Source organism: Homo sapiens, chromosome 1, assembly GCF_000001405.40.
Source record: "Homo sapiens chromosome 1, GRCh38.p14 Primary Assembly".
Classification (NCBI taxonomy): domain Eukaryota; kingdom Metazoa; phylum Chordata; class Mammalia; order Primates; family Hominidae; genus Homo; species Homo sapiens.
The window spans coordinates 107,526,192-108,102,907 of record NC_000001.11 but is presented as its reverse complement, the minus strand read 5'-3'; the positions used below and the strand labels follow the sequence as shown (position 1 = coordinate 108,102,907).

Below are 576,716 nucleotides of genomic sequence, written 5' to 3'. Positions count from 1 at the left end.
TTGATATGAATTTAGTCTGTGAACCCCCTGAGAGCCCTGTGTGGCTATGAGAGCTCAATAAAAATACTGTTTTTCCCTTTCATGCATCATTAAGGTGGAGGCAGATTGTCTCTTTCTGCATGCATGGAGGCATTTATATTTCATTACCTTTATTCTCAGAGTATAGACCATTGCAAATTCAGCTCTATAAAGGGGTCTCCCATTTGATTCTCTGCTTTGCATAGTACCTGTGATTTTACCTTTCCTGCCTGTGTACTGTGCAGTTTTTCTAAATGTGTCTCCAGGTCTCCAGGTTTCAGCACAAACTCTCGCTGCAGGGTTTGGTACTTGCTTACCACTCAGGGTTCCTGCTTTCATCTCATTTTTGGATTCTATAGATTCTTTTATACCTGCTCAGTGATGCATTTAAAGTATTTTTTAAACCACATTTTTTTTCTGAATTCTAGTTGATTCAGTTGAGAGAGTTGTTTAGGGTATCTAATTTGTCCATAATGTCAAAAGGAAGACTGTATCTAGTTTACTTTTTGTTCTTTCTGTAGCACAGGAGCAAAACTCACTGGGACAATAGTCCTCTTTTTAAAGTGCTGCAACACCACCAAAAAGACATGGGCAATAGAAAATGTGCTTAGCTGTGGATGACTGGGTTAGTTTTGATTACTAGCTAATAACAAGGTAATTTGATACACTTACCTATTTATCAGTTGTCCAAAATTTCTCAGGTCCTCCTGTCTGCTGAAAGGTAGAAGGTATATTTAATGAATTTAAATACAACTGGCTTGAAGCCAAATTAAAAAGAGAAATATACACTCCCTTCAGTAGAGCAGAAGGTTCTTGGGTGGAGGAGGCTGGCATTTAGAGTTCCAGATTTAGCAAATAAAAATATAATTGTATTTAGCATAAAAACTTATCAGGTAATATTTGGGATGTACTTTATTTTTATAAAAATATTATCTGAAATTAAAACTTAACTAAGGATCCTTTATCTGGCAATCCTATTTGCATTTCTCCTAGTCATCTCTTGCTCACATTTTCTGCTTCCACCAAGTTCTTCCTTGAGGTATTTCATCTTTCATGAATATTTTTCTTACTTTGCTCTTGGTCAACCTAAAGGGAACAGTTTCTTTTTCTTATTTCAATGAAATAAGATGATGATGGTTTGGAGGTTGATGTCAGGTTTGTGTGACACTGCAGCAGAGCCCAGAGAGTAATATGAAATAGAATATTAGCTGTCCCTGTTCATCAAGATGGACCACCATGCCCACAACTTTGAATTTCTCCATAGTGATCTCTTCTCTGGTATCAACCTCCTGCCACTGTACTTGCCTTGTCTCTCTATCTTATCTTCTCCCTGAGTTTCTACACTGTTCTCAGATTCCCTCTACCTCTTCCACAAAAACTTATTTATTATGTAGAACAATTTAGTTATCTCTACTTCATCCGTGGCCTATCCTGAACCCATCTTAAGGGGGATCTTTTTACAATCAAAAGCCAATATGTTACAAATGATCCTTCTGTTTTAAAAGGATTCTGCCACCTAGTTTTTAAAACGATCTTTCTTCTCCCTCCACTCCTCCCCATGTGGTCTTTAATGATTGTAGATGAGAGCATGAAGAAAGAGCAAGGCACGAAAATCTTTATTGGAAGTTCTGAGACTAAGGTGTATTGGAAGGAATCAGGAATACAAGTATTTTGAAATTTAGCTATCTTTTTAAAAATTTATTTTTAAATGGACAAATACAAATTGTATATGCTGATGGTGTTTAACAACAGTTCAAGAAATTTGGCTTTCTTGGTAGAAAAATTATTCAAAGACATTTATAGGATTGGTGAAGCCAGCAAATGTATTCATATTTTTCTTCTAACTGGTGTTAAAATGTTGCTTATGAATACAATATATACCATCAAGTTATACAATTGCTGTTCACATTGTGAAGATCTGTAGTTAAAATGGCATGCTTCACAGTATTGTATGGCTGAAACATTCTTTCTTAGCAATTCTTTTATTTATTGCATCAATAAATCAAAAATTTACAGCACCGTAAATACTTCAGTACTTATGATTACCATTAAGTTATATTTGTGTTTTTAAGACTATCAAACTCACGTAGTAAACATAGTAGCCTCTCTCATAAATAGAACTGAGTAACAGAAGCAAATCGGAGCCTTTAAATGAAAGTGACTGTCACTGAATGCCTGTGAGATTATAGTAAGTGCCTCTCAGGGAGCAAATAGAGCAAATAACTGAATAGATAGTTATTTTTGTCATTGTAATTTTAATAAAACATTGTTCTTAGGTTTCAGATGCATAGCACTGATATTTTCCTTTGGATAGTAATTTTTTAAAAACAATTTCAAGTTTTATTTTAGATTTCAGGGGGTATACATATAGGTTTGTTACATGGCGATATTGCATGATGCTGAGGTTTGGGGTACAAATGATCTCATCACCCAGGTAGTGAGCATAGTACCAATGGGTAGTTTTTCAGCCCTTGCTCCCCTCCCCTCTCCCACTTTAAGTAGTCCCCAGTCTCTATGGTTCTTATCTTTGTGTCCAGATGTACCCAATGTTTAACTCCCACTTGTAAGTGAGAACATGTGGTATTTGGTTTTCTGTTCCTGCATTAATTCAGTTAGGATGATGATCTTAGCCACTTTAATATAACCACCACTCTTGCTATAGTTCTATGTGTTGGCTTAGAGTCCCAAGGGTAACACTTCTGCAACCAGTGGATTTCAGGCTCACCTCAATGCTCCTAGGGTCAATCGTTCACTTCTATTGTTAGCTGACATGGGTAAATGCCTTATGAAATAAGGCAGAATTTTTCAAGGTTGTTGGCACTGAAAATTACAGATTTTATTATGAGCCGACAATGATCTTTCATGAGGGCCTTATGGTAGATTGTATTAATGGATTGCATTATCCAGTTCTTTGCTGCTCCCTGCTTCTATACTCTTGCTATGGCTTCATTGTGGCTGAAATGTATTTCCCTACTCCATGACTTTGGGCTCAGCTTTGTGATCTATTCTTGCTAATGTCATGTGTGTAGAAGTGACAGTGTACTGATTCCAAACGTAGGCCATAAGAGGCCTTGTACATTTCCGCAGGCCATCTTGTGCCTCTGTCATCACCATGAGAAGGACATGCCTGGATTAGCCTATTGGTCCAAGGAGGATGAGAGACATGTGGAGCACAGCTGCTCAGCCATGCCTAGTCTAGGTCAGCCCACTTGTAGATGTGTTAACAATAACAAATGACGGTTGCTTTAAACCACTGAGTTTTGTGTTTTTTTAAAATATAATTTTTTTGTGGTAATAACTGTCTGAGACCAGCAGATGTTATGAAGTCTCTAAATGAATGATTTTCCACTTCAACTTCAATTTTACCATCATTCTGGTTGATGTTCCTACCTGCAGGATGCGTTGTCCTGAAAAGGAATCTGAGGTCGGATCTAGGTATAGCACAAAAGTGATGTGATTGATTACTAATGCCTGCTACAGGACTGGGAAGGGAAGGTAGAAGGATGCACACTCCATGTCTTCCATCGTCACTTAGACTCATCCTACATGTAACTGGGTATTAATGACTGGTAGGGTCAGTGGACCACCAGGAGCTTTCCAAAGTCGCTTATAACTTGTCATTGAACCCGAGTTAGCTCTTTTATTTTGTATTTTGTTTGTTTTTAAAAAATACATGTTTCTCTAAGTATTTTATCTATGCATGGCATGGCAGATACCCCTCCATATCCACTCTAATGTCCTTTTAGTATGCCTTCCTGTACAGCAGGGCCTAGAAAGCTGAAAACCACATTTCTATCACTCCCTTATGGCTAAGGGTTCTGGTTGTAATGTAGGTTTTTCCCATCAGGTGCAGTTGAGTGATGCAGAACTCTGCCCAGCATCTCTTGGGTGGAAAGGGACTGTGATGGAGTACCAGGGGTCTTCGGTCAGCGGTCTACTCCTTTGGCAAGTTTCTTCCATTGGAAGGGGAAGCTTTCTGGAGATTGTTGCAGAGGCAGCATGCTTCTGGAGTTGGGAGTTTTTTCTGGTGACTCAGGTCTTCAATCCACCCATATTTAGGATTTTGTAAGACACCCTAATACTTGGAAATGGCTATCTTTCAGTTTAAATTGGCTAGAGTGTGTCCTGTTGTATACAGTGAACTTTAACCTGATACAAGAAGTCTTATCGGGATATGAAAATATAGTAGAAAGAACACTGGAATTGTAATCAAAAGATTTCAGTCCAAATGACAACTCTTACACTGATTTTTAGGACCTTGGGTAAGCCACTTACCTCTCCATCTGTAAAATGAGATGAATATTATCTACCATGTAGGATTGCTTTAAAAATTAAATAAGAAATGGATAAACATTCTTTTTTTTTTTTTTTTTTTTTTGAGACAGAGTCTTGCTCTGTCACCCAGGCTGGAGTGCAGTGGCACGATCTCCATAAACATTCTTTACAAACTGTCAAATGATCAGAAAATGTTGTGTATTTCCCCCCTCTTTTGCCATAGAGCAGGAGTGAATTATTTTTCTCCCTTGGTTTCCTCCTGCCCCTCGTCCTCAGTTCTGAATGAGTCCACTCCACAACAGATCCTCTTGGCTACTCTAGTGGCAACAGGTGTGTCCCCCCAGCATGCCCTTACACAATGACTGTCTTTGTCACCATTCCCCCTATTCCTCCAAGCATCATCGGTGACAGCATTCCTTTGAAAATATTTGATTCTCATTTTTGGAAGAAATCAGGAGTAGCATAAAGTGCTATGAGTCCCATAGGTGCATGTCTGACAGGGAGCCACACAATTGAGTGCGGTGTTGGAGCGGGAAGTTCCCTGTGGGGCCAAAGATTGCATTTCTCGACTAAGAAAACTCTTTGTAGTCTGATCCTGGGAGTGAATGACCTTATGTAGGTTGAGGGGAAAAAAAATCCAATCCTTATTGCCCAGTTATGTTTGCCATTTAATTAATGGGAAAACTTCCTCCCCCTTTTAAAAAATCAATAATAAAATGAAATATTGAAGATAGAACAATCAGATTGCAGGCATGAGGAAATCATCAATAGCCGCAGAGTAATGGCATGTTGAGTTGAAAGTGACCTCAGAGGTAGTTTAGTCTATACCACTCAATAGAGAAATCTCATATCACTCTTAAGAGGGCTGATCTCTCACTAAACATTCCAGAAAAGGGGGTTGAGAGAAATCACTACTTCATTAGAAAATTCTAATTCAACTCAACATTTTCCAAAGTGTGCTCCAGTTTGGAAAGTGATCATTTGCAGAAAAAGTTTCTGAGGTCAGATACATTAGGGAAATATTTTACAAAACTGTATCCTCTTGAAGAGCCACTGTGTAAATGAGCATAATAAGAGCTCTGAAAAAGCATGGGGCGGGGGAATTTTTCTATTTTGTTTAACCCAGAGTTTTCCAAGCATTTGATTATGGGACATTTTTCCCCTCCACAGAAGTGCTCTGAGGATATATTTGGGAAAATGCTGCAATAATTATAAAACTCTTAATAATGAGTGAAATGTTGTTTTTGTTTCTTTTCTCACATTTATACCAATTAGTATTAATTATGACCCTGTGTCACAGAGAAGAATGACTAATCTCCATTTTTCATAAAACTTGATGTCTGGACTGGGTGTGGGGGAGAGGTAGAGGATGTGGGTAGAAAGAAAGGGAGTCATGAGGGATAGAAGAAAAAAAGTCAGCCTCTCAGTTTGTGTTTCCCTCAGGCTTGTGACACTTGCTATTTTGTCCTGATTGCTTCTTCACTCTGCCCATAGGGTGACCTTTCTCATCTGACCAAGCTGCTCCCCTCAAAATGTCAGTGCTCCCTATCATGGAATGGATAAATCCCAGCTTCCTTGGCACAGCATTTAAGGTGTTGCGGGATCTTGTTCTTTCTTCTTGCATTTTCTTTGTGGGGGTGTGGGGAGTGTTAGGATTTTTTCACCCCATTTCACTTGCACTTGCCTACAGCAGTAATGAATTATTTATTTGCAGTTCTCGGACCCAAAGCACCTTTCACACCTTCCAGGCTTTGCAGATCCTGGTTCCTATGCTGGAAGAATATCTTCTCATCCTCCACCCCCGACCTTGTTCAATGGTCTTCATGCAGCTATCCTGGATGCTCAAAATCAACATTGCTCTATCTGTGAAGTTTTACCCAAATTCTCCCCACCTGGATCCCCAGTAGAGTTAACCACTGCTCTGTACTACCCTTGAATGTTATGCATGATTTTATTTTTTGGTCTTATTACTCCATGTTTGTATGTTTGTCTCTTATTGGACTATAAGTTTCTGAAGTTAGGGACTGTATTAATTTCCTGGGACTGTCCTATCAAAAGTACCACAAACTGGGTGGCTTGAAAGCAATAGAAATTATTGTTCTGCAGCTCTGAAGTCTATCAGTCTATTAGTCTGCAAATACGCTCCCTCTGGAATGTGTAGGGGAATCCTTCCTTGCTTCTTCCTAGCTTCTGGTAGTGGCTGCCAATCCTTGGTGTCCCTTGGTTTGTGCCTGCATCTCTCCAGTCTGTCCTCTGTCATCACATGGTGTTCTTCCTGTGTGTCTCTCTTATCTTCTCATCAGGACATCAGTCAGATTAGATTAGGGGTTCACCCTACTCCGACATGATCTCATCTTAACTGATTACATCTGCAGCCACCCTAGTTTTGAGTAAGGCCACATTCTGACGTACTGGGAGTTAGGACTTTAACATCTCTTTTTGGAGGGCACAATTCAACCAATTACTGAAATTACATCTCGTTTATCTTTTACTACAGAATAGATATTTAATAAATGTGTGTTTAATAGAGATCCATGTCTAAAGTTAGACATTTTGGTTGGAGGATTACCTACACTTTTCTTCCTTATTGTTTAAAATATTGCTATGAACATCTTTGTGCATCTGTTTTTCTTTGTCTCTGCTGAATGAGGCCTAGGATATAAATTCTTGAAACTAAGATTCTTAAATATGGGTTGGGCATTGAATTAGGTCCACCAAAGAAATGACTGCAAAGTTGCAGCCAGGTGGGAACATGATTCATTCACAATCTATCATTCATTCATCAATTTGCCTACTGTCTACTAGATAACTGGGGAGTTACCAGGAATGCAGCAGTGCACAATGGTGCTATGGCCTATGCCTTCATGAAGTTTATAACTCAGAGCCCCAAGTCCTGTGTAGATAAACCTTCATGGAGCTCTAGTCTAGTGGGAGAGATTGACACACTCAATGGTAATTATACTACAGCATTGAATGTAAGAAAAGAAATATGCTGGGATTGCTTTGATGAGGAGCACCTAAGCCAGCAGAGTGGGGAGTTGGGGAGTAAGTGAGGTTTTCTGGAGATGGAGATAGCTCAGGTGAGTGTGGAGTGATGAATAAGAGTTGGGTGTGTTTTTGTGTCTGAGGCTTCATGGCCTGGGGGATGGTCGTCACTGCATCACCAAGGCAATATATGCAAGTTGTAAACAAGAATCAACATATAATTCCATGTGGCGAGAGAATAAATTGACAGGCAGGTAGAAGTGAAGATGATTGGAAAGCTAGAGAGTTTCTAGATCATGAAGGATTTCCTAAGTCATGATGCCCATTGTTTTTTTGCTGATTATAAATATAATACATAGGTTGGTGGTATCCAAACATTAGCAAAATATAATATCAAAATAAATTCCACCAAATCCAACTCCAGAATAACTGTTGTCAACACTTCAGCTCCCATTCCTCCAATTACTTTCTGTACATGCTATAATTTTATCACAATGGGATTATGTTACATATACATTGTTCTTCAGCTTTCTTTTTGAATTAAGTAATAATTCTTGAGTATCTTTCTGCATTACAACACATGGTTCTACTTTTTGAAAAACCACCTGGTGTTCCATGATGTGGATGTACTGAAGTGTATTTAACCACTTCCATGCTGATGAATATTAGTCGGGCTTCCAAGTTTTGCAGTTACAAATAATGTTGTAAAGAAGATTTTAAAATGTGTGTTTTGGGGGGTAGTTGTGGGAATACGAATAAATTTATATAAGTAAAATATGAACTTTTTAAAAGGAAAAATCAAATTGCTCTTCAAAAAGATTATCAATTTGTCTTCCTATCAATAGTATGTGATTACTGATTTCTCCAGGGTACTATAAATTTTTTGAGAATATTTACCTATATAAAGGCAAAACTAACATTCAGTTATAATGTTGCTTAATATAGTGAGAATGATTGTTTTTTCAAATATTTATTCACCATAATTATTTATAAATTTCCTATTTATGTACTGTGTATTTTTCAATTTAAATTTTTTCCTATTATTTAAAGAGCTCCTACATATTATGGATACCAATTATTTGCTTGTTAAACTTGTTGAAGATCTTTACTTCCAATCTGTACTTTTGCCTTTTAACTTTGCTTATAGTGTCTTCTGCCATATAGAATTCTAGTTATATAGTGAAATCTCTCTCTCTCTCTCTCTCTCTCTCTCTCTCTATATATATATATATATATATATATATTTTAATGACTTTTGGGTTTTATATTTTGTTGAAAGAGCCCTTCCACATCTCACAATATAAAATATTATATATTTTCTTGTAGTCACTTATTTTTATGTTTAAGTTGTTTTTTATCAATCTGGAATAAATTCTTGTATATGATGTGAGATGGGGATTTAGTGATATTTATTTACTTGCTTTCCCATTGGATTATTTTTTCTTGTCCCACTGTCTTGAAGATGTTTACTTTTTCATATACGAAATCCCCATATATCTGTAGCTCTGTGTGTAGGCTCTAAATTTTATTCTATTGAGCTTTGTCTATTCCTCCTCCTTCCATCCTACTGGAGTTTTGATGGAACTACATTCAGTTTACAGATGAATTTGAGGACAGTTAATATTGTTATGTATCAGATCTCTCTACCCAGGAGTGTGGCTTGAATCTTCATTTCTTTGGGTCTTTATATTTTTTCAAGCAGTTTTGTGTTTTTATTTTCTCATGCACATTAGGCACATTTGTTTTAAAATTTATTTCTTGATATTTTATATTTTATTTTGCTAGTGTGAATAGTACCACCCTTTCATTATTATTTTTTATATCTGGCTACTACTTGTATGTAAGAAAATTATCAGTTCCTATATATTATGCTTTTAACTGGCCAAATTGTCACTCTTCTTGTTAGTTATAATAGTTCATCAGTTGATTCTATTTTCTTGATAGACAACTGTGATACTTTGAAAGTCACGGTAACTTTTTCCTGCTAATATTTACAATTATTCTTTTTTCGTCTTGTGAGGGTTAGGTTTTCCATATCAACACTGAAGCAAGGAAGTGACATGGTCAGATTTACAATTTAGATACACCATTCTAGCTAACTGGAGAATAGGTTTAAGGGGACATAATGCAGGCAGGACATAAATTAGGAGATTATTAAAGTAGTGTAGGTGAACAGATAATGAAGTCTTAAATTGACTGTATGGAAGTAGGGATAGTGAGCAAGAAAAATTTTAAAGAAATATTTGGGCAGTAAAGCCAGCAGGACTTTGATGACTGATTAAATTATGTTGGTAAGAGGAAAGCCTCTTCTTGAAGGGATTATTTATATGGTTTAACAGAAGGAAGATTGTTGTTAGGGCCAAGGCCCTGACTCCTTGGTTGATCTGTCATCTTGTACCCCCATGTAGTTCTTGGTAAAGATAGGACAGAGGTAGGCTAGGAACAAGAATTTTATTTTGCTAGAGCTTCAGAATCAAATGTGCATTTAGAATATTCTTATTCTTATGAGTGAGTTGTTGAAGTAGAGTGTGAATGAAGGCTCTTACCATCCAGAATCTTAATAAATTTTGAATCTAATGTATGATCACAGGGAGGTTAACATTATTCATGAGGATGACAAAATTCCAAAGTTCTCAATATGAAATTGTGGGTTGGTGATCCTGGCAACAGTAAAAGGCAGTAAGTAGTGAGAGGAATAGAATGCAGTACAGCCGGCATGTATGTCCTGGAAGAAAAAGTTTGGGGAAGACAGTAGAAAGGGAACTGTATGGATGTTGCAGCTGAGAGACAGAAAAGTGTTCTGTGGAATATGAGGTATGGGAATTAAATGACAAGGTAATGAGAAAAGCTGGAGTGTGTAGGTGGATGTGGAGAAGACTCAACAGTATGGGTGCTCTTAGAGCATGAGAACTGATTGCTGGTGGAGGATGCCTAAGAATGAGATGGGAGTCATGGGTTGTCTATTCTATCCTAGGCATATCTATACAATAGATACTATACTATATCTATACTGGACTAAAATAGACTAGACTAGGGGTTTGGCATGAGCAGCTGAGATTGAAAGGGTAACACAGGTTTCACGTTAGCAAAGAGCAGTCTTTGTTGATGAGATGTCTTTCGGTATCCCAGATGATTAAGGGGAAGGATTAGCTGGTCATTGCAACACTATTTCTAATGGAATCACGGGTGCCCGAGGTAGCTGAGAGGCATAGAGTGAATTGGAGGAAGTAACCATTTGCCAGTATTCTCTCCATTTATTTGGGGAAGGGCTTGGTGGAATCCAGGATTCTTATTTGTGTGGAGATAGGCATGGAAGAGGAGTCAGGGTATATGCAGGTATTTTCAGGTTAGAAATTACTCTTAAAATTAGACTAAAGAGGGACAAGTTTTGTGGGCATGAGTACTAAGCCATACTACAGGAAGCCTCCCTACAAGTTGACATCAATCTTGACTTATGCGACAGCTGGGATTAATAGATGAAGAGGAAGGAGCAGGAGGAAGAGGAAGAGGAAAAGGAGGAAAAGGAAGAAAAAAGGAGGAGGAAAAGGAGCAGGAGAAAGAGGAGGAGAAGGAGGAAGGTGGGGGAATGTCCAGTATTAGTCTGCCGTTTCTTCTTTCTCACTCTATGCCTGCCTCTAGCTGCCCACTTTAACGTGTGGCTAGCTGTCCTGGATAAATGAGTAGAAAAGGGTTGTCTTTACTTTCTACATATTGGATTTTCACATTAAGTGCAAAGGAAATGCATATCATTATAAAACATTTTAAAGCAATCCTTGGGTAGGAGTTTTAGTAACACCCATGTGATCAAGACTCGAAATTCATTATCCTAAGAGTTGTGTGATAATTTAGGACCATGCCTGTCTCTTGCATGTTTGGTTAGTTTCATTTTCCAAATTAAGAGGTCACTAGAGTAGTTCTTGATCCATGTGACAAAGTGAAGGTCCTGATCAGCTGACAAAAATCTTAGACATGTGGGGTTAGAAAAAATTACTTGAAAATAATATGAAGGCAACATAAACCTCAAAGTAGAAGTTACGTGAGCAATTATTGGGAGAACAGAAGGCATATCACCACTACCTCTTTTTTTAACTTGTTATATTAAATATCTTATGTTATTGACCTCATGATATAAGAGGAAATTTAAATAGTTGCTTTTTTGGGAAGTGGGAAAATTGGCTACAGTTTATGTCCTACATTTTTGTTGATTTTAGGCAAGAGTTATATGAAGTCAACTTCTAGACATGGGGTACCCAGGTAGAGAAATGGAGCAAGTAAAATTTTCCTTGACACTGTCGGATATTTTTTTGTTTTGTGAGATGGGATATTTCATTCAAGACCTTCCTACTTTGGTTGATAGAGAGTCCTGGGTCATCTTTAGGATATATAGCTTGGATAAAACATATAATACATTTTCTCATGATGATCTACTCCTCTATTCTGTATAAAGTAAAATTAGATTAAAATGAACATTAATAGCAGTGGTAGAGGAAAAAAAACAAAAACAAAAAACAAGAGTATATGATTGAAAACATATATATACACACACACACACACACACACACACACATACATACATATATATTTGTATATATATATATATATATATTTTTTTTTTTTTTAAGACACAGTTTTGCTCTGTCACCCAGGTTGGAGTGCAGTGGCTCGATCTTGGCTCACACTGCAATCTCCACTTCCTGGGTTCAAGCTATCTTCCTGCCTCAGCTTCCCAAGGAGCTGGGATTACAGGTGTGCACCACCAAGCCTGGCCTGAAAACATATTTTTGAAGAAAGAGAGGTAGTTTCCCTGGTGGAAGTAATGTGTACTTTGAAGTCATATGAATATGGCTTCAAATCCCAGCTCTGCTACCTTCTTGGGTGAACTTAGACAATATCTCTGAGTCTCAGTTCTCTCACTTGAAGAATGGGGAAGATAAACATGTATTTCATAGAATTATAAGGATTAAATTTAGAAATATTAATAAATACTGTCAACTCCTATAAAACTTCTACTCGCTCTTTAAATATCAGCTCAAATTCTACCTCCTTTGAGAAGTCTTCCCAGACTGCTCATGGGCAGCTTCAGGCACTGCCTCCACTAAGCCCCCACCATATTTTGTATATACCTCCAAGAAAGCAAGCCTTAATTGTATTGTAATTGCGTATTTGCCTATTAGCCTTCCCAAGTGTCTTGGGAAGAGGTCAGTGATTATATGTTATTCAGGGTTGTATCCTTAGCATCTAACAGAGAGCCTCACATTTGGAATATGCTTAAAATATTTTATTTTTAGTAAATGAATGCATGAATAAGCACTTATTAGGATTTCTGGTACTTGGTAGGTGTTCAGTGAAGATTAATTTTAACTCCCTTCCACTGTTTATTTTTCTATCGGTAGGTATATGATGCAAGGATGGGGAGGGAAGGAGGAGTTAGATGGAGATATGGTTTGGGATTAATTTATACATAAATATAAAAATATTTTGTTTTTCCCATCCTCCCAGCCTGCTTCCTTGGATCACTGTGTATCTACCTGATGAAAGGATGGGTGCCTTGCCACTCACTGTTCTGAAAATAGCTTTGATTTCACTCCAATCTTGTATTCTCTTCCTAAGGAATATTTTCTCATTTCCTTAAAGTTAAATGTTTGTAACAGGAGTTGAATACAATCAAATATAGTTCATTGATCAAGTAATATATTTTGTCCTAAATTCTTGAATTTTTGGAATCTCTTGAATCCCATATTCAAAAGGATATTGAGGAACCTAGACTATCAGGGAAGGAGCATGTAATCCTATTTGGCAAGGGAATCGGGGCTCATGCTGTCTTACATCCTAGACTTCCAAGTGCAACAACCATTTGATGACTTCTTGTCATCAGGCCCAGACCCTACACTGATGTAAAACAGTTCCTTGGAATCTCATTTGTTGATCCAACCTTTGGGCCTTGCTATTTGTTAAAGCAAAAAAAAAAAAAAAAAAAAGTGGTGCAAGTTGTTTCTCATGAGGTCAGTGCACTGGGTTTCTAATATTGAAAACAGCTGTGTTTTCTGTGAACATCTTCCTGCCACTGCATCATCTCTGGAGGATTTCCCATATATCCCAGTATGCCAATATCCAAAATTGTCCATTCATTCTCATTTTAGTTGGTCTACTAAGAGTGAATGAATGTATTTCATTTCTATACATCTCTTATTGTGAAAGGTACAAGAACTTCCTCTGAAATATTTGGCTGTTAAATATTATTTGGGCATGGTCCAATGAGGAATGTATACATCTTTTGCAATAAGCATCTTTCTGCTCTCAGATTATACATACAGCATAGGTTTTAGCTGTGCTTCAAAGCAGTGGAAGGGTTTGTAAGGACACTGGGCTAGGAGATAGGAGACCAGAGTGGTAGCTTTTCCTTTTCATTTAATAACTGACTGACTCTGAGCCACATTTTTCAACCCACTTCTGGATAATACTTTTGTAACTGCCAATATTGAACAGATGACATTCCAAGAGAAAAGTTTTTCTTTCTCTAAGAACTGTCGCTTTGCCACTCAGATATACAACCTATTTCCTAACACATATGAAACTAGTATGCAACATTTTGAGAATAGGGGAGACTCACTGAGATATTAGCATATTATTACTTGCCAAATCTGACATTATTTTAGGTAGAAAAATAACCTTATTTCTTTCTAAACTCTTTTGATAAAGTGTTTCTGAATTAGCCGAGCATGGTGGCTCACGCCTGTAATCCAGCACTTTGGGAGGCTGAGGCAGGAGGATTGCTTGAGTCCAGGAGTTTGAGACCAGCCTGGGGAACATAGTGAGACCCTGTCTCTACCAAAAATAATTTTTTAAAAAATAAGAAAAAATATTTCTGAATAAAACATTCTGAAATATCAGTGACTAAGAGTTATCACGACTAGAAATGTATAAAAACAACAAATATTGGTTTTAAATATCAGATGTCTCTAAGTTTTCTAAAAATAATATCTTTTACCTTGTGTTCTTTGTCCTTCTGCTTGCGTATTTTTAGATCATTTTAATAACAGTGCACATACTGTTTTGTATTCTGCCTTTGTTTTGGCAATAGGAGATAAAAGAACAAGTACTATAATCAAAAATAATTCTTTTGTTGAATATAATTGTAGCTAAAAACATCATCCATAAAATCACACAAGTTGGAGGAAAAACAAAGAAAACAGTGTCTTATTTGTGGAACCTGTCTTTTCTAAGCCACATCAGCAGAATATTCTACCCTTCTTGCACTTTCTGAATCTCCAGCTTGTTTGAAAGAAGCTTACATGTGTTTGCAGAGCCCTTGGGATGTCTCATAGGTGCTTGGGAACCCGGCAGCTTCAGCTATCTCATCCCATATGCCATTTTCTTCTGCTGCTCTGGAGCTAACTTCCCAGGCGCTGTGTGCTGCAAAGGTTGCAGCTGACCAGCAAGTCCTGGGCAGGTATTTCCCTCTGCTGTGGAGTTCTCTCCCACTGATGGTGGTCTATCTCCTTGTGACCATGTTTTGTTGGGCCATAGCCCCTCATGTGCCAGTGTCCTCGATAAGGCATCTGTTCATCTTGTCTAAGATGAAGTAGACAGAATTGCTTCATGGACTGTGGTGTAATATGCTCTTGGGTGAGTCCTAAAGCAATTTTAGGACTCTATCTTCCCTTTGTGTTTGTGAAAGCAGCTATTTCACCTTTTGCCTGTGATTTGTTCTGCCATCTCCCAGTAATATTACATCGATGCTGGTAATATATTTGTACCCTAAGGGCCTGTTATTAGTCCATACTCAGAGAAGAACTCCATAAACACATTGTTGACTCTCAGCTGTGTGTACTTGTACTTTGGCAGCAGGAAGTTTAATTCTGATGAATGTATTGAGTTTCAATCCTGGATAGAATAGTTGGCAAAGGCAGAGCGTGGCTCCTAACCTCTGGAGCTAGGTTAGGGTGTAAAATAAAGAGCTTGAAGGAGATGTGTCAACAGATGCCTGCTCGTGAACTCAGATTTAGGAGTTTGCCAAGGACATGAATGAATATTCAGAAATATTCCCCACAGAGTTTCCAGGAGGTCTGGGGTGACAGGGTTCCTGTAGGATTTTCTGTCCACGGGCTGTCCCTTTTGTCTTCCTTTCTGCAATAATGCCATGGTTCTCACCTGAATACTTCAGTTCAGACTCCTGAACTTGAAGAAGGTTTTGGATCCTCTGCCATTGATGAAACTGGGCTGACAACAATGGCAGAGATACTTTTGCCCCTGCTGCAATTCTGTCTGTCCTACATGTTTTTGAACTAAGGATCTAATAGGGTTGCTGTTTGTCAAGATGTAACAGGAAGCCTGTTTCTCCCAAATGGAGAGCAATTTTATGTTCATGATCCTCCAAGGTCTTGCCAAATAAAATTAGGTCATATAGACAAACTAGCATTTTCATACAATTTATGCCATTAATCATTTTCCCATTGATTTCTAAAATATAACAGTGGCCCCAGGATCCCTGGGGCCATACTTTTAAATTGGACCCCTACAAGACAGAAGAATGCCATCTTTTCTTTATCTTGGTTAGTCCTATATGCATTTGATAATACCCATGTCTTAAAACAGTCACCTAAAACACCTGGCTTCCTAGCATTTAGTCGGGAATATCCTTGACTTGTAGCTTTTTTTTTTTTTTTTTTTTTTTTAACACAGATCTATTTTGGTGCATCTATTCAGAATGCCATAGTTCATATTACATTGAAATTTTGCCTTGTTTTTCTTCCGTAACCCAATAGAAGAAGCATACGAACTATAGGATTTAGAGATGATTAGGTGACTATGCATTTTGGTTGGTCTGGGACAGTCCTGGCTTTATGCCTATTACTCAGGTGTAAATATTAATTAGTAGGACTCCATTTCATGCCTAAGTTATCTTGGTTTGAACAATAAAGCACATGGTCACCTAGAGATGATACACTTAATCATTAGCTCTAATCAGCTGTTAATGTTAAGCAGAGTACTCTTTCTATGGTGTTATTTTCAGGGTGAAGTTTCCTGTCTCTCTATTTTATGCCTTTTCCCTGACACAGACTGTATTACACTTCAGAAGAGCATAATGTTACTCCTTGCTTTGATCTTCTTCCTCAGTTTCTTTTCCCACACTTCAAAATAAAAGTTTCCAAGATTTAAACAAGGTGTTCCAGTTGTGACAGCTTTAGGAGAGGAAGCAGGTTCTGTCTTTTGGCAGGATCTGCACTCAGGACGAGGACAAGAAAAAAAATCCAGAAAGTCCCTAGCCTCTCACCTGCAGTATTGGGCAAGTACTTTAGATGGGCTGAGGTTGTACTCCATTCGTGGGCCACCCCTTACACATCCATCCCCAATCCAGGCATGCAATTGCTGCCGTAACCATCTCTTCCTTATCCCTACCCCTTCTTCAGGAGATTCCACCTTCCCATACCCCAAGTAGACAGAAGCATTTGGACTTGGGCATGGAATCCCAGTCCACATAATGCTTACAAGGGGAGGGGCTCAGGGGACTATCATAAGATGATTTCGGAATTATGGTCGCTTGTCACAATTAAGCCCTCCAGAATACCAGGCTAAATTTGCCTTTTTGTTTCTTTTGAAACTCTTATAAGTAAAAATTTCAAAGCAGTTTTTAATGTCCCTTTAATTTCAGTTTCACTGGCACCCTTTTCTGAGTGCATCCATACTTTTTTCTGTACAATAACAGTGCAGGCCAAACATCAGATAATTTTTGTTCTAGATATAGTACGTAGTCTGTGGGGCAAGTGTGTACTGGAGAAAGATTCATCATCATTCTGGACAGGCTGTCCACTATTTCTCCCCTTCCCCCTGCACCATCCCCCATGCAAGTATAACTAGTGTAGATAGGCAAGTTTCCCTAGACTTGGCCATGCTTACATTGACACTTATGACATCCAGACCTCTCTTTAGCCAAATTAGCAGGAAGGCCAGCTTTTCCCAGCCTCTTTCTTCCACTGGTGTTTCTGAGAATTGCAGAGGCCACTCATTTATTCCTAACAGTTGTCCTGATCTTTGTATCTGTAGGCAGTGTTGGAACTCAGACACCTTCTTGAGGCCACCACTGGTCACGGGGCCAGTTCCCCAGAGAGTTTATCACTAGCTGGGAATAGCTGGCTCTGAAGTTGCAGAACAAAAATGTTGATGTTGTCTATTAATTCCGAGATTCAAATGTCACTCTCACAGGGTGAGAGTGGCTCTTTCTCGAAAGCAAAGCTGTTTGTGCTCCAGTGAGTCTGGTGTCAATGGCGAAGTGGCCCTTGCCCCGACCACTGGGACAAGCTGGTATCACTGCCAACTTTGCAGAGGCCCTGGCATCCCCTCAGGGATCTGGACAGCTGGACCCCACCTCCTGCTGGCCCTATTACTTGCTGCATCGACCACCATTGCTGGGGCAGGCGACAGTGTTGGGACATCTAGAATGAAGGAGTACTTGTCTGACTTACTTTCTGAGCTTCACAGAAATAGGCCCTGGCCCCTGAGGGCCAAAGCTCTTCTGATACAAATCTGTCTCCAGGACAGCTGAGTTGGGGAGAGTTCTGAGAGAGGCCACTATCCTGACCTAGAACCAGGCTCCCTTTGATCCTTAACCCTGAGGCCAAGACCTGTCTACTACTCCTGATTCCTCCTCCCCACAGGGGGAATTCCATTCAGAATTCTCACTACTCTTTTGGTCTGCCCTCTCACTCCAATCCTTCAGACAATTTACAAAAACTTTGAATCTCACAAGTATTTGGGATTTTCTAAAAGTCTTTTCTCTCTTTCTCGATTTAGGGCGCATAAATACTGTGGCCAGAGACTCTGTAATTCTCAAGCTGAAATGCAAATAGGTATATGGTGAGGGGCCTGCAAATCCACCAGCCTCCTGAATCAGGGCCAGCACTTGCCCAGGAAAGCATTTTGTACTCTATGGTAATAATTCATTTAAAAATAAAATTCGGATCATACTAAATCATCTCTTTTATAACCTTCATGTTTTTCCTTAACATCACGAACATCTTTTTATAACAATAAATATTTTATGGCATCATTTCATAGCTGCATGGTATATGTTGCTGATTCTCTATTATGAGATATTTATTTCCAGTTTTGCCACTATCATGAATAATGATGAGGTGAATATCTTACTATAAGCAGCTTTGTGTACAGTGATGATTTCTGTAGGGTAATTTCCTACAAGTGGAATTTACTGGTTTAAAGGGCACTCTGGTTTACACCAACACCAGCAGCCTCTGCGGCTTTGCAAAGGGTTGTCAATAGTTACCTAAAATAATTCAGAAGATGTTCTCCTGTGGCTGTTCTTTTAAATGGTGTGTAAGAGAACACAATCAAGGCTTAGAATTGCTTGAACACTCTACTTTTGAGCCCCTGAATGTCACATTAGATAGGACAGTTTAGTTTTCTAAACTGTTTTTTGTTTTCTCTTAAAATATCTTTTATTAAATATATTTTTCATATTTCCTTTTCAGCAAAACATAATGATAGCTATAATACTAATAATTGCCAGGAAGGGTTTTCCCTAATCCTCTGAGTATTTGGAGGTCAAAGGAAGAGCTTTTATATCCTTTCAAAAGAACAGTAAATATGGTGGGGTGAGGGTGGGGACAGAGTTGTATCTCAAAGGCCCTCCTGTTTCAGAGGAGATGCTATAGAGAGGTTAGAAATTATTTACCAGGGGACGTAGGGTCATTTTCCCAACATTATCACATCCTTAAGAAGAATTCTGTGTCTTACCCATGAGAGATGTTTGTCATTTTGATTTTTTGGTTATTACCTGGGACCCTTTTTTTTTTTTAACCTTCTTAAAGCATCCTATGGTATTTTGGCTCTAGACTTGTGACATTTTGTCTTCTTTCCTAAAGGCACAGGGAGAGTTAGGGAGCCATCTGTGCTTGCCCTCAGTACTGTGTTTAAGAGATAAATAAGCAATTACTTCTCTCCTCAGGCAAGCTCTTTTGTTTGTCAGGAAGTCTCTGTCTTGATCCTGTCTCAGTAAACAGAAAAAGATATGTAGCAATTCCACAGCCATAGAAGACTGTGGCTGGCTTCAGACTACATTCATAGAAATACAACATATGGACTGATTAAAGTACAATCCCATTGTACTCTGCATATCTTCATTCTGCAAACATTTCCTATGTATTACGCAGTGGACACTGGGCCACATGTTAGGATTCAGGGCTAAAAAGACAGTCCCTACACTCTAGAAACTCAGGCAGAAGGGAGAGAGACATGGTGACAAACAATTGTCATAGGATGATGTAATAATTTTAATAGGTATTTGTTCAAAAACAGGAGGTGTGTAGGGGGATGGAACATCTGAGGCAAATAGCCAATGAGCTCTTGGAGGATAAGTAGGTGTTTGCCCAGCATGTGAGTGGAGGGGATTCTAGGCAAGAAAACAGCATGTGCAAAGTCAGGAAACTATACTAGTTTATGGAGTGTAGGGTGAAACATCAAGTATTCTAGTTTTGCTATTAAAACAGGAAAGGTAGATGGGCAGGAAATGAGGTTAGAGGCGTTGGCAGGAACAGGAGATGAGGAATCTTATATGTCATGTGTGGGAGAGACTGTTAATTGTCTCCATTATTTGTTTTCTCCCCTCTTCAATTGGTGATAGACAGGTTAGCAGGGCACAAGGCCGCCTGCATTAAACACTACATTTCCCAAGCTCCCTTGAATGTAGGCATGGCCAGTTGACTAAATTCTGTAAAGGGAAGTGTCACATAGCAGCTCCAGGGAGTCTGCCCTTAAAGACAGACAGCAAGACAGCATCTCTCCCTCTTTCTCTCTCTCTACTCGTCTTTGTCTTTGTCCCCATTTCCATCTAAATTCTGGAAAGCAAATAGTGTTGGCTATACAAAACAAGATAGAAAGATCCTGGGTTCCTGAAGCCATGAAAAACTTTGCAGCCATAAATCACTACCCAGATTTCTACCCAAGAGAGAAAGAAATTTCTGTTTTGTTTAAACAACTGTTATTTTGAGTTTTCTGTCTCTTACAGATATATCTAATTTTAATGCATTGAGCAAAGGAGTTTAGATTTCATGCTGTTGCTGATGGACAGGTGGTGGAGAATTTGATCATGGGCAGCACCATGATCAGAGTTGCGTGTTAGAACCATCTCCTGAAGACACTGGGAAAGACTGATTAGAGTGGGACCAATTACCAGCAGGTAGAGCCACATGATTCAGGGGAGAGACGATGCAGGGAGTGGCTTTGCACTAGGTCAGCTTAGCTAACTGAAAACAGATTTCCCAGAATTCCTTTCCCTGGATGGCTATGGTTAGGATTGGGAAGGGGGAAGTGAGGCAGCAGCCACATTGTCACAGGAAGTCAGCATAGGATCAGGAGCTACTGCAGCTCACATGCATAGTCCAGGATCTGCTGGCTCACCTTCTTGGCATGAGGCAGCCGCTGGGCTTGCAGCTACTGTGACCACTGCCAGCTCTCCTCTTTCAGTGTGTCCAACTCCTGGGCCAGCCGTGGGTTTAGATTCCTGACAAAGGGTGCCAGCATCTTTGGCAGGTCACCCACATCATTGAAATTGAAAGCTTGGAGGCGATGAGAGACCGACACTCATTCCAGTTTGTCCTCTTGGGTTCCAGCTTGTCCTTGCTCTCCCCCACTTCCTGTCCATCTTTCCTTCCTGACTGCCTACCCTGATGACTTCAGGCCAGCACCAAATGAAGAAGCAACAGCTGTACATAAACTTGTTAACCAGCTCCCACGATTGTATAAGGTCAAATCCATATGCCAAACCTCTTATCACTCTGAGTGGTTCTGCTTTTTTGATCAAACCCTGATCGATATTGAGTACGAAGATGGTGAGGGCAAAGTTTCACTTTCTTATTTACCACTCTGTCCAGAGTCTAGAACAGTACCTGGAAGATAGTAGATGCTCAAGAAATATTTTTGAACAATGGGAGATTTTTAGGAGGTAGAAGTAATAGGACTTGGTGATTGGATGTAGACTTAAAAGAAAGGTGAAATTAGTAGGACTCTCAAGTTCTTTGCTTTGGCAAGTGGGTGAAGATGGTGTCATATGCTCAGATAGGGAATTCAGGAGAGAGATTAATCCAAAAAGTCTCATCAGGAAGATATTGAGTTAAATGGACCACAAGGTAGCTCTTGGGCAGCAATGCTTGTGTTCTTAGAGAGTTCTTGAAGCTGTAGGATAAAAATTGAACCAGATAGACTTTGCAGTCCCTTTTGGATTTAGAATTCCTATCAGAGAAGATGATGAGTTCAGTTTTGAATACACTGGATTTGAGAAGAATTGTGGGATATTCTTTTGGAGATATGTATTGAACTGAAATTCAATTCATACATCAGGAAAGGGGTCTGGGCTAGATATTTATTTGGGGAAGTTGCCTGTTAAAAGCAGTATTTGAAGCTATGGGCATGATTTTTAAAAATGTAAATGTCATTATGGGACCACACTGGAGTCTTAGGGACCAGCAACATTTAGGAGTCTGGTGGAAGAAGAGAAGCCTGCAGAGGACACTGAAAAGTAATGATAAGTGAGATAGGTGATGATAGGTGAGGCAGGAGAGTGTGGCTCCAGGAACTGGGTGAGGACATGGTTTCAAGAGAGAGTGACTATATTCAGCACTAAATGCTGTAAAGCATTCCAGTAAATGAAGATTTAGAAGTATCCCTAGAAGAAGGAGTTTTGGTGACAAGATGAGGTGAGAAGACAGAGTGAAGTGAGTTGAGGAGTAGGTGGAAGATAGCAAAATGGGCATTGGAAAGCACCGAAAAGAGTGAAAGCATTGGAAAAAGTGAAAAGCACTCTTTCTTAAAGCTTGACCAGGGGGTAAAAAAGAATGATTGAGATGGAGTAAAAAGAGTGAGAGCTTGACAGAGAATGGTTAGAATGGAACAGTGGGATTTAATATTTCAGAGGGGAAGATGTTCTGAATGATGACAAAGTGTGAGTGTGGTCTTGGGTGTAGGTGTCTTTGGTGGGGTGGTGATGAAGGTCACTGGAGTTGAGATCAAGGAAGTGGAGGCCAGGATGTGGAAACACAGTCTGTGTGGGTGCTGGTCCCCAAGCAGGTGATGAAAAGATGGAGGAGAAGGATGGCAAGCCAAAGTTCATGATGAATATGAGAGAATTGACAAGAGATCACCAAATGATGAGGTTGAAGAAGCAGACAGCTTATCATTCACAGAGGGTGTGGGTCTCAAAGGAACATGAGGCTACTTATTCATTCAATATTTGATATTAAGTGCCTACAGTAATGACCTGGATGACTGAGAAATCACCACTGACTTGGTGATAAGTCGGGCAGGGGAGATAAAACATTTTCATAGCCTCAGGAGGAATCCGGGTTTCCTCACTGGATTTTAACCCTGACTGTCCGTTAGAACTCCCCGGGAGCTTTTCAAAAGTATCATGCCTGGGTCCTACAGCAGCCCAATTCTATCAGAATCTGTGGGTAGTATAGCAGTATTGATATTTTTAAAAGCCCCCCAGGGATTTCTAATGTGCAGTCAGGATGGTGAACTACTGGTGAACAAGGAGCCCTTGGGCATAAGGAGATTTTTATGCTGAAGCTGACATGGGCCTCCAGTTGCTGGGGGTGAGGGGGTGGGTGCTGACTGGCACCTACCTTTGGCACCCAGGGATTTAGGGGGAAGGATGTACAGTGGGGCCCCAGGATCTGAACAGTTCTGATTGTCTGCAGTTGAAGCCCTTGGCTGGAAGGCAGGAAATGAAGCGGGGCCCAGAAGCAGAGCATCTTATCATTGCCTGCAGCTGGGCTCCTGTGCAGGTGGGAGGGGGACAGGAAGGGAGGCGGGCCCCAGTGTTAGTTCCCACTCGGAGGCTACTTCTAGGGTTCTGTCATCAGTCCTCTGCACCACGCTTGAAAGGTACCATGAGAAATTGCAGCCTGTCTTGAGAGGGCAAACAGGATGAAGGCTGAGTTCAGGAAACCATGTCACATTAAGGATGAAAAAAGGATCTGGGGGCTGTGAGAAAAAAAAACACTCGTGTGGCTCTGACGACTGTCATCAAATAGTTAAAAGGCTGTCATGGAGAAGATTGATAAGATTTAGCTCCAGAACACAGACCAAAGATTAGGAATTCAATGGAATTCATCTCAGTTTACAGAAAGACATTTCTAACAATTAGTTTTCACTGAACACTTCAAAGGGTCTTCATATGAAGTAGAATGCTATTCTAGAGTTTAATGGGAGGTTGAATGACCAGATTTTTAAGTGGTTATACAATTATAACCCCACTCCGGGTAAAAGTATGATGATCTTTAAGATTGCCTAGTCTTGGATTCTAGAAAATTCTTTAATGTGAATATTAAAGGTAATTAAAACAAAACAACAAAAAACCAATTTGATGTGTATTGGCCATAGTCTTGGGCAAAATGTAGTCTTAGATTTTTAAAAATCTAGTGTTATACTGGAGTAACAACATTAAACTATTCAAACTAGCATTCTTTTGGAGTTTAAAATCAAGGGCTTGCTTACTTCAACATGTATATTTATAATTTAACTCATTAATAATAATGTTTATAGACATTGACATTTTCAGAACAACCTATTAGTTAATCCTCACAGTGTTTCTATTTAAGTAGGCTAGTATTTTTACAAGGTGAGAAATCTATGAGACTTGAGGAAGATCATCACTTAAGTCAGCATTGCAGCCAAGAATAACCAATTGTCATAATTTGACAGGTGTATATACATCTCTCACAGTGAGCCCAAACTGAATACATAAGACAGATCATATAGATAAATATAGTCCCCATTCAAATGGATTTCCACATAAACCAAGGCCGAAGACAGAAAAGAAAGAAGATTGGTTATCTTCCTTAGGGAAAGGCAGTAGGTATAACCTTGCTTTCCTTTGCTGGATTCTTTAAGACCTTGTGAAGAAACTACATTATAACCCATAGAATGTTTCTATTGTAAACCTATTTAAAATTTTGGAGAGGTTAAAAACAGTTTTTTTTTTTTTTAGGAATTACTGGTCAAAACCTGGAATAAAAACAACGACCCAGAGGTGGTTTTAGGGGAGGGCCAATTACTAGGTGATTTTAAGGAATTAATGTGAAAATTATCACAGCTCCCCAGAGCTGCCAAACATGGGAGATGGTAAGTGAGAGAGTAGGAACTTGATTGCCAAGGATACAAACCCTGTCTTTTTCGGGGGCAGGAAAAAGGCAGTTAATGATACCTGCAGATGTTTAGGTATACATGGTATAACCAGGTGATAATGATGATGAAGATTGTCTGTTCTGAACTTTCAAAGAGAGTAAACAGGAAACATGAGGCAAACAGAACTACTAATCCCCTCCAGAAGGACCTGGGTACATATCAGAGCACCAGGTTGTGTGATCAGGAGAGTTAAGAAGGTAAAGGACCCCTTCTTTATGAAAACAATAAAATGCTCTGAAGCTCCTGAGAAGAGTGTAGGAAGTGATGTCTCCAGGAAGTTGTGGGTTGCACAGGCCCTGAGATTTCAAACATCTGAAGCATGAAGGAAAGTAGAAAGTTTCTTCTTAGAAGAAAAAAGAGAAACAGCATTGGATTCAGTGGTCAATGTCCAACGATTGATGTTTATAGTGAAACTACCTGTTTTCTACTCGAGTTTTAAGCCTTATTCTAGATTGTGTGCTATGCTGTTTACAAATGGACTTAAACATTCTCATTTATTAAAGATCTATAATTTCATAGAAAAATCATGTGTTCTGAATTGTGAATCAAAAGCTATGGCACCCGCTATCCTCACATGGAGAGATCCTGGATAGGTGGGCCAGATGACCATGGCCCATAGAATCAAACTTCAGTGAGTAAGAATTCATCAAATTGTAAAAATTAGTGAGTCCATAAGCTGCAAGTATAAACTTTAGCCCATCCTCAGATATAGGCATCCTCATGTTTACCTCCCTTTTAGGCCTTTGGGAATAGATCACCCTCCTATTCAAATAGATTGCTCATTATAAGTGGTGAAAATTTAAAGACCAAAATGTTTCGCTGTGAAGTGAGGTAAAGGGGAAAGAGTCCCTATTGGTATCTAAGATGCTATAATTGGAGGCAAGTGGCTAAGTTGAGGTGAGTGGCAAATGATGAGTCTGGAATAATGGCCCTTTAATTTTGGTCTTCATCAGAATCATTCAGAAGAATCGTTAAAAAATACAAATTTCCAGACACTACAAAAGTGGATATATGCAAAGAAGTACATAAAAAGATGCTCTAACATCATGCATCATTAGGGAATTGCAAATTAAAACAATGGTATATCACTACACATATGTTAGAGTGACTAATATCTTTTAAAAAACAAACCCAATAACACTAAATGATCGTGAGGATGCAGAGCAACAGAAACTCTTATTGATTGCTAGTGGGAATGCAAAATGGTACAGCCACTTTGGAAGACAGGCAGTTTCTTACAAAGCTAAACATAATCTTATCATACTATTCAGCAATCATACTCCTGGGTATTTACTCAATTGAGCTGAAAGCTTATGTTCACAAACCTGCACGCAGATGTTTATAGCAGCTTTACTTATAATTGTAAAACCTAGAAATAATAAAGATGTCCTTTAATAGATGGATGGATAACCAAACTGTGGTAGATCCATACAATGGAATATCATTTAGCAATAAAAAGAAATTAGCTATCAAACTACAAAAGAACATGGAGGAAGCTTAAATGCATACAGGTAAGTGAAAGATGCCAGTCTAAAAAGGCTACTTTCTCATTCCAACTGTATGACATTCTGGAAAGGACAAATCCGTATAGACAATAAAAAGATCAGTGGTTTGTCCAGGACTTGGGGTGGGAGAAAGCATGAATACATGAAGTACAGGGATGTTTTAGGGCAGTAAAACTATCTTGTATGATACTGTGACAATATATACATGATATTATGCATTTGTCAAAACCCATATGACTTTACAACATAAAGAATAAGCCTTAATGTATGCAAATTTAATAAATAATTTAGGAGGTCAGGGATCCCAGGAGAAAATGCAGACTGTGGCAAGAGAATCTAATTGTATTATAAATGTATAAAATGCCCTCACTCCCAGCACTTTGAGAGACCTAGGCAGGTGGATCACCTGAGGTCAGGACTTCAAGACCAGCCCGGCCAATGTGATGAAACCCGTGTCTACTAAAACTACAAAAATTAGCTGGGCGTGGTGGCAGCCACCTGCAATCCCAGCTACTTGGGAGGCTGAGGCAGGAGAATTGCTTGAACCCAGGTGGCGAAGGTTGCAGTGAGCTGAGACTGTGCCACTGCACTCCAGCCTGGGAGACAGAGTGAGACTCCATCTCAAAAAACAAATAATAATAATATTTTTATTATAATTATATATATAATATTTTTATTATAATTATATATATCATAATAATATTTCATTCCCTGAAGGGAGAAAAGGCACTGACATAGGTAACTTTGGAAATGAATGGGGTGTATAAGGCTAAAGGCACATTAAGTAGTGTATTTTATTTTAAAAAGTTGTTTCTCATGGAAGTATTAACAATTCTGATACTGCTATACATGTCTGCTGGAATTGAACAATTAATTTTTTGTAAAAGAATTTGCAGATGGTGGGAGCCAGGTTCCTTACTGTTTGAGTGGGAGATGATAGGTAAGTGAGAGAATGATCCATGTGGTAATGGAGTAGAGTTGATGACATCGGTAAGAACTCATGTTTAACTTAAAGTAGATACAGGTGTTTCCAAGCTGTATATTTACACACACAGCTTCTTATATGCACATGTATTTCTTTGCTCTGTGAGCTGACAAGGTGTAAAAGAAATGACATCCAGTAGTAAGGAGCACACCAAGCACTCAAATCTTGGTTTCTTATACTATTCTTCAATAAAAGGCGCCAGGGCTATTTGGAGAAATGGTTGATTCTAGGACTGGGGCAGTGACTACATGAAATGACTGTAGAGCATTTTGTAGTGCCAGAAGGTAAGTAAATACTCAACACACACACACACACACAGACACACACACACACACACACAGATGGGGTACGTCAAAAGTGTACATGAGCTAACTGAAAGAGCTCCCACTGGCCAAAGCTAGCATATTTTGAGAAACAACATAAATAAAGTCACTTTAGAGTATAACCCAAAGTATAAAATAAATATCTATGAGTCCATACTGACATAAAGAAATTATTGAATAAAGCAATAAATTATAGAGAGGAGATAAATCTCCTATGCAGGAAAACTCCAAATTATGTAGATTACATCCTAATGGAGGGGGAGCATAACTCCCCATTCCTTAGGTGTGGGCTGCATATAGTGACTTCCTTCCAATGAATACGTTATGAAAAGGGGAAATGAAAGAGTAACGTTACGACGTAGAAATCTGTCTAATACTACTGAAGCCAAATGCTCAAGGTCAACCACACCCATAAGTCATGTGACAACATGTACCCTTTATAGACTATGATGACAGTGGTTCTTTACCTCTGTGATCCTCCTTCCCCAAACTCATAACTCGAGACTAATACATCAGACAAATTCCAATATAGGGCAATTCTACAAAACACTTGAATATTACAGTACTCCTTAAAACTGTCAAGATCACCAAAAACAAGGGAAGTCTGAGAAATGGTCACAGCCAAGAGCAGCATAAGGAGACATATTAACTAAACACACAATATGGGATCCTGAATTGGATTCTAGAACAGAAAAAAGGCATTAGGTAAAATCTAAGGAAATTGAAGTAAACTATTGCCTTTTGTTAATAATAATATATTAATATCGGTTCCTTAATTGCAACAAAGGTACCATACTAATGTAAGATGTTAATAGGGGAAACTCTATGTGTGTGTGTGGATAACCTTCTGTATTATTGCCTTAATTTTCTGTAAGTCTAAAACTGTTCTAAAAAATAAAGTCTATTAATAAAAACACCAACTTTAAAAATACACATTTCCAGATCCACCACCCAGGTAATTCTGATGATATACATCAAAGCATGAAAACTACTTACCTAAAAAATGCTTCAAAAGCAGGAGAAGGGTTAAATTTCAGACCTGTTACTGGACCAATAATTTTTAAAAATCTATAAAGCAACCACAGCAAATATAACATATTGGTAAAATTTTCTGGAATTCTGTATTTATGATTTTTTTTTTGACATCTGTGTCCTCAGCTGAGTGGGTCAGGTGCAAGAAGCTGTCTGACACTGGAAGGCCAAGTAGACACTGGAAGGCAAAGCCCTGTGGAGAGGAGGTGAGGGAAACGTGTGGGTTCCAAATCTCCTGCGGTTGCCTATTTCTTCCTACAATTTAGGGGTTATACACAGCTAGTGGGATTATTTGTTACTGTATGAGATTTGTTTTAAAAACTGTCATGAACAGTATGTAATAATAAAAATACTCCTGACTTCCAGAAGTCAACAATTTTCATTTTTCTTCACTGGCTATTGATTATTGAATGACAAGATAATAAAAACAAAAGCTATTGGAAGAAATAATTGGCTAAGCATCCTCTCTTCCCTTGGATAAAAGCAACCTATACTTTATTCCTCTGAAGTTTAGTAATGGAAGACGATCATCTAAAACTCATTCTTTAAAAACAACAACAACAACAACAAAACAAGCAAATAGGTAAGCTGTGTTAAAACTGTAGGATAGATAAGCATGGGTCCTTAAGGATGGAAACATCTGACTTATGAATGCCTTATCCATACAAAGGTCAACCTATGCTTATCACCAAATCTAAAAGACAGATGTCCCCAAGACAGGGAGTTCTATCCTCTTGCAAACCACGTGGCCTGTGGCCAATAAGCCTCCACAGCAGTGATTCTCAAAGTGTAGTTCCAGGACTGGCTGCCTTAGCATCACCTGGAAACTTGTTAGAAATGCAAATGCTGGGGTCCCATCTCTACCTTAACCACTTCTGGAACTCTGGAGTGGGGTCCAAAATGTGTGGGATAACATCCCCTCCAGGTAATTCTGATGCACTAGAGAACCACCAATCTAACAGATGGGAGTGAAATCCTCTCTGTATCATGAATTCCCTTCTTTCATATACTCCAGACACTGTCACCAAAGTAACAAAGAGAGTTCTAGAGGATCAGGAAAGAAGGTTATTTTCTCTTTGCCTGGAAACAATTTTTTTCACTCAAAGAATGCTTTATAAATAGAGAATAGATAGGGATCTTAGTAAGGTCCACATAAGTTTCTCTTGTCCACAACATGACTGATAGAGAATCAGATAGGGATCTTAGAAAGGTCCACAGAAGTTTCTCTTATCCACAGCATGACTGAAGTACTCATACCGATCTGATCACCATTTAGAAGGTTTGGGATCTTAGAGTTGTGGCATGTCTGTTTGCCATATCAGTAACGCTATCCCTTCTACAGGTTTGTTTGCAACAAGGGAAGTTTTGTTATAGGTGACAAAAATTCAAAGGTAAAAGGAAATCACATTTCCTCAATTTTAAGATGAGTAGTTGTTAATAAGCTAATATCTCTGAAATAAAGATGCACCTTACAATTTGGTGTACTTTCAGTGTGCTGGGTTTCTCACCAAACCCTCTAAAATGACTTTTAGATGAAAAATGTGTCTTGCACTTGACATCTTAGAACTGAGGAAATGTAGTAGTCAGAACGTCATTGAGCAATGGGCTTGCTGTCTGATGCACATAGAAGCCAATGATATGGCACCAGTTTTTGAGGAAAGAAAAGATTTGTTGTGAGGTCCACCTATAAGAAGACAGGAGGATAACTCAAATCTGTCTCTCTAATCTGGGATTTGCAGCAAGTTTTATCACTTAAGGAGGGTAGATTGGTATGCAGAAGCACTGGCAGGGGAGGTTTTTATTATTGGAGGATCTTTAAGTAACTATTTATGGTAAGGCAAGGGGAAGGGTCTTATCAGTGAACATTCCTAGAAAACGAACTGCTCACTTTTGAAAGTGTTTAGGTGCTTGAGTTCCAGCCACATCCCAATCTTTTAGTTCTGCGGTAGGGACTTTGGTTCTAGGTGTTATTTGAGGTCGAAGTTTTCTTCTGTGCATGCTCTGGCTGTGTTAACTTGCCACTTCTTAACTCTGTGCCTGCAAAATAACTAGACATTCTGTTAGTAACAGAGTTTGGCCAGATAAGACTAGCCCAACAGTTGCAAGAACATGCTCTAGGAGGTAAAGGCAAAAGCCTCTGAATCATTTCCCCCTGTGAATCCGGTGAGGACAGTGAGGAAGCAATTTTACTTTCTCATCAAATTCTAAAGATGATACATTTAATATCTACCCTTCTTTAGTTAAAAGACTTCTGCTTTCAGGAAAGACAAAGTAATAAGGACTGTAGTTAACTCCTGTCTGAAGCAACTAGAAAACCAGACAAAATATGTGAAACAGCAGTTTTCAAAATGTTGAGACATCAGGCAACAAAGAAAAGTGATCACTGAGACATGGAAACAACACAGCTGAGCCCTGGGACTATCCCGGTGGATGTCTAAGTGTCTCTAGGCTGCGACACAGGTGCCCAGGAGGGCACAAAACTGCCTTCTGGAGTGGACAGGAAGGTTCCACGCCATGGTGGTGGTAACATGGTGATTTGGAGTTATAATGTGTTTTTGTTCATTTGGAATATATTTAAAATAATTAGGCAACTTGATTTTTAAATGTATGATATAGAATATCAAGGTATTGATCAGGATTAGATGTATTTAAGTATTGCCATTTTTAGGAAAGTGGTGTTCTATCAATGACTTAATCATTCTAGGTTTTTGCCCAGCTGCAGATGGCTTGAGAGAACTGCCTGGTTACAGCTGATGGTGAGTTACAGTCAGTGTGAGTGTGCGTGGGCATGCACACTCAGTAAGCAGGCAGCAGCTGTTTGGTTAGAGAACGAAACTGGCCAATTGGAAACTATGGTATTATTTCTTTATGCAGACCTTACTCAGAACCTCCTGGCTTCTGCAAGATTGGTCTGTGTTGTGAGTGAAGAGGTATGGACAAGATTCTACCTTATGGAAATGAGGCTCTTTGACTTGGTCTCTCCAGTTGGACTGAGCCACACATGGTTTTGAATATGCTCTTGACCTCACCATGAAAGATGTTGGAGAAATGTGGAATGAAGCTGCTACTCAATTGCATCTGCAGCATATCAGGGAGTGGTCACTGTAGAGGGTAGAAGAAAGCATGTGTTAAATTGGGAGTCAGTAGACCCGGATACCAACAATGATCATCACTAGCCTGCAACTAACTAAAAGCTGAGTGATCTTGGGCAAATTAATGACCTGAGACCTGGACCCCAGTCCAAACCTGGTACATCAGAATTCCTTGTTTTGGTACTTGAGTATCAGTAATTATTTAAAAGCATCTAGGTGATTTTAATGTGCATCCCGGAATAGTATCCACTCACTAATAACTGATCTAAAAGCTCCCTTCCAGACCTTGAAATACAAATTGAAGTCTAAATTTTGGCAGATGACAGATCATTGGCTGCCCCAGCTCCTTTCTCTTCCAATGCTTTATTTTTTCCTAATTTCTTTTCTAATCATTATCATTTACTCCCACATTTGCAGACGTTTGTAACCTTAAACCCAAAATGTGGAATGATACATCCATCTGAGGTCAGCACTTTCTACCTCCCAGGACTAGCTGGAACAATATATCAGTGTCTTATCGCTCTTTTCTTATTATTTTAATTAACTTCCTGCTATTTAAAAATTGGGCTGGCAGTGTACCCTCTCTAGGCTCAGTTGCTCATTTCTAACAGCTGGTTATCATCCTAATTAGAATGAGTGTTGGCCTTTTCAGCCCCATAATTTAGGGTGCAGCGGCTGCCAAGTTGAGGTCAGTTTTGTTTATGGGATCTGAAACTTGCCAGAGTAACTTTGATGGCTAAAACCTTGTATAGTTTCCTAAGCCTACTTCTACATTCTTTTTTTTTCTCAGTACTTAGGGGATTGGCTGTAACCAGGTGTATTAAAAGCTTAAAAATTCAGCCAGGTGTGGTGGCTCACGCCTATAATCCCAGCTCTTTGGGAGGCTGAGGCAGGTGGACTACCTGAGGTCAGGAGTTCGAGACCAGCCTGGCCAACATGGTGCAACCCCATGACTACTAAAAATACAAAAAATTAGCCAGGTGTGGTGGTGGGCACCTGTAATCCCAGCTACTCAGGAGGCTGAGGCAGAAGAATCACTTGAACCTGGGAGGCAGAGGTTTCAGTGAGCCAAGATCGCACCACTGCACTCTGCCTGGGCAACAAGAGTGAAACTCAGTCTCAAAAAAAAAAAGCTTAAAAATTCCTCAAAATAAATTACTGAAAGCATGAAAACACGATAACAAATATCCCACGGCAATGTTATTATTACTATTTCATAACATCCAGGGTATAGAATCATAGGCTCTTAGGAGGGGATTTATATGGTCATCTACTTTTTGCCACCTAAAATTCCTTCTATAATATCACCGATGAGCATGTACCTGTCTTCCAAACAATTCTAGTGACTATAATTTGTGACTATGTTCACTCATTAATGATTTGTTTCTCCTAAGCATTTATTTAAATTTCGATATTTCAGATATTTATGCTAAATTCAAGGATTACACCAGTTTAGGAAAAGAAACCAGGATTTATGTTCCTGCAATTATTGGGGGAAGCAGACAAGATAACAACTATAACAATACAATGAGACAAGTGCTCTTATAGATTTTTCTGGGAGCTTCCAAGCTGGGAAATAATTAATTTGCTTGGGGCTGATGGTGGGAGTGAGAGGGAGAAATTTCAGGAAAGTTTCACAGAAAAAACTTAAAGCATGCATACATTTTCAGGCAGAATATAGAGTGGAAAGAGGGTAACCTCTCACAATTACAACCCCACTTTTATCCTTGGTATTCATCTAATTACTTCTCTTTCTGTCTCCCTAAGACAAAGAACAGTATACATCTTCGTTACTCAAAGTTATGGTTTGTGGATCAGCAGCCTTGACATCATCTGGGAGGTTGAAAGAAATGTAGAATCTCAGATCCCATTTCAGATCTACTGAGGCAGTAGGTGCATTTGAATAAGATCCTCGGGTAATTTATATGTACATTAAAGTTTGAGACACACCAAGCTATGGCTTGTGCCTCTATTTGCTTTCTTCCCATTCAGTCTTTTAAAAATTTTTCCTATTTTATATTTAACTAGTACATACATATGGTTTAATAGTCAATTCTGCAAGGCTCATAACAAAAAATGGCAGGCCCCTTTTTAACTCCTCCCCATCCCTACTAACAAATTCCTAGAATCAATCAACTTTTACATCTTTAACTATTTCTTCTAGTATTTACCTCCAATTCTGAAATAAAAATAATTATATTACTCTTTATATGTTTATCCATTTTAAAACTAACCTGTACTTTTCACAGCAGGTGAGAACTTAACTTTCTTATACTACCACTTTGACTTATCTATCCCCTGTTTCCAACATAATTATAATTTTGATTAAACTAATATTTAGTGTTTTAGTGTTATGACTATAAACCTTAGTCATTAAACCAAGTAGAGTACCCTTTTGTGTTTTTCCTGTAGTTATTGCCTTCCTTTTTTGTTTAGATTTTTTATGTACCTGTCTTTTTTTGTTTGTTTGTTTGTTTGTTTTGTTCTGTTTTTGTATTTTTTTGAGATGGAGTCTCGCTCTGTCACCTAGGCTGGAGTGTATGCAGTGGCACGATCTTGGTTGACTGCAACCTCTGCCTACCGGGTTCAAGTGATTCTCCTGCCTCAGCTTCCCGAGTAGCTGGGACTACAGGCATGCACCACCATGCCCAGCTAATTATTTTGTATTTTTTGATAGAGATGGTATTTCGCCACGTTGGCGAGGCTGATCTTGAATTCCTGACCTCAAGTGATCCACCTCTGTTGGCCCCCCAAGGTGCTGGGATTACAGGCATAAGCCATTGCACCAAGCTGTACTTGTCTTATATCTAATTCTTTCTTATCTTTCCAAAAGAACTATAAAATTCCTGTCAACATAGTCATACTATGTTATCAGTTTCATTTGTTTTCCTTAAAGTCTTCTCTTAAATTTCCTCATCCCTCTGTTCTAATTTGGGTTGGCTGCTATATAGGCAAGTAATATAGCTGTTATCCTAGGACTTTCTAATGTCATCATCCAGGAAAGTTCTTTTGTCTCTCTTCTGTCTTGAATTCTGAGTTTCTAGGATCTCATGATGTCTTCCTTTTTGGTTTAATCTTTCATTTTGTGGAGGATATCCTCCAATGACTTCCAGAGAAAGTGTGTGCCAGGTATCTGTCTACCGGTATTCAGTAGCTTTCTTGGTATTTCCTGTATGATAGAGGCTGGAAGCTTGGAAACTACATTTCCCAGAATTCCTTGCTATCAATGTTCTTGTTTAGAGTAGGTCAATGAAAGATGTTCATATGATACTTAAAAGTAGGAAGCGAGGTATGTTTAATTCTTCTATCAGAAGTAGTGACATGCAAAAGCATGGGCTTTTGCAGTGGCTGTCTTGTGTTTCAATATGCATTACTAGCAGCTGTAGCTTTACCAACAGATTTATGTGGTTTCCTGATTATTGTGTAGCATCCTCCTACCCCTCTAGCCATTTCAGCAGTATGAGGTCAGTATAGTAGATTATTTCCTGCTTGGAGTATCTATAATAGATTTTTTTTTCTAATTGAACACTTACCAAGAATGGCTTCAAGAAAAAGATCTTCAAAAATATGAATTTGGCTTAGTTATTGGATACCTCCAATAACTAAGATTTGAAGCAGTGATGATCTCTGAGATATCAGTAGTTCATGGCAAAAGAGTTACATAAATTATTACCTATACTTGCATGGAATTAAGTGCCTAATATTAAAGATATAGTTTTGGGAGACAAAGATGCTGTTGCAGTATTTGCATACTGTTGGAGTGAAGACTACAGAGACTGCGTGGTGGGCTGGATATTTCTGAGTACACTGGAGAGATTACAGAAATGACCTCAGGGTTTAAAAATGTTTGCTTAGACATTATCAGAAAACCAGAGAGCTTCTGTTGTGACTGCCTCAAAATAATATCTTATCTTTTAGAGTTATAGGACATATTAATTAATATGTGACATATTAAGAAAGAAGAGTATGTTGTGGACTGAATTATGTCCCCCTATCCATTCATGTTTTGAAGACTTAATCCCCAATGTGACTATTTGGAGATAGGGTCATTAAACAGGTAATTAATGTCAAGTGAGGTCCCAAGGACGAGGCCTTAATTCACTATTACTGGTGTCCTTCTAAGTAAAAGAAGAGACACTGGGGATGCACATGTAGAGAGGAAACACTGGGTGAGGATTCAATGAGAAGATAGCTGTCTGCATGCCAAAGACAGAGGTCTCAGGGTAGAGAGGAAAGGCTGGGTGAGGATTCAATGAGAAGATGGCTGTCTGCAAGCCAAAGACCGAGGTCTCAGGAGAAACTGACCCTATCTTGATCTTGAACTTCCAGCCTCTAGAACTGTGGGAAAATAAATTTCTGCTGTTCTAGCCAACCAGTCTGTGGTATTTTATTATGGCAGTCTTAGCAAACTAATACACACTCTTACTCATCTCATCAAAGATATCAAAGGATACTACCTTTATCAAAACATAGGGGAAAACATTAGTCAGAGGAACTCCATCTTTCTTGGAAAGCCCTCTTGTGTCTGTCCTTCAAAGCTGAGGATGATGACTGAAGATGCTACTGTAGAAATAGGCTCCTTGATTTCAGTGAGGATGAAGGATTTCAGAGTGATAGACGGTAAGTGGCAGCAGATACTGACAAGACAAGGTGGGGTGGGATTGATTAGTGATAGTTAGAAAAGTTTACCCCACACATATTTTTGATTATGGCTAATTGATCAGAGTGTCCTTAAGACTGAAATAGATGGGCAATTTTATATTTATGTAATACAATTTTACTTTATATATAAAATAGAAAAAGTTCTAAGTCATGAGTACAGGCTTAATTTTAATCACAATGGAGAGTTAATACTGTTCACACCATTTCCAGACCTCAGCCACTTCTCAAATCTGGAACCCTAGAATGGGAAGGAAAGCCTATCTCCTGGAGGAAGAATCTTCTGACATTGCTACAAGTACATGTTTTAAATATTCTACAGAGGAATTCCAAGATTTTTCTGGACTTACTGTATACTGCCTCTGAGATGACATTACTCCATAGGTCTCCAACATGTCGCTGTGGTCCCGCAGTCAGGGTGGAAGTCCATGCAGGTCAGACAATGCAGTAGATCCTATTACTATTTGTTGAATACTCCATTTTCTTTCTTTGCAGTGCCTTCAAGATGGCAGGATTCTATGATGCCATTTTGAACTCAGGAGTGTATGTGTGATTTGCTTTGGCTGATAACATGTGGGCATGTGTCATATGTCACTCCTGGACAAAAGCTTTAAGACACAGTATGTTTTCCCATGTTTCTTTTTCTTTTCCCACAAGATTAGCAATGCTCCAGATAGCAGCTACTAGCCTAGACCCTGGAGCAAAGAAGTGTAGGATAGAGCCATATCCAGCCCATGATGGACATGTAATATGGACAAGAAATTATCTTCTGTTTTTATAAGTCACTGATATTTGGAGTTATTTGTTTTTCTACATAACATAGATGATTTTGACTAATGCAGGTGTCAATTGCCCCAAGCCTCTATCATGGTGGGTCCAATAGGTTCACAGATCTAACTAGTGGTTTTTCCCCAGGACCTGAATGGAAAGTTAGAATAGGCATACTAAGCAACTAGCAAAATATTCACTCTGACTTGTAGTTTAAGATTTATTATAGTAGAAAGGACAAATTTATAAACCAAAGCAATACTGAATCCTCAAGAGAATAGCAGAGATTAAGGTTGCCATTAACGATGTGCAAGATGCATGGCTGGTGATTCCTATTCTTCATTTATTGTCTGTTTGGCCTGTGCAAGAAGACAGATGGATCTTGGATAATGACAGTAGGGTATCCAAAATGTAATCCGATAGTGACTCTAATTGCATCGATTGTTCCTAAAGTCTTATCTTTGCTAGAATCAATTAGTATAGCCCCTCACATCTGCTAGTGATCTGGAAAATGCTTCGTTTCTCCAAACCGAATAGCAGAGACTAGTAGAGCAGTTGGCTTTTACCTGGCAGGGACAGTAATGCATCACTCTGTCTTTTTTGCTGATTGCTTCCCCAGATCCAATGCTGCATTCTCTACCTTCCAATCTTGAGTCTGGACCTCTCTTGGTTCTCTAAAGAAGAATGACTCTGCCTCTACTTCTGCTGCCTCTGGTATTCCACTTCTGGGAATTTTCTTTGTTCATCTATTGTTTCCTAACTCTGGCTATATGTTAATATGATTAGACTCACTTTGTCAGAAACTCTATCAAAAACATCTGTCTGATGCCACATTGTTTTACTTCATCACATCTATAAATTTATTCTTTTTGGGGTCATGTGGTAGAGAATTTTGTTCACCAGAAGTTCTCCAAAAAGATTTGAAAATTTGTTAGAGTGAGAAAATTATACTTCCTAGGAAGCTCCACACATTTTCTTCTTGAGGAGAAAAGTGAAGAAACATTGTATTTTCCAGAATTCTGAAGCTATCTGATGCAGCTCACGGAGAAGAATAAAAGTTTCTATTTGTAACTGTTGCTACTTGTAAGTGTATAGTAGGGAGATATTATAGTAGTATGTGGGGAATGGAGGAAGGATAAGAATATGAGGGGTAAGTATCTGGGAGATTTGGGACACACAAACACACACACACACAGAGTACTGCTGCTACAGGGGAGAAGATATAGAAGAAGATGGAAAGAGGTTATTGCAGGTATTTGCTGTGACCTAAGAATGCACTTCTTACTATATGGTTGGGATTTTTTTTTCATTAAGGAAGACACCATGTTAAAGCTATAATTTGGGGCACAGATGTTTATTTGGGTTATATTTGTATATCTTTATTCTATATCAATGGTATCTGATGGAGAGGAAATCAAACATGTGCCCATTCTGCTCTCTTGAACTATTTTACTTTGAGGACCACTCTCCTTTATTATAATATTTAACATGCTTATCTTAATTTAAAAAATTGAACATCATTCTTTATAATGAATCTGGAAGCAAAAATGGATATGTCTTCTATCATCTATTGAGATTATACCATATTAATCTCATATAGCGTATCAATATATGATCAATAATCAATATGCTATATCATATATATCAATCATACTTAATTAATTAAATATTAGTTGCCCTTAAAGTTTGTTAATTACCTATGGAAGTTTTTTACTTTCTGACACAATTTTTACAGATACAAAATTAAGGAAAAAAGCTATTTCTACCCTCACAAAGTCTATACTTATAGGTGGTTATTCCTGGTTTTATGCCTATCCTTTTAAAAAAATGTATAGTTTTGAGTCTGAGCTAATCAGACAACTTCTGTGAAATCTTTTATTTCTTTAAATGCTACTCCACTTTTCTTCCAAAAAGGATGGGATTGTGACAATTTACCTAGAATTTCATACTTGTAAAATATCTGAACCCACATGTGCCAAATTCCTTTTCAAGATCTCCAGTCATATCTATCTTTTCTCTAAAATAAAGTGTCCTGTTGTCTAAAGCCTATGGTACATGTCCAACAGTTTGCAGCTATCCTTTCTTTCACTATTACAGGCTCCAAAATGACATCGTCACTTCCTGTCACATTCAATCACCAACCACATTTCCCTTATTTCTTGGAATTAGGTATGGAGTATCAGTTCCCTTTGTGGCTTCCTGTGCATCCCAAGAGATGATATTACCAGCAGGGCAAGTAAAGAATGAGTCTGATACTTGGTTTTCAGTAGAAAAGGACTTTTAGAAACTGTTGATGTCATTAGGGTTCATTAGTACAGTTGAACTCTGCCATGGATTTTTTTCTTTTCTTTTTAACTCATATTTTAGGTTTAGGGGTACATGTACAGGTTTGTTATATAGGTAAATTGTGTGTCAGGGGTTTGGTGTATGGATTATTTTCTGACCCAGGTAATAAGCATAGTACCCAATAGGTAGTTTTTTGATCTTCTCCCTCAAGTAGGCTCCATGTTGTATCTGTTGTTCCCTTCTTTGTGTCCATGTGTTCTTAATGTTTAGCTCCCACTTATAAGTGAGAACATGTGGTATTTGGTTTTCTGTTCATGCATTAGTTTGCTTAGGATAATGGCCTCCAGCTCCATCCATGTTGCTGCAAAGGATAGGATCTTGTTCTTTTTTATGGCTGCATAGCATTCCAATGTGTGTATGTATCACATTTTCCTTATCCAGTCTACTATTAATGAAAATTTAGGTTGATTCCATGTCTTTGCTATCGCGAATAGTGCTGTGATCAATATACATGTGCCTGTGTCTTTACGGTAGAATGATTTCTATTCCTTTGGGTAGATACCCAGTAATGGACTTACTGGGTCAAATGGTAATTCTGTTTTACGTTTTTTTAAGAATTCACCACACTGCTTTCCACAATGGCTGAAATAATGTACACACCCACCAGCAGTGTATAGCATTCTCTTTTCTCTGCAACCTTGCCAGCATCTGTCACTTTTTGACTTTTTAATAATAGCCACTTTGACTGGTGTAAGATGGTGTCTCATTGTGGTTTTGATTTGCATTTCTCTAGTGATTAGTGCTGTTGAGCACTGTTTCATATGATTGTTGGCTGTGTTTATGTCTTCTTTAGAAAAGTGTCTGTTCATGTCCTTTGCCCACTTTTTAATGAGGTTGTTTTTTGCTTGCTGATTTGTTTAAGTTCCTTATAGATTCTAGATATTAGACCTTTGTTGGATGCATAGTTTGCAAATATTTTCTCCCATTCTGTAGGTTGTCTGTTTACTCTGTTGGTATATTCTTTTGCTGTGCAGAAGCTCTTTAGTTTAATTAGGTCTCACTTGTCAATTTTTGTTTTTGTCGCAATTGCTTTTGGCCTCTTTGTCATGAAATCTTTGCTAGGGCTGTGTCCAGAATGGTATTTCCTAGGTTATCTGCCATGGTTTTTATAGTTTAAGGTTTTATATTTAAATCTTTAATCCATCTTGAATTGATTTTTATGTATGGTGTAAGGAAGGGGTTCATCTTCTGCATATTCCATTAATTTTTAATCTCTGTTAGGAAAGCAATGACTTTCACGTAGCTTGGTGTTCTATGAAGCTGCCCACGGACATTTCATTTGTATCCTTTTTGTTTTTATCCCCACCTAAATATTTCCTAATTTGTGTGTATTATCAGAATCATGGATTCCCAGATGAGGTTTCACCAGTTTACCCTAGAGTGTTGCCATTTCTCTGCCTCTTTGCTTTTTATTAATAAGATATATCCGTTCAATACTGGGTTATGCATTTCATCTCTCTAAGCTCAAGAGCCTCTCTAGTCTCTAAAATCTGTTAATATATTTCACATATCTCATTTCTCCCATGAAGACTCCTTTATTTAATATATATTTATCTCTTTTCTAACCTCTACAACACCCTCACTTATAATACACTTTATGTTTTCTAACCCTGCTGTAACAAATTACCAAAAATTTAGTGGCTTAAAACAACAGAAATTTATTGTTTTACAGCTGTAGAACTCAAAAGTCTGAAATGGGTCGGGAGGGCTATGCCTCTTATGGAGGCTCCTGGAAATAATCCATTCCTTTGCTCTTTCTAGTTTCCAGAGGCTGCCCACATCCTTTGGCTTGTGGCCCCATATCATTTCAACCTCTGCTTCTATTGTCACATCTTTTCTAACTCCGATTCTCCTGCCTCCCTCTTTTAAGTACCCTGTGAGTACAGTAATCCCACTCAAATAATTTAGAGTAATCTTCCCATCTCAAGATCTGTAACTTAATCATATCTATAAAGTCCCTTTGGCCATGGAAAGTAACAGGTTCTGGGGATTAAGATGTGGACATCGTCGGGGAACCATTATTCTGCTTACCAGAAATACTCTATACACATGTATCTATAATACATTTTAATCCATAACTGTATTTAATTTAGCTCCATTCTTTATATAATTTATAATTATTTTGGGTATGGAAGTGCCATTTTTCCTTATCAAGTATCAATCCCCTGGGGGCATATATCTGTCAGACAGCTGGGTGCATATTTACCTATTGGTTTTAGAATTTCATTCTCTTCATTGACAAATATTGTATATTTCTTTGATGTAAACACAAACACCAACACATCTTTATGTTTAATTGACTACAACAAGAATTTATTCACTCCCTTTGTTTCTCAGGTGTCTTAGTTCTCATCTTGTGATAAAAATATATAAAATCTTATAAGCCTAAGATAAAAGGCAGTCTTTATCTTTTAATCATGTTTTAGGAAAAGTCTTAATAATATTTGGTCCTTTTTGGCAACAGCTAATGGGATATTTGAATTCTGTAGCCTTTCTACATTTTGTTTTTAAACGTCTCTTGTTTGATTAACTAATTTTAGACTTTTTATTGTAAAAAACTTTCAACATATAGAAAAGTAGAAAAAATATTTAGTGAACATCCACTTATTCACAACCTAGATTAAGCAATGTATGCATATCTACATGATCTTTTTGCCAACGTATTTTAAAGTAAATTACAATTAAATAATTTTTATTCAATGCCATAAAGAAGTGAGAATTTATGTAAATTTCCTATGTTTCTTGAGACTTGTCAAGTGATGGCTTGGGTAGGAGGACACCTCAGTATATTATAAGTTTTCTCTTTTTGTAGAAGACTCTCTGGCCTTCTTTTCACCTACTAAAACAGCTGTAAACAATTTTTTTTCTTTTTTTTTTTTTTGAGATGGAGTCTTGCTCTGTCGCCCAGGCTGGAGTGCAGTGGCGCAGTGGCGCAATCTCGGCTCACTGCAAGCTCCGCCTCCTGGGTTCACGCCATTCTCCTGCCTCAGCCTCCCGAGTAGCTGCGACTACAGGTGCCCACCACCACACTCAGCTAATTTTTTGTATTTTTAGTAGAGATGGGGTTTCACCATGTTAGCCAGGATGGTCTCGATCTCCTGACCTTGTGATCTGCCTGCCTCGGCCTCCCAAAGTGCTGGGATTACAGGCGTGAGCCACCCGCCTGGCCTGTAAACAATTTTTTTTCTTTTTTAAACACATGACTGACTTTGACTAAATTTTATTTTAATAACTATGCCTTTAATATTCCTCTTAATTTTTAAACTAGTTTCCTGGAAAAAAAAAGTCACCTAATTCCATTTTATTTGGGGTCAAATCTCCTTTCAACTCACTACAACAATGCTTCATGCTAGAAGACTAAAGGGATAATTGCTTTGGTCTTGATGTTTTCTATGCTGTCACTTTTGTACCACATTTATACAAGTTTTTGGTTGCTTTATTTCTTTCCCAGAAAAGAGAACTTGAATATAATTTAACATCTACTTATGCAATTACTTTGCTCTTGTTTCTGCTAAGGGAATCGTGGGTGTTCCTCACAACTATCTCCAAGAACTTTTGGCATTATTAGAACTACTCAAAGCCAACCGTATGGATGATGAAAGTATCATTTTCTAAGTAATGAAAGCCTACTCTACTTTTACTCTATTTTTTGCTCTACTTTCTCCTTTCATAATAGCAACAAATCATCTCCCAAACTTATGTATCTTTCACTTGAAAATTTAAATTCAGCAAAAATCTCTAAGAGTTACTTTGGCTGGTAGTATGTCAAATTGTTGCTGTTACCAAAGATTTAGGTTTTCTGAATGAGCAAAGCATATTGCTTATGAAAATATCTGGGAGATAGAACTTGGCTAAAATTCTCTCTCTCTCTTTCTGTTTTTTGTCTGAAGAGCCTTGAATAATTTCAGAGGAACATTTCCTCTAAGAAAGGAATGTTTTACATTTGGGATGGTAGACAAAATGCCTTGTGAAAAGAGTTCAAACTACAGGGTTGTCAGAAGAATCTTATTGTTCTGACTCCAGTTCCTTGACACCAGCTGGATGTCCTGCAATTCAATTCCATTCTGACACCAACTACCCAGAATTAGTGTGACTCCACAATTTAAAGGTTCAGTCCCACAAAACTGCCCTTACTTCAGATGCCAGCCAGAAGCCCCGGGAGCCATCCCTATTTCTGACAACCAGCTATATATTTGAAGGGTCCCACAATCCTCCCAAGTTTGATAATTTGCTAGAACAACACACTCAACTGACTAGAAGCATTATACTTACGATTTTATTATGAAGCATACAGATCAGGAACGACAACTAAGAGATGCACAGGGCAAGGTCTTGAGTGGGGGCCAACGCTAAGTTTCTATGTCCTCCCCTCATGAAATCCTGGTGTATCATCCCCCGGCTCATCAACGTGTTCACCAACCAGGAAACCCCTCCAAGCTTGGGTCCAGGGTTTTCACTGGGGATTCATTACTTAGATGTCCTTGATTAAATCACTGGCCATGTGATTGAACTTAATTTCTAGCACATCTACTTTTCCTGGAGGTCCAGTGGGCCCAAAGTCCCAATCCTCTAATCACATGATTGGTCTCTCTGGTGACCAGCCCCCATCCTGAAGCTATCTAGGTGCCTACCAAGAGTCCCCTCATCATCATAACAGACACTCCTGCTACTCAGTATATTGGTTTGCTAGGGCTGCCATAACAAACTACCACTGACTGGATTTCTTCACTAATAGAAATTTATTTTCTCACAATTCTGGAAGCTAGATGTCAGAGAACAAGAGGGTATGGGAAAGGTTGGTTTCTTCTGAGGCCTCTCTCCTTGGCTTCAGATGTCTCTTTTCTCCCTGTGGTTTTACTTGGTCTTCCCTCTGCGTATGTCTGTGTCCTAATTTCCAGTAGGACATCAGTCCTATTGGATTTGGGGCCCACTCTAATGACCTCATTTACTTCATTAACCTCTGGAAAGACCCTGTCTACAAATACAGTCACATTCTCAGGTACTGGTTAGGACTTCAACACATGAATTTTGTGGGGTGGGGCGGGGACATAACACTGGGGAAATGCTAAGGGTTTGCAAAGCTCTGTACCAGAAACCAGGGACAAAGGCAGGATATCAGCTTCATTATTCCACAGTATTCTTCACACATTCCATTTGCACATCTCCTTCTGAGAAACACCCTTACAATTTGGCCAGTAATGATGTGCTTGAGATGAATGCAAACCAAGTGGTTGTGTTTTGCTGCCTAGGGAGAGGTGGGGCAGACCACCTCTCTGGAGGTGACACGTTGCCTGCTCCTGTAACTCATATTCTGAAGCCCCTGAGAAGCATCACATCTAATTCCATGAACAGGACCATACTGAGAGGCTGCTGAAGCAGGGACTCTTTTGTTTTGGGATCCTCTTTCTGCTGTTCATTTCTCTACTTCTCAGCATTTACACATCCTTTCTCCCAACCCAGACTTTCTCCTCTCCCCACTATTTAAACAAAGGTTTAGGAATAATCTTGTTCGTATTTAATCTGAGCATGCATTTAAATCAACATGTTACCTCTCCCTAAGATATTTGTATTAAAATCTTATTTTCTTACTCCTTGTATGCTTGAAATTACTCCCAGGTGAACCTCTTGTGCGTAAGGTTTGTGCTCCCTACAAGGGAAGTAATAGATAATACTAGGATTTTATTTTCTCCCATCAGAAGTTATTTTGAATCTGAACCTATCAACTGTAGGATCAAAAAACTCCTTAAATTCATTTCAGCTTTTCAGTATATCCATACCTTGTCAAAGTACAAATGCCATTCTTTTGATAGAAAATACGTCCATGTTGTTTGTTACAAACTCTGAAAACCTTAGTTAGGTCTTGCTTTCTCTTCAGCTGTTGACACTTTTGATTCCTGAGGGCAGACAGCTTGTTGGGAAACAGCAGAGAGGAGGAGGCAGGAAATGGGGTTGGGGGTGGGGCTGTTCTCTTATTAGTTTCCCAGGGTGAGACAGGCAGCTGAGCTTGACTTAAAGAGTGTCACGGGATCATTTCCTTTTAGAACTGGGAGAGGAGAAGGGCACACACACTCCCCAGTGCATGGGGTCTAAGTAGTAAAATAAAAGTAGGAATACAACATTCTAATATGGCTAATAAACATATACTTACGTGTCTATAAGATCCTAGAGGGAAAGGGGTAAACTAGTTCTAATATGGCTAATAAACATATATTTACATGTTTCTAATATGGCTAATAAACATATACTTACATGTTTATAAGATCCTAGAGGGAAAGGGGTAAACTAGGCCTAAATGCAAATTTAGTTTATTCATTCTGGCTTAATTATTTGAAGGAATAATTTTATCTTGATGCTAATTCAGAAACGTGGCAGCCCATGGTCTCTTTCATATAACATCTTGAGAACGCAGAGAAAGAAGCCAGATTATTTTTCTTTTGCATGAGTTCATTTTTTTCCACCTAATTCAACAAACATTTATAAAGAAAATTCTGCATGCCAAGCACCTGGTAAAAGTAAGCTGTCTTGTTTAAAGTAGATGGTCTAGAAGTTATTGAAGAAATTCTCTCTCATCATAAAAAGTGAGCGTTTTATTAGTTTTAAGGATCTCAGTAATTATCCAGAGGAGATAAGTCATGTACTTCTGTCCTTATCTATAAAATCAAATGTTTTATCTAGATGATCTTCAACTTTTTTCCAATTCTAAAATTCTAGGATTCTGTGGTCTCTGCCATGATTTCTATACCCCAGAGAATGAAGTTCAAATACAACTGATGCTTATAGGGTGGAATTCTTTCCCAACTGAAAAACTCATAAAACAAGTGAACCTGATTTTTCAGTATTGCACTGAGTTGTAAGATGCTGGTCTTAGGCAGCATCTTAAATCAGGCGGTAGCTGGTCATAGTTACTGTTTCTTAATATAGATGTCAAGACTTTTGGTCATTTCTGCAAGATCATGGAGGGGGCTAGTCTTAGGATGGCTTTCTTCCCCAAACAACTCTTAATGTCTGCCATGAGACCAGAATTGCCATAATTAGAAAGGTATTCCTGTTGCTGAAAGCATGCCCTCTATACAGCCCATATCAAGATATGAGTAACAGACTAGAAGTTTCTGGGTTTTTCCATTGAATCAGTGAGGATGCTTTTGGCTGTAAATATCAGAATATCCAACTAAAAGTGACTTAACCAATAAAGCATTTATTTTCTCCCATAGTGCCAGAATTGGTTAATTGGACTACAGGTCAACTTCTTTCATATTTCTTGATTTTCCCTTCATGGGCACAAAAGGGAAATCTGCTACAAGCATTGCGTCCTCCCATGATCATGTCCAAAGAAAGAAAGGACAGTTTGTCCCCATGCAGCTCTTTTTTTTAACTTTTATTTTAAGTTCAGGGGTACAAGTGCAGGTTTGTTACATAGGTAAACTTGTGTCATGGGGGATCGTTGTACAGATTATTTCATCCCCTAAGTATTAAACCTAGTACCCATTACTTGTTTTTCTTGATCTTCTCCCTCTTCCCACCCTCTACCCTCCAAAAGGCCTCCATGTGTGTTGTTCCCCTCTATGTGTCCATGTGTTCACCTAATTTAGCTCCCACTTATAAGTGAGAACATGTGGTATTTGGTTTTCTGTTCCTGCATTAGTTTGCTAAGGATGATGGCCTCCAGCTCCATCCATATTGCTGCAAAAGACATGATCTCATTCTTTTTTACGGCTGTATAGCATTCCATGGTGTATATTTACCACATTTTCTTTATCCAGTCTATCACTGATGGGCATTTAGGTTGATTCCATATCTTTGCTATTGTGAATAGTGCTGCAATGAATATTCATGTGCATGTGTCTTTATGGTAGAATGATTTATATTCCTTTGGGTATATACCCAGTACTGGGATTGCTGGGTCAAATGTTATTTCTGTCTTTAGGTCTTTGAGGAATTGCTATACTGTCTTCCACAATGGCTGAACTAATTTACACTCCCACCAACAGTGCATAAACATTCCTTCTTCTCCATTACCAGCTCCTGATTTTTTTTTTATTTTTTCCATAATAGCCATTCTGACTGGCATGCAACTCTTTTTATTAGAAAGGAAACCTTTCCTTGAAGCCTCCAGCAGACTTCCTCTAATTGACTAGTAAGTACTATGTCAGATTCCTGAGCCCAAGGCTGAAGGGGCATTCTGTTAGCCACGGAGGGAGTGGAGGGAATACATCGAGGAGGCAGTCAATCATCTTTGCCTCATCTGTTGTGGCCAATATCTTGAGAGCAGATCTAATTGGAAGTGAGGGTTTGCAAGGTATTTTGTCCATATGTATAGATGTATGGGGTTCCCCCTTCTTCACACTTTTAACCCACTACCCTTAATTTTCAGGGGTCCTGGGTAGCCACTGGTAAAGCTGAGGTTAAGCCTGTGGATGGTGTGATGTAAAAGCAAGGGACCGGGATTCATATGGAGGGAACTGGACTGGGGAGGCCAGGTGGATGTTGGTAGCGAGGCTGAGGCTAATGCCAAGAAAGGCTGCAAGCCAAGCGGCATCGGTGAGTGGGAGTTCTGTGGCCCTCCATTCTCTGATAGACAGTCCATGTGACTCTTGCTGAGCATCAAGGACATTTTTAATAGCTTCCTGTGAAAGCCTGGACCAGATTGCAGCTCCACTGACATATAACACATCTATAGAATATTTCATCTCAGATAATTAACCAGAAAGTATGTAATTATCTTAATTCTCTGATCTATCGCCCTGGGTGGATGATCCAGATACAAATAATGGTCTTTTGACTTCTGATGTTGAACTTGCTCTCTTGGGATTAGAGATCAGCAGAATGGGTGCCATTCTATTTAAAAACCTATTTTAGTATTACTATAACAGGTAATTAACTTGCTCATATAATTTGGTCAAGTTCAGTCAAGTTTTTGACTTAAAGTTATTGTACAGGTTAGTATAAGAGTGCTTTAATGAGAACACAAACATTCCAGAATGAAAGGTTGGAAGGATTAAATGCAATATGCAAGAGAGGCTGCTTAGCGTATTTCCTGCCGCATAGTGGGACTCAAGAAGTGTTAGTTTCCTTCTCCTAGTTGGATTTCTTTCCTAATTACTATTTCCCCAAAATAAAGCAACATTGTTTCCCCTTCTATTTTGGAGCTTCCCTTACTCCCACCTCAAAAGAGCAGGAAACATATACCCAATATTCTAAGACAAGGTAATATAAAGTGGAAATATAGAGGGATGGAAATGGTTCTTTTATCATGCACTGAACACATGTAATGCATGTGTCAGGGATTCCAAGATGAATTAAGACACAGCTTCCTATCTGAAGGGAGGTCACAGTCTAGAGCAGGAGACCCAGAGAGAACTAATCTGAGGACAGAAACTGCACAGGGTACAGCTGAGCACTTAGAAGGAGCACCTAATTTACACTGGTGGGGGCGGCCAGGGAGACACATAAGGGACATCTTCCCTGAGGAAATGATTCCTAGCAACCATGCTTGCCCCTCAGGACAACTGCTGACCCAAAAGGGAGGCTGAAATAGAAGATATCTATTTTTCTAGGAGTCTTGAAAATATAAAATCCAAACTATAAAAACCCTAGAAGGAAATCTAGGCAATACCATTGAGGACATAGGTACAGGCAAAGATTTCGTTAAGAAAATGTCAAAAGCAGTTGCAACAAAAGCACATTTTATTACATTGCTCTCTGCTATCATGTTTAGTTGGTAATATTTTCCAAATTAAATTTAGGTTAATGTCCTTTGATGAACCTATTAATCAGTATAGGCCTAGAGGATCTCAAATGCTTTGAGAGGAATTAACCCTAGAAACTCAACTTCAAAACTCATAGATTATGTATACAGGGCTGTTTTGGAACATCTGACCATTTTAAGGGTGGAAATGATGTGTGTTGTAGGCAAGCATGAGTCAGATAAATGACAATAGGACTGGGAACTGGCTGCAGAGGCTTCAATAGTACCTGGAGTTCTGCAGAGAGAGATCCCCTTGCCAAAGTTCTGTTTGGAACCATGAGCCCAATTAGTTTCCTTCTTCTCATCCCTGTGATACCTGGCCAGCACCAACAATGCAAGCCATCTGAACCCGCATCCTCTCATGTACTCTTATTCCCATGTTGTTTTGTGCATTTTAGCGCCTGACTCATCCTCCCACTGCTTTGCTTTCTGCCAGCCTTTCCAGTGCGTCCTCTGGGATCCCATTCAGTTGTAAACTTCCCACCCCCACATATACTTGTCACAGAACATTCCCTCTACTTCCTCATCTTAACTGAAACCCAGCTCTTCCCCAGGACAAGGTTCTCAAATAGAGGTTGCCCTTTCTTCCAGGTCCCACAGACCAAACAGCTGGGTAGTAACGGCAGCATTCTCCTAGCTTCCCTCTGCTACTTGGCATTTTTCCACAGTTACTTGCTTGCAAAACCTTCTCTTTCACATACCCACACAGACACACAATATAATAATAAATAGAATTACGAGAGCAAATAATTTCCAATTCCAGGACTATATCCGATATATAAAAAGGGGTATGTATGGTTGCCTTAAATGGATTTCTTTCCAGGGTTCACAAAGTGTTCATTGCTGAATTCCAAGGCAGGTGAATGCAGAGGTGAAATTGCCTTATCCATTATTTGTGACCTTGGACAGGTAACTTAACCTTTCTTAACTTCTTGTAGGGGTTTTATGAGAAATAAATGAGACACTGCATGCAAAGGGCTTAGCACAATGCTTGGCAGTCATCACTCCATACATGATCATCGTCATCGTATCTTCATATTATTTCTCACATGTGTTATAGCTTCCTAACTGGTCACGCTCATTACTTCTGCCCTTCCTCTTGCCCCAATACGTTCTCTATGCAGCAGCCAGAAAGTCAAAAATTCAAACCAGATCCTGTCACTTTCCTGTATAAGGCCCTTTCCCCATCACTGCTTTCTCATTGCACTGAGGATAAAACCAAACCCAAACCCCTTGCCATGTTCTACAAGGAAGGTCTTTCAGACTTGGCATTGCCTGCTCCATGACCCCCCTCCCTTCACCTGCACTCCTTCCTATGCCCAGTCCCACTGGCCTGCTGGCTGCTCCTTGAATTCCCCACTCTTGTTGCTGCCTTACCACTGTTGACCCTGTTTGTCCCCACCTGGAATGTTCTGCCCCTGATCTCTCCATAGTCAATTTCTTCATATCATTCATGTCTCAGCTCAAATGGCATCTCCTGAGTCTTCCCTGAACACCCAATCGAAGTGACACACCTGGTAGTTATAATTTCATCAGCTTGTTTTATTTTCTTCATGGCACAAACTGTGTATTTATTGGATTTCGTGTTTATCATCTCTCTGCACTGGCATATGATCTTCCTGAGAGCACACATTTTGTGTCTTGTTTAACACTAATTCCCAATGCCTAGAGAAGAGAGCAACACATAGTATTAGGAACTCAAGAAGTATTTGTAGAATGAGTAAATGATTGATTGAATGGGCTTGATAATTACACCCTATTCAAAGACAGGCCAGGCTCCTTCCAGAGTTCAAAGTGCTTTGGTTGAAAAAAGGCCCAGAGTGCTAACAATGAAATTTGACACCATTAGAATGTTTCGGCCTGCCAATTTCTGAGCTGATTTTCTTTACACTTAAAGAATCACAGATTGAATGGCATTTCTCTGGGACTTGTGGGGTCTTGAAAAACTCAAAGGGGGCCATAGCTTGATGGGACATCAAAAATAACTACATCAAAGAAGCAAAGCAGAGGCACTGTGCAGCAAACACAATTAATGAAGAGCCATATAAACCACTCTAGGGAGAAAAAGGGAGGGGAGAGGGTCTGCTCTCATTCTTCCTGTGCACGCATCTGACATAAGCGTCACTTGTAAGTCACTTGTGGAGCACTCGCTGCTCTTTCAGAAGCCTAGGGTACTTTGCTTCCCAAGGCAGCCATTCCTTTCCTTCTCAAATTCAATTAAATCAGCCCTAATGAGTGGCTGCACACAATGAGAGTTCTTGTTTACATAACGCAGGGAATAATAATGAGCCAACATCAATTAGGATTGTTACGGCAAATCAGAAAAATTGATTTGCCGCCTCGACAGCAGGCAGATTTCTGCTTTCAGAAACTAAGTCTCAGACTTGAACCTCAAGCTCCCTCTTGCAGAGAGAGAGGCTGTGGTCTCTGTTCATTGCTGTGAAGCAGACATTTAAGAGCAGAGTACCACTAAGTTTTTCCTTTGTTCTACTACTGGCTTGTTTCAATTTAGCCAATCATGATTCACTATTTTTCTGGCTGTTGCCACTACTGAGTTTTCTGAATAAACACAGACAACCAAATTTTAACCACATTGATAAAATACTGCTTTTTTTTTTTTAATCTGTAGGCAAAGGGCCATGGCAGTAGTCAGAGGGTTTTACATGCAGATCATGTTTATCCTTTGATCATCTGTCATTTTGTTAGAAGAAAGCATATGCCATCCTTTGCTCTGTTTTTAAAATAGATTCGGAGGAAGTGAGGAATTAATCTTAACCTTAAACACATTGAGCCCAGTATTTCCTATCCAACTGTAGAATGCACTATCTAGTTTCCTACACCTCGCCCTTGCTAAGTTTAGGTTCTTCGGGCCAGCTGTTAAGAAGGAAAAGAAGGGGGAGGGGAGCAGTGCTTTAGATGGGCAAGGCATTTCACTGACCATTATCAATCCTGGCGTATTTCCTCACTCCTCCATCCCCCATTCCCCACAGTGACAGAACCAAGCGAGACCAGAGCCAGTGACCCTTGTGATTTTTCAGACATTTGTTCCCAAAAGGGATTGGCATGAATCTCTTTCTCACTGTGTTCCACTTTGGCATTATGTGCTGTGCTATGAACACTGAAAATTAGCCCATCAACAGTGCATATCTTGACCATCTCAGTACTCTCTAGAAAAGCAAAGTCTCACCTTACTTTTTAAGTGTTGTTGCCACGAAAGGAAGCTGGGTATCATCCACTCACCTCCTCCCCACAGCAGGTAGAGCAGCAGGATGCAGGAGCAGCAGCATTTGGAGAATTTGTCTTTTAAGATTCTTCTTCATTAGATTAACACTACTCACATGACTGATTTGCAGACAATCCAGTCAACATTCTTCAACTTTTAAGGACAATTAAACATTAGCTATTGTAGATGGTGGACACTTAGAGGCTATGTGTCTTCGTCTTGACACGCTCAGTGCTGAACACCCTGACCTGGCTCATGAGGACGGTTCAATAAATGCTTCTTGAATTGAACTTGTGTTAGTATCTAAGTCCCCCTTCCCAGTGCATTTCAGTGGAGGGGTTGCTCTTGCCCTGTTTTTTTTCACCCTCTTCAGCCTGCTGCCTACTCATTTCCTATGCCTATTGCCTGGACACCGCCCTTCCTCTGCCAGAGCAGGCTTCTGCTTTCCACATAAGTACAGACAGAATCAGAGCACACTTGGCAATATCTGCATGCTGCTGGGTCCCACGACACAGAGACATGGTGAAGCCTAGTGACAATGAAATGAACAGTGTAAAGGAAGACTAACTAGGGAAAACATGTATCCAATGAAATCAACATTTACATTTTCCCTTTTTAATAAAAATTTTAAAACAAAAGGTAGGAGAGATTAATACAATGAACACTCATGTACCCATCATCCAGCTTCAACAACCATCAACATTTTTGCTAATTTGTTTTATTTATGAACTCTTCCAATTCTGTGTGTGTGTGTGAGAGAGAGAGAAACCAGTGAGACTTTGCCTTTACAGTGTCCTATATATTCCCCTATATTTAAGCAAAAATAAAATTTCATAAGGAAAAACGTTATTGTTGAGTCTTTTGTTGTGATGCCCTATTTTTAGGTCCTGGGACTACAGGTTCCAGAATGTTTCAATTAAATGCTAGTAATGCTGAAAACAGCCTTTTCCAAGGCCTCCTGTCCCCTGCATCAGTGGAGTTCAGCCACTTCCTTCTGTTTGATAGAATTCTTAGACGTGTCCCTGGTGGCTGCTGGTGGAACTCCTGCTGCTTTGTTGGTCTGCCTGCTGCTGGCACCCACACGCTGCAAGTACAAGCTTCCTTTGGTCATTTGAGACTATTGGAGCTCAAATTTTTCTTAATTGCTGTATTTTCAATGAATGTCCTTTTGTCGCAGTGCAATGACCCATTTTTTTTCAACCACAGAGCTGATGGAGCTGGGCTGCCAAGTCACATCGGGGAATGACTCAGAGAAGGGAGTAGTGGGCAGCAGCCCGCACACACTATAACTTGGGCAGTGCTCATTTTTATGGAGCACTTTCATTTGATTTTGTTCTGTTACTGATGCCATTGAGAAAGATGAGGTGATATCATCTGTTTTGATTTACATGCTCATAAAATAATGAAAAATAAAATGAAGTCCAGAAAATTACCAAACCATCTCATGAAAATTACTCCTTGACCAAATGCCATTCCATGATTCCCATGATTAAGCAACGGAATTTGAATGAATCAGAAGAGAATAAGCCTTGTTTTCATTATATACATGGGGGCATGTTTGCCCCCAGGTCCTTCCCTTGTCCTTCTTTGCAGGCTGTATTTCCCTCACTTCTCTGCCACTTAGCTTCCTGTTGGGTTCAGCTAGTGGCAAGATTGAAGTACAGGAGGAAGGGGTGAGCCGGATGGATCCATTTCCTATTGTTGCTGTACCAAATTACCACAAACTTAATGGCTTAAACAACACAAATGTATTATCTTATAGTTTTGGCAGTCAGAAATCTGAAATAAGTCCTATGAGACTAAGAGTGTCAGCAGAGCTGCATTCCTTCTGGAGGCTCTAGGGCAGAACCCATTTCCTTTCCTTGTCCAACACCTAGGGGCTGTCTGCATTCCTTGGCTTGTGACCACATCACTCTAACTTCTGCACATTGTCTTCTCTAATTCTGACCCTCCTTCCTCCCCTCTTATAAGGACACTTGTGATTACATTGGTCCTACCCCAAAAATGTGGGATAAGCTCCCCATCAGAAGAGCCTTAACCTAATCACATCTGAAAAGCCCCTTTTGCCGTGTAAGATAACATATTCACAGGTGCCAGAGATTAGAATGTGGACGTCTTGAGGGGGAGATTATCCTCCTTACCACACCAGGTATTTCTCCTCCTCCATGTTCAATGTCACCTGGGCCCTTGGTCTCTGGTAAGTCTCCTCCTTTCTTGTGCTTATAGCCTAGGGGTGGCAGTGGCTTCCTACTATTGCCAACCTCTGGGTTGCCTCACTGTTCCCAGTTGGCTAATCTGCTTCTTTTGTCACCCGTGTAACAAATTCCCTGCATCACATTTCCTTTGTTTGAAAGGCTGAAAGTTTTCTGCTTTCCTGGTTTGGCTCTGATGAGATGAAGTGAGGTGATGATGCCGGGGTACTGGTGGTCTCCACTGGAGATTGGGGAGGGGAACACATGTGGCACCTCAGACTGTTGGGAAGTTATGTCAGGATTAACAGAGGCCCAGCCCTCCCTTTGACAAGAGCTCTTTCCCTCTCTTGCCCTCTCAGGCCAGGATGTACAAGCAAGGCAGAGCTGTCAGAAGGAGGGCTAAGGGTGAACCATCTGAGGTACACCACGACTCGAATTTAGACCTGTTCAGCATCTTAATGCAGGTAGAAATAATTCTCTCACTGAAGATTCTGTACAATGCTAAAAGACAATTAAAGAGAACCTGGCAAAAGCTTTTGTGGGAAGAGGCTTGACTTCCCAATGGAATACTTGAATTTAAGTTCTTCCATTTACCCTCTGCATGGTCTTGAACAAATCGTCTAGTCCTTCAGCCTTGAGTCTTCATATGTTAAAATAGGACAATCATACTTAACTTAAAGGTTTGATAAAGATTAAATGAAGACTGCATAAAGATTAAATGAAGCAATATATGGGGAAGTACTGAACAGACATACATCTTCTATTGGTTAAGGAATTCTAGAAATACTTATTGAGCACCTAACCATGGGCTGGATACTGTGCTAAGTCCTTGCTGTCCTGGAGTTTTTAGTCTATTGGGAAGACAGGCATTATTCAGAGTCACTCTAGTGCATCGCCATTACAGACACAGCTTCAAAGGGAAGGCTGTTTGAGGATGTATGAAAAAGGAAACCTGACTTTAGCCAGAGGCTCAGGAAAGCTCGTGTCCCCCTCCCCAGTCTCCGGTGGAGACCACCAGTACCCAGGCATCATCCCCTCACCTCATCATTCGGGGCCAAACCGGGAAAACAGAAAACTTTCAGCCTTTCAAGCAAAGAGAATGTGATGCAGGGAATTTGTTACACAGGTGACAAAAGAAGCAGATTAGCCAACCGGGGGACAGTGAAGCAACCCAGAAGATGAGCGGGACTTATCTAGGCAAAGGGATGGGGAACAGCAGGTACAAAGGACGGCTCATGTTGTATTAAAGATCTGAAATAAGCTGACATGGCTGGATCCCAAAGAGCAAGAAGAAAGCAGTGCAAGATGAGGCTGATGGGGTGAGCAGTGCCGGACATGAAGGGCTTTGTAGGGAGTTTGCTTTTATGCTAAGAGCCAGTGGGAGCTGCTGAAGGATTTTAGGGAGTGTGTCCGTGCATGTGTGTGTGTGTGTGTGTATGTATTGGTGACAGGAGATACACTGTCACTGTGACTTAGCAGATCACCACTCTGGCCACTGCATGGAGAACAGATTGGAGAGGGGTGAGAGGATGAGGGAGACCAGGTGGGAAGGGCTGGCTGTGGCATTGGTTGGAGCCTGGATGGTAGCTCGAAGTAGGGAATGTGGAGGCTGAGGGTGAAGGAGAAGGCTATCCAGGGTGAATAGTTGTGCTGTTCTTAGAGGAAAAGAGCATTGGAGAGGACCTGGATTGGAAAGGGACAATCATGAATTTGGTGTTGGACATGCTGAGGTTGAGGAGCTTTAGAGATACCCAAGGGGAGATGTTCCATTAGGAGAGGTCTTCCCTGCAGTTAGAACTTTGTACATCATGGGCTTATCCATAATAACTAAATACTTGGGTACAGATGCGATCATCTTCCAGACAAGCTCATGTGTCCTGAAGGCATATTCTGTGCCAGTCACAATTCTAAGTACTTTATTTGCGTTAACTCATTTAGTCTCCATAACTAGCTTTTGAGATATTTCCTTCATTTTGCAGATGAGGAAACTGAGACAACAGAGAGCTTCCATAACTCACTCCAGGTCAAACCAGGATCCAAACTCAGGCTGGCTCCAGGTCCCACCTCACCACACTCCCTGTCTGTTTCTCTGTCAGGGCTAATAGCTCACTCCTAGGACACAGGCAAGTTCTAATACATGGACTTTGTTGCAGAGCTGTGCCATTCATTTTCAGGGGTTGCAGGAGATGTTGGTGTTTCTAGTTGCCATGGCTTGCATAATATACATTCCTCACCTGCTGGAATCCTACTGCCCTGAGTTGCAGCTGCCAGCAGCTGCAGAATGAACACATACCAGCAGCAAGGCAAAGCACATGGAGAAGAGAGCAGGAATGAAGACAGGCACGCAGCGATGATCCTTTCAAGCAAAAACATGTTTGAAATGCCTTCAGGTGACCAGAGGGTTCTGTGTCTTTCCACAGGGAGGCTGACCCCACAATCAAGGTAACCACTGTTTATAATAAAAACTGTGGTCATTGAAGTTTACAAAGCAGGGATACTTAGCTTTAAAGTCACTCAGTAAGCTGTCTGCATTTAACCTAGAGGCTGGGAAAGTTGTGTTGCCACAGGGAAAAGTCTCACCAACTTTAAAACCCTAACAATGTGTTAGTGCAGCACGGCACCTTCAATAGGCAACTGCCTACAGCTGAATGAGTGTAGGTCCACGCCCCAAAGGGAAGGTGGAGGATGAGCCTAGGGTAAATTATATAAACTGTGAATCGGAGATTCATAGAGACGGGTTCCATGAGTGTAATGTGCTTTATCATAAGCAGGGTTGTGTCCTTTCCTGGAGTGTTGTTGCAGCTGGTAACCGTTCAGGCAAAGGCAGCTTAATGCCCCATAAAATGATTAGATAAGGATGAAGGTGGGATCAGTTTTGTCAGTCCTGTCACACAGCTGAAGAACATTAAATACAGCACACGGTGTGCAGGCTGCCGTCGCAAAGCATTCCATTTGCCCTGCATGCTTAGAGATGCATAGTGAGCCGCCTAACTTTACAAGGAACAGAACTGTGTCACCCTTTTCCTGTCTGTCATATGCCCTTTATCTTTGCCATTGGTATGTCTCACTGCCTTACAGCTACCTGCTTTTTTGCCATTGCTGAGCCGTTTGCTTAAGAAATGATTCCAGGGCCCAGAAGGCAGTTGGAACACAGGGAGCTCATTCATTGCAACAAAAGTTGAACACCTACTATGTGCTCATTACAAGAGGAACTTCAATGAAGAAGGGAGAGGTCTGCCTTCCTGGGCCTGGGGTCTGGTGGGGGAGATTGTCAGTGATAAACCTAAGGTGCACTGTGACTGGGGACATGACATACTAAAGTGGTGGCATTTCACATGCGTCCGGAAAAACAGGTAGAATTCTGAGAGGGGACACCAGAGGAGGTGGATATTCCAGGTAGAGGAAAAAACTCAGTTGGTTTCTCCCTAATAGAGGAAAGGTCTTTCCGATAACATGAGCTGTCCCTAGACAAGGTGGGTTGTCTTGTGAAGGAGTGAGTTTTGGTGGCATTTACATAAAGAATAGAAGACCACATGTTAAAGGGACTGCCATTCTGAGATTTGACTTTATAGACTGCAGAAAGTTTCCTCTTACTCAAAGGTTGTATTTTTCAAGCCCTTCAAATGGATTTTTTTTTCTTCTGAGGATTTTTTAGCTTGCTAAGCAGTTGTTGAAGATAAATATGCAGACAAAGATAATTTAAGAGTTCAAAAGTTTTCTATTCCGTATTGGGAGACTACATGGATATTTAGTAGCCTCTAAATATAGTGCTCTATCCTCCTGCTTGGCATGAGAGTAACATCAAGAGAAAGACTGAGATAATATTTAGTTTCTGACATGTAAATAGGATCCCAGCTGCAGGAGAAAGGCTTTGCTACGTTCCTTTGGCTACTGCCCTCTCTTGCATATTACAGCCAAGCCTGGATGACCTCCACCATAGAGTTCTCTTTGGTGTAGAGAAGATGCTCATTCCGTCTTTAACAGCAAAGCATGGAGACTGTTGCTCAGCAGGTGCAGGGGTATGTATATGACAAAAGGAAGCAAAATAAAAACTCACTCTCTGTCTCAGAGGAAGTGGGACAGAGAGGAGAGGGAAAGGAAGAAAGTGAAAGAATTAAATGTAGGCCCCAATTTACTGTGCATTTTACAAGTTGAGGGAGCAAACAGCCTCCAGGAAGCTTTTACTCCCCACCTCCAACTCTCATTTGGGAACCCTGGGAGGACACTTCTGTGCACAGTGGGGCAGCCTAGTGATTAGGAAGGGGAAGCTGAGTGGTCCTATGAGACCCAGAAAAAGGTCTGGTTGTCATTTTCTAGACACCCCTCCATTCCTAAGGTGTTCATACTGAGTTAAAAGCCGTCAAGTCTGTAATAGGGTTTGTAATGGTGGGTCAAGGTAATTTGGCAGCAAAGCCATGGGCAGGCTGTAGGCCAGGGCTGAATGGGGTCTGTGGCAACTGCATAGGGGTAGTTGGCCATCAGAAGCTGAGTCAAAGCCTCGAGGCCTATTTAGTCAAGGAGGCTCAGGATCACCGAGCCAAGAGATGAGATTGAGCTAAAGTAGTGGTATCCTGCATCAGTGGATGCTAGCAAGACAGAGCAGTTTGGGGTTTACTCCAGAGACCAGAGGAGGAGGCCATTACCATGCTTGCGAGCACTTCCTCTTTTTTGCTGCCAAAAAGTCATGCGGGATGTCCTGATATACCGCACTGCCGTTCTAATGACAAAAGCAGGGGAAGGGGAACTATGTGAGAGATTTAACACTTTTATTTAAGAAGACTGAATATTACCTAAATTATGATTGCAGACTAATCTTTAAATCGATCGAAGAGTAAGTTAATCTTTTCCCCACTAGTCAGTATAGTAAGACTAGAGGATTGAGAGGCTGAATGAAGCCATTAGAGTTATTTGTACATACGAGTTGTAAAGTGAGTTAAAGTTTGTGATCCCTACTGAATATAATTTTCCATTGAGTGACTAAAGCATAATGAATTTACCTATTTCCCTCTGGCTGAAGTATAAGGTTTTCTAGTTTTTTGATTATAAGGAATTTTATATGAACATCGATGTACATGTTCACACAGTACACAGTAGTCACCAAATAAATAGCCCGTCAGTGAGATTTGAAATGAAATTGTCACTGGAAATGTGGAATGGCTTATGTATGTGATCTGAGCTTCCATATAGCAAGGCAGTACTTTGCTTCTTGTGGCAGAAGATGTGCCCCTGATAGCATGGATTGGTAAGAGAAAGCGTAACAGAAGAGATCATCAACTGTCTCTGCATTCGAAATCAACAGAAAGTTTGAAGTGTAGGAAAAAGAGAAAAGAAGGAAAAGTTCAAAGAATATGGTGGAAGACTACAGTCCACATCTGAGAAGTGACCATGATATTTTTAGGAATGGGGATATCAATCATGGAATTTTAAGTTACATGTGATGTGTACCTTGTCATTGCCAATCTTTGAGAAGGTCTTCTATTCATATAAATACCTCAGAAATTGTTTCATTTTGTTGGTTTGTTGGTTGATAATGGTGAAAATCAGAAGAAAAGGCTGAATTCAATATTCAGGTCAATATGATGAGGAATTTGAACCACACAATGTGATGATCAATCATGATCTCTAAAACAAGTATTTCAGTGTAAGCGAGAGCTCAGAGCTGAAAGTGACTATAAGAGGTTCAAATCCCTGTGGCCCCAGGAACTCATCATCCAGTGGAAAAGGAAAAGGGGGCTTCCCCTCACTTGTTTTGGAGATCCCCCACCCTCCAGTGTCCTCTGTGGTAGAACACACACATCATCCAACTATAGAAGGATAAAAACAATAGCATAGTGGAGAGAGCTCATGGGAGAAACTATGTACTGTATAAGGATAAAATTACAATATCTTATATAATTTATTTTTGGTAGCATAACTTATTAGGCCTTAGACTGGGCCTGGTGGCTCATGCCTGTAATCCCAGCACTTTAGGAGGCCGAGGCAAGCAGATTGCTTGAGCTCAGCAGTTCAAGACCAGCCCGGACAACATGGCAAAATCCCATCTCTACAAAAAATACAAAAATTAGCCAGATGTGGTGATGCATGCCTGAAGTCCTGGCTACTCAGGAGGCTGAGGTGGGAGAATCATTTGAGCCCAGGAGATCAAGCCTGCAGTCAGTGATCATACCACTGCACTCCAACCTGCGTGACAAAGAGAGACCCTGTCTCAAAAAAAAAAAAAAAAAGAAAGAAAGAAAGAAAGAAAAAAGAAAATAAAAAAAAAGTTAATAGGCCAATTAGGTCTTCCAGGACTGCTATTTTCTCCTTATTTCTGTACCTAGTCTGGGCTATTTTAACCCATTCTCCTCAGGGAAGAGACATACATTTTGTGGAGGTCTTGGATCTACTTCTTGGTTCTAGATCGAAACTGGTCTCACAGATATTCAAACCTCACAAAATTTTCTCAGTTTAGAAACTTCCCTTAACAAGTTATTTTCTTTCCCATCACTCACCCTATATTTGACAGAACAGCCCCATGTGATCTCTATCTTATGTATTTGAGCCCTTTCTAGAGGTTTTGCTTTGGTCACTTAACATATCCCTTTTATGGTGGCCCCATGAATCACTTGCCTGCCCTCCCACCCTCTATTTTCTCACCTTTCTGTTTCCTCTTTGTGTTTCATTTCCTCTCAGTTTTGCTTAGGCTCTTTGCTCACCATCCTCGAGGCAGGAGCTCAAGTCTGCTTGTCTCATATCTGTGTTCGTTATCAGCGCAGTAAAGCCCGTAATTGAGCTTACAATCTTCTTCATAGTAAAAATGGCTTACAATGTAGTACGCAAGTGTCTGGGGAGACAGATTTCCCTTGAAGCATCTTAAAAATCGAAAAGTAGGGAAGTCATCACATTCTATGATTAATGGAGTCTGAACAGGGCTGTCAAAGCAGGCTGAAATATTGCCCAAAAGAGGAGATTACAGATTAGCACACAAAAAGCAGTAAGCTTAGTTTAAAAAATGACTAAATTTTATTAACTGCTGATGTTCCTTAAGCAGAATTTCTGGAGCCAGAGTAAACTTCAAATTCCTTTCCTCTTGCCTGAAGCATCAACTGTACTTGGCAGAGCAGGCTGCGAGTTAAAGCCCCTGCCTGGTCCAGCCAAATGCCTTCCCTGTGCCAAAAGCCTGGAGTTGAAAGTAACCTGACAACTCTACTGCAAGCAATCCGAAGCTTGGCATAATTGTATACCACGGGGCTCTTGGGAGACTGATGATAAGCCCAATGGCAGACCACCCCTGCCTTCCTAAAGGGGCAGCATGGAAAGAAAGAATATGTAAAGGGAGGTGGGAAAGGAAAACACAATATAAAGCCCTCCTTGTTGCTTTCACCTTCAGAAATCAGCGCTTGGTGGATGTTTGGAGGGTGGGAGTGGAGAGGTGGACAGAAAAAACCCACAATGACTCTGTAGAGCAAGAATCCATAGGAAATTTTCTTGCATTGAGACCCCTCTGCTATGTTAAATTCAAAGGAGTGTTGCTCAACTGGTGAACTTTTTTCCCTTCTTTCTTTCTTCTATCCCAGTGCCCCATATGTTTAGTGAATGGAATGAAACCTTTTTATTTCACTGTACTTTAGTGTTTTAGGTAATGTTTAATATCTGATGATAATAAGATCAAGCTGTAGACAGACAGGACATGATACATTAATAATCTATTTTATGGCACACAGCATCTCATGTTATCACAACCACCAGTTGTGAGGTAAACAGGGCAGATATTATTCCATTCCATTCTACAGATGAGGAAACTGAGGCCCAGCGACTCACTTGCTCAAGTTTAAACAGCCACAAGCAGTGAAATTGAGGCTCACATTTTCAGATTTGGAAGCACTTGCTTTTTCTACTGTTAAATCTCTGTTCACATAGGCTTTTAGCACCATGTAACAAGGATTTAATTATATGAACTCTCTTCTTAACCTTAGTTTGTATTTGTCTTAGTGTAGAATGTATACATGTCTGGATTTTTTTCCTGTGAATGTGAAATTGGCATTGAGCAATTATTTAATAAACATGGCAAAGATCTGATAGGGTCGGACATTAAGCTTAACCCTGGAACTACTAAAGACCAAAAAGATGCAGCCTCTGACATGAATTTTGTTTATCCTAGAAGATATGGCCATAGAAATTATAAAATAATTCAATGGGTACCTTAGACACATGTGAACAAGAAGATGTGGAAACATTGAAGAAACAGCATCTAGTTCTGCTTGAGAGACTTGAAGGTGGAGTTGATATCAACACTTTGTCTTCAAGGAGAGAGGTCTACCAGGCAAAGGAGGGAAAAAGTATTATATTCCAGGGAAAGGACCCAGCATATGCATAACACAAAGTGGGCAATGTGCACTGTGGGTGTGGAGCATGGTGTATGCGGTAGGGAGGCGGGGCTGGGTAGGGGCTGGCTTGTAAGTTCTCTGTAGACCAAGCTAAGCAATTTGTTTTTTGTCATGAAGGCAAGAGGGGACCCCCGGAGGATTGTAAACAGGTAATTTGACATACAGAGGAAGATTCAACAAAAGGAGTACTTTGATATAAACCTTTTGGAACTCAGTGTTAACTTGGAAAATGAGTTTTCATACATCTGGATCAATGGTTCTCAAACTTCAGTGTGCACCAGAATTACCTGGAGTGTTGTTAAAACACAGATTGCTGGACCCCGTCCCAGAATTGCTGATTCAGTAATGCTGGGGTGGGGTTGGAGAATTTGCATACCTAACAAGCTCCCAGGTGACACTGATGCTGCGAGTCCAGGGTCACATTTTGAGAACTACTGCTCTAGAGCTTTTGGGAAGGCCTCTGCCTGGGCAGGACATAGAAAGAGCGGCTCCACAATGAGAACACCTGGACACAGGAAGGGGAACATCACACACCGGGGCCTGTGGTGGGGTGAGGGGAGGAGGGAGGGATAGCATTAGGAGATACACCTAATGTAAATGACGAGTTAATGGGTGCAGCACACCAACATGGCACATGTATACATATGTAACAAAACTGCACATTGTGCACATGTACCCTAGAACTTAAAGTATAATAAAAAAAAAGAAAGAGCATCTCTAAATTATTAATAAAGCAAACTTGACACAAGAGGTTTTAGGCATTTGAGATACGATAAAGCTTTTCTTTAAAAAGTCTTAACAAAGGGTTGTAATCATCATCTAATAATATGAAAAATGTATGTATTTGTGAGGCACTGTGCTAACAGCTGTGCATAGGAAGCTAACTGAACATGGCTCGTCACTCAGGAGCTCCTGATAATGCCCTGGAGAAGGTTGGGACAGATAACTGGCCATTCTGCATTTTACAGCTAGTGGGGCTTCTACTGTTTTTGTTCCAGAAAAGACAGAAAACAACTGCTGCTGAGACAGAAGTGGTCATGCATTCTAAGATTTTCACCAAAATTATTCTGTCATGTTGGTACAATTTTGGGAGAAGGGAGGAAGTATGCAGCAATCACGGACCATCTCATTATGTGACCAAATCGTCTCATGACTGCGAATCATCTGACAATTAATTGGGTGGAAACAGAAAGAATACCGGGAGCTGAGTAAAAATAGGAACACCGTCTGGAGTGGGGAACGGAATCATGTCATGAATGTAAGACAATGTAGGGCCCTTTGTTTGTTTGTAAAGTAGTTGTCTCTGTAGAATCTTCTCTTTAAACCCCTTCTCTAGGATGTAGCATCCTTTGTCTTGGCTGTAGACAGCCTCTGAATGTGACATCAATGAGTTTCAGCCAAGCCTTCCAACATCAGCCGTGACTGACCGTCTCTGACCTTCAGTCTGCACTCCCATTCTGGGGAGTCTGTTTCATGAAATATTGATAGAGGAGTTTACTCCAGAGCAATGTATACAGAATGAATGATGTTTCTTTGACCTGTTAAGCCATCTTCCTGCTTTAAAGGTTGTGAGGCAAAAAATAGCAAATAAAAAGGAGCTGTTCTTAGGAAGAGTACTCACTTGATTGGTACTCGTGCTGAAATATGCAAGACAGATTTTAGACCTCTCTTCTGGTAAGTAGTACTAAACCAGCACTTCCCAATATAACACCTCAAAGCTCTGGCCTGGGCTGTGTTCTATTTTCACTACATAGGAAGACACCATTTTTCACCTGGATTACAGTCAGTTAATATCTAATGCATCTGTCCCTGTTCACCGTTGTCTCCCTTCCATTCTTTTTAGAGCAGTGGTTTTCCACTGGTGTGCTCAGGCATACAGGTGGACTGAAACCCATTATGGGTATAAAGCCACATTTTGATTAGCAGATGAAAATAGTTTTGGCTACAACTAAGTATAATGGTAACAACAGCAGCAGCGGCGGCAACAACAACTAACATTTATATAACCTTTACTGGGTGCCCAGCACTACTCTGAGCACTTAGCCTAGATTAATGTATGAAATCCTCATAAGGGACCTAACAGAATACATTCTGTTGTTAGTCCCATTTTCAGATGAGAAAACTGAAGTGGCAGAGAGAGGGCAACTAAGTTGCCTAAGGGTCCAGGAAGAGTAAGTTGCAGAGCCCGGCTTCAGAATTTGTGCTCTGGAGGCACTCTTAAAATGAAATCAATGCTGTTTCATCTCCATGTTCACTGAGCCAATTGCAGCTCATCCTTCAAAGTCCAGCTCAACTGTCTTCTTTGCAACTTTCCCTGCTTCCTTCAACTTCTCTCCAGAAGAAGGAATTGCTCCTGTATCTGTGCTCTCAAAGCACTTCATATACACCCTAATCATATGCTTATCCCACCACCGATGTTGTTGATGTATTAATCTTTCTGCTATTTTGGGAGCTCCACAAGCCTGTGATTTATTCATGCCTATGTCCTTCCATCTCCTATAAGGTCTAAAGGACCGGTGTTATGTAATTTCTGTTGTTGAATTGAAAGTAGAAATTATGATCTTTTATGTATACTTTGTAGAAGAAAATTATATCTCATTTCAAACATATTTGAAATCTGACCACTTGAATTCTGAATTCTATTTCATGCGGTTATGCAAAAAATATTAACAGAATGCCTAAGATATTGTTGGATGCTGTGCTAGGTCTAGGGATACAACAGGGAACAAGGCAGACAGAGTCCCTGCCTTATAGGCCTCAGAGATTGGTGAGGGAGGAATATGGTGCCAAGTACTGAATATGGTAATAACACGTAGTTTAGGAAATAGCCTGGCCTGAAGGGCTGAAAAGATTTCCCTGAGTTAATGACATCTAAACAGAGAACAAGGAGTGACTAACAATTAGTCAAGTAAAGAATGGAGAGAATTATATTCTGAGCTCTGACTTGCTTATAAAAAGGCAACATTCTCACCCATTCTGCAGATCCTAATAGTTTTTCAAGCTTCAGATAAAATTCTGCTTTCTCCAAATACTTTATCTGAATATTTTAGCTTTATAACATCTTTTCTCTTAACAACTGCCTTCGATAATGTTTTAAAAGAAGTGTGAACCTCAGGAATGTGTCCCACATTGAGAACACTGAGTTATTTCATTGAATCTTGAAAACAACCTTGTGAGTTAATTATTAGTATCTTGCCTTTCCAGATGAGAAAACTGAGGCTTGGTGAGCTTGAATGCTTTTCCTAATACCTCATAGCTAGTGAGAGCTAAAGGAAGAGTTGGATTTCAAATGTAGGTCTGTTTGCCTGGATTTAATCTTCACAACAGTTCTAATAGGTATGATCAGCCCCATTTTACAGATGGAGAAACTGAGAGCCAAAGGACAATTGACTCAAGATCACAAAGCTCCTGGTGTGGCAGTATCTAGATTCCAATTCTTGTCTGTTGGGGTCCAGAGACTGTGCTTTGAGAGGCTAATACTAAGACAGGAAGTATTTCCAAAGACTCCCTCTCATCTGAGCCCATGCGGTGCTCTGTGATTGCTATTCTGAGGCACTGTTGGGCTCCAGAGACTCCAGACTCGCTACTCCAAGTTGGCGCCTCCACAGACCAGCAGCATTCTCATCATCTGGGTGCTTATTAGCAAAGCAGAGTGTCAGGCCTTACCCTAGACCTACTGGTTCTAAATGTGCATTGTAACAAGATTGCCAGATTATCCTAGACAATTCACATTACAGTTGGAGAATCTCATCCAGAGATGAGATTGTGCCCTAGAATCATTCTTGCAATTAGAAACCATGAAATATTGACCTTCTAGGCTTAGAGCCCAAGGCCAGTCCAGTTTTGAGACTCTCATCTTTCAGGGAGATACCTAGGGCTCTGTATTGGGCTGGTCTTCCTTACTGACATCCAGAAGGTCCTGGGTACCTGTGGAGACTGAGTTTGTAGTTGGGATCTTTGGTCTGGTGTCCAAGATACAAAAGGCCCCTCTAGGGTTGCTATTCCCCAGGAGCTGAATTTTTTTTGCTGTGAGCTTTAAGTTATAGATTGCAATGAAAAACATACAAAATTACACGATGATTTATAGCATTCTTGTGAGGAATAAGGTGATAAATACCCTTCCCAAATTATAGAAAGACCTAGAAAAGCCAAATGACATTTCCCATAAATCTTTGCAAATTTGTGGCAAATCTGTAATGATCCTGTTCATGTGACTCCCTTGTTTGCCTTCCAGCCAATAGAAGTCTGTAGTAACATTATTGTATTTTTCTTAAATCTGTCATCTTTCTCTTTATAGTTGACCATTCTTTCTCTTTTGTTCGTATATTCATTCATTCATTCATGAACATTTATTGAATGCCTACTTTGTGCTGGTACTTTGTGCTGGTACTTTGTGCCAGGTACTTTCTTACTCTGTGGCCAGGTACTAAAACTTTACTAAAGTTTTAGTAAAACTTTCTTGTACTAAGAAAATTATATTTTTTAAGTGGTCACTATAGCAAAGACTCCAAAGACTGAACAATTGCTACATGATGTGGTAACTGGATGATTTAACTTACTTAAAAAAAAAAAGATATTGATCCTGGGCCAACACTTATTTCAAGTTTAAGACCAGCCTGGGCAACAGAGCAAGACCACATCTCTACAAAAGAAAAAAAAAAAATAGCCGGGTGTGGTGGTGCATGCGTATAGTTCCAGCTACGTGGAAGGCTGAAGTGGGAGGATCACTTGAGCCCAGGAATTCAAGGCTGCAGTGAATTATGATGCACCCCAGCCTGGGTGACAGGGAGAGGAGTGAGACCCTGTCTCTAAGTATATATATATGAGAGAAGGTTCATTTTTTTTCAACTGGAGGGAAAGGACCTCACAAATAGTGATGCTTATGGCACTGTGTATATTAGTATTTCCTGCTGGATGTAGTACAAGCAAAAGAGATAAAAATTACATTAAATAAAGCAAAGTCCTAGAGACTCAGATTGCCTTTTTTCTGCTTTGATCAGATTTTCAGTCTAAATGTGAACCTGTTCCATTTAGGAATCATGGTGTTGAGTGTGTGTGTGTGTGTGTGTGTGTGTGAGAGAGAGAGAGACAGAGACAGAGAGTGTATGTGTGTGTGTGTGTGTGTGTGTGTGTGTGTGTGTGTGCATGTGCTCATAAGTCTGTATGAAAGCCAAAACTGTCTAAGTGGCTTGTTTTTATTTCTATTCCTTATGGGAAACAGACTAACTTCCAGCCTCGAGTGCCAGAACTGACAGCAGGTATTTAGCATTCATTTATTTCTCTCCAGAATTTAGTCTATAGGGATGAAAACTGTGGTTGTAACATTAAACAGTTTAAGTGCACTATCCCTGTGCCAACTAATATGACAGAAGGACTTTTCTAGTATACATCAGGGAGGCATGGGATCCAGCAGAACTTTTCTTCCTTGTTAAAATTAGGTTATAACTAATTTAAGAGTTTGGGTGACTTCGAGTTTTCTAAATTGGCATGATCTATGGCTCTGAAAAGACAGCTCAGGGACTGTCTATGCAGTCTGTCTATGAGTTGTTTACACAGAAAGCAAGCAAACATGGAAATAATAAGTTGGTTTGCAATTTGAGCTGTGCTAAGTTTGTTTTGTTTGTTGAGGACAACTCCACCCATGGTGGAGGGGCCCTTTGAGCTGAAAGTTACAGGATGAGTCTGACTTTGCTAGTCCAAACAAAATCCTTTTCTCATTAGATGACTTCACTATGGTGGAAATCATGCCACATCAGTATATCCTTGTATCAGGCTTTCTTTTACTCTTAGCAAAACATCTCTGCTGCCCACTATAGAGACCCTTGATGAGTAATTTCTCTCTTTAGAGAGTCAGGAGAGTATAGCAAATTAGTGGTCAAAAGGATAGGCTTGAAAGTCAGAGAGACTGGGAATCATACATAGCTTTACCCCTTATGTCTCCATGACTTTAGGAAATTGGTTTAACCCCTCAAAGCCTCATTTTCCTCCTATAGGATAATAACACATATCCCATGGGATTAGTGTAAACGGTTCGTGAGATAATTAATGGAAAGGATTTAGCTTACTGGTAACTAGAAAGCCTCAATAAATGCAGCTATTATTATTCAGATATGAATTCAGATACAAAACCTCCTCCCTACCTACTTCTCTAAGCACTCAGTAGTGAAGCAAGGAACCACCTTCAAGAACAGCCCATTCTTGACTAGCTTGTAGCCACCAGTTGGTTGATAGGATGTACCTGAATTTAATGATTTCTAATTTTAATATGTAGTAGGAGATTTAAACTTTGGAATTTTAACAAATTGGATCATTTCGCAATAATTCAATTTATACCACATGGACAAAATCAGAACAGATTTGCTAAGTACTCAAAGCAAACATATGTAGCTCATCATATCACCACAAATAGGCTACATGAATGTAAACTGAGCTGTTGGCAATTCTCATCACTTGGGGAGTTAGTAACTGATTGATGGCCAAGGCTAACAAGTCTGTGTTTCAGTCCAATTATTTAGCCTCTTGGCCTTCGGTCAACTTCTTTTTGTATTTGCCATGTTATCCTTATTGATTTCACTCACTGAATAGACAATCACCTCTTACAGTAGCAGCAACAGATATCCTCTGCATATTGCACAAACCTCATAAACAGCTTCATTCATTCATACCCTCATTCAACCACTATTTAAATATTGAATATATAAAAAATACCTATTGCAGGGGAAGCAAATAGTTCCTTGCCCTTAAAAGGCTCAGTTTGGTGGAAAAACATATTTAATAAAAGCTACCCAGCAGTTGTAACACAGTGTGGTGAGTGCTCTAATAGGGGTGAGCAAGAGGTGCTAATGGAGAGAAGAGAGACACCTTACATGGCCTGAGAAGTCAGGAAAGCTTCCCCGGCAGAGCACTGAAGAAAGGAGGAATAAGGACCAACCTGGCAAGGGAGAAACAAGGACATTCCAGGCAGAAGGAACAACATGGGTAGTAGAGGTTTGGAGTCAAAGAAATTTTGACCTGTACATGAATAGCAAGTAAGTTGGCCTCGTTGACCCATGGCATGTGCAGAGGAATGGTGTGACTTGTGTATGGAGAGGTAGGCCCAGGAGAGACTCGAACACACTAAGTTTTAACTTTATACGAAAGGCAATAAGACCCTTCTGAAGGATGAGAGAAGGAGTCCGTTTTCTGCTTGGGAAAGATCACTCTGGCAGCAGTGAGAAGAATGAATTAGATGGGAGCAGGACTGAAAGGAAGGAGAGAATTTGCAATCATTCAGATAAGGAAATACAAAGCCCTGAGGACAATAGGGAGTGAGAGGCAGGGAAGGTTTGAGAAGAGGGAGAATGCACTGAGGTTGCTAATTAAATGCTAGGGGATCACAGTGCCATCAAACAAGAGTGAAAACAAGAGGCACGTTTGGTGGGGCGGAGAGAAAAGACAGGATTGCCATCTTTCTTCTTTCCCAACTTTCTGTTTTCAGGATGCTGTTGTCTCTTTTTTTCCACCTTTTCTCCTTGAATAGACTTTCTTTTCTGTACTCTGTGTACAAAAATTAGTATAATGGAAAGAACATCAGATTTGGATTGAGATAAATCTGGATTAAAATGTTAACTTTGCTACCAGCAGCTTTTGGTTTGTGTTTTTGCTTTAGAGACAGGGTGTCACTCTGTCACCCAGCCTGGAGTGCAGTGGTGATCATACTTTACTGCAGCCTCCAACTCCTGGTCTTAAGCTATCCTCCTACCTCAGCCTCCTGAGTAATTAGGACTATAGGTGCACACCACCACAACTAGCTAATTTTTAAAGATTTTTTTTGTAGAGATGGGATTTTGCAATATTGCCCTAACTGGTTTTAAACTCCTGGCCTCAAACGATCCTCCTGCCTTGGCCTCCCAAAGTGCTGGGATTACAGGTATGAGCCCCCACACCTAGCCTACTACCAGCTTTTTAACCCTTGGTGAGTTATTTATCTCATTCTTCCTTGCTTCTTCTGAAAAACAATGTTGTGTAGAAGAAGAAAAAGCTGCAAGTCAAATGGAAAAATAGTTGCCAGAGGAGCAGTTTTGTCAGAAAGATAGGAATCACTTTTGGTATTACAAGTGGTAAGGGGCTTAACAAGGAGACATTTATGAAAAATTAGGAAGGCCAGAGGAGCAAAGTCCACTCACCGAAGCACCCTCTCCTGAGCACTGGAGACACGGCCTTTCCTACCTTTGCTGGATGGCGTTTTTATTATCATTATTGTTATCGGTTTTTGTTCGGCATACAACCCCATCCTTTTCATGCTCTCCCTTCTGGGTAATTAATTTCCCAGCATCCCTTGCCAGCAGGTTCCTGCTTTAGGTCCACTAATGAGAGGCATTTGTGTGAGCTTTGGGAGGCAGAAGAGAAGCAGATGTTATTACTTCTCCTCCAACAATAGGCACATGGGAGGTTTATAGCCACCTCCAGCATTCTCTTGCAAATCACTATCTCCAAGTAGCAGGTAGGTGTGATCACTGAAAGTTTTTGCAATTTCTTGCAATTTTTTAATTTTCTGGAAGTTAGCAGTAAATCTGAGAGCAGCGTTCTCTGCTCTCTGTATTTTCCAGTGGATTTGTGAATAAACTTCCTGTATAAATACCATTCTATTTAAAAATACCTAGGCCAGGCGCTGTGGCTCACGCCTGTAATCCTAGAACTTTGGGAGGCCTGGGAGGCTGAATTGCTTGAGCCCAGGAGTTCATGACCAGTCTAGGAAACATAGCAAGATCCCATTTCCACAGAAAAATAAAAATAAAAAAAATAGCCAGGCATGGTGTCATGCACCTGTCGTCCCAGCTACTCAGGAGGCTGTGGTGGGAGCATCATTTGAGCTCAGGAAGTCAAGGATGCAGTGAGCCATGATCACACCATTGCACTCCAGCCTGGGTAACAGAGTGAGACCCTATCTCTAAAAACATTAAAAATACTAAAGTGGTGTCTCTTTTCCTGACCAAAACGTCAATGGAAATCTTTCTGGCAACTACTTTTCAGTGTCCTTTGCCACCTTTCCCCAGCCATTAAAAGTTGAAGACTTTTGGCCAGGTGCAGTGGCTCACTCCTGTAATCCCAGCACTGAGGCAGGAGGATCACGAGGTCAGGAGTTTGAGACCAGCCTGGCCAGCACAGTGAAACCCCGTCTCTACTAAAAATACAAAAATTAGCCCAGCGTGGTGGTGGTGGGTGCCTGTAATCCCAGCTACTTGGGAGGCTGAGGCAGGAGAATTGCTTGAACCTGGGAGGCGGAGGTTGCAGTGAGCTGAGATTGCACCACTGCACGCCAGCCTGGGTGACAGAGCAACACTCTGTCTCAAAAAAAAAAAAAAAAAAATTGGAGATGGAGACTCTCAGGGCTTTGTTTAGACCCTTTTCAAGCTACACTCCCTTGGTGAACTCATTCAGTCTTAAGTCTTTAATGTATTTCCTATGGTCCAACAATTCCCCAAATTATATCTCAAGCCCAGAATTTCCTTTGAGATACAAATCCATATATTCAACTTTACCTAGTGTCCACTTGACTGGTCACAGAGTCCTCAAGCTCAGCTTGTATGAAATTGAACTCGTGGTCTCCCTCTCTCCTGTTGCCCTGAACCTCCTTCTCCTTCAAGGTTCTCTTTCTAAGAAGATGAACTCACCCTTCTCTCTGGGCCTTAGACTAGAAATCTGAGAATCCTTCTTCTTCTGCTTCTTCTTCTTTCCTTTTTTTTAATTTTTATTTTTATTTTTTTTTTATTTTCAGATGACAGACAACCTCTCACTCTGTCACCCAGACTGGAGTGCAGTGGTGCAATCTGGGTTCACTGCAACCTCCACCTCCCAGGTTCAAGCGATTCTCCTGCTTCAGTCTCCCGAGTAGCTGGGATTACAGGCGCCCGCCACCACACTCAGCTACTTATTGTATTTTTAGTAGAGATGGGGTTTCACCATGTTTGCCAGACTGATCTTGAACTCCTGACCACAAGTGATCCTCCCGCTTTGGCCTCCCAAAGTGCTGGGATTACAGGCGTGAGCCACTGTGCCAGGCCTGAGAATCATTCTTGATTCATCTCTCGCACTCACCCTCTCATGCAATGAATAACCAATCCTTACTGATTCTGCCTGCCCACATCCTGAATCTGACCACCTCTCTCTGTCCTCACTGCCACAACCCTCTTCTGATCCAGCAGGCTTGATAAGGGGAACACCAGGCTTGATAAGGTGCGCAACCTCACTGGTCTCCCTACTTCCACATCTACCCATTTGAGTTCATTCTTCACAAAAGGATCTGAGTGATCTTTTGATAATAGACCATGTCATTACTCTGCTCAAGGCCTTTAATAGCCTCCAGTTGCTTTTAGGGTAGTTGTACATCCCTATCCTGACCTGCTTCATCCTGGGACATTCCTGCCTCCTGCCCAACCACCCCTCCCATCGTCTCTCCCTTTCTGCTGCCTTCCTGCTGTTCTCTGCCTAGAGCGTGTTCTCCTACTCTTCCTCCACCGAATTCCTGATCATCCTTTGGTCTTTTTTACAGATCTTCTTCAATTCACTGAGTTAGAGTAGATCCCTCACTATTCACTAAAATGGCAATATATATTCCCTCTTAGCAGTCATCACATGTGCAGTAACTTGTTAGATGTCTTTTTTCCCCCCCCAGCTAGAATGTACACTGCATGAGAGCAGAAAACCCTTCTATCTTGTTCATGATCGTAGCCTCAGTTTCTGGCACAAATAAGGCATTTAATAAATATTTGTGCAATGAATTAATAGTAGGTAAGCAATGTTCATTCTTTCTACCTTCCCCTTCCCTCTTCTTCTCCCCTCCTTTTCCTTTGCATGCTAGTGCCACTCTGCTGCCACTCTTGCTATTGTTTTTCCACATGTTCTGTGTCTCCCTCCCTCCTTTCCTGGGGCAGCCAGTGTTCATGCTGACAGCATAACCCTGTGTTAGCTCAGGTTCTATTTGTCTCCCTGTGGTTCTTCTGCCTTTGGGGTTTTTCTAAAAGGGGAACCATTTGTTAACCTCTCAGGACACCTCGTGCTTGGGGTTGCAAGGGACCAATTTCCAGCAGAGCACAGGATAGTTTTCTCAGAAATAATCAACCTCTGTCTCCTGTTGCTTTGCCTTTGTCCTGAAATGGCCACCTCAATGCCAGGAACTGGTGATTGATGAGGCCCTTGATGTTCACTGTAGAACAAGGAGCATAGTACAGAAATGTACTCTGTGTCATTTCCAAAATTATATTAGGCAACATTATAAGATTAATAAAATAGAAAGAAATATTGAGACTCTTCAAAAAGAGAAGCATGCAAATATACAGAATTGCCTGAGAGCTAAAATAATTAGTTGAGGCAGTTGTCTCAACTAACTGGCAGCCAGGGCAAAAGGAGAAACTACATAAACAATAATCCTGTCAGAAAATGAGCAAGCATAGCTGTTCATCAGACAAACACTTTATGAAATACCACCTTGAGCTTTTACTTTCTTATTATGTATTGTATTTATTGCATCCTGTGTGTTCAATTCAATTCAGTATGTATTTACTATATACTATATATCCTATTCAATTCAATTGCACATCTTTTCAGCACTTACTGGGGGTCAGGCACTGACCTACGTACTGAAGGTTCAAAGACAAAGAAGATATCATATCTGTTCTTGCAAATGTAATCTGAATGATTTAAAATTCAAGTCTCCCATGGCTTTGTCTTGTTTTACAGTCTCAGATTTTCCTCTTCTCCTCATAGTGGCCAGCGGGGTCTTTGTCTTCACCCTCTCACAGCTCAAGGCTTTCATCGTAGTTCTTACTCTGAGTAAGACACAGCTCAGATCTTAGTGAATCTTTTAGTGACCAACCACAAAATTGCATTCTACATTTTCTAATACCAGCAGGTAAGCTGTAACCTCATGTAGTTCTTTTCTGATTCCTTCTTCAGGAATCCAATACTATAAATCTGGGGAAAAGAGTTCTGAAGGAGAGAGTTCTTTCTCTTCTAGGGTCCTGCTTCTACAGAATGAAAATCTTATCTCCACTCACTCTGCCATCTGTGACTTCTCAGTTACTTTCTTACACTCACGTGCAGCAGAGCATTAAAATGAGACACTCTTAGCCTCCGTTCACACTGAAGATCCAAGACATGTACTTGCCCTGCATAGCAGTTTAAGGTGCTTGATTCCCAAGCAGGAGATGCAGAGAAGGATCGAGAACCAGGTTTGCAGCCCTGAGAGGATATCCAGCTCCAAGAAGGAAATGGTATACTAGAGGGGGCATCTCTTTGGAGAGAATTGTTAGTGTACCTTGAGTCTTAACCTTCTCCATGGAGAAAGATGGGAGGGAGTCCCCTCTCCTTAACTTGGTGGGACTAGCTTCAAGAGAATGACACAAAGAGCTTTTCTATGTCCCTGGAGTCTTTGGGGAAACCAAGGCTGGTGCTTAGAGGGCACTTGTAAGCATAGCTGAAGGAAGAACAGTTTTCCATAAAGAGACTGGAAGTGACAGGAAATAAGAGGAGGAGGCAAATGTCTCTGAAGAAACCACTAATGTGTTCCTGAAAGAGGCAACTGCCAATACTCGTTGGCTTTAAATATTCACCAGATGTTTAAACATTAGAGAAAGCCAATGCCAGTTTCACTGGTGCAGGTCAAATAAGGTCTTGCCTGCCTCCACATCCTCCTTTGCCCCTTGCTACCACTTCCATTCTCAATAAGCCAGGAGCAAACTGCTGAGTGTGGGGAGTAGGCAGGGAACTAGGGAAGGCAACCCCACTACTCTTTTCCATCTTCAGCAGGTCTAAACTGGGAAGGAGAGAAACTTGAATTTTGAATAAAATGGGGAGTTTTGATTATGACATGAGATTGTACATATTAATAACTAAAAATCAGACTTCTTGCAATTAAAACAAACAGAGGACTTCGTTATCTAATAATAACTGAAAAATTTGTATCTTAGATTTCATAAAGGGATAGGGGAAAGATCCAGCTCCACAAAACATGTTTGCATGGGCTGTGTGGGAAGGAAGACTGTGCTTAATTGCCTCTACAGGTCCTACTTATTCAGTGTATACTTGGACAACCTTAGTGTCTGGTTTGCTGTCCTCTTCCCCGTCACTCATGGCCCCATCCTGGTGTTTGCAACATCTATGTTATGACAGTTTGGATTATTGTTCAGAAAATATTCACTCTCTTCCCACCCCCACTGTGGGCAGAGCAAACATCCCTGAACCATTGGTATTGGGTTTGGTACCATGTGACTTGCTTGGGCCAGTGTAATGTTAGAGGACCTGGGGAATGTGCTTGCATGATTAGGCTTGGCTCTTACCACGGTAATCTACATGAGATGAACATGCCCCAGGTAGTTAGTGCCCCTTTAGCCTGGGTCCCAGAACAAACCCGTGTGCATTACATGGGAACCAAACCCAATAAGCTATGCAGCTGAGACCAGCCGGGATTAGCCAGCTGATCTGCAGACCTGTGAATGTCACACTAAATGTCCGCTGTTGCATGTCATAGAGTTTTGTGGTGGTTTATGATACAGCACTATTGCAGAAATAGATGAATAATTCATATGCAGATAAATACTATGACCTCTTAGATCTGTGACCTCCTTGCCTCTCGTGATCTTTTATTCTACCTTACCTTAGCCACCCATTTCCATGGTCATATTCTAGACTATGTCACCATCAATAATTACACCATGTTGATATACTGATTTCAAGAGTCTCACTCTCTGGCTACCTTCTTTCAGCTCACTTGTTTCGTTACCCCCTACTCACATAACAACACCTTATGTGACCTCCAATCCCCTGGTCCCACCACTTTCTCACTTTCTAGTATCCTTATCCTTTCCTTACTTCCCACCTAACTCAGCTTAAGATTTATGGCCCATCACAATCATCATTCCCTTGCAAAAATAATAATAGCTAGCACTTACATAGTGCATACAATGTTCCAAGCGCCGTTCTAAGCACTTTACATGTGGTCTTAACTTGAGCTCCCCCGAAAACTGAGCATGAGTCAAAGGCATTCACATAAGTAGTTTATTTGGGAAATGATCCCAGAAAGTATGTGTAAGAGACAAAAGCCAATGAAATATAGAAGGAGGAAAGCAATACAAGGGTGCCTTATTTGGGGGCTACCACTACGGGCACGTGGTGCTTGGCAGGAAGCCTTATAAATGCTTTCAGAACTATCTGCCCAACAGAAAAGAGGGGAATATAACCATGACTCCTATTCCTCACAGGCCAAGGGTAGGCACATGGCTTTAGTTCCCCTACATTGCTAGATTGTTCATGTCTAGAGCTCTAGAGTTCAGAGTAGGTTCCACAGGTGTCCTACGCTATGTTATCAGAGAGGCCCTGGGCAGGAGGCAGCAGGTACGCAAGGAGGGCCAGCAATGAGGCACTGTCAAGTTGCCCCTAGGGAAAGCTGGTCAAAGCCCGAAGAGAATTGATCACTGCAGCCACAGCTGGAGCAAGGGGAAGCCCCAAAACGACTTGGAGAGATGCTATAAGATGGTGGAGACATGCACATACTCATTCAGTCCTCACAGCAACCCCATTAACTAGGTACCATTGTTAACCCCATTTTTCAGATGGGAAAAGTGAAACACAGAGGTGTTCAATAGCTGGCTCCAGGTAACACAACCAGTACAAAGCAAAGCTGGATCCAACTCCAGGCAGCCAGACTCCAGAGTCTATGTCCTTAACCTCCACTCTGTATGTCTCTCAATGTGTGCAAACCATTGACTTCTTTGCCCTTTTTTCTCTCCCTTCTCACTTGTCAGTAAAATGACCTTACAAGTTTTAACACAAAGTCAGATAAAGCCATTTGAGGCATGCAAAATTCAGTGGGATATCATTTTAAATATTGATAAGATGTTTAATATCATCAAAAGAATATGAAAGTTTGCAAGATTCTATCAAGTTAGAAAGAAAGTATATTTATGTAACTTAAGGTTCCCTGCAAATTCAAGTCTGTACAGTTAAAAGAAAAATAAATATATATATCTCAAGATCTTAATTAAATGATTACCAGAGTGGAATTACAGACCTCTGGAGGAGACAGAAAATTAGTTTTCTTGGCCATGAAACTGCCTCTGAGATAGCTCTTAACTCCTGCTTCTCTTTGCTCCTCTCTGGCACTAGGCAATTTTGGTTCTTTTAGAGAATTCTTCACATTCCCACCATCAAATCTACCAACCTATCTACAACTTTACCTGTGTAGTCTGTCTTTCTTTCTCTTTTCTTTTCTTTTTTTTTTTTTTTTTTGAGATTAAGTCTCGCTCTTGTCCCCCAGGATGGCACAATCTCGTCTCACTGCAACCTCCAACTCCTGGGTTCAAGTGATTCTCCTGCCTCAGACTCCTGAGTAGCTGGGATTACAGAAGACTGCCACAACACCCAGCTAATTTTTGTATTTTTAGTAGAGATGGGGTTTCACCATGTTGGCCAGGCTGGTTTCGATCTCCTGACTTTGTGATCCACCTGCCTCAGCCTCCCAAAGTGCTGGGATTACAGGCGTGAGCCACCATGCCTGGCCTAGTCTGCCTTTCTGAAATGAACCAAATCTTGGCATTTGGAGTAAATTCTGACCCCTGGTTATCTCTCTGATCCCTTCTCCTATCACCACACCATGCTCCAGGAACAAGGACATTTTTTCTGTTCCCCAAACACCCAAACTCATGTCAACCTCAGATTTTCACACTTGCATTCTCTGTGCCCGGAAGGCTTTACCTAATAATCACCAAGCTGACTTTTAGCATTCAGCTCTCAGCTCAGATATCACTATCTCAGACCTTTCTCTGACCACCTATCTAAAGTAACATCTCTGTTCACTCTCCTGAAAATACAGGGTTTGTCCCCAGCTGAGAACAAGGCCTGTGGTCATTGAATCGACCCATGCCTGGATCCATGTGGGCTTTATTGTTTCTCTCAAGGCGCTGAGGTCTTGCTTGGAAGACCCAGAGAAGTCTGTATGTTTCCCTTAATTTAGTTTCTAATATAATACAATCATACTATTACATAATAGTTTTGTGATGGTTAATATTGAGTGTCAACTTGATTGGATTGAAGGATGCAAAGTATTGATTCTGGGTGTGTCTGTGAGGGTGTTGCCAAAGGAGATTAACATTTGAGTCAGTGGGCTGGGAAAGGCAGACCACCTTTAATCTCGGTGGGCACCATCTAATCAGCTGCCAGCATGGCTGGAATACACAGCAGGCAGAAAAACCTGAAAAGACTAGACTGACTTAGCCTCCCAGACTACATCTTTCTCCTGTGCTGGATGCTTACTGCCCTCGAACATCGAACTTCAAGTTCTTCAGGTTTGGGACTCAGACTGGCTTCCTTGCTCCTCAGCTTGCAGATGGCCTATTGTGGAACATTGTGATCATGTGAGTTAATACTACATATATATATATAGTATACATATATAATATATATATTACATATATATTATATATAATATATATATTATATATAATATATGTATTATATATAATATGTGTATTATATATGTATTATATATATTTATATTATATATAATATATGTATTATATATAATATTAATATATATAATATATTAATATTATATATTACTATTATATAAATATATTAATATATAATATATAATATATATGTATTATATATAATATATATTATATACATGTATTATATAATATATATGTATTATATATAATATATATTATATACATGTATTATATAATATATATTATATATGTATTATATAATATATATTATATATGTATTATATATAATATATATTATATATGTATTATATATAATATATATTATATATGTATTATATATAATATATATTATATATGTATTATATATAATATATATTATATATGTATTATATATCATATATATTATATATGTATTATATATCATATATATTATATGTATTATATATCATATATATTATATGTATTATATATTATATATTATATACGTGTATTATATATAATATATAATATATGTATTATATATAATATATATAATATATATGTATTTTATATATATATTATATATGTATTTTATATATATATATAAGTTTATTATCCTATTAGTTATATCCCTCTAGAGAACCCTGACTAATACAGATTTTGGTGCCAGGAGTTGTTCTAGAGGAACAGAATATTAAGGATGGAGTTCTTTCATTGGTTTTGGGGTTTCTGGAGTTGTCTGCTTAATATGATTACATCCGAAAATGCTAAGGACTCTACTTCTAATAGTATGGAGAATGCTGATAGCCCTTGTCATGAACTGTTTAGAGAGTTACGCAAAATAAATGCATTTGACACTCCTAATTTATTGCTTATGAGAGGCAAGGAGTTTAGTGACTCTATACGTAATCCCTTTGACTATATGTGGAGAACCAAGGAACACAATGAAGCTGGTTGGTTGCTCCTAAGTTCACTAGACAAGGTGATGAAAGAAAATGATGAACTCAGGGATTCTCACTCCCAGATTCAGAAGCAGATACTGAGCCTCAAATCTGCTAAGATTGCCCTGTGTGAGAGTCTTATTTCCTGCTGAGAAGGAGCTGAAATTGTGGAAAAACAGACACAAGCTCTTATCATGCTAGTGGCTGACCTGAAATGAAAGGTGCATGCACAGCCTCGCCAGGTGTCTACTGTTAAAGAGAGGGCATTGATTGGAAAACAATGGGACCCTGCAACTTGGAATGGGGACATGTGGGAGGACCCTGATGAAGCTGGGGACGCTGAGTTTGTAAACTCTGATGAACCTTTTTTGCAAGAAGAAACAGCTTCCCCACCCCCAGTAGTGGCAACATCCCCTCCCCGACCCATGCTGCCATCAGCCTTTGTCTGAGGAGTTAGACCCTGCACTGCCTGAGACAATAGTGATGGCCTCCGCTGTGGCAGTTGCCAGGAAAGATAATGTCGATTCTCCTCAGAAGCCACCCCCAACATCCCTGTTTGCTTCTAGACCTATAACTAGACTGAAGTCGTGTCTGGCCCCTAGAGGTGAGGTTCAGATTGTGACCCATGAGGAAGTGCACTACCCTCGAAAAGAACTGCTTGAGTTTTCTAATTTATGTAAGCAGAAACCTGGAGAACAGGCATGGGAATGGATATTAAGGGTGTGGGATAATGGTGGAAGGAATAGAGTTGGATCAGGCTGAATGTACTGATTTGGGCCCACTAAGTAGGGATTCTGCATTTAATGTTGCAGCTTGGGGAGTTAAAAAATGTTCTAATAGTTTATTTGCTTGGTTAGCTGAAATGTGGATTAAATGATGGCTCACTGTAAGTGAGCTGGAAATGCCTGATTTCCTTGGTTTAATTTAGAGGATGGGAAATTAATCTGACAAAAATTCAGGGACCTTCTACTTCAGTAAAATTTCTAGGGGTCCAGTGGTGTGAGGCCTGTTGAGATAATCCTTCTAAGGTGAAGGATAAGTTCCTGCATTTGGCCTCTCCTACAACCAAGAAAGAGACACAACCCCTAGTGGGCCTATTTGGATTTGGGAGGCAACGCATTCTTCATTTGGGTGTGTTACTCCACCCCATTTATCAAGTGACCTGAAAGGCTGCCAGTTTTGAGTGGGGTCCAGAACAGGAGAAGGCTCTGCAACAGGTCCAAGCTGCTGTGCAAGCTGCTCTGCCATTTGGGCCATACGACCCAACAGATCCAATGGTGCTTGAGGTGTCAGTGGCAGATAGGGATGCTGTTTGGAGCCTTTGGTAGGCCCCCATAGGTGAATCACAGCAGAGGCCTCTGGGATTTTGGAGCAAGGCCCTGCCATCTTCTGCAGATAACTACTCTCCTTTTGAGAGACAGCTCTTGGGTTGTTACTGGGCTTTGGTGGAAACTGAACGTTTGACTGTGGGTCATCAAGTCACCATGCAACCTGAATGGACTATCATGAACTGGGTGCTTTCTGACCCATCTAGCCATAAAGTGGGTCATGCACAGCAGCATTGCATCATCAAATGGAAGTGATATGTGCATGACCGTGCTGGAGCAGGTCCTGAAGGCACAAGTAAGTTACATGAGGAAGTGGCTCAAATGCCCATGGTCCCCACTCCTGCCACTCTGCCTTCTCTCCCCACAGCCTGCACTGATGGCTTCATGGAGAGTTCCTTATGATCAGCTGACAGAGGAAGAGAAGACTAGGGCCTGGTCCACAGATGGTTCTGCACGATATTCAGGTACCACCCAAAGTGGACAGCTGTAGCACTACAGACCCTTTCTAGGACATCCCTGAAGAACAGTGCTGAAGGGAAATCTCCCCAGTGGGCAGAATGTTGTTGAGTGGTACACCTGGTTGTGCACTTTGCATGGGATAAATGGCCAGATCTGCAATTATATACTGATTCATGGACTGTAGCCAGTGGTTTGGTTGGATGGTCAGGGACTTGGAAGAAGCATGATTGGAAAATTGGTGACAAATAAATCTGGGAAAGAGGTATGTGGATGGACCTCTCTCAGTAGTCAAAAACTATGAAGATATTTGTATCCCATGTGAGTGCTCACCAATGGGTGACCTCAGCAGAGGAGATTTTAATAATCAAGTGTATAGGATGACCCATTCTGTGGACACCACTCTGCCCCTTTCCCCAGCCACCCCTGTCATTGCCCAATGGGCCCATGAACAAGGTGGCCATGGTGGGAGGGATGGAGGTTACGCATGGGCTCAGCAACATGGACTCAGCAACTTACCAAGGCTGACCTGGCTACGGCCACTGCTGAGTGCCCAATTTGCCAGCAGCAGAGACCAACACTGAACCCTCAATATGGCACCATTCCTCAAGGTGATCAGCCAGCTACCTGGTGGCAGGTTGATTATATTGGACCTCTTCCATCATGGGAAGGGCAGAGGTTTGTCCGCCAGAATAGACACTTACTCCAGATACGTGTTTGCCTATCCTGCACACAATGCTTCTGCCAAGACTACCATCTGTGGGCTCATGCTCATGCAATTCACTGGTCTTACCATGTTCCCCATCATCCTGCAGCACCTGATATTGATAGAACAGATGAATGCCCTTTTGAAGTCACAATCACAATGGCAACTAGGTGACAATACTTTGTAGGACTGGGGCAAAGTTCTCCAGAAGGCTATGTATGGTCTGAATCAGCGTCTAATATATGGTACTCTTTCTCCCATAGCCAGGATTCATGGGTCCAGGAATCAAGGGGTGGAAGTGGAAGTGGTACCACTCACCATCACCCCTAGTGATCCACTAGCAACATTTTTGCTTCCTGTTCTCTAGACATTAGTTCTGCTGTCCTAGAGGTCTTAGTTCCAGAGGGAGAACGCTACCACCAGGAGACACAACAATGATTCCATTAAACTGGAAGTTAAGATTGCCACCCGGACACTTTGGGGTCCTCCTACCTTTAAGTCAACAGGCTAAGAATGGAGTTACAGTGTTGGCTGGGGTGATTGACCTGGACTATCAAGATGAAATTAGTCTTCCACACCACAACAGAGGTAAGGAAGAGTATGCATGGAATACAGAAGATTCCTTGGGGTGTCTCTTTGAATTACCATGCCCTGTGATTAAGGTCAATGGGAAATTACAACAGCCTAATCCAGGCAGGACTAAAAACGGCCCAGACCCTTCAGGAATGAAGGTTTGTGTCACTCCACCAGGAAAAAAACCACGACCTGCTGAGGTCCTTGCAAAGGCAAAGGGAATACAGAATAGGTAGTAGAAGAAGGTAGTCATCAATACCAGCTATGACCACATGACCAGTTGCAGAACTGAGGACTGTAATTGTCATGAGTATTTCTTCTTTTTGTTAAAAACATGTTAATGCATGTAAACACTGTACTAAGAAAATATCTTCATTTTATTTCCTTTTCCTTTATCATGTGACATAGATTTGTTGACTTCGTATCAGTATTTAAGTATTGTTAACTTATGTAATAACATTTGGGTTGGGGATTTGTGTATTTCCAATGGATGAAGGACAGTTGTATGATGTTGGGCGTAATTATTACATTATTGTCTTTATTTGAAGATTATGTATGATCTCAGGAGATGTGTGTGGATTCATGCTGACAAAGGATGCACTTGTGATGTTTAGTATTGAGTGTCAACTTGATTGGATGGGAGGATGCAAAGTATTGATCCTGGGTGCGTATGTGAGGGTGTTGCCAAAGGAGATTAACATTTGAGTCAGTTGGCTGGGAAAGGCAGACCCACTCTTAATCTGGGTAGGCACCATCTAATCAGCTGCCAGTGGGGCTAGAATATAAAGCAGGCAGAAAAATGTGAAAAGGCTAGACTGGCTAGGCCTCCCAGCCTACATCTTTCTCCCATACTGGATGCTTCCTGCCCTCGAACATCAGACTCCAAGCTCTTCAGGTTTGGGACTCGGACTGGCTTCCTTGCTCCTCAGCTTGCAGACAGCCTATTGTGGGACCTTGTGATCATGTGAGTTAATACTACTTTATAAACTCCCATATATATATGTGTGTGTGTGTGTGTGTGTGTGTGTATATATATAAACTCCCATATATACATATATATATGTGTATATGTATATATATATATATATATATATGGGAGTTTATATACAAGTTTATATATAGATATGTACATATATATGTATCCTATTAGTTATGTCCCTCTAGAGAACCCTGACTAACACAAGTTTATCTATATAATAGTTTATCATACTATTATTATAGCATATTTTCATATCAGTAAGTATGAAGAAATGGTCATCAATACTTGAAAAGCAATTGAACATAACCTTCACCAGGAGGCGGGAATTGAAAGTAGAAGATAACAGTCCACTTGTACATTTTGGGTGAAAAAGTTCGAAGCAAGTGGCTTCATTATTGTACGATTGAATAATACCTTGTTATAATTAATATATATTATGTAATAGAATATTTCCTAGATAAACAAACTAAAATGCACTGTTTTAAATGTGTAATTCTGATAGGTATCTAGGCTTGCTTTATCTCATTTAATCCTCCTAACAAGGTGGTTATTATTATATTAACTTTACAGACGAGGAAACTGATGCCACAGCTAGGTCCAGCCACGGGTCTAACAGGACAACTAAGAAGATTTAGTCAGACACTTGGCTTTCCTGTAGCTCATTCCCTAGATTGTTTTCACCCAGTTCAAAAGCCCTGGTGCCTGTTCTGAAGGAGGCTTATATGGCTTGGTAACTGACCTTTACTGACTCCTGCACTCTTCACCTGGGCTCCTGTACTGAACCCATACAATGCATTCTGCTACCAACTCTGCTCAGCCCAGCCCCTAGTTTCCATCCTGCTCAACTCCACATTGCACTAGATGACAACTGTAGATGACCAAAGCCTGACTCACACCTTTCCAGTGTGTTCTTTATGTTCCTGGTCTCCCCTTCGATTCCAAGGGGTTGCTTGACATCCTTTTTACCCCTTCTCACCTCTGTTTGACTGAAATTTGAGCTGTAGTGGCTGGGGAGCTTGTCTAGAGATCCACCACTATCTCCTCAGAACCTAGAGCATTGCTGGCCCGTGATTCTTTAGGTAAGTTCATGAGAGAATGAACAAATGAGTGTTGTGGGCTGGAAGGGGCTGCTTGTATCATTGATGTTTGTGCTGTGGGTTGCCCAAGGACAATGGGCAGGTCTGGAGAACTTTACTAGTTCTGGAGATAGAGAAATTAAAATAAAGTTGTAATTAATTTGCTTTTTCTCAGCAGTTGACTTTTAGAATAAGGAGATATGAGTTGTATGAAAACAACCTGAATGAGCAAATATTTATTTTTAAAAAACCCAAACTCCAGAATATGTTTTAGACAGCTTTGTTGATACATAATTCACATATAAACAATTCACCCACTTAAAATGTACAATTTAGTGGGTTTTTAAAGAATATTTATAGGGTTTTGCAACCATCCTTACAATCAAATTTTGGAACATTTCTGATTCCCTTAAGAAAAACCTGAACACAATTAGCAGTCACTCCCCATTCCCACCTCTCCCCAGCTCCTGAAAACAATGAATCTGGCCGGGTGTGGTGGCTCATGTCTGTAATCCCATCACTTTGGGAGGCCGAGGAGGGTGGATCACCTGAGGTCAGGAGTTCAAGACCAGCCTGGCCAACATTTGATTTCTTTTGTTTGCTATCCTGTCTTCCCTCAATACTCTAATCTCAGTGATGTCTGTCTCTGTTAAGCATCTATAGAGTCTAAGCTACCTATTTTTCATTTGCTGGGTTATTATATTAACTTTCTCAATCTCTCCCTACTACATTATTATGCCATTCATATCCCCACCACAAAACAGAGTTTGCCCTGTGTAGCCCCTGTTGACAGTGTGCATTGCTCAGTCATCTTCAACATGATTTCCCTGCAGTGGTATAAGATTCAGAAGCCTCCAAAGAGAGTTACAGCTCTCAAAAGCCGGATGTGGATTGCATTCCAAGTTAGAAACTTTTCAGGTGCTGAAATGCCAGATGGAGGAAGCCAAGTGGAACATTGGTGGTGTCAGAAAGAAATAATAAGCACTCCCAGGATGACACTTGGGTTTGTCTCTGTAGCAGGACGCTTATCTCTCGGCAGTGGTGACTCACTGGCCATAATTGACAGCTGGAACAATTGTGGGTAGGAGAGATAGGCTTGCCACCCAGTTAGAGACTAAGCAGCTGGGTTTTGATTATTTTCAGGGAATGTGTGAGCAAATCTTATGGTTTGGTGAGTTTTATCATCAGTGTTTGTCGGCCTTTCCTTCTCTGCTGGGACAGTGAAGCCGCAGCTGAAGTGGTTGTGAATTGTCAGCCATCACTTTGGTCACAGTGTAGAGAACCATTTTCTTTTTCTTTTCTTTTCTTTTTTTTTTTGAGATGGAATTTTGCTCTTGTTGCCTAGGTTGGAGTGCAATGGTGCAATCTCGGCTCGCTGCAACCTCTGCCTCCTGGGTTCAAGTGATTCTCCTGCCTCAGCCTCCCGAGTAGCTGGGATTACAGGCGCCTGCCACCACGCCCAAGTAATTTTTGTATTTTTTTAGTAGAGACAGGGTTTCACTGTGTTGGCCAGGCTGGTCTTAAACATCTGACCTCAGGTGATTCAGCCACCTCAACCTCCCAAAGTGCTGGCATTACAGGCGTGAGCCACCGCAGCTGGCCTGGATAATCATTTTCTATTGAGAATGACCACTGTACTTTCAGCAGAGTCCTGAGTGAGCACTTCTGCAAGAATTGTTTTGTGGCTTAAGGCATGGTTTGTTTGGGCCATTGTTTCTCCATTTTGAGGGCTTCAGATCTCAAGGATTTAGGTGTCTCTACCAGATAAAGCTGAAACCAGTGACTTGATAGAGTTGTTCTGGTCTCTCATGTGTCACCGTTTTGAATTTTCCCTTAAATCTTCTCAGTCCCCTCTCTTGGCGATGGATACCTAAAGCTGACCAACCATTCTCACCATTGGATTATAAATATTTGTGTGTGTGTGTGTGTGTGTGTGTGTGTGTGTGTGTATGTATGTGTGTATATGTATACATTGTAGCTATTATCCTTGCAGATGTAGTTGCATATAATTTTTTTTTCTTAGAGTGAGGAGATGAAGAAAGTGAGATCTAGGACAAAGCCTATTTAAAGACCAAACACAGGCAAATTTTTCAATACCATGAGATACTGGGTATTTTTTTTTTCCTTGGGTGGACCAGGCTGAGGGTGAGATAAAGATGGAGACAGAAAGGAAAGATCCAGAAGGACATTGCTGTGGAGCTCTAGTCAGTGGGGCCATCATGGATATCTATCATTTTTGCCTGCCAGTATCTATTCTAGCTAGAGCACTCTGATTTTACTTTGGGAGAAACCACTGCCTCTCATTGGATTTATGTCTGGCAAGAGTCAATCATGGTGCCTGTCCTTCCCTGTTCAAAGCTGGAGCAACTGAAAACACCCTCCCTTTGCTTGAATCCTGGAACAGATGCAAAGAATCATCTAGGTCCCATTATCCCAAGGGCAGCTCCCTCTAGAGCTTCTTCATTAGGTCCTGACACCAGGATTTCCAGGGTTGCTCTGATTCCTGTCCATTCTGAAGTCCAAGTGTCCAACTTTTCTTTAATTATGTGAATTACCCCATATCCTTCTAGTTGGTTTTTTGTCTAAGTGGGCCTGAATTGGTTTTTGCCAGTTGCAACCAAAGGATCTCACTGATACACTGGGGTGCATCTGTATGAGGTCTTGGGTGGGCAGGAAGCAGTAGGCTGGACCTGAGAGACTAAGGGCTCGGGGTGAGACACCCTGGGAGAAGGGAAAGGGCACTAAGAAAAGAAGAGGGAGGCACCAACGGCACCCTTGTCCACCTAGAATTTGTTCCAGGTGACAATCTCATTTGCTTTTTAAAGCTTCCTCTTTGTCAATCAAGGAATCACTTCCATTTCTTCCTGGCCTGGAGGTTCCACTGTGAAAGTTCATCTTTTGAGACAACAAAACTGGGATTTCTACTAAAATCACTCATTCCAAAAATATTCACCCGGCACCTACTGATTGCCCACCCCTTGGCTAAGTACGAATGATTCAAAGGTGAACAAAACACAGCCCTTGTGCTCAAGAGTTATAATGTCTAGACCTGCGTGGTCCAGTATGGTAGCCAGTGGCTACATGTGGCTTTTATATTTAATTAAATTTAAGTATTATAAGTTAAAGTTTACTTCCTCAGCTATACTGTCCATGTTTCAAATATTCCAATAGCTCACATGTGGCTGACGGCTACCATTTTGGACAGTGCAGATATAGAGCATTTCTATCATTACAGTATTTTCCATGGGACACTGCTGGTCTAGACAGGTGCAATAGAGAGAATGATATAGATGATATAAGCCAGGGCATTAGGGATCACATAGGATCTAACTCGGACTTTTATGGAGTCAGGGTAGACTTCCTGAAGATAATGACATCAAAACAGACCTGGAGGATAAGTTGGAATGTCCAAGCTAGGAGAAGAAGAAGAATTCCAAGCAGAGGAAACAGCATGTACAAGGACCGTGAGTTGCCTGAGGACAAGCTGAAGTGCACTCAAGTAACCAGATGAGAAGAGAAGGCCTTTGCACCATCAACTTTCTCATATGCTTTGTTACTAAGATTACATTCTCTTGATTTCAGATGTCAAGGGACAGGGTCCTAAGGGGACTGGCTATAGGAGCCACCTATTCTGACCTGCTAAATTAAGAGAGCTGATGCCTCAATTTTGGAGCACTGAGGTCATATGAAAGGTATTTGCTGGATGAGAGAAGCCAGTGGATTTGGAGAGAGGCAACAACACATGAATAAAGGGGTCTAATTTAGAGCTCTGAAGACTGATGCCTGTGACCCCAGGTAAACCATCTCTCACATCTCAATTCCTTTTATACCTAAAATCAGTTCATCTTTTTGATCAGAACCCAAGTTAAGGAAGCCAAGAAGTGTGTTTTACACATGGTGGTTTTCCCATTCCAGTTGAGAGTACATATGTTGAACATAATTGCAATCATATTTGGAGACAACTAGTCAAGTCTGGGCTAATTTGACTGCTCCATGTTATGTTTAAAGTGTAATTCTGTGCACATGGAAATATTAGATAAAAATGTGTGTCTCAAAAACTAGCTTCTGATTAAATAATACTCTCTTTAGGAAAGACTACTAAGAGGAAGACCCCCTGAACCCAAGGGTTGGGGCCCCTTTGTCAGGAAAGGATAAACTGACACTTGTTGGGCACCTCCTGTGCCCCCAAAAGCTTCATCAATTTTCTCTCTAATCTTCCCAAAATTACCCAGGGAGAGGAAGATACAGAGGGACTGAGTGGAGAGCTCACTTCTTCCTGCTATGTGTTAATCTTGCAGCTATGAGAGGATCAGAGAGAACCTGATTTCAGAGACCTGCTTTGCTTGGGAGAACCAGAAGGCTGCCAGGGCAGTGGTGAGTGATGGGAGGACCTCTGTAAGTGACAACAGAAGGAAAGTGTAATGGTCAAGCTAATGTGTCAACTTTACCAGGCTAAGGGATACCCAGGCAGCTGGTATAACATGATTTCTGGGTGTGTCTGTGAGGGTGTGTTTCAGGAAGAGATTAGCGTTCAAATCAACAGACTAAGAAAAGAAGATCTGTCCTCACCATTGTGGGCAGCCATCATCCAATCCTTTAAGGACCCAAATAGAACAAAAAGGCAAAGGAAAGTCCTCTCCATCTTTTTGAGCTGAGACATTCATCTTCTGTCCTTGGATATTGGAGCTCCTGGTTCTTGGGCTTTCAGACTCTGGGACTTACACTAGCAGCCTGCCTGATATTTGGGACTTCAGCCTTGGACTGTGAGTTACACCATTGGTTCCACTGGTTCTCAGGCCACCAGACTTGGACTGAATTATACAAGCAGCTTTGCTGTTCTCCAGCTTGCAGACCACATAGTATGGGACTTCTCAGCCTCCACAGTCACATAAGCCTATTCCCACAATAAATCCTCATGGCTGTGTCTATACATTCCTCTTATTTCCATTTCTCTAGGGATCCTACTAATACAGAAGGGATGGAGGCCAACCTGGATTTACAGATAAGGATCTTTCAAAGAGCAATTAGAGCCAATGCCTGACAGAGCTCCAGCTGAAGAAAATTGTTCCTTAAGCCCTGGGGCTTTTCAACATCCCAGAGACCTTAAGTTAAACAGTTAATAGTCTTTTCTTAGAGGAGAAAAATGGAAATGAAAGATACATTATGTTATATGATGTATATATCTGGATCATAGAATTTTAGAACTGGAAGGGGTATTAGAGAGAATCTAATTTGAATGTTTCATTTTGCAATAGAGGCCTTGAGAGGTGGAAATAAATTGCCCAACATAGATTGTCAATGGTAGAATTAGACCTAGATTTATTAATTCCTGATGAAATGCTCTTCCTATTGACCTTACTCTAGGTGTTTGTTTTAATTTCAATAGGATTTTATGGAACAGGTAGTGTTTGGTTACATGAAGAAGTTATTTAGTGATGATTTCTGAGATTCTGGTGCACCCACCACCCAAGCAGTGTACACTGTACCCAATGTGTAGTCTTTTATCCCTCATCCCCCTCCCATCCTTTCCTCGAGTCCCCGAAGTCCACTGTATAATTCTTATGCCTTGGCATCCTTGTAGCTTAGCTCCCAAATCTAAGTTTTTTAATATTATATTTTTAAATTGTTCCCTTATTTAAAGGGTAATATCAGGAAATCACTATTTTTTTAATTTCTAGATTAAACCCAGGGAGACCTGAGAGCTGCTCTTAGTTCTCTACCCCCAGCAGGTGGACTGGCTCATCTGATGCTAGAATAGCAGGTAGAACACCTGAAAAGAAACAATCATGGATTGAAAATCTTGGCCTCTCTGAAATGCAACCCACCACAGTGTATTTGCATGCTTAAAGAGGCCACACTGTTCAGTGGAAAGAGCAGGGGATTTAAAGAAATCCCTGGTGTAAATACTTTCTGCTAGTTTTGTAATTTTAGACAAGTTATTTAAATTCTCTGTTTCAAAGTATCCACACTGGTAAGATACAAAAAATATGATCAACAGCCTTCTCCAGAGGTGGGTTTTTAAGGTCAGAAGGTCACTCTGTGGCTGGAATGGGAATCCTTTTCAAGTGTGAGCTAAGTGCACATCTGAAACCCCAGCCCTGGCACCCGGCATCAGTTAGTGTTTGTTGAGTGACTGACCGAATGACTGAAAGATGCTAAAACACCCACTGCAGAACCTGGCTGGTAGGCGGAGGCGTGGCTGTTGAGAAAAGAGGAAGCCAGAGAAGGCATCTAGCTCCCTTTCTTTGGGGTATGGCCTTAACACGAGACTAAGCCTCTTTCTTTTTCCCCATTTAAAAGAGTAAAAAATTACTGAGGAAAGAACAGACAAGTTAGTAATGAAGCGAAGTCAAGCAAATACAACAAAAAACAAAAATGGTAATAAATATTCTGTTAAATGATTCAATTTCTTTACAAAGGTCACTCAGATCTGTTTATGATAATGAAGATGGATGAAGCGTGCCTACCATGACCTGCTCAAGCCACGTGACTGTGTTGGAGTTCTGGAGAAGGGTTACTTCTGAGGGCAGCACTGAAAGCCCAGAACCAACTCTGAGGTGCAGCTCAGTTAGGAGAGCTGAGGTCAGGGGTCCTGGGCTCCTGTTGGGGCTGGTCTGTTGGGGGGAAACCAGCAAGCTACCATAAAGGAGCACATACTTCACTGATTTCTCTCCATCCCTATTCCATTCTACTCCGTTTCCCTCCTACCTCCCTGCCAGCCAGTCCCACAGCTAAATCAGCCACCTTACAGCCCTGAACAAGCTGCCTGCCCCACCGGACATTCTCTCATGTCGCTGCCTCAAAATTCCTGCAGATTTTGATGAGGTATGGACATTCAGAAGCCTGAGAAACTGCTGCTTCATCAAAATTGTATCTCCTACTTTAGTTTGCTATTGTAGACTAGAGTGAAAATGACAGAATTTATATACCTGAGTCATCAAGCTGGGACAGTTGGTCTGGAAGGGCTGTTGCTCTAATTGTTGGCCTCTATAGACAGCCCAAGCTGAATGGGACATAAAAACGTGTGACCAGCCAGAAAGTGAAGGCTAAAGGCCAGGGGAAACATGGGGGCATGGTTTGTAGTTCATGTAATTGACAGGGCATAAAAAGAAGAGAAGGTTGGAAACTAGAGTGAATAGTGGTAACTATAGTTGTCGCCTGTTCAACGAGCTTTCCTATCCTCTTCTCCTGCTTCCTTTGTTGAACTCCTCCTGTACTCCACATAGTCTGAGTAAGGCTATTAATCAGAGTATATCTCTTCCATACTCCATCCCCACTCTGCAAAACTACAAAGCTCACAGGGATGGGCACATGGCTGTGCACCTAGGTCAGGCCAATGTTCTCTTTGGAATGTCTCTGTGGGAGCTAGCACAGAAGGCTGCTAGGAAAACATCATGAACAGCAGAGACAAATGGAAGAAAGAGAAATAGGCGGGTGGGAAGAGGGAGAGAGGAGACAAAGACTGAATTGATATTGACATTGTTAGAGCTTCTGGATCCAGCCATGCTAGATCTACCTCTTGACTTCCCAGTTATTTGAATCAATAAACTTCTTTCCCCTTGCATAAGATAGATTGAGATTGATTTGGACAAAATGTGTCCTGATGAATTTACCAAGGTGGGCCAGAGGACAAATGGAGCAAGATTAGATGATTTAGGAACTGATGAATCAAATACTGGGCATGTTTAGGAATCTCTCTACTGTGAGTCAGAGATAACTCACCAAAGGAGCTCTACTTTCTTAGACAGAAACAGAGCTTGTAAAACCCAAGACTGTGAATAGGAAAAAAAAAAAAAAAGAGAGAGAGAGAGGTCTTCAAAGCTCATTCAACTTTTGTTTAATTATTCCAACAGTGAAATCTATCTACAACTGTCTATGTCATATGCAAATGGTGATCACCATAGGACATTGTTTAGACCTATCATACTGAAAAAGACCCAGCAAAAAAACTAGGGCTGGTGTGGGGCATCTCTGGGTGAAGTGGGTATCATGCACTGCTGCTAGAATAATCAACTGGCTCACTTTCTAAAAGAGCATTTTGTACTATGTACTAAAATCCTAAAAATATACCTATTTTTGACCTAATAATTCTGATGTTTCAGGTCTAGTACAGGCTCCCATCTGCCCAAGAGGGACTTTGAAGAATAAATTTCCAAGTTAAAAGAATCCATTTACATAATGATAAGAAGAATACCTAAGTTGAGAGCACTCGTGCCATTTGTTACCACAATTCCGCTTCTATGTTGGAGGGATCTAGCAAGCACTACTCCTTATTATTATAGCAAAGATAATTGCTTTTGTATTTTTGGCTTGCACTTTAAGTAGTAAATGTACTCTGGAAAAGGTATACATTGCAATCAAATGAATAAACTACATCCACCTCACCTCCACTGACTATACGCTCCTCAAGGGCCAGCATTTGTGTTTATTTTGTTTACTATTTTGTCCCTACTACCTGGAACAGTGACTGCAATAAATACTTATTGAATGAACTAATGAATAAGCATTTTTAGAAAATGACTGGGAAAGAAGAAAATCACTATTGTACTTCCTTTTTCCTGTGAGTGTTGTGGCTATAAAGATTAGTGCTTTATACATTTTATACATTTTATTTATTTATGCTTTATACATTTTAACTCAGAATTATGTATATGGATTAATAAAGTAACAGTGGGAGGTTAGAATGTTTGAACTTGAACATAATGTTTCTGGAATGTTTACAGTTACTTATATGTTCACAATTTTTAGGAAAAAAATAAAACTCTTCCTCCACTGTAAACATTTCTAGGAATATTACATTGGGTTAATAAATATGAAAGGTTATTGTTCTTGATTGTAATTAGGGTATGTGAGTCAGGTTTTGTGCAGGTGCTGATCAGTCAACAGAAGGTAGACAGTTGGCTCATTATGTATGCTCATTTCAGGGGAGCTGCTGATATTTCATAGGAGATTAAGGATCCAGTTTTAGGTGTTATGGATACCTAAGCCTTTTAGTTAAAGAAATACACCCTTAATGGCAGGCTTTTAGGTAGTCTAACTCCAATTCCTGGCAGAACTCTCTATTAAATTTGAATGCCTACATTTATTTAATTTCAGTTTCAAATCTGCTTGGGCACAGAAAGTGAGATTCTATTTCTATTTAAGGCCTCTTCCACCCTGGTTCTATATATACAATGAGCTCTTAGTTTTAGGGGGTAATTTTACTTTGAAGCTCTATGATATTACAGTTTTCTCCACTTCCCAGACAGCTCTTAGTATTAGGTGTAATTATATATTCTATATTTTGGGGACAATCATCAATAAGGTTAAAGTCACTCTCTTCCAAAAACAAGTTACTGGGTGGTGGAGTTGAGAGTGGGGCTGACTTTACCCTCCACTGGGGTGATTCGACACAAGGAACCTGTTGCCTTGGCCTGGCACTATCTGTGGATCTGAAAATCCAATACAAGACATTTCCTGGCACTTTACCAAGGATGCCTGTTACCTTTTGGACAGAAGAAATTTGAAAAATCATCCCATAAGGGGTAGAAAGGAATGACATAAATGGTCCTATTAAAGGGAAGTCACTATCTGAGACGACTGCAGAAAAACTACATGCAATCGCTGCAGAGATTAAACTCCTGAAGGTATAATACCACCAACCTCTTCACGAGCTCCTCAGAGTAAACAACCTGCCTACCTCTTCCTCCTCCTCCAAATGTGTAGTGTGTGCAAGATACATTTTAAAAGACTGCAGTATAGAGAGAACTTCAATGTGATGGGGAAAAAATCCGTTCAGCACCTATTCTGCAGATGAAGACAGCATTAGGCAGCAATTCTTTACTTACAGAAATAGTTGTTTCAATCTTTCTTTCAAAATGTTGAGCAAAACATAGGTAAAGTCGTTCCTTTCTGGTGACTCTACAGTGAACTGTTGGAATCTTGCTTGAGGTAGTGCAGCAAGAAAAACAAGTTGATCATCCCCATCTGTTAGGCAATCAGACCTGGGGTATCTGTAGCTGTCATGATCATTAGGCATTCAAAGATAGCACTAAAATAGCACTAAGAAATTATTCTGCTGATTCAAAAAGAAGCTATTTTGTAGCCCCTCCATCAGCACACTCCACATTCACCAGGGCCCCAAATGCATCCTTGAGTCTGGAGCCTCATAGAGACAGTTTTGTGAGTCTAGTTCAGGCTATTTTTTATTTTATGGGGCCCCCATACTGATTCAATCTTATTCTCAGCTGTACTGATTGACTTGACTGCACTATTAAGGCTTGTTGAACTGTTTTGATATCAACAATTCTCTCTTCTCAGTAGAAAGTCCGAGGTTTTTATTTAAAGCTTGCTTTCTATATCTGTCAGAGATCACCTGAAATATTAGGCTTCTTTTTTTCTTTTTTTATCTTATCTAGTATCAGTTCCCTTGTTCTTCAGATAGCTGTAGAATCAGACTTAGCCTCACACAGACCCAAATTCTTGCCCTTATAGTAAATAGCATATTAGGAGCAGCCAGCCAGATGCCATTTGCCCTGGTGTCAGGCAGTTTTTGAGGAGTGGTCCTATTTCTATGTTTAATATTTCACTTCCTGGATTCTGGACTCCTCACCAGTTTCTAACATGAATAACTGCTTCCCTTTGGTTTTTCTATTGGCCACCTGAGCTCCCAGGCTGCTCAGATCAATGCTTGATTTGTGCGTAGCTAGGGACTGTGAATTTGTTTACCATCATTCTTTGCATTTATTTGTATATAGTTTACAGTTTATATTCCATTTTAACCGCTTAAGTATTTTTTATTTTATTAAAATATCCATAATATTTAAATTGGCTTAATTGATTATTATCTTATGAACATTTAGGTGATAGCTTTCTAGTTTTTCTCTACATACGTAGTATGAATATTGTACAATGTGAACATGAACTTCATATAGTGTGAACATTTTTGGTGTTAGTAAATGTTAGCTGGATCGTGATTTTTAATGACTGCATCATATGGATGTGACTTACCAGTCTCCAGTGGTTGATATTTAGGTTATTTCCAATTTTTCACTATCATAAATAATGCTATACATATTATACTTACATAAAGTTTGCATTTCATATTATTTGCTTATGATAAACTCAGTTTTGGAATTATTAGGTCAAAGGGCCTAAACATTTTAAAGACTTTTCATACTACATTGCCAAATGGCTTTTGGATAAATTATACATACTTTTGGATAAATTATATATTAGCACTGAATGGTATTTCCTGTTTCATTGTAATCTTACCAGGATTCATATTATTTTGATAATTTAATAAATTAAAACAATATCTAATTAATGTTTTTATTTTTTTCTTATTTGATTACATTGCGAGATTGATTTTTCATTTATTTAATGGATATTAAACTTTTCTTCTGTGAATTGCCTATTTAGATTCCTTGTCAATTTTCTGTAATGGCTTTATGTTTTTCTTTTCAATCTGGATGAAGTGTTTAATATTTTAAGAATACTTCCCCCTCAGCAGCCATTTCACTGTATATTTATTTCAGTTTGTTGTGTGTAGCATCATATTTTGCAATAATGTGTGATGTGCTAACAGTTTGGGTTTTTCCTTGGGTCTATTCTTTGGATTCATATTTCTTCAGTTCATCTTGATTTCTATTTTTTCCTGAAAATAGAAATTTTCCAATTTCATTATGATTTTCAAAAGTTTTAGCAAATAGTTTAGCTATTTTGCATACTTACTTATGATTTCTTTTAAAATGACTTTAAATCTGTCATTAAATCCATATGGTTTTATTTTTCTATATTGGATTAAGTTATCCAGAGATAGTTTGTTCCCTTTCTTCCTCCAAAGAATTATCTCTTTAAATTGATCAATTCTACCATCAGTTGCATTTAAGTGTCTATAGCAGGCAGCATATGCTACTTAGCAAAGTAAGCAGATGGAACATGCCTGCTATTAGAGCCATAGATGCATCAGCTAAATTCCCTTTACTTCTTCCACACCTCCTTTATCTAGTTCTCTACTTACCTCTTTAAATGGAATGTCTAAGAAGTAACCAAATAGATGTCTTCAGTTTGAAATTTTCCATTTTTTAGACAGAATCTGAAGCAAACCTTTACATTTGTATTCTGGAATTTTATGGCAGCATAACTACTTCTCAGAACAATGTGGTATTATGAACATTATAATTAGATTAGAAATTGAATTGCTAGAGTTCCTTTCTAAAATATGTGTATTAGTCCATTCTTATGCCGTTATGAAGAAATACACGAGACTGGATAATTTATAAAGGAGAGAGGTTTAAATGACTCACAGTTCTGCAGGGCTGGGGAGGCCTCAGGAAACTTACAATCACTGTGGAAGGGGAAGCAAACACGTCCTTCTTCACATGGCGGCAGCAAGGATAAGTGGCAAGCAAAGGGGGCAAAGTCTCTTATAAAACCATCAGATCTCGTGAGAACTCCCTCACTATCATGAGAATAGCATGAGGGTAACCACCCCCATGATTCAATTACCTCCCACTGGGTCTCTCCCACGACATGTGGGGATTATGGGAACTATAATTCAAGTTGAGATTTGGGTGGGAACACAGCCAAACCATATCAATGTGTGTGTGTTTGCATGTGTGTGTGTGGGTGTATTGCCCACACCTCAGGCTTCAAAACCCATTAAATTTGCCACCAAATGAACAATTATTTTTCCCACTTATTGCCTGTACTTTTTCAATGAAGTCTTGACAAAGTGCAAGTTATGAACATTGGGAATGGCACACTAGTGATGGGTGTGCTTGGGTGATTGCAGTTGCCTGCAACCTAGGTTACAACCAACACATAGATACGTGGAAACTGTGGTTGTCCTGCTTGAAACAGTGAAAACTCCCCATCTTTACTAAGATTCCTGATATATTCCTATGTCAAGTACATGCCGAAGATCCTATTTATAATGCTGGAATCTGTGCTGGGCCATTCTCACTCTCCAGAGAGTGAGAAATGTATTTCAGATGCTCTTTTTTGCTGACTATCATTTAGAATAATTTCTCCATCTACAGTTAAAGAAATTTTCTAGGAACTCGACAAAGGAGCAAAGATCAAATTCCCAATTATACTGCTTCTGTCTAATTGAGGCCATCACCCAACTGGGTTACAGATTGCTAGAGAGAGCAATTCTTGTTTTATATATATTTGTTTTTCTAATTTTTCTTGCCAATCAATAAAGTTCTTTTGATTCTTTTAATTGAATGGTAAATAGTATACTTTGGAGCATATATGCACTATTATTTCTAAAACCTATGTATTCCTATTTTGCCTTCTTAATTTTAATTTTTGGTTCTCAAATATATAGGAAAAAATATGCCAATGCTATTGTTTAACATTTTCTTCCTCATAGCCTAGCCTATTAAGCATGAGGCTAACATTTTCACGCTGCCATTTTACTTATCAAATCCAAACCCGAACTGCAAAACAATAGAGTCACCAAGACGGTAAAATATAATCTCTAGGACAGTGGAGCATTATGGGTCAAAGTAGGTGATATTCACAATGGCTCTTCATCATTTGGGCTACATGAAACTGTGTGGTAAACATCACTTGCTTAGCTTTTCTTATTCAATCTGCAAAGGGAAGTTCAGACTACGGAGTCTGGAGCTCTCTGACTTACAGAAGTATCTATACAATTTACATAGTAGTGTGTCAGTTGACACAAGCTGGTATTTACATTTACAGTTTAAATGAATAACTTCTATTTCCTATAATAAGCATCTATAGATTAAATGCCACAATATGTTTTACAAACTTTGTTATTATGTATGTTGCAATAGAAGGTTCATCCCTGGAAGATTAAACACTACTTTTAAAAGTTGATGATCTCAGGAGGTCTCTTGCTTCTCCAGGAGCATAACACAGTGATAGAGTTCCTTCAGGTTTAAACTGTTTCCTCACCTGCCCAGTTTCTGAACAGGGCTGTTTGTTTCCTCTGGTTTGGTATGCAAGGGATGTAAATATTATCTAGCATTCTATTTGTTTTCTTCTGAGAACACAGCTAGTATACTTCCTTGAGAATTTAAAGTGCATGTAGCAAAAGGAGATTTCTCTCCTACATTTTTTCAAATATAACTCTGATTTGCAGTTTTAACACAGATGGAATCAGAGAATATATGTTTTATTATTTTTCTCTAAAACCACAATCGCCCAGTCTCCAAAAAGGAAGGGCTTCTCTTTTTTTCATCTACTTCACGGCCTCTTTCGCTCTAACTCCAGCTTTGTGGCTAAGTTTTGGTGAGAAGAATCTCATACACAGCTGGGAAAACTGTATGATCTTATTCTTCCAGGTTTGGTTTTTCATTTGTTTGTTTTTGTTTTGAGATGGAGTTTTGCCCTTTTTGCCCAGGCTGGAGGGCAATGGCACAATCTCGGCTCACTGCAACCTCCGCCTCCAGGGTTCAGGCAACTCTCCTGCCTCAGCCTCCCGTGTAGCTGGGATTACAGGCTCATGCCACCGTGCCCAGCTAATTATATATTTTTAGTGGAGACGGGGTTTCACCATGTTGGGCAGGCTGTTCTTGATCTCCTGACCTTGGGTGATCTGCCCGCCTCGTCCTCCGAAAGTGCTGGGATTATAGGTGCGAGCCCCAGCGCCCAGCCCCAGGCTTAATTTTTAATATGTTAAAGAAATTAAAGATATATTCTTCTGCCAAGGACCATTTTTAAGCATATGATCTTGCTTGGGCATGAGAGAGGATGTCTAAACCCTCTCAGCATACCTACTTTATTCTGCGCTGGGTCTTTTATGACTTGGAGTCAAAAGTGGAAGAATGAAGTGAAACACTTTTTTGAGAGGTAAAATTTATTGGTCTATTGTTTGCTAAAAGATTCTTCTCTCAGTAATAAATGCTGGTGGTATTTTCACCTTGAAGACCTGATAAACATCATTCCTCAGTTCATCCCAATAGCTGTTTGGATTTTCATTGGAACTGTGTGTGCTAGGGAAGGTTGTGCATTTGATTGATGCAGGCGGCCCTTCTGTTCTCTTAATTACATGTAGAGCAGCTCTGAAGAAGGAAACATCACTTGGGAGATGTGGGTGAGTCTAGGCCCATTTTACAAATTAGTGATCATTTTTGGTCCCCTAAGAAATGTTTTTATCCTCAAGTTCTTTGAAATGTCAAATCCTACCATGATTTATATTAATATAACACTGTTTTAAGACTTTAAAATTGCCAAGCACAGTGGCTCACATCTGTAATCCCTGAATTTTGGGAACCAAGGCAAGAGGATTGCTCGAGCCCAGGAGTTTGAGGATACAGTGAGCTATAATCATGCCACTGCACAGCAGCTTGGGTGACAGAGCAAGACCCTGTCTCTTAAAAGGAAAAGTAAAAAATTCAAAATTACAAAATAAAAATAGAGGAAAAAGAATAGTCAGAAGTAGTGAGTATTTCTAAATTATAGTATTCATTTCTAATACTATAATATACATTTCTAAATTAGATTAGTGTTAGAAAAACCACACATTTGAGTAATCTTAAGCATCCATACTAATTGTGGCATTCTAGTTTACTTTATGAAGTGCTCCTTTACTTGTTCATTACTTGGAAGACCTTTGGTATGATTCGAACACTTTGTTTCCTCCAGAATTAGAGTATTCAAATAGGAACCATTTTGAAGAGCTTATCTGTGTCCATCTTGGGACATTAGTATAATATCCCAAGAGTAAATATAATATTTACCCTAATATATAGGGTAAATTGTTATACTTTAAATATAACAATTTATATATAACAATTAATTTAATACAACAATTTAATTTAATAACAACAATTTAAATATAACAATTTAAATTGTTAAGGGTAAATTTTGTTATATTTTAAAAATACTTTAGTTTGAGAGCACATGTGTCTAGAATATTTACAGTGAGCCATGCCACAGAGGCTGAGTAACCTGACCTTGTGACAGAGTCAAAATTCATATTCACAATTTGTTAATCATGCGGTATAATTCAATTTTTGGCTGCTTTTGGATTTCCGGTTATTTGGAGGCTGTTTGATTGTTACTGATGGCTACAAATTATAGACTGCTTTCATGCTTGACTATTAATCTGTATATGCACACAAGTGATATAATAAATCATCTATATCTGGAAGAGATAAAATAATTTCTCCAAGTCTTTTATTTTCTAGGTGGGGCTGTTGACCTGCAAGTGGTTAAATGAGAAGTCAGGAAGGGACTGAGCCAGGACCAAAACCCAGATTCCTGATGTCTGGTCTTCATTCATGTACTCCATTCCTTCGTGGTATAGTCTAATTTCATTTGTTCACTCATCCATCCCTTCATTCCAGTGCTCTTTGTATCCAATCTTGATTATGTGAGTTCAGATTTTACTGTGAATTATTGGCAAACTGAGTGTGAGTTTGCAAAACATTTCTAAAGCCTTGCAGTGGGACACCTTTCTATCTCAATACATACAGGCAAAAGGACAGATATTCTTATGTTAAGGTGTAAGTATAAAATGCTAAGCTTTTATCCCTAGAAATTCAGCAAAAAGATACAGGACACCTTTGGCAGCCCTGGGAACAGGCCAAGTCATTCTGCTCAGCTATGAGGCCCATAGGCCGGGCCTTTCTTGAATGTCTCCTGACCCAAAGGGCAGCATGGCTCAGTGCCAGCTGATCTCTGCTCCTCCAAGGGTAATTCCCCAGCTTGGGGCAAAGTGGAGGGGAGGCCAGCTTCAAAGCCTCCTTTGGCTTGTGGAAAAGCACAGTCTGGAGTGGGACAGCTGCCAAGTTCACCATATGAACGTTCATTTTGTTTGGCTTATAGTCAAGCAACAGCAAAAAAAAAAAAAAAAAAAAAAAGCCCACAACAGCTTGGGAGTGAGTAATGGGTTACCCTGGCTCTTGGAGTTTGTCATCAGACAGGGAGAGATCTGGCCTGGAGTGCTCCAGGGGAGGCCATAGGGTTCTCAGTTGTGGATTTGTTTTCCAAGCCAACTTGTGACCCTGAACATGGATGCTTTATTGATTCCTATCTGCAATAGATCTAAGGGAATGGTTTTAAACAGGCCCTTGATTCCTTCCCTTGTGCTACTGAAAGATCACTTAATTAATATTCAACTGCAGTGTTACAGGCTGGCCATCTCCTCTGCGGGCTAGAATGGACTGAAATTTGCGATGGCAGAATAGGTCAGGATGTTATTATTATTATTAATTTCATTACTGATAGCGGCAGTGGCAACTGCAGTAGCAATAGTATTAAAGAAAACACACGGTAGTGACAAGTGAAGGATGCCAGGGAAGAGACTCCATCTAGCACTGCACAAAACCACGAGGCTCTGTATTTTCAGGCGCTGCAACCCAGGTGATCACTCAGCTGGCTTGCTTTTGCTGCTCCCTTTAAGGAAACCTGGCCTGGTGTTAACTCCAAGCTGCCCATCTTCTCCTATACTCCCTCACAATGCAAATTTAAACTTAGGGTAAAAAAAAATTGCCTTCTTAAAACAAATGTGGATTTGAGAGGTGCTCACACATGGCTGAGGCAAGATAGTTGAAATCTAAACTTGGGTTTGTTTATTTATTTATTTGCAGAAAGGAAAGAAGTCGGGTTTTAAACATGCTGACATTCTGTACTAACTTTTATGCTAAGATAATGAGGTCTGGAGAGGTCTATTATGAGAAGGGTAGGAGTTAGAAGCTCCCAAACCATGACTCTGAAGAAAGAGAATTCCTTTTGAAAGAGACTTTGTATGCTTTGAGGAAACAATGAAATCCGAAACAGAATGTGTGAATGTGTAAAGGAAGTCAAAGGAGTAGAATGAAGGAGAGGAGTGGCTTCTCTTAGCTCTTTTTGAATACCAGGAAAGAGGAGTTTTTCAGACATTTTTGTGACTAGGGTGAAATATGGGAAAACCATAATTTGGGATAGATTTGGTCCCAAGTAGGAAAGACTGTTTCCATAGTGTCCAGGTGGTTAAATGAAATCACTCTGGTATCAGCATGGAAATAACAGTAAAGGTAGATTTGCAAGGCAAGCCTTCCCAGTGAAATCCTCCCTTCTTTTCCACCCACATCCTCCTCTGTATTCCTAGAGCATCTTTGGTGTACCTCACTTATTAGAGGATATTATACTTAATTAGAGTCATATAGTACGATGTTGAGAGCATGCTCTGCAGTCTCACAGTCTGGGTTCAAATTCCAGTTGTGACTTTCAGGTGTTGATTTCTAAAGACCATTGCCTACTAAAGGGAGTCAGAATTCCTTGGGGGAAGTGGTCAATTCCAGGTGAGGAGTATATAAATATGCTTCTGGAATACACTATTGTGCTGGAAAGCAAGACATGCTCAGAAAATCATGAAGCAATGACCAATGGATAAGGAACTGTCTTGGGCTCCCTTGGGTTAAATTTGGGAAACATTTAAGCATTAAAATAATAACAATGATGAATTATAATATATTGATTTTTTGTTTGTTTGTTTTTTGTTTTTTTAGTCTTGAAACGGAGTCTTGCTCTGTTGCCAGGCTGGAGTGCAGTGGTGTAATCTTGGCTCACTGCAACCTTTGCCTTCTGGGTTCAAGCGATTCTCCTACCTCAGCCTCCCGAGTACCTGGGACTACAGGTGCCCACCACCATGCCCAGCTAATTTTTGTATTTTTAGTAGAGACAGGATTTCACCATGTTGGCCAGGATGGTCTCTATGTCTTCACCTCATGATCCACCCGCCTCGGCCTCCCAAAGTGCTGGGATTACAGGCGTGAGCCACCGTGCCTGGCTGGAAGCATGATTTTTAAACATCTACAACATGACTGTATATTATATAATTTCATCATGTACAGTATACATACATATTCATAAATGTATACATAAAATCTAATTTCTTCCTAGTTTGAGCCTTAAAAATAAATTTAAGAGGTACAAGTGCCATTCCATTACATGAATATATTGTGTAGTGGTGAATTCTGGACTTTTAGGGTAGCTATCACCCTCTAGTTTGAGTCTTTATAAAGCAAAATAAGAGAGAAAGAGAGAAGGAGAGAGAGAGAAAGAGCGAGGAAGAGAGACAGAGAGAGAGAATTACCATTGGTGACTACAAGAATATTACCACAATAGTAAATTCCCTGCATTAATGTACACTTCAACAGAGAGAGAAAACCAAGCTCAGAGAAGTTAGGACTATGATGTGGCCCAGAGAGCAGAAAACTAGAAAAGAATACCAGTTGTCTGGGTCTACAACTAGGTCACACTGCCTTGCTACATTTCCTGGAGTGTGATGGCTTTTGCGCTTCGTTTCCAGGTCTTTTTCAGTGCATGGAATAGAAATGCTGCCCTACTTTTTCTCCAAACCTGAGAATATTGAGCAGAGTCCATAGTTAAAATTAATAAAATTCAGAAATTAATTCTTATTGAAAATGCGATGATGAGAGTAATGAGATTTTGATTTTGAATTGTATAAAGGAGTAGCCCTTATGAATTATAATACTTGCATTTACTATTCCTCAAAGGAAGGAAAATCACCGTTTTACAGCCTTCCAAGACAATTTTAACTTAAACCTCTGTTTTCTTGCTGTTTGTAATAATGACCTTTCTCCTTAAGGTTTGTAATCAGTGAGTAATAGAATAGAGGAACAAAGAGTCATGTTCTAATAATTAATGCAGTGTGTAGAATCCCTTTAAGCCTGTTGCTCCCAGTTCTCCTAAGAGGGAAATGTCCCTGGCATCTCTTAAAAGAATTATGTGTTCCAATCTGGCTAGACATCCAATGTTCTTTCCTATGAGCCCTAATTTTTATTTTCTAATACACTAGTATTTTCTAAGAAAATCTAATAAAAATCATGAAAGAGTAAATAAGAAATGGAATGATCATTTCATATGAAAGCATGTACCTACCATGAGTATTTTAATGAAAGGAAATGTGCCTTCCAAATCCCAGGAGTTTCTGAGAATGTGAACCATCGTCCATGGTCTGTCTTTGGGATCTGGACAACCTGAGAGCTCCCAAGACTGAGAACCTATCATTACTAATTACATAGATGAAATATATATTCCTCTTAACTTTGCAACACAATGACAACCACAAACTCCTTTTTCAGCTCCTAAATACAGCCTCCTTAATATAGCACAGTAAGGAAAACTATATAAGTAGACCAGTTAGGTCACACGCTAATTCCATTACCTTAATTGCTTCCCCATTGTATATTGAATACCGAACTTATATATGGACTTTATTAAATACTAGGCACTGTTTAAAGCATTCCCACACTTCAACTCTTTTTAATGTAACAGAAGAGGCTAAGTAACTTGCCTAAGTTCACATGGAGCCAGGATTCACACTCAGGAAGTCTAGCTCCAGATTTCATGCTCTTAATTGTTACTCAATATCAGAGTGAAGTTCTGTGGCTTTGGTGTCTCCTTCTTTTCTTTCTTTCTTTTTTTTTTTTTTGAGATGGAATTTCGCTCTTGTTGCCCAGGCTGGAGTGCAATGGTGCAGTCTCAGCTCACCCTCACCACAACCCCCACCTCCCGGGTTCAAGCGATCTTCCTGCCTCTGCCTCCTGAGTATCTGGGATTAGAGGCATGTGCCACCACGCCTGGCTAATTTTGTATTTTTAGTAGAGATGGGGTTTCTCCATGTTGGTCAGGCTGATCTCAAACTCCTGACATCAGGTGATCCGCCTGCCTCGGCCTCCCAAAGTGCTGGGATTACAGGCGTGAGCCCCTGCGCTTGGCTTTGGTGTCTCTTTCTAACCTTGATCTCCACTACATTCCTCAAAGACCTAATGCTGCACCCATATGGATTTACTGATTCTGGCCCACATGGATCCTATCACTGGGTCTGGACATATTGTTACTACTTAAAAGGTTAGGCCTTCTTGCTTCTCTATACACATTTTCACACACATTGCCCCATCAAAGAGCTACTCTTTCTTTAGAGCTCAGATAAAGTCCTATCTTTTCTGAGAATTCCCAGATTCTTTAGACAACATTAAGTATTCCTTTCCTACACTCTGGAAGTATTACTGTTAGAACCACTATCATTGCCCCTGTTGGAATTGGTTATATTTCCGTCTTTCTTAGTAAATGGAATAAGTGGTGTGCTCCTAGAGGGGCAAGATCCTTTCTTTTCTACCTCTATAGCCCACTCAGCACCAAACACACAGTAAACATTTGCTATAGCACTGAATTGAAGGCAAATATGATGGATATTGATGTATGAATGTTCAGTACATATATGTTCACATTTCCTGTGTAGACTCTCTATGTGCATGTAGCCATTTGCCTATGGTTATGTTTAGTCACTATTCTGGATATATGTGCTTTTCACAACAAGGGAGGACTGCAGAGCAAATACTAAATACAATCTCATGTCCAGTGTGGAGGCTAAGGAGTGTTCCATAGATCATCACTTTTGTCTTAGCACAACTACTGAAATAATGAAAAAATTAAATGATTCTTGGGGAATCCTGTAGTGCCTTGCTCATACTGACCATTGTTGTTTCCTTTGGCTACCTTTGACTGTTGTGTAAATGTCAGATTTCCCCTTGTGAGCTCCTTGGAAATGACTGAGTCTTTCTTTGTAATCACTCTGCCTAATAAATATGTAATGCTGATGAATGTCAAGATGGTATCATAAAACATTGAAACATTGTGTCTATGAAAATATTTATATTTGTTGAATGAATGAATTCATAAATGCACACCCCAGGCAAGGACTGGGAGATTATCTTATTCTAACTCATTATTTCATTGCTGCAGCATCTGATGCCAAAGAGGTAAGGTCTTGCCATTGGTCCCAAGGCTGACTAGTGATGGAACTGGGATTCAAATACAAGCATTTTGCCTCATTGCCCTTGGCACTTGTTTTTATCTACATGGTAGTTTTGGGGTTGGGAAGGAAATGAAGTTTTCTTTTTAAATAATTATATAGACTAACCTACGCAGTCAAGGAACTATGTGATGGAGTTTTCTAGATAGTCCCTTCCCCTCACACACACACAAAAAAAAAATCAACTTTTTTTCAGTTTATTACCTAAAAACTTAGGGAAATGAGTACATTTCCCTGCCTAAGTAGGATATCCTGAACATAATTGAATCTTTCTTCAATAATTTAAAATCTCACAATGCTTTGGGTTTATATCAGAAATCCTTGTTACCACAGTGTAATGGAATTGATTTAGGAAGTTGGGCTAATTATTTTACCTCATGGCACATTTTAAAGATTAAAAACAATCATAGGTCCTAGTTGTTTTGTCCCCACTTGTTATCCCTACAGGCTGAGAATGTGATGGTGGCAGAGAATGGAGATATGGTAGAGGAAGAATCATTTAATTCAAGATTTTAATTAGTTGGGTTCCAGCTAGTTTAAATTTGGTGCTCTGGGGCAGGGGGCGTGGCTTGGAGCCAGTCTCATTCTGTTGCCCAGGCTGGAGTACAGTGGCTCGATCTCAGCTCACTGTAACCTTTGTCTCCTGGGTTCAAGTGATTCTCCTGCGTCAGCCTCCCAATTAGTTGGGATTACAGGCATGCACTACCACACCCAGCTAATTTTTTTTTTTTGTATTTTTAGTAGATATGGGGTCTCACCATGTTGCCCCGGCTGGTCTCGAACACCTGAGCTTAGGCAATCCACACACCTCAGCCTCCCAAAGTGCTAGGATTACAGGCGTGTGCCACTGTGCCCAGCCAAATTTTTTTTCTATAATTTATGTATTACAGAGTAATCCCAGATACAGATCCATGTGAAGTAAAATAAATACATGTGAAATTTGGAGTAGAAAGAACAGAGATTTTGGAGTCAGACAGCCGGGGCTTTGAATACCAGCTTCACACTGTCTGTGAGACAGAGAACTGGTTATCTAATTTCTCTGAAGGTTGTTTTCTTTCATACAAGATGGAGATAATTATAAGAAGCTTGTAGATGCAGAGGAAGTAATATGCTCAGTTCATACTAGGAATTCTGTAAGTTTTGGTTCTTCAAATCCTCCACCCCTTGTCTTCCCAAGTAAAAGATAAGGTAGTTTTACGATGTAATGCCATATACTGTAAATAATAGGAGTAATATAACGTTGATTTTCTATAGAACTGATTGCTCAACTAGAGTGCTCCCTAAATTAATATTGCATTTTTTTTATTTTTAAGGGAATTACAGAGACTTTTAGACATTTGTAGAATTAAGACGAAATGTTAATAGTATATATTCTTTTGGTTCCATTAATATTGTCATTCTTGACTGAAAATGATGAATCTAACAAAATGGGAGATATTGAACAAAATTAATTCTACTTAACTTTTCTTTAGCAGACTTGAGGAGCTGCCCTTGGGGTCATGTGTGAGCTGCTAGCAGAAGCTTCAAAGCTGGATGAAATGAAGAGTGATACATATTTTTACTACCAGGCACAACCATCCCATCTTGCTGTGACCCTCCATGGGTTGCCTCTCTCTGGAAAGGTGTTAAAGGGGCAGGATTCCAGCTCGAGGGTGAAAGAGAGTCATTGGTGCCTAATCCATCCTGGAACAGCCACGTGGAATTTCTCTGTGGGGGAGAGAGGAGTACAGTTTCTATGACGATCACAGCTGCTCTGCCAAGACTGCCAGTCAGGATGCCGGCACTGCTAATTGCTATGCGGACATCCGTTCATTAGACTTTGACCTAGAATTACTGTTGTCTTTCACAAGGTAGGCAATGAATCATTGTGTTTGGCCCTTGCTTCGTCTCCTTCAGCCTAGGTTTGATTTGGATCAGAAATGCAATCTCTGCAGGTCATTACCTATCTTAGGAATGTTCCTAAAGTGCATCTTTTACAAAAGGCTAGGGTTTTATTAGAAAACAGAATATTAGTTACCAGTCTAAGGGCTTAGAGGGAGCTGGTTGTAATCCAGCTCTGCCACTCTGTGGTTCTGTGATCTTGGGCAAGTTGCTTGGCTCCTCTAAGCCAGTTATCTCATCAGTAAAATGGGGATAGCAATATATGTATTCTCAGGGGATTGCTATGAGGTGTGAGCAGGGATGAGTTGGAAAAAGTCTCTGATGCCTGTGTTGGCAACCGGAATGAGAGGGGGAAACTGGATGGAGTGATACCTAGATAACTGGCACTCAAGATCCACTCATGGCCAGCCACGATTTACATCACTTGGCTCTCTCCATTAATGTTGCATCCTTAGTAATTCAGTTTACTTCTCTTCATCCTTTATCCTAATCTGTGAAGAAACCTGTGACAATCAAACAGCAATGTCAATTCAAAACAAGCTTTGTTAGTTCTCTCAGTAACCAACAAAAAGTGTTCATTTTGGCCGGGCGCGGTGGCTCACGCCTGTAATCCCAGCACTTTGGGAGGCCGAGGCGGGCGGATCACGAGGTCAGGAGATCGAGACCATCCCGGCTAAAACGGTGAAACCCCGTCTCTACTAAAAATACAAAAAATTAGCCGGGCGTAGTGGCGGGCGCCTGTAGTCCCAGCTACTTGGGAGGCTGAGGCAGGAGAATGGCGTGAACCCGGGAGGCGGAGCTTGCAGTGAGCCGAGATCCCGCCACTGCACTCCAGCCTGGGTGACAGAGCGAGACTCCGTCTCAAAAAAAAAAAAAAAAAAAAAAAAAAAAAAAAAAAAAAGTGTTCATTTTGTTTTTGTAGAACTCCTATTTTAGATTTCAACCTTACTCCCAGAATTCTAGAGAGAGAGCTACAGATGTGGAGTGCTTTACTTTGGTTATGGAGTTGGAATACGGTAGGAGGAGGTAAATGCAGGTGTGTCCCACTTAAAGAAGTAAAACCAATGACTAAGAATAAACTTTTGGGGGGGGCTTCTAATAATATATGCCAGACACTGTGGACATAGAGACAGTTATAAAAACTGGAGTCTTCATGATGAGGAAACATGCCCGTCTAACTCTATCAAGGTCACCTAAGATTTGCAAAGAAGTGGGTCAGGTTTGAATCCCAGCTTCCCTACTTACCAGCTCTCTGATGTGAACTTCTCCCATGTTTGTTACCTGCAAAATTAGACGACACCTGTAGAGTGCTTAGCACAAGGTCTGGGACTCGAGGTAAACAATATTTTCTTATCCACATACCAAATATAAATATTGTTATTAGATTCATATATGAAGCCACTGGAAATGAGTGCTAGAGTTCCTCCAGGGAACTTTTAAGAGTGAGCTGAGAATTCAGCACCACTAACCTGTGGACCATTTCTGAAGGGGCAGTGTGACAGCAGAACAATTTCCAAGTGGAATTTTGTTGATGTTGAAAAAGCAATTGGACGTGAACATAGAAAAAAATATTTGGAAATTTCTATATTTTAAAAATGTAGTGCAAATACCCAAAGGAAGTTTAATTTTTTTGCTGAAGTTATATTCTGACTTTAAATGAAATGAGTTAATTTTCATTGTGTCCATCATTGTACCCCTGATGCTGGAGCCAACAATGCCATGACTCGCTGGAAGCAGCTGTACAAGTGGAGGGATTGAGCCTTGTGTTGCTAACTGTTGCAACTTGTGATTTTTTTCTCTGTGAACATGGATCTCCTCTAAACATGAGTATTTTATTTTGCCATAATACTATATCTACCTAAATGTCGAATGTATTTTTTTCTCCAGCTGCATCAAAAACAATTTTCAATCTCCCCATACCCCTTTTCTTCTGGTGCTGTTCTCTGCCACTTACGCAAGGGACCAGAGCACAGATCCTAAGAGTGCCAGGAACAGGCAACAAAGTCTCAACATGTTCCTGGTGTGGGAGGAGATTCTATGGGTGAGTTGTCTGCCACATCTGGGGGAGGCCTGGATGATGAAAGATGGCAGCTGTAATGATGAGAGAGGAGCCAGCTTCTGGGAGGCAGGGGCAGGCTTCTCTCTTACTCCTTCCACCTCTATCCAAATACCATTTGTGTGAATCAGCTGCCACTTGGCTTTAAGGGACGTCACTGCCAGATGCTCCCGTTCCCCCTTCTTGAAGCAACAGCCACCGCCCTTCTGACCCCTCCACATGCAGTAGAAGTCTTCTAGGGCCACTTAATGGTCATGGGGTGCAAGCATAGCAGCAGGCTTTTTTCTTCCACAGAATGTGTACAGGAGTTTCATAGTGACAATGAAGGAATTGGAGCAGTCCCTGGTTGCGTCAGTGAGCATCTTTGCTGGCACTCTCTCTAACTTTGTTGAGCACTTCATGTGCGTGGGACTCTGTGCTAAATGCGTTATGTGCAACATCTCATTTATCCTCACAGCAACCCTGTGAAATGGCTACTGGGCATCTCTGGGCTTCGCAGCTGTGGCAAAGGGGAAAGGAATTCAAACTCCAGGTCCACTGTGCTGTATGACTTTCCCTTTATAAACAATTACTCCAGAATGGGAGGTCCTGGAAGATCCTGCTGTTTGTAGGTCTGAATATGGAGGTTGTAGAAGACCCTGAAGAGTCCTGAGATTAGGGTCTCTTCCCAGCTATTGGAAGTGTGAAAGTTGTCAAAGTAATCATCTTCATTTTTCTTTAAGTACCTCTTATCTCCCTGAATACACACATTGTTTACTGTGGCTCCCATACTGCAATGCCCTTTTCCTGAATAAGCACCACTTTCTTTTAGAGAGGCTTTCTCTGTTGGTTATTTAGGTTGACAGAGGGCAACAGCAGTGATACAGAGGAGCCTCTGAGACACCCGGATTTCCCTTAGAACTCTCCCATTCTCTCTGGGGAAACAGCCAGTGAGGACACCAGGTCAGAAATGACAGCCTCCTGCAATGGCTGAGCAAGTAGCCTTCAATTCTGGCACTTGCTGCGGCCAATACTTCCATGTCTTTCCTTGTGGCTGCGGCCGGTTGCTCCAGGGTGCTCTGCCTCATCCATCTGATATTGCCCTAAATATTTCTTGAATGGCACCTTAGTGTATGGACTCCATCTTATTGTTCTGCCGGTACCTGAGTCATGGCGGTGACTCAGCTGGCCCATGGTACTGCCCTCTGACTGCTGTGCCTTGCTCATAATGCCTCTCATAACCTGAATTAGTGCCCAAGAGAGCCTCCATTGGCACATGTTTGCAGGATTTTCCATTCTATACAGTCTTCCACTGTCCCTTTCCTCTTCCTCATATGCCATTTTGAAGCAACTTGGAAATTCTAGTGAGCTTTCTAGAAAGCTATAAACTCGGTATCTCTGTCCAGGTTCCCCTCATCTGTCTTACCCTTGTGGCTGCCCTCCTGACGGTTAAACTAGATTCACAAGATATTGAGATGCATGAACTGCAATATATCATTTGGGATTTTTTTGTTGCAATCAGTGGAAACTATTCCTGGCTAACTTAACACAATGAAAAGGAGACAGATGGAGGGAAGGAGGGAGGAAGAGAGAGAAAGAGTGAGAAACAGAATCAACCCCAACAATTTCCTATTCTTCTGTCATTCTACCCAATATTTAATTTTTAGGAAACAGATAGGTCTAGCTTGAACCGTGTGTCCTTGATAGGAAACTTTTGCTGACTATCCCACCAAGACTGCATGCCACGGGGATAGGACATGGCCTAAAGGAGCCATTAGAAGAAGGGAAAGTGAGTGCTACACAGGGAACAACAAACACCCACCAAAGGAAAGCGGAGGTTCCTTGAGGACCTCCTAAAGCCTCTCTAGACGTCACCGTGAAGCCTTCTCTTAGATTTAGTTTCTTCATAGCCTAGAGTTCAGCTTGGGTCATGAAAATAATTTTCTCTAACAACAAAAGTTTCTCATGAATCATAGTTTTAACTCAAATTTTAATGAGGCCAGACATTTGTTTTTATGTATTTATTTATTTTTATTTTTAACTTTTATTTTAAGTTCAGGTTTACATGTGCAGGTTTGTTATATAGGTAAACTCATGTCACGGGGGTTTGCTGTATGGATTATATTTCATTATCCAGGTTCCAAGCCTAGTACCCATTAGTTATTTTTCCTGATCCTCTCCCTTCTCCCACTGTCTACCCTTTGATAGGCCCCAGTGTCTGTTTTTCCCCTGTACGTTTTCATGTGTTCTCATCATTTGGCTCCCATTTATAAGTGAGAACATGTGGTATTTCGTTTCCTGTTTCTGTGTTAGTTTACTAACGATAATGGCCTCCAGCTTCATCCATGTTCCTGCGATGGACATGATCTCGTTTTTTTTTACGGCTGCATAGTACTCCATGGTGTATATGTACCATGTTTTTTTATCCAGTGTATCATCGATGGGCATTTAAGTTTATTCCATATCTTTGCTATTGTGAATAGTGCTGCAGTGAACATACATGTGCATGTGTCTTTATGATAGAACAATTTGTATTCCTTTGGGTTTATACCCAGTAATGAGATTGCTGGGTTGAATGGCATTTCTGTTTTTAGCTCTTTGAGGAATTCCCACACTGTTTTCCACAATGGTTGGACTAATTTACACTTCCACCAACAGTGTATAAGCGTTTCTTTTATTCCACAACCTCACCAGCACATGATATTGTTTGATTTTTTAACAGTAGCCATTCTGACTAGTGTGAGATAGTATCTCATTGTAGTTTTGATCTGCATTTTTTAATGATTGGTGATGTTGAGCTTTTTTCATATGTTTATTGATCGCATGTATGTCTTCTTTTGAAAGGTGTCTGTTCATGTCCTTTGCCCACTTTTTAATGGAGTTGTGGAACTGTACGGTGGCATCTGTGTTCTGTGAAGAGTCTAGAAGAAGAAGGACTTTTAAGAATCTGTGCACTTCAGGGCCACATGCAGAGGATTTTTGTATATCCTGTTAGTTTAGATAGTATTAAAACGTTTAGACTGACATACTTAAGGCTGAGCCTCTATACCTCTCTTAAGTGTCCATGCACATTCATTTGCATTAGTACTTTTGCGTGGGGGCAGGTATGGCCTTGTGCTAAGAAACTATTAGACAACTGCCCTTCCTGAAGTCTCCAAGGATCTTGGCTATGGGTCTCTCCATCTCTGTTTTTATGAAGGCCCCTGTTTTCCCAAGCTAATTATAAAAAGGTCTCTTTAACAGCTTTTTTTTCCAGCTTTCTTCATCTGAGAAGGCAAGTACAGCAAGGTCTTATGTGCTGTATGTGTTGTCTCCTCTGAGGTAGCTATGGAATCTTGTTCTAACACATTTCATTAGAAAGTGAAATTTAGGCCGGGTGTTATTATACGTGGCTCACACCTGTAATCCCACCACTTTGAGAGGCCAAGGCAGGTGGAGTGCTTGAGTCCAGGAGTTCAAGACCAGCCTGGGCAACATGGCAGAACCCCATCTCTATATAAAACACAAAAAATTAGCTGGGACTGGTGGTATGTGCCGGTATCCCAGCTACTTGGGAGGCTGCAGTGGGAAGATCACTTGAGCCCAGGAGTTAGAGGCTACAGTAAGCCATGATTGCACCACTGCACTCCAGCCCAGGTGACAGAGTGAGACCCTGTCTCAAAAACAAAAAGAAAAAGAAAGTGGAATTGAGCATAAATTTTAAATTCTACTAAGGGTCCTCATTAGTGAGATGTCACCCTACACCTCATTGTAGGGTGGTTTCACCTAACAGGCATGAGCTTTAGGGCAGCCTCCTTGGGAGGCTCTAGGTTCTTTCATGGACCTTTTACAGTCCATCCCTCTCTATCTTTCTGGCCATTTTCAACTGTTAGTTTCACATAAGTCTCTCTCTTCACTTCGTACATCAAAATTTTGGCCCCTCCACAAACCTGACTGATCTCTGACTGTGTGTGTGTCCTTGACCTTCTGACTTTTTGTGTGTGCTGTTCTAATAATACCAATCTACCTACTCTCCCCTGCAGGTGAATACCTTCTTGCACCCCCTGCTTTCTCCCTCCTTGTAATGGTTAATATTGAGGGTCAACTTGATTGGATTGAAACATGCAAAGTATTGTTCCTGGGTGTGTCTGTGAGGGTGTTGCCAAAAGAGATTAACATTTGAGTCAGTGGACTGGGAGAGGCCGACCCACCCTCAATCTGGGTGGACACCATGTAATCAGCCATCAGTGTAGCTAGAATAAAGCAGGCAGAAGAAGATGGAAGAACAGACTTGCTGAATCTTCCTGCCTTCATCTTTCTCCCTTGCTGGATGCTTCCTGACCTCAAACATCAGACTCCAAGTTCTTCAGCTTTTGGACTTTTGGATTTAAACCAGTGGTTTGCCAGGTGCTCCCAGGTCTTCAGCTATAGATTAAAGACCGCACTGTTGGCTTCCCTACTTTTGAGGTTTTGAGACTCAGGCTGATCCACCACTGGCTTCCTTGCTCCTCAACTTGCGGATGGCCTGTCCTGAGGTTTACTTTGTGATTGTGTGAGTTACTTTTCTTTAATAAACTCCCTTTCATATGTACATATATCCTATTAATTCTGTCCCTCTAGAGAACCCTGACTAATACACTCCTTCTCTCCATCCCAGGCAGCAGGTCCTTCCCTCCCTCTGTGCCTGTGTAGCAATCTGAGTCCACCTCTACCCTGCCACTCCTTTGCTTATAATCATGCTTTTGGGCTGTCTTCCCTACTAATGAGCCTTGGCACATAGCACGTGGTCAGTAAATTTCAGTGCCCATAATGAGAAGTTGTTTAGGGAAAATATCATCAGCATAAATTCCTAGAGGTTCTGAAGGATCCAAGTCAATTATCAGAACCTAAAACTATTGACAACAGTGCTTTGAAATAAGATGCCTTGATTATGAAGGGCTTGGCGTTTCCCGTGTTAATTTTTTTTTTTCTGGTAATAAGTAGCATTTATTAAGAGCTCTGTTGGTTTATACCATATTAAATGAGTCTCTTGTCTGATCTGTGCTTGGAGGCCAAGAAACTAATGGAAACAAGTTCTAGCTGTTGGTACCATAAAGGTCATAATGATTATGCTAAAATCACAGTGTACTATTAAAGAAAGTGAACAACATATTGTGATTGTACTTCTCACTTTGCTGTTGGAGCTAACCCATCACTTTGTGGTTTACTACTGTGCTCTATGAAAGGAAAGAGAGCCCCTAAAAACTTGTTAGACAGAGACATCTCAAAGCATGAAACTGCAGAGAGCCTCTGAGTTAAATTTTGAAAACTGCTTCTTGAAATTTGTCAGGAAACCTTAGCTTTAGATGGAAAATTTCAGTATCCTCAAAAAGGAAGGAGAGAGAGCTAGTTTAGGGATTTACTACAGCAAAAGGGAATTCAGAGTCCTGTTTTGTTGTTGTTAATCTCTGATTCTAACATTTCTAAATATGACCTTTGGAAAATATTTTGTTGTCCTCATTTTAAAATGTAACCACTTTGAAAACACTAAACTATACCATTTAAAAAATGTTATGCAAACTAAAAATGCATTTATACTTTTTTAATTCAAATGTAGATTTCCTCCTCAAACTGGGAGATTCAACAATTTGTTAGTTTGAATTATAACTTTTGAGTATTAAAACATCTGATGTGTGGCTTCCATTTGTACTCTTGCTCAGGCCCCAAAAGTATACCAGGCAAGTCTGCTCTACCTAAAAATATTTTCCTTCTAGTTGTTCAGACTATAACAATTTTTCCGTCTCCTGACATGTGAGTTTACTTAAAGCAGGACATCCCAGGATTTAAGAGCAAAGTGGAGGTTTATAAATAACCAGAGTATCTGGATGCTGCTAAACTAATTGTTTTTAAACAATGACTATTGAGACCTTTACATATAAGATACATTAAAAATACAAAATACAACGATTGGTCTATATCACATTAAATGAGTCAAGTAGGTTTATAAAATGAATAGTAAAGATTATAAAAATCGGAGAAAACTATAATGAATGCTAAATGAAAAACTAAGTTATAAAATAGGGTGTATAGTAAAATGCCATTTTTATTTTTAACAGTATATATCACAAGAACAAATGGAAAGAGTACACACTAAAATGTAAAAGGTGGTTATATTACAAAGATGGAATTCCTGGTTATAGATAGATAAAATATAAAACGTAAATATAATTATATATCTTTCTGCATTGAGTGTATGTTACTTTTGTACAAATGAAATTTAAATAATTATACAGGAGGAAAATATTTGATTGCTAGAGTGGTAAGAGGCATTGGATTTCTTTTCAATCTTAATTATATGATTATAAAATGGTTATATTTTGTGCTATGTTCCACACAAAGAAAATATTTTTATAGAGTCAGATCTGTGGGATCCTGGGAGGTTTCTGCTGAGCTTTTACAGTGTATGTTTAATTTAATTTTAATTGTAAGGAAGGTCAAAGGATTAAGTCAACACAAATATGATGGAATAAAGAGAGCTTTTCATTTTATCTGGACCTCCTATATTGGGATGTTTGCTTGCTTTTTGTAAGGAAGTTAGTGGACTCAGGTCGAATTTCACATAGCATAAAGAATATCAAGATTTCCACCATATTTTATTAATTTTGTGGTCATTAAACAAAATGGTGAAACATTTTTAGATGGGCATATTTTCTGTAACTGTTTCACAGATTTTTCTGAAATTTGGGCAAAGGTTATAAAGATGTTATTTATTGAGTTCTGTAGTTCACAGACCCACTAGCATTTTCATGAGTGGTTATAAACAGATTATTCATCAGTTTTCCATTGTTCTTATTAAGGGTATTAAAATACTTAGATTTAAATTTTTTGACTAGTCATCTCTATCAGCCCCTAACAGAGTTCATGCAGCTTTATAAATTAGTGACATCTTCAGTCATTGCATTTATTGGCTAAATAATTTTTTATAAATTGGATTGTCTATGAACGTAAAAGCTTTTGTTCTTAAAAAAAAAAACAAAAAAAACCTGAAAAGTTCTCAAGCTTTCCTGATAGACCCTTACACTGGCTCTCCTGTTAGAGACACCTAAACTGGCTGACACAAGGGAGAGCCAATAAATTAATTAGTTATTTAGTTTATTAATGTTGATCATTCAAAAAAAAAAACACCATTTCCCAACTTCCCCTTGAATCATTGCAATATTTAAAATTGTCAGTACTTTCTTTTTAAGCAACCAGCTCTTTGTGAATATCTAATGTTCCTATACTGGGCCCGGTTGGAGCTCTTGGTAGGTGTGGTGAGTACAAAGCAACAAGAGTCAATCATAAGGAGAAATCACGTGTGTGTCATCAGTTGATCTTAGATTCTGGCATCAGATAGACCTGGGTTTGAATGCCTGTACTGCTACTTACTGGCTTGGGTTCATGACTGTGGCCAATTTAACTAATCGTCATCAGCTTTAATTAAAAAAGCTTAATAAAATCCGCCTTCCAGAATTGTAGTGAGGAATCTGAATAATACATATGACTGCCTGGCATATGGTTAAGGTAAGCCAGGCAGTGGGACCAGAATGAGAATGACATAAAAGCAGCTATGGAGAGGGAAAGGAAGAAGAAAGGCTATGGTTAAAACCTAAGGCAGTTAATAGTCAAATGTGAACAGCAAACAATTACCAGGGAGTTTTCAAGGGCCTTTTGTATTTTAAAGACCTTTATGCAAGTAACTGTCATCTTTTCTTTTCTGGGGTTATTAGTCCTTGTTCTTTAGTCTTTCCTCCTAATCATCACTTTCCAAACCTTTAATTATCATTATGGCTTCTCTCCACAGTTTCATATTTCTCTCTCTGGTTGTAAACCCCAAGAGTTTGAACAGTACTCTGTGCCCATGGAGAGGGTGGGAATAACAGTGGCATCATACTTGTTTTCCCCTTTACTTTCTAACTATTTAAGAGAGATAGAAGCGAGTGGTAGAGACAAGTAAATACATGTGTCTTGGCTGGGCGCAGTGGCTCACGCCTGTAATCCCAGCACTTTGGGAGGCCGAGGCGGGCGGATCACCTGAGATCAGGAGTTTGAGACCAGCCTGACCAACATGGAGAAACCCCGTCTCTACTAAAAAAAATACAAAATTAGCCGGGTGTGGTGGCACATGCCTGTAATCCCAGCTACTCGGGAGGCTGAGGCAGGAGAATCGCTTGAACCCAGGAGGCGGAGGTTGCCATGAGATTGTCCCACTGCACTCCAGCCTGGGCAACAGTGAGACTCTGTCAGAAAAAAAAAAAAAAATACATGTGCCTTAATATATGCTACCGACAAAGCATGCCACAGGGAGCTGGTGTATTGATGAATGCAAACGCTTTCAGCGTGCCTACTGTGTGCTGGGCACTGTTCCAAGTACTTTACACATATTAACTTATTAACCTCATAGCAACTCAATCCAATAGGTTTCAATAGGGGTCTACTTTATCCCCACTCTGTAGACCAAAGCACAGGAAGATGAGATAACACATCCAAATTTCCAGAACTAGCAAGTGACAGAACCAGGAGTTGAACCTAGCCAGAACCTAGGCAATCTGGCTTCAGTAAAGGCATCTGTAACCACTATGCTATGCTACATCATACTAGTTGAAGGCAGGAAGTCTTGAGTACTTGAATAAAGAGTTTGAAAAACGTGTAGAAGTTTATTTGACAGGCTAAGAATGGGAGTGAGAATGAGTAGTTTTAAGATGAAGGACAACGGCAAATAGAAGGTTGGAGTAGAAAAGAGCCAATGGTCTCTGCTGTATTGGAGAAGTGGAAAATAAGGTCGGATTGATGAATTGGAGCCAAGTTATTTCACACAGTGTATTATATTATCATCTTTTATGAAGAGTCTACAATAGGGTAGGCTACGAGGAACCACTGAAGATTCAGAGCTAGGAAATCTGATGAGAAGTAGACAGCGTGGGAAGAATGAATTTAACAAAGTTACAGACCATGCCTAAGAGGATAAGGCAAAGATGAAAACAAACAGACAATGCTTGGTGATAATTTGGAGGAAAACAATGTAGTCAAATTTTCCATAATTTTGAGTCTAATGGACTGAGAGAGAGTGGGAGTGCCTATAGAACCAGAATTTTGCATTGGGACAAACTTTACAAATAATCTAGCCCAATTTACTTAGTAGGAAAACAACAAAACACAACAAAACAAACAAGCAAACAAAAACCCACCAAGATCCAAGAGATTATCCCATGTCATACAGCCAGATGTAAGGGAGGCTGAACTAGAACCCTGGTTTTCTGCTCTCAGTCTCCTGTGTTTACCGTTATATTGAGCTGGTGGACTCTTGCTGGAACTTACGACATTGCTTCAGCAAGCAAACATCATTATGACCAGCTATTTGGCTAAAATGGGAAGGAAATTGAGAAGAGGAGCCATTCCGTGGGAAATTTCCTGGGTCATTTTTGGATGGAAAGGGTAGAACTGGGCTGCACACAATTATTTTGTACTTACAATTTCTCTGAATATAGAAAGGGAATGTCAACTCTGCTGTTAAAGTTCTTTCTCAGAATTTAGCAGATTTGGATGAATACTGATGAAAACCAGTTTATTTTTAATTTTTATTTATTTATTTATTTGAGACAGGGTCTCACTCTGTCACCCAGGCTGGAGTGCTGTTAAAGTTCATTCTTGGAATTTGCAGATTTGGATGAATACTGATTAAAACGAGTTTATTTTTTATTTTTGTTTATTTAATTTTTTTTTTTTTTGAGACAGGGTCTCACTCTGTCACCCGGGCTGGAGTGCAGTGGCAAGATTGGAGCTTGCTGCAGCCTCGACCTAATGGGTTCAAGTGATCCTCTGGCCTCAGCCCCTTGAGGAGCTGGGACTACAGGTGTGCACCACCACGCCTGGGTAATTTTTGTATTTTTAGTAGAGTCGGGGTTTTGCCATGTTGCCCAGGCTGGTCTTGAACTCCTGGGCTCAAATGATCCACCCGCCTCAGCCTCCCGAAATGCTAGGATTAGAAGTGTGAGCCGCTGCACTCAGCCAAAACCAGTTTATTTTTAAGGGAGAGCATTTTTTCTTTTCACTTCCAGAGATTCAGAACTTTAGATATTATGCATGAAATTTCACTAAGAATCGAAATGATAACTATTCACATAGAAACTGTGCAAAACTCACTTTCATTTAGGGAGTATATTAATTACTAATCACTGTATATCCTGATAATTCTTCCTAACTCTCTGTTGAATTTCTGATGCACTTTATATTCTGAGATAATTAGGTAGAGTCAGAAGATAGCAATGTGTAATCTTTGTTCTATTGGATTAATTTATTACTTTCCTTCTACATCGAAGCCTCAGGGTTTAAAAAACTTCATAATTGAATATTTATTCCTTATTTAATTGAAGTTACAAATTCCGCATCTAAAATAAATCAAGATAAGGTAATCCATGTTGACATGAAAGTTTTCTTTAAACATGTGTTGGTGGGAATTTGGGGGCACCGGTTTTACTTTATGGGAAAAAACCCTTTTGATCTCACTCCGTGAACTTTATAAATTGTAATGTGAAACCATGTTCTTGATGAGAGCCTAACTGCTGTAGAGCCACGAGAGCTACAAAATCGATTTTTATGTTTCAGTGAAATGGATTTTACTTTTCTTGACCATTGAGCAAAATCTCTCTGTTCTACATTGAAATGAAATATATTATTCGGTCACTTCTTCTTGCAGTTGAAAACATCTCTGTCTCTTGTTAAAAGCAGTTTTTAATAGCAGAGGAATTGCTTCCTTATTATACAAAATGTATGAAAGATAAGGGGAAGAGAAAAAAGAAAATAAGAGAGTAGCAATTGCCATATAAATTTTTAATAAAAGATTTAAACTTCTGACTCCCTAAAAATTAGAAAAAGAACCAAGCTTCAAACTGAGAGCAGCATTTATTTCTAATATTAAACATAATGACTGTGGGTAACTATTTTTCCCCTGGGAGCCTCAGTGAAGTAAACCATTTACTTTTCATCGGTGCTTCTGGAAAGGAAATATTATTTCATTTGAAATCATTCATTTTAAAATTATTTGACTTGGACTTTAGCCCTGTTATTTTTGTAGCATAAAATAATATTTTTAAAGAAATATTTTTTAGGTTTGATTTGATTCATCATTTTCTTAATTGGAAAGATTCCTTATAATTTTATAATTAATGTTGGTTAAAAAAGAAAAGAAGATGTCTAGATAGGTTAAACAGGGAGTCTTCCCTAAATGAGGCTGAAATTATTAGCTCAAACATTATTAGGAAAATAATAGAAATGTTTATGCCTAAAAGTATATGACTCAAAAAAGTATCCCTACCAAAAATGTATCAGCAGGGCTAGGTAGGTATCCTTTTAAGCACTATACTTTTCTTAAAAAAAAATTGTCTTAGATAAACAGAATCCAATTGAATACAAGTGGGAATATTTCTTTGGTTTTTAAAAAGGAAGGTATAGAATGATTTGCTCTAGATTTTCATACATGGGTGGGGACAGTGTGAGGACCGGAGGACCTGCCAAAATGGAAGCGAGTTCTCTGAGTCCATCACCCTATCTTTCTTGAAATTCTCTCCTATCTTGATTTCTGAGCTACAGTGTAACCTGTGTACTAGAGGAAAGAAAGAAGTATTTTCTGTGCTGCTTTAGTCATAATTTTGATTTTAAATTCTCCTCTCTGGGCTCAGATTTTGAGATGGGTTTAGAGAGAAGTGCAAATGCGTACAGAGATGGGTGAGAGTTTCTTGGAGGTAGGTGTCATTCTTCCTAGTGGCACTCAGAGAATAAGAGGAATTGTTCCAGCAGGGAATAGCATGAGAGCAACTACAAGGGTCAGGGACCTTGGGAGGGAGGAGAGAGCACTGAGGTATAATAGCAATGAGGGGGTTCGTGTCATCAGTCTTAACAGGAAGAGAGGCTGCTCAGGGAACTGGAAATGTGGCTTGTAATGCCACTGACCCTGTGGCCATTTACATAAATGTAGGTGCTGTTCTTACCAGGTAGGGGAGAAAGTGCAGCTTTGGACACAAAGTTCCAATGTGCACATGGCCAAAAGGCAATCACAAGGATAACAAATACATTCTCTACAGCTAGGAATAATAGCATGCTTTATTTTGGATGTGTACTTTCAGAAAGCATTAGATAGTGAACAAAGTCAGAAGGAAATTGCAAACTCTGTGAAGAATAAGATTTTTGTCTGTCTTATTTACCCCTAACTCTCTAGCAATAGAAAAAAAGGGTTGTCTATAAATATTGACCCATAAATGAAGTAATTGTCACAGACGAATTGGAATCCTAGAAGGGGAACGAATGAATTCGGACAAGGAAAATCAACCCTTAAAGCAGAATCAAGACCTGTTTATAGCTGTTGCTATCAGAGCTCTCCTAATCTCTGGGGAGGAGGAATTATACTTCAACAAGACCACAACTGTATGAAACCTATGTAATAGGCCTAAACTAATATTTCATGAAGCAGGTATGGTTTGCCACTAAGGTGCCCCAAATATTTTTCACTTATTTCTTTTTTCCATTAAAGATCAAATTTAAAGAACATTTTTGGGCTCTATAAGTCAGATATTGAATCAGGGTTGGCCCCAAGTGATTATCCAGAAATTGCTACAGAAATGACATGGCAGTGGTTTCTACCCATTTAGCATCAGTCAAAGGCAATTGTATAAAGGGCATCCTCACAGGGACTGACACTAAATGATCCTCTGGTGGGCAGTGATCTGAATTAGGGTGATCCCCAGTGACAATCCCTCTAGGGTTTTCATAACTCCTCTGCCTCCTCTTCTCCTCTCACCCGTTCACTGTGAGCAGTCCTCGGAATCTCAGTTATTATTTTCCAGTGAGTCTTACCTTTGATCACGTGGCTATCACTGTTTCAATGATTTCCTATGCTGACGCCTCTGAACGTAGCATCCCCACACTAACTCTCCCCCAAGCACTGATCTCGTATCTTCCACTATTTTCAGTAAAACTCAGTATTGCTGAATTCTTCTAGCTACCCAGTTACAAAACCACAGTCATTTTTAATTCATTCCTCCCTCTTTTCCCCACCAAGTCCAGTTGATCCTACGTCTCTCAAATCTTGATCCTTTTCATCTTATGGCTGATTTGGTGTAGTCATTTATTAACATATCACCCTGCCTCTTGAATCTCTTTTCCAGATATGCTGTGGCCAGAATTTTCTTCTTCTTCTTCTTCTTCTTTTTTTTTCCTGAGATGGAGTCTTGCCCTGTCACCCAGGCTGGAGTGCAGTGGCACCATCTCAGCTGACTGCAACCTCCGTCTCATGGGTTCAAGTGATTCTCCTGCCTCAGCCTCGCAAGTAGCTGGGACTACAGGTGCGTGCCACCATGCCTGGCTAATTTTTTGTATTTTTAGTAGAGATGGGGTTTCACCGTGTTAGCCAGGATGGTCTCGAACTCCTGACTTTGTGATCTGCCTGCCTCGGCCTCCCAAAGTGCTGCGATTACAGGCGTGAGCCACCGTGCCCAGCCCAGAATTTTCTTTCTAAATTACCACCTTGACCATATTTCTCTCCTATTTAAAAACTCCTGGTGACTTTCTGTTACCCCCATTCAATCTTGCCTTTGAGAATTTAAGTGATCTGATCCCCCAAGCCATCCAATATGGGCCTCTCTTGTCCAGCCAGTCTGCTTTTTATTCCTGAGTTCTCCAGAAATAATTTGTTGATTCTGAATGTTATGTTTTTGTTCATGTTATTCTTCACTTGGAAAGTCCTTCCTTGCTGAAGGCCCAGGTCAAGTTGTATCTCCCCCATGAAAATTTTTAAAACTGTTTCATTCTTTGATCTCCTACTTTTTATACTTATCATCTACTTTTTTTTTCCTTTTTTTAGAGACAGAGTCTTGCTCCATTGCCCAGGCTGGAGTGCAGTCGTGGCATAATTATAGCTTGCTGCAGTCTCAAACCCCTGGCCTCAAGCGATGCTTCCACCTTGCCTCCCAAAGTGCTGCGGGATTGCAGGCATCAGCTACTGTGCCTGGCCCTGCTGTCAACATTTTGGTCCTTGCTCACAGGCCACTTTGAAATATGATTTAACTGGTTCATCTTCTTGTTTTAGTTCTCAGCATAATACTATATGAATACGAAGGACCCCAATAAATATATGTTAATGCAATGAATACAACTATGGTTAAATGGAAAGCAAACCCTACTTGGAGTTACGTATTTCAGATTTGGTTCTCAGCTCTGCTGCTCCACAGATAAATGACAATGAGAAAGTCACTGTTCCTCACTGGTTCTCAATTTTATTATTTTAAAGAATCACCTGGATCACAGGGCAAAGTCTGAACAATTAAAAAGATACTGCAACTTTGGTTGATAACTGTTAAAACTGGGTGATGGTACATGGGGGTTTAGTAACTATTCCATCTACTTTTGTATAAGTTTGAAAATTTTAATAATAAAGGATAATAATAATCACACAGGAGCACTAGTTAAAAACACAGAAATTAGGGTTTAATAGATTCCTAGATATCTCCTGTAAATTCTGATTTAGTGCTTTGAGGTAAGGTTTCAGGAATCTTGTTTTTATAGCTACAGTGTTATAAACGTTGTCTACCTCTCTGAACCTTTTTCCTAACCTGTAAAATTGAGACATCGTATCTACCCTACAAATCTAATGTAAAAGAAATAAGATGTATAAAACATGTAGTTCAGTTCCTGGCTCATAATCTGAAGTCTAATGCATGTTTAAAATAGCAGAAGTCTGATCCCTGCAGAAAAGACTCATGCTTTGATAAATAACTAGTGACCATTTATCCCTGAAGATGAATTTAGACAACCACAGCCAAGAATGAAAAAGAATAAAAGAAGTGAAAGAATTTGATTAAGAGTAGTAGTGACACATCCTCTCTTTTTCATGGTCTGCTAAGTGATTTGACCCTTTCTCGGAATGAACCGCAATGCTATTTAATTTAAAGAGCTCAGAGGTAACAAATTGCCAACAACTAGGGTATTTCATGGATGGTCTCACTAGACTGGTGACTAAGCTAATTTTGAACAGCTGGAAGGGCTTATCCCGCTCACACAAATCATGTATAGTTCAGGCATTGTGGAGAAAATCACTCTGAAAAGTAAACAAAACACACCTCTTCTAAGCAAAGTGTAATTTAGGATTATTGAAAAAGGAATTCTTAGACTTCTAGTAGATATATTTTTGTTTTAAGCCACATAAATATTTGTTTATAGTAATTGCTTATGAATAACTAAATAGATTTAACACTACAATTGCACTTCATTTTCTTTAGAATTTTGAAATGATTTTGTTTTCAGTTGAATGAATCATACCATTCTGAGTTATATCTGTCCCTTGCTTCAACCTCCACCCCCGCCCCCATCCACAGTTTAGTCCTCGTGGGATCCTTCTTTTACTCTTCTTCACACTGTCAGAGAAAACTGTTCCAATAAGGTAAAATCTAGACAGCAGAAGGTTAAATAAGCACAAGAATGCTGGAAATAACGCTACTTAATAAATTAAGCTACTTTATGTAGCTTAAAATTGGAGGTAGCATTGACCATAGTAATAGGTCTGACACCATTCATTCATTTGTTCATTCATTCAATAAATACTTAGTGAGCTCTTGGGAATTCTCAGATGAATTAGACACTGTATTTCCAAGGGATCCCTTTTAAGACCAATACAAATAAGGTAAGGTTGAAAATAACACAGGTGGGCATGGGTGGCTGCTGGTGGTGGTGAAGCCAGCACAAAGTTATCACTCATCAGGATAGGCCTACCTGAGGACGAAGTCTTTTACTTGGGCTTGCAGGAGTCACCGGGGTTGACAGGAGTGGGCCGGGGGAGCTGTCCTAGCCTAGCTGAGCCGTCCCAACTACCCATAGTATGCATTGGCTACAGACATGGCTTAGGTTAGAGCAATATTTTGTAGCTATGGAGAATAGCAAGACTTATATTAGCATGACTGATGTAGAACTGAGTCCACTGGCAACATGTATTAAACAGCTGCTCAAATTTGCCACAGTGTGCAACTTGAATGAGATGCCAATTTAGTTTTTAATCCTGTTGTAAATTGACCATTGCTTAGCTCATTCCTGACAGACCTCTTTGAAAAGCAGAATTCAAGGTTTAGATTTTTTTCTAGTTTATCTGAAGAGTATAGGAATATTGTGAAGAAATTTTGGGTAGAGAATCTGAAGGAAAAGATAGATCAGACACAGACAGTATCTTAAAACTCATATCTTGGATTGGTTTTTCCAAACAGTAAAATATTGCCTGTATCCTTAAATGCAGAGAAGCGAAAAGTGGTAGTTAAAGCTGACTTCAAAAATAATTAAATTATTTTAAATAATATATATGGGTGTTTACTGATACTAGTTTCTGGCTATTTAGAAATTATAACTGTTTTTAATCTGTAATGAAACTATTGCCACATTCAATATATACTTCACAAGACATTAGTAAAGAACTAAGCTTTTAATGTCTGAATATGAAATATGTAATGAGCATTAGAAAAGCAATTATTAGGTACATATCTACCATAAAATGTTCAAACTGGATGTAGTAGCAAAGAAAAGACCTTTCTAATTACCCTCAGTTCAGCATCAGAGACCCACAGGCCCTGTGATAGCAATGTCTGTCTCCTTCTCACTTTTACTAAAAAGTAAACTGTGGTTCCAATGGAGGTGTTGGGGACACATCCAGATCCCAGGGAGCCGCCTTAAGAAGAAATCTCAGCCAGTGGCTGCATCTTCCCAGACACTTCCACATAAGAGATCAAAATGAAAGGAATTGATAGCTGGCCAACAGCAAACTCTCATTCACTTTGACAGCTGTAACTCAATTCCTCATAAGTGTGATCAAGATAGACTGCGAGGCTACAACCCTTGCACTGTGAGTATTGATCATCCGTCTTTCCCAGTGGCTTCTGGCAGTCCCTCTCCCATTGTATTGTGAGACAGCTGAACCACTTGGGAGATTACTTCTGATTAAGTCAAGTGAATTAATACATCCATCATCTTACATATTTTTTGTGTGTGGTGAGAACATTTAGGATCTACTCTTATAGCAATTTTCAAGTATGCAATACATTATTATTAACTATAATCACCATACTATACCATAGATCTCCAAAACTTATTCATTCTGTTACACTGTCACTTTGTACCCTTTGGCCAACATCTCCCCATTCCTGCTCCCACCCTGCCTCAGCCCCTGGCAACAACCATTCTACTCTGTCCCTGTGAATTCAACATTTTTAGATTCCACATGCAATGAGATCAGGCAGTATTTGTCTTTCTATGCCCAACCTCTTTCACTTAGCATAATGGCCTCCAGGTTTATCCATGTTGTTGCAAATGATAGGATTTCCTTCTTTTTAAAGGCTGAATAGTATTCCATTATTATTATAGTACATTTTAAAATCCATTCATCCATTGTTGAACTAGATTGATTTTATATCTTGGCTATTGTGAATAATGCTGCAATGAACATGGAAGTGCAGGTATCTCTTGACATAATGGTATCATTTCCAGAAGTGGGAATACTGGATCATATGGTAGTTCTATTTTTAAATTTTTGAGGAACCTCCACACCATTTTCCATAACGGCTGTGCTAATTTATATACCCACCAACAATCTACCAGGGTTCCCTTTTTACCACATCCTCACCAACACTTATCTTTTGTCTTTTTTATAATAGCCATTCTAACAGGTGGTTTTAATTCCATTTCCTTGGCAATTAGTGTATTGAGCATTTCTTTCATACCCTGTTGGTCATTTATATGTTCTCTTTGGAGAAATGCCTATGTAGATCCTTGGCTCGTTTGAAATCTGTTATTTGTTTTATTGTTATTGAGTTGTTTGAGTTCCTTAGAACATTTTAGAGTTTTCAACTAATGCCTTCAACTCGTTTTGATTTATCAAATTGCATCACTGTTAACATTTTTGTGCCTGGAGCCACCCCAGAAATTATTCCTGGTTCCTGGCACTTAGAGTGATTAAGTAGACAGAATGAAAGGAACAAGAATATGGACATATTAGGATTCTAGAAGATGACAGTTTTCATTTAGCTAGATGCCCTTCTAAGACTACAGTGGACCTTCTGTGTTCTGCCTGTCCAGCAATCCCTCCAGCTCAGTGCTGGTTCATAAGTTTCATTGTCTCAAGTGCCATAAGAAGTTTACACTAAACACTTCCACACAGAAAGATATAGAGTGCCTTCTTCGTGCCATCTTTCCTACTCTCATCTTTAAGTGTTAAATACATTTTCACAGGGATTTAGTTTAGGGACACTGTTTTACTCTCACCCTATAACCCCACATAAAATTTAGAAGAGTGTTTTTGTTCTTTAGAAAGTGCAAAATTAATATTTATTAAATGAGGTAGGTAAATCAGATTTTATAGGTTAGGGCAGATTGGACATTTACATATATATATGTAAATTTTCCTATTTTCTTCAGGCCTACCAATTTCATCCTATTCTCTCTTTAAAATAATCTGAATGATTATTGTTCTCTCAGAGATATCCTCTTTAGACTTATCTCTTTCTTTCTTACACCCCAATGATATATTCTGATTTAAATAGCCTAAGAAATTAGCCCCTGAGAAATGTCAGCAAAAGGAGAAACAAAGCTAGCCGAACATATGAGTTATTCCCTAAATCTAGGAAATTTCTGAAAGAACAGATGAAACGTTGTAGCCAGTGTCAAAACAAACAATGAAGCAGAAAAAGCTACTGTGTTTTCATCCTGACCAGATGAGCACTCTTGGTGTGGCCAGTGAGTCTTCCTTTTTCCATTTGTGTGTGCAATAGAAACCAGTTTATGATTTTACAGGTAACCTAATGCCAAGATTGCAAAATGGAGCATAGTCTGCAAAAATATATAATTGTGTAAGTGTCTACGTGTGCATGTGTGTGAGATTAATATGGCACATTAGGTTTCCATTTTAGTGCTTTTTAGCTTTGTCCTGTCCTTTCCCAGAAAAGCTGGTCAAGCTTTTTTGAATCACTTCTACACTGTTATGATTCTGATGATCAAAAAAGATACCCACAGGTTTTCTAAAGCACAGCATTTCACAACCTTATGTCAGTCTGAAACAAAATGAAACAAAACACAGCAAAATAAAACAAAACGGTTACATTAGAAAAGATTAAATGGAATGCTTAAAGAAATTTAGAAACATTTAAAACTGGAACATTTTAAGAATTAAAAATAAATTAAAATTGCTTTACCAAACAAATCTTGATTCTTTTCTTGCTATTTGAATAGGAATGGGGGGAAGTTTCACTCATGTAAATAAAATGTAAAATTATGTTTTGTTAATGACTTTCTGCAGGGTGTGGAACATTTAAAGTTGGCTGTGTATAAAGCCATCTTGTTGGCATCTGCTCTTAGGGATCCCTCTGTCTTAAATCTCCAGAGAGGCAGAATGACATCATGGTTAAATGTGTGAATCTTGGCATCAGGATGTTCCAGGTCCAATGCTAGCTTTGCTACTTATTGGCTATTTGAATTTAGGAAAGATAGTTGAGCTTGCTTAGAGTCGGTTTCCTCATCTACAAAATGAGGTCAATAATAGTAACACCTCAGAGAGGTTATGAGAATCAAATAAAACCATACATATGAAGTAGGTAGCTCAATAGCTAGTTGTCAGTGCTCATAATATCATCAACAAATAGCTGTTGCTGCTGTTATTATCTGATCTCAGGCATGAGGTATGAATTTAAATATATTGCATTTTCCAGGGAGAGTTTCTAATTGTTCTATAATGAATTTTAATTGTTAAACATAAATCAAGGACTTTTTTTTTTTGGTTTTGAATGTGGATGGAGGCAGGGTGCTTTCTAGTACTCCTGCATTCTCTACATGGGTAAACCCAATCTGTCCTTCTGTATCACTTTATTTTTCCAAGGACATTGTTGGTGGCAGGAATAAATCTGAGTGACATGCCAAAATGGTAAGTGAAATTTTCTCCTCTCTCATCACTACTATAATGACATGGTTTACATCCCTCTTCACCTAATTTATTCATCCACCCACCTCTTCATCCATCCAGTTATCCATCTATCCTCTACTAAGTGCCAGGCATTGGAGTAATGACATGAATAAGGTACAATCTCTGTTTCCAAGGACCTCAAAGATAGTCAGGGTTGGGGTGAAAGGAGGTTGGTGGTAGTTGGGGTCTCAGACACTTAAAGAGATAATTATTCTGCAAAGAACTTAGTAAAACGATTGTGATATACACAGGATTATATGGAAAAAGGGACATCAAGGACTTCCCACAAAAGTTTCTTTGCATTGGATTTTAAAATTCACAATCTCTGTATAAAGAACTTTCTCCCTGGCAATTTCTTCATACCAACATGCAAATGGATTTAAATATTCTACAAATTAGATTAAGGTCCTTAGTTGTTGACAGGAATACACAGAGCTATTTAGCTTTTCCCTGTAAATTTAACCTCCTTAGTTATCTTTAAAACATAACATATATGTGTATCACCACTAATGTTCTGAAAATGGACTAATGTCTAATCATGGCTTGAGAGCTGCAGAATGTTTAATGTGAACCAGACTTTGAAAAGACCCAGCTGAAGTGCAATTAACTCAGTGAGGTAAATCTTTGGAGCCTCATTTTCTGTGTGTGTTGGTGGGGTATATACTCACAGAGTGGGAAGAACACTTGTATTTCCATTTATTTCATTATTTCATTTATTTGGACATTGGTTAGTTAATTGGTCTTTTATTAATCCATCCCTTGTAACACATAGACTTACAGTCATGTTCTAATCCTCCTTTTAAAGCTGCTTCTTTGGAAGCTTTTTTTTTTGATGGAGTTTTGCTCTTGTTGCCCAGGCTGGAGTGCTATGGCACAATCTCGGCTCACTGCAACCTCTGCCTCCTGGGTTCAAGTGATTCTCCTGCCTCAGCCTCCCGAGTAGCTGGGACTACAGGCGCCTGCCACCACGCCTGGCTAATTTTTTGTATCTTTAGTAGAGGTGGGTTTTCGCCATGTTGGTCAGGCTGGTCTTGAACTCCTGACTTCAGGTGATCCACCATCCCTGGCCTCCTGAATTGGAAGCTTTATGTGTCATAAATTACCTCAAGTAAATTTCTTCTGTTAGATGGTAAGCACCATTTAGAGTATGGGTTATTGTCATTGTTTTTGTTACCTTTATTATTATAATCAAGGACTTGAACATGTCAGAAGAGAAAAGAAATCCTGTGATCCTAACAAGACCCTGCTCATTTGTACCTAATTCCAAAATCTTTAAATTCACACTGATTTGGGCACATTTATTAAAGGAACAGTTATTATAGAAATCTTACTCTACCCTCATTCTATCTCCCCAGTGTTTTTCTGGTATTTACTTTAAAGACAGTATCAAATTACCAGAAATGTAAAGCCCACATCCCTAATGTGTATGTGAAACCAAACTACATTTGATTGTAGTTGAAGGAAATTAATCCAGCAAACAGTCTGGATTTCAGTTTGCTGTTTACAATATTTGTATTTCTGCATCTTCAATTCTTTCAGAAACTGATTTATCTTCAATAGGTTATGTACCATCCATGATTTACTTCTCTTATAACATAAAAAAAGAAATACAATGAGGAATAAAGACAAAGGCCGGGCGCAGTGGCTCACGCCTGTAATCCCAGCACTTTGGGAGGCCAGGGCGGGTGGATCACCTGAGGTCAGGAGTTCAAGACCAGCCTGGCCAATATGGTAAAACCCTGTCTCTACTAAAAATACAAAAATTAACCAGGAGTGTGCCCATAATCCCGGCTACTGGGGAAGCTGAGGCAGGAGAAATCACTTGAACCCGGGAGGTGGAGGTTGCAGTGAGGTGAGATTGTGCCACTGCACTCCAGCCTGGGCAACAGAGTGAGACCCCATCTCAAACAAACAAACAAACAAAAACATTAAGAGTTGGAAGAATAATAAGAAAAAAAGTCAGTAAGGAGTGGAGAGACAATACAGATGGAGCAGGCAATGAATTAATGTGGCTTTCAGATCCTTTACTTCAGTTTTTTGGTACATTTGGCCTGATGTAGAATGTCCTACGATGTAGGATATAATTTTGAACATGGCAAGGGACCTAGTATGTGATATCCATCATCTGTCATCCTTGTCTTTCCTGCAGTTCAGGATGCCACTTATCCCATTTCCTGTTTTCATACAGTGTAGGGCTGAAGCAAGATCCAAACAACACTGTGATACAAAAGAGAAACAGAGGGCAGCCTGCTCATCTTGGAGGGCACGGAAAGACTAGCGAGACACACACAAAAAAAGCAGGCCAGGCGCGGTGGCTCACGCCTGTCATCCCAGCATTTTGGTAGACTCTTGTGGGCGGATCACCTGAGGTCAGGAGTTTGAGACCAGCCTGGCCAACATAGAGAAACCCTGTCTCTACTAAAAGTACAAAAATTAGCCAGGTATGATGGTGGGCGCCTGTAATCCCAGCTATTCGGGAGGCCGAGGCAGGAGAATCGCTTGAACCCGGGAGGCGGAGGTTGCAGTGAGCCAAGATCGCACCATTGCACTCCAGCCTAGGTGACAAGAGTAAGACTCTGGCTCAAAAAAAAAAAAAAAAAAAAAAAAAGAAAAAAGCAGATCTTTTTTCATGTGACTCTTATGCCTGTTACAAGTAATGCTGGCAAATCCTTCCTGATCTTTTCACCACCAGAAAGACAGGATAGAAAGGCAGAGAGGGATGGAGGGAGAGCAAGAGGGTTAACATAGCTTGTTCATTTATTTACTCACCAAACTAATATTTATTGTTTGTCATGTGACAGGCACCAAGGTTGGTTCTGGGAATTTGAAGATGAATGAGTTACCACCCTTGCCTTCAAGGTGTTTCAGTCTAGCAGGGAGAACGATGTTTAAACCAGTAATTAAGCTTGATACAGCAATTATTTTAATGCTGAGCCACAGCTCTGAACAGAAGGGGCGCAGATGTGGAGACACAAGCTCATCCTTTTATTGAGTTCCCTAATAAAGAGCAAGATGCTTAACTCTGTTGATCTCTAGCTTCTTCATTAAAATGGGTGGGAGAGCATCTTCTCACTTGCAGACAGTGCATGTAAAGTGCCCAGAAGAGTGCTTGACACATAGTGGGCATTCAGCAAATGGTAGAGTGTGGATGTACTACAGGGGCTATGAAGGACTCAAGGGCAGTAGGACCATAGGAGGGGTCCTGAAGTCACACGTCAGATATGCAAGAAAGAACTTCTTGCACACCGCAAGAACACTAGGTACCAGGATTAGCAAGGAGTTGCCACTGATGAGTTGGTCCCTATTTCCCAACTTGCCTTCACTAGGTGGAACATTTCCTTTAAGGTTGCAAAGGGAGGTCAGTGCGATAGCTCACACCTGTAATCCCTGCACTTTCAGAGACCAAGGTGGGCGGATCACTTGAGTTCAGGAGTTCGAGACCAGCCTGGCCAACATGGTGAAACCCCCATCTCTACTAAAAATACAAAAATTAGCCGGGTGTGATGGTGCATGCCTGTAGTCCCAGCTACTCGGGAGGCTGAGGCAGGAGAATCGCTTGAACCCAGCAGGTGGAGGTTGCAGTGAGCGGAGATCGTGCCACTGCACTCCAGCCTGGGTGACAGGGCCCTGTTCCCTGCACTGGACCCCACTCCCTCTCCCTTGTCCTCCCCAGCCTCTGCCTCCTGCTCTCACTTACTGCTCTGATGACCAGCCAGGGCAGGCCTGGAGGCCGAGGTCAGTGGTTTGTTGGGACAAGGGCTGGTTCCCAAAAAGCCCCACAAAAATTAACCAGGTGTGGTGGTTTGTGCCTGTAGTCCCAGCTACTCAGGAGGCTGAGGCCGGAGAATAGCTTGAACCCGGGAGGCGGATGTTGAAGTGAGTCGAGATCTGCTGCACTCCAGCCTGGCTGACAGAGTGAGACTCTGTCTCAAAAAAAAAAAAAAAAAAATTGTAAAGGGAAAAGACTGTAATTTTTTCCTTTAGTAAGGATAACTCAGGTGAGAAGCCCATTGCATTTTTATTGCACCAATTTCTGACACTTAAATGTCTTTCACGAGTCACCTATTGGCACTTAGCTCCTTGTTTACGTGAAGAATCCCGTGTCTCCACTAAACTCCTTCCCTTCTAGGCCTTCCATATATTTTCCTGTTGCCTTTCTATCAACTCTGTGGTTTACTATATTTGAGAAGCATTATGTTTTGAAGTCATATATTATATACAGAGAAGTGAAATAGAATATTTGGTCGTTGTTGCCACTTGTTAATGAAAAGTGGCTACTATTGGGTAATATTTATTGAGCTCTAATTATCAGGCACCACACATTCTATGCATTGTATCAGTGCTTCTTGGCTTTTGATGGAAATACATGGGATATGGAGATCTTAAAATTCAGGTTCTGGTTCATTCAGTATGAGAGTAGAGGCCAAACGTCTACAGTGCTGACAAGTTCAAGGGTGATGCTGCTGTCCACAGGCTGCATTTTGAATAGCAAGACATTGTACCATTTGATCCTGACAACAACCCTATTAGTTAGAAATTACTTCTTATGGCCAGGCACGGCGGCTAACGCCTGTAATCCTAGCATTTTGGGAGGCCGAGGCGGGCGGATCACGAGGTCAGAAGATCTAGACCATTCTGGCTAACACGGTGAAACCCTGTCTGTACTAAAAATACAAAAAAAATTAGCCGGGCGTGGCGGCCGGCGCCTGTAGTCCTAGCTACTTGGGAGGCTGAGGTAGGAGAATGGCGTGAACCCGGGAAGTGGAGCTTGCAGTGAGCTGAGATCGCGCCACTGCACTCCAGCCTGAGCGACAGAGCGAGACTCCGTCCACCCCCCACAAAAAAAAAAAAAAATTTCTTATTTCGTATCTATGGAAACTGAACTGTAGAGAATTTATCCAAGGTCATGTTGCTAGAAAGCAGTACAGCTCGGGCTCTAAATCCAGATTTGCGTCCTGGGATAGTGTATATAATGTGGATTTTGGAAATATTCTCCAACATCCAAAGGTGATCTGATGCTACCTGAAAAAAATTCATAGTTTTAGTTTAAATTTTGACCCGTTTAATGAAATTTCTTTTTAATTTCTCTTTATGAAAGACTGTGTTAAATGGTGATTCAAATGTGTTGGATTTTGCTTCTAAAGGTATGTAGAGATTAGTATGATTTATTTGCCAAAATTATGGCCTAGAAAATGTCGTGCTATTGATGGAATCCGCATTGAACACAAGAGGAAATTGCTAGGGAAGGATGCGTGTGAGGAAAGGAAATCCTCAGGCTGATTTATTGTTCAGCGCTGAGTGTAAACAGTGTGCTATCCTTGTCACAGCCAAACGAAAAAGGACGCAATCACTATCCTGAACAGATCATTCTTTTAAAAATAATATTTTGGCCTGCTTATAAAGCATGGTTCGTAATAAAAAATTTGGGCTACAGAAATATAATACAATTAAATTATCCAAACTCCCATCTTTTTGTTTGTTTGTTTGTTTGTTTTTTGAGACAGAGTCTGGCTCTGTCGTCCAGGCTGGAGTGCAGTGGCTGGATCTCAGCTCACCGCAACCTCCGCCTCATGGGTTCAAGCGATTCTCCTACCTCAGCCTCCCGAGCAGCTGGGACTACAGGTGCGTGCCACCACGCCCGGCCAATTTTTTGTATTTTTAGTAGAGACGGGTTTTCACCGTGTTAGCCAGGATGGTCTCGATCTCCTGACCTCGTGATCCGCCCGCCTCGGCCTCCCAAAGTGCTGGGATTACAGGCGTGAGCCACCGCGCCCGGCCTATTTTCTAATTTTAAGTGAATGCATCTCAAAAGGGTGACGAAGGACCACATTCCTATCGAACAGCAATAATTCACTGTGGCAATATCTTGCCACAAATAATTTAAACATTAATTGTGGTTTTGAGGGGCAGTGTGCAGTGGGAGTAAAAGGGGTAGGGTTTAGAGTCTCCAAAAGATTTACTTAAGAAACACGAATGCACTGCTTGTGCACTGCGCAAAAGTTCTGGGGTCAAGTTCCAACTTTCACTAAGGATCCCAGAACAGCCCGGCAGGAGCTGCCCAGGGCTAACGCGCTTTGCTCTCAAACCCGGCCGCCAGTCGCCGACGCATGCGCAGTCTAGCACCGTGGCACAGGCCTTTCTCAAGCAGGTTTTTGTGGGGTCAGCAAAAGGGCCAGAACAGCAACGGCAAACAGTTCCGAGCCTGACAGTGCAGGGGCAAACCAGCTCCAAGTGAAAATCACCTCGCGAGGAAATAGGCTCAGGGATCGGGGCGGTTTCCGCAGGCGTCTCCACACACGCACTCTCACTCACTTTGAGGGTGCCAAAACACCACTAGGGGCAACTAGGAGGAATAGGCTGAGGAATCAGCTATAGAGAATGGAGGGGATAGAGCTGCAAGGGGCGAGGGGGCGACGATCTCTAAAACTTTCAGCGCCGTGCTCTACTGATGCTCTAGGCACTTTTTTCATTGCTCTGGGGAGTCTGGGTGCCCCAATTAATCCGTCGCTCCTTTGAGCATTTGTTGTTTAGGGGGTCCTGGGGGACCCCATCGTATTACAGTATTCAGCCACACTCCCCGCAAAGCCGGGAAGCCGCCCCGAGAGAAGACCCCAGGACGCCGGGGGCTGCGTGAGCCCCGCAAGGCTGCAGGCGGGGGCGCGGGATCCCCTTTCTGGCCGCCGCCCCCCTCCGCCGGCCCCTCCCCCGCGCCCCGCCCTCGGCCACAGACCCCAGCCCCGGCCGCCGGCGCGCTCCCACCCGCGCGTCTGGGGACTTGCGGACCGCAGCGAGACCGGCCGGCGTGCTGGGCATGCTCAGTGGCGGGCCGGGCGCTGGAGTCGGAAGCCTGTGCGCGGCAGCCGCCGCCGAGCCGGCCGGGGCGCACGGAGAGCGCGCGGGACTCGCTGCAGCGGCGGCCGGGTCGCGGCGCACCCGGGCCGGGACCGGAGCCGAGCCTAGCGCGGCGCCCGCGACCCGTCAGCCGCGGCTCCTGCTCCCTCGATCCCGCGCGGGGAAAGGGCCGGCGGCTGTTGGCGTCGGCGGGGCGCGGAGGAACCGCGGCGGCGGCGGCGGCGGCCGCATCCTTGCCGCCCGCCCCGGCCCAGCCGCGTCCCGGAGCCGTCGGGCATGGAGCCGTGGAAGCAGTGCGCGCAGTGGCTCATCCATTGCAAGGTGCTGCCCACCAACCACCGGGTGACCTGGGACTCGGCTCAGGTGTTCGACCTTGCGCAGACCCTCCGCGATGGAGTCCTGCTCTGCCAGCTGCTTAACAACCTCCGGGCGCACTCCATCAACCTGAAGGAGATCAACCTGAGGCCGCAGATGTCCCAGGTGAGGAGGCCGGCACGGGCGCCCCGCCTCCAGCCGGCAGCTCCCATTAATCATGCGGCTAATTTCTTTGTGTAAATGCAAACGTCTAGGTGCGCTGAGCTTGCCCTGCTTCCCAGCCTTCTGCTTTGGGACCACTTCGGCACCACTTTGGCGTTTCCTACCTTGGCTTGAAATGGTTTAGCTCCTCAAGCTGAATGCGAAAGCTTTGCGTCCGGAGATGGTGTGAGGATTTCGTAAAGGCTTTCTGTGAGGCGGGAAAGAAATAAGTTGTCTTAGGGTGCCCTTCACCTACTCTGCGTGTGTGTGGCGCGACAAAGGGAATTTGATCAAGCTCTTCTATAATAACGAAGGGGAGGGACGAAACGAGGTGATGGGGTAATTTGCCTTTAGTCTCTTCTTTTGCTTTGCGTCTTGTACTCATGTTTTCCTAAAAGAGGAACCATGACATACATGAGGACTCGAGGAAGTGAAGGGCGTTTGGTCCCGTTATCTGTCCAGGAGTGACATTGGTCAAAGGGAAGAACAGGGAGCAGAACCCGGAGGCCGCCCCCAGGGCCCCTGAGCTGGTGGCCAGCCGGCAAGCTCCCGTTTACAGCTCTTCCTAAGCCATGTGAGAAGGAGCGAGTCCAGCCTCTCTCAGCAGCGACAGGAAATGAGAAGTTTCACTAGAGATTCCGCTTTCCTTCCTGCAGTGCCCTGCTCAGGTGCTGTGGTGCCGGTCGGCTCCTGGGGCTGGAGCTGCCTCTTTGAGGGTTAAGCCAGACACCTCTGGAAGGTTGGGTGCACCCTAGAGTCAGCTCAAAAGTCACAGTTCAGTGGAAGAGTAGTTTATTTGTCCTGTCGGAAAATTTTTGTACAGAAGGATGTTAAACTCGGTTCAGAGCCTCTTTCTCTTTCAGAATGTTAAAACAAAACAAAAAACCAAACTGCTTTCAACTTAAAAGGGAGAGGACAGAGCCCTCTCCCTGACACATTTCAGCACTAATCCTCTATGACGCAGAGCCTCAGCTACTTAGCAACCAGAGCAGCGCCTTTTAAGAAGGAACGGACTTTATATGATTTAATAAGTATGTATTTAAAGTTAGAGCACACACAGTCATCTGTGATTCTTGGTGTCAGTGTTTCATCAGGGTCCCCTGCACTTCAGATTCTGCATTCCTTGCCTGTTTGCCTTCAACCTGCTGGTGGGCAGTCCCTAAGAAAGAACAGGCATGGAAGTGGGGAGAGCCATACGTATTTAAAAGTGAGGTAAATTATTTTATACCCCCATAAACATGCATGGTGATTGCTACCTCTCGGTACCCCTTCAGAGTTGTCTCAACTCTGGAAATTCCTTTGAGGGGTTTGGCAGACTTTTCTATTATGGTGGGAGCTGCAGTTAGCTACTCTCACACATCCCCATTTTCCACTTTGCCTGTAGCCTCAGGAGGCAGCGTGGGTCAGGATGCCTTGGCCCACCAGTAGGGAGTACAGTACTGTGCACATTTCCTGGAACTTGTTTCCTGGAACTCTCAGCAGTTGCTCTCAATAATCACGTTTTCTGGACAGCTGAAGACCTTTTTAAACCTCGAAGCCTTTATTTGAATGCTAACAATGGATGAGAATCGTTTTGAATGTGTTTCACTCTTCTCCTCTTATGTTAGATGTAATTTAATCTTTCTGATGACCAAAGATTGTCATTATAAGCATCATTAATGAAAATTGAGCACATACAATGCTCTAAGAGTTCTGTTCCCTAGTGGGGGTAGCAAAATGAGCACACCAGGATACTTGCCCTAAAGGAATTATTACACTATGCTATCAGATGGTAAATCACTGGGTTATAATAAGGTAAGTAGGACAGCTAATGACCTTCTTTGTGCCGTTGCACTTTTGAGTTCTTAAGTCTGTTCAACCTTGAGGTTTCTGGTTCCAAATTAAGTACAGTTTCTCCTGTAATGTCCTATGAGAGGGTGCTTCCCTCAAATGTGAATCCTAGAAGGCTAGTACCTGAGCCTGGTGATGTCTGTTTTTGCTTTCCTCATGGTTCTTGGCCTCATTGCAGAGAGGCAAGGCTGCTGAACAAGTGGATGCTAGGCCGATGAGTTTGTATCATGCAGGTTGTCATTAAATCCTTTAATGAGACTTATGAAATGATTTTATGAAACAACTTGACGTATTTAACATGCTTATAGTGCCTAGCACATGTACTTAATAAATGTTTACTATTAGCAAAATTATGAAAAACATTTTTTCTGCTATTGTTATATTAAGAGTAATAGGTTCCAATAGAAATTTTAAAACAATTGTAGAGGCCTACCGGTTCCTTTGGGCTGATAACCCTAGACATTTTGCCGCTAACTACTCATCTCTTTCTTGGGAAAGGTTCTAGCTGTAGTGAATACACTATTAACCTGGTACAACCCTGTCATGTCCCAGCAGAATGTATTCCCCTGGAGTTAGAGATGTCATTACTAGTACTTGTGGCGTTTTGGTATGTCTGAGAGTCGTTCTGTCTACTTAGATTCTGTTGAAGATATTAATTTGAAATAGACTATTTTTTATAGCACATGATCTCCTAACCTGAGAAATAACTGGAAGCTGTCACTTCTGACTTTTGTGACATATTGAGACTGTAAAGAGCAGATGTTGACAAAAGAAATTTTAATTTATTGATGTTTTGTTTGTAGCCTGTTTAGCTTTCCTGAAAGAGGCTATAAAATGACCAGCCTTTTAAAATGAGTGTTTATTCCAGTGAGTGGGATGCCTTTCTATTCTCTGTTAGCCTTCTGCCTTGTTTGCATTTAAAAAAATAAATAACTGCAAATAATGACTGCTCAATTATAGGTTTGAATCTTGGAATCTTAATAAGTTAGTTGATTATCTTTCAAAATAAAAGCATGGATGGGATCCCAGTTTTCTTACTTATTGTTCTTTCTGGCTGTTGACATCAGTTTGTTTTTGATCTTGCCATCTTGGTAAGAGGATGATCTTCAGTTCAAAAATAAGTATATTTTTTCATGCTGATTTAGTGTTTGTTTTTATTTATGATAGGTTAAAGAGGTAAACATTAATCATATTTAGTTATACATTTAACATGTTCCTCTTATTATATAATACAGTTAAATAAAATGCAGTTGGCCAGTGAATATCTAAGAAATTTGGTGTCTGTATATGTTAGATTTTAGTGTCTATATTTGAGATTTATTTTTCATCTGAAACAGTATTCTAGCCAGGACACAAAGCATGTGAATGATTCTGGAAGAGAAGAGCCTACTGGTGATAGCTGTACTGGGTGGGCGGCACATGCTGGGGTTGGGGCTGGGGGTGTGCCTGTGGAAGGGCATGAGTTATTGGCTTGATGTCACTTTTAGTGGTTAAGAAGATCTTCATGAATGCCTATAACCACCCCTAGATCTATCATGAATGAGAGTACCTTAGTCTTAGTTTGAAACTTAAAATTTTGCTTTATACTATGCTTTATAGTAGGGGTAATACAGTCAATGAGTTTAGTGGCCACTATGGACAGTGTATGTAAACTTTGAATTGTTTAAATGAATAATTCAGACTTCAAGGATTCCTTCAATGAATATTTACTTGGTCCTACTATGTTCCAGGCGCTGTTTTAGACACTGTCTTGGACAAACTCAACAAAGTCCCTGCCCTAAAGGGGTTTGGATTTTAGTAGAGTTGAACCATAAATAAATGACTGTATAATTTATTTATATATTTATATTTTTACATACAATTTATTGTATATAATTATTTATATATTTATCTATAATGTGCTATGAACCCATTTGAAGCTGAGTTAGGAACTAGAGAGAAATGTAATACAATTTTATAGAAGGTAGTCAAGAAAGTCCTCTCCAAGGGAGTGACAATTAGGTGGGACCTGAAGCGAGTGAAGGAACACAGGAATGTCAATGTTTGGAAAAAAGAATATTCCTGGTGGAGGGAATACCAAGTGCAAAGCTCCTGAGGTCATTAAGTGGCAGGCATACTGGAGGAACAGCAGGGTCAGTGTGGTTGGAGGAGAGTGAGTGTGGGAAAGAGTGGGAAACGTGAAGTCAGAGAGAAAATGGAAGCTCGATTTTTAGGACTTGTGGGCCACTTTAAGGACTTTGGATTTCACTTTGAGTGAAATGAGAGGTCAACAGAGGGATGAGGAGAGGAGTGACATGGCCTGATTTACCTTTCTTTTCTTTTCTTTTTTTTTTTGAGACGGAGTCTTACTGTGTAGCCCAAGTTGGCGTGCAGTGGCCTGATCTCAGCTCACTGCAACCTCCGCCTCCCAGGCTCAAGAGTTTCTCGTTCCTGAGCCTCCAGAGTAGCTGGGACTACAGGCACGTGCCACTACTCCCGGCTACTTTTTTGTATTTTAGTAGAGGGGGTTTCACCATGTTGCCTAGAGTGGTCTCCAACTCCTGAGCTCAGGCAGTCCACCCGCCTTGGCCTCCCAAAGTGTTAGGATTACAGGCATGAGCTGCCACGCCCAGCCCTGATTTACCTTTCCTACAGTTACTTTGGCTACTGCATTGAGAACAGACTGGAGAGCAGCAAGGATAGAAGTGGCCAGGCTAATACATCATTCAGGCAAGAGATGATGGCGGCTTTTACCAAAGCAATAGCAGGGCAGATGGTGGGAAGAATAGGCTCTGAATATATTCTGAAGATGGAGCCAGCAGGGGTTTATTGATGGACTAGATTAGGGATATGAGAAGAGAGGAGTCAAGTATGTCTCCAGAATTTTTGCCCTGAGAAACTGGATGATGAAGTTCCCATTTACTGAAATGGAGAGGACTAGAGGAAGTATGGTGTTGGGGTGTATGTGGGGAGAGGGGAAGGAATATCTGGAGCTAGTTATGATTGAAGTGCCTAGTAGACATCTAGATGGGTACGCCGAGCAAGTTGGAGGAGTTGGAGATGTAGGTATAAAGTTTGGAGTCATCAAGGTGAAGATGGTATTTAAAATCATGAGACTGGGTGATACCACACAGGGAGTAGTGAAGAAAGAAGAAAAAGTCTGATGAGCCATTGGAGCATGCCTGTTCTCGAGGGCAGAGAGATGGGGAGAACCTGTGAAGGAGTTGAGAGGCAATGGCCATGAGGTAGGAGGGAAACCAAGTGAACAGAGTATTTTTGGGAGGAGCGATGACATGTCAAATGCTGCTGATCAAGTGAAATAAGGACTGAGGATAGAAGATTTAAACAATATAAGTTTCCTTGGTGACCTTGACAAAAACAGATTTGGTGATGTGGTGGGCAAACACCTGATAGTAGGAGAGGGTTGAGACAGCAAGTATAGACAGCTCTTTAGGGAGTAATTTTGCTGCAAAGAGAACAGAAAAATGGGATAGTGGCTACTAGGGGAAAAGAAATCAATATATGGGTTAATTAATTAATTAATTAATTTATTTATTTTTTAGACAGAGTCTTGCTCCGTCACCCAGGCTGGAGTGCAGTGGTGAGATCTTGGCTCACTGCAACCTCTGCCTCCTGGGTTCAACCAATTCTCCTGCCTTAGCCTCCCAGGTAGCTAGGATTACAGGTGTGTGCTACCACGCCTGGCTAATTTTTGTATTTTAGTAGAGACGGGGTTTTACCTTGTTGGCCAATCTGGTCTCAAACTTCAGACCTCAGGTCATCAGGCCGCCTTGGCCTCCCGAAAGTACTGGGATTACAGCTGTAAGCCACTGTGCCCGGCCTAGATATAGTTTATTTTCTTATGACACAATTCTTATTTTATACCTATTGAAAGAGCTCTTTAGATGGACAGATTTTCTCATATGGTACTCTTGTGTATATGTATTTGTATGTGAAAAGATATATCTATATATGAAGAATGAGAACATATGGGCACAGGGAGGGGAACATCACACACCGGGGCCTGTCGGGGGTTGGAGGGCAAGGGGAGGGATAACATTATGAGAAATACCTAACGTAGATGACGGGTTGATGGGTGCAGGAAACCACCATGGCACATGTATACCTATGTAACAAACCTGCACTTGCTTCACATGTATCCCAGAACTTAAAGTATAATGATAAAAAAAAATAAGTAAAATTTAAAGTGTTTTAAAATCTTCTTTTTGTTCAGATTGTGACTATTCTGAATACCACTTGAACTTAGAGTCATTGATTGCCATGTGTTTTCATACAGTGTTGCCCTTTGAACATCTAGTGTTGGTGATGCAGCATTCCTAAAATAATTCATCACTATTGTCTGTGAGATTTCCTTCTAAGCTGAGTTTTGATGCTGCTGTTATTATTTTAAAGAGTTAGTTTCTGCTGTACACAACCATACATTGTTTTTAAAAACTATGATTTAGTTTTAGCATTGAGGCATGAATTCCAAATACATGTCTACACACTCCCTCCTCCCATACAAGGTGGTGTGACTTACAGATTTTTGGGTTATACAAAAGGGAAGGAGGAAGAACTGTTATTTCCCAAAAAGAATGGTGTGCCTAGTAACATTTTTAGTCAGTTCATTCAGAATAATATCATTCCTTAGTCTTCTCAGAAGTCATTAACCTCTTTGCCATTTGTTAGGTTATTCTCTTGGATAATCTGCCAGCATAATTTTAAACTCAATACCAATCAGGATCTTTTCATGTAAAGTAGTTGTGGCATCTTTAGGCATCTTAAGCACTTGTTCTGTCTGCGTGATTGGTGGCTTAACCTAGGTTCTCTGGAAAGCAGAGCCTGGGGTAAGGCACTGAAGTACTGAAACCCTCTTGGTGAGGTACAATCCCATGGCTTGCCAGAGTGAGGAAATGAGATCGTGTCTTTTTTTTTTTTTAAGATGGAGAAAATTATACCATGTTTGCAATACAAATGGGGTTGATCTAGTATAGATCACCACATATTTTCTAATTTTCAAATACAGTGGATTGTTTTTATTATTTTTCTCGAATCCCCTGTAGCAATTGATGTTACTGATCATCCCCTTCTCCTAAAACTCTCTCTTCCCTTTACTCTCACCACACCATATTCTCCTGATTCTCTTGTACCTCTTATTATTCCTTCTCAGTTTTTGTTTGTTTGTTTGCTGGCTTCTCTTTATTGAAACATATCTTAAACATTTTAGAGTTTTCTCTTTAGTTGTGTTTTGATTTCATATTCGCTTCCCTGTAGCATCTCATGACATCTGTGGTGTTACCTACCTTGCTGGATCCCAAATTCATACTGACAGCCTCAGTCTGCCTGTTTTACACCCCTGCCTCTATAATTACAGTGGCTCCATAGGTATGAAGCCTGATCATTGTAGAAAGTTCACTCACAATAGAGAGGGGTGGATTGGATGGGACAAAACTAGGCGTGAGCAGGACTGGTACTGAAGTCATTCAACAGAAGATAAGGCCAGAGAAAGGAGGTGAATAGAGGGATAGAGAGGAACAAAAAAGATTAAAGTGATAATTATGAGTTGGGATGGCTGGGACTTTGCAACCTTTTAGATACAGAGAAAGAGTGGAAAGTATCTAGGTTGAGACCCAGGTTTCAGCATCAGGTGACAGAAGTGTCATAAAGAAGGGGCACATTTTAGTGAGAAAGGGAACACATTCTGTCTTGGACTCTGAGTTGGAAGTTATTACCAGTTACCCTCTCTCTTCTCAGTTTCATGCATCCCACTCTCTTAATACCCCTTTCTTTTGGGTTTGTTCTACTAATACCTAAAACCCAACAATCCTTTGAACTCATTGCTTCTACCACCTCTTAACTTCCTGATTCAGTTTTCATTTCCTTCCTACTTAGCTTAAATACTATAGCCATTATAATTCCTTGACGTCCCTCGATTTGTCCTGCTTGTTTGGATAAACAAAACCCTGGTAAAATTCAACTTGTTACTTATTCCCTGCTTACAACTGAGCTGCTGAATGTAATGGAGGAAAACCCGCACCGTGCTGACTGCTCTCACTTTAAGTTCATGATCCCTAACCTCAAGTGGGCACCTTGGGCCATCCAGTCATCTGATTATATTTCTTTAATGTTCTCAAAGTATGGTCTGGAACTACTGGCAGTCCCTGAAGTGCTTTTACGGGTCCTACAATTTCAAAACTCTCTTTATGGTTTTATTTATAATCGAATAATAATAGATTATTTGCCCTCATTCTCATTTTCTAATGTGTATATAGAGGAATTTTCCAAAGGCTGTGTGATAGTGCCTATACCGTTGCTGTGGCTGACTGTAGCATATATGCTTGTGTACGTTTCAAAGGCTTATCAGTTTAGAATTCTAGTATGTTAAACATTAATAGCTGTGAAACCCCAAACAAAAGCTGCTGAGGATTCTCAATCACGTTTTAAGAGTGGAAAGGGGTCCTGAGGAAAAAAAAGTTTGAGAACTGCCCGAGACCATTTACTTTTTGACTCTCCAGATCACTCTGTACTACCTTTTCTTCTTTCCTTAAACTTAACTTAATCACCCGTTTCTCCCTTCTTTCTCTCAACTCGTAATCTTACTTCCTGTTCCACTGAGAGAAAAGACAAAATTGGAGGAGAGCTTCCTCAGGCTCCCACCTTCCTGCATCTGTGCTCATAGATGATGCCTTCTCTCCTGCACTATGAGTGAGTTAACAGTGCTCCTGGCCAAGGCCAGTTTCTCCTTCACTCTTACCCCGATGCTCTTCTGCATCATCAGTTCTCACTTGGATCTTTCCCATTTGCATGCATGTATGCCGTTGTTCCCTTCATTTGATGTGAGATATATTTTCAGAGTAGAGATAGAAACATGTGGATGAACATTGGGTGTGATGGAGAGCGACTAAGGATGCCTAGGGTTTGATCTGAGCTACTAGGGCAGATGATCAGACAACCTCCTTATAACTTTAGTGGTTCCTGATGGACCATGGGATAAAATCCAACCTCCTTAGTATGCAAGAGCTCATGGTCTTGTGCTGCTTCATCTCTCAAAGCTCTTCTCCACTTTGTACTCCTGACCTTCTTGCAGTTTCTTGAAGACTATGCTGTTAAATGTCTCTGTGCTGTTGCATATACCTTTTTGTCTGCTTGAAGTTCCCTTTTTCATTTGTCTACTTGTAGATTCAGTTCAAGAGTCATCTTTGTATTGTCTTCCCTGACTTTTCTCCCAGGTGTGGCTGAGCACATGCTGCTTTGTGCCACAGTGTCTGGTAGAATGCAGCATTTCTTGCTGTTTTGCAGTTTTTTTTCCTTATCCGTCTCCCTTCCAGGCTTTGGCTTGATTGAGGATGCCATAGGCTAGTTCCTTTATATATGGCACTAGAAATGGACACAGGGAGTCATACCTAATAGGCATACATAAATAGGCATAGATTAAATTCATCAATGGGATGAAAATGGTGACTCTTTACTACCTTTTCAAACATCTACAAATTAAAAAAAAAACATAGCCAGCACTGACTGTCATTAAAAACCAAAAATACTTAAGTGCCATTACTAATAATAGCAGGTAACATTACTTCACCACTTACCGAGTGACTCTCAGAAAGTGACTAAACCTGTCTATCTGTCTGTTCTTTAGCTTCCTCATCTCTAAAATAGACCAAATAAAAGAACCTACCTCCTAGGGTTCTTGTGAGGGCTAGCTGAATTAATTAATGTGACTGGCTTATAACAAGTGCCCAATAGATGTTAACTATTTTTTACTATAATGATTATCACTGCTTCTGTGGAAACATACAAGGCAGTTACTAAAGCTTTCCATGCATTATCTCATCTAATTGTCCAACACCGTGAGGCAGGCACTGTTATTTATCCCCATGTGGTGGATACTCTCTGAAGCTAAGAGGGGTTTAGTAACTTACACCAACAAGTGGTTTGTGGTAGAGCCAAACTTAGAATAAGAACATTAAGAGCGAACTGAATTCTTGTCAGCGAGGCTATCGGCCTATCTGAATGTGAACTGCGATGAGGACTGCAATGAATTTCCCCCCCTCCCATGGTATTTTCCTGTTGTGTGGGGCTCCCTTGGAGGAGTGTTCTGATTGGCCTTATGGCTGTTGTTAATAGCACCTCCTTACTAGTCAGATATTGAGTTAAAATTTTGCCTCAGGACAGGAGAATAGCTTGAACCTGGGAGGTGGAGGTTGCAGTGATCCAAGATCATGCCACTGCACTCCAGCCTGGGCAACAGAGCAAGACTTCATCTCAAAAAAAAAAAAAAAAAAATTTGCCTCAGGATACTGAATCTGGATGATTTCATACACATTTATCACACTATTCAGTATAAAATGGGTGTTAGACTTTTGACAGGTATATAATGGGAAAAGGAAAGGAAATCAGGAAAACTAAGGAAAGTTAATGAGGGGAAGAGAGAAAGTGAGTGTAGCTGTTCCTTTTTAGCCTTTTAATACTGTGCCTTGTGACAGCTGGTCTCAAGCACATGGTTTAATGCTCTGTTCTGGAGTCAGGAGTGCCTACATTTCTCTGGGAAGCAGGAACACTGTTGTTTAAAATGATGTGCTTTGATAGGGCATTTTTTTTCTATTATAAATATTCTTTTTGTAAATTCACAGACAACCTATTGTTAGCTATTATTTGGAGCATTATTTTATCATGTTTTTCATCCTCTGTTAACATAGACCCTTCATGGTGTTAAAGCCAGTCACAAGTTGACATTCTGGTTTTCCTTAATCTTGGGCATTTAGTGGATAGAACCATGAACAGCAAAGTAGTTCCTTTTGATTTCCATGTAAAATTATTTTTAAATTGTATTTTGTGCTGCTGTCTGAATGTGCTTTCAAAATCTGTGTTACAAGAAGTGTATTCAGTTTTTGAGTTGCTTGCTTAACAGGAAGCCAGCAGCACATGCTACTCACATGAGAGTTCTTTAAAGGGTCAATTAATATGGAATATTTAATGATACACTTGATACTCACCTTCCATGGTTTTCAGAGTGCCTGTCTTAAAATAGATCTGTAACAGCTGGTCTGAATAAACAAGCGTCGTGCTTCCCTATGCCTTTTCCTGGGAGCATGGGGGCAGCATGGTTTAATGGGAACACTTAAGGTCAGGAGTCAGGAGACCTGGGTTCTAGTCCCAGATCTGTCTCTGACAGGCTGTGTGGCCTTCATGTTTCCTTCTCTTTGCCTCTGGCTTCTGTACTTATAGCAATAGCAGCGGATACTTACATGTGCAATAATATACTAAATAGCAACTAAAATGTTTTACACATATCAAGGCAGCATTATGGTTTCATGATCAGGGATCAGGCAGAAATGATTGAATCCCAGCTCTGGCACTTAACAACACTGACCCTGGGAAAGTTACTTTACTTATTGAATCTGTTTTCTCATCTGATAGGCAAGAAATTGTGGAATTTCTTTGCAGGATTATGGTGAGAATGAAAATATTTAAATGCCTGGTACATGGTGGGTACTTGGTAAGATTATTTCCTTCCTTCTCCCCACTGCCTCCCCAATCCTCATGTCTATGAGACAGGAAGAATAAGATCTTATCACTGCTCTACAGAGGAGGAAATGGATATGTGCCCTGGCTAAAGGGCTTTTCTCAAGGTCACACAGACAGGAAGTGGTGAAGACAGGACTTGAGTCCAACTGTCCTAATTCCAGATTCGGTGAAGTTTCCCGTTCCTGCTGCCAAATTCAGTGGATAGATGGCAAATTGCATGAGGAAATGACTGGAAAAGTGCTTTCAAAAAACAAGGCAGGCCCTAGAAATGTAAAATGAGATTGTATTATTTTGAACTGAAAGTTGTTCTATTTAAAATGAAACATCTAAAACAACGAAATTTCTGTTATTTTTTAGTCTGATTAGTTTGTGGATTATTTGCTTTTTGGTAATTTTATAGCCCCTCTACTTTCTGTTTGCTTCTGTTTTCATGGAAATTTGTGCAAGTGAAGCAATTATTTAAATCATCACATTGTCTGCTCAATGTTGGACTTTGTAGTAGATGCTGGGTATTCAAATGTGAATGAAACTCAATCCCTGACCCTGTGTTGCTTTTAGTCTATACAGTACGGGTTTTACTTCATATTTTCCCTTATAAAACAGTGGATGGGAAGGGAGCCGTTTGGGTTAGAGTGAATGGGCATGGCTAAAGTTTGGTAGGTGGGTAATGCTTTTCTGGATACATAGTTAATTTTGCTCATGTGTACATTATACCACTAATGTCACAAAATGGATTTATTTATGTGTGTGCATGGCTCAAGGTATTTCTCTCCTGTCTTTCTTTTTTTAGGTTGAATTTATGTGTGTATATATATATATATATAAAGTTTTGTTATAAGTTCGGGGCACATGTGCAGGTTTGTTACATAGGTAAACGTGTGTCATGGGGGTTTATTGTGCAGATTATTTCATCACCCAGGTATTAAGCCTAGTACCCATTAGTGATTTTTCTTGATCCTTTCCCTCTTCTCATCCTGCACTGTCTGATAGGCCCCAGTGTGTGTGGTTCCCCTCCGTGTGCCCATGTGATCTCATCATTTAGCCCTCACTTATAAGTGAGAACATGTGGCATTTGGTTTTCTGTTCCTGCGTTAGTTTGCTAAGGATAATGGCCTCCAGCGCTATCCATGTCTCTGCAAAAGACATGATCTCATTCTGCATAGTATTCCACAGTGTATATGTACCACATTTTCTGTATCCAGTCTATCACTGATGGACATTTAGGTTGATTCCATGCCTTTGCTATTGTGAATAGTGCTGTAGTGAACATATGTGTACGTGTGTCTTTATACTAGAACAGTTTATATTCCTTTGGGTGTATATCCTGCAATGGGATTGCTGGGTCAAATGGTATTTCTGTCTTTAGGTCTTTGAGGCATCACCACACTGTCTTCCACAAATGTTGAACTAATTTACACTCCCACCAACAGTGTATAAGTGTTTCTTTTTCTCCATAATCTTGTCAGCATGTTTTTTTTTTTGACTTTTTGATAATAGCCATTCTGACTGATATGAGATAGTATCTCATTATGGTTTTGATTTGCATTTCTCTGAAGATCAGTAATGTTGAGCTTTTTTTCATATGCTTGTTGACTGCATGTATGTCTTCTTTTGAGAATTGTCTACTCATGTTTTTTGCCCACTTTTTAATGGTGTTTGTGTTTTTCTTGTACATTTGTTTAAGTTCCTTATAGATGCTGGATATTAGGCCTTTGTCAGATGCATAGTTTGCAAAAATTTTCTTCCATTCTGTAGGTTGTCTCTTTACTCTGTTGAGAGTTTCTTTTGCTGTGCAGAAGCTCTTTAGTTAATTAGATCCCATTTGTCAATTTTTGCTTTTGTATTTCTCTCTATAGACATTTGTACAGGGCACAAAGGCATAGAGATAAATCATATGAAGTTCCCACTTTTAGGGGGCGAAGAGAAAATGGAGTTGATCTGGGAGTCAGGCTTTTGCAAGAATGCAGAAATAAAGTTATTGGATGTTATAAGACTGGTGCAAAAGTACATGCAGCTGGGTGAGAGAGATGAGACCAAGAAGAGGACAGAGACATGAATGGTTACTACAGAGGAAGAAGGTTTGAGAAATAAAACTGAGTAGAGAGAGAGTTATGTGAGATGAAGAATGTGCAAAGACATTGAGATCTCAGTGATGTCTCTAACAAAAATCTATTCTGAACGATGATGTAGGACCCTTAATAACATTAGTACTGGAAATTTGGCCATACCATTTGCATTTGTCAGGAAAGACATTGAAGTACCTATCTTTGGTGGATAGGCTGGAGCATGAGATGATGGTCTATTCTCTTGAATATCTTGAAAGTTCAGGGAGCAAAAACTATAGAATCAAAATACTTAATGGACATCTAAAGTACTGAAAGTAAAGAGGCTTGCTCTCTCTCCTCTCTCTAACCTCTAGACTTGCTACTTCTCCCTCCCTCACATCTACTAAGCCATTATCCTCCCTGTGCTCTTTAGTTGACTGATATCTCCTCCTTTCCTGGTCCATCTGGTCTTGACTGTGTACTCTCGAGTCCTGTCAGAATTTATGATCAGCCTTTCCATTTTTACTCCAATTCCCTTCACCTTCTGTAACATGAGATATGCCAGTCACCTGACTCCTAGAGCACCCTCCTTCTCAGGCTTTGCTGCCCTTGCCCGTGAGCAGCAGAGAGCTGTTGGAGAAAGTGGCTTACCACCTTGCTTTTACTGTCTGTGTTCACTGCAACTTGCCCCTGCTTTCATTCACCTCTTTGCAGTGCCTCATAACAACACCCTCTTGGCTTTCTGTCATTCCCCTGGTCATGTTCCAACGCTCCAAATCCCAGACACCCTGAATCCCTAACTCTCGCTTAGTACCAGCAAGCTCAACTAGTCCTCATCATTACCACCCAGTCCTCCTGAACCCTGACTTGTCCTCAGTCTGTCCCATTCCACACACTACAATGGTGACTATTATTATTGTTACTAGAAGTAACAGTAGCAACTGTGCCAAACTTTACAAGTTACATTTATATGCACATTTTTGCCTTCTGATTCCCAGAGAGAGTTTTGGGTCTTGAAGTAGATGTTTATAAAATTAGAATCTCAGAGAGAACCAGGTGCTGTGAGAACTTTGATTCTGAGAAGTTGGACACTATACAGTAGAAGTACTTTTTTTTTGTTTTGTGGTTTCCAGAATCCAGGGGTGTGCTTGGAGAGCGTTATCGATGAACCAGAAGCTCTCAAGTCACGTTTTTCAGTTCCCAGCAGCACCCAGGCTGTTTGTCCCCTCTTGCAACCAGCTCACAGCATCTGCTTATTTTTGCAAGCCTGTTTTCAGTAATGTTATGATTCAGTAGTACAACTTTCTTTTAATCATATAGGCAATACCTGATAGAAAAAGTTGGTCTAGAGTAATTCTGTCACTTATCAATACTCCACAATGTAGGTTTAGCAGAAAACTTTCAAATATGAGAAAGCATTTGTTGGCTAAGGAAAGTTAGTAAACTTAGTTCAGTCAGCCACACAAGAAATGCATAAGTTGAGATTATTATGACAAATAGAACTGTGTGTGTACATGTACTTTGGGATTCTGTAAAATATAGCAATTAATTCATCCTCACTAAGGAGGAAGCAGGAACTGAGAGCTCTGGAGCTCAGAATGAGTGGTAACACAAAAGATTTGGGTACTTCCAGAGACACTGTTTAAGATGATAATGTTCAGGCCTATAATCCCAGCATTTTGGGAGGCTAAGGTGGGAGGATTGTTTGGGCCCAGGAATTGAAGACCAGCCTTGGCAACATAGAGCTTATCTCTACAATTATTTTTTTAATTAGCTGGGCACTGTAGCACATGCCTGTACTCCCAGCAACTTGGGAGGCTGACGTGGAAGGATCTCTTGAGCCCGCAGGGTCAAGTCTGCAGTGAGCCATGATCATGCCACTGCACTCCAGCCTGGACAGCAAAGCAAGACCCTGTCTCAAAACAAACAAACAAACAAAAATAAACAAAAAGAAAAAAGATTGTTCATAAGTAATTGTTGAAAAATAAATGAATTATATGTAAAAAAAACCAGAATGTGACATAAAATGTTTCTTAAACTACATATAAATGCAACAAGCTAAACTTCATTTATGCAAATATTTGGAGAGTTTCTAGATTCTGACTTTGAGCCTAAGGGCTTTTAATTAATACACTATTCTAATAAGCTTGTGAGGCAGCATGGTATAATAGAAATTGTAGTTTCCATTCCTTTTCATTAAGCCTGTTTAAGTCTAAGGGGATATAGGTTGTAAGTTAAAATGGGAATGAAGCATAGTTGAAAGTTAAATTTGCAGTAGTAAACACTGTAAAACATGGATTCAGTAATTAAAAAACCATATTAATCTTGGACTAGAATGGTCCTATTTGAATGAACCATTGTGGCAATTCAGTTTATTGTTTTTGTTTGTTTGTTTATTTTTTTTTTGAGATGGAGTCTCTCTTGCCCAGGCTGGAGTGCAGTGGCATGATCTCAGCTCACCGCAACCTCCACTTCCTGGGTTTAAGCAATTCTTCTGCCTCAGCCTCCTCCTGAGTAGCTGGGATTACAGGCACATACCACCACGCCTAGCTAATTTTGTATTTTTAGTAGAGATGGGATTTCGCCATGTTGGCTAGGCTGGTCTTGAACTGCTGACCTCAGGTGATCTGCCCACCTCGGCCTCCCAAAGTGTTGAGATTACAGGCATGAGCCACTGCGCCTGGCCAGCTTTATTGTTGAAAGAGTTATATACAATTATAGTGCTGAAAAAATTGTTACAGATAATTCTAGTTCAGCAACTTGGTTTTAAAAATGAGCAGTCCAGGTCCTCTGATATGTATACAATGGTTTGACCAAGGTCACTTGGTTTGCCAGAACCAGTCTAAATGCAGGTTTTCATTACAGAACACTAATGACCCTCAAGAGAAGTTTAAATCATGTTTATTCTCTTACAATTTTTTTTTTTACAATATCAGGAAGTACTTCAGAATTTCTCATGTGAAGCACTTACTATGAAGACCTTATTTTCTCTCATTCATGTATGTTTTTCATTTTTTGGATGCAGTAGTTTAGGGGAATCCGTAAAGGTGAGGGTACAGAGTCTCAGACTTTGGAGCTTAGAATGTTCTGGGAGAATTGAAAAAGCATTGAAAAATGATTAATGAAAATTATAAAATCAAAGATCTGATGCTTAAAGGAGTAAATCCACAGCTATCCAAAACTTAGCCATTCAGCATTACTCAGTTCCTAGGAGAGCAGTTTTGCTATTTTAAGCCAGGTAACAAAAATGTGTCCCAAATTCCCAACGGTATGAGTATTCATGTATGTTTAGGCGTCACCATAAGTTATTACTCCTAGGTTGTGAGTTCCATGAAATTAGGGACCATTTGTTTGTCAGTTTCCTGTTCTTGGCTCAGTACCTGGCACAGGGTGACTGCTCCCATGAATGGTCATTGAGTGATTATTTAATGAATCCTTCACATTGGCCTTAATGTTGGTTAGATGAGAATGCTAGATATTTTTTAATCCTAGGATGAAAAAATTATAATATTCTGCCAGTAGTTCTGCAGTGGGAGGCAGCATGTTATATTGAAAGAATATGGACTTTAGCATTGGCCAGACCTCGGTTCAACTCATGCACCATTAGGTGAATGGCTGTGGGCAAATTCCTTAATCTCTCAGCATATTAATTTTCTTTCTTATGGAGTGGGGATAATTCCTACTGCAGAGTATTGTGAAGAGTAAGTGAACTCAGATGGGCAAGATACCTAGCACAGCACCAGAGATGTAGTGGACAGTTGGTAATCATGTGAGATTCTTTCCCTTCTCCTGTCCCACACCATCCTCTGATCTTCTCATGGTATAGGGCTTTCCTCACAGTTCTTTTGGAACTCTTAGAACTCTATAACTTCGCTTGTCTATGGCAAACTTTTCTTCTCTGTTGTAGTCATCTTTGTGCAGATGTTTTATTTAGATTCATTGAATATAAGACTTGGAATATTGTGGCTTTCAAAAATGATATAATTGGCACATTTGAATCTGTCGATTTGTCTGTTGGCAATTTCATATGTGTAACACTCTACCCAGAATTGGGAGACCTGCATTCCACATGACTCCATTGCTGATAAACTCAGTGATCTCTAAGTCTCCATTTTCTCTGTGATCACCAGTGGGTGGCATTTTATAGCAAAAAGGTTATAGGCTCTAGAGTTCAAATTTTGGATCTGCTGCTAATTAGCTGGATGATCTAGGGCAGGCTCTTTTCCCTCTGGGTTCCCTTGGCTTCCTCTGGAGGACACCACTGTCTGTGCTGTAGGCTGCTGTCATGATTTGATAAGATAAAGTATGACAAATTCCTGCCTCAGAGCTTTGAATGTTGTAAACTCTTAATAAAAGAGTGGCAAAACACCTTCCACTAAATACTATTATGGTTGGTGTTATTAATGTCTATTTCCCTTGGGTAGTTGAGGGATCCAGTAATAGAACATAACTATTATAGCTGAAGAATTTTAGAAGACACTGAGCAATTTCTTCAAGGTCACATAGGAAGTGATAATGGAATAGCATGTAGTTGTGAAAATGAGGAATAGTCCATCTTATTAATATGCTCCTTATTTGTGGAATCAGTTATTTGGATTATTTTCAGTCCTTCTCTTTTATGGATAGCATGACTGTCCATGTCCTTGTGCAGATTATTTTCCCCCTTTGGATTTTTTCCTTCAGCTTTGTTTTCCAATGCGAAATTTCTAGGTCAATGGTCATAAACATTTTTGTAGCTCCTGTTAACATATTGCCAGATAGTGTGCAGAGAAACAGTTCTAGTGGACAAAAAGCACAGATTTCCAAAGTCTTGGTTAAAAACAAAGACTTGAGTGGCATGTAGATTTTATTCCAATCTCAGTCACTTATTTGTGAAATGACTTTGTACGGATTACTTAACCCCTCTCAATCTATTTTCTCATCTGTAAAATGGGATAAAAGTAGCTACCTCATGATACTGGTCAAGCTATTATTGCAGGGTGTTTATAGTGCTCAGCCTTCATTATCTTGAATCCATGTCTGCTCCTCTCCACTCTCCATCTTTCACTTGGACCACTGCCTCCTAATTAGTCTCCCTATGTGTATTCTACCTCATGCCAATCCATTATCCCATCTACATTGTCAGTAATCTTGATAAATAGCCAAAACATTAATCTTATCGAGTGAACCCCTTTGTAACCCTTAGAATGCTTCCCCATGCTTGGAGTATGGACCCTGCTGCCCTCCCCAGCCTCAACTCCCTCCTCTCGCTCATTCCATAAACAGCCATTCCCAGAATTTATCACACCATTTTTTTCTTCTGGAGTTGGAACTTGCCATTTTCTTTTGTTTCTTGGTTTCCAAATACCCCTTGTATACATCTTATCCTTTTAAATATTATTTTTGTGACTGTTTTTCTTTTCTTTCTTTCTTTTTTTTTTTTTTTGAGTCGGAGTTTTGCTCTTGTCGCTCAAGCTGGAGTGTAATGGCGCGATCTCGATTCACTGCAACCTCTGCCTCCCAGGTTCAAGCGATTCTCCCGCCTCAGCCTCTTGAATAGCTGGGATTACAGGTGCCCGCCACCACGCCTGGCCAATTTTTGTATTTTTAGTAGAGATGGGGTTTCACCATGTTGGCCAGGCTGGTCTCGAGCTTGACCTCAGATAGTCCGCTCGTCTCAACCTCTCAAAGTGCTGGAATTACAGGCATGAGCCACCGCGCCTGGACGTGACTGATTTTTCTACTAGATCTAAGCTTCACGATGGCAGGGGCCACTTATATTTTTATTCACTGTTGATTCCTGGGGATCAGCACAATGACCAGCACTAGTGCTCAATAAATATGGAGGAATGTATAAATAACTATATAATAACTGTTATTAGTAGCAGTAAACAAGAGGGAAATAATTTTAGATATTTGTTAAATGCCTTTGTAAGTTTAAATTGCTCTGAAATTAAATATGTAGGTGTTTTTCAAGGGCCTCTAAAAAATTCAAATGTATCTTGTAATTAAATAAGATCTTGTTTTTTTCTTATATAATCTTTCATGTTAATGAGGGAAAGTCTGAAGAGAGGGCAAATAAACATAGTTTAATATCTATCAGCTTTTCATCTTAGCCAGCATTCTTCACCCAAGCCCTATAATAACATTACCTAAACCATCCAGGTGGCTGGGCATAGAATCATCTTGAGCCAAATAGCAGAAGGATTTAATGATGAAGCTGAACATTCTTAAAAGATTAGATTATGCCTGGTACATTTCCTTTCATCCGAGACCTCCTGCCATTTTGGTTTGCATATCCCAAAAGTGCAAGCTATTTCATATTACACTCTTAACTTCCGCAGGTTCAAAACTGCATTTTGTGGCTGGGCACAGTCGCTCATTCCTGTAATCCTAGCACTTTGGGAGGCCGAGGCGGGCGGATTGCCAGAGCTCAGGAGTTCGAGACCAGCCTGGGCAACATGGTGAAACCCTGTCTCTACTAAAATACAAAAAAATTAGCTGGGTGTGGTAGTGGACGCCAATAGTCCCAGCTACTCGAGAGGCTGAGGCAGGAGATTTGCTTGAACCTGGAAGAGGGAGGTTGCAGTGAGCTGAGATTGTGCCACTGCACTCCAGCCTGGGTGACAGAGTGAGACTCTGTCTCATAACAAACAAACAAACAAAAAACTGCGTTTTGTTCATTCAGAAATAGAGTTCATTCTTTCATTCATTCAGCATTTATTTCACCCCTACAATATTCAAAGCCCTCATTAGGCACTGAACATATAACAAAGAATTCAGGTTATAAGAGAGGTATATTTTGGAGGATACACACTCTCCCTGTATCTCATGTTTACCTGTGGAAGAACTTTTGTTAGAATATTAGCATATACCTGGGTATGTATATGTAACTTAGTTTCTTCTGGGTCTTCTCTTTGAGACTTACTTACCTGCAAAGATGGCAGTGGTTTTACAGTCTATTCTCATTTTTATGACAAGCTAAGCAGAGTAGGTCATGTCTCCAAGGGAGAGGCTTACCACATGGGGAGAGGGTAAGTAGAAGATGAGAGGGGGTCCGGCATCCTTAAGCCACAGTTTCCAATATATGTTAAGTTTTGTTAATAAAAACACCTACATTTCGATCTGTTTTCTGTATCTTTGCTCCTTGGGTTTTTCACTCAGTAGGAAAGAGGAGTATTTATTATTTTGACCTTGGGAGACTGTGAAGCTTATGGCAGCCTAGCCTACAGGCAAATGACTGTCAAAACCAGGCACAGCTGTTTGTGATGGGTGTTTAGGCCTTAGCAAGTGCAGGATGCACTGGTCCTGGCAAGTGGAGCCATGCTGGGCTTTGTGGGTGGGCTTTTTGGGTTTTGTGGGCACAGCTTGGACTCGTGTTGCAGGTGAGGCTTAGGAAGGGGTTTGACATTTTTAGTCATTTGGGGTGGAATAGCATTTGCTGCTTTTACTGTATTTCAGTCAAGGCTCTAGGCCACGACTTCAAACTGTAAAAGCCACAGAGTTTTGTTTTGTTTTGTTTTGTTTTGAGACGGAGTCTCGCTCTGTTGCCAGGCTGGAGCACAGTGGCACCATCTCGGCTCACTGCAACCTCTGCCTCCCAGGTTCAAGCGATTCTCCTGCCTCAGCCTCTCGAGTAGCTGGGACTACAGGTGTGTGCCACCATGCCCAGCTAATTTTTGTACTTTTAGTAGAGATGGGGTTTCACCATGTTGGCCAGATGGTCTCGATCTCTTGACCTCGTGATGTGTGTGCCTGCCTCGGCCTCCCAAAGTGCTGGGAAGTTTTAAGAGTGCTATTGTGTGAGGTTCTTTCTTTAAATTGTGAGAGACAAGCCAAGGAAATGATAAATTGGCTTCACCACATTCACTTAATTTTGTTCTAGGCCAAATGAAGGCCCTGGAGGGACTAATCTTATGTAATTTTGTAGTTTATCTACAAATCTTAATAGGCCACCTGTGATATGACCAACCTCAACTGACTAATCAAGAGCAGACCAAGAAAGCATCCTCTGTATACGTATATCAAAACATCACTCTATATCCCATAAATATGTAAATTTATTACATATGAACTAAAAATAAAAAGGAAAAAAAGATGGCCAGAAGTGACTGGCCACCAAGACTCTAAGAGTAGGAGATCTGGTGTGCCAAGGAAAAAGGAATTGAATCAGAACTAAGTCAAAAAGGAACACATCCTCTCTGCAGAGAAGCAGGTCTCAAAGACAAGACCTGTGAGAAGCTGAACTCTACACTGCCTAGGGGGAAGAAGCATTGTTCTAATACCCCAACAGAAGTTCCTCTACAAGAAAACGTGAGTTTTGTTTGCTCTGGATTTCATAATTAAGTTCTGGCCATTAGGTCATGGAACTGTAGCTGTAAAAGATGTTGGATTTTGTTATTTAGCAGATAAAAAGGAATGGGGGTGGCCCTTAAGAAATATATGGCATATTCTTGGGTTGAGATAGACAAGCAAGTCAGTAATCTTATTGCAAACCAGAAAGTTAAGAAGATGATTACAAAGGCCGGGGGTTGGTATGGATTCTAGAGATCAGGTTTTCTTAGAATATCAAGGAGAAAGTAGAATTGGTTTGAAAAATAAGTTTTGTTATGATCAGAAAAGAAGCAGTAGTAGACTGAAAAGACTAAGCTAGGAGAAATGTTCACATTTCATGAGAGGTATGAAGGGAGAAATGAGATCTTAAGTCAGGATACACAGATATAAAAAGGAAAAGAGATCACTCTAATGATTACCAATTAGAAAGTGTGGTGGGCCTGAAGAAGTGAGACAAGATCTGAAATTTTTTTACCAGGTTCAGAAAATGTTGCCAAGTGTCCCTTTAAAGATGTAGTGAGAGTCTGAAGTATGATTTGTAAGGCCAAGGGCTGGATATGGTCTTGCATTTTGTACACTGAGTAAAGATTTCTGCTAGTAGAGGTTGAAATGCAACTGCTGTCTTCTCGCTGTGGGATCTCACCAGGGTTTACATCTGTCCTGGAGGGGTACTTTCTTCTAGTTTGTATAAAATATTCATCATCTCACTAGGCTAGTGTTGGTGACCCTGGGATAGCAATATCAAGTGGTTACAGAAAAGTTGCATTTGCAGGGGAAAGCCCAGCGATGCCAGCATAACATACTGAAGAATTCACTGAGTTTCAAGGTGTTAACATTACTGTGATTGGGCAGGCAGGTATCACTTGCACGCTGAAGGAACATTCTCAAAGTTTTTTGGAGTTCAGACTCTAAGGGGAGGCAGGAAAAGATGAGGGGTATTCTAGGAGGAGACAGTCTAGGGCTGGCTGGATGTGGCCTGATGAGAGTCACCTCCTGACTGGGATTATGTAACTTGGGAAGTGAAGGTTGACAAGATTTATTTAAATAATGCATTTTTTTTGGTAGGGGAGATCATATTCAGAACCTTAAAATTCTCTGTCATCTGGGAGATTTTATGATAAAACATTGAGGAATATGTTAGAAAATCAAATATCTGGTGCAGGAAGTTAAAGAGAAAGTAAGCCATTTATTTCTACCCAACAGTGATAGCTCTAAAGAGGAAGAGACAGGAAGATGGGAGGAGCCTCTGAAGTTTTCTCAAAAGAAAATGGGATCAGTGTATGAAAATTTAACATGAGGGATATACCCTACTTCTGGCAAAACAAACAAAACAGAAGTACTGAGGACCTGGTCATTAAAATGTACAGAAACTCTAATCTTTTAAGTGTCCATAAAAAGGTGTAGCTCGTCACAGGCCCCGAAGGATGTTGGCCTCGGAAATGGTTCTGGAATCAAAAGAAGTTCTCGAATCTTCTAGAGTTCACTTGGAAAAAATGAGAGGACTAAGAGATGACCTTCCTCAGGAAGCAGTTTTTACAGCCCAAAGCAATTACACAGCAAAAAGCCGTTGCAACAGATGCTGTTGCCCAAGACTAAAAATTTCTGCTTGTAAAAGATTGTGAAGATGATGACTCTACTACGCAGAGACCACATTCAGTTTAGTCCTTTAGTACTAGAAACATGGGACTCAGAAGAAGTAGAAGATAGGAAATTTAGAATGTGCGGGCTGGGAAAGAAAGGTTCTACAAATAGGGCCTGGAGGGACTACGGTTGCCACCACTGCAAATTTCTGAACTTTGAAAGAAGTGAGTGATGCTCCAAATGCCAGGCTTTGAGGGAGAAGACACTTTGCAAAGTCAGATTTTTTCCTGCCAGTATGCATGGGGCCAAAATTAACCTCCTGCTTGAAGATTTCTTCTAGTTGAGGGTTTTTTTTTTTCAATTGTGCTAAAATATACATAGTATAAAACTTACCATTTTAACCATGTTGAAGTATATTGTTCTGTGGCATTAAGTACATTCACACTGTTGTGCAATCATCACCACCATCCATCTCCAGAACCTTTTCATCTTCCCCAACTGAAACTCTATACATTAAACAACAACTCCCCCTGAAGCCCCTGGCAACCCCCTTTCTACTTTGTCTCTCTGAATTTGACTACTCTAGATACTGCATATAAATGGAATCATACAGTTTTTGGCCCTTTGTGACTAGCTTATTTTATTTAGTTTAATGTCCTGAAGGTTTATCCATGTTGTAGCCTGTGCCAGAATTTCTTTCCTTTCTAAGGCTAAATAATATTCCGTTGTACAGACACCACTTTTTGTTTGCTTTTTCATTCATTGATGGATACTTGTCTCCCAATCGAGTTTTAAGCTTTAGAAAATTGGCATAGTTTCGCAGGCATCCTGGCAAGGCTGAAACCAGGAGGACTTTGTTTTTATTTGTAGAACCTTCTCTATCTTTCAAATGTCCTGGAGTTTCTGCTGTTGTCTTTGGAAGCAATTACATGGCTCTGGGTTATGCCAAATTCTGGATTCTGGGAACACTGGCTTGCTTGTTGTGGTAGCTACTTCATGGCCTGAGGATTAGCTTTCCTTTTAAATATTGTGGGTGTGGGGCAGATGATAGTCTTGCCTGACCTTATAATTCTTTGGTCTCTTTAAAAGTGGAGGATGTCAAAGATTTGAGATAACGTTGACTCAACATCTGAGGCTCTGAAGGAACTATACTTTCTTCATTACAGCTTGAAGCTGTTTCAAAACAAACAAAAACAACAAAAACCTCTACAATTCTACCCAGGCATCAAGAGCTCCTCCAGCTGGTAATATAGAATACGAAATTTGAGAGGATGAATTTGACCTTTAATATTGTTGGACTTTGTATTGGATATCTTTCCTCCATCACTTCAAAATCGTCTTGCTTGGCCTCTTATTGCAACCACAGCTGCAGTAGACAGTTCCATACAAGCTTCCAAGAACTTCATGGGTACATCTGGAGAGCACCTCACCTGGGGCCACATTCTCTACCTGTCCTGTCTTACTCTTCCTCCTCTGGGCTTCTTTCTGGTGCATGGGGGTGGGGGGAGATATTAAGTATTCCCCAAGAGCAATGGTCAGTTTAGTAATTCGTCTTTGTATTTTTCTTCCTTCCTTCCCCATTTTTAATCTGCTCCTCAGGATCACTTCACCAACTAAATCCTGCATTCAGGATTTTGTCTAAACTTCTACTTTCTGGGAAACTCAGGCTAAGACAGACTATATAAAGATGCTCCATGACTTAGATGGGGTTATGTCCTGAGAAACCCATAAGTTAAAAGCATTGTAAGTCAAGACTGGGTGTTTTGTAGACATGATGGGATGGAAAACCAAAAAACACTATATCCAAAAAATGCTGGCATCACAGTTACATTGTAGAGTATTGGTTGTTTACCCTCATGATCACTTGGCTGACTGGGAGGTTTTGCTTGCTGCCGCTGTCCAGCATTTCGAGAAAGTACGGAACTGCATATTGTTAGCCTGGGGATAGATCAAAATTCTAAGTACAGTTTCTACTGAATGTGTACCTCTTTCACATCATCATGAAGTTGTAAGTTGAACCATAGTAAGCCTAGGACCATCTGTGTAAAGGCAAGAAAATTTGAGTCTAGAATTTAATTCCTTTAGAATTTAACATTTTTGGACTTGCAAGGAGATTTAGTTTCTAGTCTTTAATATCTTAATGGAAAACTAAGGTTTATATTTAAAATTGGCGCTGTTATCTTAGTGTTTAGAAAAAAAAACTAGACAAATTTAACACAGTTTAATGAAGCCAAGAACGATTTGCAAATTGGGCAGCCCCCAGAACCAGAATAGGTCCACAGCGATTCTGGGGCTGCCACATGGGAGGATAACATTTATGGTCAGAAAAGGGAAAGTAACAGAAAATGGAAGTGAGGTACAGAATCAGCTGGATTGGATATAGCTCAGCGTTTGCCTTATTTGAACACAGTTTGAACAGCTGGCCACCTGAGATTGGCTGAAACTCTGTGATTGGCTGAAACTCTGTGATTGGTACAAGAGTAGGTTATGGTCTATTTACACATCCCATTAGGTTACAGTTCACTGTGTCCATATGTGCAGATAAATCTTTAGGCCAAAATTCCTTTTTCATTGTTCTTTTGTTCTGTAAGTGCTCATTAAATGCCCAGTACATTAGGAGCCTTTGAGGTAATCAAAGCTACTTGTTGACATGAGAATATTTGAGTACTTCATGGGTTTAGTGTCATGAGATAATATCACATAAACCCTTTGGGTTTACCAAAACAGGAAACATGGAGAGAAAGGACAACCAAGTCATCCACTGGGCACTTCTGGATTGTTCTGACATCCTAATTATGTCCCTAGGCTGCAAGCTCTTCCCTCCATGCCTGCTTCCTCTTCCATTTCTGCCCCTTTCTTATCTACAGACCTGTTTCTACAGGGAACAGATATTTCAGTCTTTGGGAATTTATCCCTATTCCCTAGCCCCCCAAAAAACCCACCCCTGTGGTCCTGATAGTTTCCTCCCTTGAGAATCTAGATCCCTAAGACACTCCTGCCTCTCGCCTTCTTGGTCCCATCTGGCGGCTCCTTCCTCCTCAGCTTTCCTTGAGTTTAGGGCTGGCCCTTGACCTTAGTGCCTGAAGGATAGAAGGTGGGGACATTTCTCGAAGTTGGTTAGCCTGTTTTCTGGCTCGGGGATCGCCTCCTCTTCTGTAGGGTAATTGTTTCCCATTTTCATTCTTACCCTTCCCACCACCTGTTTATATATGAAGGGTCAAGAATACCTATAGCCCTGAGTCCATCCTCCCTGGCTCCCCAAGAAGGTTAGGCTTGATTCCATGCCAGGCATGTTGAGAAGACTGCAGACATGCTCTGTGTGACAGAGTGCATTTTATGATGCTTCAAAGCAAGGAGGCAAAGATAAAATGATTTCATTTTTCTATTTTCAGCTTTTTTGAGTTGAGGGTTGCTGGCCTATGAACTTGATCACAAGAGCCTTATTTATTTGGAAAAATGTATTCTAAATTCTAAGGACTAGACATGTTAGTGTACTACATTCTAAAATTTTTCTTAAATTGGGGCCTACCTATAGTGTATAGATATTAATGCAGTCATTATATTGTGTTAATAATTGGGACTACAAGCCTTAACCAGAGTCTTAGAATTTTATGAATTTTAATTTATAATTTTATTTTAAGGGTGCCACTAGAAACCTTGTGATTAACTTTAAGGGCTTTTTGGCTGTAATGACTGTAATTAGGATAATTATGCATACTTTCTTTAGCATTGTGTCAACATGATAGTGAGGGCATAAACAGCCAAGAAGCAGTTATAGGTATTCCCTGCTCATTTTGCATTCATCACACATTCATTGAATGTTTTGTACTTATCTCAAATAGTAGAGGATACCAATGGTGTAAGTTTAAGAATTACATGGTTCTTGTCCTCCAGAAACCATGGAGTCCAGCAGGAAGGAAATGACATACTGGTATTTGGCAGGCAGAGATGGAAGTTTGGTTTGAAGAAAACCTTTTGTGCTGATGTTACAGCTGCTGCAGTCACTAGCCACATTCATTGTGCAAAGGCTGGAGGATTCCACAGTCAGCATGGAAGGGACCAATTAGTCATGCGTGGGTTTCATCCTTGCCTCTATAAGAAGTAACATCTCAATAGTCATGGTGGTGTTTTGAATTTAAATAATCACACATTATTTCTTGGTATGTTTTTCAGATCGCCAAATATTGTGGTTTTGTGTCACATGTGCATTATTTGTTAAAACAGGATTATGGTGTGAATGATGGAGCTGTTTTTTTGGGGTGGCGGTGGAGGGTGTTATGTTTAGACTGTCACTCTTGCTAGGCATCCTTTGCCTGACTGTGTGTAAGGTGTGGCAATCTCAGTAGTCACATTGGCCCTCCCATTTCCCGTAGTCTTTGGAAATCTGACCGGCAGCATTGAGAAGTAAGTAAAAGGGGTGCCCTCTCAGATGTCCCTTCCTTTTAAGGAATGATGTGTATCAAATCACAAGATCGGTCGGGGAAGGAGCAGCGTGACACAGGTGTATCTTTTCTGTGGTTTGCGATGAGGCATAAGTGCATAAATTCCAACCAGGAAAGGAAGTGCAGGGAATTCTACTCTCAGGACATCCTTATGGTCCTGACAACTTCTTTGGCAATGTCAGCAGCCCTTGGCATTTTGTCATGCATTCTTCTCCAACTTGAAATTCAGGCTTAGTGCATGCAGTATGCCACAGTCAGGCTTGTGGCTACTCCAGGAGGGGAGCTGTGACTCATTCTTGAGTCACTTGGCCAGCTTTGGTTTCAATTAAGCAAATGAATGAAAACAATTAAAAACAGAAGTTGCCGACTAAGGCTAATAAAAGGGCAGCAGTAATTTTTGTCTACTGTCACTGTTGTTTCTCTAGATTGTCATATCTTTAAAAACTCGGTAAGACAAATCTGTTAGTGTTTGATTTTAGATTTCTTGTTTATAATCTAAAAATCAGACCCAGAATCTGATTTACCTTTTTGGTTCTAATCTAGTTATATTGTAATTCTAACACTATGCACAACTAATTTATATATTAAATATAGAATTTTTCATTGGCTAAATGCACTTTCCTCAAATTTGTAAGAGGTTTTCCACTATTCAAAAGTGTTACATGTTGCATTAAGTCATTGTTGATTATTCAAATTATTTTCAGATTTATTTTCCAAGTACTAAAAAAAATTGTGGGTGTATTTTCAGGATGTTTTATCTATCAATTCATATTTTTGAGCCCCTCCTCTCCCTTCTCAATTCACATTTTAAAAATTATTAGTTCATCAAATCTAGGAACTGTAATAATGTCCTACGTTTACTTTTCTCCCCAAATCATAAAATTTCAGTAAAGTTTCCAAAAGGGGCATAAATGTGTCCTCATCTCTCACACACTGAAAAGCAAAATTCTTCAACTGATGGGGTATTTTCACCTCTTTGATGTCTGTGTGCCTCTGTCATCGGTGTAGTTCAGAGCCTTATCTCCCTTCCATTAGACCATCACCTGATATACCATGGTTTCTTTCATCTCCTTGTCATTGTAATAGGAACACCTTTCCCTTTGCTGGTTAACTCCTATTTCTCTGCAAAATACAGCATAGGTAATGGCCTTGGTTGGCCTGTCTGTTTTTGGTGCCTCTCCTGTGTGCCTCCCTAGCACTTCCCCTTTGTCATGGTGCACACCACTGCACCCTATTGTCCCTTTGCCTCTGCCTACCTTGCTGTGAACTTATTCAGGTCACGGATGGTTTCTTACTCATTTCTGTAACTGCAATGAGTAAGTGAGTGAATGAAATGTTCATCCTCATTCTGATGGGGAAACTTATTTCTAATTTTAGGGACTGAGGACCAAATTTGTGTATTTGTCAGACCTGGCTTTTCATTTTCTCCAACCACTGAACATTTCAGTGCTCGTAACACTGTAGGAGAGAGTAGACCCTGTGGTCTCTGTGCAGTAGGTGCTGCTGCTCCTTTCTTCCTGGAGAATTATATATTTACTTCTTTGATATACCTTATCACTGTGAATTTTATTTGCTGACTGGCAGTGTAAACTCTGGCTTTCTAGAGGTTTATCTTAGGAAGAACTCAATATTTATTCACTTGAATGAAATCAAATAACATTTGGCTTAATTGCTTTAAAATGAAGGAATAATTAGAAGCAACTGCTTTGCTTTGGAGAACTGTAGGAAACTGTAATCTTACAGCTGTAATTGCCCCCAAATGGAGAAGACCTTAGGAATTTATGTTGAAAGTAGAACACTGCCAATTGTTCTCATTGGCAAATTGGCTGATATGAATGTTTGCCAACCGGAAACTTGCCCCATCAGTTCGCGTAATCTGTGGGAGGTGAATATATTTTATGAAGAAAAGTGATAGAGGGAAATTAGAGGCTATTGTTACTAGTGTGTGATGGGTTCATGTACTACCAACTCTTCTCCTCAAAGCTGCAGATAGCCTGGTCGTGCAAGAATTTGTTTCTTGTAGCACGTCTCCTCTCATTTGCCTCGCTGTGCCGCTATATTTTGTTTAGCATGTGCTTTTCTCTTAATAACAACACAGTGATTCACAAAATTCCCCAGAGTGTGTGTTCAGTCTGAAATTTTCTGAATGTGATATTTGAAAATGCTAAATACAGCATATAATTAAAATTTCAGTGGTTAAGTTTTCATCATAACTTATTTTTGGAACTAAGAGTTTCCTTTTCGAGACTTTTGATGTGTAAGAAGGGTACAGTTTTTAACAGAGCTACCTGTGTTTGTTAGAACTATACTTTTTTGGTTAGAACTATACTTTTCATAGGAGCCGTTCCTCCTGGAGACACATCTTTGTCTGAAATATTTAGGAATTCTTAAGTAATTGTTGCTAATACTCATCTTAGTTAAATGGCTTAAAAAACAATTCCACATATGAAGGATGCACACACACATACACATAGCCTGTTTTGTTCTGTTTCTGTTTTCACAGGAAGAAAAAGAGTGGCAAAATATATCTTCTGCTCTGTTCTAAGGGTTTTGGTCCAGATCACAAGTCTCAGGATTCTTAGCAGCAGAAGAGTTTATGATTCTAAGTAGAGGTGCATCTGTTTCTTGTTGTAATATTAATAGATGACATCCAGGAAAGTCTTGGGTTTTGCAATATTTTCATCTAGCCATTTCACAGAATAGAGAATTTATCCTTATTCTAAAGGATATAATTATTTAAAGAATAAACCATAGAGTTCTTATAATTCCAAGATAATAAGAATAGAAGGCACTTTTGAAATTTCCTTGAATAAATCCTAATTTCTTGGATTAGAATTAAACAGCTTTTTGAGTATGGTCACTGATAATGTCAGAAACTGTTTTGCATTCAACAAAGCTGGCCAGAGACCAGTGGTAGTGCTTTCATCTTTTGGTCTGATCACTATTGTGAGCCAAGCTCCTGCTAAGGGCCAAAGAAGAAACTGTAACTTCTGTACTCCTCTTATGACTGTGGAAACATTGCTTTACCTACAGATAGCATGCTTTTTAAAATCGCAATTTTCAAGTAATGAGATTTAATTTTTTTTTTTTTTTTTTTGAGAAGGGTCTCATTTTGTTGCCCTGGCTGGCATGGAGTGGTGCAATCATGGCTCACTGAAGCCTTGAATTCCTGGGCTCAAGCCATCCTCCCACCTCAGCCTCCTGAGGAGCTGGAACTACTGGGTGTGTGTCATCATACTCAGCTAATTTTTAAATTTTTTTGTAGAGATGGGGTCTCAGTGCATTCCCCAGGCTGGTCTCTTAACTCCTGGGCTCAAGTAATCCTACTGCCTTGGCCTCCCAAAGTGCTGGGGAGATTCAATTTTCATATGTCAATTAAATTTACAGAATTTGCAAATCCAATTGCAGGAAATGGGTAGATGAGCTTTAACTTTTTTTCTCCTTCTAATTGCTAACCTTGAAGTGAGCTAATTAATGTAGATGGACTCTGAGGACATTTATATTCAGAATTTGAAATGGTCAGATTTTCAAGAGCAATGAGTCTAAGATATCCTTTGCTTATAAAGGGTAGAGGAGGACCAAATAGTTTCTGGAGAAAGGTTATCTTTTGTACTGGAAAAAAAAAAACACAAAAAAACCACCACACCACCACCAACCAAATTAAACCTAAACCTCTGGCAAATATGAGTATTGTAAGCAAAACAAGACAATAAAATAACCACAAAACTGAATAATTTAGAAAGAAAATATTTACACTGTACTGTCATTTAGGCCTCGGAATAGTAAGAGGTTTTTAATATATTCACACACGTTTCATTATTTGGCATAAATTTCTTATACATAGGCATATTTATTGGGGAGATATATTCCTTAACATTGGGATATGTATTAGTTTCCTATTGCTGCTGTAACAAATTATGACAAATTTAGTGGCTGATAATAACCCAAATTCAGTATTTTAACAGCTCTGGAGGCCAAAGGTTCAAAATCAGTTTCACTGGGCTAAAGTCAAGATGTTGGCAGAACTAGTTTTTTTAAGAGGCTTCAAGGAGGAAATTAATTTTCTTGCTTTCTTCAACTTCCAGAGGCCACCTGGATTCTTTGCCCTGTGGCCCCTTCTTTATCCTTCAAATCACATCACTGTAATGTCTGTTTCCATCACAACATTGCTTTCTCCTGTTCTGTGGTCAAATCTTACTCTGCCTCCTTTTTATAAAGACAGTTGTGATTATATTTAGGACTCACCCAGGTAATCCAGTATAACCTCCCTATCTCGAGATCTTTAATTATGTCTGCAAAATCCCTTTTACCATAATAAAGTATTATTCATTGGTTCCAGGGTTTGGGATGAGGACATCTTTGGAGGCTATTATTCAGCCTACCAGCATACTTACAGGTCCTTGCAGCATAGACCCTATGGAGCTGTGTTCTGTAAATCATACTGCATAGTTATTGCTTTGTTCCCATCAAATCACCTGAAGTCTCACATGTTTCTGCATAGTCTCTTTCAGGTTTTGTTCATGCAAACTAATGTCACTCACTCCTGGGCAGAGGACTTCTGCCAGTTTCTCCATGACTGCTACATAAATCACTGAATTATAGTCTCTTCAGCTACCACTTCTAAGGTGTCATTCACCTTGAACTCCTGAGAAGTATGTCTTAATGCCCGCTCTTGAACTTGTGTGGCATCTCTCGTGCTGTGATTTGGGTACCTTTTGTTAGCTGTTGTGATGAATTAACATTATTACCAGCACATAAAGTAACATCAGATAAAGTAAATGAACCAATTGACATGCCACTGAAGCCGGGGAAAACACAAGTGTGGGCACCAGGAATGCCCAGTGCAGTGTGCCAGGCTGGCTCTTGTTGCCTGTATGGGTGTGAGAGCTATCGTTGTGCTATGCTGGTTGGCCATAAGAAAAACATTTATTAGCTGTACTGTTAAGAATGTAATAGATTTCTATATTTTTTCATATAGAACTGTTCTCAGATTAGTTTCATAAGGACCATGCTTAATGTTCAAAGCACAAATTTGAAATAAAATGGTGAGGTATTGAATTACTGAGAGTTAGTCCCTTTGCTAAACCCCCAAATCTGTGGTTTGGAATTAGGGCTGCTTCCATAGTGTAATGCTAGTTGTTGTTACTCTCAGCATGAGCTGACTGTTAATAATGGCTGTGTAATTTTGAGCAGACCACTTAAGTTCTCTGGTCTTCATTTTCTTTATTTGTTAAGTAAGGAATAATTTGACTACAATTCTTTATGACAATATTTCAATCACGTGTTTTAATATCCATGGATAATCTAAAATATGTAAAGTATAATCTGTATCATTTGAATAGTCTAAAACTATTTATGTTGGAAAATTTTAAACATACACAAAGAGAATATGAACTGTCATGTACCCATCACCTGGATTCAACGGTTATCTAGGTTATCACATTTGCTTCAACTATACCCCTTTATTCTTTAAAAATGTATATTTTTTATTTTTAATTGGCATATAATAATTGTGCATACTTATAGGGTACAATGTGATATTTTGATACATGTATTCAATGTATAATTATTATTCTGCCTAAGTATTAAAGCAAATCCCAGGCATCATGCTGTTTTTGTCCTTACACGCTTTGATATGCATCTTTAAATTTTTAAAGATTTTCCTAAATAGTCAGAATGCCATTATCACATCTAACAAAGTGAGCAATTTCTTATTATAATCTAACATACAGTCCGTATTCAGATTTCTTAGATTGTCTCAAAATGTTTCCTCTACACTTGGCTCCAAAGAAGGATCCAAACAAAGCCCATTTGGATCCTTACTGCATTTGAATATTACCTGTGAGTCACTTTTAATTTAGTGGTCCTTTTCTCTAGGTAGTAACGAGATCAGGAAACCTGGTCACTTGTCTCGTAGACTATTTCACATTCTGTATTTGTTGTCTTGCTTTCTCATGGTGTCATTAACTTGTTCCTCTATATATTATAATACCTTAAAATTGAATATTAGCTCTGAAGGCATGAACAGATTAATATTCACCTATTTTTGCTAAGATACATCATAGCCGATGCAGTGTACTTCATTTTGTTCCACATCAGAGGTAAATAATGGCTGGTTGCCCCACACGTAGATTTGCTAAGATTGATCGGTGGGTTTAGGTGGTGACAGTATCATCTCTTCAATATAAAGTTTTTCATTGACTTTTCATCAATCATGTCATTTATTATTAATCTTTGCCTAAAACAATTTTTTAGGACTTGCAAAATGGTGGTTAAAAAAATGTCATTAGTTCTTTAACATTTTTTGACTGGAATTCTTTTGTAAAGAAGAATCTTTTCTTATCGACTAGGTAACCCTGAAAGTGTAATACATATGGGAAGGGCAGAAGTAGTTAGGTAATTATTTTCCTTTGATTACCAATTTTCAGAGTATGTCATTTCTAGTAATGACTAATTGATTTCTTTTTGGAGGGGAGGGGCAGACTTTCTATTGTTTTAAGTCTCATTCTGAGCTAGTGGGTCTTTATATATATTCAATGTGTTTTTTATCAAGGTACTCATAATTCTTTAAAAAAATTTTTTAGTTTTAATTTTTGTGGGTACATAGGTATACATATTTATGGATTACATGAGATATTTTGATATAGGCATGCAATGTGTAATAATCACATCAGAGTACATGGGGTATCCATCATGTCAAGCATTTAAGCTTTGTGTTACAAACAATCCAGTTATACTCTTTTAGTTATTAAATGTACAATTATTTTTTACTACAGTCACCCTGTTGTGCTTGCAAATAGTATATCTTACTCTATTTTTTTTTGTACCCATTAACCATCCCTACTTCCCCTCCAACCACCCACTACTCTTCCCAGAATCTGGTAACTATCCTTCTATTCTCTATCTCCATGAGTTCAATTATTTTAATTTTTTAGCTCCCACAAATAAGTGAGACCATGCAAAGTTTGTCTCTCTGTGCCTGGCTCATTTCACTTAACATAATGACCTCCAGTTCTGTCCATGTTGTTGCAGATGACAGGATCTCATTTTCCTTTATGGCTGAGTAGTACTCTGTTGTGTATAAGTACCACATTTTCTTTATCCATTCATCTATTGATGGGCACGTAGGTTGCTTCCAAATCTACTTTAAGCTGATAACAAAACTGTTTGCACAAGCAAACAAACAAGCAAAAAGAAAACTAATAAATTTCTACACTTTTTAACTTCGTCCCTCCACTTTTTAACTCTTTATTATTTCTGTTTATATCTTATTGTACTGTCTGTCTGGAAAAGTTGTAGTTATTATTTCTGATTAGTTCATCATTTAGTCTTTCTACTTAGGGGAGTTTACTTACTATAGTTACAATGTTATATAATATTCTGTATTTTTCTGCGTACTTACTATTACCAGTGAGTTTTGTACCTTCAGATGATTTCTTATTTCTCATTTATGTCCTTTTCTTTCTGATTGAAGCTTTTAACATTTCTTGTAGGACAGGTCTGGTGTTGATGAAATTCCTTAGCTTTTGTTTGTATGAGAAAGTCTTTATTTCTCCTTCATGTTTGAAGGATATTTTCACTGAATATACTGTTCTAGGGCATAATTTTTTTTTTTTTTTTTTTTGAGACAGAGTGTCACTCTGTCACCCAGGCTGGAGTGCAGTGGTGTGATCTCGGCTCACTGCAAGCTCTGCCTCCTGGGTTCACGCCATTCTCCTGCCTCAGCCTCCCAAATAGCTGGGACTACAGGCGTCTGCCACCACTCCTGGCTAATGGGCATAAATTTTTCTCCTTCAGCACTTTAAATATGTCATGTCACTCCCTCATGGCCTGTAAAATTTCCACTGAAAAGTCTACTGCCGGTTGTACTGGAATTCCATTATGTGTTATTTGTTTCTTTTTTCTTTCTACTTTTTGGATCCTTTCTTTATCTTTGATTTTTGGGAGTTTGATTTTCAAATACCTTGAGGTAGTCTTCTTTGGGTTAAATCTGCTTAGTGTTTTAGAACCTTATTATACTTGGATATCGATATCTTTCTCTACATTGGGAAGTTCTGTTTTATTATCCCTTTGAATAAACTTTCTTCCTTATCTCTTTCTCTACCTACTCTTTAAGGCCAATAACTCTTAGGTTTCCCTTTCGAGCTGTTTTCTACATCCTCTAGGCATGCTTCATTGTTGTTTATTCTTTTTTTTCTTTTGCCTCCTCTGACTGTGTATTTTCAGCTAGCCTGCTGTCAAGCTCACTAATTCTGCTTAAACAATTCTGATAAAGACTGTTGCATTCTTCAGTGTGTCATTGCATTTTTAAACTTCATAATTTCGACTTAACCTTTGAAAATTATTTCAATCCCTTTGTTAAATTTATCTGATAGAATTCTGAATTCCTTCTTTGTGTTATCTTGAATTTCTTTGAATTTCCTCAAAACAGCTATTTTAAATTCTCTGTCTGAAAGGTCACATATCTCTGTTTCTCCAGGATTGGTCCTTGGTGCCTAATTTAGTTCATTAGGTGAGGTCATGTTTTCCTGGATGGTCTTGGTGCTTGTGGATGTTTGTCTGTGGCTGGGTATTGAAGAGTTAGGTATTGTAGCCTTCACAGTATGGGCTTGTTTGTACCTATCTTTCTTCCAAAGGCTTTCCAGTTCCAAAAGGACTTGGGTGTTGTGATCTAGGCTGTATCTGCATTAGGAGGCACCCCAAACCCAGTAATGCTGTGGTTCTTGTAGAGTTGTAGAGGCACCGCCTTGATGGTCTTTGATAAGATCTGGAAGCATTCTCTGGACCACCAGGCTGAGGCTTTTGTTCTCTTCCCTTACTTTATCCCAAATAGAGTTTCTCTTTCTGTTCTGAGCCACCTGGAGCTGGGGGTGGAGTGACACAAGCACCCCTCTGGCTACCACCACCGGGACTGTGCTCTGAAGCCAGTATAGCACTGGGTCTCACTTAAGACCCACTGTAACCACTCCCTGGCTACTGCTGTGTTCTTTCAAGGCCCTGGTGTCCTACCATCAGCAGGTGGTGAAGCCAGGCTTGTATCCTTCCCTTCAGGGCAGCAAGTTCCCCCAGGCCCCAGGTGGGTCCAGAGGTATCATCTGGGAGCCAGGGACTGGAGTCCAAAATCTTAGAAGTCTACCTGTGTTCTATTGTACTGTGGCTGAGCTGGCATACAAACCACAAGACACAGTTCTTCCTACTCTTCCCTCCCCTTTCCACAGGCAGAGGAGCCTTACCCCATGGCCAGCATCACAGGCCCACAGGGAGTACTACGGGACTACCACCAATGTTTTCTTAAGGGCCAAGGGCTCTTCAGACAGCTTGTCATTAATGCTACCTGACCTGGGACTCCCCTTACAGGGCAGTGGGCTCTCTGTTGCTGGGCAGGTCCAGAGCTAAGCCTGTAATTGGAGACCCCCCAGAGCCCACTTGGTACTATATCCCCCTGTGGCTGAGCTGGTACCTAAGGTACAATACAAAGTCCCCTTTGCTATTTCCTCTTCTTTTTTCAAACAGAAGGCATCTCTCTCCATAGCCACCACAGCTGGGAATGTCGTGAGTCTCACCAGAAGCTAGCAAGTCTCAGAGTCTGATCTGAGGCCCATGGTGTACTACCTGGGTATTGATAATGGTTATTCAGGGACCAAGGGCACTTTAGTCAGAAGGTGATTGGTCCTGCCAGAACTGAGTCCATCGCTTCATGGCAGTGGGTTCCCTTGTGGCCCAGGGTGTGTCTAGAAATGTTGTCCAGGAGCTAGGGCCTGGAAAGGGCTCATGACTGTGATGTCCTATCCTGCTGTGGCTGAGCTGGTATCCAAGATGCAAGACAAGGTCGTCTTTACTCTTCCATCTTCTCTGCTGAAGCAAAGGGAAGGATTCTCTTTTGGAGCTGTGAGCTGTGCAGCATGGGGTTAGGGGAGGGGTGTGGTACAAGCACTCCCTTAGTTGCCCAGCTGGTGTTTCAGTAGGTTGTGTTCCCCCACAGTCCCCTGGCTCTGAGCCCAGTTCAACACTAGGAATCACCTAGGAGTTGCAATCCCTGTGGTCTAGACTGCCTTTCAAGTTTATGTTGGGCCCTAGAGCACTTTAGCCTGTGGTGGTGAGGCTTGTGGGACCTCAAGTTCTGACTGCTGAGATGGAAAATTCCCCTCTGGCCAGGGCTGGTTTAAATACTCCCTTCATGGGCGGACTTCAGCTGAGTTCAGCCTGGTTTGGATTTCTGCTGTGATGGGGCAACACTGAGTTAAATGCAATGCCTCGCGCTTGCTGCACTCTTTCTCTACCATGTGCACAGATTCTCTCTCTCTACCACACAGCTACTACCAGGAGATGGGGGAGGGGTGGCATCCATGATTCAAGACTGTCTTTCCTATCCTCTTCAGTGCTGCTTTCAGTGATGAAGTTAAAACCAGGTACTGTGAGTGCTCACTTGATTTTTGGTTCTTATGAAGGTGATTTTTTGTGTAGTTAGTTGTTAAATTGGTGTCTTTGAAGGAGACAATTGGTGTAGCCTTCTATTCCACCATCTTGCTCTACCCCCTACCCATTATTCTTTTTGAAGTTCAACTTGTCCTATGTTTGGCCAATGGGAGCCCCTTGTTGATTCTTTTTGTTTTGTTTTGTTTTTGTTTTTGAGACCCAAGTCTCGTTCTGCCACCCAGACTGGAGTGCAGTGGCACGATCTTGGCTCACTGCAACCTCCACTCCCGGGTTCAAGTCATTCTCCTACCTCAGCCTCGCGAGTAGCTGGTATTACACGCACCTGCCACCATGCCTGGCTAATTTTTGTATTTTTTTAGTAGAGATGGGGCTTCACCATGTTGGCCAGGCTGGTCTTAAACTCCTGACCTCAGGTGATCTGCCCGCCTCGGCTTCCCAAAGTGCTGAGATTACAGGCAGCCACCGCACCTGGCCCCTTGTTGATTCTTGTAACAATTTTTTACATTAGTTTTTAAAAGATGCAAGAGATACATCTCTGTTTATATATACGTATGTTATATATGTAACATATATATCATATATGTTATATATTTATATGTGACATATCTGTTTATATATACATATATGGTATATATGTAACATTTTTTCTTTGATTTATTTTTAATTACATAGTTCAATAGCATTAAGTATGTGTCCACATTGTTGTGCAATCATCACCACAATTCATCTCCAGAGCTCATCTTCCCAAATGTAAACTGTGATTCTGTAACATTAAACAGTAATTTCCTATTCCCCCTTCCCCTAGCCATTGACAGCCACCATTCTACTTTTTGTACCTATGCATTTGACTACACTAGATACCTCATGTAAGTAGAATCATACATTTGTGCACTTGTGACTAGCTTATTTCACTTAGCATAATGCCTTTTAGGTTTATCCATGTTGTAGCATATGGCAGAATTTCCTTCCTGAAATTTAAGGTTGAATAATAGTCCATTGTATGTATACACCATATTTTGTTCTTCCATTTATATATTGATGAATACTTGAGTTTCTTTAATCTTTTGGCCATCGTGAGTAATGCTGCTCTGAATACGGGTATACAAATTCAACTTTTAAATTAAAGTGTAATATTGGTTTGTACCTTCTTTAAATAATTATACAGCTTACTGAATATTCACAAACTGACTCTCCTATGTAGTTAGCATAGGATATTACCAGCACCCTAGAATCTCACTTTGGTCCCTCCCTCAGGCCTCAAAGGTACTTCTATCTTGACCGTCAACGCTAAGATTAGTTTTTCTGATTTCTTTTTTTTAAGTGTACGTAAATAGAATCACACATAATGCACTCTTTTGTGTCTGGCATCTTGTGTTCAATATCATGTTTTGAGACATATCCACATTGTCCCATGCAGCAATATTTTGTTCATCTTATAAATGTACCATATTTTATCCATTTTTCTGCTTCCAAGTTTTAGTATTACAAATATACTGCCTTGACCATCCTGTACATATCTTTTGCTGAATGCGTACATATCTTTTGGGACACATTTCTGTTGTGTATAGAACTAAGAGTGGCTTTTAACTGTGTCGCTCTAGCTGTATTACACAGCATTTGCCAGAGTTTCCCTAAATATTCTTAATATCGTTGTGTTGTTCTATGTTTAATATTTAATATGCCAAGGGTTCTCAGGGAACATATGGTCACAGTTTTTTTTCCCCCAATGGTGTCTGTAAAGAAACAGGATAAACATTTCACCATAGCATCAACTTTCCAAATAGATATGAAGGCACTGTTTTTAGCTACTGTCAGTTAAATCAGTTTGGTCATGTATGCAATGCATTTACAGTTTCTTAAATTTTCTTAGTGTGTATTGTATTTGCATGATCAGAAATTCTAAAGCCATAGATATTTTTGGTGGTGGTATGCTGAGAAGTTGACAAAAGTTGAGAGGTAACCAGGAGGTAATATTTCCTTTTTGCTGATGTGGCCACTTCTATGTCATTAAAGCCCTGTCAGCCACCCAGAAAACCAGCTATTTCTTTTAAATTGAGTGTTTACAGGGTTTTTTTTTTTTTTGTCATAATATCGACTGGAGGGTAAAATTTGTTATCAAGCTGACATCATTTAGTAACATTCAAAATTCTTTATGTGGAAACAATTTATAACAATTGATTTGTAATTTAGGCATGGACATTTAGTTTTAAAATAGCGATGACATAGATTTACTTATTTTTAATTCTTTGCCTTCAAAACTGCAATGGGTTGTTGACAAATTTCTGTCACTTCTCACCAATAAGATTCTATAGGGAACGGGAGAGAAGAAAGAGGTTGTATCCATGGCCATGTCCCTTCTCCAGAATATGGAATTACATGTTCTAAAAACTGTTCTAAAAGCTCCAGAGTGAAAAGTCCAAAACAGTACTGTTTTGGTTGATTTGGGCTGCTATAACAAAATACTGTAGGCTGGGGAGCTTATAAACAACAGGAATTTATACAGTTCTTGAGGCTGGGAAATCCAGGATGAAAATACCAGCAGATGTGGTGTCTGGTAAGGGCCTGTTTCCTGATTTATAGATGGCACCTTCTCATTGTGTCCTTACAAGATGGAAGGGCAAATGAGTCCCCTTGGGCCTTGATATGGTTAGGCTTTGTGTCCCCACCGAAATCTCATCTTGAATTGTAATCCTCAGATGTTGAGGGAGAGACCTGGTGGGAAGTGATTGGAACATGGGGCAGTTTCACCCATGCTCTTCTCATGATAGTAAGTGAGTTATCATGAGATCTGATGGCTTTATAAGCATCTAGCATTTCCCCTGCTTGCACTTATTTTTCCTGACACCATGTAAAGAAGGTTTTTGCTTTCCCTTCACCTTCCTCCATGATTGTAAGTTTCCTGAGGCCTCCTCAGCCATGCAGAACTGTGAGTCAATTAAACTTCTTTTCTTTATAAATTAACCAGTCTTAAGTATTTTTTTTTAATAGCAGTGTGAGAACGGACTAATACAGGCCTATTTTATAAGGTCACTAATTTCATTCATGAAGGCTCTGTTCGTATGACCTAATCACCTCCTAAGAGGCCTCATTTCCTAATACCATCACCTTCAGGGTTAGGATTTCAACTTATGAATTTAGGGTGGGAGGAAGACACAAACCTTCAAACCATAGCAAATTCTGTGGGTAGGAAGATCAGGCCTGATGCAGTGGGACTCATTATTAGTTGGGGGTTAAGCAATTCCAAAACAAAACCCAAACGCACAGAAATATACCATATGAGTCCATTTATATACAGTTTTAGAAAAGGCAATTTAACTTATAATGACACAGAGCAGATTGGTAGATGCTAGAGACAGGAAGGGATGGAAGACAGACATGAAAAAAGAGCATAAAAAAACTCTGCAAGCTGTTGAGGGTGATGGAAATGTTCACTCCCTTGATTGTGGTGGTGGTTTCATAGATGTATACACCTGAGATAACTCATCAAATTGTGCTCTTTTTTTTTTTTTTCTTTTTTTTTTTTGAGACGGAGTCTCGCTCTGTCGCCCAGGCTGGAGTGCAGTGGCGCGATCTCGGCTCACTGCAAGCTCCGCCTCCCGGGTTCACGCCATTCTCCCGCCTCAGCCTCCCGAGTAGCTGGGACTACAGGCGCCCGCCACCACGCCCGGCTAATTTTTTGTATTTTTAGTAGAGGCGGGGTTTCACTGTGTTAGCCAGGATGGTCTCGATCTCCTGACCTCATGATCCGCCCGCCTCTGCCTCCCAAAGTGCTGGGATTACAGGCGTGAGCCACCGCGCCCGGCCAAATTGTGCTCTTTAATATGTGCAATTTATTGTACATGAGTCACACCTCTGTTAATAAACAGCAATGATGTAAAATGTTTCCTCTTAATGTTCTTAAAAATTAAGTTGATGATGGTTAGGAAATTACTATTTTTTAGGCCATGTTGCAAGAACAAAAAGCTCAGCTAGTATACTTTATACAATATAACTTGTATAGATATATATTCATATAAAACTTTAAAAAGTGAAAGTCACAATATAAATCTCACAGTGTACTCAGGATATTGCTATTTCTGTTAGATAATAGACTTTCAGTTTTTAACTTTGGTAAAATATGCCTAAAAATCCCTTCTACTGCCTGGATAAACTCAGTGATTTTTTTTTTCTGGATACTGACACAAAACAAGACATTAATTTCCTCCTTATGGAGGTTTTTTTGGCAGTCAGTTATATAAATATATATTATGATACAGCTTGATGTGGACAGCACTTGAGGTGTGTGCAAGGTAGAGTGATAGATGAGCCCAGTGGAGGCAACTGTCAACCCTCTGGCTGGAGTGAGGTGATGTGATATATGAGGGACTGGTTGTTTTCCTGAATACAGTTTTGACAGATCAAGGAGATACATAATCTAATTCATGCATTTCACAAGCACTGAATCTTCCTCAGAAGAACTTAGTGTCTATTCCTTGGGTCATGTTTGTGAGGCAGGTTGAAGGCCTGGTTTACACAAAAAAGCTGAGAAGACATTAAATAACTAGGTTAAGGTTATCCTCCATGAACTAGTGTAATAGCAAGGAATAGCACTAACATTTTAATTTCTCATACTTTTAATACCTTTTTTCCTGGTTTTTACAGATTAAGAAAATCAAAACGATATATTTAATGCCTTCTTATTTGCAAATTTTCTTAGAATGTTACAGTAGATAATTTCACTTTAGAACTAAAGATTGGGAGGATTTTTAAATAATAAAATAATTTCAGATGTTAAGAATGTTTACCACCATAATTTCCATTTAAAACATTTTCCTCTGGATGCTTTGTTGAAATTAGGAAATGCATCTCTAAGGGATGGCTGGTTATGGAGTGATGACTTGGCTGTCAGGCAGGTTTCATGTTTGAGTAGAATAAACTTTCCTACCACTTTCCAGAACTTTACTGTGTCCAGGCCGTATGTGTAGTTCTGGGATTTAGCTTTTTAGGCAAACATTCTTACAGGTGGTTTCTAGCTTTTTATCACCAGGAACCTTCTTACAATTTAGAGGGGGAAAAATAGCCATGTTTACCTTTCCCCAGTTCCTTACCCTCTGCAATATGAGAAGTGCTGTAGGGAAGGCATAAGTGAAGTATTATGCAGTGTGTTTCACTAAAGTATGTGATGCAGTTTAAAGACTGGAGTAGAGTGTTGATACCTGGCAATTAGCCTGGTGGATCAGGTCGAGAGTGAAGGCCCAGAGGAAGGATACATAGATCCTTAAGGCCAGGCTTTCGGATATCTGCAGCAAGCGATGAGAGAGCGGATGGGATTGCAGTAGCCGTGTATGACACGCAGATGAACTTGCAGGAAGCCACTGAAGGATTTTAAGTAGGAAAATAATATAATTGGAATTTTGTTTTGGAATAATCTTGCAAGGAGCAGAGTGAAGGTGAATTGCAGTAGAGAGGGAAACCAGTTAAAAAGCTTTATGATAGTATCTGTACAAAATACAATATTAATTAAAATACTAATAAGTTTTATTTTATGCTATTTGCTTATTTTGTATATAACACATGTGAGATGTGAAGAGAATAAAGTATAAATAAGGCTTTTGTCTGTTCTCAGCTAGCTTAAAAGCTACAAAGGAGATATATATATGCCTCATTTATACACACACACAAATAATCGTAAGGGAAAATGTGCTGATCACTGTAAGAGGTACAAACAAGGTTCTAGGAAATTCAGTAGGGGGAGGATCCCCTGTCACTGGAGGAGAAGGAAATGTTTGTATTTTCTTTGAGCTCACTTTAATTTTTTAAAAAAGTATTTAAGAAATTACATAAAACAATTTTGCAATAAAATATAAGGAATAGGTGGGGAGCTTTTTCATCAAAGAAGTGGTTTGGAGAGTTCAAACTAGTTGGGTAGAATTTCCTGATTTGGAAACAGATTATCCAGAGATATACACATTTGTGAGATATCATCATTTCATATTGTTTTAGATGAGCAAAATGCCCTGTCTCTCCCTCCAAGGCAATATTTGGTGGACCACCCGTAAGTTTTTGTTTGGTTTGGTTTGGTTTTAGCCTCATCATTTAGGGGAGAAGAATTTTGTCCCTATTTGCCCCGAAGTTTCATTAGTGGATGGCCGTATTTATACCCTGTGTGTGGTAATGATGAACTCCTATGCATTTTATCTAGCTTTTCAACTATTAAGTGAAGCTTGGTTTAAGCAAATCTTTAGATGGTAGCATTGTGCCAGTACTGTTCCCGTTTTATCACATGCTATACGTTAGTCTAGTTCAGCAGAGCATTATGCTACATTCCCTTCTCAGTGAGTTATAGATCTTGAAGTTTTCACACACTATGTTCTGGAAAGAAAGTATAACTGTTTCCTGTGTGGTTGAAATGCAAACTAAAGATATTTCAACTGCTTCTGTAATAAGGAGATAAGGTCAGACATTATGAAAGAAAAGATTACCACCGATTTTTTTCCCCTTTTATTCAAGTGATTTCAAGGAATTATTTTGTAAGAAAGTCACCTCAACTGATGAAAACCAGTGTTAATTTTCTCTTTCATTTTTTTTAAGTTACCTTTATTAAGGTAATGTTTTTTATGTTTCTGAGTTCTGTTTCTGGGACATTGATTCTTTTCTTTAATTAATTTTCTTTCTGTTCTTATTAAGATACCACATGGTTTATGGTGATTTCATAAGATAGTTTAACTGTTAAGAAATTGTTTTTACATATTTATGGAAATATTCTATAGGTCTTTATATAACATGTTAGTATTTATATGTTTACCTGTATAACTGTAATAAAATATAATGCTTACAATGGTTTATAATACTTAGAGGAAATTATGCATAATATATATATTCCCCTCTCTATCCTCCTACCGGTCCCTCCATCCAAAGTTCAGGTGTGTCAGCTTGGGCAAGCCATTTAACTTCTCCTGGCCTTACTTTCTCATATTTAAAACAATAGTCTTGTAGAAGATAAATTCTTAGACTTTTTGTACTTGTCTGATTTATCCAGGGTTTTAGACAACTTTCCAGTTTATATTAAGAATAGGCTAAAACGTAAACCATCAGAACTTATCAGCCACATGGAAATTTCATTAAAATAGGCTCACTGGAGCCATGTAATAGAATTAGTCCAGATTCAATACATTTATATTACTTTCCTCTAAATGTAATCACATGCTTAAATTGATGAGCAGTAGTATAATAGTTCCATAGTGAATTTGATTCAAGCAATAGTTATATTAAATTTCTCCACAAAAATTTATAACCATTCAATAAAGCTTTAATATATTGTCATCTAAAGGTAAATGTAAGTTTTGTTTTTAGAATAACTATTGAGTATATTTCAAGTCATTGATTTGTTTTTTAATTATAAATTTATAACCAATGACTAATTTATTAATTTTATGAATGGTAAATAAAACATACATTGGAGAATAACTTGAGTGGTAAAATATGCCTTGGTCCAGCGGGGTGGCTCGTGCCTGTAATCCCAACACTTTGGGAGGCTGAGGCGGGCGGATCACCTGAGGTCAGGAGTTCAAGACCAGCCTGGGCAACATGGTGAAACCCTGTCTCTACTAAAAATACAAAAAATTAGCTGGGCATGGTGGTGGATGTCTGTAATCCCAGCTACTTGGGAGGCTGAGGCAAGAGAATTGCTTGAACTCGGGAGGCAGAGGTTGCGGTGAGCTGAGATCGCACCATTGCACTCCAGCCTGGGCAACAAGAGCAAAACTCCATCTCTCAAAAAAAAAAAAAAATATATATATATATATATATGCCTTAAAAATATATATATATATGCCTTAAAACTACTTTTTACTTTATGGTTCATTTTCATGGAGTGGTTTATTTTTTCCATCAAAATACCCAATTAATTTGGATACAGTGAGCAAATGCTTCTGAAATAGAATGTGTCAAAATATTCTTGGTTTCTTTGGCCTCTTTCATCATTTACCCACAGCCCCTCCCCATTCCCCTACCTTCATTGACCTCGGCTTGGTTTGCAACAATCCAGGTTTACATTTTTGAAACATTAAATACTCTGAGAGAGTTAAAGACTTGTCTGTGTTGTGTTCAGATTTGTAGGGACCTCCTGAGCTCCACAGTCCCATTTACCAGGTCTGCTGTTGGTAAAATAATTGCCACCTGCACTCTGGTTTTTAGTTCCATTGCTTTGTTGAAATCATGATATTTGGGTTTTTCATCTCATTCTGTAATATTTTCATTTCCAGCATGTCCCTTTCTTACTGTGCTATCTTTCCCAACCCTGCCTGTGTGTGTTCCTGTTCCCCAAAGGTGCTTTTCACACTGTATGTTCGGACCTGGACATACATGAATACCCTTCCTTTTGGCCAGTCTGAAAGCTATTGGAGAGCAGAAACTTTGTTTTATTTCCTTCTGAAGTTAGCTTTGTGGTTCCCATAGGAAAGGTATTCACAGAATATTTGTCGATTAAATAATTAACTGTTATTCTATTCTATTACTACCCTTTTTCAGTTAATTCCTGGGTCTGTGCATCTCAGTCCTTAATTCATACAGGTTGAGCATTCCTCATCTGAAAATACTCCAAAATCTGAAACTTCTTGAGTACCAATATGTGGCTCAAAGGAAATGCTCATCAAAGTATTCTGGATTTCAGATTTTTGGATTAGGGAAGCCCATGCAGTATGTAATTTGAAAGTATTCCAAAATTGAAAAAAAAAATTCAAAATTTGAAACATTTCTGGCCTAAGCATTTCAGATCAGGGATACTCAGCCTATATTCCAACTTTGATCTTAGGCTTTTTCATTTTTGACTGTCTGCTGGGCAATTCTCCTTGACTGTTCTTCTGTAACTTCAAACATAGCATGTTTGAGACTCAATGTCTTTCTTGTGTTCTGTTTTTACCAGTGGTATCATCATTCTTTTAGTCAATCAGGTTTGAAAATGTCTAGTATTTTTTTAAAAGTTGTGGTGCCCCTTTATGATCCAGGAGTATGGTGGGTCAGATCTGTAAGCTGAGTCAGATAGACCAATGGCTAGAATTCTGGCAGTTACCTAACTTGTTGAATCTTAGTTCCCTTATCTATAAAATTCCTACTTCTTGGACTTGTTTTGAGGATTGTGTCAGAATGTCCATGAAAGTGCTTAGCGTGGTCCCTGGTATGTGGTGAATGCTGAGTGAGCTGTCTGTAATTTCCAGTGTGTCATGAGGGGCTTCTGTGATGCTTTTCAGCTGCCTCACTACTTTGGTGAGGCCGCTGCTGATGCTTGAGTACAGGTTCTCATCTCTTGCGTGGGTTCTTGCAGCAGTGGCCTCTGCTCTGGCCCATGCAGGACTCTACCAGTAGATTTTGATTATTTCCTTCTCTTCAGAAACCATGATGACTTTCTGCACCCAGCTTGATCAGGCCTGTGCACACCTCAGTTTGATATTTAAATTTTTGGACAATCTGATCGTCACCAACATTTCTAGCCTTAGTTTGGTCTCCTCTGCCCGAATTTCCAGTCACTGCCTTCACACTTTACATCCCCTCAACTTGTCTTGTGCGTCACACAGTTTTCTCCCCTCTCCTTTGTGTCTAGTTTTCCCTAACCATCATTTGTGGCCCCTGATTCTTGCTGTCCATGATGTTTCTCCTGAATCCTTCTTGTGACATTGTTCTTCCTACTTAATCCATGAATCGTATTAATTCATTCATTCACTCACTGCCTTGTAAGGTAGTGATTCTAGACACTTGTTCTAGTTATAGGTACTTGAATACACTGGTGATCAAAAAAGAGACACTCCAACCATCCCAGAACTTATGTTATTTATCAGTATTTATTTTACAGGGAATCATGTGTTGTGACATCTTTGTATAATTTGCATTTATTTATTGAACTCCTGTAAAATTTTTTCCCTGTACAAATTGTAAATTACTTGATAGGTATTTTAAAGCTTTTAATATTTCCTTTAATGTCTTATTTGATATTTTACACAGAGAAGGAACTCAAATATTAGTTAACTTTAGAGGGTCACATTCAGGGCTTGAGGTTTGAAACTACACCTTCAAAATAAAATATTACTTGCAATATATTTGAAACCAGATTTGTACGTTATGCTTCAGGTATATGTTTCTTTTTAAGAAAGGTCTGTAACAGCATAGATTGATTGTAGTAATTCATATTTTTCTGATAAAAATTTGACCATGAGTGAACAGTATGCTTCTATTCTTACCAGTGGTAGGTAGAACACATTTGATGTCACTTGAACTTACCAGGAAGTTTTTTTCTTCTTTTCATATATATATTTTTTTGTGTGCAACACTCCCCTTCCCTTTTAATGTGATGTCTGGATCAATGTTTGAAAAAATTCTATATTTAGAGCAACAGGCAGTTAAGTATTAATAGTTTTTGTTACTGTGGACAATAATAGAAGTAATTGATGATTGTCACTTGCATGGCTTGAAGGCCTTCTCTGAACTTCTACGCTGAGTTAAATGCTCCCCTCATTGCTCTCAACATGCACATCCCCTGTGCTTCCTTTTTTTTTTGTGATGCTTTCCAGTGTTGTTATTATTTGTATAGTGTCTAATTTTCCTACTAGACCACATGCTTCATGAGGGCAGGAGCTCTTTCTGTTTTCTTCACAACTCAATTGCCCGGACCTAGTAAGTCCACAGCACATATAATGAGTGCTCACTAAAGATGCATTGCAGTAAATTTGACATTCATTCACTAATCAAAGACTTACTGGATTCCTGTAGATGTCAGGGACTGAGCTAGGCTCTGGGTTTGCACTGGAGAATAAAACACAGCCCCTGTCCACAGGGTGCTCATCAACTAGCAAAATGTGCTAAATTTGCCTTATTTAACTGACATTTATATATGGCTTAAAGTTTCTAGATTTTTTTTAAGCCTCAAAATAACTCTGTGAAGAGGTATTGTTTCCCTCTATAGATGAGGACATCGAGGAACAGATCAAGTAACTTACTCAGTTTCACATAGGATTGGGACCTGCCTCTGTCTGGTCTCCAAATCCTTCACCTGAGACCTGTGCTACTTCCAGCCAGTAAATCACATGGGGGTGATAGTCATAACTTGCACCTGGTTTATCAGAAATTAAATTTGTTTCTCTTGGCTCATGTGTTTTTGGGTTTGCATTAAAAGCTGGGGCAAGGAATTATGATGTGGAAATGAGCCCACTACTGATTGAGGCTTTTGCATCTCATTAAACCTTTAATAGTCTTATTTTCTTTGAGACTCTTTTCCCATTACCACAATTTTTCATGGTGATAATTTTGTTTGACTTTGGAAACTGACTAGTCTACATTTTGGGCCTATTGGATTAAGTTTAAAAATCTTTTCTTGGTATTTGGGTTCTCCATAGTCTGAAAAACTTCTGCTCCTTTTAACCCCTCACTATTCAAGTGAGTCCCTAGTTGGGCCTACAGATACATTCCTACCTTTATACCTGTCTTTAGGCTGTCTCTCTCTCTAATGCCTTCCACAAACTTTTGGCCAATTAAAATAAAAAATGAGTTCTTCCCTTTAGTTTTCAAAGTAAGTTCCACCTGCAGGGTTTGCCCTTCAGTCCTGTGCTAGCCTCCAGGCCTTGCTGCTGCTTTATGTGTGCTGGTTTTGTTCCCTAGTGAGACTTTTAATTTCTGGAGCAAAAGGACCAAATCTTGTTTTTCTTTTCTGTCTCCCACAGTATTTAGTACAGTGCTGGCTATAGGACCATGCCTACTAAGTAAGCACTAAAATGAGCCCATTACTGATTGAGGCTTGAAGTAAATTTAATTATAGAGTTTGTACTTCCTAATTATAACTGAAAACCTCAGTGTTTTCCAAACATTATGGCACACTGGAGAAAGGCAGATGGAGGAGGCACAGTCTTTTATAAGAACAGAGATACTTCCCGTTTGTATTTGTGCAAGACAGGTTACGGATTGCTTTCATGGGCATTAGCTCACTTAATCCTCAAGCTAATTTTATGGGAGAGAAATTGTTTAATCCTCACTGGGGAGTGATGGCATTAGGACTCAAATAATTCACCTATAAATCACATGGCTGAAGCTAGGACTTGGTGCCAACTCGTGTGACTCTAGTGCCCTGCCACAGGAGAGACAGGAGCAACCAGGCTGCGAGCTCCAGAAGGCAGGGCCCAGTAATGTTTATTGCACGTCACTGTTGCGAGATAAAACTGAGGTTCTTGCGTCAGCTGCCCTTTGAATTTTCTCATGGGTACATTTCTGTCTGGCTCTGCTGGCACAGTTGAGTTTGTCCCCTCTATTGCTGGGATTTCTGTACTCATTAGCCATTTACATTCATCTGTCTGTCATCTATCTGCCTATCATCTCTGTATGTTTGTATATAAACAATAAGACATTTGCAGTTATATAAAAACCAACCATCTGAAGTCTTAAAAATAATTTGTGCACTTTGGGAGGCCAAGGCGGGCAGATCACCTGAGGTCAGGAGTTTGAGACCTGCCTGGCCAACATGGTGAAACCCCGTCTCTACTAAAAATACAAAAATTAGCTGGGCGTGGTGGCAGGTGCCTGTAATCCCAGCTACTTGGGAGGCTGAGGCGGAAGAATCGCTTGAACCTGAAGGCGATGGTTGCAGTGAGCTGAGATCATGCCACTTCACTCCAGCCTGGGCAACAGAGTGAGACTCCACCTCAAAATAATAATAATTAAAAAAAATAATAATTTGTGAAGTTGTAAATTAAAATTTTTGTTAGTGCCTCCTTAATACTCCACTCTGCCAAGGTTGATGATTCCTGTGTATAGGTTGGTGCATAACTGTATTGACAGCATTGGGCTGGAGAATGCAAATATTATGATTTTGAGAAAGAGAGATTATTTTGTGTACTTATGTATTTCATGATTGTTTCAAAGCCCTGATCATCTTTGGAATTTGTCCTTGGAAATTTGTGAATACTTTTAAGGTCAATGCATTTCCTTCCTTTTGCCTCATGAATTGAGTTCTTGCTATGGGAAAGGAACATATTTTTCCAGTTATCTGATTATAATTTAGAGCATTTAAAGTTTTTATTGCTGTTGCTGTGAGCGATTAGCAGTGTACTTTCAATTTTGTACTCTTGGTTGTGTATACACTCTGGGCACAATGGCATGCCAGAGGATCATCAAACTGGATAGTTCACACTTAAATTGACTACATCTTCCAAATGGGCATTTTATGTCTGTGGCCTTCTGACATTTCTCTGGCAAACATTAGCTTGTGGAATTCATCTTAAACATTTCCTTTGCTTTTTGTCTGTATAATCTGATGCCAGAACCATTTAAAATATGATTAAAAATTTAAAACATTAAATATAGATATGGATTGCTGTCGACAGTATGGACTCTATAAAGAAAAGACAGTCTTATATTTGTGCTCTTGATAGGATAAAATCTATATAGTTTTTAAAAAACCTACATGAAAAAGATTACAATAGCTTAGTTTAGAGGTAGTATAAACATGAGATTGCCATCTTCATATTAGACCTGGAGAGAAATAAACGAGAAATAGGCATGTTGACTTCCTTGATCCTAAGGATATGACCACTGTACCAAGTGGTTTTGATGCTGTGGAAAGTGTGGTTGTGGAAAAAGTGTCTGAGATTTTTCTTTCAGTTCAACCAGAGATGAGTAGTTGAGACTTCTTTTTCATAAAGGAATCTGCTAGAGAGATGTGGTTCCTAAGGGTCAACCAAGTTTGCAGTTGCCTAGTAGTGCACCTGCTGTTCCAGAAGAGGTGCAGATGCAGGTATCTAGTCCCTGACCTGGAGGAGCTAGTTAATATTTTGGTAAGAAAAAACTTAAGAAAATTAGATCTAACTTACATGGTGCTTAATATTTGTGAAGTGAGAGATCAGAGAAGGGAGAGAGTAGTGTAGGTGGAGAAGCCAGAATGATAGGTTGGGAAATCGGATCTCAGGCTTTTCTCTCTACCATTTGTCCCAGCAGGCCAGAGTCCTGGGGTCCTGTCCACTCTCAACACATGCCTTTAATACTCTTACAATTTTATTTTCTAAGACCTTTTTAAAAATCAGAGGATAAGCCTTTAAGTTGCTGGTATAGGGTTGTTAGGGAAAAAATCAGTGATGCAAATATTAAATATTAATCACTATCTGCCCTTGGTGGTGTTTTCTTATGCATTTTTAAAACCTGAGCTTATTGGAGGTTTCTTCCTCAAAATTACAAAGCAACAAAGCATTAGTTTTGTTTAGTATTTTTTAACTGATAGATTCTCTTTTGAAAACATTAGTCTGCCTTTGAAGTTGTTATTTTTTTGTGTCAGAAAGAGATTTTTGTCAAATGTCTGCTTTTTAGAAAATGATAGTCATAGGTGTGTTTTCTGTATGTGCTACAAATTTCACAAAGCTTTCATTCTTCATAGGAAACTAACGTAAACACGCACACACACACACAAACAAACAAACAAAAAACACTTGGTATTTACTTTCTTTTAAACTTCCAAGTCATGTAGTCCCTGCCTGGCTGTTCTGTGTCATTACTACATCATGGCACTTGACACCTTTATCTATATTCACTACATTTTTGTTTAAATCAGCGCTGTTTGCAGTAAGTCTATTGTGTTTGCCTCTAGATAATGTAATTGATGGACAGAGGAATCTAAAGGACCTGTCCAATTGTCTGTGCTAAATTTGTGGGTCAGAGTGTTTAAACACAGGCTGATACGAACTCTCATTTTTACATTCCCCTTGATGTTATATCCCAGTTGAGAACCTGTTTCTTTCTCACTTGGCCAGTTTGCTAACAGTTAATTCTCCCCTGGCAGATAATAGTGCTACTTTTCTTGCTCTAGCAGCAGTCTCTATGGTGGCCCATTTTCCCATAGAACATTTTTTCTTTAAAATAGAATGAAAATACTGAGCATACCTTTAAATGACTTGATTTATGTTTTATTTATCTGTCTTAATTATTCTGTAGATTTAAAAATGATTTAAATCATTTTCAGAGTGGGTTAATACCCTGCTATATAACACATTCAAAATTTATCTGCCTCCAGTTGTGTTTATGGGAGACACAGCATTTTTATTCTATTAGGCATCACTACATGGGTGACCTACTATCATTTTGAATTTTTCTCCTGTGTTGAACTCATAATTTCTTTGTCTGCAAGTTACTTGTATTAAGCTTATGTTTTATACATAGCTCATAAGAAAGAAAAAACAAAGGAATACAATACACAGATATATACATGTTAATGTTAGTAAGGTTGCAGGTAACTTTTATTTTCTAATTTATGCTTCTTTGTATTTTCCAGCTTTTAGAAGCTTGGAAATACTCTTTTCGTAATAGGAAATAACTGTTTAAAATTTCTAACCTTATGTGCTATTAGAAGTTGGGAGGCGAAGGGAGTCTGCTTTATTTTTAGGATAATAAGCAATTGAGTAACATTTTATTTGTCTGGTGGTGTTGAATAGAGAGAGATTATGACTCAAGCCTACCTTGCTTTTTTTTTCTTTTTTTTTTCTTTTAATGAGACTGAGTCTTGCTCTTCAGATGACCCAGCCCAGAGTGCAATGGTGTGATACCGGCCCACTGCAACTTCCGCCTCCTAGGTTTAAGCGGTTCTCCCATCTCAGCCTCCTGAGTAGCTGGGATTGCAGGCATGTGCCATTATGCCCGGCTAATTTTAGTATTTTTAGTAGAGATGGGGTTTTGCTATGTTGCCCAGGCTGATCTCAAACTCCTGACATCGGGTGATTTGCCTGCCTTGGCCTCCCAAAGTTCTGGGATTACAGGCATGAGCCACCACGCATGGCCTCAAGCCTACCCTTTAAAAGCTGAGATTTTAAAGTTTTCAAACTTGAGAAGAAAACCTTATGTTATTAGTATTACATGTTTTAAAATCCATTGTGATGAAATACAGCATACTGAATTGATTTTGACCTTATCCTGGAATCAGGGTCATTACTGTGACCTTCAATTATTGTACTTTTGGCCTTTCCCTTGCTGTCAGCTGTCACTGCAGCAATGCTAATTGGGGCTTTTAATCATGTAGCTTAGTGAAAACAAATAGCATATAATATTTTATGTAGATAGACTTACTAAATTCTGAAGAATCGTCTGAAAGCTTCCTTCTTGGAGTGAAAAGTATGTGATTGTCTTCTTCAGGACACGGAAGAGGGGATTTTATCACTTATGTTCCTGTATTTGTTTTAATAACTGATGACCCATGGCAGATGTTTATTTTTGCTTTTATGTTCTTATCCGTGTATGGAAAAGCTTAGATTGGGTATTGGTAAGGCCTTGGAATTAGATAGGCCTGGATACAAATTCCACTGATATCTCTTAGTAGCTGTGTAATCTTGGGCATTCAGAATAACCTCTTCAAGTTCATTTCCTCTTCTGTAAAATGAGGATAATCATGCTTTCATCGTAGAGTTGTTGTGAGGATTAAATGAAGAATTCATGCAGTGTGCTAGCATAGTGTCTGCACATAGTAATTGCTCAATATTATCAATAATGATAACTATTTTCATTACTAATTTGGATTTGACTGATGTCTGCCACTTCTTAATTTCATTGTTCAAATAACCTGTAACCGATTTGGAATGTGAAGCTGAGCAAGCTTGATAGTTGAAAGAAAATATTATTATGAAATATTTAATGTATTCTTCACTGATTAGAAAGATTTTCTCACCTTCCCATAAAGAAGATAACACAATTAAAGAACATCTATACATGGCAGAGTCTGGATACCTGCATTACATTATGATATTTAAAGGAATCATTGCAAACTACCTCAAAGAATCCTGAGAGGTTAAAACTGAGTTTATAATTATATAGACTTGGTAATTTGTTAAATGCAGCAAGAAAAATAAGATTACACCATAAGTTTTTCGGAAATTTCCCATTTTAAATAAAATTGTCAATTCTATGCTGTATGTGATGGGTATGGAATTTGTGATTAATCTGTACCAATTGGATTAAAATGGGTTCAGCAGGTTTTTAAACTTATTGTTGATAATGGAAATATAAAGCTCGGGAAAAATTGTGACCATTTTTTTTTCCATTGTCTACTCATCTTTCATTTAACTTTTATTGATTTAAAATCCTTTAGTGCAGTTAACTGCTATTATAAAGTCTATTGAAGTAAATACTCATATAACATTTTTTTACTTATATGACAGTTGCTTTTGGAGTAGCTGGAAGAGCTGTGAGGTACTCATATTTCATTTTTAACCATTTGGAGAATAGTTTTCTATGTGTGAAATGTCCACTTAATCAGCACCATAGCTCTTTTTGCTAAGAGTCTTAGAAATGAACAAGATAGTATAACCACTGAATGAAAAATTTTAAAGATGTTACTCAGTGAAAAGTTTCTAAAATAAAAGGCAACACATGAATTACTCTGAAAAAGTTATTTTTAGATAGCAAATAAATATTTTTCTTTCAGTTATTTGTAGGAACATCAATCTATCAAAACTTTTCCCTCATGTCTTTAACAGGATGTAAAGTATATAATTTAATGGAATAATTAATATGAATAGCAGTTGTTGTACTTATGTAGCAAGTATTTGTTATTTTGCTGAGGTAGAGAAGTTTCTCCCTATACTGAATGCTTCCAGAATATGTTTTATATTGTGTGTGTGTGTGTGTGTGTGTGTGTGTGTGTGTGTGTGTGTGTGTGTGTGTGTTTGAGTGGGGCGGGGGTGTTGGGTGATGGTGATGTAAATTTTAAAAAACAACTGCTTTTTCTTACTCCTTTTCTATCAGCTGTCACATCTTACCCCTGTTGTTACATTTTCTTCAGTAGTCCTTTCCTTTTAACATGGAAAACAAGTAATGAAGGTTTTTAAAATTGTGCAAGAAAAGTATGCATAATTTAGTTCTCACCAAAGGCCCGAAGAGTGAACTAAAAATCTCAAAACCTCCTCTCATGTTACAAATGCAGTACACATTTATTTTAAAAAGCCAGAAAATGTTAATAAGAATAAAAAGGTCACTTATCATCTCACATACTAGAGATCATTTCTTTTTTAAGCTAAAACAGGAAAAGATAAATTGCTACAGGTATTTTAGCAGGAAGAGCATTGATATAGGGAAGGAAGATTGGTAATAACCGATCTTACTTTGAGGATATCAAGAAATGAGAGAATCATAGGAAGCCACCACCTATGATATCAGCCACCTATAGCCCTACAGTGGGTGATTATCAGGAGCTTTACCCAGAAGCCATGTATACATCACCCTAACATCTATCCCCACTTCTACCAGCCACTGCTGGGGGAAGAATATGGTTGCTTCTCTCCAGTGTTCTTACTTTCACATGAGTGCCTTTCATCCACAGAACCTAAGCCAAAATCCTGCCTACAAGGGATCTGGGAAATGTAGTTTCCAGGCTTCCAGGCACTGTGAAAGAGCTTGAAAGTATAGGGATGATGTTGAAAATTCTGTCATCAACAGATAATATACCCTGCAGCATCCTTCCGAATTCATTCCTCAACACACGTATGCTACTTACAACTGAACACTTAATCAGGACCATAGCTAGATATATGCTGTTTGGTAATTTGCTTTTATCACTTGATTTAGTATAACGCATATCTTTCTAAACTCTGTTACTGTCTATGTTTGTTTTCTGCTGCTGTAACAGAATACATAGACTGGGTAATTGTTAAAGAACAGAAATTTATTTCTTATAGTCTAGAGACTGAGAAGCCCAAGATCAAAGGGCTGCATCTGGTGAGGACCTTCTTGCTGCATCATACCATGGTGGAAGGTGGAAGGTGGAAGGGCAAGAGAGTAAGAATGAGAGAGAGAGAGAGAGCGCGTGTGTGTGTGAGAGAGAGAGAGAACGCACGCACACGAGAGCAAGAGGGGTCAGATTTGCTTTTATGACAACTACTGTCGTGGTAATGAATCCACTCCTTTGATAACAGCTTTAATCCATCCATGAAGGCAAAGCATTCATGACCTAATCACCTCCTAAAGTTCCTACTTTTCAGTACTGTTGCATTGGGGATTAAGTTCTCAATACGTGAACTTTGGGGGACACATTTAAATGATAGCAGTTATACATATATCTTAAAATTTTTGTGTTAAAAAGGAATATATTAATATTTTTGGTAAGCTGCTTTTATCACTTACGATATTGTCAACATCTTTTTGAATGGCTCTTTAGAATTCTGTTGTTGGATTTATTAAATAAGCACCCAGTGCTAGACAATTTAGATAGTTTCCAACTTCTTGCTCTTATATCAGTGATTTGCTCTGCATCTTTTTGACTAAAACTTTGTATATGACCATTTATTCTTCAGGGAAAATTCCAAGAAATGTAATTTCCGAGTCCGATTGTGTGGTCCATGGCCTTTTCTGACTTGTATTTTGCTTCTTCCTAAATTCTTTTTGCTTACTTCCATTTCTCTGGTAACTGGATGCCAGAAAGTTGTTGTGGAGATATAAAAATTCAGGATGGTTTTAACACTTAGGCCCTTTTGCATTGAGAGTCCTTAATCCTCAATCATATAAGATACTTGGACCTCCACCCATGCTTCATATAAACACTAAATGTGCTTTAAACTAAGAAAGCCTAAGAACTTCTGCTAAAGATTAATTCTAACTTTCCAAGCCAGGGAACAGTAGGTTGGACCAAGGGTCTCTAGAGACTTTACCTCTTTCATTTTACACTTCCTTCTTTCCTTCTTCCTTCTCACCCTGCTTTTCTCCCTTTTTCATTCCATTCTATTGTGATCATAAAAAGTCATTAAGGTATTTAGTATTTAGAGATGATCTGTTATTTTATTTTTATTTTATTTTATGTATTGTATTGTATTGTATTTTAATTTTTTTGAAATGGAGTCTTGCTTTGTCACCCAGGCTGGAGTGCAGTGGCGCGATCTTGGCTCACTGCAAGCTCTGCCTCTTGGGTTCACGCCATTCTCCCGCCTCAGCCTCCCGAGTAGCTGGGACTACAGGTGCCTGCCACCACGCCCGGCTAATTTTTTGTGTGTTTTTAGTAGAGACGGGGTTTCACGGTGTTAGCCAGGATGGTCTCGATCTCCTGACCTCATGATCCGCCCACCTCGGCCTCCCAAAGTGCTGGGATTACAGGCGTGAGCCACCGTGCCCAGCCCGATTTGTTATTTTATACAAGACTTCCCAGTTGTGAAGCTTATGTTGACATGTGTTCCTTGCTGGCCATTTCAGCCTGGGTGACAGAATGAAACCCTCTCTCTTAAAAACAAAACAAAACAAAACAAAACAAAACAAGCCTTGGCTTAGGGTTGTGGCTTCTGGCTACAGTTACAAGCCTTCTGCATTTCTGTAAGTGGCTGTGATAAACAGGGAATGCTGGAAGATCTCCTCCTTGGGGGCTCATCAGTGGATCTGCCAGTAATAAGGATTTCATCACTGGCAGGAAGACCTTAGGTAATTGGAAAATGATGAGCAACTTTAAATTTAGGAGATTTTTCTTTTACAATATAGGCACAGTTCCTTGGTAATCTCAACATTCTGGTGGTGCCCTTTGCTTCTGACCTTATTTAATAGACTCTTCACTTGTGTTGAAAGCAATTCTACAAATACCAGCTTTTATCTAGTGTTTACATGGGCAGTCCTGCTTGACTTTGAATTTATTTGTTAGTTTTTTGATTATTACATGTATCTTTAACATTTTCTAACTAGAATAGAATACTTTTTTCTTTTAGAAATGGCTTAGTTTTATTAGGAAGATAAAATATTCTATGTCTTAGAAAGCAATATTGAAGCCAGCAGCAAAACTTAATTATCTGAAATGAAATACAGATGATTAAATTATTTCCTAAAATCAATAAAATTGAATCAACTGAAAAAATCAATGTGCTATATAAATAATGCCTTTTAAAGTATTTCCCATGTCTTTGTGGAATATTGGCTCAGAGGTTTGCAATCTGGGCAGCAATGTAAAGTTTCATTCATAAAAAGTATTCTAGATTTTTTTTTTAAGATGTCAGAGGTCTTTAGCATTGGCTTCCATGAACAGTTACCATGGGTCTACTATGTATAGGGCATGTTGACAGGCACTGGGGAAGCATTATGGCTCTAGAGAGATTTCCAATTTGGTCAGATATACAAGGAAGACACATAGCTAGAAAGAACAAATACATGTAAATATATGGTCGCATATACCAGTCTTTAACCATGTGCAAACAGGAGTTTAGAGAATTTGATGATGGCCATGATTTGGGATGGGAAATCTTCCTTGAGAAAGTGTTGTATGAAGTGAAGGGCAACCTAAGGCAAGTATGGAGGAGCAGGAATTCTAGGTAAGGCTGACTTATCAGGTTGTGCAATACACAAAGGTCCTGTATAAAATATGGAAATGTTCTCATTCTTGCCAGATGCCATAGACTTGTATACATTTTATAACAGTTTCGGATAGATAATCTGACTTCTCAAGCCACCTTGGCTCCTTGATATTCCTTGATTATCCGAGGAAGATTTCTTCCTTAAGGCTTTGCACTGGGTTGTTCTTCTATCTGGAATGCTTATCCCTCAGATATTTCCTATTTACTTCAAGCATTTGCTTAAATGTCACCTTCATGATGAAACTTAACTAGTGTACCCTATTTAAAATAACTATTTCCCTCACCTGCATATAACCATGCTATAGCATTTATCAATATTGAATATAATGATAATTACATGTAATTAATAAGTTCATTATTGTGTGCCTCTCTCTCCACCCTCTTACCCCAAAAGAGAAAGTCTCATGATGGTAGAGAAATTTTTCTTCTATGCATTTTTAGTTTACTGATCTATATCCCAAGTGCCTAGAATATCACCTTGCTATGTAGTAGGTACTCAGATATTTGCTGAATGAATAAAGGTGTGCATGAATGAAGTTGAGTAACATTTATAGAACAGAAAGGGCAGGAGGCAAAACTGTTACACAGTGGTTGGGGGCAGAAATAAATGCAGGAGAAAATATTATCTGAAGACTGTGGAAAAAGACAGTGACCACAGTGCAGAAACATGGAGCAGTCAAATAAGAAAAGAAATAAAAAAATTCAGTCATCAGATTTGGCAGTTGAGAGGTCGTTGGTGATTTTTGTTTCAGTTGGATAATGTAGATGGTGAGATGCATACTAGAAAAGAACCAAGGAAATGAAGACATCATTCTTATGTAAGACTGTTCATGTTTGGTACCCGCCTGCTGGACATCATTCAGTCACATCATACGTATACATTTATCTAGAGTGACAGCTTGGCATCTAGCAGTAACATGGCATTCTTTAACAAAATCAGCATTTTAACTCAATTGAGGAAGGAAGGAAGGGTGCCTTTTCTGATTGATACCAAAGGGTCATTTGGCCAGTGTCTACGTAGTGGCCCTGAGTGGAGGCAATTCCACAAGCTCTTTTGGGAACTGATGTTTGATGGAGGAGGAAGAGGAAATGATGGAGCACGTAAGGTGGAAAGTTATAGAACAGGTAATGGGTAGGATAGGTTAGCCAGGAAGAAGCCAAGGACAGAGAGACCAAGTGTTAGAGTATCCAGCTGCAGATCGATGAGGGCATGGGAGTGGTAGGCAAAGGAGTAGTATGAGGCAGGCGGCAGAGGGTTGAGAGGAGCTGCTGATGGATTGGGTGTGACCAAGAGAACAAGGGGTCAAGAATGACTTCAAGGCCATAAGTGTGGGAGGTGAGGCAGATTAATTTATTTACACAAATGGAGGTGTCAGTTCTCAGAAAATATAAATTTAGTTTTAGCCATGCTTAATTTAAGATGGCTGGGGAATGTTAAGATAGGAATTTCTGGTAGATGGAGTTTTTCAACAAATATAAAGGGGAGGACTCAGTTTTGTTAGTTTTTAGTGAAAATCCTGCAGTGGGGATAAAGATGCATACTCAGCTTCTGTAGTGAGTATCTTAGGTGAATGCCCTTATTACTGTCTTTGCCACACTTTGAGAATGGTATTCTTATCATTTCTACCTGAAGTTAGAGAGATTTTATCATTTATCTGGCATCTTGCAGCTTATGAATGATAGAGTTGGAGGTCAAATGCAGGTCTCTCTGCTGCCACAGCCCTCATATTCCATTCTACTTTCTGCTTGTACCCTCAGAGGTCACATTTGGGGATGCCTAGGAAGTCTGGGATTGAGTAGCGCATTTCTGGCAAATATGATATTTTTTATAGCTGTGTTTTACATTCATTACTTCAAAGATTATTTGGTCTACTTGGATCAAATGTTTGTTACAGCTGCAGAAGCTTCCTGCTCTCTGAATCCTTTTTGGAGGTGCTGGTTTTCTTCTGAAAGTTTTAAGGTGCTTTTTTCTTATGAACCAACTGCTCAGATTTTTTTAAAAAATTAAATATCCTGCTACCTCATTTTTTCTCTATAGCACATTCCCATGTCTTAACTTCGATTTTTTTCTTTTCTTTTTGTGTCACCTGACTTTGTTGAGAAGGCTGGAGATACATTTCAAGCCCTTCCTAGTCCTTAAAATTATTTCTTTCACACTAGCAGATTATCTCATTTCAATTCTGCCTTTATGGTTTAACGAAAACCTGGTTTAATAATCCAGCAATGTTAGCCATTGGGATTCATCCTTTGGTATAATAACATCAGTATCCATGGCTGGGAAATTATTAGGTTCTCTATGTGTTATGGCAAATACGGGTATGGATATAGATAAATGAGTTGCCTTATATCAAGAGACTGCACAAATAAGTCTGTAAGCTTTTTTTTTAATTCTTTAATTTTATTTGTATCCTACTGGCCTTCGCTCTCCTTCCCCTCTCTTGTTGATACATAGATATGATTTATATCCTCATGGCAGGTGTCATACTTTGTATAACTTCATAAATATTTTCTTAAAGGTTTAAACATGTAGGACCTCAGGTTATTCTAAAATACGTAAAAGAACAAAACAAAATCATAAATCAATGTAAAGAATAAATGCATATTATGGAGAAAATTACCTAAAAAACTCCTACATAAGACTATCTAGCGGTACTTAGGTGCATGGCAATAGTGAAAGGGCAGAAAACAGGGGATGGTACCAAAAATAGATGCGTTATTCTTCCAGAATGTGAAACATTATATAATTGCTTACAAAGCAATCATCATATGTAGACAAATGACACAGAATGGAAGATGAATAAAGTCAATGTAAGATTAAAAAAAATTGAAACAATTACATCTCCATCTGTTACACTGATAATGTAAAAAGATATTGTACATTCAATCACAGATGGCCTTTTAATCACTTTAGAAACTTAGCACAGAAAACTAGGCAAAGTCTGTAGAGACCCTTGGTCTAGCCTCCTGTCCTTTAGCTTGGAAAGTTAGAATTCATCTTTAGCAGAAGTTCTTAAGCTTTCTTAGTTTAAGGCATGCTTAATATTTCTCTGAATTTTTTTTTATTTTTTTATTTTGCAGGCCAAAACAATAACAGTTTTTGTTGTTGTTTTTTTTGTTTTTTTTTTTGAGATGGAGTTTTGTTCTTGTAGTCAAGGCCAGAGTGCAGTGGCACAATCTTGGCTAACTGCAACCTCCGCCTCCTGGGTTCAAGCGATTCTCCTCCCTCAGCCTCCCGAGTAGCTGGGATTACAGGTGCATGCCACCATGCGTGGCTAATTTTTGTATTTTTAGTAGAGACGGGGTTTCACCATGTTGGCCAGGCTGATCTCGAACTGCTGACCTCAGGTGATCCACCCGCCTTGGCCTCCCAAAGTGCTGGGATTACAGGCGTGAACCACCCTCTCCAGCCCAGTTTTGTTTTTAAGTAGTTATCTCTAAGCAATTTAATAAATATTTATGTCCCAACAACATAGTAGTTGGTTGAAAGAAAATAATACAAGTACATTGAAAGGAAAAATATTTTTATTTTTATTTTATTCTTAAATACCCACAATTATTACTAATGGGATGTGTGTGCCTGTTGGGCACTACATAACTTCTCAAATCTTGGAATAAGATTACACACCACCACACCCTCATTTTTTGTTTTACATTGATTGTTGTACCATGTTTAGTTGTTAACCACTGCATCTGCTGAATATCCAGCTTCACAAAGATACACCATTAAAAGGAACTTAGTGGGATCTAATGTTAAAACTACACAGTAATTTGAGCTAGTAATTCATGCAGTATCAGATGCTGAATATTCTTGTGATTTTTTTGGTGAAAATTTAAAATATCCTGCAGTGTCTCTGAGTTTGCTGTGGTGTTCCAGGATACCTTGGTGTATAATTTAGGAACCACCAACCAATAATCTTAAACTAGTAGGTTATGGGACACAGGCCAGAAATTATTTGCTTCCTAGTGCTTTTTAATCACATAGGTAAATTGTCAGCTACAATACCTGGGACATAGCAGCTCCCCAGCTGGTGTAAATTATTTTTCCCTTGCTATACTGTCAGCATTTATAGCCATATCTTTCCATGGTGGTCCGATTTATATTTACAGTCCAGTAATCTTTAGTAAGTACAGTCTGGCATATCTTATTGCCAATTGTTTGATTTTATGTGGAAGTGGGTGACACAGTTATTACTGAGTCTCTTTATAAAAATCTTATTTACGTAAAATATACAAGGTAAGGAAATGCATTCATTAACAACTGAAGACTGAGTGAGTAAAAAAATAACTTGTGGACACTATTTTCTTGTATAATTGAAAATTATGCACCACTACCACCACTACCACAAATAGTTTTGTATAAGATATGTCTGTTAAGTTCAGAGACCACAAAGTCCCTATTGTGATGCAATAACCTCGGTTAACTGAGCATATCTTCTCCATGTCCTGGTGAGGATAGCTATTTCAGAAGATCATTTATAGGACCATTTACAAAAATACAGTATCAATCACACTGCTTATTTTAGCATGCTTCAGTTGTGGTTTACAGGCAGTGATCCCTCTGTAAATGGACTGCACTTATCAACATGCTCTCATGGTTTACAATGATCTTGACAGCAGATTTAGTGGATTGAATATGGGTCTGATATGGTATGGCCTTCTCAAAGTCTAGACTTTATAAGGTGTAACATTTCACTTTGCACGTGGAAGAGAAACTTCTCATGTTCTCCCTGTTAAGAGTTGAAGGCCTAAAAACAATTTGCAAGTACTGTGTTGATGATTTAGTTATTAGCACATTTTCCAAAAGCATGTAGAGAAAATATCAAATTTGCATGCAGTGGTAAGGGGTGCATAAAGGTAACTTCCTCCTGACGTGTGGCTACAAAGTATACTATGGATATACTTTGCGGCTACACTGTACCACGTTTTCACTTCTCATATCCTGTTAATTTTCAGTAGGTTTCCTAAGTGTCGAAGCTTGTAGTCTATGTAGCAAATGTATTTCTATCCATGTGTAACTGTTTCAAATTATGGAAAATATCACACCTTGAGCCTTGAGCTTTACTTTGTAATGTGTTTAGTGCAGGATTGAGTTCCTTGAAAAGTGAAGAAGAAGAGATAATTTTAGTGAGCTACAAATGCCTGCTGATATATATTAAGTATGCTGAAAGTGTATGAATATAAAAAAAGGAATTTTATGGAGAAAGAATAGTTGAAAGACCTAAGGAGATTCTTGAAGGGGTCAGGTTTCAGGAAACTAAAGAGCCACCCAGCTAAGATACAGATCAAAGTAAGCCTTATGTTTATTGCTTATCTGTTCTGGGAAAAGCAGAGGCAGCCAAGTAAGACTTCTGATCTGCTTTCAAAACCTAATTCACCAGTTATTATTAGTTTGGCTTTAGGCATGTTACTTCATTCTCTAACCACACGTACCTCACCTAGAACAATACCCAGGCGGGAATGGGAACAATACCTATTTCATAAAATAATCCTGAAGATTAGATGAAGTAACACTGCAAAGGACTTCACTCAGCCTTGATACATCATTCTGCCTTAGAAAATTCCAATGAATTCATTCTCTTTCCTGTCCTACGGAGCTCACATGTGGCTGGCTCCTTGTTTCTTAAACCTTCCCTCAATGTGTAGTTAACTGTGCCATCATCTGTGCCTTTGTAGCCCTTCACAATGCATCCCATTATAGCACGTATCAAATTGTATTATTTATTCCTGCTTCTCTTTGCTAGTGGGCTGTAAGGTCGTTGAACATGAGGGACCACATCTTATTCAGCACCTTGCGCAGAACCTAATAAGTGCTCAAAAATGACATGCAGTGAATGAGATGATTGGATGGCCGCTTACCGCTGTTGGCTCAGCCCAGACATTTTTTTATTAATATATCTCTATGACTGTGCCCTTGACACTCTCTTCTATATTTCTAGATGCTTAGTAAAAGAAATAGATACTTTCATAATTTATTTTTAGGAAATAATAACTGCATTGTGAAAAAAGTCATCTAGGAAACTTTTCTGCCCCCACCCTTGTAGGTAGGACAACCATTTTTATTCTTTGTGCCCTCTCAGAACCACATACATACTTTCATCATCTTCATCATATACTTGAACCATTTATTGAACTCATTTGTTTGTTTTTCTAATGTATAGTAAGCTTTTGGAGAGAAGGCATTGCATCTAGTTCATCTCTACATCCTTAGTACTCAGAGGGTATTTGTTGACAAATGGACTGAGTGTATCCCTTTCTTAGACTGAGACATTATTATTTTTTTAGAATGAAGAACCTTCCCATTACTTAAAATACTTTGTTTTTAAATGGAACTACATTGCTTAGAATAGTTTAAAAGATGTTTTGTTTTTTATGTTCATGTATAGTATATAATCTGTTGCATGAATATTTTACTTACATATTTTATGGGATATGTGTTTTCAGTAGATATATTTTTATAGGAGATACATTTTTAAATACCTACAAAAATCCCAGTACTGTGAAGTATCTGTGTCATTAAGTGTAATAAAACATATTACAGTAACAGTAATCTGCTGAATGCTTCCTATTACCCTGCAGGGACCCTAGAGATTGAAAGCTTTATTTTGGAAAAGTCATCTTTATGGTAATAATGTAAATGGATGTATTAAGTAACAGAGCACTTATAAAGAGATCCTTGTCTAAAGGCTTGGTATGTAGGGCAGAAAACCATGCTTCACTCAGAAGGCCACTGGCTGTGGTGGAAACTTGCTGTTTCTTCATGGAGTTGATAACAAATATTTTTTCATGTTATTTTTTCTCACATTTATTTTTCAAAGTAAAAACATTTATTTTTCATATTTGTAGAATTCTTCTATTTATAAAAGTAATTTCTACTTATGAAGAGAGCAGAAATAAGAGGAACTCTCACTACCCAGAAATAACCATTGTTAAATTTGTTGTGTGTAATTCCCTACATGTATACATGCATTATATATATGTATTCACGTGATGATACTCGTTCCCCCATATTTTCCAAAATGAGGTCATAGAACAGGTGCTGAGTTTTGATCTGCTTCCTTTTTTTTTTAATTTAATAATGACATTCTTTGCCCAAAGGAGTAATAAAACCTATTTTTATCTAAAATCTCTGGAGAACAAAACATTTTACCTAATAGTTTTCAAGTTAGGTAAGGGTTTTCATACTCATATTTTAAACTTTTTAGCTTTTCATAAAAAATCTTTTAAGATGTGGCACACTCTAGTGGTTATGAGACTTTGGGTTTTATTGAACAGTGTAGGGAAAAGAGCAAGAGGGGATTTTAGAAAGTAAGGTACAGCAATAAAATTTCATAAAATATGTCTTAATGTGTACTATCCCTTTCATTTCATAAAGGAGAGGACCGATTCTAGCACCATACATGAAGGAAGAGTATAATCTCAGAATGCCAGGCTGCCATTCAGGAAGTACCAGCATGCTGTCTCAGATAAGCGGTTCTGAGGAACTGCAGTCTATGGTTTATGCACTTACTGAGTTACCGTGGTGTCATGGGCAGGGTGAATGCACCTGAGGTGGTGCAGGACGCCAAATAGTGTAACTAGAAGTCCCAGAGGAGGCTAAAGCCTTCTTGACTAAACTGCGACCCTGGTGCTGTGTGGGTAGCTCCTTTCCTGCCTCACTTCCTCCTTTTCCTTCCCTCGTGGCATTCTCAGCTTTCCATATGCCCTTTCTGGGTCCTGGTTGCTCCTGTTCCCTCCCCTGTTGCTCCTGATACTCACCTCTTCTTGTCTTTTCTCTCTTTCTCCCTCTACTTTTTCAATTCTCATGGTTTTCTCTGTAGAGAAAAGCTGATCTTTTAAGACACAGTGGTCTTTTTGTATGAAGTATGTAAATGCCTTTGACTACTACATACATATGCCTACATATGAAAGTAGTAGTAGGCATATGTATGTAGTAGTCAAAGGCATTTATTAATTTAGTTGTTCAATATATATTTACTGCTGTGTCTCTAGGCAACAGAGATGCAAGGCCAAGCCAAACCTCCTCCCTTGGGAATTCTCAGGACAGTGGCAGTTACTTTGGGTCTTTAGCACTTATGGCAGGTGTCAGTGCTGCTCCGGCTCCTTGTGTTGCCATCTGGGTACTGTTTAAACCTTATTGTGGACTGTGGATTTCTTTGGGTGAAAGTCTGTTTTTCTCACCCTTCTATCTGTTGAGTGCTGTGCAGTGTCTTGTACAGAATAGATTTATTTTCCTGTCTATTTCTGGAGAGGGGCTTTTTTTGAAGATCTGATCAATGATTGGAGTCAAACTCTTTAGTCCCACATGTGATCCATTGTAAACTAACTGGCAAATGTTTCATATTTCCCCTCTAATACATAACAAAAACAGTTTAAGTCTGAAAAGTGGTATAAATGGAACGGAACATGACATTCCTGTAGCCATTTTTTTAATACAGATTATATCCCTGATTAATAACAAAATTGCCAGTCTTTTTAAATATAAAATTACAACAACCATATAGAATCACACACCTCCAACCTCTGCTGATCTTGATCTTAGTACATGAGGCTTGGGTTGCGATTAGATTTATTGTGGCAGGAGGTTTTGTGTTTGAGGAACTAAAGGACTTTCTAGTAAACATAGATGCAGGAGAGCAAATTTGTGAGTAAATACCTTAAAGTCTTTATATAAGTTTTTTGTAGTTAAAGTCACTAACACAGAACAATAATAACAGTACAATAAATACAGAGAATGTACGTGGCATTTTAGATATCAAGTTGGTAATAATGGCTGCTGTGCGATTAATTTGATGAAAGAGGACAGTGATGATCCTGATTGGAAGATTGATAGCTCTTGGGTGGGGTGGGGATGGGGAGAGGCACTCCACTTGCTTTTCTTAAGGACTTGCTCAAAGTAAGTCTGTGTCTCTAAGTGGAGAGCTTTATCAATTGATTTCTTTTTAACATTTGATATATGTCCAGTATGTTCTGCCAAATGCAGGTTGCCAACCAGTAAGTTACAGAAATGGCTCCATGGTTCTGCAGTGCTCTGGCTGCCTAAATTGAACATTATGTATCTGTGTTGTTCTGATGGAATTAGAATCCTGCAGGTGCTTGTGGCCATGGGAGAAAGTGTGTGGCAGCACCTCTGGCACGGAGAGTTACTTCCTGCAAGAAGTCCAAGCTGAAAATGGATCCCCGCTGGGCCACATTTCTGGTGCCACTTCATTGAGCACTTTCTGTGTAGCAGCAGTTTCCTGGTGTTACTGCTGAATTGTTTCAGGGGTAATTTCCTGTGAGTTCAGTATGCATAGTAACAATAAAGAATTTTCATATTGCTATGTGATTAATGTTTATTAAGTATAAAATTTCACAGTTGTGTAAAAATATGCAAAATTTATAACTAATTCATTTTTGAGCAAGGACACATGATTGGGGTGGGATTACTATTTAATAAAAATGCTACTCTATTATTTATTGTAAGTCTTTTACAAGTGTACAGAAATCAGTGACGTGGCCAATAATACCAGTTTTTCTTTCCTGTGTCACTGGGTAGTCTAAAGGCATAGTGAGGTGTTTAGTAACTTCATAGTTTAGTAACTGTGAAGCCAGGCTGCCTCAGTTTGAATCCTACCTCCTCTAACTATTGGCTGTATGACATTGGGCAACTATTTAACATCTCTCTACCTCTGTTTCCTCATCTGTAAAATGGGGGTAGCTGTGAGAACTGGATAAGATTGCTTAGGATAGTGTCTGACAGAGTAAGACCTTTGTAAGTGTTAGTTCTACTAATTATTATTTTTCAGATTCCTGCATTATTTTTATAACAGCAGATGACAAGCAATGTGAAAAAGTACCATTATAAGTACAATGTAAGTGGAATACAAATGTTAGCCATGGTTTTCTACACCTTTGAGGAAATAATATTGATTTTTGTTCCCCACTCACGTCCCATGGGTGAGAGTCCGATTCCTTCTCCAACAAGTTTCTGAAGCCTTGGGGCTTAAGTTCTCATGATCATTGCAGCCCTGTGTTCCTGCTCCTGCTTCCCATAGCTCTTTTTTTTTTCCTCTTCGTCCCAAACTGACTTGGACAAGAAACTCAGTCCCTTCCTCTTGATTTCTCCTCATTCCCCCAGCTTCTCTCATTAAGCATTTGGGTGGGCAACAGACTTCATGGGAGGCTTTGGCAGTGGAGGTGAGAGGGGCTGAGATCTGTTGTAAACAATTTATAGCACCTTTTGTGTTAAAGCAAACATGACTGCCTGATAGAATAGAAAGCAGAATTTACATATGATAAAGAAATTCTAGCTGTGTGGTAGACTGGGCCACTTCAGGCAACCAGAACACCAGGAATGTGCATTTATTCTCCTCTGTCATTAGGGGTACTTCTATGGGGGAAATGTTTGGGGAAGTACATTTGATAATTGCATCATATAGTGAGCAAACAGTTTGAAATTTGTCTTTCAGTCACTGTTCTACAGTTTGCAGGTAACACCCTATAATATTTATATCTGCCGTTTTTAAAAGTTAAGAATTATTAGGAAAGCATTTATTGTCTTTAATTATAGAGAGAGTAATGTAACCATATTGTCTCTTTATCTTTTTCTTTTTGGGAGCTGCCTGCCAAGATTTAGGAATCATTTTGTTTTTCTAAACACTTAATTTCATCATAATGAAATTTCTTGTCTAATGAGATTTATATCACTTTCCTTATTATGAGAGTTCAGCTTGTTTTAATTGTGATGTCTGAGAACTTATACTGAAACTTGCCGTAGTCAGGAAGACACCTGTCCTAATAGGAAGACATTTTACTTAATGAGTTGATGCCAGTTTAAATTTCTGCCTTGTTTTACTTCTACCTTTTCTTCTTTGAGTAGTGAAAATTGCATTTTTATCTAGCTTTAAAATTTGCTCTCTGCAGTGAGATCTACTACATGAAATCTTTTCTCAAAGTGATCTGTGTGAAAATTTAAATTAATAAACATATACCATTATTTGGAATATGAGCTTTAATGAAAATTCTTGCCCGAGTAAACAGTGTCCATTTACAGTCAACTATAGGAAATAATTTAACTATTTACAAGGATGCTTTTGAGGGATGACATTGGTAGTCATTGATTGTTGCAGCCCCAATCAGTATTCTGTGTGTGCTTTGACTGGTTTGGTGCTACTTACCTTCACATGCCAGGGGTCTTTCTTTACAGAACCGATGTGTTGATGGTGAATCATGATGCACTGTTCTTGCACAGAGGTAGCCCTGACATTTATTTCATGAAAGAGTTTTCCTATTTTGGGATCTTGTGGGGATATTCATGAACATAATAGCCTACCCAGGAAAAAAGTTAGATATGGTGAAGAAGAACAATGCCATATTTAATGCTTGATCTTTAAAAAATAAGTTTCTTATAACTTTGGTCAGAAGAACACTGATATAGTTTGGCTGTGTCCCCACCCAAATCTCATCTTGAATTCCCACATGTTGTGGGAGTGACCTGGTGGGAGGTAATTGAATCATGAGGGCAGGTCTTTCCTGTGCTGTTCTCATGTGAGTGAATAAGTCTCATGAGATCTGATGGTTTTATAAAGGAGAGTTTCCCTCCGGAAGCTTTTTTTGCCTGCTGCCATCCATGTAAGACATGACTTGCTCTTCCTCACCTTCCGCCATGATTATGAGGCCTCCCCAGCCACTTGGAACTGTAAGTCCATTAAACTCTTCTTCCTGTATAAATTACCCAGTCTCAGGTATTTCTTTATCAGCAGCATGAAAATGGGCTAATACAAACACACAGGCTTGTAAAAGTAGATTACTTTTAAGTAAACACTTTTACCCTGTGATTTTTATTATAAAGTTGGAGATGGGTACTTTTGGGAAAAGTATTTTCCTAGATGTGTAAAAATCAAACTTTAAAAAGGAGCAAATGTTTAAAATTGAGTCTAGTAAAGTATTTATAGAAATAATTTTAAATGTTATTATATAATCTTGCTGAAAAATAAGTCACTAAATAAAGTTATACTACTAAAAATGAAAATGTTCGTGACAGAATAACTGGCTGTAGGAACATCTCACTGAGGATTATTATTTTTGTAAGTTGACACTGGAGCTTTAGCAACTTGACCAAGTTTTTTACTCTGTGTATATTTTTAATTCTTTCATTCTCTGATTTTAGTTGACCTCTTTTAGCTGTTTCCAGAATCATCTAGAAGATCTTTTGTATTAGTCATGAGCTGGAGGCCAGGTAGTGCTCAGCCTAATGTTAAACCTCATACAAATGGGCACATGAGAAAGGAGTGGGCAGTTATTGTTGAAATATTATTGCTGACATTTAAAATGGTTATAGGGATGGGGGAAATCTAGGCCAAGAAAAAGGTTATCTTTGTCTTCTTCAGACTTGAGGGCATGGAGAGTATGACATGAGCAAACCTAATACTTGATTTTCAGAAATTCAGGGGAAAATATTCACTGACAAAATAATTTTAGAATGTCTATAATTTTTAGTGAATATATATTGATGTAGCAAATTTATTGTAGTCTTTATATATAGATAGAGAGGAGTCCACATCATTTTTTTTTGTAACTAATTTTTTGGTTTTTGCCTAAATTCAGGTAGCAAAGATGAAATGTTGGTTAAAGAAACTAAAAATAAAAAAATAGAAAAAAGGGGAAGGAGAATTAGAAAAATCAGAAAAGGAAATTTACAGGGGAGTGAAGAGATGGCAGTGATACGTGCATTTGTACAACTCCTTCAGGTTAAAAGCTGCTCCTTGGACTGTGAACTCCTTGGGAAAAGGCCTGTCTTCTCTTTGTATCTTTAGCATCTAATCTTGTACTCAGCGTGTGCTTAAAGTGGTACCTAGTACGTAATGGGCACTCAGTCAGTGCTTAATGAATGAAATCAATTAATGAAACTTAGATTTCTCATGGGTTATTTCACCTGATACAAGTCCTTTAAGGAAAACGTAATTTTCCCCATATTATAAAAGGACAAACCAAGACTCTCATGGGTTAAATGATTGCCAAATAATGACAATTCTGCTAACAATGACATGCCATTATGACATATTAATCACATAAAATTAGGGATATATTTGTATTTCATGATTTATAATTTCATTATTATTAGCAGTAAGTAATATTTAGTGAAAGCTTATTGCTTCCTAAAATTATGCTTGACATGCAAATTTCACTAGACTAAATACTATCCTGTAAGGAAGATAGAATCATCTACATTTTATAGTCTGGAGTTTAAAGGGATAGGTTACCTTTCAAGTTTACCTAGCTAGTGGATGGGTGACTTGAAAGCAGCCTGGTCTGACCCCTGAGCTCTTTTTTTTTTTTTTTTTTTTTTTTTTGAGACGGAGTCTTGCTGTGTCCCCCAGGCTGGACTGCAATGGCGCGGTCTCCGCACACTGCAACCTCTGCCTCCCGGGTTCAAGCGATTCTCCTGCCTCAACCTCCCAAGTAGCTGGGATTACAGGCATACACCACCACATCTGGCTAATTTTTGTATTTTTAGTAGAGACGGGGTTTCACCATGTTGGCCAGGCTGGTCTTGAACTCCTGACCTCAGGTGATCCACCCGCTTCGGCCTCCCAAAGTGCTGGGTTTACAGGCATGAGCTACCGTGCCCACCCCAACTGAGCCCTTTCTTAATGACTACACTAAGTTACCTCCTTCTAGTCACACAGTTCTTGATGGCAGAGCCAGGATTTGCATCCAGGTCTTTTGTTCCTAGTTTTCTTCCCCTGTATATCGTGCGTGTGTGTGTATTTCATTTGCCTTGTAGTAGGCCATGATCAGGGCATATAATAATGACCAAAAACCTGAATTCTGTTAGTATAGAATTTGGTAGATTTTCTGAAAGATATTTGATTAAAATGATATAACATCTGAGAGGAGAGAATGACTATCACTACCTGGAGTTGCCATGCAAGGCTTGACACAGAAATGTAATGGCGTGAAGAATGAGGAATACTCCAGGTAGAGGAAAAAGATGAATGACTATGCAATTTATTGTCCAAATCAGATTTTTTTTTTTTTTAAAGAAAGGGACACTAGCAATAATTGTGGTAGGACATCAGGGCTTGAACCAGGACCATCTGTGGAAACCAGGCCAGTGGTCTTTGTACAGAAATTCTGTTTTAGGCAGAAGGAGCTATATATACAAGTGGCTATTTAAAATTCACATAATATTTCAAACAGTGTTAGATTAAAAAAACCAAAATAATAAAACCCTACACCACATCTGCCTTATAGGAGTAAAGTGGCAATGAATAACTACTGAAGAAACAGCTTATAAATACCTAATTAGGGAGAAGAGAGTTCTAGAATGATCTAGCACAGTCTATTCAGGAAGTTGTATGATCTGAAAGTGTCTTCCATTTTTGGTAGAAAAATGGCTAAGTTTGGTGCAGATTTGCAGAGCACAGAAATTAAGGTATTTACTAGAGTTGGGGGTAAAGAAGGATAAAACATTTAATTCATTGAAATTAATTTCACTGTGAACATATGACTCAAAGAAGGCAGACTAAAGGTGTCTGGTTGTGGGAATTAACAGAATTCGAGTTAGTCTATCCATTTATGTTTCCTTGTTAGATTTTTCTCTTCCCACTGGAAGTGAAACACTGTTAATTCACTATTGAGCCCCAGACAGAAATAGTGTGTATGGTGAGAATGTGGTGAGGGGTAATAGAGATTGTTTGGATTAGCAAGTTTCTGAACAGAATACAAACTCCTTTTGATTTAGAGATGGCAGTGTTTATGGGAAGGCTAAGACAAGGTGGGAAAAAGAAAAGACCAAGAAGTACTTTGTATACTTAATTGGATATACTTCAACCTGGTTAGTATTCTATATGGCTAATATTTTCAGAAGAAATACTACATAGAAGTAGTGGTATTTATTAAGAAAATTACATATGTTTGTATGTGTAAACATACAGATAACAATATATATGATATATGTACATGAGCCATAGTGTAATGGTTAGCACTGTGGACTCCGATATATGTACACAAATCTGACTCACAATTTACTACTTCTTGCTGATACGGTGATTTTAGTGCAAAACCTAAGCATTGATACTAAGAAAGAATAAAATTTTATTTTTATAAAATTAAGATTGTGAAATAGTGAGCAGAGCTAAAATCTGGAGTATAAGCCGTAAATAAGTTTCTCAGGTAATAAAATCAAAAGCAGGTAATACAATAAAGAAAAAGGATAGATTATCTCAAATTCTGTTAATTTCCACAGCCAGATGCCTTTAGTCTTACTTCTTTGAGACAAATGTTCACAGTGAAATCGATTTCAATGAATTAAATGTTTTATCTTTATCCCCAAGTTTAGTAAATACCGTAATCTCTGTGTTCTCCAAATCTGCACCTAACTTAGTCATTTTTCTGCCAAAAATGGAAGACACTTTCTGATCATACAGCTTCCTGAATAGACTGTGCTACATCATTCTAGACTCTCACCTCTCTAAGTAGGTATTTATAGGCTATTTCTTCAGTAGTTATTTATTGCCACTCTACTCTTGTAAGGCAGATGTGGTGTAGGGTTTTATTTGTTTATGTAAAATCTAACACTGAAATGTTATGTGATTTTTAAACAGCCATAATAGTATATATAGCTCTTTCTGCCTAAACCAGTTTTTTTTTTCTGTAGGAAGACCATTGTCCTGGTTCACCACAGATGGTCCTGGATCAAGCCCTGTTGTCTTACCACAATTATTGCTAGTGTCCCTTTCTTTAAAAAACATCTGTTTTGGACAATAAATTATATATTCATTCTTCATTTCTGTCTACCTGGAGTATTCCTCATTCTTCATGCCATTACATTTCTGTGTTAAACCTTGCGTGGCAACTCTGGGTAGTGATAGTCATTCTCTCCTCTCAGATGTTTACTATTTTTATCAAACATCTTTAATAAAATCTACCCAATTGTATAGTATTATACAATAACAGAATTTGGAGGTTTTTGGGCATTGTTATATGCCCTGAAAATAGCCTGCTACATGGCAAGTGACACACACACACACACACACACACACACACACACACACTCTACACAGGAGAACTTGGAACAAAAGTCCTGGATGCAAATCCTGGCTCTGCCATCAAGAATTGTGGGCCATAAGGAGATAATTTACTGTAGTCATTAAGAATGGGCCCAGGAGTCAGACCCACCCACTGGTGCTGGGTAGGTGAATTTAGGAAGGTTACTTACCTTCTCTAAGCCGCCGATTGTAAAATGTAGATGGGCCTATCTTTAAATTTATGTAAAATTTGGAGATGATGCTAAATTCAGAGGAGTGTGCGTGCCGAGAAAGAATATCAATTAGGTAGAAATATAGACAGAAAATAGAATGTAATTTAGTACAGAGAAACAGTGACTGATATATATGAGAATAATTTTGTTTCAAAGTGAGTCAGGGTAGGCCCGGCCCAGTGGCTCATATCTGTAATCCCAGCACTTTGGGAGGCCGAGGCGGGGGGATCACTTGAGGTCAGAAGTTCGAGACCAGCCTGGCCAACATACTGAAACCCTGTCTCTACTAAAAATACAAAAATTAGCCAGGCGTGTTGGCGGGCACCTGTCATCCCAGCTACTTGGGAGTCTGAGGCAGGAGAATCGCATGAACCTGGGAGGTGGAGGTTGCAGTGAGCCTAGATTGCACCATTGTACTCCAGCCTGCGCAGCAAGAGAGAAAGTCCATCTCCAACAACACAAACAAACAAAAAGTGTCTCAGGGTAGAGAAGAAGCCTGCTGAAAGGCATTGAGAAAGAAAGTGGTGTTCTCCTTTGTAGTTGGGGAAAGGAAGAGGGGAGAGTAGGTTGCCTAGTCTAGCGCTACGTGTTTTGCTGATCTGAGCTACAGTTTAAACACTGGGTTTGTTGGTTATTGCTACATAGAAATTATATAGGCCAACTTTTTCTGAAGTTGAAGTCACTTGTGGGGAATGTTGCACTTTGTTTTTAGTTGCACTACAGATTACCTCTTTCAATAAAGAAGATATCACAGTGTGGGGTTAATAACAGTGTTCTCTGATGTATTTTATTATGCCAGTAAGAATAATAATACAAGATTATAAAGTAACCATTAATCCTTTCTTTTTACTTTATGTAGAAGAATTAACACACTATTCTTAAGTCTGATCTTAAAGATACTTTACAAAATAACCCCCCCCCCAAATTTTTGGATAGAACCAAAACAGCCTGGTTGGAGGCCAGAAAAATTGTTATTTTGTAAAATTAATAATTATTTCAAGTTTAATGATGCATATTTCCTACTTAATTGTCACAAAAATGACAAAGCAGAAAATGAACTGGAAAAATTAAAGAGGTGCCAGAAAAATTATTATGTATTTAGTTTGGGTAAGGAGATCAAAGCACCTGTGGGTCATGAAACATCAGAGAGGGCCAAATATCTGAGCAGGGGGTTGTGTTGGTGTATGGGTTGGGGTATCGTAGTGGTACCATTCAGAAGTGGCACTTATACACCCTGGCTTTCTGTGAACAGTAACCAAGGGTTTAGAACTGAAAATTAAGACGCATGCATTGTAAAAGATTTTTAAAAACTTTCTGAATATGAAAGGCAATATGAGGGATGTAATTTGGATATTCAAATATGGGTATTCTGGGGACATTTATCACGGAGATAGAAGGACAAAATAGTGGAATTTACATTTCATAGAAGATTCATAAAAAGCCAGAATGAATGGTTGCAGATTTTATGTGTTGGGCAGATTTCTATCCCAAAGAATAATTCTTGTGATATTTGATACAATTGTGATACAATGATTTAAAATCAGATTACATTTATTTATGAGAGTATTATTGATATTGCTGTTTTTAACAACATGCACTGGTGGGTCACTGTAGTCAAAGGAAAATACTAAATTCAATCCGTGATTGAAGCCATTAAGATCAAAGCTGACTTCCTGGAGTTTGACTGAAGTGTGTCTGCCATGCGGGTAAGAGCGCAGTCCTCATGGCTACTGCTCGCTGCCAGGTTGGACGGAGCATTGGTGGGTAAAGGGTGCAGCCTGGGGCTTGGGTTGGCCCAGAGCCTTAGGGTTGAAGCAAACCATGGAGAAGTTCTCTTTGACTAGTAAAAACATACTAACAAGTGTTTCATCTATTTCTAGTTTAACTTAATAACTTATGTTTACTTTCTTGTTTTACTTTACAGACTTTCTTTGTTTCCTTGCTTTTGAATAGAAATACAATTGGTAGAACATTTGTTAATGTAATGCTTTTGGATGTGTTTTTGTTGTATTTTTTTTAAACTTAATTTTTCTGATAGTTTTTCTTTCCCATGGCAAATGCAGGTTTTTTTTTCATTTTTATTTTGTAAATTTGAGTTTATACTAACCACTGCAGAGCAGCAGCAGATATAAAAGCATGATCTCCTGGGTGGGGGTGTGCTGCTTGGGAGAGCAAAGGGTGAGGAATGGAGCAGTTTGATGGAAGTTTCCAGCATGGGTGGAATTGAAGGAAGAAAGTACAAGTTTGTACAAACCTAGATGAATAAGATTCATAAGAAGAGGAAAGCTATTTTGGAAACTACCCACTATACAAAACCTATCCACTTAGATTTCTTGAAGCTTTGGGGGTAAAACCAAATGAAGGAAGTCCTCAACTTTGTTTGTTCCAACAATTTAAGTTGGTTGTAGTATGTTTTCCTGAGGAATGACATCCTGCCAGGCATTCCTTAGAATGGAACACAAGTCTAGATAAGTGGCAGGTGCCTGCAGTCCAGTCCTAAGGCTGCTGTAGAACCCCTCCCCGAGAGGCTGCGTAGCATGGAGGGGAAGGGTGCTGGCAGGGGCTTCAGATTTGACTCTATACTTGTTAGCTACCATAGCTTTGGTTATTTGTGGCATCTCAGTTTCATTATGGATAGAATGGAATAATGGCATCTTCTTCATCGGGTTATGTGTATAAACTGAGATACTCCATGGCAAGTTCTTAGTGTCATACCTGGGACATATGTCAATATTGTAAGTTGTTTGTAGGAGGCAGGGTCATGGCCGTGAGGCATTATCTTGTCCTTATGGAGAAATTAATTCTGACTTCCAGTTGAATTCCTGCATTTCCTCCAAAATTTTGGCCAGGCCTTTTCATATGCTAGTCCCCTTGCTTCTCACCATACTGTTTCTCATGACCTTTTTGTTCATCCTTGGATGTTCAGTTCAGCCACTTCCTTGGAGATATGAATCTCCCTTCGTTGGAACTAAACCTAGTGGGATTGACATGTCCTGTTCATGTGTTTCTCTCTTTCTCAAGATTATCATCCCCTTCAGGAAAGAACCTGTAGCTCCCAGCTCCCTAGTTTGGGACAGTCTGCCATATAAGAGACAGAATATTATGGTTGTTAAAGGCATGGTTTGGGAGCCAACAGTGTGGGTTAGAACCTTGCACCATCACTTACTGGCTATGTGAGGTAGGGCCAGTTGTTTTACCTGTCTGTGCCCCAGTGGCTTTGTCTGTAAATGGGAATTGTAACAGTACTTACCTGTATCAGGTAAGTACTGTTACAAGTCAAGGGCAGGTTAAATGAGGAGGAAGAGACTTAGGCTTGAAGAGGTGGGTAGGCAGGTAAATGTACCTCCTACATTTGTAGATAATTATCTTTCTGTAGGTTTGTTATGCTTGACTATTCCATGTTCTCCCAGTGATGATTTTCCAATTACTTATCAATTTACTCCTGGGGAATTAAAATGTAATGTTTTTTGACTGTATTTTTCTTTTCTTTTTTTTTTAACTGTTGGTACTTTTAAAATAAGTTGTGGTGAGGAGAGTTCAAATTACAGCATAACAGAATTCATTTAGTGAATTGATGTAACATTAGCATTAGTCTGCCATTAGCATATCATATAGCAGTATTATCCAGGTAAGGAAAAATATGCCATCTCAAAAAAATAAAAATAAAAAATAAAAGCGACAGACTTATGTGTCACCTTTTCCCTCATTTTGAATGTTGTACTCTAATGAGGAAAAACCCCAGCTCCCCTCCTTCTGGGGCAAGGCAAGCATGGCGATTCTTGTTCCCTGCTTCACAGGGAGCTGTTTTCTTGGCTGGTGTGCCGTTCTGAAGCTCCTCTGCCTTGGAAGGGCAGGCAGTCCATTTCTAGCCTAGATACCCTCCATGCTTGTGTTAGCAGCTGCTACGACCACCACTGCTATTCCAATTATTACCACTACTTCTATTCCACTGTTATTTTTACTGCTGACATTACTATTGCTAAACCACCACTATTTCCATTGATACCAAAATCCTGACTTTAGTTACTGTATTCTACTACTTCTTTATCATGTGTGCAGAAAGAAATGCTTATTTTCCATGCCCTAAGTAGAGAACCTTGCAAGCTTTCTTTGGAATGTAGATTGTGCCATATTTTTAAAAATTTTTATATTTTAAAAAATTGTTTAATTTTTTTTTGGGCCAGGCATGATGCTTATGCTTATAATCCCAGCACTTTGGGAGGTTAAGGTGGGAGGATCATTTGAACCTAGGAGTTCAAGACCAGACTGGGAAACATAGTGAGACCTCATCTCTACAAAAAAATAAAAAATAAATTTGTGAGGCATGGTGGTGCCTGCCTGTAGTCCCAGCTAGTCTAGAGGCTGAGGTGGGAGGATCACTTGAGCACATGAGATCAGATTGAGGCTGCAGTGAACTGAGATTGCACCACTGCACTCCAGCCTGGGTGACAGAGCAAGAAAGAACCTGTCTCAAAATAATAATAATAATAATAATAATAATAATAATAATAATAATAATAAATAATTTATTTTTAATTTTGGGGGTACATAGTAGGTGTATATATTTATGGGGTACATGAGCTATTTTGGTACAGGCATGTAGTGTGTAATAATCACATTATGGAAAATTAGGTATCTGTCCCCTCAAACATTTATCCTTTGTGATATAAACAACCCAATTGTACTCTTCTAGTTATTTTAATATGTACAGTTAAATTATTATTGACTATAGTCTGCCTGTTGTACAAATACTAGGTCTTATTCTTTTTAACTTTTTTTTTTTTTTTAAACTGGGCCCCATCTCTGGGTTGCTTTGAGCTAGCTGTCTTCTGGCTAACAAAATAGTTGAGTGCTACTTTCTTTCACCAAAGGCAGCGACATGCACCACTTTCATTAGCAGGTTAATTAACTTAGGAAAATAGATGATCCAGGCTAACTTTGACCTCTGCACTTCCAAGGTATTCAGTTTTTTAGTGCAAAGACTAAAAACACAAAAGGAGGAGTAAAGATGCTGCTTGTCTTCCTTTTGTATGTCCAGGGACTAATGCAGGTGTTGACAGAAAAACCTTTGAAACTGAGTTTCTAAGTCTAAGTTTCTGCCAAGGGAGAGGGGTGCAGTGCTTCCTCTTATAAGGACAAGAGCTGTTGAAAGCAGCAGAGGGCTTGTGTGTGTGTGTTATGGTGACTGCTGGCCAAGGGCCCCTGAAAATCAGTTGGCAGCTTCCCATTGAACACACACCAGAGGCAGGAAACACAGACTAAAGATCATGCTTAAGAATGTAATTGCCTAATAATTTAAAATCTTTATTGATATTATTTATAAATATTAATATAACTTCTAAAAATGTTCTTAGGTAAGTTTAAAAAGACACATTGCTACATTAACATTGAAATAAGAAGATATGATGACAATTTAATGTAAAATTTTACTGAGTTCCCTGACTACTAAGGAATCGTTGCATTTAATTTTTCCTAGAGATAAACTGCATCAGGATTCATTCATCAATTTATTTGAAAACATGTATGTGCTATAAAAGCTTTGGGATACAAAGACAATATAGATGTATTCTTTACTCTCAAATATTTACTATTTCTTAGGGCACTAGGTAGTCAGACAGATATATTATAGTTAAGCACAGTTATTACCATAACAGATGTGAGCCGGGTGCTGCAGAGCAAAGAGGGTGCATGTGTTTTTACAATTTAGCCCTGCATTTATGAGCTTAGCCATTTCAATATAATTACATATAACTCATGAAAGTACATTATCATTGAATACTGTGAAAAAAAACCTGTTAACTTTAAATGGTAAATTACTGTATTTTTGAACGAATGACTTAAAAAATTACCCATTAGAAATGAGTTGTGGCCTGGACAATAATCAAAACAGAAATATTGGCTTTTAAATTGCTGAGAATAGGGAGGTTTTGGTTTAGTGAACTGATGACAAGATTACAGCTAAGGAACAACCCTTCTCCATTTATGTCCTCTCTGCATGTCCTTTAGGGTCATCATTTACTGTGATATTAGCATCAGTATGAAAATAATTTGAAGCTTCATATTGTGCAGTCCTAAACTGATACCACATGTAGCATACTTATTTTGTAATTCAGGGGATATTTGAAGGTATGATTTCTTAGAATGAGGATGATGATGCCCCTTCTGTTGGGACCCACTGATACACGGGGGAAAAGGACAAATAAGGTCCTCATACAAATAAAAATTATTCTTTTATTAAATTTCTAGGAGATGTAAGATTTAGCTCACCTAATTTTAAAAGAGAGATATAGAGAAGATATGGTGAAAGGGACAGAAATAGGGAACTCCAGTAAGAGAGAAGCTTGATATTATTATATTCCTTACACCTCTTCCTCCTTACCAGTTAAAAAAAAGGATGATCTGAGACCTTTGGAGAGGTATAGAGGAGGAGTTATGATGAGAAGAGAAGGAGAATTCTTCTTGTACCTTAATGTTTGTAAATCGGTTTCATGGTCGTCTCTTCTGTGCCTTTCGAAACTGCCAATCATCTTATTATAATGGCCACTCATAATTTGAATTATGCCAGACCCTCAAATTCAGGGCCGATCTTTCAATAGCAAGTGTCCTACTGAGAACTTCTTTATTCTGAGATGCTGAGAGCTTCTTTCTTCAACACACAGGTTGGCTCTGGGTGGTCCTTGCCTCATCAAATATAAGTTAGAAAATCTACATTGTGTGAAGGTCTATTAGCACTCACCGACCTTCTCATGAAATGTCATTTCTCATTTGGGACTGAAATAACTCATCTCACAATAAGCTGTAGAGATTTTTCCTCTTCCATTGCCTCAGTTAACACCACTAGTCCATTATTCCTAGCAACTTTGGAGAAGTCGGTGTTTATTTTTTCAAATAAAAAGGGAAGCCATCCTGTTTGCATTCATATCTTTGAGAAAAGTCAAGATGGCTTTTACACATAGAGAAAAAGGAAACCATACACTTTTAAGGGGTAGAGGAAAAGGAGCGATTCAGAGTTTTGTAGTGAACTTTAGCAGTTTGACCTTCAAATGTTTCCTTTTTTAAGCGTCAATATTGCTAACATTAAAGTGGTAACAGGAGGCTGCACCTTGAAAAGCCACTCATGCCTTGTCTGTTGTGGTAGCTACCTGGTTATGAAACATTTTCTAATCCAGAGAGCTTTGGCCTGATTTATAATTTTAGGATGTTTTAGACCTTGATGGTGTTAAACTTTCTTCTTCGGAAGTTATGTGCATTGATATTGAGTGCTTTTCTACCATTTTCCTTCCTCACCTTGAAATAAGCGAGCTATTCATGCCCTTCTGAAGAGGGAGAGAGGCTACGCATGGTTGTTGAAGACACATGGCTTTGTTGTTAGAATACATCACTTTTCACTGGATATACCTGAGAGAGAGGCTAGGCAGCATCTAATTACTGGGAGTTTTTATATGTGAAGACAAGAATTAACTGACTCCCTGGCCTCCTTTTCACATACTATGTCCCCCAATTTGCTAAGTTACCATTTTCAGTGAATGCCCTGCTATCCTTCCAGTGCCCAAGGCAGAGAGAGGTACAGTTATAATTCTGAGGTCTTCTCTTTTCTCTCCCACTGCGTCCCCACACACAGTCAATCAATTACCAAATATTTCTTTTCCATGTAATCTCCTGGAGTTCTTCCCATCTCTCCTTCTACTATCCTAGTCTAAATCCCATTATTTCTTGTTAAATTATATGATAATGTCCTGGTTGTCCTTGTCTTGTCTTCCTATGCCACATCATCTCTCTAGTAAGAAGAAAAACATTTAATTCTATAAGCTGCAAAAATGGAGTTAATATAACATAGTAGTTAAGGATATGGGCCCTGTAGCCAGAATGTCTGGATTTGAATCCTGACTCCATTGCTTTGGCAAAAGCAGTTATGTAAATGTTGGTAAATCTCTAAGCCTCAGTATGTGTTTAAAAAAAAATTAAAACTTTTCTGATTGGATTGTTGTGAGGATTGAATGGCATAAACATTTAGCATAGAGCTTGACACATAGCAAGCACCGAAACATCACTACAACACCAATAATCATAAATGCAAAGCTGAGTATTCCGCTTTCCTTTGGTGCTTTTTTTCTTTTCTTTTTTTTTTTTGGAGACAGAATCTCACTTTGTTGCCCAGGCTGGAGTACAGTGGGGTGATCTCAGCTCACTGCAACCTCCATTTCCCAGGTTCAAGGGATTATCATGCCTCAGCCTCCCCAGTAACTGGGACCATAGGTGTGTGCCACCACAGCCAGCTAATCTTTGTATTTTTAGCAGAGATGAGGTTTTGCCATGTTGGCCAGGCTGGTCTCGAGCTCCTGACCTCAGGTGATCTGCCCACCTCGGCCTCCTGAAGTGTTGGGATTACAGACATGAGCCACCGCATCTGGCCTCCAGTTTTCTAATTAAGACCTTTTAACCTCATCACTTCTAGGACAAAGCCAAGATCTCTTTGGCATGCCATGGACATCCCAGCTCCCCTCTTCTGTTCCTTCTGTCAGCGCTCTTGTCCAGAGAAGTGTCCATCTCAACCGCTTCCACTGCCCCAAGTGGTCCATGCTTTCATGCACATTCTTTGCCGTTTGACTGGAGCATCCTCTCACTGCAAGTCTGGAAATTGCCTTTCTGCCTTCTAAACACCAACCACTCCTTCTCTTTATGTAGGTGACTCCCACTCATCCTTTCTTACCTCATGTATCAGTTATTCCAGAAAGCTGTCCCTGATACCCTAGGGCTCTCAAGGAGCATCTGAATGTATTCTTCATTGCACTTGCCAAACTATTGTGCAACCGTGGACTCACTTGTCTGTATGTTCTGTCTCACTATAATAAGCCTTTGAGTATAGAGTCTGGATCATGTTTGCTTTTCTTGTACCCAGCTCTTGGCATTTTTATTCAGTTAACATTTGTTTAATATATTAATAAATCACTACCCAATTGGGGATTTGTTTTATGGAGTTTCATTATGCCTAGTGCATAAGAGGCACCTCATGAATATTTGTTAAATGAGGATGCATGGCTATTTAAACTTTTGTGTATCCTTACTTGGCAACTCTTATATGGATACACTGAATATTTAAAGAAATTTAAAGTTATTTAATTCTAAGTCCTGAAATTCTAAATTCTAACAAATTGTTAAGTTAACTTATGTAAATAAGTTAGATGATTTAGCAAAGTTGTACAATTTTTTTTTTTGTCAAAAATAGGTATGGTTATGAAACAGTGAGCTGGATTTGCCCTTCTGACTCATAAAATATCTCTGAAGGCAGTATATTTGAAGCTGCTTCAGATGATTCAAAGGTCTAGCAGATAACTTCTAATCTCAAAGAATGAATAGACTGGGAAAAAAAAACACTCAAGTAATGTTGTGCCAAAACACCCTATCTCTAGCCATAAAATCATACATTCATCAGTTTTCTTCAGTTATCTCAATTTTCTTTTTGTCTGAACACAGTGAGATAAGAATTGGCTTATTATGCACTCCACAAAGAAAATTATAGAATTTTCTGAGAGGAACATTAGAGGCCAGTTAGGCCAATCCTGTGTATATGAGCCGTTCTGTTGCAAGTGATAGATTGCTTAAGCAAATGGTGGAGGTATTTGTTCTTCTCATGTAATTGGCTCTTGTATTCTAGGAGCAGCATGGTGGTTTCCAAATACTATTTATTGTATAAATGAAAATAAGACTTATTTGGAGAAATGGCTGATTCCAGAGCTACAGCAGTGAAAATGTGAGATGGACCTGGGACAACTTGATATAAGAAAGCAATGAAACAAATATTATTGTAATTATTAATTATGTTGAAAGGAAACATGAACCAATTTGAAGGGACTCCCAGTGGCCAAACGTGGGACAATATGAGCATTAAAAAAATAATGATGGCAATTGATTATTACAAAAATAGAAAAAAAGGGAGGTCAGGGGAAGCTTTTTTTCTGTTTTTTGACAAAAGAATACTAGCGTGTAAGTAAGAAAAGAATGATAGAGTTAGAAAAATCACTATTTTAAAGTCTCATATGGAATAATTAAAGCAAGGATGATCAAGGAATACTAATCCCATTGTGAAAAATTATTGGGAAATAGGACAGCCACATGGTACCACATCTTCACCCCTGGGTTACTTACTGCTATAAAGGGGGGACATGTACCTTTACAGTAGAGAGATGTGGCAGTAACCATCTTAACTAAATGATTGAGTTTAGCCTCAGTAATGATGGGACACCCTAACATTTTGTGTCTTCTGATGTGATGAAATATGAAGTTCACAGTATGAAGTACTTTTATCAGAACTGTTTAATTTGAATCTAGATTTAGCTTTCAGTTCACAGGAAATACAAGTGAAAGAATAATAGGTTTAATGATACCATGAAGAAACAACCAAACAAATGCAGAATTTAGGACATTTTGTAAGACAACCAGCCTGGACTCTTCAAAAAGTCAATGTCATTAAAGAAGAATAAAGGCAAAAGTATTTTTAGATTAAAAGATACTGACTAAAAGATAAAACTGCCAAATGCAGTGGGTAAAACATGACTGGATCCTAGTACTAAAAGTGGGCAATTGAGGAAATTTGAATATGGAATGGATATTAGATAATATGAAATTATTGTTAATTTTCTTAGATATAATGGTATTGTTGATCTGTAGGAAAAATGTCCTTATTCCTGGGAGTTGCAGGTAGAGTCAGAGTATTTAGGAGTCAAGTGTTATCTGTAATTCATTTTCAAATAGCTGAACATAATACATTTATAAATATATAAAGGGTATAGGTGCAAAAGCATATATGGCACTATGTTGCAATTGTTGCATGTAGATGGAATGTTCATTGTATTCTTTCAACTTTTGTTCTGAAATTCAAAAAAATAAAATAAATAAACTGGAAAAAAAATCAGTTTGGTAAAAGCAAAGCAAAAGTCCTGGAGTGGACTGCTGGCAGGCTGGCAGCCTCACTTCCTCTATTCCTCAGCTCTGTTCCTATATGTGCACAGAGCCACACACTTGTGAGCATTGAGTGAAGTGTGAGCCTAGTGAATAACACTAGGCTCGCACTAGACTCAGCACTAATTTAGTCAAATTTTGGAGCAGTGGGAAAATCTCCTGATAAATTTAACAGAGAAGCTTGAGGAAGAGCTTTGTCTTGTTCATTTTTAACATTTCCAGTATGTGTAATGTTGTAGGAATTCAAAAACTGAAAAATACATAAATAAAGGGGTGACCAAATTTGAGGATTGCCTGGAAAAGTGAGAGTATATAAGTGACTTTCAAATTCAGTAAATATTTGTGGAATTTAGTAGATCTGAACTAGTTAAGGGACAAGTAAGTTTAAGATGAATTCCAGAAGTAAGGGGAAGGCCTCTTTTTAAATCTTCTGTGCATGCAATATTTCATATTGTTTTAACTTTTAGTAATAATACTTGCTTTTCTGAATTAGTGATCAAAGCACTTTATGGAAGTCTTCTGCAGCTTTCCCTACAGGTGGGGAAAGTTTGAGTTTGGTGGGAAATCTTCAGAGCGTGGTGTGTGCAATTATGCTTTGTTCCTTGGTGAGCTATGAGTCAGGCACTTAATTATGTAAACGATATTGCAAGAGAGCAGTTGCATAATCCCCAAGAGAGTAATTATTATCTGTCTTGGTAGAATACAAGGCTTTTAATCTGTAAATAAGCAATTCTATGTGGAAGAGCTACATGCAGAGTGATTCTGTGTCTTAAAGGTCTCTTATGAATTTTTTAAAGTGAAAGCAGTAACTGCATGTGCTGATTACCTGCTGCCTTTGTGTTTCAAAGGGTTTATGATGCTTCCCTTGTGGTTTTAATCCCTCCTGAAATATTTAAGCCTCTGAGAATGATTCCCGTGAAGGGTAAAGTGTGTCTAAGTTAAGCCTATGAATAATCCAAATGTTTCAAATGTATTAATAGATGAAGTAAAAAAAGATATGCTTTCTGCAAATTAAAAAAACAAACCAAGATAAACAAAACAATGAATTAAGACATTGGCAACACTTTTAAAAAAGCAAAGATACAATAATTAGCTAATACGTTGCTCACTTTTTGATGGTTAGTAGGTTTTTTTCCATTTTTTTAAACTTTATTTTGGTATAACTTACATATAATAAAATGCATCTATTTAAAGTTTTCACATGTATATTTTTAAAAAAATATGTGCCACTGCAGTTAGGGTATGTGTGTATTTTGCTTAGGTGGATCTGAGTCTTTTAGACACTGAAAGCAAATTTTAACTTTTGTTTTTTTAAGTAGTCAGTAGTGTCTGCCTTCCCTCCTATCTCCCTGTTATAGTGTGGATGAGTTGACCATGCTCTTCTCTAAGGTCAGCTGCTGCACTTAAACACTTGATCTCTCCCCACTTCACCTAATCAGGACTACATTTGGGGAACTGTCCTTCTCTGCTTTGTTACCAGCTTTCCCCTCTCTATCAGGTTATTCCCATCAAAACAGAAACATGTCTCGACATCTTCTGCTGTTTCTTAAAACTCTTGACCATTTCTCTGTTCTCCTCTGCAGCAAAACTCAGGAGTCTATATTCTGTCTTCACTTCCTTTTCTCTCTTTGTCTCTGAAACCAACTCCAAGAGGCCTTTCATCCCACTCCTCCATATAGAGCCTGCTTTTGTCAAGGTACCCGTGACTTTCACACTGCCAGAATCCATGGGCAGTGTTGACCAATCCGTTGGTCTAAATCCTATTTGGCCGTCTGCAGCATCTGATATAGTTTTTCACTCCCTTCATCTAGAAACACATTCTTTACTTGGCTTCAGGAAAACCCTATCTCCTGGTTTTCCTACTTCCTAACTGGTCACTCTTACTAAGACTCCTTTGTGAGCTCCTCCTCTTTTCCTGATCCTTTAAAGTTTCCTGGCTCAGGTACTCTCCTCTTCTTTGCTCTATTCCACAGTCATTTCAGCCAGTGTCATGGTTAACAGTCCTCTGTACACTAAAGACTCCCATATTTCTGTCTGAAGTACACACCTATCCCCTGGACTCCACACTTATTGGATGACTAATAGGCCTCTCAGATTTAACACAGTCAAAAAGTGACCACACTCTGGTCTTCCCACAGTTGTCTCTCACCTGGGTTATTGCAAGAGCCTTATGTCTGGTTTTCCTGCCTCCACCCTAGCTCCGGCCCCTTTCACTCTATATTCAGCACAACAGGCCAAAAAGACCTTTTTAAACCATCAGATTATGTCCTCCTTTTGGCCAAGGCCTCCAATGACCTCCCATATCAGTCAGAGTAAAAACTGTCCCATAAAGATCTTCATCATCTGACCCCACTAGCTTTCCATCTTTCCTCCTTTTCCCCCCATTACTCACTCTGCCTTGCTGCACTGACCCCTTTCTCAGACACGCTCAGAGGCCTCTATGTCAGGGCCTTGGTATGGAACACTTCTTTAGTCTGGGCTGTTGTGTGCTACGGTTCTCCATGGCTTGCTCCTTTTGCACCTCAGATCTCTGCTCCACCATCCTCTTCTCTGTGAGACCTTCTCTAACCATCCTGTTTAAGTTCCCCCACCCAGCCCCACCAACTCTCCTGATCCCTCCTCCAGGTTTTATTTTTCTCTATTGCACTTACCACCATATGAAAGTAAAAATACTTGCTTATTTGTGTTTGTTGCTTTGTCTGTTTTGTCTGTCTTTTCATATTAGAATGTAAGTTTCATGAGGGTAGAAATTGCCTTGGTCACAGCTGTATCACCTGTGCCTGAGAGAGACTGCAGGCTCGGTCAGTACTGCTGAATGAGTAATTGAAAAGCAACTTCAAAGGCTGCTTGATGCTTTCTTGTCATTTTTAGAGCAGTCTTGAGTGTTACAGAGGGTGGATAGCATTCAGAATAATTAACTTTATGCTAACAGCTCTTTTCCATTCCTCAGTTTCTCTGTTTGAAGAACATAAGGACATTTCTCACGGCCTGTTGTGAGACGTTTGGAATGAGGAAAAGTGAACTTTTCGAGGCATTTGACTTGTTTGATGTTCGTGACTTTGGAAAGGTAATTATACTTCATTTTTAACACTACTTTTTAACTGGAAAGCATTTAAGCAAATTGTTTCAAATCTTGAAGTAGGGCATGTGACTTAAGTGGTTTATGTATCTGCATTATATAGTTAAATTTCACATGTAGATGGCTTAGCAAAACCAAAAACCAAAAAACAACAACAAAAAAGAAACCCCACACATACAACAACAACACCAAAAAATTAGCATCAACTTTCCAAATGAGATTAGAATTATTTTGTAATTAAAATAGTATACAGGGAGGGAATCTTTTCTCCAGAGATAATTTTTTTTCTGCTGGTCACCTCAGAGGTTAGGGTTACTATTATCTGCCCTTTAGGTTGATCACTGGGCACTCAGGCCTGAGGACCAGTATTCTTTTCCTCCAGTCTTCTCTATATCTGAAAGCTGCTAATTTTTGGAAGTTGAGAATGTTCTGTTGTCCTTTTCTCTATTTTGATACTTGGTTGGGTGACTCAGAGAAGACATGAATCACAAGTGTTCAAGATTGTTGAATAATTTCTGTTGCTTGAATTTCAGCAGATATTTGTTGGATTTCAAGGACATTTTTCACATGGAAATTGTTTTAATATTTACTGTTATCCGTATGCACACTAAACACATGTATAATAAGTGAAACAAATCATCATTTCAAAAATTATGGTCATTTATTATGAAGTGAGTGGACATAAACCTCTCACAAGTAACTAGCCATAAAAGAGTCAGGTAATTAAGGTGACAGGACTTTAGCTTATGCTGATGTAATTGCATTATGAAAATAAGCAAATAAGGAGGAAAAAACTAATGCTATTGAGAAGTTTGTCCTTATTCTTGTAATTCAGGTGCTAGTATCTTATCAAAAGGCTGTTTGAGAGTATACATTGTTTTAACTCTGAGATATAATATTTTCATTAGAAAATAACCAATGGATTGCTCTTTGCTAAACAGCATAAACTTGAGACAGAAATATAGGAAATTTGATGCTGAAATACAGCGCATATGGGGAAGCCACTCTACCTGGGGTGGGGGAAGGCCCTGGTTCTCTCTCCGGTCTTAACCCATGGTCATTTTGTGATCTAGAAGGCACCAGCCTTCTCAGGCATCAGGCTGCCTGCCAGCTTGGAAAGCTGTACAAAAGGAAGGGGGGATAAGAAGGTGGTTTCTAAGATTCCTTTAATCTCTGGAAAGCTGTGATTTAACTGTCTTGAGGTCCAAAAAGTGATGGAGGATAAAAGATGATAATTTGTACAACGAACTGAAAGCCAAGCCCCTAGTAAGGAAATGGGAGCGCATTTGTCTGTGGCCATGAATCACAGGTGAGGTGGACACTTCTCTAAGCTGTTGGCCCTGAAAAACACCAGAGATATTTCTGGTTTTATTTTTCTTTTATCCTTCCGCCTGTTCCTCCTGCACCTTTAAAAAAATCTTCCTTGATTTTTCTTTATTTTCACCCTCTCTTTTGGGGAAATGAAAAATGAAAATGAATTGGGGAAATGAAAAATGAAAAAGTCTTGACTTTTTAAAGCTCATTAAGGAACTATTTATTTTTCATTTAAGTTTGCAAGAAATGGTGTTGATAAATGTTGGAAAAATATATAAATACTTTAAAATGCATGGTGGTGTTCTACTGGAATGAGATTGCATGCTAGATTGATTAGACAACGGAAGCTTTGTAGGAGAGTTGATACTACAAAAAATTGAATGTGAAAGCATAAACTGTATGCTTCTCAAGGATAAATGTATTTTTGACTGCTTAAAATATTTTAGCAGTGGTAGATCTGAAACAGAATTAAACATGAGATTGTGGTTTAGAACTTGAACCTACATTATAGTCACTTACATTTTGCTACTGCCAAGATTGGAGTAGCTATCTCTTTAGAACTGTATGATCTAAAGAAAACACTGAAAGTTAAAGAATTTGTGATATAGCTTCATAATTTACCAGTACTAATAGTATTAAGCATTATATACTCTAAGTAAAAACTGCCAATACCACCAGTAGTTGAACACTTAAAATATGCAGTCTGTTCAGTCTTCATGTATAATTTGTAAAATTGTAACAACGTTAAGAGGTTAGGTACTACATTTTTCTCTTCTGCATCCCAAATCACATATCTATTTGAGATTGAAGCAGCAGTTTGAACTCAGGTCTAGCTGATTGTCCACTACTGTACCATAGTGCAAACATTCACATAGCACATAACGTGTACTTTGCATATATTGAGGGAATCAGCGCATCAATCCCAACATGTGGATACTATTATTTTTCCCATTTATAGGTCCTAGCTTGTGGGTAATGGAACTGAAATAATTCTTGTAGTTTTAAGTTGAAAAAATGTGAATAGTGTTAATTCAGAAACAAAATAATTTCTGATGTCGTGAATATATACATTTTAACAGGATGTGGATAGGTTGTTTTCCTCCATTCCGTAGGATTTAATTAAATGTTCTGTTAACTTAAAATGAATAATATCTATGTGTGCTCTCCTGTCTGCCTCATTTCCTACATTGGTGAATCTGGAATTCATGTGTATTTGGCATCTTTTTGCCAAAGAATGTATTAATTATGATAGCAGCACCTAGTGTTTTTATAGCCTTTGAAGTTTTCAGAGTGCTTAATATTACTGACTTCATTTGATTGTCATAATACTCTTGTGAAGACATTCTTCAGATGAGGAAGCTAAGACATGGGGAGGTGCTTGGATAGTGATTCTAGGGTCTCCTTGCTTGGGAAGAGGAACAAGATCTGGAGCTCAGGCCTCTGGCTTCTCAGTCCTGTTTTTCTTGTCCACTGTCTGTGTTTTGGGTCTCACTGCTCTGTGGATGGTCAGGGAAAAGGATGAACTTATAGAAGAAAATTAAAGGAATTTATAAAATTAAAAAACACAGGTGATGTGTTACTTGGCATCTACTTATACTTTAGAAAGAAAGGAAAGATTTAGGATACTGCATGAGTCTGCAGCCCAGTGGTGGTTAAAGTTGTTTACTCTAAATAGGCATGTGATTCACTGATTGTACACATGCAGTCAATTCTTAGCTATACTCTCTTACCCCTTTTCTCATTGTGGTGTTTTCTGCTCACTAAACTTTGTCCAAGCTCTCCCTCTGTTTGGGGTTTAGGAGATTTATTTTGAATCTTAGGCTTGATATGGATGTGTTTTCTTTTGGAAAATCCTGGAAACAGTGTTAACACAAATGATAATTTGTATTTTGTGAGATGGTGAAGAGCATCTATTTGGGCTTCTCTAGAAGGGCTTATGATAATTCTGCCTTTCAGTGCTACCTTTATTCTTAGAATTGAGCTCTTTCCTCAGTAGTAATTCACTTCAAACTCCACCAACATCAACAAAAATTAGAACAGTTTGAAACGCTTTCTACACTTTTTTTTTTAATCACACAGGAAAGAGGAGTGAGTTTAGTAACTTGAACTCATTTAAGAGTCAGCAGAGGCCTTCAGGTTAGATATGACTCTCACTCTTCAGGGTTGTTAAATACTGAAAAAAGCTCCTGAAAGAGGGAGATTTCTTTTCTAAGACTGCTGAGGTCTGGTGGGGGGAGAGGGGGGGAATGGGGGACGTTGAGGGTTTATGTTTTGAAAAACCATTTACTTTCTTACTTTTGAAAAAAGATGAATCTCTTTCTGGCTTTCTGATAATAAAAATAAGTAAAATCTTGTTAGTTAACTTCTTTGCTTAAGAAATGTAATTAAAATGTTTCCCCTGGCATAATATTAGAAATTACTATATTATTTTTTGACATCATGACAGTATCTGTAACTTTGTTCGTTTCCGTACTGTATGTAAAGAATTTTCCATAACTGTTTCAATCGTCAGTTTATGATTAACTCACTCTTTGGAAATGTTTCCTACTGAGCTGTCTGTTGGCACATTGACAGTGCAGAAGCACATGGGATTTTTTCTTTAATGAGACAATTTCTAGAGCGTAATAGAAGTCAGGCTGCCACTGTCCAGATGAGTGACTAAAGTCATCTCCTTACCCTGCCTCTGGGTGAGTGTGAAGGGCCTGCTTCCCATGACACACAGTGTAAAGTGATATGTTTTCTTAAAGAGTATCCATACCTGGCCAGTGGTAGGTCCAGTTGATTTGAATTGCAATAGGATAGTTTCATCATGTTCAGGTTCAGGACAGGCACCGTCAAAAGGAATTCAGAGCATCAGCTTAGGGGTGAGTCAGGGATACAGGTAAGAACATTATTGGGAGAGAGAGAGAGAAAGAGTTGTATTTTAGTTAAGAATTAAACTAAAGAGCTTCTTCACAGCAAAATGAACAGTCAGCAGAGAAAACAGACAACCCACAGAGTAGGAGAAATTCTTCACAATCTATACACCAAACAAAGGACTAATATCAAGAATCTACAAGGAACTCAAATTAGCAAGAAAAATAAAACAAACAGTCCCATCAAAAAGTGGGCTAAGGACATGAATAGACAATTCTCAAAAGAAGACATACAAATGGCCAACAAACATATGAAAAAATGTTCAATATCACTAATGATCAGGGAAATGCAAATCAAAACCACAATGGAATACCACCTTACTCCTGCAAGAATGGCCATAATTAAGAAACCAAAAAATAATAAATGTTGACATGGATGCAGTGATCAGGGAACACTTCTACGCTGCTGGTGGGAATGTAAACTAGTACAACCACTATAGAAAACAGTGTGGAAATTCCTTAAAGAACTAAATGTAGAACTACCATTTGATCCAGCAGTCCCACTACTGGGTATCTACCCAGAGGAAAATAAGTTATTATACGAAAAAGATACTTGCACACCCATGTTTATAGCAGCACAATTCACAATTGCAAAAATGTGGAATCAGCCCAAATGCCCGTCAATCAATGTGGATAAAGAAATTGTATATATGACGGAATACTACTCAGCCATACAAAGGAATGAATTAATGGCATTTGCAGCAACCTGGATGGAACTGGAGACTATTATTCTAAGTGAAGTAACTCAAGAAGGGAAAATCAAACATTGTGTGTTCTCACTCATATGTGGGAGCTAAGCTATGAGGATGCAAATGAATAAGAATGATACAGTGGACTTGGGACTCAGGGGAAAGTGTGAAAAGGAGGTGAGGGATAAAAGACTGCAAATTGGGTTTAGTGTATACTGCTCGGGTGATTGGTGCACCAAAATCTCAGATCACCACTAAATAACTTACTCATGTAACCAAATACCACCTGTTCCCACAGAACCTATGTAAATAAAAAATTGAAAAACAAAACAATACATGGTTTCTGAGTTAGATCTTGGTTTGGATTCCAGTTAAGCTCCCTATTAGTATACAGTCTTGGGCAAGTAACTTGACTTCTTTGAGCTTCAGTTTCCTCATCCATGTATTGAGTTTAGGTGAGTATTAAATGAAATTGTGTATGTCAAGTGCTTAACAGAGTGTCAAGGTCCAAGGTAAGTACTCTTATTGTTAATGTTATTATCACTATTATTATTTTTAATGATTGTGGGATTCATTGGTAAACATAGGTGTCGAATTTTGAATTAAGTGCAAGAGAACTAATGATATTAAAAGGGTGAGATAAGAAATAAAATTCATTCTTTCTAATGTTGTATAGCACTATTTTATTTTATTTTGCACAGCCATCGTTTCTCTTTCCTTCTGTGGCCTTGGATCTCCTTTGAGAAACCACACTTTCCTCTTTCTTAATTACAGAGTTTGGATGGTTTCATCAATTATATCCCATGCCTTTGACCACATAGTGATGGTTCAGGAATGGGGTTAGTCACTCAGTTGGGACCAATAAGACATTTGCAAGGGTAGTTTTATTTTTCTCTCTTCCTGATACAGAAGAGTGTAGATGTGAGTCTACACAAGGAGCTATAACCATCTGGGTACCACATGGAGTTTCAAAATGGACCCAGTTCAGAGGGAATAGAGTTGAAGATGAACCTAGTGACACCCTGTGAAGTGGGAATCAGTGCTGTGCCCAAAGCTAAATGTATATCTATAGGTTTTTCCATGAACCAATACATTCCTCCTTTTCTCTTTTTTGAGCCAGTTTTCACTAGTTCTTTCAACCAAGAGTAAGAGAAATCTAAGTGATTCACTGTGTTTCACCAGTTAAATGATTTCAGGTTTGTAGATGTGTTAATCTTTATTACCGAAGTTCCAAGCAATTTGGAGACCATTTGTTAAGCCTCTACATCTCCTATCGTATATGCAAGAGGAGATATAAAGACAAAGTCCCAGAACCTATTTTGCAGCATGTAAATAATAAAATAGAAGTACAGTCCCAGCTTCATAGTCAATGCTTTCTTTTCCTTGCCAGTGATTCCAGAAATATCATCGATCTTGAGGTTTAGAAGGTCACCACAGGCATCCCGACAACCTACTTGAGAGCCTGCAATGGTTTACTACTACCTGTCTATCTTTGTGAAATTCTGCCTGGCTTTCCCTGTCACAAGAAAACCCTCCCAAGCAAAGGCTTCTGAGCCTTTCTTGGCTATAGGTGGCCCCAGGGACCTCACCTTGGCATGGCTTGAAAGAGCCTTATTATCTAGTGCATACACGTTAATCAACACCTGAAAACATTTTTTCATATATACATATGTAAACAGGAAGAATTATTTTAGGGTGTAAATCTTTTTAGGTACTTGTTTGACATAAAACACGTTTGATGTTTCTCTCTTGAAGTATTTCCCACTCAAATTATCCAGAAATCTTTGGGCTTTATGTCATCCATGGGACTTAAATCAGCCTTGCTTCAAAGCCCCACAGGAGCTTGATCTCTCTGTCTGCTAGTGTGGTGCTATTGCACAAGACTGGTTCTGTGTGGTTCCTGGGACAGCTTTAGTGCTCTGATGCTAGCAATGCCCTTGTATTTTCAGCCCTTCTCAACCCCATACTACCCACACAAGTTTCCTTCATCCCTATAGCATTTTAGCTTTTGCATTGAGCCTGGCCAGGCCATATCTCCCTAACTTTGTGATGAATTCTTTTCAGGGGCTCCTTGTATTCTGTCAGCAAGCCTGGGTCACATCCTCCTCATTCAGCCCTTACAGGGTACCAACTTCCAGTCTCAGAGCGGCATTTGGGATCCTGAGTATTTTTCCTCCCTCAAGGGTCTGGAATTTTCCCACAAATTAGCCAGCTTCCAGCCTAGAGCTGGCTCAGCCTGGCAAGGAGTACTGTCAGGAGTCAACCTCCACTCACCAAGGCCGCGTTTGCTTTGTCCCCCTGAGCAGTAGGAGGCTTGCCTGTAATTACATAACTAAGGGGGAGCTCTGCAGTGATTCCTCCCTGAACAAAGATAGCTTGTTCCAAGGCTACCTTTTTTTAGGCAAAGGAGGAGGGAACAGCTTCTAGCCTTCCCTAATGTATGTGTCTGGCTGGCTGTTAACACAATTCCCAGATCATTAGCACTATTGCCCTCCTTTGTTTTTGGATGGAGTTGACCTGTTTAACAACCTTCTCATCTTTTTCCCTTTTGTAGGGGTATTTAATGCTTGGCAGATTTTTCCATTCCTACCTCCTCTTATAGAACTTTAGTACCCGAGCCATGCAAACACATTTTTTACACCTTAGTGATTATTCAAGTCCAGTTTTTAGTCTGCTCCTAATTATTTTTGAGTCAGTTCAATAAACTCTTTACTCTTCTGTAAACTAAAGACTGTTGAAAACTTCTGGAATAATATTTCCCAAATAACTTTGCAAAGAATCCCATTGTCCTAAGAAATGTTAATAGGAAGACTGGAGAAAAATATTCTTGTTCCAATGAGTTTGGTAAACACTGCATATTGTATTTATGAGATATAGCATAGTAAAGGAACTGAAAAGTCCTGCAGTGAGGAAAACAAACTTTTGTTTACTCCAGAATTTCTCATATTTGCACATGATATTAGGTATTTAGATATCATGCTATTTAGGTATCACACAATTGCTTCAAACTCATTATGTATAAAACTGAAGTACTTTTTTTTTTCCTTTGGAGACATTTCTATTTTGGTAATGTTTCTTGTTTTGTTCACCCTGCCAGGAGCTAAATGGTTACAAATGCCCTATTTTTTTTTTTTTTTTTTTTTTTTTTGAGATGGAGTCTCGCTCTTTTGCCCAGGCTGGAGTACAGTGACACAATCTCGGCTCAATGCAGCCTCCACCTTCCAGGTTCAAGTGATTCTCCTGCCTCAGCCTCCCGAGTAGCTGGGGCTGCAAGTGTGCACCATCATGCCTGGGTAATTTTTTGTATTTTTTAGTAGAGATGGGGTTTCGCCATGTTGGCCCAGCTGGTCTTGCTTGAACTCCTGACCTCAGGTGATCCACCCGCCTCTCCCTCCCAAACTGCTGGGATTATAGGCATGAGACACCATGCCAAGCCAAAATGCCTTTTCTTTAACCCTCCTTGCTTTTGCCTTTAGTTGAGGTACTCATCACTGGGATTATTGAAATTGTCTTCTAGGTGTTTTCTTGCCATCAGTTTTGAATCGTTTCAAGCTCATCTTCAACATAATCTTCCAAAAATGTAGATCTGATCATTTTACTCATGGGTTTATCACCAGGGGAAGGTATCTGAGTTACCAGTGGCGAATCTGTACAGGTCTACAGGAATCTCAATTCTTGCCTCCTCAGAAGAAAGAATTCGACTGAGGGGCATAAGGCAGAAAAAGAGACCGAGGCAAATTTCAGAGCAGGAGTGGAAGTTTATTTTAAAAGCCTTTAGAACAGGAAAGAAAGGAAAGTATGCTTGGAAGAGACCCAAGCAGACACTGAGGTCAAGTGCAGTGTTTAACCTTGATCCTAGGACTTTAGAAGCTGGCCCCTTTCCCATGATTCTTCCTTTAGGGTGGGTTGCCTGCAAGCCCAGTACCCTCCTTATCCTTGGGAAGTGAGCACACACAGTGTGTTTAGTATGTTGTATGCATGCCTATCTGAGACTTTTTCCCTTTTTCTGGTGGAGTGCCCCTGGAAACTCATACTCTGCCATTTTGTCTCTTACTGTGTACTCCCAGGAAATTGCTTATCTCTGGTGCCTGCATTCAGTTAACACTTTAGTGCAACAGGTGTGGACCATCAGGAAGTGGCTTTTCCCTTGCATCAGCTGCCAAGTTATCACTTTTAGAGAGGCAGTGTGATAATTGCCAAACCTTCACCTGACAGTCCTAGTGGCTGGGAGAACCCTTTCCTGTCCACTCTTGCCTATCTAACTAGCTGTAACAGGTTTAAAACTTGATAGTGGATCCCTGTTGTTTATAAGAGAATAACATCTAAACTCTTTTACAAGCCGCACAAGATTCTTCATGATCAGGCCTCTGCCTACCTTTCTAACCTTATTTCTCACTTTCCTACTCCCATAAACTCCCTCGCTTAAGTCCTTCCAAATTATAAATCATCATGACTCACCAGATTAATATTGATTAATATTGTTTCCTTTGCCTGGAATGCCTTTTCTTTTCATTCCCTTTAGTCCCTTGTCTGCGGTGACTCAATTCAAGATCACATACACTCATTACACTCATACACACACTGCTTAAAATCTGAAATTATGTGCTTTATCCAGAGCTCTGGACTTAGTTGGTTCTTGGATATATTGAGTCTTCTGGGCCTGGCTTTGCTACTTGTCTCTGCACATTCCCTCAGTTTCAACTGGGACCTTCCCCCTGCTTCTCTGCCCCACAGAAATTGGACCTTGACACATTACATTGGCTCTTTTCTTCAGCTCATCCTGAGACTTTGAGATCAAGTAAAACTGACTTTCACCCTACCCTGCCCCCAGCCACCTGTGTGCAGGAAAGTTGCTCAGCCTCTCAGAGCCTTCATGTTTTGATCTGTAAAATGGCCCTGATGAGGATCCCTACTGCATGGAATTGTGGTGAAGAGTGTGAATTGAATTCTGAGGGAAAAGCAACCAGTGCAGTGTGGGGCAGGGGGTAAGGCTCAGCCAGAGGTAACTCCTGAGTAATTCACCCATCATTTACTCATTGGGAAGTATTTGTATGCCATGTGCTCGTTTATCAGGGTGGAGGAGCAGGTAGTCAAGACCCCCTGCTCTCAAGGCACTGTCACTGTCCATCACTATCCAAGTTAAGGAAACAAATTGGTAAAGCATAAACAAACAAGATAATTACAACCAGTGATAAGTGCCACTGAGGAAAGAAACAGAGAACAATGATGAGCAGCTGGAGGAAGCCACTTTAGACAGACTGGGAAGGAAACCCATTTGAAATAGTGACAGCCCAGTGAGAAGGGGATGCTAGTACTCACACATTTACTTATTTATTTATTATTTTTTGAGACAGGGTTTCACCCTCCATGCCTAGGCTGGAGTGCAGTGGTGCAGTCTTGGCTCACTGCAACCTCCTTCTCTCTGACTGAAGCAATCCTTCCACCTCAGCCTCCCGAGTAGCTGGGACTACAGGTGCATGCCACCACAGCCAGCTAATTTTTGCATTTTTTTGTAGAGACAGGGTTTTGCCATGTTGCCCAGACTGGCCTCAAACTCTTGAGCTCAAGTGATCCACCCACCTCAGCCTCCCAAAGTGCTTGGATTATAGGCATGAGCCACCACGACTGGCCCTTGCCCTCTTATTTAAATTAAGTTTTATATAAGTTATAAAGCACATTTTAACTAGATTCTATCCTACCTCTTTCAGTAGATCCCCTTGGGCTACTCCTTCAACTTGGCCTCAGTTTGTTCAACTCTGATATTCTCCTGATTCTAAAATGCCACTTATTGGTAGATGTAATATGTATACATTGCATTTTGTAAAGTAATGTTTTGCTTTGATGATTCTTAGTTGTGTAATCCTCTCTGAAAACATCAAGGCTTAGGCTCTCTCATACCTTTTGTTTATATATAAGCTCTTCTGCAGAGGCTTTTAAACCTGGGTATACTTCATTTTTGGTAATATTGACATTCCCTTAAAATTTTAAACTTTTAGAGAGAAAACTTGACTGTACATACACTTCTGGAGAGAGAAAGGCATTATAAAGAGCTAAAAGCATGATAAAGATATCACCTAGATTTTACGTCTGCATTTGGCATAGCTACTGAGAATGTTTCCAAAACTGGAAATCTGGTTTGAGAACTGAAATCAAACTTCTCTTTGCTGTTTCAAGGATTCCTCTATAGATCAAACAGTGAATCTTTCGGGTAGTTTTTTAAAAAAACTCTATTTCCTTCCTAATATACATGTAAATATGCACACAGAGGTTTACAGACATACCAAGATATACGTATCTATATACGTAAGTAGAGGGAAAGTTATTTAGGAAGGTGCCGAAGTGGTAATCCACATGGAATTTTTGGATTTCGCTGATAGTCCTCACAGCTTGAGTGTAAGATGCAACAGGGGCAAGCTGGATCTTGAGGTCCAGCAGAGATTGGGGCCAGAGTATGAGGGCCCTTGAGATCTTGCAGGGTCTGCACTGATTCTGACAAAGGGCCAGTGAGTACTTTTTAACAGATAGACAGGAGATGACCATAGACAGGAGATGACCTGCTAAGTGCTTGAGCTAAGCATTCTGTCAGTGGGGGAGGCTGTAGTGGATAATTGTAATGCCAGTGGTAGGAGGAGCAGACTTGAAACTGAGGCAGTCTGGTTAAAAAATGATGCAGACCTTTACTAGAGCAACTGTAAAAGAGGCCCAGAGTTTGAGAGATTTGGGATGTTTAAGAATTGAAGTGAGTGGTCAGAGGATGAGAAGAGAGAATAGTGAGCCTTGGAAACCTGGCGAGGGGAAAAGTAGGGTTTATTGCAAGGGAAATAATGGAGCAAGAGCAAATATAACTTACAGTGGGTTTCAAATTAATGTAGGAGAATTCTAATGGCATTTACCCTTAATTTATGTATATTTTACAACCGAGTAGATATGTTTTATTTTTCTATGATTTTTGCTATATTGTGCCATCCTAAATTTTCCCTTTGTTCCTTTTTTTGATGTTCAGTTGGTTGCTTGGTTGGGTTTTTTTGGTATTTACTGATTATCTAGTGGAAGCTTGGTCCCTGGTAGAACACTTAGAAATTTGGGGTTTATCATTTCTATTAAAAATGGAAAATATTTTCTTTCTGTGTAATAGGAAACCTTCTAGGAATATTTGTCTGTATTTCCAAGGCTATGGCACATATATGCTCACTAATGCACGTATTCTAATTCCTAGCCTTAGTTGTTGGGCCGTATCCTATCTGAGCTGTGTTCAGAAATCCTTGACCTTGTCACATTGGCTTAAGGGTAAGATGTAGTTTATCCAAGTTACATATGGAGGTCATTGAGTCTTCATTTGCTTACAATAAATTGTAAATATGATGGATGAGAAATATGTAAGGAGAATTGGTTAATTCCAGTGGGTGATATATTAATAGTCAATTTACTTGTCTACACAAACAACAGTGAGGCAGAACTCTTGGCCTTTGACTGTTGTGCCTGTGTATTTCCTATCAACAAGATCTCCTAGAAAAGGAGGATGGCACTTTCCATGTTTATTTTCTGTGTCTTCTTTTTTTTAATGGCTTATGCACATCTGTAGGAATAAAGGAGGCTGGTGTTTGCTTCCCATGCTCAGTGAGAGGGGTAGTGTGGGGGTGGAACTGGCTGAATGCTCTCATTTGCACAGGATTAGGCAGAGGAAGTGTGCACCAGTAGTGGTATGAGCACCAAACAACTACAGGAAACAATGCTTGGCAGTCACTGCAGCTGTGTGGAGTCCGGCTGCGCAGGCTTCCTCTGGATAGAGTTTAGTTTCTGAGTCACTTGTTTTCCACTTAAAGCACCTGTGTCTTTGGAGAACTCCATTGAAGAAATATTAGTTGAATATGGGCCTTTCTCTGGTTTGCCTCAATGCCAATTATAATGCTCTTTGGACATGAAAAGTTCTGCTAAATCAACATAGTGTCTGAGGACCAGTGGTGTCAGGACAGGCCAGTGCGTAGAGCAGTCAGAAATCATTAGGTTAGAAAAATGAATGGTTTTTAAATCTTTCAGAACACTCCCCACTGAAGTATGTATGCATGTGTATACACAATTAATTTTGCACAGAGATGTGCTTGGTGACCTTAGGTATAGGCTTTACCTTGCTACTCTCATTCTTTGTTTCTGTGTAGAGGAAATGAAGGATGCTGCTTGCTGCTTCTGAGTAAGCAGGTGCCTTATAGATTGTGTGCTGAATCATTTACACTCTTTGAGTTGTCTTTTAAAGTAGCTGCATATTTATAATTCATCTTAGACAAGATGATCAATCTAGAATGGTTATATTCGGATATGGGTGGACACTGGACACTATTTTTATTGGTCAGTCTAGGTCAAATTTTAATGATGATTGATAGCATTGGATATGGATTGGGTAGAGTAATAAAAACATACATAGAAGGCTAGATTCATGTTAGAATTAGCTATGCATCTGCTCCTTATATCTATAAAGTTTAACAAGGATTCTTTACCAAAATCACTGCTGATTTTTCCTAATAGCCTTAGGCTTTTGGGAAGAAGCAGCAGAAAAATTAGAATTTATTGGCTGCCAGATGATAAAGTACAGTTTCTTGGGGAGATAGCAATTTAGAATTTTAGCAAAGTTACTATGAAGTATAATGATGAAAGGGAGATGATATTAATTAGCGTTGGCTTTTACAAAAAAATTGTTGAAGTATTTTTAGCTTTGTTTACTTGGAATTTGGTCAGTTGACTGCACCCAAGATTCTCCAAATACATAGACGTGTAGAAAGATAAGCAATCAAAAGCATATATTCCTTTTTTTCTATACTGTTTTGGATTCATGGTTGGAATCCCTTCTGCAGTATTTGAACAATTCCTAGAGATGTAACAGAAATTTCTTAAGTAGCAACAGTTCCAATTATGGATCCAGTTATGGATAATGAATTATCTAGAGATTCATCACTAATAATAAAGCATAATCTATCTTTCTAAATTTTCTTCCATTGGTTTTAGAGCAGCACAGAATTAATTTCTACACCTTCTGTAGGACAATCGTTCAAATATTTGAAGATTGTTATGTTTCTGTAAGTCTTTTCTTCTTTGTTGTCTTCTTTTTTTGTAAAAGATAGGGTCTCACTGTGTTGCCCAGGCTGGACTCAAAGTCCTGGGCACAAGCAGTCCTTGTGCCTCAGCCTCCTGAGTAGCCGGGACTGCAAGTGCACGCCACTGTGCTTGGCTTCTCTTCTTAAAATGAAATAAACGTCGTCTCCTCAGTTCTTTCTTTTTTGATTATTTCTTTCTAACTTCTGTGGGTAATTTGAAATGTCTGATTAGGATAACACATATGAAACAGCACAGTTAAAGGTTAAGAAATTTAAAATCGAAGGAGAGAATAGAAGCCATTTAAAGAAAGGGACACTATCATCATACCAAGTGGTTTGAGGATTACAGTGATCTCTCAGCAGCCCTGAAGTCAAGTAAAAAAGAAACCCAATAGGTTAATACAGAAATGAGTTCATGAACTAGCTTAAAGCCTTTGTTCCCAGTGGTAATTTGGAAAATGCTAAATTAAAAGCCCAAGAACTTAAATTATTATAGAGATAACCAAACATATAAAACCTAGAAAACTACTACAATCACCGCTCATATATCTACTATTGAAAAATTATCATTTCTGTCTCTACAAAAAAATACAAAAATTAGCCAGGTGTGGTGCCATGCATGTGTAGTCCCAGGTACTTGGAAGATTGAGGTAGGAGGATGGCTTGAGTCAAGAATGTGGAGGCTGCAGTGAGTCGAGATCATGCCACTGCATTCTCGCCTGGGTGATAGAGTGAGACTCCCTGTCAAAAACAAAAACTAACATTTGACCATATTTGATTCATCTACTATCTATTATAAATACTTATATACCGCTATTTTTGCTGAACAATTTAAAAGTAAATATAGATAGGCATCATGACATTTGTCCCCTAAATACTTCAAATGGTACAGCCGTCAAAATAAGGATATTTTTCTATATAACCATAATATCTTTATCACATATAACAAAGTGAATAATACTTCCCTGGTATTATTTAATATCCAGATATTTAAAATATCAAATTTTACTAGTTTTCTCCACAATGGATTTTATAGCTAGTTTCTTTGAATTTGACATGATTGAATAAAGGTTCAGACATTACTTTTGGTTGTCATGTCTTCATGAGTCTAAGAAAAATGTTTTCTTTAGCAGTTTTATAAATATCTTGATTTGAATTTAATTTTCTGATGATCTACCAAAGGTGATTATCATTTTTGATGTATTTATATTGAATTTATACTGCTCCTCTTTGAGTTTGAATAAAGCTTTAGTTTTCTGTAATTTAGGGGATTTTTAAAAGCCTTGGCTTGCATTCAGTGTGGAAGGGACTCAGTAAATATTTTTGTTAAGATTTAAATAAGTAGTATAATGTTAAACAGTTTACAAGTATTTTAGGACTATTATCAGCTAAGCACTAAATCAGTCATCGAGAATTATTCCATGTTTTTATGCAGAGTTTAAATACAAGGAATGTACTCTTTTAGATAAATAGATCCTAAAGCATGTTTTCTAATCAAGAAATGTCTCAAGGGGCTAGGTGTGCTGGCTCAACGTCTATAATCTTAGCACTTTGGGAAACAGAGGGTGGAGAATCACTGGAGCCCCAGGAGTTCAAGACCAGCCTGGGTAACATAGTGAGGTTTCATCTCTACAAAAAATAAAATAATGAACTGGGCTTGGTGGTGTGCACCAGTAGTCCCAGCTATTCAGGAGGCTGAGGTGGGAGGAGGTCAAGGTTGCAGTGAGCTGTGATGGTGCCACTCTACTCCAGCCTGAGTGACACAACAAGACTCTGTCTCCAAAAACCAAAAAATGAAAAAAAAAAAAAAACTCCTCAAGAATCTTTCAGAGTTTTGGAGTCTTAGTTGCTTGAATGCTAAGATTTTTATCTGGCTAAACAACAACAAAAAAGAGAAAACAAAAACACCCAAACCCCAAATTATTTAGACAGTATTTAAGCCATTTACACTTTGTCAAAAATGTTAGAATTCTGATTTATCCCTGCCTAAAACAACTGTATAGTTTCAAGAACATTTGAAGAATGAGATGTCATATTCTTGCCCATGGGATTTCATTTCTATGGAGCATTTACCCAAATATTTGCTGTGACTCACACTTCCAGGATACTCTCATCTAGAGCATCAGTCCCCAACCTTTTAGGTACCAGGGACTGGTTTCATGGAAGAAAATTTTTCCATGGACCGAGTACTGGGGGAATGGTTTGGGGGTGAAACCGTTCCACTTCAGATCATCAGACATTAGATTCTTACAAGGAGTGCACAACCTAGTTCCCTCGCTTGCACAGTTCACAGTAGGCTTCATGCTTCTATGAGAATCGAATGCCCTTGCTGATCTGACTCTAGGCAGAGCTCAGGCAGTAATGCTCACTCACGCACTGCTCACCTCCTGCTGTGTACCAGACTGGTACTGGTCTGGGGGTTGGGGACCTCTGTTCTAGAAGTTTCACTCCTTTTTAAAATTTTCTTAGATGGTATCTGACTTAAATTTTTCTTAGATTTTGGTTCTAAGAAATATAATAGTTAAAATTTCAAAAGCAATAGTTTTGAAGGAAGGTTTAGAAGAGAAGAAACTGTTTTTAGAAAATCTTGTATAATTTCAGTGCTGTCAATATGTTAATCTCAAAATGAAGATCACATTTTTAATCTTAGCCCTCTAATAGCAAAGAAATGGGAAGAAAGCAAGGAAATTTTCTTGTAGTTAAGTGGATTTTCCTCCTTTAGTTTAAATTCTGGTGGTGGTATATCTTTAAGAGTGGTTAACTCACTTAAGAGTGAAAAGAATTCCCTAAACTCAAAAAGTATAAAATGTATAAGCATATTCTTTATTACATTTATTATTGCCAGAGTGGTTGTAGTTTGTTCAGGATTAACATTTTCTTTACCTATGTTGTTACTATATATTACTTGTTACATAAATAAAATCTGCACCAAAGTTGGGTCTTATAAATAATATAACATTTGTATCCTCTTTTTAATGAAAAATTTCCCATGTAGTCCATATACCTTTCTTCCACATTTTTTCTCTCTCGAACTCCAGCTGATCTAAAAGGAATCTAGGAAGCATTCTTCATTCAACCTTTAAGAGGCCCAGCAAAGTCTTTTGGTAAAGTTGACAATTCTTTTTCTGAGACAGGAATCAGGCACAGTCAGTCGATAACTTCCCCCCCTTTCATTCTGCATTCATTCTGAATATTTTATGACAAAAGCTTTTAGTTTTGTTACAGAAAAAAAATACAAAGCCCAGATTTGTCCAAAAGAACATACCCGCAAGAAGGTCTACGGCAGTGAAACAGAAATTGAAAAGAGTTGAAATGGAATTTTTTTCCATGTTTCATATCCTCCATTGTTCCTAAACCTGTACCATTCATTGTCATGGAAAATGTTACTACAGTCTAAAAAGTTATAACAAAGTTCAAAATTTATAGTTAACTTAGGATTTTTAATAAGAATAGAATATATATCATATATATGAGAATTTATTAGGTAGTTTTAATTCACACCACCACAAGGTCCCACAATAGGCTGTCTGCAAGCTGAGGAGCAAGGAAGCTAGTCTGAATGCCAAAGCTGAAAAGCTTGGAGTCTGATGTTTGAGGGCAGGAAGCATCCAGCATGGGAGAAAGATGTGGGCAAGAGGCTAAGCCAGTGTAGCCTTTTCGTGTTTTTCTGCCTGCTTTATATCCTGGCCATGCTGGCAGCTGATTAGTTGGTGCCCACCCAGATTAAGGGTAGGTCTGCCTTTCCCAGCCCACTGAGTCAAATGTTAACCTTCTTTGGCAACACCCTCACAGACACACCCATGAGGAAAACTTTGCATCCTTCAATCCAATCACATTGATATTCAGTATTAACCATCACACCATGTCATCCACAGTGGAGTGAAATGGTGCAATCCTAACTCACTGTAACCTCAAACTCTTGGGCTCAAGCGACCCTCCTGCCTCAGCCTGCCAAGTAACTAGGACTATAGGCACACACAACACCACACCCAGCTAATTTTAAAAGTTTTTGTAGAGATGAGGTCTCACCATGTAGCTCAGGTTGGTCTTGAACTCCTGTGCTCAAGTGATCCTCCAGCCTCCGCCTCCCAAAGTGCTGGGATTACAGGTGTGAGCCACCATGCCTGGCCTTCCTTCATACTTAGAAATTGCATGAATCATTAGATTTTTGTAGTAAAAAACAAAAATCTCATATTTGCTCTATTAGATAGGTTTCAGCCAATTTTCGAGAAGCTGGTTACTAAACAAGAGAATTAAACTTGAGAACAAAATAAAGTGCTATCAATTAGTTATCATAACTTTGATAGGCAATTTAAATTAACTATTATAACAGTAATGTTGATTTTTTTTTTAATATTTCGGTCCTGGGGGAAAAGTACCATTTAAAATTTCATGTGTCTTTTGATCAGTAAATCAGCATATTGGATAGAAATTTCAGCTATCTACTCATAAAAAATGTTATATTCTGGTTTGACTTTGGCTCAAATCAGAAAATTGCTATGTAAAAATTTACAGAATAATGCAATATCCTCTACTCAATAGCTCCCAACTACTAAGAATATTATAAATGTAAGCAGTTTTCAGGAACATAGCAATGTGGGATATTTCACTGGAATGATGTAAACCGTAATTAATCACATTTCTGTGACTGCCATCAGTACCATCACCTTCCTTCAGTGTCTCTCCTTGTATTTGGGAATCCCAGATTTCATGTCGGCTTTTGAGTAGTCCTGCTGCTGACCATAGGCTTTTCTCTCATCTTGCTTCTCACCCACTCCACCTGTGTCACAGTGTCATTTGTGAGCTTGCTTATGAGTGTGCATGGGGTGGTCTCCTACTCAGAACATGCCCAGCTGTGCTTCTGTTGCTTCCTAGCTGCCTCTGCAGCTTCTGTGAGGGAAGACTGTTGGGCACCAATGGTAGTGAAGCCTTTGGACCTCAAGCACTGCACTGTTTTCTGGGTAGAAGTGGAAGGAGCCTGTGCTCTCAGCTTTCTCCACACATTTTCCTTTCTCTGGACTCAGCAGGTATTTTTCTAGAGTTGACACAAAGGAAGAGCTGTGAGACATCTTCCTGTATCTTGCCTTTGAGTCCTCTTTTATTCCCCCTGGCTGCTTTGTTATTAGGCTGAATTTTTTTTCATTAGGTTTTGTAGTCCTCATACTATTAGATTTATTGTGGGTCACCCTACCAGTCCTAACAAGGACATCAGTCATGTTTGAAACTCATAGATTTGGGGTAAGCTCCAGTTGTTACACAATTCCTGCCCCTGCTCTTAACAAATTTAACATATAAATGAAGTTAACAGGCCTGGTGGGGTGGCTCACACCTGTAATCTTAGCACTTTGGGAGGCCCAGTCCTGTTGATCCCTTGAGCTCAGGAGCTAGAGACCAGCCTGGGCAACATGGCAAAACCACATCTCTACAAAAAAATACAAAAATTATCTGTGCATGGTGGCATGCAGCTGTAGTTGCAGCTACTCAGGAGGCTGAGGTGGGAGGATCGCTTGAATCCAGGAAGTTGAGGCCGCAGTGAGCCATGATTGTGCCACTGCACTTTAGCCTGGGTGACAGAGCAAGACTCTGTCTCAAAAAAATAAAATAAAATAAATAGAGTTAAATACCAGAGATTTCTTGAAGAGCCTTTTTTGTGACAGACAGTAGAATGCTGTTCACCAAACCCATTTCTTCTTGTTTTGGGGTACATAGGCAGATTATATTTCCAAGCCTCCTTGCAGTTAGACTTAGCCATGTGACCAAGTTTTAGCCAGTGGATTGTGTGCAGCAGTAATGTGTACCATTCCCAGACCTGGCCCATAAAAACATTCGATGTGCTATCTTCCATGCTTTTGTTTTTGTGTGTTTTCTCTAAACACCAACTGAGTACAGAGGTTTTGGCTTTAGAAGATGGCAAAGGCACAAAGGGATGGATGCTCGGTCGCTATGTAGGGGAAAGTCATCTGCTAAGCAGGAACACCATTGTGGGATTATTATGTGAATGAAATTAAACTTTAGCATGTTAAAATACAGAATTTTAGGGTTTGTTACAGCAGTTACTGTTATGCTTTCACATCATTTTTCAGCAGTTCTCAACCTTTTTCACCTTCACATACCTGAGAGAAGAGACCCTCCCATCATATTCGTGATTCACTATGGCAGGGAAAGATAGTCTCAAGGTCAGGGAGGTCATTATGACATACTGCAAAAGTGGTCGAGCAGGAAAATTGCAGAGAAATGTCATTAGATTTAGCAACATCTAGAGCACTGTTAAACAATTTCAGTAGAGTGGAAGTAGCAGGAGATGAGATTGCAGAAGCATGAGAAATAAATGGTAGATGAACACATGGAGTCAGTGAATGAAGTTATCTAATATATTAGATTCCATCAACATAATCATAAGATTGCAAAATTTGTGGAAAACAAGGGAATTGTTTTTTGTTGAAGCCATTTGTTAAAAGATTTTAAGGTGAAGATCTTCAGCAAGGTAGTAATAAGGTAAATATGTATCTGTTTGCCCAGGGTGGTGTCGGCTTATGTCTGTTAACCTAGCATAATTTTATTTTATTTTATTTTTTTAGGCAGAGTCTTGCTCTGTTGCCCAAGTTGGAATGCAGTGGTACAATCTCGGCTAACTGCAACCTCTGCCTCCCAGGTTCAAGTGATTCTCATGTCCCATCCTCCAGAGTAACTGGGATTACAGGCGCACGCTACCATGCCTGGCTAATTTTTGTATTTTTTAGCAGAGATGGGGATTTGCCATGTTGGCCAGGCTGGCCTCGAACCCCTGGCCTCAAGTTATCTGCTGGTGTCAGCCTCCCAAAGTGGTGGGATTACAGGCGTGAGCTGCCATGCCTGGCCCCTAGCATAATTATTCATAGTGACCTTTCACTCTTAGCAATATCCCAACTTAGAAAAAAAAAATACAGTTACCCTACACTGTGACAACCTAATCGGCATACACAGGGGGTTCAGATCTGAAAGAGTGGCTGTTAAACACATAGAAAGTTAGCTCATAAATAAGTTGTCTGTGGAATATTCTTTAGTTACCTCTTATAAAGGAGTTAAAATACTGTTTCTTGGTTTACTTAAGGACATTGTCAAATTAGCCCTAATATAGGATTGTGTTTAGGAAATAGAATGTTGGATAACCTTCATTGATCTGGGTTCTCTTTTGATCTATTTTTGTTTCTCTGGCTTTTCTCTTTCTGTGATGGTCTTTCTGTGTCCTGCTTTGTCATCAAAAATAACTTTTTTTTTTAAAGACATTAAAAGAACTTGCAGCACTATAAATGAATTTTTTTTTTTTGGTTCTTGAGGGATGGGGGAGGATCTTTCTGAGTATAGAAACAAGAACTTGTACAGAAGGTGATACATTTTCATTTATGAAAATGGAAAACTTGTGTATCTCAAAAAGTACCCCCAAGTAAAAGGCACATATGGCAAACTCTGACAAAACACATATTATTTATGGAAAATATAGTGTTGAAAGTTTTATTCTCCATAAAGGGTAAATAATGGATTACAATGGAAAACACTTGTCTCCTATGTTGCAGCATAGATGATTGCATTTAATATTCCCAGCTCCATTCTGTTATTATCTTGGTTTCACAGATGATGGTTAGGTAACTTGCCATAGCCACATGACTAATAAGTGGTAGAGAAGGGATTTTGAACCCATGGGGTCGGATTCCAGAGCACGAGCTCTTAACTGCTGCTCTCCTAGATCAATACATAAATGGAAAACTCAAAAGAAGAATGCTCAAAAAACAGTTTTCACCCACATCCATGTGCACATACTTGCATACACTTATTAATATGAGTGACCAGTAAACATGCTTTCAAACCTGTTGGAAATGATGGCAAAAATCAATACAAATTAAAAAAAAAACCTACAAGCCTTCATTTTTGTCTATTAGATAGGCAAATCTTTTCTTTCCTATGAAAATACTGAGAATTGATAAAGGTGGTGTGAAATGTTGGTGATCCTATCCTTTGAATAGCATTTGCCTGGTGAAATGCACTCTTTTAGATAGAGTGGTTGCTGATAAACCATTTTTGGTTAGGATTTGTCATGGTCTATCTAAAATCTTAAAATTGTTTATGGTCTTTGACCTAGTAAATATACTTTTAAGACATTAATAAAAATAAATATTCAGAGAGTCTTACATACTTAAGATACCAGTTGATATACATAATGTTAATTTAATAATTTGGAATAAAAACTAACAACCATTCAATAGAAGAAAGTTGGTTAAATGAGTTTTCAGAACTTCATAAAATGGAGAACTCTGCAGCCATTTAAATATTTTAGAAGAAAAATGGAATGAAATAAATCCTCACAATTAATGAAAAGTATCTAATAAAACAGTATGTAAACCATGATCCCCAGTTTTATTAAGATTATATATGTAAGCCTGGAAGGAAGCTTGCCAAAATGTTAACTGTGTTTGTTTTTCAGTGGCTAGATTTGAGGTGGTTTTTATTCCTTTTCTATTTTACAAATTTTTGTATGCAATGACTTTGTCTTCCTTAATTGGAGACTCATTTTCTTTTAAAAATACTTAAGACTTTGAAGAGTCCTTTAGGAACATACCTGAGTCTTCAAATTATTTTTTTGGAAGGTTGAGAATTATGCATAGAGAGGAACAGGGAAACTAAAAAGGGAATTTCATCATCCTCATAAGGGAAAAATATATAGTCCCATTGAAAACGTTTATTAAAGGTATAGGTACAGTCTTAGTTCCATTTTAATAAACAATTCAAACTTCTAGTAGTCATTCCTCTGGCCTCAGTTGCTTAGCACCAGAATCCTTAGTTGGAGGTATGATAACTTAATTGTACCTCTGAACATAGCCTTTCCAGGAATCAGTTCTGCCTCAATGAGGATTACAGATTAAAAGCAATCTCACTGTATTGTACTTGAAATTGAGAATTATGTTTCCATTTTATTGTATCTAGTAAAACCTGAAACTCTTGAAAAACTTTTTTAAAAAAATCAGCAAACTCGTAAAATAGCATCAGTTACTGTATTTTCTCAAATATAAACAAGGCGCTATACTGAATCGATCACAAATTTTTCTAAGTGGGTAGATTCATATATTTGCTGAAACACATTTAGCTGATGCTGCCTAATGGTGACATTAGATGCATCTTAAAAAATCTTCTCTATTATATGTTTATTTCCAGCAACATCCTGATTTGGCAAGAATTATTTTTCAGAGCCTGTTCCCTTTGGGGACAGCATCCTGTGGGAGCACTTCTGTTTCCCTTTGACTTCCTGTGTATTTAAAGAGCTCTTAACAAGTGTAGGGTATGTGGTGACTTTTTTATCTTGCAAATAAATATGAAAATCTTGTTCTGTGGCTCAGTATAAAATGAATAAAGGCTTTCCAGCTTAATAGGCAAGAACATTTAAGATTAAAGGTAAAATGAAAATAAAATGAAAATTCACTATTGAAACAAAAATTTGCTTTTTTTTTTTTTTTTTTCTGAGTGTTTTTCTAGTTCAAGTATGCTGGGTGTTAGCAGCCAAATTAAAACTGAATAGATATGACAGTGACCCTTTTATAACACATTTGTTTAAGGCCAGATGATACAGATGATGACAAATGCTTGTAAGCCAAGTGATAGCTCTTCTCCTTTCCCTCTTCTCATGAGTCCCCTTCCTCTAGCTTTGGGAATGAGGGCCGGCTTCTTTTTTTTTTTTTTTTTTTGAGACGGAGTCTCACTCTTTCTCCCAAGCTGGACTGCAGTGGCGCTATCCCGGCTCACTGCAAGCTCCGGAGGGCCGGCTTCTTTGTTCATGTGGCAGTTGCTTCTCTGCACTTCTTCTCAGCTCTGTCTTGTTCCCAGCCTTACCTTGGGCCCCTGCTGCTCTTTCTGCTTATTGCCACCTAGAATTCAGGATAACTTTTCTTCCTTCAAGTTCTGTTGCTGTGGAGGGCAATGCCAAGGGCACACTTACCTGTACTGTTGCTTGGTTTCCCACTATGCAGCCATACGAAAGGAAATATATATATATATGTGTGGTAGCCTTTATTAGATGTTTGCAGATAATAGGGAGGAATGACAATTAGGAAGAGAAACCTTAAAAATAGTTGATCAGTCTGGCTCTACAAATTAAAAGGAAGAAAACTTTATTTTTTCTTTCTTTTTTTTAAAAAAATTATACTTTAAGTTCTGGGATACATGTGCAGAATGTGCAGGTTTGTTACATAGGTATACATGTGCCATGGTGGTTTGCTTCACCAATCAACCCATCATCTACACTAGGTACTTCTCCTAATGCAATCCCTCCCCTTGCCCCCCACCCCTCGACAGGCCCTGATGTGTGATGTTCCCCTCCCTGTGCCCATCTGTTCTCACTGTTCAGCTCACATTTATAAGTGAGAACATGCCATGTTTGTTTATCTGTTCCTGTGTTAGTTTGCTGATAATGATGGTTTCCAGCTTCAACCATGTCCCTGCAAAGGACATGAACTCATTCTTTTTTATGGGTGCACAGTATCCCATGGTGTATATGTGCCACATTTTCTTTATCCAGTCTATCATTGATGGGCATTTAGGTTGGTTTGAAGTCTTTGCTATTGTGAATAGTGCTGCAATAAACATACGTGGGCATGTGTCTTTATAGTAGAATGATTTATAATCCTTTGGGTATATACCCAGTAATGGGATTGCTGGGTCAAATGGTATTTCTAGTTCTAGATCCTTGAGGAATTGCCACACTGTCTTCCACATTAGTTGAACCTAATTTACACTCCCACCAATGGTGTAAAAGTGTTCCTATTTCTCCATATCCTCTCCAGCATCTGTTGTTTCCTGACTTTTTAATGATTGCCATTCTAACTGGCATGAGATGGTATCTCATGGTTTTGATCTGAATTTCTCTAATGACCAGTGATGATCAGCTTTTCTTCATATGTGTGTTGGCCACATAAATGTCTTCTTTTGAGAAGTGTCTGTTCATATCCTTTGCACACTTTTTGATGGGGTTGTTTGTTTGTTTTTTCTTGTAAATGTGTTTAAGTTCCTTGTAGATTCTGGATATTAGCCCTTTGTCAGATGGATAGATTGCAAAAATTTTCTCCTATTCTGTAGGTTGCCTGTTCACTCTGTTGATAGTTTCTTTTGCTGTGTAGAAGATCTTTAATTAGATCCCATGTGTCAATTTTGTCTTTTGTTGCCATTGCTTTTGGTGTTATAGTCATGAAGTCTTTGCCTCTGCCTGTGTCCTGAGTGGTATTGCCTAGGTTTTCTACTAGGGTTTTTATGGTTTTAGGTCTTATGTTTAAGTCTTTAATCCATCTTAATTTTTGTATAAGGTATAAGGAAGGGGTCCAGTTTCAGTGTTCTGCATATGGTTAGCCAGTTTTCCCAACACCATTTATTAAATAGGGAATCCTTTCCCCATTGTTTTTTTTTGTTAGGTTTGTCAAAGATCAGATGGCTGTAGATGTGTGGTGTTATTTCTGAGGCCTCTATTCTGTTCCATTGGTCAATATATCTGTTTTGGTATCAGTACCATGCTGTTTTGGTTACTGTAGCCTTGTAGTATAGTTTGAAGTCAGGTAGTGTGATGCTTCCAGCTTTGTTCTTTTTGCCTAGGATTGTCTTGGCTATGCAGACTTTTTTTTTTTTTTGGTTGCATATGAAATTTAAAGTAGTTTTTTCTAATTCTGTGAAGAAAGTCAATGGTAGCTTAATAGGGGTAGCATTGAATCTACAAATTACTTTGGGCGGTATGGCCATTTTCACGATATTGATTCTTTCTATCCATGAGCATGGGATGTTCTTCCATTTGTTTGTGTCCTCTTTTATTTCGTTGAGCAGAGGTTTGTAGTTCTCCTTGAAGAGGTCCTTCACATCCCTTGTAAGTTGGATTCCTAGGTATTTTATTCTCTTTGTAGCAATTGTGAATGGAAGTTCACTTATGATTTGTCTCTCTGTTTGTCTGATTGGTGTATAGGAATGTTTATGATTTTTGCACATTGATTTTGTATCCTGAGACTTTGTTAAAGTTGCTTATCACCTTAAGGAGATTTTGGACTGAGACGATGGAATTTTCTAAATATACGATCATATCATCTGCAAACAGAGACAATTTGACTTCCTCTCTTCCTATTTGAATGCCCTTTATTTCTTTATCTTTCCTGATTGCCCTGTCCAGGACTTCCAATATTGCTTTGAATAGGAGTGGTGAGAGAGGGCATCCTTGTCTTGTGCTGATTTTCAAAGGGAATGCTTCCAGGTTTTGCCCATTCAGTATGATATTGGCTGTGGGTTTGTCATAAATACCTCTTATTATTTTGCGATATGTTCCATCAGTACCTACTTTATTGAGAGTTTTTGAGGTGTTGAATTTTATCAAAGGCCTTTTCTACATCTATTGAGATAATCATGTGGTTGGTTGTTTTGTCATTGGTTCTGTTTATGTGATGGATTATGTTTATTGATTTTCATATGTTGAACCAGCCTTGCATCCCAGGGATGAAACTGACTTGATCGTGATGGACAAGCTTTTTCATGTGCTGCTGGATTCAGTTTGCCACTATTTTTTTTTTTTTTTTTTTGAGACGGAGTCTTGCTCTGTTGCCCAGGTTGGAGTGCAGTGGCATGATCTTGGCTCACTGCAAGCTCCGCCTCCAGGGTTCACGCCATTCTCCTGCCTAAGCCTCCCAATTAGCTGGGACTACAGGCACCTGCCACCATGCCCAACTAATTTTTTGTGTTTTTAGTAGAGACAGGGTTTCACCGTGTTAGCCAGGATGGTCTTGATCTCCTCACCTTGCAATTCACCCTCCTCAGCCTCCCAAAGTGCTGGCATTACAGACGTGAGACACCACACCTGGCTGGTTTGCCAGTATTTTATTGAGGATTTTTGCATTGATGTTCATCAGAGATATTGGCCTGAAGTTTTCTGTTTTTTGTTGTGTCTCTGCCAGGTGTTGGTATCAGGACTGGCCTCAAAATGAGTTAGGAGGAGTCTCTCTTTTTCTATTATTTGGAATAGCTTCAGAATGAATGGTACAAACTCCTCTTTGTACCTCTGGTAGAATTCAGCTGTGAATCTCTCTGGTCCTGGGCTTTTTTTAGTTGGTCAGCTATTAATTACTGCCTCAGTTTCAGAACTTGTTATTGGTCTATGCAGGGATTTGAATTATTCCTGGTTTAGTCTTGGGAGGGTGTATGTTTCCAGAAATTTACCCATTTCTTCTTCATTTTCTAGTTTATTTGCGTAGAGGTGTTTATAGTATTCTCTGATGGTAGTTTGTATTTCTGTGGAATCAGTGGTGATATCCCCTTTATCATTTTTTATTATGTCTATTTGATTCTTCTCTCTTTTCATCTTTATTAGTGTGGCTAGCGGTCTATTTTGTTAATCTTTTCAAAAAACCAGCTCCTGGATTCACTGATTTTTTTGAAGGGTTTTTTGTATCTCTATCTCCTTCATTTCTGCTCTGATCTTAGTTATTTCTTGCCTTCTGCTAGCTTTTGAATTTCTTTGCTCTTGCTTCTCTAGTTCTTTTAACCGTGATATTAGGGTGGCGATTTTAGATCTTTCCCACTTTCTCCTGTGGGCATTTAGTGCTATAAATTTCCTTCTCAACACTGCTTTAGCTGTGTCCCAGAGATTCTGGCACATTGTTTCTTTGTTCTTATTGGTTTCAAAGAACTTATTTATTTTGGCCTTAATTTCGTTATTTACCCAGTAGTCGTTCAGGAGCAGGTTGTTTGGTTTCCTTGTAGTCGTGTGGTTTTGAGTGAGTTTCTTAATCCTGAGTCCTGATTTGAGTGCACTGTGGTCTGAGAGACTGTTTTTTATGATTTCCATTATTTTACATTTGCTGAGGAGTGTTTTACTTCCAATTATGTGGTCAATTTAGAATAAGTGCAATGTGGTGCTGAGAAGATTATATATTCTGTTGATTATAGGGTGGAGAGTTCTGTAGATGTCTATTAGGTCCAGTTGGTCCAGAGCTGATTTTAAGTCCTGAATATCCTTGTTAATTTTCTGTTTCGTTGATCTGTCTAATATTGACAGTGGGGTGTTAAAGTCTCCCACTATTATTGTGTGGGAGTCTAAGTCTCTCTGTAGGTCTCTAAGGACTTGCTTTATGAATCTGGGTGCTCCTGTATTGGGTACATATATATTTAGGGTAGTTAGCTCTTGTTGCATTTATCCCTTTACCATTATGTAATGCCCTTTTTTGTCTTTTTTGATCTTTGTTGGTTTAAAGTCTGTTTTGTCAGAGACTCAGAGACTAGGATTGCAACCGCTCCTTTATTTTTGGTTTCCATTTGTTTGGTAAATATTCCTCCATCCCTTTATTTTGAGCCTATGTGTGTCTTTGCATGTGAGATGGGTCTCCTGAATACAGCACACCAATGGGTCTTGACTCTTTATCCAATTTGCCAGTCTGTGTCTTTTAATTGGGGCATTTAGTCCATTTGCATTTAAGGTTAATATTGTTATGTGTAAATTTGATCCTGTCATTATGCAGTTTCTTCACAGTGTTGATGGTCTTTACAATTTGGTATGTTTTTGCAGTGGCTGGTACTGGCTTTTCCTTTCCGTATTTAGTCCTTCCTTCAGGAGCTCTTGGAAGGCAGGCCTGGTGGTGATAAAATCTCTCAGCATTTGCTTGTTTGTAAAGGATTTTGTTTCTCCTTTGCTTATGAAGCTTAGTTTGGCTGGATATGAAATTCTGGTTGAAAATTCTTTTCTTTAAGAATGTTGAATATTGGCCCCCACTCTCTTCTGGTTTCTAGAGTTTCTGCAGAGAGATCCACTGTTAGTCTGATGGGCTTCCCTTTGTGGGTAACCTGACCTTTCTCTCTGACTGCCCTTAACATTTTTTCCTTCATTTCTGCCTTGGGGATCTGATAATTATTTGTCTTGGGGTTGCTCTTCTCGTGGAGTATCTTAGTGGTATTGTCTGTATTTCCTGAATTTGAATGTTGGCCTGTGTTGCTAGTTTGGGGAAGTTCTCCTGGATAATATCCTGAAGTGTGGTTTTGAACTTGGTTCCATTCTCCCTGTCACTTTCAGGTACACCAATCAAATGTAGGTTTGGTCTTTTCACGTAGTTTCATATTTGTTGGAGTCTTTGTTTGTTCCTTTTCATTCTTTTTTCTCTAATCTTGTGTTCATGCTTTATTTCATTAAGTTGATCTTCAATCTCTGATATCCTTTCTTCTGTTTGATCTATTTGGCTGTTGATACTTGTGTATGCTTCATGAAGTTCTCGTGCTGTGTTTTTCAGCTTTATCAGGTCGTTTATGTTCTTCTCAAAACTGGTTATTCTTGTTAGCAATTCCTCTAACTTTTTAAAAGTTTCTTAGCTTCCTTGCATTTGGTTATAACATACTTCTTTAGTTCGCAGGAGTTTTTTATTACCCACCTTCTGAAGCCTACTTCTGTCAATTCGTCAAACTCATTCTCTTTCCAGTTTTGTTCCCTTGCTGGCAAGGAGTTGTGATCCTTTGGAGGATGAGAGGCATTCTGGTTTTTGGTATTTTCAGCCTTTTTGTGCTGGTTTTTCCTCATCTTTGTGGATTTATCTACCTTTGATCTTTGATGTTGGTGATCTTTGAATGGGGTTTTTGTGTGGACGTCCTTTTCGTTGATGTTGACGCTATTCCTTTCTGTTTGTTAGTTTTCTTTCTCACAGTCAGGCCTCTCTGCTGCAGGTCTGGCTGGAGGTCTACTCCAGATTCTGTTTGCCTGGGTATCACCAGTGGATGCTGCAGAAGAGCAAAGATTGCTGCCTGTTCCTTTCTCTGGAAGCTTCGTCCCAGAGGGGCACCCACCAGATGCCAGCCGGAGCTCTCCAGTAAGAGGTGTCTGTCGACCCCTGCTGGGAGGTGTCTCCCACTCAGGAGGCACAGGGGTCAGGGACCCACTTGAGGAGGCAGTCTGTCCCTTAGCAGAGCTCAAACGCTGTGCTGAGAGATCTACCACTCTCTTCAGAGCCAGCAGGCAGGAAGCTTTAAGTCTGCTGAAGCTGCGTCCACAGCTGCACCTTCCCCCAGGTGCTCTGTCCCAGGGAGATGGGAGTTTTATCTATAAGCCCCTGACTTTGGGGGCTGCCTTTCTTTCAGAGGATGCCCTCCACAGACAGGAGGAATCTAGAGAGGAAGTGTGGTTACAGGGGCTTTGCTGAGCTGTGGTGGGCTCCACCCAGTCCGAACTTCCTGGAGGCTTTGTTTATACTGTGAGGGGAAAACTGCCTACTCAAGCCTCCCTCCCCCACCAAGCTGGAGCATCCCAGGTCGACTTCAGACTGCTGTGCTGGCAAGGAGAATTTCAAGCCAGTGGATCTTAGCTTATGGGGCTCCATGGGCAGGGGATCTGATGAGCAAGACCACTCGGCTTCCTGGCTTCAGCCCCCTTTCCAGGAGAGTGAATGTTTCCGTCTCGCTGGTGTTCCAGGAACCACTGGGGTACGGAAAAAAAACTTCTGCAGCTAACTCAGTGTCTGCCCAAATGGCCACCCAGTTTTGTGCTTGAAACCCAGGGCCCTGGTGGTGTAGGCACCAGATGGAATCTCCTGTTCTTTGGGTTGCGAAGATAGTGGGAAAAACATAGTATCTGGGCCGGATAGCACCGTCCCTCGTGGCACAGTCCCTCAAGGCTTCCCTTGGCTAGGGGAGGGAGTTCCCTGACCTCTTGCACTTCCTGGGTGAGGAATGCCCCACCCTGCTTCTGCTTGCCCTCGGTGGGCTGTACCCACTGTCTAAGCAGCCCCAATGAAATGAGCTGGGTACCTCAGTTAGAAATGCAGAAATCACCCGCCTTCTGCATTGGTTTCACTGGTTGCTGCAGACTGGAACTGTTCCTATTCAGCCATCTTGCCCAGAATCCAGGAAGAAAACTTTAAAAGTTAAAGTCTCTTATAGGTTAGTTAAAGTTATGTCTTATATAAGATAGTTTCATCATGAATACTTCTCAGTTTCCAGTTTTGTTTCTTTGTCATGAAGTTCATTCTCTTCTCCCTTTTCCAGGAAGAATCATCTTCTTTGAACCCCCACAGTGGAAAGCTCCCCGCTCTGTAGGGGTACGTTTTATCCTAGGATTATCTGTCACAACTGAACAGGCAAAAGACTCCCCCAAAAATGCATTTTTCCGTGTCTGATTTTATCAGTCTGGAATAACCCCATGGGGGGAGAGGGTGAAAAAACTTGGTGCAGACAGTGTGGGATGAAGTTTGGCTTTCTATGTTCCAGCCCCTTCTGAATATTCCTCGGTAATGTGGAGGTTTAAATACGCCTGCTCATACTTCAGCAGATGGCTAGTGAATTGAACCACCTTCCTCATATATATATATATAAATATATATATATACACACACACACACGCACACATACATTTTTAATCTCAACAGTGTAATTCTAAGACAAAAGTCTATAGATGATTAGTGAACATTTAGAGTTGTGATAGAAATCCAATTTGAGCTACCACTAGAACTGATAATAACTAATGTTTATTAACTATATATATATATATATATATATATTTGTGTTGTGCTAAGGGCTTCACATATCTAGTCAAATTCTAATGACAATTTTATTAGTAGGTACTCTTATCATCCTTATTTTATATATACAAAAACTGAAGCACCAAAGGTTTATAGGAAACTTACTCAGGATGTGTGTTTAAGAGTCAGGATTTAAATCCAAGTAGCCTGATTCCAGAGCTGTCAGTTATAATGCCCACCCAGGAGCATTATGCCTTAGGTTGAGCATAATGTGGAGAATTTGACTCATAGGTTTCACGATAAATTGGAACAGCCAAACTATTGGGAAGGGCGGAGTAAAGGTGGACTTCAGGAACAAGTGGAACCAGGAATTCAAATAGCATTCTCTCTGTCTGTCTTTTTTCTCTACTTTTTTCTCAGTAGGTCTGCTTCTGCTCTCATCATAGATAAAGTTCCTCATGATAGGAATATGAACACTTGATGTTAATATTTCCATATTAATGAAATTAACCATCATTAATTTCCATATTATGTTAATATTTCTCTCATTGGAGAGACTGTTTCTTAGCTATGGTTATAAAAATCGGGAGAAATTTCTAGACAGATAACGATATCTGCCTAAGTCTGTGCCCCCTCCCAAAATATCCTACATATGATAGAGAACAAGAAGAAAAATTAAAATGCGTAAAAATGACACCCCCTGCATAACCAGAAAACCAAGGACACCCAAACTTCAAATTAACTAAGTTTTAAAAAAAAGAAGAATGAAATCTCATTGAGCTATCTCTCATACCTTGCCTCAAACCTTTGCTGTGAACAAGAACAGTTTAAAAAGCTGCATGGGAGAGAAAAGAGATGCCAAAGATTAAAGTGAAACTACTGCCACAGAAGTTCACCAGATGGGTGGAAGTACCGAAACAATTTCCAGTTTGGCTCACAAAGGCCCAACTATACACTGTTTATAAGAGACACACCTGAAACAAAATGATTCAGAGGTACTAAAAATCAGTGGGAAGGACTGCAGTTGCCTCACCTTGAGTCAGCTGTTCACTCCTGGGCCACTCAACTGTGGCCAACAGTGCAGAGTGCTTTTTATTTTTAGCTATTCATCTCGCAACTCCCTTCCCTTGCCATTCAGCTATGTCCAAGGTAGTGGACTCATTTTAGAATTTGGGAACTAAATGTTTAAAGCAATGTCTTAAAGAAGAGGGGTTCCACACTCAGAAGAGGGAGGTACTAGGTAGACAATATAAGTATGAAGGTAAACATTTGCTAGAAATTGTTTTTCAGTATTCTCTTTAATATTCTTATTAAATTGATTTTTGTTTTTGAGTAATTTGGGGCATGAGCAATGGTAGTATAGAAAAATTTATTACTAGGTAGTGAAACTAGAATAATGCTGTCTAATAGAAATATGAGAGCCATAAATGCAAGCCATGTAATTTTAAATTTTCTAGTTGCTACATTTAAAAAGTGAAAAATTAATTTTAATAATACATTTTATTTAACCCAACGCACCCCAATTATCATTTAAACATGTAATCAATACACAAAGTATAATGAGATATTTTCTGTTTTTTTTCCTTATTCTTCCAAACCCAGTTTGTATTTACACTTACAGCACATAGCAATTTAGACTAGCCTCATTTCAAGTGTCTAAAGTGATGGACAGCTCAGACCTAGAGAGAGGAACAGTCATTTAGTCATTTTAGCATAATAAATGAAAAATAATACTTGAATCCTAAAATGTGTTTTATTTCTACTTCCCATCGCAGTTAAAGTGTGCCCTATCTAATGCTTTTACTTTGTGTTTTTGTATGTTAATGATACCTATTTTAAATTGGGGCATGTTTATAGCTTGATCTATGGCACCCACAAGCAGTGATGGAGTGGAGAAAGATTGTTTTCTCACCTCCTTTAGATCTCTGTTTAAATATCCTTGTTATAGATGCCTTTTCTGAACATTTGAAACAAAATAGCAACCGCTACTGTTTCTCCTCAGCCTTCTGACAATTTCTGTGCCCTTTATATTGCTTTAGTTTTTTTCCCCATATTTCTTATTACAGCTGATATACCATTTATACTTTTAAAATTGTTTCTTTTTCTACCCCCCCCTTTCCCCTAAATACACCAGAATATGAACTTTGTTGAGGACAAGAACTTTGTGCTGTATTCACTGCTATGTTACCATATCCTAGAACAGTACTGCACATAGAAGATGCTTAGTATTTTCTGAGTGTATGAATGAATGAATTTAAGACCATATGGCATTCACTATTGGTGTATATAATGGAACTCCCATCATCATTCCCCTGAGTGGTCTCCCTTTGGTACTGGCCAACTCTGCCCTACCACACTGCTGTCAGTCAGCTTAAACCTCAGTTCTTCTAGCTAAGACCATGGCAGTAGTCTCATTGTGGTCTCACTGCCTCCAGCCTTCCCGTATAAGCTATTTGATTGCCAGATGAATTTTTTTTTTTTTTAAAAGCATCTCTGAACATGTTGATCCCTTGCTCAGAGTTTTCACTTCCTTCCAGTGGTTTATAGTTCTTCACACTTGCTTTTAGGAGTCTCTGAAATATGCTGTACTTATATCTTGGTCTGTTGCCAACTAGACAGTTTGCCTTTTATTTTTAAAATGCTTTCAGTGCTTTCTCCTCTTCTTTTCCTTTGTATCAACTACTTTTTGTTCCTAGTCACTTTTTTTCCTTTCCTGCCTTGACCAGAACCCCTGACTTAACTTTTGTTGCTTCCTTTACGTTTCTTTAGGGCACGTTAAGAACGTTAACTTTGAGCACTTCCTGATGGATTGATCATAGAAAGGCTGTGAAATATGAATAGACAATGAAATGTCATCAAAGCAAGACCCTTGGCATGTGTGCCAATGGTTAAATGCTCTGGAATGGAGCATTTGTGGCTGAGAGGGAAATGTTTATATCTGTTAAAGTGCAGGGACTGTCTAGAATAAGGCACTTTATTAATGAACATCCTTTGATAACCTATTCCTTTACTACCTTGTCTTTAAGTGGTGCCAATCAAGAAAGGTCTTTGCACAACTTTAAAATATACATGTTGTTTTGTAGCAAGTAAAAAGTGACCTAAATGCTTTCTAGCATATTGAAGCACCAACTTTTTATGTATTGAATTTAAAGCAGTGATTTACACTGCTAACACTGTAACATTTACAACATTTACAACATTACATTTACAACATTACAACATTTACAGGCTAACAGCAAAACATTTACAAGTTTCTATAGAGAACTTTAGGAAGTATTCTTTCTATTTTCTGGAAGAAATTGTGGATTATATTTTCCTTGAACGTTTGGTAGAATTCACTAGTGAAACCATCTGGGCTTGATGTTTTCTTTTGGAAGGTTATTAATTATTAATTCGACTTCTTTAGCTGATACAGGTCTGTTGGTATTATCTATTTCTCCTGTGTGAGTTTGTGTCTTTCAAGGAATTGGCCTGTTTCACCTAAGTTATCAAATTTGTGGGCATAGTGTTGTTCATTGTATTCCCTTGTTATCGTTTCAGTGTCCATGGAATTAGTAGTAATGATCTCTCCTTTATTTCTGATATTAGCAATTTGTGTCATCTTTCTTTTTTCTTGGTTTGCTTAGCTGGAAGTTTATCAGTTTTATTGATCTTTTCAAAGAACCATCTTTTGGTTTTATTGGTTCCTCCTATTGTTTACCTGTTTCCAATTTTGTTGATTCCTGCTCTAATTTTTAGTATTTCTTTTATTCTGTCTGCTCTAAGCTTAAGTTGTTCTTTCTCTAGTTTCCTAGGGTGGAAGCTTTAGATTATTAATTTTAGATATTTTTTCTGGTTTAATATATGCATTTAATGCTATAAATTTTTCTCTAAGGACCAATTTTTGCTGCATCTCATGCATTTAGACAACTTGTAGCTTGATTTTCATGTAGTTAAAATATTTCAAAGTTCATTTGTGAATTTTTCGACTCATAAGTTACTTGAGTGTGTTCTTTAATTAACAGATATCTAGACATTTTCTAGCTATCTTTCTGTTGTTGATTTCTAGTTTAGTTCCATATTGTCTGAGAACATACTTTATATGATTTCTATTCTGTTAAGGTATGTTTTATTCAGTAATTATTTTTATAATAAAATAGGTTATCAGTTTTGTATTTGGTCATAAGCTTGAAGAAGACAAAGTCAGTTTACATGATGAATTAAATCAGCCTCTGCCCTATAAAGCTGAGCAAATTGGCAAGAAATGCTAACTTATGCATTTGACTACTACAGTATTCTTTTAATTTTTCCTTTTCTTTCAAACTTTTATTTTAGATTTGGGGGTACATGTGCAGGTTTGTTACAGAGGTATATTGTGTGATACCAAGATTTAGAGTACAAAGGAATCTGTCACCCAGGTAGTGAGCATAGTACTCAATAGGTAGTTTTTCAGCCCTTGCCTCTCTCCTCTCCTTGCTCTAGTAGTCCTCAGTGCCTATTGTTCCCATCTTTATGTCCACATATACCTCATGTTTAGCTCCTACTTGTAAGTGAGAACATGCATTATTTGATTTTCTGTTTCTGTGTTAGTTCACCTAGGCTAATACGCTCCAGCACCATCTATGCTGCTGCAAAGGACATGATTTTATTCTTTTTATTTTAGGGCTGCACAGTATCCCATGGTGTACAATTTCTTATCTGGTCTACCGTTGTTGGGCACTTGGGTTGATTTCATGTCTTTGCTATTGTGAATAGTGCTGCAATGAATGTACGGATGCATGTGTCTCTAGGTAGAATGATTTATTTTCCTTTGGTTGTATACCCAGTAATTGGATTGCTGGATTGAATGGTAGTTCAACTTGACTCTTTAGTTCTTTGAGAAATCTCCAAACTGCTCTCCACAGTGGCTGGGCTAGTTTGCATTTCCATCAACAGTGTAAAAGTGTTCTCTTTTCTCCACAGCCTTGCCAACATTTGTTATTTTTTGTCTTTTTAATAAAAGCCACCCTGACCAGATGTGAGTTTGTATCTCATTCTGGTTTTGATGTGCATTTCTCTGATTAGTGATGTTGAACATTTATGTTTGTTGGAGACTTGTGTGTTCTCTTTTGAGAAGGGTCTGTTCATGTCCTTTGCTCACTTTTCAATGGAGTTCCTGTTTTGTGCTTGATTTATTTAAGTTCCTGATAGCTTCTGGCTATTAGAGCTTTGTCGGATGCATAGTTTGCGAATATATTCTTCTTGATTCATTTAAGTTCCTGATAGATTCTGGTTATTAGAACTTTGTCGGATGCATAGTTTGCGAATATATTCTTCCATTCTGTAGTTTGTTTACTCTGTTGATAGTTTCTCCTACTGTGCAGAAGCTCTTTAGGTTAATTAGGTCCTATTTGTCAATTTCTGTTTTTGTCACAATTGCTTTTGAGAACTTGACCATGAATTATTTGCCAGGTCCCATGTTGAGAAGAGTATTTCCTAGGTTTTCTTCTAGGATTTTTACAGTTTGAGGTCTTACATTTAAGTCTTCAATCCATCTCGAGTTGATTTTTGTATATGGTGATAGGTAGGAGTCCAGTTCCATTCTCCTGTGTATGGCTAGCCAGTAATGCCAGTACCATTTATTGAAAAGGGATTCTTTCCCCCTTTTCTGATTTTCACTGACTTTGTCAAAGATCAGATAGTTGTAGGTGTGCAGCTTTATTTATTGGTTCTGTATTCTGTTTCATTGGTCTATGTGTCACTTTTTGTATCAGTACCATGCTGTTTTGGTTACTGTAGCCTTGTAGTGTAGTTTCAAGTTGGGTAATGTGATGCCTTTGGCTTTGTTCCTTTTGCTTAAGATTGCTTTGGCTATTTGGGCTCTTTTTTGGTTCCATATGAATTTCAGGGTAGTTTTTATCTAATTCTGTGAAAAATGACATTGCTAGTTTGATAGGAGTAGTGTTGAATCTGTAAATTGCTTTGGACAGTATGGCCATTTTAATGATACTGATTTTTCCAATCAGGAAATGTTCCTTCAATGCCTAGTCTATTGAGAGTTTTTATCATAAAAGGATGTTAGATTTTATTCAAAGTTTTTTTCTGTGTCTATTGAGATGATCGTATGGTTTTTGATTTTAGTTCTATTTATGTGGTGAATCACATTTATTGATTTGCATATGTTGAACCAACATTGCATCCCAGGAATAAGGCCTCCTTCATCATGGTAAACTAACTTTTTGATGTGCTTCTAGAGTTGGTTTGCTAGTATTTTGTTAAGGATTTCTGCATCTATATTCATCAGGGATATCAGCTTGAAGTTTTGTTTCGTTTTGTTTTTTTTTGCCCATTGTTTCTCTGCCAGGTTTTGGTATTAGGATGATGCTGGCTTTGTAGAGTCAGTTAGGGAGGAGTCCTTCCTCTTTGATTTTTTGGGAACAGCTTCAGCAGGACTGGTACCAGTTTTTCTTTGTACATCAGGAAGAATTTGGCTGTGAATCCACCTGTTTTTTTTTGTTGGTAGGTTTCTTATTACTGATTCAATTTCAGAATGTGTTACTGATCTGTTCAGGTTTTCAATTTCTTTCTGGTTCAATCTTGGAGGTTGTGTTATTCTAGGAGTTTATATATTTCCTCTAGCTTTTCTAATTTGTATGCATAGAGGTATTCATAATAGTCTGAGGTTCTTTTATGTTTTGGTAGGATCAGTGGTAATGTCATCTGCCATTTTTGATCATGCTTATCTGTATCTTTTCTGTTTTTGTTCATCTAGACAGTGGTCTAACAATCTTATTTATTCTTTCAAAGAACCAACTTTTGTTTTTGTTGACTTTTTAGATGTGTATTTGCATCTCAGTTTCATTTAGTTCTTCGCTGATTTTATTTCTTTTCTTCTGCTAGTTTTGAGCTTGTTTTGTTCTTGTTTTTCCAGTTCCTGTAGGTGCAGTGTTAGATTGTTAATTTGAGAACTTTTAAACTTTTTGATGTAGGCATTTAGTGCTATAAACTTTCCTCTTAAAACTACTCTCATTATATCCCAAGTATTTTGGTATGTTGTAATTCTGTTTCATTAATTTCAAAGATTTTTTGATTTCCACCTTCATTTTGTTGTTTACCTTAAAATCATTCAGGAGTAAGTTGTTTGAATTTATTGAGACTTGCTTTATGGCTAAACATATGGTCAATCTTAGATTATGTTTTGTGTGTAGATGAGAAGATTGTATATTCTGTGATTGTTGGGTTGAGTATTCTGTCAATGTCTATTAGGTCCAATTTGTCAAGTGTTAAGTTTAAGTCCATAATTTCTTTGTTAGGTTTCTGCCTCGATGATCTGTCTAATGCTGTCAGTGGAGTGTTGACATCTTTCACTATTATTTTGTGCCTGTCTTTTCGTGGGTCTCTAAAAACTTGTTTTATGAATCTGGATGCTCCAGTGTTAGGTGTATATATATTTAGGCACCATGCCTGTGTTTCCCTAGCCCTAAGGAATGTCCTAATGGGCTGTGCTTCCCCTTCCCTTAGGGGCAGCCTGAGCTGAAGGTTAGATTGCCAGAAACCTGCAGAATTCCGGAGGTCTGCTGGTCCTCTGTGCTTGGCACAGTCAGAATGGGTTGTGGAGTATGTCCATAGGTGGTCTGTTGATGTAAGAGGTCAAGGGTGGGGGATCTTTGGGCAGAGCAGTGATGCTGTGGCTGTGCAGATGGTATGGTGCCTATGGGCCGGGGTTTTTTGCCCTGCAGACAGCTGTGGGGACCTCCAGCTTGCTCTCCATTGACTGATCTCCTTCTGGTGGCTACTGTAGAATCTGTCCCTACCTGCTAGTTTTTTCCCAAACTTTCTTTGCCCAGATCATTGGGCTGTTAAGTGTTCTAGGCCATGAGGCTACATTGGGCAGAGGCTGCAGCTAGCAGATAGACCACACTGTTCCCAGACCAGCCCCGCAGAGGGAGGCATGCCCAGCTCTCACACTGGCCCACAAACCGCACATCTCACTCTTCTCAGTGTTCAGAGTGGGTGCTCTTTCCCTGCTTGAGGACCAGCCATAGATCTCAGCTTGTCACTCCTGAGCCATCTGCTCTAACCTGGGGGGTTGCCACAAGCCTGAGGCTTTGTCCTTTAGCTGCTTGGCACCAGCTGTGCTAGGGTAGCCATAGTGCTCCTAGGCCTCCAGGAAAGCACTCATGTGGGGCCATGGCAAGGCACTGAGGCTGGGTAATGGAACCTGTGCGGTGTGCATGCTCTTGTGGGAGCAGCCAGGCAGGGGCCTTGATAGCGGCTGGTGGACAGGGGAGCATGCAGTACAGATGTGCCCCAGTCCTGCAGAAAATATAGCCCTACTCTCTCCTGGCCTAGCAGTCAGCAGGGGTTACAGCTACTTGGAGGAAGATGGAGAGCCTTGAATGATGGGTGCTTATTAGAGCATTTTGCTGTAGCTGCCCTATGTGTAAAACCCCTGGGTTCCATGCAGGCTGGAGCTCTGTCTCTTTCTACTCTCTGGACAGATGCCCCTGTCAGTTCAGAAGCCTGTGGGGGTCATGGGATCTCCTGTAGCTAGGATCCCAGAGGTCCATGGTGAGAGTAGGTTGTCCCACAGTCACTTCACTCACTTCTTCCTTAGGAGCTGTTCAAGGCCAGGAACTAGTCCTGGCATTCAGCAACCCCATGCAGAGTTCCCAGCTTCCTTCCTCATCAGCCCTGGTGTTTGCATTGCCTCTCTATTGACTCTCATTGCTTTCTCTCCAAAGATCTGTTCAAAGTATGTTGGTTTACTCAATATTTTGGTCTCTCTTGGTGGGAGAGGGGCTTCCTGGCTGCATCTAGTTGGCCATCTTGTCCCCATTCCTCCCATTAAGGTATGTTTTGTGGCCTGGAATGTGGTCTGTCATGATGACTATTCCATGTGAGCTTGATCAGAATGCGTATTCTGCTATTGTGTAGAGTTATCAAATAACTTGATCTAATTGACAGTACTCCAGATTGTCAATTGAATATTCCAATTTCCTGTAGTTATTTTCCTGTGTCCTTACTGATTTTATGCAATGGAACATTTTTAAAATTCCTGCCTTAGAGCACTGCATGGGGCCCAGTGGTTTAAGAGTTATGAGAGCTAATCCTGAAGGGGGCTAATTTATGACTTGACAACAGCAGAGACATTGGGTACTAAAGACATTCAGAACAGGTATATGTGGTTTTGGAATAATTTACGGGTGTATCATGCATTTATTTCCCTTTAAGAGATGTTTCTTCTGTGTGTGTCCATAAGGGTGCAATTTTTAAATGTAAAATGGGTTTATATATGGCCACACAAAATTGCATAATGAGAAAACAAGAATTATTTACAGCAAATTGTTGACTGTAGTTAAAACACCTGGTTCTGCTTTACAGTTCTCTATAGTTTCTAAATATCTTAAAGTGAGTGAAAGTGTTTTACTTTTGAAAAAGAACTAAAAGTATGTTATGGTTTATTGAGATCTGATACTGTCTCATGTGAGCAATGAACCTAAGGAGTGGACACTGTGAACAAAATTGCATGCGAGTAAGCATTGCCATGGCTAGTGCTTGATTACTTGTAGTAGTCAAGGAAGAACTTGAATGGAATTATTAATTACGATTCATGTAATAATTTTAGCACCATTTTTGAAGCCACCCTTGTCATCCAAGTGACTCCCTAGACCTTTGCTAGCTTCACAATAACAAGAACATTTCACTATTGCTTGGTGGGGTTACAGGGAGTGAAATAGGCACTGACCACACGTCATAAACACACTGTATAATTGATTCCTGAATATTCAGAACTCATCCCTTGAAAAAGAGTATGAACTTTTGGAAAAGATAAACCTAGAATGTTGTAGGTAAGTATAGACATACATAAGTAAAAATTAGAAAAAAAAATTTCTAAAATTTTGTTAGTCTCAGTTATAAGTGAAAAAGTATAGAAGAGAGATTTGAACAAATACGTGATAATATTTTCTTTAAAAAGGATTGGTCTAACATCATTTTAAAATTATGTTATGAAGATGACTTCTTTCTTAAAACCTTATGAACCAACCTCTGTTAGCTTCAAACTTTTCTTCTACAGTTTCCTCACCTTTCTCAGCCTTCACAGAATGGAAGAGAGTTAGGGCCTTGAGTTATGTTTTGGCTTAAGGGAATGTTGTGGCTGATCTGATCTATCCAGACCACGAAAACTTTCACTGTGTCAGTAATAAAGCTGTTTCACTTTCTTATCATTTGTGTATTTACTGGAGTAGCAGCTTTAATTTCCTTCAATAACTTTTCCTTTACATTCACTACTTGTCTAACTGGCACAAGAGGCCTAGTTTTTGACTTGCCTCAGCTTTTGACATGCCTTCCTCGCTAAGCTTAATGTAAATGTTAATGCTTGATCTTCATAATTATTTTATCTTTATGATTTTTTGCTATGATTTTCTAGTTGCGAAAAAAATCATGTATTTCTCATTAGATTTTCACTGTTATATCAAACTTTTTAAAACTTTTGATAGTGAAAATTCCAAGCACACAAAATAGAATAGTATGGTTCTTTGAATCATAGACCTTTTTCTAGCATGAATGCATTCAATTAACAATGTGTGTATGTTATTTGCTCTTCCTAACTTATGATTCAGCAGTTTACATTTTGTACAATGTAATCAATGGCTTACATTTTCTACAGCGTTACTGTTTTTAAAATTTCCATAGCTTAAATATGAATATTGAAGCATCAACACTTTGGAAAACATAAATTAATTGCAAGGTAGACACAAGGGGAGCCATTTCTACCGAGGTGTTAAAGACACCTATTATACTACATCCTGGATATTAGACAGTTGGAAGAGTTCATAAATTAAAAAATAAGCTTTAGTAATTTGGAGTTTGTGTTTTAAATTATTTTATAAAAGACTCAGATAGAAATGAAAATGATGATTTTGAAAATGCTGCCATGAAGAAATAGAAGGCAGTCAGTGGGACTGCCTTTTGGATTGCTGTGAGACTCGCAGGTCATTGTTCAGACTGTTAAAGACCCGGTCCACGAATTCCAAACATTTTCGAAGGTTCTTCCTGTTCTTATCATTGTAACTGCTCTGCCGATGCATTTGCTGACTCTCCAGGCACCTGCTTGTTCACAGTGAGTCTATATGCTTCCTCCGGCATTATATTTAGAAGCTGAAGGAGAGAGACATCTTTAATTACCATCTTCTAATTTCCAAGAGGAGAGAACTAAGGTCCATTAGTCCATTAGATCATTAGCAACGTTTCCCTGGCCATGTTTGTGTTGCTCTTATAACCAGATCAGTCCCCATGGCTGCCAAGTCCTTGCCATCCCTTCACTGCCACTTCCATGGTTACTTGCCAGATGAGACTGACTTTACTTCACACCTGGATGATTGCATTTGCTTCCAAGCTCATGCTCATCTTGTTGTTTTAAGTCAATCCTGTGATCCAATTCAGTAAGTTCTTATGGGTTGAATAGATGTTGTAGGCAAGGCTGTGGTTTAGGTTCTGTATCAGTGACTGGTCAAGATTCCTCAAGGAGCTTTTCCAAATGTGGTGCAATTTTACATACCTAATCTCAGCAGAACCTTTCTACTGAATTGTGGAAAAAAATTCTGGTTTTTACTATGGTTACATGAGAATATGTCTAAAACGAATGTAAAGCTATTAAGTGTATATTGAGTCTATTATATACTAGCATGATGCTGGGAGCCAGAATATCCCAAAAATAGAGGTTTAAAACATAAGCTCTGCTCTGAACAAGTGTACATTCTCATTGTGGATAAAATATACTCATAAATGTGCAAGGAAGGATATATCCAAATACTCAAATGAGCAACATGAACAAAAGGGCAGAAAATCAATGGAGAGAAAACTAGTTAAGAGATTAAAGATGAAGTAAAGCTTGAGATGAACTATTAAGGTTAAATATGAATTGTGAGGAGAGAAAAGATCATTCCAGAGAATAATATTGGGAATAAACATTGCAATATATATGGAAGAAAAATTTCTACTTATTTGAATTTGCCTGTAAAACTATGCTTATCTTTGCTCATTTTGCATTTCCCTGTCAATTTTGATAGCCTTTTCTTTTCTGAAATGACACGAAAACAGTTTTAATTCACTCAGTTCCATTAACCTTGAGTTGGTAATATCAAATTGGTATTATTGTATAGAGATATATGTCATATATTATTTTAAAGTATTTTCCACATATTTTTTCATGTATTGTTTATAAAAACAATTTAAAAGACTATACTGAAAAGTCCTAATATTCTTTTTTTTTTAAACTCACAAAACCCGAAAATTTTTGCTATCATTTACCTACTGTTTTAGCAAGATCTTATTACTGGTTGAGCATCTGAAATAGAAAATCTGGAATCTAAAACACTTCTGGTCCCAAGCATTTCAGATAAGGGATACTCAACCTGTAGAAGTATTTGTGGTTATTCCCCACATCTGAGCTTTACTTATAGTGAGTGAAGATTTTAAGTGGAAGTCACTATCACAAGTTTTGGAATAATCAGCTAGTTTTAAACTAATACAGATATAACACGATATACAAATTAAACTTAATTTTTATAAGCCAGCTGCGGTGGCTCACACTTGTAATCCCAGTACTTTGGGATCCTCCCAAGGTAGGAGGATTGCTTGAAGCCAGGATTTCAAGGCCAGCCTGGTAACATAGTTGTCACCCTGTGATTGCCTGGGGCCAGCATTGCAGATGGTAAAGAATTTACCAAGACAATCGTAGGTAAAGAAAGGCAGATTTATTAGAGAATGAGCAAAGATATGTTGGAAGGGTGTGACAGGCAGCACAGCAGAGAAGGGGATGTCTGCAAAGAGGCAGGGGCTGGAGGGATGTTTTATAGGGTCATGCTGGAGGGGGCTATGTGCAGAATGAGGTCATGCTGCTGGGGCTACCTGTGAAGTGAGAGGTAGTTGTGCCAGCGGGTTGTTTGTGATAAGTTGTCTCTCAGAGCAATTGTTCTCCCCCACCTGGAACCCCTACCTCATTTTTGCTTACTTACATTATCAGGACTCCACAATAGTGAGACCCATCTCTACAAAAAATTTTAAAACAAATTGGCTGATCTTGGTGGTCCATGCCTGTAGTCCCAGCTTCTCAGGAGGCTGAGGCACGAGGATCTCTTGAGGCCAGGAACTGGAGGCTGTAGTGGGCTATGATTGCATCACTGCCCTCCACCCTGGGTGATAGAGCAAGACTTTGTCTCAAAAAAAAAAAAAGTGTGTAATTATGTCTTATTCACTAAATAGTGCATGATCTTATGTGCATGAGAAACTCATAGTTTCTAGAACCTGTTTTCTGGTTCTCAGACTTTTCTGACAATGGCCTTTAAAGCCTGCTGAATTTTAAAAGGTGAAAGGAACTTTTCTTCAAAGGGGAATCTAAATCTTTGGTTAAGGAGTTTTAAGTAGTTTTGCTCATTAACATGGAGTGCTTCTATATACTGTTTCACTTAAATTTAGTTCTTTAAATGAAATAAAACTTGTATATACTGAGTAAAATAGCAGATATCTTATCTCTCGGTTGCTTGTGGGAAAAATCATTCCAAAGGGATGTATGAAAGGCTCCTTGTTTGTTCTGATTAAATGATATGGAGCAAATCTGCGATCTCTTTTGACATTGAACATGTTCCATAATTAAAAGCAATGTAAGCTAGACTGACATTGTAAATATTGTTTTTAAGATTTAAAAATTGAAGTTTCACATTTTTTAGTTCTCATATATGCATTTGAGTTTCTAGGTGGATGTCTTAGGCTAAAGTAAATAAAGTCAACTTTGTTAAGCTACTTGTGACTGCAGCTGCCAAATGCCCCCATTATGAGAAAAAAAATACTGTGGTTATTTTACAGGAAATACTGTACAGGACTGTGGTCTGTGCAAAGGAAGTGCCCACACAGAAACTAAAATACTGTTAGTACTTAATGGTGTACTTTATGCTTGAAGTAAAAATGAGTTGGTATAAATAAACTTTAATCTCCTAGGTTTTATGTTCAGAATTAATTCTAATACACTTTAATGTAGAGCATGGTAATGACTTTGTATTTTTACATGGCTTGCTGACAGAATGCAGCTAGGAGAGGAGCCCACATAAAAGCTATATAAATCAGGGGAACAGATGGTTGAGGGACAATTGTTTGACTTTAACAATATCATACAGTGAGTCAACCCAGATTTAAAATACAATAGTGCTGTAGTAAGCAGCACTATCATCCCCTTTCATTTGCTCTGGAGACTAGCAGTAGATTTGTAATTGTCCTATTGTAATTCTTTTCACAAATCATTTAGTTTATTTTACTAACATCTCTCTGTGTAATTGGCTCATCATGGCAAATGGACCAATTTACATGGCTGGAAAGGAAAGCAGAGTGTGCATGCTGCTTTCCAGCATCCGTAATTTGTTATGTGAGAAGCTTCTTGTTAGAATTCTTGACATTTACTCACCTGCATAAAATAGGGCTGAAAGGGGCTTTGCAAATGATGTAGTTCAGACTTCTCATTTTGCAGGTGTTATCACAGAGGTAAGTTGATGTTTTCAAGATTGATCATTTGTAGACAGGATAATGGCCTCCCTAAGATGTCCATATCTTAACCTTGAAACTGATGAATATGTTACCTTACATGGCAAAAAGGACTTTGCAGATGTGATAAAGACAAGGACCTTGAGATGAGTAGATTATCTTGGATTATCTGGGTGGGCCCAATGTAATCATATGGGTCCTGAAAAGCAGAGAACCTTTTCCAACTGGCTTGGAGAGAGATGCTCCACTGCAGGCTTTGAAGATGGAGGAAGAGGGCTATGTGTCCATAATATCTGGATTGTGGGCAGTCTCTGGAAGGTGGAACAGGCATAGAAAAGAATTATCCGATAGAATCTCCAGAAAGGGATACTACCCTGCCAACCCCGTGATTTTTGTAAGTCAAAAATTCAACATGCGTCTCACTGGCTTAAGTGAGATGCATGTTGATTTTCTGACTTACAGAAATATAAGATAATAAGAGTTGATTTAGGCCATACATTTGTGGTAATTTGTTACAGCAGTATAGAAAACTAATATACTCACTATGTTAGAGGATAAGCCAGGCCTAGACCTCAGGCCTTCTGCCTTACAGCCTAGGTCTTTTTTCAGGTGGTAAGTGCCCTTTATATCACTGAATCTTGTACGCTTGAAAGGCAGAAACAACTTGACTCTTCTTCCTCGATATTTAACGCAAGAACAGGTAAAGAGAGCCACCCAGAGAGAGCTTTTTAACTGATGTCTGAGCACCAGATGTTCCAGAGAGGAGCTAAATGCCAGAATGAATCTCGCTGTGTACTATTTAGCCCTTCAAATTCACTCACCAAAACTGTCTTGATTCAGGAGTATCCAGAATGCTGCCCAGAATGCTTAGCAATTTTGTGACTGCATGTCTTGGGGTGTGTTGAGTCTGGTCTTGACTCCCATGTCCCAGATCATCTGTGGGTGGATGTATAGTTGATAGGCCCTTCCAAGTAATTCTCAAGCCTCTAGTTGGTCTAGAATAGGAATTGACCATTAACTAGTATGAAATAAATTCAAGATACTAATAAAATATTTTAGCTCCCATTTGAATTTTGATTCTGACTTCTCATAAGGTCCTTTATTAAAAATTTTAATCACTCACAGAAATAAGACTGTTTCAAATAAAATCAATGGTTAAAAAACCTCAAATTGGATAAAAGCAAGGACATAATTCCTCAGAAAACCTAATCCAGGAACTTCAGATATGTTTGATGTCATCTGCCAATGCTATTTGTTGGTAATAGCTTTCTGGAACATTATTGGAAAGGATTCTGTGGCCAGGTCCTTGATCGAGTTAAATGAGTTCTTTGATCATGTCTGACTTGGGCAGCTGGGGCAATGCTAATCTACTTCCTAGAGTTTTCTCTCCTTGTATCAATCAATTGTTAATCACTGTTTCTTGGGTGTGATATTTCAGCCAGTTATAAATCCATCTAAATGAACTATATCCCACTCACATTTCTTCATAGGATCTAGGTGGGAGAGATACACCCTGATGAGTGTGATGAGAGTTTGAAAATGTGAAGTACAAGGAACAGTGACCTCATTTGTAAGTTGTTCTTTAAACTCACACCTGGAGAATAAGGAAGGAAGAGGGATTTGAGAGAAGGGAAGAACTAAGTGTCAAATAGTGCTGTCCTTTCCATTCCTTAATAGTAGTAAGTAGTTCTTTCATGTTACCTCTGTCTGGCTTAGTCACAGAAAATTTTATTTAGCTCAGAGGACCCTTGACTGAATGTCGTCATAGGTAGTTCAGGGTAGAAAACAGGTAGATAAAACTAAAAATACATGCATATTAAAATTTTGTGGAGAAGACAAAAAATACATGAAAGAAAGTATGAGAAACTATTACAGCATACTAACTTTTAGGTCATTCATATTTTTTTACTAAATATTTTTATAAGATTTATACAGCAAATGGTAGATACTATTAAAATATTATCTTTTTAATATAAAAAACTGAAACAAGTGATAATATTTAGTGCTTAGATATTAAGCTGTTTATCTGCTTTAAAAAATATAGACTCGGGCTGACATTACACCCTTTATTTTCCGTTTGTTTCTTTCTTTACATTAATACTGGTTTCAGATTCTATAAGCAAAATCAATTTGATTACTGCAGACAGGAGTTCGAAGACTTCACCTTCGTAGCCTCTGTAACAGGGCCTTTTGTGAGAGCACTTTGGCTGTAATGATCAGTTGACCTGTCTGTTGAGTATCATGAAGCTTAAGTGCCTGGAATAGCCCTTGACTTTCGCTAACATTGGAAGTTCATCAGTTTGCCAACTGTCTGCCAGTGAACTGCAGTACACTAGAGCAGTAATGAAAGTATGACCTCATACCTTTTGTGGCAATTTTCATTTTTTCCAAAAACGACACTTACTTTATTGCATTGAGCTCTACTGTGAACTATAATGCAGGAGGGCTCATATTCTTATTATCGCTGTTTACAAATATAAAGCTCAACTTGGAAGGGTTGATGACTCCCTAAGGCTAGTAAGCAATGAGGTAAAGAGAAACAAATATTCAACCTTAGAAATGTGAGTTATAACTTACAGTTAAATAAGAATTTTCAATCTTACAGGTTTCAAATCTGCATAGCAAGTAGCGTAATGGAGCAAATGATTCTTTTCCTCCAGCTTGCCTATTATAACCTAATCGTGTAGATAGGGATTTACAATATAGTAAATGTGTAGACAAATTTACAACATTGCAAGGCAGTATTTGGTAAGTAGTAGAAGTTAGTAGATTTAGCTCCTTAAGTTAAATCTACTAACCTTAAGACAATAACAAGATAAACTTGTACAAGTGGAGACCTTGTTATTGTTGATTCCGCATTTCATTAAGAGTACATATGCCTCTCTGTGCATTCTCATCTATTACTGTTGCTGAAGGGGATAAAGGATTATAAGAAATGATTCCTTTCCTCCAGGTTGCCTATAACCTAACTGTATAGATAGGGATTTACAATATAGTAAATGTGTAGATAAATTTACAACATTGTAAGGCAGTATTTGGTAAGTGTCTTGACAGTGTCAGACATAATAACCTGATTTGTCCAGATAAATCCAAAAGTGAGGGTCAGCTTTGGCCTGAATAAGCAGGAAGAAATTCAAGTAGGAAGTGACTTTTAAGCTGAGCTTTGAAAGGTGACAGATTTGGATAGGCAGATATTTTGTGAGAGGCTATTTTATTTTGATGGAAAGCAGAGGATTTTATTTGGGCAGAGGCATTGGGGTAGGAAAGGTCAAAGCATTTGCAGGTAGGGGAGTAGACCAGTTTGACAGAATATTTATGTAGGAGAGTGGTTATAATCATTACTTCATATGGGAATGAGAAAGTAGTAGATTTTTCTCTATCATGAGCCTGCCTACATTTCCTTCCTCTTAAATTTGTTAAGGAGGAATAGGCTTAGGCAGTTTTTTTTTTTCCCGCGAGGGTACTATCTTTGACATTAATCCAAATATTTGGTAAAGGGTAATCATATAGATTCTCATTTTTGTTTTTATCTTTTTTCTCTTTGTTTCTGCATTCCATGATTTTATTAAACAAATTAAAACCTGTAGAAAAGGTACAAGCATATGCAATAAAGACCCATAAGTGTGATGATACTTGCTACACAGTCATTTTAGACCAACCTATCTGTATGTGGCAGCCCCTGTTTGCATATAATCTAGATCAAGGGTCAGCAGACATTCTCTGTAAAAGATAAGAAAGGAACTATTTTAGGCTTGTTCGGCCATATAGTATCTGCTGCAGCTACTCACATTTATTATTGTGGTAGAAAGGCAGCCATAGACAGCACATAAGTGAGTGAGCATGGCTTTGTTCCAATAAAACTTTATTTACAAAATGTTAAGACAGACTTGGACCACCTGTGGTAGTTTACTGACTTTTAGTTTAGAGACATATGGGATCACCTCATTTCGAATAATGGGACCCTAGATTTCTTACCTTCTTCAGCATCTGTGGGTTCTTTTACTCTTAAAATAGTGTTCCTGTTCTTCTATTTCTTTTGGTTAATATTGCTTTTTATATTTTTATATTATTTCTAATTCTTAATAAGATTCTGCATGGGGCCTAGTAAATCATTGTGACTAACCACTTAGTTATTACTAGTGATTATAAGGAATACATTATATATGTTTATAGTTGAGCCATACTACCTTTTACAATTAATATATTGAAATATTTTAACTGAATTTAACATTCAGTTAAATGTTTTATTTAACTGAAAATGCTGCATACATAAAATGTCCTCTTGCTGGAAGTACAGATATAGATAGTGTATATGTTCCAGTATTTTTAATTAAGGAACACCTGTAGGTTGTTTTATTTGTTTGGGGTTCTGCTTACTTCCTCAGAAGGCTGGCCGTATTTATCTGTGGATCCTTTTCAGTACTGAGCAGAATACCTTGTACATTGGTTCTGAAAATGTACATGTCATTATCCATTTGAACCTCCGTATGGGGCCATCCTCATCAATATACACATGTGTTAATAGTTTCCTTCACTGTAAAACAAACAAACAAACAAAGAAGTTCCTTGCTTCCATATTCCCCCGTTAGTTATCACCTTATTCTCATTTCCCTTTCTCAGAAAAATTTCTTGAAATAGCGACGCTATGTGCATCTTCACTTTATCCCATCTCTTTTGTTTTTCAGTCTATTCCAATCTGGCATTTGTTCCCATCACCACATTACAATTACTTTTATCAACATCACTCATGAAATTTATATTCTGTATACTGGGACACTTCTCTACCCTCATCTTAATCAGCTGTTTGCCAGTTTTCTACTCAGTTCACGTCTCCCTGCTTCTTGAAACCTTCTTCCTCTGCTGCTTTGCAATGACACTGGTTGAGTCTGTTTGGACTGCCGTAACAAAATACCACAGTTAGAGTGACTTAAACAACAAGAATTTATTTTCTCACAGCTCTGGAGGCTAGAAGTCCATGATCAAGGTGTTTGCAAATTGGTTTCTTGGAGAGCTGTCTTCCTGGCTTGCAGATAGCCACCTCCTCACTATGTCTTCTCATGACCTTTCCTCAATGGATGGGCATTAACAGGGAGCAAGCAAGCTCTCTGGCTTCTCTTCTTATAAGGACACTAATCCTGTCAGATCAGGGCCTCACCCTTATGACCTCATTTAACCTTCATTACTTTCTTAGAAAGCCCATCTCCAAATACAATGGTACTGGGGTTTAGGGCTTCAACATAGGAGTTTTGTGGAGATACAAACATTTGGTCCATTAACAGACAGTCTCGTGACTTTCCTACCACCTCACTGGCCATTCTTCTGTCTCTTTGCTCAGCTTTTCTTCCACTGCTTGATCTCTAAAATTTGGAGTTCCACAGGCTCTATTCTAATCTTTATTATTTTTTTTTAATGCTACCCAGCCCACGTGGGGAGTCTCAGCCATTCCCATTGCTTCACTTATCATTTCTCTACAGGTTCTCCCAGATTTTAATCTGCACAGTAGGTCTCTTCCCTAAGTTTCAGACTCACAGTCAATGCACATCTCATCTGAACTCAAATTTAGTAAGTCTAAAATGGAACACTTAATTTCAAAATTCATATATGTGCTTCTTCCCCATCCTTCATTTTAGAAAATGGAAGAATCATTATCTGCAGTTTCTAAAATCATAAACCTGGACACTATTCTTGATTCCCTCATGTCTGTCATCACTGTTGTAAGCAAGTTTTTCTGATTCTGTCTTCAAGAGTCATCTTGAATTTTTCCATCTTCCTCCTTCTCCTTTGGACTTTGAAGCGCTTTCTCATCGATTGGATAGTGGGTAAAATATTACTTTTCTTGTCTCTTCAGCCTAAGTAGCAACTCTGAATATCCATTCCCACAGTCTTCCCTATTATATCAACTTGTTTTATTGTCTTCCTAGTATTCTCTCATCCAAAATTTTATGGCCTGTTTATTTGCTTACTTGTCTTTTGTCTCTTCCTTTGAGAATGTAATATTAACAGAACAAGGAAGGGTCTTGTTAACTTCACTCTTCACATGTCCATATTACCTAGAAAAGTGCCTGGTATGTAGTAGGTGTTCAAGACATAATTATTATAGAAGGAATGAACCTCTTTTGCTACTATTTTAGTTCATGCCAACATCATCTTTTGCCTGGACTATTACAGTAACCAAGTACCCCCATTTTTTCGAAGAGATCATTTAATTATTTTTTTATTATTTATTTATTTATTTATTTATTTATTTATTTTTTTTGAGATGGAGTCTCGCTGTCTCCCAGGCTGGAGTGCAGTGGCACGATCTCGGCTTACTGCAAGCTCTACCTCCCAGGTTCATGCCATTCTCCTGCCTCAGCCTCCCAAGTAGCTGGGACTACAGGCACCCGCCACCTTGCCCGGCTGTTTTTTTTGTATTTTTAATAGAGACGGGATTTCACCATGTTAGCCAGGATGGTCTCGATCTCCTGACCTCGTGATCCGCCTGCCTTGGCCTCCCAAAGTGCTGAGATTACAGGCATGAGCCACCGCGCCCAGCCCATTTAATTATTTTTTTTTCCCCTCTTTTTTCTCATTCCTCCAGTTCCTTACTTCCCACTTATCCCTTTGGAAATGCAAATATAACCCTTTGCCTTCCCTTCACCATACATTCCCTACAGGGCAAGTTCTTCTAACCATGGGCTCCAAGATTGATCTCTCTTCCAGAGTTAACAATTTACAAACCAAAGCATGCCCACTGTGGAACTCTCACCCACCAGGAGTTTTGCCTCAAGAGATAACAGTCAAAAAGTATGCCTGCTGCTCTCTCCCACCTGGTGAGTTTTTGCCCTAGTCCTGCCCACAAAGGCACCAGCAGTCACCAGCTCAACCAGTCAGTAGATAAGGCACTGAAGCTGGCATAAGGACCCCAATCCCCGGCTTCCTCCCCTGCATGCAATTTCTCTTTAAAAGTGCCCACTTTCTGCTCCAAAAGCAAAGCAGTACACTTAAAGGCAGGCCACCTGTACTTCTTCCCCTAAGATAGCTTTGGAATAAATCACTTTCTTTATACGAGACCTTGCTCTTGTTAATTGGACTCTGCAAGCGGAGAGTGAGGAAACCTGCATTTCGGTTACATTACTAACTAATCAGGTCTCCCTTTCCTGCTCTTGCCTTCCTGCAATCTATTTCCATAGAGCAGCCAAAGTATCCTCTAACAGTTCATCTCACACTGTGCACTCCCCAGCTGGAAGCTTGTCTTTGGCTTTTCCATGCATGTCCTGGCCCCTCCAACCTCCTCTGTCTTCCATTTTACTGTGGACGTGTCAGCTGTCTACCAGCTCCTAGAACACGCCACACACTTTCTCCCACCTCTGAGTCATTTACTTTGCTGGTGCTCTTCCTGGATTGTTCACGATCTTCACATGACTGGCCCCTTCTCTTTGAAGGTTTTATGTCACAGTGTAAATGACACGTTTTTAGAGAGGCTTCTTCTATCTGAGTTGGGTTTTCCCTCCTTCATTGGCCCAGCACCAAGAAGAATTTCTTCACAGAACTATTGTCTATAATTGTTTTATATCTTTGTTTACTGTCTTTCCCATTTTTGGCTTCATGAGGAAGGACATTCTTACTCTTTTTTGTATTTTAATGTCTATCATAGTTCTGAACAATCAACACTTATTTGCCAAATCAGTGAATACACATGCTATAACATTTATGTTTTTCCTTAGGTGTCTGAAAATAGTTTGTCTTCAGGATTTTGTCTTCTAAGGATATGATAACAACAATGATTATTTAAGAAACTTGAATAACAAGATTAGTAATGTTTCTATAATATCTTCTTCTATAGTAAATCTAAAGTGAGGAGCTTGCTTTTTTATATTGTATTTTTCCAGAGACAGCTTCATGAGTCAGAGGTACCTCTCAATATATGACTCACATAAGACAGTGGATTTATACTGTCAGCTGCCTTTTTATACCTTCAGTCATCTAGGTCATTAGGCAGTTTGCATTCTTTTCTCTTGGTTATATAGGTATTAAAGAAACTTGCCCCTTATTATACATTAAAAAAGTGGTAAGCTCCTATTTTTTCTTCTAAGTATATGGATTGGAAAGACTTTTAAAAATGGGTGATCAGAGAAATGAAGGTCAGTTTTTTCCTAATTTTTAATTTTTATGAGTACATAGTTGGTACATATGTTTATGGGGTACATGAGATATTTTGATACAGACCTATAAGGCTTAATAATTACATCAGGGTAAATGGGGCATCTGTCGACTCAAATATTTATCATTTCTTTGTGTTATAAATATTCCAATTATACTTTTAGTTATTTTTTAAATGTACGATGAATTTTTAGTAACTGTAATCACTCTGTTGTGTTATCAAATACTAGATCTTATTCATTCTATCTAACTCTATTTTTGTAACTATTATCCATCCCTACACCCTACCCCCCCACTCCCCTTCCTAGCCTCAGTAACCATTCTTCTACTCTCCATCTCCATGAGTTAAATAGTTTTAATTTTTAGCTCCCACAGATGAGTGAGAACATGTGAAGTTTGTCTTTCTGTGCCTGGCTCATTTCACTTAGCATAATGTCCTCCAGTTCTATCCATGTTGCTGCAAATGACAGGAATTCATCATTTTTTTATGGACGAATAGTACTCTATTGTGTATATGTAGCACATTTTTCTTTATTCATTCATCTGCTGATGGACATTTAGGTTGCTTCCAAATCATAGATACTGTGAACAGTACTGTGATAAACAGGGGAGTGCAGATATCTCTTTGATATACTGATTTCCTTTCTTTGGGGTATATACCTAGCAGTGGGATTGCTGGATCATATGGTAGTTATATTTTTAGTTTTTTGAGGAATCCTCTTACTATTCTCCATATTGGCTATACTAATTTACATTCCCACCAACAGTGTATGAGGGTTCACTTTTCTCCATATCCTCGTCAGCATTTGTTACTGCCTGTCTTTGGATAAAAGCCATTTTAACGGGGTAGAGATGATATTTCACTGTAGTTTTGATTTTTATTTCTCTAATGATCAGTGATGTTGAGCAGAGGTAAGTTATTTTTGTATGGCAACCCCAGACTTCAGAAAAGAAAAAAGCAGTTGTTATTTATAACAACTGTTATCATAGATTTTAATCCCACAATCATCATACTTCCTTGATGATAAAACAGTTTGAAGGAAGAGTATTTGGCGGTGTATATATTTTTAAAGGCATTATGAAATCCTACATAAATTCCCCCAATCGAATTTTTCCATTTAAAGGTTTAAAAAGTGATATATTTTCACTTTTTTGAAAAAGTGCAATTTGAGGCATTCCTGTTCTCATCACCAAGATTTAAGAGATATTAACACTTTGTCATATTTGTGTCATATCATTTTTGAATTTTTTTTTTTTTTTGAGACAGAGTCTTGTTATGTTGTGCAGGCTGGTCTTGAACTCCTGGCCCAAGGCAATTCTCCCACCTTCAGCCTCCCAAGTAGCTGGGATTATAGCCTCAAGCCACTGTGCCTGTCTCTAATATCATTTTCTCTTGTTTTTGAAATAAGAATTAATATATTACATATGTAACTGAAGCTTTCATTTGTTATTATATGAGGTTTTGACCCATGATTGTTTCTTCTCTCCCTCCCCAGAGCTGAATATATATGTATTTAATCTGCATGATAGCAAGGGAAGAAAGAATTTCTGTTTCTAAGAGGTTGATATTGATATAATTGGAAGGGGAAAAGATAGAATGTTGTTAAAGACAAAATACTTGGTTTCCTGGAGGCAATCTATTTTGCTGTTTCATCTGGAGCCCTGTATGAAAGGTTCAGAAAAGTTCAAAGCTTATATTTTTTTTCCAAACTTGAGTTAAAAACAGGGATCACTAATATTTAAGATAACAAACAAAAAACTCTACAAATTGATACTTTTTTCTTTTCAGCAATTCTTGTGTCGTAAAACTGAATTGAATAAAACTATATATTTTGACTATGAGAATCAAGATTCTCAAGAAAGTCAGGCAATTGAGTGAGGCCTATAATGTTATGTTTTTAAATTTGCTAAATGATGGTAGCATGTCGAGAGGGGAGGGCTGGACCTGGTGGGGGGACTGAATAACCAGTTATCTAGAGACCTGGCATCATGAGAATGTTGTCAGCTTTCATCTACATGATATTGGTTTATATTTTTACTACTTATGTATATAGTCTTAAACATTATTTATACCATTTGTGTGTTTTACATTCATGTGTTATTATTTACATAAATGACAAAATCCAGCTTGTTTTTTAAAAAATGTTTTTGAGAGTAATCTCTTTTGGAGATGAATCCCTGGGGGTATGTATACCTTTAGTTTATTTTAACTGTTCTAAATAATACCATCATATTATAGTTTGTTTTTCTAATATGTGTTCCTCCCTCCTTTCCCTTCCTTTCCCCTCCTTTCCTGTTTCCTTTCCCCTCCTTCCCTCTTTTCCGGAATTTGCGTCTGTGTGATTCCTAGGTAATCATTACTGAAAGCATGATCAGCATTTTATGGTTTAAAAAAAAAAAACTGCACTGGGTGCATTTCCACTAAACGTATAGAGAATATATCTGAGGGAACACAGTAGAGCTCCATGTGGATACTGATTGATTAGTATTGGGCCCGTGGAGACTGCTAGATTAAACAGGAGGCAGATAGTCTTTCCTCTGGGAGTCTTGCCTCTGGGTGTGTCCATCATCTGCTGAATTAGCACTGCATTCAGATCAGCTCTAGGGGAAGGTTGCTTCTATCACATGGTGCAGATGAACCTGCCCTGCTCTCCTCACTCTGGAAACTTGGCTGAGGTGGGAATCTGATCAGAGCAGTTGGCCCAGTTAGGAGTCCCCATGTGCCATTTAATGACAAGTGTGCTCCCTGGTGTTTGTTCCGAATTAATTTCCTCTGTGTGAATGGTGTCTACAGCTTGTGGAGGTGGCCTTTGGGGAATTAGTCTCCTAAGTCTCTGGTTGCCAGATGAAATTGTGAAGTTGAGTCCAGAGAGCAAACTCAGAGCAGTAAATTGCATTTTTTTCCGCTCTGAAAACCACTTGTCTACTATGAGTTTCTTGCCTTTTTTTTCTCTTCTGTCTTGAGTTTTTGGCCTTGGCACAACTATAGGTTTATGCTAGCTCTGACTGATGTGGTCCTGTCTGGTTGTCAGCATCCTCTCATGCTCTGCCAGCCACATGGGAAGGGCTCTCCTCCTTGCCTCCTCACCCCCCTGCCTATGGATCCCTCTTCTCTTGCAGTCTGGGCCATTGCTGGGCATCACTTAACTTGTTTGGTTTCCCTGATTCCCTTTGTCTCCCTTCCATTTGAGTAATTTCAAAGCTTAGCTCTGATTCTGCCTCTCCTCTGCTCCTCATGAGCTTTTGATGGCTTTTCATGCTACAGAGAAAATGGCTCATTCTCCTTAACATAGCCTGGAAGATTTTTTATAATCTGACTCTAACCAGCTTGTCCAGTTTCATGTCTTATCTTTTCCAACACTCAGCCTTGCTGTGGTTGATGATTCCCTGTTACCCAGACCTGCTGTGCACATCTCATGCATCTAGTTTTGCCTCTACCTGTACACCCAATGCCCTTCTCTGATAATGGAAATCCTCCTCTCTCTCTGCAAGCCCAGCATGCATGTTCCCTTCTCTGCGAGGTTCCCCAGTACCATCTTTAGGAGTTAACCACCAGCCCAGTTGTGTTCCTTTAGATCTTTAGAATTTTTTGTCTGCCTACTATCATAATGCGTCAGATATGTGTCTTTCCCCAGTAAGTAGTGAACTCCTTCAGAGCAAGAGCCATGAATATGTCCTTGGAAAGATACCTTAGCACCTCTAGAGTCTCTTGCATCTTTTAGGATTGAATAGCTGTTATTGGAGGAACACTGTTGTGGGTGCTTGGTGTGAGGGTGTGTGGTATACTGAACTGGAGTCCAGAGACCCAGGCTAAAGCCAAGACTCTGGCCGTGTTCAATGATGCTTTTGCCTACCAATGATCAGTAAAGGCTTATTAATATATAAAATGATGAAATGGTGTTCTGTGTGATTTGGGGACCATCCCTGAACCTCTCTGTGTTTTAGTTAGCTCATTTGGAAAATAAGAGGGTTTGAATAAACATTATTATAGATTTCTTTTAGCTCTAAAAGGTTCATATATTCCTTCTTTTGTGTACATTTTATATTTTCCAAATTATCTACAACGAGAATTTATTACTTTAAAAATTTGAGCTGTCAGGTTAAAGTTCTTATAACTCCTAGCAAAAATAAATGAGTCAAGAGACAAGCATTAAGCCTAAATACCAATGAACCCCTATAGGCAGGCCTATTTAGCATTGGAGTGAAATATATTAGTGACTGATTTTACAGTGCTGGGAGTTTTGCAGAATCAAGGTCAGAAATGAGATTGTGTAAGCCAGGACTGCTCAAGACTGTATAAGACTGCATGTGGCCAGTATTAATCAATTAAGAAATCAATAGTGATTTAATTGATCACCACTATATGCTTGGCACTAGATGAGAGCTTTTTCATTATCTATCTCATTTAATCTTAAAAATCACTTTGTGGAATTGGCATGGTTATTTTATCACTTTATATGAGAAAATAGGCTCAGAGAAGTGAAGTAACTTGTCCAAAGTCATCCAAGTACTCAATTTTCAAGTCATTATTCAAGTATAGATTCATCAACTTTTAAAGCTCATGATCTTTTGTTTATACATCACATTGCCTTTCTGTTAGGCCAGAGGTCCTCAACCCCTGGGCCACAGACAAGTACCAGGTCCATGGCCTGTTAGGAACCAGGCCACACAGCAGGAGGTGAGGGGTGGATGAGCGAGCATTACTGCCTGAGCTCTGCCCCCTCTCAGATCAGTGGCAGCACTGGATTCCCATAGAAGTGCAAAGTGTATTGCCAACTGCGCATACAAGGGATGTAGGTTGTGTACTCCTTACGAGAACCTAATGCCTGATGATCTGACGTAGAACAGTTTCATCCTGAAACCATCCCCCCATGCCCCCTCCACACCCCGCCACGGGTCTGGAAAACTTGTCTTCCACAAAACTGGTCCCTGGTACCAAAAAGGTTGGAGACTGTTGTGTTAGGCAAAAAAATTTGTGCATATATGTGGCTAAAGAAGATAATGGGAGTTGGGAGATATTGCTACTAGGTACCTCATATTTTAAACAAATAGTGCCGTAATTATTGATAGTGCTTGAATTTCATTCCAAATATCCTATCTTCTTTAAAGAAGCAGTTTACTACTGTTTTATAAGCCATTCTCATTAGCATCTCTATCAATAAGGATTCTTATTTGTAAGCCACAGAAACAGACACTGGATGATTTAAATTGGAAAGGAATAATTTAGAGCATATTGAGCAATTTACAGAATCTCTGCAAGGGCCTTAGAACCAGGCAGCCTGGAACAGTGCGTAAAATCACATCATTGAATTTGGTGATGAGAGTTGGCCAGGGGCACTGTCCGTGTCACTTGGCAATTATCCTGTACTTCAGCCTCCACTCTGGAACTCTGATTTAGCTGCTGCTGCCAGTTGCTGTGACAATGTGTCTACATCCCTTTCCCCTCACTAACTCCCAAGTTAGTCTGGGGCTGGTATGCCTGATTGACAGAAAGCAGGTCTTGAGTCAAGGTCATAGCTACAATGGAGGCTAGAATGTAAATGTCGGATATTTTTATTTTTAGAGTGGGATGTGGGATTTTCTTCCTAAGAGAGACACTATTCATGCATGGGAAGGTGATTCAGATACACAGCAGCCGAAGTGAACGACAGATACTGCAGCATCTATGTATAGATTGTAATTCATTTCAATAACATGAGTTTTCTCATTTTAAAAATAAGAAAACTGATATGGAATTTTCCATTCCCTTGGGCTAGGAACTTTTGGGGGCTCTCTCATACATTTTCTGGAATCAATTGTCACCAAGTTCTATTGATGCTTATAAATCAGGCTCAGGTATACCACTTCCTCTCTATTACTGAAGATATAAACCCAATTTGAGTTTTCAAGATGTTGAAATTGGAGTTTCTCAATAATCTCTCTTTCCTTGTTCTCTCTGAATTTCTTCTCTTGGATCTGTCCTGCAAATTGCTGCTAGAATATTCTTCCATAAGCACTGTTTTCATCATACCTCTGCATTGCTCAAAATTATTATGGTTTAGGGGAAATACTGTAGGCCACTAATCTTGCAAAAATTTTATGGCTAAGACATCAGAAGCACAGGCAACAAATCAAAACTAGAAAAATGGGATTATATTCAACCTAAAAGCTTCCAAACAGCAAAGAAAACAAAGTGAAGAGACAGCTTGTTGAATGGGAGAAAATATTTGCAAAATATATATTCATTCTACAAGGGACTAATATCCAGAATATACTGGGAACTCAACAGTAAGTAATCTCATTAAAAAGTATGTAAAAACATGAATAAACATTTCTCAAAGGAAGACACAAATGGCCAACAGGAACATGAAAAAATACTCAACATCACTAATCATCGGGAAATGCAAATCAAAACCACAATGATACATCATCTAATCCCATTTAGAGTGGCTATTACTAAAAAGACAAAAACTAATGGGTGCTGGCGAGAATGTGGAGAACAGGAACTCTTATACACTGTTGGTGGTAATGTAAATTAGTATAGCCATTATGGAGAACAGTATGAAGATTTCCCCAAAAATAGAACTATTGTGTGATCCAGCAGTTTTCGCTACTGACTGGGTATTTATTCAAAGGAAAGAAAAAAAGTATATCAAAGGAATACCTGCACCCCCATGTGTATTGCAGCACTATTCACAATTGCCAAGATATGGAATCAACCTAAATGTTTACCTGTCAACAGATAAATGGGTAAAGAAAACATGGTGTGTATACACACACACACACACACACACACACACACACACACACACACACACACTGGAGTACTATTTAGCCATACAAAAGAATAAAATCCTGTCATTTACAACAACATGGTTGGTTCTGGAGATCATTATGTTAAGTGCAATAACTCAGGCACAGAAAGACAAATATCACATGTTCTCCCTATTATGTGGGAACCAAAAAGTTGATCTAATGGAGGTAGAGGGTAGAATGATAGTTACCAGATGCTGGAAATGGTGTATAGGGGGTGGGGGTTGAAGAGAGGTTGGTTAATGGGCACAAGCATACAGTTAGATAGAAGGAGTAAGTTCTAATGTTCAATAGCAAAGTAGAGTGAGTATAGTTAATAATGCATTACATTTTTCAAAATAGCTAGAAGAGAGGACTTGAAATGTTCCAACACATAGAAATTATAAATGTTTGAGGTGGTGGTTATTATAAATACCATGGTTTGATCATTATCCATTCTATGGTGGTAACAAAATATCACATACATAAAAATGTAAAAATACTATGTATCAATAAAACATTTAAAAATTATTATGGTTAACCATAGCAATTGGTTTATTCAGGAATTAGTGACCTATAATAACTAATATGCCAGTATGCCAATTTGGATCCCTTTGTTGCTAAGAGGCAATATGGAGGAGTAAGTTTGCTTTGCTCATGCTGTCTCCTGTCTAGAAGGCCATCTCTGTTCTTTCAGATATCCAAATTCTACCTTTTCTTGAGTGTAGCTTGTCTCTCCTTTTCCATGAAGTCCCCATGCCTTTCCAGACTTACTTACTGATTTTTCTATTTGATACTTAATTATTTGTAATATGCATTTCATAGCTTATTATTTAGTGACATTTTCTAATTTTATCAAGAGTTTTTTTTTTTTTTTGAGACGGAGTCTGGCTCTGTCGCTTAGGCTAGAGTGCACGCAATCTCGGCTCACTGCCAGCTCTGCCTCCTGGGTTCATGCCATTCTCCTGCCTCAGCCTCCCAAGTAGCTGGGACTACAGGTGCGTGCCACCACACCTGGCTAATTTTTTGTATTTTTAGTAGAGATGGGGTTTCACCATGCTAGCCAGGGTGATCTCAATCTCCTGATCTCGTGATCCGCCTGCCTTGGCCTCCCAAAGTGCTGGGATTACAGGCGTGAGCCACCGTGCCCGGCCTTATCAAGAGTTTTTAATTCCTGTATTCTTATATCTCTTCCTGCTTCAACCCCCATGCCAAATCCTTAAGGGAAAAAAACATGACATAGACTTATTTTTATCCTATTCCTAGTGCTTGACCCCTAATAGGTTCTTGGTTGATGATTAACTGAATGGGAAATAAACCTTGGATGTAGATTTCTAGTAGGTGTTATATTTTGCAACGTGATTTAACAGTTCTAGACCAATTGTTACTTGGGCTTCTGAGCACTATACATTATTCACCATACGGAATTGAATGCCATTGAGTACATTAAAAATAGTCCTGTATATATGACTTGAACCACAGCTGTTTCCATCTAGTATTGAGTAGGTGCATAGTTAACCTCCACTATTCCTATTCTTTGGAAATCAGCTTAAAAAATGATAATAAATAAAACTGCAGTTATCAGAGTTTTTTAGGTAATGAAAACGGGCACACGTGTGACACAAATAGGAGTTAGCAGGATACTCTTCGTAATATTTTTTTCCTTGTGTCTATTATAGGATTTTCCATTATATATTTCTGTGGCATCTCTCCATCAGGATTCTCATTGTGCATGAATCTATCTATGCACAAGAGTGTCAACTCTGCCAGCAGTATCTGACAGCATTGTAATTTAATGTATTCAGCTGCTGTGTTAAGTTTCAGGAAGTTTCCTGTAAGCCAAAACTTGTAAAGCTTTGTCTCCCTTTAAACTTTTGTTAATGATATTATTTAAACATTTCTTTTTTAAGCCTAAATTTTCTAAGAAAATGTGATTTGTTTACTTCAGTGCTTGCTGTTATAGAGGCTGTCATTTTTTCCCAAACTAGACTTTATTGTGAGGTGTGGCATGCTTAATTTGTCCACTTGTAGAAAATGATGTGAGCGTATGGCTGCCTGTTGCAACTTGAAAAACCTTAAAACCAAAATCTCAGGCCATATTATTTAATCTGTCAATTTTCCTTGTTACATAGAAATTCCTACTAGAAGTCCAAAGATAGTTTTCGGAGGAGCCCTGAGTTGCAGGATGTTTATCACCTCTTAGTGTTCACCTTTGATTTGTTCTTTTTCTTCTTGCTTTGCAGTTGTTTGATTTGTAAGAATTATTTAGATATTAAAAGCATGAACTGTTTTTAATATGTTTACTTTTGTTTATTATGGTGCTATATAATAGTTCTGCTTTTTTATGAATTCCAGTTATCGAAGTGGTCTATTGTGTTTTCTTCCCATATTTTAAATCTTATAACTTTTGAAAAATTTTTAATAACCTAGAATTGTTCTGGTGTAAGGTAAGGAAATAATTAATTTTAAAAATGTGATAATTTCAGCCAGTTTTGGTAAGCATTACTCCCAGTTCTCTTATTTTGTATTAATGCCTAGCCAGATTTTTCCCTCATTTGCTTTTCTATGTGAGGCTTTTCCAGAGCGTCATCCTATTTTAAAATAAAATGTCAGCCTGCTTCTTTCACTTTGCAGATTGCCAGTCATGCCCAGTATCTTACCCTGTGCAGATCTGGTGGTCAAGCTCATTCTTCCTTTCCCCAGGTCATCTGTGAGTGTAAAGCATCGGAGTCCTGTAGGCATCACTTGAGGTGATCCTCTCTAAAAGATACCTGTTCAACTTCTAACCAGCTTCAGAATGATAAGACTTTTTTTTCTGAGTGTGGAAAGTGATTAAAAACCAACAAAACCTGTCAATGTTATTTCTTTCATCTTCTCTGTGCCTTCTGTGTCTGTTTTAGAAGGAAATTAGACTGTCTGTTAATTCAGAGCACCTTCATGAGTAGAGAAAGGACTTCTGAAAGTTGAACTATCCACATGTCCCCAAAATGTAAAGACCGTTTTGAGAGTATCTTCTAGTCTGTTATTTTTGTTTCTTACCACTTTTTGACCTTTAATGTTTTCCTTTTTCTTTTAATTTTCTTCCATTGTCTTGGTGGTTCTCTATGCTGCCTTTGCCTTATTTTCCATCTTCCTTTCCTTACAACTGGTCCTGTCGCGTATTGTTTCTGTTTTTCACCCATTTTTCTGCTGTCTTCTTACTGTTCATTGTGGGATGATCTCAGGATATCCTGGATGAATGGAAAAAGTGTGTTTGGAGCCTTGCTGTAACATGATTACCTATTGGGTGATTATGCTTGTATAGAAAAATAGGATTGTTCAGCTCAAACACTGAGGGAAAAACTATCTCCTAGATTTCCTTACTGAAAAATCCCAAATCATAAGAGACAGATTTTAGTCTTGTCATCAGAACATAATGACTAAGGGAAAATTCAGATGGGACTGTGATGTTTTATAAATTTTTGTGAAATAGTAAAACTTCCATGTCTCATAGCAATTTTAAAAATTATCATAATTTCTTTAGTTATAGATATAAATAGAGTATGTGGAATTGAAAGTATGACTGGAAAGGGACTTGCTCAGTTCCCTGGGCAAGAACTTCACTTTCTTCTGGTTCCAAGAAGAAAACATACAACTCCTGTCACTCCTTTCTGTGTATGTCTCTTCTGTCCTCATTGCCTTGTGGTCTTCTGTGGCTCTGAATGTGTAGAAAATGCTGATGGAGAGATGTGAACTCTCCCATAAGAGCAGTAATGCCTGAGTGACACCCCACCTCTGTAGTGAATCTTCCCAGCCCCCAAAGGCAAGGTTGAAAATCCTGGTCTAGGCTGCTGCTGTTCGAGTCCAAGTATCTCTAGGATTTACCCAATCAGTGGCAATTTATCAGCAGAATTCTAATCAGTCTTTTCTTTTGTTGAAAATTGTTTGTTAAAAAAGGAAGAAATTATTTCAAAATATATGGTCTTTATAAACACATAAACTTCTAGAAACATTTATAACTGAAAATGTGTTGTTTTTACAATGTATCATTTTCTAGTAGCAGTAAGTTATGCTGTAGCTCAACTATTCTTAAAACCTTCCTGGCAACGTTTCTCTAGGAAATTGAGATCCTTAAAATTTTTAGTTCTCTTTGCTATAATGTACAAAAAGAAAAAGTTGTTTTGTAAATTCTGTCATTCTCAGTGTCATAATGTTTGGATTATTTGAGAAAGAACTACAGTATGAGTGAAAATTTGGTATTCTAAGGTATAGAATAAAATGGGATTTGCCTACAAAAATGCATTGTAATTTGCACAGTGTAGTGCCTTTGCATAGTGATTTTATGCTATTGTTTTGGAATGTTGTTTGAATATCTTCTTTCATCTTTCAGTGCATTTTGAATATATTTTCTGGTCCTTTCCCTTAATGTATAAGTTCATTGGTTTACAAATTTTAGTTTTCTCAAAAATATTTATGACAGGGTTTTGCACATTATAAACGCTCATAAAATATTTGCAATTTGACTTGGCTATAAGTTAGAGCTATATTAAGGATTTCCAGAATCCAGATGATGCCTGTGCCATGCTGACTGTACTATCCAAGGACAAAGAAATGGGTGCTGATACAGTAATGCTCTTTTCTTTCTGGAAATGTGATCTTCCTTGTTGAACATGTTAAATATTTTATTCATTCTGTGTTCTTCTTTTCATTGGGAGTTAGTGTTGATTTCTCAGACTCTTAGGTTGTGTCTAATTATAGTGCTGATTCCACCTCAAAATATTGCTGAACTGACAGTGGTCAAAGGAAACCAAAAAAGTAGTCCAAAGAAAGAAATGATGAGGCTTTGCTTATTTTTCAGTTGCCAAGAATAACATAAAAATCTCTTTAGGTGGGAGAAAATCACAAGAGCATCTCACAATACTTCTTAAGGAGCAGACGCATGATCTGATAATATAATAATACCCTTCCTTTTGGGCAGGTTGCGCTCAGCCTTGTGAATAGTTTAGAATAGCTTATTTCTAGGGAAGTTATAAAAAATGCCTTCATCGATTGGCATTATTTATCAGGAACTTCAAAAATGTTCTTACTCTTTGGTCCAGAAAATTATTCACTTCTAGGAATTTATTATCAGGAATAATTAGGCATATGGATAAATATTTTGATACAGCAGTATTATTTTCATTGATTGTAATTGTTAACAGTTGGAAAAAAACTTCATTTGTTCAATAACAGGGTATTGACTAAATGCATTGTAGCCTCTTATACTATGGAATATTGTGGAGCTAGAAAATCATCTTATGTGGCAAAAAATAGAGTATATACTCTGAATCATTGGGGCAACACTTCAGATTATAGAAGATTTAGTGTCTTGTCTTACATTTTAGTGTTTTGGAATTGAAGGTGACTTGTGAGGGCAGCTGATCATTGATGGGTATTTGAATCATGAATTGAGATTTAGGGTCAAAAGTAACCTTCCAATTTAATTAAAATAATAGATCATTTGTTAGTTTTTATACTATAAAATTTCCTTTTTTCTAGTAGTCTTGAAAAAATATATACCAACAGAAATATTATGTTGTAAGAAAATGATGTTTGGAGTTTGAAAAGCAATTTGAAAAAGGGTGTGACTCTTTTGAGTTTTAGTATTCTATGCACATTCATTACTTTTGCCTTATCTTTCCTAATCACATTTCATTAAAAGAACTTTCTTCTTAGGCCTGTCATGTTCACTTCATTCATATTTGTCATTTCTGTGTTCAATAATAGCCCATGTTCATGAGCAGTTTCTAAGCATTAGCATTTCTTAGCCCATATGTATCCCGTATTTCTACTAAAGATGGAAATGTTAGTGTTAAAACCTTGAGAAATATGTCAGCAAAGCTTCCCAGGACATTGTATAAAATATCTTTGTTTTGAGACTTAATTAAATATGTATGTAGAAAGCATCGTTTCTATGCAAGAATTTGGATTCCAAAATCAATCATCATTGGTCAGGTTTATGAAAATAGCCGCAATTATTATGTTTTGCCTGATAATCTGAGCATTTTATTTCTGTAAATTGTTAAATCTCAATACTTGCTACTTATTTGTAAATGTACAAGTTTCTTTAGAGAAACAGTACCATTTGATCAGTTTCTGTTCCTGCTGGTCCTGGACTTGTACACTGAAACATATTGCTGCCTTCACTGCAAAATAGGAAAAAAGATCTAACAAGCATGTTATATTGCTTTTAAAGTAACATGCCATAAGTTACATTGAATTTCAAGGTAAAGTTAAAAGGTCAAAGATGTATATGGATTGCTAGCATCTTTTTGGTCTCAGATGTTTGCAAAGCTGAGTCAGACTTAGGAGGTAGGAGTGTGTATGAAGCAGAGTGGGGCTGGGCTATGTGCTGGTTATAAACTGTGAAACTCTAGGGGTATGCTGCACAGGGATTTGCTATGTGCACATTGCACAAGGCCAAGTGCAGTGGCCCTGGAGCACTACGACCCTGCTCTTGTTTCTGGCTTGTTCCCCTTGAGTAGCAAGTGTGTTATGTGGAATCAAATCAGTGCTGCTAATCAAATCTTTTAAGAGTATCTCTAAAAGTCCTGTTTCCAATATAAGAGCAAAGGATAAATCAGATTCTTTTAATGTGGGGAGTAATAACATTTTCTACTATATAAGGGGAGAAGCAGCAGAGTTGGGTTCTAAATACTGAGCCTAACTGCAAAGAAAAGAAAGTTGCTGTGGCTTCCAGCTCTACTCTTTCAAATATCTATTTTAAATGAAATATTTGACAAAGGAACACGAGGAAAGGGTTAGAATTTGCAGTGGAATGACCTTTCTTAGAGAAGTACCCTGATTTGAAATGATCATTTTGACACCTAGAAACCAAGAATTTCTGTGGCTTTAATGTACAGTCGTCCTTCTGTACTGAACTGTGGGTTTTGCGTTCTTGGGTTCAACCAACCAGAGATGGAAAACATGAGGAAAAAAGCATCTGTACTGAACACGTACATCCTTTTTCCTTGTCATTAATCCATAAACAATTCAGTATAACAACTATTTACATAGTATTTACATTTACATTGTATTAGGTATTATAAGGGATCTAGAGATGATTTAAAGTATATGGGAGTATGTGCTTGCTTATATACAAATATTATGTCATTTTATATCAGGGACTTGAGAATCTGTAGATTTTGTTATCTGAGGGAGGTACTGGAACAAATCCTCCATGCATTCTGAGGAATGATTGTAGTTCTTTTTTTTGGGTGATGAGCCTAGAAAATAAAATGCACTGTACATTATAACATTTGTGGTTATGTTAGGTTTGGTCTACAATGTTGGACTGAGCAACACCTCATTTGAAGAAAACTGGTGGTTAGGATTGTTCACTGTGCTTTATTATAGAGGATTTACAATAAAAATATTGGTATTTTCACAGCAAGAAAAATTGTACCAAATATTCCAACGTATGTTCTTACCCTCAAGGGTTGAAGATAGTAAAAGCCATTATTGGAGACTTAAATTTCAAAATGGTGGCATAGAAGCAAGCTGGCTTCAATGGCCCCCACAGAAAACCAAAATCAAATGTACAGCAGCAAGACTAACAATATCCCAGAACTCAGTATGAGGATGAGTGAGTTCCTGGGGCCACAGAGAAGTAAAGACACTCCAAGCAGATGGTAGACTATAACTTCCATATCTGTGATGCCTTTTCCCCCAGTCAGCCCAGCAGCAAGCACATGGAAAATGTTCCACAACTCATGGTTTCTAACACTGGAAAAAGTGAGATTGAGGTGGACAGCCATCTTCCCCATTGTCTTGTGTTCCCTCACAGGAGACCTGCCCTGCCTAAACCCATAGGAAGCAGCACAAGGGCCTGAAGGGAGAAATATCCCTGAGGACAACTGGAGACAAAAGGCAGAGGCAGGGCTACCATCTGTAGCCCTGGAAACTCTGCTTTGTAACTTGGCCAAAGGAGATGCCAAGTCAGTGGCTTTTCAGTACCATGCTATAGGTGGTACATTCCACAGATATCCTGGGCACAAACCCTGAGCCAGCCTCCCCACACTGCTAGTATCCCTTTTGAGACCTCCCTCATTTGGGACTAGTAGCACACTAATTGTTTGCTTGAGCCAAGGAAAACCTGGGTTTAAGGTTCCATCTAATGCTGGAAAGGAGGCCACAACCTAGCAAAGAAAAAAGAATGTAACAGGTAAATTACAAAGAATCTATAAGCAAACATACCCAACAAAAAACAAAACAAGCCAGACAGAGAAGACTGGAATAAAGACACGGAGATGCATCCACAAGAAACAATAGTAAACAGGGAACCATGACCTCCCCAAATGGACAAAGAAGGGAACCAGTGACCAAACCTAATGAAACAGCAATATGTGAGCTCTCTGAACAAGAATTCAAAATAGCAATTTTAAGGAAACTCAGTCATCTCCAAGATAACACAGAAAAGCAATTCATAAATTTACCAGAGAAATTTAACAAAGAGATTGAAATGATTTTAAAAGATCAAACAAATTTGGAACTGAGAAATACATTTGCTGAGCTGCAAAATTTATCAGAGAGAGACTCAACAGCACAATTGCTCAGGCAGAGGAAAGGATCAGTGAGCTTGAAGATGGGCTATTTGAAATTACACAGAGGAGAAAAAAGAAAGAATGGAAAGGAATGACAGGTCACGTATGAGATATAGAATATTAGCTCAGAAGATGAAATATAAGAATTATTGGTGTTTGAGAGGGAGTTGAAGAAGAGCGAGGAGTAGAAAGATTATTCAAAGAAACAGTAGACAACTTTTCAAAACTTGAGAAAGAGGTAAATTTAGGCACAGAAAGGTCAGAGAAACAGCAAACAGATTCAACCCCAATAAGGCTTTACCAAGAAGCATAATAAACTCTCAAAGGTCAAGGACAAAGAAAGGATTTTAAAAGCAGAAAGAGAAAAGAAGCAAATAACATATAAAGGAACTCCAGTTGGTCTGGCAACAGACTTCTCAACAGAAAACATACATTTTCAAAGTGCTGCCAGGGGAATCAAAAAAAAAACCCAACCCCCACCCCACCCCTGCTGCCATCCAAGAGTATTGTTTCAACAACGCTATCCTTCACATATGAAAGAGAGATAATCTTTGCCAGACAGACAAAAGTTTAGAGAATTCACCACCACCAGACTTGTCTTACAAGAAATGCTAAAGAGAGTTTTTCATTCTGAAAGAAAAGATTAATGTGCAAAACAAACAAACAAAAAAAACCAAAAATATTTGAAAGTATAAAACCCACTGGTAAAACTGAAGTTCGGATACAGCCCCAGAATACTTTAATACTGCAATTATGATGTACAATACACTCATAACTTTAGTATGAATCCTAAAGCACAAAGTATCAAAAAGAATAATAGCTACAGAAACCTGTTGAGATAGTCAATACAAAAATGTGTAAATTGAGAAAACAAAAATGTGGAGAGAATGGAGTTAAAATAAAGATTAAAGTTCTCTCTTGTTTCTTTTTTGGGGTGATCTGTGATAAGTTGTCATCTCTGTAAAATGACTTGTTATGTCTACAAGATTTTTTTGTAAGCCTCATGGTAACCTACATGTTAAAACCTATAATAGATATGCTAAAATTAGAAAAAGCAATGAATTAAAACATGTTACCAGAGGAAGTCACTTAACCACAAAGGAAGACAGTAAAAAAGGAAGAACGGAGTTACAAAGCAACCAGAAAACAAGCAACAAAATGACACCAGTAAGTCCTTACCCATCAGTAATAGCACTGAGTATAAACAGATGCAGTTCTCCAATTAAAAGACATAGGCTGGATGAATACATAAAGAAACAAGACCTAACTATATGCTTCCTAGAAGAAACCCACCTCACCTATGAAGACACATGTAGGCTGAAAGTAATGGGATAGAAAAATATATTCTATGCAAGTAAAAACCAAAAAATGGGGGGAATAATTATACTTAGATAAACAGATTATTAGTCAAAGACTTTAGACTCTGCCTAATAGAGAAGGTGACTATATTAATAATATAAGGGGTCAATTCAGCAGGAAAATATAACAATTATAAATATGCATCCAACACTAAAGCACACAAAAGCAACATTAGTAAATCTGAAGGGAGAGATAGATTGCAATAAAGTAACAGTCATGGACTTTAACACTCCACTCTCAATAATGGATTAATCATCTAGATAAAAAAATCAACAAAGAAACAGCAGAGTTAAACTACTACACTAGACCAAATAGACCTAAATGACTTTTACAGAATGTGTCACCCAGCTGTTGTAGAATACACATTATTTTCATTAGCATATGGAAGTTCATCCAAAATGCACCGTATCTTAGGCCAGGAAACAAGTCTCAGCAAATTTAAAAGAGCAATATATCACATGTATTTTTTTACCACAATGAAATAAAACTAGAAATCAATCACAAGAAGAACCTCTCTGAAATGAGACAAACACATGGAAATTAAACAACATGCTCCTAAATGACCAAAGGGTCAATGAATAAATTAAGAAAGAAATTTTTAAAATTCATGAGACAAATTAAAGTGGAAATATGACATACCAAAATCTGTGGGATACAGCAACAGCAGTACTGAGAGGGAAGTTTATAGCAGTAAATACCTACATCAAAAAATATAAAGACTTCAAATGAACTAATGCACCTCAAGGAACTAGAAAAGCAAGAACAAACTAAACCCAGCCTTAAAAATGAAAAGTTGGTTTTCTGAAAAGATAAACAATATTGACAAACCTTTAAATAGACTACCAAAAAAGAGAGAAGGCCCAAATGAATACAATCAGAAACAAGAAAGGCGACATAACAACTGAGACCACAGAAATAAAAAGAATCATTAGAAACTATTATAAGTATAGGCCAACAAATTGGGAAAACTAGAAGAAACAGATAAATGCCTGGACACATACAACCTGACAAGATTAAGCCACGAAGAAATAGAAAACTTCAGCAAACCAATAAGGAGCAACAAGATTGAAGCCGTAATAAAAAGTCTCTCATTAAAGAAAAGCCCAGGACCTGATGGCTTCACTGCTAAATTCTACCAAACATTTAAAGAACTGATACCAATTCAACTCTAACTCTTCAAAAAAAAAAAAAACTGAAGAGGAAGAAATACTTTCAAACTTATTCCACAAAGCTAACATCACCCTAATACCAAAACCAGACAAGCACACAACAGAAAGTAGACTACAGGCCAATATCACTGATAAACACAGATACAAAAGTCCTCAACACAATATTAGCAAACTGAATTCAGCAACACATTAAAAAGACCATTCACTATGATCAAGTGGGATGCATCCTAGGATATGATAGTTCAACATATGCAAATTAATAAATGTAATGTATCCTCTTTACCTAACCAAGAACAAAACTATAAGATCTTTTCAATAGATGCTGAAAAAACGTTTGATAAAATTTAACATCACTTTATGATAAAAATCCTCAACAAACGTTAAGAATAGAAGGAACATAATTCCAAATAATAAAGGCCATATATGACAAACCCATAGTCAATAGCATATTGAATGGGGAAAAATTGAAGGCCTTTTTGCTAAGATCTGGAAAAAGAGATGCCCATTTTTATTCAACATAATACTGGAAGTCCTGGCCAGAGCAGTGAGGTCAGAGAAAGAAATAAAGGCCATCCATATTGGAAAGGAAGAAGTCAAATTATCGTTATATGCAGATGACATGAACATTTATTTAGAAAAATCTAAAGAGTCCACAAAAAAAACCCTGTTAGAACAAAAAAAGAATAAGTAAAGTTGCAGCATACAAAACCAACATGCAAAAATCAGTACCATTTATGTAAGCCAACAGTGAACAATCTGAAAAAGAAATCAAGAAAGCAATCTCATTTGCAATAGCTACAAAGAACATAAAATAACTAGAAATTAATTTAAAGAAGTGGAAGATCTGTATAATGTAAACCTTAAAATGCCGATGAAGAGATGGCACATGTATACCTATGTAACAAAACTCCATGTTCTGCACATGTACCCCAGAACTTAAAGTATAATAATAAAAAAAAGAAACACATAAAAAAATGCTGACGAAAGAAATTGAAGAGGCACATACCAAAAAAAGGAAAGATATTCCATGCTCATGGATTGAAAGAATTAATATTGTTCTGTTAAAAGAAAAACTTCAGGTGAATTAAATTTAAATGAGTTTAGTTGAGCAATGAACAATTCATGAATCTGGCAGCCCCCAGAATCACAGCAGATTCAGAGAGACTCCAGGGGTGCCTTGTGGTCAGAACAAATTTATAGACAAGAGAAGTAAAGTGATATACAGCAATTGGAAGTGAGATACAGAACAGCTGGATTGGTTACAGGTTGGTGTTTGCCTTATTTGAACACAATTTGAACACTCAATAGTCTATGAGTGGTTGAAGTGTGGCCTCTGAGATTGGCCAACACTCAGCTATTGTTACAGGTGCATACTTCTAAGTTAGGTTTTCCATCTCATCTACCTATTAATTCAGGTTGCAGTTCATCCACAAGGACTCAAATATAGAAGTATAAAGTCCTTCTCAGGCCATACTTAGTTTGCTTTAACAGTTCAAATGACAGTGCTACTCAAAGCAATCTATAGATTCAATGCAGTCCTTATCAAAATATCAGTGATATTCTTCACAGAAATAGAAAAATGTTCTAAATTTTATCTGGAACCCCAAATGACCTTGAATAGCTAAAGCAATTCTGAGCAACAACTACAAAGCTGGAGGCATCACAGTATCTGACTTCCAAATATACTACAAAAATATAGTAACCAAATCAGCATGGCATGGAAACAAACATGTAGACCAATGGAACAGAATAGACCACCCAGATATAAGCCTACACATTTACAGCCAACTCATGTTAGACATAGGCTCCAAGAACATACAGTGGGCAAAAGGTGGTTTCTTTAATAAGTAGTACTGGGAAAACTGGATAACCATATGTAGAAGAATGAAACGAAACCCCTATCTCTCATCATATACAAAAAGCAAAATGGATTAAAGACTTAAATCTAAGACTTGAAATTGTGAAACTACTCGAAGAAAACACTGGGGAAATGCTCCAGAACATAAGTCTGGGCAAATATTTTTTGTGTAAGATCTCAAAAGCACAGGCAGCCAAAGCAAAGATAGACAAATAGGATTATATAAAGGCAAAATGTTTCTACACAGCAAAGATAACAATCAACAAAGTGAAGAGACAACTCACAGAATGAGAAAAAATATTTGCAAACTATCCATATAACAAGAGATTAACAACCAGAATATATAAGGAACTCAACAACAAAAGAACAATTACTGATTTAAAAAATAGGTAAATGGGTACTATGCTCACTACCTGGGTGGTGGGATCATTTGTTCCCCAAACCTCAGCATCATGCAATATTCCCATGTAACAAATCTGCACATATACCTCCTGAATCTAAAATATGAGTTGAAATTACAAAAAATAGGTAGAATATCTGAGTAAAAATTTCTCAGAAGACATACAGATGGCTAATATTTATACGAAAAAATGTTCAGCATCACTAATAATCACAGAAAAGCAAATTAAAACCACAATGAACCATCATCTCACTCCAGTTACAATGGCTTTTATAACAAGGGCAGGGAATAATGGATGCTGGTGAGGATATGGAGAAAATGGAACCCTCATATACTGTTGGTGGGAATGTAAATGGTAAAACTAATATAGAAAACTGTTTGGAGATTCCTCAAAAAATTAAATATTGAATTATTATATAACCTAGCACTTATATTACTGACTATATATCCAAAATAGTGGAAATAAATATATTGAAGAGGTATCTATCTGCACTCCCATGTTTAGTGTAGCACTATTCACAAACACCAAAATATGGAATCGACCTAAATGCCAACAATAGATGAATAGGTAATGAAAATGTGATATATGTACACAATGGAATATTATTCAACCATAAAGAATGACATCCTGTCATTTGTTGCAACATGGATGGGACTGGAGATCATTATGTTAAGTGAAGTGAGCCAAGCACAGAAAATCAAATATTACATGTTCTCACTCATATGTGGGAGCTGTAAAAGTGAGTCTTATGAAGACAGAGAGAGATTGGTGGTTATCAGAGTCCAGGAAGGGAAGGAGGGAGGGAGGGATGAAGAGAAGTTGGCTAATGGCTACAGATATACAATTTGATAGAAAAAATAAATCTTAGCCTGTGATAGATCACTAAAGTGACTGTAGTTAGCATGACTCTATGTACATTTCAAGATGGCTGGAAGAGAATAATTTGAACATTCCCAGCATAAAGAAAAGTTAAATATTTAAGTTGAGGTATATGCCAATTGCCCTGATTTGATATTTACAAAGTATATGAATGTATCAAATTACAGCATGTACTCTGGAAATATGTACATCTAGTATACATCAATAAAAATTTTTCAAGGAAAAATTATTGGTGGAAAGTAAGTTACTATATTAATTTACATATTATTCTATATTTATGCCAGACAACAATCACCCACCTTCTTTTTTGACTTGGTTCATATTTAGTTAAGTTACCATTCTTACAAATATGGATATGAAAAAATTAAATTGGGGAACTTCGTAAGTTATGTTTTTGTTACTTCAGTTTTAGATATTTTTTCTACGTGATAGAACCTGGTGTCTTTTTTTTTTTTTTGATAGGTGAACACTAAAAACAGAAAAGGCAAATAAAGAAACTGATTTTGAATTAGGAAGCTTCTTACAATTAATTGAGTTTTCAGTATATGCCAGGGGACTACCCAAGGTACAAATATGAAATGAGGTAACTAAAAAGTGAAATCCACAATTTACATAGCTAAATGAAAAGTACTCTTTCAAAGTTCTATAATTATCATAGGAAACAGTAAGGTTGTGATTGCTCAAAGAATTTTTGGGTCTCTCATTTCTATATTACCACTTTTTCCTGATAAGCTGTGCTTTCATCACTTTTAAGTTTTGGACTTCTGATAGTATTTTGTTTGAACAAAAGGCTGGTTCCACAGAGGAATAAAGAAAAAAATTTGAAAATCATTTCTGCTTGTTGTACAACTCTAAAAGCATCTTTGCATTAAAAAAATCTTCTTCTGAATAAAAGTTTATGTATACCTATCAGTAAAATTTCTAACAGTATAGAAATGTTAAAAAATCAATAGAAAAGCGCAATTTCATAGCAGTTTCACCTCCTAGATAGTCACCATTGTTGACAGTTCGGTGCATGTTCTTCTTTTTTTTTTTTTTTTTTTTTTTTTTGAGAGGGAGTCTTGCTATGTTGCCCAGGCTGGAGTGCAGTGGCGTGATCTCGGCTCACTGCAACCTCCGCCTCCTGGGTTCACGCCATTCTCCTGCCTCAGCCTCCTGAGTAGCTGGGACTACAGGTGCCCACCACCACGCCCGGCTAATTTTTTGTATTTTTAGTAGAGATGAGGTTTACACTGTGTTAGCCAGAATGGTCTCGATCTCCTGACCTCATGATCCGCCCACCTCAGCCTCCCAAAGTGCTAGGATTACAGGCATGAGCCACCACGCCTGGCCTCGGTGCATGTTCTTCTTGAACATCCTGCTTATTGGAGGCACAAACAGCCACCTGCCTGGGAATTGGGAAGGGGTGTGTGGGAGCAGGAGCCACCTTGAGCAGTGGTCAGGTGTGAGAACACCCCTCCTATTTTTACACAGGCATCGTCCTTTGTACAGAGTGGGGGAAGGCCAAGAGACCATCTTGAACAATCTAGCTTTTGGATGTTGAAATTAGAATAAATATTCAAAAATTCATGAATTATGAATTCAGCCTCGTTAGAATTTTCCCTTGTTGGTTTGTGTTCATTCCACAAGACTACATCTGATAAACCTGTATGTATTATTAGTTACTCTTTATTTTTTTAAAGTCAAGATATTATCTAGATTAATATTTAGGGGAAAGCAGAAGGCTAAAAGTAAATAAACTTTGAAACTATGGTCTTGTGTTAATCTCTTCATGGCTTATCGCTCTATGTCAGTGGTTCTCAAATATGGTACCTGGACCAGCAGCATCAACAGCTTCTGAGAACTTGCTAGAAGTACAAATTCTTGGTCCCTACTGAGTTGGAAAATCTTGTGGTGGTGAAGCCCAGCAATCTATTTTAACAAATCCTCCAGGTGGTATTGGTGCAGGATAAGGTTTGAGGACACTGCTCTATATAAAAGCCAAAGGTTAAAAATAAAATCAACTTGGTATTTCTCCTCTCTCATTCTCCACTAACTTTTACCCCAACCTAAAGGTCATGATGTTACTGAGGCATAACATGATTTTTCTTAAGAGCTGAGATTTTTTACATCTCTGCTGTTAGAATGCCATTCTCCACCATTGTCTACATAACCCATTAATAACTATTCTTTAAAATTTTATTCTAGCATAACTCACTGGAGAACCTCCCTTGACCCAGAAATCCAGCTGGACTTGACTCTTATGCTTTTTGGAGCCCTATGAATACCTGTTTGTAGTTCTTCAAATTTGATTGCAGTGATTTGTTTACATGCCTCTCTCTTTTCCAGGGTATTGATAACTCCCTAAGGAAAGGGATTACATCTTTCCCTTGCCCTTTCATCCCTGACACCTAGTAGAATTTATGGCATATGCAGATACTCAATAAATATTTAAGTGAAGGATGAAATGAAAATAAAATCATAACTTCTCCAAGATTAAGAATTACTAAGAGGCAAACTAGTGTTATAAGAAAGCTGAAGTGACTTGAGTTTGAATTATACTGACTGTATGTTAGACTGCTTGGGTAATTTCTCTGACACTATATAGTTTATATAGCTTTTTACTATATAAAATTGACATAATTCCTACCTCACAGGTTCACGTAGAATTCCTGACACACAGTTAACACTGAAAAATGGTAGCTGATAATCAAATAAAAAATAGTAACTTCTTACATATTGTAGTAATTTGAGGACTGCTATCTTATTTTGAAGTCATATAGTTATTATAGGAGTATTTTCACTTATTTAAAAAAATTATTTTACTCATTAGAACCAAAACAAACTTGATTGAATTAAACTATTTAATATTTTGAGGAGAAAGTAACAAAATGATTCAGATATATGGATGGCAAACATTTTAATCAGTATGCACTTATGATTTTAAAAGGTCCTTGTATGGTAAATTTGCATATATATATATATTTTTTTTTTTTTTTACAAATAACAGCATGTCTATTTCTTGAACTCCACTTGTGAGACTACCACATAACTTATTGACTCTGTCATGATTCCCAGGAATTTATTTTGTGAGTTAAAAGAATTTATACCTGTGAGCATAATAAGTACTCTTACAAATATTTGATCCTTATTTAGGCCCCAAACAGATTCATATATTTTTAAAGGAGCCAGGTGTCAGAAAATTGTTGCCATCATATATTGAGAAAATTTAATATTTATACATTTTAGTAGGAAAAAATATAGTGCCTGTCCATCATATTAGGGATGGAATCTATAATCTATCATCAACTTCTGGAATATGAATATATATGGACAGTCAAGTACATTGGCCCCAGTATACATGTCTTGTTTTTTCTAAGAGAACTGATCCCTAAAAAAAGGAAAAAATAACCAATGAGACTGGTTCGCTGTTTGCTCACTGATAGGAGTTGGAAGCCGGGCAGCTTGGTTGGGTAGAGTTGAGGTTAGAGATCCAAATAACCCATGCCACTCAGTTTAGAGATGAGAGCCTGGGGCCCAGAGACCATGTGACCTGGCCACTGTCTCACTGAAAGTCAGGGCTGCAGCAAAGATTAGAAACTCTGTGCAGTCTCATGCTGGTTGCATGGCATTTTGAGGCAGTCACATTGGCAAAGCAGCTGTCCAAGGAGTCACTTTGTTATACTGTTTGATACTAGGGACTTTTTCATGTGACCTGAAAAAAAAAAAGATTAAGCTTTTCTGTTTTACTTTGCTGTAATTCAAGTAATCAGTCACCCCACTCTTGAGCTTTTACCCAATCTTCTTCAACTCTGAGAATTAGGATTTAATGGGATGGGCGTTAGCAATGAGGTGAGATCAGTATGGGAATCAGGAATTGGATGGGGGATATCTTTCGGTCCATTACTTTCTAATAAGCTCAGCACTTTTGACCTGGCCTCATCAGAATGGTTGTTTTGAAACAGGAAAGTCAAAATGTCCCTCTGGCCAAATCAAAAGGATTCATATATTCTTTATATAGGGCTCTTCACATCAGCTCACATTTCTGTTTCTAAACTATTAAAGCCCTAACGACTTATGCAAATGTTTATAACTGGATATAAATGTTTGAGTCTGGGCTGCCCCTGTAGGGGGTTTTCCCTCTTGATTCAGGTTGTTATCAAGTATTCTCTGGGGGAAATAACCTTAAAAGATCATTCAGATTCCAAAACATCTTACATATGCCATATTTTGACAGGGCATTCATTTTTTTTCCTGGGGGGAGGGGAGATAGGTTAAGAGAGAAGATAATAAAAAGAAAACAGACAATAGTACCAAAACAGAAACATTGTATTACAATTAGATCACAAATACCATTGCACAGAAGCCAATATAAGGTAGATCTACCCTGGTTCTTTCTGTCCAAAGAATTTCATTGTTTGATAGTCCTGTAAGAGTTTTTATATAGCACCGAGGATATGTTAAGGTTGCCATTGTGGCAAGGGTTTAAAGGACATAGTTTACTAAGTTATTTAGATGCTAGTTATCTTGGTAACTTCGTCCATTTAAAAATATTTCTTCATTCAGGATTTCTGTTCCATTCCTGGAGACTGGCAGGAGGAAAATCAGCTTGGCAGATGAGAACAAGCATTGTTGTCTGCCTTCAGAGTGGCTGGCAAGAGTATCTCAGAAGCAGTTTCTAAAGAAGGGGATGGTGGCCCCCAAATACCTCTGATGAAAGAATTTGGGACTTCAGTGCCCTCCTCTCTTTTTGTCAAGTAAACTATATCCATTCTTCTAGGTGCAATACTTCATCTGAGGTTAAGCTGAAATGAAATAACAATGAAAAACCGTCAGAGAACAATGCTGAATACTCTTCCCAACCTAGTGCATCAGTGGCACACCCCACACTCACTGGGGTCATTTTGCCCATTAGGGCTGAGCTACTTATCTACATCCTTTGAGAGGATTATTTTCTCTGTGCCAGTTCTTGGTAAATACTCAGACCCTAAGGGAAATTCAAATTATCCTGGATTAACCACATACAGTCAGAGGAGCTAATGACTGAAAAATGCTCCTTGTTCGTTGCAAAATACCCAAGACCCAGAAAAAGAAGTCTTCCAGGGCTCCTAAGGTGGAAATTCCTTTTAGGATTTTAAGGCCACAAGTAACAGAGTCCTAAAGCAGTAGATTTTATCACAGTTTCAAAAAATAGCTATGTAATTCAACTACAGTTGCTCCTTAAGACAGCAAAGACTTAGAATGAAAGAGAGAAGGGAATCTCAAAATGAAATTAATCAAAATAAAAGTCATTCTTAAGCTTTCTTCTTAAATCAAAATCAAGAGAATTTTTTAAAGCTGATTAAATTTAATGTATTTAGGTCAAAAGGAAAAAATGTATCATAATCAGACATAGTCCTCAGCAAAGGCTGAAAAGGGCAAAAGCAAGATGAAGGGAGAAAATGATGAATCAAGCTAATTTCCATAATCCTGTTTTATTAGTACTGGCCCATGGGTGGTACAGCACACACAAACCACAAATAGTGTCAAATTCCTCAGTGGAAACCAGGCTACTCCTGGGCCAGCCCAGATTTGTGGATCTTGCCTGATACCAGTTCAGGGCAGCCAACTTGATGTGGCATGTCCTACTCACATGGATCTTTGAGATTCTTGACAGTTCTGGGTCAGTTTTCAACCATTGTCAGCCAGAGCTATCTTTGGTCCCGTCTGGAACAGAATGAAATTTCTAAATAATGCCCGGATTTAATCCTCCCTGTGAAGCGCCTTCTGCGCAGTAATTAACTAGAGTCAGATCAGATTTTCTAAAGTTTGCTCAAGCTAGATCTGCGTCTCTGGGATTTGGCGTGTCCAGCAGTACGCAAGTCAAGTGGATCCCTGTTTTCATAATGCTTGTCCTATCTGCTTCCTTTACTATCTCCCAGATTTACTCCCTAATCAATTCAGAGCTTAGGCTATTGTTAAAACAACTTTCTCAGTTTAGGCTTCTTTCTCTGATATAGCTACTAGATTAGGGTTCTTAACATACTCCTGTTTGACAGTTCATTCTCCAGCTAAAAATATCTTTATTGGCTTATCATAATATAAATAACAAAATCTAGACCCCTTAGCCTGGTGTTTAAAACTGTCTACCTCCAACCTGCAACTTCAACTGTATCTCATATCCCTCATCCTGAATCCAAGCTCCTCACCTCCAAGTGTTTGCTTGCATTGTGTCTGCCACTCAGCCGTTCCCTTGTTCAGATGTAGTTACTGAGCATCTGTGTGCCATGTGGTGGTCTAGGTGCTGCGGATACTGCAGTGAATAAGGCCGACACACTCCCTCCTCTCATGGAACCTGTGCTCTCATTCTGGGAGACAATATATAAATAGGTGATATTTCAAATGTCAGAAATTAGGACAAGTATAAAAAGGTGACGGAATAGAATGCAGACACCCTTTCAACTCTCATAGCCCTACCTGGCTCTACAATTTATGTAGCGTTCATGACAGGCTGTTTTGGTTTTTGTGGTTTTAGTTACACACTCTGGGGCAGATCACCCATGATGAAGGTATTGACCCTACTACTCACTGCCTCAGTGACCATGGGCAAGTTTCTTTTCTCTTTTTCAGTTTAGCCGTCTCTAAAATGAGGATAATATCATTATTCTGTTCATAAGGTTGTCTTGAGCATTTTATAGTGTCTGCAGAATGCTCAGCACAGATTCTGGTATGTGTGTGTACATGTGTGCATGCATATGTATAACATATAATGACACTTATTTATCGTCATTTTTGTTTGGGTGAGGTAAATTTTAAATAATATAAATATTTATACTGATAAACAGATAACTTTTAAACCAGAATATCATTACAGTCCTGTAATGTCCTGTATATTATTATAATGTACGATTGAATTATACATTACTGTTTCCTTACAGTCTACTTAATTGCAAACCAGAAGGAGGGTACAAGCTGGTAGCCTCTAGGAGCAACCATGCATTTCTGAGTCTGGTTGTGTTAACTGTTTCTTTCGTATTCAATTTGATAGTACAAAAATATTTTACATATACATTAATTATTTCTCCTAGCTAAACACTAAGTCCCTAAGTTTCAAGCGAATACAATGTGGAAATAGATTAGAATTAACTGAGATCATGGTAATTTTTTGACATTTTATTTTACATAAATTTGTACCCAAATGCTACAGACTCAACTTACTAGTAAAGTTTTCTTAAGTAATTAACACTATTATGTAATGGGCCTTCCCACTCTAGTAAACAGTACTAGTGGCTTTATTACCTGTTGAAATTTATATGCATAGTTGCTGGTAGCTGCAGTAGTATCTGTTTCTGGTGCACACCTGTAGTCCCAGCTACTGAGGAGCCTGAGGTGGGAGGATCACTTGAGCCCGTGTGTTTGAGGCTGCAGTGTGCCACCGATTTGAGCTGTATTTTTAAAGGAATTATTTTAGGCTATGAATAGACAGCATCTATATTTCCATAATACTTAATGTATTTTAACACTGAAAAGTTTTCTTGTAATAATACAGTTAAGGTTTCTATTTTGGCAAAATGTAAGAAAAAAAATACTCAACACTTGCTTTAGCAGTGTGATGGTGAAGTGAGTAACAGATGAGTTTAGATGCTGTAGTTGTTCACAGGGCCTGAGACCCAGCAGAGGGTTCAGTGGAACAATGGGGAATGTTAGCTATTGAAGTACTTACATTCCTTGGAATTCAAGATATCCAAGGATTAATGAGTGCTATAAGTCAAATTGTAATTAAAGATTCAAATCCAAAGGTGCTGGCAGCATTGCCTGCTTTTAGCAGATCTGAATATTGAAAGCTGGGTTCAAATGTAGGTTGTCATTTACCTGCCATCCTCCTAGAAGTCACTTTACTTCTCTGACCCTTAGAAGGTTCTCATTTCAAAATGAAAATACAGAAATCATGGGTTTTGTGAGATTATATAATACTAATCACTTAACCTAGTGCCTGATAATCATAAGCACTCAATAATTATTTGCTGAGTTAAAGAATGGAAAAAAACAAGCTGATTCTCTTGGACCTCAGGGTTTCAAAAAGCTATTCTATTTAAGCCTGTGATTTTCAACCCTGGCTGCATACTAGAATCACTGGAAAGCTTTAAAAAAATTCTCATGCTAAGGCCCCATCACAGACTATTTGAGTCATATTCTCTGAAGGTAAGGTCTAGACATTAGTGTTTTTCAAAAGCTCCACAGATGTTTCTAACATTCAGCCAGGGTCTCTGCCATCTGACAACCATGTTTGTGCAGTTGTCTATCTTGCCCTAGTTGAGTATGCTCTGAAATGCCCTTGAATGTATTTCCTCCTTTACATTGTGGTGCCTTGGGTTCACATGTGTACTCTATCACCTGAACTATTGCAGCAGTCTTTTTTTTTTTTTGATATCACCAAAAAAAACTTCCTTTTAGTTAATCTATTGAACTGCCAGCACAGTTCTCCTAGAAAACAAATTAGAATGTGTTACTACCCTCCTTAAGAACCTTACCCGTAGCCTGTTGAATGAAGTTCTGAGTTTAATGGGGCACACAAGGCTATTGGCAATCTGAATCTACACCATCTTAAGATACATGGGAAGTCATTACTGTAACTTGTCAAGTTTGATAAATGCAGCCAAATCACAGCAAACATGCCCAGAGTTAGGAGGTATATATTTTGGTGTCCATTTTTGCCACACACTGGCCCTCAAACTTTGGTGAGACTATCGATGTATAGAACTCAGCATCTTTCCCTGTTTGGAAGAAAGAACAAGAAGAAATACAGCTTAGAAATAAGTGGAAGGGGCCAGGTGCAGTGGCTCACTCCTGTAATCCCAGCAGTTTGGGAGTCCGAGGCGGGCAGATCATGAGGTCAGGAGTTTGAGACCAGCCTGACCAACATGGTGAAACCCCGTCTCTAGTAAAAATACAAAAATTAGCTGGGCGTGGTGGCAGGTGCCTGTAATCCAAGTTACTCAGGAGGCTGAGGCAGGAGAATCGCTTTAACCTGGGAGGCGGAGGTTGCAGTGAGCCAAGATCATGCAACTGTACTCCAGCCTTGGTGACAAAGCAAGACTCTGTCTCAAAAAAAAAAAAAAAAAAAAAAAAAAGGAAGACATTTAAGGAAGGAGTGATGTAAGACACTGGAAAACATTTGTACTTTTGTATGAAAATGCTGTAGCAGAAGGCTTAATCACCCCATTTGTCATTCAGACCTCAATTCCCCTGTCCCTCAGAGAACTTACCTGGAACCCTTAGATGGAGACATATTCCTTCTTCTCCTCTCCTCTGGCACTGTGTGCCATTCCTCTGTAACCCTTCTCACCTGTGTAAACACGTATGTGCATTTTTGTGACTATTTGCTTGTCTGATTCCCAACTCTGCCATGAATACTTTGCAGGCAAGGTCTTGTCCAGTTTTCTCAGTGCATGTCTACAGGGCTGGGCCTGGCATGTGGTAGGTGATGAATTTCCAGGTGGGTGACCATTGGGTTGACTGACTGAGAAAATAATCAAACAGTTGATGTGTGTAGGCAGTGGGGAAATGGGAAGCACATAAGGCCTGTGTGGAAGGATATTTTCCTCTTCCCTCCAGGGCTGGCCACCTTTTCAGGGTCCCTTTACCTTTCTTCTGGTTCCACTGAAGAGGCCATGGGCTTCTAGAAGTGTAGGCTTTTCTCTGCTTTGCCCATATCAAGCTGGGGGGGCTTTGGGATGGCATGTCACGCTATGCTACCACCTGCGTCTGTGGAGTCTTCTAGCCAGTGTGCATCTGTTTTGTTTCCCATTGTGTTCTGGGTGCTCTGAAGGGTTTTGTGTAGACTTGTACCACTCAGTATGGTTGCTATTAACCACATGTGGCTACTGAGCACTCAGGTTGTGGCTAGTCTGTATTGACATGAGCTGTAACTGCAATAGACACATGGGATTTTGAAGAGTTAATATAAAAAATACTAAAACATCTTGATTTTATATTGGTTACATGTTGAAATGATAATATTCTAGGTATCTTGAATTAAATAAAATATATGATTAAAATTATTTTTACCTGGTTGTATATTTTTCTAACATGGCTTTTAAAATATTAAGTTATGTATGTGACTTACACATTTCTGTTGACTAGCTCTGGTCCAGAAACTACATTTCTTACATCATGAATTCATTTATCTGCATTTCATTTGTTCAGGCACATATGAAAATGAACACTTTCAAGCAGTGTATGAAATGACCACTGTTACCAAACCAGCGAGAACACAGACTTTAAGGACTGTCATTTTATTCTCCTAGTCTGGTAGGCAGTCATAACTTCTGTTAGATGGTTTGAAACGTTTACAGATGCTTCATGATTTTCTTTGAGCAGTCCTGAGGCTGGGACAAAAGATGGAGCATCTTTGGGCTGGAAATCCATGGCATGTTCCCCACGACGAGATCCTATCGTTCTGGCCTTTTCTTTCTGAGACTTTCTGCATTTCATCCTTTGAAGTGGTAATAGCTACGGACAACATTCAGGAAGCAGTGATCTTTGCCAGTGAGTTGTGTGACTTTGACAGCGAGCTGAGTTTGGAAAATGTGTTGACTTTGTCCCAGCTGTGTGATTGTGGGCAGCTCTGAGCATTCGTTAAACTTTCTAAGTCCTTTAGGTCATATGGAACTCTCCAAGTCTATTTCAGATCACATCAACAGTTTCTCCTCTGGCCTGACATGAGCACATGGGGCATGTCCATTCAAAGGGAGTTCATGTGAAAGTTACAGTGGCTTTCCAATCAGCTGGTGATGATGCTGTCTGCTGTATCCCCAGCCACTCTGCTGGAGTTGCTACTGTAATGGTTCAGTGACTAATTGGTGTTTACCTACAGAGTCTGTAAATACATTCCCATTCTTGGTATTGAACATATTAAAATTGCCATGTAATCTTTGTAGCTTATTCTCTCTACTATCTGCTTAAAGGCAGAGAAGGATTTGCAAATATGATTACATTTTCAAAATGAAAGTGTTTCTTTTACGGTTGTGTACTAACAATTCTTTATCATTTGCGTACTAAGTTTAACACACTCTAACAGACCAGCATAAATTTAGGCAGAGCAGGGAATATTTCTATCTAGAAAACTGTGCTTTCAGGCAGCTAACTGCATGGATGAGTTCCAGGTTTTATCTACTTTGCTATTTGGACCGGGGGATGGTAAAACAGTGTATGAGGAAAGTTTCTTACTGTCTTTCACTTGGTGAGAGAAAATTAGTATTGCTGGTCCCAGTTTGCTTTTTTCTGCTTGCTCTTTAGTGGGAAAGTGTTAATTTTGAAATTGCATCTGTAAATTATAGTCATGTGAATTTTGTGCTCTGCTGGAATTTCTATGTGTTGGCCTGGAGTCTGTCTGGAGCACAGCAGGCAAAGCAGTTGGGTGTGGCTGAACATGGGAGTGTGTGGAGAGTGGGCAGAGTGAGGGTGGAAGGGGCAGGGCAGCAGCTCCTGGGGACTTCTCTGAGTGTACTGCTAAGTAACTGGCACTCTGCATTTAAGAATTTTGGGGCTGGCATGGTGGTAATGGTGGTATGATCACATTAATAGTTTTGAAATGTCATACAACCTCTATGGTAGCCAAGTAGAGGATGAAATTGAAGGGAGTGAAATTGTAGGCCTGGAGACATATTGGAAGCTATTCCAATAATTGAGGCAAGAAATAGAGAGGGCCGAGACATAGCAGAGGCATGGGAGGAGAGAAGGGATTGGATCTGAGAGAGTCTGAAAAGGATGAATTGACTGATAGGATTTAGACCTGGCACTTACTTCCAGAAAGTTTCCCCAATGTCTGGCCAGGTGAAGGAGAGGAGTGGGATTGTGGGGTCATTGGGAATGGGGAGGAAAAGCAGGCTAGGAGGAAAAGATGCTCTGTTTGGGGTCTTCAGAGGCAGAGTGTTGAGGTCAAGAAGGCAGAGACGGCAGGACCATAGTGGTGCGGAAATGCCTAATGAGGCAAGTGCAGTCCTGTTTGCTTTAGAAAAAATTTGCTCAATGACCTTCTTTCTCTCAGAATCTGAAAAATATCCACTTTTAATCAAATAAGAAATATATCATTCAGAAAATGGCAACCACAAAAAGCTTCTCAGAGAATAAGGTGCAAGTGAATCTACTTAGAATACACAAGTATTCTCACTGGAGTACGATGTGATGATGAGAGGGGTGGGCCAGAGACTGGTCATTCTTGCCCATCAAACCTGTATCAACCTGAAGAAAGAGAGTCTGGCAAATGTCCAGGTGCCCATCAAGATGCAGACTAGGATCACCTCTTTTAAAGATGCCTTTGAACCCCTCTAGCTCCCTCTGCCCACGAAGGGGTGCAACTGGCCTTGCTGTCTCCCCTGGGCTTCAGATGTTGCTTGTCATACTAGTCTGTGTTTTCCCTCAGTACCCTTCATTGTTATGGTCTTTCCTAATAGACTGTTGGTTTTTTGAGAGCAGGAAGCATTGTATCCTCATTTTGCTCCCTGAAGCTTTTGGAGTGTGTGTCTGGTGTATCTAGCACAGAATGAAGTGTTCAGTAAATACAAGAAACTTATAGAAAGGGTAGTGAAGTGGAAAGAGCAATAACCAGGACAGAAGAAAAGGGACCTGGTACTAACCCTGCTACTATTAGTTGTTTAACCTGGAGCAAGCCAGTTTTTCTGGGCCATGGTATTCTGATAGGCAAAGGAAGAGATTTAGTGAGAATCTGGAAAGTCCATAAATGGTCCTTCAGAGGTCCCTGGATTTCTTGATATTAGATGCAGACTTTATATGTGTTTTTGTGTGTGTATGTGTGTATGTGTGTGTGTAGATAGGTGGGTTTAATTTTTTGAGTAAATGAGTGATAGCTTTCATCATACTCTCAAAGGGATCTATAACAAAATAATAACCACTGAATAAAACATGATATCTCTAGAATTTGTAAGATAGAGTTGTGGGGCCTGGGTATAGGCATTCAGCTAAAGGACTTGTCTGGAAATTGCTATGAACAAACACACCCTAGTTACACAGATTTTTGTGTTTATTTGGAGTAGAGAGGTGTGGCTTCTCTGAGCCCATCCTGTGTACTATCCTTTCTTAGAACTCTTTCAGTTCTATGTGAGGTCACACTCACATTTTGTTTTCTGAAGTACTTTACAAAGACCAAATCTGACTTTACCGATGATGATGAGGATGATGACAATGACAACAAAGGTGATGATGACGTTAGAAATAGCAGCAGAAGTATAGGACATTCTTCTATGTGCATATATCTGTCTGTCTGTCACCTCTTTAACGCTGAAAGTAAACTTGTTTGATAAGTGATGTTTTAATTGTAATTTCGTAGGTAAGGGAACTAAGGCACAGAGCCTTGATCATCTTGACTCCCGTCCTTACCTTGCTAGTAAGAGATGGAGCTGGTCTTTGAACCCAGAAAATCTGACTTCTGAGCCTGCACTTCTAATCAGCCCAGTATATGGCTTTTTTTTTAAAGGAAGTTCTTGTTCTCTGTAGTTTCACTTTTGAAGATTCAAAAAATAGTAAGTATAGAATACTTCTTAAATTTATGATTGTTACCAAGGACAGCACAAACTATAATTTGGATCCATTTAACCTATATAGATACTCTACTCTCTTGAACAATGGAAATGTATTTCCCATAGTTTACAGTCTTCCTGACATAGAAATGTTTTGTTGATCTTATCTGGCTGTACTGCTTTGCTTTGCCCATAGAGGAGGTGCTAAGGACATTTTTCAACAGCATCCCACAGATCAAAGCAACAAGCAGGTGCTTCAGGAAATCCCTAAGATGTGTTGCTGGAAGTGACACTAAGCTGTAGTGTATCCTAATGGGGGTAATTTACTGTGTGAAATTAGAGTTTCGAAGAAAATTATGATAATGAGTTCTGTTGATTTCCTGGGAGAGTTAAGGTGAAACATGTTGTTAGTCTGAAATTTACCATCTGGTCTGGTTTAGAATTAGACCTAATTGTCAGATAACCTGGTGTCTGGGATGCCTGGATAGTATCAGGTCTCTGGGGTGCCTCTAGCTTGCAGTTGACCTGGTCTACAGACTATGCTTCTGTCTGAATTTCTCCACCCAGCACTCATGCCCACACTCCCAGTTCCCTCTTCTGGGGCCCAAGTTTTTCTCCACAACCCCACAGGGCACTTGCTCTGATCCTTCAGAAACCAGGATGCAACATCTGTGCCTTGAGCCTCTGCTGCTAGATAGCAACCTAATGTTGTAGGGGTGTGATGCCGTGGACCCCTTCTTGAACCCCCAAGCTCGTCTTGCATTTGGGGCTCTAGCATGCAGCTGCCTGATTGCCCTTGCAGAGCCCACCTCCCTGTAAGTACCCTTTCCCTCGGAATTCCTTTTGAACCCAGGTTGTTGTTACTGAACCCGGCCTTTCCTTTTGGGTCTGGTATGGGTTAAGTGGTGAGATTTCAGAATAGAGAACTCAAGAAGATAAATCCATAATTAATTAGCAACTTTTTGGCAGACCTACATGTTGGTCTCATGGCTTCCTCTGGTTACTGTGGCTGTGCCTTTCTTAACTCAGGACCTTAAAGGTAGCCATAACATACTGCTCCTGCTTAGATGACTTGTTTTAATTACAAATAACATCAACAGCACTAATGTGCTAGAGAAGCAAAGAGTGGACATTTGCCCGAATGTCTCATGAAGAGAATAGTTTAAAATGGGTAGTTTTATCAGTGTACAATATCACCAGTCTGTTTTCAAAAGCTGTTTTATTTTGTGGTTTTTAAATTAACTAAGGGATGAAAAAAATAAAGAGCTAAAACAAAATAAAAATCATCATTGGTTGAAAATGTTTCATAGGGGAACATGTCAGTATGTTTGTTGGCTCTAGGTTTGAGTAAATAGACAACACTGTCTCATATTTAATGTTTAATTTTCACAATGGATTCTTCAACTATTCATTCTCCACTTGTGCCAGGTTGAGCCCTTTACATATCTGGACACCTATTATCCCTAATCTTTAAAACAATTTAGCAAGGTATTACTCTTTTATTTGTTTAAGCCAGAAATATTTTTGTGTTAAGTGGTTGCTGTGAGCCTGTCTGTGAACTAGGTGATGGAAATACAACAGTGAAGAATCACTTTGATTCTACTGCCCTTAAGAAATTTTCCGTTGTCAGATTGAAAGACCAATGAACAGATCACTGGCACGGCTTATGTTTTTATATACTCTTCAGGGGTGTCTAAATTTATGCAGATATTTTTCATATTGAAGCAATATTTATGCAAATATATTGAATATCATGCCTTTTGTCCTAGTCATCCCATTTAAAAATCTTTCCTATAGCAAAATCTGCACATAATTGAAAAGATCTTTGGCGAGAAAAATAATTGCAGATTTTGCAGAAAAATGTTGAAAAAGCTCATTGACAAGAGAATGGCTAAATCATTGCTGTTTATATACACTGAAATGTTACACAGCACTAAAATGAATAAAGTAGATGTATACATATGACATGACTCTGCTTTATTGTTAATGACAAAAGCATGCTGTAGAAAAATCTGTATAATAGGAATACATTACTTAATAAAGCAAAGGAAAAAAGAAAAACTCTGCCAGAGTCATACCAGATTTTTAGCTATGGTCCCATTTAGGCAGAAGAGAGAGGAGAGGTGTGAAGGGCATCTTTTATGTATTACTGTATTATTTCAGCCTGACAAAGTAAACATGTATTCTTTTGAAATATATATATATATATATTTGAGATAGGGTCTTGCTCTGTCACCCAGGCTGGAGTGCAGTGGCACTATCTCAGCTCACTGCAAGCCCCACCTCCCAGGTTCACACCATTCTCCTGCCTCAGCCTCCCAAGTAGCTGGGACTACAGGTGCCCGCCACCATGCCTGGCTAATTTTTTTTTTTTTTTTTTGTATTTTTAGTAGAGATAGGGTTTCACTGTGTTGGCCAGGATGGTCTCGATCTCCTGATCTCGTGATCTGCCCGCCTCAGCCTCCCAAAGTGCTGGGATTACAGGCGTGAGCCACCAGGCCTGGCCTGAAATATTTTTAAAAGCCAATAAATTTTCATTTTAAATGAGGTGATAGATGCTACGGTGGAGTTATGTCCGGGGTCCTATGGGGACACAAAGGGGACACAGACCATGGGCCAGAGAAGGCTCCGTGGAGGAGTGGGTGGCCTCACTGGGTTCAGGATGGTACATGTCCACCATGTAGAAGACACAGAGAGAACAAGGGCTTCTTGCTTGGAAGCATCCTGGAGGCTTTTCTGGTAGGCGGCCTTGGGGCTGTCCACCTCCAGAGCCTTAACAGCTAGCCCAGGTCATCCTGGGTTCTTCTTCCCTTAGCCCTCACAGAGCATCAGCTACTATTCCTGAACACTCCTCCCATTTCCACTACTTTCCTGTCTACTGCAGCCATCTTGGTTCCAGTGCCTCACCTCTCACTTGGGTGGTTGAGACAGCCCCCTCAGTTGGTCTCCTGGCCCCTTCTCTGTTCCCTATGTCCTCTACCCCAGTCTGCCCTTCACTTTGCTTTAAAAAGGCAGTTTTGACCCTGTGATTGTCCTTTCCACACTTTCTCAATGGTCCTTCCTAGCTTCTGGAATATAAGCCACCCTTCTAAAGCAGATTTGCAGAACCCTTTGTCTACCTTTCCCACCTGCCTCACAAAGTAGCTCTTATTTATGCTATCCAGGATGATTTTCATTTCTTTACAGATGCCACTCTTCTTACTCACCAAAGGATAGACAAAGGGAAAGAAAGAAAATTCATGACATGGATTTACTCTAGTTGATTGTTGGCCTATTGACCTGCAGGTATTGTTACTAGCTATGTCTGTTTCTGGGAGTTAATGTATCTCAGAATTTCCTATTATTTTGTGGTAACAAGTTAGAAATTAATATATTGCAGGAAAACAGTCTTCTTAGTGTCCTTGGAGATGTTTTCTTTTGTAAAAATTCTTGAATGGATGTTTCCAGTGGCAGGTCAGAATCCCCACAAAGAGGATTTAAGAATCTGGCATTAGTTTGTATACTTGTCTATTCCAAATCCGGATACGCTTCGCCTTTATAGAATACACATTGTTCTAAAAACACCGCATTGACTAAACAGTCTTTATTTGCTTTGGCTAAACTTAGAGTTAACGGATGGACTCAGTGTACAATAGCATAGACACAAAACTGAGTGCCAGTTCTCACTCACTTTGGGATACACTGCATGCTGTCTTTCCATTCCTCCTCATTTGCTGCATTTGTATATTTGTTATTTTTCTGTTAGTGAATAGTAATAAATAACTCCTGTTAAGCAGAAAATAGGAGTTGGTCTCAGCTTGTTGATTTTCAGAAATGTTTGTCCTTATAAAACACATTCAATTCAGGACTAAACTAATAGACTATCATCTGGCTCCCTCTGGTGGACACTCATGAAAAAAATCAAGCTATAGTTTTCTGAAAGAGGCGGTGTGTAGGGGAGGGGTTGTCATTTTTCTGGTTTTTGGTGGGGGAAAAGGAATAGAAAATGCATTCTGATTTTGTAGATACATCATAGTTATTATAGAAAATATCCTCAAGGAGTAAAATGCATTGCTATATAAAATACATAATAGAATAGCAATAATAAAAGACATAACCGTAGTACTGCTATTGCTATTTTTCTTGTTATTAAGTAGTGATATATGCTGGGACCACAGTGTAAAGTAGAATCAGAGGCAGATTTCACCCCATAGCTTTCTAACAGTGATATATTAGGATAAGATGCATGCTAAAGTAAAGCAATGTAGTTAATTCAAGGGTCTGGATACTGTACTGATTATTCCAGAACCTCCCCAAAGTTAGACTTTTCGCTTAATAGTGAATAATTTTGGTATTTTAGCAAGTGACTATTTTTATTTTGAATTAGTTATTTTTGATAAATTTATTAGTATTTGTTCATTCTTGATCTTCTGAGTTTACAAACTCACTGACAATGTTTTATCTTTATTATGGGGAATTAATCAATATCAAGTTTTATCTGATTGGTTGTATATGTTTTGACATTAGATGTTCGACATAGTTGACCAGGAAGAAATTGCATGAAGGGTTTCAATTGTATTTTCTTTTCTTTTTCTAGTCTCACAGCAGGGGGCTACGGTTAGAATATACAATTTTGGGGTCAGTAAATTAGCTCATCTAGTCACCATGTCCTTTGCTTCTTTCTAACCCTTTAGAACTATCCTAAAGAGTTTTGCTCCCTTCTCTTTTGTTTATGTAACAAATTTTCTTAATTTTTTAAAAATTAACAAATAAAAATTATATGTATTGATCTGTGCAACATGTTGGTTTGAAATATGTATACATTGTGGAATGGTTAACTGGAGCTAATTAACATATGTATTGCATCACATCTTTTTTATTTTATTGTGGTGAGAACGCTTAAAATGTAACCTTTTTGCAGTTTTCAAGAATGTAATACATTGTCGTCATCTATATGTAATTCAATTAAATGTTATCTTTGTATAATAACTTTATTTTACATGATAATAAAAATTCACATTTACTGAGTTAAGCATATGATAGGCATGATCTCATTTAATTCTTTTAGTAACTCCATGAAGCAGTTAGCTATTATCTGCATTTTACAGAGGCTAGTAAAGGTGAGCATAGCTGAAAACTTGTGAGTCAGGGCTCCAGGTATTCTTACTCCAAAGCCAGGAGTTTCTAACTACAACCATATATATATATGGTACCAGTTCCTGAAGTGGGTGAGATATAAGTGTATGTGTGGCTGGTACTCTCATGAACCTTCTACAGAGTACTGGAGAGACTTCATTTTTATGTTCCTGTCTCTGAAGTAAGGAATTAGATTACCTTAATTTAGAAACAGATTTTTGCCTTTTCTCGCTTTTTACTATCATTCTGAATAAGCCTCATGTAGAACCTCTTTAAGTTGTGTTTGTTAAAATTTTGAGAGTTAGGATGCATTATATCTATTATCATAAAAATAAACTTTATGGCCGGGCACAGTGGTTCACACCTGTAATCCCAGCACTTTGGGAGGCCAAGGCAGGTGGGTCACTTGAGGCCAGGAGTCCGAGACCAGCCTGGCCGACATAGCGAAACTGCATCTCTACTAAAAATACAAACATTAGCCAGGCATGGTGGTGTGTGCCTGTAATCCCAGCTACTTGAGAGGCTGAGGCATGACAATCACTTGAACCTGGGAGGCAGAGGTTGTAGTGAGCCAAGATCGCACCACTGTACTCCAGCCTGCACAACAGAGTGAGACTCTGTCTCAAAAAAGAAACAAACAAGAATAGACTTTATGAGAAAAATACATTTTAGATAAATGGCTTTCTCACTAAGTCTTCGAAAGAGACAATCTTAGGACAAAAGATTGAAGGAAGGGTAAAGTTGCTAGCAGAGTATATTTAACATTTAGATTTAAGTACTGAAGATCTTTATAAGGAATCTTTGAAACATAATTAAGGTTAATTTAGAAAACTTTTTCTGAAAACACTCAGAATTAAATTAAGGCAATTTCCTTAAAGTTGGTGATTATACAGAATAGCTACTATTTAAATAGTTTACGTGCTAGCTTATTTAATCCTCACGATAATGTAATGATTGTTAATAATCTAACTATTATTATAGGCATTATCTAGAAGATGAAACAAAAGCTCAGAGAAGTTAAGTATTTTGCCCAAAAGTACTTGGCCAATAAATGGTAAGCTGAGGATTTAGACTCAGGTGGTCTGGCCCAAGAGCCCGCCCACAGTCTCACCTGCTTTGCTATATAGCAGGACTGTCCAATAGAACTTTCTGTGATGATGGAAATTTTTTGATAACTGTGTAGTTCATTACAGTGGCCACATGTGTGTGGCTACTGAACACTTAAAATGTGGCTAGTGCAACTGCAGAACTGGGATTTTTGTTTTTAAAATTTAAATTAATTTAAATAGCCTCATGTGGCTAGTGGGTACTATACTGGAGAATACAGCTTTCCAGAATCTTTCAGATTCTGTAAAAGTAGAGATACAAGTTGCTTGGGGCCACCCAGGCTAACTTTGTGTTATACTGATATAGAATCTGCAACTCAAATGGGTTAGTAATCTACTTAAAGTAATAAAGTAATTTATTACTTTAAGTAATAATTATAAAATTATAATCCAGGTGTTTATACTTCCCAATCACAGCCCTTCTCATTCTGCACATCTTTGACACCTGCAAATTTATGTTTCTGCTGCTATGGTTAATATTAGATTGAAAAAATTTTGGAAAAAGAAATCTTATATTTTCTGAACTACATATCTAATTAGTATTTTCCTCTTTTCTCAGGTTATAGAAACATTATCACGACTTTCTCGAACACCTATAGCATTGGCCACAGGAATCAGGTAAGCTCTGTTTTCGTTGTTCATGTGTCCCATTGAGTTCAGTGTAATGATTCTTTATTAAATGGTTACTATTTGTGAAGCATCTTGCACACAGGTACTATGTCTCATTCATGAAGAGTGCCTGGTATGTAAGTATCCCGTACACGTTTGAAATTAATTGAGCAAGGTAGAACTTATTGATAGAGTTGAATAACACATTGGCTAAACATTGTTCTCAATTCACAGGTGACTGTCACTGGTGTGGTTCTTCTTTTTTTTTTTTTTTAACTTTCCTCCAACATTTCTGTACATATGATTCATTAAAGTAAACACAAATGCTTAAGTAAATAAATATTTATAAGATGTTGTAATATGTTTATTTCCTATAGAGTAGATCATAATAACTCATAGCTTTTAGGAGTTTAAGAAATAATCAAACAAGTATAAAACATGTGTACAAGAATGTGTATTGAAGGTTCAGTAGTAAATTAAAAACCTGGAAGTAAATTGGTTAAATATAGTATGTCATCTCCTTGCAATAGAGTATTATGCAGTTGATAAGCATAAAAATATAGATGTGTATGTTGTGTTGAGCCTTTTCTGTTTCAGATACTACATACTTAAGTTAGATCAGTCAGCAAAGATGTATTATATAAGTAACATTAGGAAATAAAGCAAAACAGTCTCTACTCAGCCTGGTTTCATGGAAATGGATCAAATTTGTTTTTTACCTTCTTTATTCAGTGCTCCATATTTCTGTCTCTGGCCATCACAGCCATTTTTCTGTGTCCAGCTCACATTCACATTCTAAGGGAGAGAGGATCCAAGCAGGACTTAGTGGGGTTCTCTGCACTGGCTACAAAGCACAGTGAGCTCAGGAAAAATGCCCTGCTGGTACAGGACCTTTCTCAGAAATGGGCCATGAATTTGGCAGCTTTCTATGTATATGGTCTGTCGGCTGGATAAATGTTTAACTCCTAATTTGCTCTTCAATACATGCATACCTTTCATGTCAATATATATTTTATGTTATTATATGTAAAGATTTTTTTAAAGCATGATCAAATTTTTATGTATTGATTCTGAAAAAACGTAAGTCAAAATTTTTCTCCTTTTTTTCTCATCTATATTTTCTACAATGAACTTGCATAATAAAATGTGCCTTAATTTATAAAAAATGATTATGAGACTACATTTCTCACACACTGATTTATTTGAAAAACCTAGTCTCCTCAAATGTCTTCAGTATTAAATTAATCCATAAGTCAATGTGAAACTCTGCTTTTAATATAACTAGTAATTATTTAAAGCTTATTTATTATTTTGATGGATCCTCTGGTTTTTATGAAACATGTGATATGCTGGCTGCCTGAAAAGAGTAGAATTTTTGGCACAGTATGCTTACTGTGATTTTGTTAGACATAAATTTAAGGCAGTTATGAAAAAAGGACATAGTACCATGATGCAAACAAGGAAGCCACACAGTGGGAATAGGAGATACATTAAAGGTGATTTTCTTGAATAGGGAACAAAGAAAACACTCTATTCACCCCAAGGTCTGGTTGACTCATTTGTCTAATAAACGAAAATAAAACATACAGCTTAAATACCCTAAAGTCTGAGCAGAAATGTCAGGGTCAATGACCGTATATGTAAAGGGCACAATGTTTTTGTCTTCTACTAGTTTTCATCTACACTAGTGAACGGAGCCATGGAAGGATGATTGCTACCAAATTATTTGTTATCAGATCCCACAGCTGAAAAGAGAGGGTGCTGAAGGCAAGGGTACATGCACAGCTGTTTGTTGTCTGACTTGGGGTGCTGCAGTGGGTGAGGTGACCCTGCAGGTATGTGGCAGGTGGGAGATCAGATAAGCACGTTATTATGACCCCCTGCACATGTGACTGTGGTGACCAGCTGTAATTGCTTCAGATGATTTCAGGTGGCAGGTGTTACAGCCTCCCTAGGGGAACCCCAGACAAAGCCACTGAGCAGGCACTTTAGGGAAAGCCCTAGATATTGTTAGACATGGTGACTGATCTGACCATTTTGGCAGCAGACAACTTACATATTTAGTGAGGGTTAAGTGCGCAGCCTGATTGTTGCTCGTTCACTCATGGGTTTGTTTTTTTGTTTTTGTTTTTTCTCCTCTTCCTAGGCCCTTCCCAACAGAAGAAAGCATTAATGATGAAGACATCTACAAAGGCCTTCCTGATTTAATAGAGTATGTTGAAAATTTCAAGCAAAATTTAGCCACTGCCAATTTATGTGTCCATTGTGGGTTTTAACTGTGGATGTTAAAGTAAGCTATCTGAAGGAGGAAAAGTGGCTTAATTACTGATTAACCTTAAACTGGCGATGGAAAGCTTTACAAGAAAATGTACTTCAACTGGTTTTTAGTTCCTGTTTTGTGTCCCCATGAAGAATAAAGAAACTTACTCTAATGAAGTAAAATTTCAAAGTTTCTCAAAGGCATAACAGAAGTAGTAGATAAAACTGGAGTTAGGGAACAATTTAAAAGAAATAGAATCTGCTGCTGGAGTTGTGGGACACATAGTGCATGCCTTATAAGTTCAAGGAAGGGAGAGATAAGTGTGGGTTGGAGCTATTCGGGATGTTTTAGTAGGCGGTGTTTGTTCTGAACAGAGAATCTTTTTGGGCTCTATTATTTAATAGTCAAGAGAGGCAAAAGGTCCTTGCAGCCGATTATCTTCTGCTGATTGAGTGACTTGTACAGATTACAAATAAATATATGCGTGATCGTTACTCCTCAAGGAACTGATGACATGGATCAGGCATGTTTGCAAAGAATCATAATAAGAAATAGATTATGCCCCAAGACAGATTCAAATGCTATGGAACTTCATCCATTCATTCATCTATCCTTCCTCATACACCCAACACACTGGGCTTGTTTTAGCCTTGTGACCTTTACACCTGCTATTCTTTCTGCCTGTTTGACTGATCCCTCAGCGTTCAAGTTTTTGCTTAGATTTCCCTACAGAGAGGCCTTCTCTGACTATCCTGTCTAAAATTGCCACCACCCCCTTACATTGCTGTGTTTTTACAGCATTTGCCAATGCCTGAGACAGTCTTGGTTTGCTTCATTTATTGTTTGTCTCCTCATTAGAAGGTACACTTTTGTGAGGTGTGGGACTTTGCCTTGTTCATGGCTGTATTCCTAGAACTTCACAGTGTCTGGCATATAGTAGGTACTCAATAAGTATTTGTTTTCCAAATTAATAAGTCAAAACTGCATCTAGCATCTACTGTTTGCCAGGTATTACACCTGGCAATAATAATAAGAGCTTACTGAGTTTCCATTTGTGTGCTAACCAGGTTATATGCACTATCTTATGTAATACCACAATATTACTAGGTTGTTATTATATCTTCACAGTTTAAAAGTGAGAAAACTGAATTTTGAAAAGCCTAGTTACTTGCTGAGGGTAATATTGCTAGTAAATTGTAGTCTTTGGATTTGAACTCAGACACCTCTTATTCTAGAGCAGAGGTTGTTAGTCACAGCCCCAACTTCCAGATCCCTCTCAGAGCTTTTAGTAGAAGAGTAGAGGGGGTGAGCACACCCACTGCAGTCACACGATGGATGGCCAGCAGCTCTTTCCAGGGTAGGTGGCCTTGAGAATGATCTTTCAGTCTTATATTTTAAATATCTATTAAGAGTAGTTTCTTATCTCTTAAAATCTCTAAGAACTCACCAACAGTAAGCAAGATAGTGCCAGTTGTTTTATTGAATTGGTTGTAATCTTCATAAAGTGACTAAGATTATTGGTAATGTACTCAGATTGTTTAAGGGGAATATTTAATTTCTAGTGCCGTGATGCTATTCTTTTTTTTTTTTTTTTTTTTTTTTTTTGTGACTGAGTCTTGCTCTGGCACCCAGGCTAGAGTGCGATGGCACGATCTCAGCTCACTGCAACCTCCACCTCCTGGGTTCAAGTGATTCTCCTGCCTCAGCCTCCCAAGTAGCTGGGATTACAGGTGCCTGCCACTGCGCCCAGTTAATTTTTTATTTTTAGTAGAGACAGGGTTTCACTGTGGTAGCCAGGATGGTCTCGAACTCCTGACCTCATGATCCACCTGCCTTGGTGTCCCAACGTGCTGGGACTACAGGTGTGAACCACTGTGCCCAGTCGATATTCTTTTTTAACCCATACCAGTGGTGACTTACACCTATAAATTTTTATAGCTTCCCCATTTTGTTCTTTTCACTGTTATTTAGGCAGACATGATGTCAGGATAAATCCAGTGAGGATGCATTCCTAGCTAAATTTGGAGAAAACCTTGGTTTCCTGAATTGGCTGCTCTGAGATGCCAGCCCTTGCTCTGTGAGAGGCAGTCTGCTTTAAATTTCTACCTGGTGGCCGAAGGTCCGAATGTATTTGCAGGATTAAAGAAATTATTTATTTAATATGCCCAGGCTGGTCTCCAACTCCTGGGCTCAAGCAATCCACCCACCTTGGCCTCCCAAAGTTCTGGGATAAAAGGTGAAGTAGGGTTATCTTAAAAAAAAAAAAAAAGCAAATGTATTATCCCTAGACATGCTTGGTTTTGAGTTTGCTGTGACAGCTTGATTTTTATTCTCAGCTTTATTACAATTTCTATGGGTAAATATACTTAACTCTAAATTTTGGGGCTGCATTCACCCAAACGGAAGCCCTTGGAATAAATACTGGCCTGGTCCCCACTGTGGAGGCAATCATTGTTTCCTAAGTTGGGGAGAAAGCCACAGGATGGAGTGGAGAGGGCAGGTAATGGCTACACTGTACAGTGTCCTTTTAGTATCAGGGCGCCAGACATGCCCGTATGTAGGTGGCCTTACATGTCGATTGTTTTTGATTTATTGACCATTTGAAAAATATCACAGCTTTTTTCTTTCCTGGCTCAGAAATCAGGAATTGTTGACTAAGCTGTTAGCAAGAAAAGCAGCTTTAGTAAAGGATTGAATAACAAAAGCCAAACAGTTCTAGACCAGTCTTGTGTGTGTGTTTGCGTTTGTGCACTTGCATGCACGCATGCACTCACACATGCATGTCATTCTTACAGGTCTTAAAATAGAGAAAAGTCAGCCAGGCGCGGTGGCTCATGCCTGTAATCCTAACATTTTGGGAGGCTGAGGTGGGCAGATCACCTGAGGTCAGGAGTTTGAGACCAGCCTGGCCAACATGGTGAAACCCTGTCTCTACTAAAAATACAAAAATTAACTGGGCATGGTGGTGCGTGCCTGTAATTCCAGCTACCCAGGAGGCTGAGGCAGAAGAATCGCTGGAACCCAGGAGGTGGAGGCTGCAGTGAGCCAAGACTGCACCACCGTACTCCAGCCTGGGCAACAGAGTGAGACTCTGTCCCCCAAACAACAACAACAGCAAAAATAGAGAAAAGTCTGTGCTAATTTATATGATTCATTCCTTTACTGTCATGGGAAATAGTGAAATGTAGGACTTCAGCAAGGTTGACTTTTTTGCAGGGGTGGTGATGTTAGGGATGACAAGCAGGAGTTCTGGGATTAGGAGTGCCAGGGAAATGAATTTCAGTCCATTTTGCTTCCAAACAGGATCCCCTCCAATGCAGAACCTGTTTTTTCATCATTTTATATCTCAGCTCCTTCATGAACTCACCAGACCTTCCTATCCTTTGATGTGGTACAGAGAATGTGCAAACCGATTTACCTGCCCTAATGTTCTCTGGCCAGATTGCCGCCTAAACCCCTCAGTATGGAAATTATGTTACTGCCAATATGGATCACCATCTCCCTGGTGTCCCAAAGTAGAAAGCTCCTTCCTCTTCCTTCCTCCTCCCTCCCTTATTCTCAGTGTTCACCAAGTCTGGTTGTCCCAGTCTCCTATCTCTGTCTGTTCCTCTCCTCATCTGTCTTTATGTTAGTTATGGCCCTGAATATAAAACAGATAAAGGAAGGGTCTGGTTGATGGGGGACTGGTGGGTTTCCTCTGAATGGGCTTGAAAGAGCATGGGTTGAAAACCACTGGATTAGATGCTGATTATAACACTGCAGTAACTGATGCTTTTATAAGACCACTTATGACATATTAGATACAATTTAACTCTCCTATCTTCTCCATATTATACCCATTAATACAGTTGATGAAACTGAGGTCTTGAAATATGAAAAGTGGGAGGCAGTATGATAGAGTGGGTAAAACACTCAGCGTTAAGACAGACTTGGTTTTAAATATTGGATCTGCCAGTGACTACCTGGGTTATTTGTAAAGTCAAATAGCCTTTTGGTCTTTCAACTTCCTCATCTCTTTAATGGATTAAATAATAATGCACACCTGATCATTAATGTTGGATGAATTATGTAAGATAATATATGTAGAATAATTATTTTTGTGCTTATACATAGTAACTACCCAGTAAATGATGGCTGCCACTGCCCTCGTTATTGGATTCTGTAGTTGTCATTGTACCTATTAAGAGGGACAAAGTTGTAATGTAAACCTTTTGAACTCTTTCCACTAATTCCATTTTATTTCCTTTCTGGATTTTTTACTAAAATCCAGTAGGCTATTTGTAGCTATTGCATTTACTGCATAATAGAAAATGACCTTATATGATATCCTTTGTTGTAGTGAAACCCTTGTGGAAGATGAAGAAGATCTCTATGACTGTGTTTATGGGGAAGATGAAGGTGGAGAAGTCTATGAGGACTTAATGAAGGCAGAGGAAGCACATCAGCCCGTAGGACTTTTACTTGTTTTTAAAGTTACTCTGAATATTTTATTAGGAAAGGCTAATTAACATAATAATTTATGTAACATCTGCTGGGATTTTTTTTAACCTTTGCTTGCTTATAACTATATAATTATGACTTGTTACTGCATTTGGAGACATATGCATGACCTTTCAGAGTTCAAAACAACCATAGGGAATCTTTTGTCTAGTCTTTTCATTTCGCTAGTAAGGAAACAAAGTCTGAGAGAGAAATGAAGTGCCACCCAGTTAAATAATGGCAGGGTGGTAGTAGAATAGAATTTTAGGGAATCATGAAATTATACTCTTATAAAAGTAAATTTCTTACAACACAGGTAAATTTTTCCCTTTAAATTTGATATAAGATAAAATATATATTAAAGAGTATTTCTTCACATTTGTTAAGTGTTAATATGAGGTACCATTTTTCTTTTGTTTCATGGTAAGTCTCCTGGCTTTCCTACTCATTTATAAATTTAGTTTCAGATATTGTCATAGCCAATATGAGCCCTCAAAACCTTATCTGCTATTAATATATCCAGAACATTCAGAAAGGATTACTTTGGATTATTTTCTCATTTACAATTTGAAACAACAACAGAAAAAGTCAGTTGCTTAGGTTCTTAATAACTTTTTCTTGTATATTAAAGACTTTTCTTTACCAGCTGCTTGGTAATTTTTGTTTCCACAGTGCTTTGATGAATGCGCTTAGCTCTCTCTATGTTCCTACTGTTAATAAAAGGCTGATGGGCTGTCCAGTAGCTTCTGTGGAATGGAAACAAGTTACCTGCCTGTGTTTGAGGAATATAACGCAAGTGTGGTTTAACCATTGCATAGGCTGACAGCCCATCTGTGGCAGCATTTTCAGAACATTTTTAGGTGACCGAATATCATCTGTGCCTCCTGTAATTGTTAACTGCATTGAGTGCTAGTGCATTCTTCACTGTCTCCCGCAAGGGCAGTCCTCACTCAGCTGATGGGGTGAACAGTGATAATAATTTAGATGGGTAGGACTCTTCTTGCGCACTTGGAAAAGTGCTAAGTGCTTTATACTGTTTATCTTATTTACCATTCCTTGGGGTTGGTACTGTAATTCTCTCTGTTTGACAGATAAGAAAACTGAGTCAGAGAAATTTAGTGATTCATTCACAGTTAGAAAAGCTAACAACAGGCCGGGCGCGGTAGCTCGCGCTTGTAATCCCAGCACTCTGAGAGGCCGAGGCAGGCAGATCATGAGGTCAGGAGATCAAGACCATCCTGGCTAACACGGTGAAACCTCGTCTCTACTAAAAAACACAAAAAATTAGCTGGGCGTGGCGGCGGGCACCTGTAGTCACAGCTACTTGGGAAGCTGAGGCAGGAGAATGGCGTGAACCCAGGAGGCAGAGGTTGCAGTGAGCCGAGATCGCGCCACTGCTGTCCAGCCTGGGCGACAGAGCGAGACTCTGACTCAAAAAAAAAAAAAAAAAGCTGACAAGAAAACTGGTGTTGAACCCAATTCCATCAGATTCCAGAATCTTTGATTTTAGTGTTGTGCTCTATGACTTCCAATCTTAAATACTTAGTTAAAAAGTCAAGCAGTAAGATGTTAATGTTGGAAAAAATATTTGAAGGTCTTTACTTACTTTGCCAAATACCTTTTTATTGTTTTTGCAGTTATTTCTATAGTATTTGTTAAGTGTGCTGTACATTAAGGAAATAATCATACACCATTTATGGTGTTTCCAACTTTATGAACATTTTAGTAAGAGATATTTTAGAGTGTCTACATTCAGAGGCTTATTTTTTAATCATCTAAATCTTTGTCATTACATTGTTCACGATTTTTATAAAAACAGCAAAGATGCCTCACAAATGCAGTTAGATGTCTTTCAATTATGTGTTGTATTAGAAAGGAAAGTTTAAGAAAGTCAGCAATGCTTTTGATCTCTACTTCCCGATAGGTTAATATATGATTTTATTAAATCATTTTATTTTGATAATTCTAACTGCAGAAATGTCCAGAAAATGATATACGAAGTTGTTGTCTAGCAGAAATTAAGCAGACAGAAGAAAAATATACAGAAACTTTGGAGTCAATAGAAAAGGTAAGTCATCAGGTATTATTTTTGATGCCCAAATACTGCCTAATATAGTTAATATATTAGACTCACTGTTTCTTCTGAAGGTGTGTATGTGTATTATAATTTTTAGGAGAACTTTGTACTTAAAGATCTCAAAGCAGATTTATTCATTTTACAACTATTTATGGATGTCTTAGTACCTGAGTGGCACTGTTTCAGGGACTAAGGATATAGTAATAAATACAACAGTATTCTGATTCTCATGACACTTTTTCCCATGGGAGGATTAGAATGTAAGCAAATAAATATGCCAGATGGTCATAAGTTTTCTGAAGAAAAATAAGGCAGGGGCATAAGATAGAGAGTGATGGGGGGGGAGGGCTGGTGGCATTTTATAAAGAGTGGTAGCAGAAGCCCTCTGTGACAAGATTAAGTGGGCAGCTAAGTGAACTGAGGGTATAAGCCGTGTACATATGCCAATGAAGATCATTCCCGAGAGAGCCCCTCTGATTGGAAAGTGTTCAGCATGTGCTTCAAGGGCAGCAGCAGTCCAGTGTGGCTGGAGCAGAATGAGGGAAGGGGACTGAGCATGAGGTGGGAGAGCTGGTGGGCTTCTAGGCCATGCAAGGACATTGGGAAGGGTTGTGAGCAGAAGTGACATGATGTGATTTAAGTCTTTAACCTCTCATTCTGGCTCTTCTGAGGCAAGAGTGGTAACTAAGAGAAGAATTAGAAGAAAATTGTGTTAATCGAGATGACAAAAATGGTGGTATAGGTGGTCAGATTCTGAGTAAATTTTAAACATAGAACCAACCGGATTGGATGATGAATTAAGTAAAGGATGTGAAAAAAAGAGAGGAGTCAAGGATGACTGTAGGTTTTGGCATGAGAAACTGCATGAATGGTGAAGATTACAGGGGTGGGGAAGGACAGGCTTGGGAATCAGGAGTCTGTTGGAACAAGTGAAATTTGTGATACCTATTAGACTTTGAATGGGATTTGTTGAGAAAGGTGTTAGGTATATGAATCAGGCATTAAGGGGAAAGACTGAATTGACAAATAGATTGGGCCATTATCATCACACAATGGCATTAAGGCCCTGGGACTAAGTGAGATCACCCTAGTGAATGCATGTTAGGGAAGAGGTTTGAGGCCAGCTCTCCAGACTCTCACATTTAGAGGTTAGGGAAAGAAGTGAAAGTATGCAAGCATTATTTAGAAGAGTAGAAGAGTAGATTGACTAGGGAACTGTAGTAGCACTATGTAGCGTTACAGGCCCAGTTGAGTTTTGTGGTCATATTGAAAATTAGACGATCGGTAATGTCCATGCTTAACTTCTTAGATAGAGTCACAAAATATGTGGCAAGTTAGACTTGATCAGGGTGTTTGTTTTTCTAGAAAAGCACAATGGAAGAAGAGAAGGTAAGGGGATTTACAGGGAAGTGATTCATGGAGTATAAACTCGGTTAGGAGGGAAATGAGGATATGATGGAGGTGGGATGGTTAGTGGACTGGCTGACCCAATTCCTTGAAATTAGTGCTATGAAGCATATGAAGTTGTTGATAATGACAAGGTCTGTGAGTATGGCCATAAGATTTAGGAGTTGAGCTAGAGTGGAGCACAAGATTATTTGTGGTCAAGGAACTGAGAGACCAGTACTAGAAGGATCCTCTGCACAGATACTGAGAATGCCGAGAATGAAAGAGATATGGTAGGCCAGAAACTAAAATTCTCAAGGAATAATTCATAAATTGCATACATAGATTATTGATCTCAGGGATCTAGAATCTCCACAAAACATTTGGGAGATATTACTGTGTAAGTCTTCATATACATCTCCAAAATGTTGCCATTTTTTGGCAACTCAGACAATAATGTTCTTTTCTTCCTTCCTTTTGGAAGCATTTATTGTCTAAACCATTTTATTTTATACTTTAAATGTATTAATATTAGCTCGTATTTATGTTTTTATATATCTATTCAAGTGTAAAGTCTTTAAGTTAGAGAAAATAGTTTCTACAATTTTGGTGTTTATAATGCTGATCAACAATTGACTTTCAAAACGTATTTGTTGTTTGTTGATGAAAAACTATTATATAGATTAGGACAAGTTATACTTAATTACTATTTTCTTCTTCTTTCCTGGTAGTATTTCATGGCACCACTAAAAAGATTTCTGACAGCAGCAGAATTTGATTCAGTATTCATCAACATTCCTGTGAGTAAAAATATGCTAGCTAAAATTGTGGTGTACTTCAATAAAATCTTCATTTCCTTAGGGGGTTCCAGATCCCTATTTTAATACTCTTTTGTATTATTTAAGAATATTGGCCTTATTTATTTATTTTTTGCTTTTCCAGTTTTTATATCCTTATTTTCTTGAAATAACTGATGTATCATATCTTCAACCAAAAGTCAGTCAACATGTACGAAGAACACAAATGGAAAAATAACTTTCATGTGTTATTCTTAACTCTTTGTCATGAAGAGGTAGTCTCAAATAATCTGGGGATCCACTTCCATCCCCACACTTCCCTGCGGAGCTCTGTTGCTCTTCCAGACCCTCAGACCTTGTCTTGTAGGTGATGTCCTCACCATATCAGTTTCCCCTACTTTCCTCCATTCCTCCACATCTTTGACTTCTACTATTTGGTGCTTTCTACTTCCAGTTGTATCATATGTAACTCCCATTTATGAAATACCCTACTTCCTTATGATTTACCAGACTATTTTAATTGTAAAATTTGAGGAGATATTTTTCGTTTACATTTATGTAAGCATTTCAAGTTTCAGGGCACCTTACCAGAATCTTACAATCTTAAAAGGATATTTGCCCAGAAATCTAGAAGCAAGCTAAATGTCATGCCAAGTGAGGTAATGCTAGGCAAGATTCAAGTTCTCAGACCTCTAGGACTTGCTTTGGTTTATACATCCCCACCCCCATGCACGCATGTACACATACACTGATAAATGTATATAAGCTTTTATTCACAGACCTGCTTGTATTACCTGAACAGTTCTTTGTGTTTTGATTCTATTGTGTTCTGTGTTGCTGAGTAGCAGTTGGTAAGCAATGGCATGTCATCCTTGTCCCTGATTTTGGCCGAATGAGGACATTCTTGTTGATTTATAACATGCACAATATCAGCTGAAGGTTTAGCACTAAATAAACTGCACATTTGGGGAAGATAAGGATCTTGAACCACTTAAGTATGGTCTTTATAACTTAGAGCCCACATCTTCATGTTTACTTTCTACACCACTAAGGAGAGAGCATGCTGTGGAGTCAATGTGTGCTCCAAGGTACACAGGATGAGATAATGGGAGAATTGGCACCTAGTTCAAGTTGCCTCATATCCTGGCTATGACATGTATTTACTGCCTGACTGAAAATTAGTTGCTTATCGGGAAAAATGTGAAATTCTGACATTTTGAGTTGCTCTGGTAAACTGTCGAATACAATTTATTTGCTCCTTATTTATGCCATTAGTTGCCTGATTTCAAGTAATTTAGTCTGATTATTGTTAGCTTAGCACCAGGACACCACTAATTGACCAAAGTACAAATTTACATGTTTGTGTCACAAGGACATGAGTCATTATTTTATCCTGTCAATAAAACATTAGGCACTTGGACAGTTTTATTTAAAAAATTTACAGTGATTATAAAACAAAAATAAGCTATACATATTTTTACACAAGGAATAAATTATCCTTTAATAACTAGTGAGATAATTTCTTTTTTCACAGGATGCTGACATTTCAACTGAGATCTGAAATTGCTGTTTCCCATCTGCATGGCCTGTCTCCTTCTCTTCTCCTCCCTCTCCTCTGCCTTCCCCTTATCTTCCTTCTTTTTTCTCCTTTCCTTCCCCTGCTCTCCCTCCTCCTCTTCTACCCTGTCCTCTCCCGCTGCTTCCTCCCCTTCCTCCCCCTTTCTCTCCCCACTCTCCTTTTCCCTCTCTCTTTATTGGTGGAAGCAGTTTTATATATTGAGAGCATTCAGCATATCCTGAGTGGCAAGTCTAGCAACTAAAAGGATTCTGGGTTTGGGGTGTATTTTTTGGTTGTTATTCCTACTTTCCTTTCACATTGTTTTCTTTTCTTAGGAACTTGTAAAACTTCATCGGAACCTAATGCAAGAGATTCATGATTCCATTGTAAATAAAAATGACCAGAACTTGTACCAAGTTTTTATTAACTACAAGGAAAGGTAACTTTTGAAGTTTAAGTTTTGTGGGTCTTAGCTTGTAATTATAGTGAGGATTAGTATTAAAATAGCTAACAAATAGCTATTACTGCTGTTTATTACATTACTACCTGAGCAGTAATTAGAACGTGGGACAATTACTTTCAGAGTAGTAGTTTGAGTTCTATATATGTAATTAAAAAAGAAAAAAAGAAGAAGAAGAAGGAGGAGGGGGAAGGACCCAGTATGGTGCTTATTTTTTTGCATCGCAAATCAAAAGGCTAAGTTTCTTTTACAGGCTTTATCATTACTGAGCGATGTAATCTTCAGTAAGTCATTTTAACTCTCTGAGCCTCTGTGTCCCCATCTGTAAACACCGGAGGTAGATTAGCTGGTACTTAATGCTTCTTCCACTTTTCTTCCAATTCTGGTATTTTATGACACTCTATTTTGGAGTATTAGATTCGCAGAGTCAGTTTCCCTTTCTAAGTTAAAAAAAAATCTCCTGACAACCTATAGGAATTGGAGTATCAAGAAATTTTGCTTAAAATATAATTATCTCTCTTTTCAAATCAAGCAACGTATTTCCTAGTACTAAGAAGTGGCTAATGAATTACTTTGCATCAAGTCTTCGATAAATATTCACATTTTATTAGTAGTGTCTTTTTTCCAGTGGAGAGTTAAGAGAAGCAATAAACCAACTGACCTCTTTGCAAAATATTTGTGCTACAGAGATACCTTCCCTGAAGTGGGTCAGATTCCATGTGATATGAGTTATCTTCTGTCCAGAACAGTTCAGGTCTCTCGTTTTCCTCTCTTCAGATGATTTATGTTCCTTAATTAAAAAGTAGCAAGGAGTAAGAGGTTTAATAATGAAGGAGTTATATGTAGTGATTGGCATAAAATTGTAATAGAGAAAACTTTCTGAGTGTTTAGAGACAAAGTTTATCTCTTGTAAGAGCTTTAACAGAAATTTTTAATTTTGTTTTTGGAATGCATTTATGTCTACTCAAATAACATTAACAGTCATCAAGCCAGTTTGTAAATTCTGCCTGCTATAAAAATTTACATAGAATTAATCTCATTCAAAGTTGGAACTACAAATTAGTCATTACTATAAAAATGAGTGACCCTTATTCTATGACTGTGTATGTGGTATGTATTAAAAATAATTTCTACTGCTATTTTGGTTATCCCTAACAATGGTTTTAAAGAGATGAAGATTCTGCTTGTTTCCCCCTCCAGTTCATTCTTGGTTTTTGTCTTAGAGATTTCTTGTCTTTTTTCCCTTTCAGATTGGTTATTTACGGGCAGTACTGCAGTGGAGTGGAGTCAGCCATCTCTAGTTTAGACTACATTTCTAAGACAAAAGAAGATGTCAAACTGAAATTAGAGGTGCCTATTTATTTTTAGTTTATGACATAAAGCAAAATAAACCTAAAAGCAATGTGTTCCTCTTTATGATCAGTGAAGCAGTACATTTCCCATTATTTTAAATATAATTTCATGTCAATTTTATAAAATATTTAAACAGCTCTATAAAATAGTAATATGGTAGTAATAGTAACAGTCGTTAAAAATCTAACATTTATGGCCCTGTGTTTTACATGCATTATCTCATTAGGTCCTTCTGACTCTGTGAAATAGGTACAATTAATTTTCTCATCTTATGAGAAAGCTGAAGTTCAGAGAGATTATGAATAACTTGCGTAGATAGTAAGAAGTGCAGGACGAGTGAGATACGTTAGATAATGTATATGTAGATTTAAAATGTTTACTAGTTAGCTGGGCAGGGTGGCTCATGCCTGTAGTTCTAGCTACCTGAGAAGTTGAGGCCAAGGAGTATGCACTTGAGCCCGAGAGTTTGAAGCTGCAGTGAGCTATGGTTGCACCATTGCACTCCAGCCAGGGTGGCAAAGCAAGACCCTGTATCAAAAACAAAATAAAAAAGATGTTTACTAAAAATATGACATTTAGAATCAGATGTATTAAAAGGCCATGCATATTGCCCACAGGAAGGAAGAGAAGACGAACACAAATATGGTAGGATTAAATAACATGTGATAAGCACTGTATAATAGGGCTCTGTAAGACTGAATCTACCCACTTCAGTGTGGGTAGATTGTAGAGGATTCATCTGAAGAGGCGCATTTGAGTTAGGTCACCAAAGAATGGGATGAGCTTTGACAGATGAGATTCTATGGAGAGCATTCCTGAACAATTGGTATGTATTGACCAGAACAGTTGGGAAAGTTTGAGAGGTGGCACGTAGGCCGATATAAACAGAGTGCATGATCACAACAGTATATAAGTCTAGAAACCTAGGTTAAGTCGTGTTTTTTTGTACATCATGTTTTTTTTTTTGTTTTGTTTTTTGTTTTTTGTTTTTTTTTTTCCTGAAGAGGAGTTCGAGGACTTCATGCTTTCAAAGAACTTTTGAACAATGTTTGTTGTATCAGTCACTGTATTATCCATGTATTTTGAATTTTATTAAATTTCAGGTAGAGATATATAGCCAGCTCTTAAATTTAACAGCGTGTGGCTTATTTGCCTGTTTAATATCCCTTTTCCTTTTCTTTGTTCAGTGTAGCACTGAGGTCAGGGGAGAAGGGGCAGGTGATTTTCAAATCAGAAGCCCTTCACTGTTTTGCCTCTCTGGCATGATTTCATAGCTCACAACTCCCACAAAGGGAAACTATTGCTTAGACAGTTTGCACGTTAACAGGCCACCAAGTAACTGTACTAGATACGTGATCTTTTTGCTTTATATCTTAATATTCCTTCATTATGTTGACTTTAAGACTGGAGGTAGTTTGAGTCACCCCTAAATAACATCCTTGTAACATTGTTAGTGCAAAGACTTCCTGCTCCTCTTTGCAGAATAGAGCCTCCTAAGTGTAGAGCTGGGAGCCACTGTGACTCAAAATATGATGATAAAATTAAATTTTACAACTTATACACCTACTTCCTAGTAGGGCAACATTAAAGCAGTTTTTCTTAAAATAAAGATATAAAATTGTGCTCCCAGATAGTAGTCAGCAAGTTGTCAATCACACCTCCATTATATTCTCAGTCTTGTTTGAGTGTTGTTCTTCCTTCTTTCAGAGTTATTGTCAAAGTTTTGCCCAATGACCATACTCTGGGACTCTAAGTATGTAGTTTTTGCAGTCAATGCTCGACTTAGGGAAAGAGAGGACATCAGGCTGAGTTTGAAAGGCACAGGGTGAGGTGCCCCTGCTGTCCTTTCTTCAGCTTAAAAGCCCACACTTCTAACCATAGTCCTGATTTGGAAGTATTAAGTCGGATACTTAGTGTAACACTTCAACAAATACTCAGTGGGAGCTGCGTGCCGCAAGCCCCAGCATGATAGAAGGAAAACTACCTTATTCTTGGTGTCTTTCTGCCTTCTTTGTGTCTTCTGTTTTGTGGTTATTTTTGTTCTTGTTGAGTTTTTTGTCTTTTTCTTCTCTACTTTGGAACCAAGATAACATGGGGTGAAGGGCGATGAATCTCTTTATCTTGCCCTATCAGCCTGGCTCATCCTACCTCATTTTATTTTCCATTACAATTGAATTGAGGCTAAGCAAGTGACTGGATGTTTTGGAAGGATTCTTTCTACCCATTATTTACTTTCAACACGAATAAGCATTTTACATTTGAGTCTCTATCTCCCAGGTGTAGCTAATTCCAGCAATGTTGGTTTCTTTACTTCCTGAGCCTGTAACTTAGAATGTAAAGGAACTGACTTTTTTTCTTCAACATTTTGAAACTAATTTCCATAATATAGTGAATTTTAAATATATAATATTTCTGTTCCTACCACTGTGTTGGGATGGCATAACATAAGAAATATAAGCTACAACCTTAATTCCAAGGGCCTTAAAATGCAGCAGAGGAGATAAGACCTACTAATTATAGTAATATTAACAATGTAACTTTCTGTTTGAGACCCATGATCCAGAGCTCTCTACAATCTGTAGAAGTAAGAAACTGGTTGAAATAGTTATCCTTCTAATGAACTGCAGTAATTGATGACACAGCTAGCATGTCAGGATGTGTCCCCAATTCATTTTGACTGATAGCTGTAGACAGACATACTCATTAAGTCACGGATCATTAGAGTTAATGGTGTTTTTTTGGAGCTCCTCATAATATATCATTCCATGTGCCAGAAAAACTAAGTGTGGGCAAAGAAGAAACAAACTTGTGAGCAACAGTGTATTTTCTTAAGCACAACTCCGTCTATGAACTGGAAAGGTCCTTGTGCTGGGATGTGCAATTGTGTCAGGATTTTGGACTTATGAGGTTGCTCACTAATAATAATATTTGTATGGCCCTTTTTTTTTTTTTTTTTGAAGAACACCATAGTTACGTGAGAAACAGTAAAATCAGAAAAGTGACTTGTCCAAGGTCACACCGCCAACAGTTGCCAAATCTTGGCTTTAAGTTCATTCTTTGACACTTCAAAGTAATTTACTCAAAGTCATAATTATTATCAAAAGAACAAACCAGTCAATACTATTTTAAAATAAACCTTTAGGAAAGAAGAGGGTGAAATTAAATACAATCCAAGGCTTCTAAATCTTGGAGTTTAGTAGTAGGTTTATACTTGAGCAAAGTTTTAAAGTCAAATATTCCATTTCATTCAGTTCAGTAAATACTTATTAAGCAAATACTACATTCTTAGGGGCATACAGCACAAATCATATTGGAGTAGATATTACATATGATAATAATTAAAAGACCCACAAGACAGAGAGAGAGTACACCCAATTGTGATTGTAATTGTTACGAAAGGCCTAGGATTGTAGTTCTTAAACAGGAAGATGTATTTTGCTGGAGGCTGGACAAAGCACATCATAGTTGAGGGAACTGAATAAACCATAGTTGAGGGTGGGAAGACTATTGACACTTTTGATGAGTAGGGATGTGTTCTTGATGCCTGTTCTATAAGTCCACTGGGGGAAATTGGTGGGAAGTACAGCGATAAAGATAAACTGAAGAAGACCCTGGGGGGCCATGATTTTGCACTAGAGAAAATAATTTTCTTTTTCTTTTTTCTTTTTTTTTTTTTTTTTGAGACGGAGTCTCACTCTGTCACCCAGGCTGGAGTGCAGTGACACCATCTCAGCTCACTGCAAGCTCCGCCTCCCGGGTTCACTCCATTCTCCTGCCTCAGCCTTCTGAGTAGCTGGGACTACAGGCACCTGCCACCATGACCGGCTAATTTTGTTTTTGTATTTTCAGTAGAGATGGGGTTTCACCATGTTAGCCAGGATGGTCTTGATCTCCTGACCTTGTGATCTGCCCGCCTCGGCCTCCCAAAGTGCTGGGATTACAGGCGTGAGCCACCGCGCCCGGCCAAGAAAATAATTTTCATACACAAAATAGTTCTCTTTTATTCATGTTTAGAGTTAAAGTACTACAAGATTTGTTTTTTTAAATTGAAGATACTTTCTGTTATTTACAGAGAAGGATTGTTAAGGAAACAAACGCACTCATTTATTGTATAATAACTGTTCTGCCTAGGGCCTTTGCATCTTTTAATGTTTATGACTCCCTAACAAAGTGTTTTTAAAACATTTCATTAGGAATGTTCCAAAAGAGCAAATAATGGGAAATTTACTCTTCGAGACTTGCTTGTGGTTCCTATGCAACGTGTTTTAAAGTACCACCTTCTCCTCCAGGTATGTAACTTAAAACAGTTTATTTATTGTCCATTTATTCACTCAACAAAATATTAATGAAGCATCAACTACATTGCAGATATTCCATGTGTTGGGCCCAATCCCCTTAAAATTTTGAATTATTATTATAGTTAAGTGGGAAATAACAGAACAGCTGGACATTTTTTCTTCCTTTTAGCAGAGATGGTCAGTAGCTGCCATAAATCACATTTTGTGTCCTTAAAACAGGACTGCCTAGAAAATAATTAAAAACAAGTCAAAACAAATAAAAATATTTTTTCAACCAAGTCTTCTGTAGTTATCAGTATTTATTTATGAGCACCTCAATATTGCAGTGCACTTGAATTTTGGCAGATTAATCATATTAGACCTCTTCCCTTGTAACAGTAAGCCAAAGAGAATTGTGTGACATTCCATATTGCTTTCTACTATACTAAATTATAATAAGACTACATTTATTTTGAAGTGATTCTTGTTATAGCCCACAAAGCTATGGTTTCCACGGTTAGTCTTCTAAATGAGGGTGGAGAGTCTTATAAATTTAATTTGATAGCTATACCAGGAGACTCATTAGTTCTGCTCCAAAGAAATGTCTTAGTGTATTAGTCTGTCAACTCTGCTGATGCTTGTGAAATGTCATTTTAAAAAGATCTACTACCTGTATGTGAAATACAATTTTGCGTCGGCTGTGCTTTGTATATCTTGTATATTAAATTTCTTGAACTGTAGCTGCAAAATTATTAGTCATCTCTATTTTTGTTCTACTGAGAAATCAGAAAAATTCAAACCCTGATTATTCCTTAAAAATGCATTAAAACATTTATGAGACCTAAACTCAAAGCAACTTAGTCAAATTGGATTTTATGAAAAAATAATAAGGACGACTCAGGCAATCAGTTTCCAAGGCATCCTGGAACTAAATACATGTCCAAAATAAGGTAATAATTTATTTTGTAACTTTGGTGTAGTCAAGTATCGATTGAAGAATTTAGAAGGTACAGCTTTTTAAAAAAATACCTATTTTGGTCCTTACAGGGTTTTACACAGACTTATAAAAGTATAAAATACAACTATACTTTTTTGAAATTTAGTAAACTGTTCCCCCTAATTTCCCTTGGGTTGTTTTATATTTAAAATTTTAAGAGTATGTTTAGTTCCATGATGACTTTTTAAAATAGGGAAAGTTTTATTTGGATACTACACATAGGTAAAAATTCTAGAAATGTTTTTCCCTCTCAAAATTCTATGGAGTAAAATTTATTTGTTGTCTAGAAATTTGTTGAACAAATGTGGTTATCAGTTTAGACTTTTTTACTTACTACTATACTTTAGTGGCGAAATCACTTGAAATGCTTGATGATTTGAAACCACAGATTCACAAAGTGAGAATATTTTATAGTGGGTGATTGGGAACTTTAATAACATGACTTTTATTTAATGAAGTAAAAGTAACTTTTAAGGAATAAAAGAATAGAATTTTTATGGATTTATTATACTTAATAGATTCTGTCTTTAAGTTCTTGTTTATAGCAGAAACACTGGTAGTATTGGATTCATTAAAGATTTTTGTATGGCTTCTCTGTGCCAAACATAGTATTAGGCACTCGTGATATACGACAGACCCTACTCGGATAAAGCTCATAATTTAGAAAGGAAAAATGAAGTATAAGCTGCCAAGTATAACACAATATGATAGGTACATGTAAGGTACAGAACCAGCACAGTTAAAGGCCTAAATAATTATGTATAGGGAAGCTGGGGACCTGAGTAGAGGCCTCTGTCATAGAAGACTCCCCAGAGGAGTAACTCTTGAGTTGGGCTTTAAAGGAAGAGTAAGGGGTCAATAAGTAGATCAGAGGGGAAGAGCTTTGTAAGCAGAAAAAATAATATTTCTAATGGGATTAGATATTAGAACATAATTTAAGAATTGCAATTAATTTAGTATGAATAGAATATAAGTTGTCTGGGTGAAAGTGGAGGGAGAAATTGAGAGAAGTTTGCAGAATTCAGATCATGAGGAGTCTAGGAGGTATGGGTGACAACCTGAAGCTTTTGTGGGGCATCACAGAAGTCTGAGTAGGGTAGAGACAGGATCTGATTTATATTATAGAAACCTACCCCTGATGACAATAGAGTGACTGGACTGTAGTGAGGAGAGACTGCAAGTCAGAAGGCCGATCAGAAGCTCATTATGATTACCTGGTTTTGTTGTTTTTTGTTTTAAGAGAGGGTCTTTCTCTGTTGCCCAAGCTAGAGTGCAATGGTGTAGTCATGGCTCACTGCAGTTGGGCTCAAGCTGTCTTCCTGCCTTAGCCTCCCAAGTAGCTGAGACTACAGGCTCATGCCACCTTGCCCAGCTAATTTTTAATTTTTTTTTGTAGAGATGGGGTCTTGTCATGTTGCCCAGGCTGATCTCAAATTCCTGGACTCAAGTGATCCTCCCATCTCAGCCTGGAAATGTGCTGGGATTACAGGTGTGAGTCACCATGCTTGGCAAATAATTATCTGTTTGAAAAACGTGAGGATCTGAACCTAATTAGTGGCAATGAGGATGGTTCCAAGGGGGCAGGATCAAAGTTAACATCAATAGGACATAGTGAGGGAGAGAGAACAGGGAGAAGTCTGGGACACCTTTTAGGTTTTGGCTTAAGTGATGACACTGATGGAAGTGCCATCATTCAATAAAACAGAAATAGGATCCAAGAATAGGATTCTGGGTGAAGATTGATTAAGTTTGGGGAATGTTGGATTTGAGGGGACTTTGAAATAATGAGGTAGAACCATTTAGTTGGACGGATGAGTCCGGGACTCGTGTGAATTTTGGGTTGAGCACATACATTTCACAGTAATTGGCCCATGAGGTGATAGTTGACATTATGACAGTGGTTGTGATAGAATTTGTAGAGTATGTAAAATCAGGGGAAAAAAGAGGACTAGGGTGAAAACTTAAGGAACAATAACTTTCTAAGAAGCAGATAAAGAAGAAACTATGAAAGACTGAGGAGGAGGCAGAAATTTAGGATGGACAGATGAACAATTTTAACAGCAATAACAACAACAAATAGAACATCCTGATGTCCCTGAAATGAAAGGAGGGATGCAGTTAAAAGAATCAAAAGCTGAAGCCAAGAATAATAAATGAGTAAAAAGTGTGATTTTAATCATTATGGAATCTTTCATAACAATAGGGATCAATGTCAGTGTAATGGTGGTGGATAGAATTCAGATTCATCTTTGAAAAGAAAATATCTCATATTGTGTCTCATGATTTTTTGGTGTCTAGTTGGTCTTCTTACAGTTTGAAATTTTTGATGGAAATGGAGCCCAGACATATTAGATTTATCACATTATAGAGAGAAAACCAATAATAATGGTTTATTTGTAAAAATGTTTTCTTTAGTATGTCTTAGTTTTAATTTGATGAAAGTAGTACTAAACCATATCTTCCAAATAGGAACTGGTCAAACATACCACTGATCCGACTGAGAAGGCAAATCTGAAACTGGCTCTTGATGCCATGAAGGTAGGGCAGATTCATCAGTAATTTGTTTGTATTTTTTATTCTTGCCTAAAGACAATGGAATTCAAATTGCATACACACACACACACACACACACACACACACACACATATACACACATATATATACACAAACATATATATATACACATAAATAAAATATTATGACATGCCTATGTATAATACACATTTGTTTTTAGTGGAGAAAACTGGATTTTTTTTTTTTTACTGGAATAGTTATCCTTGCATGGATTTAATTGTTAGACAACGCATAAAACTAAGAAGTATATTAAAATCACTTAGATACAAGTATAAAAACTTTCATAACCATGGGGAATTATTTAATATCATATTTTTTTCCCATTCTTTTCATGGTGACTAATAGAAAACGTTGGCTTGTGTAAGTCGTAGGCCAGCTGGTGGCTTCAGAACCCCATGTAACTTATTTTCCTCATATGAGGATATCTGCTAGGTTTACCCTTGTGGATGCTATGGCTTCATACAAGTGAATTTCAGTTTGTTCAGTTTTCAGGAAAATACGAAAATTATGAATAGAAAAGACAGACATTTTGAACATACTGGGGAATATGTAAAACCTCAGTTTCCACATTATGTTAAATAAAAATGACTTTGAAACGAAATAATATTTGCCAATAACTTAAAGCGTAGGCAAATATTTGTTCTTTAAAACAAAATGGCAAGGTGACCCTGCTCAGAGCAGTGCATAATTACTTAACTGTGTCCTTGTACCAATTCGTGTTAGCTTCGCTGTTTGGCTGATTGTCTACCACTAACAGGAAACACCACATAATTATTTATTATTATTATTAAAAAGTCAAACCAAGTTCCAAATTTTAAAGAAGTCGTTTATGGATCTATCCTATGAAAAGTCAGACTTCCATTTAGAACAAAGTTAGGAACTGCTTTTTGCAGAGTTCTGTCCCTACTGTTGCAGATGAATTTAAGAGGGTAGAGAAAAAAGAAAAAGAGCTCAGAAAACAGGAAAATCTGGAGCACATGTAACAAAAATAGCTAGTTACAGTATGGAAAGATTAGCTAATGTTTCCTCAAATATGAGAAAAGACATTTTAAAATAGGTGAAGGCACATGGAAAGACACGGCCAGCATTTTATGTTCACTTTAATTCATGAATTAAATTTAGTTCCAGCATGTTGTGCTATTTAGTTCCTCACCTCTCCTTTACTTCTCCTGAATCCATAAACGGGTTAACTCTTTAAAATTGAACCGGTTTCCTTGACCGAATGCTCTCAGGAACCAAGAAGACTAGCCGATTGCAAAAATAAAACAGTCTTGCTAGATTCATTATCTAACTTTTGGTTACTTTTCTCATGCTAATCGTTCATGATTGCCCTTCTTCTAACCTGTGTAAAAATATCATGCTCTCAAGGTCAGTAATTAACGTGCTTGGAATTTCTATTCTTCCGACCTAGTTTTCTTTTTGTTGCTCTATTGTGGTATATTTTGTTTTGTCTTTTAAGGCAACAACATCCTGACTCTTCTCAGTGGTGTGACAAATGACAGCTCTTCAGTCTTCCCAGCTGTACTTCAGACATTTTAAAATTGCCTCTGTGATGCAGCTTTGATTGACTGGGCATTCATTTTACTGTCTTTGAAAAGTTACAGTGGTTACTTTTACCACTAATGGAATTAATGATGTGTTTTCTTTCAAAGCAGTTTGCATCTCTAATCTTAGTGTGCCTTCTTTTTCTACCCTTTTCTTTATTGTCTAGGACTTGGCACAATATGTGAATGAAGTGAAAAGAGATAATGAGACCCTTCGTGAAATTAAACAGTTTCAGCTATCTATAGAGAATTTGGTATGTAATTATCTTTCCATCCAGCTTCCCCTCACCCCCACATCAACGACATTCTAGGAGTTGTTGTTGAAGAAAACATAGTTTACCTTCAAGTTTCTACTGTTGGAGGTTGTTGCCAGTCCCTTTGTTTGGCAGTGTTCATGTGGGTGTCTGAGGGCACCTGCAACCTGCTTGTGTCTAGGGACTTTGTGATGGCTTGTCCCTCTTACCTTAGTCACACTCTGCCTCTTCTCCCAGCAGTCTGAATCTAAATATAGGAGTCCACTTTTTTTTTCTTTTCTTTCCCTCATCCCCCTACATACTCATGGCTGATTCCTATTCATTTATTCATTTTACATATATTTGCTGTGTGACTATTATGACCCAGACACTTTGCTTGGGGCTGGGACTGTAACTGTGAACAAGATGGTCTCAAGATTGAGGAGACAGTTTAAAAAAAAAAGAGTTAAAAATGCCATATTGAGATTAGTGCTGTGAACTGGCTGCTATAACTGAGGATTACAAGGGGAGTCCTAGTTTAGATAAGTTGGTTGGAAAAAGTCCTTTTAAGTCATTTGAACTGAGACCTAGCAGATAAGAAGCAGCCAGCCACACGAAGATCTAGGGGAAAGTGACCCAGGCAGAAGCCGTAGCAGGTGAAATGCTCAGAGTTGGGCAAGAACCAGGTGTATTCAAGAAGCTGAAAGGTAAGAGTGGCTGGAAATGGAGAGTGAAGGGAAGGATGGTGGGCTCTGAGCCATGAGGAATGGGCAGGGCAATTACATAACACAGCCTTGTAGGCCAATATGCTGAATTGGGATTTTATTGTGACTGCAGTGGGAAGCTATTAAAAGGTTTCTATCAGGGAGTATTACAACAGACTGATTGACATTTCAAGAAGACCCTGTGAGCAGGCAGCCCAGCCAGCAAGCTGTTGAAGTGGTTTCAAGAGAGGATGCAGCCCTGGATTAATCTGTGGGCAGTGCAAATAGAGATGAGTGAATTTAAGATACATTTTTGGTAGAGCAGTTTCATCGCTGCTTTCTCTGAAACATTGTGAACCTGTCTCTTTCTTTTCACACATGCAGCCACATACCCATTTCAGGACACCATCATCTGCCAGTTTTCCAGTCACAGTAGCCTCTCATCATCTCTTCATATAGTTGCATTTCCAAAATGTGGATTTCTCAATTTACTCTCTTTCTCAAATTTGTCAAGATTTTTTTGTTGTTGTCTTCAAGATTCAGTCAATATTCCTTGGCATGATATTTAAGGTCCTCAGTGATCTGGACTTAAGCTATTTTCCTGAACCCCTCCAGCTAATAACTGCCCGTAAACTTTACATTGTGGATATTTTGCTGTATTACAAGGTCTCCAATTTGACATACGTTTCTACAGTTCTGCCTTCAATTGTAATCTCAGAGCCTAGAATGTTTTTTTCCTATTCCCTATCAAATTTATTCAAGGTGCATCTAAAATAAATCCCTTTTCCTAATCTCCTATTATTTTTCCTCTTTAGAATTCCATAGCATATTTCTTGGACAGCTGTGTAGCCTTTAAAAAATTGTGGTAAAATATATATAGCATTGGCCGGGTGTGGTGGCTCACACATGTAATCCCAGCACTTTGGGAGGCCGAGGCGGGCAGATCACCTGAGGTCAGGAGTTTAAGACCAGACTGACCAACATGGTGAAACCCCGTGTCTACTAAAAATACAAAAACTAGCCAGGCATGGTGGCACGTGCCTGTAGTCCCAGCTACTGGGGAGGCTGAGGCAGGAGAATTGCTTGAACCCAGGAGGCGGAGGCTGCAGTGAACCGAGATCATGCCACTGCACTGCAGCCTAGGCAACAGAGCGAGACTCTGACTCTGTCTCAAAAAAAAAAGTGTGTGTGTGTATATATATATATATATATATACGTATATATATATATGTGTGTATATATATGTGTGTATATATATACACACACACATACATACACACACACATTAATGCTATAAATATATATAGCATTAATTTGCCATTCTAATTATTTTCAAATTAGAAGTGCATTCATGATGTTGTGTGACCGTCTCCAAAACTTCATCTTGCAAAACTGAAACTCTGTACTCATTAAACATGAACTTCCCATTCTTCTCTTTCCCTGGCCCCTGGAAACTACCAATCTACTTTCTATCTCTGTAAGCTTAACTACTCTGGGCACCTTATATAAGTGAAATCATACAATATTTGCCATTTCATGACTGGCTTTTTTTACTTAGCATAATGTCTTCAAAGTTCATCCTTGTAGTAGTCATGTGTCAACATTTTATTTTTTTGATTTCCATTTGTTTAAAGCTGAATAATACATCATTTTATATAAATACCTCACTGTTTTTCATTGATGAACATTTGGGTTGCTTCCTTCTTTCAGCTATTGTGAATAATACTGTTATATTATTATTGTCACAGGTGTACCAATATCTATTCAAGTGCCTGCTTTCACTTCTTTTAGTTATATACTTGGAAGTGGAATTCTGGGTTGTATGGTCATTATGTTAATTTATTGAAGAATTGCTATACCATTTTCCACAGCAGCTGCCCCACTTAACTTTCCTACTACCAATGCACAAGGGTTTCAGTTTTTCCACATCCTTACCAACACTCACTATTCGGTTTGTTTGGGTAACAGCCATCTTAATGGTTTTAAAGCAATATCTCATCGTGGGTTTGATTTGCATTTTCTTAATGACTAATGATGTTGAATATTGTCTTTGTGTGTTTGCTGGCCATTTGTATATTCTCTTTGGAAAAATGCCTATTCAAATGCTTTGCCCATTTTTGAATCAAGTTGTTTTTTGTCTTTGTGTTGTAGAAGCTCTTTATTTGTATCCCAGATATCAATCCCTTATAAGACATATGGTTTGCAAATACTTTTCTTGTGTCTGTTGGCTTTTCACTCTGTTGATATTGTCTGTGAGGCACAAAAGTTTTTAATTTTGACAAAGTCCCATTTATCAATCTCGAAGAAATAATTGCTGAATCTATTGTCATAAAGTTTTTCCCCATTTTCTTGTAAAAGTTTTATAGTTTTAACTGTTATGTTTGGGTATTTGAAACATTTTTAGTTATTCTTTATTTATGGTGTAAGGTAATGAAGGGTCTACCTTTATTCTTTTACATGTGGATATCCAGTTTTCCCAGCACCATTTGTTGAAAAGGCTATTCTTTCCCTATTTAATGGTGTTAACCTTGTTGGAAATCATTTGACCATATATGTGAGGACTTATTTCTGGGCTCTCTACTATTCTGTTGGTCTATATACCTGTTTGTATGCCAGTGCCGCATGATTTTGATTATTGTGGCTTTGCAATAAGTTTTGGAAACAAGTCAGTAAGTATGAGACTTCCAGCTTTGTTCCTTTTCAAGATTGTTTTGACTATTCAGAATCCCTTGAGATTCCATAAGAATTTTAGAATGGAATTTTCTATTTGTGCAGAAAACATCACTGGGATTTTGATAAGATACATTTATTTTTATATTTATAGTGTTAATCACACATCTCTGCCCTTTATTAAAATGGAATTTCTGAACGTTAGTGATTTTCAGTCAATTCTTTTTTCCTCTAGCGTGTACAGTAAGTGTTCATAAACACTTAAAAATAATTTAGTTATCAGCCTCTGGGAAAATAGCTCATTATTTTAAATAATTAACTCAGAGCTTTTCGTCCTTGAGGTCCTAGCTCAAGAAAGCCAGCCTGGACTTTATAGACCAAATTAGCGCGCGCCCCCCCGCCCCTTTCTGTACTCCTTCATGGCAATTGTGCGTTTGTAATTGCATGCTTCTGTGAATATTTGTTCCTCCACTGCGCAGTGTGCTTCATGAGGGCAGTGTCTGTATCATTTTGCCGTACACCTGTTATGGTGGTTGGCACGTAGTAGATGCTCAAAAAATATTAATTGCCGAACCGTCTCGTAATTTGGACCCTTCCGGTTGAGTCTTTCTTTTCATAGCTAATTTCCCCTTTAAGAATATATACTAATTAAAATCAATTGATGTCCTTGACATACCCCCTGGGATTACAGAGGACAGACTTATTTGTCATGTAGACCTGAGCTTTTTAGAGTAAGTATGCTTTAAAAGTATAAAAAATGGTAACATTTTAATGTAATAAGGTAGTTGTCTTGAGTAAATATCTCTACTAATATTTGTTTTTATTTTCATGTGATTATGAAAAACTCTGACATGTGCATTTTATATTTTAGAACCAACCAGTTTTGCTTTTTGGACGACCTCAGGGAGATGGTGAAATTCGAATAACCACTCTAGACAAGCATACCAAACAAGAAAGGTAAGAAAAGAAGAATACTATTTTCAAAATAAGTAATTAGTGTCAGAAAACTGAGAAAACCTTAAAGACAATTTTTCCAGTGTGAAGTAGGGGGAAAAAAGGAAGAAATACAAGGAGACAGACCAACCCATGATTTCTAAATTTTTTAAATCTAGATTATCTTAGGTATTCCCACCTGGGTTCTGGTATCTATTAGTTTGTCTAAGTTATTAAGAAGGAAGTAACAAGTATAGATGATCAGCTAGGATACATTAAAATGAGAAGAGCGATAAAGTAAGAACAGATAACTACCATAAAAACATAATTGAATTTTTGGAATATATTTTTAAATAACCAAAAATAATAGAAAAATGCCCTAAGAAAGAAGATTAAGTGAGAATCACGTAGTAATATTTTCTTGAGGGAAATTTGCAGATGTAGTTCTTGAAGATTAGTAAGCTTGGCCCGGAGTCCTTAATTATGTATATATGTAATCATCAAACAGAGGTTTTTGTGGTTGACAATGATTGTTTTCTGGAATCTTTGGAGAAGCGAAAGCCAGTAGGGGGCAGCATCAGCTCTTGCTTCTTCCTCGATAACCCTGGCTCCATAGGTCCTTTAAACCTCTCTGGGAGAAATAGACGTTAAAAGTGATGCAAGTGTTACAGCCCTGTGAATGTGTCATTATCATTGTGTATAAAAAAAATGTGTGTTAATCACTGAGAGTTTATAAAAATACACAAGTATTGGTATTGGATGATGTGGTTATAAGGTTTATTTTCTCCCCCAAGTTACGTTGTTCTTAATAAGAAAAAAGAAATATTAACATGGAAATTTCACCATAACGTTTTCAGTTTACACTTGGCTCATATACCATTCAGTTTGGGTTTTTAGGTGGCCAATTAAATCATGAGGAACAATATAGAGGGTAAAAGCACAGTTTCCAAAATTAGACCTGTTTGTGAATCCTGTTACATGCCTCACTAGCAGTGTGATCTTGAGCAAATTATCTAACTTCTCTAAGCCTCAGTTTCCTCCTCAATAAAATGAAGATGGCAATGATACCTTCCCAGCATGTGGTCTTGGGGATTTAAATTGAGTCATGTTTGTGAAAGGGATGAACACTTCTCAAGGCATTCTGGCTGATTCCTAGTAACTTCAGTAGAAGCTGCTACGGATGTCATTAATATTATTCTATAGGTTTTTAGCTTTTAAATTAAAAAAGATAATTGCTCATGAACAAACTTTATGGCTTATCTCACTTGGCCCTTTCAACAACTCTGCAGTGTGCATTTTACTCTTACTATGATTTTTGCCCATTTTTAAAATGAGGGAACCAAAGCACACTGAGGCCATTTACAAGGTAAAGGGAAATTCCACACACAGTTCTTATAACCTCAAATACCCCGTTGTTTTCAGTGTATGATACTACCTGTTGTCTTTAATGCAAAGAAAAAAACATTTGGTTGCTTTATACCCAAAAAAATTAATAACCCATGTTTCTAAACCATTTAAAATCAATCAATCAATCTCTTTTTCCCAGGCATATCTTCTTATTTGATTTGGCAGTGATCGTATGTAAGAGAAAAGGTGATAACTATGAAATGAAGGAAATAATAGATCTTCAGCAGTACAAGATAGCCAATAATCCTACAACCGATAAAGAAAACAAAAAGGTGACTTTTTGGAAACTAATAACTGTAATTTACTTATAATCTTGAACATTAAGGAAAAGTATGATAATACATTAATGTGAGATATGGCTTATCAATCCAGATGTTTTTGTTTCTAGAGATTGATTAGGTACATAACTTTGTGAGAAATAACTGGATAATGCCACAGCCAGATCTGATCATTTCTAATGCCCTAATGATCCAGATAATAAAACGCATTTGGCATAGAAATTGTTATAGATATGAAGTTGACTACAATAAGCTTGATTGTTCAGTTTGTACATTGATAATATTGTGAGGAGTTTTTGGATAGTTGTGGTATTCTTGTGAATTTAGAAACATGTTATTAATGATACATATTAATCTAAGGAATATTAATTTTAACAGTGGTCTTATGGCTTCTACCTCATCCATACCCAAGGACAAAATGGGTTAGAATTTTATTGCAAAACAAAAGATTTAAAGAAGAAATGGCTAGAACAGTTTGAAATGGCTTTGTGAGTATTTCTATTTTTAAAAGTGCTTTTATTTTTACTAGTTAAATCACTTATGAATAATGAACAACCAATAAGTGTACTCTAATGCTTGTAGCATGTATAATGTGTACAGCGACGGGAATGTTTTTGCTGTGAGCAGGAGTGCTACTAGGCTGCTGGCTGCTTGATAACTTTGGTCTCCTAGGAGAGGAGTTTTGTTGAATTCCTTCAAAAAGAAGAAAGAGGGAGCTCTAATCTTCTGTTTGACTTTCTTATAGGCATGTTTTAGTTCTTTAGCTCTCAGCAGCCCAAGAAAATATTAATTATTCTAATGATAAACTTTTTATGTAATAACTATATTTTTAAATTATATACCTTTAAATAGAAATGCCTCCAAGTGTACATACACAAACAGATATGTAAATGCATATATCTTATTTTTAATAGAAAGATTGAATTATTCTGTTTTAACTCGCTTATTTGAATCTTGGCTAAAATGCTTCGTGTATTTAAGGAATGCTTTAAGGGCTTGATTTCTTTAAGTGGCTTTTAGTTCCACTGAGGAGGAAGCTCAACAAAGAGGTAGAAAATAAATCAACCCTGTTTCAAAAGGAATGGCATTCTGAGACGTAATAACCAAGAACAGGTCATTATAGGTGTTTCTTTTTAGTTTTGATGTTTAAGGATTGAAAGGTACACAATGACCCTTTTTGTAGAAATATATAGGATACCCTGAAATAAAACTGTTAGCAAAAGGGGAAATTAAGGAAAACTACATTTGGAATTTGTTTCATTTGGGTTCTAAGATTATATACCATTTGTTGACAAATTCTGTCAGTTTTTTTTCTTTGTTTTAAGAAATGCTCATGTTAATGTAAACTAGAGGTAGGAATAGGATGTTTTATTGTGGTTCTGAAATTAGGAAAATAAAGATTCTCAAGGTTATTTTATCTAACATTTTAAGAGACAGGATTCTATAGCCAAACTATTTACGCTTATAAAGATTATTTACCAGTTGTTGACAAATTCTATCAATTTTTTTTCCTTGTTTTAAGAAATGCTCGTGTTAATGTAAACTAGAGGTGGGAGTAGGATGTTTTATTGTGGTTCTGAAATTAGGAAAATAAAGATTCTCAGGATTATTTTATCTAATATTTTGAAGACAGGATTATATAGCCAAAATATTTAAGCTTATAGTCAATTCTGGGTTCATCTATTATCACTGCCATGAACTGGCTGCATAATGAAAGCTAAGTTATTTAACCTCTCACAGCCTCAGTTTCCTCATCTGTAAAATAGGAATGATATTTATTTCAAATTCTAGGTAATATGTATCAGCAGAGAGCTAGCCAAATAGTACAATAGCAGCTACAGCTATGTGATATTGAACAATAGGTGATACCTATTATTATTGCTATTATTATTAATAATAATTGCATTTGGGATTCTAGTATACTTACAAGACTTATAAAACTACATAACATATTCTAGTATACTATTTTTTCTTTTTAGGAAGTCACTTGGAGTTAAACAATTTGAATTGGAGTGATAGGATGATTGGGTTAGTGGTAATATGCAAAGACAGAGCTGATCTCGAGCCTTTGCTCTTATATGCTAGGCTTTTTTTTTTATGGGTTTCGTTTGGCTATATAATCTTCAGATGAGTGAAGGAATGTCTGCAGAGAAGGAAATTGAATTTCATGTCCTAGAGCAGGCAGGTTCCTTGGACTGTATGACAGGCATGTCAGTTACTATTTTGTTCAGTTGCCATAAAACAAACAGTTAATTTGTGGATATGAGAGACTTGATGGCCAGGTGTGATGGTTCATGCCTGTAATCCCAGCACTTTGGGAGGCTGAGGTGGGCAATTCACCTGAGGTCAGGAGTTCGAGATCAGCCTGGCCAACATAGTGATACCCCATCTCTACTAGAAATACAAAAATTAGCCGGGTGTGGTGGCACATGCCTGTCGTCCCAGCTACTCGCAAGACTGAAGCAGGAGAATTGTTTGAACCTGAGAGGCGGAGGTTGCAGTGAGCTGAGATTGTGCCACTGCACTCCAGCCTGGGTACTAGACTGAGACTCCGTCTTGAAAAAAAAAAAAAAGAGATTTGACAAGATAAATACTATTGTCAGCATTTGACTTCTCTCCTTAAGAGTGGTTACCTTGTAGTCTGAGATAGCTGCTAGAGCTCTAGGTATAAAATTTATGTTCTAGGTAGCAGAAAGTAATCCCACTTTTATGGATTCCTTGTAGAAATACCACTCGCTTCTGTTACATAATACTGACCAACGTATAGTCATGTGGCCGCACCTGCCGAGGGAGGCTGGCAAATAAAACCTTTATTCTAGGTAGGATTCTTCCTGGCTAAGAATTAAGGTTCTTTTACTATGGAAGAAGGGAGGAATGGGTAGTTGTAGGCAACCAGCAGCCACCGCCTTACAGGTTTATACATATAGGGGTATGTACGGATTTAAATTGTTCCACCACAATAAGGATGGCTGCAGCACATGCACAGAACCTGGGTTTCTTAATCTTTGATTGTTTTCCAAGCATCTCAGCAATAAAATAACACACCAGTAGAAGTAGTTTTTGTTGTTTTAGAGTTCCGTTGAATGTCTATGCAGATATTGGGAGGGTAGAAGTATCTTTTTGGAGAATTGCTCAGAGTTGAAGTTGAGGGCTTCTATAAATAAGGGTTATATTATATATGGTTAAATAAAATCTGAGCAGGCATCAGAATATTCCATTGTTTTATTTCCTTCTTCTTTGAAGTTCATCATGTAGGAAAGCCCTGATAATGTCTGCTTCCAGCTTTGTAAGACAGGTTTTGCCTGTCTGATGCTCATAAAAATAGAATAATATAGGTAAATCCTGAAGTTTGATTTTGCCTATGGTTCAAATTTTGCTGCTTATCCATTATTAAATCTGTAGTACTCCTTTTTGATAAGTCATGGAGAATAAAAGAAAATAACTCCTGCAGCATCCATGACAATGCATGAAGAACAGCAAGCCTTGTGTATCTCCACAGGATGGCTTCTTCCCAGTGTCTTTAGTATCAACACGAGTCCCTTGAGTTCCCCTAGAGTGCTCTGGACTATTGCTTTAAGGAATTCTGAAAAGGAAAGGGAGGCATTGGTGAGAGGGTGGAGGGAAATCAAGGGAGCTGATATTTTTAAGAGTGTTGAAATGCTTGCCATTTCTATTTACAGAAGATGGCAATTCTGTTTATAGGATGATTGGATCATTTTTATTTAAAATTATTGCAAATCACTGTTAAGGCACTTAAAATACTATGTTAAGCCTCTAAATTAGGGCTCTTAATTTAGAACATTAAATAAGGCCATGGAAAAGCATGAACACTAATGAACAGTAAGTATCTGGTGAACATAAATATTCTCCCCAGAGGTGACCTAAATCTCAGCCTCTGTCTCTCGCAGTCATGTTCTCTGACCTTCTTTGGCCATAACCACTTCCAGCATTTAAAATATGCAGTGAACCACATTAGAACCTGACAGACCTCCATAGGAAAGGCTGAACAAAGAGAAAAGTAGCAGTGACCCACTTGGATACGGCAGGAGGATTCCCCCCCGCTTTTTTTTTTGTGATAAGTGGTAGCAGGACTGATATGTTCTTGAGGTTGTTGGAAAAGTTATTGAGCCAAATAGACCAAATAGAGTGCAAGGGCTGTAGTTCTGGGGGGCATAATGTAAATAATGTATTTAAATCTTTAAGAGGCTGATCGATATGCATTGCTTACTTTTATTTATTCCAAAAGGGTTTTATTTTTTTTTTGTCACTAACTGTCTCTCACAATTCCATTTAGTCATATGTGAAACAGGACGGCAAATGGTTTTATTGGGTTAAACTGGTTTTCATAATCATGCTGGAAAATATGGATATAACTGCCTATAGCAATGTTCAAAATTTTGTTAAGAAGCTATGGATATGTTTTCCCCAAATCCAATATATCCATTGTGCTTTTATGAATTTTTCTATGAGATTTAAATTAATAAACCTTGTCATACCCGTTTTGTAGCTCAGGAAACTAGCAGTCACAGGAGCATTTGAGCAAATGTGTACAAGTTTGATGCTGTATCATTTACAGTACAGTTGAGGATCTCAGTTCACAGGAGTTTCTTTATCCATAAGGGTGCTAAAGTAAGCAACTGGACTCAGATCTTGGCATCTAAAACTGGAGTCCAGGTTTTTTGTGTTTTTTGTTTTTGTTTTCTCACTGTGAATAGGATCTAGCAATCAGACAGTTTTCTTAAATGTCCCAGGAATAAGTTAAACCTGAGTAAAAAATAAAGAAGTATAATTGTATTTAAGTTGGTGCAAAAATAATTGGGGCTTTGCCATTACTTTTAATGGCAAAAAATGTTTGTTTGTTTTTTTAAAAAAAGAAAAGTTAGCAAAAGAAAAGGTAAAATAAGAGGCATACCATAAGCATCACATGTGGTAGAAACAGGTAGATTCAGAATTAGCCTTCATAGTGTTTTTTGAAGGGAAATGAAAGGTCCTCTTGCCTAGAATTTCTTCTGACCGACCTTGGCCCAGTTTTTGAAATTCTAACAATTCTCATTTACCCCCTTGAATGAAGAAAGACTCTTTGAGATGCATATGCCATCACTACTGTGAATATCTAAGATTTCTCGACTGTGTAATAAGTGCCTGGCACAGTTCTACATGGCTTACCTAAGGGAAAATAGCATAGAGGTCAGGCCTGTCTACTGAAATATTAGCCCAGGATGTTTATCTTTTAAACACAAGGACTAATGGTAGTGGGACGAAGAGAATGAGAATGGGGGATGGAGATTCTAGAGCTCTGGAGGGACTCTGGGACCAGGATGCACTATCCTGTTGGTCATCCGGAGCGGCAGCCCCTGCCTGAGCTTTGCATTTCCCAGAATGAGCCCTGAGAGGACCTTCACTGTTGGGATGGAGCAGGGAGTGAGAATGTAGCCGTTAAGCTCCACAAATCACATTTAATCTGAGGCACAGTGTTTCTTTCTAATTTATTCCCCATCTACTTCCAGAAGGAATTTGAAGTCACTCACAATAAAAAGCACACATGCTGCAGAATTAAAAAGAAAAATTTAAATAATCCGAGGTCAAATAGAACAGTGTTTCCAAGTATTATCTTCAAACTCAGGCTCCACTAGACAAGAATATTTTCTTGAAGTTTACTTTCTGTAGTTTATATGATAAAAACAAAAAGCATGTTTCTCACATTTCAAATCTAGAGTTATATTTCATCAAACATAATTTGTTTTAATCTAAAGATATTGCTCAGATATTTTGAATACCAGAGAGAGAATTACCAGAGGAAATTTTATTCATTCTGCAAATATTTATCGTGCACTTGCCTTGTTGCCAGACACTGTTGGAAGCCCTGGGCAAATAACAATGAGGGAGCCATTGCAATTGAATTTAAGTATTATTATTTCTAAATATAATAATATTCTGTTAATATATAATGGATTAAGTTTCAGGACTGAACTCTTGATATTTCTATTCAAATCATCTCTTCCTTTAACCCCATTTACTTAAGGATCAACATACAGAGTCCCAAGAATTACGCTTGATACAGCCCCCTCTCTCCACTTGTAATCAATCTCTCACCAGTCTCTGCACATCAAATCTGAATAGCTGCCTGAACTCTCCCTTGCCACCCCTGGTTTACGTCTTCTGCATGTCTCTTTAGCTATTCCCTACCTCTTCCCAACCAGTCCTTCTTCACAAGCATCAGAGTGATCTGCCCCTCTTAGAAAGCTCTGTTGGGTGTTTATTGTACTTGCTATAACACCAGAGTTTTCGCTAGGATGGAAGAAGGCCCTGACTGGTTTTATCCCACCCATCTTTCCAGCCCCATCTCCTATCAGTTTTCCCTGTGCTTGTTTCTTTTTTTCTAGTTAGATTGTGTGTTTCAGTTCTTAGAGAATGCCCAGGCCTCAGATATTCACACATAAGCTTTCCCTGCCAGGCCTGGTCTTTCCTCCTGTTCTTTGAGTAGCTGGTTCTATATCCTGCAGGTCTTGGCTGTAAATGTTACTTTGTGAGGGAGATCTCTCCTGACCCCTATGCTAAGTGAGTAATACCACCTTTTCTATATTCTCTCACAATTGTATTTATATTGCCAGACAAAAATTATCCAAGCATCCTGTTTACTGCCTTCTCTTCATCCAACAATCCCTCTGCCTGTTAGAATCTGAGGTCGTTTCAGTTTTACTTCTCTTTTCTCCTAAAGAATAAGGATTCTGTTTTGTTTATTGGAAGGGAAGTTAAGTTGAACCTCATGGTTAGAGATGTGGGAAAGGGGAAAAGAAAGCCTCGTGGATCTGGGAATGGAAAGAAAGTATTGGGTTTGTTTGGTGTGAGTAAGGCTCTGGGATAGCTATGGCATCTGAGAGATTTGAGAAGGGGAAAAGGCCTTTTGAGATGCAGGTGTTTGGAATCTCAATTTATCTTTCCTTTATGTTCTTTGAAATGCTAAGTAAAGAATGAAATTATCTTTTGTTTATTTTGGTGTACCTTTAGTGGCCCAAGGCTGAACTGTCTGGGCCCATGGAATATGGGGTTGCCATTAGATCTGTTTGCCTATTTAATGTCTGTTTCTTGCATGAGGGCAGGGATCTTGTCCCTGTTGTTCACATGCGTGATCTTTCATAGCACAGTATCATATTTTTGTTGTAAATTTGAAATTTTACTCTGTAAGTTTTCTGACAACCAAGACAAGTGGGAAAAAAAAAGACTTGATGAGTTGTGGCATTCTTATTGTGTGGCAAAATATTACAACAGCCCTTTGGAGGAGAGAGTTTTTCCTGTATGGTAAGAAGGCTATATAGTGTGGATCCTTAGGTAGGAGACATTGAAAAACATGTTCTCTACCAGCAGCATTAGATTTTTTGATATTCTTGAAGTTGATGCCATAGATGAGTATTTCTCTTTTATGTAAGCCTTCAACTATGTAATTGCAGTTTTGCTAAGGCATTTTTATAGACACCTAACCTGATGCTAGCCCTTCCAGATGTTTCTTTCTAGTAGTCTGGCTTGCTTGGATAAAATTTTTGGAACCAAGCAGGATGGGCAATTCTCATTTTATCTAGCCTGTCATTTAAGTAGCACTGATCTCACTCATTTGTATATTGAAAATTGTAGAAAATATGCAAGTCATATGGTATTTGGGGCCTCCTTGCTCCTTGGAGATGTAGACAGAGGTTAGCCCAGATTCCAGTTTTAGGGTCTGAGGTGCTCAAGGCCCACCTACATTCTCATATTTCTCTCTCTGTCCATGTTCTTGATTCACTGTGGCTTTTTTGGTTTTTGTGTGTGTGTATATATTTTTTTAATTTTCCCACCTGTCAGACCCAGGAGAAAGGATCTATGCCTTTTCCATTTTCCACCTGAAATCCATTCACAGTCTATTTTTTGTAATGCCAACAGGCGTCACAGTGGGGCTTATGTCATGCATGTGTTCCCTCGGCTGTTTCACTGGTCTTTGACACCCTCAGCAGCACCTGGAGCATGACCCTCCCCACCCTGCACTGCTCCCTGCAGAGGACCAGCACCCCTTGCCTCACCACCCCTTCAGGGAGCGGCTAGTCAGGCCGGACAGAGTGCCTCCCACACCCATCCTGGGATTTAGAGGAATAAAGCCATGTCATGTTACCCAGCAATTCAAAATTAAGCTCTCCAGTGAGTGTTTCAAAAGAAATTGGTCTTTGTTGTTAATTTTTGAAAGACCCATGTTTCTATTATTAAAGGTTTGGCAACAAATTTGACATTCAAATGTGAAAATTTAAAAGATTCACTTTGTTAATATTTTTGCCCAGATGGAGATGCCTACAGTATCTGCATGAAGCTGTCGGAGTTCTAAAGCAGGCCTAAGAAACAGCAACTACTACCGCTATGAGTACTGCTAGTCCTCTCTTCCCTTCCTGTCCCCTCCTCTCTCCTCTTTTTCATTTTCTTCATCAGGAGGTTTGTTTGGATCTTCTCAAATGTTTAAATAAGTTTCTGTTGAGACAACAAATTTCGTCTCTTAGAACAAGGGCCAGCAACATTTTGTTGTAGGGGGCCAGAGAGTAAATGGTTTAGGCTTTGTGGGCCATATGGTATCTGTCAGAGCTACTCAATTCTGTCATAGTTAACTACGAATGCAGCCATAGATTCACATAAATGAATGAGTGTGGTATGTTCCAGTAAAACACTAGTGGTTGTATTTGGCCCGTGGGCTGTAGTTAGTGACCCCTGTCCTACAGCACAAATAAGATGACTTAGGCCTAGAGAATTAGTTAATATATGTTACCACAAAATGATCTCAGCTATAATGAAACCACGCTGTGGCCTTTTGTAGAAGTGTGATTTTTTTTTTCTTTTATTTTTAGTATCAGTGATTCCTGCTTAGGCTATCATGATGATTTAGCTCCAAAATGTTTTTTAACTCCACCAAAAAAAACTATAAACCTGGATGAATTATCTATATTTGTCATTATTATTTTACTGTCTAATTGAATATTAAAAATGTCTGCTCACAGAACAGACTGTATCTATTCAATTTCTAGTTTCATTAAGTTTTATCACATGGTTTATTGAAAAGGACAGGTCCCACGGAGTCCAGGCCAGTAGCAGCCATGTAGTAACTTTTTCTCTATTCAGTAGTCAGCCATATCAACAAGAAGCATTTTTTTTTTTTTTTGAGATGGAGTCTTGCTCTGTCGCCCAGCCTAGAGTACAGTGGCGCGATCTCAGCTCAGTGCAACCTCCACCTCCTGGGTTCAAGTGATTCTCCTGCCTCAGCCTCCTGAGTAGCTGTGATTATAGGCACGCAACACCACACCCAGGTAATTTTTGTATTTTTAGTAGAGACAGGGTTTTGCCATGTTGGCCAGGCTGGTCTCAAACTTCTGACCTCAGGTGATCCGCACATCTTGGCCTCCCAAAGTGGTGGGATTTCAGGCGTGAGCCACCATGCCCAGCCAAGAAGCATTGTTTAATCAGTGATGCTCTTTGTGCTCTTGATGCATTTTCTTCCCAGCAGCAATACCATTTGTGCCTGTTATTTACTCTGAAATTTCCTCCCTGGAGGGCATACTAAGGAAAACCAGAAGGGGTAGAGGAAGCCTGTGGTGGTATCAAGAGTTGGCCAGAGGGGGAGCCTTCCTGGATGAGCTGGATGTGGGGATGACATTTTGTCACCTGCTTTGGCATTTTCTTAGTGTCCAAAGCCCGTCAGTGTCTGTTTGGAAACTGGAGGCCTTACTGGCATAATGGCCAAAATATGTCTATAAACTGTCTGTATATTTGTCAGCCCTTTTGGATTGTTTTTTGTTGAGAAATTATTTTCTCTAAAAACCTCACATTCTTCCTCCTTAAAATGCTTGCATGACCAGTTTTTAATGTGAAGAATTTGTTTATGGGTGCAGAATCCATGCCGGCACCATCAGTTGCCTCTGGGCTGTGCTGAGAGTCTCATGGTGCTGACCTATTCACATTAATCTCCCAAGTTGAAGCCAGCTCAACTCTCCCTGAATCTAATGTATTGTCTATAACCTTTCAAAATTGGCAGTTAAGTCAGGATAGGGAACTATACTGGCAGCAATAAAAGGAAGTAGGACACGGGACAGTGCTCAGAAAAATCACAGCTGTCATGAAATGGAGTCTTTCAATAGCCTGTTTGATCCGGAAACATGCGAAAGTATTTCATGCATGACAAAGGATTAGTAAATATTAAATAGTATTCTTGTTTTGTTATTGCCTAGTGAGGATCAAGCTCTCTCATTTTTCTCTGGTTATGTTTAATATGTATTTGATACTTCTTGGCATTCTTGAACATGCTTATGAGGAAGGAGAAGTCACAGGCAGGAGGAAGAGCAAAGGATGATATCGAAATTTCCATCAGCAAATAAGCATTACCCTGGTTAAAACTAAATGCAAATAAAATTAGTAAGCTGAATTAGTGTTTGTTTCCCTGAGGCTTTATAACAGAGCCTTTCATCTGTTGTTGTTTTTTTCTTTTTCTTTTTAAATGAACAATAATAGTACAGCCAGAGAGTTTAACCTGACAGTGGTGGTTACTGTGCTACTGTCTCCGGCTTGTCTGAGTAGTGTAGAGATTTGCTCAAAGAGTAAGATTGTTTTGGAGTTGTTTGTTGTACTAAGTCAACTTGGTATATGGTTTCCTCCAAGTATATGACAAAGTCTCCACTGCAGTGAATTCTATGATAATAATCAAGCTTTAACCTATAAGTCTAAACCTAACAGTTAGTGTGACATGTACTATTTTTAGGCTGCTTCTTGATAAGAAATGATTAGATCACAAGAATTACTACTTTGGGCTATACAACACAAAATAAGCTGCGATTGGAAACTGGCAATCCTTGCAATGGAAACGATGGGAGAAACTTAGTTTTTTGTCTTTATGGGGCAGTAGACAATAGCAGGCTAGTTGGGGAGATGGCAAGGAAGTCATACTTGAAACAATTTTTGAATAAGACTATGTATTGTGCATTTCACAATACATGCCCAGGAAGTGTTTTACACACTAGGGGTAGAGTGATAGACAAGTTCACTTCTCTTGTGAAGTTTGCATTGTAAAAAGACAATATATTTTCTTTTCTTTTCTTTTTTTTAATATGCTTTAAGTTCTAGGGTACATGTGCACAACGTGCAGGTTTGTTACGTATGTATACATGTGCCATGTTGGTTTGCTGCACCCATTAATTCATGATTTACATTAGGTTTTTCTCCTAATGCTATCCCTCCCCCATTCCCTCACCCCAGATGGGCCCCAGTGTGTGATGTTCCCCACCCTTCGTCCAAGTGTTCTCATTGTTCAATTCCCACCTATGAGTGAGAACATGCGGTGTTTGGTGTTCTGTCCTTGCAATAGTTTGCTCAGAATGATGGCTCCAGCTTCATCCATGTCCCTACAAAGGACATGAACTCATCCTTTTTTATGGCTGCACAGTTATTCCATGGTGAATATGTGCCACATTCTCTTAATCCAGTCTATCATTGTTGGACATTTGGGTTAGTTCCAAGTCTTTGCTATTTTGAGTAGTGCCACAGTAAACATACATGGGCATGTGTCTTTATAGTAGCATGATTTATAATCCTTTGGGTATATACCCAGTAATGGGATTGCTGGGTCAAATGGTATTTCTAGTTCTAGATCATTGAGGAATCGCCACACTGTCTTCCACAATGGTTGAAGTAGTTTACAGTCCCACCAACAGTGTAAAAGTGTTCCTATTTCTCCACATCCTGTCCAGCACCTGTTGTTTCCTGACTTTTTAATGATCGCCATTCTAACTGGTGTGAGATGGTATCTCATTGTGGTTTTGATTTGCATTTCTCTGACGGCCAGTGATGATGAGCATTTTTTCATGTGTCTGTTGGCTGCATAAATGTCTTCTTTTGAGAAGTGTCTGTTCATATCCTTTGCCTACTTTTTGATGGGTTGTTTGATTTTTTCTTGTAAATTTGTTTGAGTTCTTTGTAGATTCTGGATATTAGTCCTTTGTCAGATGGGTAGATTGCAAAAATTTTCTTCCATTCTGTAGGTTGCCTGTTCACTCTGATGGCAGTTTCTTTTGCTGTGCAGAAGCTCTTTAGTTTAATTGGATCCCATTTGTCAATTTTGGCTTTTGTTGCCATTGCTTTTGGTGTTTTAGACATGAAGTCCTTGCCCATGCCTATGTCCTGAATGGTATTGCCTAGGTTTTCTTCTAGGGTTTTTATGGTTTTAGGTCTAACATTTATGCTTTTAATCCATCTTAAATTGATTTTTGTATAAGGTGTAAGGAAGGGATCCAGTTTCAGCTTTCTACATATGGCTAGCCAGTTTTCCCAGCACCATTTATTAAATAGGGAATCCTTCCACCATTTCTTCTTTTTGTCAGGATTGTCAAAGATCAGATGTTTGTAGATGTGTGGTGTTATTTCTGAGGCCTCTATTCTGTTCCATTGGTCTATATCTCTGTTTTGGTACCAGTACCATGCTGTTTTGGTTACTGTAGCCTTGTAGGATAGCTTGAAGTCAGCTAGCGTGATGCCTCCAGCTTTGTTCTTTTTGTTTAGGATTGTCTTGGCAATGCGGGCTCTTTTTTGTTTCCATATGAACTTTAAAGTAGTTTTTTCTAATTCTGTGAAGAAAGTCATTGGTAGCTGGATGGGGATGGCATTGAATCTATAAATTACCTTGGGCAGTATGGCCATTTTTACGATATTGATTCTTCCTATCCATGAGCATGGAATGTTCTTCCATTTGTTTGTGTCTTCTTTTATTTCGTTGAGCAGTGGTTTGTAGTTCTCCTTGAAGACATCCTTCACATCCCTTGTAAGTTGGATTCCTAGGTATTTTATTCTCTTTGTAGCAATTGTGAATGGGAGTTCACTCATGATTTGGCTCTCTGTCTGTAATTGGTGTATAGGAATGCTTGTGATTTTTGCACATTGATTTTGTATCCTGAGACTTTGCTGAAGTTGCTTATCATCTTAAGGAGATTTTGGGCTGAGGTGATGGGGTTTTCTAAATATACAATCGTGTCATCTGCAAACAGGGACAATTTGATTTCCTCTTTTCCTAATTGAATACCCTTTATTTCTTTCTCCTGCCTGATTGCCCTTGCCAGAACTTTCAACACTATGTTGAATAGGAGTGGTGAGAGAGGGCATCCCTGTCTTGTGCCAGTTTTCAAAGGGAATGCTTCCAGTTTTTTCCCATTCAGTATGATATTGGCTGTGGGTTTGTCATAAATACCTCTTATTATTTTGAGATACGTTCCATCAGTACCTAGTTTATTGAGAGTTTTCAGTATGAAGGACTGTTGAATTTTGTTGAAGGCCTTTTCTGCATCTATTGAGATAATCATGTGATTTTTGTCTTTGATTCTGTTTATGTGATGAATTATGTTTATTCATTTGCATATGTTGAACCAGCCTTGCATCCCAGGGATGAAGCCAACTTGATCTTGGTGGATAAGCTTTTTGATGTGTTGCTGGATTCAGTTTGCCAGTATTTTATTGAGGATTTTTGTATTGATGTTCATCAGGGATATTGGTCTAAAATTCTCTTTTTTTGTTGTTGTGTCACTGCCAGGCTTTGGTATCAGGATGATGCTGACCTCATAAAATGAGTTAGGGAGGATTCCCTCTTTTTCTATTGATTGGAATAGTTTCAGAAGGAATGTACCACCTCCTTTTTGTATCTGGTAGAAGTCGGTTGTGAATCCGTCTGGTCTTGGACTTTTTTTGGTTGTTAGGCTATTAATTATTGCCTGAATTTCAGAGCCTGTTATTGGTCTATTCAGGAATTCAGCGTCTTCCTAGTTTAGTCTTGGGAGAGTGTATGTGTCTAGGAATTTATCCATTTCTTCTAGATTTTCTAGTTTATTTGCGTAGAGGTGTTTATAGTATTCTCTGATGGTAGTTTGTATTTCTGTGGGATCGGTGGTGATATCCCCTTTATCATTTTTTATTGCGTCTATTTGATTCTTCTCTCTTTTCTTCTTTATTAGTCTTGCTAGCGGTCTATCTATTTTGTGATCTTTTCAGAAAACCAGCTCTTGGATTCGTTGATTTTTTGAAGGGTTTTTTGTGTCTCTATCTCCTTCAGTTCTGCTCTAACCTTAGTTATTTCTTACCTTTTGCTAGCTTTTGAATGTGTTTGCTCTTGCTTCTCTAGTTCTTTTAATTGTGATGTTAGGGTGTCGATTTTAGATCTTTCCTGCTTTCTCCTGTGGGCATTTAGTGCTATAAATTTCCCTCTACACACTGCTTTAAATGTGTCCCAGAGATTCTGGTACGTTGTGTCTTTGTTCTCATTGGTTTCAAAGAACATGTTTATTTCTGCCTTCAGTTTTTAATTTACCCAGTAGTCATTCAGGAGCAGGTTGTTCAGTTTCCATGTAGTTGTGCAGTTCTGTGTGAGTTTCTTAATCCTGAGTTCCACTTTGATCACACTGTAGTCTGAGAGACAGTTTGTTGTGATTTCTGTTCTTTTACATTTGCTGAGGAGTGTTTTACTTCCAACTATGTGGTCAATTTTGGAATAAGTGTGATGTGGTGCTGAGAAGAATGTATATTGTGTTGATTTGTGGTGGAGAGTTCTGTAGATGTCTATTAGGTCTGCTTGGTGCATTGCTGAGTTCAAGTCCTGGATATCCTTGTTAACCTTCTGTTTCGTTGATCTGTCTAATATTGACAGTGGGGTGTTAAAGTCTCCTATTGTTGTGTGGGAGTCTAAGTCTCTTTGTAGGTCTCTAAAGACTTGCTTTATGAATCTGGGTGCTCCTGTATTGGGTGCATATATATTTAGGATAGTTAGCTCTTCTTGTTGAATTGATCCCTTTACCATTATGTAATGGCCTTCTTTGTCTCCTTTGATCTTTGTTGGTTTAAAGTCTGTTTTATCAGAGACTAGGATTGCAAGGCCTGCTTTTCTTTTGCTTTCCATCTGGTTGGTAGATCTTCCTCCATCCCTTTATTTTGAGCCTGTGTGTGTCTCTGCACGTGAGATGGGTCTCCTGAATACAGCACACTGATGGGTCTTGTCTCTTTATCCTATTTGACAGTCTGTGTCTTTTAATTGGGGGATTAGGCCATTTACATTTAAGGTTAATATTGTTATGTATGAATTTGATCTGTCATTATGAGGTTAGCTGGTTATTTTGCCCGTTAGTTGGTGGAGTGTCTTCCTAGCATTGCTGGTCTTTACAATTTGGCATGTTTTTGCAGTGGCTGTTACCGGTTGTTCCTTTCCGTGTTTAGTGCTTCCTTCAGGAGCTCTTGTAAGGCAGGCCTGGTGGTGACAAAATCTCTCAGCATTTGCTTGTTTGTAAAGGATTTTATTTCTCCTTCACTTAGGAAGCTTAGTTTGGCTGGATATGAAATTCTGGGTTGAAAATTCTGTTCTTTAAAAATGTTGAATATTGGCCCCCACTCTCTTCTGGCTTGCAGAGTTTCTGCTGAGAAATCCACTGTTAGTCTGATGGGCTTTCCTTTGTGGGTAACCTGACCTTTCTCTCTGGCTGCCTTTAACATGTTTTCCTTCATTTCAACCTTAGTGAATCTGACATTGGTGTTCTTGGTGTTCTCTGTATTTCCTGAATTTGAATGTTGGCCTGCCTTGTTAGGTTGGGGACGTCCTCCTGGTTAATATCTTGAAGAGTGTTTTCCAGCTTGATTCCATTCTCCCTGTCACTTTCAGGTACACCAATCAAATTTAGATTTGGTCTTTTCACATAGTCCCATATTTCTTGGAGGCTTTGTTTGTTTCTTTTTACTTTTTTTTCTCTAAACTTCTCTTCTCGCTTCATTTCATTAATTTGATCTTCACTCATTTATACCCTTTCTTCCACTTGATTGAATCGGCTACCGAAGCTTGTGTATGAGTCACGTAGTTCTCATGCCATGGTTTTCAGCTCCATCAGGTCATTTAAGGTCTTCTCTACACTGTTTATTCTAGTTAGCCATTCGTCTAATCTTTTTTCAAGGTTTTTAGCTTCGTTGAGATGAGTTCGAACATCCTCCTTTAGCTTGGAGAAGTTTGTTATTACCAACCTTCTGAAGCCTACTTCTGTCAACTCATCAAAGTCATTCTCCATCCAGCTTTGTTCCATTGCTGGCGAGGAGCTGCGATCCTTTGGAGGAGAAGAGGCCCTCTGGTTTTTAGAATTTTCAGCTTTACTGCTCTGGTGTCTCCTCATCTTTGTGGTTTTTATCTACCTTTGGTCTTTGATGATGGTGACCTACAAATGGGGTTTTGGTGTGGATGTCCTTTTTGTTGATGTTGATGCTATTCCTTTCTGTTTGTTAGTTTTCCCTCTAACAGTCAGGTCTCTCAGTTGCAGGTCTGTTGGAGTTTGCTGGAGGTCCACTCCAGACCCTGTTTTCCTTGGTATCACCAGCAGAGGCTGCAGAACAGCAAATTTTGTAGAACAGCAAATATTGATGCCTGATCCTTCCTCTGTAGGCTTCATCTCAGAGGGGCATCTGGCTGTATGAGGTATCAGTCAGCCCCTACTAGGAGATGTCTCCCAGTTAGGCTACATGGGGGTCAGGGACCCACTTGAGGAGGCAGTCTGTCCATTCTCAGAGCTCAAACACCATGCCGGGAGAACCACTGCTCTCTTCAGAGCTGCCAGACAGGGACATTTTAGTCTGCAAACGTTTCTGCTGCCTTTTATTCAGCTATGCCCTGCCCCCAGAGGTGGAGTCTACAGAGGCAGACAGGCTTGTTGAGCTGAGGTGGGCTCCACCCAGGTCGAGCTTCCCGGCCACTTTGTTTACCTACTCAGGCCTCAGCAATGGCAGATGCCCCTTCCCCAGCCAGTCTGCCGCCTTGCAGCTCAATCTCGGACTGCTGAGCTAGCAGTGAACGAGGCTCCGTGGGCATGGGACCCTCTGAGCCAGGCGTGGGTTATAATTTCCTGGTGTGCTGTTTGCTAAGACCGTTGGAAAAGCGTAGTATTAAGGCGGGAGTGTCCCGATTTTCCTGGTATAGTCTGTCACGGCTTCCCTTGGCTAGGAAAGGGAAATCCCCCAACCCCTTGAGCTTCTTGGGTGAGGCGATGCCCTGCCCAGCTTTGGCTCGCCCTCTGTGGCCGCACCCACTGTCCAACCAGTCCCAGTGAGATGAACCAGGTACCTCAGTTGTAAATGCAGAAATCACCCGTCTTCTGCGTCAGTCACGCTGGGAGCTGCAGACCGGAGCTGTTCCTATTCGGTCATCTTGAAACGGCTGCCCAAGACTTATATTTTCAAGTCAGCATTATAATGTTGATGCAAAGCAGTGATAAATTGCAAGGTATATGAAACAGATTATACTACACATTGTTTTGATCTGTGGAGAATGGGATTAGAAATTTCAATGTAGAAAAGTCCTGTGCATGTGATGCTGATGGACAAATTTTCAGAGTTATTGGGCTCCTGGGCATCTAAGAAAGGCATTTGCAACCAAATATTTTTTCTCTTCACTTAGAAGTAAGTTGTTGTAAGTTAAGTGTATATGCTTTCGCTTCAAATAATTAGGAAAAAGGTGCCATTTGACACCAATATATAATTTAGAAAAACTGATTTGTCATAGTTGTTTTTTCCCATCGATTCTGAATACCTTTTCATAATGGTCAAAATCTTCAGAAACTATACAGTTTTATAAATTCATACATTCTCTGAAGAGGAGATTAAAGCTCCTCCATTTTAACAATTCACTGCTTGAGTCTTTCGTACAACTTCTTTCCAAGTATATGCTGTGCTTGGATGCCTCTTGTGATGAGGGACGGACTGCCTCTGAAATTGCTTGTTTTATCTTTGGTTAGCTTTCACTGTAGAAGATTCTTCCTTATAATGAAGAAGATTTTACTATAGAAGATTCTTATAATAACTGGAGAAGATTCTTCCTTATAATGAGTTTAAATTCTTTGTCTGTTAAAGTATAATTTCCTAATATCACTTCTTGGGCCCAAATAGAACCTATCTAACTCTTCCTTACCTGGAAATCTTTCAGATATATGAAGATTGCTATCCCTCTAAGTCCAGGCTTAAAACATATTGTTTTATGAATAAATGAAAAGAAACTTAATTTAGGAAGATTCTTTCATTAACGTAGCTTACCAGTGCTAATGAGGATCAGGTAAAAGTGTGGATACATTGAAAGTTTCATTTCACCTCAGAATTATAGGCAGGGTACAATGAATGCTAGATGCTGTTGTCCTCACAAAGAAAAGTAAATAGAACAGTTTATCTTTTTGAGATGTTTAGAAGTCAGTTTGGAGACTTCTGATTGAATTGTGCATAGCATTTTAATATTCTGCTTTTGAGTATTTAAAGGATGGCTTCAGATTTTAATACTTTAATGTTAAGAGTATTTAGAGTCTGGGACATGTAGTGATAATTCTTTGCTGTTATATCGTGCTTTACAAGTAGTTTCCAAAGCATTTTTGGATAATGCCCAATCTGATTCTTAAAGAGTCTGGTGAGGTAGCTAAGAAGGTATTATTCCTTTTAAAAAATGAGAAAATAGTAGAGAGATTAAGTATTTTTTCATTTCCTTAGCAAATGACAGAAGCTGAGCTTGCATCTCAATCTGGGGCTTTTTCTCTCATACCATGCTGCCTCATTTGTAGCAAGAACACCTACTGTTGTTTTCTAAAGATGAAAGTTTCCTTTTCAGTTTGTTTTATAAGCAAGAGGTATTCCTGTGTAGCATATTCATTCACTAGATGAAAAATATGATTTAGAGTTTAAATACTTGCACTTATTTTTCAGTGATTGCTGTTGGGTAAGAATTTGATATTTTTATAAAATCAAATAATAAGTAACATTGTGTATATTATTAACAACCATCTGTAAGGATAATTTTTGCTTCAAAGAATTTCCTTAGAGCAAAGTAAACCAAATCTTAATTTACAAGTTAATTTATTTCAAGATTTTTTGATCACTTTATTTTATCACAGTCTAATATGATTTTGAGCCTTATATGATTAATGCAACGGTTTGATTTTATTTGGTTTTGTGGTGTTTTCTTCTCCCAGTTATTTAGATAAGATTTTAGTCTCAGAGTTTAAGTTCTGCTTTTAGAAGTAAAGGAACTGAGAAGGAAAGCCTCATGGTCTGAGGCTAAGCCCTGGCCAATTATCAGGGTGGATTCAGATGATCGTTAAATAAATATGTGTGTTTCTTTCCATCCAGAACTTTGGTAACATTGGATGTTTTTACATAAGTTGCTGAAGGTATGGACACAGTATGATAATGCTGTCATCCTTCTCCTTCAGGGTACACTTTAGACTGACCATTGACTAGCTTCTCCTTCCTGGGGAGAACCAAATTTGAAGTGGTTATCTAAACCATGTGTTTGACCCGTCACTTATTAAAATAGTAGACTTTCTTCTAAAATGTTCCTCTAAGAAAACACTGAAGTTTGGGAGTTCAAATTTTTGCCCTCAAAGTAGCCAGACTATTCCATTGGTCGATGGTGGTCCCTGATTGTTTAGTCCTGTCCACATATTGTTATTTATCTGTAACATCACTATCTGTACAAAGCAGCTGGCTCTTTGAATAAAGAAAGGTAATTTCAAAAGCCACAGTGCCCTACATTAATGATCTCTAAAATAAAATTTTTGACTAAAAACAATACTCTTTATCGTTTGTTATGGTAAACAACAAAAAATAATTTTTGTATTTATTATTTTTCCAATCTTTCCTTGTATCAGTCCAATGAGATAATTCATATTTTCTGACATTAGCATTGTATTCCAAGCACAATGCTATGCTTTGGATGCTCATCTTGTTAAATAATCACAAAATTATGATGGAGCAGTTTATCCTGTTTTAGCAAATGAGAAAATTCAGGACCAGAAATGTAAGTAACTTGCCTGAACCACACAGCTCATCACAGAACAGGGATTCCGTACCCATGCCCCTTCAGTGCACCATGTCGTAGGACATCCTTTTCCATTCTTTTCTTTAGAGAGTTTGTTGTCCAAATTGCTGGTAAGGAATAAAACTCATGTTTTTTTTTAAACTCAGGTTTTCTATCTCCTAACCCCAAACTATAGACTTTCTGCATTTTTCTTTGTTTCTTTTCCCTTGGATAACAACAGCAACCAGAAACACAATTCTCTCATCTATTATCATATACCAAATTTGCCTTATGTAGTCTTTGACTAATGACTTGTTGGTCAGAATGAACTCAGGGATCTGTTCTCTGATAGTACATTAATAATATATATGCATTAAAGCTTCTTCTCGGAGAATATTTGAGCTTTGACATATTGAACACTGGCATTTTAAATTAAAGCTGTTGCTGTCAGTGCATTTTAAAAACTAGATAGCTTCGAAATAGTGTTTCATACATAACAAAATATACCTGAGGTCATAAGTAGTTTGCTAAGGCAAAACTATGCCTGGCCTGGTTAATTGTAGTAGGGGCTTGAATAGAGTTTTCCAATTATCATGACCTAAACATCTTTCAGACTGAGAAAAAAAACTAAACTGTTTTGCAGGGCTTTGATTTACTAGAAGAAACACCATAGAGCAACCTAATGGATTTTCTGCATACTGTCGGAGCTAGGAATAATGAATTTAAAACTATTCTGAATCCTTCAAGACAGGAGAGTATCAAGATTAAAATGATACTTGGTGACAATTATAATTCTATAGTTGCGCCCTCGGCTTGCATTATTGTTTCTTGTCTTGCAAACACTTTTGTATCAGATTATATTAGCTAAGCAGTCTTTTTGCTTGTGGCATTAGACTCATGCAAGTTTATAAGTAGTGTGTGTTAAGCCTTTCCCTTTGTAGAGCTGATTTGGGGACACGGTTTTACACAATACATATACATATACATATACATATACATATACATATACATATACATATACGTATACGTATACATATGACTGTCCTCATGAAGATTTTTTCTGTAGGGCAGTGTAATAGAAAGAATCCCCGATTGGAACCACAGAGGTCATGAGCAACACCCACCCACCCTCACTCCTGCTATTTTATAGATAGATCAATTAACAGATTATTTTTCCCTCAAATGCCACTATACTGGATGGTCTCAGACTTCGTATCCAGTCAGACCCAGAAGACTTCCTCTACAGAGTAATTTGCCCAAAGCCACAGGAGTAGTAAAGAGTGGAACTGAGACTATTAAAGGAACCAGGTCCTTTAATCCCTGGTGATTCCTCTTCATTTAGAACAGATCTTGTGTTAGTGAGTACCTTTCCCTAAAATGGGGGTCTGACTCTTTGCTCTATATCTTTGTCATGAAAATCTGCCAATTCCCTGTCCAGGAGCCAGTGGATTTGGGACAGAGGAGGAAGACTCAACCAACCTCCAGTGGATATTAGCAATAGGACCTGTTTTTCCACCATCTGTTTGACATTAATGTACTGCTCGCTGTTGACATTGCAGATTTATTTCCAGCAGGCCACTCCTGACTCCTGAATACTTGATACTAGCATGAAACTTTCTAATTGCAGGATACAGTGAAATCCAAAGTGAGTTAGAAATTTAATTAAATTTCTTGCTTGTTTAATTGTTTAATGTGTCGCACAGTCCAGCTTGCAATTCCATATTCAATTATAATGAAACTCCCCTTAGATTGAGTTTGTCTTGGGGTTTGATGGTGAGTCTAAAAAGGGTATTGATGCTTTAAGAGAATCCTTGGTTTTATAAAATTTCAGTGTAAGGGATTGAGTGTTTTAGTATTAGGTTTGTATTGACTCTTGATATTGACACAAGTCTAAATGTGCAAAGCCCACAAAGGCTAAATCCCATAGGCTTATATTTAATTTAAAATATGGCTAGCTGGCCATTTTGAATATACTTGCTAGGTTGACAATCTGAATACTTGACTGATTGGGAAATAGTCAAATATTAATTTTAAATGTTCATTAGTAGACTGTTTGTAATTGGTTTTTAAATTCATTTGGCAAATGAGAATTCACATTTATTTAAAATTGCCAATAAACCTGATTTCATAAAGGTGTTTGGAGGTTAAATGCCTAATAATTAATTTATGCCTAAGTAATATTTTTAATAATTTAGAGGAAAGTTAAAGCAGCTGAGAATAATGTTAATGATGAAAAGTAATGAAGGCTTCAAGATTCCAAGATTTAATTGTGGAGATCATATTCATCATCTTAAAAACAGAATAGGAAACTGGATGGAAAAGACATTTTAGTGGAGCTTAAAAAATGCTGGTCAAGGAGAACAAAATTACGAAAGAACCCAAACCCTATCACTGACTTGGCCATGGGACCCAGGCAAGCCTGTCTTCTTCTCTGAAACTTAATTCATCCATACTTGAAGAGGGGTTTGAAAACTATTTGTAATCTATTTTTGTTTTGCATGGCAAAAGAAGGTAGAGGAAGTGTGGAGGTTAATTTAATTGTGATACAAAAATAATGATGTAATCAAATCCTCTTTTATTTCTACCCAACCGTTGTTATGATGTTTTTCTCTTGGGCTTATTCTTTTTTTATTTTCAAAAATAATGTTAGATGATTATTACTCATTGTGTGAGTGTGTGTGTATATGTGTATACATGTGTTTGTGTGGATTTACACACTAGACAATGATAGCATGGTCCCTTTGGGAAGATTAAGGTGATGACATGCTTTAAACTTTGTGTACCCACTCTGTAAACCATCAGTAAAATTCAATTAGCAGGCTTTATTCCATCTGTAGAAATATAATGATGCTAAAATAATCAAAATCTATTTAATCAATTTCATTATAAATGAAGGGATTGCTTGCATTCAAAATCTTAATAAAGGAAACGAGGTTGGTAGTCTATGCTGATTCAGTAAAACATATCGTATCTTGCAAAGCCAAAGAAATTAACTGTAAACCCTTGATCAAAAAGCACAGAAAGTGTGTGATCCAGAGAGCTTGATAACTGCTAGCTTTTAGTGAAGAAGGCTTTTTGATGTTACAAGCACAAGAAGCCAGAGCGTTATTATGTAGATAATTGATTGATTAATTTAATCAATGACTTTCTCAAAGATGGTTCTGAGACATGACTGGGAAAACTGAAATGAGCCAGCTGGCCATTGGCGGTCCACACCTCTCCATGAAAAGTATCTGCAGAGCGCCTCTGCCGGAGCACAGAGGACTTTCTGGCGGAATTCCTGTAGCTTGTGTGAGGATCAAACCTAAGCAGAGTTTAATGAAATTCTACTTTGGAGTGATTTGTTTATCTTCTGTGAGCAATTTCTTTCTTTCTTTTTATAGGTTGATTGATTTATCTGTATGTGTATTCCTCAGTGCTTTTCCTTGTCTGAACCAAAAGTGCTTTGCAAATATCAGAGCTCAGATTTTTAAAAGATCATTGATTTTTTTCAAATATCCTGAAGGTAGGCTGTCACACATTATTATTTAATTCTGAGATAGGGATATTGATAGCATAATATTAAAATCTTTCATTAGAGAATTTTTTTTTGGTCTAGCAATAACCTAAATTCGAAGGAGTTTTGTTTTCCTTCATCTATCAGAATTGTTATTTAAAAGTACCCACTACCCAGGACAGTATGGTTACTTTGTTGCCTTCAGGAAAGGGAATATTGTCATTGGCTTAAAACATTCTACTGTGACTGCCAGATATTATAGGTGCCCAGGAGACCCAGGAAACAGGCCTTTGGTTAGCTACTGAAATTTGCCATCTGGGCACGGTGGCTCACACCTGTAATCCCAACACTTTGGGAGGCTGAGGCAGGCAGATCACCTGAGGTCGGGAGTTTGAGAGTAGCCTGGCCAACATGGTGAAACCCATCTCTACTAAAAATACAAAACTTAGCTGGTGTGGTGGCACATGTCTGTGATCCCAGCTACTCGGGAGGCTGAGGGATGAGAATCACATGAACCCAGGAGGCAGAGGTTGCAGTGAGCCAAGATTGTGTCACTGCACTCCAGACTGGGCAACACAGTGAGACTCCATCTCAGAAATAATAATAATGATGAATTTGCCTAGCATAACCAGCTCTTCAAAAGTTTGGTCAAAAGCCGGTAAATGCTTAGTATTGTGTAGACGTTCCACAGTGTCCCTCTCACTCTCTTTACTTTCGGCTGCATATTTCCACTTGTTATCACCATCTCTGTGGAAAGCTCCATTCAGGATCAGCAATCTTCTTGATTCAGAGGACCATTCATGATGTTAAGGATCTGCTAGTGATGACACCAGTCACACAGAACAATCATGAGGAGGAAGAATATGGGGAAGTCTTTACCATTTCCTCCTGGGCTACTGTTAGCTTCTTACCTGGTCTCCCTGCTGCCATTGTAGCCACCTGACTCCCAACTGACTGTTGTAAGAGTGACCTCTCTAAACCGACATGCCCCTCTCCATGGTTTTATCATTTCTGATTCCTTTATTCACTCCTGATGTCACTGTCTTGCTTTAGGTCTTCAGGGTCTTCTACCTAGATTGCTATGGTCATCTCTATAACTGTCTCCCTGTCTCTCACCTCACCCCTTCAGCATGGCTGCTAGAGTTTCCTAAATACAAATATGATCTGGTTATCTGCATACAGTCCTTTAGTAGTCACTCCTTGGCCACAGAACAAGATCAGATTTCTGGAGTATATGCACAAATGGCATTTACTATCTGGCCTGTGCTCAGCTCTAGCCTTTTTTTTTTCCCCCCACCACATCCAGTGTTGCAACCAGACTGAATTCCTTCCTGGCAGCTTCCAGAACATGCCAGGCTCCTTTATACCTCTGCACCTTTCATCATAGTGTTCTTTACTGGCTCGGGATCTGTTCTCTGCTGAGGTGTGCTAGGGAACATCTATTTATCTTTTAAGACTCAGATTGAAAGCAGCTATGCCCTTTTCCTGTGCCACCCCCCATCCTATACTGTAGGATTGTCCAATCTCTCTTTCATTCTCCACCATATCTTACACCTTTGGGAATCACTTTATTAGGTTTACTTCTTTTCATGTCTCTATCTTCATCCTAGATTGAAAGAACTGTAAGGCCAGAGGCCATGTATTTTTTGTCCCAGTACAATGCTTGGTACTCATCAGGCATTTAATAAACACTTATTGAATAAAAGAATGTCTGAAGCAGCTGAATAATAGTATAAGACAACTTTCAGATTGTAAGTGCCATATAACTTCAGAGAAAGGACAGATCATTATACACTACAGTAATCTAGGATGCTCTCAAAGAAAAAGTGGGGACCTATGTTGCAGGGATAGATCACATTTGGAGTGGTAGAGGGAAGGAAGACTATTCATGACTAGGAATAACTGTTTGGGGCTGAGACGGAGGTGAACATTTAAAGAGTACTTTGAATAAATGGGTTTCTTTACTTATGATGAAATACTATGATTGGAGATACCATTTTCCTAATTAAAATGTTGCTGTTGTTCTTCATGACTCACATATTAATTTCTATACTCCTTAATATTGGGTTAAGAGTCAAATCAGAGTTCACTCTGTTAGTCGCTTCACGAGCCTTGGACAAGTTGCTTGACTTTTCTGAGCTTCAATTTAGAAATGAAAAAAATGGAGACATAATAGCTACCTCAAAATGTGTATTGTAGCATTTACGATGTGTTCTCTATTTATCCAATGTCAGATATAGTACAGGACACTTTATGTGTATTAAGTCTTGTAACCTTTATGTCAGCTCCATTTTGATTAGGTTATTGTTTTTGTTCTAATTTACAACAGAGGAAAAACAACGGTACCACCAAGAGAAATATGGAAGTATGGAAGACATCATCTCAGATTGTTTTGGAGGTTGGAAGGAACAGCTCCTCTGTATAGGGTGGCTGGCAGCAGTACTTAATGGTACTAGCGCAGCTTTGAGTTCAAGGGAGAGAGAGTTGGGTCTGCTAAGTTGCGGGTTCATCCATGAAGTTGTTTTGTGCCCTGTGATCTAATATAGCTTCAACTCAGAAGCTGGAAACATTACTCTGGAATCCTGTGTCTGGCAGTGTGTCAAGCAGCCAGGCCCAGATGGAGAATCCAGGTGTATGTTGGCAAAAACAGGGTAGGTCCAAATGGAGGGTGGTGGCAGACTGTGGAGGACTTACTTGAGGGCTGAGCTGGTGGCTGCAGCATTTTTATGGGATGTTCCCTATTTGTGTGGGAAGACAACCCTGAAGGTGAATTTGTGTGGAGAGAAAACACAGAAGGGCAGCAACACAGCATAAGCACAAGTCAGGGGAGGCTGTGACATCAGATGGGCGCTGAATGCTTGTGGCTGGGAGGACAGGCAAGGCCCAAAGGAGTAGCTCTCTTTTTGTTGTTACTGTTGTTTTGCTCTTCATGGATAAATTTGTTCTACAGCAGTTTTTAAGATTCTATTATATGTGGAGTACCATTTATGAGGATACAAAATACAAATAAGAGGATGTCCTCAAGTTGGATACAGATAGTGAAACAAAGTTTACAAATAATTACACAATAACATGACGAAGTCTATAGTGGAGCCAAACAAAAAGGACTGCAGGAACACTAAGGGGTAAGCTAAAAATCCTGCCTGAGAGAATTAAGAAAGGCTTCTCAGAGGAGATAACATTTGAGCTGGGTCCTCAAGAATGAACAGGAATTCTCCAGTGGGAAAGGTCACTATGAATGCAATGATTAGAACTACTTAGTAAGCGTACAAAAAAAAAAAAAAAGAGAGGATAATAGGGCTTTCTGACACTACTTTTCCAGATTCGAGGGTATCTAGTTTGTTTCATCACTCTTTAAAAAGAAGCCCAAGGTATCTTAAAGGATGAAACAGCGCCTCGGTGCTGCTCTTCATCATAGAACCTCACCTCATGCCATGGCTTGGAAAGCTCTGCAGGCCCAGGCGTGTCCTCTTATACTCAGAAAACAACCCTTCAAGGTCATCAATTCCATTTGTATTCTTATTGGACATTGTTTGGAGCATAGTAGGCATTCAGTAAATGTTCTTTGAAATAAGTCCATTTGTTGGAATGTCTTGAAAATATTTTTTGAGGGTGGTTGTATTTTCTTTCTTGAGACTCACTGGCACATGTGTCTGTTTCAAGTCAGCAAGGCTGTTCCAATTTTTGTCTTAGGAGTTTTACTTTCTGTATGCTTTTTTGCCTCATTTGGGAGTTTACATTATTTCAAAATGGATAGAGACTGTAGAATAGAGAATCCCAAAATCACAGGACAATTGAAGTTCATTGACAAGGATAGTGAGAAAAGTGTGCTCTGCAGAATATTTTACTCTGAGTTTCTCTAATGTAATTAGTTTTGAGTGGGGAAGAAAACCCAACATTCAGCAGAAAGGCAGGAATAGAGGATCAATCTAATACATCACAGTGGAGAATGAGGCTGTGTTCAGGCCATTCTGCATACTCCGAAACTCTTAAGCACAACTGACTCTGCAGAAAATATGTCTGTCTCAAACCCCCGTTTACTGTCAGTTCTTTTGGATACCCAGATACTAACCACCAGAATAAAGTCCAGCCCAAATCTCAGGGTTTCTGGACTGTAATACTAGTTAGCTCCATTAATACTTGCCTTCATCTGCCAAGAAGATATTTAAAAGTCATTTGCAATTATGGGTCCATCTCAGGTTTGGATTCATTTTCTTAAGGGAAGTATTTGGGGACTACTGTCACCCCATATTGTAAGGTGAAGACACAAGGCAACAGGTTGAGTGAATGGTGGCCCTCAGTCATGCTGGGTCTGGAGGAAGCTGAAAGCTAGGCTGAGATTGCTACTTAGTTTGTGTAGTTTGATGTTAAAGCATCATCACGTTTTTTTTTCAGGCCCAGGAACAGGATTTAGAAGCTTCAGGTTTTCCCTTCCTGTAAGGTAGCCTTGATACCTAGATGTTGTGATTTCCTTTGTGGAGAGAAACAAACTTCTGGGCCTGTTTCTACCCATCTGCTGTTGGGTTGAAAGCACAGCTCTCATCATGTTTCTTTCCTTCCGAAGTGTCTGATGTGTTTCTCTGCTGCCTCTACAAGCACCCATTTTCTTCTGTATCCAGCCTTGTGGCCCTTATGCCTACCCTGTTTTGGTTCTAAACATGGGAATACCTCATTTTCTCAGTGCTTTTCATCCATTCCTTCCATCTCAAGTGCTGAAAATGTCTCAGAAGTCCTAGACCTTGATAAAGGTTATTGGCCATGTTATTCTCATCTGTCTGCTCCTGCTCTGCTCTGAACAGTTCTGGAATACTAAGACAGCCATACAGTAGCAGCCAATATCTTTGGATGAGTCTTCTTACTTTAATTATTCTGCTGAATGGACATATGCTCCCCTCACTTTCCTCCCCCACCATAGCTGTCCAAATCTATTTGAATTCCGTTAACTTCACGTTTTCTCATGCCCTGATTCAGTCTCTTATGCCTAAATTTAGTCTCGAAGCATGAAACCATAAAGGATTCTCCAGTCCACCCTAGAACTCTGGACATTAACTTAAAATCTGTTCACCCATATCAAGCCTGTGCTGTGCTCAGCTTATACCTGTAAACACTGATCTCTTCTCTCCTACTCTAATACAAGTTTTATTTGTATCAGCTCTGCCCTGGGTACTCCAAGAATAGGATAGCCAATTATCCTCTCATACCTTATCTTCTCTGACAGAGAAATCAGAGTTCTTGCATTTTGGTCTCCACTGAGAAAGGCAATTCTGTGACTGCTTGCCACATGGCTCCCCAAGTCCTGCTCAAGTTCTCACCTCCTTCACAAATTGTTGATGTATGTGGGCCTTGTCTCTTCAACTTTATGGCAGGCTCGTAGAGGATACGTATCTTCATAACCTGTAAGTCCCACTGGGCCTAGAATGTTACTAAAGCACTACACTTTTTCTCTTGAGATGGAGTTTTGCTCTTGTTGTGCAGGCTGGAGTGCAATGGTGCGATCTCAGCTCACTGCATCCTCTGCCTCCTGGGTTCAAGTGATTTTCCTACCTCAGCCTCTCGAGTAGCTGGGATTATAGGCATGCGCCACCCCACCTGGCTAATTTTGTATTTTTAGTAGACACGGGGTTTCTCCATGTTGGTCAGGCTGGTCTCAAACTCCTTTTTTTTTTTTTTTTAGCAATATTAACAGATGGAACTTTTATTTATTTATTTATTTATTTATTTATTTATTTATTTATTTATTTTTGAGACAGTGTCTCACTCTGTTGCCCAGGCTGGAGTGCAGTGGCATGATCACAGCTCACTGCAGCCTCAACATCCTGGGCTCAAGTGATCCTTTCACCTCAGCCTCTCAAGTAGCTGGCACTTCAGGCATGTGCCACCATACGTGGCTAATTTTTTATTTATTTTTATTTTTTTATTATACTTTAAGTTTTAGGGTACATGTGCACAATGTGCAGGTTTGTTACATATGTATACATGTGCTGTGTTGGTTTGCTGCACCTATTAACTCATCATTTACATTAGGTATTTCTCCTAATGCTATCCCTGCCCCATTCCCCCGACCCCACGACAGGGCCTGGTGTGTGATGTTCCCTGCCTTGTGTCCAAGTGTTCTCATTGTTCCATTCCTACTGATGAGTGAGAAAATGCGGTGTTTGGTTTTCTGTCCTTGTGATAGTTTGCTCAGAATGATGGTTTCCAGCTTCATCCATGTTGCTACAAAGGACATGAACTCATCCTTTTTAATGGCTGCATAGTATTCCATGGTGTATATGTGCCACATTTTCTTAATCCAGTCTATCATTGTTGGACATTTGGGTTGGTTCCAAGTCTTTGCTGTTGTGAATAGTGCCACAATAAACATATGTGTTCATGTGTCTTTATAGTAGCATGATTTATAATCCTTTGGGTATATACCCAGTAGTGGGATTGCTGGGTCAAATGGTATTTCTAGTTCTAGATCCTTGAGGAATTGCCACACTGTCTTCCACAATGGTTGAAGTAGTTTACAGTTCCACCAACAGTGTAAAAGTGTTCCTATTTCTCCACATACTCTCCAGCACTTGTTTCCTGACTTTTTACTGATCACCATTCTAACTGGTGTGAGATGGTAACTCATTGTGGTTTTGATTTGCATTTCTCTGATGACCAGTGATGAGGAGCATTTTTTCATATGTCTGTTGGCTGCATAAATAAATGTCTTCTTTTGAAAAGTGTCTGTTTATATCCTTCGACCACTTTTTGATGGAGTTGTTTGATTTTCTCTTGTAAATTTGTTTAAGTTCTTTGTAGATTCTAGACATTAGCCCTTTGTCAGATGGGTAGATTGCAAACATTTTCTCCCATTCTGTAGGTTACCTGTTCACTCTGATGGCAGTTTCTTTTGCCGTGCAGAAGCTCTTTAGTTTAATTAGATCCCATTTGTCTATTTTGGCTTCTGTTACCATTGCTTTTGGTGTTTTAGTCATGAAGTCCTTGCCCATGCCTATGTCCTGAATGGTATTGCCTAGGTTTTCTTCTAGGGTTTTTATGGTTTTAGGTCTAACATTTAAGTCTTTAATCCATCTTGAATTAATGTTTGTATAAGGTGTAAGGAAGGGATCCAGTTTCAGCTTTCTACATATGGCTAGCCAGTTTTCCCAGCACCATTTATTGAATAGGGAATCCTTTCACCATTTCTTGTTTTTGTCAGGTTTGTCAAAGATCAGATGTTTGTAGATGTGTGGTGTTATTTCTGTGGCCTCTGTTCTGTTCCATTGGTCTATATCTCTGTTTTGGTACCAGTACCATGCTGTTTTGGTTACTGTGGTCTTGTAGTATAGTTTGAAGTCAGGTAGCGTGATGCCTCCAGATTTGTTCTTTTTGTTTAGGATTGTCTTGGTAATGCAGGCTCTTTTTTGGTTCCATATGAACTTTAAAGTAGATTTTCCAATTCTGTGAAGAAAGTCATTGGTAGCTGGATGGGGATGGCATTGAATCTATAAATTACCTTGGGCAGTATGGCCATTTTCATGATATTGATTCTTCCTATCCATGAGCATGGAATGTTCTTCCATTTGTTTGTGTCCTCTTTGATTTTGTTGAGCAGTGGTTTGTAGTTCTCCTTGAAGACATCCTTCACATCCCTTGTAAGTTGGATTCCTAGGTATTTTATTCTCTTTGTAGCAATTGTGAATGGGCGTTCACTCATGATTTGGCTCTCTGTTTGTCTGTAATTGGTGTATAGGAATGCTTGTGATTTTTGCGCCTTGATTTTGTATCCTGAGACTTTGCTGAAGTTGCTTATCATCTTAAAGAGATTTTGGGCTGAGATGATGGGGTTTTCTAAATATATAATCATGTCATCTGTGAACAGGGACAAACTGATTTCCTCTTTTCCTAATTGAATACCCTTTATTTCTTTCTCTTGCTTGATTGCCCTGGCCAGAACTTCCAACAGTATGTTGAATAGGAGTGGTGAGAGAGGGCATCCCTGTCTTGTGCCAGTTTTCAAAGGGAATGCTTCCAGTTTTTTCCCATTCAGTATGATATTGGCTGTGGGTTTGTCATAAATACCTCTTATTATTTTGAGATACGTTCCATCAATGAAACAGACTTTCAACCAACACAGACCAAAAGAGACAAAGAAGGCCATTACATAATGGTAAAGGGATCAATTCAACAAGAAGAGCTAACTATCCTAAATATATATGCACCCAATACAGGAGCACCCAGATTCATAAAGCAAGTCCTTAGATACCTACAAAGAGACATAGACTCCCACACAATAATAATGGGAAACTTTAACACCCCATTGTCAATATTAGACAGATGAACGAGACAGAAGATTAATAAGGATATCCAGGACTTGAACTCAGCAATGCACTAAGCCGACCTAATAGACATCTACAGAACTCTCCACCACAAATCAACAGAATATATCTTCTTCTCAGCACCACATCACACTTATTCCAAAATTGACCACATTGTTGGAAGTAAAACACTCCTCAGCAAATGTAAAAGAACAGAAATCACAACAAACTGTCTCTCAGACCACAGTGCAATCAAATTAGAACTCAGGATTAAGAAACTCACTCAAAACCGCACAACTACATGGAAACTGAACAACCTGCTCCTGAATGACTCCTGGGTAAATTAGAAACTGAAGGCAGAAATAAAGATGTTCTTTGAAACCAATGAGAACAAAGACACAACGTACCAGAATCTCTGGGACACATTTAAAGCAGTGTATAGAGGGAAATTTATAGCACTAAATGCTCACAAGAGAAAGCAGGAAAGATCTAAAATTGACACCCTAACATCACAGTTAAAAGAACTAGAGAAGCAAGAGCAAACAAATTCAAAAGCTAGCATAAGGCAAGAAATAACTAAGATTAGAGCAGAACTAAAGGAAATAGAGACACACAAAACCCTTCAAAAAATCAGTGAGTCCAGGAGCTGGTTTTCTGAAAAGATCAACAAAATAGATAGACTGCTAGCAAGACTAATAAAGAAGAAAAGAGAGGAGAATCAAATAGATGCAATAAAAATGATAAAGGGGATATCACCATCGATCCCACAGAAATACAAACTACCTTCAGAGAATACTATAAACACCTCTATGTAAATAAACTAGAAAATCTAGAAGAAATGGATAAATTCCTGGACAGATACTCCCTCCCAAGACTAAACTAGGAAGATGTTGAATCCCTGAGTATACCAATAACAGGCTGTGAAATTGAGGCAATAATTAATAGCTTACCAACCAAAAAGAGTCCAGGACCAGACGGATTCACAGCCGGATTCTACCAGAGGTACAAGGAAGAGCTGGTACCATTCCTTCTGAAATTATTCCAGTCAACAGAAAAAGAGGGAATCCTCCCTAACTCATTTTATGAGGCCAGCATCATCCTGATACCAAAGCCTGGCAGAGACACAACAACAACAAAAAAAGAATTTTAGACCAATATCCCTGATGAACATCGATGTGAAAATCCTCAATAAAATACTGGCAAACTGAATCCAGCAGCACATCAAAAAGCTTATCCACCATGATCAAGTGGGCTTCATCCCTGGGATGCAAGGCTGGTTCAACATATGCAAATGAATAAACGTAATCCATCACATAAACAGAACCAAAGACAAAAACCACATGATTATCTCAATAGATGTAGGAAAGGCCTTTGACAAAATTGAACAGCGCTTCATGCTAAAAACTCTCAAACTCCTAACCTCAGGTGATCCACCTGCCTCGGCCTCCCAAAGTGCTGGGATTACAGGCGTGAGCCACCACACCTGGCCCACCAAAGCACTTTTAAAAGTCTTTACTGGCTGGCTGTTTGGTCACAATAATGTTTATAGTGAATATGCCTTTTTCTTTAATAAACACATTTAACGTTTTAAAGTTCTTTTTCTGAAGAGTGATTTTTGGTTTTGATTGTTGATAGTGGCCTTGATTCATGCCAAACTTATAAAAATCCTGGTCAGTTTATACTGAGCTTCTGCACATAGAGTTTTATATAAAACCAAGACTTTGTATTTGAAGGATGGAATGTTGATTTAAACACCTTTTTTGTACATAATCATTTTAGAATTTGAAGAGGAAAAATTAACAAAGCTTGTCAGATTACCTTTCAGATTTCTTTCTTTTGTTCCCTAATATTACCTTGTAACAATACCATCTCCATCTCCGTATGCTTCTAGATCACATTAATTCCACAGCAAACTTTATATTATCAGACATAATTTGAAATGTGATACAACTTAAATTCACTGTGCCAGCTCAGCATTCCTAATTCATGTTATCTGCAGTGTTTGAATTATAGTTCAGATTTATTGGACCAGAGAATGAGAAAATCCAAATTCTCTAGAATTGATTTCTTACATGGAAAGGCTGACACAGTGGGAGATGTGTTGCTGTTTAAAACAGAACTTTGAGACCTCCCCACCCCCGTTCAGTGATAAGAGAATGAACAATGCATTTTAATGGAAAAATTGAAGTAAAGCAAGATAGTTCAAATTAACTGGAGAACCATGATTGTTGGTTCCAGAAAAATTCACTGTTGTATTCTCAGTGTTTGAAAATGACTGTCACATGATAGGCACTCAATTAATTTGTTGAATACATGACTAAGTGTATTATAAGCCAAGAGAAGTTTTAATATGCTTATTACATGTTTAATACAAGAAAAGCATTATCTCAATTTATTCAGGATATAGTAATACATAGATGATCATTTATACTGCTCTACCTTGATGAGGCCTCTAGCTTTCCACTAAATGTTTGTCACTTATGATAGCAATAACAGTAATAGAAGTAGCATCTAGCATTTATGTAATACTTTTTATCATTTAGTAAGTACTATTTATTTATTAAAATGCACACATATATGTTCTCACTTGTCTTCAGAACAAATTTGAGTGCTCGGTGGAACAGGTTCTAAACAAATGTGAGATCCCTCTTCTCCCACTCCTGGATGTTGGCCTTGTATGGTAGGAAGGGCAGGTATAGTTCTTTGATTGGTGAGGAAACTAAAAATAGAAAGAATAGTTTATGGGCCAAAAGCCACACTTTAATTTTGTAATAAACATAAACCTAAATTACAGATAATCTGACATCTTTTCCACTTTAAATTTATTATAGATTTAACTGACTTTACATTTCATTCAATAATTTCTTTGCAATGTCACTGAAATGCAGTGACAGATGTATATTTAAAATTACTATAAAGCCCATCTTGAATAAAATAAAGAAGTGTAATATATAGTAGATAAGAAAATACTATTTTTCAGAGCTAAGCATGATCTGATTTTTATCAGTATTTTGAAAGTATTTATTCATTTCCCTGGATAAAAGACTGTACGTGATTTGGAATATAAGGAAAGGAATAGGTGAAGATGTCCCTTCTGAACTGTTTTTTTTAAACTTGGTTTTTGAAGGACCCGTTTGTTTTTCGTTTTCTTGCCCTTTCAAATAACCAGCAGCATAATTAGTATGCTATGGTGTTATGGGAACAAATTATGAATAAACAAGGATTAAAAGATTGTATGAATATATCTTTCATACTTACTTGGAGGATTTAATTTCACAATATAAGATATTTTAAAAATAAATACTTGGATTTTATCCTGGAAATTTTCATATTAATGAAAGAAAGAAAAACCTATTTAATGAGAGCTTTAAGATTGTATCTTATGGGAAAGTCTAACTTTAGGTATAAAAGGATCAGTTTTATTTTGAGATTTTTGGCTAAGACTTTACTTAAAGATTGCTTTGTCAGAACTGGAGATTTTAGGAGTGCCTATGACTTGACAGAAACAACTGGGATAGACTATTCTGATGTTCTTTAATGTTTAATTGGTAATTCTAAGGGAAGAAGAAATACTTTGGTAAGTTAGATGCATGGTCCAGCTAGCTTAATTATCTGTCTTGCGTGCTGGGGACTATATGGAGAGTGATTCCTGTCCATCATAGTATTGGTCTCAAAAGGTCAATTTCTAGTTCAGACAGCTTCAGGTCTCCTTTGGTCTCCAGGATTTGCATATTTATCTGTTTTATCTTTAGTTTTGATGGAAAAATAATGCGTATAAGTGAACATCTATTAAGATAATAGCTTTTTGTTTTCGAAATTTCTCCTAAATTATAAGGCCTGATACGTCTAGAGCTAGTATTTGAACATTCGGCACAAACGTTAAATTTCATATGTTTAGAATAATTAGTTCTTAAATTCAAAAGATATTTGACTAGCCAAAACGTGATGTCTGACTTTATAGGAGATGATGAGCATTTAGGTGATGATGTATAAGTGAAATATGTCCTGAAAGGCCCCTCATAGAATTGGTTTTACTGAGTAATACTTTGGTACTAAGTCCTTGGCTCAAATCAAGAAAGGACAGAAAGGGAAGGCACACAGTTGTATTTATAAGGATGTCGTTGAAGACATTGGTTATATATCACACAATTTCCCTTTTATGAAAACCCTTCAGTGTATCTTTTTTCTTTTATCTTTTCCTTTTTTGGGGCCAGTCTGACACGTGAAATGATGTCTTGTTATTTAAATGTACATTTCTTTTGATTGCTAGTACATGTTTTATGTATTGTTTTTATTTTATTTTTTTAACAAATTGCCCTGCTAATTTTCTTGCTATTTTTCCAATTGGGATGTTCATTTTTTTCTTATGGACTTTCAATGGTACTTGTGTATTGCAAGGAGATTAATCTTTTACCATACATATTCTAAACATTTTTCTGCTTTCTCTAATTTTTTATGTGTTTTTTTTATTTAAATAAAAGTTTGGGTTTGTTTTTCTAAGTGAAAATGAGGCCAGCCATCTTTTGTTTGCTTTCATTTCCTTTAAAGATTATATAAGTAGTTATCAATATTTTCTCCAAATACTTGTATTTTTGTTTTTTGTTTAAAATAAATATCAGGTTCCTATCTAAATTTTACATTTAAATGCAGAATATAAGCCTCATGAAGGCAGCAATTTTGTCGATTTTATTCCTTATCGTTGGCTGTATTCATGGCACATCATAGGCATGTAATATGTATTTTTCAAATAGATAGTATAAGTCTTTATCTAAACTTTATATTGTTATAAAAATGTGAATAGAAATCTAGCTTTCTTAACCTTTTTAGAAAGCTGGACATGTACTTTTAAGTCATATTTAAGCCTGCTGTTTTTCCTCTGTCCCGAAATTCTTCCTCTTGCTTTCCACCTATTTCTGTAGAAAATCCTTCTGTGGTAATACACCGACAAGGTCATAATTTACGTTTCAAGTTTTCCTAACGTGATCTTTCTTTGTAGCACTTGTCATAGCTGCAGTTTCATGATTGTTTGTGGAATTATTTAAATGTTCTTCTCCCCGCTTCCACCCTACAAGCCAACATTAGTCAGGGACTTTACTTATTTTTGTTCATCATCATATCCCACTGCATGGCACATATTAGATAATTAATAAGTTTTTTTTAAATGAGCATTTTATTTTTTGAATAGACTAATAAACTGCCACAAAAATCACATACCAAGTCCTTGCACATATTCGGTCCCCTTCAAGACTTTTACATTTTATATTATTGATCTGTCTGTTTTGTTATCAGTCCCATACAAATTTAATAACTATACTTCTAAAAACATTTTAGTATTTCTTAGGTTATAGTGGCTTCCCATATACTCTTTACAACAGGTGTGTCCAATCTTTTGGCTTCTCTGGGCCACTTTGGAAGAAGAATTTGTATTGGGCCACACATAAAATACACTAACAATAACGATAGCTGATGAGCTTTAAAAAAATCACACACAAAAAATCTCAATCTCATAATGTTTCAAGAAAGTTTACGGATTTGTGTTGGGCCACATGTGGCCTGCAGACCATGGGCTGGACAAGCTTGCTCTACACTAATTCACACAGTTTAAAACATTTTCCAACTATTCTCACATATTTATCTTCTGGTTGTATTTTATAATCATTTGTCAAGTTAAAAAAATCTCATTGTATATTTATAAGTGTGCGTGTGAGAGAGAGTATGTTTGTGTGTTGGTTTGCAAGGAAGGATTTGTTTTAAATTTGTAAATCGGAGAGAGGTTGTGTATTTATAATAAAATATTCCATTTTCTTATTTAGGAGCTTGCTATGCGGCTTTTAATTTATTGAATGCGTTGTCGGGCACGGTGGCTCACACCTGTAATGCCAGCACTTTGGGAGGCTGAGGTGGGCAGATCACCTGAGGTCAGGAGTTTGAGACCAGCCTGGCCAATATGGTGAAACCCCGTCTCTATTAAAAATACAAAAATTGGCCAGGCATGCTAGTGCATGCCCATATCCAGCTACTCAGGAGGCTGAGGCATGAGAATCGCTCGAACCTGGGAGGCAGAGGTTGCACCACTGCACTCCAGCCTGGGCGACAGAGCAAGACTCTGTTTCAAAAAAAAAAGACTACTTACGAATTTATTGAATGCATTTATTTCTCTCAGTTAATTTAAAACTTTATTTTATAGAACCTAAACTTTTCATGTTAGGATTTTTCTTAGACATTTTCATGCAGAAACTAGTTAACATAGCAAGCTCGAATTTGCTATCTTTAGAAGGATTTGCTTACAGGGTTGGCTTGTCCTTGGCTGTCATCTGATAACTTGACTTCAGAATGTTCCCTGTGGTACTAAGTGATAAGGTTATTTGGTGTACCAGGGGTACTGAATTTCATTGTGCCAATCTGCCTAGACTTAAAAAAAATGTGATTTATACTTCCTTCTGGGATTTTTTAAAAATATTGTGGCTGAGTATGTAGGCAGAGAGTGTCTGTGTGACCAGTCCCTCCAAAATCTTTGCACTCGGGGTCTCAAGAGATTTTTCCAGACAGAGATGCTACACATATTACTGCATTTCTTTGCTAGAGAGCATTAGAAACTTACACACAGATCTCTTCAGGTGCCACTTGATGTCTTCATCTCTCATTAGTTTTATCACTTTTAAATATCTTCTCTTAGTTTTTCCTGATAGTCCCAATATTGTCATCTCTAAATGAAAATTCTGTGTACTTTTTTACAATATTTATCCTTCACATTCATTTTTCTTGTCATATTACAGTGATTAGATCTTCCAGAACAATATTGAAAAATACAGTTGACTTCAAAAACTTTTATTTTCAATATAATTGTGATAGTGTTTTATATTAGATATGTTTTCTATTATCTTTAGTTTGATATTCTTTATCATAGTAAGAAACTATCCCTTAATGTCTAGTTTATTTAGTTTCATTAGAAGCACACAATGCATTTTAAGTCTTTTTTGATACCTGTTGAGACAACCCAATTTTTTTGTTTCTTTATTAATGTGATAAATTGTTTCACATATTTGAAAAGCCTTATTTAAAAAGAGTCATGATATCGCTAACTATCCTGGCGATAAACTATCCATATTATTTTAAATGATTTTAAAACCTTGCTATGGAAAATAAGATTAACTTAAGTAGTAGGCTTATTGTAATTTATTGCCACTTAAATAATAGAGGTTAATAGAAGGATGCAAGAAGAGAGCCAACTTGTTGTATCATGGAGAAAAATAATTGTAAGTATTAATAATAATAAATAAAAATAAGACTGTTTAGCATATTTCTAAAGGACATTCTCAAATAAGTAATCTGTATTTGGTATCTGTTGGCCAAAATATATATTTTCTGTATTTTAGCAACACACACAAAGCTATGTGTGTGAATACATTTTTATAAATCGATGTATTTTTGATACAAAAAAGCCTGTTGCATTCAGACAGGTGTTTTTGAAGCACTGACATTTGCTTCCAGCTCTCCTACTTTTACTTTCAATGCAATATGATGAAATAAACCATTTTATGTATACTACATAATTGCCACAATGTCCATACTGGTAATACTTGATTGTTAATACTGATAGAGCATGAGACAGCATGATGTCATAAATTGGTTCTCATCTTATTTGCTCTGTAATTGGTCATGATCATTACAGATGATTTCATCTTGCTAGGATTTGCTTCCTTTATTCTATAACTATATTACTAAAATGACATAGTGATTTTAAAATTTACAGTTAAAATAGAGAAAAATGTTCATTTTAAGCATGTATGTTTTAAAAATCATATGTATTATTATTTTACATTGTATTACTAACTACACTGTCATACTTATTACTGAAATATATGTATGAGTACGATTATAGTTTTTTGTAAAAATATTGTATTCGTCTGTTCTCACACTGCTAAGAAAGACATACCTGAGACTGGGTAATTTATTTAAAAAAGAGATTTAATTGACTCACAGTTCAGCATGGCTGGGGAGGCCTCAGGAAACTTATAGTCATGGTAGAAGGGGAGACAAACACGTCCTTTCTCACATGGCAGCAGGAAGGAGAAGAATGAGTGCCCAGTGAAGGGGGCAGCCCCTTATAAAACCATCAGATCCCATGAGAAATAACTCCGTATCATGAGAACAGGATGGGGGAAACCATCCCCACGATTCAGTTATCTCCACCTGGTCCCTCTCACGACACGTGGGGATTATTGGAACTACAAGATAAAATTTGGGTTGGGGACACAGCCAAACCATATCAAAGTTTAAATATTTTCTCACAATAAAGAGAGGATATATGTAAGTAAACATAAATTCTGAGATTTAATTGAAATTTAGTGAATCATGTTTTTCTTCAGTGTTCTTTCACATAAGAGGTAATTTTTTTTGGCTTAATAAAAATGTCTCTTATCTTTCCTTTACTTCTTCCATCTTTCTATCTGATAATGTGGCAAAAGGCAGCTTTTGAAAACAAACAAAATACTACAGTAAAAGCATATTTTTTCTGATTTCTATCAGCTATGAATATCTAGCATTAATTTTCCTGGTAGAATGTTTGATGACTATAAAGAGGAGACTGGTAAGAAGGAGAAGATGCACCCTCCACACAGGTCAGTGGGGAGGCGGACTTACAAGTACTTTTAGTGCTACTTTTAGGGCGGTACAAAGTTACTGAAAGCCTAGGAGGTCTACTTAACTCGGCATCAGATGTTACATAAAGTGTTATGGAGGCTGACGTATCTGAATTTCAGCATTGCTTCCATCTCCTCTGGTAACTGGCCCCAGTAAACCTATCTAACATTATTTTCTAGTGTGTCTATATTAGGATTCTTTAGAGAAACAAAACCAATAGGATAGGGTGTGTGGGGGGGTATGTGTGTGTGGGTGTGCGGGTGTGTATATGTGTTTGTATGGAACCTGAGTTTTTGAGGAGGTATTTTTAAGCTTGAATTGACCGAAATTGGTCATGATTTCAGGGAAGGAAAAATTGAATCACAGGAAGGGTTAAGAGAAAATGTACATGTAGAGGGTGTGAGGGAGAGGGAAAAATTCATTGTGATTTTGAAGTTCCCAGTTTGGAAGATGGAGTAAATGAATCAGATATGTCAGGAAACACATGGAAGTTGAGTTTTGTATATGCTGCATTTGAGATGCCTGAGGAGCAGTTAGGAATGCATATCTGGAGAACAAAGAGGTCCAGGCTAGGGGGAAAGTGAGGTCTTCAACTTAAGGCCTGTGATGGAGCCAGGTGAGAAGAGAACATCTAAGGACAGCATGTAAAGCTATATGAAGCCCTAAGAGTGTCAACATTCCTTGCCCTATAAATGTTTGATTGCCTGATTAGTTATATTCATAATGAGTTCTATGTGAAGCAAAAGAAATGGGAACATTTGATTAATCTGCAAGATTCCATTGACATTCTCAAAAGTAAATTGTCATATGTTAAGGCAGATTACTAAAATGGAATTCTTTATGTGTATCAGCATGACTGAGCGAGTTAACTAATCTGTTTGACACTCAGCACTCATCTATAGACAACCCAACCCCATGATTGGTCCTACTATATCCACGCTTGTCTTACTATAAAGGAAATCTCTATGTAGTAGCAGCAGAACTTTTTTTTTTCTTCCTCAACTAAATGTGATGTCAATCCTGTATAAAATCTCACTTCTTTCCTTGGTCCCTGCCAACCTATCTCATGTCTTTGCTCATTTGACTCCAGCTGAAGGAGGCTTCTTTCTGTTCCTGCCCAAGGGCTTGTGCATATGGTAGTTACTCAATAAATACTTATGAAATGGATGAATGACTCTGCCTTGTAGATTTGTTCTGAGAAGTAAATGTGAAAAAGTATATGAAGAGCCTAGTGATGTATCTGGTACATTAGAGATGTGAAATAAATGCCTCTTTTGACCATTTTAATTTTTTGTTTCTCCAAATCTGTAATCCTGACATTTCTGTCGTCTTCTGCTGCAATCTACTTTCCCAACCCTTCTCATCCAGCCAGCTTACTGTCTTTGGTTTCGGCACCCCCACAGGCCACGGACCATGTATGATCTCCTCAGTTTGTACTTCAGTGTGAACTGAAGAGATCACAGTTTCATACACAAGGTTTTTCATACATGTAATCTCTTGAGTTACCCTCTTACACTTCAATAATTACATATGGATTCCTAGTCCCAAGGACACTGAGCATATAAGTCGTTGTGCTGGAGATTCTCAGAAGAATGGGTGTCCTCTGGGGACTTGGTCACAGACCTAAAAAGGGACTCTTTACCAGTCACAAAGCACTATCATGATCACACCCTTATTATATGGATTTGGAATCAGCACTTCATAAATTGTAGCCAACATTGATTGAACACCAAATATGGGTCAGGCAGTGTTCTAAGCACGTTACATATATCACTTGATGAGTTTGGTTTTATTGGTATTCCTGTTTTATACTCACTAACTTGCCTAAGATCACGCTGCTACTGATTTGCAAGTTAGGATGTAAGCCCAGGTGGTCTAGTTTCAGATTCCTGTCCTTACCTATGCTTTTTATTCAATACTGCCTCAGCAGCAGTTTCAGGGTCATAGAGTTAACATCTGTTCTTTAGTGTTTGATTCTAGATTTTAAAAATAATTTACCATTTTAGTTTTCAAATAATTCTAATAGTTTCTTTCTACTCTTTTACCTACCACTTTAAGTCTTTATTCCCATAGGGCAGCTACTGTTAACAATATTTTCAGAACCTTTTTCATCATAATTTTTTTGTAAAACATCTTAGTGGCTTTGTGATTCCCCCTTTCAGTTGTTTATTTTCTGAAAGTTCAGCTTATTCTTAGTTCATGAAAGTTTTAAATACCAGTGGTCCAAACACAACTCCGGTATGTTCATGTGTGTGCCTGTGGATGTTCCACCTGTGTCCGAGGCAGATTTTTGAAATTAATTAACTTCTTACCTGTTTGGAACTTATTTACATGAGTTTCTGCCTGAAGGAGATGTACTTCTGTTTGAAAACTCCAGGTTGATGAATTTTTCGGGTTGCCAGGACTCAAACTTATTTGACAAATCATCTATGACCCTATCACCTTGATGCTCAGAAACAAATGAACCAACAGCCCTTCCTGACTAAGGAAACAGGTTTTGATGGAGTTTTCAATGCATGGCTTTATGGACTCAAGAATCAAATGTTTTCTGAACAATGTGAAGAAAGTTTTGTTTCTAGATCCTTATATGTTCCTGTGTCTCCTTTTCTGTAGAAAAGCTCTGCAATTTTTAATCAGTAACACAAAAATGCCTCCATGGAAATGTCCATAATTCTCAGCGTGCAGTGGAACATTTTCCGAAAAAGTGAGGTCACCAGAAGCACAGAGCAGAGAAATCCCAGATGGCACTAATATTTGATTTCATTTTTAGCACGCTCATATTCAGCAGATGGATTGGAAGGCTGACCTCTCTGACACTTCTGCATCACTGCCTGCTACTCCAATTGCCTTTGCGAATGTTTTTTCATAAGGCATCTCCTGGTACCTCAGAGATTGATGCCTGGTCGCCTGCCTGTGTTATGCTTCATTTCGCCAGGATTCTGTGTGGTTGAGAGTTGCTGTATTCTATAAAAGGGGAAATCCTGGCTCATCAGTATCTCAAGCTTTTCCTACAGTCTCTCAAATTGCGTGTAACGTCTCGGAGCATATCATTTTAGCTTTCTAGGTGTACCCCTGATTTGTATCCATCTTTAACTTATCCTAGTCTAATTTTCTGCCCTCTTTTGCCATCAAAAATAATAGCAAAAACCTCAATTACTTTTGCAGCAACCTAAATAGCTAAGCCAAGAATAATGTAAAAAAAAAGTTAAATGTTTTCAAAATACCTACTAAGTACAAAAATTTGATTATTTTAATATGAACATTGCTGAATCTCCTCCTTGAGCTATAGTTTCAGTGGCCAAAAGCAAAGACCTGAGTTAGAGTTCCCAATCATGCTGTTTTCTTTAAGGGTAAGCTCTACTTTAGAGTAAGTGTCAGTTTTCTTATTTGTAAACTAGTGATATTATTCGTGCCAGGCAGTTAGGATTGATGTGAAGATTAAATGAAGAAATGAATGTCATATGGTTGTCACAGTCTGTGGCACAGAGTAAATATACAAAGAATATTAGTTTGTGGTGTGCAAAATAACTTTTGTATGTATAATATAAATAAAATATAAAATAAATGGTAAAATTATTTTGTTTCATTATTACTTAGATTGTGAGTAAAGTGAAATGTTAAGAATTTTTTAATGTTCACACTAATGCTTTATTTTAAAACTTTCTATAAAATTACTGTATTCCTTGTTATGGACCATTATGTTGTCCACACATCTATTTAGAGATGACCCTCTTCTCCCTCCTACCCTCACCTGCTAGTTTATATTTCAGTGGCGTGGCTACAGACAAGGAACTATCAGATAAGATGAGTATCCAGTGGGTTTTTTTTTTTTTTTTTCCAGGCAGGTTGACCTATGTGGCCATTTGTTAAAGTTCTCTGAGAATGCTCAATTCTGAGGAGGATTAGGTTGCTATGTCCTTCCAGGTTGCTTGTTCCCACACAGCCAGATTCTGGTACATATTTGAATGCATAGCATACTTTTGGCTTAGAAAACATTGCACATTTAGTAGTCATTTTGCTTGAATCAGATCTCTACCTGATGTCATTTTGATGAATTTAGGGTTTAGATGACTAAATTGCAGCTTTGTTGTGAAACTTTCTATAGAAAGTTATTTTTTTCCTTTTTTTAGGTCTAACATAAGACCAGACTATGCAGACTCCAATTTCCACGACTTCAAGATGCATACCTTCACTCGAGTCACATCCTGCAAAGTCTGCCAGATGCTCCTGAGGTAAGCCTGCTCAGTCCTGGTTTTCAGTTTAAAGGAACTGATATAATTGCTAAGTGTTTCAGACTTTTCTAACCTTCTAGCCAATAGGTTCTAAAGTGGGGAATTTGCCTTAGCAGTCTGGATCCCACAAACCTTTGCCAGGCTTTCTGCCTGGACAGTCCTTTCAGAAGCTCTGGCAAGCTCGTCTCCCTCTACCAAGGGGGTACCTTGAAGAGCACTGTTGATACTTTTTTTCTTCTTCTTGCAGTAATTTCATATGGGCAGAATTTTGCACCGTTTAATATACCACTTTCTTATTTCACCTTTCAGGGGAACATTTTATCAAGGCTATTTATGTTTTAAGTGTGGAGCGAGAGCACACAAAGAATGTTTGGGAAGAGTAGACAATTGTGGCAGAGTTAATTCTGGTGGTAAGTCATGTTTATTGTTGCAATTCTGTTTTTAATGAGGACATAAAATTTGCTAAACATAATTAAGGCCTAATTTACTCTGAATATGTGTTTATTGTAACATATCTGCTTTTGAAACTATTATTTATAAGCACAATTAGAAAAATGCTTAAAATTTACGTGAGTTTTCTGCATAACTTTGTTTTAAATTATTTAAAATTTGTGTGACTTTTATACATATCTTGGAGACAGAGGTCTTCAAGAGGGAGTTGGATGGTTTCATGTCACTCATTTCTTTAAAAGCCCTAAATAAATGACTAAAACCATACAAACATAGCCGAAAAAATAGAGTAACAAAAACAACAGAAAGAATATATTCTTCTATCTTTAGTTCTTAAATTTCCTTTTTATTCTTTTAAATATTTAGCTCAGGAATGCTAATGGCTCCAGAAGTAAACATCACACAGACTAATTCATGAATTAATGAATTGAATACATTGTCATTTTGCAGCACTTAAAAAAGAGCATATATCTTTTGGGTTTTATGTAAATATTTTCCCCTTGGTTTTTAAAAATAATGCTGCATGATTGTTACATGAGCTAGTTTCTAAGATGGCTGGCAGTTATGCATTCAGTAGCCTATTGCCTCTTTCTGCTCCTCTTGGGCTCTCTTCCTTGTCTTTATTTTCTGGCTTCTTTATTCTTCCCTTTCTTCTTTTTTCTCTTTGTCCTTTTCCCCCGAGTTTCTCTGTGTTTTTATCAATAAGACCTTTCAAAATCAGTAAAACTTTTGAACACAAGAAAGGATCTTTAACAGCTTGAGTTCAAAAGGTAGCCATGTCAACCTTTGATTTTCCCAAAGGAAAAGGTGGACATTGAATTATTTTGGATAATGTGAAAAAGAGTGAAACAGAGAATAGCTCATTTCGGAGCTGAGTTCAGAAAATAGGCAATTGTAGAAAAGGTGAATCCTATTAGACGACTGAGATCATAGCACATTCCTCTCAGACATTTTAAAAGGACCCTCTGTGCCATTCTCTGTGCTAGGCATGAGCAGCTATAAAGTGACAGATCTTGGCATGAGTTGAGCACCTACACTGTGCCTGTCCTGCCTGGGTGCTCTACTGGGCATCTTCTTGCATGAGCTCATTCCGTCTTCAGAATGGCCCTGCACATTTACTGATGGGGGTCGGATTGCTTATGCAGTTTACTCAAGGGCTGTTAAATAAACTTACCTCTTACTTCTGTCGGAAAGTCAGAAACAGTTTACAGAGTTGTAAAATATAATAGAAATAAAAATTATTGTTGTTATTCTTTAATTGCCACCCCAATAGAATTTATCACTTGAATTTTTGTTGTTCCATCTTTATATGCCCCATTCTTTAATCTCTTTGGAGACAGTTAACATTTTATTTGCTCATAGTAGGCTAATGTTTATATAAATTCCAAGGCCCTGTCTTGATGAGATGATATCTGTGAAGAATGTAAAATGATCCCATAGTTGGCATGGTTCTAAAGGAAATAGTGTAGGAGAATAGTTTAGAGTCAAGCAGAGATGGTTGAAATGCTAGCTTTGCGCCATTTGTTAGCTATGTGAGCTTGGGGAATTTACTTAAATATTCTGAGCTTTTGTTTATTCATTTTGTAAATTAGACGATTATTATGAGGATACAGTGAGATAATGTTGATTCTTACCACAGTACCTGAGCAAAGTGAGAACTTACTATTTTAATCTAAGGTGATATAGTGAAAAATCAGGTTTTTTTTTTTTTTTTGAAAGACGTGGGCTTATTTAGTATTTTTATTGTTTTCATGATCTGGAGTACACGTGGATGGGAACGTTAAGGAGCACCAAACTTTAAAATAATACGCAAGTATGGCATTAAAAGGACATAAAATTTTTTAACTTTTACGTTATAAAAGTCAATAGGAAATCATTGAAAATTCCTAGTCTAGTCAAATAGAAGAGTCATATATTCTCAGTGTCTGTTCCTAGGTAATTATTTCAATGTACTCTGTCCTTACATAAGTCATTTTGTCTATGGCAGTAAAATCTACAAGCTCTGGAGTCTTGGTCTGTTTGAATCCTAGCTTCACAATTTACTCCTTGGGTGATTTTGAACTCCATTTACTTACCCTTTGTAAGTATTGGTTTCTTCCCTTATGCTATGGTTTGGCCCTGTGTGCCCACCCAAATCTCATCCTGAATTGTAATCCCCACGTGTCAAGGGAGGGGCCAGGCAGGAGGGGATTGGATCATGGGATTTCCTCCACGCTGTTCTCATGATAGTGAGTGAGTTCTCATGAGAACTGATGGTTTCATAAGGCAGTATTTCTTGCTCTTGCTCTCTGTCTCACTTGTCACCATGTAAGATGTACCTGCTTCACCTTCTGCCATGATTGTAAGTTTCCTGAGGCCTCCCCAGCCATGTGGAACTGTGAGCAAATTAAACCTCTTTTCTGTATAAATTCCCCAGTCTCAGGTATTACATTATAGCAGTGGGAGGACGGACTAATACAGTAAATTGGTACCCAGAGTGGGGGGCACTGCTATAAAGATACTTGAAAATGTGGAAGCGACTTTGGAACTGGGTAATGGATAGAGGTTGGAACAGTTTGGAGGGCTCAGAAGAAGACAGGAAGATGTGGGAAAGTTTGGAACTTCCTAGAGACTTGTTGAATGGTTTTGACCAAAGTGCTGATAATGGTGTGGACAATGAAGTTCGGGCTGAGGTGGTCCCAAATGGAGATGAGGAACTTGTTGGGAATTGGAGTAAAGGTCACTCTTGCTGTGTTTTAGTAAAGAGACTGGTGGCATTGTGCCCCACCCTAGAGATCTGTGGAACTTTGAACTTGAGAGAGATGATTTGAAATTGGAACTTATGTTTAAAAGAGAAGTGGAGCATAAAAGGTTGGAGAATTTGCAGCCTGATGATGCGATAGAAAAGAAAAACCCATTTTCTGGGGAGAATTTCAAGCTTGCTGCAGAAGTTTGCATAAGTAATGAGGAGCTAAATGTTAATTGCCAAGACAATGGGGAAAATGTCTCCAGGGCATGTCAGAGGTCTTCATGGCAGCCCCTTCCATCATGGTCCTAGAGTCCTAGGAGAGAAATGGTTTTGTGGACTGGATCAAGGGCCCCACTGCTGTGTGCAGCTTAAGGATTTGGTGCCCTGTGTTCCCAGCTGCTCCAGCCATGGCGAAAAGGGGCCAACGTACAGCTCAGGCTGTTGCTTCAGAGGGTGCAAGCCCCAGGCCTTTGCTTCAGAGGGTGCAAGCCCCAGGCCTTTGCAGCTTCCATGTGGTGTTGGACCTGTGGATGCACAAAAGTCAAGAGTTGAAGTTTAGGTATCCGTCTAACAAAGATCTAATAACCAGAGTCTACAAGGCACTTAAACAAATTTACAAGAAAGAAACAAACAACCCCATTAAAAAGCAGGCAAAGGACATGAACAGACACTTCTCAAAAGAAGACATTTATGCAGCTAACACATATATGAAAAAAAAAGCTCAACATGACTGATCATTAGAGAAATGCAAATCAAAACCACAATAAGATACCATCTCACGCTATTCAGAATGGCAATTATTAAAAAGTCAAGAAACAATAGATGCTGCTGAGGCAGTGGAGAAATAGGAATGCTTTTATACTGTTGGTGGGAATGTAAATTAGTTCATCCATTGTGGAAGACAGTGTGGCAATCCCTCAAAGACCTAGAACCAGAAATACCAACTGACTCAGCAATCCCATTACTAGGCATATACCCAGAGGAATAGAAATCATTCTACTATAAAGATACATGCATGCGTATGTTCACTGCAGCACTATTCACAATGGCAAAAGCACGGAATCAGCCCAAATGCCCATCAGTGATAGACTGGATAAAGAAAATGTGGTACATATATCATAGAATACCATGCCGACATAAAGAGGAATGAGATCATGTCCTTTACAGGGACATGGACGGAGCTGGAAGCCATTATCCTCAGCAAACTAATGCAGGAACAGAAAACCAAACACCACATGTTCTCACTCATAAGTGGGAGCTGAACAATGAGAACACATGGACACAGGGAGGGGAACAACACACACTGGGGTCTGTAAGCAGGGTGGGGGAAAGGAGAGCATCAGGAAAAATAGCTAATGCATGCTGCACTTAATTCTTAGGTGATGCGTTGATAGGTGCAGCAAACCACCATGGCACGCGTTTACCTATGTAACAAACCTGCACATCCTGCACATGTACCCTGGAACTTAAAATAAAATGAAATAAATAAAATAAAACTTTAAAAAATGCTTATTGCTCATGGCCACTTGTCTTCAGGCCATAAGGAAGTTGAAAGTTGACTGCATAGACCATGAAACAATGTTCAATCACTTTGGCTTTTGTAAGCTTACCTTTTTAAGAATACTTACTGACAAAATTTGATTTAAAAATAAGGATTCTTATCTCTAGAGTCTTCCTAGCTGTTTAACTCAGCTTTGGCATGCTGCCTTGCCAACAACTCACTTGCACTTATAATTTAATTGTAGTGACATAGACAGCAGATTTTCAAAGAACTGAAGGTGGATTTTCAAATTCCTCAGCCTCATAACCTTTGGTGTGTGATCATCCTGGCCCACCTTCACCAAGAATCCTATCAAGTCAGTTTAGCCGGAATCGCCCTTATATGTGATGTTTCCTCTCACTAATTTTCCATCCATTGACCTCACCCTCCTCCTTGGCTATAAATCTCCACTTGTCCATGCTGTATTTGAAATTGAACCTGGATTTCTTTCTCCTTTGCAATTGTTCCTGAATAAAATCTGTTATCACAACTTAAAAAAAAAAAGAGAGAGAAAGAATCGAGCTTTGGGAAGCTCTGCTTAGATTTCAGAGGATATATGGAAATGTCTGGATGCCCAGGCAGCGGTCTGCTGCAGGGTCAGGGCCCTCATGGAGAACCTCTGCTAGGGCAGTACAGAAGGGAAATGTGGGGTTGGAGCTCCCACACAGAGTCCCCACTGCCACTGCCTAGTGGAGCTGTGAGAAGAGGGCCACGGTCCTCCAGATTCCACAATGGTAGGTCCACCCACAGTTTGCACTGTGCCTGGAAAACCCGCAGACACTCATTGCCAGCCTGTGAGAGCAGCCAGGAGGGGGGCTGTACCCTGCAACGCCATAGGGGCAGAGCTGCCCAAGACCCTGGGTGCCTACCTCTTGCATCGGTGTGACCTGGATATGAGACATGGAGTCAGAAGTAACTGCCCTGCTGGATTTCAGACTTGCATGGGGCCTGTAGGCCCTTTGTTTTGATCAATTTCTCCCATTTGGAACAGGTGTATTTACACAATGCCTGTACCCCTATTGTATCTTGGGAGGAACTAACTTATTTTTTATTTTACTGGCTCATAGTTGGAAGGGACTTGCCTTGTCTCAGATGAAACTTTGAACTGTGGACTTTTGAGTTAATGCTGAAATTAGTTAAGACTTTGGGGGACTGTTGGGTAGGCATGATTGTGTTTTGAATATGAGGATGTGAGTTTTGGGAGGGGCCAGGAGCAGAATGATATGGTTTGGCTCTGTGTCCGCACCCAAATCTCATCTCGAATTGTAATCCCCATAATCCCCACATATCAAGGGAGGGAGGTGATTGGATCATGGGGGCATTTTCCCCATGCTGTTCTCATGATAGTGAATAAGTTCTCAGGAGATCTGATGGTTTTATAAGGCAGTTTTCCCTGCTCTGGCTTGCTCTCTTGCCTGCCTCCATGTAAGAATTGCCTCTTTTGCCTTCTGCCATGATTGTAAGTTTCCTGAGGCCTCCCCATCCATGTTAAACTGGGAGTCAATTAAACCTCTTTTCTTTATGAATAACCCAGTCTCAGGTATTTCTTCCTGGCAGTGTGAGAATGGACTAACACCTTGTAAAACAGGGCCAATAATAACACTTAGATTTTAAAATCTTTTTAAGCAAATACCCCTATTTAGTGCCAGGTACTGTTCTCAGTACAGCTGCTCCTCCATTAATGATGGGGTTATGTCCTCATTAAGCCATTGTAAGTGGAAACTATCGTAAGTCAAAACTGCATTCAATGCACCTAACCTATTGTACATTATAGCTTTGCTTATCATACTTTAAACATGCTCACAGTACTTGAAATACAGTTGGGCAAAAATCATCTGGCAACACAGTACACTGTATTGTTTGCTTCCCCTTGTGATTTCGTGGCTGACTGGTAGCTGTGGCTAGCTGCTGCTGCCCAGCATCATGAGTGAGTCTCATTGGGCATGTTGCTCGCCCGGGAAAATATCAAAATTCAAATATTAAAGTCTAGTTTCTACGGAATGCATGTGACTTTCATACCGTTGTAAAGTGGAAAAATCATAAATGAACCATCCAAAATTGGGGACCATTTGTACTTTACCATTGTTAACTCATTTACTCCTATATAAATTCTGTGAAGTTGGTATTATTGACATCTTACAGATGAGAAACCAAGGCACAGAGAAATATGCAATCTGTCTAAGTTTCTTGTTCAATACAACCAAGATTCAAATCCAGGCAGGCCAGCCCCTAAGTTTGTTCTTACCACTGGGCTCTGCTACCAGTTACATGAATGATCTGTGATGATGATATGTCAGATGTGTCAAAAGCCCAGTACTGAATCCTAGTAAGTAATCATGTGCTTGCCTTTCTCAGTGAAAGGGAGTGATTTTCTAATGGTTTTTTAGGCAGAACACTTTAATTAAATTAGTAACTACCCAGTGTTTTTAGGTTTGAATGTTCTGTAGTGCTGCGAGAAGACATGCATCCCTGGGGACCATACCTACCTTCTTCCCATGGAAACTCTCAAGACCGGATGGACTTAAGACACATTCAGTTCTAGGGCCTCTTATTTTAAGATGAAGAAACAAGGTCATAAATATATGAAAATAAGATAACTAAGAATAATACTGTTAGTGCCCTGCAGATTGTAGATAATGCTTACTAAGATATCCTCAATTAAAAAGTAGCATCATTCTCTAAACTTTGGTATGTAATTCATTACAAAGCAGGAAAATGTTTTTTTAAAACCTCTGGCTAAATTTGCTTTTTGGAGTTTGTAACATACTCTCTTGCTCTTTTGATTCTTTTCCCTGTTTTGCATATTTCCATTGACCTCCATTCCCCTTCTGTTTTATACGTTGGTGCCCTTTCTCTCCCTCTCTCCTTCTTTTAAGTTCTTTCCTGCTCAAGATTTTGAGAGACCGGTAACACCGAATGCTCATAGTTCATTAGCGGTATGAAATGGTAAGGACCTGCCTAGGAGGCTTCCTTTTTTTACTCTCAGATCGGGGTTTGCTGGGTAGCCCTTATAAGGGGCAATGTCTTTAGGGGGAAGAAGAATCTCTGTATCATTCCATCAGTAGCCTGTACCTTCTGAAAGCTGGAAGCCATGGCATCTTCTCCTCACCCTCATTCCTTCTCACCCTGGTATAGGTGGTAACTGTGGGTAGAGTGTGAGTTTGAGCTTGGTAGGTCTGATGTGAGTGTGGTAAAGTAGGTACTATTTTGAAGTCTTGGGCAAGCTAGACTTTATGAGCTGCTTCTCAGCTTCTCAAGCTCAACATTGACTTAAGTCTTGTGTGATCCTTTGGGCATCCAGGAATAATTGCTTGCTGCAGTTCAGTAATATAGTTTTTCATGACTGGCCTAGGATTTGGAGGAAATGCTGGTGTAGGGGAGGGCAGGAAAAGGGATAAGATATATCCAGGGGATGGAGACTTAGTTTACTTGAATAGGGCTTTTGCATGGAGAAGAGTGTGATATGATTTCAGCAGAACTTGACTTTGAGGGAAATCATTTCAACAGCCAAATTGAAAGCAAGGGAGTACTACTGACTTAAGACAAACTCAAATGTTTACATAGATCAGACCCCCCCTTAATATTAAATCATAGGTGGTTTGAAATTCACCCATACTTTACAGAGCTTTATAGCAATAATGTTTAACATAGTCTAACTATACTCTCAAGCAACAAAAAGAGATCCTGATTGGATCAGTGTGGATCAGGAGTCCACTTGTGATCCAGAAAGCTATGACTAGTAGGAGTTGTTATAAACATTGCATAGTTGGCGTGAAAGGCAATTCCAAAAAGGGGAGTAGGCAGAGGTTGGTTAATGGATACAGAAGTACACCCAGATGGGAAGAATAAATTATAATGTCCTATAGCACTATAGGCTGACTATAATTAACAATAATTTATTGTATATTTTCAAATAGCTGGAAGAGCAGATTTTGAATATTCCCAACACAAAGAAATGATAAATGTTTGAGGTGATAGATATGCTAATTATCTTGATTTGGTTGTAACACTTTGTATACATATATTGAAATATCACACTGTACCCCATAAATATGTGTAATACTGTTGGTTCCCTGCAGATTGTAGATAATGCTTGCTTATACAGATATCATTGATTAAAAAGTAGCATCATTCTCTAAACTTTGTTGTGTACTTGATTACAAAGCAGGACAAAACATTTTAAAACCTCTGGCTTTGAATGTGTCAATTAAAGATAATAAAATAAAAAATTTAAGAGGGGGAGCATGCTATCTTTATTCAACATCAGACTTGTTTATAGAAAGGGATAGTCAAATGGAGAAGAGGTACTAGTTGTACAAAATGACAGGGTAACCCAGGGGCTCAATGAGAGGTAGATAATCTTTTACTCTACCTTTTAATGGACAGATCCATGGCACATCACATTTAGGCCTTACCTTACTTGACCTTTCTCTTTCATTTAACACTGCTAATCATCCTCCTTGATGCTATCCTTCACAACCCATCATGCGCCCATGCCATCTTCTGGAAATCTGATTGACTTTCCTGGTTTAGCTACAACCCACACCCCAGGTAGATAAAGGTCCATCTGTGCATGAAACTTCTCTCCTGAAGTATGAATTTTAAATTACCATCTTCTCCTTACATATCCCCTCCCATGCGTCTTGCATTGACCTCAAATGTCTCATGACTAAAATCAACCTCATTAGTCATTACCGCAAACTTCCCTCTCCTATGCTTTGTCTTAGTTAAAGGCCCACCATCCAAACACTCACATAGACCTGGGTGTCAACGTCTTCCACATCTTGATTCACTTTCCTGTTCTTCTTAGCTCTCCTCCTAAGTCTCTCTAGGATGCATTGATAATGGTGTTGATATACACAGAAAATCTCATTGTCTCTTGCTTGAACAACTCAAAAGTTTCCTAATTCCCTGCTCTTAATCTTATTCTTACATAATTTATAAAATTATCTTCCGTCTGATGGTTTCATTCTTTCACATACTGTACTTTACATTTCTTACAGAATAATGTCCAAACTTTCCAATATGGCCTACAAAGCTCTAAGTAATTTGTACAGCTCATTTTTTACCACTTCCTCCTATCCCCCAACCTATAACACGACTCTCTTTAACTACTCACAGTTCTCCAACCAGTTTTTTTATGTCTGTGTATCTACATGTATTTTGTTTTTCTATTTTACTGTCTTTCCTTCCCTTTTCTGTTTAGTAAACTTAATGTTCATTTTCAAAAAGTCAATGCAGATGTTGCCCCCACTTTGAAAACCTTTTCTGACACTCCTAATGCCTGGGCTTTATTAGTCTGTCAGTCCTCTGTGCTCCCCTGACATCATATGTTTACTTTTATCACATTTATTATAATTGACTCTATGTTCATCTCCTCAATTAGACTGCAGCCCTCTCAATGATAGGAACCATACCTAATTGGTGTTTTGACCTCAAGGAAGTAGTGAGGAATGGAGTGAGTGAATGGATCAACAAATGGACAGACAAATGAGTACCACTGTAGTGTAGCAGGGCTTCTGGGCCCTGAAGATCACTATAATCTTAGAATCAGAAACAGGAGAGTGCAGGGGATTGTACAGTTTTGGTTCCACCTTCGTAGAGACTAGAGCTTGACTAGATTGTGGAAAAGTGGAATAAAAACCTTACCTGAGTCCCTGGCTGGTACTTTATGAATGAAAGGTAGAAAATTAGGTAGACCTTTTAGATTCCTTTCTAGTATTTTTGCAAGGAAAGGCTCATGGCCTAAGCATCGATTGTTAGGCCTTTGAGAGGAGACACCTGGGTTAGATTAATAAGTAGCAAGAAAATGAAGCAATTCACAGAATGCTTGATGACAAAAATGCCTCCCTTTCTGAAAAAATCTACTGCCTGATCCAGTCGATCCAATTGTTAGAGTTCTCACTTGGCTCTTACTATTTCCTCTGCCTGAAACATGCTCCCTTTTCTCCGAACAGTTCCAAGGACCACCCTTTCATTGCTTTCTGTCCAAACTCTTTGCCAATCATTAACCGTACCTTGACCATCCAATGGTAGCCTGAATTAAATTGTTCTCTAATTATTTCTATGTAGGCTTTATGCATTTGCCAAGGTTAGGCTGTTCTGTGGTAACTAACAAACCCCCAGGTCCCATTGGCTTTAAGATATAAAAGTTTATTTCTCACACATGCACTGTTTACTGTGAGTTCAGTGGCCCTTCAGAGTAGCTCCCTTCTAATCAGGGAACCCAGATCAGTTTGATCTTGTGACTTTGCCAGCTTGACACATGGGTTCTAGGGTTGCTGACTTACAGACCCATAGCCTGGAAGTAAGCAGTGCCATTTTTCATCAAGTCCATTGGCTGAAACTAGTCACATGGCTTCAACCTAACTGCAAGGGAAGCTGGGCAATGTAATGAAACACATGGACTATTTGGTGTCTGTCTCTACCCCTGTTAGATTATATGCTCCTTTGCTGTTCGGAATATGTTTCTCATCTTTTGTGTCCACCCCTTAGTACCAAGTTCAGAGGAGTGGCACTTAATATCATGTTGTTGTTGCTTTTTCCCATAATAGGACTATTTCAACCAGAATATAATTTTTAATGATGTTATAGGATGTGGCTAAATATTATTAAGCATTTGAAGTATCTCTTAACACTTCTTTTTGTTCAAGTTAGCCCTTTTTGGATGTTGTCTTCCTTGGGTTGGAAAACCTTCTATATTTCATGCTCTATATCCCTTATATTAATCTAGTCTTCATTCACCCTGGAAATGATAATTACTTGACAAAAATGCAGTGCATTTCTGAATGAAGCACCTCATTTGTATTAATATGTGATTATGACAGATTATTAACTCAAGTGCATTTGAAGTATGAAAAAAAGATGTGTTAAGTTTATTTTGTTAATAAGACAAACTATGCAACTTGGAAACAAATTTGAATGTTGGATGATTAGTTTATGTCTTAACATTTGAGGATGTGCATGGATATAAAGGGCAGGCAGTTCCACTCTCCTTTTCCCTGAACTTGAGTTGACTTCTTCACATTCACTATGGCAACCTCAATGATCAACACATACAGGAGCTCTGAAGTGCATGCCAAAACTTTCCAACGTTAATAATGAATAGGTATGAACTCCACTATGCAAGCTTCTCTGAACGAGTCACTGCAAAGCTAATGTAATTTTAGGGTGTCGTTTCCTTCTCACAGTACACCACCGCGAAGGTCTAATCCCAGACAGCAATCTTTATGGACATTTGCTTTTCCCCCCACTACACTACATGACTAAGCCCCTTTGGTCTCCACTTCTTACTCTGACATTGACCAGTATAGCTTGCTTTGCATCCTCTCAGTTTAAACAAAGTAACATTGGAAGGGAAATACTGTTGGAGCAAACGACTTTGGTATAATGCATCTTTTCCTTTAGTGAGAATGCAAGCCTCAGCTGCCCTAATATTTAACTGAAGCAGATCCCCATTTGCTTATCTGTTTAATTGCACTTTTATCTAGGCCAGCTGCTGCTCCTGCTGCTGCTATAGCCACTCCTAATTGGAAGGACGTTGCTGTGGTATCCTAGTGGTTTAAAACTGAGAGACTGCTACCTAGAACCTGCACCCACATTGGTATCTGAACCGGGCTCCTTTATAAATCATATTTTACATTTTAACATAAAAGATAAGCTTTCAGGATACAATTTTATTTCAGCCTTCTACTGCTAGGCATTTTATCACAGTACTTTTACGTGAGCTGAAGATTGACCATTGATTTCATAACCAAAAATGACTTTAGTTCTGCATAATATTACTTAAAACTCATAAAGACAATTTTATACTTGAGTAGTTATTATTCCTTCCATCTATTTGGGTCAGTTTAATGGTACATTAATAATTATTAATGTGAATTGGAATCTATTATATGGTTGTATTCCTATTAGAGCCCCTGAAAAGACTTGAAATCAAAGCCTCTTTCTAAGTATTATTTATAGTTTATGGTTTGCTTTATTTTCTTTTTAAAACATTGCTGTATATCTGAGTAGTGAACATAGCATTTGTGAAAGTGAACTTTCTCCAAAATTTGATCAGTCCAAGCATTTTTTAGTTGTAATGTCTCACAGAAATAGCACTTTAGTCACGATGATAGGGTACCTTCAAAAACTGTACTGGTAATTACTTTTCTGTGGCCCCTGTTGAGATAGGCAGTCTTACTGGACATTGATGTGTTTAGTCTGAATAGAACTTCAGATAAGAGACAAAGCAAATTGTGCAATAATGTATGAATTGAGAGCCACTTGTATTGAAAAACAAAATAGGACAGAATTTTATATTTAAACAAGTAAAAATTATTTAAATTTTCACTTGAAATTTAAAGCTTCCATGAAAATTGTTTCTCTTGCACCAATAATGCACATTGAACTCTGTGCTGGCATTAAAGATGGAGTTCTGCAAAGGCTCCAAGCACCTCAGCAACACCACTTCTCAGAATTATATTAAGCCAGTTGGGACATGATGAAAGAATGCAAGGTATAAACCCCTTGAGGGCCCATGAGTCACCATCTAGAAAGGTTCTTGAAAGGGGAAGAATGTTTTATAGTTTGATCAATAGGAATCTGAGAAGTAGGCTGCAGGGTAAATATAAGTTGAGGATTAAAAACTTTTGGAAACTTGAAGAATTGAATTACAATCCTAAGAAAGTTCCCAGGAGAAAAAGAGAGATACAGAAAGAGAGACTTTTTCATCCCATCTCAACCAGCAGCCAACCTTTCTTCTAGGTCAGAGTACAGCCAAAATAGATTTGATGATAATCAGCCCTAATTATCTCAGCTCTATTGCAGAACTAAGGCATGAACAGAGTTTTCTAGAGATCCAAGTGCCCACCATAGTAGTTTCAGGTGGATACCAAAAGGAAGTAAAAATGGGGTTGCAGGCTTCAAAACTTAGAGCAACTTTTCCATAGAATACTCCATACAAAAAGGTTTCTTATTCCATTTTTTCAGCCAGAATGAAACTTTACTTTGAAAAATATATGTATTTTCAGTGTTGCAGTTGGGTTTTCCTTTCTCTCCTTACCATTATTTTAGTGTCAGTGAACAGGCTATTGCATTAGTGTGGGTATGACAGTTTAGATTGTGTTTATAAAGGAGGCAGTCTGTTTAATGGTATAGTCACTGTCACAAGCACAAAAGCATAAATACAGGAGCCTGGCTAAGAATTTCTGAACTCAGCAGATTCTAAGAGTTACTGATACTCCTTTGGGTTTTGCCTTATTCTTAGAAAATTTACAGAATCCTACCATGAAACATGATTAAATAAAAACAGACTTCTAGGAGCTGCTATTTATGTGGCACACTCAGCATGATCAGATCAGAGTGCAAACAGCTCTATGCCGTATCCATGAATGCAGCAGGCCTCTCCTTGGCAGAGGGTGAATGTGGTGGCCATGAGGACAGGAAGGGATAGCAAGGAGAAAGGCAAAGGGGAAGCCCTACTAAAGGACTCATGCCCTTGGAGTTGCATCCAGCACAAAGCCCCTTTTCAATTTTTCCTATCTGGGTTACACAGAGAAGGCTTTGTGTAGAGCATTTCTTAAAGCACCCAATCAGAAATGTGAGGAAAGTTGCTTCTCTTGATGAGACACCAGAGGAAGGAAGCAGGAGACAATGACAAGGGAGGAAATAAAGGAGGGATAGCTAAGTAAGGTAGACAGCTAAGTCTAGTTTGTTCCCAGTGTTGTACCAGTCTCATCAGTGCCGTGTCTGGGTCTCACAGCCTCTGGTGTTCTATGATGGATCCTCTCTTCTGCCAAGAGCTGGCCACCTGGCAGCCAAACCCTGCACAAGATATGAAGAGCCTGTAAATGCAGGACTTCTGTTCCTGGATCTGCTCCTCTGATGAAGAGGTGCAAGTGTCTCCGTAGCTACTTGACCACCGTAAATACCATTGTTTCCTCTTCCTGGGGGTCACCCAGAGAACCCTCATGGAACATGGTGTGACAACTACTGACACATGGGGTTATCATAGGTTTTATGCCATGAATAATACATTTAAAGTATGTTGTAAAAGACTTACTTTGCAAGGACCTAAAAACACTTCTATGGGAAGAATCAGAAAAAAATAATTATTTTTGAATTGAAATTCAGGTGCACACTCATTTATGAACACTGAACCCAAAAGAGCTGAGGTTTCCCCAATTTTGGAGCTCGTGTAGAAAGCTTTCCTCAATCTCCTTGGATGGAAAACTTAAACTGCTCCCACTGTTTAGCACTTCCTGCAGTTTATGACTCTCAGTTCAGGCTCTAACTCACCAGTAGGGGAATAGGGATATTCTGGTGTATATGGGTCTTTCTGGGCAAACCAGTGAAGCAAGTCTCACAGCTGTTCTGTCAAGAACCCAAATTCCCCTAACCTGGGTTCTAAGACTGGGCCAGCCAAATGGCACTTTTATAGAACCTCTTCCCAAACCAGCGCTCTTGGGCGATCTTTCTTCTGAAACGTTATGTGTTTCCAATAGGGAGGAAAAGAAGAAATGAAGTAACTTTTTGTCCAGGAATACTCCTTTGTAAAGGTTGATTTCAGGGCTAGCAAAGATGCCTTCATAGAAGGCAGTTATTTGTGAAAGCCAAGGTGATGGGGTTTGAAATTGACAAAGGGATGAGGACTTAGCTTTTCTTCTGAAGGTGACTTTCTGCCCATGGATCTTCCATTTCCATTAATCAGAAGTATTCGTTAAAAAAAGAAAAAAAAGAAAAAAAAAAGCTAGAGAGAAAAGAAAAAACAAACCAACCTCCTGTTCCATGCCCCAGGCAATCTTCTTGTGTAAAGCAATCTGTGGCAGCTAGTCAGGTGGCCTGGCAGGAGTTTTCCCCTTCAACTCTGGCTGGGAGCTTCTTAGAATCTCTTAAAGAAACATCCTGCAGAGCTCCCACTTAGGCCTGCTCTTTCTGTCCTGATGTCTCTCTGTGGCATCTTTTCAGATGCTTCTTTAGAGGATCATTTTGGATGGGGAAGGTATAGGCCTGGGCTTATGATGATGAGGGATTTCCTGTCTGTCTGGAGAAGTTAGAACATGTATAAGTGCTCCTGGGTATGGGGAAAGGAGGCAAAGATGCTGCCCACCAGTTTTCCAAGTGCCGTGTGCGCCCTTATCCCCAGAACGATCCTTTGCTCTTCTACTATAGTACGCATTTGAAGATCTCAGGGCCCTTATAACCATTAGGCATTTGCAGGGCCTGAAATGTAATGAAGGAATTGTTCTTCCTATTTCTGGAGGTAAACTAAATATGAAAAGAAAATTAGCATTAAAATCAATCCTGACTCAGTTTTTTTTTAAGTTCCATCTTTAACTCAAACTGTATTTCTGCCAAAATTAAAAATAAAAGTTATAGCCACTTAACAAAAAACAATTCACACGAAATGTTGTACTATGTATAATTTGCTATTGTTACAAATCGTCAATGCAGTACCTTTGTTAGCTTAGTGTTTTTAGATTCTTAAAACGAGGCATGTTGAAAGAAAGGTTGCATTTAGCTTTCTCTTATGCCTATAAATTTAGTGTAAGCCCCTGTTTTAAGGAGCTTTATGTGGTAGGACTGACATTGCTTAATAAACAATGGAAAAAGTTAAGCATAACCTAGAAGTCATTTAAAACTGTGAGTCACTTTCCTGACAAGCCAATAGGGTAAGAGAACCAAGGTTGCAAAATAATTACTAGCCCAGCCTGAGGGACCGTGGAAATATATTACAGGTATCAGTTAAGAAAACAAAGCAGTGGTGTTTTACCACTCTGCAGAGAAAGCTAAGGTTGCTAACCAAACAAAATAACTTTACACTGACAATGCCAATTTTTACATTTCTTTCAGAACAAGGGACACTCAAACTACCAGAGGTAAGATTAACATTTTAAATATTTTTTATAACCTTTGCATTTCAAGTTGTTTGCTAACTTAACCAGGCTTGGGCTTTTACACTGTTAAATGTGCCTTTTAAAATAAATAGAAATAAACAGAAACAGAGGGAACAACCAAGTGATTGTGAACAAAATGCAAAAGTTAAATCCAAGGAATGTTCACTGTCACTGTCCGAAGGTCTTAGGTAGAGAAAAAATGTGAATATTTAATCAAAGACTGTGTATGAAATGGGACTGTAAGTACAGAGGGAAGGGTGGCCCTTATCGCCAGAAGTTGGTAGATGCGTCCCCGTCATGAAATGTTGTGTCACTGCCCGACATTTGCCGAATTACTGAAATTCCGTAGAATTAGTGCAAATTCTAACGTTGTTCATCTAAGATTATGGTTCCATGTTTCTAGTACTTTTCCATTAGAGCAGAAAGATGATGATTATCACATCCTATTGATCAAATGAAGATCTAGTAACATTTCCTTTTGGTTTAACATAGAGTCTCCTAATGGCTTAGAAGTATGTAATCCATGTTACCTCTCAGAATAAAGTTACTTTAAAAATCCAAAAAAAAGTTATTTAAAAAAATACAGAAGATGATGGGATATGTAGGAAGTAAACAGCAAGTTGCCCATCATTAAATACTTTCCTGTTGAAAATACTGTCAATGGTGTTGTTTGATGTTGTTTATATAGAGTTCCCCAAAATTATAAAATTTCAGACAGAAAAGATTTTAATGGTTCCCAGACAATCATTGCCTTGACCTTCAACCAAAAATAACAGATTTCTTACCTGACTGCCCCTCCCCACAAATGGCCATAGCAAAACATTTTTAGAAATCATAGAAAAATAAAATACAAACTATGTGTGATTAGTTATATGAACCAAAAGTACAGTAATCTGAAAATTTCAAAGTAACGATGAAAATTATGATTTGTAAATTAATATCTAACAATTAAAACCTCTCTTTAAAAGTGATATTAGTATGTTTTTAATCCAACATCTAGTAAAAATAAGAAAAAGTACAGCAAAATATAAGAGGTGCTTGTCTCTACTTTTTGCATAAGTACATAATTTGAACATATAGGATATCAAGAGTGTGATATAAAGAGGCTCATATGCACCTAATCAGTGCATCTGTTGATTATATTTTAAAACCTAAAGTCTAGACCAAAGAATGCATAACAAGGTGATTTTTTTAATAGGCCATATGAGTTTCTTTAGAGCTAAAATAAATTAACCAAAGAGTTCCTTTAGTGTTTCATTGACAGGTAAGATTTTTCACTAGGGCTATCAGGATTCTTCCAGCAGTGCCAAGGATCTTGCAAAGCAGCCTTCTTTCACTTTCTCATTGCTATTATTATATTATTGAGAAAGAAACCTTGTAGAGTTCTGAACTTTACCTCAGTGTTACTTAACACTTATCCTTTTAGATATATATATTATTTTTTCCAAGGAAGATGGTTTCATTTTAATTAAGTAATGTGAAGTGGGTGTGCTTACAGAAAGAAAATATGCCAATAAGAAGTGGGTAATAATTTTCATGTGATACTAAATAATTCTCACAGGCACTTTTATACTTTTTAAATTACATGTAAGCCTATGATACAAGGAATTAATTTTCACATTGATTTTTAAAAATATATAACATCAGTTTTTTAGTGACTTGTTTCACTCTTCAATATAAGTATAATTTTTATTTACTGTGTGACTGTACTAAAAATCTCTGTTTTGTGTGGATGGAGGATTATAGTAAGCTCTGAGGCTAGTCAATCCATTTGGAAACTTGAGTTTGTTTTAAGGGAGAAATACAGCAAACTAATATTAAGAAGCAGCTCTCACCCTATACCAGGTGTGTTCACTCTCCAAGGCAGATGATTGTATGCTGCTCAGGAATCTTCTCATAAGTAAATAGTGAAACACTTTTGTAATTTGTAAGCTCTGTGATTTTTATTTTTTCTCCTCTCTTGAAGACCTTCTTTCTCTCCATGTACCAGTTTATAGGCCTCCTCTGCTTCCCTTTCAATAGTTATGATTGTGAATTTTTTTTAAATTTTGCACTTTATTTGCGAGGTAGGTCAGTTTTCACTAGCCACAGAATCCGTGGGGCGTCCATAACCATACCTGGGCTGTACATCTCACATCCCATTCTGGAGTGGACCTTCGGAAAGTTCCTCTGGCTCCAAGAAGCAAGTTTATCATTGCATACATATTTAGCTACTTTAAATCCCTTTTTTTTTAGAGGGAAAGAAAGATAAGGCAATGGTAATGAGGCAAGAAATAACTGCCAAGTGCTTATAGAATTGAGTTTGGTTCCTGCCCCCCCTCCCCCCCCACCCCCCCAACCAGCCCACCATTGTTAGGTAGATCAAAGGAGACTGAGAAGGTCCTGGAGACTGATTCTCATGGTGGTGTGAAGCTGTAACTGAGAGCTCCAGGGGTGGCTACTAGATGTGTCCTCTCCTCCTTTCCGTTCTCTTCCTGCTGGGGACAAGGGCCTGTCCAGCTCCGTCCTAGACTTTTGAGAATATAGATTGGGGAGGGGAGTATACGCATAGAGATGACAGAATGACAAATGAAATTTGCACTTTAAAATTGTTCAAAATATGATCTGCTGAACATCTCCAGGTTTTTCAATATAAAATACTTTTTAGGTTCTTTTAAAGTATAAAAAAATCTTAGCCTCTCCAAATGCAGTTGGTTTAGGGGCGTGAAAATTCCTCCGATGTTATTTTTTAAATACACCAGTTCATAGTTTATTCCACTGCACACCCTTCCTGTAGAAAGGTTTCTGTTTTCAGAGTGACTGACTTTCAGTGGATTTTCAGGAGGAAGAACCTAAAGTATAAGTAGTAAGGCACCAAAAGAGTAGAAGAATTACTTTGTGTGAATTTAAACATTTAAAATAACAAAAAGCTAATAATCTATCACTTAATAATCCTTACCATGTGGCTGTAACTGTTCCAAGCATTTAAGGTAAATTAACTCATTTAATTCTCACTGCAAAACCTATGAAGTCAGTGCTAGTATTATCTCCATTTTATAGAGGAACAAACAGGCACAGAGATATAAATTTAACTGTTTGTGTTCAAACTGAATTTGAACTTAGGGAGTATTATTCTAGAATCCATTCTCTTAATACTTGCAATGTGTAGCCTATTTTAATTCTAAATTCAAGGTGTAAGAACACAGAGTTGCTCTTGAAGTCAGGGTCCCCTTTTCACATTTTAAGTTTATAGTTCCTACATGGGACTAATTTAGGCATTCTAGGAATCAAACCAAAGAGTTAAATTCATTTTTTTTTGCCTTCCTAGTACTTTGATAGTAGCAGGTATAAAATCAGTAGAAAGACAGCTTCTATTGTGCATTAAGAAGATGATGGGATATGTAGCAAGTAAATAGCAAGTTGCCCATCATTAAATAATTTCCTGTTGAAAATACTGTCAATTGTGTTGTTCGATGTTGTTTATATAGAGTTCCTCTAAATTATAAAATTTCAGACAGAAAAGATTTTTTCTTTAAATTAGTGTTCTTTCATATTATCAGACATGAGTCTGTAACTCATTATGCTTCCAATTTTTGTGCCTTGGCTACCAACAAATCTAGAGCAAAATTTTCCTTTCATTCACAATGACTCTTGTTACAGCTTTTCTAGTGCAGCTATCCATCTTGCTCAACATAGCTTCAATGCTGATTTTAATGATCCTAGCAGTCTTTTACAAATCCATGTTGAAAGTAGTTGGAGTAAAAACCAAAATTACATTTTAAAAATTTCTCCAATTTGCTTTCACCTGAGAACCCTGCAAGTCTGCTGGATATGACTTTGAGGCCCTTAGGAAGGCTGGAAAAAAACCTCATTTCATCCATTTAACTTGTGAATGAAAACAACAGAAAGAACCCTGAGAGAAATCCATGGCTAATGTGTGCTTAGCACAGCCAAGTGTGCTCTGAATGAAACCAAGTCTTCACACACAGATACAAACCCCAACACATAAAAAGAAAATTGCTTTTGTGAAAATCTAGATTGTATGATAGTCATAGACTCAGCATTTCATCCAGTTGCATAATAAAGAAGTGAAATCAAGCCCTTCTTAATTAGTGAGATTACTGTAGTTAGGTGGGAATGAGTTTAATGCTTTAGAAATAAAATATGTAGCCATGCATTTTCATAGATTTAAAATCTCTTGTTTTGTGTTTCATCTGTAATTTTTGTAATGCAAAGTTGTTTTCTTACAGATTCATTTTCTATAATAAGAATTCATTTTTATGATTCACAAGCTGCATGTCTGTTTTGTTTTTTAAAGTGTTCAGATACAACTGGTCTATAATTAAAACACTATTCTCATTTAAGTGTTGGCTAAAATCAGAGCTTCAGATCTTTGTTTTGAGGTTGTATACCTTCTTCAGTCTGGTCTGTGAGGTCCCATAAATAGCTGAGTTAGAGTTTTATGAGATCAGTTTAAGGCTGTTGTTGCTCATATGTCTTGGCTGGGAACATATTCTAACCAAGATGGCTGCTGGGCTTTGTTCTCTCCATCGTCACTATGACTTAACAAATTGAGTCCCAATATTTGGAGTTGGCAACCAAAAAGATTTTTTTTCTTACTGTTATAAGGTACCAACAACTTATCAAGTGTAATGATATACACGTGGAAGACTTACTAGAAAAACAAATAAAACAAACTTTAAAACCATATTCTGATCAAATTTAGTCATACTTTGACTTGGAAAATGTGCAACATTCATTTGCTTTCCAAAGTGCCAGTAGTAATACAATTTAATAGTGCAAAATTACCAACACATATTTGTTTTGCTTTGTTTTACTTTACTGCACAGAAACGGACCAATGGACTGCGAAGAACTCCTAAACAGGTGGATCCAGGTGTGTTTCTGATTAAACCTTCCATAATTATGGCTTCAGCTAAGTGCTTATGAAAGGATATGGGAATTGCTGTGGAAAGTGAGGCATATTGTTGGCCTTTGTTCCTCATAATTTGGTGTATAATGTGTGACCAGGAGGTCATGGTCTAACGTGTAAATCATTCACATGAGTAACTACCAGCAACTACCAGCATTGCACTCTTTCCACAGTCAGCAGTTGAGCTGGTTATTTGCTTACTGAACAGCCTCAGGGTGCCTGGTTAATGCTCACATATCCAGCACCCTCCCTGTGTTCCTTTGTAAATCTAGTAAGAAAACCAGCCAGCTAGCTGCCACTTAAAAATCACTGTTTTCTAAGTAAGTAGGGGAGAGCATAAACCAGACAACTGGTACCCACCCTCCATCAGAGAAAATTTCTTAATTCTATATCCATGCTATTTTATAATAGCAGCATGTTTTTTGGGGACTTTGTGACAAGTTTCCTCTCCGGAGACCAATTATTTGTCTGCAGAAAACGTTCAGTTGTTTTCTATTTAGCATTGTGAGATTTGCCCTGTCATTATGTTAGTATAATTATTTTTCATCCATTATGCAATGCCTTCTTTCCACAGTTTAATTACCAAAGATTTTTTATGTATGTGATCCTTTTGTTGTGAGTAAAAGGTATTCACAGTTAAAGGATTCCAAATACACGAACTTGATGATAAACCAAGGGGAACATGAGAAATAGAGTAGCTTTGCTGGAAAATAATCTGGACTATGTGTTTCATTTTGTTTTCCTATCATAAGTGGTATTCACCTAGTTGTAAAGTTTAGTTTTCAAAGCATTATAGTTTATAACTGAAACCACACCCATGGTAGCATTGCCAGTTTATGAGCTGTTTAAGATTTATAGGAGCTTTGTTGCCTCTGGCTAGAAATTGCCTCACTTGTGTCCTGAGACTAGTTTAAATCTTTTAACTACAGAACAAATTTGAAGCCATTAAAAAAACAGGGGTTCTGGTTTACTTTTTAATAGTTCTGACTTTCCCAAGACAATATCCTTTGCAGAGGACTCCCTGCAATAATATTTAGAAGTGACTTTCTCTATTATTTTCAGTAGGGGTATATGACTGTGAACATAATATTTTTGTCTTATTTTGTGTGAGTTATAGTATTGCTGTTTCAGAAAAATTACTTAACCTTTATAAGTGTTATTTTTTTAATGTATTTTTTCTTTCTTCTCCCCTCAGGGAAATGCATTTTTGTATTTGTAGTATGTCAATAGGAACATATTTGACTCAACCATTTATAGCCAAAATTTTCTAGAATCCCTTACATTATTTAGATTAGTAAATTCCCAGATTAGAAATATGGCAAAGTAGAACAACAATAAAACAGATTTATACTCCTTTATCCTAAAGGTGATGGCTTTGTATAGGTACAGTTTTTTTGTTTTGTTTTTCTATTTGTCCAAAGACTTTAGAACTTCATGAAGAATAAACTTACAAGAGAAGTGCTGTTGTATTTATGTTTGTAAGAACATACGTGGCTGGGTGCAGTGGCTCACGCCTGTAATCCCAGCACTTTGGGAGGTCAAGGCCGGCGGATCACGAGGTCAGGAGATGGAGACCATCCTGGCTAACACGGTGAAACCCCATCTCTACTAAAAATACAAGCAAAAAAAAAATAGCTGGGGGTGGTGGCGGGTGCCTGTAGTCCCAGCTACTTGGGAGGCTGAGGCAGGAGAATGGCGTGAGCCCGGGAGGCAGAACTTGCAGTGAGCCGAGATCGCGCCACTGCACTCCAGCCTGGTGACAAAGCGAGACTCTGTCTCAAAAAAAAAAAAAAAAAAGTTTTCCATTACGTATAATAAATGTATATGAGTGTATTTTTCCTTTTTCCATATTTTTGGAAATAAAAAACCCAAACACTTGATGATCTTGCCTGTTGAAGCTGCTGATATAGTAAGCCTATTTCTTCCCACAGCTGTCTTTTGATTTAGGCTTGACTTATGTATTTAAAGTTGCTTGACTTTTGGATTTCTGCCTCTTTCTGCTGGTTAGTTGCAAAGCTTCTTTGTTCAAAGTTAACCCTTGCTTGATGACCAGCGTGCCTTGATCCTCATGTGGCTATTGTTTAGAGATTTTCAGACAAAATGTTTAAACAAGGGATCAGTAAAGTTGAGTCTGCGTAGACAAACTGCTTCCACAATGCATTATTTGCTGTTAGTATTTCTACCATGGAAGTTCCTTTGATTTTTTTTTATCCTACAGTTAATTTACTTAACATCTCCAAGTGTCAACACATGACTTTGCAGGGCCTCACTTAAAGTGGCTTATAAAAGCAACTGATTAAAGAGTTTAGGAGGCCGGGTGTAACTACTTCACCAGGTCCAAATTTCAGAGCCATGTTCAAAGGTATATTATATATATTCTCTATAGCCCTTTTGCACTGGAAAGGAACTTAATGCATAGTCCAGTGGGTAGTAGGTGCTTAATAAATGCTACATGAATTAATAAGTGATGATACAGTTTTTATGTATGCATTGACATTCTTTCTTTTTAAATTCCTCCTGCTGATATGCTAATGAAACACAGCATAGTCTAGTGGTGGGAAGCATGGCTCTGAGCCATGTTGCCTGGGCTTGGGACTGGCCTTAGCTGTTTACTTGCTGTTTGAACTTCGGCAGTTTGCCTCCTCTCTCTGTGCCATAGTTTCCTCATTTGTAAAAGGAAATGAATAAGAGGACCTACCTTACGTTGTTGTTGTGAGCATTACGTGAGCTAATATATGTAGGCCAGGCGCGTTGGCTCATTCCTGTAATCCTAGAACTTTGGGAGGCCAAGTGGGAGGATCACTTGAAGCCAGGAGCTTGGGACTGTGGTGAGCTGTGATGGCACCACTACATTCCAGCCTGGGTGACAGAGCAAGACCTTATCTCAAGAAACAAAAGAGCAAGTAAAGTACTCTCAAAGGTGCCCAAGTAAAGTACTCTCAAAGGTGCCCAGTATATAGTAAATGCTAAGTATAGCAATTACTATATCAACTAATTTATATTAGAGCATGTTCTTTAATATTGGACTTTTTGTCATGTGAAGGAGAATAATATTAAATAGACCCTGAATTTTATGTTGAATTTCTGTTGAAATAAGAAGCTACATAATCACAGTCATTTTCAGATTTGTTGTTATTCCCCCTTAATCTAATGGCTTTCATGATCTTTTGCTTATCTTTACCAATAAACATAGTCAACTGTGATAGTTGAGAGGTTTTTTTTTTGGTGAAATTATTAGTGTTTGTTATTGCAATAAAGAAGCAAAGAAAAACTCCCAATATTGAAAACATATATTGTGGGGTTTATTCAAATCCAAGAAAGAGTGAACTGTAGGTTTGTGTTGTAGCTTGTTAGCACATTTAAATCATTCACTCCCTATTAATAATTGTGATTAATCTTTATAGACAATATTTGCAAATGGCTTTGCTCTTTATTTTTTCTTGTCTTCTATTGTGTGCTAATAAAAGTATCAACTTATAATCTTGGCTGCTTTTATAAATATAGTAATGTATTAGATGCAAATTCTGGTAGCTCTTTTGAATTTCTTAAATATAGCAGGGAATTTTCATCAGTTTGTACTTTTCTTCCTAAGACAGATGTTGGTATCAGGAAAATAACACTTGTAACAGACATATCAATTATTTCAGGAACACGGAGGTGCTAGGCCTTTTTCAAGAACATGAGATCATAAATCTCAAGAAAATCTGAGCACTGATGTAATATTTTTCACCTAAAGTGGCACTCAAGGTCAAAGTTACCAATTAAATTTTAATACTGAGCTTTAAAAATTTCCTTCTGTCTCAGTGTAGGAGATACAAGATTTATTTCAGTTTGCATGTGGCAAATCTGTATACCAGGGCATGTATTCTTTTCACTGGGTCCATGTTTTTAGATTATTGCAAAATTGTCTTATATTTGTGGAACTCATAGCATCCTGCATTTAAGCCTACAGTCACTAGCTTTTAAACACTTCAGGCGACCATTCTGTGTTGTGCTGCCTAAAGATTATGTGGAGTAGATGGGAAATGTTTAAATAGCTTACACTCTTTCTGATCTTAAGTTATTCTTGTGCTTTGTGATAACCTTGAATAATAAATGAATAGGTAATGATTAAATTGATAAGAGTCCTTTCTGACAACTCTTGTTTCTCAGATGCTCATTGTTAGACTCTTGATTACAAAGAGTTGCATGTGGCTTAGAAAAACTGTCTTTTCTTATTCACCAAGGAGATGTCTTACTGTTTTGTAGCAGAGACATCTTCAAAGATGGTCACTTCCTCTTTCAGGTGGATAGGATTGACATATAACGCCATTCTCATTTGTTATTGTATGAAGAAAGGAATCTAAGAAATCTTTCTTTCATTACCAATTTCATTTCTTATCTGACATTAAGCACAGGATTGTCATTAATTATAAAACATGGCCCCTTTCCGCAAAGAATTTATATTCTTCCTAGGAAAGGAATAGATATAGACACAAAGTTCTGATTGCATAAATGCATGTATATAAATGTACATATAAAATTTTTAAATATTATATACTATTTTTGTGCAGATTTATTACGTATAGCAGTGTCTTAAAAACAATTAGTGAATTGTTTAATAAACATATAAAAAGATCTAGGATTACACAATACATACAAGAAAGCAAAACAAATTGGGAAACACAAATGTCTCAAATTGCTTTTAAGCTGGGTTACATATAAATGTTTTCATTTATATAAATAAAAATTTTTATACTGGTTTATTGTATTGAATTACAATTTAATACTATTGTTCTTAGTGTTTTAATTTCAAAGGATTGTGAAATTTATTCCAAGTCTAAACAGAATTGTTGATTTCTTTTAGATTTGCTTTTAAATGTAATGTCAATATGTTCAATAGAGAAATTTTATATTTTTGTTTCCAAATAGAAAACATTGAGAAAAATAACAACAGAGTGTTTTCAAATGCACTTATCTAAAAATACATTTTATCTCTTTTCTTTTTTATGAGGGAGACAAATGCATATTCCTGAAGGTTTTAGTAAATGAGCTTTTGTCTATAATAAATAGTAAAGTTTCTATAGATTAGAATATTTCCATATTAATCAGTCAAACCTGCTTCTGTCTTTTCTATCACCTCTAAAGCTAATTTCTCATCAAATATAAATCTTAATCTAAATATTGGGAGCATAATTGTAAATGTGTAAAAATATATTTCACATTGAAAGAAATGAACTTGAAAAAACTGGGACAGTAAACCCAGTGATTAAGATTCATTGCAGAGAAATGAGAAATCCAAGCTGTGAACAAATGCTGAGGAGCATGCTCTGGTTTTTAAAATAGCCGACTTTTTTTCAAGCTTCTATGAAACCATGGACAATAAGACTAGTTTTGCACTAGGACAGTTGATCTTCTTGTAGTCATTTTCAGGACTACCTTTCTGATTCCCTTTTCCGTGATAACAGATTTCTGAAATGAGCACCACAGCCTCTTGCTCGCATCTTTCTTGGTTGGAGGAGGATTTATTTCTCCCCTTCAAGGCTCATTCCGAGTTCACAAAGGATCACTACTTCTGTTGTCTGGCAGGTCTGTGCATGCCTTGCCAAGCCTGTCTTTTATACTGGTCAGGCACCTTCAGAATCAGAACAAAGGTGAGGTGAATATCTGGAGATGTGCATGGGGGTGCTTTTAGATGGAAAATATACATCAGTAATATGACTACTGAAATAACAGAATGTTTGAATTATATTTAGAACCTACTCTGGGCCATTTATGCACTTCTAACAATTTCTATTATTGTAGTAGTTATGTTTTAGAAGATAAAGTATATATCTATTAAATATTTAGAAGAAAATCCTGAAAAAGAAGTAATGAACCTAGTGAGCTACTTCGAACATTTATCATCAATAAACTGTTCCTTACTTAGAACGTCAGATATGGAGTGGACTTCCTTTGCCATATCTATGGTTATGCTGGTTGAATACCATTCCATTTCAGAAAAAGAAGGATATGCCATTGTAATGCTAAGTAGATAAAGAAAAGTCAGTAATTTCTTATGGGCCAGCAACCTCTGAGAGGCAGATGATTTTCTTTCAGCACTTAGGTCTGAAGTAACTTAAATGAAAGGAACTAACTGGGTCAAAACATATTGACTTTGTATAACAATATTTGATGCAAATGATATCCAATTGATTTCAGGAGAGGACATTGATAAAGTAATTCTTAATATAATTTATGATCTTATTTATACTACAGTTCTATGTAGAAATAGCAAGATTATTATCAAATTAATTAGAACCCTGGAGTGCTATTTGTGGAATTTCTGTCAAAATGACTCATATTGGCAATTAGTTATCTTTCAGCATATTCAAATCAAGTTGACTTCTAAATTTTTAATTTGAATGAAAATAAAAGCTTATGTTTGGTTCTTATAATTGTTTTTATGGATCGTTTTTCCTTTGAGGCTCATTCATTTTCTTCTATATAGGTATTAGAAACGTGGAAGTTCCTCTGCCTTTGAGGAACTTGGAATTTTGCTGGAGAGTTAAGACATACAAACATAACTTGTCAAAGTAATATTGTAGAGTACATGATGAACTACCAAAGTGTGTCGTATAGGTTATGAATGATCTGGTTGACTGTGAAGGCAGATGAGGGAGAATTTTTTGCAAACTGAAGGACACAGGACAAGGAAACAAAATATCTAAAACAGACATCAGTAAAGGTAAATTTACTAGAACTACATATGTTTAAATGAAGTTATCAGTCTGTTCCTAGGTTTGGGTCAGTTCAATTATATACCAACCAATATGCTTTTGATTACCAAGTGACAAAAATCCATTTCAAACTAGCTTAGGAAAAAAAAAAGTTTTCTGACTTAGGTAACTGGAATTCCAAAGCATTTTGGCTTCAGGCAGAGATGGATCCAGGGACTCCAACTGATATCATTAGGGTTCAGTTTCTCTTTGTGTCTTAGTTCTCCTTTCTCCTCTATTGGCTTCTTGTCAACATGCACCTCACAGAGGTTTTTCTCATGTGGAGGCAAAGTTGTCTGTTAGCAGCTCTTCATGTACATTGTCCCCACAGCTGGTTAATTCAGAGAAAATAGAACATCTTTCTCTCAGTAAATCCAGCAGAATCCCAAGGAGAGCTTTAATTGGCCTAGCCTAGACCATGTGCTCTTCTCTGAAGCAATCACTGCAGCCAGAGTGCTCTGTTGATTGGCCAGCCTGGCTTCTGTGCTCACTTCTCAGGTGGGAAGTGGGATTGAACTAGCTTGTCCACATGGAATTTTTTTTCTATAATTCTGTTTACAAATGAATAAGAGAGAGGAAAGAGAGGCTTGGTTTTAGCAGATTAAAATGTACATCTATTATTGTGTGCAACAAGTTTCAGACAGTTTTCATCCTTGGGCATACTGTGCCTAGGTTTTCCACCTCTCCTACCTTGTCCTTTTTCCATTTGTAGGATCCTCTGTTTGATAGTTCTCTGGTATCCAAAATGGTTGATGTGGAGAAGTGAACCTAAAATAGGAACTGGAGATTCCCAACAAAGGTTTATTCCAACTGGAAGCTTTTTGTTTGCAGTGGTAAAAGAAAACACTAATTTTCTTGCCACATATTTGATCTTCTTGTAGCCCTGTCATGGTACCTCACTGTTTTTAGACAGTGATCATCCTTTTTTCTACTGTTATCTACTGACATGTTAGCATAGATTGGTTTATCGGATTAGAGAACTGAGGAAACAGAACCTAACACAGCATGTTTTGTGGGGACAGAATTGAAGAAAGGTGCCATCCTTAAAGGAAAGGTCAGGGTAAGAATGTGGGAGAGCCAGATGATACAGCTCTTAAGGCATTAAATTTAAGCCACTACCTGCTTCACGGCAATAAAGGAGTAATGAGGAAAGAAAGAGAAGGAGAGATCTTTTTAAATTTTATCTGTATTAAACATATTCATGCATAATAGCACTTTTAATCTCCAACGGTAGCCCTGTGTGGTGGTATAGACTGAGGGTTCTACAGTGGCACAGATCTGGATTTGTGTCCTGCCTCTCTACTAACTAGCTATATAGTCTTAGGCAAATAAACCTGCTTATCATCTCTAAAATGGAAGTAATAGTAGCAGCCATCTCCTAGTATTATTATGAAGATTAAATGAGATAATGAAGTATCAACCAAGTTTAGCACATACTAAGTGCTCTGAAGATTATGATGATAGTGGTGGTTATTGATACATATAGATACCTGTATTTTCTATTGCTATGTAACAATTTACCATGAATTTAGCAGCTTAAAACGACACACATGTGTTATCTCAGTTTCTGTGAATCAGAAATCTAGGCATGGCTTAGTTGGGTTCTGTGCTTCAGGGTTTCTTACAATACTTCACTTAAGATATCGGCCAGGGCTGGATCTCATCCGAAGGCTCAACTGGTGATGGGTTCACTTTCAAACTCACTTACACTGCTTTTCGCGGGATTCCATTCCTTTTGGACTGTGAACTGAGGGCCTTATGACCTGGAACACTTGGCCAGAAGCTGTCTTCAGTTCTTTACTACATGGACCTACTCACCATGGATGCTTGCTTCATCAGAATATGCAAACCAAGAAGGTGATAGGGTTTCCTTGCAAGGTGGACATTAAAATGTATAATATAATCACAGAAGTGACATCCCATCACCTTTGCCATATTCTTTTGGCTACCCACATTCAGGGAAGGGGATTAAGTATGTCAGTACCAGGAGGCAAGGATCATTGGGGTTTTTCAGCAGAGGGAACCAAAGTTCTGAGAGGTTAAGTACTTCAACCAAGGTCACACAGCACTTGGTGGGTGCCAAACTTAATTGCAGCATATTTGGCTTTAGAGACCTTATCCTTCGACATCTTCTGTATATTTTACTTATGTCAAGCTTTGGACAGAGAAAAGCTTATTTCCTGTGGTCTAGCTGTATAGTTCTGTGCAAATTAGCAGTGGGATCTGGTCTGATTTTCAGAGTTCATTAGTGGCTGCTGTTACCAAGCAGATTTATGGGTGATTTTATTTTATGCATTGTTAATTTTGAAAATGTTAATCTGAAATTGCTACAGTATTTCAATTAATTTGGGTGATTAAAACTTAGCACCAGAAGAATCCCTACCAGAAGATAAGGCAGCTAATTAGAGGTTCTGAAACAAACAACTGTAGACACTGGCACTGAAACACGCCATGTGTATGACACCCAGCAGAACTCACTCTGCTTAACAGTTTGGAAATGGAAAGAATAATTTCTGCCAGTCTAAATATTAAACTTGAATGCAGTTGAATTTTTTAAAAGCTATTTTAAGGAGTTAACTATTTGAATCAATATATAGTTTTTAAATATCATGCAGTTCTGAAAAACTACCTTCAGATTATTTTGCAGTGTTGGCTTTTGGATAACTGCAGTAGTGACAGAAATACAATAGATATTTGTTGTCCAAGTATTATTTAAAAATGAGGCAGCATACACTTTTTAAAAAATGACACTTGAGCTTCTTTTGCTAGAGTTTTGCATTTTGTAAAGTTTATCTTAAAATATTCGGAAAATATAAGGAAGTGTAGAAAAAGTTCTCTGGACAAATTACCTATAATCCTCTCACTCAGCTAATCACCCTGTATACTTTTGTTACACACTTTTTTCCTCATATGTTTATTTTTTATGTGCAGCCACATGTTTATTAAATGCCTATGTTTCCAGTTTGGTATTCTCCTTTTATCACTTAATTTTGTTTCATTGAGCGAATTTGTTGATTCATTTGTTCTTTCAACTCTTTGACAAGTATACTGACTTGGTGTTAAGTGTACAAGAATGAACAAGATGTGTTTTCCCTCACACAACTCCCTATGTCCTGGAGCAAAGGTAATGGTGAAGATTTGAGATCAGGGAGATACAGAGGGTATACTTAAAAGAGGCATAGACTTTAGATATGTGAGCATCAGGAAATGATGTCTAACCTGGAATCCAGGATATGAGCAGGGATCAACAGCATCTAAATGGAGAGAAGAGGGTTGCAGGCAGAGGGAACAGCTCCAAGAAAGGCCCTGAGTTGGAGAAGGCACAGGATGGTTAGGGTTGGAGCAGGAGAGCCATTCACAAAGAGAATGGAAGGAAAACCAAGGCAGGATCTTGGTTGATGCACATCAAGGAATTGGACTTTATTCTGATGAACAGATTGAGCCTTTGGAAAGGTTTTATCCAGAGGAGTGACATGGGCAGCTAGGACTGGTTGAAAAGATCACCCTAGCCGCACTTGAATCTTGAGTCATTAAATACTCTTCAGAAAAAAGGAAGTGGGTTTTAGTATAATTTATTGTTGAACATTAGTCTTTCTAATTTTTATTTTTATAAATGCTTTGAGGAACATCTGTGCATGAACATACTTTTCCATATGGCTGATTATTATTTAACAATGGCGTCATAGAGGTACAATATCTGGGTCAAAGCATATGAACTCCTAGATTTTGGATGTAGATGTTGCCAAATTTACCTTTTAGAAATGTTACATTGAATTATGTCCCCACATATTATTGGGGTATGAGAATATGTCTTATTTTATGCCCACCAACCTTGTATTGTTCTTTTCACTATAAGTCATTAGATAGGAAAATAATAGTATCTTACTATCATATCATAGTAGTTGATACCATAATATGAACTTCCTTGATTTTTAGTGAGATAGATTATTTTAATGTTTTTGGCTATGTGTATTTTTTTCTGAGAATTATCTATTATGCTTACTCCCTCTTTCTATTCAAGATTTGGTGCTTTTCTAAATTACTTGTAAGAATATATGTGTGTGTGTGAGAGAGATCAATCTTACATTTATCGAAAATATTTTTATATTTTTTTTCTGGTGTATTTGTTTCTATATAAAGTTTTAAATTTACCAGGAGTCAAAGTTACAGACATTTTATTTATGATCTGTTTTACTGCTTTTATGCTTAGAAAATTTTCCCTCCTCTGACTTATTAAACACCTACTTATAATTTTATTGTTTAATTTTTGTAGCATTTGGCCATTTAACTTATTTTTAAGTAATAACTTATTTAACTTATTTTTATTTAAGGAATAGATTTTAATTCTGTGACTAATTCCAAATGTACATTAAAATGTTTTTCAGGATTTACATTACAAGATTTTACAGAATTTAAATTTATCTTTTTTTTTTTTTTTTTTTTTTTGAGACAGAGTCTTGCTCTGTTGCCCAGGCTGGAGTGCAGTGGCAAGATCTTGGCTCCCTGCAACCTCTGCCTCCCAGGTTCAACCGATTCTTGTACCTCAGCCACCCAAGTAGCTGAGATTGCAGGTGTGTGCCACCATGCCTAGCTAAGTTTTTGTATTTTTAGTAGAGGCAGTGTTTCACCATGTTGACCAGGCTGGTCTCAAACTCTTGGCCTCATGTAATCCTCCCGCCTTGGCCTTGCGGCGTGCTGGGATTACAGGTGTGAGCCACTGCACCCAGTCTAAATTTATCTTTTTTGTTATTGCATAACAACCACAATTATATTGTGTACTTTTTGTTTTGTGCTTTATTATACACATAGCTTGCTAAAATTGTAAGTTATCTTGTGCAAAGCATGTCACAATACATGTTCTGTATATATAGGAAATTACGTTTTAAACAAATATAAATACTTAATATTGAAATAGTCAGTTTTGTTTTGTTTTTTTTGGTAAAATATGACAAACTAAGCCTAACTTCCCCAAGGATTTTCAGAAGTAGGAAGAAAAATATTCTATGGCTCTGCCTTTTGAGTTCAGAGTAGCTCCTCCCGTTGTTCTTATTTCCTTTTGTACATATGTGTCTCCCTTTATTTTACAAATCCTCCTCATCTTAATTTACTCTGCTGCTCCTGGGAGTGAGACTAGACCTATTATTTTAAAAGAGCTTTAGTTTTAGTAATTCTTCATCTAAGTATGAAAATTTCAACTTCTACTTTATTTGAAGTATGCAGTAGATATGTTCTCATTTCAAAAACAGTGTGGAGATTCTACACTTTCAAGTTCTAATTTGGCAAGTCTTATATGTCATCATGAAAATATTAGGTGTTTAATAAATAGACTTTCTTGGAGAAGTCGGTTGTAAGCAGGTAGAATAATGACTTTGGATTCCTGCCTGGCATGTTGCCCCTTATGATCTGTTCACAGAACGTGCTTCTGGATGTCCAGATATTAACCGTTGTGATCATAGCTACCTCTTATATCAAATGCCCCAACAAAATCGTGTGATGTCTTCAGTTCAGGACAGAGCTTTCCTTCTTGGGAGTAAGAATTACTCTTTCAGTTTGTCTAGAGGACGTGAACATGATTAGATAAACAAAACATGAAAGTGTACATATATTTCTCTACCTCCACCTACCATTATAGGCCTAACATTATAGCTTTTCACTCCCAGAGGAAGAAACTTTGCCATTTCAAAAAACTGTAATGCCATGCTTTGGGGATCCCAGATTTAAATATTTTATGCATCTTCCATTTAAATTCAAGCAGTATCCAAGAACAGAATCTGGCCAATGATTTTGAGAAAACGAAATGGCAACACCTTCTTGGAACCTCAAACTGTTCAAGGATTTTTTTTTCTAGCAAAACAGGAAGAAATTGGGGGAAAAGCATATGGACTCAGGTTGAGCATATGATGTATTTTCAACTCGAGTCGGCACTTTACTCATATTTGTAGTGTGACTTAAAATTAATTTGGGTGAAGCACTCAGATTTGAGGGAGGAAAAAAAATCCCTATTTGGGACTAAGTCAACATTTGTGGCATCTCATTAATCGCTGCCTTATGTAACTGCTTTCCCCACCTAAAGAGAAGCTACTGGGATGAGAAAAGTTTATAATATTAATGCCAAGTACAGATCTTGCCTCTCCCAAAAGGAGTTCATTAATCACCATCGAAGCACAAGAACAAACATACTTCATGTCTCTTGCCAGTTTTTTTCAATAACATTTCTGAAAGGCAAAAAAAAAAATATGTTTAATCTTCATTTGCAAAGGTTTTAATTTGGCTGTTATTTAATTTGTGATAATGTTATGTAAATTTAACATGCTCTGAGAATGCCCAGGCATAGGGTATAGAAGTAGAGTGTGTTGGTTAAGAGTTTGGGCCCATGGATCAGAGAGATCTGGATCCAGATTCTTGGCTTTGTTACCTCCTCTCTGTGTGGTCATAACACAGGCAAAGCACTTCAAGCTCAGTGCTTGCTTGGCACGAAATAGCTGGCAAAGAGCCAGCAGTGATGGAAATTCTTACTCTTACTGGTAGGAAGCAGTATGGGCATCAAGTTTGAAAACATGACTTTCAGTCCAAGCTGCTGTGCAAATCTTTGGACAATTTAATAAGCCTCAGTTTTCTAATCTGTAAAATGGAGATGAAAATACTCACCCTACCCACATACACTGGCACAAATGATATAATGTATTAATCAAGATAGAAAACTGAACCTAGCCATGGCATACAAAATCATGTCATATAATTTTGAAAAGTGCAAAGTTGTGAAATCATCTTTATTTTGCCATGTATCTCAGATTCTCAACTGTAACATTATTTGGGTGATCAGTGTGTAGTATTGATTATATTTTAGTGTCAGCCATGTAGTTACTCTCTCCTCTAAGGAGTTTTTTATTACCATTCACTGGAAAATACACAGCTTTTTCTTTGCAATTATTTCTTTACCTCTTTTCTTCTGCCTTCCAATTTAAAATTCATGAGTAATACAGCACCTCACGAATAGATGAAAGGGATGACAATCTAAAAAAAAAGAAAAAACTAATGTAAACCTCATGCTGGAAAACAGAAACACCAATTTAAACAATCATAAATAGGAAAAACAAAAAAACCTGTTGTGCAAGAAAAGGAGGCTCTAGTCTACCTTTATTTACAACCATCAGCTACCGAGTATCAAAGATAGGAATGGATCCATGGTGAAATTTTCAGGCATTCTTGAAAATGTGTTTATTTCTTTCTTGTCTTTATTAGATGTGCCCTGTCTCCTTCATTTCTTTATTTCCATGGCCCCTGCTACTAGAAGCATTGTAAAAAGCCAAAAGAAGAACAAGAAATTCTGAGGACATGGGTGAAAATGCAGCCTTGAGGTTTCTGAAAATAACAGGAGACAGACAAGGCTGGTGTCCAGCAACAATACTGGGTAGCTCTTTTTGTCCCCACTTACACAGCGAAGGATAAAGAAGAGATCCTATGGACACTTAGTAAGGATTACTTCATGTTTTAATTCAAAGTACTTTGGAAAGAAGACTTTGAGCAGAGTGGAATAGCAGGAGGTTTTTGTAAGGTGAAATAGAATGAAAGTGCAGCCAAGAATTTTTCTGTCTTCAATTTTAAAGAACACCGGCATAACTCATTTTTCTTTTTTTCCCCTGTGTTCTTTTTGACCTTCTTAGCAGCTCCTGACTTTCTCCCTTGGGGATTTTTCTCTGTATAGTCAGCGCTGACTCCCTTAGAAATCCTGAACCCCACACCCGTATCGCGAAAGAGTTGAAGAGAATTCAAATAAACACGTTGAGATAAGTAGCTTGTGAACTAACTGTTACAGCATGCCTCTGTAATAAGATACTGCCAGCTAGAAGCTAAAATAAAGTGAAATTCCATTTAACATGTGACAATCAAAACTGTATGTTTCTCCTAAAAATATAAGCTAAAGTTAATGTTAGACATTAGAAATTCATACTGAAACACCTACATTCATTTAATGGTAAATTTCTTTAGAATTGTTAGTTTCCTCCTCTCTAGACTGTCCAAACATAGTTCCTGGGACCACGCCTGTAGTTTCTTTCTCTCACTACAATGAGGAAAAAGTTGATGGTTTGCTAATCTCTTATTCTACACATTTCATTGTACTCCATGACTGCAAATTCATCTTTGTATGATTTATATGTCAATCAGCATGTTGGTGAAGTAGCCATGGAATGAATGTTAGAGTGATATTTGTTGATGTACTAGAGGTTTTACATGCTTTATTTTTAATTTCACAACAAAGCTGTGAGAGGTATTATGCCCATTTTACAGATGAGGAAGCTACACTGAGAGTTGTGACAGGTGTCCAAATTCATGTAAGTAATAAACGCTGAAACTGAGCTTTAAACCAAATCCTTATAAAACTTCCATATATGTGTTTCCATAACTAGAAGAAGCATTGTATGTTTTTAACTAATTTAGCAGTCTTGTAGGAATGCATTCATTAAATCAGTGCACTTTATCAGAAGATTTATTTTTTAGCCAGGCTGGCTACAATTATGGATCATGCCAGATGCTCAATGGAGGGAGGAAGTGAGATGAAGTAGGCTAAAGAGAAATAATCTTGGTCAGATTGAAGAAGGATAAGCACTCTTAATTGTCAATATCAAATGAAAGGAGAAATATGACCTTGATGTGAAGGCTTAAGGCAGGGTTGCTATCATATGACTGTCTGGGTCCTGGATGAGAGAGGACCAGCTGAGGTGATTGGAGAGCCTGGGAAAGAGCTTCTCGGAAGGGCCCAGTTGGGCAAAGGGCAAGCAGACACTGCAGATGGCCCCTCAAGTCTCTGCCAACCTTGGGATGCTACGATTCCAAGCAAGGAAGGAAGCTCATTCCACATAGAGTTTTAGATCTTTCATTAGTGTGCCTTTGATTTTAACGTGATTAGAAAATAAAATCATAGCAAAATATCAGGAAATGACCCCAAACTAATGTAATAAATGCTGCTTCTGTTTGTTTTTTATACTGTCTTTTCCCTTAATGTCTTCATTAAGATTTGTGTAGAAAACAGGGTTTTAAGCAGGATGTTGCTATTTTAAATAATTTATAGAGGATGATTGTTTTTCTGTGTTGTGATTTGTTTGTGTGTGTGTGTGTATAATAATCCTAACATAAACCATCATCAGCGAAACCATCACTAATGATAGCAATAAACCTTATCATAAATTCATTTACATTATTTTGTGTAAAAATTGCATCTCATTTCCTAGGCACATATGGAGACATTGTTGGATTATATTTCCTGCATTGCTACCCCATTACAGGCATGCTCTTACATGCATGTGTGGGTGGCCAGACAATATAAGTGGTTAAAAAATTAGTTTTGTAGTTAGCATTGCACAGCTCAGTGCTTTTTCTCACTACTTAGCAGTGTACCCTAGTCCATCCTTTGTTACTGGGGGTGTTATTAGCATCCACCTTCCAGAATTTCTGTGTATTGATTAACTGAGAGACTATATTGTGGAACATTAGCACAGTGTCTGGCTCTTTGTCCATACTAATAAATGGTAGATATTAGCATCACCTGATTTTTGCCACCATCTATACATTCCTGGAGCAGAGGTATAGAAGGTGAGCTAAAACCTATAGAGGCAGCTTCTGGATACCAGACTCTCGAGGCCATAGCCATGCTGTTGTCTTGTTTTGATTTTAAGTGTCCAGATCCATTAGAGCAGAGGCAGCAGTACAAGCTGCTGGCTCTTACATGTTTGGCTTATGATGCCTTTTTGAAAATCAATGATACAGAAACTCCAGAGCTAGGCTGCCTAGGTTTGAATGCAGTCTTCACTATTTACCAGCTCTGTGACCTTGCTCAAGTCACTTAAACCCTCTGTACCTTAACTTCTTTAAAATGGAAATAATAAGACCCACTTCATAGGGTTGTCATGAGGCTTAAACGAGTTAATATATACTAAGGTCATAGAACAGGGACTGGCACATAATTTATATATATACAAATTAGCTGGGTGTGGTGGTGTGCACCTGTAGTCCCAGCCACTCAGGACGCTGAGGCAGGTGAATTGCTTGAACCCAGGAGGCAGAGGTTGCAGTGAGCTGAGATCGTGCCACTGCATTCCAGCCTGGTGGCAGAGTGAGACTCCGTCTCAAAAAAAAAAAAAAAAGTCTCAAATGATCTTGCCATAGAAGTATGAAAGGGAGTGAGGGATCAGAAGCCACGGTGATCTTCTGTGCTGCTTCTGGAAATAGTGGCTCCTGGTCCAGACATCACAGATTTCACCTACCTGCCATAGTTAATGGCCATCACAGTCCTGAAAGCCCACACACCAATTTCCAAATTGCAGATATCACCTTGCTTCAGGTCACTCTGGCATTCTCCAAGAACTATATTTTTGAGAAATAAGACATTAACTCTTATATTTTTTTCCCTTAAGAGTAAGAACATTGTTCGTTATTCATGAGTGCCAGTAGCCAGTTCTGTGACTTTGGTAGCTCATTTAACTTTTCTGGACATTATTTTACTCTTGACAATTGGTGGGTTGGATTTCATGATTTCAAATACCTGTTCACATCTTAGTATCCTAATATTCTTTCTACAGTGAAGAGGAAGGGTAAGGTGAAGGGCTAAAGGAAGATAATGTGTGTGGTGAAAATACTGGCATAAAAACCTCTATTCTTCAGGCCACGTGGTGTTACTTATGAACATAGTGACCTTGGGAGCATTTTCTGAAAATACTCTTCCCCCTCCCTGTTTTGATTCTGGAATAGTTTCCTTTTTCCTCACAATTCTACCTTCCTTCAACAGTTGCATTTACAGATAATATCCTTCACCGTTTGTTTCTTTATGCATCACTAGTGTGTGTATAAAGCAGAGATGGCAAGAGCTGCCATGCATTTTGGCTGTGTGATTTTGCAACCAGGAGACGACCTAGTAGGTATGCAGCAATACTGACATGGAGAGATCCCTCCTCCCTCTGGATCAGGCTGGGACAGAGTGTTTCTAGTATTGGCCTGCAAGACACTGGCTCTGCCCTCAGCAGGGATGGCTGTGTGCAGTCAGGTATGTAAAACTAGTTAGCTCCCACCCTTGACCTTGTCATATGACCGATCATATGAAAGTGTATTTGTGAGCTATAATTATTGAGGTATCTGCCTTATCTCCCTTGCTAGACTGATAGCTCCTTTGAGGACAAACACCTGGTCTTTATCTTTACATTTCCTAGGGAGATTTAGTGCAGAACCCTTCACACAAAAGTGTTTAGCAGTGCTGTACCAAGGAGGGTGGATACAATGGGAGTAGTCTACCTACTAGTGGGGAAGGATATTTTATCACTGACATTGCTGAGAATTGCTGGCCCATGTGATAAGAAAAACCAAACCAGCTTTGATTAAAAGACAGTTTTATTATTGTTTTTAAATTATCCCCAGACAATGCACCCCTTGTTGTCCAGCCTGACATGAACCACTCTCAACCCCCATATTTTCCCACAATCTAACCCTTCTTCTACACCACTGGTATTTAGTAAATTATTATTCAATTTGTCAGCTGTTGTAATAGTCTCCCAATTGTTCGTCTTGCCTCCAATCCTGACTTCTTTTATTGACTCCTCCAGACTATCAGAAGAATGATTTACCTAAAGGAGAGACAGCATGGCCTCTCCTACTTAAACTCTTCAGCGCATACTCAGAACCAGTCTACAGTATATTAACTATAAAAGGCCCCCAGGAGCTGATTCATACCTAACTTATTTCTACTACTCCTGCAATAGCAGAGATCTGGTAATTTTCCACATGTACTGAATTCTTTCTTGCCACTATACCTTGGGTCATGCTCTTGTTTCTGAACAAAATGACTTGACTTCTCTATTTACTCTACTTCTATATCTGGTTAATTCCTATTTATCTATCATTCATCCATCTAAACTTAATTCCAGTATTCCCTCTTCCAAGAATCCTACTTTATAATACTCCATATCTGGTGTGCATTGTGGGTCCCTCTCCCATGACAACATTGCTATAGTATTTTTTTTAATGGTCTGGGTGCACATCTACTTTCTGCAATCTTTCATAAGCTCCTTAATAACTGGAGCTTCATCTTTTCATATTTATACCCATGGTATCTGGAACATAGCAGGTGATCAGGAAATATATATTGAACTGAATTGGAAGCGCAACTTTATAAAAGGGAACACTGGTTTGTGGTGTGAAAATTCTTTAACCTTTTTGAAAAGCCGACCTATGCTGCTGCTTCTTATACTTTGAAAATTAAGAAAATGGTTTGTTCAAGCACTGTAGTTCTCACTTATAAGTAGGAACTGAACGATGAGAACATGTGGACACATGGCAGTGGCGAGGAACAACACACACTGGGGCCTTTTGTGGGGGGTTGGGGAGGGAGAGCATCAGGAATAATAGGTAATGGAAGCTGAGCTTAATACCCAGGTGATGGTTTGATCTGTGCAGCAAACCACCATGGCAGATGTTTACTTATGTAACAAACCTGCACATCTTGCACGTTTACTCTGGAACTTAAAAGTTGAAGAAAAATAAAATAGGAGGGGAGGGCAAAGAGTGATTGTACAAAACAAGGTGAAAAATTTAGAAAACATTATGTAATAGCTAATGTATGCTTATTAAACCATTAAGAAAGAGAAGAAAAAAAGAAAATGGTTTGTTAATGAGCCAGCAGTCCTATTTTACTAATTGCTTATTTTTGAGACTAATGTACAAAAATAATGAAAAGCATTACATTTGAGTATTGGTGAGCCCATACTATCTTTGTTAATTTTTTTCATATCATAAGAACAATTAATAAAAGATTTCAAACCCACAGCATCATAGAACACAGACATGTCTTATAAAGTGATATTTTGATAAATTTTGCAAGAATCTTCAAGTGAAAATCATTTGTCTCTAATATCAACCACTTAGAGCCAAATTAGAACAATAGGAGTTTCATTTAAGATCCATAAGTAGCTGCAGTAGAGTATTACTATGACACTATTTGCTGAAATTATAAAGGGGAATTTGCTGGTACCGAAAGTCAAGGCAATCAGATTTTTCAGCGGAGGTAAAATACTACCAAATGCTTCATTTTGCAAATTGGCATTTTTTTCTTTGAAGCTCTGACCACTTTATAGGCAATTATCTTGAATCATGTGGCATGTAAGTCTGCTTATTACATTCTTCTAGCTATAATATGTTTGGTGAAAGAGCTTATCAAACCATTTTTTTTTCATTATATTCATTTTCGATCCAAAGTTACCAAGGATTCAAAAATCTAGAGAAAGTTTATGGGGGTTACAGAAGACCCAGAGATATTTTCAAAGCCTTTCCAATAGAATACTATGCATATTTATTTTTTTAAGAGTAATATTTGGACCAGAAATACTTGGTTTAGGACAGACATTTCTCATCTTTCTTTCATTATAAAGTTATTTTAATGACCCAGATTTACACAAGCCTGTAAAACAGTGTAGAAGTCTGTATCTTAGAATTCCATTTGAATATCTGCAAAGGGAAAGTATATTTTTAAGTTACTGAATACACTTTGCATTAGGTAATTATCACCCTCAGATGTTTCCAATTAATCCTGACTAACCAGATGAACTAGAGTAACACAATATTCCAGTCTTAAATACGTTTTTTGGTTTATACAAGAATGTGGATTTACCGCATATATTCTTAAAACATAAATTCTTCAACATATTTAAAATATGCTTAGACTTGTAAAGAACTGTAATTGAAAACCCAGGGAAGCTTCAGGAGGACAAGACCAGCCTGGAGCAGCCCGAGAAGTCGATGTGCAGGTCATTGCTGTGGATAGTGAGGGTTTCAGTGTTGGGGAATTTCTGCTTTCTGATTGACACCTGCCCCATTGTGAAAGTGCTTTCAACTGCTGGAGTTGGATAAGGTTACCAACTTTTAGCTTCATTGCTTTGCCCCTTATTCATATGACTAATATGTCTTTTTCTACCCATTAGGCCCACAGAAAGTGTGCTTTCGTTAGCGTTTTTCTGGGAAGTATGGTACCTCGCAGAGCTTTCATTTGGTTAGTAAATGTTCTTGCTAAAACGTCAGCACATAACCTGTCAATCTGGTTGCATTTGGGCTATAAGAAGCTTTAAGACCAGTGGCCTTGAATAAAATCCATTCAACTCTTAGTGCTTTTAATGAAATAGAAAAGATAACTATTGGGCCTCTAAAAACATTGATCATTGAAAAACAGCAGCATTTGTGCTCTGGAAATGCACTGTGTGTGTGTGTGAGAGAGATAACTTATATCCCTGTGACATTATTGTCTCCACTTGAGGCAGATATTTTTTTTTCCCTTATAGAAATCCTTTCAGGAAAAAATCCAAACTGAGCAGAGTAAAAATTGAGACAGTATTCTTTTGTGCATGTTTTTTGAGCTTCCCTAATGTTTTAACTTTATAGTTTTTTTATAAAAACAATTTGTCATATTTTAAAATGCAATTTTAATCACTCGGAGGAAGGGGACTAGGTACATTTGTATTCATGTCGTGTGGGGATATAAGTTTGTTGACAGTCTCATTTTGCAAAATGGATTTAATGCTGAAAAAATCATAGCAATTCATTTTTTAAAAATAACACAGCCTCTTTAAATACAGTGCTCTAGTTTTCAAATTTTAGGTCTATGCCATGTAAACAATTATTCACATTATGAATTAAAATTCTGTTTGCTTACAGAGCAGCTTAATTCTTTTGCTTATAGGCACATAGTGACTTGAAAATCTAAGTAATAATTGTTCATTTAGGAGAGGAAAATACCTTCCTCAACTAATCTGTAATACCAACTTAATTTTCCGTGGTAGGTAGGGAAATTCGGTATCACCAAGTCCTGTAACATGTTAGATATACAACAGAACCACAGTTGTAATGATGTTGTTCTAAGGACTTACAGTCTAAAGCCATTCCTTATTTGAAATAGAGAATTTGACAACACATATACACGCAGAATGGCCCCATATTGTCATATTTGTACAAGCAAAATTAGTCAAGAAATGCAGAAAAATTTTGTTAAAATTATTTTAAAATATATTCTTTAATGATAAACATGCACATATGCTTTCATTTATTTAACAAACTTTTATTGAGAGATTATTGGACACCAAACACTATACTTTGGATAAACAATTGAACAATTTCATGGTCCCTGGCCTTGTAAAGCTTATATTCAAGTGGGGAGAAAGCAAAACAAAATTAATATACAAGTTATGTTAAATAACTATAATAAAAATTCAGAAACACAGTTGAACAAAGGAATGTTCAGTGTATCTGCCTGGGAGGGTTGCGAAGACATTGCAGAGGCGGTGCCCTTGAGGGATTAGAATGATCCGAAAGCATAGCCTTGCACTGTGGAAGTGAGTGGTTTACTTCGCGGAGGATGGTAGCAAGCACTTTGGGTGCATAATGGGTCGTGCAAGAGTGGCACCTCTTGTGTGTACATGTCACAGAGCTGCCCCGTGAAGGAGGCTGGTGGGGACTGAGCTCCAGCTAGCAGATCCTGGCATGGGAAAGTGTCTACCCTGGGGCAGAAACTTTTGTTAAATAATATTATAAAGTTAACTACATAAAGTTTAGAAAATCCATATAAGGAAAAAAGTTCTCATAATTTTACACATCAGATGAAACATTGTTAATATTGTGGCCTATGTCTTTATGGATTTTTTTTCTGTACTTCTTTATGTGTGTGTGTATATAGATATATTTAAAAACAAAAATGAGGTCATCTTGTATACACTGCTGCTTGTAACTTGATTTTTTCCCTCAACCATATGTTTGAACATTGTGCCTTCCCTGAACACTTGATGAGATTATGTCCTTTTGGTTTGTGCTTCCGTAGCGTTTGCAATTTTTCTAATGTAAAACACATAATGCTTTGTAATATTTGCCTGTATAATTTTCCTTTTCCCTGTTAGACTCTAAGTTTTTGAGGATAAGGGAAAAACTGCCTTGTTTATTATGTTGTTCACATTCCAAGCAGAAAATAAGCATTGGGTGTGTTTTTAAAAAAATTAATATGCATAGTGATGAATGAATGCCTTAGGAAAAGATGAACAAACAGAAGCTGAAAGCTGAAATACCAACAAATTATCTCCTAGGATCTCCTTCACTTTGCAGCCACAGTGAATGATGTGTTCCATAAAAGGGAAAATGGGTGTAAAGTGAAAGCTTCAGTCTGTCAGACAGGGAGGCTATAAGGCCAGTGGTCTGCCTTGGCCTGGTGCGTATTTCCGTCTTTCTTTCTGTGAAGAAATAGATGGATGTCTATAGGAGCTGCCACATGAGTTAGTTTCTTTTCTAGTTACCTTGTTTCAAAGCCAAGGGAGCCAAATCTCAAAATGCCTTCCCACTCACTTGGATAATTAAGATGAAAATAACAATTATATAACTGTGTAGCAGAAAAGAAGTCTTTAAGTTTGGCACCTTGAAAGCAGTGCTCACTGTTGCCACTGGTACTCGAAAAGTAATGACTCTGTGGGAAAGGTCTGCAAAGAAAGGAATCTCCCTTTCTGAGCATTGCAGGGTTCAACATGCTATGACCTGAAACTGGAACAAGTGAGAATAAACTGGGAAAGAAAAAAACATGGAGTGGGGAAAGAAGTGAGTAAATTGAAGGTGAATTAGATGATCCGTGGGAATACTTTTTAGATGCCAAGGAATTTTCATTTCAGTTGTAGGAGAGATTTCCCTGATACATCATGGCATTTCTGAAGCTTTCCTGTGTCTTGAGGTGGGGGAAAGGGAAGTATAAATGTTTGCCATTAAGAATTTGGTAGTATTCTGGTGATTTATTCATTAACATTGTGCGGATGAGGGATGGAAAAGGTCTAGTTTAGCCCTCACCACTCTCCCTTTTGTTTCTCATTGGAGATTTTATTACCCAATCAATAGATTTTACAGAACACTATTTGCAGGTTTTAACTCATGTATAAAAAGAAGCCTTCAACAAAAACCAAGTGCGGGTAACAGCATATCCTTAATACCAGCATATCCTTAATACTATACATAATAGCTGATGTATAGTAGAAGCTCAGTAGGCATTTCCTAAAAAATATGACTAAATCGGGATACATTTCTGTAGATTCCAAGAAGGTTATGTAAAAATACAAAATATTTTTATGTTTATCTACATATATAGTTAAATAAAAATAAAAGCACTTCCTCATAAAAAGAACAATCACTTTGTCAGTGCTTCTGCATACTTTAAAGAAGAAACTTTGGAATCCCAGGTGGTTCTTTTTTTGGACATTGTGAAGAGCTGAAGTCTATAGGATTCGTAGAAATGTAAGTAGTTATTTTTAACAGGACCATCTGTGGCCATTAATATATTTAGTAAGGTGAATTTCTTTGATGAATTTATCTAATCTCCATTCGCATTTCCTATGTATAGTTTTGAAGTAACAAGTCAGGCCTTTTATACTTTTTTTTTTCTGAAAGATGGTATTTTCAAAAATATCTTAACATAAAAATGCTTAGCCTCCAGGTCTTAAAAATATAAAGGATTCCCTATTTAATAAATGGTGCTGGGAAAACTGGCTAGCCATATGTAGAAAGCTGAAACTGGATCCCTTCCTTACACCTTATACAAAAATTAATTCAAGATGGATTAAAGACTTACATGTTAGACCTAAAACCATAAAAACCCTAGAAGAAAACCTAGGCGTTACCATTCAGGACATAGGCATGGGCAAGGACTTCATGTCTAAAACACCAAAAGCAATGGCAACAAAAGCCAAAATTGACAAATGGGATCTAATTAAACTAAAGAGCTTCTGCACAGCAAAAGAAACCACCATCAGAGTGAACAGACAACCTACAGAATGGGAGAAAATTTTTGCAACCTACTCATCTGACAAAGGTGTGATATCCAGAATCTACAATGAACTCAAACAAATTTACAAGATAAAAACAAACAACCCCATCAAAAAGTGGGTGAAGGATATCAACAGACACTTCTCAAAAGAAGACATTTATGCAGCCAAAAAACACATGAAAAAATGCTCATCATCACTGGCCATCAGAGAAATACAAATCAAAACCACAATAAGATACCATCTCACACCAGTTAGAATGGCAGTCATTAAAAAGTCAGGAAACAACAGGTGCTGGAGAGGATGTGGAGAAATAGGAAGACTTTTACACTGTTGGTGGGACTGTTAACTAGTTCAACCATTGTGGAAGTCAGTGTGGCGATTCCTCAGGGATCTAGAACTAGAAATACCATTTGACCCAGCCATCCCATTACTGGGTATATACCCAAAGGATTATAAATCATGCTGCTATAAAGACACATGCACACGTATGTTTATTGCAGCACTATTCACAATAGCAAAGACTTGAAACCCACCCAAATGTCCAACAATGATAGACTGGATCAAGAAAATGTGGCACATATACACCGTGGAATACTATGCAGCCATAAGGAATGATGAGTTCATGTCCTTTGTAGGGACATGGATGAAGCTGGAGACCATCATTCTCAGCAAATTATCGCAAGAACAAAAAACCAAACACCGCATGTTCTCACTCATAGGCCTGTTATTCTTTAGCTATATATTGTATTATTGTGTGTTTCACGTTGAACGTACTTTATTGAGGCCATTAATTTGAAAGGAAGTACGGTTTTCTTTCATTAGAAAGAGATATTGAAGTATTGTGCCCAGTAGGTAAATTGAGGCAAAATGGCATTTATTGAAATGTTTACATCCTCATATAAATTCTATGCCAAAATAAAAACTAAAACCTACATTGCAGATTTTCTAGTCGTATTTCCTCTCGTATGGCTGTACTAATAGCAATTAGTTAGCAATTTCTCTTCCATGACTGTACTAATGATTAAGTTGTTGAACATAACATTTTTAACAACACCAGTGAAGCACCTGAAAATGCAACTGAATAACAAGTATGAAAATGCTGTTTTAATATCCAGTTCTGTTTTATGTTTATAATTAATAGAACTTTAATCATAATATGTGTTCTGTGAATCCCAGAGAATATTTTGCTACAATCTTTGCATGGAATCCTGTGTTTTGCTCTCCCTATGGTAGCTGTGTGGAACTTCAGTTGACCTCTGTGGTAGTGTCATGCTAGATCAGAAGTAATACGTCCAAAGTGATATGAACCACTGTGGTGTCTAAGACAATATATACCCAGAGGCAACTCTCGGGACAAAACGTCAAAAAGGATTAAGTTCCTGTGTATAACAATTCTTTCTTAGCCGTCCTTTTCTATAGTGCTCATTATTTCCTGAGATAGCCAGAAAGGGAAAATTAAGAGAACATAGGCCATAACATTTGAAATTCTTAAAAAATAAAAACTGATTCTTATTTGTAGGCCATGATTTAATACATGTGGAATTTTCTTATAAAGTCCCCTTTATACTACATTGACCTAACTGCTGTTAAATTGTTTTGTTTCATAAGCTGAAGTCTTACTTTAATTATTCAAGATACAGAGGCCGGGCGTGGTGGCTCATGCCTGTAATGCCAGCACTTTGGGAGGCCGAGACGGGCGGATCACTTGAGGTCAGGAGTTTGATATCAACCTGGCGAACATGGTGAAACTCCATCTCTGCTAAAAACACAAAAATCAGCCAGGTGTAGTGGTGCATGCCCGTAATCCCAGCTACTTCGGAGGCTGAGACAGGACAATTGCTTTGAACCCGGGAGACAGAGGCTGCAGTGAGCTGAGATTGTGCCACTGCACTCCAGCCTGTGTGACAGAGCGAGACATCGTCTCGGAAAAAAAAAAAAAAAAAAAAAAAAAAGGATTGTCTTGACTGAAAATGGGAAATGTGTAAATGTGTTGTGTGTTGTTGTATATGCTGAGGTCAGAAGTTAGGCTTATATGCAGGAGTAATGTTTACTCTTTTTCTACTCTTGGGAAAGACTGTCATAGGTGGTCAGAGAGGAAAGGACATTGCAGGCAGCACAGAGAGCTAGGATAATTTCCTTTTTTATATTTTTATTTTTATTGATATATAATAGATGTGCATACTTTTGGAGTACCTGCAATAATTTGATACACTGATATAGTCACATCAGGGTTCATTGGGATATCTACCACCTTATGTATTTATCTTTTCTTTATGCTTGGAACATTTGAATTGTGCTTTCCTGGCTATTTTGAAATATGCAATGGATTAATGTTAACTGTAGTCACCCTACTGATCTATTGAACATCAGATCTTCTTTCTGCTAAGTATATATTTGTACCCATTAATCTCTTCATCTGCTACCTACTACCCCACTTCCCAGCCTCTGGTAACCATGAATATACTCTATCTTCATGAATTCCACATTCTTAGCTCTCACATAGGAGGGAGAACATGCAATATTTGTCTTTCTATGCTTGGCTTATTTTACTTAACATAATAACCTCCAGTTCCACTCATATTGCTGCAAATGACAGGATTTCATTCCTTTTTATGGCTGCATGTATGGCTGAATGATGTTTCATTGTGTATATATGCCACATTTTCTTATCCACCCATCCATTGATGGACACTTAGGTTGATTTCCATATTTCGGTTATTATGAATAGTGTTACAATAAGCAAGGGAGTGCAGGTATCAATTGAATATATTGATTTCCTTTCTTTTGGCTATATACCCAGTAGTGGAATTGGTGGATCATTCTGTAGTTGTATTTTTTAGTTTTTTGATGAGGCTCTATACTATTTTCCATAGGGGCTGTACTAATTAGCATTACCACCAATAGTATATGAGGGTTCCCCTTTCTCCACACCCTCACTGGTGTTTGTTATCCTCTGTCTTTTTGATAAAAGCCATTCTAAATGGGGTAAGATGATATCTCACTGTGGTTTTGATTTTCATTTCCCTGATGGTTATTGATATTGAGAATTTTTCATATACCTGTTGACGACTAATATGTCTTTTTTGAGAAATGTCTACTCAGATCTTTAGCTCATTTTTAAATTAGATTATTTGTTTCTTCTTAGTTGTTTGAGCACCTTCTGTATTCTAGTTATTAATTCCCTGTCAGATGAATGTTCACAAATATTTTCTCCCATTCTCTACATTGTTGATTGTTTCCTTTGCTCTTCAGAAGCTTTTTAGTTTAATGTAATCGTGTTCTATTTTTGCTTTTGTTGCCTTTGCTTTTGAGGTCTTACACAAAAAACCTTTTCCCAAACCAGTGTCCTGGAGCATTTCTGTGAGGTTTTCTTCTAGTAGTTTCATAGTTTGAGGCCTTAGATTTAAGTCTTTAATATAGTTTGCTTTGATTTTTGTATGTGCTGAGATATAGGGGTCTAGATTTTTAGTTCTGCATATGGGTATCCAGTTTTCCCAGCACCATTTACTGAAGAGATTGCCCTTTCCTCATTGTATGTTCTTGGCGCCTTTATCAAAAATGACTTGGCTGTAAATGCATGGATTTATATCTGAGTTTCTATCTGTTCCATTGGTCTATGTGTCTGTTTTTATGCCAGTGCCATGCTGATTTGGCTACTATAGATTTGTATTATATTTTGAAGTCAGGTAGTGTGATATCTCCAGCTTTATTCCATTTGTCCAGGATTGCTTTGGCTTTGTGTTATGTTCAGGTGCTTTTATAAACTGTGATTGAACAGTTGTGCATGTGAACTTTGTGCTAAGTGTCACTGGTGTTTTAGTTGAGAAATGAGGCAGAAATAAAAGTTTTATTTCAGTGTGTCATTTCTATGTATAACTCTTAATTTTACCAGTGGACTGCCTACCAGATGATTTATAACTTCTTGGCACAATTTGTTATTATTTTAACATTCTTATTTTTCTTTATAGCCTACAGTTTACATTTTTATTGTTGTATATTTTTATTATACTTTTAGAATGTAGGTACTATTTCATTATTATTTTCATATGATTAGAAGCCAGTGTATATCTAACATTTTCCTTTTCCCTGTTAGACTCTAAGCTTTGTGGGGATAAGGGAAAGGCTGACTTGTTTGAGTAGCTTGTTATGCTACATTTGAATAAGTGAAAACCATAATATAATTTTGGTATTTAAAGTTGATTAAAGAAACTCTTTATGTAGAAAAAAGATGGGAAACTAAAAATTTGGGGAGATAATTAGACTAAGGATAAAGTGAGGGAAAAAGGAAGGAAGGTCAGGGAGAGAGTTAGTAGTTTTCAGATTGATGGTTGGGGGAAAAATATTGAAGTATCAAAGGACAAAGCAATACCAGTACTATTCCTAAAGTTAATATTCACCTACATTTCAAATATTTTACATTGAAAAATTGTAGATGACAAAAGCTTATAGGATAATGCCTTAAATTTTTAGTATTCCCAATTAATTTATAGGAAGGAGACAATATATATTTCCAATATTATAATCCCAGGGTTGTAGAGATTTTGAGACTAAATCTCTGAAATTCCTACAATAATCTAAAGGATTTACTGTTGTCTATAAAAGCTATCATTCTCACTAGAAAATTTTGAGTCTGATTTCTTTTCCAGCTTTCTTGGAAAAGAGTAGTGATGCATTCATTAAGTATTGAAATCTGAAATAAGTACTTGTGACCTTTCTGTAATCTAATCTAAACTTATTTTTCTTGGTCAATCAAAGATTCCACCGTTAGTGGGTAACAAAGTGCTTTTTGGAAAGAACACCACTTTTGCTTTTAGCTAGAATATGCAACTGGACTTAAGTTGCTTCATATGTAAATGAAAATATTTGGCTAAATAAGAACCTTCTTTGACACAGGCACTGTGCTAGCATGTAGTGTTTTCGTGGTCAGAACAGTACTACTTCAAAAGAATACACAACTCAGCATGGTTTCAGATGTTTTCCCCTCTCTTTATTATAGACACTGTTAAGAAGGAATGTTCCTGGGAAGGGAGCAATTTTTTCAGTTAATGTATATTCATAGGTAAATATGTTGGTGGTTGACACTTGGCCCCAGGGAAAGGGAATTTAAAGGAAAAATTTTATCTATTTTCAAAAAATGAAGACACATAGTTAGCCTCCTCCTATGAAACATTGGTGGCTTTGAATAATAGTTATACATTTGCTTGATTTTAAACTGATAAATGTATATATTCACTCTGCTCATGTCTGAATCCATAGGATTGTAACTAAATGGTTCTATCTGACTTGAATTCCTTTTTTCACTTCAGAAAAAGGTTAAGGAGGAAAACTTCAAATAAAAATAAGGGAGGGACTAAACCTTAGAGTTACCTGTTAGATATTGTGGTGATTGCGGATCCTCAGAGTTTGAAAGTGGACTCATAGAAGTTTACAATGACTGAGCAGGTTAGAAATTCTTCCAAGTAAGTATTTTAATTGTAGCACCATTTTATAAATAAAAGACTACTCTTCTGCATTTCCCTTGTTCTATTTCAGAAGTTTGTTATGGAAGAATGTTTGTAAGAAGGGTAGAGAGATTGTTCAATTTATGTGCATTTTTCTGTAGATATGTTGATAGTTGTTCTCTGAGCTAAGGGCTCCATAGCCTCTTTAAAAAAAAAAATCAGCACATCGAAATGATGGTGCAGAGTCATTTGCATTCTCTGAAACTTTGCCAGTCAGAAATACCAATTGCACATGCTCTTCATTTTAGCTTATAAATCAATAAACCCTGTCTGCATGAATCTGAATCTTTTGGGAATGCATCTGAATATGCTCTCTACTACTCAAGCAGAAGATCACAGGAAGGAGGGAGGTCAAGAGAACAGAGAAAAATAAAGAAAAGCAAGCAAATAATTGAGTGTATAGGAAATAAAAAAGTTGGGTGTTTTTCTTTAACATAAATGATGCAAGTCATCTCATTTAAAGTGTATTCAGGATGAGTATAAATTATTAAGAGGGCCTTAGTAAGAACCTTTAAGGAATATATTAGCAGTTTTACATGTCAAAAACAATTTTATTTTTTTGGAAAATGTCAGTTACACTTAGCATATTGATAGTTGGGTAGAAGCACAAATAAATAAAAGTAGTTTAAAAGCAAGTAAAAACTAATGATCAAGTGGCAGTTTGTTTCTATAATACCAATAATAACTGAATATTTGTATCATTAAAAGCTAAATTTGGCTATGAAAATAAATGTTTATCATACAAATTTAGGCAATATAAATATATATATGAAAACAAGAGGAGATAGATACTAACAAGTAAACAGATAACTATGTGAATTGCAAGTTCATAATGTAGACTGCCTTGGCTGGACCTGTTACAGGAAAGGGGTCCCAATCCAGACCCCAAGAGAGAGTTCTTGGATCTTGCACAAGAACTAATTCAGGTGAGTTCATAGAGTAAAGTGAAAGCAACTTTATTAAGAAAGTAAAGGAATAAAATAATGGCTACTCCATAGACAGCGCAGCCCCAGGGACTGTTGATTGGCCATTTTTGTGGTTATTTCTTGATGATTTGCTAAACAAGGGGTGGATTATTCATGCCTCCCCTTTTTAAACCATGTAGGGTATCTTCCTGACATTGCCATGGCATTTGTAAACTGTCATGGCACTGGTGGGAGTGTAGCAGTGAGGACTAGGAGAGGTCACTCCCGTGGCCATCTTGGTTTTGGTGAGATTTAGCCGGCTTCTTTACTGCAATCTGTTTTATCAGCAAGGTCTTTATGACCTGTATCTTGTGCTGACCTCCTAGCGTATCCTGTGACTTAGAATGCCTTAACCGTCTGGGAGTGCAGCCCACTAGGTGTCAGCCTTATTTTACCCAGCTCCTATTCAAGATGGCGTTGCTCTGGTTCACTCGTCTGTGACAGACCTACTTGCTCCAGGTATTTAAGGAACCCTAAGAAAGCATGACTAAAAAGAGTGAGCAAGTGTGAGGCTGGAACAAGATGAAACTGGAGAGTTATCAGGTGCCAGAAAATATATAGGGTCTTGTATGCAGTGACCAGGAGTTCAAATTTAATTTTAAGTGCAGTGAGCAAGTTTTTAATAGGAAACTTATTATATAATTTATTATTTTTTTAATCAGGCTGCTGTGTGTAGGATGGTCAAACATTATAAGATTGAATGAGGAAAAGCCAATTAGAAAGACAGTGCTTGAACTGGGAGGTAGAAATGAAGGTGGCAAGAAATGGTTTGATTAGAGAGAAATTTTAGAGATATAATCAAGTATATGTGCATGTGTGTGCACATGCATATTTGGAAGGGTGGCCTTTGGGAGAGAAAGGGTCCCTCCCTCCCTCCCTCCCTCCCTTCCTTACTTTGTTTCTTCCTTCCTTTTTGAAAAAAAATAAATAAATAATTGAGATAAAGAGCACAACCTATGGCACCATGGTGTTTGGTCACAGTCTAGTAGATATAAACTCTGTACGAAGACACAAAAAAAAGGTGCTATAGTCTGGTACCTACACTTTATACTAAATAAATACTGTTGGTGTATTGAGTGGTACTGAAGCAAGAAGATTGAGTATCTAAAGGAGTGTATGTTTAAGGCACTTAAAATGCACTTAAGGGAATGTTGGTAGGTGTTTTAGTCTGTTTAGGCTGCTCCAACAAAATACCATAGACTCTGTGGTTTATAAATGACAGCTGACAGTTCTGGAGTCTAAGAAATCTACAATCAAGGTGCCAGTAGATTCAGTGTCTGGCAAGGGCCATTACAGATGGCTGTCTTCTCAGTGTTCTCACGTGGTAGATGGGGTGAGGGAGCTCTCTAGGGCCTCTTTTACAAGGGCAGGAATTCTGCACATGGGGCTCCACCCTTGTGGCCTAATTGCCTCTCAAAGGCTCCACCTCTTTCATTCATGTCCCTACAAAGGACATGAACTCATCATTTTTATGGCTGCATAGTATTCCATGGTGTATATGTGCCACATTTTCTTAATCCAGTCTATCATTGTTGGACATTTGGGTTGGTTCCAAGTCTTTGCTATTGTGATTGGAAATCATCATTCTCAGTAAACTATCGCCAGGACAAAAAACCAAACACCGCATGTTCTCACTCATAGATGGGAATTGAACAATGAGAACACATGGACACAGGAAGGGGAACATCACACTCTGGGACTGTTGTGGGGTGGGGGGAGGGGGGGGAGGGATAGCATTAGAAGATATACCTAATGCTAAATGATGAGTTAATGGGTGCAGCACACCAGCATGGCACATGTATACATATGTAACTAACCTGCACATTGTGCACATGTGCCCTAAAACTTAAAGTATAATAATAATAATAAATAAATAAATAAATAATAAAATAAAAATTTAAAAAAAAAGGCTCCACCTCCTAATACCATCATGTTGGGAATTACGTGTCAACATATGTATTTGGGGGTACATAAACATTTAGTCTATAGCAATGGGTTTATTAGTAGAAATTATATATGAGTTTTAAGGAGTGAGAATAGTAGTTCAGATTATTTTTTCCCTTGGGTTGGTGGATGAGCTGAATATTCAGACATCAGTAAGTATATGCCAGGAAGAAGGTAAAGTATGTTAATGAGAACTTGACCTGTTCAATAAATTTCAAGTAATTCACAGAATGAGTGTAGGAAAGGAGTAATAAAATGGGCCAGACCCTCAAGACTGCCTATTATCAAGTTTAAATTTTATCCATTGCTTTCATGCAGTGTCACTGACCTTTTTTCTGTCCCTCAAGTACTTTCAAGTTCTTTCCAGTTTCAGAGCATTCACGCATATGGCTCAGTTTGCCTGTTACATTTTTCCTCCCAAATGCCTACTGTCTTCTCCTCAGGTCTTAACCCTGACCTGATGGCCTACCCTTAAATAAAGCATCCCCCACTCCACACACACCCCTGTCACTCTCTAATCCAGAATCTCTTTCTAAGTGGTTCTTTATGATACTTTTATCTGGTATTATTACATTGATTCACTTGCTTTTGTGTTTGTCTCCTCCACTAAAATATGAGCTTTATGAGGGAGGGATGTAGTCAGTCTTATTTATGGTAGCATTCACAGTGCAAAGCCAATATCAATGCATGAATGATCTGTAAATATTTGCTGAATAAGTGAATGAACCCATAGAACAAAGAAGGAAAATTAGGTTCTTGCAAAGTGCCCTTAATCATTTTTACTTTTACGCTGTTATCTTCTCCTTTAGATATCCTTTATGAGTGGACTGATAATGGTTCATTTTGGTTGCGAGAAAGAAAACATGCTCAGTTGCTCTGGGAGCTGGGTGTTTATGGTAGGAGGTTAACAACAACAAAAAAAAAGCCAAGGGGATCATCTCAATAATCACTCTGGACCTCAGTGCCTTAGAAGAAGGGAAGAGTACAGGAGGCTTTAAGGGAATCTTTCTGGACCAACCATTTTATAAACTAGTGATCTCAGTCATCTTTTGTTTACAGAAGTCAGAAATTGTTCTTTGCTGACTTAGATATCTGCCTCCTGCTTCCATGTTCTGTAAGAGCAAATATTCTTCAATGAGTGCTGCTCCTTTAGACTGTCTCTCTTGGCCTCCTCTTCAGCCGCTGGTGTCTCACATGTTAAGCCTATTTATTGCAGTCTTTGAGTTAAGTTAATCACCAGCCCTGAATTACTTGGGTGTAGTCAGATGAGCAGAATAATGTGGTTTAGGTGATAATAACCTTATGTAGAAAGAACTCCCTGTGGCTGCTAACTCACACGTCCACAGAGCTGCATACAGACGTGTCAGGCTCTAAGAGTTCTACAGATTGTCCAATACAGTGCTTGCTTTTTTTTTGTTTGTTTGTTTTTTGAGGGCTTTTGAGGCTGTTTTTAGAATATATTACTGGGAGTTATTACCTTCCTCCTGGAATTTGCCTAGTATTGGTGAGCTCTCAGTTGTTCACCACTTGAAGAAAAGTTCTACCTCCTCCTTTCCTGCTTCCCAAGATAACACCAGACATGTGGCGGGTACTCAGATCATCCTGAAACATACATCAGCCATGTCAAGTGGCCTCTTTTCTACCAGTCTCATTCCCTGTAGGTTGCATAGAATGACCAACCTGAAGTAGGGAAGCCTGAACTAAGAGTCTATAAATTGGATTTTTGTTCCATTTTTGCTTCTGATTAGCTGTTGACTTTAGACAATTTATTTTAGTATTTAGTTTTATAATGTGACAAATAAGGTGGTTAGACTAGGTGACAATACTCTGTAAAATTGTGTAATTGTGTTCTTTTTCTATCTTTAAAGAAGATGATAAGATAGCTCAGGGCTATGCTTCTGAAACTGGATTCCTTACATCCCTGGGAATAGCTGTTTGCCAGGGGTCTGCCAAGTACATGGCATTTTCTCCTGAAGCTTTGACCTTAAATATTTTAGGGAAACATTTTTTCCAATAAAATGTACATGTATAACAGAACAGAATGTTAAATTTGCATGGATTTTCAAGTAACACATGAAATTTTATAGTTATTTTATATTTGGTAGCCTATAAACACCTTTTTAATAAAGGTGAAAAAAACTTCCAAAGACATTATCATATCTTTCATCCTTGATTCATGATTCACTAATACTCCAGTAGACAGTGCCAAAGAGTGACTAGTCAGTGGTTATGAAGTTGAAGGAAGGCATCTCTGCCTCATCCTTGTTTTTATATGAGCTGTGACAGTGCTATTTCCATTATTTGAGTCATCATTGTTTATAAAAATAATGTAGGCTTCTCTGGTGAAAATTTTAAAAATTATTGATGGGGAGTGTTCCCTTTGTGAACAGTCAGTTCTTTAGACCAGTTTGTTTTCCACCAAATTGCCTGCTTCTGTTGTAGCATGGAATTTTTCCACCAAAATTCTATGCCGTGGTTCCTTTTACTCCTCTCTGAAGACCAGCAGATCAATGAAAAAGTCATGCTTTCTTAGAAAGAGCCCTATAAGCTGTGATGTCAGGGGAATCCCAGCACCTAGCATCCCAGGCTCAACCTGATTCTTAGGACCTGATTCTTAGATTGTGAACTTGTATCAGGAAAGGTCCAGATGTTAATTTATAAAGGGTTTTTTAGTTGGGAGGATGACAGGCAGCACTTATTTCACTGTAATTTTCTCAAAAGCAAATTTGGCAGTGGTAGGTGTTGGTCATGGTGTTTTGCACATGTACCCACAAGAATGTGATTCCCAAACTTGGCTAGAGTTTGGATGTCACACCTAGGAAATTTATAGAAAAAATAATGTACATGTTTTAGGGTCCTACCCAAGAATTATGAAAGGAAAATTTCTGAAAATTTTTATAGATATGAACATTTATTTGTTTTAAAGTTCCCTCTGGATGGAGGTCCATGCCCAGTTGTATTGTTATCTCAGAGTTCACCTGTCTGTCTATTCCATGGACTGACTATAGGCTGTTTGAAGGCAGGATACTTTCCCTTGCTTTCTTCTGAAACTGCCATGCCCAGCACTTATGGAATGCTGAAGTCACATTTGATGAATGAATTAATATGTTATGCTTGTGATCAGTTTCCCAGGATAAAACATCTACATGTTCTGATATCTTGTAAAACTAATTATTTTTTAATGTGGCTGTGTTTAGATTTTAAATTGGGCCTCAGAGGTGAAAGGCTAGCATATTACCTACAGCCCATTTATCTAGTAGGCAGTACTCTCCTCTAAGTTATTGCCTCGGGGAAGCCCATTGCATTAGGGCAGTGATAACAGCATCATGAATAGATACTAATCTATGTTGTAGCAATCGCTCTTCTTGCCCTGCTTGGAAGACACAGTGGTTGATGCTCCTATAATTAGCTGTTCAGTTCATTGAAGTTTGAAAGTTTATGTGAAAATTATCAGTGAAACAATTTATATCTAGAAAATTTTCTAATAGGGTTCTACTTAGAATTAACTTTTAAAAAAAGCACATGTGTCATTTGGAGTGTGTCACTCTTAGCGGTACTAAATTCAGATTTGAAAGGAAATTTTGTTTCAGGTCCCCCTTTTAAAAACACTTCTGTATTGTTTTGGGAAACTCCAGCATTCTGCATACCTACATGTAGCTTTAGTTTTATTTAACCAGAAACACACGACTATTAGTAGAGTGTAACTATCCTTTTAATATTGCTAATTTGTTTGTTAATTCCTCCTGCATAAGTTTGACTTGGGCATTTTGTCTGATGTAAGACCAAGCACAATTACTAATGTGAGCAAAAGTTAATGAGCAAAATTGTCAAGTTATATATTAAGGGCATAGTTAGCTGTACAACAAAGCTTTTGTTGTAGGGGATAAAACAAGGTAAAATAATTAAACATCTGGCAGGAGATCTAATTTTGGCTTAGTATTTTAATCATATTCTCTTGGATAATTATAATTGATTATATAAAAGTTTTAGGAACTTCTAAGATTGCCCAAATACATATGGTGAAAGTACATGTGATTATTTTGCATTTAATGTCTGAAGGTAGTTGCAATATAAATATTCATATTTGGGTGAGCAACACTGTAACTCAGCTAACACATCTGTTGTAAATAAATTCTGGAGTGGAGAGAAACTAAACAATTGTTGGGTCTGTATTTTCCCAAGAAGAGAGAAGCAACTTTCTGAGATTAGTTGTGAGTTTATAATATAATGAAATGTGTATTTCTTGTCATTTTTTAAGGAATATGACTGTCTGTTTCCAATTAATCACTGCCAGTGAGGAAACTTAGAGTTCAAGTTTTGTAGTTTACGCTACTTTGCACCTCAGCATCCTTTGAAGTATGGTAGCCAAGGGAAAATATGGAGTTTTTTAAGGAACTGGTGATTTTAAGCCTGAACAAATTTTGAAAGACTAATCTATGAAAAGGAGATTTGCCATCTTCAGCATAATTCCAGATGGAAGGCAGTAGGTCAATGGAGAGAAGTTACGTAGAGATTTTTAAGTAAGTTTCAAGAAGACCTTATTAATAAACTCTGCAACAATGACTGAGTTGTCATGGGGATGTGTGGTGAATGTTCTGCCCTGGACATTTTTAAACAGAGGTTAAAAACCTATCAGAGGCATATTTTCTAAGGGGAGAAGAAAACCTATATTAAATTAATACTAAATGACTGTTCGAAATATGAACATCTGTAAATCTAATTTATTCTCCGTTCTTGATCTCATTTGTGAAGTGTGATGCCTTCTGTGGCAGTAGATTGTGTTAAGAATTTTATTGATGATTGAATGCTGACGTCAGGTTTAACCCATTTCCTCTTAATCGCAATTTTTTGTCTTCCAGTTAATGTGAGTGTGTTCACATTCTTAGCAATGTAATGGTGCCTTTTTCATAAGTGGAAAGATATTAAAGGGCATTTTGGATAGCAACCATTTATCCCACCTGTATTGTAGAACACCTACTATATGCTAAAATCAGAAGCAAAGAGCAAGTTGTCAGAATTCATTATATCGCTGTGCCCTTGTTTCATTCCTTTTATCCTTTGATCTCTGTACCCCTGACAACAGATCATGCTGAAATTGGAAGTGCTGACAGTAAGAAATAAATTGCCAAAGATAACCCTAACAAATGACCAAAAAAAAAAAAAATACATTCCATTATATCATAAACTCACAACCCATTCCACAAAAAACCATATGAGTTGAAGAAACACTATACTTTGTAAGTTGATTATGGCTGAATAGAGGTTAATGACAATGTCCTAGTGGCTATTTCCTGGGCTTAAGCATAATTCTTGGCAAGGGTTACACATTTTTGCTTTGGGGAAGAGGTCAGCAACATACCTATAGTAGTGTGCTACTAGGTGAACTTCTTAAATGAAGCTCATAACCAAGAAGAAAGCAATACCAGAAAAGATAGAGTAAATAAAAAACTTAGGAATAAGTGGGACTAGAAAAGCTAGAATAGCTAAGTCCTATTACTTGACCAGAGTATACTAGTGTATACTCTGTATACTCGAGTATACAGAGTATACTAGTGTATACATACTAGTGTATACACTAGTATGTACCCTTTGTAATGTTAAATATAATTTTACATGTTATGGGCATGTGGTGGGCATTCCAGTCCATCTACAGAAAGACATATGAGGCAGCATTGCTCCATCCCTAACACCTTACAGCCTCTTATGGAGCCTGGGCATTTCTGTATTTTAATCCCTAATATATATTTGGGTGGTGAAATGTCATCAAAGTTAATTTTTTCCTAAACACTCTGTGAATTTTCAGTTGTTTCTTCTTAAGAATGATTGACTTGGGCATGTTGGCAATAAAGAAACAGCTCTTTCCATCATTTGTCACATGACGCTGCTCCCTTTTTATCCCTGTGGCTCTTGGCAACAGAAAACTGCAGTGAAGTCCACGGCTCAGAACTGGCCCCAGTATTTGAGACCACATCAGCTCTTTGAGGTTTAAAAGATCTTCTTTCTTGACTTCCGCCTATATTTAAAACTGTCAGAAAAACAAAATTACCCAGGGAGTCTACCAAACAAGATGCTTTCCTTGCCCTAGGTATGCTCAATAAAAAGGAGGTGAACTGCAATTCTCTCCCTTAAACACGGAGTTAACTATCATGCAAACCAGACTCCATTTAAAAAATTATTCCACTTTATATTACATCCTCTTCCACCTGTTGGAGTTCTTAATCACTTGTGTATGGGATATTTAGGTTTCATTTTAAATTAGCAGTAGCAACTTAATAGAATATGTAAAATAAACTCTCTATACTAAAGGCATTTGCAGTGTATTGAGAGCAAGTCTGTTAAACATTTAACTGAGAGGAGTTCTCTTATAGAGTGTTGTTTAGGGGAAAGTCAATGAAATCTGCTGTTGGTGTTAGGGTGAGACCTTATAACATCTGGTAGGGAAATGCTCCATGAATGTGAGATTAAAATCATCCCTCTGGGGGTTCTGCGGCACAAGAACAGAAGCAAAGGAGGATGTAGCAACTCCTGACAAGCCTCAGCAGTCCCAGCAGCTAAACTGGGGTGAAGGGCACAGTGTTTTTCAACCTCTGCCTCCTGATTGGATTGATAAACAAGTGTTGACTAAAACTTTTCTAGTCTGTTCAGTTTATAGCCACACTTGTTTTTCTCCCTCTGGCATGTTGTTCAAAAGAATTTTGAGGACTTTAATAAACTGTTTGCTGAAGCATTTCATGTAGCTTTTGAGAGTTTTCTAGGTAACTTGGACATCTAGAACTGAATGACAGTCATTCATCCTTCTTTACATGTTTAGTGCAGCATTTTCAGCCAGTTACAGCTTCACCATGGTTAATCATTAGAATAAAAAGTCCTGAAGCTTAATAAAGGCTTCAGTCCTTAAATGTGCAAAAAATATCATGTTTATGAGTGGACCTCTCTTAGTTGGGAGCAGTTTCACCTGTAAATGAATAAGTGACTGTGAGGTTGTCCATTGTGACCAGTATTGCTGCACCTAGACCCATGTTCAATTGAAGCTGCTGTTCTCTCAAAAATGAAATCGTGAACTGAGGCCTTCATTGCACATTCAAAGAAATACAAAGAGAAGGAATGGATCTGTATTTCAAATATCATTGGTGCTATTGGCTTAGACATATTCCCTTTATTGGGTCTGTTTTGCAAGCCTAAATTTGAGCCTGAAGAGTTTCTCCATATGAATGTCTTAAGTATTGCAGTGGCACATCCATCACCTTTTTGCTTTTGAATTACAAAGATAACCTTAAGATATGATCCATATACTGGGCAATGTGATACATACACAGAAAGGATGAGCCTCCTCAGTGATGAAATCAGCCAGTGCCCAAGAGGAAAGTAATAGGCAGAAAGGATAGAGTTGATGAAAAAATTGATTCTTTTCCATTAAACTGTACGTGATGTGTTTTTTATGAAGCAGGCATCAGCTGAAGGAGAAATATTTTTTCAACTAAAAAAGAGATTGATGGTAAGGGAGAGGAAAACTATGTCAGGGATCATGGGATAAATATGTGTCTTATTCTATTACCATCTCATATAATGAGAAAGTTGAAAATCATTCTATTATAGTTACTTAAAATGTTTACTTGGACTTGGTGGTATTAACACTTTTTAATGTTAATAATGACATTTTTTGTAAAGTTCATGTAGACTTCATGCATCATTGTTTTCTCAATTCTAAAACTTGTTTGGCTTATTTTCAGGTTTACCAAAGATGCAGGTCATTAGGAACTATTCTGGAACACCACCCCCAGCTCTGCATGAAGGACCCCCTTTACAGCTCCAGGCCGGGGATACCGTTGAACTTCTGAAAGGAGATGCACACAGTCTGTTTTGGCAGGTACTGTTGTTGCAGGAAAGGGGTCCTGATGCAGACCCCAAGAGAGGGTTCTTAAATCTTGCCCAAGAAGGAATTCAGGGCGAGTCCACAGTGCAAAGCAAAAGCAAGTTGATTAAGAAAGTAAAGGAATAAAAGAATGGCTACTCCATAGACAGAGCAGCCCCGAGGGTTGCTGGTTGCCCATTTTTATGGTTATTTCTTGATGAAATATTAAACAAGGGGTGGATTATTCATGTCTCCCCTTTTTAGATCATATTGGGTAACTTCCTGACGTTGCCATGGCATTTGTAAACTGTCATGGTGCTGATGGGAATGTAGTAGTGAGGACGACCAGAGGTCACTTGGTTTTGGTAGGATTTAGCCGGCTTCTTTACTGCAACCTGTTTTATCAGCAAGGTCTTTATGACCTGTATCTTGTGCCAACCTCCTATCTCATACTGTGACTTAGAATGCCTTAATTGTCAGGGAATGCAGTCGAGTAGGTTTCAGCCTCATTTTGCCCAGCTCCCATTTAAGATGGAGTTGCTCTGGTTCACACGCCTCTGACACTATCCGAATTACAGTTTGTTAGATTTAATGCATGATTTATTACTGCTTAAAGAAAAATGACTCTTGTCTTTAGAAACTGCATGCTTTCAGCTTCAGAAACTTTACATGATATGCGGAAAATATTTTTTATTAACCTTTTTTATATTTACTAATGCCAAAGTTGCAACAAAAATTGGAACACTAGAGAAAAATACTATCAGTGCTGTGGGGTCATAATTATCATTTTTATTAAAAATTCCTACTTTACCAGAGCATTTTTTCCAAACCGAGGACCTCTGGGTATGATCTAATTTGCATGGCTTTAATATATTAACAGTTCACTTCAGGGGAACTACCTAATTAGCTTGCCTGTGGCCATTTCTGACCATATTTGCTTTTTACCTACCCACAGTAATACCTGGAGTTCTCAGAGGTGCTCTGGGCATTATTCATAAAATCTATGAAATGTGAAAAGTAAGTGAGCATGTTGATGTTTGCCCATGATGAAATCTCTCTTGGCCGGTGGACCTTTTTATTTGGTTGAAACTTTTTTTGAACTTAGGTAAATATGGTATTATGTTAAGATTGAGTAAAGCTGTTCATTAAATTCTCGAATTTCATGTGTATGTTAGAAATATTTCCCAATGATGTTGAGGAAAGAATTCGTTAAAAAATCTATTGTGCATTGAGGGAAAAATAAGTGAGGACCAACAGAAAGGTTATCACGAGTGAAATGTGGTTAGAGGTAAAAAGAGAGAAATCAGAGAAAAGACTGTTGGATAATAATCAATTGTGCACATGCAGAAGGGACAGCTATTTTATTTGCTTACATCTATTTTATTGTCTGTCATCTTGTTATATAAGAATGCCCAAAGATTGAACGTTTGTCTCTAACCACCATTTCAATTGTGGTAGCCAGTGATTTTTCCAAAGCTCCACCATTCTTCTTAAGTATCCCACTCCTTCCAAACTTCATCCTTCCCAGAAAAAGAAAAGAGAGAACAACAGACTTGAATTCTACCACCTCTTCAGACCACTTCTGTGTCTGTCAGCTTAACCAGAAAACATACTTGCATTTGTAGCCATAAGGTTCCTCACATTCAAGACTTATCTTTCTTCTTGGACTTTTTATCCCGTATTCCATCAGCTGGCTTTTGACTCCTAAATTTTCAACTTCATTCTCTCCACTGGCTCATTTTCTATAGTATATAAATATGCTCAGTCTCCTCCCATATTAAACACATAACTCAGCCTTTTGTCTGGTCATGCCAGACACTCTTTCACCCTCTTCCTCTCCACAACCAAAGCTAAGCTTGTTGGGGAAGTAGTCTATGCTCACTTTCTACCACTCCATGTCCTATTCATAAGCCAGCCTCTTGCAGAAACTACTCCTTCTTGGATCATTAGTGCAACTTTATATAAAAACAGCTTTGAGATGGATGGTAAACTGTGCATAGTTTAAGTGTACAATTTGATAAGTTTGAACACACACATACGTACATACATATATATAAGTGAAACTATCACTATAATCAGGATAATAAACATATCCAATATCATCCCTAAAAGTTTTTGTGCCCCTTGGTAATCCCTCCATCATGCTCCTTCCTGTTGCTTTGTTCCGCCTTGCGCAACAACCCTCAGCAACCACTGTTCTGCTTTCAGACTGGAGATGAGTTTGTATTTTTTTAGAATTTGATGTGCATCACATAGCATATATTGTTTTTTGTATGGCTTATTTCACACAACATGATTATCTTGAGATTCCATCACGTTGTTATGTGTAATGATAGTTCTTTCTTTTTATCGCTGATTATCGTTCCATGTGTGGAGATAGCACAATTTGTTTACCCGTTAACCTGTTGATGGACTTTCAGGTTGCCACTAGTTTTTGGCTATTGCAAATAAAGCTTCTATGAACATTCAAATATAATTCTTTGTATGGACATAATGCTTTTATTTTTCTTAGATACTAATGCCAAGAGGGGAATATATAGATCATATGTAGATATACATTTAAGTTTTTGAGAAATTATTAAATTGTTACTCAAAGTGCCTATACCATGTTACATTTCTCCCAACTGTATTTGTGAGTTTTAGGTGCCTCTTATCCTTGCCAACATTTGGTGTGGTCATTCTTTTTTTTTTTTTTTTAAATACAGGGTCTTCCTCTGTTGCCCAGGCTGGAGTGTGTGGTACTACAATCGTAGCTCACTGTAGCCTCAAACTCCTGGGCTCAAGCCATCTTCCCATCTCAGCCTCCTGAGTAGTTGGAACAACAGGCATGTATCACCATGCCTGGCTAATTTTTTAGAGATAGTGTCTAGCTAAGTTGCCCAGGCTATTCTCAAACTCCTGGCCTCAAGCATCCCTCCCACTTCAGCCTGCCAAGTAGCTAGGATTACAAGCATGAGCCAGTCTTTTAAATTTTATTTATTCTAGCAGGTATATAGTGGTGTCTCATTGCAGTTTTGATTTGCATTTCTTTAATCATTAATTCATTAATAATGTTGAACATCTTTTTGTGTGCTTGTTTACCATCTATATAACTTTGCTGGTGAAGTGCTTGTTCAAATATTTTGTCAGCTTTTTAATGAGCCATGCATTTTTTTATTATTTGGCTTTGAGAGCTCCCTAGATATTTTGGGTAAAAGTCCTTCATAAAATATTTTATTTCCATATGCTTCTCCTAATCTGTGGCTTTTTTTTTATTCTCTTGATAATGTTATACATAGAACAGAAGTTTTTACCTTTGATGTAGTCCAGTTTGTTAATTTGTTCTTTATATGGATCATGCTAAAGGTATTACATCTAACAAATCTTTGCCTACCCCAAAGTTACAAAGACATTCTCCTTTGTTATCTTCTAGAAGGCTTATAGTTTTAGGTTTTACATTTAGATTTATGATTCATTTTGAGGTTTTTTTTTGTATATGGTACTAAGGTTTTTTTACATGTGGATATCTAGGTGCTCCAGCAGCATTTGTTGAAAACGCAATTATTTCTCCACTGGATTGCCTTTGTAAGTTTGTAGATAATGTGTTGTCCATACATATGTGTGTATATATATCTTTATGTGTATGTGCACATATATTTATATGTACTATATATGTGTGTGTATATATATATCTTTATGTGTATATATGCCGTGTGTGTGTATCTTTATATGTGTGTGTATCTATATGTGTGTGTATATATATCTTCATATATATGTATATGTAGGTCTGTTTCTGGACTGTTATTTTGTTACATTGATTTCTTTGTCCATCTTTGTACCAATGTGATGCTGTCTTGATTACTGTAGCTAATAAGACGTCCTGAAGTCAGACAATGTTAGTCCAAATTTGTTCTTTTCCTTTTTTCATAGGTGTTTTGGGTTTCCTTGGTCCTTTGCATGTCAAATGAATTTTGCGATCACCTTGTCAACTTCACCAATAAAAAAGCTTGTTGAGATTTTGATTGGAATCTCATTGAATTGTAGATCAATATAGGAAAATTGACATCCTAACAAGACTGAGTCTTCTAATCACTGAACATACTATACTCCTCATTTATTTAGGTCTTTAATTCTCAGAAGTGTTTTGCAGTTTTCAGAGTTAAGGTCATATACATCTTTTGTCATATTTATCTGTAATTATTTCATATTTCATTTTGATGCTATTATAAATGAGTTTTAATATTTTAATTTATGTTGTTCATTGTGAGATATAGAAATACAATTGATTTTTGTATGTTGATCTCTTATTCTTTAACTCTTATTAAATTCAGTTGTTCTTGTAGCTTTCCTTTTGTAGAGTCCAGCAGATTTTGTAATATAGACACCATGTTTTATTCTTCCTTTGCAATCTGATTGCCTTTTATTTCTTTTTCTTGACTTGTAGCAATGGCTAGAATGTCCAGTAAAATGTCAAATAGAAGTCATGAGAGAGTATATCCTTGCCTTATTCCAGATCTTAGAGGAAAAACATTAAGTCTCTTACCATTAAGTATGACATTATCTGTAGTTTCTCATAAATGCCCTTCATTAAGTTGAGGACATTGCCTTCTATTCCTAGTTTGCTGCAAGTTTTCATCAGTAATAGATGTCAGATTTTTCTCAAATGCTCTTCTGCATCCATTGAAATGATGATATAATTTTTGTTTTTATTAATGCGGCAAATTTGACTTTCATATGTTAAATCAATATTTATTTTCTATGATTAAATCCCAAGTGGCAATTATATATTATCTTTTTTATATATTGTTTCATTTTCATGTAATACCTTTGTCTGGTTTGGATAATAATGTAATGTTCAAGGAATGAATTGGGATCTAGTCCCTTCTCTTCAACTTTCTAAAAGAGATTTATAGAATTAGCATTATTTCTTCCTGAAGTGTGTCGTAGAATTTACTAGGGAAGCTATCTAGGCCTAGAGTTTCCTTAGTGGAAGGTTTTGTTTTGTTGTTTGTTTGTTTATTTTGAGACGGAGTCTCGCTCTGTTGCCCAGGCTGGAGAGGCTGGAGTGCAGCGGCGGGATCACGGCTCATTGCAGCCTCTGCCTCCTAGGTTCAAGCAATTACCGTGCCTCAGCCACATGAGTAGCTGGGATTACAGGTGAACGTCACCATGCCCGGCTAATTTTTGTACTTTTAGTAGAAATGAAGTTTCACCATGTTGCCCAGGCTGGTCTCAAACTCCTGACCTCAAGTGATCTGCCCTCCTCAGCCTCCCAAAGTGCTAGGATTACAGGCGTGAGTCAGCACGCCTGGCCTAGAAGTTTAAAAAAAAAAAATTATAAAACAAACATATGGCTATTCAGGTTACTTGCTTCTTCTCCTCGAGTGAGTTTGGTAGATTGTGGTTTTCAAGGAATTTGTCCATTTTGTCTAAGTTGTCAAATTTAATGGCATGAATTTTTATTCATAATATTTCTTCATTATCCTTTTAATGTCTATAGAATCTGTGGTTGTATTATCCATCTCATTCCCGATATCAGTAATGTATCTCTTTTTGCCTGGTCAGCCCGACTAGATAGGTATGCATTTTATTGATCTTCTAATAGAACCAGATTTTGGCTTTATTGGTTCTATTGTTTTTTTCCCCTATCATCGATTTCTGCTCTGATTTTTATTACTTTCTTTCTATTCTTTTGGGCTTAATTTGCTCTTCTTTTGCTAGTTCGTTAAGGTAGGGTGTTTGCTCACTGATTTGTGTACTTTCCTTTCTTTTGCTAGTATAGTTAGTTAGTACTGCAAATTTCTTTCTAAGTGCTACTTTGCTGCCTTCCCAAAATTTTGCAAAGCTGTTTATTTTCATTTTCAGTCAGTTCAAAATACAGATGGTCCTTGCCTTATGATGGTTTGATTTAATGATTTTTCAATTTTATGATGGTGTAAAAATGATACACATGCAGTAGAAACTATACTTGGAGGGCCCATGCAACCATTCTGTTTTTCACTTTCAGTACAGTATTCAATAAATTATATCAGTTTTCAATATTTTATTATAAAATAAACTTTGTGTTGTATTATTTTGCCCAACTGTGGGCTAATATAATTATTTTGAGCATGTTTAAGGTAGGCTAGGCTAAGCTATGATGTTCAGTACAGTAGGTGTATTAAATGCATTTTTGACTTATGATATTTTCAATATTCAGTGGGTTTATCAGGGCATAACCCCATTATAAGTCAAGGAGCATCTGTACTTTCTAATTGCTCTTTCAGTTTCTTCTTATAGATTGCTTAGGAATACATTAATTAGCTTTGAAATATTTAGGGATTGCCCAGACATATTTAGAATTATTTTATGGCCCATCTCCACTGTGGAGTTTCTATTCTAATCTGCTGTTGCATGATATCTGAGATTACCTTCTAACTGATCTCACCTCCAGAATCTTATGGTTTATTGTGGCCATAATCCACATCACTGCAAAATTCAAATGCAATTCCATAATTTCTTGTTAAAGTCTTTCAGTGTCTTCCTTCTAACCAGGCAGAATTGCCTCTTATTTATTCTTTCCTTATAGTAATGATGACAACAATAGCACCAACAACTAATGTTCACTATGCATTTTTATGTACAAGGTAGAGTTTTAAGAATATCTTTGTTAATACCCATGATACTAATGAAAATTCTATAAAATGAATTACTATTATTATCCTCAATTTATAGATGAGTGAACTGAGGCACTGTGAGGTTGAATAGTCTGCCCAAAGACACACAGCTAGTAACTTAGCAGAGCTGTTATTCGGACATAGGAATTCCGGCCAAGAGTCCAATCTCTTTACTATTACGCTCTAGCACTTCTTTTACAATCATGTTATTTATGATGAAGCTCATGCTGCCTTCCTAAACTTCATGCACCTTAGGGATATTGGGATGGTGGCTGTCTTTATGCTAATTAAAGAAACTAGTTTTGTGAGTTTCTTTCACTGTCACCATCAAATTTGTGGCAGTGTTTCAGTTTTGTGATTTTTTAAAAAATTTATTTTATTATACTTTAAGTTTTAGGGTACGTGTGCACAACGTGCAGGTTTGTTACATATGTATACATGTGCCATGTTTGTGTGCTGCACCCATTAACTTCTCATTTAACATTAGGTGTATTTCCTAATGCTATCCCTCCCCCCTCCCCCCACCCCACAACAGGCCCCAGTGTGTGATGTTCCCCTTCCTGTGTCCATGTGTTCTCATTGTTCAATTCCCACCTATGAGTGAGAACATGCGGTGTTTGGTTTTTTGTCCTTGCGATAATTTGCTGAGAATGATTGTTTCCAGCTTCATCCTTGTCCCTACAAAGGACATGAACTCATCATTTTTTATGGCTGCATAGTATTCCTTGGTGTATATCTGCTACATTTTCTTAATCCAGTCTATCATTGTTGGACATTTGGGTTGGTTCCAAGTCTTTGCTATTGTGAATAGTGATGCAATAAACATACATGTGCATGTGTCTTTATAGCAGCATGATTTATAATTCTTTGGGTATATACCCAGTAATGGGATTGCTGGGTCAAATGGTATTTCTAGTTCTAGATCCCTGAGGAATCGCCACACTGACTTCCACAATGGTTGAACTAGTTTACAGTCCCACCAACAGTGTAAAAGTGTTCCTATTTCTCCACATCCTCTCCAGCACCTGTTGTTTCCTGACTTTTTAATGATTGCCATTCTAACTGGTGTGAGATGGTATCTCGTTGTGGTTTTGATTTGCATTTCTCTGATGGCAAGTGATGATGAGCATTTTTTCATGTGTCTTTCAGCTGCATAAATGTCTTTTGAGAAGTGTCTGTTCATATCCTTTGCCCACTTTTTCATGGGGTTGTTTGTTTTTTTCTTGTAAATTTGTTTGAGTTCATTGTAGATTCTGGATATTAGCCCTTTGTCAGATGAGTAGATTGCAAAAATTTTCTCCCATGTTGTAGGTTGCCTGTTCACTCTGATGGTAGTTTCTTTTGCTGTGCAGAAGCTCTTTAGTTTAATTAGATCCCATTTGTCAATTTTGGCTTTCATTGCCATTGCTTTTGGTGTTTTAGACATGAAGTCCTTGCCCATACCTATGTCCTGAATGGTATTGCCTAGGTTTTCTTCTAGGGTTTTTATGGTTTTAGGTCTAACATGTAAGTCTTTAATCCATCTTGAATTAATTTTTGTGTAAGGTGTAAGGAAGGGATCCAGTTTCAGCTTTCTACATATGGCTAGCCAGTTTTCCCAGCACCATTTATTAAATAGGGAATCATTTCCCTATTTCTTCTTTTTGTCAGGTTTGTCAAAGATCAGATGGTTGTAGATATGTGGCATTATTTTTGAGGGCTCTGTTCTGTTCCATTGGTCTATCTCACTGTTTTGGTACCAGTACCATGCTGTTTTGGTTACTGTAGCCTTGTAGTATAGTTTGAAGTCAGGTAGCATGATGCCTCCAGCTTTGTTCTTTTGGCTTAGGATTGACTTGGCAATGCAGGCTCTTTTTTGGTTCCATATGAGCTTTAAAGTAGTTTTTTCCAATTCTGTGAAGAAAGTCATTGGTAGCTTGATGGGGATGGCATTGAATCTATAAATTACCATGGGCAGTATGGCCATTTTCACAATATTGATTCTTCCTACCCAGTTTTGTGATTATTATATAACAGTTTATTATTTCTCATAATGCTATGGGTGATAAGGTGGTTCTTCTGCTTCAGTTGATGGTTGGGGTGGTGGGAGCAGCTGTAAGGTCTCGAATGCCCGTGTCCACAGGATTGGCAGTTAGTGTTAGCCTCTGTCTAGGAACTCAGCAGAGGCTTTCTGCACGTTGACCTCTTCAGTGGTTCCTTATCTTCCTCACAGCATGGTGATCGCAGGGTACTTAGACTTCCTATATGGTAGCTGGCTCCCAAGAGTGTAAAAGTGGAAACTGCTGGACCTTCTTAAGCCTAAACACCAGAGCTGGTGCAGAATTACTTTTGCCGCTTTTTTTTGGTTAAAGCAAGACATGGCCAGCCCAGATACAAGAGGAAGGGGACCATACCAATCAAATACCAGGAGGTGTGGTTCACCAGGATACCAAAATAACAGTGTGCCACAGACAGAAAACATTTTGAAGCCGCATGAGCAGCCCTAAGAATAAAATGGTTTTGTGAGCTGTTCCAAGGGCACTGAAAGCCAATCAGTTTTTCACAACAAAGAAAGAGACAGGAAGTAGTCAAGCCAAACACAAAATGTTGAAGATCTTGGTGCGTATAAGTGGCTTGCAAAGTGTGGTGTTTGAGATCACTCTGAAGGTCATGCAGGAGTCCTAGAACCATGCCTAATGTATGCTTAGAGGCATTTAGCTTTAGAAAGATAATTTTGGAATTCATATTTTTCTAACCAAGCTCTGTTTCTTTTCATCTTTTTTTTCTTAAACCTTAGATTTGTAAAACTTAATTATGTATAGTATCTTTTTTCATTTATTCACTAATTTTTCCTATCACAGGTTTAGATGGTGCTTTCAATTATTTTCATGTTTTGAGATTCATTATTTCCTTCATTCCTCACAGCCACATAATGTTAAAAGTAGAACTATAATTGAGATTCTGTGACAACTAGCCCAGTGCCATTTTTTACTAAATACTACTGCCTCCTATTCTTTCTAGACAAAAAGACATTATTAGTTGTCATTTCCTTTCAGCAGCCTATAAACTTGAAGATTTTCTGGTATAGTATTAGAATGGTTTTGGAGACACTTAGGAGAATCATAGGAGAAATGAGAACCCATGGATGACAATATATATGGGTATGTCTGGGGTATATGTAATGATTAGAAACAAGTAAGGCTAATGTTTAGAACAGAGAAAAACAACACATTTATTTCAGATAGCAAGTATGCATTGAGTGCCAACTCTGTTCACTACTCAGACACTGCTAACACTTCAATTATCAGTTCCTATCATTGGTTTGACATTAGGTCTCCTGTCTTTAGAAGAATCATTTTGCTTGCCAGCAGCCAGTAATATGTTTGAGTTTTTGCACACATATTTAAAGTTCATCTAGTGTTTCCCATACAGATGTAACTTGGGTCAGAATTGCGTTATGGATACTTCTAAGCCAATCAAAGAATTTTTAGCCAGCAAATGCTAGTTTTATTGAAATGAACCACTGGCAGTATGAGAAAAACTAAATTCAAGTCATGTATCTGTAGCCAAATAGCTATATGGCTTTGGTCAAGTCATTTAATCATTATGTAGCTTAGTTTCTTCATGTATTACCTGAGTGGGGCTATACCAGAGCAGTGCTTACCACCCTGACTGAATCACCTGGGGAGCTTTGCAATAATGTCAACACACAGCCTCACTTCCAGAGATTAAGACACAGATGGCCTTGGTTGAGCCCAGGCATAAGTAGATTTTATAAAACCCCAGATGAATCTAATGTGAGCCATTGATTTGATTATCTAATTGGTAAGAGACCATGGTAATTTTGACACTATCCCCAGCTCACCAGTTGGTAATTGGTATTATTAAACGTAGCTACAAAATAAGGTGTTACACTTTTACACTGTTGGTGGGACTGTAAACTAGTTCAACCATTGTGGAAGTCAGTGTGGTGATTCCTCAGGGATCTAGAACTAGAAATACCATTTGACCCAGCAATCCCATTACTGGGTATATACCCAAAAGATTATAAATCATGCTGCTATAAAGGTACATGCACACGTATGTTTATTGCGGCATTATTCACAATAGCAAAGACTTGGAACCAACCCAAATGTCCAACAATGATAGACTGGATTAAGAAAATGTGGCAGATATACACCATGAAATACTATGCAGCCATAAAAAATGATGAGTTCATGTCCTTTGTAGGGACAAGGATGAAGCTGGAAACAATCATTCTCAGCAAATTATCGCAAGGACAAAAAACCAAACACCGCATGTTCTCACTCATAGGTGGGAATTGAACAATGAGAACACATGGACACAGGAAGGGGAACATCACACTCTGGGGCCTGTTGTGGGGTGGGGGGAGGGGGGAGGGATAGCATTAGGAGATATACCTAATGCTAAATGACGAGTTAATGGGTGCAGCACACCAACATGGCACATGTATACATATGTAACTAACCTGTACATTGTGCACATGTACCCTAAAACTTAAAAGTATAATAATAATAAAATAAAATTAAAAAAGAGAAAGTATACTAGAGTGGAAGAAGAAAATAAGAGAAAATTTAGATGTCTCCAAATTTCTTATTCTTTTACCAGTTTTAATGTTATATAATCTTACAAATGTACTGTGTAGGGACCATGGAACAGTTAGCTGACTCTGCTAAACATGTATTATGCCTGCATTTTAGTAAGTTTACAATTTTAGTTATAAAGGTTTAGTGATAAAATTGTAATACTCATATTTAAATGTATTATGATAACAATGCATTTAGTATAAATATAAATTTTATATATCTGTAAATAAAACAGTATATTTTATGTCTCAAAAAAAAATAGGTGTTACAATACTTTGGCTTTGATAGTTACCAAATAAGGGGTACCTTTTTGACAAATTAGTGTATGATTTAAAAAATCACTTGCTAAACAGTCTTTGTACCGAACTTGATATAGTCTTCTCTAATTGAAAAAAGCACTTAAGATCTTACAATGTTTCAAGGCTGTCATGATTAAATTAGCTTTTGTTTCATAGACTGGACATATGGAAGGTACATGTAGGAAACTGGGTTGAATCTGTACTTACTCAATGGCGTAATCTGGAATGCCATGTTTTTAAAAAAATTCTGAACAAAGACCTTTCCTCCTTATTGGGTCTAAATGTGGAATCATGTACTGGTTGATCCTTTGAAGCCATGTGTTTTTTTAGGCATGTTTACAGTGGCCCCTTTTATGTTAATTTGCTGATTTTCATACTCAAAGAAGACATGTACTTTATGGCTTGAATCCTAAAATATGTGACTCCCCCACTGGGAATGTGTTTTAATTGTTTTTGAGAACATAGTTTTTAAGCACCTCTTTTTGGTTCCTTCCTAATCTTCAGAGTCTACACACTTAGCTCTGGAGAAGCAAGTTATGTGTTTAGGAAATAATAGCTTATTTTGCTGAGTGTTACTGACTCTGCCATCTATACCAGTGTGACTTTAAATAGATTACTTACTCTGAAGTGGGCCTCAGTTTTATCTGTCAAGTGGAAGTAACAATCACTGCATACAAAATAAAGCAAATACACAAAGGAGTTCTAGCACAGTGCCCATTAAATAGTGGCTCCTATCCATCCATCCATCCATCCATCCATCCATCCTCCCATCCATTCTTCCATCTTTTTATCCTACCATTCATCCATTCATATACTTATAAAGTGCCTACTATGTAACTGACTGTGTTTCATGTTGGGAGAACCAGAAACTAGAGAACCCGTTTCTAACCTGGAGGCCTCCATGATGTAAGGAATGATCAGAACTCAGGATAGGTAATGCACCTGGTTTTCATTTTGAGTTTTGTAATTAAGGTTTTTGTAAATCATATTGTTGCAAATATATCTAGCGTTAAACCTATAGATAAAAATCTAGAAAACTTATCGAGATGTTACAATGGCTTTGTATTTGATTTCAAAAATGTCTTTTGTACTAGTTAGGTGCTTTGGCTTATTTGGAAATTTTTGAGAAGTTATGCTTTCTGACCTGTTTTCTCTGTTTTTGCAAGTTGATGACTTCACTCATTAGTGTGGGAAGTCAGATTTTGTAGTAGACTGTCATGTTTTCCACATACTCTATGTCAGGAGAATACAAATTATCCTCTACTATATATCAGGAACTTTCTTTCTTTGAATAGCTATTAATTTAGTCTGTATTATTATTATAACAACAGTAATTTCTGATGCTATTGAATGAATGGGCTATCTGCATTTTCATTATTACTTCTTTCAAACAATGAATTATCAATTGAGCTGTAAAAATGTACTCTGTTCAGTCTTTGCATTTCAGGATTCCTTTTGGCAGCATTTTCTTTTCTTCTTTGTCTTCTTCTTTTTTTCTTCCTCTTCCCTTGAAAGCTCTATAAAATTGCCTTCAAGTGAAATGAATATAAAATAGGAAATTGGCCATTTGGGGCACGTTTTCTAGTGCAGGTGTAAGGCATAGTTTTTACTAAGCCTAACAACATGCAGGACAATTCTGATCGTGTCATCCAATTGATGATGATAAACATGTTGCTTTTAAGTCTTTGTTGCAATATGTGATAAAAAAGTCTTAGTAACTCCTGAGAATATCCTTCATGCTGGAAGAAATTGTTCATATTACAAACTTTATTTTCCCAGAAAAGATAACTATACTTATCACAAAGGAAGAGAGGGCAAGACAGAGAAACAGGCAAATGTAAAATTAAGCCATGTCATCTATGGTTTCTATTACAATAGAATGCATAGAAAACATAGAAATATGTGTTTTCTTCTTAGAATAAAGACTGTGAAACAGTGAGGATTCTGTGTCTTATATCATGGGGTTTTATTTGCTCCATTGTCATTTACGAATATCCAAATGTTCCACAGGGAGAGTTTTGTAAGCTAATTGGAACCAAAAGGCAATTATAAGCAGTAGAACTGTAATCAGTGCCAAAAATAATATATATTTTTATCCACAATGCAAGTTAAATAACTTAGAAAATAGTTGTGATACTTCATGCTTACTAATCATACATCTACACGATCTTTATTCTAAGAAGTGAAAATGTTTTTACACACATTCCGATTAATTCACAAGGTCTTCATAAAGAGGGTAAATGGAAAATCATGTTACCTTCATTTAGAACTGTGTCTTTAAAGGGCCAAATTTATGACCTGTTTATAAAATTGCAGTTGTAGAGTTAAAACTAGAGTCCTTTTCAGACTTGTGGTCCCCTACTTTAGTTCTATATATTAGACCATTGTACTTTGTTTTAGGAGAGTCATTTAATTTTCTAACACCTCTAAGAAAAACACACTTTTAAAGGCAGTTTTGTTATTTTTTGGTAGAAAAAATAGTAAACAAAACATCACTTTATGTATAACTTTTTGTGTAACAGGAAGAGTCACACAGAAAATAAAAAGTCAGAAAGTAAGTTGAGCTTAGAGAGAACTTGGAGGTTCTCAGGAGGAAGGAAGCATTTCTAGTCATGCTGATTTCAGAGGCAACGAACCTGGGGGCTGGTGGGCTCTTGACTTGGCCAGGGGCAACCAGGTGCTGGATTCCCTGCTACCATCCTCTCAGCCATCCAGACACAATGGTGATGAATGTTCTGTAAGCTGGCCTTTGTCTTAGTTTACCTTGTCAATAATTTTTACTTCCCACAGGACTGCTGTATTTGGTCTTCAAACAGTCCAGGTGACTTGCTTTTTTTTACAGATACTTTTTCTTCATTTTAAGCTGAATAGAAAAATGAAGGGCTGATTAGGGGGATCTTTTTCACAGGAGACCTGTTTTCTCAAACCTCCAACCATTGATGTATATGTTACCCTCTTCCTGGTTTTCCCTTTCACCCCCGTTCTGTCAGCTAAATCCTTCCTTATCATCAAGGCACAATACTGGGTTGCCTTTTCTGACGTCTTCTCAGAACCAAAAAGGCTTCTATCATAACACCCATCATACTGTGTCCTAAGGGTCTTTTTATCCTTCTTCCTGCCTGGTTAGAGCACTCCAGAAATATAAAAGCTATGGGTTTCATTACTTTATCTCAGTTCCTAGAATAAAATAGGCATTCAGTCCATAGGTCTGGAATGAATAAGCCTATTTAGAGTTGTGATCTCCATAAGGTGTTATTTACAAGTTTTAAAAGGAATTGTTTATTAAATTATACTTTATGATGTCATTTGAAAGACCATTAAAGTATTTTTTCATCTGTCAGATTTAAATGTGCCTTTTTTCTCTCAGAATAATTTTAAAACTACTTAACATTGTTTCCTCAAATTTCTCCTCTATAAAATGAGATTTTAATTCTTAAATGACTCATGGAGTGTTGTGAGTCTCATAGGAAGTAAACTTGAAAAGAGATTGAAAAGGAGAAAAAAGTGTATTTGGGTATAATGATTAATGATTTTGAAAGACATGCTTTATTTTCCAGAAATGGAAAAATGATAATCAGGTATTTTTTGTTTCTGGTTTTGTTTTTAGGTTTCCTCTTCCCAATATTTAATGTGAAGAGTCCCACTGGCACATATGGTCTCATAGAAGACTATTCTGCCTTCCCAATTCTCATACCCAGTTTTTGAAATTTCTTTAATCAGAGATTAAACTTTTACTTCATAATTAGACATAAAAATGCAAATGATCAATTCTGAAGAGATTGGTTGATTTAAATAATCATCAGGGTAAAAATCATGAGCCCTTTTCTCAGAGCAGGTTTGATTGAGGAAGACCCAGGATACCTCACAGAGAGTGATGGAGATGGGGAAGGAAAAAGAGAGATAGGGGTTTACAGAAAACAAACGCTGCCTAGGGAATGTGACTGAGAACATAAGTGATCTGTGCAATAACGCACAACCCAGAAACCCTCTGAGCCTGGAGAAGGGAGGTGCAGCTGAGTGGAGTTAGTAGATCTTTCCCTCCAGCACCTCTCCCTGAAACTTCAGAAATCAGTCACTTCAAAGGATTCTTTTCCTTTGCCCTAGATTAAAAGGAGACTTCTAATCCTTTCTAGACCACACAACAATATTAGCTCCAGTAGAATTTTCTAAAGCTGTGTATTTTTCTTCCTGATCTAAAATTCAAGTGTTAGTCTGCATCATCATCAGAGTCAAAGAAGAACATTACAGAAATGTAAGAAAGAATCAGATCTCCTTTGTTAAGAAAACTGATTCCGGACACCAAAAGACTCATTGCTTTGGGTTATAAACCAGAGAGTAAACATTTCTTGGAACTGGTAAGTGTTTTTCCCCTTCAGATTCCTATCCAAGGGCATTTCTTCATGATGTCTCAAACTCAGATTTTATCATGGCAATGATCCTTTTAAGGCAGTGTTGGAGCTTGTTTTCCCAGTGTCCCGCTGTTCATCTTGGCTTTTCTTCTAAACTGCCTCTTACCACTGATTTATTAACCCCATCCCTTGAGTAAAATCAGTAGAAGCCAAGGCAGAATTGAAACTGTGGCCATGGGGATAAAAAGCTATGTGAAAGTGTAGAGGCTCAGTCGGCATTAGTATGTCCTGTAATCATGAGACCTTGATTTTGACAGGTATTTGCCTGTAAATACTGAGTTAAATCAGAGTCCCTAATTACAGGAAAGGAGAAAAAGGCAGTATGTGACTGCACTAGAACAAGGGAGGCCTTGGGAGAGATGATTATAGAAGATAATAGGCATTAGTAAAGGCCTGTAAGAAACATTTTCCCTGGGTGATTGTCAACTGGCTTTGATTAAATAGATCATAAACTGAATTTGCAGGAATGTTTCCAAGTGTACAGACTGTAGTATGGGAATTGGCAGGCCTCCTGACAAAGTGGGTGAGGTCCTAATTGTTAATTCTCAAAATGGGCATTTTTGGTTAACAATTCTTGTATTTTTCCAATACTTGGTACAGTGCAATGTAGGTTATAATATACTTAGATGAGGACAGTGCCATCTAAGTAGAAGTTCAGACAATGAAGTATTATCTCTTTTTTTTTCCTGCAGGGTAAGGGAGTAACATTATGGGAGAAAGTTCTGAGAAATTCTGTTGTGGTCCTTTTTCTTCCATTATTTTATTACTATGTAAGCTACATTCTGCCATAATGACTAAAAGTTTGTGTCAATCACAGAATACTTTCAGTGGGCCATGAATTTGGAATTCCATCTGACGTGATTATTGATTTGATGGTGCAAGTGGTTTCAGTAAAGTATGCATGTGCACATGCCCTTAAGAGTTGTGGCCAAATAATTTATCAAATTATAGCATATATTGAATTTTAATTATTCATGATAATTTGAATTCCTGAAGAATGAATCAATGAATGCAATTTCTAACAAATCAACCTTTATGTGCTTCGGAAAATAGACCGCTTCACACTGAGTTAAAAACGTCACTAAGAAGCTGAAATGTCCTTGTCTTCTGTAAATAAATGCTATCAGATTAAATTACTGGCCTGGCACAGTGGCTCATGCCTGTAATCCCAACACTTTGGGAGGCTGGGGCAAGTGGATGATTTGAGGTCAGGAGTTTGAAACCAGCCTGGCCAACATGGTGAAACCCCATCTCTACTAAAAATACAAAGATTAGCCAGGCATGGTGGTATGTGCCTGTAATCCCAGCTACTCGGGAGACTGAGGCAGAAGAATTACTTGAGCCCGGGAGGCGGAGGTTGCAGTGAGCAGAGATCCAGAGATCGCGCCATTGCACTCCAGCCTGGGCAGCAGAGTGAGATGCCGTCCCAAAAAGAAAAAAAAAAAAAAAAGATTAAATTACTGACACACATCATCCCTAATTAAGAATTTGTGGATCAAATGTTTTTTGGCCAACCATGACTGAGTGGAGTACTGTGGGGGCATTGCAAAAGTGCTTATATAATATAAGCAAAGAACATTGGTGGTAGCCGAGACATTGGAAATCCTTAGGTCGTGCTCTGTGTTTCACAGGTGAGGATAATGAAGCCAAGAAGGGTTGAATGACCTATTCAAGATCAGAAGGCCAAAAATAAAACCCAGGCTCCCAACTCCCTAATCCTATCAAATTATCACCTCACAGGTTTTTTCCTGATCAAAAATATCACAAAAATCTATGAAAATAACCAAAGCAAAAGTGAATTAAGGAAATGGCATTGTCTGAATGAGATCCTTGAAGATTGTGTCCACGTCTATTCATTTTTAATTCCTTAGTATGTAACACAGTGCCTTGTGCATATTAGGAAGTCAATAAACTTTTCTTTAAAGCACTACTTTTGCTTTTAGTAGAAAAGTAACATTCTTTAAAAATATCTCATGCTGCCATGAGCATTTAGTGTTTATGGTGCTATGACTCAGAATATTTTCTTTGTAATTAGTTATGATTAAAATTGCCAAGGATAGAAAAACATTCATTTGTTGTCTGCCAGTATTAGAAAAGCAAATTTCTTTGGACCTTTGTTAAGCCTGGATTGGTTTTGGGTTATATGGCTTCTCACCAAGATATGGTAGAACCTGATTCTTTCCAGATTTTGTATTGAGTAACAACGTGGGTTTTGGCTTACCTACATGTAGACTGGTTTTTGTTGCCAAATTTTTTTTTTCTATCATTAAAGGTATTCTCTTGTTTCTTTCACACACACACACACACACACACACACACACACACACACAGTCATAAGACTATAATTTAGGATTGTATCATGTACATCCCACCCAGTGAGACTTTGGAGAAAAAACATTAAGACACCCATGATCAGAGGATTCCCTTTCTTGCTGCAGAAACACAGGGACCTCACCAAATACATTTTTGAGTAACAGGAGAAAGACTCGGTGAAGTCTCATTCCAGTGTTGTATTCATCTCAAATCTACAGCTTATGGCTTTTAGTGGGTTTTTTTTCTCAGTATACATTTCACAACTTTTAATTTTTAAGGGTTTTTGACACTTCCATCTGCCAAAATTTCAGAGATGTAATAAACACAATTTTGTGTGAATTGGAAAAACCATCAACTATAATTGAAGCCTTTGTCATGTATTTTGATGACTCGATGCAATTATAAACCCATACAAATTGAAGGTAAATTTAATTTCAGAGATCCTAGACCAAGGTATGAGTTTCTTAGACTTATTCAGAATTCTAAGCCAATGACAGCCACTTTACAAGAGAACTATGCCAGAGATAGGGACATTTTGTACTGTCTTTTGAACAACCTCATGAACTTTCACTGTTTATACATTGGACAAAAGTTAAGGATCATATCCCCTTTTGACTAAGAAATAACAAAAATGCATAGCTTATGGTTTTGTTCTTTTGTATGTGTGCATGAGTATTTTGGAATTAATGGTAGTGGCCATCATATAACCATATGCAGGTAGGCTTGGCAAGTTTTCAAAGTGTTCACTGATAGAAAATGCATATCTTACTCATCATATAGGAAGCAATTAACAATGAAAGAATATGTGTACTGCCAAGAAAGCATTTGAGTAAAGGAATGGACTGTCAGGAATATAATAGTTCCCGTTCAGGTGAAAGTGATATGAGAGTCTATGTTCCTTGCGGCTTAGCAAGTTTACTGAAATATAAAGAGTGGTAGGATTGTACATAGGATTAGACATTTCTATTTTAATAACACATGAATGGGCCAAATAAAAAAGGAAAACTTAGAAATGAAGTAAGTGATTGACAATAATCAAGAAACAATATTATAGATAAAATAAAACAAGTATTTAGCATTTGCAAAGTACTTTCATGCATATTAATTCTTTGATCCTTGTAACAACCTAGTGAGGGATGTGTGGCAGATCTTGTCATCATCCCTGTTTTACCACTGAAACTTGCAAAAGGTTGCACATCTTTTTATAGCAGAGCTAGAAATAGAACAAGCTCTTCTGATGACACATCCTATGATACTGCCTTTGTGTGTTTTCCAAGAACTATCCCTTATGTATATGTAACTGATGATGGTTACAATATGGCTGCAGCTGTGATTAAAAATCTCTCCTTACCAAAGGCTAGTTTCTGACTCGGTCTTTTCCTGATCACTTCCTCTTTGCTGGTTTTTTTCTTTTATTGCATGTCCTCACAAACTTCATCAGAATAATGCCAAAAACAGTGTGTTCATCTTTCCATCCATCCTTCCTTCCTTCCATCTGCCCATCCAATCAATAAACTAATTTGTGTATACAGTGTATTCACCTATATTCCCATTATTCATGGCCATGCTGTACATCTTCTTTCCCCAAACACTCAACCTGTGTATTTCTGACAGCGGGAAGTGACTGGGCAGGGTGACAGTCGCTCTGACCATTACCCATGTGTGATAAATTGCTTAGTAATCTCCACAGCACCATCGTGCATACATTGAGAGTGTTTAGGGCATTGTAACTTGGGAGAATTTCCAATCGTTCATAAATAACCATTAATCTGTCCCTTTTACATTCAGCTTTCCACATCTGTTTCAAATTGTTCAGTGCTATTCCAGGAGTGCATTAAGGCTCCAATCCAGGTAGTATTAAGGGGATAAATGAGCCACAGGGAAGAGACACTGTATTTTTCTCAAAGCAGTTCTTTCTCCTTTTTACAGAGTTAGGAGCCAAGCAATTTATGATTAAGATTTTCAGAAGATATGTTTTGTCATTTTAAGCCATCCTTGTCTGTGGGTTTAAAAATGAGGTTTTAGCTCTAGCATCCTGGCATACCTTAATGTATTTCTCTGTACAGGTAGATTGTGAATATCATTTCTACCAGCAAACCTGAAGTAGTTTTAATTCATTATGATTCAGTGTGGATTCTTATTGAAGAAAAATGAAGAATAGTTAAAACCTAAGGTCAGTTAGAAATAAATAAGTGCCAGAGTATGCATTTATGTTTGTGATGTTCGGGAATGTCAGAAGAAGTTGTCAATAATTTTAGTTTGATACATTTTCTACAGGAAAAAAATTGCTTTTCAGGAAAAAGGCATTGTTATTTTATGAATTATAATTTAATATTATGTTGCTTTATGTCTGCTCCAGATAATTGAATGAAAATTATACAGGTGCATTTTTTTCTTACCATATAGTACCCATAAGATATTTTCTCATGTGCTTTCCAAAGAATGTATTTTCATAAGAATGACCCAACCTGTACTGTTAGATTTACAAAAGTCTCATCACATAGTACAGAGATGCCCTGCAGAATAAATGCATATAAAGATAGCACCGTATGGTATATCAGATGACACCTAAGTATGAGAGAGGAATGTTTTCAAGTTGACCTTGAAGATGTTCAGGGACTTACAGAACAAATACGAGGCAGGAGGATAACTAAAAGATGATTCCCTATCTTTGGCATTTGTAATACTCATAAAAGGGATGACAAGCTGATTATCTGACCCAGAATAAAATGCCCACAGAGTAATGTAAAGAAGAAGGAAATTCAGTTGCATGTCTCTCACCAAGGTTAGTAAAAACCTCATATCATCACATAAAGTGCACTAAATCATTGGATTTGAGGTTGGTCTATGTCATAGTTACAGTCTGCAATTTCATCCATGCATAGGGGATTGACAGCTGCTCCACCCATTAGTATTAATGAATTACCAACGTACATCCCACACACATCCACCAAGAAACCAAAGAAAGCCCTCCTACACACTACTTTGTTTTGAATTCTCCAAATGTTGTAGGATAGCTATCTTTTTAATAAGTAGAAGTTATTATATAGCTAAAGCTGATAAGACTAGGAATTAGTAAGTAATTGTAACTTTATTCATACGTTAAAATAGGTTAAATTATCTCTCACCTCTCTGTCATCTACAGAATGCCTATGACCATTTAAGAAATGGGACCTGAACTGCTAGGGCATTTTATTAAGGAAAAAACAATTCAGAATGACATTGGCAGCCTGTTTAGTGAAATTTTTTCCCTCCTGAAGGACCTCCAAGAGTGTCCTTTAAAAGAGGTAAAAAAAAAAAAATGAGTTTTGATATGATGACCATGTGTACTTGTTTACCCAGAACAGTTCAGTTTATACCATTTGTTCTGGCATAGTTATTAGTCACTACCCATTTACTCTCAAAAGGTCCTGATTTGAATGGAAAATTATATGTTCATCTAGTTTTAGAGCATTTCTTATACAACCACGGTCTCTTCCTCTACCCCTCTAGTATGATTTCAGTTCCCATTTATGTCTTTTGTGTGGAACACCTGTTTCTACAAAGGAAGAAAGAAACAACTATGCCAGTCCATACACTTTCATCAGCTAAAAAATTCATCTCTTTTTCCTACTCTTTTATTCTTTGGGTTCTCATCCTCTTTTCTCTGCTTTGTGACATTGCACTCCCCAACGCTGTCCTTATAGAATATGTCAGGGACAGGTCAAAGAATGTCACTATATGAATATTTTCCTATAGAAACAGTCAGCTTAATCCTTGTCAGTGCTTGTCTGTGTGAACAAAAAAAAAGTGACATATAGTCATGAGTTACTTAATGACAGTGATACATACTAATAAATGCATCATTGTGTAAATGTTATGGAGTGTAGTTATACAAACCTAGATAGTGTAGCCTACTACACACCTAGGCTACGTGTATAGCCTCTTGCTGCCAGGCTACAAACCTGTATCGCATGTTACTGCACTGAATATTGTAGGTAGTTATAACATTTGTGTATCTAAACATAGAAAAAGTACAGTAAAAGTATGGTATTATAATCTTATGGGAGCACCATCATTATAAAGTTAGTCATTGACTGACATGTCATCATGTGGCACATAGCTTTATTTTATTCTTTTTAATGAAGAGGAATTTAGGGCCATGCTCCTCATTGACAGGGAACTATCAGATTGAGTTATATCTCCCCTTAGAAACATTTATTAAGGGCCCACTCTGTGTCTGACATCTTGTTATACAAAAATGACTGAGAGATTATCCCTTATGCCAAGGAACTCACAGTCTATTAATAGAGAAGACCATGTTGAACAATAATTACATATACTACTAGGAGTGAATACTACTAAAGCACTACTACTTCATGTATCACCAAGGGTATGGAAAGGTGTGCATGGGATTCAATCTGGGATCTGCTCCTTGGGGAAGAGATGACAGAGTAGGTAATGTGTGAACTGAGTTTTGGAGGAGGAACAGAATGAAGGTATCAATTTACATGAGGGGCTCTGCATCAGGTTTGCTCTGAGAAAGTAGATAGCATTACATTGGCCAACATACACTGTCACAAAATGTCACTTATTCTCCTGTACACTGCATTCTATAGATTAAAGCCTTTTGTTGTTGTTCTGAAGAAGAGTGGAAGTTGACAGTTTACTATTTATAATAGCCATAATTTTCCAATTTGTTGATACACCTTCAAATACACTTTGGAAAGACCATTACAGAGCTCTCTCTTTGGCCTTTCCTCGCAAAATAGACTTATTTCCTTTATGTACTCTCAAAGGTCTTGTTTGTTTTTTAAAGCATTCTTATTCTTTTCTCTTCTGAGCTTAATCAGTGTATGGTTCCTACCACACTCCTTTATATTTTGCACTCAGGTAGCATTGTAGTGTGTTTATATATAAAGGTCTGGCTAGTGGTATAGTCCCAAATACCATACTTATTTACTTGTATCTCACTGCCTGCTGAAAACAAACCATTATAGAGCACTTGATAAACACAGCTGAATGAAACAAACAGTTCACCCAACCTTGTAGTTACTGCTACCATCCCTCCCAGGTCTCTGATTCCTCTCTCTCCTGATCGTTTCTTTCTGCCTTGTTGTTTCACTAGTTTCTGTAAATTCTGTCTTCTATCTTCTCTCTACATTTTTTCCAAGTGATGCAGCCTTGCTCCAATTTTCAGATTCCTCTCTAAGTCATCTAAGTCTGTGTTGTATGGATGGATTCTCTAGTCACCTCCTACCTCCATTCTTCATACTTTTCCCAGTCTTTAACTCAGAAACAGATCATCTTCTCTTCCCATATCTAATCCACTGGCCAGTTCAGCAGACTTAGTTAAATAGTGTCTTCAGCATGTGTTTCTCTCCCTCCAATTCCTTTCCTTACCATGGGATCAGTTTCCTTGTGATATTCTCAACTCCGAAAGTGAGACCCATCTAGGAGCCATATTCCACATTGGTGCAAGTTTAAGTCTTCTAAAACATACAACACCTTTAAAGAAATGCCATCACCAATGACAGAATTCAGCTATCACTGTCAAATTGTTTCCTAACTACTTTTTATATTTAAGTCCCACTGTCTTTCTTCATGAGTCTCTATTATGCTTGTACAGAGAGGCAGTGCAGAGCCCTGAAGTTAGAACATCTGAGTTTGATTTATGGCTCTGTACTTGTTAGCTCTGTGACCATGGGCAGATTATTTACTTTCTCTGTGTCTCATTTTCCTCATCTGTAATGTGGGGATAGTAATTGGACCTACCATAAAGGATCATAGCAAGGATTAAATAAAACACTCAGAGCAGTGTCTAGCACATATTAAGGATTCAATAAGTATTAGTATTTTTGCAGTTTAATGATAAAAACCACAATTACTTTTGCACCAACCTAATAGAGTCCTATTCTCCAAAATCTTACGGTCTTCTTCTGTTAATAAGTATCCTATTTCTTTTTCTTAAATCTGAAAATCATCCAAAACTTACATTTCACTGTTTTCTATTTTCACATCTTGAAATCTCATCTTGCTAGAAAGACATTCTCATGTCTTCTCTTAGACCGGTAGTATCCATTTATATGGAATTCATAATTATATGCCTTCACAAAATTCATATGATCTGCTTATGCCAATGAATATAAAGGTGAAAGATAGAAACTGCTGTTATCTCTCTATCGTAGGTGTCCCCAACCCCCAGACTGTGGCCTGTTAGGAACTGGGCCACACAGCAGGAGGTGAGCTGCCAATGAGCAAGCGTTACTACCTGAGTTCCCCCTCCTGTCAAATCAGTGGCGGCATTAGATTCTCATAGGAGCGCAGACTTGACTGTGAACTGCGCATGTGAGGGATCTAGGTTGCACTTCCTTTATGAGAGTCTAATGCCTGAGGTGGAACAGTTTCCTCCCGAAACCACCTGCCACGCCCCCAGCACCCACCTCACCTCACCCCACATCCCTGGGGCCAAAAACGTTGGTGTCCACTGTGCTATAGGATTGAGAGATATAAAGCTAACAAAATTGAAGGGTAGATTGAAAAATAAACTTGAATTATTTTATGATCATGACCTGAAACCACATGTAAAGTTGAACAACCAAGAAAACTATCTCTGCTTTTGCTTCCTTTTCTGATCCACAGTAAGTTAATGCTCAGGACTGGATATAACACATAAGGAATTCTAAGGATCCTAAGTAACAGTGCTATGTATGGGGCATCATGGGGTTATCATTTGTGGTAAATTTGTTCTCAACACTGGCATTTTTTTTTTTTCCTTAGGGCAGAAATTTAGCATCTGGAGAGGTTGGATTTTTTCCAAGTGATGCAGTCAAGCCTTGCCCATGTGTAAGTATTAGTATCTTAATTTTCTCTTGCTTCATTTTGTTTTTGATCCTGTGATTAATTGTGCAAAAATCTACAAAGGATACTGGCCAGGTCAGTTATTAATTTTATTAATATTTTCTGGAAGAATCATTATTTTCAACATCATTATAGTTCTATTGTCAGAATATGTTTTTTAATATTAAGAAAATATATAGAAGAGGCAAATTTTACTTAGTAGAATTTATATAACTAAGTAGTCTAAAAGGTTTTAGAAGAAATAAACCACAGCTACAAATTAGACGCATTGTACAGGTTTCCCCTTTCCCACTGAACTGAGAATGGTACGGTCTGCCTCCAGTCACTTGGGTTACAGGGCGATATTACACTTCAGCTGATGTCTTTGAAAGCTTGCTAGAAAATGAAAAGTCCACAAATTTTTCAATCAAATGTCTAAATATATTTTCTATACTTTAGTGTGACATTACTTTTTATATAATGTCATAATGGAATTTTCTGAAAATATAAAACACAGATAAAAGGAGAATAAATGAACATTTCCTCAATTAATATTACAGGTGAATGTAACCTAAAATGTACTCCCTGGTGTGTTATGATACTGATAAACTTCTGTTTAGGGTAACATGATTTTAGTATCATAATATGGTATTATGGGTGACGTTTTCCACACAACTTTTTAATTTATTGACTCCAAAGTAAATGAAATTTCTTTACTAATACGATGGAGATGATTGCCTGAAGGGGAAAAACTCTCCTTAATCTATCGTGCTTGCTATATTTCAGTAGTTACTGAATTTCCAAACTGGACATTCTTTTTACTGTTAGAAACATGAGAATCTGCCATCCTTGGCTCTAGAATGTGCCCTATAGGATAATTTACTCCACTCATTCAAGCTTAATTACTTTCAAAATCAAAGAGAATAGAAAAGCGTCTGTTACTCTGTTGGTTTTGTGATCTAATATCACATTTGTTTAACTTTTATTTTAGGTTTAGGGGTACATGTGCAGGTTTATTATTTGGGTAAATTGCATGTCATGGGGGTTTGGTGTACAGATTATTGTGTCACTCAGTTTCTAAGCATAGTACCTGATAGGTAGTGTTTAGATCCTCACCCTCCTCCCACCTTCCACCCTCAAGGAGGCCCCTGGAATCTGTTGTTCCCTTCTCATGTCCATGTATACTCAATTTTAACTTTCACTTATAAATGAGAACATTGTTACTTGCTTTTCCGTTCCTGTGTTAGTTCACTCATGATAATGGCCTCCAGCTCCACCCATGCTGCTGCAAAGGGCATGATCTTGTTTCTTTTTATGGCTGTATAGTATTCCATGGTGTATATGTACCATATTTTCTTTATCCTGAAACATATGGGCATTTAGATTGATTCCATGTTTGTGAATATTGCTGGGATGAACATAAGCATGCATACCTTTATTTGTAGAACAATTTATATTTCTTTGGGTATATACCCAGTAATGGGATTGCTGGCTCAAAAGGTAATTCTGCTTTAAGTTCCTTGAGAAATTGTCACACTGCTTTCCACAAAGGCTGAATTACTTTACATTCCCACCAGCAGTGTATAAGCATTCCCTTTTCTCTGCAACCTTGTCAGCATCTGTTATTTTTTTACTTTTTAATAAAAGCCATTCTTACTGATGTGACATGGTATCTCATTGTGGTTTCAATTTGTATTTCTTTAATGATTAGTAAAATTGAGCATTTTTTCAAATTTTTTTTGGCCAATTATATGTATGTCTTCTTTCCAAAAGTGTCTGTTCATGTTATTTGCCCACTTTTTAATGGAGTTGTTTTTTGGCTTGTTAATTTATTTACATTTTTTATAGATGCTGGATATTAGACCTTTGTCAGATGCATAGTTTACAAATATTGTCTCCCATTCTCTATGTTGCCTGTTTACTCTCTTGATAGTTTCTTTTGCTGTGCAGAAGCCCTTTAGTTTAATTAGGTCCCATTTGTCAATTTTTGTTTTGTTGCAGTTGCTTTTGGCATCTTAGTCATTAAATCTTTGCTGGGTCCTATGTCAAGAATGGTATTTCCTAGGTTATCCTTCAGGGGTTTTATAGCTTTAGGATTTACATTTGTCTTCAATCCATCTCGAGCTGATTTTTGTATATCATATAAGGAAGGGGTTCACCTTCAGTCCTGCATATGGCTAGCCAGTTATCCCAGCATCATTTATCAAATGTTTAGCTGCCACTTACAAGTGAGAACGTGTTATTTGCTTTTCCTTTCCTGTGTTAATTCACGTATGATAATGGCCTGCAGCTCCATCCATGTTGCTGCAAAGGACATAATCTTGTTTCTCCCCTTTACTGAACAGGGAATCTTATCCCCATTGCCTGTTTTTGTCAGCTTTGTCAAAGATCAGATGGTTAGGTGTGTGGCATTATTTCTGGGCTCTTTATTCTGTTTCATTGGTCTATAATGTTACATATTTTTTGTCTTATATTACATTACAGTCTTGAAAGATTATTGAAGTTTGATACCACTCTTATTTAATTAGATAAGCTAAAATGATTCTCTATCTAGTTTTTGGACTTTGTATGAACAAGATTCAGGCTTCCTATCTGTAAAGTAGTGATGTATATCTGTAGGCAGGTGGCAGGATATTATACATTCTAACATTAAGAAGTTTGGGAACCTAAAGACATCAAATCAAGAATATTAAGCATTGAATGTACCATGTACTGTTTTCTGTTTACATCCTCTTGAATAAGGCATAAAGATGAGCACTTGAAGTTTTGTTTTAGGGATAGTCTCGCACAAAGTAGGCATTTAATAAATTACTGTTGAATGAATGAACAAAGGAGTGAAAAAGCAAATGCAAGTCCCTAGCTGTATATAGAACATTAGCAATGGTAGATACTAATTAAATCAGCCTGTAGAATCATATTGAATGATATTTGCTGACCCAAGAAGTGGCTAGAAGGAGAAATATGTTCAGAAATTTTAAGATGACAGAGAAGTAGAGTAACTTATAATTGTAAGCAAGACTACTAAATATGGTTGTTTTATATTAGTAGCTACTTTAAATTTTACTGCTTAATGAAATTATAGATTTTTTTTTTAATTATAGGGCAAGTTAAGTGAAGATAAATAGAGGGGAATTTGAAGAGGAGGGGATAGATTGAGGGAGTTTAGAAAATGGTATTGCTTTTGATTCTGGGATATATTGTTTATCGGGGTCCATGAGTAGTGCTGAATGTTCTATTCTGGGCTTAAAATTTATTTTCCTGCATTTGCTACATCCATCTCCTCAAAAATTCTGATATAGGCAGGTAGAAACCAAGAACTGAGGAAAACACAGGCGGTTCATAAATGGGTCAACTTCATTTCTAGCAATATGGCAACTAGAGACAAAGCCTGGAACTGCAGCACAATGCAAACTTGGGTATATCCCCGATTCCAGGAGCTCTTGGTGGATGAACTAGGAGAAAACCCATCCCACTGATGATGATATGCCTACTTTGGTATTGGTTCAGGATTGGAAAGAAAAAAGGAAAGCAGTATCCCCTGAGAATTTCTAATCTTAAATCCAAAACCATCCAGATGAAGGGCTGGAATTCATACCAGCTCTACTACCTAAATAATTCTAAGCTAGAAGTGTAGTTTAAAATTATTCCAGATTATTCCACTGCACTCCAGTCTGGGTGACAGAGCGAGACTCCGTCTCAAATAAAAAATAAAAATTAAAAAAATTATTCCACATTGATTATTCTCCCAATGAAAATTCAAATGCTGTCTGGATTGGAGCCTCTTTGCACACATTCCTCAAAGGATTTTTAACATAAAGTCCTAGGCAACATACACTCACAATTTGAAATCATTAAATCAATCCAGAAACAAACCACCTTATGCCAAGATCAGCAGAAACAATAAAATATATAATTAAATCCACAAATATAGCAGATATTTGAATTTTAGATACTAAATTCAAAATTTTATACTTAACATGGTTTAAGAAATTAAAGGGAACAAAAATCTAAGAGGAAAGGAAGACACTAATTGGGTATATATGAAAATGATTCAGGTATAGTAATTGAAATAAAAGCCTTAATGGACATATTACATGGCATATCAGACACAGTTGTGTAGGAAATTGAGGAGAAATCTGAAGAAATTGCTCAAGGAGCAGTTAAGAGAGATTAAGAAGTTAAAAATAAAACAGAAAATGGAGTGATGAGATACAAATACATTTAATAGAAGGAGAGAATAGAGATAATTGTAGAAAAGCAATATTCAAATAAACAATGCCTGAGAACTTTCCAGATTCTATAATAAAACTAATCTTCAGAGTCAAGAAGCATATATTAAAATTAATCAACACCTGGATGCATTGTAATGAAACCAGAAGACATTAAAGACAAATATTAAAACTGAGAGAAAAGACAGATTATCTATAAAAGGTTGATTATTAGACCCAGCTAACAACAGAAATAATAGAAGCAACAAGAGTTTCCACTTCTGGTAACTGTTGAATAGCTCCTATTGGACCAATACTCCCACACATAACTATAACTTGTGGACAAAATATCAAAACAAAACTATCTGAAGGCACTGCCCAGGAGAAGATTGACACTTGGAAAAAGGAATGGCACTAGGATGAGTTTCTTTGTTTTATGGCTAGCTCAAAGGCAGGCACTGGATTGTACCATGCAGGGTAGCTAAAATTCAGATAGAAACCTTATGGTATTTCTGGCTTAAAGAACCAGATTATGGAGTGAGTTTAAAGCAGTCTCAGCAGCTGGAAAAGGAGGTAGGAAGTCTTAAAAAGAGTCAGAGAGAGGAAACCTCAAATTCTGTGTATAAACTTTAAGGAAAGCCAGGTTCTTTTTTGGAACATAAGAAAATACAGAGCCTCTACAGTTTATCATTCATTCAAATTGTCCAAGATACAATATAAAATTACTCAGTATGCAAAGGAGCAGGAAAATGTGAACCATACTTAACAGAAAAGAGAATGAAGGGAGATCAACCCTGTGATTTCCTGTTTGATGACTTAGGAAAAGATTTTAAAAGCAGCTGTTATCATGGTGCTCAAGGACACAAAGGAAAACATGTTCATAATGAATGAACAGAAAACCTCAAAAGAGAAATAGGAACTACAAAAGAACCAAGTAGAGATTGTACAGTGTGAAACTACAATGTCTGAATTAATATCTGAAACAATAAGAATATGTTAAAAGTTGTGAGAGAAAATTACTATCCTCTTAGAAATTTCTCAAAAAAAGGATGAAATCGTGATAGTTTATTCAAACAAACACAAACTTCACTTCTAAGTGTGCCATCTAGCTTCATAAGGTATACTTCAGGAAGAAGCACACATAAATAGACACATATATATTTATTTATATATATATATATAGACCAATATAAATATTTCTGTATGTATGTGTGTGTGTGTATATATATATATATAATTTTGTACGGATACTATATTCTCAATAAAATGTTTTTTAAAAACTACATGTTCATAGCAGAAGTTTTGCAGTGTTAATGGACTATGGTGCTGGGAGAAAATGGCATTAGAGAAAAATAGTAACCATATACTCAAAGATGAAAAAGTTCCCAAAAGGAAATTAACTGTAATCTTAAATATGAAGTACTTGCCAGACAAGGACCCATAGTACACAGAAGAAAGTGCAGAGGGCCTATGACTGATGGAAAAGGATAGGACCCCACCTGAGTAATATGGATCATGGCTGGGAAGGTAGTCCTGGATCTTCACATGTCAGAATGCACCCACTGAAGAGAGAAAAGCTCTAGTGGGACACCAGGGTGGAACAGCCTCAGTTACCTGTTCTGTTTTAGAATCTTCTGTCACTGTTTCCTTTTTTGGATCTCCAGCCTTTTTAACAGCCAAAGGAGTCCACAGCCAGAATATTTTGAAATTCTTTACTCTCCTCCTTCCTGTCTCCTTTTTTTTGTTTGTTTGTTTGTTTTTTTTTTTTGGTTCTCTATGGAAAGCTTGGTTTAAGAATAAATATATACATTATACTTTTAAAGAACACAGGGAGAGGGAAAGAGGAAATATTTTTCGCATCACATTTCAGAAGCCATGTATATCTTGTCATCAAAGGGTGAACTATTGAAGATCAGTTTATTTGTGAAAGCAAAGTTATGTAAGAAACTATTTGAATGATTAGAATGGGTATAATTTACCTTCAACATTAATTGCTGTTTATTAGGATTTTACAAAGTTGTGATTTTAAAAATGTAATCCATAGGATAAAAATATTTGAATATTAATAATCAAAGAAATGTTCTGACTAGAAAGATGATTTTTGATACAGTTTGAGTATTCCTCATTTGAAAATCTGACATCTGAAATGCTCTAAAGTCCAAACTTTTTAAGCACTGACATGATGCTCAAAGGAAATGCTCATTGGAGCACATACGATTTTAGATTTTTGGATTAGGGATGTGGAATGTAATTCAAATATTCTAATTTTTTTAAATCCAAAATGTGAAACATCTCTAGTCCCAAGGATTGCAGATAAGGGATGCTCAACCTGTAGATAACTCTTAACCTGGAAGGGCAAAATAGTAACAGCACATTATGAAGACCAGCATGGCTAGAGACATGTTCACATTGGCTAGTTCTCTGAAATACTATAGTTTTTACTGTTCCAAATGAGGGAACAGTATTTTCAATCACCAAATATAAAAATCCCATTAATAGCATGGAATGCATATATCAGATATTTGGACATGAGACAAACTATCTGTACTCCTATTCGTAGGAATTTTTAAAGTAACCCTCTCTATAGAATGTACTTTATTTCTTATTTTTAACATTAATATACCTGCTTTGTCTTTGTTCATTTTCTATTTGACCATTAGCAGCTACAAGTTTTCTTTCTTTGTTTGAATAGCAAATGCAATATTTTTCCTTGTGCGAAGCTCTATGTGAAACAAATGGAAAAATAAGTATTTTCCATGCCTTTTTTCTGAATAAAAGGTTCTTAGTTGGTAGATTTTTAAATCAGAATTTGGAATTTATTACAAAATAAGAGTCTATATCCAGTGTATATTGTTTATTTTGCATGTTTTCCCAATGTCTTGGAAAAGTAAAGAGCTATTTGGTTTTCTTAATAATGTTTTCACTTTAATTTTCTTTGATAAGATTAAATTGCCTTGATAATAAATAATAAAATATTAAAAATATTAAATACCCACATCCAGTGTATATTTTTTATTTTGCATGTTTTTCCAAGGTCTTGGAAAAGTAAAGTGCTATTCGGTTTTCTTAATAACGTTTTCACTTTAGTTTTCTTTGGTAGGATTAAATTGCCTTGATAATAAATATTAAAAGTTTCCAGTTCATATTCGCCTGCTATCTCTCCTCTTAGAGTTACAGTGGCAGTAAAATGAATGAAAGAATGAATTAAAGTGAAATGAATTATTTTCTACTTATCTGACAGATACTATGATTCACTCTGTATAAAATTACCAATGGATAGTTCCAGGACTGTGCCACTTAGGGTTTTATAGAGCTGAGTCAGCTGAACTGAATTAATGATTGATTTCTAAAAGCTTCCCTTATGTAAACTTAATCTGTTTTTGCTTTTTTATATCCTAGGTGCCCAAACCAGTAGATTATTCTTGCCAACCCTGGTAAGTATTAAAAATGTTTATGTAGCTAGGTTGAAATACCATACCCTTAGCTCCAGGATGCCTTAAATGTGGGGGTAGTAAACCATATTCCATTTCCATTTGTCTCGGCTAAAGGTGTTTTCAGATGTAACAAAACACCATAATGAATTCATGTATTGCTGACCTTTCCATATCTTTATCTGCGAGGGGGGTGTGTGTGCATGCGAGTGCCCAGTGCCCTAGACTGATAATTTAAAGTTTATACCAGCCACAGAAAGGAATGGAACATACGCATATGTATCTTATATTTTACAGATTTAATAAAGCAGAGAGAAAAATATGCTTTCATTGTCTAAAAACTAAAAATTAGCTCAAAAAGGACAGTAGTAGTTTTTTTTTTTATTTTTTATAGTTTTAGAGATGGGGTCTTGCTCTGTCACCCAGGATGGAGTGCAGCGATGCCATCATAACCCATTGCAGCCTTGAACTCCTGGGCTGAAGTGATCCTCCAAAGTGCTGGGATTACAGGTGTGAGCCACTGCTTCTGGTTGACACTAGTAGCTTCTAAAAATAAAATTTACAACATATGAGAGCAACAAAATATAAGGATGGGGCACCCTTACCACTTGGAGGCTGAAAGTATCATTAACAAAACCTAGGAAGTGTAATGGATAGTAATTATTATTTTCTAGATATCTCCAACTATTAAAAAATATATTTAGGATTTAGTATAGTCATGATGTCATAATAACTAATATATACTGAGTATTTACTATATGTGCTTTGTACTGTACATGTTTTGTTTTATTTCTTCAACATTTATATAAGAAAAGTGGTGGTGACTGTTGTTATTTTTTATGGGTGAAGAAACAAAGAAACAGAGCATGCAACTAGTGAGTGGTAAAGCCAGAATTCCAAGTTATGCCATCTGTACATTGCTATACTGCCCCCAAAATGCAGAATGTGAACACATTACTCATTTCTATTTGTTTTCCTGAATTTTGTGTTTGACTTCTCTTAAAAAGACTGAATCTATTTTTAATTTATTGGTATTAAAATACATGCATAGAAATGAGATATCAGAATACATATATAAATATAATATCCTGGGAATATATAGTACTAGTTGGGTTTGCATGTTACCATGTGAGTTATCTGATATTTTTTACATGTTCTGATTATTTTCTGTTCTATAACAAAAGCATGGAAAATGCTGAGTTACTTTTCAAAGTGTAGGAATCCACTGTGCAATGTATGGGACTCTCCTCGGGCCCTCCTCCACCTTCCCTCCTCTGGCAGTCACTCTGCCTTCTGTAGTTACTGTCTACCCTTCCTGATATCCCTCCCTGGGCCTCAGCACTGAGCTTGCTGAAGAAATTGTGGCAGGTTTGTGATAGAACTGGGAATGTGCTTCATTTTTACCTGATTGAAGACAATTTGAAGTCATTAGTGTCTGTGGAATTTTAAACTATAGTCCTGAAAGAAATTTAATTTGAGGTCTAGAGCTGATAGCATTGATAATCAAACTGAAAAACATCAGGAACTGTTAAAAATCTTGAAAGTGTGATGATTAGGTTTCTTCTCTTATACCATTTTTCATGTAACTGGGCATTATAGTTACAAAGGTAATGATTTGAGAGATAAAATGCTAATACCTCAAACTGCATGGATTTTATGAAATAAACTTATTAGGTACCTAAGAACCATTCAGGGCACCCGAAGGTAGGTTTTGTACCCTTAGTTTTAAAATGCACCCTTGCCAATATGTAAAATCCTACTGAAAATATGACCAGTTAGAATAATATTATTCTTATAAAAGCAAGATGTTCAGGCAAAGGGAGAGCCTTGAAAATAGGAAGAAATAAAGATGTAGTAGAATTTTAAATTACTTTTCTTTTTTTCTTGAGCAACCTGGACAATCTATTTAAACTAAGCAGGCAGTTTGATGTGAAATGTCTTCTGCTAGGGAACAAAATGATCAACTCCCCCAGAAAATAGAACCTTCAATTTTAGAAATACTAAACTATTTAGAGAAAATTACTTTGCTTGATGGCATGGTAGTTCTCAAGTCACTGAGAAGTTAAGTATCACCAACTATATTATCTACTCATTATTTCTACATTTAAAAGTAAGTTGTTTGCACAAGGTAAATTTTGTCTCTTGCATACAGAATGAAATAAAATAGAAAATTAAGATGATTGTCTTCAATAATCTATGTTTCGGGGTATCAAAAGATAGGAATGAGATTTGGGACTGCAAACTGGGGAACTATCCTAAAATCTGTATGCAGAACAAGAGATAGATGTCAGGGTCCCTGCCTTTTCCCATGGTAGTCCGGACAAATTGCCCTTTCCTGCAGTGGCAGGAGACACTGGAGTTAGAAGGTATATTATGTGGAAAAGGTGAACCATGTAGGGCCTAGATTTGGAAAGATCAAGCCTAGCAGAGACTGGGGAGATGCCATAGTGAAAACAGAGGGCTCTGTATACTGAGTGATGATGCTCTCCAGTTCTCTTGTGTAGCTCAGTTTCAGCACTGTGACAGCTGGGTCCCATATACACATACTACCCTGTCTTGGTATTCAGACAGGAATTTGGAAGATTTTTGGCCAAAGAAACGAAATAGAGTTAAAAATCTAAAATCCAGACCTTTGGGTGTTTCCCAGCTCAGTCTTCAGGTTCTTGTCAAATGATCAGACTCAGCTGGGCGTGTTGACTCGTGCCTGTAATCCCTGCACTTTGGGAGGCCGAAGTGGGCGGATCATGAGGTCAGGAGTTCAAGACCAGCCTGGAACATAGTGAAACCCCATCTCTACTAAAAATACAAAAAATTAGCTGGGCGTGGTTGTGGGTGCCTGTAATCCTAGCTACTCGGGAGGCTGAGGCAGGAGAATCACTTGAACCCTGGAGGTGGAGGTTGCAGGCAGCCGAGATCACACCACTGCACACCAGCCCGGGTGACAGTGTGAGATTTCATCTTAAAAAAAAAAAAAAGATCAGACTCCTACCCAGTGGACCTATTTTGGTGCTCACACACACAGAGTTTCCAGTCAATTGTGGATGCATCCTTCTTAAGTAACAAACAACAAAGAGTAACCATACATTTGAGGAAACCCTTGAACTAAAAAAAAAAAAAAAAAAAAAAAAAAGAAGAAACCATTGGAGTGAGCAGACACCTTAAAAAAACTTTTATTTACATCTTCAAAATTAAGAGAAAACTTAAGTTCATTGGAAGTAAGCTCAATGTTTTAGAAAACAGTCAAAATAAAAAGGAGCTCTTATAAGTTAAATATTATAGAAGACTTGGGAAATAAAGTTTAGCAAATCTTCCAAAAAGTCAGAGATGGATAATATGAGAGAAGCTATATGGAAGCTAGACTGTTGACCCAGGGGATACAGCATTCAAGTAGCAGGAATTCCAGAAAGAGAAAACCAAGGGCAGCAATTATCAAAGAAATGATACAGAAATTTCTCAGAACCGAAGGACATGTGGCTCCAAATTGAAGATACTTCTGAAAGGCAAGGACAATATAAAAAACACATTATCACGAAATTTTGCAGTATATAGAGAATACAGAAAGAATTTGAAGGTTTCTAGGGAGAAAAAAATCAGGCAACATACAAAGAATTAGAAATGGTATTGAATGGAAATTAGAAGACAATGAATCAATGTATTAATATTTGAGAGGCAAAATAATTTCTCACCTAGAATTCTTTACCCAATAACCAAACTATGAATATTGCAATAATATTCATAGCCAAACTATGAATTACTAGGTAAAATAAAATATTTTCATAGATGTGGGACTTTAGAGTGTTACATCCTGTGTATGTTTAGAAAAAGCTGAAGGATGAGCTAGTAAATCAAGGAAGAGGGAGATATAGAAGCCAGGAAAGGGGAGCAAAGAGAAGTCCCAGGACTACAGTAATTCAACAGGCTTAGTAGAGCAAGCAGTATCAATTAGAAGAGCGTGGAGGGCTCAGAAGAAAAGGCTCCAGAGAAAATTAACAGGTAGATTATGTGGTTGTCTTAATTCAATTAATGCAGCTATAGGTTGAGTATCCCTTATTCAAAATGCTTGGGACCGGAAGTGTTTTGAATTTCAGATTTTTTCAGATTTTGGAATATTTGCATAAACATCATGAGATATATTCAGGATGGAACCCAAGTGTAAACACAAAATTTATTTATGTTTTATATATATCTTATACACAAAGCCTGAAGGTAATTTTATGTAATATTTTAAATTTTGTGCATGAAGCAAAGTTTCGACTGCATTTTGACTATAATCTGCATTTTAGTGGAAACATGCTGACTCTCAGAAAGTTTCAGATTTTGGAGGTTTCTGAATTTCAGATTTTAAGATTAGAGATGCTCAACGTGTATAGTAGAATACCACAGAGATTGGTTAACTTATAAAGAAGATATATTTATTTGTCTCATGGTTCTAAAAGTTGGGCAGTCCAAAATCGAGGGGCTGCATCTGGTGAGGGCCTTCTCATTGCATAATAACATGGCAGGAGATATCACAAAGCGAGGAAGCAGTGGGAGAGACAGAGAGAGAGTAGTGGATGAACTCATTCTTTTTATCAGGAACCTACTCCAAAGATAGCTAACCACTCCTATGATAAGGTCATTAATCCACTCATGAGGGCAGAGCCCCCGTGACCTAATCACTTTTTAAGGATTCTACCTTTCAATACTCTTATAACAATACTTAAATTTCAACATGGGTTTTAAGGGGACATTCAAACCATAGCAATGTTGTTGAAAAATGTATTTTTGGGAGGTATATTTGGAAAGAATCTGTGATAGAGACAGAGAACTTGAACAAACAAAAACATGAGCAATTTTATTTTGGAGGGCAGATATTCTTTGAATGAACACCCTGCCAAAACTAGGCCAGATGACAGCTTGGCTTTGTAGAGGTTACAGAAAGACAAGAGTGAGGAACAGCACTATAAAGGAGTGAGCACAGGTGGCAGGAAGAAGATGGTTTTCCTTCCTTATGTTTAAAATTGATAAGAAATTGTCATATAATTGTTTAGAAATACACAAGTAGAAATAAAAAATAGGTACAGTGTTTGAAAGGGAACTTGGAGTAGAATGCTGGTCTGATGGAATACTGCTGCTTTTTCATTATTATAATGTGAATGGACTTTTAAAACTATATTAATGCATAGCTTTGATAAAAATGCATACACTCAATACTAATTGTGATAAGTGCCACAAAAATAGGAATACTGTAATGAGAATAATGGAGTAGGTAGTACAAGATGCAGGACAACATTCTTTAGATGGTATGGTCAGAGAAGACCCCTCTAAACCTTAACAATGAGAAGGAATATTGTGTTGATAGGGTATGAGTGTTTCCAGACAAGAGTGCAGTCTGTGAGAAGACCCTAAGCGCAAAAGGAGCTTGAGAAACTCCTGGATCTGAAAGAAGGCTGGAGACTAGTGATGAAGGTAGATGTAAGAGATAAGGTTGAAGAGAGGTAGGCATGAGTCAGATTATACTAGGTCCTAGTAGTTCATGAGTTGTTATAACTTTTCTTTTAACGCAAGGTACCATCTGCATAAAATGCCTTTAGTTCCTCTTTTATACTAGATGGAAACCTAACATGTCCTCCATCAACAAACTTTTGCTGAATGCCTGTCATGTGCGTTTTAAATGAATATTAAGTTTGCATTACAGGTGGATGTTTATACAAAGTTACGTGGGTCTATATGTGAATCAGAGGATTTTCGGATACATTAATTATTGACTAGCTTTGAAAGAGAACCAATCTAAACAGAATTTTTCTTTTAAGTTCTATTGACTAAAATCTCTGATGTAACTTGCCAGGAGATTTTACACCTATGTATGATTTGAGGGGTCATTAAAGATTATTTTAAGATTGAATTTTGGCCTTTTATTATTACAGTTATTATGGAGTTTCTGTATGTTTAAGGCCAGCAAAGTCTAGGGAGATTGAATTCTGGTTTTGAAAAATATCAACCACACCGGTGGTATCAACTACTTGGGAGGCTGAGGCACAGGCCTCCCTTGAACCCAGGAGGCGGAGGTTGCAGGCAGCTGGGATGGTGCCATGCACTCCAGCCTGGGCAAGAGAGAGAAGCTCTGTCTCAAAAAAAAAAAAAAAGTTACTAGCATGTTAAATAGACTGCATTGCTTTGGGCTTGCCTGTATTTAGCAAATAAAGAGAATGAGAAATGTTCTTTCTATGCAAAAAAAAAAATCTACCTTTTAAAAGTAAATTTTACTCATTATTACTAATTGCTTAAGAAAATTTATCAAAATTGTGGACGAATGAATTAATCTCATAACAAAAAACTATTTAAAATAACTTATTGCTAGAATTTTCTTTAAAAAGATACTTAAAGGAGATTTCATTTCATAGTATATATAGAAAAGCTAAAATAAATGTGTCTGTGTATCTTATACAGGGCAGTTTCTCCCTACAAGTCTTTTTCCTTCCTGTCCCTAAGCTCCCCACAACTGTCTTTTTACCCAATACCCACTGACTCCTCTGTGTCCCATTTATTTACTAGGTGCTTAGTGGGTATTAGGCATTGTTCATTTTGCTGTTGTTAGTTTTGTAGAGCATTTGTGTTTGGACGTATTAAAGGACCTTTTTCTGATTTATTTTTCTTAAACAATGTAATTAGTATAGAATTACCAACAGCTCAGATCTGCCACTAAATTAAATATTGAGAGATACTTACTTTTAGCCTCTGTTCTCTTCCAGGTATATTATCCAAATTTTCTGTGTCATTGTTTTTTACAGGTATGCTGGAGCAATGGAAAGATTGCAAGCAGAGACCGAACTTATTAATAGGGTAAATAGTACTTACCTTGTGAGGCACAGGACCAAAGAGTCAGGAGAATATGCAATTAGCATTAAGTAAGTAGGACAAGTACTTTTACAGAAATAGATTTCCTGTTTTCATAATTGCATAGACCATCTGACATGTATAACACTGAAGGTGAAAACCAAAGTTCTAATTGAAGGAGAAATAATGCATCTATCCAGACAGTTCATTAATACTTGAAAATATATCTTTGAAAAACAGTAAAAAGTGTTATAGGTTGCTAATTGGCATATTAGATTTCTTTCATAATATTGTGTTTTGGTGGTTTGATGTGTGTATATTTCTAGTAAATACTAACAGTATAAATTTCTAGATTTTTGTCTTATTTTTCTGTATTCTCAAACTGAACTTAATAAATTGTGCATAATGAATAGTCAAATCCAACCTCCCTTCTCACTTCAAATATTGGTTGTATCCTCAACCAATCCAGTAAATATATTTTGTTAATTAGCTGTCACCAGTGTATTGGCATAGGTATATATTTTTGTCTGCAGAATTAATTCCTAAAATGTTATTGGGGCATGCCCTCTGGTAATTATTGATTTCTACTGATTAAAAACACATTTATATTCATAAGTTATTCATTGCCCACAGGTACAATAATGAAGCAAAGCACATCAAGATTTTAACAAGAGATGGCTTTTTTCACATTGCAGAAAATAGAAAATTTAAAAGTTTAATGGTAAGCATTGATTATTTCTTTTCAATCTGGGATCCTTATTTTTCTTTTGTTAGAAAGGTCATTTTAATTCTATAGTTTCTTGGAAATTTTGCTCACTGAAAAGTTATTTAAAGATAATCATATTCTAATTTTGCAACAAAATCCTGAAAATTCTAATTTATAAATCTCTAAGTTTTATATTGCTCGAATCGTAATCTTCATTGTAAATTGTTTGCAGGTTTAGATAGAGTTTTGGTTTGTGTTTAAATGATACAGCAGATTTTAAATATACCTTTCTTTCCTCTTTTTTTCTTCCTTTGCCTCTATGTCCTGATTCAGGCAGAGGACAGTATTTTAAATTATAACACAAAAAGTTGTAATTAGTAAAATATGTCTAACATTTAGGTTCATTTTTTATAAAATGCAATATAAAGTCAAATTGAAAAGATTTTTGTATTTTTTGCTATTTTAAGTGATCTCTACCATGGTTCTCATTCATTACCTTAGATAATTATGCATTAACAAGGTAACATTTTTGCCACTTAACAGTTGATATTTCATAGGAATTGTATATTTAAATGGAAATAGTATATTGTCAAATCACATCAAATGAATAAGGATTATTCCCAGTTTAAAAAAAATAGAACTTATTCATACTTTTGTTAGCATATAAGAATATTTTGTGTATGTCATTTAAACAATGTGTATATATCATCATGTATGCGTTGCTAACAGTAAACTCTAAATTCACATTTCCTTAAGTGGTCTCAAGTATGTTTCTCAAGTTTGGTAGTTTCTGAGATAATGAAGAGTTTGGATATAGGACATAAGATGCATTTGTACTGCTAAGTACCTTGAGTAACATTGGGAAGGACCACTCATTGAATGAACCATCAATCAAATGATACATACTGCATCCTTCCAGAAAACATCTCAAAGCACTTTGCAGATGTTAACATTAAAGTTAAACTGAGTGTAAGGGAGCCTTACAAAATAGGCCAGCTTGAATGCCTTATCCAAAAATGTAGAACTGCTTCAAGGCAGGTGTCAGTGTTTTAAAGAAATTGAAGCATCTTGAGTTGAAAGAAAAATAAGAAAATCTCTATGGATGTAAAGATCATTCCCAGTTCAAAAGCTAAGGATGGGCAGCAAGGTCATGTCCTGGAAAATGTAAACTCTGTCAAATTTGTAACCAAGATCCAGGCATCCTCCCTGCTGGAAGTAACTTACATTCTGTTGAAACAAGCAGGCTGAGCACAGAGAGAATTGGACCAGAGGAGGTTCTTCATAAAATGAAAACTTGGAGGGAGGTGGCAAGTGGATGCACAAATAATGAATGACAGACACAGCTGAGACATGATAAAAGCACGCACAGGGGCTCTCCACATCTCTGCAAGACGTACCAGCTTGAGCTTTCACCTGCAGAACTTCCTTGGATGGTAATGAGGCTGCTCCACAGTGTTATAGTTACTATGGGACTTAAAAAACTGCTGCAGAGCCAAAGATAACTGCCAGCCTTGCAGACTTTGAAAGTAGCAAAAGTAACTCCCATCAGAGGAGACAAGCAAAGAAGATGAAAGGAATCGTCACTGAAAAGGGCCAATGAATTTAGCTTTGTGTCACCTGGGTTCAGCTCAAGGCAGTTCTTCAGAAGCCAAGGTTAGATGTGAAAAGCCAGTAATACCACAGTGACCTGGATTGGTAGACATAGATACATGAGTTCCTATCTGCATGTAAAAGCTGTGATTATAGTGAAAGCAATAGAGACCCAGCATTAAAAAAAAATTGTGCCAGAGAGCCTTAAAAGTTTCTACAATGATATTCTCTGGAAAAATAACTAAAAGTACTTGTCACAGGACTAAAGTAAGCTTTTCTTATATGTTATGTATAAAATCTCAGCAATGCCACTATTAGAGACACGTGCATATGTGTTTTCGTCTCCATATCTGGGCATCTTTTGTAAGGAAGCACGTATCACAGCGTGTTAAAGGGAAGGGACTAAGAATTTTAGCAAAGCAAAATGAAACTAACAAACATTAGCAAAGGATGTAATTATGAAAAGAAAAACAAGGAGCTGGAAAAAAAATCTCAATATCAGAAAAGTGCTTTTATCAAGTTTAGTAAATAACTATAAAAATTGCTGAAGAGGCAGCTGAACTAATCTGAAGCTACCCCTCCATTTTGTTTCTGTTCATTTGTTGAGCAAATTTATATTGAGTCCTTACAATGTGAAATCACTTTCTGGAGAACTCAAAAGGACTTAACCATTCTAAAAAGAAGCTTAAGAATCAGTAAATACGTCTACACCAAGAACCTCACCATAGAGCAGTCCTTGGAACCTAGGCTGGGAAATGCCACATGGATACTTGGTCAGAAGGAATGGCTCATGTTTTAGCAACCTGAACTTCTGGAAGGAGGTAGAAGATGATTAATTGGTGTGAAGGTTTCTCAAAATCAAGATCATACAGACTTCATGGAGTTACCTTTTATCATGTTGGAGTCAAATAACACACTTGTCTATTATAAGTAAGGAGTGATCTGTGGATTTGAGTTGTTTCTTAAGAATAGTTCAGTATCCTCTTGTTATTGGTATTAGTTTACTCTTCTATCTGTGAAACACAATAGGGCCTGGAATTAAATTTAAATCTGGAAAGTGTGTAAAACATAAGCAAACTCCAGAGCTTCTTTTAAATTAACTGGTTTCTCAGTGAGAAGATTGGCCTTAGGTGGTTTTGACCTAACCTTTTTCCCTTGAGTTTCAATAGCTTGGTTAATCAGAATCTTTGTCTTTCTTAGTCATTAAATTCAAATCCTAAATGAATTTCTGTATCCAGATTACAAGGCATTAATTTTGTTCTAATTTTCATGTATGCGAGACAGTCCATGTCCAAATGCTGTTTATAAACCATCTCCATTGCCTGTTTCCTTGGTAATTGGAATGACTGGCTCTCACTCATTATTTTTGAGAGACTTGAATTGTTGACACTGCTGTGTCAGTGTGAGATAAGGAAAGCTTAGCGATTTCTTTTGTTTAGAGTCTTCTTATTTACTTGTTGTACCTGAAGGTCAATGACTGTTAAGGCAGGGGTGGATTAGACTAAAATACAGAAAGCATAAAGGCAAATTGGAAAAGATCCATGGTGACACTATTTAGTTCTACCCAGTTAGAAACATGTAGGAAGATTTACCCTCGTAAGACTGTAAAAATGGAACTAAAATATCTTCCATGCTTAGTGAAGTGATAAAGAGTGTTTTGCAGCTTACTAAGTAAGCCGCATGACCCTAGGCCTTGGAAAACTCATTTTTTCTTCCATAAAATTTGGGGGTGGGCGAGTATTAAATAATCACCAAATCATTTTTCAGTATGATAATTCTATGGTTTCTAGCCAAATTCACATAAATTGTAATTCATAGCAAAAATCATAAAATTCATATTACCTATAACAAAATTACGTTGAAGTTCAAAGCTATGGCTTATAATTCCTTTCAAGTTTGTTTTCACATTTGCTAAAGAAAATAACACATTTTACTCAATTTAAGTAATAAGACTAGGAGAAACTTCGGTATCGTTTGTATCAGTGACATTATGTATACGTGTGTGTGTGTGTGTGTGTGTATTCCAGAGACCTCACAAAATTTTGCTTTATATTTTAAAAAAATGAATAGCAATATTGGTCACTAAGTAGAATTTAATTCTATACCTTGTCTGCGCAAAACATGTTAAAATTCACCAAAATACAAATGCATATTCTGATCATTGAAACCATTTTGGAGATACAAACTTCTACATGGTCTTTTGTTTCTTTTTCTCTTTGCTTTTAAAGGTCGGTCTGATTACAAATTTCTTGCTTCAACAAGGACCCACATTATCTGGGCCCAAGGAAGAAAGGAAGAAATACATATTTTTCAAGTTATAGATATAATATTTGGAAGACCCTAACATTTTAAGTCTAAGAAAACAAAGTTCCTAGTACATCATGAACACATAGCAAAAACTATTTCACTTTTGCCTCCCTGTTTTTTGTGTGTGTGTTTTTTGGTGTTTTGTTTTGTTTTGTTTTGAGACAGAGTTTCGTTCTTGTTGCCCAGGCTGGAGTACAGTGGCAAAGTCTCGGCTCACTGCAACCTCCACCTCCCAGGTTCAAGTGATTGTCCTGCCTCAGCCTCCCAAGTAGCTGGGATCACAGGCACCTGCCACCACACCTGGCTAACTTTTTTGTATTTTTGGTAGAGACAGGGTTTCACCATGTTGGCCACGTTGGTCTCAAACTCCTGGCCTCAGGTGATCCGCCTGCCTCAGCCTCTCAAAGTGCTGGGATTACAGGCATGAACCACCATGCCTGGCTCTTGTTTTTGTATTTACATTTGCTAGGCACTATTTGCTAATAGTATGATACAGTTAAGAGCACAAACTTTGGATAAAGGCGCTAGCTATGTGACTTTGCCTAAGTTCACTCACCTCACTGATATTTGAGCTTCAATGGGAATAAGGCCCATTTCATAATGTTCTTGAGTGAAAGTTATAAGGAGCCATGTAAAGGGCCTGGCACATGGGATAATGGGGTAGCTGTTACAGTTTTTCACATGTATTAGGTACTTTATATATTCTTTGTTATCATCTGTGAAATGGTTTATTAGCCCCATTTTATAGGTGAGATTGAAAAATTGCCATTTCCCTTATCCAATGCTTTAGCCAAACTATGCTGCTTTTAGCTTATGAAAGGTGGTCTTTGTTTATCACCTTTATGTCTGTTTCCAGCCTGCCTGCTCTACCTAAAATGATCTTTCCCTGGTTCCTGGCTATTGTAATTTTACTAGTTCTTCAGTTTAAGCCAAGCTACTTGTATTACAAAACTTTCTGTCACCCTTCCCATTGGATACACAAAACAAAGTTCTCTCTCCTGCCTTTGAACTTTCCCTTCCAAGATGAGAATTCCTCAATGGCAGGAGGCTTATCTTTATAATCTCTGTGACCTCTGAAGCTCCTGGTACAGTGCATTCCACAACATACTCAAGTTTTGTCATAAATAATAAATCATTGATGATTCTCTTTTTCTTCTTTCAGCTGATTTTTGGACTCATTGATTTGTCTGGGGAACTTTGAACATAACCACTGAACAGAGATATTAAGTTGATGGCAGTGGGATTTTTAGAAGAAACAAGTGGTTTTTTTTTCTGTTTTTTTTTTTTTATTTTTTATTTTTAAAAAGGCGCTCCAATAGAAACATTGAATAATTAAGTTAAAAGTGATTTTTCGTTTATTTTCATTTCAGATATTTATAAGAAATTTTATATCTACAGGACTCATTTGATGATAAGATACATTTTTATTGTGAATTATTATTCAGTTTCAGTTTACAGTAGAGAGATTCAGATTTCTGCAGAATCTATGAAACCAACCTGCGAAATTTTCTGAAACGATAGTCTGAAGGATGGCATGTGGTTATTACATTAGGTTTAGATGTATTTAAGACAAATTATTTATAAGAGAAAATTGGAAAGAATTACATTGACCTCTGTGAGTAGCAGATATGCGGAGCTATGACAGGTACTATACTTCATCAGAAACTAAAAACAGTCTCAAGTACCATTTGTGCTTTATCAACTTTTGTTTACCACGAAAAAGCATAAGTTTGTTTTTCTGCCATTTTGAAAGAAAATAAGTGCAGGAAAGTAGAAATTGCTGTATATTCAGCAAGCAGCTGTTCCTTTTATTTTGGTTTAGAAAGGCAAGTATTTCATAAATAAGAACAATAATTACTACTCTGAAACTGAGGTTTAGTATTGTTTCTTTTCATTTGCTACATCTGACTGAAGACAGGATGTTCTCCATCTGTGAATAACAATAGGGGGTAACTCATATTATTAATGGCCTGAGTAACAAGGACAGCTATTAGGTAGGTGTCATGTACATCCAGACAGCAGGGAGAGATTATCATTTGCTTAATCTTCCATATACCTATGGAAAATTTAGCATTAAATTGGTCATCCTTATTGTATTTATGTGCTCAGGAGTTCATGTGTTTGAGAACAAAAGTATCCTTATCAAAAATATGTTGGATTCTTTTTTCCAAAGGAACTTGTGGAGTACTACAAGCATCATTCTCTCAAGGAAGGGTTCAGAACCTTAGATACAACTCTGCAGTTTCCATACAAGGAGCCAGAACATTCAGCTGGACAGAGGGGTAATAGAGCAGGCAACAGCTGTAAGTATTGTAATTGAGAATACAATTTGCTGTCACTTAAAAATTAGGGGCACAATAACATTAAACATCTTCCTTCCAAATTTTAAAATATAACCAATGGATGCGCTAATGCATGAGCAAGGACTTCTTTTCTGGAGTTAAGCAGAGTCAGATGGACCAACAGGCTTGTGAACATGTCTAATTATAGATCTTTATGGCAAATTAAAAATTATGTTTATGTCCAAAAATCCAGCAGAAACGTAAAAGATATGCTAATATTTACATTTCATACTTTTCATTGACTTTTATATTAACTAAACTCTTTTTAACTTACATGTAATGTGTGAGGTCATAATTCTGTTTGAGTAATAGTATTTAAGCAGGGCTGGTACACAGCTCTCCAGTTAGCCTAGTATCTCAAATCTGCTTATGGTCTATTTCAATGACTACTTTAAGAATTTTGACATTACTAATGTGTTTTTTTGGATGCTAGTATTTCTAAAACCATACATTGGCCACTTTCTTTCAGAATGAGCTGTGTGCTACAACTAATCACAAAAGATTAGCATGCAAACAAAAGCATGTTATGGTTGGACTGTGAGTCTAAGTCGAAAACCTTTTCTCTCATCGTTTAATGTTACATAATCTTCCTGGAGATAGAGCATGTAACAAAAAAATTGAAAAATGTCATCAAGAAGGTGTGATTTTATTTTCTTAATCTGATATCACTTTATTTTTTTTAAATAAGTGTTTTGGGGAAGAAGTGAATACAATTTCATTACTCTTAGAATCTTTAGCCTAAGCAACACTGGGATATCTAGAGGTATTTGAAAACAGAATTTGCGTCGGTTTAATATAACTTTATATTTTTCCTTGAAAGCAGAAACTGAAAGGGGAACAGGTAATGCTCTGGGTTTCAACAACATCAGTGAAGTTTTATACATTTCAATTCAAGTAAACAAACAATCTGTCACATCAACTGACATATTTTTTATTTAAGTAACTTAATATATGTTTTCCTCACAGTGATCAATGATGTATGCCTAAGCTCGTGCAATGAAAGTAGAGCGAACTTTATGTTAAAACTTTAAACACCTATTAGATTTTATGGTGTTATTTTTTAGCCCAAGATTACCTGATTATTTTAGATTCTCAAATAGGCATAATTTTTGCTCATTCAAAAATGGAAGTTTTCTCCAAAAAAACAATTTTCCTACCAATATCTTAAAACTCTGTTGAAGCTATGACATTTCCCCCAGCATGAAACATGTAATTTTCGAAGCTCTGTTTCTTTGCCTTCCCAGCAGCAAGAGATAATAAAAGTTGCCAGGGAGGTCAGTTAGATGAAAAATCCTGTTTGAGTTGTTCACTTAGCTCTAGAGAGCCTAGGAGGGAGAAGTGGGGCAGACAGGGAGAACAGATGTCCCATATTAGGTAGGAAGGTCACTAACCCTCATATTTCACTCTGTGGTTCACTCCCAGCCAATTCCTTAGTGTTTAGTACATGGAGGTACTCAGAGAATGTAGCCCGGCAATGAATGAAGTTGTCTAACTTAAAATTATGTCTCATGTTTAATGAAGTATTTAATGCTCAACTTGTTTGACAACTAAGAAGGGAATTACAGGACTTTTTCTTAAAAAAAAGCATAGCCAGTAGAATGTCTTTGAATATCCATGCTAGCCCCAGATAAATTTTTCAGCAAATAAACTCATGAGTTCAAACTTCCCTATCCAGTCTTTTTAAGAGATTCTGACAACTTGAATCAAGCCACTAAAACTTTTTTTTTGTAATTGTGAAGGGAAAGCAAACAATTCATTGAAAATTTTATATTTGTTATCGTTTGGTTTTGTTCATCAATTATTCATTCATTCGTTAAACAGATATATATTAAACACCTAACACATACAAGGCACTGTTCTGGTTCTGGGATATAGCAATTAAGAAGACAAAGTTCCTGCCTTTATGGAGTTTACATTTCAATGGGGAAACTCAGGCAAGTCTGGTTTGGAGGAGTTTCATATTTTTATATAGAGTGGTCAGGTAAGATCTCCCTCGTAAAGCAACTCAAAAGGAGAGAAGGGGTGTAGGTTGGTAATGATTGCACAGTGGTTAACACTCCAAGATTAGTCATTCGTTACTGCAAAGAAGGATTACAATCTTAGATCAAATTTGTGATACCATTCCAGTGTTTTATTTACTTTATACTAACTTTGTATAAAGTTAGAGGAAGACTAAGATGGTTCTGAGGACTAAATGAGGTGTTCTATATAAAGCACTTAGCATAGTGCTCTTACATGGTAAACAGTAAAAGTTACTGCTGACTCTACAACTTCTACTTCCTCTACTACTGCTGCTACTTCTAACTCTTATTCTAACACAGTACTTTCCTATATTTCTAAGGCTTGAATACATTTACTAATTATGACTCATAGCAATGTACATCTTTGCCTTTATGATTTTTTAAATATAACTTGCTTATTTTTATACCAAGTCTTGATAAAAGCTCACCCTTAAAGAAAGACTGCTTCTATTTTTATGCATTTTATACATCCCAGGAAGTGGTAAGGAGGAAATGCTGCATGTTTGTATAGAAAGATTGTGCAAGATGTCTTCATATTGCTTACCTTTGGTTCATAGCTTTAGGTATGCTGCTATCATCTAAAAATAACATTTGCCAAGCATTATTACCTTGGGATACTGGGTTGGACAGAAATGGCATCTCCATTACTTCTAAAAGTCCTTGGAGGATACAGAGCAGGCAAGGTAAAGCTTGGAACCATTCTGTGTTCTGAGTAGAGGTTGAGAATAGAACTTCAACTCCTGAAACCTGCTGTTTATTATTGTTATTATTTTTAAATAATCTAGTCACCTTGGAAAAGAAAGCCCCAGGGCACTGTAGTGGCCACTTACTTTTGGGCTACTCTAGGTTAGAATGTTCGTAGAATGTTTACCAATTATTTTTTCAAGTATGTACAATGTGATAAGATTATGACAGGACTATCTTATGCAAATTCAAAGTAACATCTAAAAAGATATTGATTAGAATTAAGCAAGTGTCCAAAGTATTGGGCAAGGAGCATAACATTTTAAAGTTAGGGGCCCATTGTAGGCTGTCTCTCAGCCTCTCTCCCAGAGTGATGGGATTTTATCTTTGTCTTTGGAATGACTTAAGAGCATTTCTAAGGGAGAAGAAAAGAGAGAAAGAAAAAGAACAAAGAGAGAACTCAGGCATAGCAGGGAGCTCTTGGGCTTCCTCTAGAAACTTCAGTGACTCCATGAAAGATGTTCTATGGATCTTTGTAAAAATCCCATTATTTTCCAAAATGGTCATCTCAAACCTGCCTTAGATTGCTTTAGGTTTACCTGTAGGGCTTGTATATTTGAAGGGCATTAAATTGACTTTTGCATTTCTTGCTCTACAATGAACACATAATTATTTTGAGGTCTGCCAGAGTAGCTGTCTGACCTTAGGCGAGTCACTTAGCCTGTCTGGACCTTAGCTTTCTCATCTGATGAATGAGGAATGAAATTAGAGATTTTATAATGTTCTTTTAAAAATAGCATCTTAGGTTTTTTCCTTTGTTTGCATGAGAGAAGCAGGTAAGGTAATGTTAACAGATTGGTGCATTAGGAAAAGTTGTATGTTTAGCTATTTTGTGACCCATAAGCAGACCTTAAATATTTTGCCAAGTTTTTATTTGTAGAGAATTAGTTGGGCCACAGAGTAGAGTTGGGTAATTTTTTTAAATGGCTATCACTATATTTATATAATATCCAAGTATCTTCTGTAAGAACTTATTAATTACAAAAGGGTAATAGTAATAACCAAGTGATTGAAGTTAACATCCCTAATAATGGGACAAATAAATATCATGTACCTCCTAATATAATGCTCCAAGCAGGACAAACCAACACTTTGGTGGTATTATTGTCCCCAAAAAGCATAAGTGGAATCTAATCATGAGGAAACATCAGACAATCCCAAACTAAAAGACATTCTGCAAAATAATTGGTCTATACTCTAAAACCTTCAGTGTCATTAAAGAAAAAGTCTGAGGAACTGTTTCAGATTAAAGGAGACCAAGAGATGTGACAACTACATATAACATGTGGTCTTGGATTGAATCCTAGAACAGGGGTTGGGAAGATACATACACACACACACACACACACACGTATGTATATATATGTGTGTGTGTATAGTAACATATTTTGTATATGTTATAAAATATGTGTGTATATATGTTGCTATAAAAGATGTGATACAATTGGCAAATTTTGAATAAATTCTCTTGATTAAAAAATAGTACCGCATCAATGCAATTTTCTGCTTTTGATAATTGTACTGTGGTTATATAAGAGAAGAGAATACCTTTGTTTTTCAGGAACGTGTGCTGAGTATTTAGCAATAAGGGGCATTATGTCTGCAATTTATTCTCAAGTGGCTCAGGAAAAATACATAGATTGATAAAGCAAACATCATAAAATGTTAACATTTGGGGAGTCTGAATGAAAAATATGTGGGAATTCCTTTTGCTCTCCTTGCTACTTTAAGTCTGAAATATTTCAGAATAGAAGTTTTCAGTTGTGGAGATGATCCCATTTGCTGGCTATATCTGAAGAATTGGGAGGTAGTGACAGTGTCCTTCTTTTGCCTGCTTCAGACATAGAAGCGTCTGGTCCATTGATTTCAGGACGTGTGGAACACTAGCATGTACTGAACAGATCATATTTGAAGCCATCCGTTCCTTACCTGTGACCTCATTGGATTTGCTTCATTCATTCATTCATTCATTTATTCATTCATTCATTCATTCATCCCTTTATCCTGAAAATATTTTCAGTACTTAGTATGTGCTAGGCCTTGTGCTAGATACTTGAATTATAATAGTGAATAAGATACACAATCTGGTGAACAAGAACAGACAAAAACAAACACCTTCAATAATCACAAATTTTGATAATCCTTATGAAGCTGAAGCATAAGTGCAAGGAAATGGGAGCAGGGCCATTTAGCCTTCAGGGTCAGAGAAGGGCTTTTTGAAGAAGTGACAGTCAGGCTAAACTTAAAGGATCTACAAGAGCTGACAGGGTGTGGGGTGGTGGCCAATAGGGAACCTGCATAGCAAAGAGGTCGTTTGTGTGAAGGTTCATAAGCATTAGAGAACTTCATATTTTTAAGGAACTGAAAAAGGACCAATGTGTTGTGAGTATAGTAAGTGGATTCTGATATTTGCACTAGGAAAGTATTGAAGTTTTACAGACAGAAAATGGCATGAACTAATTTACATTGTCTTAAAAGACCACTGACTGTTCCTGAGGAGTGGCCTAGAGGGAGGCATGCACAGAGGGAAGATGAGTTAGGAGGCTATTGCAGATGTCCGTGAGAGGGATAAGCATGCTTTGAACATGAGTTGCATAGTGACAGCAGAGAAGGATAGTGGCAGGTTTGCGTATATCTTAGAGGTTGAGTTGATTGGATAAAGGATTTGAAATCAAATTAGTACAAGTATGGTACATAAGTATTTGCTTTGGACAACTGGCAAGTGATAAAACCATTAACAATCCAGGAAACAGAAGAGATAGAACAGATTTAAGAGAAAAGAGAATATATTCAGTTTTGCACAGTGTTTAGGTACCTGCGGATATTCAATGGTTCAGGATGCAGCTGGCACTGAGGAGAGTGGTCTGGATTGAAGGTAGAATTTTATGAATCATTAATACTCCATTTCATAGTTCACATAGAATATAGTGATGTGAGAATTATAGGCATTTGTATATAGGCTTAATTTCTTCTGGTGCATTGTTTGCTGGAGCCCTAGAAGCCAGGACCCTTTGCTTGTCATTCTCAATTGTACTTTTGCACATGCCTTGCATGAAATAGCCTCAGAAGGGGCTAAATAAGAGAAGTCAGAGTCTAAGGTTCACAGGAGACACAGCAGATATTAGAGTGCTAAGTTGAAACTGGAAAAGCATGGGAATATGGGTGAGTTTGAAAACAAAGTGTAGATCAGCATGTTCCTTTCAGTGTGGTGACAAATAGTGTAGCAATTCTTCAAAGATTGACAAAGGCTACTTTTGTCATTGGAGCCATAAGTTTGACCTTGCAGGAAGAAGTAGAAGCCAGAACAGAGCCTAGGCTGTCTCTCCCTGGGTGTGGTCTCTTTCCTGTCACCCACTGTCCCCATTATTCTATTCACCATCCAACAACATGCTTATCCTTCATTTTTAGTCAGTATTTTGGGTAGAAACAGAAACTTGGATAATTTGTGTCGTATTTATTTAACTCAGTAGAACATAAAGTAGCATTCTTATTCCTGATAATTCCTTAAACATCCTAATAATTCCTTAACTACTATTTATTAGTTATATTACAATAGAATAGAGACAATATTTATTATCTCCTTCGTACAGGTTCCTAACCATCCACTTAACTTAGTTTCTCCCTTGCCCTTTTAATTCAGCATTCCCATATTCACCTGCCTTTATTTTCTGATTTTATTGTATCCTCAGTTTTTTTGTCATCTTTTCCTCGGTCATTTTGCAATTGGGTTTGATATGATCTAATTTTATTCTGGTAATTTAAATATTTGTTTTAATCTCATTATATTGGTTTCCTAGTACTGCTATAAAATTATCACGAACCAAGTGGCTTAAAACAACAGAAGTTTACTCTCTCACCCTTCTGGAGGCCAGAAGTTGAAAACCAAAGTGTTAGCAGGGCTAATTCTTCCTGGAGGCTCTGAGGGAGAATCCCTCCCATGCCCCTCTCCCAGTTTCTACTGGCAATCCTTGGCATGGCTTGGTTTATAGATGCACCGCTCCAGTCTCTGCTGGTCTTCACGTCACCTTCTGTGTGTATCATTGTCCCTTCTTTTCTCTTATGGACACCTGTCATTGGATTTAGGGCCCACCCAAATACAGCTTGATCTCATTATGAGATCCTTAACTGAATTACATCTGCAAAGACCCCTGTTTCAAATAAAGTCACATTCACAGGTTCACAGGTCCTGGGTGGGCATATCTTTTTGAAGGGCCACCATTCGACCCACTGCAGTTCCACTGTATTAATTTTAAACTTTTCTCTAAAATTTTCCATCCTTATTCTAATTTTTCTTTTTGTCATTTTGTAACTTGGAGTTATAAGAGGACTTTACATTATTACAGCAGTCAGGCAGTCAGTGAATGAGATTTATACAAGAAAAACACTACTTTAATACAAAAAAAAAGTGTTTTCAATGAATTGTATTGCCTTTCCATGGTGAAATGCCTTATCTTTCTGAGAGACTGCACTTCTAGCCAATGCAGGCTCCTAAACAATACTTGAATGACCATTTGTCTGAAACATTGTATTAAATATTTTATATGGAATAAGAGAACCTAAGAATTCTGAAATTCAATAATTTGATGATTAACAGGACACTCTTACTTTTCAAACCCCTTTTACAAATATCAGATCAATATCTCCAATGGAGTATTCCAGGAATCTCTAGCCCTGTGAGAAGTACCATGAAAAGATTTCTTTTGTCAAACAGATATATAAGAAATGCTGCTAGTATGATGTATTCCCTTCTAGGAAAGTGACAGTTTATCTAGAGTTTTCCCCAGTTTATTTCATCATGCAACACTGTCTCATAGTGTTTAATGCTCATGTTAGGAGGCTTAAAAGAGTTAGTAGGTGTGAAATACTGAGAATAGCATCTCACATGTGGGAAGTGCTATGTGTTTTGCTCCTGCTATTACTACTGCTGCTCCTGCTACCACTTCCAATACTGGTACCCAGTGTGAAGTGTTACATTAGCCTCATTTGACAATTTTAAGTATATTTATAAAGTCCTTCTCCTTTTCCCTGATACTTTGGTTTCCTACTTCTATTTCCTGGATACACACTATTCCGGTATACACACTATTCTATGGACTAAGTTAGTTATAACATATTGCTGACATTTTTATATTCTTCTCTCTTCATTTATGATGTCCACATAATTTACAGTTCTTGAACAACTGATCAACTGCAATTGCACATCTTCATTAGTAAGTGATGCTGGGCTTCCCTTTTTTATTTAGTTACTTCAGGATCTTTACCAGCTACTCTAAAGCATTTTTATTCTGAGCCTGATGGCTTTAAAAGTTAGCAACCAGTATCCAGGATCCCTTCAGAATATGGCTTGCAGGTGTAAATTCTACAGATTCAGATAACCTCATTCAGTGCTATCTTTTAAATGTTTCAAGGCTCAGAGCAGTACTTATGATCTTAGAATTTCTCATCTTTTATACTGTTCATTAATACTTTTATAGTGTCTCATATAACCTCATGTTCTAAATTGAAAACTGGTCTCGGCCAGGCAGAGTGGCTCATGCCTGTAATCCCCAGCACTTTGAGAGGCTGAAGCAGGTGGATCATTTGAGGTTAGGAGTTTGAAACCTGCCTGGCCAACGTGGTGAAACCCCGTCTCTACTAAGAATACAAAAAATTAGCCCGGTGTGGTGGCACGCATCTGTAATCCCAGCTACTCGGGAGGCCGAGGCAGAAGAATTGCTTGAACCCAGGAAGTGGAGGTTGTAGTGAGCCAAGATGGTGCCACTGCACTCCAGCATGGGCAACAGAGGGAGACTCAATATAAAAAATAACTACATACATAGATACATGCATACATACATACATACAAACATACATACATAACTGGTCTCAATGCAGTTAATTTACCATAGTGCTTTCATATAACAGCCCTGATCCAAGAATTTGGTTTTACTAGTCTCTTGCTTGAAAAACAAACAAATTCATCTAAATGGGGAGAAATTCCCAGTTTTTCTTCCTAAAAATTTAACCAGGCTCCTAGTTATGAGGATCAATGCTGATATCTCTTTTTTCCTGATATATGACTGATATTTGATTTTCCCTGCTGAATCCCAAATCTGCATAAGGTAGCAGGTTTTAACTCTGCAGCTCTCTTGCTCTTAATAACATTAATAAGCTGACTACATATTCGGCTAGGGTTTCCTTTCATTAAGTTATACTTTCATTCATTGCTTCGTGCATTCAACATTTGTTGAGCCTCTGCTTGCATTAAATACTATATCATACTCACGTCTCAAGTGTTACATACAATACAGCTTAACATCTAAACAATAGGTAGGAATGCCAGAGAAACTCTTCTTGTATCTAGGCACTTCAAACTTACCATCCCCATTAGCCCTAATACAAGTTTTTTTAAACGTTCTGTAACACTCCTGAGAAGTCATCATCAGGCTTTGCTTGAACACTCAAGGGACTTTATGTTCAATACCACACAAAACACCCTATTTTCTGAACAAATTAAGTTTTTTTCTTTTATTGATCTAGAAATTTGATGTACTATAGCTATTTACTGTGATTAGTTCAAAATAAATATATATTCTTCCTACCAAGATAACCCCAAATATACTATAAAAATAATGCATTGTACATTCAAAATAAATATACTATATACTCTCCCTCTCATGGTAACTTTTCATCTGGTATGTTCTTTCCCCTTCCCCATGCTTCCTTCCTACCTCTTCATTCCTTCCTTTTCTTTTTCAAAATAATTAATCAATTCCTCATCATGTAAATGGTTGTCAATTTCCCACCATCTTCACCACCCTCTGATAGATGCACTCCAATTTGTCAGACCGGGCACAAAAATTTCAATATTGCCTGACTGATTGGCTCAGATTTTTCTTTATTCAAAACTCATTCTTCAACAGTTAATTTCCACCCTTCCCTTTCTCCTTCCTCCTCAAAGGGTACAGTTCTACATATTTCAGTCGAATCCAAGCACTTCTTTCCTCATTTACTGTTTAGTTGTTGCATCTTCACCATTAACCTCCTCCATAGTTCCCCACATTCATTCATTCATTATTCATTAATGCATTCATTCAACAGATCTTAATTGAGAGCCTACTTCAGGGCAGGCACTGTTAAAATACAGCAGTGAATAGCATGGATAAAATTCCCTACTCTAATGGAGATGCCACTTGCTAGTAGGGAAGGTAGCTAATGGATTTAGAAAAATAATTAAGTGTATTATGTTAGACGTTACTGAGCGCTCTGGGAAAAAAAAAAAAAAAAAACTATGCCAAGGGAGTGGTACTCATGAGCGCTGAGGGATGGCTTACAATTTTTAACTGGGCTGGTTGGGTGATGAAAAACAAAACTATAGTCTCATTTTCCCTCTTTCTGGTAGCGTAGCAGAAAGCTGGTTCATCACTTCTGAGTTAGTTCAATGGTAGAGCAGGCTGACACCAGCCACTGGCTCTAGAAGCACTTCTTTCTAACAGGCCACTTGTGTGACCAGGGAGCTTCTGCTATTATAAGTTTGCATAAATATCCTGTCAATACATAGAGCAGGATGCTGAAACTGTAACTACAGTGTGTGTAGAGCATTTGTGCCTCACCTCAGCAGTAGGACAATGGGAGTTTGGGAGATTGCATGCACGCTACCTACTTCTCTGATTGTGTGTTGTTCCCACAATAAGCTCTGTTTCTGTCACCATCACATGGCACTAGTGGTGTGGATCCATGACTTTTATAGGACATCACAGCAGGTTTCATTGTGAAGGTTGCATTTGAATCAAGACTCTCAAGGAGGTGAAAGAGAGAACTGTCAGTGCTAAGGGAGGGGTATGTCTGACTGGGCAATGTGGCCAGAGCAGAAGGACCAAGAGGAAGAGTAGCTGGAGATGAGGTTCAAGGGGTAAGTGAGGCCAGATCACTTAAGGCCCTAAAGGACTTTAGCTTTTACCCTTGAAGAAACAGGAAACCATTGGAGGGATGTGGGCAAAGGAGAAACATGGTCTGTCTTTAAAGTTTTAATAGGATTATTCTAGTTTCTGTATTATAATAAAAAAAACCATGAAAATAGATGACAGAGTAGGCACAGGAAGACCAGTTAGGCCCATACAGCAATCAAGGTAAGAGATGATAGTGGCCTGGAACAGCACGTAGCCATATAGGTGACTATATTTATATTTTGAGGGTGATCCAAAAGGATATTATGACACATCAGATGTGATGTATAATAGTAATAGAAGACTTAAGAATAATTCTAAGGTTTTTGCTCTGAGCAACTGGGAGTTTGGAAGGTTTTGTTTTGTGTTGAGGGCTCCAATAGAGCCTAAAGTCTAATCATAGCATTCTCAATCCAAAATCAATCATTTCCATATCTCTACATAATTTCTGTCTGTGTCTATCTCTTCACTAATTTCTAAGCTCCTGTGATGTCAGAGGCTGTACCTATTCATTATATCTCCTATGATATCTTAGCAGTCTTTGGCACATTAGCAATATAATACATGTCTGCCAAATATTTTTTAAATATAGATTTAGAATTAACATCTTGATAAGCCATATGCATATAAATAATCTGAAATCCCTAGGCAGTTTTCCATAGCAATAAGAAAGACCTTATACTTAGTTTGTTTTCTTGTTAATGGCTTTATATGTTTATACTCTGTAGCATTGAATACTAAGTAGTAGTTTATTTTTTACAATAATCCTAGACATAAGTTTTCCTTGTTACAGCTTTGGACTTTGGGTTAACAGAAATTTGTCTACTTACCAGATGTCAGCATTCAATTAAATGAAATTAATCTAAATTATTCCTAGTTTTTTTTCAGTGACAATATATAAAATATACAATAAGCTTTTTTCTTGTAAATTTGTTTGAGTTCATTGTAGATTCTGGATATTAGCCCTTTGTCAGATGAGTAGGTTGTGAAAATTTTCTCCCATTTTGTGGGTTGCCTGTTCACTCTGATGGTAGTTTCTTTTGCCGTGCAGAAGCTCTTTAGTTTAATTAGGTCCCATTTGTCAATTTTGGCTTTTGTTGCCATTGCTTTGGTGTTTTAGACATGAAGTCCTTGCCCATGCCTATGTCCTGAATGGTAATGCCTAGGTTTTCTTCTAGGGCTTTTATGGTTTTAGGTCTAATGTTTAAGTCTTTAATCCATCTTGAATTGATTCTTGTATAAGGTGTAAGGAAGGGATCCAGTTTCAGCTTTCTACATATGGCTAGCCAGTTTTCCCAGCACCATTTATTAAATAGGGAATCCTTTCCCCATTGCTTGTTTTTTGTCAGGTTTGTCAAAGATCAGATAGTTGTAGATATGCGGTGTTATTTCTGAGGGCTCTGTTCTGTTCCTTTGATCTATATCTCTGTTTTGGTACCAGTACCATGCTGTTTTGGTTACTGTAGCCTTGTAGTATAGTTTGAAGTCAGGTAGCATGATGCCTCCAGCTTTGTTCTTTTGGCTTAGGATTGACTTGGCGATGCGGGCTCTTTTTTGGTTCCATATGAACTTTAAAGTAGTTTTTTCCAATTCTGTGAAGAAAGTCATTGGTAGCTTGATGGGGATGGCATTTGAATCTATAAATTACCTTGGGCAGTATGGCCATTTTCGCGATATTGATTCTTCCTACCCATGAACATGGAATGTTCTTCCATTTGTTTGTATCCTCTTTTATTTCATTGAGCAGTGGTTTGTAGTTCTCCTTGAAGAGGTCCTTCACATCCCTTGTAAGTTGGATTCCTAGGTATTTTATTCTCTTTGAAGCAATTGTGAATGGGAGTTCACTCATGATTTGGCTCTCTGTCTGTTATTGGTATATAAGAATGCTTGTGATTTTTGTACATTGATTTTGTATCCTGAGACTTTGCTGAAGTTGCTTATCAGCTTAAGGAGATTTTGGGCTGAGACAGTGGGGTTTTCTAGATATACAATCATGTCATCTGCAAACAGGGACAATTTGACTTCCTCTTTTCCTAACTGAATACCCTTTATTTCCTTCTCCTGCCTAATTGCCCTGGCCAGAACTTCCAACACTATGTTGAATAGGAGTGGTGAGAGAGGGCATCCTTGTCTTGTGCCAGTTTGCAAAGGGAATGCTTCCAGTTTTTTCGCATTCAGTATGATCTTGGCTGTGGGTTTGTCACAGATAGCTCTTACTCAAACAACCCCATCAAAAAGTGGGCAAAGGACATGAACAGACACTTCTCAAAAGAAGACATTTATGCAGCCAAAAAACACATGAAAAAATGCTCACCATCACTGGCCATCAGAGAAATGCAAATCAAAACCACAGTGAGATACCATCTCACACCAGTTAGAATGGGAATCATTAAAAAGTCAGGAAACACCAGGTGCTGGAGAGGATGTGGAGAAATAGGAACACTTTTACGCTGTTGGTGGGACTGTAAACTAGTTCAACCATTGTGGAAGTCAGTGTGGCAATTCCTCAGGGATCTAGAACTAGAAATACCATTTGACCCAGCCATCCCATTACTGGGTATATACCCAAAGGACTATAAATCATGCTGCTATAAAGACACATGCACACGTATGTTTATTGCATCACTATTCACAATAGCAAAGACTTGGAACCAACCCAAATGTCCAACAATGATAGACTGGATTAAGAAAATGTGGCAGATATTCACCATGGAATACTATGCAGCCATAAAAAATGATGAGTTCATGTCCTTTGTAGGGACATGGATGAAATTGGAAATCATCATTCTCAGTAAACTATCGCGAGAACAAAAAACCAAACACCACATATTCTCACTCATAGGTGGGAATCGAACAATGAGAACACATGGACACAGGAAGGGGAACATCACACCCTGGGGACTGTTGTGGGGTGGGGGGAGGGGGGAGGGATAGCATTGGGAGATATACCTAATGCTAGATGACGAGTTAGTGGGTGCAGCGCACCAGCGTGGCACATGTATACATATGTAACTAACCTGCACATTGTGCACACGTACCCTAAAACTTAAAGTATAATAATAAAAAATATATATATACAATAAGCAGTAAACAATAGGGTTTTAGGTCATTTTGTTTGGGAGAGATTGGGGAGCAGATAGTTGATACTCTGTCTATGAATTTTGCAGGGCATCTAAAACGATATGCCTGAGTTCTAAAATAAAACCAGGGTAAGGATCACAAATTTAAATTAAGCATTCATTAAATTCTCAGCATGTTCTCTGGTGTTAGGCCATCTGTAGACAATCTTGGCAAAACGAACCTCCTAGACTGCTCATCAAAGCATCCCACTTAGGAGTACAGTTCTTCAGCAAAACATCTAGGGCCACTGCTGGGCAGCAAACGCAAGTGATCAGTGTTGACAGTACCATTGACCCAATCTTCTCATATTCTTACTAACAACTTTTTGTTACCTGAGTGAGAACACATGTGCTTGTTACAACTAAAAACTGAGTGTTAAGGAATGTCTGTCCCAGAGAATACTTAGCAAGCAACTTAGGGTAATGTTCTCTGATACATGTAAAGGATAATTATTAGTTCAAAAATACTTAGGATTTGATAACTAGTACCTGAACGAAGAGTGTCGATTAGGTTGGTTTCCAATGTGTAAAAATTTCAAATATTACTGAAAACTGAGTAAATTTTCATCTGCTCATGAACATTAATAGCACGATCAAGGCAGAACATAATACTTTAAAACAATCCTTAGCCTTGGCAACAAAAGTATAGGCATCAAATATCCAGTCACTAGTACTTTTTTATCCTACCATAAACACTGTGTTCTTTTTCTTTTTAATTGGCATTCTTCTGTGTTTTGTGGTGTTATCTTCTCAGTCAGGTCTCAGAACTGAATAATAACCACTAATGATTTGCCAGTCAGTTATTATGGCTATGCTGATAACTTCTATTCCAAGTTTATTTATTTAACAGATAACTTCTATTTATATTAGGTAATGTTAGTACTTCAGGTTTTGCTTAACTTGGAAAACTTGATAAATAATATTTGACTGTGCTCTTAATAGTTCCTAATTGGAAACTTTAAGTCACTAAATTATGAGCCACTGAGTCATTTGCTAATAATGCCCCATGTATGTTAGCTCAGTTGAGAGCCAGGTGTCATACACATGCAAAATAACCAGATACCTACCTAAGTGTGATGGTCTCTCTAAGCAAGGTGGCCTCCCTTGCCTATGCTAATATGGAGTTGAAAGTGTTTGTAAAAGGGGGAAAGTTATGCCGTTAAACGAAGCATCCAGTTTGCAAATGATTACCTATTGAAAAAGGTCGCAGTATTGGTGTAATATTATCTAAGTGGATGCTAATATGCATAAAAGAGTTCTCTTTCAAGAAGCTTCCAGAACAACATGATGCAGGTAGGTTGTCTATAATGTTAGGCAGTGAATGAAGAGTCCGGGAGATGATAACCACCTCAACGTTCCCATTTAAATGTCACTGTTACTGGGCCCTTTTTAATTCTATTCCAGGACGTGTACCTACCAATAATTTTTACTTTAGAAGTTTCTTGGTGTGGTAGGAGGAGTTTGATGATGAAACCATGCATCCATATATATAGAAACAAGTGGATATATTATCAGTATGGATGGAAATATATTTTACAGGTTAAATCATTCTAAAAATATTTTTATCAAATACCTTATTCTGATATTGCTTACATCTGGGTTTAAATCCATACTTTCCTGGAGAAACATGTTATCTTTTACTCTTGTCTCAGTAGGTGCCAGGCATTCAAATGCTGTTTTTCCAGCTCAAAGGAATTAAGGACCCAAAGGCATTTACCATTGATATATAGGAAGAGTGGCAACAATAAGTCACGCTACAGTGTGTAGAAAAGTAGAAAGCATCCCTACCAATCCTTAAAATGTTTGGCTGAGAGCTATACACTGGGTGGCAGGAGAAACTGATTAACCTTTTACTCCTAAGAAGATTCCTCAGGCATAGAGTATGGTTAATGCCGTGAGACATACAGTATTTAATAGGTGTTCAGCATCTCAGAAAAAAAAAATAATAGTTATTTTAGGAATATCACTGATAGATGGTGGTGCTCAGGAAGCCTGCGGAATAGAACCCGAATATATTTCGCTTTCTTTGCTTGGTGTTTTGCTGGCCTTTGTTGGAAGTCTTATGGAGCAGTTTAAGTGAGCAGAAGATGAGCTAAAGGAATGGAAGGAGGAGACATAAGGAACTTGCAGAATTAAATACCCTGCCGAGATACTTGTCCATTCAGCAGCTTCAGTTGCTTAGCACTGGACCTGATCCTGTGGAGGATGCAGAAGCAATATTAGAACTGGCCCCTGCCCTCCAGAATCGCTGTCTAATTGGGGATACAACACAGAACGTACAGTAATTAAATATCAGAGCCATGAAGTGCCATGATGCAATGCCTACCAGAGGGCTAGGAAAGGTCAAAGAAGGGGCCAGAGTGTTGTCTGGATTGTCAGGGAAGGCTCCTGGGAGGGGTCTGGGCTGGACTTTTGAGACAGGGAAGTTAAGGTCAGCAGAGGTCGGGGAAGGAGCAGCATTCCAGAATGAGCAGATATTTGGAGTTGGAAATGTAGCTGAGGGCCTCAGGAGGTAGTAGGAAGCTGGTCTGGGTAAAGAGAACACATGTGGAAATGGATGCAGATTTCATTAGAGAGACAAGAGTGGCCAGATTATGAATTGTCATGGAATTCAGGCCAAGGGTTTGGATTTCATAATTTAGCAAATAGCATGATAGACTTTACATCAAAGGTGAGCTGCTGTGAGGCAGTATTTAGAACAGAAGAGAAAGAAAGCCAGAAGCAAGAAGACCATTTGGCTGGCAGTTTTCTGAGAGTAGGAATGATATAGATACCTGAATTGGGATGGTGCAGCTGAGAATTACTGAACGATTAACTTCATATTGCAGAGAAAGAAAGCACTTTACTTAGAAAGGCGACAAGGAGGGCTGAACGGTGTACTAACTTTGCAAGGCTAGTTCACAGAGAGAACAGGAGAGTTCTTGCAGGGGGGAAACATGGGACTTTGAGCTAGATTACAGGGAATAAGTTGAGGAATTTGGTTTCAGACACATTAAATCAGACATAAAAGCTAGTCTTCATAGCAGTGTCATGAAAACATTTGAAGCCATAGTCTGAAATTCAGGTGAGAAGCCAAACCATATCGAAGAATCTCCTGCATTCATAAGGGAAAAACATTAGTTTAAGTGAAGACAGCAGCGGGGCCAAAGCCTAACTGTGAGGGCTAACTACTGTTTGGGTGGAATTATAATATTTTAGATAAGATTTAAGAGGATTCTAATTCTAGCTACTTGATAGGAATGCGAATGATGATAAGGCTTTTAGAGTTAGATAAGAGAGAGGGCTAGCACCCTGATATTCTGTAATTGAAACAGAGTTTCAAGTCCTTTGGTCAAGTATTACCCTTATTCCTTCAGGAATAGTAGATATTTTAAGATTACAGATAGGTTATCTTATCTAATTTACCTACCTATTGTTGAAATTATTTAATTTGCATTTAACTGTGTTTTCACTGGCTTATCATTTCTCTCTTCTAGAGCTAACTTATCTCTTGTTATATTCCAGACTCTTGGTGTAAATTACCTTCATTGAAAATTTTGGAGAAATATAGTGTTTTATTTCTTTATGGATAAAATAGTCCCAGAGAGAGAGACACAAGGATGGACACTTAGAAAACAGTCCCAGCTACTCGGGAGGCTGAGGCAGGAGAATGGCGTGAACCCGGGAGGCGGAGCTTGCAGTGAGCCGAGATCGTGTAACTGCACTCCAAACTGGGCAACAGAGCGAAACTCCGTCTCAAAAAAAAGAAAGAAAGAAAACAGTCCAAGGAGAGAATTCTAATGCCTGACAGAAGTAATGTTTAGAATGAGGGCTTCTAACTGAAGTTTTCACAGACATAGGATAGAAATCTTAGCACCAGATTTTCTGCCAATAATAGAGTTAGATGTGTGTCATTTGCTCATTAAAATGGAGGTGGCATCCTGTCCTCTAAAATTATATCATGATCTCAAGAAAATGAAAATGTACCATTTCTACTGCATGGCTGAAAATGATTTGGGCTGATTATAAAAATTAGTTGTAATGGCATGTATCAGTATACTTAAAAATAAAAAATGTACTGCAGAATGTGCAATGGAATAGAAAAGGACTTTGATTATCAACAAGAGTATACTTCATGGTAGGTGAAAAGTAAACATGAGGCCATTCATGAGAAAAGTCTGTCATTAATGCATCAGTGTGTATATGAGGGCTCCAAGGCCATTGATTCTAAGAATAACTAAACTCCCTCCAATTCTCTTGGCCAGTCTGTTTGGGTGGTGTCTGGGAATCTCCTTAATAAGTCACTGCTATCCACAAATATCACTAGGACCCTTTCATGACAAGAGTATTAACTTTGGAAGAATTCTGTGGCTGTCAAGTCAAGCAGTTACCTGAACAGAGGCAGAATATATTGGAAGATGATGTGAACTCATTCCCAGTTGTCTTAGCTCACTTTTACCTCATGCTTGGCTGTAGAAAACTTTTTGTCACAGTTCAGATTAGGCCATGGTACAAGTAACAGCAACCCAAAAACCTTAAATAGGCTTCAAGAAGATAATTATTTCTCTTTCCCAAAAAATCCTAGAAATACTCCAGGGCTGGAGGGCAGGGCTGGTCATCTCTGTTCCAGGAAATCTTTAGCGATCCAGTTTCTTTCAGGCTCATGCTCCACCATCCTGAAGGGGAGGCTTTCCTCCTCATGAACCAAGATAGTAGCTTTCATATTCCAGACAGCAGGATAGAATGAAGAGCCAAAAAGAAAGGCAAAGGCGTGTGTCCACTGTATTGTTAGGAAAGGTCCCAGAAGCTGTCTCATGACACTTTTGTTTATATTCCATTGGCCAGAACTTGGTTGTATGGCTATACCGAACTGCAAGGGAGGCTGAGAAATGTAGCCTTCTCTCTAGGCAAACATAGCCCAATGCATAATCTAAGACATGAAAGAAGGGGAGAATAAATACTGGGAGAAAGTATACAACCACACCTTCCTTTTCCATTGCAGTGGCACCATAGTATCAGCAGGTCAATTTATATAGCTGCCTGCGGAGGTGCCTGAAGCAGAGTGGCAGTTGCACAGTAGTGCAGCAGTCGCTAAGAGCAGGTACCCTGGAGTCACATCACTTAGGTTTGAGTCCAGATTTTTCTCATATGTAAAGGGGAAATAATATTAGTACCTTCCTCTTAGAGCTGTGACAATTAAGTGAAATACTGAGTATGGCACTTTCAGCATGGTACCTAAGACTTCAAAACCATTTGATAAATGTGATTAGCTCTTATATTAAAAGTAAAATGAAAGTTTTAGAGCATCCATAGACATGTAACTTTTCTGTACATCTCTACAATGTGGAGGATGTATTTACTTTTTTCCAGCTATAAGAGTCAGAGTGGTTTTCATTTCTAACTGCACTTTTCTCCTTTTGAAAATAAGCTGGGATGTGCATGCTTGGCTGGGAGGATGGAGGTGGTTTGTAACAAATTGTATGAATAATTTTCTTGAATTTTCCATGGGTTCTGCATGTTTCATTGATACCATCTTACAGGCTTTTCTTTATAATAGTTTTGATGTGAAGGATTACTTTACAGTAAGCATCTACAGGTTACCCCTTTCCACTGATGTAACAAAGTGGGAATTGGGCACCACATCAAAAGGATGAGGCCATTGTTGGCCATCCTTGGATGGATGGGGTTCAAAGATGGCAATGTGGAGTGGGTATTCTCTGTGTTTGCCTGTAAAAGGATAGACAGCTCTGAATTGCAAAATACTATTGTCTATCAAAATGTAAAAGTTTGGCTTGTTCTTCATTTAGAAATGGTGATAGGAAAGAAGTGGGTGAAAATGGTTGTGTTGAGATATTTTTGCCAATACCTAAATGCTCTTTTGCTTCTCTCTTTTTCTTTCTTTCTCAAAGCCCCCTCTTTGTTCTGTGGCTTTTCTTTTGTAACTCCTCCAGACTACAGCTTTGTTCCCCCTTCTTCCACTCCTTTCTGGTCAGGTACTGCTTTACTACTTTTATTTGTCTCTTCAACTTGCTTCTGCTTGCAAATAAAATATTTGAGTTCCATGTATGGCTTCTCATACGGATACATCTCCTCACAGACAATCCCTCGAGTTCCATTACCACCATGCACTTTACTCTTCTCTGTCATAGTCACCGTTCATCATGACATTTCACTCCTCTGGTGTTTGTGTGTGTGCTCATGCCATGAGACATTCTATAATTTATCTGTTGGGGAGAGTTTGCAGAGGGATGGGGCTGAAAGTATAAAGGGGGATGAAAAATCTATAAAATCATTATTTTTCTTGAAGACCAGAAAGTTTAGTTGAAAAAAGCCAATGTTTATGTATTTTCATGAAGAAAATAAATAGAAATAAAATCCCAACTTTGTTTTCAAATATAAAAGTAAAATTCAGTACACATTACTTGAAAAGATGACTGGCGCCCATGAATTCTGCAGTTCTTCGGTTTGTGCATGGGCATTTTGGTCTTGATTTCTGTCATTACCCAGAGAGTTTAATGGCTATTTACATGACATTTAGGGTATACATTAGATAAAGTCTGTTTTCTGACCGATTTTTAAAAATTAACCTGCACATCCCAATAAAAATCATAGAATTTAAAACTAGAAAAAACTTAGAAGTCATCTAGTACAAACATTTCATTTCATAGATGAGAAAAAATGTGGCCTTGAGGGGTTAGGAGACCTATGCAAGGTCACCACACAGTTGATGATTGGGTTTTTCCATCATAGGGGTGTTTTTATGTGCACCGACTCTAACAGTAGTGCCCCAGTAATGGGACAGTTTTCAGTGAGAAAGCTATTAAAGTGGTTTGTGTCCTGAACAGTAAAACAAAATGACCTATTTTTACTCCCTTTACAGTTCTGAAATCTAGAGTATTGCCATTCATTTATTTCGTGATGGACACCTGGAGTCTAAAAAAATTTCTGTCATTACAAAGCCATGAATAATAGGTCAGAGATCCCTGTGGCCAAGTGGGCAGGCTCTTCCAGGGTAACACAGGTCATAACTTCTGCTGCCTGAGCCCTGGGAACTGTTAAAAATACAGATGGTTGGTGTTTCCCATTTGTCTCTTTTTCTTACACTTAAGTTCCTTTACCATTTAAGATTTATAAAGTTTCACCAACCTCCGATGAGTGATTCTCAGAATCACTGAACATATAATTGAAAACACTTTATAACCCCAAAGAGCAACAGGTAGAGAAGTTAATATAAAGCGTGCCATGAAACACTAGAGACTAACAAACATGAACCACTGGAATGGAGTTTTCTTTTCAGAACAGGGCCAGCAGGGCCAGGGAGAAAGTTAGCTCCTCTCCTGCCATCGAATATTAAACACGCGCGCGTGTGCGCGCGCGCGCGCGCACGCACGCACACACACACACACACACACACACACACAGAGAAACTCAACTCTGAACACAGGATATTTAATACCCTGACATCTTATTTTTGATTAGATACATCAGTAAAGTTTTTCTGTAAGGCAGTATTTGTTTCAAAGAAAGAAAATATAGATGGTATTTGTGTGTTCCTTCTCTGAGACCTGATTCACACCTCTTCACTTAGGTGAATTATATAGAAAACAATAACTAAATTTATCCCCAAATAGTTTTAACATAGAAAGCCTTGTTAGGGAAGAAAGTGCCACTTAACCAGAAGTGATAACATAGATTTGACAAGAGACTGACATCAGAGCAAAATATTTCGTTGTTTTGAGTGTTAGTTAAAGCAGTTACTGGATAAAAACATAAAGCTTTACCTTGGAGGTGCTGGTTAGATTACTGGGCCATCAATAGGAAGTGTATGATGAAATTATTTTAGAATCTATCTCCTTAGATACTTAGATATTAACGAGTTTTTTTAATTTGTTTTTTTGTTTTGTTTTGTTTCATTTTTATAAAAACTAGTCCTTACTTTGATTGAGGTTCTTATGAAGAATGGAAAAACAGGACAATGGTTCTTTAAACTTATGAAGCGAATTTGCTTGCACCTGATTGAATTGAAACAGCAATTCTGCTGCTTTCAAGCTCCTCTGCCATTATCGCTGGTCTGTAATGAAATCACGACTGTGCATTTGATAGCATCAATAACATTCATCTGATTAGGTTGTTATGGTTGTTAACGAACTGCAAACCTACTGTCATTGCTTGTCATTTCTTGACAGTGTTAAGTCCAAAAGTGCTGGGCATTGCCATCGCTCGGTATGACTTCTGTGCAAGAGATATGAGAGAGTTGTCCTTGTTGAAAGGAGATGTGGTGAAGATTTACACAAAGATGAGTGCAAATGGCTGGTGGAGAGGAGAAGTAAATGGCAGGGTAAGTTGGCCCTCTCGATGTGCTGGTGCATGTGAAAGAAGGGGACTGAGCAGTTGTTTGCACCCATTGTGGCACCAGGGAGAAGCCTCTATACTGTATTACAGCTTTCAGCCCACAGGCCTCTGCCCTCTGGAAACTGGTGCTGTGTTTTGCTGATACCAGGGACTCGCTGAAAATATTTGAAATGAATATGATAGTGACATAAATAAAATTCACCTGGGCAAGTGGGACAGCTTGCTGCTTGGAAAAGAGTCGAGGAGCATTTCAGTTCTTTTTAGACCCTGAGCCATAGAGCTAAACTTTATGTGTATTGCAAAATATCTATAAGAACTGCTGATGTAAATTGGAAAGAATGGGACATAGTACCTCTGTCTTTTCATCCTGTTCTACAGCAGAAATAGGAATCATTATGCAGCAGAGCCCCCCTGTATTATACTTAATTTACATATTTATTTGTGTGCTAGTGGATTAGAACACTGTTTATTTTATTCCTCCATTTCGATCATTTACTCTATTAGGCTTCTAAGAGCAGTTAAACCAATCTTCTCACCTACAATGGACATAAAACCCCAGTTTAATTGGGGTGTTATGAAAACAAAATACTCTGTTTGTAGAATCCTTTGAAGTGTCAGATACAAAGTCATGTTGCTGTGTTGGTTGCTTTTCTTTTTTAGGTGGGCTGGTTTCCATCCACATATGTGGAAGAGGATGAATAAATTCAAATCCCGTGTTGCACCCTGCACCAAAAATTTCAGAGAAGGGATAAATAGAAGCCTGCACAGCATCGTGAATTAACTGAAGTGTTTAAAAAGCTGCATTTCTGGCTGTTCAACATCCTCCCTCCTTAGCCCCTCCTAAGTCTTAATGCTGAGATTTCTAAAGATGCTGGTACTGACAGATTAATGGCTTGCCTAGAGCTGTGCAAGAAACAGCCTGCCAGTCTGTCATTGTCAGGGACCAGGGCAAAACCAAGAGCTGTTCTTCCCAGAAGAGCCCTGCAAACACATTGGTTCGTGCTTCCCTTTACTTCTTCTGGTCAGATACCATGAATGCCAGTCATCAGTAAATCTTAATACACTTTTGCTTTATTCTCACATGCCATTCACCAGATTATTTGATGGTACAAAGAAGCAGAAGTGTAATTTTCCTTTTCCCAGCATGACGAAAAATTGGAGTTCTGCCATTTGAGCAGCTTACTGGAAAGATCCAGCCTTACTTGTCTTAAATTGTCCAACAAGGTGACTCATTGCCCGGCAAACACTTTTACCCTCAGATGTTACTCATGATATTATAAAATATGAGGCCAGTGCTCAGGTTTGCATCATAAGTGAGCTATCCCTGAAGGGTTTTAATTACTTATTTGGTGTCCTGATTATATTTGCAAACTTCTTTATAAAAGGTGAAAAAAGCACACAAAAGAGAGGGTGTCTTCATATTAAACCTTCACAACCTTCATGATTTCATAGGATTATTTTGGAAATATAGCACTTGACTTTATGAAAGGATCTGGGCTAGGTATATTAAGGGTAGTTGCCAATAACCTGAAGAAGCTGGCATTGTTTACAGAAACAGATCAAGGGCTATAATTTATGTCATTTTATAGCAGCAGTATCTATTAATACATGCCTTTTCCTCCCATCCACCTCCCCCGCACACACACAAAGATGACCTGGGACATGATTTTTTTATTCCCACATTTTCTTGGAGCACAAACAACTTTGTTGAGGATTTTGGAAGGAAAGCACAACTGGGTCCTTTATTCATTTCTGGGACAGAAAGAGGGTCAGTGGACTTTTGTGGGCCTCCAGCTTCTCTCAGAGTCTCCCCCTCTGCAGCCCATCCTGGGAGTGTATTAACTGGAGGGAAGATGGGTCTTGCAGTACATTTGTTTTGCCCAGCCATCACTCTTTTTTGTGAGGAGCCTAAATACATTCTTCCTGGGGTCCAGAGTCCCCATTCAAGGCAGTCAAGTTAAGACACTAACTTGGCCCTTTCCTGATGGAAATATTTCCTCCATAGCAGAAGTTGTGTTCTGACAAGACTGAGAGAGTTACATGTTGGGAAAAAAAAGAAGCATTAACTTAGTAGAACTGAACCAGGAGCATTAAGTTCTGAAATTTTGAATCATCTCTGAAATGAAGCAGGTGTAGCCTGCCCTCTCATCAATCCGTCTGGGTGCCAGAACTCAAGGTTCAGTGGACACATCCCCCTGTTAGAGACCCTCATGGGCTAGGACTTTTCATCTAGGATAGATTCAAGACCTTTACCTCAGAATTATGTAAACTGTGATTGTGTTTTAGAAAAATTATTATTTGCTAAAACCATTTAAGTCTTTGTATATGTGTAAATGATCACAAAAATGTATTTTATAAAATGTTCTGTACAATAAAGTTACACCTCAAAGTGTACTCTTGGAATGGATTCTTTCCTGTAAAGTCTTATCTGCGACTCTGTCTCGGGAATGTTTTGTCTGTTGCCGTCAGCCGAACTTTGTTATGGAGGGAGCAGCCTCACACAAGCAGAAACACTCCTGTGGATGGTATTGTAGCATGTATTGTTTATTTTAGTCAATAGACCCTCTCCTTATAAATGGTGTTTAGTCTTCCTGTTGCATTTCATGGGCCTGGGGGTTTCCTAGCAGAGGATATTGGAGCCCCTTTTTGTGACATTACCAATTACATCTTTGTCCACGTTTAATACTTTGTTTTGGAAAATTTAAATGCTGCAGATTTGTGTAGAGTTCTAATACCAAAGACAGAAGTAAATGTTTTCCATATACTTTGTCTTGCCTGTATGCAGCCCTCGTGTAATACGGTGAATTAGAGTGGTATTTCACTTTGTATTATTTTGTAAATATGTCAATATAATAAATAGTGACTAAATTGATTTCTAAGAGTTGGAGTCTTTTTATTGAATGATCCCTGTATTAGTCAGGGTTCCCCTGAAAATGGATGGCACTGGATTGTTGGGCCTGTACCAGGCCATCGCCAGCAGTCCAGAGTGAACAGAAGCAGTGTATGTGTGGAGGTCACCACCCCCCCGCCCGCCAGCCCCGTGGACGCTATGCGTCTAGTAGGAGGGCCGCTGCGGTGAGTCTTGAAGCCCAGGGCTGGGCCCGGGCAGAGCCGCCGCAGGTGCAGATGTTGGTGGTAGTAGCACATATTCTAAAGAGAACTTCAAAGGCCGAAGTGGAGAAGGGTTCCATGTGAACAGCAGTTGGACATGGGTCATTCGGTCCTGAGAAATAGGTGAGCGCCATTCTGAATGGACAGGCGATGGCCTCTGTTGCCCTCAGCCAATCGAAAGGGAGTCCGGTTCAGATCCCGAATCCGGAGTGGCGGAGATGGACACTGCCAAGCGTCCAGCACAGTAATGCGAAGGATCCCAGAGAAGCCAATGGAAGCCCCGGGGAGAGTTCTTTTCTCCTTGTGAAGGGCAGGGCGCCCTGGAATTGGGTTCGCCTGGAGAGAGGGGTCCGCGCCTTGGAAAGCGTCGCGCTTCCAGCGGCATCTGGTGAGCTCTGGAGGGCCCTTGAAAGTGCGGGGGAGAGGGTGTAAATCTCGCGCCCGGCTGTACCCATATCCACAGCATTCCTCCCTCTGGAACTAAGACCTCTAGGCCAGCACAACAGAATGTCGCGGGAACAGGAAGCAAAAATTTTGCTAGTGGATCACTTAGGGTGATGGTGAGTGGTGCCACTTCCACTTCCACCCCCTGATTCCTGGACCCTTGAATCCTGGCCATGGGAGAAACAGTACCATACATTGGACACTGATTCAGAGCATACACGGCCTTCTAAAGAATTTTGTCCCATCCCTGCAAAGTATTGTCACCTAGTTGGCATTGTAATTGTGACTTCAAAAGGCCATTCCACCTTTCTATCAATTCAGCTGCTTCAGGATGATGGTGAATTCCATGAGCATGAGCCCACTGCTACACTTCTTTAGCCATAAAGTGAGTGCCTTGGACAGAGGCAATGCTGTGTGGAATAGCATGATTGTGGATAAGGCATTCTGTGAGTCCACGGATGGTAGTCTTGGCAGAAGCATTGCATACAAAATAGGCAAACCCATATCTGGAGTAATTGTCTATTCCAGTGAGGACAAACTTCTGCCTTTTCCATGATGGAAGAGGTCCAATATAATCAACCTGCCACCAGGTAGCTAGCTGCCTGATCACCCCAAGGAATGGTGCCATATCGAGGGCTCAGTGTTGGTCTCTGCTGCTGGCAAATTGGGCACTCAACACTGGCTGTAGCCAGGTCAGCCTTGGTGAGTGGAAGTCCATGTTGCTGAGCCCATGTGTAACCTCCAACCCTGCCACCATGGCCACTTTGTTGATGGGCCCATTGAGCGATGACAGGAGTGACTGGAGAAGGAGGCTGAGTGGTGTCCACAGAATGGGTCATACTAGCCAGTTGATTATTAAAATCCTCCTCTGCTGAGGTCACCCATTGGTGAGCACTCACATGGGATACAAATATCTTCACAGTTTTTGGCCACTCAGGCCCATCCACATACCTCTTCCCCAGATTTCTTTGTCACCAATTTTCCAATCATGCTTCTTCCAGGTCCCTGACCACCCAGCCAAACCATTGGCTACAGCCCACGTATCAGTATATAATCACACAACCAGGTGCACTGATTGAAGTTCTGCCCACTGGAAATATTTCCCTTCAGCACTGTCCTTCAGGGATGTCTTGGAAAGGGGCTGTAGTGCTGCAGCTGTCCACTTTGGGTGATGCCTGCATATCATGAAGAACCATCTGTGAACCAGGCCCTAGTCTTCTCTCCTCTGTCAATTCATCATAGAGAACTCCTTATGCGGCCATTGGTGCAGGCTAGGGAAGAGAAAGCAGGGTGGCAGGAGTAGAGACCATGGGCGTTTGAGCCACTTCCTCATGTAACTTACTTGGCCTTCAAGACCTGCTCGAGCCCGATCACGTATATACCACTTTCATTTGATGATGGAATGCTGCTGTGCATGACCCACTTTATGGCTAGATGGGTCAGAAAGCACCCAGTTCATGATAGGCAATTCAGGTGGCATGGTGACTTGATGACCCATAGTCAAATGTTCAGTTTCCACCAAAGCCCAGTAGCAATCCAAGAGCTGTCTCTCAAAAGGAGAGTAGTTATCTGCAGAAGATGGCAGGGTCTTGCTCCAAAATCCTGGAGGCCTCCACTGTGATTCACCTATGGGGGTCTGCCGAAGGCTCCAAACAGCATCCCTATCTGCCACTGACACCTCAAGCACGATTGGATCTGCTGGGTCATATGGCCCAAGTGGCAGAGCAGCTCGTACAGCAGCCTGGACCTGTTGCAGAGCCTTCTGTTCTGGACCCCACTCAAAACTGGCAGCCTTTCAGGTCACTTGATAATTGGGCAGGACTAATATACCCAAATGAGGAATGTGTTGCCTCCAAAAGCCAAATAGGCCCACTAGGCATTGTGCCTCTTTCTTGGTTGTAGGAGGGGCCAAATGCAGCAACTTACCCTTTACCTTAGAAGGACTATCTTGACAGGCCCCACAGTCCCATAACACACATACACCAGCCCCATAATTAACATGGGGATTAAGCCCTAATTTTGTTTAAGTTTAGCTCAGGATTGCTGCCTAAGTTATGAACAGTGAACTACAAGGTAAACTCAATAGTTGCCAATAACATGTATTGGCATGCTTACCATGTGCCATGCTCTGTTCTAAGTGCTTTATTTGCACCAACTTACAACAACCCCCAAAGGTAGAACCCCATAATATTTTCATTTGCACATGAGGAAACTGAGGTACATCAAGAGGTTGCAACTTTCCCAAAGTCACACAGCTGCTAAGTGTCAGAGCTGAATTCTGACTTGGGTGGTCTGGCTCCAGAGTCCGTATAACCACTACCCTATCCTGCCACACTTTGTAGGGCAAGAGAGAGATTTCGTACATTTTTAAACTTACATAACCGAGAAGAAACTATACGATACTAAACAGTGGTTTGAACAATGAAAGGTTAACACAGAATTCAGAAATATGCCACTATTCCTGCCACCTAAAAGAAAACCCAAAAAAGATATTGCCTAGAGAGATTAGTATCAGATTGAATTTTCGTTTCTACTTTGATTCACTCTTGCACTAGAAAATGGCTGCTAATCCAGAGAGGCTTGGAGTCAAGTTTCCCTTGGTGGAGCAGGCCAGCTGATAATCCACAGTGATGGAGTCTGTCTTAGGGAGAGGGTGGAATCACTTCATTCCTTCTAAGGACCAGGAAAGGCCATGGTGGTAGCTTCTGCTTGACTTCACCATCACAACCTTGCTACAAACACAAAATTCCTCTTATTTTCATTACGATACAGTGGGTTATACAGCCCTGAATCCATTATTTGAGGAGCCAACTCCGTTGGTATCTTTATCACTTCTCTTTGACATATTAACATTACGTGACTGTTAGACCTTGTATCAGTTCATCACCGTCCTCACCACTGCCAATTGTACTCACCGTTGCTCCCTTTATTTGCTAGTTAACATGGGAACACAGCTTTGTAACAAGTATTTTGTCTTCCACCAAATGAGTGAAGTAAAATATGCTGGTAGTTAGTTTTTCGTTGTTTGTTTGTTTTGAGACAGAGTTTTTCTCTTGTCGCCCAAGCTGGAGTGCAATGGTGCGATCTGTGCTCACTGCAGCCTCCACCTCCCAGGTCCAGGCAATTCTCCTGCCTCTGCCTCCTGAGTAGCTGGGATTACAGGCACCCACCGTCACGCCCAGCTAATTTTTGTATTTTTTTAGTAGAGACGGGGTTTCACCATGTTTGCCAGGCTGGTCTCGAACTCCTGACCTCAGGTGATCCACCCACCTCGGCCTCCCAAAGTGCTGGGATTACAGGCGTGAGCCGCCATGCCCAGCCACTGGTAGTTAGTTTTGAGGCATCTTGCTTTGTTCTACTTAATCTGACAGCTGTACAGAAGAGTGAAAAGGTATGGCCCTATAAGTCAGACTGACTGTCTCAGTTTATATCTCATCCCTACCATGCAGAACCTCCACCAATCAGTACCACAACACCTACTTCATAGAACGGTTGTGTGACACAACTGAGATCATCCACATAAAGTGGAACAGTGGCTGGCATATACAAAGCCATATTTGTCATTATCATCCTTGTTGTGATTGTCAGATGGGTTTGCTGACAAGTTTGGATAGTTGGCATCTTAATATTTGAAATTCTTTAGCATAAATTAGGCTCATTTATTGGATTGAGGAGAAAAACTCTGCAGATTCGAAATTAACCTTTCTAGGATGGGAATTAAACTATTTGTTCATAGGAAGAAGGAGGGTTTTAGCATCAGTCAGACCGGGGTTCAAACCCCAACCCTGCCACTAACTTTTAGGAGCATCCACTACCTCTTCTGTAATAAAGGGATCATTAAAAGTGCCTGAGAGAGCTGTTGTGAAGAATAAATGATAACATATGAAAAAGGTCCCTAGTACAGAGCCTCACACATAGTAGGTATGCAAGAAATATTGGTTTCCCTCCCTTTATGAAAGATAAGATACTCAGGTATCAAATTATGTACTTGCTGCCGTTATTTTGAATATTATTGGGAGTCCATGCTTTGTTTTTTACATATAGTTTAATTTTCTGCACTTAAATTATGGACAGAGTAAAAAGTATACATGTTCAGGAAGATTAATATGCAAACCCACAAACAATCTCAGAAGTTGAATTTAACAGCTCTACATTATTTTGACTAGGAAAATGGAATTTTTACTCAGCTCATAATCATTTAGACTGAGTCCATTAGTCACTTCATTTTTCACTGAAAACTAGTTTGCTGTGATTGGTTGGACTCTGATTAGAAATGTTACGCACCCACATCTGGTCTGGCACCTTATTCTAAGTAATAAGGTGGTTTGGAAGCCACCTTATTCTAAGTAATGAACAAGTCCCAGAAAGGATATCATAAAGGAATTCTGTCTCTCGTTCGGTGCCATTGATTAAACCAGATCGAGGGAAACAGTGACAGAAAACAAACTCCTTTTGAAGCACTCTAGACACTGGCTGTCAAAGTCCCTGAATTTCTAGGCACAATGCAACTACAAATGATGACCCAGGCACATGGCCAGATGGGAAGAGTCCTCAGTGCAGAAACACAGTGTACACAAAAGTCACTTCACACCCTGTCCTCTAATGGATGTTGCGATCCACGTTGAGAGTCCTGAATAGGAGGGAAGGTGGACTCCAGAAGAGCCAATGTGTCCAATTCATGATCTGGCTTGCCCAAGGTCATGCAGATAGAAAATACTGTCAAGGTAAAGACTAAAACATGGGTGTCTCAGCTGTAAGTCAAATAAATGCTGTCTCTATTCCTCTGTCATACATCAGTACTCAGGACCCTCTGACTCCAGTATTATTTCCTCCATTCTTAAGGCCTTTCTTCTGGGAATCATTCTGGGTGACTGCTGGGATCCTAGATCAGGTAAGAATATGACTGAGTCACAATCCTTGCACCTCTTGCTATCAACCTGTCTTGATGACTTTGAAACGTGTCAATAAGAACAGTAATGACTCGGGAGTCTGATCAGTAAATGCTTGTGGATTTTCCTATTTATTTATTTATTTTTTGCTTTAAGTTCCGGGATACGTGTGCAGAACGTGCAGGTTTGTTACATGTGCCACGTATGGTTTGCTGCACCTATCAACCTGCTACCTAGACAAGGATGAAGCTTGTGGATTTTCTTGTGATCCAAATGACCTCCCTATAGAAAGTGATTTTTTTTTCCGACGATAATTTATAGTCCATCTCCTTTTCTCTTTTGGCTGTTCTTTTTTTGTACTGGTATCTGCCAGACAGTATGCTAGGTATTTGTCGTATATTATCTCATTTATCTCATATAATCCTTCTGAGAATTCATTACAGACTAACAACATCCCATCTTTTAATCATGAAAAATCTTGTCCTAGTTTAGTAAATCTTCTACACTAGGGTTGTTTTTTAAGGCTATTTGACATGTTTTACTAATCTGTATCATCTGTCTTTTTGTCTAAAATGCAATATAGACTAGTGGTTAAGGCTTTGGAACCAGACTATCATGGCTCTACCACTTATTAGTTGTATGACCTTGGGCAAGATGCTTACACTGCCTGTTCCTCTGTTTCTGCATAGTTAGAATGGGTTATGATAGCACCTTACTTCAGGAGGTTTTTGTGAGGATTAAATGAAATAATAATAATAGCTGTAATGTTTTTTTTGTTTGAGACGGAGTTTCACTCTTGTTGCCTAGGCTGGAGGGCAATGGCGCAATCTCCTCTCACGGCAACCTCCGCCTCCCGGGTTCAAATGATTCTCCTGCCTCAGCCTCCCGAGTAGCTGGGATTACAGGCATGCGCCACCACACCCAGCTAATTTTGTATTTTTAGTAGAGATGGGTATCTCCATGTTGGTCAGGCTGGTCTCAAACTCCCAACCTCAGGTGATCCACCCGCCTCAGCCTCCCAAAGTGCTGGGATTACAGGCGTGAGCCACCTCTCCCAGCCACAGCTGTAAAATGTTTAGAAGATTGTCTGGCAGAGAGTAGACATTCAGTAAACAAGACAGTTTAAACTTGCATTTTGGCCACTACTTTAAATATATATACAAAAATAAGTGTTACGAATTTTAAAAACTCGGATATGTTAAAAACTCCCTTTAAATGTATATATTAGCCTTTGGAAGACCTCTTGAGTTAATTTATTTTTTGAGAAGGAGTTTCGCTCTTGTCGCCTAGGCTGGAGTGCAATGGCACGACTTCGGCTCACTGTAAACCTCCACCTCCTGGGTTGAAGCAATTCTCCTGCCTCAGGTGCCCGCCACCACTTCCGGCTATTTTTTATTATGATTATTATTATTATTATTATTATTATTTTTAGTAGAGACAGGGTTTCACCGTGTTAGCCAGGCTGGTCTCAAACTCCTGACCTCAGGTGATCCTCCCTCCTCGGCCTTCCAAAGTGCTGGGATTACAGGCATGAGCCACCACGCCCGGCCTTGAGCTATCTTTTCACATTAGTAATCCTTTCAAAATGATGCACAAATGGAGCCAAAATCAAATGCTCTACCAGAGCACCATCTATCAGTTATCTACTGCTACCCAACAAATTTGGTACTCCCAAACTTTGCAGTTGGGTACAGCAAACATCTATTATTTCACTGTTTCTGTGGGTAAGAAATCCGGGAGCAGATTTGCTGTGTATTTCTGACTTCGGGTCTCCCATGAGGCTTCTATCAAGGTGTCAGCCAGGCTGCAGTCATCTCCAGGCCCAACTGGGGGAGAGTCTGCTCCTGAGTTCACTCCTGTGGACCTCTCCACATGGCTGCCTCACAACATGGCAGCTGGCTTCTCCTAAAATAAGCATCCAAGAGGGAAAGAGCAAAAGCACTCAAGATGAAAGCTAGTCTTTTTATAACCATCTTAGAAGTGACAGCCCAGCACTCAGCTCTTTTCTATCCCTTAGCGTTGAGTTACTAAATCCAGCTCATGCTCAAGGGGAGGGGATTACACAGGATGAACACCAGGACAAAGGGATTATTGGGGGCCATCCTACTGGCTGCCTACAACAGATGGATGCATTGAATGGTCGTTGGAGCCAAAGATGAGGCCTATCTGAAAGGCATGGGTTACTTCAGAGAAACTTAGGTGAATCTAAAATGTAGTCCTTCATAAAAAACCATTTCCTGTTGATTCCTTTAATCAGTATTTACAGAACCCACTCTATACCAGCCTCTGCAGGGAATAAAAGGATGCATAAGAGAAGGAGCTGTCCCCAGGGGAGCTCATTTTCTTTGCCCCTTTCCTCATTTAGGAAATGCCTTTCCTGAGGCTCAAATTTTTGGGAGAGAGAAAGGGGGAGAGAGGAAGTGTGGGAGAAGTGTCCAATATGTGAGATGCAGGCTCCATCTCACAGGATCACAGGGAAAAGTGGAAACGGCAATCAGGCATGCCCTGGAAGTAGCTGTTGAAAATGTAAAACTCTAAAATCCCAGAGTATGTGGCCAATCATTCATTCCTTCATTCTTTCATTCATTCCTTCTACAAATGTGTATTGAGCTTCTTCTACGAACTCTATAATTCTAGCCTTTGAGGATACAACAATGAAGCTGACACAATTCCTACCCATGAAAAGCTTATCTGCTTGCAGATGGTGATGAGCAAGACACAGGTACATAATGTTAGGCACTGGTAAGTGTTATTGAGGGAGAAAAAAAAGAAGAAGAAGCAAGGAAAATGTTATTTGAATATGGTGATCAAAGAAGGCTTTATGGGGAAATGATTTTTTTTAGCAGAGACCTAATTTGAGAATAGAAAAAAATATATGAATATCTGAGTGCTTAGTGTTTGGAGAGCCACAAGGGCCCAGTGTGGTTGGAGAGGGTGAAAAGGAAGAGAGCTTTCTGGAACAGATCTGGTAGATCTTATAGACAGGGAAAAGAGGGTGACAGGAGCCACTGGAAGCGTTTAAGCAGGGATGTGAGGTGATCTCATTTACATTTCAGAAAGCTCACACTGGATGCTGTGGACTGAGATAGAGCTAGACCCGTGCAATCAACACACTGCCATTCTTTGATAATAGCTCCTGTATTTGTTTGCCAGGGACGCCATAATAAAGTACCACAAACCCAGTGGCTTAAATAGCAGAAATTTATTGTCTCACAGTTCTTAAGGTCAGAAATCCAAGATCAAGGTGCCTGCCAGGCCATGCCCTCTCTGAAGGCACTAAAGAAGGATCTGTTCCAAGGCTCTCTCCTGGCCTCTGTAGTCCTTGGCTGCAGCAGCATAACTGTCATCTTCACATGGCATTCTCCCTGTGTGTGTTTCTGTGTCTAAGATTCTCCTTTCTATAAGGACACCAGTTATATTTAATTAGGGGCCCACCCTACACCAGTATGACCTAGTCTTGACTAATTACATCTGCAACCACCCCATTTCCCAATAAGGTCACATTTTGAGGTACCAGAGTTTAGCACTTCAACATATGCATTTGAAGGGGACACAATTAAATCCATAACAGCTCTCTTTCTTATATCCTCATGTTATTAGAGTGCATGCTGAACGATACAAATACTTCAGCAGAGATTACTAGGGAACGGGTGCAGCATGGGAAGAGGAAAGTGAGCCAGAGAGACGCTATACTTAGGGACAGATGTGTCCACAGCCTGTCTCTGTCCTGCTCAACCTCAGGGGGTGTAAACAAAGGCCAAACTTTTCTAGAAATTCAAGTATATGCTGATAGAAACAATACCACTTCCACCCATGTATTTGTCATCTTCTTAGGCCATCAGCCCCAAGTGAATTACCCTTTTTTTTTCTCACCCTATGTGTCAGAATCACACGTCTTCCCGCCAGGAGAGGAAAGCTCCTAGGTACTTCTGTGTAGGTAAGCTCATTAGGAAAAAGCAACCTATTTAAGTGAATTAATGAAACACTTCTGGATTCTGTGCAAATTAGGCCTGCGTAATATGAAGAAGGGAGAAAAAAATGTGCTGTGGTTTTATAGAGAGGTGGGAAATGCCCTCAGCATTTATTATACTTAATGATGAGATATTGTTGCTAGGTGGTTTGAAGGATAAAGTTTACATTAATAATATGTGATGCAATGAATCTACATTAGTGTGAAAAATTATTTTATTTACCTTTATGCAGCCTATCTGGTCCACTCATTACGTAGTTTATTTTGCAATGTCCTTAAAATACTGGACATAATCCCATTTATAAATTCCTGCCTCAAAGATGACATTGAGTGGATATTTAGGAGGGGCATCCAGGAAAGGGGGAGTGGACAAACCCTAAATTAATAATCCTGGAATGATACATTGAATGCTGCACTATCAGTTTGAAGCTGTTGGGTGGAAAGATGCAAATGAAAATCTGTTGTGTCCTCTTGGGACTTCTCAGCACAGCCCAAAATACAATTAAAATTGTGCAAGAGGCCTAAGTTGAACTTTTGTAATCATATGGCAAGTTATTTTTACAACAATTAGCAGTTTCAAAGTTCTTAATACGTTATAAGTACATATAGTTTTTCCAAAGTAATTTTGCAATACAACTGCTGGGGAAGTGGAAAGAGCACAGGAATGAAAATAAGGCAAACCAGATTCTAGTTCTTGATTCTTCCACTAATGAGTCAAGAGGCTCTGGGTGGAACCCCCAACCTCTCTAAGGCTCGGTTTTCTCATCTGTAGAATGAAGACATCAAGCCCACTTCCAGTTCTAACGTCCTATTATTCTGCATGAAGACATTCAATAAATATTTGGCCATGATACATCTTCATGGAATCAAATTTGTAAATGGGACAGAGAACTGAGGCTCAAACAAAAGTAGGTGGACAACTTTGAAGGGCATAAATCTTGCATCATTCTCTTCTTAATATCTCCACTTCTTTCACCTTAGTCCCAGTCAATCTCATGTCACCTGGATGATTGCAAGAGCCCCTAACTGGCATCCCTGCTTCCCTTCCCACCCCCCTCTAATCTTTTGATTATATAATTTCATTTCATTTTTTAGAACTCTCCAACACCTCCCATTTATTTAATGAATTTGTGGAGTACTTAACCCATGGCACAGGTGCTGCAAATACATGGTTAACAAAACAGACAATTCTCTGCTTTTATAGAGCCTACTTTATATTGGAAAGAACAGGGAGATAGACAGTAAATGAATATACATTACATAATATAAGGAAGTGATAAATACAATGAAAAAATCAAAGCAAAGGAAGGAGAGTATATGAGCAAAGTGCTGCTTTAGATATGCTAGTCAAGGAAAGCCTCTCTTGGCGTAAGATGAGTTAGAGAGCTAATCTTCAACCAGATCATCTTGGTCCAGGATGACCTTGTAGGTCATCTTTCCATTACCTTGTAGGTAATGGAAAGGACTTAAGATTTTATGTTTTGAAAAACCAGTGGCGAGTCTGAAGCAGTGGTATGGTTTGGATGTGGTTTGTTGCAGCCATGACTCATGCTGAAGTTTAATTGCCAGTGTGGCTGCATTAGAAGGTGGAACCTAGTGGGAGATGTTTTCATCATGGGAGTGGATCCCTCATGGATCCCTCATGAACAGAATAATGCCCTTCCTTGGTGGTGAGTGAGTTCTTGCTCTCTCGAAAATGGATTAGTTACCATGAGAGCAGGTTATTAAAAAGAGTCTGGCTTCCTTGATTTCATTCTCTTGCTTTCTTTCTCACCATGTGATCTCTGCCTAATCTTGGGCTTTCCACCCACCAGAATCATGAGCCAAATAAATATCTTTTCTTTATCTATTACCCAGGTTCGGGTATTTTGTTCTAGCAACACAAAATTGACTAAAACAAGCAGAAAAGAGAAATGATCAGATACGCCTTATTAAAGAAACACTGTGGATTCTTGGTGGAAGTTTTACTACAGAGAGACAGGAGTGGAAGCAGAGAGACCATGAAAGTACTATTAGGTAACACAGGCGAAAAATGTTGGTGGCTCACATTAGCATGATATCAAGGGATGTGTAAGAAATATTGGGATTTCAGATGTATTTTGAAGTTACTGCTGGCCTAGCTTATGGCTTGAATGTAAAGTGACAATGGGAGGAAAAATCATTATGTGAGGTGTCAACATTTTTGGCTTAAGCAACTCTGTGCACGGTGTTATACATACACGGTTAAGGATGAGCAGCTGATTTGGGAAGGAAGGTAAGAAATCAGTTATTCAGTTCTAGACACATTAAGCTTAAGGTGCTCATTAGATATTAAACCGATATCAGGTAAGCAGTTGGGTCTGAGTCTGGAGTTTGGGGAAAAGTTGGAGCATGAGAAAAACATCTGGAAATGAGTAGTATATTTGAAGCCATGAGACTAAATGATATCATCTCAGCAAATGAGTATAGGAGAGGCAGCAAGCTAATACCTGAGCCTTGGGGCTCTCCAGTGTTTAGAGTTTGGGTAGAAAAGAATACTCCAGCAATGGGGCTAAATCATAGGAGACTATCTACAAACATTCCCCACCACACCTACTAGTCTACTTGCACCAATATCCTTATCTCCTCTTGCTGTGTGAACTGGGCCTGTGCTCTTCTCCAAAGCCCACCAGTTCACCTACCCACAGAATCTTATTTCTTTTCCTGTGCTCAAATACATCGCTTCAGCAATTATCCCCTCTCAATTATGCAAATTCAAACTTCATTTATCTATCAGACCCTTCCATCAGGATACAGATATCCTTCTTAAAAAATAAATACACAAAAAGGGAAAGCTCCTTTCCTCTTGTATTTACCTTCAGCTACTGTTCATTTTCTGATCTCCTAGAAAGCAACACTCCTCAAAACAGCTGACCAAAGTTGCTACTGTTAATTCCTCTTCTTCTATTCTCTTTTGAACCCACTCTGATCTGAATTTTGACCTTAACACTTCACAAAACCTTCACCAAAAACTTCCACATTGCCAAATCCAGAAGTCAACTCTCTGCAACATTTAAATCGCTGATCACCCTCTTCCTTCTTGAGATCATTGTTTCACTTAGTTCTCAAAACATCATTTATTCTTGTTCCTTTTTCTGTCTTACTAGCTGCTTCTTCCTGGACTCCTTTAATTCATTCAACAATTATGTACTGCCTATTTTGCGCCAGGCATTGTTCTTGGCACTAGAGATACAGCAGTGAACAAGCCAAAGACCTTGCTCTCAGGGAGCATATCACCTTCTATTAGGTAGAAACAAACGAGGATGCGCTGGGATCCAGGTGAAGACAGTATTTCAACAAGGCAGGGTGTTCATCTGGTGGAGGTCAAGTGAGATGAGGGCTGTGAATTAACCACTGCACTTGGCATTTAGGGAGTTGAGCACAGCCTGACATTTTGAATTTTAGTGAAGAAGTAGAAACAAAAATCTGCTTGAAGTGGGTTTCAGATAAAATGGCAAGTAAGGAAGAGGTTGTCCCAAGTGTAAAAATCTGCTTGAAGTGGGTTTAAGATAAAATGGCAAGTAAGGAAGAGGTTGTCGCAAGTGTACTCAACCCCTTTCAGGGCATTTTGAGATGGGGCTACTTGCTTTTTTTTTTTTTCTAGAATATTTTCTTGCACTCTTCATTTGTGATGTCTCAGCTTACATGTCATCTCTCAGTGAAGTATTCTCTACCACTCAGTCTAACTTCTTCCTACTCTGTCATTTTCTCTCATGGGCCCATGTTAATTTTCCTTCACAGCACTATCATGTTTATAATTATAGACTTCAGTATTTGAAACGTGTTTATAATGTCTGTTCTGCTATGTTTTACATTCCATTAAGTCTGTTTGAAGCTCTGCAAGCTGAGTGCCTCGAGTGTTACTGGCACAATATACTTCTTATTTAAATGAATGAATGAATAAATGACCAGTCTTTTTCCTCTGGAATTTTGCTGAAGTGTGCCATATCACTTGGTTAAAGTGGAACTACATTTCTCAGAATCCCATTCCCTTTATGTCTCCTGAACACAATTGGAGTTGGGGGGAATTTGTACAAGGTTTAGAAAGTGGAAGTAAATCACTAGTCATAATCTTGGAAGGTCTTGCAGTCAAATATGTGGAGAATAGACAGATTCAGAAGTGCCCAAGAGATTCAAACTTGCCACTTCTCTCCTGCATTCCTTGTCTAGTTCTTCTTTATGACTACTAGACCTGGCTTCAAAACCAGTTTCAAAATCAGAAGTTTGGCGGTTCCCCAGAGGTGGAACTAATCAGAGGCCATAGTTTCCCCAGCCCTATTAAGGACATTCCCTTTGCTGTCTCAGTAAACTCTCTTAGATTTCCCTGCAAGCCTATGCTTGTCCACCCTGCACCAGTGCTTTAGAAGGACTGGATGGTGACTCTGTCTCCTTTCCTCCAACTCTCCCCTCTGCATATTACTTCGCTAGTATTTGCCACAACTAGATAGGTATAATTCTATAATAAATATCTTATCCAAAGTCACAGTGGCTCTAGTTTCCTAACTAACCTTTGTTATTGGCATTGCTACTTCTGAGCTTGGATACGTGAAATCCTCTTCTTCAGAACTGAGCGCTTTTCCTGTGTATTTTATGGTATTATATCACATACTGTTTGATAGACTCTACATGAGCTGCGTTAATCACGGTCCCAATGAGAGACACATGGCACATCCATAATGGAGAATTTAATGAAGAGATTGTTTACAGAGCCTAGAGCAGGGTTAAGGGTTAAGTGAAACCAGTGAGGCTTGGTAAGGCCTCCTGAGCTAGGAACAATGAAGAACAAGGACCTAGTCCAAATAAACAAGGGGACCGAGCAATTTCAGAAACCTGGAAAGCTGGAGGAATCTGTAAGAGAGGACCTGAGATGATGCATGGCCAACCCACAGCCCCAAAGAGAGAGATCCCTGGAATAAATACCTTGACTTCAGGGTCTCCCATCCTCCCATCCCTGCCAAGGCTTCCCAGTGCCCAAACTCAATCATAAGTCAGAAGGCAAGGGACTGTGGTTGGCACAGTCCGTGAAGATCAGCCTCCTTGGGCCTGCAGCACGGGGATGGGATGGTACAGAGCGCATGTAGGGGCAAACGGAGAATGTCCACCAGGCTGTTGCATCCAGATTTATGTGAGAGTAAACCTGTGTTCTTTCTCCAGATGCAACAACCATGTTATTAGGGATCTCATTCCTGCCACAAATATGCCTGAAAGGGCACTCTTCACTCAGGAGGACACAGTCTAGTTCTTTATCTGGTGCACATTAAAGTGAGCAAGATAATAAATGTTCATTCAGGTGGAAATCATTCAGCTCTAATCTTTCAATGTCTCTTTTGTATTTTTGTCTTTTTTAAGAATCATGAAGGCATAGATTTTTAATTTAGCTGCAGTGACCTATGTATCAAAACTTACAGGTCTGTTTTGGGATTTTTACATTTGAGATTACCAAGAAAAAAAGTCATAATTTTATTGTCATTAGGAAAATTAATTGAGAAGCACAAAAACCTTGATGATGGCTTCACAGTGACTCAAATGAATTTAATTGGATATTGCCGCATCCTCATTCAACATTAGAGGTTTTGTTGAATGTCACAGTATTCCAAATACCAAATGATTTGACGGAGCAAAATAAGTCATTTTAATCAGAGAAATGACATTCAATAATCACAAAAAGTCTATGTGGAATGACTTGTGCTGGGAACTAACAGGGATTTCCCTCTAACAGTGGGGCATGTAGCAGCCAGGCCTGTCTCCTTGCCCATTTGCTGGCAGTAGCAGGCTGGGATTTCCTGTGGCTGAAAGAAGGATCTCTGGATTCTGTCACTGGCAATTGTAGGCCACTGCCCTATCATTAAACCTCTGGGGTAGTTTATTTGTCTTTGATGAAACTACTTGATTACTCTCTTCCATGCCAGGTTTCAGTATCTTCCATGCCAGATTTTAGTATCTTCTATCCATTTGCTTTTTTTCAGCTTTATGCCACTGAATAAGATTCTTACAACCAGGTCCATCATTGTTGTCTTGCATCTTCACATCTTTATTTGATGAATTATTATATTAGGTGAATCCCAGTAAAGAGCAATTAGTTCTCAAAATTTCTACCAAGGTTTACCTACTGCAGCAAAAAGTGAACTTGTACTTCTGGGATTTGTGGGAAGGAAGAGAAGACAGGTGCATCCCATTTTAAACAGGAAATCTTCTAAGTTTCTCATGTGTCATCAATAAAATTTTTATGGATTTTGTATTCTGTGTCATGATATCATAAAATGTAAACATAATAGTTTTCTGTGAAAACAAAAAAATTGCAGTTCCATGAAGATGTGCCATATTTTTCTGTGGCCTCACACACACCAGCACCAGCACACCACTATGGAATGTTATCTGAGAAGGACAAAGTTTTGCCTATCAAATTAGCACACACAACTCCCAGTATTATGTATATGAGGGTATTAGCTATGGGAAACAAACTTGCTGGAAGAAAATTTATCAAGACCAGTCAAACATTCATATACTTTGACCCTGAAATTTAGCATTGAAATTTATCCTAGATGTACACAAAGACAAAGCCACAAGAGTGTTTGTCACGGGGCAAGGTATCAGCGTGAAAGTCCGAAAGAACATAAATGTCCAACAGTAGTGAACTTGAATAAAGTATGGTGCATCCAAACAGGGACTATTGTACATTTGCTCCCTTTCCCTTCCTAACAGTATCCAGCTTTTGTTAGGGTATTCTCCTCTACCACTCCCAACCCATATACTTCAGTCGAGGAGCACACCCTCTGCTCAAGGAATAAGCTTTGATCAGCTTCAGCCAATCAGGATAAGCCTGTTCTTTGCACTACAGTCATTGGTTCAGGTAAACAAGCCCAAAACCAATAGGTACAATGTCTTTCTCTCTAGGGCTTCCTACTAGAATTGGCTTTCTCACTACCTCTATTCTACCCTCTTTGGGTTCCTGGAGCTAGAAAATTAAATATTGTGTTCAATGTGTTCAAGACTCCTTGAGACCAAGTTTCTCTGATTAAGTTCTCCCGGTTGAATACAGTCATGTGATACTTGGAAGCTGGCAGGAGGGTGGACCCATCTTTCTATGATAATGTAGACAGACTTGAGTGCTGGCAGTTGCCAGCGTCCCTGAACTTGTTTCTTCATCTGTAAGGCAGGGGGAACATTGAATACCTTGCATGGAAATATGGTAGATGCCTTTATGCCCTCTTTTTCAATATTTCTTATCTAGACATTGCAATGGCAGTGTCGTTCACCTGAGTGGTCTGAGAATTCTTGGATTCTTAGTTACAGATGACTATGATCATGACTTTATTATGCTCAGAATCCGGGGTGTGTTTAAGAACCTAAGCAAAGTGGGTCACTGCATTCGGGGCAGGAAAGATCTGCTCAGACCCTGGGTTTTCCACACCATGCCTGTGGCTTCTTTATAAAAGTATCCTGGGCCACCCTGAAAAAATTCCAGACAATAGATACTTGGTTTTTCCACAAGAGAAACTGAATAGGATCTCAGGGACCAGAGAGTTGTTCTTGGCTCTGATATGTTCTAATTGACCCTGGGTAAATAAATTCACCCCTCAGGACCTCTGTTAGTTCATCAGAAGAAAGGTTTGAAATAAGCTCTTTCAACTTTAGCAGCTTTGTATATTAGTAAGACAAAATCATTCAAAGTTTTTATGCAAACTCAATGTTTATGTAACTGAAGGTCAGCCCTGAAATGCCTTTATTTCATATACATCTTTTAAATCATGCCTTTTAATAAATCTGTCCTGGAGTATAAAACATAAAAAAACAATAAATTGTATTGCACAGAATAGCAAGGTCCAGGGCATATTATAAATTGACACGTATGAAAATTGCTGATATTTTATCTTACTTTACCCACAAATGGGCAATTTCATGTGACTCAACCTAGTAAAATTACAATGATTTTTAAATGTGTTTGTCTTGAGCATCAGCAGATTAGAAAAAAAATAACAAACTGATAATAGTCACGCCAAGGACTGTGAGTTTTAAGTGAAGGGGCATAGTCATTTGGGGGATTGATATTGGGGAATCACGTTTTTCTTTGACTTCACATGTTGATGCCAAAATCTTTTGAGTTACTTTATTTTTTCAGAGGTGGGGAGTATGGTGGAAGAGAGAAAGATACAGTCATATTTTAATTTCTATAAAATAGAAAAAGGTATCTGAATACTCTCTTGTCCTCTAGCCAGAAAGCCCTCCCCATTCATTCTCTCCGACACACTGGAGCCTAAAAATGTGCTCAACCTGAGCTCTGTGATAACCCATCGTGCTCTGCTTTCCTGGGCATCCTCATGGTGGCAATCATCACAGGCTCGTGGACACTATGAGAAACTTGTTTCCTTGTGTTTTTTAATCCAATTCTTTGGCAGAGTGGGTGGGCATAGATCCCACTCTATGTCAATGTCAATAATGTCTATGTCAGTAATGCTGGTAATATTACAATGGCAAACACTATATAGCACTTATTATGTGTAAGGTACCAGTTGAAGTGAGTTCTCTTTACATAAGAGAACATAAAGTTCTCTTTACTTGCCCCAGATCACAACAAGCAAGGGCCCAGAAATGACCCCAGCCTCTGCTGTGAACTCGTGCTCTGCTACATTTCTGGTTGGTCTTCCAAACACATCATTACCATGTCAGTGCTGCAGGCACAATTCCAGAGTAAGTCTCAGGAAAGAGTAACTGCCATCTACAATCATAATTTATCTTATGATGAATGAACTGACCATTCATTCCCTCTGTATCTGTGTGGGGATGGAAGTACAGGCCTTGTACCCACAGCAGCCTAGAATTTCCAGGTGAAGGGAGGGCAATGTAGTTTCTACAAGTAACTTCCCTCTCTGAGATTCTGACACATCCCTGTAGATGCACCCCCACTTGAAACTCTGCCTTAGATATTGTTGGGGAACAGAACTTACTTGACCTATTTCTATTGCTTTTCAAGGTTTAGATTGATAAGAAAGTATATGCTATTTAGTAAGTTTTAATAAAATTACTTCATTTATTCTTATTTACCTAGTGCATTACTTATTTATCTACTCCAGATGAAATAATTTTTAAACTGTAAACCTACGGCATTTTATATTCAAATGCATGTTATTGTCTTCAGAGTACTCCCTTCAGGAGCTCTATTCCCACTTCACTAATGCTGCTTTTTTTTTTTTTTTTTTTTCTTTTCTGCAGGGTTTGAAAATCTTGGTGATTGGTCTTCTGAGCTGGTTCACAGACCAAGAAACCAAGCTGGTTTTTGATAGATGCTCCTTGTCCCTATCATGGAACAGTATGAGAACAGCAAGTGAGGCATTGTACAAGACTGCCCTAGGAATTCAACTGGAACCCTTACCCCATGGGTCCTTCAAAAGGGGACAACTCATTCCAAATTGAGACATTACAGTTTTAACCACCCCAGGGTCTGTCATAAGAACTTGCAGGTGGATGATGGGCGGTCTGTAGAGCTTGGCTGTTTTCCTTGGATGCACTTTTGAGTCTGAGAAATTTGCACACCTTTTCCCTTAGCAAGCAAGTTATTTTAAGAAAAGAAAATGCACTCACCTATTTAACTTTGTAGATTAAAGTTAAAACTTTTGTCTTTCAGCAGGTTGAGGTTTTGTAATTTTTTTTTTCATTTTATTCATATGGTAACATCTGTTCCCAATTTACACACAGAAGTTGTCTTAGGGACTTGTTGGGCTTAGGTATTCCATCCTTGGGTCAACAGTGATTTCACCAGTCTAAGAAGGCCTGAAGGGACATTATCTGGTGATGTCCTTGGTGGCTCCCAGGCACAATGATTTGAAAACATGCCCATCGTTATCCCTTTGCCTTCTCTATCCAGACTAGAGTCCTTACATAGCCCCATCTGGAGCTCTTGGCTCAGTGTTACAGAAGGACAGATTCCTAGCAGATGGTTCATCAGAGGACCTGGCACATGGTTTGGCCAAGAAAACCTTATCTAATACCTCTGAGTTTGGGAAGCTTTAGAGTGAAGAGTAGCTCCAAGCCTTCTGCACAACCAGGAATGTTTTGCTTATTAGATTTTTTAAAAGATGCTCAGAATAAATATCTAGACAGCAGCAGTTCTGGAGATCTGGTGCCACAGATGGCACCAAACTAATGTAATATCCCCTTACACCAGTTTTATGACATCTATGAAATTTGGGATAAGACCAGAGTCTTGGGCTTGAAAGGAATGGGGCTAATCCTAAAAGATTTCAGCCATTTGGACAAGTGATATTTTAATTTAAAAATATGCAATTCTGATCAGCATGAAGTGTCTTGGATGACTAATAGCCTGCTTAAAATTAATATATTGTAACCTGCTCCTTCCACAGTCTTTTCATTTCAGTTAATAGTAACTCCATCTTTCCGTTTGCTCAGGCCAAACCCATTGGAATAATTCTAGATTCCTCTCTTTTATATGGAACATCTAGTCCATCAGTAGGTCTTGTCCACTCTACCTTCAAAATATGTACCTCATTCAACATCTCTGCTACCACTCTGGTTGGAATTGCTATTATCTTTCAACCAGATTATGGCAATAGCCTCCTATCTGGCATTTTGCCTCCTGTCTTTTCTCCTCCTCAGCCTATTCTCAACAGAGCCATCTGAGTGAGAGTGCTAAAATCTATGTGCCACTGTGTCACTCTTCTGCTGAAAACCCTCCAGTGACCTCCTATTGCCCTCATTGTGAAAGTTCCACAGGCCTACAAGGCCCTGCATGATGAAGCCCTTGTGTCTCTTCTCTCTCTGCAATAACCTCCCACTGGATCATTTACCCCAGCCGTATTGGCCTCCTTTCTGGTCCATCAACTCACAAGGCATCAAGGTATATACCTGGTATCATTCAGTTGTGTCCCCATCCAAATCTCATCTTGAATTGGACTCCCATAATTCCTATGTGTTGTGGGAGGGATCTGATGGGAGAGAATTTGAATCATGGAGGAGATTTACCCCATACTGTTCTTGTGGTAATGAATAAGTCTCACAAGAGCTGACGGTTTTATCAGGGGTTTCCGCTTTTGCATCTTCCTCATTTTCTCCTGCTGCTGCCATGTAAAAGTGCCTTTCACCGCTTGCCATGATTCTGAGGCCTCCCTAGCCAGGTGGAACTGTAAGTCGGATTAAACCTCTTTTTCTTCTCAGTCTCGGGTATGTCTTTATCAGCAGCATGAAAATGGACTAATACAATACCCTTCTAGGACCTTGAACTTGCTGCTCCATGTGCTGGAGCACTGTTCCCCCAGACATTCACCTAATGTCTCCTCTCTCTCTCTCCCTCCTGTTCCTCCTCCTTCTCCTCCTTCTCCATCTTTGGATGCTTTATCAAATGTTATCTTTGTTCTTCCCTGACAACCCAAAACCTCTTATCATATACTTCCTTTTTCTCATTTGATGTTTTTCTATAGCATTTATTACCTTCAAGTATACTATATTAAATATGCTATGTTAAATTATATTAAATATACTATATATACAAATATACTATATACTATGTATATACACATACACAAATATGTATATATATATGTAATATATGTATAAATATATACATATTTTCTTATTTGTTTTGTATATTCTGTCTCTCTTCACTAGAATATAACTCCTTAGGGCAGAGAGTTTTGTCCCTTAAAGCAATTATTATTGTTTCTGTATCACCAGCACCGGGAATAGAGCTTGCGACAGAGTAGGCAGTCAAAAAACATTTTTTTGAATAAATGAATCATATATTTTGTAAATATATGTCAGGCACTGTGCTACTTGCTAGACACACACTGGTGAACAAAACAGGTAAAAGATTCATGACCTCATGGATCTTAAAATCTAATGGGGATAGAATATGGTCATTTTACAATTAGTGAATTAGACATAGAAGTAAGAAAGAGTTGAAGCATTTGAGGAACTGAAACATGTTGAATTGAGCTGGAGAGTAAAATTTGAGAAATAGCATTGTGAGACAGACATCAAGCCCTGTTTATGTTTGAGGTGTCAGCCTAATCATGGGACGCCATTGAAGGATTTTAAGCTGGTGAGTGACATTGTCCCATGTGCATTTTGTAAAGTACCCTCTGGTTGCAATGTGAGAAGTGAGAATGGCTGGGAAGAGGTAAAGAGTGGAAACAAGGATGATGTGATAGGAGGTGATTGCTATAGTGAGAGATGACAAGCACAGATGGGAGCAGTCTGCATTAGAGAGAGGAACGCAAACTTAGAGCCTGTTTGAATAGGATTGGGTGGATTTGAGGAATCAGGAAGTGAGAGAGTCACAGATGAACCCCAGGGCTCTTATTTGAACAATAGCTGTATGCCATTTCCTGAGAGGCATACTATAGTAAATGAGGTTTGGGATGCAGAGTGATGAGAGCAAGAACGGGAAAAAGGTCATGAGTCAGCTTCTGAAGTCTGGGCTTTTAGTGTACCCATGATCTGAGTCGTGTACATATGTACATCGAGTGTGACATATACACATGCAGCATCCCTGCGATGACATCCTGCTTGGGAGAAAGTCTGAGTAGGAGTGATAAAGTCATTAGTTTGCAGATAGATGGTGATCCAAGTCATCAGGATGGACAAGATTACAAGGAGTGAATTAGAATGAACAAGGAAGGAGGTCTGGGACAGACGTTGCCTGACTCCAACATTTCAAGGCCTGATAGCATAGGCAAAAAAAGTCCACCATGGAAGAAGGAGACAGTGTGTCAAGGAAGCCAAGAGAAAGGAATATTTTACAGAGGAAGGTATTGTCAATTGTACTAAATATTGTCAATAGATCAAGTAAGATGGGGCCTAAAGTTAAACTTTATAATTAGCAACATGGAAGCCATTGGTGAGAGTAATTTCAAGGAAGCTTTGAGGGCATAAAACCGATGAGACAATGATGAGAGCGGAAGGGAAGGTGAAGAAATGGAAGCAGAGGGTAGACACTCTTTGCGAAATTCATCTGTGAAAGGGAGAAATGGAAAATGTCAGAGCAAAAAATGGTGTCCAGACGAGTACATTATTTTTAAGGCAAGTGGAACTTAAGTGGGTTAATTATGTTTGGAGGAGGCAGTGGTCACAGAGTGACTGCATACATTTTGGCAGCCATACAAGGATCAGCGGGGAAGTGTTCCAGCCAGATAAATGGCTGAGGCTTAAGGTGGGAGTGAGTTTGGCACATTTGAGAAACTGAAAGACCAATGTAGTCAAAGTTTAGTGGTGAAGGGATGGGGGTAACTTTGGGGAATTAGGCTGCTCATGGAATGTCCTGATGGCCATGGCAAGAAGTCTGTATTTTATTTATTATTTCAATAGCTTTAGGAGTACAAGTGGTTTTTGGTTATACAGATGAATAAATTGTACAATGTTGAAGTCTGGGCTTTTAGTGTACCCATGATCCAAGTCATGTACATTGTACCTAATAGGTACCTTCTGAGTCTCCATAGTCCATTGTACCACTCTGTGTGTCCTTGCATATCCGTAGCTTAGCTCCCAGTTATAAGTGAGAACATGCAGTATTTAGTTTTTTTTCCTGAGTTACTTCATGGAAGATAATGGCCTCCAGATTTTCAATATGACGTTAAGCCATGAGATGGCTTCAGCCAGGCATTTATGATATAAATGCATTGGAATGAATGTTAGGCATGCCCAGGCAAGAGAAAGCAGCCATTCCTTGTCCTGCCTTAGAACAAAGTCCATGCCGCCTTCTGATCTGCTGCACTGCCTTCTAGTCTAACTCCAGTTCTTTATTGTGCTCAGAGATTCTCTATACCCCATCTTAGAAAGATATGGGACACAGGAAATAGGCCACATCACCCAGAAAAGGTAGAGGGGGTGACTGGCAGCACACCATCCCTGAGATGGTGGCACATGAGCTCACAAAAAAATGTTCCTGATAACATGAGTCAGCTCCTGTCTCACCTCTTTCCAAAAGCCCCCAGTATCTCTGTCTCACTGACTATGAAAGTCAAGGTCCTCATTTTGATGCATAAAACCTAGTGTCAACTGGCCATACTCTGACCTCGTCTCCTTTTACTTCTTTCTTTGAGCCATGCTTGCCAGGTAAGCTCTTGCTGCCAAGACTTTGAACCTGCAGTTTCCTCTGCCTGGAATGTTCTTCCCCCAAGTATCCCCATGGTCCTCTCCCTCACCTTATAATGACCTTTACTTAAATGTCACCTTGTCAGTGAGGCCTTCCCTGAATACCATATCTAAATTTTCAATACCTTCAATATGCAGTAGCAATTAGTTACTATACAACATTTTGTATATTTGACTTAATCTTGCTTATTGTCATCTTCTCCACCAAAATTAAAGCTCTGGGAGGGCAGATGGTTTGGTCTTGTTGAATCTCTAGCATCTAAGACAAGTGAGTGAGAGTCAATTGTGTTTGAACATTTTAGGAAGGAGACAATGATAAGGCAGTAGCTGTATTGGTCACCCTTGCACATAGTGGACACTCAGTAATTAACTATCCAGTGAATGAATGTGTAATGATTGGTTTTAGATGGGGAAAGGGACACCTCTTCCATTTTGACAGGATGGGAGCAAGAAGAATGGGTGCTTGCAGATTTGTGACAACTATTGGAGGCTGTTCCTAGCTGATGGGGTCTACTTTCTTTGTGAAGTAGCAAGTGAAGGTTGGAGTATGGGTAGCAGTAAGAGGTAAGGAGCATGCAGGGAGGGGCTTTGCGGTGGTTATCGTGAAGAAAAGAAGAGTGAGCTTACTACAGAAACAGTGCAATGTTAACAGGAAGTGCTGCAGATGAAGCTGAGTCAGGTGACCAGGAGTTCACAGCGAAGCCAATGTGCTTGTTGAAAAATGTCTGCCGTCAGCAGTCAGCAGGCCAGGTGCAGTCATGGAGAAGGAAGGTAGTTGAAATTTTCCAGCTGTTGTGATGATTAGATAAGTGACTTGCCCTCTACTGGAAAGAAAGTAGTTGAAGAGGTGGACCCTGAATCTGAGCTGGATTGGTAGGAGGTAAACACAGAAGGTGGATGGACTGGGGGCTGGTAGAACAGTCCATGGACTGAAGTCATGGCTGTCCCGCCTGTGAGAGCACAGCTTAATCTGCTCACTTTATCAGAAGGGTTTGTTCTGTATCTTATTCTTGGCATCCTCGGGGTTGGAAGGGGAAGCTGCTTTCCTCAAACCATGATGCAATCTTTTACTGTATTCCTTCCATCATGTCTTCACGGCAGGCACAGATTAGGAGTAGAAATCGAGTGAAATGGAAAAGTCTAGGATAAGTTCTGGGTTTGGAGATTTGATAATTAAAGATAGATATCAAAGAGGTAGGAAATACAGGAATGGGACAGGGTTTGGGGTAGTGGATAGTGAATTCAGTCTTTAATATGCAGAATAAAGATGCTTATAATATACACAGATGGAGATCATCAGTAAATCATTGGATCTATGGGTCTGGAGTACAACCATCTAGCTGTGGGTTGAAGATGCATATTTCTAAATTATGCATATGTAGGCAGCGATTGTAATCAAGGGAAGGAATATGTAGAGTGAGTAGGGAGACAGGGCCCGCCCATGCCATAGGGAGCAGTGTATTTATGGGGCATGGAGAGGAACATCCAGCCAAGGAGATGGAAAGGAAACCAGAGAGATGGAAAGAAACTGGGAATAGTATTGCAAAGGCCAAGGGAGGAAAATTTTAAGACGAAGGGAAGAGTCTACAAGGACCATGGATGCAGGGGATCAGGTCACGTGGGGACTGAGAAGAGAGGTCCCAGGGCGGCTTCATGAGAGGACCCGGAGGCAGGGACTACCTAGAGCTCTAGGCATTGCAGCCTCAGAGGGAACACTGGGAATAATCTCTGCATTTCACCTCAAGGCTCGAAACTGCCTTCAATTTTCACAAGTCAAATGAAGAGGTTGCACTAGATCACTGTTAAGTTCCTCCTGGTTCTAAAATCATGACTCCAAGATCTTTTACAGGAGCAAGAGCCAACAACAAAAGATTGCCCTTCCCCTGGGGAATGTCTTAAAGTTGGCTCATGAAAGAAGCCACATAAACAGCCTAAAGTCTTGATCTCATCAGAAGTCTTTTCTGTAAAGCACAGGGCTATAAATATACCACCTGGATGGAGGAGTGTGTTAGATCCAGACCCCAGTATGCTGCCCTCTGCCCACTAGAGGCCTGCCCCAGGATGTGCTGGGCCCCACAGGGGCTTTCTGAGCCTTCACGCTATCAGAAGAGGCTGTCAGGTGGAGCACTGAGCTGCTGGATGCAGCTGGAGGAGGCTGGAGGACTGCTTGTTCAAAAATTTGTTGAAAATATTCAGGCAGTTGGTGGCAGCTGGATTTGATGACCTTGTGGTTATTTTCAACTCAACGATTCATGTATCCTCTGAGGGAGGCTCCATTCCTGTTACTAATTTTGTCATGTTTCCCATGGGGATTCTGTTGCAAAGTATTTATCCCCTGATCTCCTCTCAGGGGTCCCTCAGCTGGCTTCCCTTCCCTGCTTTGAGATCCTCCTCATGATACTAGGAGAGGTAAGGCCCCTGACCTTGATGTGCCAGCTGAGATGAGTTTCTGCCCCCAGGTAGGGTGTTGGACCCTTTCCTTCCCCCAAGGATGTGCTGCATGTCTCTTGTCACCATGGTGGGGCTTCTGGGGTCTGGGACTGGATCTCCAAAAGCGGCAGCAGAGGGTAGATCCAGGGCGTAGTTTGAGAGGAGGCATCTGGCTCCTGCCACGCTCCTTCTTCACATTTGCTCAGCCTCAAGCACGTCTCGAACTGACGGAGGCCTCTGCCTAGAGTTTTCTCCCCCAGATTTCCTCATGCCTCATTCCTCCTTTCCATTCAGGGCTCTGTGTGTACAACAGCTCTTGGAGAAGCCTTCCTTGACTTGCCTATCAAAAACAGCATCCCTGGTACGCTCCATACCCATATGTTGCTCTATATTTTTTTCCTACTGAGCTCTTATCAATCCCTGTTCTATTACATACTCATTTCTTCACTAGTGTAGCTCTGGCTTCACTGATTAGAACATGAGATCCTGAGAACAGGCAGTTTGCCTGCTTTGTTCACCGGTGCATTCCCAGTGCCAGAAACAGTGCCTGGGGCATGCAGAGTAATCGCTCAGTAAATATCTGTTAAACAGAAGAAATAATGAATGATCGGCACAAATAATTTCTAAATTACAGTGAGTCATCACTTATCATCAATTGGTTCCTGGAAACTGCGACTTTAAGTGAAATTATGTAAACAAAACTCTTTTTTTCCTCATCAACATTATAACAAAATGACATTGAAGGAAAAGAAGTTATTGGAGGCCCTGCTGTAGGTTGTCATTTCATTTAAACTCACAGTTTCCAAGAATCTATTGACAATGTTAAGTGAGGACTTCAGGGGACAGCTATGAGCAGAGCCTCAAAGGAGAAATTACAGAGTGCTATTAAAGTGCATTTCGAAGGGTGTGTGCAGACCTCAGGAAATAAGCAGAGGGTCCTGAGGCATCTCTTTAGATGGATCATTGTGGCAAGCAGGCTGGTGGGTGTGGGGCATCATCTCTGTTGCTGAGATGCTGGACCTAATTTCCACTGGGTCACTGTCATACTTAGCCTCCTTAGTGCTGTTTTTCCTTTTCCTTTTCTTTCTTTCTTTTTCTTTTTGAAACAGAGTCTCCCTTTGTTACCCAGGCTGGAGTGCAGTGGTGTGATCTCAGCTCACTGCAACCTCCACCTCCCAGGTTAAAGCAATTCTCCTGCCTCAGCCTCCCAAGTAGCTGGGACTACAGGCGTGCGCCACCACGCCTGGCTAATTTTTGTATTTTTAGTAGAGACGAAGTTTCACCATATTGGCCAGGCTGGTCTCGAACTCCTGACCTCGTGATCCGCCCACCTCGGCCTCCCAAAGTGCTGGGATTGCAGGTGTGAGCCACTGTGCCCGGCCTTTCTTTTATTTTTTGAAACAGAGTCTCCTCCCTCGCCCAGGCTGGAGTGCAGTGACATGATCTTGGCTCACTGCAACTTCTGCCTCCCTGGTTCAAGCAGTTCTCCTGCCTCAGCCTCCCCAGTAACTCAGCTTCCTGAGTAGCTGGAATTACAGGTGCCCGCCAACAAACCCAGCTAATTTTTGTGTTTTTAGTAAAGACAAGGTTTCGCCATGTTTGCCAGGCTGGTCTCGAACTCCTCATCTCAAATGATCCGCCTGCCCCGCCCTCCCAAAGTGCTGAGACTACGGGCGTGAGCCACCACACCCAGCCCTCCTGAGCTATTTTGTTCACTGCCATAACCATGAGCCATGTGTATCTATTTAACTTTACATTAATTAAAATTAAATAAAATTTTAAAATGCACTTACTTAGTCACACATTTCATTTGAAGTACTCAGCGGTCACGTGTGGTTAGTGGCTACCATATTGGGCAGTGCTATTAGACAGAAACTATTTTCATCATTGGAGATAGTTTCTACTGGGCAGCACTGGTCTGGAGTGTGTTTCCAATAAGCAGGCCAGTAGGTAAGGCATGAGCTAAATTCCACATTTGGTGTCTGTTTCCACTCCCGTTAGCAATACCGAAAGGAAAAGGGGGAGAGCAAGAGAAACAAAAGACCTGCTTCCTAATGATTCCCATGAAATCCATGTTATATTTCTTGTGAACTTGCTCTTTCCTCTGAACCATAAAATAACCTCTCCCCTATTATCTCTCCATCTACACCTGTTCCCCGAGAAACCTTCTATTATCACAATGCTGGGCCTAGAAAAAGAATCCAACAAATGGTCGCTCTTATTCATATACTCACTTTTCCTACTGGGAGGAGAAAGATGAGACACTTTTGATATTGTCTGCAGGGGAGGAACAAAGGGAGAACTCACTCAGACTTTGGATGGAGGCTCCTTTGTAGCTACTGACACCTCTGCTGAGAAGCAAGGAAGTAGGGTGCTTTGCCCCCTTTTCAGGTTAAAGTATAACATCCTCAGGAGAGAAACTGTAGGAAGGGAAGGGCCCTTGAGCTTCCAGAGCAAGGTAGCTAGGGAAGGGTCAGAAATGTGTTCTTTGTAGGTAGGCTGTTTTAAGATTCTTACTTTCTCGGTTTATCCTGCTTTTGTGCACCTTTTGTACCTTAATTTTTTTTGACAGGCCTAGCCAGGCTAAGCTGTGCCAAAGATAAATAGGGAGAGAGGTTTTGTCCCCACCTGTGCCAGAGCATTCAAGGAGTTGCAGCCATTTCTGGGGGCAGTCTGGTGGCAGAGGAATTTGATATGAGCAAGTCCCAGGGGGAAGGTAAAACTCTGTCAGACAATATTGGATCCACTTGGTAAACTATTTCTTCCTGCCTGGAGCTTCATCTTCTAGGGCAAAACCTTGGATGTTTTAATAAGAGGAATGATAACAGCAATAGTATCTAGACATGAGGTCTGCTAGGGCATAACACCCGTGCCACGTGCAACCACAGCAGCACGTGGAAATCACATATTTGTGTATCCTCCAGGACCTGGTTATATGAACAGAAGTGAAGAAAACTCAAAGGTGGAATTATTAATATATGTATGAATTATTTGTCATCTCCTATTTGTAAAAAAGAGAAAATCTATTACAAATATTCCTCTCAAGATTGTATGCTAATTTTAATTCCTTATGGCCCTTTGAATAAGTGCAAGATAAATTTTTCCGAACAGTTCTGCATGCGAGTTTATTGGTGACTATGTGTCAATATGCTCATTTCCAGGGATCATTTATGAGCAATGAATTCTGTGTCTGGAATAGCCTTTGTTATAGCTATTGTCTCACACACCTCTAACTAGACAGCCCTCCTGGTGTCACTCCAATGACCAAACAGCAAATAGGAAAAATAAACCATCAATCAATTTAATACTAGCTTTTTCTTTCACACAAAAACCTCTACTCAGCTGATGATGACTGACATAAAAACTAAATCCATCTGCTTTATCACTCCTCTCCAAAAGGACAAGTCTGAGAGGCAGGGAAGAGAAGAAAATATGTAGGATTAGTCTTACCTTTAGTCACCGGCCTGCTGTTGTATTAATAATCTGTGCATGTGGGAAAAGGAAGTCAATTGTTAAAATAGTCTCCTTGCTGTTTAGTGTGAGTTTGGTATAAAACGTGGAGATGTGAATCATAAGCAAGGTCTTTGAAAGCAGGATTTTTGGAATATTGTTTAATATTATGGAAACCATCTTAAATAGGGTCTGAGAATATGTTATTTCATTCATTATTTATTCATGCATTTAACAAATATGTATAGAGAAACTATAGTGTCTCAAATGCATGTTGGACATTGAAAATATAGTCTTAAACAATACAAACCTTCTTGCCTTCATGAAGCTTACAATCTGGTGGAGAAGACAGACATTTAATAAATAAATGGGGGAGATAAATGTTACCAGAGGGGAAGCACAGAGTGTTTTGAGAGCATATTACGGGGACTATGACAGGCCGTGGTGGTGGTAGTGATCGATTCTTTCTGAGGAAAACACATTTAAGATGGAACACAAAGGGTGGGTGGGATTCAGATAACTGAATGGGCGGTGGACTGGGGTAATCGAGGGAAAGCCATAAGTGTAAGCCCCAGGGCAAGAGCCCCCAGGGGAGATTTCAGGGACTGAAATAAGACCGGGATGGCTTGTGTAGAGAAAACAAGGGGGAGAGGCATGGGATGAAACTTGAGAAGTTCAAAAGGATTAGATCCTGAATAACCCTGTAAACCATGATGAAAACATTAACATTATGCAAAGGGGAATGAGAGAACAAAGCGTTTTAAGCCCAGAATGCAACGCTTTAGAGAGATCTCTCTGTGTGTTAAGACCAGAGGCACAGGGTCCAGGGAGGTGGCTAGGCAGTGGGTAACAGTGATGATGACGGTGCCTTAGACTAGAATAGGGGCTGTGAATCTTTAGAGAAATGGTCAGGTTCAACAGATGCCTAGAAGATAGAACTCACAGCACAATGCTTGATCAGATGAAGGGAAAGGTGAGGGCAAAGACGCAATTAGGGTGATTCTCAGGCTTCTGGCTCAAGTGATGGGATGGATGGTGACACTTCACTGAGCCAAGGGACCGTGGAGTAAAGGCAGATTTGGGGAGCTGATAGAAATATGACAAGTTTAGTTGTAGGAATGTTTCATTTAGAATACCTATGCAACATCCAAGCAGAAATGTCCAGTAAATGATTTGATATATAGCTCCGGTGGTCAACAGAAACAAGGGTGCATATATAGTACCCCTTTATCTTCAGTTCTCTCTACTTACTTAAACAAAGAAACACGTAAATAATGCCCATGAAAAATTACTTATAAGTTGTAAAAAATGAACCTATCCTTGAACCTCTCAATTCAATCTTTGAGAAATTATCCCAAGTAAATTATCCAGGGAAAGAAAAAAGTCAGATACATTGAGTTATAGTTTATAATACCAAAAATTTAGAAAACATGTCCATGGCCAACGGTAGTTAAATAAATTATAGTTAAATAAATTGTAGTATAACAACAAAACAGAATATTGTACAGAGGCTAAAAACCATAATTTTGGATATTTTATAGTGGTTTAGAAAAAGTGTTTGTGGTTTAAAGCTAAACAGCAAAATTCAGAAATCTATGCTCTGATTATAATTTTCTAAAAATGATTACAAATGGGCAATTCATAAAAGGGCACTTGAATAAACTAGAAGAGTTGACTTGCTAAATGTTGGAATTATGGTGATACTTTTTGATGTATTAAAATGTTGTTTGTAGAGTAAATATGCTAAACAACCATGATAAATATGATTCTGTTCTTTTGTTTTTGTTTTTAAAGCAAGCAAGTTTCCAGCTTAGATAATCTTAGGCACTGTCTTGCCAGTTGGAGACATGGAGTTCAATAATTGTGTATGGCTCGAGGTACTTTGTCAACCAAGATCATGTCTCCCACATCAGCCCACAATTGCACAAGAGTCTCATTTCTGGGCATGTCCTCATTTCTCCACCAGAAAAAAGTCAGTGCACCTTGGAGTACATGTGAGTCTCCACTAGGCTCCCATGGACTCAGTCTGTTAGCCTCAGATCTTCTTTCCTTCCAATTGCTTTCCAGTCTCGGGTGACTGAACACAGGATTGATCTGTTTCTCTATTTCTGATTTGCCTTAGGACTCTAGTAAGAATTAATGATCAGATGTCTGAGACAGGTTCTTCTTCATTTTGTTTAATGTTTTCATCATCTCCTTCATCAAAGGGCCCCTCATTGAATATTTGCAAATGATCATGAAGATGAAATGCCAACGATTTCCAAAGGAGAGGGGCTCGGTAGATACCGGATGGCCATTGTTACCCTTCTTGTCTATCCAATTATATGCTGTTTGTGATCCACAGGGGGCACAAGAGTCTTTGCTCACTGGGAAATCTTGTATAATAAACAGTACCAGGAACAGCTGAGCCAGAATGCAAAACTCCTGGGTCAGGTGTCATCCTGAAATAGTTTGTGAGCAAGATCACTGTACAGTCAGGATTCTTTGTTTTTCCAAAAAAAGCAATGCCTGAGAACTAGTATAGAAAATGAACTCCAATGGCAATGTATAGCAAGGACAGATTTCACACTTTTGAAATAAGCTGGGCTACGTGGCAAAGAAATCAATGCCAATGAAATAATGGAACATAAACCCTCAGAGGTAAAAGAGCTCTTTTTCATTCTGGGAGGAAAAAATAAAACCAAGCAAAAATGGATTTTAAATGTCCTCGTTGTGTGTTTGTGACAAATGGAGAATTAAGCAGATTGGATGAGTGGGTTCTCTTGAAAGAGATAAAATGGCTGAATATTCAGACGCTCCTTTTCTTCTCTGGGGCAGCCAACAAGAAAGGTGTGATGAATGCCACAGTGGGATAGTCATGTGAGAGGGAGCTCAACAATGGAGCCAGGCAGGGTATTGCTGCAGACAGAATTCCTGTTCCAGCTGCTCTCTTACCCAAGCAGGGAGCGATTCCATCTGTCTTCCTAGGATGTGATAGTCCCTTGAGAGATGGTCGAAATGAATATTTGAAGCTTTGAGAACTTTTGCGTCTTCTAGAATCGAATGCAATACCATCATAGAACAGTTGCTTGGGTATATGATTCACAGTTGGCAAAGGAATGACTAAGTGCTTTTGAATGCTCCAAAAATGCTTTATAATATTTTTATCTTTATTTTGAAACATTTGAGATTTACAGAAGGGTTGCAAAGATAATAAGAGAGATCCCATATACTCTTCCTTCAGCTTTCCCTAATGTTAACATCTTATCTAGCCATGGAACATTTTTCAAAACATAGAAATTAGGCCAGGTGCAGAGGCTCACGCCTGTAATCCCAGCACTTTGGGAGGCTGAGGTGGGCAGATCACCTGAGGTCAGGGGTTCGAGACCAGCCTGGCCAATATAGCGAAGCCCCATCTCTACTAAAAATACAAAAATTAGCTGGGCATTGTGGCAGGTGTTGTGATGGGCCGAGATCACGCCATTGCACTCCATCCTGGACGACAAAAGTGAAACTCCGTCTCAAAAAAAAAAGTGTTTGCTTTTCTCTGAGAAATTTTTTTGAATGTTTCCTTTCTCATTTTAGAAGCCCTCACCTGGGAGGAGAGCATCTAGCCAGTGACAGTTAGGACTTATTTCCCCTTCAGCCCCAGGAGAAGCAGCAGAGCCAGGTTGTGACAGTCTCTCCATCTTTCTCTGTCTGCCTGGCTCCCCCTCTTTCAGGATACTAGATGAGGGTAAAGAGCAACAAAACAATGCTTGTGTTATTGAAGAGGTTTGTGGCGGGGAATAATCATGTGACTCTCTGGGTCTGGAATTAACACCAGGGCTTGGATGTCAAGCAAGGGAAAGGGCCAAACTAGAGTCCTGATATATTTTTAAACAATGCTTTGACAAGAACGGCCATTTATCTTGGGTTTTGGATGTGTTTTAGGGTGATCCACAAGAAGCATGTGAGTGACATCCCAGTTGTGGGCTGAAACACATCAGAATCACCTGGGGGCTTAACGTGTAGCTTGCTGAGCTCCAACGCCAGCCTCTCTGATTCAGTAGGTCTGGGGTGAGGTCCAAGCAGTTGTATTTCCAATAAGTTGCTGGATGATGCTGATGCTTTTGGCCCAGGACTACACTTTGAGAATGACTTCTATGGACCAAGCTATTTGCATAGATTAATTTCTGCACAGGTTGCAGTGCTGACTAAGGGGATGTGATGAACTAATACATGCAACACCAGGACAAAACAAAATTTAGTCTGCCTTGCTCCAATTTTATTCTAACTAACATCTGCTCTCTCTTGGGCTCCCTGAAAAAGACTTCTGATGTTTGTATTCGTAACCACCACCAAAATGAGCTTGATGCAAAAATTCATTCAATCGCTAAACATTTTATTTGTGATGACAAATACTTTTTATTATTTCTCTAATTTGAGAGATGTTCTGTTTTGTCTTCCATGGTAGCCTGAGCAGGTGTTTCTTTCTTTCCTACATCTGCCAGGCCTCACTGACTTAAGAGTTTTCTGATCTTTTCTCACACTTTTCTCTTCAGAATCATGATGTTCTTGGGTCTGGGGCCTGCTTTGTGTTTTAGGGGTCTTTGACAATTTAAACTGTCACTCTTTTTTAGTCTCAGATATAAATATATAACTTCTGATATCTGAGTCATAAGGTGAAATGAAATAGTTTGGAATATACTCCAAGACCTTGGCATTATTCAGGGATATGATCCAAGACCTTCATCAATTCTCAAACTTGAGAATTTCTAATGCAGTCTGCCTCCCTCATTCTTGCCTCAGTGAGGCACTCTGAAATGTAGTTCCAGGGAAACAAGCCAGACAGCACAACAAAAACACCTTAAGAAAGCAATACAAAGAGTTCAACAGAGACAGGAAGTGAGGGCCAAAGAGGTTTTCTGGAATATAACACCAAAAATGAAATAGTGCAAAAGAGGAAGAAATGAAATAGTACAAGTCATTAAGTGATTCTTTGCTTGCTGGATGATCACTCTTTTAGAGGGAAATGAAAACGAGGACATGAAATGGAAAGGGCTAAGTTATTATCTTTATGTTTTAGTGCATAAGCAAAACCGGCACCCATTCTGGCAACAGAAACAGCTGGTATGGAGCCAATGGCGTGGTTTGTTATGGGGTTGGGCTGGGCTGGTGCCCAGTGTAAATTATCAGGCATATAAAACTGAGGCTAGAAGTTGGTCAGACAAGTAAGAACAGGACTGTGGTTAGAGACTTTCAAGTGAAGCAGACAGGTAAGGGTGGGAAGAGCATTAAGTTTATTGAGCATTCACCATGGGCCTGCTTGTGTTTGGAGTGCAAATATGAGTGTATGTCCAAAGTGGGAGTGTAGTTAGATAGTCACATCTGACAACAAACAAGCAAAGACCTGGTCAGGACTAGGTACCAGACAAAATACAGAAAACATGGTTAAATTTAAATTTCAGGCAAGCAATGAATATTTGAAACATACACTAAACAATTACTTGTTGTTTATATAAAACTTAACTGGGTGTTTTGTATTTTTATTTGCTAAATTGGGCACCCTAAATTCAGGAGGCAAATGTCAGATAAGGCAGGTTGCAGCAGCTGTGCTGAACTCAGAGGCACCCTCTGGGCTTCTGCTCAGGAGGTGGGCTTGCTGTGGGGTGCTGCATAGTGGGGGAAATCAGGGGGCCCACTTTCACCAGGTCAGGGGGAAAGCTGTAGGGAGCACTTCTGTGTCCAGCCAGATGTTTTTATGTTGTTGTTTTTTGTTTGTTTTGTTTTTGTTTTTGTTTTTGCAAAAAGCGAGAGAAGGGTAGGGAGTCCTAGGGGCCAAGGGGTGACTTCGGGCAGAAACTGTAATTGTGAGTTCTCCTTAGCTAGCTGATAAGTGTGACCAAGTAGTGGCAGAGGAAGAGAGGGAACTAGTGAGCATCTGCTCTGAACCAGGCATTTTCCATTGGCCACTGTCTATATTTTCATAACAACAACTGTGAAGAAGGGGAGTAGTGGTCCCTATTAATTCCCTAGCACCCCACTCCTTACTGAAATCTATTTTACTTCCCTCTTTTCTCTTCCCCGCATACACATATCCAAAGCCTGGACTTGACAGCTTTATTTTCCATGTAAATCTTATTATTTAAATAGGACCAATAAGAAACTCTCCTGAAGCTTTGGAATGGGAAGCAGCGACTGAGCCTCTTAATTTCAGGGAAAAAAGTTAGAAGGTTGTGTGGTCTCAGAAGACTGGTTTGCCATTTTAGGTGGCCACACTAACAAGTGCTTGCCATTAATAGTGCAGAGAAAGCCAGTGCGCAGGGGGAGAAAGTGAATGTGAAAGACAGAAGCAGAAACGGCACAGAAGGAGAGAGACAGACGTGGACTATTGGCAGCTTTCCAGTTCCTGTTAGACACAACTGTCATCCTAACTGGCCTGGCCTGGCCGAGCCACTCCTTTATAATTCACCCCAATTTTGTATTTTATTGAGTGGCTTGTTGTGCTCACAGTTAGCGTGCTGTAAACCAGGAATTATCATTAACTCTTCTTTATAATACATCACATGGCAAATAAATGGTAGAACCTGAAATTGACCCCAACCTGGCCAATCGCAACTGCCCTTGCCCTGCCTGGTTTCTAAGGTGCCTGCTCTTTCTTACTTAGCATCCTGCTGGGTCCCCTTCTCCTGCCATGGCATATGTTGGATGTCAGGTGACTCATCTTCTTCTGTTGGGTAGCCCACAGAAGTGACAATGGTTTACCCACAGGCAAGGACATGGGAGGTGGAGGAAATAGGCATTGAGGTCATATAATTGAAAGTGGAAGGCTGGGCAGGGCTTGTCCAGCAGGTAAGACCAGACTCCTCCAGCCACATGGTCATCAGAAGGAATAAAGCTGCTAAAGAAGGTGTGGCTGACAGGGCCTGGTCAACTCAGGAGGCTTAAGTGAGGCAGTAGCAGAGTCAGTGCAGGAGGCCAAAGATCGGATGGTTCCCAAATGGTGCCATTTACCTAACAGGGTTGGCTAACTCCAGATTTCCTACAAAAGCTGAAGAGCACCTACTGTGCAACCAGCCCCGTGCCAGGCACTGGGGATTCAGTGATGACACAGGCTGAAATGATACTCCTGCTCTTAGGAACTTACAGTCCAGTGAAGATGGATGTAGTGAACAGGGAATTATAACTAATTAAGTTAATTAATACAGGTGAGCAACACAATATTAAGGAGAAGTACAGTGTGTAGGGGGAGGTACAGTGGGGCAGTGAGGTGATCACCACAGCAGCTCAGCATGGCCCAGTCCAAGAGGGAGTCCTGGCCCTCCAACAGCAACAGCTATAGACCCTTCAGATCAGGGGTAGAATTTGTCTTGGGAGTCAGTCAGGGGAGACCCACTACTAGGGTCAATGGTCTAGTCCACTCAATGGCAAGGGAGATGAAAACTAAATTTTGCAGATTCTCTTTGGATTTTATTTTTCAACGTACTCATTGGTTGGTTGTAGTGTTTGGCATCTTGGTCAAATCACTGGGAAACACTTTTTCAAATCCAATTCATACAATAGCTGGCTTGCTATATTACTAAAATTACTACAGTTGGTCAGATACGGATTTTAACTGGACATAGAACAGCTTGTCACAGCCATTTTGTGGGCAAGGGCAAGCAAGGTGAAGGGCAAAGACAGGCACAAGTTAGGAGCTGATGAAGTGGAGAAGTAGGCAGAAAATGGGCACACTTCCCGAGTCAGAGAGGGAGCAAACGGTATCAAAGAGAAACTCATCCAATTGATACAGAACTTCTATGCTCAGGACGCCCTAGGCACTGAAGAAGTGAAATCTAGAAGAAATTGACATTCAATTTAGAAGAATCTGATAGACATCATAGCTAAATGAGCAAAATGCTAAAGTAGCCTCAGAAAAGACATGGCTAAAAAAAAGCGTGGGGACATTCTGTTTTGTGATGAGTTCTTCTGGCAAATAGATTATTTGAGGAATCTATTTTTGGCAGATTGGTTAGTCAGAGAGTTGGGTTTCAAAATCATGGTGATTCAGGGTACTGTCCTGTTCCCCTTTTATTTGATCCACTTATTTGTCCAGACTCTTTTAGACGCAAGTGACAGAAACTCAAAACAGCCTTGGCACAAATAGTAAATTACAGGAAGGATATGGGAGCATCCTATGTAATTGAAGGAAGGATCTGGCAGCCAAACAGGAAGGTAGAGCTGCAGTTGGTCCTCAGGGGCCCCTGACTCAGGTCCATGCTGGATCCTTGCTAGTGTCTGCCTATCCTCGCTGGAGCACTCTGACTTCTCCCACAAGATACTGATGGATCCTGGGCCTCACACCCCATAACTCCCTCCCCGGGAACGGAGCTCACTCTCTGCCCAGCATTGGTTTAGAAATTATAGAGAGGTTCTCTGATTGGCCAGTCTGATCAAGGTACCCAAGAATGGCTGGAAGCAGGGTTTCCCGAAGAATGGGATGATGAGGGCAGATAAAAGGGATGTTTCTTACAGGCCTCATGAGAAGCTGGGAAAGGTGTCCTTGCCTCTTATATCCACATGGCAGTTCTTAGTGATATAAAAGGACAAGCCAGCCAACATCCCTGATGAGCAGCTCTCCAGTCTCTTTCCTCTACCTGCTGGCTTAAAATTGTGATCCCTCTCCACCCTTAAGTCGGAGAAGGGCAGAGTGCCCCCCAGTCCTCCGCTCAGAAGCAATAAGAACAGAAAAACTGCAGGCCAAGTTGAGCCTCACTTTGAACATGGCAATGGCTGTTTAACAAATGCCACAGGGGCTTCTTGTGACAGGGACGAAAAGAGTGAGAGGGCCAGGGACGCTGCTGAGGGGTTCTGGGAAGCTCACCAGGGCCTTTCAGGAATTGAGGCTGCCTGACTGCCCGGAGCCTGGCCCTGAGAGTGGGCAGGTGTGCTGCCTGTATAATGCCCTTGATCTCTAAGAGAAACAGTGGCAAACCAATCAGATGGCAACCTCCTGCCAAGGACTCCATTAGCCCGCTCTGGTGGCTGCTTCTGAAGTGGCGGCTGCTGGCTCCACTCGCTCCCCTGTTCAGAGAGGACATATGGGCCAGGCAGTGATCAATGAGGGAACATCTGGCACAGGAGCAAATCAAACAGCACCGATGACTAATTTAGGAGTGTTGCCTTGCCATTGTTCTTTCTGTGGCCCCATGCAAAGGTCACCCAGTGTGGCAGGCTCAGAGAAGCTGCTGCTTCACCTTCAGCAGTCCCCAGGATCCAACTTGTTTGCCTTAAAAATGAATCGATAGCTTCTTCTTTGAGGGCTGAAACAGCAGCTCCCTATCACTGAATCCTGAATTCTCACGTGCATGGTCAGCCCCCTCCTTGCAAGCCCCTAGGCACCCCTGTTTCTTATTAGCCATTTATCATCTTGCCTCTGAAGTCTCTCTCTTAAAAAAAAAAAAAGAAAAAGAAAAGAAAAAAAAACACTCTACTGAATTCATGTTCTATTTCTGCAACTGAGATTTTTCTCCTTTGGGTTCAAATAAAAGAAATAGCAAATATTAAAGAGCATGAGAGAAAAAGGCACACATGCCTGGCCCATGAATAGACAAGATTGCCTGTAGTTCTGATTTTGGTGGTTTATATAATAGCTTCAAATGCTGGTGAAGACAGGTCTCAGCCTTGCCAGAAATGATCTCTAAATTAAACAGCCATTTTCTTTTAAATTACCTTTAATGGCACATTAGAACCACATAATTTTCAGCCTTGAAGGAGGATTTGGTAGGATATTGGGTGCTATTCGTTTCCTCTTTTTGGGTCAGGAGAGCGCATCAGACAGTTTATGTGTAAAAGTTCTCCATCGGAAATGATACACTTTTTCTTGAGAATTTATTCTCATGTATGAAAGGTGTGCTGTGGGATAAGCCATGTCTTCTGTGATTGACAGTTTGCGTCCTAGCTCACTGATAACACCCAGCTGGCTGTCATGGTGGCAAGGCCTCCTGCTTCTCCTTCTCATCTGGTATCACACACTCATGGGCCTGGGGATGCGCAGAGTCATGGGCTTGAAGGGGTGGTATCCTACTGCTGCCCAGTCACAATTACTCATCTCTCAGAAACACCTAGAAATAAACTGATCCTCTTCCTGGTGGACAGAACATGTTCTATTCCCCGTTCATTCAATTCCCAAGGGAAGTGAATGCTCAATTTCTCTGCTGTTTTATCCTGCAGTCATCCAGCTTCTAAGAGTGATTCTGGAGTCGTCTTGCTGGTTATCTCCATCGGATTTCTTCAGTACAACACTAGCCCCCTCCCACCCTTCATTAACATAGATTGGCATCCTTTATAAGACAAGCAGCCCAGGCAGCTGGGTGATCATTTGAGTGACAAGAGAAGTGGATTCTAGTCTAGCTTAGTCACAAACTCGCTATAGGCTCAGAGACAAGTTACAACCTCTCTGGGCTTCAGTAGCTACACCTTTTAAGGTACACGATGTTCTCTGGGGGAGGGATAGCATTAGGAGAAATACCTAATGTAAATGATGAGTTGATGGGTGCAGCAAACCAACACGGCACATGTATACCTATGTATCAAACCTGCACGTTGTACACATGTACCCTAGAACTTAAAGTATAATAATAATAAAAAGAACAGGTAAAAAAATAATAAAAAAAAGATACACGAATCTAGATCTTCTGATTTGGTAATAATCGAAGGGGGGTGGTGGGTAACAGATTCAGGGAAAAAGAGAAACGGGAAAACTATGCTTCGTCAACAAGGCAATAATGGTGAACCAATGTGTGTTTAGAGGCCCTATATGCTTGTGTTCAGAGTATTCCATTGTGTCTTTGCTATCCGAAGCTGCTCAGGGACATAGTCATGAATCAAGACTTCCAGTAAATGCCTCTGGAACGTGGAGGAATGAGAACCTGGCAGGAAGACAGTGCAGGGCATTGTCTGGAGCTCGTTCCTCTTGGTTGCGTGACTGCCCATTATGACTGTCTGATGATGGCAATGTGATCATTTGTCTAGCAATTACAAAGCATCTTCATTTTACTGCCTCTTTTAATGTTCCCAATAACCCTGTGAAGTAAATATTATTCTCCCTACTTTAGAGATGAAAACCCTGAGGTTTAGAAAGGTTAATGACTTGTTATATGATGCTCAGGTACTAAAGAGTAGAGTTGAGATACAAAGCTAAGACTTCTGATTTCACATATAATACAATTTCCATATTTTCAACAGTTGTCAGACTGTGCCCTCAAAGGTGTGGGTTTGGAGGATGTGTCTGGGGTGGTGGCGGGGGTGGGAGAGAAAAGCTAAACCAGTGGCGCTCAGACTCCCTGCTTCAATCAAAGCACCTTTATTGTTCTATTCTATATTTATATAATGCCACCCTAAATTTGGCTTTAAACAAAATGTTTCTAGTGCTAAAAAGTCAAGTTTATGAGACGCAAAATATACCATTGTGGTGTTGAAGATGAAACCTTTTTTCAGTCTCTTTACTCGGAGGATTCTGCGTTCTTTGTTCCAACAATCCCAGCTCGAAATCCTCTCTCTCTCTCTCTCTCAGAGGAGCTGACCACAGATGCTCTTACTTCTCTCAGTCCAGTGAGCCATATTCTGTTTTTTGTGGGCCTTTCACAGGAAAAGTGTTCTGTGGCCAAGGTAGTTGATAACAAGCCAGATGTTCAGCCCAGATAGAGACCCCATTCCTTTCCTTAGAAGAATTGACCCACATGTTCCAACTTGCCTCATAAATATAAAAAGAAAAGCCTAGCTTCCATTTTAATTAGATGAAATAATTACATGTCACACATCTCTTAAGCAGTTTTATACTCGCTCTGACTGTGATGCAGGGATTAGCATTCAAAGACGCTGCTTGCCCTGTGTACAGATGTTGGGTTTATAGACTGTCATGCTCCTTGTGGCCACAAGATGTCAGGCAAATATGGTCATGGGATATAGGTGCAGGAAGGTGCCTTGGCTCCTGAAAATACCATTGACGAGTTCATTAGCTGATTAAAATCCTTCCAATAAGCTTGTTGGAAGAACCTAGGGAAAGTCTATGAAATGTGTCATATTGTTATCCTGTTGATGGAGACGCTGAACACGACTAGGAGGTAATCAGATTAAGATCAACAAATATTGATTGTACATGCTTGCACGATTAAATCCTGAATAATTAAAGGCCACTGAGTTTCCTAGCTCTCATCTTAGTGTGTGTTTCCATAAGCAACATGTGCTGTGTTTCCAAAGTACCATGAATAGACATGGCTATAGGAAAGAAATGGGATCAGTCAGAGAATCAATCACTTTTAAAAGTTTCAGTTTGAAAATCTGATGAAATAAAGAAGTGGGTTTTAAGTTAACAGCTATTCTATAATCATGAGACATTTTATAAACCAAAATATATAAAATAAAGCCATACACTGAAACTTGTGCATACTTCTAATGTAGATTTGTTTACTCCATGATTTGAATGATTTGTTAATTAACAGCTGATCTGACACACCACCCCTCACTATTCTTTTAGTCTCTGGACCGACTTTCTATAGAAGCTTCCTTGGGGTCTGGCAGAAGGAAGCAGTAATGACAAGCAAAGGTTGAGCTCAATCGATCTGTGGTTATTGAGTTCCTACAGAGAGCTGGGTGCTGCTGAGGCTGCAGCAGACCTAGAGGGCATGGCTTATGCCTCACTGTTTCTTCCCTTTCATTTATCTCTTTCTTCTAATTTTCTGTGTTCTACTTCTTAACTCTTCAGATGCTTCTTACTGCTAAGCTAGGTGAGGGGATAAGCTTTTATTTATTTACCTTTGAAAACATGCTGATCTCCTACTATGTGCTAGACTTTGGCCTGGAGATTCAGAGACAAATTTTAAAATGGTGCTTACCTTGCTCATGGATCCGGCAAGCCAAAAATCGTATTACAGCAGTATGGCACTGGCAATGCAATCAAGTAAATGTCCTATGGAGCGCACAGGCAAAGGGGGATTCATTCCGCTTGGTCCTGAGGGCATTGTGGTACTTCACAACAATGTAAATTGGAACTCATCAAGTGAACAGGGATGGGGCAGCCTGAAGAATTAGAATATGTGAAGGCAAGTCTGTTCCAGTAAAAGCTAAGCTGCTGTGAGAAAGAGATCTGCAGTACAGTAACTTGAAAAGATAGATGTCCATTTTCCTCTCATATAATAGTCTAAAGGTAGGCAGTCTGGTGGGGCTGCCCTACTCCATGAGGTCATTCAGGGACCATGGTCCTTCCAACTTGTTGCTCCACCATCCTCTAGGCATTTTTCACACTGCTGGAGCATCAGCTGGCTTGCCATTTCCAGCCGTGTGAAGAATAGGGAGAAGTGGTCCAGGGTAAGTTACTTTATTATAGTAAGGAAGGCAGAAATTGCACACTTCTTTATATTTCATTGACTTTGACATGACCACATCTAGCCTCAAGGGGGGCAGGGAAATATGCTTGTAATAAGGTGGTTCTGTACCCATGAAAAAAACAGGAAAAACAAGTTACGGGGGCAACTAGCATCTCGCCACAGCAGAGGCACGTGGAAGGGAATAGTCTGTTGTGGAACTTGCACGCAGTGGAGTGTAGCTGGATCATGGCTCATGTGACTGGTAAGGTGGGGCCAGGATGTGGAGGAGTTTGAATGCTACATTGCTAAAAAAAATTTTAATGAAGCCAGCATGCTGAGCTTTGTGTTTGAGGGTAAGTCACTCTAGCACCTGAGGGTTGAGGAAGCGTTTGGAATGATTAGACTGAAGGCTGTTGTCGTTTTAGGTCCAGGTGAAAGAAGGTGAAGGCTTCTCTCAGGAAAGGAGAGCCAAGGGTAATGGGGAAAGTAGATTTAAGAGACATTTAAGCCAGAACTAGAACTTAAACTGGCTGGTAAGTTTCTACAGGTCACCTCAATTAAAAACTGTTAATGAACCACACTGACAGTATTTTTATTATTAGCAAAGTCTCTTCAACAGAGAACAGGCTAAATGTTTCTTTGACCCCTGCCCTCAGCTTTTGTCAAATGTGCACATTCTAGAAATTAAGGGAGCACAGTGGGGTCTTTATGGTTTAACAAGTTGGGTCCATGTTCACTTCTCATATATTCTCAAGACAATCTTGTGGGTTCGGAACACAGAATAATATGTCAGTACATTAAGAGTGTCTCTGTCATTTGCCCCTCAGGGATTGGGACACAAACCAAGTTCACAGAGACTGATATATATTAGCTAGATCACCAATTTAGTCATCTGTAATTAGAAAAGCTACTGGCAGACAGACATATGTCAACTTGGCCTGCTCTCTGGGGGGCACTCTACATGGGAAGTCAAATTATCAGAAGATTGCTTGAGGGGTGTGGAACTGAACAAGGGGAATTATACATTTGAATATTAAATGGTGTTAAGCTTCGATAGCTTCATGCATTCATCTCCAAGGTGGGAACGTGGCTGTCAGGAACACTAACTTCTTTGTTTGGACTTACCAGGCATCTTGTCCTAGACAAATCTAAGAAGAAATTTCCAAACTTGGAAACTTCGGCATTTCCATCAGTATAACCACATACTAGGGGGTATTTATAATTAAGCACCACACATGGAGACTCTGATAAGCACCAAGACCCCCCTGCCCCAATGTGAAAACTGTTGGGAGTATGGTTTATTCTGGAGAGGAGCCAGAGGAGATCAAACACTGAGAGATCAAAGACTGACTGGGGCTAGCAAACGTTTTCTCCAAAGGGCTAGAGAGTAAATACTTAGGAAATGTAGACCACATGATTCTGTCATAGCTACAGAACTCCATCATTGTAGCACAGAAACAGGCTTAGACAATATGTAAACAAATGTTCCAATGAAACCTTATTTACAGAAACAGGCAGCAAGCTGGACTTGGCCCACAGGCCATTGTTTGCTGACCCCTTGAGATGCCAGTCCTAGATTATCAGTTCACAAAACCTTTCTCCAAAGAGGATTCAATACTATTGATTTTTTTTCTACTGACTAAATCCTAATTATGTTCAAGTTTGCCATCCCTGGGTTTGCTCCTAGATCACCCTGACTAGAATTTGGGGTGTTTCTAAAGCTATAAGGCACAGATAATCTCTTGGTTTACTCCCACAGATATGTGTCACATCTACTGTTTGACTAGTTGAAGTTTTCAAAGCCCATCTTATTTCTCTCCAAGTTCCAGGGTAGCAACTCACTCTGTATCTATGAATAAAACCCATTTTACAGACGAGCAATCCACCTTAGAGTGACCCAGGTGAGTGTCAGAGCTGAGACTGGATGTCAAGTCATCCACCTGCAGGCCCAGCATTTACTCTACTTGGTCATATTTTCCTGGGTAGATTCTAACTCTGTAGGCTTACAATTTGGACAGGGAGGTAAATTAATTTAGCTCAGTGTAATGACAACAGAGAAATGTGGTAGTATGGGTATGGTAGAAAATGATTAGGGCTTGGGGGCTGTGAAAACAAACAA

At 38.6% G+C, this 576,716-nt stretch overlaps 1 protein-coding gene, 2 long non-coding RNA genes, 1 other non-coding gene and 1 pseudogene across 17 annotated transcripts, besides 8 other annotated features; 2 read left to right on the top strand and 3 right to left on the bottom strand.

Annotated features, from left to right (window-relative positions):
* Positions 1-27,516: 27,516 nt before the first annotated feature.
* LINC02785 (long intergenic non-protein coding RNA 2785) lies at positions 27,517-38,408 on the bottom strand. Its single transcript, XR_001738173.3, has 4 exons — positions 36,424-38,408; positions 35,872-36,051; positions 30,211-31,424; positions 27,517-28,515 (listed from the first exon to the last, which is right to left on the bottom strand). It is a non-coding gene; the product is annotated as a long intergenic non-protein coding RNA 2785 (long non-coding RNA).
* A 69,892-nt stretch (positions 38,409-108,300) lies between these two features.
* Positions 108,301-138,465, bottom strand: VAV3-AS1 (VAV3 antisense RNA 1). The gene is made up of 3 exons (NR_046653.1): positions 138,404-138,465; positions 109,273-109,403; positions 108,301-108,726 (listed from the first exon to the last, which is right to left on the bottom strand). It is a non-coding gene; the product is annotated as a VAV3 antisense RNA 1 (long non-coding RNA).
* Positions 136,942-137,011: an enhancer, noted in NCBI's record as "active region_1422". NCBI's record gives its function as "activates an Ori minimal core promoter by ATAC-STARR-seq in GM12878 lymphoblastoid cells {active_cell/tissue: GM12878}" and the evidence as "EXISTENCE:reporter gene assay evidence [ECO:0000049][PMID:35858748]".
* Positions 136,942-137,241: a biological region, named in NCBI's record as "Sharpr-MPRA regulatory region 13935".
* Positions 136,947-137,241: an enhancer, noted in NCBI's record as "tiled region #13935; K562 Activating non-DNase unmatched - State 20:ReprD". NCBI's record gives its function as "activates a minimal TATA promoter and a strong SV40 promoter by Sharpr-MPRA in K562 cells {active_cell/tissue: K562}" and the evidence as "EXISTENCE:reporter gene assay evidence [ECO:0000049][PMID:27701403]".
* On the top strand, positions 137,728-531,747 carry VAV3 (vav guanine nucleotide exchange factor 3). 14 transcript variants are annotated; one of them, XR_007063680.1, is made up of 27 exons: positions 137,728-138,242; positions 227,891-228,007; positions 323,416-323,474; positions 325,612-325,677; positions 330,065-330,173; positions 332,180-332,272; positions 334,399-334,467; positions 336,358-336,461; positions 337,733-337,832; positions 342,029-342,124; positions 345,579-345,647; positions 347,395-347,481; positions 351,706-351,791; positions 353,314-353,446; positions 353,831-353,940; positions 397,847-397,948; positions 398,258-398,358; positions 414,502-414,527; positions 419,375-419,420; positions 460,153-460,289; positions 485,276-485,341; positions 492,943-492,977; positions 499,745-499,861; positions 500,424-500,511; positions 506,567-506,696; positions 507,205-507,373; positions 508,557-524,613. XR_007063680.1 is itself a non-coding variant. In NM_006113.5 (27 exons), the coding sequence occupies exons 1-27, from the start codon at positions 138,039-138,041 to the stop codon at positions 529,575-529,577; spliced, it is 2,544 nt and encodes an 847-aa protein (NP_006104.4). In that variant the 5' UTR covers positions 137,728-138,038; the 3' UTR covers positions 529,578-531,747. The 14 variants fall into 14 exon arrangements, 13 of the variants coding, with proteins under 13 accessions (NP_006104.4, XP_016855543.1, XP_016855542.1 ...); NM_006113.5 differs by lacking the exons at positions 507,205-507,373; positions 508,557-524,613 and adding exons at positions 528,710-528,861; positions 529,536-531,747; XM_024450319.2 differs by lacking the exons at positions 137,728-138,242; positions 507,205-507,373; positions 508,557-524,613 and adding exons at positions 138,553-139,490; positions 528,710-528,861; positions 529,536-531,747.
* Positions 138,588-138,717: an enhancer, noted in NCBI's record as "active region_1421". NCBI's record gives its function as "activates an Ori minimal core promoter by ATAC-STARR-seq in GM12878 lymphoblastoid cells {active_cell/tissue: GM12878}" and the evidence as "EXISTENCE:reporter gene assay evidence [ECO:0000049][PMID:35858748]".
* Positions 149,185-149,255, top strand: TRUND-NNN8-1 (tRNA-undetermined (NNN) 8-1; annotated as a pseudogene).
* Positions 166,096-166,632: an enhancer, noted in NCBI's record as "OCT4-NANOG-H3K27ac hESC enhancer chr1:108478898-108479434 (GRCh37/hg19 assembly coordinates)". NCBI's record gives its function as "activates a minimal SCP1, AML or CMV promoter by ChIP-STARR-seq in naive H9 embryonic stem cells {active_cell/tissue: H9 hESC(naive)}" and the evidence as "EXISTENCE:reporter gene assay evidence [ECO:0000049][PMID:30033119]".
* On the bottom strand, positions 205,604-205,685 carry MIR7852 (microRNA 7852). Its single transcript, NR_107006.1, has one exon. It is a non-coding gene; the product is annotated as a microRNA 7852 (primary transcript).
* Positions 235,002-235,698: an enhancer, noted in NCBI's record as "OCT4-NANOG hESC enhancer chr1:108409832-108410528 (GRCh37/hg19 assembly coordinates)". NCBI's record gives its function as "activates a minimal SCP1, AML or CMV promoter by ChIP-STARR-seq in naive H9 embryonic stem cells {active_cell/tissue: H9 hESC(naive)}" and the evidence as "EXISTENCE:reporter gene assay evidence [ECO:0000049][PMID:30033119]".
* Positions 476,277-476,366: an enhancer, noted in NCBI's record as "active region_1420". NCBI's record gives its function as "activates an Ori minimal core promoter by ATAC-STARR-seq in GM12878 lymphoblastoid cells {active_cell/tissue: GM12878}" and the evidence as "EXISTENCE:reporter gene assay evidence [ECO:0000049][PMID:35858748]".
* Positions 567,632-567,681: a silencer, noted in NCBI's record as "silent region_1132". NCBI's record gives its function as "represses an Ori minimal core promoter by ATAC-STARR-seq in GM12878 lymphoblastoid cells {active_cell/tissue: GM12878}" and the evidence as "EXISTENCE:reporter gene assay evidence [ECO:0000049][PMID:35858748]".

Excerpts from the sequence above, each read along its gene's own strand:
- VAV3 (NM_006113.5), top strand. The coding sequence starts at position 138,039 with ATGGAGCCGTGGAAGCAGTGCGCGCAGTGGCTCATCCATTGCAAGGTG. Across the intron at positions 342,125-345,578 it reads AGTACCACCTTCTCCTCCAG|GAACTGGTCAAACATACCAC; the intron begins GTATGTAACTTA and ends TCTTCCAAATAG. Across the intron at positions 397,949-398,257 it reads GTCTGCCAGATGCTCCTGAG|GGGAACATTTTATCAAGGCT; the intron begins GTAAGCCTGCTC and ends TTCACCTTTCAG.